The following is a 439,870-nucleotide window of genomic DNA, read 5'->3' as shown; positions in this document are numbered from 1 at the left end:
TTTCTTGTGTAAGTGAAGAGTTTGGCATCATACAGTATATTACTAAGAATATGTTACAACAAGTAGAGTTAACCGACAATTTGCCAAGTTAACCAACAACAAAGTTGTTACGTTTAAATGTACTGTATCACGAAGCGGTGGAGAATTGACATTTGCATGATCAGTGAACAGGTGAGAAAAAATGTGACACGAACTAAAGCAAAATTTCTTAATAAACCAAAATATGATTTAATAAATAGCGTGCAGTCCAATACAGAGTAAAACCCCCTGATTGCAAAAGAGCATCAAAATGTTGCATGGTATGGATACTGTGCATTCAGTGCGCATAATCAAAAGCATTTCATTATATAAAATATTTAAATTCTTGAGTTCATATTATTTTTTACAAATTATGCACGCAAAATATTATTCTACCACATACTGTAACTAGTATCATACCCTAATGATGACTGTTTAAGCCGCTGTGTAGTAGTTGTAATGTTTAGTGCACGTTAACAGTGTGTAGAATGAAATTAAGAACCCAATGTGTATGTGTCACCAGTTTTCATATTACAACCATAATGTACATTTTTTAGTTATTAAATAATTGAAAAAAAAATGGAAACACATACAGAATCATCGTGAATGCGGCTGAGAGGACAGAAAAATAAAGTTGGAAGACCAAGTCTCCCCCTTAGAGCTCGTTAGCGGAGTTCACAAAAACAGATGTGTACTGCATGTATCGCTCGTTTTAGAGAGAACTCTCAAGTACAGTGCCCGTTTTATGAGGGGCGAGTGTATTTTGTATTTCACTCTCTGCAAAAGTATGTAAAGAAAAAGCAATTGTTACACTTTGTATTTATTATTTTAGGAAGGCAACAGCTTCACAGCATAGAACAATATTAATAAGGGAACGAGTAAAAGTTTATTTCATGCTGAAAAGCAAAGAGACCCAACGTTTCGGCTGACACACCAGAAGAAGGCTCCACGTTACTTTTCAGCATGGAATTAACCTTAACTTGTTCCTTTTCAGGCTACGCATGCTGACAGAGCTCCCTACTTGAACTATATTAATATTATTGCTGTGTGTGAGATACAGGAGTTCAGACTAAGACCGTAACTACACAAAGTATTAATATTAATAAGTTTAATATTAGTAGCACTTTGAAAGCACTTTGAAATGTAAAAGAAATCAAGAGTCAGGAATGTCAGCACTGAGGTTCTTCTCTTTCCATATGGCCTGTTGAAGAAATGCTACAGGTTGACGTCCAATGATTCCAACCACGGGACGTTTCAAGTGTAATGATATGGGCCTGCTGAAAGGTCTTCATAATGGCGGTCAATAATTAAACCATCCTGACATTCTATAATAATAATAATAATTATAATAATTGCTTACACTTATATAGCGCTTTTCTGGACACTCCACTCAAAGCGCTTTACAGGTAATGGGGACTCCCCTCCACCACCACCAATGTGCAGCATCCACCTGGATGATGCGACGGCAGCCATAGTGCGCCAGAACGCTCACCACACACCAGCTATCAGTGGGGAGGAGAGCAGAGTAATGAAGCCAATTCATAGAGGGGGATTATTAGGAGGCCATGATTGGTAAAGGCCAGGGGGGAAATTTGGCCAGGACACCGGGGTTACACCCCTACTCTTTTCGAGAAGCGCCCTGGGATTTTTAATGACCACAGAGAGTCAGGACCTCGGTTTTACGTCTCATCCGAAGGACGGCGCCTGTTTACAGTATAGTGTCCCCGTCACTATACTGGGGCATTAGGACCCACATGGACCGCAGGGTGAGCGCCCCCTGCTGGCCCCACTAACACCTCTTCCAGCAGCAACCTTAGTTTTTCCCAGGAGGTCTCTCATCCAGGTACTGACCAGGCTCACACCTGCTTAGCTTCAGTGGGTTGCCAGTTGTGAGTTGCAGGGTGATATGGCTGCTGGCTATAACACCCCTGCTTTACACCTGTTCTACACCCCGACCTCACATTTCCCCATGGAGCTGGACGACAGTGTGTGCAAACCTGGAAACTCTCCTCTGGGATCAGACTCCAGGTGTTTATTGGGGATCTCGGCTTCCTTCCATGAAAAGAGCTGTCGCCTACTGTCTGGGAGGGTTATGGGACTACAGCCGTGGGGGTGGGGAGGTGGAGAGTTCAAGCTCAGTGGCAGAGGGTTTGGTTTTGTTCAGAACGGTAACTGTACCAGGTGGCACGGTGGTACAGTAGATGGCATTGTGGCGCTGGGACCCCTGGTTCGCTTCATCTGCGTGGAGTTTGGATGTTCTCCCCATTCTTCACATGGGTGGCCTCCCACAGCCCGAAGACATACTGGTTGGTTCTTTGGCTTCTGGGTAAATCAGCCCTGGTGTGAGTACAGTGCGTGCGTGTCTGTGAATCTGCCCTGTGATGGACTGGCGTCCAGTCCCTGGTGTACCCTGCTTTACACCTGTTGCTTTCCCGGATAAGCTCCGACTCCCCCCCGACCCTGAATTGGAAGAAAACGGATGGATGGATGGTAATCGTACCATTTTCAGCACGCTGAAGAGACAGCCTGTTTTGGTGTGCAACGGAACTGGTATTGCTTTAATCAGGCTTGCACAGTGTGAAGGCATTCATTAATGTCTTAGCAATAGTTTTAATTAACAATTGATGTACAGTTTTGTTTGTTGTTGAAAAAAAATAAAAGAGCATCAAATGACATTACTGTTAAATACTGGATGGGAGCCATGGGCTTTCTTGTGACAGTGTGATAGTCTATGCATGGCTTGTATGTTATTTTCTGTTACTTTCAAAGCTACCAAACTGAAAATGTTTGGTTCACATTTACAACTGCTCAACAGGTATCAACATCAATAGAAGTCAGTATAATGGTACAGTTTCTTTTTTTTAACAGCTGTAATTTGTGTTTCCCAATCATCTTACTGATTTCTGCTCATTATACTCCTGTTTCACACCAGTAAGTAAGCAAAGTTTGGATTGATTGACTCTAATTAACTAAAAATGGTTCCAAACCATGCATATATTATCATGCTAGCTAGCCACAGAAGTGAGAGACTATCACAAATAAAATCAAGTTAAAAAATGGCTTTGAAACTATAGAAGTGTGGAAAAGGCAAGTGATATATATTTACATAAGTATTTAATAATATAATACTTGCTGGATGAATTTGTTTCTTGTGACCTTTCAAAAAGTATCCCCTTACACTGCATTTTGGAAATATTCATGACTTATATCCATTGATTTATATTTATATTCATTATGACTTTTTATTTTATTTGTAAATAATACCAAAATGCTTATAGATCATCCAATGATTATTGAAATGTATTTATCACCAGAAATATGGTGGTGTAGCATTATTGCTAATACAGTATTTCTGTATAAAACTATCTAGGGCAGAAAAAAGTATTCATAATATTTTTCATTTTAATTATGAACTAAATTTTACCTGTTCATTAACGATTTCTTCAATTTCATTCTATTTTTAATCAAAGGAATTTTATTCTTACCAGTGAATAAACTATAGTAAAGGTTATCAGGTTATTTATTTTATTGTTGTATATTTTTAAGCTCCTTTATAATCTATATCTAAAACTGTATTAATCTAAAAATAGAGATAACCATTGCTGTTGTTGAGTACATTATTACAATATGTTACATAAAATCACCATTAAGTTCTTTGTTTTCTTCAGTCTTAAAAAATGCTCTGATAGCTGGTTTTAAGGATCCTCGTTGTAAACATCAGTCTTTTAAAAAAAATGCGACATTTTCCTTATTTCTAGCAACAACATGTTAATATCAAAATCTCATTTATTTATCAGAAATCAAAGAATAACATGAGAAATTTTCTAGATTGCTTTCTGATCTTGGTTGTGGAATAAACCTTTGGATCAGATTGCATGAGTAAACTCCGTAATTAATCATGAAAAGGCAAAATATGCTAAATATGTTGCATTTATTACTTCATTAACACAAACAAACAGATATTAGCATGATATACTAATCTACTGCTCTCTTCAACATTCCAGATTTTATAATAATAAAGATACTTCACAGTAACAGCACTCATTAAATCAATTTCAATAAACTCTGTTACAGTGAATTTACCTTCGCAGTTTAGAATTAAGGAAATTAAGGAGTGTCACAGATTTTCTTTTGCATTTAAAATTTTGTACCAGTGTGGTTTTAATTACTGTGAATATCCCACTCATGAGCGAGCACTCACCCACTCTCTGGACACGAGGCTTGTCAGCCTTGTCTTTCCCCAACCTGCCCAGTGAAGTCCAGCAATAATTCATTAAGCATGGGAGTGTGATCCTTACAGCGTTGCAGAAGCCTTTCTCGAGCATTCTGTAGTGTATTTGCTGTCCATTTCTACATATTGTTTCCTTTGTCGTATGTATTGACTGGAGTATTTTGGGGCATGGTGGTGCAGTGGTTAGTGTTAGTGCATCACAGTGTGGTGTACTGGGGCCCAGGTTCACCTCCTGGGGTGCTGTCTGTGTGGAGTTTATGTGTTCCCACCCTCTGGGTGCTCCAGTTTCCTCCCACGGTCTGAAGACTTAATTGGCTTCTGGGAAAGTTTGTTTGGTGTGTGCGTGTTAGTGTCTGTGTGTGTGTCCTGTGATTGATTGGTGTCCCATTCAGGGTGTGTCCTGCCTTGTGCCTGTTGTTCCTGGGATGGGCTCTGTTCCCCTGTGCCCTTATTTTGGATAAAACGGTTAATAAATGGATGGATGGAAGATGTCAATTTCATTTAAGAGATTAAATAACAAAAAAGGCAAAAAACTCTTAAATGAAATGTAAGTATACAGTATATTGTACAAATGGTCCATGTAACTTGCACTTTGCTGTTCCAGAAAGTGATATTACTCACAAACAACATGCAATGTGTCTCGGATCTAAATGGCCCTTGATGGTTATTATTTTGGATTCAGGACTGCTCTTTGATGGATCTCAGGCCTTTCCAAGCTTCGTGTTATTTCAGTTCATCAGTGTAAACTGTTACACTTGTGGGACTTCTCCATTGTGCGACGCTGTGCTGGACCATCGGTCCTTCCCAGTTGTGGCTGTCTTTGCCACAATATCCTGCATATACAGTAATCCAAACTCTGTAGTACTGTAGGTAATCATAAACTGCCTCCTTCATATTTCATTCTGCATTCACCCTAATTCATCGCTAATGCCAAAGAAACTGACCGCTGTGCTCATATTGTTTGGAGTGTCTGCTTTCCAATGACCTGCCTGCTGTGGTAACAGTACAGTATGTCCTGTTTCCTGTAGTGGATTGAGTTATGGCAGTAGTTACGTGTACAATTGCTGGCCTAGCTAAATCAACATAACACCAACAATCAGTGTGACTCTCTTAAATTACCCTGCTGTTGCTTTATTATTAAATATTGAGATCTCGTTTCTTCTTAGAATCGAGTTTAGAGAACAGAGAATAGAGCAACATAGCAAGGGAGACATATATAGTAATAAGAGAGTTAATGATAAGAGAAAATCCGGATTCCTAACAAACTGCATTATGAGCCACAAACACAGAAATATATATTTTGCTCTTGATTAACAGAGTTAAAACAAAATGTTGTCGATGATTTTGAAAATCCAGCTGGTTACTTTTCTTACTTGCACTAAAACATGCATTTGGAGCTTTAGTTGAGTATAAAGCTTAATGTTTTAGCTGCTGCAATCCCTTTCACTTCAGCTTTTATCTAAGGTTTTCATGCAATAGTAAATGAAATTAGGCTTTTGTAAATTCTTGCAGAATATAACAGATCATTGGTTTTATAACACAGTTGGTGCGTTTGCATTCTGATGAGATCATTAGGAGAAGCAAAGAATAAGGCATCACTGCATACTTTTGGTGACAAAAATACAAGAGGCAGTTTTTTTTAAAAAAGGCTACTGGTTACTTAGAGCACAAATAAATGGGTACTGCTCTTTGAAGAGGTGTCTGAGCATATGTTTAGCTCTTGTTGATTTCCTTTTACATGAAAGGTATTGCAAAGGAGACTGATTAATCTGGATCATTATTTTCACCTGGTAAAAAACAGTCGCACAACGAAACCTTGCTGGGTTCAGGATAAACACAAGTGCTTGGAGGGGCCTGCTTTTCTCCACTTTTAAGGGAATCCGAAGACACTACTTTAAATTATTTTACATTGAAAACTTTTATTTCAGTATTATATTTACAGAGTTGTTAGTGTGCAGTCAAGCGTCTTCATCCAGAGAGGAGAGAAAAGCACATCTGTGAGAGCTGTGAGGTAAATAGGGCGACTGTTACCACATAAACTCGGCTCAAAGTAATCCTGTCTCAAGAGTTCTTGTAATGCAAGAGCTTACGTTGTTGCTGAGGTGCATAACAGTGGCTTGGTATTGTATTAATAATTGTCAGAGTTGCAGAGGAAAATGTACTAGTCGGGCCCTGTTTTTTCCCTTGTCACTGATGTGAATCATTGGGAGTGGTCACCATGTTAGAAACAGATATTTTTAGCAAGTGTAAACGTGACTGTCAAAAGCTCAACTTTAGTGGAACACGTGAAGAAGTTGAAAGTTAGAAAAATCAAAATCCTAAATACAGTATGTTGATTGCCTGCAGTACGGTATGGCTTCACCTCTCTGAACTAAGTACAGTAGCTTTAGCAGCAGTTACAGGCGCAAGGCTTTTTGGATATGTCTCTCCCAATTTTGCGTACTAGAATGGTTCAATTTTCCCCCATTTTCAAACTTGCTTAAGCACTGTCATGCTGATAGAGGTTTGTTGATGGACAGACGTTTTCTGATCTTGCCACAGATTTTGGTTTCAAGTTGACTTTGACTGTGGCACTCAGGGACATTTGCTTTCTTCTTGTTAGGTCACTCTAGTGTAGCTTTGGCCTTCTGTGCTTCGGGTCATTGTCCTGAGGAAAGGTGACTTTCCGTGGCAGTTTTAAGACACACTGAAGCAGGTTTATCCTCTAGGATTTGCCTGTACTTTACTACATTTATGTTCCCCTCAGTCTTGACAAGCTTTTCAGACCCTGCTGATGAGGGGGAGCCCAATAACATAACACTGCCACCAACAGTTGACACATATTTGCAGTATCACTTACTTGCTAACCCCATACAGGGCTCAGTTCCATACAAGACCCCATGATGCAGTGACCAGGACATTGGTGACACTTGGACAATGTCTCCCATCTCAGCCAATTAATTCTTAATAAAACTTAATAAGTTGCCATTGGCTTTGAAAGTGCCAATCATAACTAGTCTCTTGATTTTATCATGCTGAGCGGGAAACAAAACACTGACACATTAGATTAGATGGAAGCACTGAATTTATTGTCCTTTAAACTGATATCTCTGCAGTGCAGCATTGTGTCTTCCTAGTTAAGCTGGTTAAATCTATTTATAAACTTATTGTGCTTTGGTTGGTGTAACTAAGTTACCTTATACCCAGCAGAGTAACAAGTCAAGGGCACTAAGCAAATTGCTGTCAAAACATTTTTTATATAAACCTGCATTATTGTGATTGTTTTAATTGCAGTAGCATTAGCATGAATAGAACCTCAATACTTGCTTACTGCTGCTAACAGCTAGTAAATTACTGCCTGCTAACTGTCAAGCCATTAGTACATTTTCTGTAAATATTCAGGACCTCCCACATGAAGTTCAAGATACCCAAGCCTAAACAAAAAGCATTATCCAGGTCAATGAGCACTATCAAGCATGGGCAGACAAATCTAATTCATTTTATGTCTTACAGGGCAACTAAAAACTGCTATTTCACTTGCCATGATATGCAGTTGGAAGATTTAAAAATTGATTTTCAGAAAGAGTCGGGATGATTGTTGAATTAATGTTCTTTTTTCTGCACTGTTATACAGCATACAGAAGGTATGTTAGTGCCACTTCGGAATACATTGACAGTAATTCTTTCGACAGGAGCTGCTTTCCAAAGGAGAATTACCTTTGGTTAAGTGAACAGTGCTTTCTGAGTTATTTAGCTGTCTGTATATTGAGCAACTGTACAATGCAATAAACAACTTGTACGGCAGATTCAATATTTATCTTTGATTGCAGGCATGACTTCAACATCCTTTTGATTATGAATATCCTCATGCATTAACCACCAAAGTTGTACCCCCTTATAGGTGATAGTTTCTGCCTTGGAAAAACAGTGATCATAAGAGTGATCTGACATTTTGATTTTTTCCTGCACACTAAGTATATGAGAGCTTATTTTTGCTGTCGGCTTTCTGCTTATTTAAATCCTGCCAAGTCCTTGTATTGGTAAATCTCCAAGAGGAAATGACAGGCTTTCTTACCCTCTGAATACAAATAAATATGCAGATCTTTTTCTCCTGGATTACAGTATACAGTACAAGTGGATTTGAATATCAAGGCAATTTGAGCCATATTATTTAATGCACCAGTATTGTTGCTGGTCAAACATTGATCAGGATTCCAGTCAATCACCACCACCAGTATTATCCTGTCGCTTTGCAGACTGTGAGCAGTGTTAGTCGAGCACTTGTAATACCACAGGTAAATCATTTCATTTACAAGGTGGTACAGTAATCCAGCACACCAGGAGCTGCTCCATCATGCTGTATTTTCTCCTTTTCTTGAATAGGGTAGCCAGGTGAATGGATCACAGAAGTTCAGAATTCTTGTTCTGTTGTTCGTTTTCACCAAATCCATCAAGCCAACGGATTTGTCATCCAGTTTCTCACAAGATGTGCAGTAACTCTCCAGGTCCTACTGTAGTATCTCCCGTTATAAGTGAATACCTCAGGGGTGGCCAACACGAGGGGAACTGGGCACACAGTGGACAGTTTGTCACTGCTGGATAACAAAGACATTCTTCTTTGTGTGATATGAAAACATTGAGATGCTCCTCAAGCTGATTTTCACAAGAAAACACTACAATAGACTATCTTTTCTCTACCTTGCCCTGCGTTTGACAAATGCATTTTTATCTCACTTGTTTCATTCTGTTTATTGAATTATTTAGACTTTTGATCACTAGGCAGTTGTACAACGTGAATGTAGCACAAAAGAAAGATGTTAGGGATCTGACAATGAGCAAAATGTTATTACTCAAATATTTTGGTAATACATTAAAATGAGATTTGTCGTACAACAAGATTCATAAGTCACCAAAAAAAACTTTTAAAAAGTCCCTTATTTTGCAATTTACTTCTAACAAAATATGTTATAGATGTGCAATTCTTAGATTGGGCTTTGTCCACTCTTGATATTTGCTCTATATTCTTGCCACTACTTTCAAAACTTTCTAATGATCACCTTACAGTCTATTGCAAAAAAAAAATAATAATTGTCTCTTTGTTTTGCAACACGGCAGCATTACCAAAAATGTTCTGGTTCCTAATGTTAGTATTCTATTCAAATAGATCCCAAAAGTGTGAATTCATACACATCTCATATTGACCTTTGGCAGTGTTTTTTTTCTCTGCCATGATTTGATGTTAATGCAGTATTGAACTGGAGGTGCTCTGTTTTTGAAACGACCCTGGATAAATTCCTCATCCTTGAACACCGTCACAGTTTCTGCAAGAGTGAGCCAATATAAAAAAATGAAGGTAAAATGAAATCAAGGAACATGACAGACTTATAGTAAGTTTTTTTCTTGAATAGCTTGGCTCAGAAATACCAAGGACATCATTTTAGAAATGAAGAGCTCTGTATTCACAGCAATGGTATTTCAATCCCATTGCTTCCTAGAGGGATTTAAACACTCAGGTGTTTGGAATATAGGCTAATATAACTTATACAACTTTTAGCATCAAAGAATGAACTTGAACTTGAACTTTGTTGCCATATGTAACCGGTACTGGTACAATGGAATTCTTACTTACAGAAAGTCTCTCGATTGTAAAACAAGTGTAAAAAACAAAACAAAGTGCAAACAGTGCATTAAGACAATGTACAAACAAACAATAGACAATGTGCAAGTAAACATGTAGACAGTTTGAATGTAAACAATACAGACGTGTAAACAATGACTGGAGATGTGCAATAGATAAGAAATCATAAAGAGGTAGATGGTGATGGTATAGGTGTGGTCCGAGGGGGATGGCTAAATGTGTTCGCCAGTCTCACTGCTTGTGGATAGAAGCTATTGAAGAATCTAGTGGTAAGTGTCCGTATGCTCTTATATCTCTTGCCTGAGGGCAGTGGGGTGAAGAGCTCATGCCCGGGGTGGTGACTGTCCTCTGTGATGGCCAGAATTCTACCACGGCAGCGGTCCTCATAGAGCTGTTTAATCTCGGTGAGACCACAGCCGATGATCTTCTGGGCCATATTGACCATTCTCTGCAGTGCCTTTCTTTCTTGCGAAGAGGTGTTGCCATACCACACAGTGATCCCGTTGGTGAGGACGCTCTCAATGGTGCAGCGGTAGAAGTTCACCAACACATGTATTAGCATCCCCCATCGCTTGAGGCACCTCAAGAAATAAAGGCGCTCCTGAGCCTTCTTCATGATAAGAGTCAGTGTTCACAGTCCAGGTTAGATCTTTAGAGATGTGAATTCCCAAAAACCTAAAGCTGGTGACTGTTTCCACTTCCGTTCCATCAATACTGAGTGGGCTGTGAGCGTATGGCCTGTGTCTCCGAAAGTCCACTATTAGCTCTTTCGTTTTCTTTATGTTCAAGTCCAGGTTATTGCTATGACACCACCTAAGCAGCTGTACAACTTCATCCCTGTAAGTGGACTCGTCATCATCACTGATCAGTCCTATTATAGTGGTGTCATCTGCAAACTTAATGATGCGGTTGTTGCCGTGTCTTGCTGTGCAGTCGTGAGTAAATAGGGAGTACAACCTTGGACTCAGACAGCAGCCTTGCAGGGTTCCAGTGCTCAGGGTGAGTGGTGTTGATGCAATGTTTGTCCCACGGTGTCCAGTATATGAGGTCATTTTTTATTGATCTGTCTTGCAATACTGTAGATCAGAAACACCTGATGGGCAAAACAAAATGAGAAATGACAGCAGGGCAGGAGCAAGATGACCTTTGCTTTTAATCCATTACAAGAAGAGAGTTTACAAACTTGTGAACTGGATAGCAGTAGATGAACATGGACTTGGTATCTCTTACTCCTGGGATACAACACAGCCCTCATGAAAATAACCTGTAGATGACCAAGAGGTTTCTATAGAGATGTATCAGTGGAGATCTTGGTCTGTTCCATAGGAGCTGCTGGGTTATTTCACAAGGGAAGACCTTAATACTCAAGGGAAGGCACTTGCAAAGTGCAATCAATAAGAAACTCTTCAGGAAACTGTCTTTAAGCACAATGAGAGATGGATCCTGTCATACAGAATCCTTCGCTGTCACCTGACTCTACCAATACAGCTTTCTGTTCGCATCCTCTTAGTCACAAACAAGCAAGCATTATTACGAGATGTTATATTATACATATATACAATCCCCCTTATTCCCTTTGTATTGGAAGCTTGTACAGTAGATCCTTGGATTTCTGTGTTTTTTCATTTGCCTGTAGAAAGTGATGCATTAGGTGTTCTAATCACAAATGAAGTGTCAATGAGGAGTCTTCAAACTTACTCTTAATGTAATCATCTGGAATGACTTGATGTCTTACAGAAACAGATCGAATGCTGTTGAATAGTCAGTACAACATGATTTACATTGTCAATAAATTTACACAGATTTACGCTGTCACTGAATTTCAGCGTGTACATTTAGTGCTGTGTCACCTAGTAAAATGACAAAACGATGTTAAAACCAAAAAAAGCTTTTTAAAGGGATTAGTATAATTAGCCTAAAGATCGTAATGACAAAATGCATTCTTCTTTTCTTTTTGGAAATTGGAACAGTGTCTCTGGTAGTCATCTTACTCTCATAACTCTTCAAAAGAGTTTCTTAGTTATTCCAAAAAGTCCATTTTTGCTCTGCAGCTATTAAAATTGTTACTTACAGTTTTTCATTTGCAACATCTTTATTTTCCACTGAACTGTTATTTTTTCCCACCAGCTTAAACAATTTGGTTTTAGGTCAGATCTTGAATCAAGGACTTCAGATCTTCAGGTCAGATCTTGAATCATTCAATCAAGAATCTTGAATCATTCAAAAAGATCTTGAATCATTCAAAAAGATGAAAGTTGGTAATCGTGCTACTTTGTAAAGCGGACCCATCAGTAGTCACTTATGTCAATTATGTTCATTAACAAAAAAGCAAAAAGCAAATTAAAAAGAGCCGAGTAATTAAGTTTAGGTTTAATGCTTTGCTTTTACATGTTTGTTTGTTTGTGTTTCAGGATCAATTTAAAAACCTATCCCTAAGTATTAATAGAAGAGTGGGGACAGCTGGTATCCTTTTAATGTTTAGTGTGTCTAATTGAAATGAATTCCTATTGTAAAACAAATACAGATCCTTCGATCGAGCAGCCAAGAATATTTTCAGATTAAAGAAAGGTGCAGATAATGAGCTTCATCATATGAAATAATTTGATAAGCTGTAATGATGTCATCTAAAGCATTTACTTGTGACAGAATCTCACAGGATGTTTGACAGAGGCCTCTACAGAGGTTGGTTGCACTTTGGTTTGTGGGAAATGACTATACAGTCATACTTGATTTTTTTCCAGTTGTCACTGAACAAGGATTATACCCTGAATGACAAATCTTGTGGATTAATGGTTTGTGAATACGCTTTTGTAATGATTTGTCACTACTTGTCCATCAGAAGTACATCTGAGTTCTGGAGTTCACAGTAACATCCTGGAGAGCAGTGCTTGGATCCTGAGATACACGAGCAGATAAATGTGTAATAAGCAGATAAAAATAAATGCAGGCGTATGCCTTTGGAGTCCAGCCACCGCCAATATGTACAATAACACAATGATGAAAAAAGAAAGCCGTGTGCCTTCTGCACCCTGCCAGGTGAAACACAAGCATAACCAAGAGGGGTCTTCGAAAATAAATTGCATTTGCAGCAACATGATCCTATAAAATGTGTTTTGATGAAGTGAAGTGGAGGCTTCATCATTGTCTTACTATCCCTCAAACTCCTATGTATTTGCCTGCGTGTCCCAGGTCTTCTCTGCAGGTGAAGTGTGAATTGTGGAGTAGCAATGAGTTGTTTTTTTAGTGCTGGCATTTTTTCTGTCTGTTGCCTTGATTATACTCAATCATTGGCATGTAAGATACGGTCTCTGTCCTGTACCATTTACCGAGCATAAGACAAACTTTTCGTTCTATTTATGGACACATTTTTGTTTTGTGTGGCTTGCAAGAAGAGAATGGGACTTTCTTCCCAGGGGTGTCCTGCCTGTGAGACTTGAGCCCCGTTGATCATGCGTGGGCTGTGCGTGGCTGGCCAGTGACATCTAGGGCTCAGAGACCAGTGAACAGGAATATGCTTACAAGGCGCTATGAGAGGAATCCTTCAAGACAGCATCTGCAACCTGGGCTTCCAAAGCTGGCCACACACTCTACTAATCTGTGACTTTCACAGGAGGAGCACCGTCAATCAGCCCTGCCGATTGCAAATGTTAACCAGCTAAATGAACTTTCTGATGTCCTGTCTGTTCAATAAAATCTCAGTTTGCCTGCTGTACTTATTTTGTCGCTATCCAGACAAGTTATTGAATTTGTGGGAAGTTGTGTCAGATGGAAATGATACATTTATTTTGGTTTCTTGGTATATATTATTCATTTAAAATGTTGATCAAGTGGCTTCATCAATAATAAAATAAATAATTATCACCCCCAACTTGTAAGGATTTTGTAGAAATATACCCGAGCGGTTGGTATAAAAAGAGGCAGGCGAATTCTTTATTCTCTGGTGAAAAGAGCAATAATTCAGGCACACTTGGTTAAACTAATATTGTTAATCACAATGACACTCAAGACACTACACACAACACAAAACACACAAAGTACAGTATTTACATGTTTACAGACATTTCAGATTTCTACGTCTAGTCCACCTAGAAAGCCCCAGGCTGCTACCAAGTACTTGACTCAAATAAAGCCTACAGAGGCTAAAGAATAGATAAGCTACCTTCTAAACCCCTGTAAACGCAGTCCGTCCTGCAGTTAAATCTCTCTGTCTAACACAGATGCCATGAAACAAAAGGGAGCCTGTCTCCCTATTCTGAAATTTACCCACTAGCGGGAGATGCAGTATCAGGAGCTCCAAGTTCCCTAAAAGCTACAGAATAGCAGGGTCTCTTAGCAAGATTCAAATACTTCGCTCCAATGGGGTTGTTTTTTGTATTTGGATGATCATGAAGTAGGGGCTCTTGTCTGGCTCAAGCTTCAAGTTCCAACTTCTCCTGACTCCTCTCTCTCTCTCGTGGTCTGACCTTCTATCTCTTCCCTTTCCTTCTCCTGATCCGATCTTATGTGGTGTGTTTTTGGACAGTTGGTTGACACTTAATCATTTACTCAAAACTACATTAACTATTGTAAACCAAGGTAAATTTGATGATTTCTTTCACAGACTCAGGACCCCCTACATTTCAGCAAACATCCCCTCTACTGGAAATGCTTCCACTACCAGCTGTTACACACTTTATCTAGAGTCTTGGACACCTTCATTTCCACCTACCTCCGCCTGTAACAATATTTAGTTTTCAAAGAAACCGAGTAAAAACAGGAGAACAGGCATCCCTGATTTGACTAGAGAATATTTACATCTGTGTAATGGATAGATTACTGTAGATCTAAACATGAAAGCTGAATAATCGAACATCTCCATTTTATAATGCCTAAAAGCAGTGCTAAAAATATTACAAACGAGAGGCAGGCAATTGGCTAAACTAACTTGTTTGATTGCCGGTAGCTTATCGATCTAAGGATCTCATTCACCCATTTCTTGAGAGAAGCAATCAGTTTTATTCTTATATACTGTAGCTCCTTTCAATTCAGAGCATTCTCAAGCCACATTACATAAAGTGCGCATATAAGAAATGTACAGTATGTAGAAAAAAGCAAACAAGAATTAACTAGAAGAAACTAGAATTTAATTTAATGATGAAATTAAAAGAGGTTACGAATTAGATTAAGAACTGAAGGCCATGGAAAACAGGTAAGGTCTGACCTGAGATTTAAAAACATCAGCAGAGGGTGCAGTTTTAATCTGGTGCACAGACAGTGGGTTGCCACTGAAAAGTCTTGGTGCCCTAACGCAAGATGCGAGTTCCTCTGAACACTGAGGAGCCTAGGATCAGCAGGATGGAGTGAGTGAGTGAACCGGGACGTGTAGGGATGGTAACTCTTGAAAGCAAGGATTTGGCCTCGACAACATGGGGGGGGTTTGAGCAGAGTCACACCTGCCACATCTGTTGACAAAGACCAGTGTCTGTTAGATGCTGAGCTTGCTGCAGAGGGAAAAAAAGAAAGTTGAGTATGACAGAATATAGTGACACCACTGCCTTGGAATCTCGTAGTGTAGATGGCGTTGAACACTCCCATAGCAGAAGACCCCGTGTTTAAGCATTGTAAAACTCTCCTCTGTCTGTGAATCAGATCAAATGCCAATGCGATTACCACACCTGCTGCCTGCAATTTCGGAATGAATCTTCTTATAGACATCTTTATCTGAAGTCACCTAAAAGTGTGAATATACTATAGCATATCCTTTTCATAGCCATCGCTGCTGTTGCTTGTTCAAAGAACCTTAATACGTTAGCTAAGTACCTAACTAGCTAGTGCTACATACTGTAGCTAACTTGCTAGAATCTGTTTGCCATACAGATGATCTCTAGTGTTTTCCTAAATATACTTTCCATAACCTTATGGAATTGACATAAGCCCTATTGGTCTGTAACTACATGGTTTGGTCACTCTTCATACGGATGGGAATTACATGAGCAATTTCCAAGTTGATAGGTACTAGCCCTGTCTTGAGCAACTGTTGGAAGAGATTTGTTAATGGCCTATGAATATGCCTATGATTTAGGCAGAAATCAAGACTGGGTGAACATCTGGCAGCTGACATTTAATGCAGACAACTGCAAAGTGTTACATGCAAGCAGAAAAGCACAAATTATAGATACAGAATGGAAAACATGGAGCTTAGAGAAGGTAATTACAAGAAAGAACTAGATGCTTTCATAGATTCATAATTTTCCTCTTCAAGAAAGTGGGAAGAGGTATGTAAAAGGCTAGCAATCTTAGGCAATATAGTAAAAATTCTGTTTTTAAATTAGGAGGAGGTGTGTAACAATTACACAAGATACTAAGTGAGACCTTATTTAGAACACTGTGAGCAGATTTGGTCACCACAATGTCTGATCCCACAGCAACATACAGTAGTAAAAAAAAAGTCCACACAGGAGCCACAACAGCTCATCAGTTCTAATCTTATTCTTTTCTCTCTAGCTTTAAGGAGACTAGGAAGCACATGACTCTGCCAATGGACTGGACAGCGCCCCATTTACACAGCTAAGAGCGCCCAGAGTATTACTGCAGTGTTTGCAGGAGGGACTTGAACTCACAACCCGCTAGGCCACCCCCTTCATTAAATAAGACTACATTATTTTAATTAATCTGACATCTGGATTTGATGATCTGTAGTGTACAACTAATACTGTGTGTACTTTGTGTGTTTTTGTGTAAGTCTGGCTCATGTAATTTCTGACACGCCTGATCTCAGCCAGGTTCCTGTGTCGGAATGCTCTTTTTTGATGTTTAGTGCTTCACCTCCCATCTTGTCCGTCTCTTCAAAAAGGTTCTAGCGATTAACATTATATTCTCCACCCTCATTCTCCATTAGACATGTTTCTGCCATGCCAATTACAGCATAGTCACACGCTAATGTAGCCACTTCTGTCTCTGGCTTCTGATACTCCTGACATTTAGGTATTTTTCACAAGAAAGTTTACCTTCCAGTTAAAGGAATATGTCTGTGTTATCGTTTCAATCACAGAAAACATTATAACAATTCTTATGCCTCCCTGCCTCTCAGCATTGTGTGCTGACAAGACAGCCTTCATCTGCACTCTTTCAGTGGGGGAATCCTAGGACCCATAGTGTGGACATGACTCATGAATACATTTCCCACTTTTCTCATATGTGTGTGATAAAATAACGCTTTTATGTTTAAGAAGGATCACCCAAGATGTCAACACTTCCGCAAAGTACCAAAAAAAATCTTCATAGTGTAATTGTATTTTCTTTGAAGACTTGGCAGGTGAAATATTTTATTATGCATACTCTGGCGGCTCCTTCAGAGATTTCCAGAATTTGATTGTACTCTCCAGATGCACACCAATGACTATACATGTATTTGCTAGATTGCAAAGAATAGATTAGCATTGAAAAGGCAGATACTTCTTTTCCATGTTGCTGTATGTAACCTGCATTCACACAGACAGGATATACAAAGTAAAATGACCCCACTTTAACCAAAGACAAGAATGCTTGCTATGCTTTGATGAAACATTAAAGCCCCCCCCCCAAACAAAACACTACTCAGCTCTTTAGGATTCTTAAGCTTTATGGCTTTAGATTTTTAATTAGGCAAACCAAGTCTAATTCGTCTCCTGAGCTACTGTTTTTCACAAGATGATTGTGTCAGCATCCAATTTTAGGAAATTGGATGAAATGGTTAAAATGTTAAAATGCTTTTTATCAGTTTTTGGGAATACAAAGGATGCCCTTGTAGAGATAAAACAGGACTTATTCCAAAAGGGGTGAATTAAAAGTGTTTTGGAAAAAAAAACAGGAACTAGCCAGGAAAATCTCTTTTCAAAATGATCTTTATTGGCATGTCTGCTTTCAACTAATGTCTTAACGTGGAGTGAAATAAACACATACAGGAAAGGATCTGGGAAGCTGTTTGTTTTATTGAAGCTGTGAGGCTGTATATGCGTGATCACTACATAGTATTTTGCTCTCCCAGCTGAAAGATCTTTGGGGTCAGTTCCTAAAAATGAAATACTGTAGTTCTCAAAATCCCCAAATGAATGTTTTAAAGAAGACATTAAAAAATATTTTTAACTTTGTAAAATTTACAAATAAAACCTTGATATTTCACTAGAACGAATTCCTAGCCAGGTTTTGCGAGCCACCATGACACAAATGACCAAACTCAGAAGATGTGCGAAAAGCAGGAATATAAAGACAAGAGTATAGTGAAATTATAATAAATTAACATTGAATTAATTGTTTTTTTCCAGCATGACTATAGAAGGAATGTTATATAGCAAAAAAACAAACAAAAAAATGTAATTCTGCATTCTGTGTAACTGGCATATCTCCTAGGTAATAAAATGGAACTTTCACTTTGATGGTTTGTCATACTCCACATTTTGTAGAGGAAATGTATTTACAAACAAGATGATATCACAGACTCAATGATATTAATATGATAGGATCCCTGATCTGTAAACATCTGGTTATCTTGGTTTTCCATGATAAGAGAAAGTGCTGAGGATTTCCAGTTGGTGAGCACATTTGGGCAGAATCTTTCACACGTCACAAATTGCAGATGGGAAGCAGTGATCTTGAACAGGCAGTCACATTTCCGTGACCATCTGACACCTTCCATTTAGAAAAATAATACTTTCCCTCTTAGCATACGCTCTCTGCTGCAGGCGGCACCAAGAATTATGCCTGGGAGAGTTTGCAGTACTGAGATCCAATGTTTAATATTTTTCTTCTTATTACATGTCTTATTCATTTATTGTAAGTATGAAAGAATAAAAATCTAATTAGTTTAAGGGCTAAACACAATTTTCCCTAAGCTTACTAAATTAAATGCTTTGTTTTTAACCACAGGAATAAAACGGGTATTCAAAGACGGCTGAACTATACAAAGAAATGTTAATGATTTTTGAAACTACAGTTTGGCAACACCTTTCATCTCTTCGCATGGACCAGATGAACAGCTCTGTTTTGTCTTCACTCCTTATATGTGCACTGATATGTCTGCTGTTCATTGTTCTTTGGTGTCATTGAGAGACTGAGGTCACCACACACACAGTACTGTCTGTACATGCAGCTGTCAGCAAGCCATGCTCCTCAGTAAATGACAGCAACATTATAACAATATTTCGTCATTAAAAAGGGTAATTTGGAGGAGCTAAGTCCTTTTTTCCTTTCTACATTGTTTTAAATTTCTCTCAAAAGCGTCTTAAAAATAACACAAACCATCATGATCTTTATTACTTTTAATATCCAGCTAGAACTTAGAAATGCTCATATTTCCATATGTATCCTTGAGGCGATATGCCTAGGCTTATCACAAAACCTCGTTTTAAAAATCCAGAACCCAAAGTTTTTGAAACTGCATTTTTAAGTCAACGATGAAAATATCATTCCTTCTCTAATAAAAACAGTAAACCTATATTCAACCATTACATGCATGTATGTGTGCGTTTCTCACACACATGAAAATAATAAAACCAGTAGTAGACGTGAGTTAATGGTTTTGTATATGAATTGGTCTGACAGCACATAATGCAACAGTTCAGATGTGCACAGCAACGTTTAGAGTATTTTTTGAAGTGTCTTTTAACTGTCGCACTTGGTTGTGATGTTAACTTGTATTGCCTACATAATATGCAGTATAAGCCCTTGCTATTTACTGAAAGATATATAGTTGAATAAAATCTCTCCTTTGCTTTATTGCAATGTGCTCATTGTAAGGCATTCATGGATCTCATGCAGCCATAAAATTATAGTTACTCAGAATTTATGCAGTTTCTGAATTCATAAATATGCACATGGAAATTGTGTTATATTAAAAAAAAGGTTACTGCAGAATTCAGTGCCCTTTCCTTCCTTGTCTAGGAGGATATTAGCACCATCACCTGTGTAAACTCAAAGTTTATTTTATTGTGGACTTTTTCTCTTTTATCTTCCATTTGTGTCCTATGTATTTCTAAGAGATAATAAGGCCACCCTTTATTTCTGTGGTTTTGCCATATTCATTGAAGCTGTTAGACTTTAGCTTTAAACGGTTATTTTGTGGAATGACCACAATAACATCCTCTAATGTCAGAACAAGGCAGTGGGAGAGTAGATGTAATGAATCCTGAATGGTTTTTCGTGTTGGTTTGATTTTTATGGTTTGGTTGCTTTCTTGAAGTGAAAGCCAAGCTAGTGGACTACAATACATCAGCCAGCCCTTTTATCACAATGAGCTTTCATTGTATTTGCTGGGCACTTAAGTCAATGGGTTTTTGTATATATTTATATATTCAACAAATGCTGTAATTATCTTTTTGAGGATATTTACAATATTATGTATACAATATACTGTATATAATAAAGTCATTGCTCTGAGAATTGCTCTCTTGTAGAATCTGTACTTTTAAGTTTGCTCGATTGACTATAGCTTTTTTGAAAAATGAATTATTTCATTCGAGGACAGCTTTATTTTCTGAAAATTATTTTCTCATTTCGATATTTGAATAAAACAACAATCGCCCCTCAGTAACAATCAAATATTGCAATTATGGTCATATGGTTTCCTTTTTCATGTCTATTGTCTCTTGCGCACTCAGAAAAAAAATAATCAGACTGCAAATATTCATACTGAACTCAAGGAAAATCCTTCTAGTAAATATAGGCATCCAATTTGTTTAAGCAGTGGGACACCCTAACAACATAAAGACTCAACCACTGTGACAGAGGGCAAACTTTCCACATCAGGAAGATAAAGATGCTTTGTTATAGATGGAAAATGTAGCCTTTCTCTTTAACATTTTCATTTGCCTTTACTTCACAGTAATTTGTGTAATTAGCTCTAAATATCCAGCCATTCTTTAAAGAAGAAGGTTTTTTCTTACACTCCATGCAGATTTCTCAAAGTTTTTAGGGTGCTGTGCATCATTAACTGCAGGAAGATGTGCAACCAATATTTTTTGTACCAGAAGGCACAGCATGCCTTTTTATAATGCTCTCATATTCCTGGTTGTGCACAATACCCTCTGTTTTTAGAGCATTAATTTACCAGCTGAATTAGCTCCCCGCAACTCATGCCTGATTGTCTAAGAGGACAACAATCTCATCTTCATCATTCACTCTGGCATCAGTCTTCTTCAGACATCTTCCTGATTTCGTTGATAAATCTGCTTTCTGCTTGGGTAGGCCATAACCCATTTCTCTGTCTCTACCCATTTAGGTTTTTTTTTTTTGAGATGGTGTTTTCTTTTTATCACAGTGCTTGAGGAATGGAGGTATCATGTATAGTAAACAACGCATGTCAGTGGGAGAAACAGCAGGACTTTAGGCTTAAGGCTTCCGAAATCAACAGATTTTCGCCCTGCATAAACAATTAAAAACGTCTGGAGAAATGTTGTATCATTGAGTGGCAAGGGTTCAGCATTTTTCTTCTGCTTTTCAAAATCTGGAATTTGTCATTATTTTTGTTCTTTTTTTTTTGTTACCAGGGCTTGTTAATTATTCTGGCTGTTCAGGTGCTAGGACTTCCTGCCATTTTTCACAACGCCCACAGGAGCTTGTGATCCATCACCAGAAACGTGCTGTAGATAAAGACCCAGGAGCACTTCCCAACCGTGTGTCTTCATATGAGGAACCTCCAACTGGGCTCGGCTAATGGCCCAGCCTAGACGCCAACGTGTGGGTGAGGACTGCACTATAGGTTCAACTCCTTCTCCAAACCACAGCCGTTTCCTGTTGAGTCGCATGGGAGCCGCCCTCATTTGCAGGGCAATGTAAGTTTGAGAAAGATTATATTTTGGCAGGACCCACTATGACAAGACAACTGGACACATTAAGGTACGCTGCATACACTTGAATGTGCTATTCGCTGACAGGTATCGACGATATCAGTACACAGCCTACAGCTGCGAGAGAAAATTAGTTTAAGGTGTCACTGAACTGCTTTAGACAGAGTCAACACTTTCTGGGCACTTTTCGTTTGTGCACTCTGCCACAGCACCTCGTGATGAGAGGGTCGTAAGAAAGCATGCACTGTCATACTATCATTTTTATATTACGTTCTGAAGATTTATATTACATTCAATGTTTTGCAAAAAGTCTGATCAATTATGGGAAAACAACAGAAAAATTAAAAACTTATTCTACACAAATTGTTGTGTCGATCACTTCTGCACTATGCAAGACCTAGCATAAAATCTATACTTTCTGTTTAAGCAGAAGATGAAACAGGGGACATCATGTTCTGGTTTTAAAAATAACACTTTGAAGAGCAGACTAGCTTCCACAAATGTCCTTTTTATTTCAAGTAATTGTGGGGCATTAATAGTGTAATAGTATATGTTGCCTTTTCATTTTACTGCTGTGACTGTATACTCGTAGGTTTGGTTAAAATGTGCAAATGTTCAAAAAGTGGCACAATAATAAGATCTAATTCAGTTATCAAGTCGTGAACATATTCTGTGTTATGTGTTCACATTTTGATTATTAAATAAAAAAATGTAATGACCACCACTTGCAGTAAATGTTATTGCTTTTCTGTTTCTGTATATTAAATTCCAAATATAATTTAATTCTTATTTGTGGTTTAAATGGCAAGCATTTGCTTAAAAAGGAGAGTTTAATGTAGGTGAACGTATTTTTTTCTTTTTTCTAAGTCTCTTTATTTCTTCATTACTATTGTTTGATGTTGAGTATAATCTTCTATCTACTGTATATTCTGTAAAAAAACTCTAGGCCACAAAGCCACGTATTTATTTTGTAAGATGTTACTCTACAAGTATGCAATACAATCACTTCCAATCTATTTCCAATTAACAATCACGACCTCATTTTGTCTTGATTCCAATTAAAAAACCTGCAAGTTGAAGCTCAGCAATCACTTTATGGGTTTTACTGTCTTTAACTAGACAGTATTAATTTTTCTAGCCCTTGAATGTCACTTTCTATGCCTTTTAAAATATTTTCCTCTCAGGACTCTCTGCTCCTGTGTCTATCCATCAGCATTTCTGGAATTATGATCATTTTACTAAAGTCTAATTCAGCCTTCCCACTTTAGGAATCCTCATTAAAATAGTTCTCTGGTGAGTCATTAAGGTTATCATTTGGATGGAATTCCTTGATGCTTTTAATGAGCCATTTAGTTCCAGGAGTGAAAAATAATTTAACACTTCAAATATGTAACAGGTTAGGTATCTTGTTGTTGTTTTTTTCTTTTGGCTGATGGAGACAGATCCTGAAACAATAAAAATCTAATCAACTCTTTTAAAACACAATCCACTGATGAGTCTTCCACTGTCTTCTCTTCTCTGCCTTAAAACTGTTATTTAGGAAAAAAAAAGCTGTCCAATATCCAGCAGACCTCTACTAAGGGAACAATGGAAGATAATAAAAATAACTGAAAAGGTAACCGAGATGCACTGAGTAAAAGAATGAATAAATTATCCTTTGCATTCTCCCGATTTCAATCCACATCAAAACTCAAGATTTAGAGCTGTCGATTGGCATGGGGGCGCCGTAGTTACCACTGATGTATTGCAGCGCTGAGGCTCTGGGTTCAATTCCATGGTGTCTTCATCAAGTTTGCATATAATGGATGGATGGATGAACAAAACTGTCAACTCGGCTGCAGATTTTTTTTATAATCTGTTCTGTTATTAATTTATCCTCAGTTATAAGAATTAATACTAAGGGGGTTTATAACAGAGATTCGGGGGGAATGTTAGATCTTAATCTTGCACATCTACAATTTGTATATAAATACAACCAGGACTATCTCCTCTCTCTCATTCTACCACCTCTCCATCTACACCCTTGTAGCAGCTCCCCAGCTCAATCCTCACAATATAATAGGCTCACGAGTAGGCTGCCATTCCCTCAGATAGGCAAGTCTCACCAAATACTTAAGACATTAATCTATACTGCACATTTTGTCTCTCTGTCACCCGCATTAGGATCTCACCAAACTACTAAAACTGCATTTTCAACAGAAGTTCGGGAGCTTTCTTCAGATCCTTAATTTCACCTCTTCCACGCTGCTGCATATCAATATCTCGCTGATGAGCGCCCACGTTGCATTTCATCCTCATACCCCTCCCTCCACCCCATCTGCACCCCTGCAGCATTAAGGTCCCTAGATCTGCAAGCAGTGAATGTGATAGTAAGTTCAGTTTGGAGATCTGTTATCATACATTCGGTTTCATTATTCACTCACGACAAGCACATGCTCAGTGGAAAACAACACAGTTTGAGGAAAATGTTTAAACTAAGAAAGTGTGGAAGAATTGTGAGAGTATACAGACTTAACTCCAACAAAGATATTAAAGACAAAAAAAAACCTTTGGAAAAATAAATGTTTATCCCTCATAATGTTTTGTAAACCGTTGTGTCAAAATCTTTCAGATTAGAAGACAATGAAAATCACAGATGCAAGAAAGGTATAAAACGTTTGGTTTATCTAAACCTCCACTAGCGTTTTTTAACTCCTCGGAGCTGCAATATCCATTTCATAACGTGATGATAAAAACTATACACAATATTATAAAAGATCTCACTAATGCTTTGTACAATTTTAACAAGATATTATGAGACATTCACTCTCTGATTCTCTAAAAGCAGTTGGATTTTGTCAGAAATGAGTCAGAGCATTCAGCAGACTTCTACTTTACATCTGTCATGGATGCACATGTGTTCATTACAGTTCCGTCACATGAGACCAGGAGATGGAAGAACTGGGAGAAAGGAATTCTGAATGGCACTGACCAGGCACTCCAACACAAAACTCTATCAGACGCCACTGGAACATTCTGCAGCATGGTACGTTTACAGTAGAATAGAAAACAAAACAACTTAAACGCATTATTTAAAACACAGCCCCATACACAATTTACCCCATTTACAGTAAACTATGGGTATCGAAACATTTCTGTGATGCCATCCTTTGATGTTTCAGTAGATCATTTTTTTAAATACAGAATTTATTTTTATTACAAATCTGGACATTCAACAGAAAACCCTATTGAATCCCTGATTATATCCCAGCCTTTCAATAGAGCTGAAAAACATTTTTTCATGCATTATTTTAATGTTACATATGGCCCACTTAACAAATCGTATTTCACCTTTTTACGAATATACTGAGTAGGCTTAGAGAGTGGGCTTATAGTACTAGTTACTATTGATTAGATTCTGAAATTTTTGTATAAATCTTCATTTACAATTTATCTTTGCTTTAGAATTTTTTTTTAGGTTCTACAAACCTTATTAAACTTTTTACCACCGATTATCATTCTTAGTGTTGAGTCAGGAGACAATTACTTGTCGTAATTAGAAGTTACTTTTGATAATTGATTCCCCATTAGATTTACAGTAGTAATCAAGATATTTTAAGCACCATAAAGAAATTGGCAGTTTGTAAAATACTGTTTAAAAAAATTCAGTTTCTGTAACTTATTAGCATCCTGAAATGATGGATTCTTTTTCCTCAATTCCATACTTTCTCATTATTTATCCTTTATATAATTACTTTGACAACTTGATTCATCATTTTGCTTGAAGAGCAAAAGAAAGGTTACAAATGAGAGGACATTAGGCCCCTCTTGCTCATTTGGTAAACCAGCAGACCTATTAGTAGGGCTGTTTCAGCAAAAGAGAGCTCTAAAACACCAAGTTGACATGGTGATCACGTGGTTTCTGCAGTAACTTACCTCACCATGACACTGATGAATACAGAAGCCAACTCAAGTGTTACCAGGGCATCTTCGGGCACCACTGAATAGTTTTATCTCTTGCTGAATGTCATTAATATTTTATTTAAAAATCTAGTTAAGTTTTGTGCCTCAAAACGACTCTGGGTACAGTCCCAGGAGTCCTTTCTATTCTCCAGTTCTAATGAATGAGCTCTCTTTCTGCTTTGACCATGATAATGTACAATAATCTTGATGAGTTCCTGTGCCACTGTACCGTTCTCAGGGGATTTTTCCTTCCAGGCCTGTAACCTGACATGTCAGATCTGTGGTTTTCTTGTTAGCTCATCCACACCATTACTGTTCTACTCCGAAGAAGGGATATGAATACCATAGCCATCGCTTCTGGGACTTTCAATTGCTAGTGGGTGTTTCATGGTTGCTTTTTTTTTCAGGTTTATTTATCGCTGGAAGCTGAAAAGCTAGCTTTCATTTTTTCAGCTTTCAGAGTGGACTTACAGTACTACTTACTAGCGATTAGCTTATTTACCTTTTAACACTTTCATATTTATTCTTCCTTAGATTTCAAGAACCCACTTTATATTCTTTTTAATGTTCCAAGCTTGTACAGATTAACTGTGGAGCATATTATGGCACATATTGGATTTTATAACAATACGCATTATGCAAAAGGGAACTGTTATCTAAGAAAGATCTAGGAATGTTTTTCATTCCTAGGTTATTTACTGCAGAGAACAGAATTTAAAGCATCAATTTAGAGACTAACTTTATTTACAAAAATCTGCATAAAACATTTGTCGGAAATTATGATTTAATTTAATATGATTAATACTGTAGATAATGCAGTTCTTTCGGGACTCATGTAAACCTCTTAACTGTTCATCTAGAAGTGCAGAATGCATGCAGTCGATATTCTTTCATGAAACCAAGTGTACGGGGGAAATCTCACTCACTGAAATAAACGGCTCATGAGCCCAGGTGTAGTCTAACCACACAAAACACAAAAAGAACATGAAGGTAAGGAAGAAAACAAAAAGACTACATCGCCTTAAAAAGCCCAAAGAAAGCACCACAGGCAATTCTGTTACAGATTAAATTAAGCTGTAGATGTGATGTCATCACTAGCAGTGTGTACTGTAATGAAAATATTTATTGTATATCAAGGACAAATCTGAATAATTATATGACAGTTTAAGAAACAAGAACCATACTGATGTATGGTTTGTAGTGGATTGCATTGCTGCCTTGCCGTGCTGGGGCACTGGGTTTGTCAGTGTACTCTGGTTTCCTCCCACAGTCCATGGGCACACTGGCATGTTAATTGGCTCCTGGGAAAACTGGCCCTGGTGTGAGTGTGTGCATGTCTGCATCTGTGTGTGCGATAGACTGGCACCACATTCAGGGTGTAACCTGCCATTCTCCCAGTGCATCCCAGGGTGGGCTCTGGGCAGCCGGAACTCCGAAGTAGTTATTGAAAGTGATGTGATGATGTTTGTAGATACAGAAGCAACTTAATGTGGTGCTCCAGGTCACACCCAGACATTACCAAACAGCATGCAAGCAATTAGGCTCACAGCACAATGAATGGTTACAGAATGGTAGAAGTATTCTGTTGCTGCATCATGAATTATGGACATATTTTGCAGTTTGTGTATTTATAGACAAATTGAGCATTTAAATTAAACATTTTTACTGACCTGTAAATTTATGGATGTTGGAAAATCTTCTATGGAGGTTGCAGGTGGTGAATAAGTACTGTGCGTGTAAGGTCACAATAGTAAAGCCTTGACAAAAAAGGAAACCTTATTTTTATTTAATTCTGGCTCTGGAGGAAATGAGATGGAACCGGTTTGGTGTGTCATTGATTGTTTAATGAAGTAAGTTTTAAAATGAAAAAAAACAATCTACATTAGATGGTCTCTCAGTGGAAATTTAGACTTTGTACCACACTTAAAATAGCATGGGACATAAATGGGTTATTTCCACAATTATCAAATTGTAAAACTTCTGCTTTATATAGTAAATGCTTTGATGTGGTGGTTAAGTATTCAGAGATAAAAATAAATGTACTGATCTGAAAGAATGAGACAGAGCTTTAGAGAACTAGAATTAAACAGGATATCAGCAGAAAATAGATGATGGATGAACAGTTTTTAGATGTTGTGCTTAAAGCACAGAAATCAATTAATCCCACTTCAAAGGACATCAAAGGCTAGGAATGGCTTTGATTTGAGGCCATGGTCCAAATATTGTAATAATGGAAAAAAATATGAGGAGAAAGAAGGGACTTCATAAACAGATTAAAAACATGATCCAATTGTAGAAAAGAAGTGCAATGAATTAAAAGCACAGATTAAATAAACCAATCAGAAACACTAATAGAGAGATAACAATTCAGTATAACAACAGCAGCATAAAGAATAAAGTAAAATACCATCCATCCATTCTCTAAACCAATTTATTCAGTACAGGGTTGTGGGGGAGGGAGAACTGGCAGGCAATGGGTGCATGGCAAGATTACCCTAAATGGATGGATGGGTGAAATTATACAGTTTTGAGTCTGTAAGGGAACTTAGAAATGTGTTTCCTCCATGTTGCCACAGGAGTCTGCAGTCCTACTTCTCTTGGCTGGTGGCTGCGCCACTTTCAAAACCTGGGAGGTCTTCTGTATTTTGTCTGGTCAATCATGTCTCTCATCCATGAGCCTTCAGCTCTGACCATATCAAATCAAAATCTGTCACAATTTACCCTTACGGCTGTTAAACACAGTAAAGCTATGCAGCTCCAACAGAGTCGTACAGCACCAAAAATACATGTTACATCTCTAGATTTTACTTTTGTACAATCATGGAATAAAAGAGTTTCAGCAATTTCTATACAAACAGAGAAATTACTGAAGGTCTTGTCGTATACTGTGAGCGTTTCTCATGTAACACCAAAAACAGGATTTTTAAGATCAGTCTCCCGGTAAGCACAGAGTGGTTTTTCACTAATAACATAAACTGACTTTAAGATCTAAAGAGCTCAATCCAGTGAGTTTCATGTGGTTCCAAATTTCATAGCCCTGTGCTCAATGGTTCATTTCTTAGAATGTTCATAATAGGCTTGTTGACTTTACAACCACCTTGTCTGTTCTCTGATGCAAATGGCTGAGAATTGCTCCACAATGCAAATTAGCCAAAGATCCTTTTTCAAAAAGAAAAAACGAGATTTGGAATAAAAACACATGGAAACTAATCCCAAAACCTGTACCGTTTTTGATAAATACTTTCTTCTCTTTGAGGTCAGGCACAAAATGTTTTTTTTCCAGTTTTGCTGTTTCACTAGGCAATTAGCTGTGAAAGGGTTAATTATATCTTTTCCTCAGCTTTGCTGTTTCTCTAAGCAACCAGTTCTGAAAGGGTTAGAACATACATTATACACAAGCAAAAACACTGAAATCTTCTAAACAAAATGAAAATATAAGCAATGCAGAATCGCATTATAAAAACTATCATTCTGTATTGGTGTGCCATTAAGCTACGGTTAAGAAATGGTGAACACATCCAGATAAAATATTTCAGGACTGAAGGCTATTTTGAAATCCACCAAACTAGTTTTATGTTGGTACAGATTATTTCAGCAGCTGTTTGATCGTGGAACCATCTACAGTTCCTATGTGAAGTAAAGTGAAGTCTAAATTGTCCGTTAGTGCTAAAACCATGAACACTGAAAAGGGCTCAAATACATTCTCATTCAAGGTGGCATGTCTCAAAGCACAACACTGATTCTAACCTTTATCAATGAGTGTAATGTATCCAATACATCTTTGGAAAAATTGTAAGACGTTTCATTTCTCTATGAAATACCATTACACCATTTTTGAGAAAAACAAAAACAAAAAATGATCACATTATTTCAATATTGCATGCAAACAAAGCAATTATGTTTTCTGATTTGTTTACAGATAGGAGTTTTGTAATGAAAAAACGTATCCTTTATCAATGTCCAATGTGACACCTCAAAAACATGAACCTCAAATAGCTATAAGATCACTATCTCTGTTTATTGTAGAATTAATGCGATTTATATACAAATATCATTATATCTGTAATATTTATTGTTATTTGTAGTATTGTAATTAAAAGAAATATAGTACACCTCCATTCTTGAAAGTACCTATATTGTATATAAGAACTGGTGAGTGGATCTGTGTAGGACAGAGATACTAGCTTTATTAGATCCTATGTTTCTTTATTTGCTCAAGTAAATTGAAACACTTTAACCACCTGGAGTATCATTTGCAAAATGACAAGCAAAGTTCTGTTATCTCAGCATGTGGCTAACCTTCAGGTTTTGATTGGCTATGTCCCATTTACTACACATGAATTCACCCCTATGTACATGACTTTAGAAAGAAAGGAACATAGAATCAAAATCTCTCAAACATTCCTGGAGGAATCACGTTTTTGGAATGCTATGTGTTTACAAAGAAGAATGCAAAAATAAAAACAACCTATTTCATTTAAACAGGTAATACAGAGAAAGTAGCTATTAATGCCCTTTTGAAAACTATTGAAATTAAAATTGTACAATGTCAAAATAAATATATAGAAATAGAAGCTTGAATATCTGCACTATGTTATACCTCTGCTGCTGGGATCCTCTTAAGAAAAAAAATGATATTCTAGTCCCATCACCAACAGCTGAAGACACATGTCCTAGTATCCCTAGAGCTCTGGGGAGTGTTTAAGAGGATATTTATTTGTTTAAAACACATTGATCTGTTTAGACAAAAATACATATTCATGTATCATGGTTTGGAGTCACTAGGTACACGAGGGGCAAGTACTGTACTGCCAAATAAGATAAAACAAAGTCCTTGATGAATACATACATGAATACGAAAACAGGCACAGAATGTGGCAAGATGATAGTAGAAAACATCTTTATATCATTAGCCTTCCTTTTGCAAACACTTTGGTGAGACATAAACTTCCTAATCTGGATAACTGACTTTCTGTGAACAGGTTAAGAGATGGCTTGAGATTGTCAAATGTATGTTAATCTTTTAGCCAATTATGATTCATATCCTGAGTACTGATTTTGAAAAGACCTTTGGGAAACACTTGAAAGTGTGATGTTTTTTTGATAGCTTGTGGTATCGCGCGATCGTATAAACACATGCAAGAAGTAGGGGTTTGGTAACAGCAGGGTATAGATACTGAGCCCAATTTCATGTGCATTTATTATAGATCCCCAAGTTCACCTTTAATCTGCCTACATAATACATTAATGGCAAAACAGAGAAATCTATTGTTTTCACAATATGACAGTGAATGTGTGTACTGTATGTTATTTAGTCTTTTGTTCATGACCAGTATTTGCTTGTTTCTCTTTATCAGTTATGATTTTCAAGAATCATCATATGCAGCTCCCTGACCACCACTGAAGTGCTTCAATTTTTAACAACGTGGCTCCCACACTGTGATGACATCATAAATACAATCCATTTCACAAAATTAATGTTCTCTATCCCATCTTCAATTCTGCATTTCCTCACCCTTAGCAATCATACAGAGACTCTGTGCAGGGACAGTAAACATGCCAAAAGTTGATTTTTATGTGAGACAGAAATCACAAACACATACACACGCAAAACCTCTCAGACAAAGCCAGTGGCTCAGTAATATTTCATGACATGCAGGTACACCATGAATTATTCAAGAATCGTTTATTGTTAGTTTGTAGGTAGAGCTATTGTTCCACCAGGGCCAATAAATTAATTCACACCCTTTAATATTTCAAAGACACAATAAATGATTAGGAAGATTATGGGAGTATAATAAACTTTTTACTTTATTGTGTTTGTTTGAGTGGTTCTTAAATTATCATTGCCATCGTGGAAAAGAGTAGAGCATTTAGAAAATTAACATTTATGCACCAACTTACTGTTAAAAATAGGACTTATCTAATATGAAGTGGGGAACACTGAAGACCTCCATATTTCACTGGAAAGCTGGTAAAAAAAAATAATTGAAAATTATTTTTTTCATACTGGCCTTACACATGCTGGAACAGCAAGTACTCCAATGTATGCATGCATTCACAGTTTTAAAGTCAAAATAACTTTCTACCAGAATTCACAGTATATGAACAATTTGGAGCTTAAAAATGATAAGAAACAGTCTTGCATTTTGAATTAATACGATCATTCTATTCTGCACAAAGCTATATGAGCTGTATCTATCTCTAGCTCAAGCACAGACTTCCCCTCGCATTGTTTTGCATTCATCCTGTCCCCACCCCCTCTCCACCTTTCCAGCCGCCCCTTGGTCATCTCATCTCTCTGAAAGGGGGGTCGAGCCTCCTCCTCCTGTGGTCAGAAGGCTACCTGTAGCTCTTAACCAAGTGGGTTAAGCCAAAACAGACAGGAGTATACTTAAATACTCAAACCTTTGCAAAGTATCCCATTCTGTTATGCCTTCTGCACTTTAATTTTCAGGTATCATTTAGAGTTTCAACCGTGCTTTATTGATGAACATGTAGTTGTTAAGGTTTTATATGTCCGTTGAATAAACTAAAGAATTCTTTATGCAATGCCCTTTTGTCTGTTCTTGAAAAGTACCATTCCGTTTTTTACAAAACATAATTTTATTACAGTGCCTACTTGATATCTAGCTCATAAGGTTATTAACTTGTTTGGTAAATACCTGAACATTCACCTTTCAGGAAAAAAATGACAAAATGAGTTACAGTACCATCATGAGTCTGCAATTTAATCCATCCTCTTTTGTATCTTAAAAAATACTGTAAAGAATAATTACTTACAATAACTTCAACAATAATGCACTTATTCTACAATAATGCATTTAACTTTTGTAAAAGTAAAAAAGATAAATTCGTTTTGCACAAGTATAAACTATTTAGTACTTCAGTCAAACCTTGATAGATTGGGCTACTGGGTTCCAGTTTAAACATACAGTTATGTTAAGATTGTACAATGTACTAGCAAAACCCCATTCAGAGTATTTACTGGTCACCATATTACGATAAATATTGTTGCTCTTGGATCAGTCCAGAGAACATGAATCAGATGCATTCCCAGGCCTAAAGGACTATATTACACTGACGGGTTAAAACAACTGAATATTGCTAGCTTTGAGCAGAGTGGATCAAGAGGGGGATTCAAGTATTCAAAATCCTGAAAGGCAGTAACAAAGTCAATCAAATTCCACCATGAAGCACAAACCAGAGGGCCCAAAGGAAACTAAGGAGCAGGAGACACTTCATCATCCAAAAGCTCACAGAGGTCTAAAAACAAACTAATCCGTTGTTGTCAATTTTAATTCCTTGGCTTCTTTAAGAAAAGGCTGCACAAGATCCTCAGGTGAATTAATCACTAGAAACCATATTGGCCTTTTTGTGATCTTTTCTCATGTTCTTATTTTGCAATCCTGGCATATTTCACCCTGTAGATTTTCACCCATCTGTACATGTTTTCATTTGGAATCACTGGAGATTTTTTTTTTGTACAGTATATCCACTGATCTGAGCTCAGCTCACCGTTACAGTCAGCCCTCACATGCATATACTGTATAATATCAGGGGGGACGAGTATCATGGCACATTTTCCTCCAAACATTAGAGGCCTACGCCATTCCTCACTCTGTGTGTCTCTGCAGGAATCATCTGACTCTCACTAGCAGCTCTGCAAACTCACAGATCACTGCGTAGCAGGGTGAGGACACACTGACGGACAAGCTCAGCTACGCCAGTCATCACCTAGCCACTCCTGTAGACATCACTGCCTTTTTACATTTACCTAAACTTTCCTTTGCCAAACTCTACTGTATGTGGACTATAATACAATTAGAAAGGTAAATTACTGGTCATCATAGTTGTTTATTCGTTCATTAACATCATTATAAAAGGTATTTGTGTTTGTTGGAGTGTAATATATATAACAGAGATTTTAAGATGGGAAATTAAACACCAATGAGATTTTTTCATTAAATAAAACAGAATGTCCTTTATGTGTTTACTTCAGTAAGGGCAATTTGTACTGAATACAGATTCCAGCAAAATCTAACAATTGTAAACAGAAGGGAGGAAAACAGCCTACTAAGCAGTGCTTTATGATGTGCAGTTTGCTCTTGTGAAATTATTAGCTTTTAGTAAAGGCTGTTAAAATGGTAACCAGTTTGTTCAATCGTTACCTAATCATGCTCCACACCAGTAGTTTTAATGTGTGACCATTACCGCATCACTAGGTTGCATTCTTCACTAAGGCTGAAGGTCATTTATTGAAATCCCCGAATCCAACTCAATCACACCACTTTTAAAGACCATTTTTTAAAAGAACTGGATGAACAACATTTTAAAAAAAAATCAAAATATTCTAAAAATACCTAGAATATTTTTGTCTCTTCTGTCCTACTAGATATCATTTCCTATGTCCTATTTGCAACAAACAAAATATCAACTTATTTTAGAAATGCAAAATTAAAATCTTCTGCCTGGGATTGTATGAAGGGGCTGAGGAACATGACTTCACTACAGAACTGTACAAATGTATTTATTTGTGTCAAGTGTGGTGTGATGAACACCTGAACAGAATGCTCTCTATGGGTAGCGCCTTTTGTATTTTTGGTGAAACAGTGCAGTAGAGGATCAGGTATCAGAGTTTAGCTGTCAGTCTTATCATGGTAGGGAAACCCATAGCTTCTTCATAGCAGGTACCAATAGACAAGCATCGCTATGTTTCTTTGTAATGTTCTTTATGAACCTGTTTGCTTTAACAGAATCAAAACTTGTTTACTTCAAAAGCTAAGCTGCTGCTACATGAACCTATTTTTTTAATACTATTCTGGAAATCTTTTCACTGCTCAGACTTGGAGAAAAACAAATCAGAATGTTTGAGAAAGGCCACAAAATTGTAGCAAATCATAAGGCAATCTTACTTACATTTATTGTTTGTCCTAAGATTTTCAACGAAGTTTTTGTAACGAAGTAACTAAAATACTCTAAATTAATTTTACACTTTCCATTTCATTAATCTCCCCAAATGATGTTACCGGGTGACTTTTCCAATTGTAAACTGATATCTATTGAATTACCGCTAACTTTGCTCTTTTTAGTAACATCCCAAAAAATCTTGGTTAATTGGAAAGATATGGATCCTCCTCTGTATGCCCTTTGGATTAAGACAACGTTAGATCATCTTAGTTTGGAGATACACACGTGCAAAATGGATTTTCAAAAACTATGGACTCACGCTGCAGATGTGGACTGTTCCAAAGAAACAAGGTTTATATTATCATAACAAATACATATGTATATTATTAGATTATTATTAATGACAAAAATCTGCTTCTTATATGAAACAGTTTGTTTTTCTTTAATGTAATTCATTTCAGATTTTATGTATCTTTGTTACATGTAAATTAAAATTAATTTTAAAACAGAAAGAAAGAGATTGAAATGAAGAGGCAGGAAAAAGGTTGCTTTGAGTCCAAGGAAACATTACACAACGATTGGGATTACACAACAAATAATAGCGTTTGAACTGAAGCTGGAAAAGAGTCTTACAGAAGAATTACACAGGGGAAGAAAATACTACAGTGGCTTTTTTTTAAGTGCAAGATCTCAAATTAAATATTTCTGTGCCACTGGAACAATGGATGATCAGGAATCAGGTAGTATACAGTATGGATAAAATAGGGCAACTTGTTCGGTGCAGTGCTGAGAAGTTTTTGTTGTAGTTTCAGACTTCTCTGCTGTCCCAACATTACACAAAAGACTACCTGTTAGTTTTTTTCCTCAGTTAACAAACAGCAACTTCCCATCACATTTACAATCCGAACACTTTGAATAATGTGGCATTTTTGTCATATTTAAATTTATTAAATAAATCATTTAAGTGCATTTTCTTTTTATCATTATTTCAATCTCCCCCAAATCAGGAAACAAGCCCAGTCCTGCTGTACTGTGGTCTTAGAATGTATAGAGAAATGTGAGGCCTGATGAAAATACTGCTTGGGTTACTCTGTATAGACCTCTTCAATCAGGTGTGACGCAAGGCAGAACATACACATCTCCAGTCAATCTGACCTGCCGTGACCCACTGCTGACGTGCTGAAAATACGGGCAGGAATACAAACCTAAAGGGAAAGTTATTTTGTACTGAAAGAAACTAGGAGATCAGCAAGAAAGCTAGTCAGGTAGTTATACTGTAAGATCCCCCCAAAACACTTAAATAAGCGCACGGCACTCATTACAAAGGTGAATTTTCACAGCACACAGAGCTTTAAAAGTTATTAAATGTATAATTCATACAGTATCGTACTGTTCAATTTACAAACGCTCCCTTTAAAAGTTCCTTACAGCTTATAGCTTACAGCTTTTAAGTGTAAGATGCGTGTTGACGTTTACACGATACAGGTGACACCCAAAGATAATAATACATAATAATTGTGCTAAAAATCACGAACCGAGCCCTAAACAGCAAAGGAATTTCACAGACCTTTTTACTTACAAAACAGAGTGTCAAGGTCACTTACCTTTTTCATCCATTTCGGGTAACCGTCATGGTTGTGTATACAAAGACACGACACGTAGAGCTGCTTTCACGAGCTGAGCTGGTTTGTTTTCCTACAGAAACTTTTTCGCGGGCCGGTTACGTCATATCCGGTCTCTTAATACGTGTCCTCAAACTACCTGTACGCTGCGCAGTTGCGGTGCAAATACATTAAAATATAACAGTCATAAATATAAATATGAATATTTCAAGTGAATATGAAGCAAAAGGCAGCCATATTCCCTTAGTTTTAGTGTTAGAAGTCTTTAGTTGTAATGAAGTGCTAATTTTCGGGCATGCAAAATGTTGTTTTTCAGCCGTCGATCACTACAAATGGAGTACTGTACAACTACGCACTCCTGCCCAGATCATCACACTCGGACCTCCCCACCAATCGTAGTTTCATGACTCGAGGTATCTCAGATTGTGGTCTATCAGTGATGGACTCTGTGATTTTAATTTTTAATTTAATTTTAATTAATTCCCAGAAATTTCCTCAAATATGTCCTGAAATCATTAGAAAGTGCCACCTTTCAAATGTGTTTTTATGTACTATAGGAACTACCTCAAGGCTACACACAGCTAACTGACCTATGGGGAAAGAAACAGGATTGCAATTATTAAAACACATTTTAGATTTGTTATGTAGTACGCCTATGTTCCAAATTCCATAACCTGCCATTAATTTATGGGATTCTACAGTTTTTGGTATTTCTGGATGTGAAATGTTGTGGTTGGTAGTAAACTGTATGGTGTCAAGAAGCTCATTAGTACCTAGACCATGGTATACATTTTGTGATTCTCATGATTATCTAATGTTGTTTAACCAATCTTTCATGTCATGTTACATGCATGCACCATCATAATACAACTGTATTTACAGTGGCCTCTAAAAACACTGCAGCAGGTTTAGTGGCTTTGTAAGGTCCTGTACTACACATTAATTAAAGCACAGCTTCTTTAGACTCTCTGCTCGAAACTAGTAACTGCAGTATCTCTCACATGAGATCTAGTCCTTATTTTATTTTGAAATTAATGAAGGACTCTATTCCTCTAACACAAGTCCACAAAGCAAAGAACACATTAGAATAATACAATTCTCAGTCTTCAACAGTATATGTCTGCCTCTTACTGAGAAACATTCACGTTTCTATTTTCTATTGCTAAACGTAATTAAATTAGCACATTGCACACTACAAAATAATTCAACTAGCATTTGTTTGGTGGGTTAAGACCCAAATACCTAAAGTTTCACATTCGGTCCATTTACAGTCCTTGAGATAAGAAGGTGTGATAACTTTTCCACCACTATGTGTTCCCTGCAATTTCCTGGCAGTGGTGCTAAAACACTGTTGTTCTGAGGGACAGGCAAAGCAGGTGTAGATGGTAGTTTCCGGTGTAATGATGGGAGAGGTTTATCTGTGCTCTGCTTTAGCAAGCAGGACAAGGCCAGTGCTGGAAAGAAGAGATGCCGGTGGATGCAATTGTCTTGATTGTACTATCAAAGCATACTGGTGTGACTGGTGTAGGTTCATTTACAGTACAGCATGTTCAACGATATAGACATTTTGTAGCTGTGGTAACCCACTGAACTGAATGCTGTCAATGACAGCAAACACATATTGGTTACCCTGTCATGTGACAGGCAGATAGCACTGAGATCAGCTGTAACTGTCTAAAAAGATTGGGAGGCTTCAATGGTCTAAATGGGAGCACTGTGATGCAAAGTGGGTAATGTCCATGTTTGGCAAGGTTGACAGTTTCCCCCAAAGTCCTCAGTCTCCTTAGACATGGATGGTGGATGATAGAGGCTCTTAGCACTAGCAAGAGCTTTTTGAACCCCAAGATGCCCTGCAGAATCTTGACCCAGCAAGTCAGCAAGTGAGATCAACTGGTACTAAGGCTTGAGGCATCATCACCTTGCCAACTGGATCCTCACCTTTGGCTGCAGGCTTCATGCTATGTAATAGTCCATTTCTTTGGACAAGGCTAGCATATGGCCTCCACAGTTTCCTTAGCGCTGGAGTAACATCCTTAGGTTTCCTGTACAGTGCGTGATGGACACTCCTCTTACATTTCATGATGGCCTGAAAGATGGTGTCACCTCACTGCTGTCGATAAATGTCCCTACAAATTGACTGTAGCTCACCCACAACATGGCAAGTGTTAACAGCGAAAGCAGATAGATTTGGCCATGATATCATCTGGTATTTTACACCAGCGTGTGCATTGCTGACATTGGGAGTGAAAACAAACCTTCAAGAAAAAACTTTCAAACTTTCCTTGAAAGAGCATCAGTATTGGAATGATATGCACTTTTGTGATGCTGCACAATCTGCTGGAAGGCCCATCTTCCTCTGCATCCAGTTGGATTAATGTTTACAGGAATTTTCTGCACGATAATCTGTTTTTGTTTATGGTCTGTTTTAATTGTGAAGGGGTTTTCTTTAGAGATAATACCAAAAAAGTCTGACACACCAGACAGTTACCCAAAGCTCCTTGTCATAAGTGGTCGATTAATGTTCTGACCAATCAAGACATAACTCTCATATGCAATGACTTTCTCTTGATTCTGTCAGAGCTGAGCTAATCCATTACCAAGGTATCTGTGTAGAAAATGAAACGTTGTTTGAATCTGAAAAGGACTTTAAAGGAGGATGGGTTAAAGTATTTCATCAGTGCATAGAAATGGAAAATGCTTGTGTATGGCCTTCATCAAAAAATCTTTAACACATTTTCTCTTATAGGAGGAAAGTCCCAGAAAGGCCATCACCTGGGTAGGCGAGGTAGGGTGAGATCAGGGTTTCACATGCTTTGTGTTTTGGGGGATAACATGTCCCAGGAGGATAACCTTCAACCTAAAACTGCACTAGTCAGGCCTCAGTTTCAGGCCAGCATTTTAAAACCTTGTAAACACTTCCTGTAGGTGTCTCAGATGATGGTTCAATGAAGTTCTGAAAACAATAACGTTTGTGTGGCATATTATACAATGAAGCCTCTGCAAAACCAGTGTCATGAGGCACTGAAATATTGGTGGTGCATTATAGAGGTCTAGTACTTTAAATTGATAAAATCCACCCAGTATTAAAACCTGTCTTCTCGGTGCTAGCTTCTTCCATCACTACGTGCCAATGCATAGGTAGATAGAAGTACCAGCTAATGTGTCAAGGGTGCCATCAACCTGAGGAAGAGTATGTGGGTCATGGGTGGAAGCACAAGTTAGCTGTAGTTTCCTGCTTCCATCTTTTTTCTCTTGTGATTCTGAAGCACATGGTCCACTGGCTTTTGATCCCCTACTAAAAGCTGGGGAGGAATGATAAGATGATTGACTAATGGTATTGGCTTAACTGATGGTGAATCAATTAATATTAGTCCACTGGCTCTTTGCTGAAATTGTACACTGTAAGCAATGGCTCAACTTGTTTTCTGTCTTTGTCATACAGAGCACATTGAAAGAGATTAACAAGTGGCAGTATTGATTCTCCACTATATGGATTTTGATTGAATCTAAGAATCTAATTTGTCAGTATAAAACTGAGCAATGCAGGGGCCAGTGCGAAGACGAACATCTTCATTTGTGTTGTGAAAGATTAAATGCTGTAGCCATTTGCTGCTTCTGTGGAAATACTGTATTTCTGGCAATGAGGCCTTCTTGGTTTTCAAGAAAGCAAGGTTCAAAGGGCTCAGGGGGTTCAGTCATGGGGGATGCCTCTATGCTGAGAAGGAGACTCAAGGCACACAGTGACTGTAAACAGTGTCATTGCAGGAATTGTGATTGATAGCAAAATAGCTGCATTACAGCTAATGGGAGCAACCTGACGCACTCACTGGAGTGGAAAAGTTTGCTACTATAAACTTACGTAACCTTGTGTTGCATCAATTATGGCCCCATATTTCAATAAGACGTCCCATCCCAGGAGAGCAGTTTTTCTGGAACTTCTAACAAGGCGCGTGTCATGCTGCTCTGTTCCTCTCTTGGTGTTCAATGTCACAGTCCCGGCTGTGTCTTAACTGTGATCAGTAAGTGATTCAGCAAGCACAGATGTCTTCTGTTGCGCAGACGGTACGGGTTTCCTGAGGTCAAGCCTCATCCAGATCCAGAATCCAGAAATACGCAGGTTTCCTGAACATGCAAAATGGAAGGTTTTGATGGATCGCTGTCAGACACAGTTATATGTCAAGGTAGATGTCCCGGCCCCACAGATGTTATTATCAGCTGATGATCAGTCCTCGGCAAGGGCCTCTCCTCTGCCATACCACTCACGTGACACCACTTCTCTTCACTTCATCTTCATCTCTGATAAGAGGAGTGGTATCGACCACTGGGGCTAATGTTGCTCAGGATTAGATAAGAAATCACATCCATCCTCTACCTCCTGTTCTACCTGAGTCTTCATTTTGCCTCTAGTTTCATCATTTGTTCACACCAGTCTGTAAAAGCTTTGATTTGATTCACAAGATCATCCATTATTTCATGAAGATCTCTAACCTGTTTTATTGCCTAGAAATGAAACTTGAGCTGTGGTGGGGCTTGGTATGTTTGTTTTGCAAATGCTTTGAAATTATTCAGGTAAAACTCGAATGGAACCTCGTTATTATATGGGGTTTATATTTATATATTTTATATTATATTTTTCATTACACTGGCTGCAGTGTGGTATTGAATGCCACACAATGTTGTATACCAATAAAGAGTTTTGTTTATATAATCATATATCAGCAAGATTTGGATCATTTGAAACAGCAAAATAGAAATAAGGAGTATATAGGACCACTGTTCTTTTTTTAGTCTCTCTCTAATCTCCTCCTGCACAAGATCTAGTCCTAGAGTTGTTTCAGGGCATTTCAGACAAAGATGCTTCAGCTGTTTACAAATAAAACGTAACCACCGAGCAGAAAAACCACAATCAAAACTTTTGTGTACCTTTCATAGTAGAGACACTTTTTGGGAACTGTAGCCAACTGTGTCCCCTATTTAATTGTGCAAATACACAGGTACTAGAACCCTTCTCCCCATAGAGGCCGTTCAATTCCCTCAAACCACCAGTGCAATGACAGACCACCAGAAAACAGCTAGAATCAATAATTCTAATACGATTCTGCTAGCAGTTGCACTAAGATAAGAATCACCATCTCTTTACTTCAGAAAAGGAACACAACAAAAGAAAACTTCCATAAGGGACACAAACAAGTTACACAACAGTCCAAACTTGGCCAAGTAGTCTTTTAGGTGCCCGTCCCTTCTACCTGACATCAGTGGTGGTGTTTTAAATAGCTATTTTTTTAGGATTACGCTCTGCTCCTCAGCTACCAATGTTCTTCTTCTGAAACAGTGGCTGAGGAGCAGAGAACTTCTTTTATCACACAGAAGTTTCTTGTTCTTATCTGTAAAGCCTTTCTTCCTTTGGAAAACCAATTTTTTAAAACAACATTTTCTGTCTTTTGATTGAATTAGTTGCTTATTAATTATTTGATTATTGCTGCAAATGTGACTGAATCTTAAAAGCGGGGTATAAGGAGTGTGCAAGCCATCTAGGGGTGTTTGCTTGTGTTAAGAGCGGAACCTGAAACTGTGACAGAAAAGCCAAAGAATTAAAAACTGTTGCCAGGTTTTAAACAGCTCCATGTGTTTGCCAAAGCTGGATGGAACTTTGCTACTACTTGAAATAAGTGTTACAATGCTTCACGGGAACTTACAGAGATACCAAAGATACCATACTGTAAATGAATGCTGTGGTGCTGTTGTTTTAGTTTTTTTTTCATTTTAACATTTTTCAACAGATTCTGAAAATCAGCATGCGTACAATGGTCCCATTTTAGTCCCCATGTTGAGTAACATTTTCTAGTAAAAGCTATATCACCCTGCAACTCACAGCTGGCTACCCACCAACTAGCTCTGTGGCTAAGGATCTATGCCTGTGACTGGAAGGTTGCCGGTTCAAATCCCACAACCGGCAGAGGAATTCTACTTTGTTGGGCCCCTGAGCAAGGCCCTTAACCCCAACTGCTCCAGGGGTGCTCTACAATGGCTGACCCTGCGCTCTGACCCCAAGCTTCTCTCCCTGTCTGTGTGTCAGTGTCTCATGGAGAGCAAGCTGGGGTATGCGAAAAGACTAATTCCTAATGCAAGAAATTGTATGGGGCTAATAAAGCAACATTAACATTATTAAGCAGGTGTGAGCCTGGTCAGTACCTGGATGGGAGACCTCCTAGGACACATGCGGTCCATGTGGGTCCTAATGCCCCAGTATAGTGATGGGGACACTATACTGTAAACAGGTGCCGTGCTTCAGATGAGATGTAAAACTGAGGTCCTGACTCTCGGTGGGCATTAAAAATCCCAGGGTGTTTCTAAAAAAGAGTAGGGATTTTTAATGCCCGCCAGGACAGAGAGTCAGGACCTCAGTTTTACATCTCATCTGAAGCACGGCACCTGTTTACAGTATAGTGTCCCCATCACTATAATAATAATAATAATAATAATTGCTTACACTTATATGGCGCTTTTTCTGGACACTCCACTCAAAGCACTTTACAGGTAATGGGGACTCCCCTCCACCACCACCAATGTGCAGCATCCACCTGGATGATGCGACGGCAGCCATAGTGCGCCAGAACGCTCACCACACATCAGCTATCAGTGGGGAGGAGAGCAGAGTAATGAAGCCAATTCACTATACTGGGGCATTAGGACCCACATGGACCGCATGTGTCCTAGGAGGTCTCCCATCCAGGTACTGATAGGTTAAAGAACAAAATAGAAAGAAAAAATATTAAAATGAGTAATGTCGCCTGACTATTCATTAACATTGTATTGTGAATACTTGGTGTGTAAGCAACAGCACAGTGCAAAAAAGAACTCCAAAAATAACTTGAGCAAATGCACAAAAAGGAAATACAGTACTATATACAGAAAAAATGCAAGCGCCTTGTTCATCTTATGCTCAATCACAGCTGTCTCAGTCATTTCAACTTAGATTCACTCTGGAGCAGCTACCTTCCCTGTTTGATGAATGAATCGAATGCATGTCATAGATATTGCAGTTAAACAGTCAATTTAGACAAAATAATGCACTTCCCTTGGCCTGTATGACTGAAGGCAGGCTTGTGTTATTCAGAGTCAGTGTTGCTGCTCGGGGAATTACAGTATACAGTATATGTTGCCCTTTATCACATTCATGTGAGAAAAACTAGACTCATAGGGGTACGAAGAGACAGTCATCGTGAGCATGAGTAGAACTGATCATGTTTTGTCTTTTTACTGGAGAGAGACATTCTTGTACTTCTTTCAAAGCAATAGGAAAGCTTCAGACTGACACCAGTGAAACACTCACCCCCACAGTACAGGATGCCATCCCATTAGCCAAAAGCAGGCGTTGGAGGCACTGGTTTGTGCGAGGCAAGTATGATGATAGCAGAGGGCTGGTGAACTGTACTAGATACAGAAATAAAGACAAACTAATTGCAGATAATGTAGACACGCAATTATATATCTTTTTTCTTTTCCATGTTTATTTGAGTTTTTCTAAGCTTTTGCCGGCTGTTAGTACAGTAGGTCAATGAGTTCTGCCTAGTGAAAGAGATATGGCTGTGAGTCCTTGTATTAAAAAGCTCTGGTAATGGCCTCACGACTTCACATCTCATAGTGTCTCACCTGTCTCACCTGACATCCAAGGAGCAACAAGCACCATCGAGCCCGCCTTAGATTAAAGCACTGTGTGACTCACAACTCACAGCGCAACACTGACAAGTGCAGCAGGTCCCGAGAGTCCCAGACCTGAGAAATCTCTTCAGCCCCAGATGCCTCGACACTACTGTTTTCTCATCATGCCTACAGTATAAGACACCGGCAGGCCTGGTGTGACTGGCACGCACAAGATCAATGATGGACCTTGTCCTAGTGTGGGAGAATATCAAAAACGTTCTGCAAAGGTTCATCACCCCCCTCTGTTGGATCTTATGGTTTCATGGCATCTTGGCAGGCGTGTGACAGACCTGCAGATGAAGACATTATTAAGAATCCCATTCGAACTGTGGCTTACAATATTACAATACCAGATTATTCTCATAGAGAGACGCCTAGCCATCCAAGAGCGTTTTAGAAAAATAGAAGCAGGGCAGCAGCCAGCTCTGTCTCTTGAATCTTTGCTTGTCATCATGGTGCTAGAGTCATTATCTTTATTTGGTGCCACTCCTCCAGTGAAGGAATAGTCACGCTTTATTTAACTTGACTAGCGGTAATCCTGGACATGGAGCCTATAGAACATGTTCAGGTCTTTAACAGTGCAGGCCAAATGCCCTGTAACATCCTATAGTGGCTAGACTTGCTGCTTGGGGAAAAAAGCACCAGTTTGCTGACTTGTGGCTGGGTCAGTTCATTATAGACATCAGGTTTCACTGCCACTGCTGCCTTGCTGATACCAATAGATAACACATAACTCATGTCTTGAGCAAAAATCATTTGTCACCCTATGTGAACAATTCCAAACCTGAGAGATCTGCTGATATCTTTAGCAGATATTGCATATATCGATTTCAAAATACCCCAGGTAAATTTATCAAGTAAATGTTAATTATTTAACATACAGTACATTGAGATTTTGTTTATGGGAGGTTGTAATGTTAGCTAAACATCCCTTACATTTTTATGAGCAGATTAGATCTTTACTTCTAATAGACAGATTCATAATCCATCAGAAAACACAGATTTAAAAAAAAAATATATAAGTAAAGGCAATTTGCCCCCAGAGAAGGAGAGATATCTTGAGAAAAGTTAACAGAAAGGGAAACGTCCTATGTAGCATTCACAAAATAACAATAAAATAATAGATAAAATAGGTAACTACGATTTTATTTTTGTTATCCTTCTTAAAAACGGAGTTTCCTTGCAAATGAAAGTTAAGGTAGCTTACAACTCTGGAATGCATTATTGGATGCTGGGCTGTAGAATGTGATTGCACTCCAAAGCATTGATTTTGTAAAGATAAAGTGTTAATAAATGAAGAAGAAACTGTTCAATCTGTTTACTTACTGTGTAATACGTATTATTGATGATACTACAATATTAAAATATACAATAATAGTAAACCCATCTAATGTGTGTAGCCTTCTCTGTTTATATAATATTATATATTTGTACATACATATGCAATTTTATTATTTTTTCTCTGTGATACCAAAGCAGAATAGCTTGATTGACAGTAGTCTCCATGGTCTAGCGTATTCACAGTTTCCCTTTGATTCAAGGATGGTAGCTTATGATAATTGCAAAAACACATCTGGTTGATCAGTTTTCCGCTGAAGATTTATTTGCACAGGCATAAAAGAACTTGCATCGGAAATGCCGTGGTTCAGAATTTGTGTTATCATTATGTCGTGCCTACACACTTTATATACAATTTAATGCTTGTGACCATGCGCTGAAAAGTGGTATAAAAGTTTGGAAATGGCTTTGCACAGTGAAGAACGCAGACCAGTGCAAAGGAGGGACAAGTTCTATTTATTTACTTCATTATTTATTTTTTAATCTTATCTCCTCTCTCCTGCGCCCAGTAAGCCCGCCTGCTGCAGGTGCGCCGCGAAAGTTAGCAGATTGCACAGAGCACTTCCCATCCACAGAGCAGCAGCAGCAGCAGCAGAAAGAGATGAAGGGTAATATTTTGGCGATGGAGATTAAAGCAGAGGTTTTTGTCATCTGTAGCGAGACAAGCTATTCATCCATCCAGATCACAGCCAAAAAAAAGGCTGGTCCCAGAAATTAGCAGTTTCAGCTCAGCAGCAAAGTCGCCAGGCTGTGAAGGCAGAGAGAAATTGACTAATTAGCAATGCGCACTAAAACTTGACGGTTCTCTCCATAAGAGCGAGGGAGAGACTCGCTTTTTCTCTCTCTCTCTCTTTCCTTTCTTCCAAAGATGTTTGAAATCGCAGTCATTTACGCTCGACAGTTTTTACAATAGCCTTGAGCCATAATTTTGCGAGTCTCTCCAGCATCCATCCCCCTGCACGGTCTCTCTCCACCGGCCATGCACGACCGTTTCTCTCCCCAACCGTGGTTTTCCTATTACTCTCGTTACGACTCACTGAGCCCCAGGCCCAAGGATAATGATGTGTTGTTTCTTGGTAGCATAATTTGTCACACGTACATTTTTTTCTTCTTCTTCTTCTCTTGCAGAAAGCTCTGCTCCCTCTCACACACTCGCACACTTCTTGCTAATTCAGGAGAGCAAATGATCAACGACAAAAAATAAAATGTAAAATAGTCCCCGCAGGAGTTGGAATCAAGAATATTTTTTTTGGAGGAATCGAACATAGTCTTCAAAGGGGAGAGGACTGATTAAAATAAGAAAGAAAGAAAGAAAAGTCACAATCTTTGAGGACGTGAAGCTTACTTTTTGCCAAGCTGGTGTTCAGGTAAGTTTGGCCTGTGTTTCTATACTCACATTGTTTAGTTGTGGCAAGCGCCTTTTTTAGATTGTGTGCTAAAAGCGACAGCGAAACCAGATGGTACCTGCTGTCAGATTTAAATTAAAAAGACAGTCTCATATACCCGGATCAATGCTAAGGCTAAACGTGCCGATCTGAAAGCGCTCCCTTAACGTCTGCGAAGTTAATTTCTTCAATGAACAGGGGTCTTTCGAGTGTCTCTGTCTTGACTATAGCAAATTGAGCTAACCCTAAGTCTGTGGGGTTGTTTACAGCAAGTAATCATAAACAAGAGAATAATAAACGTTTAGCAGCAATGACCCTGGTAGGAGCGCGGTGTTTTTGTACCTCTTTATGTGTGTAGAATAGGCTCACGTTTCCTATACGGAAGGAGTGCAGTAAGGCTGGCTTAAAACAGAGTAAGGTGCTTGAATACCAGACGGAACTACTCTGTAGCTTTACGAGAGGATACAGCTTTTTTTTCCTTCCACGACCAACTTCTGTTACGTTGCTCAGGAAGGTGCTGCAATATCCCCTCTCTCTCTTTTTTTGCTTTCCAAGCCGTAGCGTCCGTTAGAATTTCTCGCCTAAAAGACAAATTGAGTGGAATTGTATGTAGATATTTAAAAAGTAGGAAAAAATAACAACAACAACGTTGTCAGGCTCGGAAGATTAACGAGCTGTGTCATATTTTCCGGGACTAATGAAACATTTAAAAAAAAAAAACGGAACAACATTGAATCCTCGAAAGATCAGGCTAACTCTGGGGCAGCTTCAAAATATGATTTTTGTGTTTGCAGCTTGTTTAATTTTTAATTGAGGGCACGCTATTTGAGGTCACTACATGTGTGCGGGTCAGACGTTGGTTGCGAATAACAAAAACACGCTCCTGGATTCGAAAACTTTACTGAGATTTAATGATTGCGTATGTTGAGAGAAGATGCTGCTGTGACTGTGATGTACTGTAACTGTTATACAAAGGCATAAAGGTGATAAAGGGTGAGAAGGACCGATATGAAGGTACAATGTTGTGTCTATTTTGTTGATTAGGTGGGGTTAACAGCCGGGTAGCCATGTCCAGATCTGGTGATAGAACATCCACCTTTGACCCGACTCACAGCGATACCCTCCTGCACGGTCTCAACCTGCTGTGGAGAAAGCAGCTTTTCTGTGATGTGACGCTCACTGCCCAGGGACACCAGTTCCACTGCCACAAAGCGGTGCTGGCATCCTGCTCTCAGTATTTCAGGTCTCTGTTCTCCAGCCACCCCCTCAACAACGAGGGCATTTCTAACAAGGACCAGGGGAGTGGTGGGACACCTTCCTCTTCCCCTGACGAGAAGCTAGTGGCCAGCCCCCGATCCATCAACAACCTGGTGCTGCAAGGCTGCTCCTCCATCGGTCTGAGGCTGGTCCTGGAGTACCTGTACACTGCCAATGTCACCCTGTCCCTGGACACTGTGGAAGAGGTGCTGTCTGTCAGCAAGATCCTCAACATCCCTCAGGTCACCAAGCTGTGCGTGCAGTTCCTCAACGACCAGATCTCCGTGCAAAACTACAAGCAGATCTGCAAGATCGCTGCGCTCCACGGGCTGGACGAGACCAAAAAGCTGGCCAACAAGTACCTGGTGGAGGACGTGCTGCTGCTCAATTTCGAGGAGATGTGCGCCATGTTGGACTCCCTGCCGCCCCCCGTGGAGTCGGAGCTCGCCCTCTTCCAGATGTCCGTGCTGTGGCTGGAGCACGACCGGGAAACCCGCATGCAGTACGCCCCCGACCTGATGAAGAGGCTCCGCTTCGCCCTGATTCCCGCCCCGGAGCTGGTGGAGAGGGTCCAGTCAGTGGACTTCATGAGGAGCGACCCCGTCTGCCAGAAGCTGCTCCTGGATGCCATGAACTACCACCTGATGCCTTTCAGGCAGCACTGCCGACAGAGCGTGGCCAGCAGGTGAGGGTTGTGGTGGGCGTCTGCTCGCAGGTGCTGATCCGCTGCCTTCGGAGGTGAAACCTAGTCGGCAGAGAGCTCTTTAGCCTGAGTGGGGGAAATTATTCAATCTCGATTTGCATGACCACCTAGACTTTGTACAGAGAGCAGATGGAGCCAGATTGGTTGACATGCTGTATATCCGTATACAGGATGGCTCCTGTGCCTTAAGAGGAAAGCTTATTGTTATGTTCACCTGTGGGCAAAGTTCTGTAACATCCGTTCCCTTTCAAAAGATCTTAGTTCAAAAGGGTTCAAGGATCCATTGGTGTTTCTCTTGACAACAGTAACTGTTTTCATGTGCATTATTATTTCACTTTGTCAGCTGCAAGGGGTTACTAAATCTTCTTTCACCCATCTCCTCTGTCTGGGAGCTTTGTGAGCAGGAACCGGCCGTTCTGAGGCTAGTGAGCTGCAAGCAGGTCTCAGAGGAAGCAAGTTTGAGCATCTGAGGATGACAACAGGTCCGTTCATTAAGCTGAACACGTTATAAAGCCAGTGGAATGACACTGCAGACAGAGAGAGAGGAATCTGTGCGGTTTTGAGTTTTGAGTTTGAGACGATTCTTCTTAAAAAAAGATAAGAATGTCTTCATGATCATTTAAAAAAATGATGAAAAACAATAGCCCCAAGGTACTCCTTAGAAAATGGACACAGTAGATATTTTAATCTTTTAGAGGAAAGGAATAGCCTTAAATATTACAGATCTCAAACCAAATAAAATGCACTCAGCACCAAATAAACCTTATCCTGCTTGTAATTCTATTAGCCGTTCAAAACCAAAACTTCCTAAATCTGATCTGTGTAAAACTAGAATGGGTAGCGATATCTAAAAAAAATTAACTATGAAGTTTCCGTGACCAAAGCAGTGATTACATTTTTTTGAAGCGATCGTTTCATGGTTTAGATGATAACTCACATGAACAACAAGCAATCGTTTCTTTCTGAGGTGCTCCTTCAACATTGTATAATATTTTAGAGCTGCAAAACACTAGATTAGTGAGGCGTGAAGGAAATGTCAAAAAAATGAAGATCCTTAGCTGTTAAAGCAATATTGAAAACAGTCACAAATATAGGTCAAAAGACTTGGATATCACTGAACTATAGATGGTTTTCAATGCATGAAGAACATTGTTTCTTCCGGAAAAGACAAAGAAAAAACTGTCTCTCTGTCCCTATATTATATATTTTTTCTACTTAGGGGTAATACAATTATTTTGGTAATTTACTCAAATTCATTACTGGAATGTCTTAATGTTTTTGTCATTTAGCACAAGCAAAATTTGGATTTAGAAAGTACAGAACCTGTGCTGTGTTTGGGCTAATCTGACTATTTTCTTACATTTTAAAAAATCAGAGTTCTCTTAAAAACTCCCCTAAAATACACTCTTTTTAAACATTGAATGTAAGTGCATAGAGTAAAAAATATACATTTATGTAGACTATTAATGGTGTGTGCTGATTGTTGGTTCAATTTTTATTTTATTGTGGCAGATACAAACTGTTTATTTTTGTTGTGAGTGTGAGTGTCTGTCACATTGCATTCTGGGACAAATGTTGACCCATGCCATTTTTCACAGAATTAGCTGGGTTGTGTTCGTCTAACTGATAACACGTCATTTATGGGTATCTGCTGTCAAAACAATTGCAGTTTCTTGTAAAGAAACTAACCTATGTACTTTGTTCATTTGTTGTTACTTCTACAACGTCTGGTTTTGTAGAGTGGTAGGGTACATTTTCATTACTATACAGTCAATCGGCATAGTTGTTAGTCAGGAATATATCTGGTTCCAAATTAAACACAGAAGTCTAGTAAATAAATCTTTTTCTTAAAATTAAAACTTAATTGTTTGACGACGGCAACTCAAACTGCAAACTGATGTTTCATTTTAATTACTTTTATTACAATGGGTCACCATTGTGGAAATGCACAGCACATGACCTTCTTGTAAATTTATTTTTGGATATGTTTCAGCACTGTACTTGAGCATCAAAAAACTCAATAATCCGATTTTTATACATGTTCACGGTTCTCATCCATTTGTTACATTAATCAGTTTAACTGCATCCAGAACCACCTCTAACAAGGAAAAGAAGTTACAGTCCAGGTCCATATTTTTTCAGATGACTGAAATCTTTTGAGTCTTCCTCATGTGACGGCAGACATTAAATGGTAAAAAATTATTACTCTGGTAACAATCGGTTCTACAAACTCAGTGCCAGAGTAATATATTAGTCTGTAGGGACTCCTGCAAAAAAAAATAACATAACTGCTATTGTAACTACTACTATCACTCCAATTCAGCTAATCTGCTACATCTTTTATTCTACCAGGGAATTACTAGAAAGAGCTATTCATGATGGATTTGTTGCGATAAAGGCAGTGTTCTGAATAGATTTTACTCCTGTACTTACATGGCAGCCTTTGTAAAATTGTTCATTTGCACCCGTGCTCAACAAAGTTGATTCTTGGAAATACACAGGTGAAAAACCTCCAGACGTAAAAGCCCGTCTGGGTTTTGGATGTGTTCCCAGACAACAATATACATGCAAGCCGTTGATTGTTTGCAGTTGGGAAATGGCTTCCCAGTAATTAGCAGTGACGGCTTTCAAAAAAAGGATGAGCACAGCGGTGACAATAAATTGTGTTGCAGTTTGCTCTGCTAATCCACATAATGCCCTCCCTGAGGTCTGTTATTTAATGTGTGGCATTGTTAGTGTAATACTATTAGGTGGAGATGTGGGGGGTTCAAACTTGAGGTAATTATGTCGCTCAAAGATTGAGAAAGAGGTAAGGCATTATGAACGAATGTGCCAGTTGAGTTCAAGTCACCTCTGAGATCAGTTTCATTAATTTCCAAGTGTAGATTTTAATTTCAAATTGAAGAAGTGATCAAGCATTGTAAACGCAGCACCTGGATTGCTCTGGTAATCCCCCCGTTGGTAAACAGCGCTTAGCCACCTTCCCCAGCCCCCTGTCTCCTACCAGCAGAGAGGATTTTCTTCTGTCTCAGATGAATACGTTCAAACTTGAAGAGTGCTATCGACGTCTCCGCAGCTTATCAGAATTCGCTTCACAAAAAAAAAGCTGCGTTGCAAAATATTGTAAAGTCCAAAATGGCCCTGATGTAAAGAGAAACTGAATAGACAGGTATATGAAATCATATCCATAACATCTATACATGGTTTTTGCCTGCTTGCAGGTAAATGGCTTAGGAATCCATTAAATGCTTCAGACCACGTATGGGTCCAGGGAAATAATCAGGTTAGGTTTCCGTTGGCCTTGCAGAGAGGACTTGGGCACATGTAGTAATATCCAGCATTACCCTGACTGAAAACAGTTCTGCCTTTGCTTTGTATGATGAGGAACGAATCGTGTTTCTGAATTGCCCAACACATTGAAAAGAGGTTTCGTTGGAAAAGTTTAACTTTAAGAGCTTGATTGGGCACAATATTTAATTTTGACGTGATCACCCCTTTTTGGCAAAAAAAAACTTTCCTCCTCTGCAGATGTACTGTACTTACAGTATCATTACAACAGCATAAACAACGTTCCTGCAGTTTGTTTTCATTGAAGAACAGAGCTAGTCCGAAACAGAATGAGTTGACCTGCAGTTCAGGGCAAACGAGATGCTCGAAATGTCCACAACTACTACTTGTGGAGGTAACAGGTTTATAATTCACAACATGAAAGTCTTTTTCTGAAAGCCCTGAAAAATAAGAATTTTACTGGTAATCCATTCCTTGAATTAAAATGTGAAATAATTGTTTGATTTTAAAATTAAATGGTGTCCTTAAAGATATTTAGAAGATTATTAATCATATGCTTTTTGGCAACAGAAACGTTTCTTTATGTACTGTAAGGTTCTAGTAGGTCACAAAGGTATTGGACCGTGTGGGGATGAAGCCTACCTGCTGTATGCCTGGTAGTGCACTTGTTGAGAACACCTAAATAAAGGAGAATACTTTTTTTCTTTTAGAAATCAGTTGCTAGAAAATGTTCTAATTGTTTTTCCAGTGCCCAGTGTATGGAAGTCTACAGTCTCTTCTGCTGTATTGTTTCTAAGGCCCTTGTTCACTTTCAATAACAACAATGACAGCAAACCACTCTCTCATACCACAGGAAAATAAAACCGCCTGGGTCCACCCTGAACACTGTATCACTGACGCTGAAATTCTTGTTCTTGCTATTGTTTCTTACCGCTTGGACTATCGCAAAGCTCTCTTTGTTGATCTCTCTTCATGCTCTGTTCTGCAGCCATCGCAGAATGCACTGCCTAGATTCTTAACTCATACCAATCATATAGACTCTCTTTCTCCCAAGTCTGACTCAGCTCATTGGCTCCAGTTCTACTGTCAGGTTGGATATTAATTTAATGTTGTTGACATCCACTATAAGGGCCTGGCCCCTTGCTATAGCAGAGCCGATATCTTATTTCTGCTGCAGCAAAGGAACAGATCTGTGATCTCTTGGCTATACCTGTAGCTGGGTCCTGTAATATCAGTGGCAGTTCTTTTAGTCATGCTGCACTGCTTTTCTACAATTCTGCTGGAAGCCTGGGGAAACTGTGGCTGTCACTTTCTACTTTTCAATTAATCTAAAGTTTGTCCCTCACATATAAATGTCTGCTTATGTACTTGGTATTCAGCCGACTGGACACTTGCTATATTTAAATCCTTTGTAATATGGGAAATAAAACATACTCAAGGAATTCTTATTTTTGGTTGTACGTTCCATACTCTTCATTGTTAAGGTTAAGACCAAGGTAGTTAGAGACGGTGTAACTTATTGCTGATTGTAAATGTGCTTGAACCTGCGCAGAGTGGTACAGTGCATAACAAATAGACCGATGATAAAGTTCTCCAAATGTTTGTTTCTGTGATTTTGATATCATGAGCAGAGAAAAGCTTTGCACTACAACATCACACCAATCATAGAGCATGCGTGTTGTAGGGGACTTTGATTAAAAATTAAGTTGCTACAGGAGCGTTTGAAATAATTTGATCGCGTGTAATGTGTGAAGGTGGTCGACTGCAGTTTGTTAAGACATTTCGGCTGACAATACCTTTCAGTCGTTGCTTCTTGTTCTTCTTCGTGTTGATGGTGCTTTGAACTAAAGTAAAGACTGGCGTCACTATTACATGTTCACATTTGTGATAGTGAGTCTCCTTTCAGTCTCATTACAGCAGTGGATGTGCCATCCATAATGATATGGATTCTGTCCGTCACCCCCCTGTATGTATATTCCATCCCATAACGGACTCCCTTCCTCCTCCACCTACGTATGTCACCTGGAACCACAGTTCACCAGTATGCTCACCACACACCCTGTTATCAGAGGGCAGGAGGAAAGATTACTAATGCCTATTATTAGGACGCCATGATTGGTAAAGGCCAGTGGTACAGTATCTGATGAAATGTATGCTTTAGTGTTGTGATCTCTTTTATAGCAGGCATGCAGACATCTCAAAACAGACAGCATTCAATGTTTTATGACGTTGGCCAATTGTGTTGTGTGGGGGTTTGCAGCGCTGTAGTTATTGGAGTTGACAGATTTGATCACTAGTCTGTCATCCATTCATAGGACTGCGTATCAGCATCATAACAAAGAATTAAAAATATCCTCTCTGCAAAAAATGTTGATTGCCAGCCAATGCCGAGCATTGTCTAAACGAATAACGAAGGGTAGGGCAGAAAGATAACTTGACTTGGTGCTGGCTAGGGACATCCTGTTATCTACTGAAGCCATCGTTTCTGTGGCTTGAGAAGACAATATGTCTTGGGACTAAAGAATATGGAGCTTGTGCAAAGCTCTAGGACTGCAGTCACAGCACGTTTAATAACACACTGAAAAGAGACAAGGTATTTCTACCATCATAGCCAGATTGAAATAATGGGAAATGCCTTAATGGATGTCTGCTTCTGAGCAAGTATTGCTCCATCCTTCAGAGTTCCTGAATTGTGAAGGAGCACGATATCTTAGGTAATTATTTCCTCTTTCATTCAGAGTACACCAATTGTCACCCCTGTTGTCCAGGTACCATGATTATCCTGTGTTACTTTGATATAATATTTGCAGTTCTAAATTAGTTAGTACTATTTCACTCCATGAATTGCTGCTTTCTGCTTGTCCCATGCTGGCATTTCAACATAGACAGAGATGCAACTTGGAGAACATCTGTTAAAATCTGGAGCACTCATGCAACAATTTTTTTTTCCCGTAACTCATACTTCATTGCTATATAGTGCGCTGATGAAGTGATTTGAGCTGACTTTCCAGAAGTATATAAATAGGTTCATCAGCTGGCATAGGATGTCTTAATATATTAACCACTGATGTGGGTGATTTTTCTCCGTATTTGCAATTTAAAGTGAAAGTTCAAAGTATTAATTCAGAGACTTCACAAATAGGGATACCAGAGAGAACAGATCGCATTGCTTTATCCTATCTGCCCTGTCTGTTGCAAAATGCAAACTAAGAAAATGGTTAAGATTGTAGGAATCAATTCCAAAAACAGGTCCACGGATCTCATCCAGCCTTTTCTTGAAAGAAGCCATTGTTTGCACAACCACTTCTGTGTAAAGAAATGACTCGCCGGTTTTAAATATAGATTTCAGTAGTTTCCACTTGTGTCGTCTGGTTCGTGTTTCAGGGTTAATCTTGAAGAAGCTCATTGGGTTGAATAGTAAGACATTCCTTTAAGCCTGGGAATTAATCTGGCTACTCTCCCCTAGACTGATGTCAGAGCAGCAATGTGTTTTCTATAAAGTGTTGACCAAAAATGTGCACAAAATTCTAAATAAGGTTTTACTACTTTTAAATTAGCCTTCACAATCTTTTATGTAAGCTTAGGAAATAACTATGCTCAACTATTTAAAAAAATACATTACAGATGGTGTTTCCTAATAAGCTCAGTCTCTTTTAATGTGCATGGGACAGTCAGTGCTTCACAATTGTCCATGCTCATATTTGTTGCAAAACACAGCAAAAAAGAATTCAAGGTAACAAGTTAATCATGGTGCCATTTGGTATTTTTGCTTTTTTTCTGCTCCAGGCTCCAGTTCCGTTTCCTCCGACATTTTTAAAGCTATTTTGGCATTTATGGGTCAGCAATATTCAAAAGAGAGCTGCTTAAAGGATTCGGGTGCCGAATTCATGAGATGTGCCTCTGTTGCAAATGTGTGGCACTGTGTTTCCGGAACCACATCATTCAGGTCTGTTCAGGATCATTAGTGAAGCCATGCATATTAATGGAGGCGCAGTGGAGTGGAGTCATAGCCTGCAAGCACAGTGGGGTACTGGGTTCTAGCTCCAGGGGTTCTTAAAAATTCCTCACACTGCAGTTTGCAGGTGGCAGGGAAGACCCCCGCAGTTCTCAGTGAATCGGGTCCAATGTCATTGCTTTGATATCAGGACCGTTGTACTTAAGGCAGCTCCAGAATCCAGTCTTTACCCTTGAAGCAGCCCTGCAATAAAACCGCTGCTTTGTGGTCTTTAAATGTCTTCTTTTTCCTGTCCCTTACTTGTAAATCCTCTTTCCAGCCTTGCTGCCTTTAAGGAAGGCTTTCTGAGAAGACAGTGAAATTTGGAACTACAAAAGTTTGTGAATGAGTGTCATTTTGAATACAGTATGTGTAATGCTCCCACTACTGTGTACAACCTCTCCTTCTCCTCCCTTTAGCTGAGAAATGAACTTACTTCTTCTTAATTACAGCTGGAAGTGGAATTTGAGTCAAAGGAACACATTTCTTCAGCATGTAATTTTACATACAGGAGTTCAAACATTATTTAATTACTGTATCAATAACATGGGTGAGATTCAGAAGGTATGCAATTATCTTATCGTTATACATAAATGGCATCTGTTGATTAAACAAATAATCCTAAAAAGGAAAGATAACTGGATAACATGCAAGCTGGACTTCTGAAAATGTTCGCTGTAGTTCCTGTTTCACATTAGTGCAGTTAATTTGTCATATGCACAAGTGCAATGAAATGCTTATTTGCATATATGCTCCGATACAAAGACATTAAGAAATCACCAAAAACATAAACACTGAACAGCAGCAGCACCACAACAACAAGTTAAACAACATACAACTTAAAAAAAACATTAAGAAAGCATATGAGAATGATTGCTTAAGGAATTTGACACTTGCTTTGAATATGTTTGTTCTTTTGGGAAAATGTGTTTTGATATGGTCACATAAAGAAAAGTGTCGTGTACAAACACAGTGCAATACTAATGTAAAAACGCACACTATTGGCAATACCTGATGACATCAAAGCCACATCATAATATCCAGTGATCAGTAAAGTTAAAAAATAATAACCAAGAAAATAGTTGAATTGATTAAATGTCGAAGCCAAAAGGAGAATTTTTACATACTATATGCAGGCAGACCTCTAGATGTTTGTTGGTTGTTAACATCGCAAGATCTATAGAGTATCTAGGAACAATCCTATTATTAAGTCTACTTTTAATCAGCACTAGGCAGAACTCCCACTAGGTTTTCTGACCTAAGGGCATTCTAAGCAAGCTTCTTTATTTTCAGAAAAAAAAAATTCTTTGCACTGAAAATGCTTCCTCTGGTTTTACATTTCTGCCACATGCCCTCAACTGTTAACTTTCCCAGTTTTCAAAGTTTTGTATGTGCCAAGACAAAGTCATGGTGTTGTATCTGCCAGTCAAGTGGAACTGTGTGGAGAATCTTTTTTTCACACAAGCGCTGCATGTGTCTGTGTGTGAAAAAAAGAACAGATTGTACAGGAACTTTTGTAAACTGTTTCATGTCACAGGTTTTTGTAACAAAAACTACCCAGACTCTGTAAGGTTAATAGTGTATGTTAAAAAGTATATTGAAGCATAGCGCAGCCTGTCTTGAGTTCATTGAGCTGTACCAAAGAATAAAAAAATATTAGATTAGATCTTATTTTGAGTTTCAACAAATTCAGAGCTATGTGCCTAGAAGATATGTCTGCTTGAGTAGGAAAACAAAAGTTGCCCATAAAACTTTTGTTTTGATGTTAATGACTTTTTTCTCTGCATCGTGAAAGGATAGAGATACTGTTGCTTTTATGTAAGGTTTGATGTACAAAAATGCCAAACCTTATAAATAGCAAACTACAAAACATACAAAACATTTATTTCAAATACAGCTTAGATATTACTGCATTGATCTACATACACCACAGGCTTTCTGTTTTTTTTTCCATCTTTGTAGTGATTTTATAATATACATCTTTAGCTATACCAAAGAATCATAGTTTTTGCATCTTTATGGTTTTGGCAAAGTGAGGTCTTTTAGCCCTTTTTTGTTCAATTTTTTTCTAAAACCATTTTGAAGGTAAACGTGTTGAAACATGTTTGAAGGTAAAGACATTCAAACTCTTTTGGTTTGTATCAAAAAGTCAAGAGATGCTTCTCTTGATAAGATTTAATATCATCAGAATCAGAACATATATCAGGGAGACATTGGAGAAATGGTTTTATACTAGCATTTGCACACCTGCTGTCTTCTAAATGCGAAATGATTTAATGTTTACTGAGATTAATAGAATTTCTCAGGTTTGTGCAGGAAGGGCTAACCTTGGAAATGTCCTGCTGAATACAAACATTAAGCATAAATATGGTTGACAAAGGGTGGCATAGTGGTTTGCATTGCTTACTTGCAGTGCTGAGGCCTTGGGTTCAGTCCCTGAGGTGCAATCTGTGTGGAGTTTGCGTGTTCTTCCTGTGTTCATGTGGGTTTCCTCCAAGTGCTCTGATTTCCTCCCACAGTCCAAAGACATGTGGCAGTTTAACTAGATCTGGGAAGATTGGCCCAGGTGTGAGTGTGCCCTGTGATGGACTGGTGTCCTGTCTATGGTGTACCCTATCTTCATCCCGTTGCATGCTGGGAAAGGCTCCATGCCCCTGAATTGGCTGAAGTGGTTTGAAAATGGATGGATGGCTAATGAGGCCCCCTTTCTTTTTTCAGTGCTTTGCATCCCTCCATCACACTTCTCTCCCATTCCTTCTCTCATTCCACCTTGTTGGGGTTCCAGTTGTCCTGCCCTATCGGTCGGGCTGCTTTTCCCTCCCCCGAAGAATTAAATCCAAATACGTATATATCTCAAACTGCCCACCCCACTGAACCGTTCAGTATCAGTAAACCTGTGTTGGTCAGGAGGAATTGATTTGCTGTCTAAGAACGACTGACAGTTGTGTCCTCCACATAAACCTGAGACAAAGGAATATCCACACAGTGGTAAAACTGTATCTGTTGTGGAATTCTAGTTAACACTGGAACAATATAACTAGGAATAATTCATTATGGTGCAGCCCTGTGGTCTTTAACATTGTGTGGGAGAGATCATCATTCTTCTCTTCTGTGTCTGTGGGATTTCAGTTACTTACAGTATACAGCAGCTATTTGAGGAAATCGCCCGCAGTGAGTTTACCGGGAGCCTTTTAAATGAGTCAGATAAGGATATGTGACGTGAACTCAGTGGGCTTGTGTGTTTAGTGTCTTGACAGGCTACTGCACAGATGTGATGCCCTAACTCTCATGTTTACTTTGCATGTCCAGAGACAAGTTGGGTTACCGTCTTCTATAAAAAAAAACAGTCAATTTATCAAGATGTCCATTGATAAGCAAGAGGCCCCTAAGAGAATAAGAACATATTAGAGTCTAGTTACGGCCCATCCAGCCCGTTTGGTAGTTACTGTAGTAGCTAATTGATCCAAAGATCTCATCCAGCTGTTTCCTGAATATCCAGGAACAGATATTGCTGTTCCTGGATATTGTATATATATATTCAAGAAGGTCAAATCACACTCATGCCTGTAATCATGAATTATGGGCACCCAGGGATTTTGTTTAATTTTGCTGGTAACTATTGTTGTTCGGAAGAGCAAGATTTTCACCTGACAACTCTTCTCTTCTGCTTCATGTTGTGACAGCTCCACTCATTCCCCCCCATTAGCAGCTGAGATGTACAGTATCAGGATTCATCCCACACAGTGGCTGTCTGGTTGACTTTGGGTTTTATACTGTATATAAAATATGTAAAGATTAAATAAAAAAATAAAATTAGAACATTGAGACAATATCAACAACTTTTGAAAGCAAATTGTTCTAAGCTCTATATTGCTCCTGCTTTTTTGCATTAAAATTGATAAAAAAAAATAAAATGCCCGGTAATTAAAGAATTTCTTTTTCTTAACTATTCAGCATTAAACTAGTTCACATTTTTGGGTTGTACATTCAAATTTGTTTTGCATAGCTGTTCTACGTTTTTAAAATGAGAGTTCTGAGAAAAAAGTCGTATATCACATGTACTGTATATAGCCACATTTCTTCTAAGTGGCAATTATATCAGTGTCATTTAAAGTCGTTTCCAATGATGAAAAAAACAGGAGGAAAATCCCACTGCTATTGTTCACTGTATTAGAAGATGGCATTTGAAATCTTACTGTACTTCTATTTTCAAAGCCACGTAGTGAAAAAAAAAATCTATAAGATCATAAAGGTAGATTTGTTTTTGGAAATGATGTCATTTTGTGACAATCGCATCTTAGAAATGGTTGGGATGGCCTACAATAACCCAATTCTGTGGGTTCATACTGTACACTGACACAAGTCTAAAAATTCAACCTGTCTTTTTTCCCTGCTTGGCACCTAGAATCCGTTCTAATAAGAGAATGCTGTTGCTGGTTGGTGGGCTGCCTCCTGGACCAGATCGACTCCCAAGCAATTTAGTTCAGTATTATGATGATGAGAAGAAGACATGGAAGATACTTACAAGTGAGTAATATGTCCTGTTTCCTTGTCTCACCTATTGCTGTGTAAAAAGTGAAGTGTGACAGGTGTACTGTAGATGTACAGCATTTGAAGTGCTTTTTTAAGGTAAAATGCAAAAACAGTTCCTTAAATTCTTAAGGCAATGATGTATTACCATCACTTTTAATATAGGTTTTTAATCAGAGCGTGACTTCACACTGTTGTGAAGCTTTATGCATGGGCTCACTTGTTTTTGCTGAAATCTCTTGACAAGATTAATTTTAGTTTAATGCTTTGGTATAGATGTAACATCAAAGAATGAGATGAGTATTCCTGCTGGAACACTCTTAAAGGCGAACATGTTAAAGCACTTTTAAATAGCGTGACTGAATAATTCACTTAACGTGTTCGTACGGCTTGCATGTCAGCCTGTAACTTTCTACAAAAGGATCCACAATCACCACAGAGTGCAGCACATCTACTGTATAGATTCACATATAGTGTATCTGATTCCGGTTGCTTTATTCCTTAGAATTCCTTAGAAGACCTCTTACTATGATAAAATGTGTTTGGATGTGTCTTATTCCTATCCATCTTTTCTCCTTTGTCCAAGTACGTTTTCTTGAATCATTGTTGACCTATTGAAGAATAATGTCTCCCTTTCACATTACAATGTAGGTTGTAACCCTTATCATAAAGGGAGACCTTTTCTGTGCATTATCAGCATTTTTCTTCATTGGTATTATTGAGTTTATGTCTTATTTTTTTCCATTCCTATCTGCCATAGCTCTCAAAGCTCTGCCATTTCTATCTAAGAATGATCCTGGAACACAAGATTCACAGATTGACTTGATTTAAGCAAAAAGAAACTCAATTTGTTTTCTCCACAATATCTGAAAGCTTGTGTATTGGCCAGACCAGATTGTTTGGTTTATTTCAGTAATGAAGGAGAACCGATTTGTTTGACAGAAGCATTGCTTTTTGGAAAATGTGCTCTATTGCAAGAAATCAGATGAGGCTAAAATACTAATTTTATTGAACAAATACCTGACAGACCTGTTCTGTAATAAGGATAAAGCAGTGCAACAAAGGTCAAAATCATATCCTTATACTAAATCATAAGGTAAATACAGGAATATTACATTAAACCACATGGCCTTTACAGAATTAGTATTTCTGTTTCCAGTTTTGCTGTCACTTTCTTAATTTGTGTTCATTGTGAATTTTATTTTTGATAAAATTCTTTGTGTTCCAATTTTTACAACTTTATGAAGTGGTGTGCGTAATGTTCTCCTTGTAATGTGACTAATATACTGTTAAACAGTGGGATCTGTATAAGTATAATTAAAACTACGTATACATAAAATGTAAAAGATGACTATCCATCAGAACATTTTATTTAATTCTGCCTCCTTTCAGGTAAGAAGTGTAATTTTAACAAACTGCTACAGCTATTAAGAAATCCCCAAAATAAATTCTAATTTAGTAGCAGCAGCATCCTGCAAATTGGGATCTAATCATTGATAAAAACAATTTGTACATCCAGGTATGGTCCAATAAGGTCCTTTATTTGTGCAATTTCCTAGTACTATTATGTTTACTGTTAATTCAATCACTTCATGCCTTAAAGTGCCAACATAAATATGGGCCCTACAGAAGGGGTCCCCAGCTTTGGTCCTGAGGAACCCCATTCCACGTAGTCTTCGCACACACGAACTTAATTTCAGTTGAAGGGATTCTGCTCCAACAAGGCTGAATATTCAGATAGCAAAATGGTCTCTGATTTACTGAAGGAACTGCGATCCTGACTGGTGTTGGCTGGGGCGGCGCTGTGGTGCAGGAGCTTGCGTTGCTGAGGCCTGGTGTGAGTGAGTGTGTGTTTGTGTCTGTCTGCCCAGCGATGGTCTGGTGTCCCGTCCAGTGTGCCCTGCCCCTTTCTTCCACTTGCTAGTGTAAAATCCAGCATTCGGTTTAGGGTTATAGGCATTCATATGAAGGAAAAGAGAGCTTTCACTGGCCGATTATCAAACTTGATTGACAGAAAAAAACTAGCAGACCCAAAAGAAGAAGAAAAAAGAATAATGGACACAGAGCGAGCCTGCGTTCTGCCCTCAGCCGTCCACACCTGGCTTTTCCCTGGGTCAGAGATTAAATAAAACTTCACTCACACTAAACAAATTACCACATACAGAATCCTGAATATGTTAACCCAAAAATGTCTCACACTAGCATAGGCTCCAGCCCCCCCGTGACCCTGTATTGGATAAAGCGGTTAACAATTGGATGGATGGGCAATGGATGATCTCAATTCATCACCGTGAAATGGTTCTTAGTCTTTTGAAATGTATGGATTTCATGGTGATCTAGAAAACCAGACAGATTAGGACTCTATGGCCCAGGGTGGAGGGGGAGATTGCAGGAATCTCTCTGAAAAGAAAACTAACACATTGTGATGTGATTAATTCTGTAAGTGCTATGCAAAAAGCAAAGAGAACAAGAGCCACTGAACATCAATAGCATTGTGTGAAATGTATAACACAATTATTAATTCATTTTACATAAATCTCAGCGTGCAAACAGTAAGGTTTGGTTTCCCATTCCTTTATGCAAAAACTGCATGAAGGCTGTGACCCACTGAGCTTTGATATGATTTGAAATGTCTACTTTAGCCACTCTGAGATCTTGCTTATCCTTGGAATGCATCGGCTTCAATGTATGTTTACTGTAAAATAAGAAAAACATGATATGTTAATAATGGTATACACCCCAGAAATGCATACATAATTCGGTATGATGTTTTAATAAAATAATACAGCCTAGTCTCTATTTTTTATCAGCAGAAATATTTCCCATCAGCCTGTGCGATTGTGCTATTAGAGCCTACGTCTGTTAAAATCTAATCTTGCAAGCCTTGAACACCTAAAGCAGGAGAAAAACATTGTACTTGTAAGCCAATATGGTAGTAATATAGGCTTACATGTCAGTTCTGGCTGCTTTTGGTGAGTACTGTTGCAAAGTAGGTATTTTAGTGCCTTCTGTTATTGTGTGGTCTACTGTACCTGTTGTGCACTATTACCACCTGCCAGCAGAGGTCGCTGTGACCATCCTACCTCCTGAGTGATGGCAGCGGCACAGATGGGTCACAGGCAGGAGGATTAATGATGTCAAATAATTTGGAAAAGATACATTAATGTTAAGTGCTTAATTGTCCTTAGTAACTTGTATTACACTAATGTACTTAAATTAGAAAAGTGAATCCAATGTGTAATCTGATATCTTTTCTTTATAGAAAAGAAATGATCTCCAAATTCTCAACACATTTGTTTGTGATGCCTTTTAGGTCGAAAACATAAGTGGCACAACTTTCAGGGCCCTTGGTTGCAGGGCATTATATATCAACTCAGTAAAAGCATTTTGAGTGCTGACTGGGCACACAGTTGTGCCTGTGATTCCCCACACAGCAGCGCCCGGCTGGCCGGACCCTGGGTTGCAGATAGGATGCTGGGGTATGCAGAATTACTTGTCATACCTCATGAACGATGCCTTAGCCCTGTTGTTTGCACTGCGGGTTAACAGTGGGAGAAACCGCCTGACAGTGCATATTTTGGAGAGCGCATGTGAATGATTTGCACATCTCCTCTGCCAGTATGGCTTTCAGTAGTTGGGTTAGGTCCTAATGACTACGACGGGATGGGTTGAGTGCCGTCAAGTCGGTGTCGACTCATGGCGACCCTGAGGACAGTTCCCCGTCACTATCCATAGACTTTTCATGGCAAGATACGGGAGTAGACTGCCAGGCCTCCACGCAGATGGTGCGAGTGTTGTTGCCGTTGTCACGGAATCGTGATCCTCCCCCACCAACACCGCCCCCATACTGCTGCTGCAGCCCGGGATGGGTTATTAGAGAACCTTGCGGCCGACGTGGGACACAAACCCACTACCCTGAGATTATGAGTCTCATGCTCCACCAACAGAGCTAGTCGGGAGCAGTGACTACGGTGGAGGGACATAATGTGTGGGGGTGTTTGGCGTGACTCTCCTAGCTGAGGCAAGGACAGTCTAACCCTGAGGATAAGCTGCCCAAACTCCCTCACTATTGTGGGGATTGAGCTGTGGAGCTGCTACAGGAGTGCAGATGGGGAGGCAGGGGACATGCGAAGGGAAATCCTGGATGTGAGACATAAATATGTAGATCTACTCTTCCTCCTGAACTTCTGTTATGACTCCATTAGTGTTGATTCAGGGTGACAACAATTGCAAAATGAGGGAACAAGACAATTTATTGGGTATTTTATTATTTTTAAGAGCTTTTCGTGCCATTGCACGGTTTGCTTCAATTTTTCTGTTTTCAGAAAATTTTCAGTTAAAAATCCACAACTTCTTGGAAGTGAAAATGATGTTGTAAATCATTGTTTCTCCCTCTACATTGTCTAATTTACACCTTTACTTCTTTTAAATGCATTCAATCTATAAAATGTTGCTGAGTGAAAAGCACTGATGTCATTGTAATGGGTTCTACTCATGGTTTGTTCTCAAAGTATTTCCACAAACACAGGTTGATAGGAACTTTGGCCACAGTCTTGTTTTTAGATTTGATAATTTTTTGGGGGCATTGTGAGAGAAGATAATTGGCAGTATTTTTAGCAAATGAGCTTGACAGGATTAATGACCATTCCTGGTGTCTAATTTTCTTATGTTCCTACATTTAAGTTACATTGTGCAATATCTGATACAAGCTACCCTGCTCTGGTCTGCCTTTTTTTCAGAATTCATTGCTTTCTTGAAAGCATGGCACGCCTTATTCATTCTTTATAATGTAAGTGGTGACTTCATCTAAGACTTTCCATATTCACCTAAATTGTAAATCATAGGAATGCAAATAATATGGATCCTGTCGTCAATCAAGAGCTACCATATTCTGTTTGCAATATTCAATCAAGTTGATTCTGATGGGAGATATATATCAACGAATGACTAATGGCGTCCAAGAAACTGGGTGTCTAGATGTATAAATTTGAGTGGGTGAGGCCACAGGGCTGGAGGAAGTGAGAAAATTACATTTATTTTCTACACTCAAAATTGTGAAACTTACAAAATCAAATTGACCATGATTATATGCCGTATAACATATAGTTCATGTTTGTTTCTTTAGTGCTCATAACTGTAAGGATATTATGTCGACTGGAAGGATGATGACTATATTTTCATTGTTTGTTTTAGTGCGCCGAAGATCTCCAGGTTTAGTGCAGTCCATGTTAAAAAAAAAGACTTGTTGGCTGTCAGACATCAGTAGTAAAGATACAGATTTCAATGTCATGATCAGTAAAGACATGATGTCAAATTAACAAACAATGCTAAACTGTTATGCAATGTTATGTAATGTACATAATCATTCGATTGGAGTTTTAACTAAACATAAAATGAAACAGTTTGCCATGAAATGTGGCCACCAGGCTTCAATTCAAATGTTCAGCCTTCGTTGATTTTAAAACACGGAGTCCTCTTGTTAAGGCAGTACTTACGCTGGTCTTAGGGCCCACCTTGGCATTGTTAAGTGTTACAATCGATGTGAGGTAGATTCTCCTCTTCTGAACCCACAGTAATTAATTGTGCGCTGCGCTGGCAGAGACCCAGCAGTTGTTTTCCCTGTTTCTCTACACTAACGGTCTTCTCAGTTCTCTCTTCAAGAGAAAAACAAAAACGAACGCTGTTCACTCACGGTCTCCTCCGAAAGGGCTATTAATGTCAAATGCCCTTTACAGATACACAAATTATTTCATTCGTTCAAATCACAAGAAGGGTACAAAATAGTTCGTAAATGTGAGTTTTCTTAACTGTTTGTTGCATTTCCAGCAAACTGTGACAAATACACCCAAGTGCGCGACAAACATAATGTTAAACTTGCAACCCATTGTGTTTTAGGTGAAGCTTATCCACTAATTTATTACTTCACATCTGCTACAGAAGAACAGTTTATTCAGAATTTTAAAACTTATAAAGCAGGAATGTCTGTTACCTTAAGTCAGGTAAACTCTACGGTGTTGGCGTTCAGCATCCTAATTACCAATGTAGCCTGCTATGAAGGAAAAATTGCAAAATCAGTCATCTTAACACATCAACAGCCATCTGATGTAGCTGCTCTCCACTGATAGTTGAATTGCAGATTATTAAAATTCACTCATAACTTGTAAATGAGGCAAAACCTTAGAAGGACAGCACTTGATTAAGACATTTATCAACACATTTTAGGATTCTTCTGCTCTGTCCTAAAATGCTGCTGTTGCAGCTGCTGAATCATTAAGCAGTGATTACTGCCACCTAGTGGATTTGTTGTGTATGTCGACTTGCATACCAAGGCAGCAAGATTTCTGTTTACGTACAGTACGCTACAGATTTATTACTTTGAACTTTGACCACAGTGTAGTTATTTTTATAGCGAAATCGTACCTCTTAAAGTCTGCTAAGGTGTAATTAATAGAGCCTGTAGGTCTGTAGTTTTGATTTTTGTGATAAGAGTGGGGAAGATCTGTATTTTTACAATCACAACCAAGGCATGACAGTTGTCATGAAATAAGACAGCCTGAGGTCAGGACGGACTTTCTAAAGTTTTTAACTTTGTGCAAAAAGGGACTGGGTGGATTGAACTTTTTAGTCTTTCTTCCGGAGTTTCCGTATATGTATAGTATATTTACAGTAGTTGTCCTATACCTGTACATGAACTTTATATAGCATAGTAGTCAGCTACTGCTGCAGCTGTTGCTGTAAATATATTGAATCTAAATTAATCTAAGGATGTAATTGGGATAATTCTGGTTCCAAGCTACGTCTGATACTCATGGATAAACAAGACTGCTGCCTTGGGTGTAAAAACGAGTCTCAGCTCAGGAAGGGGCGAGACGAGAGAGCCAGCGGGAATCTGCCTCTTTTGTCATTTTCTTAACAAAATGTAAGTGTGCTGTGGCAACAGGAGGAGGAGAGCGTCAGCCCGCAGCGATTTTTCTCCACCTGAAGTGCGCGGAGTCCGGGGGGGGGAGAGTTCCTAGCAGGTGTTAGTGTTTGTGGAGCTGCTCCTCTATCTTCCCTTGCTAAAGTGACCCCGTTTAAACGGAGAGAAGTGGTTTTAGATGACAGTCATGATGAACGCGGTCATGTTCACTCAATAAAATAAGGCCCAGTGCGTTTGAGGATAAATCAGTGAAATGTACAACCCCACCTGTCTGTCTCCATCATTCATTTCCACTGTCACTTTCGCCATAGCTGATGGATCGCAGTTGCTGTAAAATTAGACAGCCTTTAATCTCATTTCTTCCTGATTAGCCTCACCCTAGCCTTTCCCTCTAACTCACTGGCTGACATGCTGAAGGCTTCCATTATGGCGTGTCTGAGTAAGGGATAATACAGCTTTATCCTTAAATAACGAAAGGAGATGATGTTCCTGGAATGATACACCGCAGCACTTCAGAAGCAACTAGGGGAGATTGACAGGGGCTTTGAGATCGACTGTAGAATTATAATTCGGGCACAGCAGCACAGAGAATTGAAGGGGAATATTCAGTGCTGCTTTTAATATCCAGTGCTTCTAGATTTTGTACAAAAACTGACAACCTGTTTTATTGTGATAAGCAGGCACATTAGTATACACTAGGTTAAATGGTACCTTTGTGGTGAATGTGGTGTTCCAGTTGTGTTCCAGTTGTATCTCCCAGTTGCATGAGCAGTTCCTATATATGATACGCTAATACAGTACTGGAATTTTAAAACCTGGTCTTATTTTGATAGCTTTGCCTTACTTTTTATAGCATTGATTACATAAATTGGGAAACTTATAATGTATTATACGATTTCCAGTTCTACATTAATTCTTGGATATTTCATTCTCATTTAGTTGTCTATTTTTGGGCCTTTATGAAACATACAGTTGTGAATGAGCTGCAAAAATATGTTATTGCTTTGTAAGGAAATAGTAGTCCTCTAAGACAGTAGTCATCTGATGTTGTTTCACTGTTGTATTCGTGTTTTGTACAGTAAAATCACCCACTATTTGCAGTCCTGATACAAGTACTGATACAGTTTTAATATGGTTTAAGTTTTTTAAGTGTTTTTAATTTAAGTCTTAATAGTTTTAATGTCCAGTGTCACTTGGGCATTTTTCCATGTTCTGTATGGATTAATCTGTGATTGATTGCTTCGTATGCAAATGCTTCTACCGACACAGCACTACTGAGAGGGGAGGGGGATTTCCAGCTCTTAAATATCACTTCTTCCCTGGCCTTCATTACCAACTGTAAATGCCAAGATCTTAAGTGAGGAGCCATCAGAAGAATCTGATGAAGTTCTTCCTGTATAGCATGGAACTCTGTATCATCAAGCGATTGTGCAATGTACATTTCAGGTGCCATTTTTCTGCAATTTACTCCCTTAAAATGACAGTGTAAAACTGTTTTTGCTTTTAAATCACGCTTGAAGACGTACTGTATCGTTTTTGATCTTCTGATTTTATCATGTACTTTGAGGACATTTTTTTTTGTCAGAACTAACAATCAAAATAAACCCTTCCTATTTAACAATTGTTTGCAAGTCTAAGATGTCAGCATTCTGAGGTCCTTTGTACGTGAGAGCACTTACATTCAATTTTGTTTTATTTTCCCTTGTGTAGTTATGCCTTATAACAGCGCTCACCATTGTGTTGTTGAGGTGGAGAACTTCTTGTTTCTGCTCGGAGGAGAAGACCAGTGGAACCCAAATGGTAAATCATTGCCAAATATTTTCTTCACTCCCCCCAGAAAGACATTTGGAAAAAACAACATGTTTACAAATGCGTTGAGAAAGTACATTTGGCCTTTTTCAAAAATCTGTTTTTGTTGTGTTTCTCATGCCCATGACTAGTGAAGAAGGTAAAAGTGAATCAGTTCTCTGCCTGCAGAGGAAGTGTAACAGTGGTGAGAAATTAGTTCAGCCCCACCTTTGAGGGAAGTTCAGTCTTCCTTTTCATCAGCCCAGGGGCTGAGTTTCTCACACACACTGTATAGAATCCTTGGGCTTTCGTCTTGTCATTTCGTGTGATGTTTACAGTGGATTAGACTAAATAATTTATCTGATGACATTTCGTGTTCAGAGTAATGAATTCACGGAGAACAGGGCTCTTCAAACTGCCTGAGAGCCGCAGGACCTTCTGGCTATCATGCCAGCATGTCTCTCAGTTGTGCAATTGTACCAATCATCCTTTTGATGAGTCTTGATCTACTTGATGTGTAGCCACCAATGGTTTCTGTGATTTGGATGATTTCTCCAACTGTATTTCTTCCCAGGAAAGCACAGCACTAATTTTGTGAGCCGTTATGATCCAAGATTTAACAGCTGGATACAGCTGCCCCCAATGCAAGAAAGGTAACATTGCTTCTGTTGTTTTGTTTCAAGTCAGCCTTTTTCCTGACAAAAATAAGGTTAAACAACTCAGACAGAGTACTTGTAGGTCGTGTCATAACCCAAGCACACGGCTATGTAGTGACTCACGTAGGGACATATTCTTCTTGTTGGTTGTAGTTTTTTCATACAAAACTGGTGGGTAACTCTGGTGGCCTATTACAGAGCAGTAATATCGTTGAAACTCTTTAATTTTCTATGAAATAGAAACAATTGCATTTTACATTAAAAACAGTGTTAGGTATTTCCAAGAAAATGCAACACAGACTTGTCACTGGATTTCCCTGTCCGGCTCGGTTTCCATTTGCGTTTTAAATTGACGACCTAGACCGTGCCGTACTTACTTTCGTTAACAGTATTGCCTTGGTTTCAGGAGAGCCAGCTTCTACGCCTGCCGTCTGGACAAGCACCTGTATGTGATCGGCGGGAGGAACGAGACTGGGTATCTGTCCAGCGTGGAGTGCTACAACTTGGACACCAACGAGTGGAACTACGTGTCGTCGCTACCCCAGCCCCTGGCGGCACACGCGGGGGCTGTGCACAACGGCAAAATCTACATCTCAGGTGAGAGACACCCGGCCCGCTGGGTCAATCAGAAATAAAGCTTCAGAATGGGTGGCGAGGTGGTGCAGTGGTTAGCCCTGCTGCCTTGCAGCGCTGGGGCCCTGGGTCCAGTTCCATGGAGTCTGAATGTTCTCCCCATGTGTGGGTTCCTCCTGGATCCCTGGTTTCCTCCCCCAGTCTGAAAGGACACTGGTAGGTGAATTGGTGTGGTGTGGGTGCATGTTTGTGTTTGTGTCTGTGTGTGCGCTGGGATGGACTGGACGCATGGAAGGATGTTCTGTGATCAGGTTGGGTTTTTGTTTTTTATTTCTAAATTGCTGTGACTTTGTGCAATATCACAATAGGTGAACCGCTATGGATAATACAGCACTATATATGTGAACAGGTTTGTGTTTATAGGAATGGTGTTAAACGTTAAGGAATTATTGCCCAAGACCGGTAAAAATCGATTTGTCTTTTTCTCGTGCTTGAAATTGTGCTCATGCTTACAACTATTTGAAAATAAATGCAGTGCCAAACACTTTTACTCACTGAACCTTGAGTTTGACTCATTGATATTTTTAGAAAGTTGTTCATTTAAACTCATCTTATATTTTTAGTCCTGTTTTAGGAAGAAATATTTTAAACCGAATATCTTTGAAATAAGCAATTTCCATCTGTTACAAATAGGCTCATTGTACTTTGAAGAGTATTATATTTCGTCCTTAAAACTGGTGTTCTGCCATTGCCCTCAGTTAAAGGATTAGTGCACTATAACTGCTTTAAGACGAGAAGGAACCTCATTGCGTGGTTCGCAAATATTTAGAAGATAAAAATAAAAAATGTAAGCTGGTCTTAGATGCTCAGGTACACTTATAGTGTAAGTCATATACTTATAGCTACTAAAATACATCAGTCATATTTTATTACATATCAGAGCAAACCTGCTCTGGAGAATACCAATGTATTTTGGTTTCTTTCTGGCCAAAACCCTTATTACTTATTTTAACTGTTAATTGAGCTAAGGATTATATTAAGTAATATTAAGTTCAATTTTATAACTTGGAATCATAGTTTTTTTTAAAGCCGAGAATGACACTTTAATGGTTCACTAACTAGAGTAGAGGTTAAGATGAAATGACCGAGAGCTCATTTAGGTTTGAAACCAGTGGCCAGTTCCATCCAAGAATACAGGTGATTAACAAATGTGTTGTTAATCACCTGTATTCTTGTTGTATTTGTTGATCAAAGCTGTTCAAGTCACTGTCAAATCAATGGGAAACGTTGCCCATATTTAATACTCAAAGCCACCAGGGCCTGAGGATTGAGGTGTCATATGGACAGTTTTGGCAGGTCCAGCAAAACCAACAGTAGCATGTTACCATTTTGTACAGTTCATGATAGTTTTTTTAATGCTTTTAACCTGCTGGTGGCAGTATTGTAACAATTACATTTGTTTTAAATTGGTTAGCCATTAATATTACAATTAAATTACATCATAGCCATTTCAGAAGACTTGCAAATTGTAAGAAGGCGCAGCAAAGTCTGTGCTGAGTAAAGAGAGCTTAAGAAAAAGATCTGTGGGAAAGAATATTCCGTTCTTCTGAGTCATCTTAAAAGTTTCCATAAGCAGTGTTATACAGTAGGTCTGCAGCTCAGCCTTGCTTCAAGGTTCGTCTATTTTACCCCTCAAGCATTGAAATTCTTAAAAGTGTTAAAAGTATACCAAGAAAATGTTAAAAGTATACCATACAAATATGAAATACAGTGTTTGTTTTCTTATGAGGTTACTTTATATTCATTACAGTTATCTTAAGGTATCTTAGGGTTTAGATATAAAACCTAAATCCTGCATTGTCTGGGGTCCTGCAACATAATAGTGACATTGAGTATCCCAATATACCAGAAGACCCCTGGTTAAATATGTAACTATTCACAAGCAGTCCTGCAAATATTTCTATGTGGGGATTTACTTTATTGACTTAGAGGCATATTGCCCATTTTCTAAGAGTCTTGTCACTTGCTTTGTTTGTTTGTGATAGAACTAAGATAAAGACTGCATAACATAGTTGTTTCCCATGTTAAAAGGTGAGTGAGTCTGATTAGTATTATGTCCCAGCAGAAGTGTTTTAAGGTCTTTTTGTATTGTCTTCTTTCAGTCGGGCAAATAAATGATCTCGAGTTTATACAGTATATGTATTTTGATGTCTGATGTCTTCTATGAAGATTCAGTTCAAAGAGGGTATCAGAAATAATGTAGAGATGGAGGGAAACATCAGGAACATGCATCTCATGCAATTAATCTTGACAAAATGAAACAATTCCTAGAAGATTTAAGGGCTCTTTTTAGACGCTCACGAGTTCAGCGTTTTTACAAAGTGTAGCGCCTTTGTAAATCTTCTTCTGGCTTGTGTAGAAAAACCTGCAAATCTTTATCCCCACACAGCCAGAATTCCAGCTTGGATCGCAGTCATTCGGGCCGTTATATTCCTACAAGCCCCCCACAGCTGGGGCGCTGCACGGGGGACTGTCAGACAGATACAGTACATGACTAATGCCTGTGCGCTCAACTTGCAGGGGGGGTGCACAATGGAGAGTACGTGTCCTGGCTGTACTGTTACGACCCAGTGATGGATGTGTGGGCCAGGAAGCAGGACATGAACACAAAGCGGGCCATTCACGTGCTTGCCGGAATGAACGATCGCCTGTACGCCATTGGTGGAAATCACCTGAAAGGTGAGCAGTCTGATCGGGCAGGAATGGAGCTGCAGTCATCGATCCGCCTGGCCTGTAAGGGACTTCGAAAAACAACAAAAGAGTTCCAAACCACCCAAAAAGATCCCTATTGCATGAAGTGGGGAACGCGGTACTAGAAATGAATACGCCTTGGTTAGCCGCCGTCTAAGTATGGGAAACCTTCAAGGCTCCAGATTTGCTCAGATAAAACAGGAGTGTAGGAAACGGACACGGAGACAAAGCACATCTGTCCTCCGTCAAAGGCACACATGAACAGATTGCTTCCCCCGGTCGCCTGCTGCAGTGTCTCACCTGAGCGCGTCTTTGCCTGATGAAGCGAGTGTGAGCAGAATGATGTGGCTGCTGATCTGTGAAGTGGATCTGTGCATGGAGGTTGGCAGATTCCTCCAACATCCATTACCCCACTTAAAACTGCGGCCCGCGAGTGGGGCTTTTTTTTTCCCCCAGTCTTCACTGGAATTCTGTCTTGACCTTGGCGCTCATGCTGTCCTTGATTAGTACTGTCTGCGCGCTATCGCAGGCTGCTTTTATCCAGGGAGACTTACGGGTGTTACAAAGGGCCTTCTTGGAAATACAGATCTGGTTCGTATTTACACAGCTGGGTTTGCAGGGGAAGTGGAGTCCTTACCTAGTCAAGTGTTTGATGAAACTGCACAAATAGCACATTGTTCTGAAATGATATTGTCATCGCCTGGGAGTTTTTCTTTGTGATTATAATTACTTATTCATTTGACTGCGTACAAGTGATAATGTAATATCATTATCTGTAATAGAACATTACAAACATAAGAACAGTTACAAATGAGAGGAGGCCTTTCAACCCATCTAGCCCGTTTGGCAGTTAGTGCCTACTCGAACGTAGCTTGTTCCATACATCCACAGCCCTTTGGGTAAAGAAATACCTTGTATTCTTAGATTTAGATGCAGTTCCATTGAGTTTCCTCTCTGTCCTGTGGGGTAACTTTGTCAGTGAATTTTAGAATCCCAAATCGAGCCCTTTCGTTGTCTTCTTTGTTCTGGATTAAAAAGTTCAGTTCCTTCAGCCTGTCAGTGTAGGACATTCCCTTAAGCCCTGAAATGTATCTGGTTGCTCTTCTCTGGACTGATTCAGGAGCAGCGATAGATGTTTCACAACTTGGTGACAGAAATTGTACACAACATTCTTAACTGGGGTCTTGCTAATTTTTGATACTATTTTAACATAACATCCCTTGACTTCAATTATGCTATTCACTGAACTATGCTTTTAACTATATATCCTAAACCTCTGTGTGCCTTTTTTAATAGCTTACCCTGCCTCTTCTAGAAGATGTAAATGATCTGTAAAGACCTCTGCTTATTTAGAGGTGGCCTCCTCTAGCTCAGTGTTTCCAGTTTTTTTAGGATGTTTTTGCGACCTGCACTTTTTTTCATTAAACTTCAAGTGCCAGGTGTTTGCCCAGTTTTGAATGTTTTCTAAATAGTTTTGAATTTCATTTGCTACATCTATAGTGTAGGTTGCCTAAATTAGTATTATATGCATATCTGCCTAGTGTACACACTATATGAGAATCTAGATCACTGATATAATTGAAATAAGAGAAATGTTCCTTGACAGATCCCTGTGGTACTTCACTCTTTAACCCAAAACCCAATTTGAGCTTTAATCCCTATCTGTGCTGTTTTCTGTCTTTTAACCAATTCTTAATCCAAGCACACACCTACTGCCTCTAATTTGTAAATTAATCTTTTTATGAGAAACTTTATCAAATCCTTCAGAAAATCAAAATACACCATATTATATACTCCGTGTGTATCCATTATAACTTGTTGCTTGTCATATGCCAAGCTGCTTAGTATAACCTGCTTTTCTAAATCCATGTTAACTAATCCCTAGTATCTGATTGCCATATAGGTGACCCACTAATTGTGTTTTAACAATTCCATCCATTACTTTACTTAGATATTGTATATCAGTTTAAAATTACTTGGTTCAAATGTTGTCACCCTTCTTAATGTATGTTCTTGGTTATACAGTGTTGTGCACAAATGTCTCTAGTATCTGAAACAAGGAAGAACTTTGTGTGTTTTTCTGCTACTTCCTTTAGCGGACCTGGCACATGAAAAATGGCAGGGCAGTTTGGATTTGTCATGTGTCACCATCAGCCATAATGCAGTTCTGAGATTTATATGTTCTTTGGCCATCTGCCCTTTACAGTCAGATAACTGGTTGTTTGTTTTCATTAATTGTTTGAGGCATTTCAATTCCAAGTCTAAAGCATGGCTTGTAGCAAATACCATAAACAGTTATGTCAACTGTGGCCTTTAGTCAGCATGATGTTGCATGAGTCACCTTGTTAATGATGCATGCATGAAAGCTAATTTTACCACATGATATTCTCATCTTTATTTTCCATAGACATTGGCCTTCTGAACAGTTACATTTGTTTAAGTGGGCTTTCATGTAGTTCAATTGCACAATTACAGAATATAGTTTAATTACATTATAAATGCCCAGTGTTACCTTGTTAGGTTAGAAAAATGAGCGCCTTGCAATTCAGTTCAGTGATGAATTCATGGTCTGGCAGCTGAATCTGGACATAATACCTCCAAGTATCATGGAGAATTACTGGAAAAAACATGTAGAACAATACTGTACATCCTCTGGATTTCCTGTAAAGAGAAAGAATACCAATATAATACAGCTAGCAAAAGAGACTGGAGACAGACAGCTAATATCCTGTGCATAAAAATACAGCTCTTCCTGCAACAAGCTAACACTTCTTTGCTTCATCGTGACATTGATAAATTCACACAAATGACATCCGAAAAATCCCATCCTCCCCAAAAAGCACACATGCACGATCACAAACATGTATACAGTATATATATATAAAAAAAATATAGACCTCTTTTCTGTTGCTTTGGAAGAAAGGTCTTGTTTCTTTCAGTGCTAAAGACAGGCTGAGCAATCTCTGGAATTCTGACGGTTCGAAGGGCCTTCTTTGTTTTAGATGCGTGTAGGTAGCTGTGGGCTGAACTGCTCAAAGCTGCGGCATGATAGTTCGCAGCATTCTCTGACAGCAGCTGCCGGTTGATTTTTTTGCTCAGGGTTTTCCCACCTTGACGTCATGCTGGTGGAGTGCTACGATCCCAAAGGTGACCACTGGAACATCCTCCAGACCCCGATCCTGGAGGGGCGCAGCGGCCCAGGCTGTGCCGTGCTGGAGGACAGCATCTTCCTTGTGGGAGGGTACAGCTGGAGCATGGTAATGACCGTGCCGGCCCCGCAGCTCCGCGTCTGCCTGCGGGCTCCTCTGTTGTCACGCCAGTGTCGTTTAGGCCCGGCCGCCCTCTTCTGCTGGTGTCATCGAAGTCAAGTCCAGGCGGCGGTCCCAGGATTCCTCTCCCGGCTTGCTCCTAAACCCGTGCCGGAGATTAAACTGCAATCCGACAGGAAACCAGGACAATCCTGGAAAGCCGGCAAACTTATGATCCCCGCTTTGGATCTGTTCTGTTTTAAATAGTGGTGTAGTTTCCACCTGTGTCTTCTGGCTCTGAAGATGAGGGGAACATACATTGAAAAACGTCTGTTGTATCACACCATGCATTTTTTCATCTTTCAATGTGTTTAGCACAAACCTGGACATTCAACATTAGAACAATACAAACAATGAAATGGTAAAACTTACTGCAGGATATGATCCTATAGATAGACAGCAGAAATGTTAACACAATATAGGTATATTTTACATGTTTACAGTGTATGTGTGCGTGAAATTAGCAAATTGCATTAGCAGTCAACTACATATATCAGTTAAAACACAGATGATATTTAATACATGCAAAAATAAAAGATCAAAACATTGGACATTTGCCTACAGTTACGTTTAATGCACTTTACAAGTCATTATTCCATTTTGTGATTGTGGCAAATCATATTTCTGATTCAGACAAAACCATTTGAGCCAACAAAATCAATAACACAATTCTGCATTTCTCAAAGCCAGTGAACATTTTGGCACCAGTATTCTGGGAAAGATGTAGAAAGGTTTGTGTATAACCATCTAAAAAGGAGCCTGACTGTTCTTGGGTAGACCATTTATACAGAGTCTGTATTTATAAAGGACAAGGTGTCCTCTCCAAAACAGAATGACTCATAATTTTAAAAATCTAACATTAAGGTACAGTAATTCTAAATGGTACTATAACAGTGGTTGGTTGATCTCCCTGACTTCTTTATTGAACTATACATAGTTTTCAGTTAGAGGGAGTGTGTATAATAAACACAGAATCTCGAAGTCTCTATGGATGTTTTAATAATACTGTGTGGGCATCGTTTCTGAATTCCATCAGTAGGAGTAAGTCAGGAATATTTCAATTTTGTACGTCCTGCATTGTAGGCTAGGGAGTGAAGCTCAGGGCTCCTTTTTAAGGCCTTATTATTTAGAACACAAAAGCTATTATGCAGCCAGAAGTACTTTGCAGCCTAAGCTACTTTCTGAAGCTCGTTGCACAACCTTCACATTAATTGCATGAGAAAGTTTATGGATGCCTTTGTAGCATTAGACAAAACAGGCTGGTCATCTGACATAGCTTACAGTGAAACAGGGCTGCATTCACCCAGATTCAGCTGATTTATTGTCAATTCTGTTCCTGTGCAGGGCGCGTATAAATCATCCACCATCTGCTACAGCCCGGAGAAGGCTACGTGGACGGAGCTGGAGGGAGATGTGGCCGAGCCCTTAGCAGGCCCAGCCTGTGCGACAGTGATCCTGCCAGCTTGTGTGCCGTTCAACAAATAACTACAGTGTTTCAAAGGGAAGGATGTGTAGTGATGGGTAACAGGACTATCCATGAGCAACACAGCATTACCTTAAATCTTTGTGCTCGTTACCAGTTCCTCAAAACGGGAGAGTTAATGGGAGTTGTATAATTTTTTTTACAGCATTGCAGTGACCAGGTTATTACTTAACCCAGTCATGTTTAATCATTTTCATGTTTTTTAAGACATTATCCTTGTTAAAATTCAGAAGCCGTCCAGCTGTGCTGTCATCGTTTCTTTATAATATTGAAATGAGTTGTGGTGTTTAGTGATAGGTGGAGAATTCCCATAACATGCTTATAATTTAACCTCCAAATGCCTCTTAAATTCAATCATAACAATAGTTCCTGATGGATAAAGCTGATGATATATAATAAAACATGGAGCTTTATTACAGCAGTTAGAATATTGAACCCTTGAATGTAATGACTCACGTCGTAACACCACGTAACTCTGAGTCTTTTGCAGCTACTGTCCTAGATGAAAAACTGAGAAAAGTCATTTTATAAAACAAATTATATCTAAGAAAGGGAATTTTAACACATTAGGGCCCCAACTAAATGTTTTAAACTGTGTTTTATAACGTGAACAGTCTTTTAACTATGGTTTTTGTGTGATATTTTGTTCAAGGTAACCTATTATACAGTAATATGACAGATACATAATTGAGAGTTTGGTTTGCTGGGAAGAGGAAGAGAAAGATGTTTCATAAAGCTATTTTCAGTTATTCCAGAAACCCCTTTCTCTAGACACAGCACAAAGAAACACATTTCTCACATATCACAAAACAACTACAAAAGCAAACTACATTCGGACATAGAGACAAGAGCAGGTCATATCATTCAAGGCTTTCCCACCCTTCAGAAGTATGTTTTAAGAAGTATGGAATTAAAGTTTTAACTTTTTGAAAGTTGATCATAACATATAATTGACAGTCGAGTTTATGGTCAAGTAAACAAGTTTAAATATTATTGATGATAGTGCATTTGGATGAGTGTATAACAATGCTGATAAAGATATGATCTTTTATAGATATTCCTTGCAGCAACAGTTGAACATCACACGATGGCTGGTTCCATCTCACATGAGTTCTGTGCTTTTCTAGACGGCACTGTGTTTGTTTAGATGGGTCCCAGATTTGCATGTAGTAGTGGGAGTGAGCAAAATATGAGCTGAATATTCCTTTTCTAGACCATGTTGAATTGCTACAGATGAGAGGAACACAAGACAAACTGCTCCACCCCACCTCTCTTGTTCCTGTTATAGGTCTAGGGCCCTGTTGCATCAGACAGGGAATGAAACACAATGTGATTTCAATATAGGCTCCATAGTATGTCAAGAGGGTTAGCTAATACAAGCTTTGCTGTTCTGGAGAGACTTGAAGAAAAGTATGATTTAAACTGCGAGTATGATACTGCACGATTTGTGAACTGTGTTATACTGCCCATTCTGCAACACAGTCCAAGAAGATAAAACCACATAATACAGTATGCAGTTTGCTAAATAGATATTTTGTGGGCAGTCACAAATGTCTCCAATAACATTACAAAGTCACTTAATCTGGCTGCCCATGGTGTTGTTTTACAATGCTGTACGACAGCCTTTTTATTAAAATCCGAATTAATCAATACACAAATAATGTTCTGTAAAATTAAAATAATTGGTAAACATGCTATGTAACGCAGTGAACAGAGCTGGTTAAACAGCTGTACTGTAAACAAAAAGACAAAGGATATAGATTATGTCATAGTAAAAACAGGGGTATTTAATAACAAAGTGAAACTTGGTTGTGGTTCAAAATCTCATGTAATTTCACTTAAGTTCAAATGTATGTAATTCATTTTACATGCATGGAAGTGGTCACAAGTGGCATTCAGCATCTATTAAAATAGTAAATTCTATTTTTAGGTATTAGTATCATTTTGTTAACCACATATAAATCATACAAACCTGTCAGGTTTATTTTTTGTTTGCTGTATAAGGAAGATGTCAGTGTTTTGTTTCATAGGGAAAAGTGTTTTCTCTTTCAAGTAAGATCCAGTCATTTCCTCTTGGGACTTGTATCATCACTGCTCCTCATGCCGAACGGCAGACAGAGACGTCGCCCAGAATCCTCTAGTGAATTCAGTGAGGTCAGGAACCTGGAATGGCTCATCGCGATTAACTGTGTTTCACTGACATGCAGTAGTATTGGGTTTTTTTTTTGTTGTTGTTGTTGAATTGAGGGCTTATTTTCTTGAGCCTTATTAGAAAACAGGATTAGAAACATGTTTTTAATGAACATGACCTTCACCCAGTCACTTTTGTCCATTTCTGTTCCCCGGATACCCTGCGTGTTCAATAGCAGGCTTCTGCTGCCTACAGCCCAATCAGATTTCTGATCCTTACCTCTGGCTTCTCGCAGTTCAGCTCATTGCAGCGTGGGTACAGAGCATCGCCAAGAGGCAGTGCCTACACTTCATCTCAAAGGGACCACTTTCACCCTGGTGATATTACCCAGGCTCCCTGACAGGAAGTGTACAGTAGCTACTACCTTTCCAGGTTGCTGGCAGCCAGCCTTGTTAAGGTATTGTTCATAAAAAATGACGACAAGCTGGAATGTCAGCCCAGCCCAGACTTGATTGAATGGCTTTGGCACACATGCTCAGCATGATGGGAACAGTGACAGTGCATTTCCCAAACGGTTTTTGATTTTTTCAGGGGCCCAGGGTTATGACACATAATGTACTGTAGCATTAAAGGCCAAGTGGGAGGGGGGGGGGAGGGTTTAATGTAATAAAACCAGAGCCCTTTCATTTGTGTTTTTGTACATTCTGATTTATTATACCTTGTATTGTGGTTCAGTGTACAGTGTCCTCACTGTTGCCCATCACTATGAAAAAAATGCAATGCCAACTACTACCTTACAAAGGTATGTTACTGTTCTGTGGTTTTTATTAATATGGCTTAAGATGTTCTGTAAATTCTTTCTGTCTTTCAAGACATAAAAAAGGCATGAAATATCGAAACTGATGGAGGAGGGAAGAGTGGATGTAAATTTTGTACAGTATTAGAATGTGTAAATGAAGCTTGCTTGTTGAGAAAGAACTTTAAATAAAACTTTATGTAATAACCCGAATTCTTTCAATTGCTTCTTCACATGAATGACTGCTTGTTAGGATGCAAGCTGTTCACTCTCTTGGGCTAAAAATAGAGTACAGCACTAAGGTTCGCGAGCTTTGGGGATAAGGTGATCTGAAACAGGACACCACAGTAATGGACAGTCCTGCGGATAGTGACACTGCCTGTTCGAGAAAGCCAATACCTTCTTAGTGTCACCTGAACCCTTCTATGGAAGTAACAAAGTACAGTATGCATGTATAACCCTAAATGACGTTTTTTTTATTTACTAACATGCTGTTGTGTATTGGTATGTTTAAGTCCTTCAATTTGCAAAATGACAGTATGATAACCTGTCTTCAAGGCCCTGTTTTGATTCTTTATTCTATTTAGGATTCTCCTTATAATTATAAGGTACACAACTGAATCTAGTCCTAAAACATATTTAAATAAGCAAAGTTTAACCTGCTTGGCAGGTCACGCTGTTTACCAAAGAAAAACAGTTATGTCACGCTCAGAAAAACAGGTCATTTAAGTTTAATTCTTCTTAATGAGATTAGATTTTCTAAAACCAGAAAATGGTTACATTTTGGCTGTGTGGAGGTCGGTTTCACAGCCCTTTGAATCTGATGATGAGATACTGCAGCGAACTGGCACACTGTTGAGTTCAAACAAATAACACAAAAGCAACGACGCCAACAAATAGCTACAACGATAATCATACGATTGACGAGGGTCATATAGTAATAAATCATATGACAAAATAGTTCATTATCCAACCTAAAAGTTTAAGTGCGTGTAGAAACTCCATAGATTTAGGGACACGATTCCCAAATCCATGGTCAAAATATAAGGTAATTGGACATGAGAACAGAAACCAAAACCCTATTTCCGTTTCGTTTTCTTTTCTTTCAAACCGGGGACTCTCAGGTGTCGTCGTCTCAGAAGTTAGGCTTGGCTGAACCGCCCACCCAGAGCCGCAAATCGCTGAAACCCAGGAACTTCCTGAAACAGGAGCGAAAATAGCCTCCGGCAGAAGGATTGACGGATCAGGCGTCAGGTCGTGAATTATTGCACAGGAGTACCTCTCTCCGCGTTTCCCACCTGTAACATTCCGTTGTCACATTTTTTTCTGTTTTTCACGTTATTGCCAGAAACACACACAGTAGCTAACCTCTAACACCGGACCGGCGTATTGTAAAAATAAAGAAGTAAGAATTTATTCTGCATGATTGGAATACAGACCCACTGTAATTTGGCGTTAAATTCGTTTCTTGAACATAAATAAGCCAAGCAGATTATAATGCGCCTTTAGAAATGTCTTAATTCTTGCTTTTAAAATGGCTTGTTCTGTGAAATAGGCGTATGTAACCTTAATTAAGATACCCAGAATGCATACGTAAGTAATGTCCTAATAAGTGCCGGAGAACTGGAAAGTTAGGGATGGAGGAATGGACAGAATGGCTGATTTCTTGTTATTAAAAATCATTTTGGTCGGAGACGCTTTGGTTGGGAAAACCTGCATACTACAGAGATATGTTGATCACAGCTTTGACCATTCGTATGTTTCTACTATTGGTAAGTACTCTAAATGTATGTACAACGAGATGTTCTTTTTGTACACCTTTCGTTTGCGTTGTACATAGCATGTTCAGGGGAAATGATGGGGGTTATTTCGCCACCCGAATTGGATTTTCCATCCCTTTTCCAGTCTCAGACGTGTGTTTCTAAGGGACTGTTCTACTAAGATGAACGCACTGATGAACGTAGAATGAGAACAACTGTGTTTGCTGTGCATATTTCAGTTTTAGTGCAATTTCCATACTTTGATCGTATCAACACCAAGCAAGCTTTCAATTTTTCAGTTTAAACTATGCATTACTTGGACAGTTGGCTTTAATAAGAAAAGTACAAATACAGTAATAACTTTGGATGTATTTGTCTTCACTTTCGGTGGTTATCATTCGCACATGCACACAGACATAACAGGTGTAACGAAACTTTCTTTTGGCGTTATAAAACTTTAGACCTCTAGGACTTTAGGGTTTATTTATCTTCCCACGTACAACAAAATAAAACACATTTTGAATTAGAAGCATTTCCGACGATAGCACCAGCTGCTCGTTTTTCGCACGTTTGCCCACAAGCCTCTCTGCTGCATAGTCGTGTTATGCGATGAGGTGGTTTCGCGAAAAGAGCGAGTCGTGTTAATTGGGACTTTAAGGTCTGAGTCGAAACAAATACATGGTAGGACGCCATAATCTTTGATTTAAAGGAAATTCACCACTTATTGTGCTCCCTTAGAGGATTTATTTTAATAAATTGTGGCTAACAGATAAAACATACATTTTTTGCTTAGGCATTAAGAGACTTGTGGACACGAAGTCTAGACTAAGCAGCGTTGTTTTCTGTGCCTAATGCAATTCCTTGTAGAACTGAAGAACCTGTGAAGTTCTGCTCAAAGTGTGGATGAAGACTGTTTATCATACTCTGTATGAAAGGAATTTCACAAACGTCTTAAAAATAAATAAGGTGATTGGAAAACTTTCGTTACCAAGCTGACCTCATGTGAGCATGACTGAAGAAATCAGTAATGGCCTGCAGGAGAGCTCAGAAACCCTATTCCAAAAATGGGAATTTGGCCTGTTTGTGAAACACAGCAAGAAAACACTAAAAGTCTATTCCATGATGAAAAGAAAAGGGTGTGGAGCCTTCTTCTGGAGAAAGGATGCTTAGAATCTAGATTGAGGGAAACCACTACCACAGTCTTCAGTCCCATGAGTCAGGGGACTCGGAGTCTAAATCTGACAACACACCTGTCTTCAGGTTTACATCTCAGAGCTTAAGCAGAACTTAGGTCACAGCTTTTATCGAGGTGATTATTGATCGAATTGGTGATTATGGAATGAATGATCAGACCTCAAACAGTTGTTAAGCAAACAAACATAAAATTGTATGGTACGTGAAATAAAAAAAAAAGTTTGTCTGCAGCGGACTAAGGGGCCACTCGCTTGTCGAAGGAGGAAAAATATTGTTTCCATATAACGTGAACAGATCATGCACTAATATGTTTGCATTTTATGTAAATGAAGCAGATTCACCGTCGACATAATGTAAGTGGACATAATGTAAGTGAAGCCCACCGAGAGTCAGGATGAAGTAAGACATAGAGGACAGTTCCTGAGCACCTTGGTCCATGTTGGTTAGAGGAAAAGTCTTTGGGTTAGTGGATAGCCGTCTCTTTAAAATCAAATCAAATCTTACCATGTAGTCACAAGAGAGCACAATTAAGCATGATGAATACCTTGAAGAGTACAGTTTCTAAATAAGGGTGTTGAATCGGCCTTTGCATTTCAAAGTATGGTGCAGCATACAGATAGAGGATGTTTTAAGGGAAACTTGTCTTGTGTGCATGCACTTAAAATCTAAAAATCGAATGCTCCGAGGGTCGTGATTAAACACAACACAGCTGAAACTTTGAATATTCATTGTACAGACCCCATTCTCAAATTAATCAAGCCTAGAAAGAAACATTTGATTTTTTCTTCCTTTTCACAATCAATAAAACTCAGTTTCTGTGTTTCTAAAGTGCTTCCGACTCTTAGATAACATGAGCGTCAATGTCATAGTCAGGGTGTTCTCCTTGCAAGAATTAATTATTCCTCCGATTCACAAAAAACATGATCAGCTGTGTGTTTATAGTTACATTACAAATGTAAATTATAAAATAAAATGGAGAATTTAAGCTTTACTCATATTTTTGAATAAAAAATAATTATTTGAATGTTTAAATAATTCGTATAATTAATAAGTGATTTCAGTGTGTAACGAGATGAAAGAAAAATGTGCTTGCCAGGGCTATTTTTGTAACCAACCGATATCTACAGTATATGAAGGATTAAGCTGTCTAACAAGGACATGACTGCAGGGGTCTGGTTGGTCTCAGATAACTCAGCTAACTTATCAAACAAGCCATCATTTTAATTCACAAGCTGAAATTTCTGTGACACTTAAGTAATTAAGAACTTGAGCGTTCTGGCGCACTATGGCTGCCGTCGCATCATCCAGGTGGATGCTGCACATTGGTGGTGGTGGAGGGGAGTCCCCATTATCTGTAAAGTGCTTTGAGTGGAGTGTCCAGAAAAGCGCTTTATAAGTATAATCAATTATTATTATTATTATTATTATTATTATTATTATTATTATTATTATTAATACAGTAACTTGCACTTTCTCAACATTTCTCAAACAGGCATACTGTACTGCACTCTAATTGTCTCTGTGCCATGTTTGGTTTGGGAGTTTTAGGAGTGGGATGAAAGTTTTGCATTTTGACAAGAAGTTCCCAGAAGAACTCTTAAAATCTTCTCTGGGCTCGCAATATTATGTCTTTATGGTGCTCGGCACCAAGATATTTTTGATAGAGTACCCCCTCCCCCTTCATTCTTAGGAACTGAACTGAAAATGAAAGACAAGTGCATTGGCTACCATCTGCCTGTGAGGATGTAGACAGATGGTAGACATTGCACTTGTCCTGGCGGCTGAGTGCCTGCTCACCAGTGGAACATATTCTGCTTCCTACTTAGGTATTGATTTTAAAGTGAAGACGTTACATGTAAATGGCAGATTCATTAAGCTACAGATCTGGTAAGTTCCCTGATGGTAAGTTTGGCATTCTTTTTTCCCTAATGTGGTGTACACTTGTCTAAATGTGTATGTGTTTATTTCTTTAGTGTGGATACAGTATATACTCTATGAGTTCAGTCAGTTTGAGGTTTGGTATTGTTATAAAATAATACAAATACTGGCTTACGAAATATGGGGCCCATCACTGTTTGTCATTTGATGCTTTCTAGTTTTAATAATAGAAAATCAAATGCAGGATTGAGCTGTTCGTCGAAGGAGGAAAAATATTTTTTCCATATAACGTGAACAGATCATGCGCTAATACGTTTGCATTTTATGTAAATGAAGCAGATTCACTGTGGACATAATGTAAGTTTTGGGTATTTTTAAACAATATTGTATAAACTGTATAAAAATATTTTCTATTTATTTATATTTATTGTACCACATGTCATGGGGTTCAGTGGTGCTGAGTGTTGCTGTAGGTAATATCACTCCTTTGTGCTAGATAGCACCCAATTCTTCCTAGGCAGGAGACCTAGTCTTAGGGCATAGCAGAAGTCTTCACTGTCAGCTGAGTGGCTCTGTGAGGCCGGAGCCCAAGAATGGCCGTGATCGAATCTCATCATAGCCACACTTCCAATTTTCTAACTTCAGTAGTACCCATAAGAGATAGACATTAGTACAGCAGCTGTAAAACTTAAATTGTTAAATGATAGCTATGCAACTGACATCAGCAGTATGGCAACTGACATCAGTAGCAGACAATGGCCGTAGATAATTTTATGAAATTAGCAAAGCAAGCAAGAAAAAAACACTAATAAAAAATAAACTACATATAGAAAATGGAGCTCATTGTTTGATTAAGTGGTAGTGAAGAAAGGAGAAAGCATCTGACCATGGTGTCACTGTAAAGGCCAATGTTTATGCTGGAGTAAAGGAGCAGCCTGAATGTCCTGAGATGAATGCATCAGTGGGCGGTGGAAAAGCAGGCCAACAGGCCAAACAGTCCAGGTTTGTAGTCGTAGCAAGCAGGGTTCAAAGCCAGGTGACACTGGGCAAAAGCACCAAAAGCAGAATCCAAAAGTCAGGGATGAGGCAAGCAAGGAAGATTCGTAACTAAGGGAATCTCAGTTCAGTAGTAGAGGTGAATATCTGGGAGTCAAGGTAAAAAAAAAAAAGCTGGGTTAAGAATCCAAGCAAAACTCAAGATGGAGAAGGAAACGTTACCATAGAACCCAGAGTATTGCCAGATCAGACCTTACGTAGACTGCTCCAGCTGAGACAGAGGAAGTTGTAGTTGCTCACAGGTGAAACAGGCTTCCTGTCTGATTGTGTAACCATGGCAACCAGCATGAACTGATAGTTGAAGAGGGCCGGCTGCCACAGTAAACCTAGCTTTCTCCACAGTGTTCCACAGGGAGTGAGTATGACAGTCATGATTTCTCAATAAATTTCTGGTTAGGTTTCACCCTAGCCATACTTTGTTCCTTAAGAAAAATTTTACTTCTGATTGCACCCAATTGTAATCTAACGGTATCCATCTCAGCCTCCACCCAGCCTCGTAAGATAAATGATTTAAGCATTTGGGAGCTCAGGAGCAGAGTCACACCAGATACCTCTGAAAGCACATTAGTCACATCTGCCCAGAAATGCTTGTCCCGGGACATTCCCAAAATATGCAAATATGGAAAAGGTATACCCTGATCAACAGTGACAGAGATGGTTGGGAGCAGTCATTATTTGGAGCTGGTAGAATTATGTTGTATGTATTCTGTGAGCAATTTTTCTAAACCAGTAAATGCATCAAGTCAAGAGGATGAATTTAATTTTTATCAGATGAAGAAAGATCAGAATACTTTAATTTCAGGTGAATTGTGAAAGCTGCTTTTAAGATGTATGGATGATGTATGATGACCATGTGTTTACACACATTTTTCTCGCTAGCGTGATGGTGTCCCATCTGATAGGATGAGAGCTCAATGTTTGCACAGCAGTTGTTACTCTGCCTGTATTGACTTTATGACCTGCACTATTGAAAGGGATACAGCTGGGCAAGAACGGTTCCACACCATTTCCACCCGGTATTTCCGCGGAGCTCACGGTCTGCTTATCATCTACGACATCACCAACGTGCAAAGCTTCGACAACGTTGTGGGATGGACAAAAGATGTTGATACTGTAAGTCTCCTTCTTAGAAGACGGTGCCATCATGGTGCAAATTAAAGTACTTCACTTTTGTGATACACATTAAGATACAGCATCATCATTGCCCACATTGAAGACGGAGTTTTTAATATCCCCAGCGGGCATTTTGTTTTACAGCAGCAGACAATGTAAAGAAAAACCTGCAAATAAACAATACTTTCATACATGCACGGAGAAGCATCTGTTGAACAGGGTTATGGCCACAGTTATAAATGAGAGCTTAAATCTGTTTATTTTTAGATGGGGAAATCTTTATCTGCATTTTGAGGGGCATAACTGGAATTCATTAAACAATGGTGTGAAGGGTCCTCTAGGATGGAATATCCTTTACATTAAACTCGTAACTGATAGATGTGGGATAGGGCCTAAGGAATGACTTTCTGACATAGTTTGACTCTTCAGTTTGTTCTTACTGCTCAGAATCAGACTCTCAAACCAGCAAATCAGGGAAAAGCAGGTTCTAGACTGATAAAACATGATCAACAACGAATTCTCAACCTCAGAATGTATAAGCTTTCTTGATAAAAATAGACACAGTGGCCCTTGTTTGAAAACAGAATTGAAGTTTGCCTCAAAATTTAACTTAGTCTAGAACAGTCCCTAACTACTCATATTTATTGAAATACAGTATCATCCACTATCGCAAACCTGCGTATTTCTGGTACAGGCAACCTGGATCCTTTCCTGGAACATAGAACATAGAGTAGGTTCTAAACCATGGACAAGCCTCCAGTCTTATACGGAGCACACCCCTGGGGACAATGTGGAGATACCAGTTAACCTATCCAATGTACAGTATCTGTCTTTTTATTGCAGGAAGAGGCAGACTGGAATAGTATAAGAATTCTATTCGAGAGGATTTGGGTGTCCTTTGTAGCCTTTCTGATGTTGAAAATCTCTACAGAACAATAGTTGGCTGGCCTTCCTCTTCCTTAGATTTTTCTTATCGTCATGACCAGGTTCCTAACATATTTCCATACAGTAGAGCTCTTTGGAAATTCTTTCAAAAATGTACTAGACAACAATATGTGTTCTTTCACGATGCTTACATGACTTGTAGAGAATGGACTGGACCAAAAAATAGTTCAGATTAATTGAAAGGGAAAGTAAAGTTTAGGAATGAGATGTTCATTTATGTAATACTGCAGTTGTATGACTTTGTTGTATTGGTTTTTTTAGAATGCGGGAGAAAATGTTGACAGAATCATTTTAGGGAACAAATGTGACCTGGAAGATAAGCGAGTGGTGTCGAAGGAGAAAGGACAGCAGGTATGTGTCTGTAGTTTGGTCAGTCTAAGTCATTGTATCCTAGAAATTATTTCAGTGGATTTCCTTGTCTTATCTGTGTTGGCAAATCAAATCAGGAGACACACTCTCTCAGCAGAGTTGAAATTCAACAATTCCTTACGAGTGTAAATTGTCAGCTGCCGTAGAAAGTGAGATTCACTGTAATGGTCTAAGATTTGGTAAATGACTGCAACACAGCATTATAGTTTTTGATATATTTCTATAATATTCATAATGGCTGTGATGGTCTGCACTGCTGCCTCACAGGTCCAGGGTGTGGTCAGTTCTGTCCGTCCTTGAGAGTCAAACAGATTTGTTTTAACTTTTTGGGGGGGCTCTGTTTAGGGAGATGGTGGGTAGGGTGTTTCTAGATTGACTGTGTCTGTGTGCTCTTGAGTGAATACAGTTTGTGCCCAGCAGTGACCTGCTGTCCTATCCAGGGTATAGTTTTTTCTTTTTTGCCTCTAATTTCCAGAATTGACCTTGACCTTTACCAGGAGTAAGCAGGACAGATAGTACCCATGCAAGGAATGCATACAAAGGTCCCATACAAAATATCAATTTGACCTCATTGCTATTGAAAGGAATATGACATTTTTGCAACTTTATGAATTTGTTCATCAAGGTATTTATCTGTTATGCACAATAAAGTCTTAAATTTTCTGTGCAGGTAAAAATCCTTTCTGTATTTGGGGGACTGTATTCCATCAAGCTGTATGCCTGTGTAACTTTAGGCTGTGAATGTTTCATTTTCCTCTACCAGGCAAAGGAAAATAATTTATTTTGAACCTTAAAATGTCTAAATAGTTCACGCATGAAGAAGGCTCCAGAGCCGAAACGTTGTGTTTCAGCATGGAATAAACCTTACTTGTTCCTAATAGTTCAGTGTTTGTCCCGGAGGACTGGTGTGCCTGCAGATTTTCTAGGTATTTTTAAAGCAGCAGCACCAGAAATCCAGGGATAAGTTGGGGAAAAAAAAGTCTAATTTAATCTAACAATGAGCTAAGCTGGGTCTTTAATAGCTGAGCTGGAATAAAAACCTACAGACATGGAAATTTGGGATCTCCAGTGCTTTGGTTTTATGAAGGTATAGTGCTTCAGTGAGGGGATGTTAATAGAACTTGTATTTTAGACTTACAATATATTGAATGAATACTGGTTCTGATAGACATTTCTAAACTGTGAGTGTACAGTAGTTGTGCTTATAATTATGCCATCAAAACAGGATTTTACTGTATTATAAGTGACTAGGTTTTAAGAGTTCTTAATTTGGAGTCTTTTTCAAAATCTAACCCTTTTTAGAAGAGTGATGTGCGATACTTCATTGTTATATTGGCACTATGTTAGTGAGATGTTTATCTTTACTTGAAAATAAAGATTTTATATTAATATGTGAAACTATTTTAAAATCTGTTTTACAGCTGGCCTGGGAGCATGGCATGAAGTTCCTTGAAACAAGTGCAAAGGAAAATATTAATATTGAAAAGGCCTTTTCCATTCTAGTAGAAGATATACTTAAAAAGGTAACTTAAAAATTTTGTGAAGGAACAACTAAAAGGTTTATTTCATGCTGAAAAAAGAAGAAAGGAAACGCAATGTTTGGGCTGTAAGGCTCTACAGGCGAAACGTTGTTTCCTTTCTTCTCTTTTCAGCACGGAATAAACATTTTACGTGTTCTTTTGCAGCCTACGCAGGCTGACACAGCTACAGCTGCAAGAAAACGTTTGTGAACCCTTTAGAATTACCAGGATTTCTGCAATAATTACTCATAACAATGTGGTGTGATCTTTAAATAAATCACAATAATAGACAAACACAATCTGCTTAAACTAATAACACCCAAACAATTGTACTTCTTCTTGTCAGTACTGAACACATCGTTTAAAGATTCACAGTCTAGGTTGGAAACAGTGAACCTCTAGGCTAATGACCTCTCCAAAAGCTAATTGGAGTCAGGAGTTCCAATCAATGAGATGAGACTGGAGGTGTGGGTTGAAGCCGCCCTGCCCTATAAAAAAAGGCACACAAAGGTTGGTTACTGACCGAGTCGGCTCTTCTTAAGAAAGAGCTGTTCATGTGAACCATGCCCTGATCAAAAGATATATCAGAGGACCTTAGAAGAAGAATTGTAGAGATGCATAAAGCTGAAAAAGGCTACAAAAGCATTTCTAAAGGCCTGGGTGTCCATCAATCCACAGTAAGACAAATTGTCTACACATGGAGGAAATTCAGTACTGCTGCTACCCTCTCTAGGAGTGGGCGTCCTGCAAAGATCACGGCAAGAGTGCAGTGTGCAATGCTGAAGGAGGTGGAAAAGAACCCTGGGGTAACAGCAAAGGACCTGCAGAGATCTCCTGAACTTGCCAAAGTCTCTGTTCATGTGTCCACTATTAGAAAAACACTGAACAAGAATGGTGTTAATGGAAGGACACCACGGAGGAAACCACTGCTCTCCAAAACAAAACATTGCTGCATGTCTCAAGTTTGCAAGACCACCTGGATGTTCCACAACGCTTCTGAGACAATGTTTTGTGGATGGATGAGACAAAAGGTGAATTCTGTCGGAAATGTGCAACGCTATGTTTGGAGGAAAAAAAGCACTGCACACCAACACCAAAACCTCATCCCATGGTGGAGGGAGCATCATGGTTTGGGGCTGCTTTGCTGCCTCAGGGCCTGGACAGCTTGCTATCATAGAGGGAACAATGAATTCAAAATTGTGTCACGAAATTTTACAGGAGAATGTCAGGGTAGCGGTCTGTCACCTGAAGCTTAATAGAAGTTGGATGATGCAACAAGACAATAACCTGAAACACAGGAGTATATCAACAACATAATGGCTTAAACAGAGGAAAATTCGTGTTCTGGAATGGCCAAGACAGAGTCCAGACCTCAACCCAATTGAGATGCTGTGGCACGACCTGAAGAGAGCTGTTCTCGCAAGGAATATTTAAGCAGATCGTGCGTGTTTGTCTGTTATTGTGCCTTAGTTTAAGATCAGACCGCATTTTTATGAGTAATTAATGCAGAACTCCAGGTAATTCCAAAGTGTTCACAAACTTTCTTGCAACTGTACCTACTTTTTGTGTTTAATATATATATAAATAAAAACCTAAGACTGATTACAAATAACTGGAGGTCAGACTAGCCCCTTTTTAGCTAGTAGCTAATTCATCTGAGGATCTGATCCATTTTTTTTTGCATGTTGGATATTATTTGATCTTTCAAAAAACTTTAACCGAAAAACATTTTTGCAAAAATTACCTTGTTTTGAATCCATGCTCCAGAAAGCCCCGACACCTGGAGCCAGAACAGATTTTAATTGTTCTGGCATTGAAAGTTATCATGTGCAAAAAGAAGTGCTAGTAGTTTTTTTTCCACCAGATGTTAATAGTTAAATATACAGTACCTCACCATGATATCAGTAATATATAATTCAGAAACGTAACTGCATCTTCAAATTATTTATATACTTTTCTATAGCTAGAACATGCACTGACGCTCCTATTGCTCACAAAGACTTCACAAAGAAGTTATAAATAGAGTAACCTTTGTGTTTTCTCTACAGAATCATTCCAACAGTCAGAGACTTGACGTGGTGAACCTTAAAAAGTCTGAAAAGAAAAGGTGTTGTAACCGCTGAGCCACGACGGTAGCTTATTCAGAAATCTGCAATCCAAAAGATGTGAACTTAAAGCCTGCTGACATAACTTTTATGTAAAGAATTTTGCTCTGCGGGGAAAAAAAAATCAATCTCCTATTCTCTGTAAATAGCAATTGAGCTAATTTTGGTCTCTAGTCATATCTTATACTAATGTAATACAATGCATCATATATACAAAGATATTATATAATCCACTGTGTGTACAGTATGTGTATTTCCTGAGTACAACAGAATATGGAAACAAACCTGTGAAGAAATAGGTGTAGATAGATATGTTTTATTGTTTCTTGGAGATATGATTATAATATCTTTCGTTAGCATTTCTTATGGGAAATTATTCCAAGGAGGCCTACATAGCTGTGAAATGCTCAATACATTGCATTTCATAAGCTTTGAGATTCACGGTAATTGCATTGTGTACTGAAGGTAATTTTCATGTAACTTCAGAAGAATAAAGAGTTTGACTCTTCTGAGTGTTTAATAAAATATCAACTTATAGATCAACTGAACTGCTTTTTAAAAATATGAAGGTTTAAAACTAGGAAAAGGCTTAGTGAGCAGTCTAAATGCATAATAATGTTTTGTTTGAAAGCTACTTTATATTACTGAATACTGTAATACTTTTTACTGTTCTCTACAAAACTGAAGCAGACTTATTCTGCTTATAAACCATTTATTTTACATGTAATGAACATACTGCAAATTAAATTCAGTACTATACTACATTGAAAAATAAATTCAATTCAAGCTGTATTATCCCCTGGGGAAAATTTGTTCTGCTGTACAGCTAACACTGGAAAACATCACCAACAAAGAATACAGTGTAAGAATGTTTCAGGAGATAAAGGAGAGAGGTATTTTACAGTGTCAGGTAATGCTGAGTAAATGGTTATTGAAATTGATTGTAAGACTGCATTGGTCTGTAAAATTCTGAAATTGGTACATGACTGCAATGTCTAATAGAGCTACATGTACTGGAGTAGTGCACTTGCATTCATGTAATACTTGCTATACTGTGTATTAACTGGTGATGTCGCCAGAGTTTCAAGAATGGTAATCTTAATACACCAAAATCACCTGTGTATACTGTATGTATTAGTTTTTACAGTATGTGTCTAACATACACAAGGTAATTCAAGTGGAATAATGAAATATTAAACTAAAACATGTGAGGATTGGGCTAGAGAAATGATTAAATCACAAATGCTTTTATTTTAAAAAATGTTTTTATTTTAAAGTGTAATTCGGCGTCTTTTTTAATGTGTGTCTCCTTGTAAAGGCAAAAATAAATACCATTGTTTTACCAATTCAATATTTTAAATGGAAAATATTGTAATTATAATAAATGACTTTCCTCCCAAAACTCTTGATTTTAGGTCCTTAATGTTTACATCACACCAGATTTATTGTGCGCAAGGCTGTGCTGTCATTTTTTTCTTCTCGATTTGGCTTAAATAATTTCAGGAGTCGAGCTAAAAAGTATGGTGTGAAACTCCAGGGGGGCTGTAGTCTTTACAGGTAACATAGATTTCTACAAACATCATCAAATTGGGATCACCGTGGGCCAGAGCCTGTCATGGGAAGCTTTGGCCACGTGGCAGGATACACCGTGGATGAGACGCTAATCCATCACTGGGCACACACAGACACACAACAGGGCCAGGTTTCCCAGAAGCCAATTCACCTACCAGTATGTCTTTGGACTGTGGGGGAAATTCTGAGCACCCAGAGAAAACCCATACAAATACAGGGAGAACCTACAAACTCCAGACACACAGCACCTCTGGAACTGACCGCGGGGCAATGCAGAAACATTAGCCGCTGCGCCACTGTGCTGCCTGGATCACAGTCGTTATTATATCAATTAAGTGAATAGCTTTGAATAACTCTGAACGTGTTGTTCATTCGTTGCGTGGAATGAATACCAGATGGCCTTGTAGCTGTGAAGCAGGAATGAGTGCCAGGGCTTTTGATTCATATGCTGATACATTGTCCGCAGTGCCTGGAAAAGAGAACAAAATTAAAGCGTTGTAAAGACTGATGCGCCCCCCACCTTTTCTCCTGCCTCGTCAAAGCTTTTGTTGGTGTGCCAGGCTGAACGTTCACTTGGCAGTATTACAGGGGAACCATATATTGTTGGCCAGGAAAGGACAAGTCAAATACTGTTTGCTTAAGTAATTCATTAAACCTGCTTTACTGGTTTTATGACTTTTACCATACTAATCCCCGCCTCAATCATCTCTCGCGTAGATAAAAAAATATTTTTAAATGATTTGGCCCACGTTTGTTTTTTCGTTCGTCAAGTTCCTTGTTAATGATATATGGAACAGTGTGCTATTGCCTGTGAATGATAAAGATGATGGAATAAGACCGGCTGTCTCGGGGAAATGAAATGGGTAACTTCAGAGACGATTAAAGACAAAAATCTGGCATCTCTTCTGGACCGTGACGATGTCCTGTATGGAGTTATACAGCCACCGTGATTGTTGAAACTCCATTTACCCAGTTGCTGTGCTCGGCCCAGTCCTGGCAGCAGCATGTTAAAAGCTGGCTGTAGAATCTCTGTGTGGGCGTAGGGGAGAGGATCATGGGAAAAAGCTCTTATATTGCATGTAGCATTTTTTTTTGGTATGGAGAATGGGAAGAAAATAACAATGGAGTTATTAATATTTGTATTTGTTCATTTCAGACTTTAAGTTATATAAAATTGACTGCATATTGCTAATGTACAATATATACAAACCATTTGAGCTTGCACTTTGAGTCTTCTTTTTTAACTGGACTTTTTTGTACATAGAACATTCAACATGAATAAAAAAAAACAGTATAGGAAACGAGACTGCAAAAGGGGATGCAGTATAATCACTTGACTTTGTCATGTTTCCAGTCGTGAGAGGTTCTGGAGTTTTCTGACTCCAGGGGGAACCTGTGGCCACCAGCGAGCTTACTGTCTTTGGACATCACGATTTTTAAATCCAGAAATGAAATCGCCAAGGAGTTCAATAGCTTCAAGGTGGTTACTGGATAAGGGCTTTGAAGAAACGGAGGATTTCAAAGTGTTGTTCCGCGTGGAGTGCGAAGTGTAAACTTTTCAAGCAGCGACCCCAGAAGCAGCACTGTCAGGCCAGCTAGAGGTCAAGAGTCACTGACAGTCACTGAATTAGAAGGCTTGGAAACTACACAATGTTCTGCAATGAATTTTTTTTTTATACCTATACAACCTTGCTCCACCTCATCTGTACAAATTAACGAAAATCTATTTTGGCACTTCATTAGCTTCATACTGTATGTCTGCATTTCACTAAAAATACAAAAAAGAAGGAAAAGACTTACATTCAATATCATATTTGTCATCCTTCCAGTGCACACAGACCCACACACAAAGCTATTTTTTCTTGTGATTAGTTTGATCTACTTCATGTTTAACCTGTAGCAATAATATCGGTTAATGCGCTAAAGCAAACAAGCCTCTTAATTAATAATGTCCAATTCAAAGAAAGAAAAACGTTTTTTTAAAAAAAACGTTTCGTTACTATTTCTTCACTGCGTTTTGACTTTGTTGACATTATTACGGGGGGGGAGAAGCCATTATCAGTAGCTCTAGAACAGCCTTCGTTAACGGGCATCGACGTCCAGTTAAAACAAAAAAAATCAGTTTCTTTGGTGCGGGTTGTGACGCGTCGGTCCCGAGTGCTGCAATTTCAGGTGTAGCCACATTCATCGGTGACACTGGAGGCGACCGCATCTGCCAGCCACTGGCTTCGAGCGGAAGGACGACCGAAAAAGCGATATAAAAAAACCCCAAAGACCTGTCTCTTAGCCTGTCTGTGGGCAAAGCGCGTTTGCTTCGAGGCTGCAGAGAGGGATGGGAGGCGGTGTCTTCGGTTGTGCGCAGGCGTCCTTTATTTCACTCTCTTGCCCACTGTAATTCCATGGCGTTTCCTGTCAACAGCGACAGCCAGGGCTGGATAACTCCTGAAAGTCTTGGGACCGCAAAGGCAGGAGACAGAGACAGCCGGACCGGCGCGGACGCTATGGCGTGCTTCAAATGAGTGTTTGCGGCGAGTTCAATTCTCGGCAAACATGGACGCGGGATTAACGCTCTATAACAATCTGAAAGATGTGACATGGAGCACGACGTCTCTGCCCCTAGACCGACTGGTCAGTGCTTACCGATTGCCGCAGATCGTGAAGCTGGACAGTGGTAAGGATGGCTATAGACGTCAATAATGAAATTAAAGTTAAACTGAGTAGTACAGAAGTAGAAGAATCGCAAGAATGAACCAAGGACCCAGAGGCTGGGAAACATGAGTCAAATATTTTTGCAACTTTGCCGGAGGATTTGTGTAGTGTAAGAGTTTTGTGGGTACCAGTAGACGAATAGTAATAAAGCAAAGGTCATTTGTTTTGTACGGCGTTATCTAGTGTGATTTTTCTCAGGGTTTTGTGTGTAATTCTTTGCAGTGAGTGGTTGCTCTGTAGTAGCCAGGACGGTATCTTGGTATGAGCTGAGTTGATAGGACATTAGACTAAACGAACGATGTTACTAATGTGAGTTTTGTATATTTCCCTGTTATAAACTCGAGAAAGAGAGGCACAAAAGCAACAATGTGAGGAACGATATTGAATCGCGTCCTCCTTACAGTGTAAATTTACAAACGCTGAAAACAATCTTTCCTCTATTTTGTTTTTGCGTGAAACCAGATGATCCTGTCTGAACCAAGGCTGATGATGACAGAGTAGAAAAATAATACCGTGTTTAGTTCTTTGTATTGTGAGATAGTAGTTTTACAAGAGCAAGTCGTGCATGTAAACGTCGGTTCACAATTTAATATTAAACTCGTATTTGGAGCGACGTTTGCTTGTAGGTTTTAATCGTATTAAAGTATAGAAAAGTATAGACTATCCGACTTTCACCAGATAGGGTAGGAAACTAAAGCCGGAGTGTGATGTTGTAAATCTGTGGATTTTATCTGCATTCCAGATTTAAAAAGAATATTGGTACAAGTAGTGTGTATTGGGCCTTGGAGCAAATATTCTTGTCAATCACTGTTATCGTCTAAGCTTTTGAAGTGAGTTTTATGTGCGTCTTAATATTTATACAAAACCTTCTTCAAACACAGCTCAATGCAATGATTTTATTTCCATCCCTTTTAGCTCGTGATACAGAAAAACGTATTACAGTCATTCGCATCTGCATTGGTGCATTTTCTAAAAAGTTGTGCTGCTTCTCTAGCACAGTGCTTGCGTTTGGTTCTGGTGTAAGTGTGCTCTTAATCAAATGCTTAACTTATGTGTAATCACGTTTTCTATCTGTCGGTGTACAAGATTGTCTTCAGTTGCTCTGAAATACTTTGCGCTGTTCTTACAATGTCAAAAGTGAGCTGCTTTCACTGTGCAGGGTTTTTTTTTCTACAATTCTCTGGATCCTGACTGTAGTTGTGCACGTTGTCCATGGTTAGGCTGCCCTGCCCTGTGCACAGGAAAGTACCTGAGAGAGAGGCACATTTCTAGCTTTCTAGCCTAGTGCTGAGGGAATGAAGTTTGCTTTGCAAAGAGCTGTTCTGCTCTTGTAGCTGCCTATTTGTTTTTGCTCGTTAGGGAGTCACACAATCTTGAAAAACGGCGACTGTGTTGCTGCCTTTCGGCCCCGAAGGCCCACATGCAGTCCCGGAGGACTGACTGACAATGGAGAGGAATGAGGAACAGCGTCAGGAATGCCAAGTGGCAGACTGGGCACGTGTGCTGGGGAGGTCACCCTGCTGCCAGGCGAGGGCAACAGGACTCTCTGGGTGTTGTGTTGTGTGACTGACCAGTGGACAGGAAGCTTATAGTGTCCATCCTTGGCCTTTCCACAGAGTTCACATCCAATTGTAATGCCTCCATTGCCAAGGATAGGTCCCACAGTGTCCAGGCTTCGTCTGCCTCCTCTACATTGTGAGCCGGAGTGCGACACTATTTTTCAGACGGCATCAGGTTCTGCACAGGTGGCTGACAGCCCAGGTGATCTTTTTATCTAAAACCCTCGCAGCTGCCTAGCAAGGAAGGGGCTAAGAAGTATGTGTTTGCATGATCAGACCTCTCCATTGTATGCAGGCTCAGGTTAAAGAAAATAATCTAAATTTTCTATACAGAAATGCTCATTTTGTAGAACACATTTTCAATTCTGGTTGGTGGCAAAGCCCTGTTACTGGGGGGTGGCAAATTGACTCATACCTGTGGTTACTCTAGTAGAGGGATGGCACTCCAGCAGATAAGCGTGTAGTCCACTGCAGGGTACACGCATGGAGGCGAGTTAGGGGTGCCACGTCACCTAGACAGCATGTCCAGGAGGCAGGAAACCAGAGACATCTGGTGAAAACCCATGTGGCCTCATGCAAACTCCACACAGAGCGTCTCTCGGACCAGAATGAAGAACCAGGACCCAAGACGTTTGAGGTAGCAAAGCTGCACGACTGTGCCAGCCAACATCCATATCAAGTCAAATTAATATTTAGCAAATATAAAACACTTCATTTCAAGGGATCCCAGAACGGGCTTGGCTGAACTGTGTTTGGTTTTTGACCCTGTGTGCCTCCTGTGTGGGGTCTTGCCTGTTCTCCAGCTGCTTTGTGTGCCACCCACTTCCCACAGACGCGCTGGCTCAGTTAAGAGGTGTCTTTACGTTGCCACTGTGTGTCTGCATTTGCCCCTATTCACTTTCAAACTGCTTTATCCAGTTCAGGGCTGTGGGGGTCCAGGGTGGGACATCAGTTCAGCGCAGGGGGCACACAGACACGGACATAAACTGGCAGGCGCTAGCACCAGGGCCAGTTTCCCCAGAAGCCAATGAACCTCCCAGCATGTCTTTGGACTGGAAAATGGGTTGATAGAAACGCGACAAGATTTTCCGTCTGTAACAGCCTCCTGCTTTTATGGGGTTCAGCTGAATAAGGAGCCAGTGTATGAAGCGGTTGGCATTTTTCACGTCATGTCGTACTGTATATGTGTGTATTTGTGTGCCGCAGAATGAAGTTCTGGATTCTGACTAAGTCGAAGTGTACATCCCTTGTGCAGGATTGTGTTTTATTGGCTTGATTGTTTTTTTGTTACGTGCTCAGGCCATCTATTTTGGTGACGCAGAAATAAATCGTTTGAGCTTATCTTTATTTAATCCTGGGAGGTAGTTCTGAGCAAATTCACGAGGAGCAGCTGTGTGCATGTAGGCAGCGTTCTTGCAGATGACTTAAAAAGCCAGGACGGGTTGAACTGCATTTTCCTATTAGTCAGGTTTTTGTGCATCGGCATAAACCAGTGTATAGAACAAAAAAAGAAGTTGTTAATTACTTAAAACCTTTATTCGAATACGTAGACTACTGTTGAAGAAGTTCAAGTACAGTGGGGAGCTGCGTCAGCATATGCAGGCTGCAGAGGAACAAGTACAGGTTTATTCCATCCTGCAAAGAGAAGAAAAGAGACGTTTCAGCTGTGGAGCCTTCTTCTCCACACCTGAAGAAGGCTCCACAACCGAAACATTGTGTCTCTTTTCTTCTCTTTGCAGCATGGAATAAACCTGTGCTTGTTCCTTCAGAGACTGCAGTTTTCTTTCAGATGTTCAATTGAAATCAACAGTGCAGCACTGTTTCCATAAAAAGGTTTCCTTGCAGTCTAGCTACTGCATTGCTTTTGATTGTTCTTTTATCTAAAACATTGGATGTTCGAATTCAAGGTCGGCAGGGAAGTAGTGTTGTGGTTAGACAGCTGCTGAGCCGTCGGCTGTTGGATTTACAATGGAACCCCTGGTCATAACGCTTTTTACGATATTATCTCGATCAGAAAAAATGTCATCTTTTTTCCCCCGGACTCTCAACGGCATCAAACAGATACCTGAAAGATAATGTAGAGGTCTCCTAAGCTTTTTTTTAAAAAAAGTTTTAGAAATGAACATTGAATTTTATTTTTGAATTAAGGCATTTTCTCACTAATCTTTTTCAGAATAGTCAAAGGCACGATGAAATAGTCAGTGGCCTGTGGCAGTATTTGTCGTTTTTGTTTATTATAAACCTGGACGTGTGTTAAGAAGATAGGGAAAACGATAGAACACAGTAGAATATTTATTTTCAGTTCAGACTCCCTTGTTTGGGTTACAATGTGTGCAAGTTGTGTATTTAAATTTTACTGTCTTGATATATCTTTTTTTTGTATCAGTCACTTAAAATGCTACAGTCTGGGTTTTACTTCAGTAGATCTTTGATACATCATTATTGATTGGTATAAGATCCCTGCCTGCTTTGAATCCTCTATTGTTCCTATTACAAAGAAGGACAAAATAATCTTAATAACTACAGTTGCTTGTGGTTCCATCATAACGAAGACTTTTCAAACATATAGGATACTTTATCTTAGGACTACTACAGATTCACATCTCGAGCCTCCCCAGTTTGCTTGTGGGGCCAGCAGGTTAGTGATTGACACTGTTAATATGGGCCTTCACTACATTTCACAATGTCTAGGATCCTCAAGTGCGTGTGCACTAGTTCTTTTCAGAGATTTCAGTTCCGCGTTTAATTCTACAATTCCACAGCTCCTTTACAATGAATGGTTACAGTTGAATGTTCCATCTGCCAGTGGATTTCAGCTTTCTCTCCGCTGCGTGGCGAAGCCCTTACTAATCAGACTGTTGGTGAGTACTGGTGTGCCTCAAGGATATGTGCTTTCCCCATTGCTCTATTCCTTGTATACAGTACCAACAGCTACCGTACACCTCTGGCGACTCTTCCACAAAACTAATTAAGCTTGGAGATGACGTCACCCTTGTAGGTCTTGTTCACCCTTGTACAGTAGGTCTCATCACTAATAGTGGTGAGACCTTGTGCAGGAAGGTGGTATCACGGTGTGCTAACAACCACCTGGGGCTCTAATACTCTTAAAACAGTGGAATTGGTGGCTGATGTCTGGAAACATTCTCCAAGACCGCCCTTCATGGTGGCCATCAATGATGTGGCTGTGAATGTGGTGGAGCTCTTTTAAGTTTTGGGAATTATGTATGATCTCTTAATTATGTATGACCCTAAAATGGGAAATGAATATCACCAGTATCAAGAAAGTACAGCAGAGAATGTGCTCTTTGCACCAACTGAAGAACTTTGGTGTTCATTACTGAGTGCATTCTGACAGCCTGTATACAGTAACTGTTTGGTTTGGCATCATGTCTGCCCACTCCAAAAGCAAACTGCGGTGTGTTGTTCGCTCTGCGGAGAGGGTCATTGGCTGTTATCTGCCCTCCATTGACAATTTGAACAATTCCAGAGCAAAGAAGAGGGCAGGAAGGATTGCTAATGACCCCCAGGTTACCACCTGTCTCATAAACTTCCCTCAGGAAGACGCTACCGGTTTACTAAAACCAGAACCGTCCAGTATTTGAACTGCTACCCTCCTAGGGCTGTCTTTTTGCTCTGTCTTAATAATGTCTATTGTCTTGTTTGTGTAGGGTATATGCAGAATGTTTTTGCCGCACCAAGTACACCAGAGTAGGTTCCTTGTACCTGGCGAATTAAAGGCGATTCTGATAATGCAGTTCATTTTTGAATAGTGGAGAGGGTCTTCTTCGTGGTTTAAATTATGTTCTTCCTTGAGAAAACCACATACTCTGCTCACGTCATGTGATTTCTTACATTTCATAAACACTCCAGGTGCTCAGTGCTTTGGTCGCTTAAATTGAGTTGGGATTGCCAAAATTAGTAGATGAAGAGTTGCTAGCAATTGAATCATGAATTATTTAATTATTTAAATTTATACAAGAATATTTATATATCTAATGATGGGCACATTCCCCACTTGCAGATCAGATAGCCGCGATCAGCAGGATCGAAGTTCTTTTGGAGGAATCGCCTGGATTCTAGGATCAGCAGGCTAGTCTAGGGAACTCCCACTGTGAGGGGCAGGCCACCCCCTCGATAGCGTAGGGTCATCACACCAACCCGGGGCTGGTACTGTCTGATCCGCCTGCAGAATCGGTTTGGAATGCCGTGCTCCTGCTCGAAACTGTTCTTCGTGCCCGGAGGCTGGGTGTGAAAGAGCATCAGAGGGGGCCGGAGACCGGAGACTGGAGCGGTGCTGCCTCTGGCGATTTCCGATCTGCCTTGACAGACTGGGCGGGAGGGCACGGCGCGTGTTCCACCCCACCGGTCAGGTGTGAAGATGCTGGGAGGGGCGCGCAGTGACCCCTTTCGAGCATTCGAGCAGACGGACGAGACAGTGATCAAGTCCTGCGGTCAGCGGCTGTTCCCATTCCCACCCGGCAGACTACGGATTTGAAATCTGCAACAGCATGCAGGGCTGGGGCGGTGAGAGGACAATGTTGATTTGTTGCCAGAGGCTTCTCTTGCCAAAGTAAAAGTTTCCCTTTCCTCTGATGTCTGGGGTTAGTATACTTGATGAAACCCATTAGACCTGAGTCTGAGACTCTTGCGCATCAGTGTGGTACCTGGTGGCTCACCTGGTCTGCACTGTTCTCACGTTGAAGTGTTTTCATCCTAAAAACACAAGACAAGTCACAAAGAGGATGAGACCATTCAGCCTACCTTGCACATTTTGTAGTAGATAACTGATCCAAGACTCTCATCCAGCCTTTTCTTGAAAGGAACTAGGATATTGGCTTCTAAAATATGGCCGAGCTGCTTGTTCTCTGTTCCTTTTAAGAACTGTACCTGTAGTGACATACTGTATAGCTATTAAAATTTAAAATTTTAAAGCAAAAAAATCCTCTTCATTGAACTAGTTAATACTCTGCTTCCTTATGTTGTGGATGCTGTGACTGTTGCTATTGTCGCAAAATGTCTTCAGTTTATTAGAGGATTCATACAGGTGATCTTGCAAATGTAGAGACTTCTGATGCCATGAACAGTCGGTTTGACTTTGGAGGATGAAGCAAAAATTCAGCAATTTAAAGAGCAAATATTCTGAGTTTTCTCAAGAAATTTAATTTAGACTTCCTCTGTGGTGTTCTCCAGCATGCTGCTCTAGATAAGAATGTTCACTTATTCCTCTCTAGTTTAAGATGTTCTGTACGATGTGGACTAACACCACTGTAGTGCATGAAGGATTGTTACAAAGAATAAGGGTGAAAGTAATTGCTGTGAACCCATTAGGTACACAGACATTTACCTAAAAAAAGTTTAATGTTCTGTATCTCATGATAATAGGTGTGTTTCTGATTTCATATTTATGATCAGTCTTTTACCCAGTTTGCCTCAGGCACCTCCATTTTCTAAAACCTGACTGATAGACGCTGAACTTTTGTACTGTTGGGTGAAATATTTACTTATTGCTTTACACATGTTACATAAAACACATTGTTTTAGTTGTTTGTTTTATAGTCTTGAGAAGCAAAGTATTACCAGTTCTAGGTGTGGATAGACTTGAAACTTGAACTGTGTTTAATGAACACAGGTTTTAATCATTGTCACATTCACTAACCTATGAAATGTGTATTTGTTAGATTGAGGTGCACAATGCTCCTGAATTTTAATTAAAAAAAAATCAGACAAAGTGTTTTAAAGGGTTCTCTCATGATATACAGTATGTTTCTGATGTGCTGTATGTGATGAGATACGTTCAATGCATTACGCAGAAGACTGCTAAAGAAATGTCATCTCTCACGCAGTGGTACTGGCTGAATGTACTTTACACCAGAATACACACTGACAGAAAAAAGTAACATCTTGCATCAGTGACCTAGTGATCTTGTTTGGGAAATATCCCGTCATGTCTAACAAACAAATGTAAAACAAAGAATTTACCTGATTTTTTTTCTGTAGCGGCTGGGAAGTTTAAATGATTCAGAATAAAGTGTACAGAAAGTAGAAACAAATATTAGCATTTATCTTGCGTGTGCTTGAACAACATATCCAAAGTCCAAAGAAAAGCACATTCAACTTGAATTTCTGTGCTGCTAAAGCTGCTCTCTGAGATTTTCGAACAATTAATCCTCACAACCATTTCTCAAAAAAAGTGAAATATCTGTAATAGTTTACACAGAAATGATAATGTCACATAAAACTATGCTTTTAAAACTGTAAAATAACTGTAGTTATTTTATCTAGGAGAGCAGTTACATCCTGATTTCTTTCACAGGAAGATTATCTTTAATTTACAACATGCTCTAATATGGAAGAAGTGGACTGTGACTTCTTTAATCTTTTTTCTTACACTCTAGATAAAGGATTTGAAGTAAAATCATATTCAGTCATCTCCTGCACAAAAGTAAATGTAGTCTTCTTTAAAACTATATTTTATTCCTACAGAAACTGCATTATCGATTTTGCTTAATGTTCTCATCTGCTCTTGTGGTATCATATCTCGGAATTGCTGGAATTCATGTTACTAGGGCTGTGACACCACATCCTCTCCACCAGCATATTGTTGGAATCTTTTTTTTTTTTCAATTGTGTTAAAACTGTTTAACCAGTTAGACGGCCTTTTATCAGTGATGGCTTCGTCCCAAAGCCTGCTGTCTACCTGTAGAGCACAAATAGTACAGGTGGGAAGGTGATATCGGTGTCACAGCCATCACAGAAGTTCTTGAATTCGTCTTTGAGATAAAATGAGGCAGGTTTAAGTTTATTCTGAGTGCTTCTGAGTCCTTGGTTTCACCCTGGCTGCTTCCACCAGAACACATTTACTAGTTGACAGTGACAGGCCTCAGTTGTATAAAGCTTGTTACTGTCAGGTAATGACAAAGGGATGGAAAGAATGGCTTTCTACCAAAACAAGATCATGTTATGAAATCGGGTAGCCCAGAGGGTAGTATTGCTGCCTCACTGCGCTGGGGCCCTGGGTTCATTTCTGGGGTGCTGTCTGCGTAGAGTTTGTACAGTATGTTCATCCCGTGTTCATGTGTGTTTCCACCAGGTGCTCTGGTTTCCTCCCACAGTCGGAGACGTACTGGTAGGTTAACTGGCTTCTGGGAAAATTGGCCCGGGTGGGATTCTATGCATGTTTGTGGCTGTGTGTACCCTGCGATGGACTGGTGTCCCTTCCAGGGTGTATCCTACCTTAGCCCTGTCGCTTGCCAAGATAGACAAGATAGCTCCCCCGCGGCCCTGTAGATATAGGAGTGAGAAGATTGGTGGATGGACGTTATAAAATCTTTCATAATACACCTAAAATACCCTTTCATTAATTGTTTTAGAATTTTTTAAAACTAAATATTTGATCTTTTTATAGAACAAATGTTTAATATTTAAGAAATCCTGCACGTTTCCTTCTCTTTCACGTACATGTTTCGAGGCATTTTAAAAACCAGCTGTTAACTACTTGCCTAAGCAAAATGTACATTGTACAAATCGACACCTGAATTATCAATGATGTAATACATGTCTGTTGGTTCAGTACATTGTTCTGGTCAAGTTTATAATGCTAAGCAAAACTGATTATTTTGAATATGCTAACTTTGATCGATAGGTGTTTCATTTTTTCTCTCGTTTGCAGTGCAGTGGTAAAAGTGCATAGTTTCTCACTCTCTTATTGTTCCCTATATCATACTGCTGTATGGGTGGAAGTGATTGTCTTTTGTACTGCTTTTCATCCTTCAGTAATGCATTTGTGACCCTGGGATCGCCATGAAGGGTTACCGAGAAATTAATACTACACTACGGTCTTGCTTGAGGTAATTTCTTGATACCTGCTGAAGTATCTCAGGCATATCCGATTACAAAAACAGGAATGAAAGTTTGCTTTTTCACAAACTCTTTGGCCACCTGCTAGAAATTGAAACTCTAGATGCACGCAGAGTCTCAACAACTGCCCTTTGTCTGGATTCTGCTGCATTTGAAGTTTTAACATGTGGCGATACAGATTACAGTATGGTAAGACTGGAAAACGGTGGATGAACAGTTCCCACTAAGGATTTATATAAGCACATACCAGTATTCTGGCTGGCATCTGTGCCAGGATACTTCCAGACAACAAGACTGCTCTTGACAACTGGCTTTTACTTTGGCACAATTGCAGGTCTTATCAGCCAAAGATAAATGTATTGCTGGTGTGTTAAAATAAATCCATTTACTCTATTAAGTCTGATTAAGTTTGGGAAACAGCAGATTCAAGTCTTCGGATAAATCTGAAATGTGCAACATAGAAATCAGTAGTGTATTCAGTATTTTTCTCATTATCCAGCTGTGGGACTGTAACATATCTCAGAACAGCAAAGTAGCTGTTGCTAAACCTTAGTTGCTCCACACAGTCTGCATAGTTTCTCTGCTGTTTGACCTCGAAACTTTAACTTTTGTGTAGAAGTACAGTAGATTACACTAGAGGCTGTGTTGAAATGTTCAGGTTTGCTTGACCTTTAAACCTCTAATGTCACACACCTCATGCTCTTTGCTTTGATTTGTCTAATTCATTTAGCTCAGCTTTTACCTAGATATTGTGCAAGGACCTAAAGAGAGCCATGCTTGTAGGAGATCAGTTTAAATTCAGCTGCACTTTTGTCTTTACAACAGGAGTGCTACAGATGGACAGTTAGAATGTGGCAGAAAGTACTTTTGTCACAGATTACGTTTTCTTGGTTAGTCAGCTCTACTTGGAATGTTTTTCAGTTGTTATTTGTACTGTGGTGATCTGAAATAACAGGCTATCTGGGTCAAGGTCTTGGCTCTGGTATGGTGTTACATTTTTTAGTATGATCTTGTTAGATTTTTGAAAGCTAAGCAAGGCTGAGCCTGATCAGTACTGGGATGGGAGATCTCAAAGGAAAGCCAAGTTCCTTGCGTAAGAGGCGTTTTTTGGACCCCTAGGTGGTGGTGTTCCCTGTGAATCAGAATAAAACCAGTGCCACAGTATGATCACAGGTGATGCTATGATGTAGGAGGTGCCATTCTTTGGATGAGATGGTAAACTGAGGTACTGCCTACCTGTTCATTTAAAGGTCTAAATGTAAGATTAGGGTGCTCATCCTGGTGTCATAGCTAAACTCTGCTGTAGGTTTGCACAATCTGGCCTCGCTAATTTTCCCTTTGATATGAAGAAAGCAGATCATGTTCTGCAGTAGCTCTTGTGATATAATTTAATAAGATAATGGGCTTATGTATGCTACTTTATGATAGGTGCCATGCCTAATGAAAAAGAGTGCAATCTATTGCAAACACAGGTAAAACAAAGTTAACAATGATATTAAAATACCAAGAAAGAAATTGAAAGGAATGGTAAAAGTTACTGAGGCTAAAATAACTATTAAAAAGCTATTTCATTGCTATAAGAGCATCAGAGATGAGCTAAAATATATCAGGTACAAAAATGGGAACTTCTAGACAGTACAATGGCTGATACTAAAGGAGTATTTCACTCAGATGTTCACTGAGGTAGTGGTCAATAACAAGCCTCAGGCAGCTGAAGGGCAAGGTTCTGTATTAAACAATATCAGGAAAGAAAACGCAAACGTGTTTTGGGTACTATATGCATCTCTTTTAATCATCACTAAAGACAGGGGTCATACCTGGGAGAGATGCTTGTGTAGTGTATATCCATAAGAAGGGTTAGAAAACTGACCCAAGTAATTATAGACCAATATGTCTGACCTCTCTTACATGTAATGTTATGGAAACATTTCATAGAACTAAACTACAGGATTGCCTTAACAGAAATAAGATCCTAGGAAATAGTCAGCATAGATGTAGAAAAGGTAGGTTTTGCCTAAGTAATGTGTTAGAGGTCTTTGAACAAGTAATGGATACACATACAGCTTATGATATGGTGTATTTTGATCTTCAGAAGGCTTTTCATAATTCTAATCATAAAAGATTAATTAAAATTGCACACAATAGACATTGAGGGAAGTGTGAGTGGGTTAATTGGAATCGGTTAATAGAAAACAGTGGATATAGATAAGGGGTGAATGCTCACATTGGGATGATGCTATTAGTGGGGAGTGCCACAAGTATCTGTACTAGGGCCATTGCTCTTCTTTATTATATCAGTGAGCTAGATTCTGGTAAGGTTTAGATGAACAAACACTGTAGATAATGCAAATGAAATTCAAAGATCTTGATAAAATTCAGAATGGCAAACACCAGGCAGATGAAGTTTTATGTGGACAAGTGTAGGGTTTTGTATGCAGGTATCAAAAAAATCAACTATAAATAAAACATGGGAAACGCCATGAGAGCAGTGGCTACTTCAGACACCTTGGTCTTTTTTCGATCATTTGTGGGAAGTGTGGGAAGCAACTAAAAAGGCCAACAAAACGTTGGGTTGTATAGTTGAAAGTTAAGAATTGAAATCAAGGGATTTTATGTGAATATTGTAATTGTCCATTAAGATTTTTTTAGAATATTATGTACAATTATAGATAATATATTACTGCTCTGGAATCAGTTTAGAAAAGAATAACTGGATACATTCTAGGAGCTTAAAGGAATGAAACCTACTGTCCACTGCCAGGCAAAGGAACTGAATCTCTTTAGCCTTGAACAGAGAAGACTACGAGGGGACCTGATACAAGTATTCAACATATTCAAAAGCACTGATAAAGTCAACACAGCCGACTTCTTCAGAATGAACAGACAGCCCAATTGGAAACCCACGTGGAGGGGCATTCGGAACTGAGAACTGGAAGAGCACTTCTAAGGGTTGTGAGGGTCTGGAACAACCTTCCAAGCCATGTGTTTAGAGCTGATTCTCTGTAAAACAAAAATGTCTGTCTTAATGTCTGTTAAACTGACATTTTGAAATAAAACTACATTTCCTAATCAGTGTTAAACAAAAAAAACATTTGTAGTTCATTTAGTTTGCTGCTACTGTATGTTTATTTTGAATTGTTTGGCTATGTACTGTATAGTATATAATTTACACACATTTTGATATTTGTGCCAGTATTCCTGAAAAAAGGATAAAGACCATACAATAGGGTATATTAATTATTTCGAAAGTCTTTTGTTAAAGTTCCTCGTGGAAGATTTAATTATCAAATTTCAGACTTTAGGCATTCAAACCAAAGGAAAGTATTCAAATTGGTGTGATGTAGTTAGTGGAGTACCACAGGGATCTGTATTAGAACCACTTCTCTTTTTAATTGTATTAGTGGTGTAATTAGTGGAGTACTGCTGGCATCTAAATTAGCACCACAGCACTTCATAATACTGTCAATGATCTATACTGTGGTATAGTTAGTAAATTAGAGAAATTTGAAAGTGAAGGATTAAAGTGAAGATTAGTTAATCTGTAGAAACTGAAAATGAAATTCAGATTTAGATCGAATTCAAGACTGGTATTTGAGAGTAATATACAGACCGCAAAATGTAGAAATGTGCAAAAGGAAAATGAGATTGTAGCTATATATTTAAAGGCATAACCCGTAAATCAAGGGATGTTATTTTAATATTGTACAAAACACTAATATGGCTTTTTGGAATATTTTGAAAGATGTTCAGGTGGGTAGCTGCATCAGCTTGTGTAAGCTGCAAAGGAACAAGCTCACACCTGAAGAAGGCTCCACGGCCGAAACGTTGTTATCTTTCCTCTCTTTTCAGCATGGAATAAACATATTACTTGTTAATTTGAAAGATGTTCTTCACCATATTACATAAAAGAACTTGGTGTTCTGGAATTTGTTCAGAAAAGAGTAACCATTTAGATTCCTGGTCTTAAAGAAGAGCTGTACTTTGATGGGTAAAAAACTGAAATGTTTTATCTTGGATCAGAGAAGACTACGAGGTGATTTATCCCAGTATTCAAAATCCTCATAGGTGTTGACAAGGTTAACCCAGAACTTCAGAATCAACAGAATTATTTAAAACTGAGATCTGGGGGCATTTTTTACACCAAGACTTTGGAGGGTCTGCAAAAAGCCCCCCAGTCATGTTATAAATTCCTGTCCCAGCAGTACTGAAATATATATTTTGTTTGTAAAATACACTAATTCAATACTACTCTACTACATTTCACTTGAGACTGTTAGAAAGGCAATAAGCTTTCAAGGACAGCCAGTTGCACCACTGTAAGAGGTGCTGTTGGACCTGTAGGTAGTAGTCTTCCCTCTGGTCCAGAATTTTCAGACCATTGCCCTGTACGGACACTGTGCTGTGGACAAAGTCATCCTAGAGCTTCCCCTTAATTCACATGGTGAAGCCTTTTCTTGCGTCTCCTCCTGATCTGTCCTGAAGTGGGGCTTCTACAGCGTAATGCTTGCCACACAACAGGTGCGTACTGCGCCTCACAGGGGAAGTTGGTCCCATCTTCTAGGTAAAGCAGTTTGTGATCCTCCTGGATGATAAGTATTATGTATATGCCAGTAATTTTTTATAATTTCAAAATGGAGAGCTGTTGTATTAACAGTTTTCAGATGCTTCCCCTTGTAGGTTCGGAGCCCTGTGACAAACAGCCTGTCATAGGCAAACTGGGAATAATCTGAGCGGAGATAAACACTGCTGAGATGAGCAGTGCTCGAACACAAGCCTTCTAACGTGCAGACATGAGATTCGAGCGGTACTGTTTTCATGATGTGTGCTCTGCGGGGATTTTATCCAACTTCTGAAGTTCTCTTTGGGCTTGAGAGTGCATTTGGAAGTTGGCCATTTTCCTGTGTTACATGAAAATGCCTGTTGTGTCCTGGTGATATATGACCATCTAGGAAACCTGCTAGAAATGGTCAAAACGTTAGCAGTGCCTGTATTTTGTGGACATCAGTGATCCAGATTCTTTGCTGTAGCAATGTGCTCTTTACCTTGAGACATGGATGCATTACGAGCCTATTGGTGTTACAGGTCCTATCATACATCATAGGATAACTCTGGACTGTAATCACAGGGTAATGCCCATACAGCATGATAGACCTACAGAAGAATGTTTGTGCTTCACATACAGAGAACCACTGGCACGAATAATAGCAATATGTACTGTATCTGCAGTATTTTATCATTTTGTTTTCCATGGGATTCAAGCAAAAAAACCCAACCACAATGTCCTTTTATTGCAGGAGAATCTGCAGAAGGTCTGAGAGACAATGACTACATTTTGGTTCATTCTTGTCGCCAGTGGACTACCATCACCGCCCACAGTCTGGAAGAAGGCCATTATGTCATCGGGCCCAAAATAGAAATCCCAGTCCATTATGGAGGTAAGGCAGAGTGAATGAGTGATGCAGGGGACTGACTCACAGTGCAAGCCACCTGCCTGTGTCTTCAGTGTCCATAATTAATTGCGAATGCTTTTTCGATGCCATGTTTTAGGAAAAAAAGAAAAGAAAATGACAGCAAGTACGTTCTTACTACAGGCATTACGTTTGCTGCTGTGATGTCTTTATATAGCAGTTAGCAAAACATTTGGAATGCTGCATTAAGCTTTAGAAAAGCAGCTAATGGAAGGAGAAATGGCTCTCGAGTGTGAATACAACAATGGAGCAGAAATCCACAAAACTGTACTCTTGAGTCTCCAATTTGCTAGTGTCCATTTAAATACTTCGGTGAACTTATCTCTGGTACAGTATGTTGAATTCCATTTAAAAAGATGTGAAGCTCACCTGTGCTTTGCTTTTCTCATTGATGCAGTTTTCTGTATCGGCTGCTATAAAATGCACATTTGTATATTTGATCAGACATGATAATTTCCTAGTTTATGTATTATGATATAAGCCTAAGCTCTCAAGGGCATGAAACTGTACATTCCAGAAGGGTTGTGGAGTCTGTATTCCTCCCTGTTTATTGCTCTGTAAGTCGTGGAAAATAACATTCAATTCATGCAAGGCTGCTGCTGGATTTTGAATATATCCCATTGTGCAGATGCATAACCTAGCCTCCTGCATTTAAATGGTTGTGTTGGAAAGTGGTCGTGAATATAAAGTAGGGCAAGAATCTGTATGGTCACTGTCTAAATGTGGTAACAAACGATATAGAGTGTGCAGACTGTGCGAGTAAGCATGCTGCACGCCAGCAGTAAATATGAACAGGTTTGCACTGGTGTCCAGTAAGAAATGGCATCCCTGGGCAGACAAGATAAATGAAGTATTAGAGAACAGAAATACTGTACTGTGTATCAGCTTGGATTTGCTCTGGTAAGAAATCTAAACAGGCTAAGTCCTCTGTGTGATATAATATTAACAAACTCGCCAACAGAGACAGCTTTGCGCTGCAGCATTAATAACAAGACTAATGAATAGTGAGAAATAGAATGAAGCATTTAATGTGTGTTCTGTTCTAAGTCCTTAAAGCTGCCTTCCCATTTATAAAGCTGGTTAACTATGCAGTCTTAAGATCTGGCGTTCTAATCGAAATGACATTCGGTGAATCCTGCAGTAATTGAAATCTTTTTGGTTTCTCAGCATGCGCTGGAGAGTACTGCCTGTTAGCGTGGTACAAGGCCTGGAGCAGTTTTATACCACACATGCAGAGAAAATGGTCAGCTCAGTGCAGTTACATAACATCTTCGCCTGCTCTTAAAGTTGAGTTTTGAAAGCGGTGTGGCCAGATTTTAAAGGGCCAAAACATCCGTGTTCTTGTTGTAAGGATTTGCACGTACGTAAAGAAAGCAGAAGTGAGACACAAGAAGTCTTAAATCATTGTTTAAAACGGTTTTAGTATGATTTTGCGTCCCCCAGGAGGTTTCGTAAATCTGAAAATATCTATTCGTAGAGAACTGAAAAATGTGTGTGTCACTACTGAAACAACTGAGTGCCTTATGTCTGCATTGTCTTAGTAACCCCTGTACTCACGCAACTCCCTGACTGCAGGCCAGAGAAGAGTGATGGTACTGTAGGAATCTGACTAACGTTCTCAGTGCCCACACAGTGGTTGTTGTTGACACCATGCACACTTGTGTATTTATAAATCCTTCAAAAAAGGGCGCATTTCTCTTCAAAAGTAACATAGGGTGTAAAAATGTGGGTGGAAACTAATATGCATATATTACCAAATGGTATTATGGTAATTGACTTGATAACAGTGGAAGACAATGGTAACTGGTGTTTCATATGGAAGTATTAGACTGGTAATACACATTCTTTATATTTTCTAAGTTATATTTAAATAATTTAAGCAGTAAAATAAATAACCTGGCCTGTTAAAGGTGGCTTTGCCTTATGGGGATAGTAGAAAGGCATCCTGTTTGAACATGATTTCTGGGTGCTAAGAAAGCTTTCAAGACTTTTAAATGTAATTGTGTTTTCTGCAAGACGTTCTAAGAACTGTATTTCAGTCACTAACAAAAGACAAACTCTTTCTGTGCATCTAAAAGAAATGCAAGAAGCCAAATCTGAAAATGGCAACATTGTTAAGACTTGGAAAAATGTTTTCTATTCAGATAGATACTCAAAATAAAGTGTAAACAGTAAAACATGCAGGTGTTTGAGTTACATCCTGATGCTGCGCATGCTGAATGCCCCCTGTGTAACCTGCTGCTTCTTAAATAGTATTTCATCCTGGAAAAGCTTGACTGCTGTTTCGCTTCCAACTCTGGTGGGAATTTTGAAGTGGCCTTTGTTTTTCTCATGTCCACAGAAGTAAGAAATGATTACATTTTCAGGTTTCTATTAATGCATTACACATGCTACCAAGCACTGTCTTTTCTGAAGCACAGTAACTGACACAATATCAGCGAGGTTGGGGCTTCTGTGAAACTGGGAGAAGTATTCTATTGCTTAAGCCATACTGTTCTTAAATTAAGCGTCTCTGTTTCTAAAGATTGAGCATGTTGAAGATTCTTTCTCTTTCTAGAAATGTTTGTAACCTGAGAAGAATGAGAAGTACCAAACATTAGCTGGAGGAATTACTGTACATGTTCGTTCTCTTTTCAGAAATGAAACCAGGGTATTATTGACCAGTTTAAAGAAAGAACCATATATTACTTGAAAAAGTAAATGTTGGAATCACCACATCAAAGTTTATTCTTACAAAATGCTTCAAATCACAGTACTGGTCTGAGCTATTGGTTTGTAAACTACTGTAGCAATCAGAAAAGGGAGTTTCCCCTTTCTCTCTGATTTTATGCTGCTTTTTTTAAGTTTAGTTTTTTCATCTTCAATTAACAGGCTGTAGTTCCTGTGTTGGAAAAATGTTAGTGTGAAAGTACAGTTCCATCAAGAGTTTTAGATGTTAGAAGGTTCTGAGGTTTTAGTGAATTTAAATGAAGGCAGCTGCAGATGCCTTCAAGCTAGAAAAGTTGAAAAAACTGGTTTGGCAAGTTGTGTACTCCTGTGCTACACTTCTCAGATAACGTGCAAGTCCTTTAGTATGTTTCTCTCGAAACATACAGTAGCTTGTGCTCCTTCTTTTATTTTTTGAACACGTCAATGTTTGTAATTCAGTAATAGAATTAATTTGAGATGGATATTATTAGACACTTCTTCTTAGAAGTTTGTATTTTTAATTGCTATGATGAGAATGTTCTACACAGAACAGTGTATTTATATGTATTCTGATTCATTTTATATGTATTATCCATTTGAAAAGAGCTTCAAACATTTGCTTTGGTTTTGTGATGCGTATTGCTGGGCTACAGAAGCGTTAGTCAGGCTGCATTGGGAAAAGAGTCTAACTGAGAAGGCACATTTTTTGGACGATCTTTTTTTTCGGACACTTTTTAAAGAAAGGTACATAATAGTGGAAAAAGAATATGTGTTATTCATCTGTTTTGCCCAGGAGGAAATTTATTGGATGGAATGTTTTATTTCTTTGGAAATAGATACTGATGGTTAACACACTCGGTTTTTGGTTTTCAGCTATTTTTATGAACAGTGAATGGGAATTTCATTTCTGTATTACAATTTTGTGTGTGCAGACACCAGTGCTTTGCAGATCAACATATTTTTAACCTTTTCTTTTTCTCTATCAATCCAAGTCTGGAAAGCATAGTTTTCACAGTTCTGCAGCATCCAAATTGCAGGACTAACAGAGGAAGTTCTGTTCCTTGTCCTGCCTATGGGATGTGCTGAATGGTTGACTCAAACGTGCTTGTTTCAGCTGATAGAATGATCTGAATAACAATTGCAGTGTCCTCTGTGCTGCAGTACAGATCTACAGATCATCCAGGTGGGGCTGCACATTGGTGGTGGTGGAGGGGAGTCCCCATTACCTGTAAAGCGCCTTGAGTGTCCAGAAAAGCACTATATAAGTATAAGCAATTATTATTATTATTATTATTATTATTATTATTATTATTATTATTATTATTATTATTATTATTATTATTATTATTACTACAGGAAGCCAACAAGCAGAATTGAAATTAATGATGTCTCATCAGATTATTGCTCCAGGCTGAGGCTTTCTGAAACTATATGTTTCGATTCCTGTCTGTACAGAGTACTGCTTTTAGACAATTTCTTTTTCCTTTTCAGCTAAAACTTGATTTTGGCCGCTCACAGATTGCTTCATGAAAATCAAACATATGTTATCAAGCGAAGGCAAGTGTTTACCTTCTGTATTTTTTGTTGTAGAGTTTTGAAATGTATTGTTGTTTTTTTTCTTAAATTGTACTATACAAGTTCTACTTTCAGTTTTTTTCAGGAGGAAATTACACAAATCCAAAAGTAATTTAGGCAGCAAGTTAAGCAATAGTGTGCTGAAAGGGTGTTTAGAAACTTTTGATTATTTTATCAGTGTATCAGTTTTTAAGTTCTTTTGTTTCATATCTTCAGACGCAAGCACAAGAACAGAAGGAGTGAGTAACATACCTGTGACACTTTGCTGTATTTCCATGCTAAAGGGTAAAACAGTTCTGGTCATGCATAGGACATAAATAACCACCAGGAGAGGTGAGTCTTGTTAACATCAGCACATTTTTGTCTGGTGCGAGGAAGACTGTATTCAGGTACGCACAGCCGGCAACCTCACTGACTTACATTGAAAAGACTATTCAGTACAACATGATTGTCCGTAGGTCTTTGTTGGATACTGAAAAATGAAACCAATGGACAACGAGTTCAACTTTTGTCCCTAAAACAAGCCCTGTCCCTGCGCTTCAACCACGCAAAGCATGTGCGGAAATGTTTTTTTCTTGAAATTTAATGAACAGTTTGCTGGTTACAACCTGCTCCTGAGATTTCTTTTTTTCATTAAAGGGAGATTCCCAATGCGCGTACAGTTGCTGAGGATTCTAGAGTTTCCATGAGCTTTCTTCAGAAACAAGAACTGTGAAACAGCAGGGCTGTCCCCGAGGAGATCGTTTATTTAGCAAAATGGAGTTATCAAGGGGCCGGACACAATTGACGCTGGCGGGTTGCAAAAACATGCAAAAGATTGCAAATGCGTATGTAAATCTTTTTTCCTTGAAGTGGATGTCGGTGCACTGTGAAAGACATTTGGAGAAGCACTCGCTCATCGGTGAGATGTGAGTCTCTGAGGGCCACGGTGCTTTCCGTTAAGGAAGTACAGCTCTTTCACAAATGTCTGCTGGAATCTTGCACTCCCGTGGCAGATCTTACTCTTGGCATGTCTGTAGGAGACTTCATGATTTCTGATCTTGCTCTGCGGTTCTTTTAACATGACCCCTGAAATCCTCTGCATCTTAAATGGAGGTTTCCTCTTGCATTTAGACTATCCGGATGTCATCGTTCTTTGTTGCCGTTGCGACTTATCGGTATTACTGGAGAGACTTTGTCGTGATTTAAATCTTATCTGAGAGAAAACCATTTGTTTCAATTGTCCTTCCTCTGCAAGGTTAATCACAGCATGCCCTATATGTTAGTGTATGTGCTCTGTAGGTTCCTGTTAACTTCTTGAGAGTCAATCCAAGGACTCAGGTCTGGAATCTGAAGCATCTGAAGCTCATGCTCACTGTGTTGTGAAGGTGTTTTCTGTTCGCCTTCGCAACATCATTCGTATCTCGTCACACGAACACTCGAGACGCTTTCATTCAAGTCCACAAATGAGGGACCACAGCAGTCTGTTCTTTTTGTCTTGCTGGACTAAGGCTGTGGGAACCTCTGCCCATATTAGATCTTGCAAGTCGGACAGTACTTTCCTGTCTGAATGCTTACTTTCATATACTACAGTAGCAGTGAATTGTTTACTGTATTAGTTTGTATATATATATTTTTTTATTTTTTTTATTTGTGAAGCGCTGTGAGATAGTGTGCCCTGAAAGTTAGCATATATGTCAAAGAACTAAATTAGTTGCTTGACTCATTAACTCAGTTAGTGCCTAGTGTGCCTTAGACGGGCGTCATTGAGGTTGATATCTGATATTTTAATTCTTTGGTTTTCATTTGTTCTAATACCCTAGTGTTAAAAAATACCGTGACAACTTTAACCAGTTCACAATAACCAGGTAAAAGAAGTTGAACTCTCCTCAACAAATCAGCACCATGTGTATAACCATGCACCTGAGGAAGTAGCTGTCTGTCATATATACTGTAGATATAGCACAAACGGTTTGTGAACTGGGGTGAAATATAGAGTATGCAAAGCTTGCTTCAGTTTATCTTGCACTGTAAAGCAGATTGTGGGCAATGGCGGGTTTCTTCAGTTTAGTTGATAGCCTTACCATCTGAAATATTTGTAATTATTATTTTGCCTGTATCTATCTGAGCCGTGCAGCATCCCAAGACACCTGTATATTCGAAGCGTTCTACATCGCTCTTTGAGCCCTGCGCTGTGCCTCTTCGGGTGCACGCCAGAGGCTGACAGCGCAACAGGTCAGGTGAAGGGACCGGGGCTCTGATGAATCACCCCTTGCTGCACATTCTTGTCTTCTCTTCTCCAGCTGTGCAGATTTTTTCCAAAAGAAAAAGTCTCTCCGAGCTCGGTACCGGGGGTGGTTAGGGTCCCGAGGGTAGCGCTTGCAGACAGACTCAAAAAGGGGCTCATGGAGCTTCTGCTTGGCCATGGGCGAACAGTTCTGTTCCTGCCCGTGTGCTGATTCTGTCAAAATTCTGACTCATCTCTCCCCTTTCAGCGTTATTCTCGGTTTACTTCACAACTGCTTTGGATGTTTGTTATTCAAAGTGCTTGGAAGGAAGGAAAATATTAACAATTCTTTGTCACATGCAGTAGCTGATGAATAACATTTTGGTTGCTTTCCCTGGTGATTCAGTTCCACCTCACCACTTTTTTAATATATGCCGTACACCGTAGGTGGGTATTTATTCGTTTTAATTTTCCCCTGTTATTCCAGGGGGATGTTATTGTAGCAATACGAGGTGTGTTTCATTTACAGGAAGTATACAATTTGGGGGTGGCACAGTGGTGTTGTGGTTAGCATTGCATTGTTGCCTTGCAGCTGCTGGGGCTCTGGGTTCAATTCTAGACCCGGGGTGCTGTCTGTGTGGAGTTTGCATGTTCTCCCTGCTGTTTGCCTGGGTTTTCTCTGGGTGCTCCATGTTCCTCCCACAGTCCAAATACAAGCTTCTAGATTAACTGGCTTCCCGAAAAAGTCTCCCTGTTGTGAGTGTGTCTGGGAGTGTTTGAGCCTCCATCTGTCTTGCGATGGACTGGAGTCCTGTCCGGGTCGTGTCCTGCCTTGCGATGGACTCGAGTCCTGTCCGGGTCGTGTCCTGCCTTGCGATGGACTCGAGTCCTGTCCCCGTCGTGTCCTGCCTTGCGATGGACTCGAGTCCTGTCCCCGTCGTGTCCTGCCTTGCGATGGACTCGAGTCCTGTCCCCGTCGTGTCCTGCCTTGCGATGGACTCGAGTCCTGTCCCCGTCGTGTCCTGCCTTGTGCCTGCTTTGTGGGATAGGCTCTGGCTCCCCTATGACTGTGTATTGGATGAAGAGGCTAGAAACTGGATGAATATGTACTGTTTATATAGTATAACTATATTGTAAGAGTGTGACGAATCATTGCTCCTTACTTAGCAAGCACAGTGAAGCTTGCTAAGTGCTGTGTAAGTGTACTGGGGCGCAGGTTAAATGTAAGCACAGCAGCTGCTTGTGTTGCGTGATTTCTCAGTGCCACCCTTGCCCTTTGCTGTCATATCCCAGAAGGAAACAGCTTGCTAGCCCTGGAGAGCATCAGCTATGCCCAGCCTCCTCTTCCACAGATTGTTGCTTGCTTTTTTTTGGGAAGGAAAGCTGTGCTGTTCGTCTCTCGCATGAACTGCAAGCTTCTGCTAGAGTGCTCTCCCAGAATGACATCAGTGTGGTGCGCTGACCGACCCGGGGCATGTGCAGGAGGTATTGTCTGCTCACAATTGATTAGGTCCCACAGTATCTCAGCTGCCACCGGCTCGAAATAGCAAAGTCACTTCTGGGGTCAGATGGATCCACAATCTAGAGCAGTCAAGGTTACCATGCTATAGAAGATCCATTAGCTTTTTGGTGACCTTGTAGAGAACATTCACATACTGACAACACCCCCACACAAATACACCATCCTCTCCACAAACACTGCAGGCTGTATTTTTAGTTGTCATTTCTATCTTTAACAATGGTAGATACACTTTTGCTTTGATGTGTGTGCCCCTGCACTGGTCTTGTTGCCAGTAAGGTGCAGTCAGAGAAATCAGACATCTTGTTTTGTTTAAAAAAAACAACGGAAGTGCCTGAAAAACACTGATTCTAGGATAATTATTCAGCAGAAGTTCCGTGTTAAATAGTTATTATTAAAGATGAACAGTCATTCCAAGAAATACACATAAGGCAAGGGGACTTGAGTGACTGCAGCTCTTTAAGACTGATGGAGATTTGAAGAAAAAGACATCTGTGAAGAAGAAAAAAAAAAGTGGAAATGTCCGTTGTGTTACAGAAAATGCTGTATAAATAAAGCCCTGTGCATTTCTGTTGTTATTTTGCCACAGTAGTTCTCTTTACCAGTGATGAGAAGTGAATCTTTTCCTAAGCGTCTGGGATGTGTGTGAACCATTCACTCAGTCATCTGGATATACCCACAACAGTAGTAGACATGAAATCCATTAATCATATTTTACAGCTCAATGTGGCAGAAGTCTTAAAGAGGACACTCGTGCTCTTTAATGTGACACTGTGGGTATCTCATCAATATCCCCCCTTTCCTTTGTCAGAATGTCCGACAGGTAGCTTTTGACATTTGCTGCTCTTTTGCTTTTTTTTTCTAAACAGTTTTCTTATTTCACGTAACACGTCTATGTAAAAAAAACATTCGCCACTGATTTCACGGACCCTGTAATAAAACTTGTTGTTGTATAAAACCGTACAGAGTGCTGGGACATCTCGGTTTTCCTGAATGCCCTAATTGTGAAATCAGAAGTGGATAGACCGAAGGACAGATTTTGTGTAGTGCTCATGCTGTAAAACGGTGGTGGGAACCAAAACAGAAAGCCACAGAAAAAGACCCATTTTCAGAGCCCTGAAGAAGAATTTGTGACAGTGTGACACGAGTGCAGTGCCGCTGGCTCTAGACATACATGCATGCCCTAGGCGTCCTCTAGGAACGCGGCGCTGTCTTCGGGGAGCATGGCCGAGGAGGCGTGGGGAGGTGAGCCGTGAACTCATGAGTTTAGAAAGACAGCAGACGGGGGTTGATTTTTCGTTATTATTATTTGTGGTTGAAAGTACAAAGTGTGATGTAACGAGAGAGTTGTGTGGGTGCTGGGTTGTTTTGACCGATTTTTATTTAATTTGCATTTCCTTACTGGAAATACAGGGAGTTTTTCAGCATTTTAAGTGCTGAGCTGTTTTATTTAAATTCAGACCACTTGTCTATTTTTTTTTCCTTCATCCAGGTGGCTTTTGGTTTTAAAACATTAAAGCCCATCAACATCCTTAGGAATGATAACTGTTAGGAATATAAACACTGGTCCTGACAGGGACGGACCCTTTGGGTTGAAATCCACTGCACCCTGAGATGTAAGTGCAGTGTCTGCAACTGATACTCAGCACAAAACAACTGTCACCTTCTGTTCAAATATTGAGTGCTTGCTTGCTTTAAATGAGCAATTTGAAGTTGTGTTATGTAGTAAAGTAGACAATCTGTCTGTTTATATGGTCAAACATAGATTTTGTCTATGCATATTTCATAACTATGTGAACCAGTGGGGAAGGGCTGTATTATCTGCAGGTTTTGGTTCCATCTCTGTGTAATCCCGCTGAATATACAGGTTTTACAGGTAAGTGTAACAATCGGTTTTGTCCGAGGGCCTAAGATTTGTATCTTCAACAAAATTAGCTTCTGAATTTATTATGCTCAGTGATGCCAAACATGTTTTCTGCCATGTGTCTGACACAATCGAAGAACAGCTTCAGGTTGTGTGTGGCTTTTTGACCGTGGTCTTTGGACATTATTTGCAACTTCACCCATTTCTTTACCCTGACTTACAGAAATTCAGTTCTATCTAAAACCATTTGTGAGTCCCATCATCAGATTTTCAGTGCACAGGAAGTTTGTGTTCGATATGTGATGATCAAGTTGTACGGCAAGTTCCATTCATGCTTGATGTAGTGTAAGAGTAATGTTTCTGAACCAGCATCTACCTGGTAATTCTCTATAGGTGTTCAAGCAATGGCTAAGATAGAGTCGCTCCCATAAGATTTGGGCTACGTAAAGAATTGTGGAACAGAACCCTTAAGTAACCCAGGGAGTGGCTGTACCAAATAAAAATAAAAATCTTTGTAATAAAATCTTTTTGCACATGTATGTCGATAAATATATATAGGCAATGCAGTGCTCATAATAATCCCGTTGCTTCTAAGCTTGTCATAATAACGGATCCTTACATTGTTGGCCTACAGCTTCATTTTTAAGAATGTGCACACACCTAAATCAATGTAGACAGTAAGATAGCAATTTGATTTGAACTGCTGCAACTTGGACTGCCCCATTCTCCTCAGGGTTCACTCCTTAAGCTTCCTGCTTGTCCCTAAATATTCTTACAGTTGCCTCCACCGTTTATTTTGATTACAAGTGCGTTACATGGCCGACGTGGTTACAACTGCCTAATCTATTAGCTGAATAACATGCTTCACTTCCACACTGAGAAAAACAGCAGTATGAGCGCTTCGAAAATGCTTTTCTGGAGGCATTTTTTCCATCTCAATAGCCAGCTTTGGCCATTCACACAGAGAACTGCTGCTTCAGCCCTGGCAGGAAGCTTCTTTTTCCCCTCCCCTGTTTCGAAAGGTTAACCAGCAACCCACCTGAGTCTCATGATCCACTGTTGGGTCCCAACCCATAAGTCAAAAATCGCTGTGTGAAAATGCATTCCTGTCAAACAGATAGCCTCCTGAGGCTGCCTGACAATGAATTGTTTTTCATTTAATGGAAATGTTTGCACTCAAGTAAGTGTCACCATGGAAACTTAAATGGAACCATCATACACCTAGTTTTATAACATATCCTCTGTTTTTTTTTTGATGGAAGCACGTTAGCAGACATTGTACCTGAAACAGTACATTGATGACAAACTGTTTTCATCACACAATTGACTGTGCAAAGCAGTTCATTCAGTTTGTAGCAAATTTTTATTATTTGCTACTTATGGTTTATTTTTTAAATACGTACATTTACTGCATTTTTAAAACTTTCAACACAGCCTGAACTCTGCCTTGTGTTTTACAGCTTATTTTATATGCTACAGTTCAATCTTCTTTGAAACAAATACACTGATACATGCATAGTATATATTGCTAGAAAGACTGTAGATGTTGTTTTGGAGTTTATTGAAACAGTGCCATTTGTTACCACACTTATTTAGTAAATAGGACCAGTGTCAGACTATATCCAACAATATGGATACTCCTGGGATTTCTATGGTGTGATCTGTGAATTAACAACTGCATAGGAACCGGAAATGTGATCAGTTGAAGAGATTCTTCTGTCATGTTCTTAATTTGTTTAAGATTAGATTTGTTAGATTTTATTAGATTTTGATGCTGGATAAGTTTGAATCCCGTTACATTACCTCTATAGTACATTAGCAAAGTATCTGGGCACAAAGAGATAGTTTTGTCTGCCCTTTTAAGACCATGTGCAGACCATTACAGTCTGTTTTATGAGAGATTTACTGATATGAAGTCTAGTCTTGAGTTCGACCCCCTCAAGGCTACACAATCGTAAGAAAATGTTTGTGAAAAAGCCCGCTAGTTTCATCTGTATTCTCGTATATTTTAGATGTTAGGTGTAATTAGATCTTCATGATAAATATTACCCAGTTTAACATATAGTACAACTATTATGATCAATGTCAACTATTATGGGCAATATGATCAACATCTGCTACTGTATTGCAAATGCTGAAGATACATGGTTTGCTTAGTTTCTTTAGTTACCTCACTAAATCTCCTTTCAGGATTAAGTCAAAGATACCAAGATAAAGATTAAAATCAAGTTAAAGATTTAGACGTCCCTCTGACATTTAAAATAAGCCCCCTTTATGTTAAGTGCAGAACTAGCCCTGAATATTCATGTTTGAAATACGTTTTACTACAGAGCACTTCTAAAGCAGTCTTTCTCCAGAAATCAGTTTCATTTATACCATAATCAAAACTGATTTTGTTCTGTGTGTACATTTTAGCTCTAAGCTCGCAGACTGGCACAAGCTAAAACTGGTTCCCCCATTCATAAGGATTGAGCTGCTCTGTCCTTGTGCATCCCTCTTCTCAAACCTCCAGCTGTCAGAAGTCTTTCTGTGACATGAGCACTGTAGTGTTTTTCTGACTTTAATTTAACACTATTCTTCATGCAGCTGTACTTTCACTAGTGCTTCTGTTGAACGTTCAGCTTTTGAGGACTCTTGTGCAGTGTGGGTTTGAGAGTATAAAACTGTTATTGCCTCACTGACCTAGGTCTTAAATTGAAATGAACATTTCATGAAGGAATCTGTGGTAGGTGTGTTTAGTGACTGACTTTCTGTTCTTTGCCTGGAAGCTGCTGGGCACACTGTATAGCTTAGTAAATGTAACTCTAGATTTCTGAGCTCATTCAGTCAGTCTTTATTTGCCCTTTACTGAACTTAAGAACATTAATTTTCCTGTGCCTAATCTGATATTAAGATAAATATATCTAAAAATGAAAATCTCTGGTGTATAGCGTATAAGGACTGTAAATTTACAGATTTTTTTATACCTTGTATTGTATGATTATCGTACATATTTTCCATTAAATGTGAAGTGCTTTAAGGGAGATATTGTAAATTGCTTATTTCTCTTCTTTAATTTAATCAGCTGCAAGCAGTGAAGATAAAACATTAACTCCCTCTTGTGAAGTCAACGTGTAAGAACTTGTTTTAGTGCACAGTGTGCATGATGCAGAGAACATCAGTGTATTCTCTGTATTGTGACAGGTGTATTCATATATCACCACTGTGGATCTACCCTAAACTTATTAACCCATTCCTGCACAGGCTGAATCTTGCTGTCTGAGTTACAGCTGTCACGTGAGGAGGGCGAAAGGTGTATAAAACTGAATCTGCTCTGGTTCTGATGTATATGTACTAATCTACACTGGTTGCATTTCCGAAGCAAGCTATTAACCATTGCACAAATGACGTCCTCCCCAGCTTTTTAGCGTTTTTGTTGTTAAAACAGTATAGCATGAATGCCAATTAAGCTGCTTGGCCAAATAACATATTCAATAACTACTAAAGGTTTGTTCCATGCTGAAAAGAGAAGAAAAGAAACACGACGGTTTGGCTGCGGAGCCTTCTTCAGGAGTTAAGAAGAACCCAAAGTAGGCTCCACAGCTGAAAAGTTGTATTTCTTTTCTTTTTCTACTCTTTTCAGCATTCTACTCTTTTCAGAAACTTAACTTGTTCCTTCGCAGCCTACGCAGCTATCTACTCGAACCATTCAGTAACTATACAGCGTATTATACCTGTATACACTGGTGGCAGACAAAATGGCGCTGCAAAGACCACCTCTTTTTACAGTGTCATTGTGTGAAGGTCTGCTGGGGGTGTAGAGCCTTTGGTATTTCTCCAGCTAAACGGTAGGTTTTAAGTTGTTCATCTGAGAAATGATTCTTGATAAACATCGCTAAAAGCGAACGGGATCCAAGACTTTGGTTTGATACCTTGTCTTCTATTTCTCGCATGACTTGATCAATTGGGCTCCACCGCCCCCCTGCAAGCATTCGGTTGTTTTCGGGGGTGATGCTGTACGGGGGGTGTCATTGAGACATCGGTGGAAATAAAATGCTTACAGTGCCTTCTCTAGCTGATTGATAGGTTTTACGCGCCGCTTAACATAAGTAGGCGAGTAAAAATAGAAGCGAAAGAGTGTATTGGAATGGGGAAGCCCTCTCTCGACGTGTGTTGACGAGCTGGGCGCGCTGGCAGCGTAGACCGCGGCATTGGATAACGCCGGACTCACGATAGGCGCGACGGACAGACAGCAGGTACTCAAAAAAAAAAAAGGGCCTCGTAAAGGCGGTTGGTAGATTCGCTGCAGTTGTTAATATGTTAGCACATACACTTCCTCCGTTGTGCTGTTAATGCATTCCCCGAAAATCTTCCTGCATTCGTGTGTGTGTGCGTGCGCTGTGAGCTCGAGTACCAGGACAGCTGTCGGCGAGGCTGTCCAGAGCCTCAGACAGGCAGGACGGACGTGAAGATGATCCTCTCACCCTCGCAGGGAGACGCGACCAGTCGCCTGAGGTGGTCTGGTCTGTATCTGTTGCCATGGCAAATGACAAGAGTGTGGCTTTTCTCTGGCCTGGCCACCTAATCCTTCATCCTCCTAAAGAACTGAAACTCATCATGAAGTGACTGAAGTCAAGCCTTCAGGAGTCGCCTCATCATGGTTTTGCTGAAGAAAACTGCCAAAAATCTAATTTCATCTACTTAGTTTATAAAATGATTATGTATTATTTTGGCAGGTACATAATAAATATATATTTTCCTTAAGTGTATTGATCCATATTTCACAAAATAATGATCTGCTGGCTTTTACTTTTATTCTTTCTGCTGTCACAATATATTACGGTACTTTATTTAAGATGCTGTGTTTCATCTTATACTGTATATTGTAATGATTGTATCACTTGTGTCATTTTGTTCACTTCACATGACATTCTGTTGCACTTGTAAAAATATTTAATTGTGCTGCGGAGTTGTAAGTAAGAATTGGAGTTGTACATAATGCCATGGTTGCTCTGTTTAATTTATTCACTGCATTGGACGTTTGAAATCAAATGCTGGCAAAGGATTTGCATTTTTTATCTGTGTAATAGTGCGTAGAAAGATCTTAAAAACAGGGTGAAATAATAAAACATTATTTTCTTGTATTCAGCAGGGGGTGTTGAAAATTCCTTTTTATGTGAAATTTTAATTACACATGGTATGCTTTTATGAGATGCCGAGGTTCGATAAGTTTGGTGGATGAAACGTCTTTGACTCTCAAATCCAGCTGCTTTATCTCAGTATATGTATTCACCAATGCAAAATTTAAAATACACCATGTCTTGCACCATGTGAGAATGGAAAGTTTTGGGGGGCTTCAGGTAGAATTACTTATTCAGTGAAAAAAGAAAGATCAGAATCGCAATAGTTGTGCAGGTGCTTTTCTTCTTTTTTTTGTGTGTGTGTGTTGTTTTTTGTTGCAAGATCTGTGCCGCGATATCTAAAAGAGATTTTGGTCTGAGACGGAGCGTGCTCGCCTGTTGAGCTCGCACAGAAACCCGTCACGGTTTTTAGCATTAAGTCTTCCACTTTTTTTTTTTTTTTTGCTGTTGTGTAGGCAGCTCCCCTTCCTGATTACAAACCCAGTGCTTCCTGCCTCCGTTCTTTCAAAGGCCTCCTCGTGGGTCGAGTCGCGGTGCAGCTGTCAGCTGGAAGGGACCCCTCCTCTCCTCTGTGTGGGTGGTGCAGTTGGAGGCCCAGGCTCTCAGTCTCTGGCACACACCAGTGATCACAGAGGGTCTCTGATATCCCCGATGACAAGCCCCTTTCTGCTGAACTCGCCCGCATTACATGATGCTGACCGCAGGTGTTTGACTTACAGGCACTGTGCAAAACCATGGAAACCTACATTGCACAATACTTCGTTTTTCCCCCCCCTACTTCAGTAAAGCGAGAGCAGCCTTTGAAGAAGCATTAATCCTTTGTAAAGGATCTTTCAAAAGGAAAGGCCGTTCCACACAATGGCATTAGACCCCATGCAAGTGGAACAGTGGCATGCTTTCAATAAGATGAAATTGTCCAGGCAGCAGGACCACCACAGCACTTCGTGGGTGGTTTGATTTCCGTTCCACGAGCAGTAGAATGTGAAGCAGCAGTTTAACGGGTGGCATGGTGGCGCATTGGGCCCTGGGTTCAATTCCTGTGGTGCTTTCTGTGTGGGTTTCCTCTCACTGTCTAATGACATACTGGTAGGTTAGTTGGCTTCTGAGAAAACTGGGCTTGGTGTGTGTGTGTGTGTGTGTTCGAAACTGGCGTCCCATCCAGGGTGTATCCTGCCTTGCGCCCAGTGCTTCCCCGAATAGTCCTGAACAGGATTAGCTGTTATTGAAAGTGGTGGTGAAGTTGTACTTACACCCTCAACCCCTTCATTTAAAAAAACAAAAATGACTTTTTCAGTTAGTTTCTGCATGTATTTTAAGAACAAAAAATCAACCATGTAGATATCAGCATTTGTATTTCAGTTATGGGTACGTACAGTATTTTGACATAATGGTACTACAGCACACAATATACTTTCACCAAGTTCATTTAGTTGTCTTATTCTGGTGAGTATTTTAAATCTTTTTTGGACTCTTTTTTTTTAACTCATCAGTTTCTCTCAAGAGTATATCAAGAGTATATAAGTTTAGATGCGAGTGGAAGACTTTCAGCTCACCTCTGCATACTTTACTGTGCCCACTGGAGCAGATGAACTCATCCAGGCATTTCCCAGAAACTCAACAACCTTGCAGGTAACATGGCTGCTATTAGACACTAAGCGAATTTCACCTTGACCATCATATTACTGTTCACCCATCAGAAAGTAATTATAATAGATATTTTCAAATGAAATGAGTTGGTCTATTTATATGTGCTTTTAGAAAAATAAAGGCTGGAGATTTTGGATATTGTTTAGTTGTTCCTCATGTAATTTTGAAATATTGATAATTCATTACTGACTGTGCAACACCACTCCCTAGACAGTGGGCAAATCTGTCACCTCAAAGACCAGATCTCCTGCTGCAGCAAAGTTCTCCCCTGACTGACTGACTGACTGACTGACTGACTGACTGACTGACTGACTGACTGACTGACTGACTGACTGACTGACTGACTGACTGACTGACTGACTGACTGACTGACTGACTGACTGACTGACTGACTGACTGACTGACTGACTGACTGACTGACTGACTGACTGAGAGTTGATTCGGTTTTCACATGTATTGAGGTTATTTAACCTTTTGACTATAAAACCTGTCAAGCATGAATGAAAATGTGTCTCACTTTCCAAGAGCACACTGTCTTCAGCCATTATTAAGTTGGAGGCTGGTCCCTTCAGGGGGACTCACAAGCAGTCGTGCAGATCACCCTGACGGGTGTCAGCAGGTATGGAACACATGTGCAGAACGATATGCTAATTGTTGTGTACAACAGACCACCCAATGGGGAGGTCCGAGTGTAATGGTCTGGGGAGGGGTATATAGGTGCTACTGAGCCCCACTTGTAGTAACTGATGACAGCCAGGCATTGTGCATTGATCATGTCCTGGGAGCTAACTTGCTGCCCTTCCTGCAGGCTCATCCCGACATGACTGGGTGTTAGTGTAACAGCAAGATGAGCACATGACGGCTATGCTGTTGGTGCCCTACTCCCAGGCTTGAGTCCTGTTCAACATCTGTGGGATGAGCTCAAATGTTCGTGTAGCAGTGAGAGCTCTGAGACCTATGAACACTATGAACAGGGGTGTGCTTGTCCATACACTATGAAAGGAATGGGACAGAATCCCATAAGCCAGTTGTCTGTCATCTGGTGCAAAGCTTGAATTGCAAATATTCAGCTCGTATTGCTTGGAGCGATGGCCATACATGCTCCTGGCCTACAGTATGACTTTTACGGTAGATCCCCTCTTGGGAAACCGTGTTGACAAATGTTAGCTTTACAAATTTAACTGTGTCACATCTGTTCAATAAAATAACGGGGCACTTGTTGCAAAAAAATGCTGTTGGTTTCCTGCTAATAATTTCATTAATATCTTAGTAGTTATAAGCGATACGTTTCTTTTGATGTTCAGCATGTGTACAGCATGTGAAAGCCTTGAATTCTCTTTTCCAGTGCCTTTATCAGTCTTGTCTTCCCATGCCTTAGCCTTTTAAAATATCATGTTCTTCCAGTATTCTCCTGGTGAAGCCCAGACATTGCTGAGATGTTAAAAAAACATAGCATCATGTCGTGTGTCAATATATACAGATCTGACTTCTATCTTTCCTCTAAAACACATTGAACAGAAAGGTGATCGTTCTAAACCCCAAAAAACAAAAGCACTCTCATTCTCCATAGTTAAAAGCACACTGTTTTGCCATATTTTCCTGATTATATTATTTTCAATTAAGCTCATTGTCTAAATTTGTACCACATTAAAGCTTTTCCAAGTCATTGACATCTAAAGCTGACATTTTAGAACATCCTACTTATGCTTGCAGCCCTGAGAAATCAGTTCTATGAATAGATTAGTCCTTTGCATGAGTCCCACCGGTACTGATTTCTCAGAGATGAATTTCACAGGATTCCTAAAAGCTGCCATATAATTTGTAGAAAGTGACTCATTTGATTGCCATTTCATCTGTCTTTTTAACCTTCCATCTGGTTTCTTTAGTTTTTACACCCTCTTGACAGGCTGTGTTTTTCATCATTTTCTGCAGATTCACTCAGGCTCATCTAGATGCAGAGGCCATTTTTCATTTTCCTAGAATACTCAGCATCAAAAGTTAATTATGATTGAATAAATTGTAAACTGCAAGTGTACAGAATTTGGATATTAGCTTAATAATATGCAGAGATATTGCGGAATGCTTGGAGGGACGTCATTCCAGGTGGAAATTAGTATGCAGGCCTGTGGGTACTAGAGTTAAATGTTTTTGGCATCAGTTTGATTATTCGACCATTAATGACTGACAGTCTTACTCTCGAGTGACTTTGACTGGTGCACCTCTCCTCTCCTGCCAGGGTGCAATCCCAGTTGCTTGCAGGATCTGAGCAAGTACAGCACCACTCCCTAGACAGTGGGCAACTCTGTCCCCTGCTGCGACAGAATTCTCCAGTGTCTAGATTACCAGTGTCAATATCAGTGTATGGGCATTACTTCCGTAACTGTATCAGTGCGCTAATCCCTCTGATACGAGCATTAGAACATCCCAGTTTTGCGAGAGTGTTAACTGGGCACAGGGCATGAGCATTCTTGCAAAATGTTATGGATGTTCTGCTTGCCAGACTAGAGCCCTCATTGAAAGTTTGTGGGATGCGCTGGGATAATGTGTGGTATCTATAATTGAAAGACTACTGAACAGGCACGTGCTTATTCAGGCTCTACTACCGGATGGGACAGCATGCCAAAAAACGTCATCTGCGACTTAGTGCAAAGTGTGCGTCATTGACATATAACTGCGTCCGACAGCGGCCATGCAGTCGTCTAGCTCGTGACTTTCCCAGTAGACCCCCCTGTTGATGACAAACGTTAATCATAATGGATTTATCTGTGTCATGTCTCTTCAATAAAACTTTGGTGCCCCTGTTACACACAAGACTTTTCCCGAGGTTAACTGTGAATTTGTTCCAATTATAAGACAATTTTCTTTCGATACACAGTATATTTAATTGACACCAGGATTTCATTGAGGCGCAACATACTGTAGGTAGGCACCTTGTTTTAAGCAGACATGTGTTGTACACAGCTTATATTGCACAGATGTGCCTCGTTTTCAGTCTGAAAGGGAGAATCAACATTTTGTTCTTAAAAAATACTAAAACGATGTTCCATGCTTTGTTATAAAAGCAGTATTAAAGCACTCTTTTCTCTGTAAATTTTCTCAGTAAAGAACCCTGCACTGATGCAGCACCTTTTATGCTGAGATCAGTCAACGTGCCTGCACACAGTCCTTTAAGCTACTGGTTTGTTCTTCACTGGGAATCTGAGTGTGATGTTTGTTCCGTACATATGCCTTTCCCAATCTACATTCTCTGTGATTATTCCAATCTGTCACCTAGGGACTTCTTCCTTTTCAGTTCTTTTGCTGTTGAAGCACTGTTAGTTTTGTACCTGAAAGCAATCTGTTTTTCTCTCATATATATTACTTTATATTTGTGTACAAATTTTTTTTCGTGTTATTTCTCATAATATTTGCATTATGAATCATTTAAAAATATTTTTGAGACTGATGTGCTTGCTTTCAGGATGAGTGTTTTATCTTCTGGTTTATTTCCTGCTACTACCGATTTTCAAAAGCCATTTTAACATTTTGCGGTGTTACTTTCTCTTTGGGGAAAACAAAAAGTTTATAGCAGTAAGTTGAATGGGAAAAAGTCTCTTTTTCTTCCTACCTTTTCCGTAACTTGTAGTGATACATTTTTGAATTCTACTCAATTTGAACTAAACACAGTACATTTTCAGTTTGATATATCCTCTATGCAATGCACTTGCACTTTTCTGCTGAATAAAAGTCTGAAACTCCATTTATAAAGTAGAAAAAATAAAAATAAGATTAGAGGTTTTATTATATTGTAAAATTTACTCCTAGAGGCTTTCGTTGGCTGTACTTAGTAACCGGGACTTGTTGTTATGCTGTAAATGTGCTTTTATTTTTTCTTAGAAAAAGTATGTCCGCCAATGTTTACATATCAGTCTAGATTTAGTTATACTTTTGCACAATTAACTCCCAACAGTCTAAGTTGTTCATAAGTAGCACATTGTTTACAGACATAACGTACTCTGTTTTGTTTCTTTTCTCATCTGAACTGTGACAAGATCACAGTTATATTGATTTGCTCTCCATATGAATTCTGCAACGTATCAACTAATAGCTAGTTTAATTTAGCTATTGATAGTCCTACTTTCAGAACTTAGTAACCCAGTATTCTGTAGCTCATGTCTGCAGTGTTCTGCAACTGTCTTTTTCTAATCTGCATAACGTTGCATGTATGCGTACACATCATTCCCAGTCTGAAGCCAAAATATTAATGCATGCTGTTGTCTTTTCCAGGCTTGAGTATTGTAATTCGGTGCTTTCTTCAATGCTTCAGTGCCTTGAGTGGTGTATCCAGACATGTTCTTAGCAAGTTTCTGCATGTTCAGAACCATTTAGCCAAAACTAAAATGCCTGAGCACGTATTACCTGTTTTAGTGTCCTTGAACTGGCTCCATGTGGGTTTCTGAATAGGATGCAAAATATTGCTGCTTACCTTGAAGCGCTTTCTATGGCTCCTGAATCCATTAGTGAGCTGCTGTTTCTTGTTTTTTGGACCCTGGTGTTCTTTCAGTTCTCAATATGCTCTGTTGCTCTAATATGGTGGAATGAGCTCACCGATGAATGTGATTTTGTGTGTCGAGACCCATGATGAGCTGTACTCCGACTGTTGCGTTTTCAAGTCGGCCACTGGAAGGAATCTCTTTGGGCACAAAAATGCCTTTGGTGTGGAATGAGAGAAACATTACTATTCCACAATACATTGGTCATAGTCCTTGATCCAGTAGGTATTCTGTTCCTTCAGTTAAAGTGGCATGAAGCTGAGATGGCAATATCCAGGTCTTGCTGAAGCCAGTTTTTTCTCCTGACTCGAGCCCAATAGGAAATCTCACCAGGGCAATCGACAGGAGACAACTGCGATCTCCACACTTTGCTAGCTGGCTGCAGTTGCACAGGGAGGGCAGGAGAACATTTCACAGCAGTCTGTCCATAGGCAGATATGGTCTGTGTGTTAATGCTCACATAAAAATCATACGCCAGCAGCCATATCACTCTGCAACTCACAACCGGCAACCCACTGAAGCTAAGCAGGTGTGAGCCTGGTCAGTACCTGGATGTGAGACCTCGTGGGAAAAACGAAGGCTGCTGCTGGAAGAGGTGTTAGTGGTGCCAGCAGGGGGCACTCATCCTGCGGTCCATGTGGGTCCTAATGGATTGGCTGCCGTCGCATCATCCAGGTGGGGCTGCACACTGGTGGTAGTGGAGGGGAGTCCCCATTACCTGTAAAGCACTTTGAGTTTAGTGTCCAGACAAGTGCTATGTAAGTGTAAGCAATAATAATAATAATAATAATTATTATTATTATTATTATTATTATTATTATTATTGCCCAATATTAAATCTAGAATATGTTCATCTTGGTCCTGAAGACATATCTATATGTTCTTACTGTATGTGTTTTAGGATATCAGTTTAAGGTTTTTGATTGAACTCTTCAGACCTGAGTGTTTTCTTTGGTGCTTTAGTATATAATGTCTTTCATGAAAACAATCACACCCAATAAAAATATGCTGTGTACCGTTTTTATGTACCAGCACAGAAGCTTGTCTATAAAAGATTGTTGTTTTAACATTTTCGTCCCTTGTCCAACACCTTGAGTTTGAGTATTTTTTGGAAACTGAAAATAACATACCATAAAATTACAGTTTACACACCTGAAGAAGGCTCCACGGCCGAAACGTTGTGTTCTCTTTCTTCTTTTTTTCAGCATGGAATAAACCTATTACTTGTTCCTTATAAAATTACAGTGTCAGTTTTCTAATTTTAAATTTAATTATATACGTATATATATTTCATGGTTTGTTTTTGGTTTTTCTGGACGTTTTACAAAAGACGGGCTCTGATATGTAGCTGGCTTTACAGGGCATTGTCAGTGCACAGAACTCCAGTCGAGTGGATAACGAGAACTCAGTTCAGTTTAAAACTTTTGTCTAACAGGCCTCTGTGGAGCTGAGCTGTCAGCTGTAGAATGTGGTTCTGAGTTAAACCACTGATGTTGCTGGAATTGCACAGAGACAATGTCTTAACCGTTTGAATTAAATGCCCTGAGATTTATGTGCTGTTTTGCTGGCCTTTCCAACTCTAATTCCTATTTCAAAGGTCATCTTATGATGACTTCTCAGTGTTATTAGTTGCGTATTGGCAGTTTTCATTTTCATACAAATAATATTATTAAATAATTTTCATTTTTCCCCCCACTGAAAACCAAAACTAAGAAGACCAAGGAAGTTCACCTGTATCATTAAGCCCCTCAGTGCCATTTTGCTTTGATACCTCTTTGTAGCTCTGACTTCTGGAAATGGGCGAAACAAAACCTGATTTTTTTTTATATCTATAAACGATCAACTGATGCATCGGCACATTTTCATTTTTTTACCCCAGCGGTGACCACAAGCCCGTAATTATGCAAAACAGTGAGCACGTTGGATGAATGTTAAGCGTTGGTATTATTTGCATGCATTGAAGTTCTAACCGTTTCATCCAATTCAAAGCAGTGAAGCCGGAGCCTATACTGGCAAGCAAAGGGCGCAAGACGGGGTATCGATAGATAAGACTTTATTGATCCCAAAGGGAAATTGATGGTATAGCCTAAATGGAACGCAGACCATTGCCATAGACACACACACATTCACACCAGGGCCAGTTTTCCCAGAAGCCAAGAAACCTACCAGCATGTCTTTGGACTGTGGGAGGAAACCAGAGCGCCTGGAGGAAACCCACACAAAAGTGTTTCATTTTGTTGAATTATAAGTGATATATACTGTATATATATATATTCAGTGTGAGTATTCACATTTTGATGGCTAATTTACAAAAATTAAAAACCACATGTACATTACGTATAATTACTTGTAATTCAATAAAATGAGACATTATTGGAAGAGGGTGAAAACTTTTGCAAGGCACTGTATATGAAGGATAAAATGTGCAGCAAACCTAATGAAGCCAGTTATTCTCTGGTTCTCTAAAACATTTTAGCATGCCATATAATAATAAAAGTAAACCAGCGGAAAAAACAAAACGTGACCCAACAAGACACCTTTCAGAAAAATAATAGGGATGTTCTAACTTTTGATAGTGAAGTTAACTTCCGAACATCTAACTTGACAAAACCAAGAGCCCTGTTGGTCACCTGGATTCCGTGAGAAGCGAAAGAGATGAAGTTCTTCAGTAAGATTGGTGAAGATGTCTGAGACGCGTTACTTTTCCTCAGAGAACAGTGCCTGTGGAAACGGTACTAGAGGACTCGTCCTAAGGCATCAGAATTTCATAAAGCTAATGATCTGTTCTTCCGTAGATTTCACCGAATAACACTGAAAGAATGAATCGTTTTTAAACAGATTTGTAAGAATGAGAGGGTTTTCGAAGAAGCGTGTTTTGGACTTTCATCTTCTCCTGGTATGTTTGGGTCTGTGTGTAAAATTCACTTCATGTCTCTCTTTCCGCAGCTCCACAGTTGCTCTTGTGTTATCTAGGAGCACCTTCGTCAGAGAGGAGAGCCTGACTGTTTAATGTGCTTTTTTGGTCTTAGTTACGTGATGCTGCACTGAAATTAAGATTTTTCCTGATATCTTATGCTTGTTTAATTTAAGAATCCTATTCACATGTATTTTAATATGTATTTGAAAATAGAGCATTCGCTAAAACGGTAGCTCAATTATACCCTTTCAATTCTTGTTTAGATAGTTAAAACGACAGCAGCTGAGAGGAGTGAAAAATAAAGATGGAAGAATGAGCCACACAGCTGGAGCTCGTATTAGAGGTGGAAGGTCACTCGTCTAACAGAAATAGTTATGTGTATATATCGCTCATTTTACAGAGTTCTTGTCAGTAAAGTGCCTGTTTAGTACGTTAAGAGTGTATTTTGTCTTCCCTCCCCCTGAGGAATGTCGTCGACTTCTTCCTTGATAAACAGCTGAGTTAAATATCCAGGTAATATATCAGATATTTCCCTTTCAGCAGCTTTACCTTTACCATTTCTATATCTCACATACTTGATGGGTTTATCTATTTATCTATGGGTTTATCTGATCTATTTGCCGTTGTTATACTGTTAAAACATCTTTCATTGTTAATTGAAGCCTCCATTGCAGTTTTCACATCACTCCCTGGCCTTTCTAAAAACCTTTATTATCCATGGTTGCAATTAATTATACTCAATTTCTTTAACTGGATCTGGTTTTTTATTCGTTTATACAGTGGTTTCTTTCATTTGGTATTTTTGTTCGTTTTGAAATGCATTGAAAATGCAATGAATTATATTAGACCCAGAAGCATTCTCTTGTGTTATTTAATGTGTTTATAGCCTTTGAATTCCTTATTCATGTGATGAATTTAGGCTGTTCTACTCCTGTTAAAGTCTTCGTAGTGTTTTTGTTTTCTCAAAAACGAAAGCTGTACATTTTCAAAATATATTTCAAAGTATTCAGTATTATGACCACAGTTCATAATAGTTCTCTCACTTGCATTCCTTACTCTTGAATTGTTTAAAAGTTTATACCAATACAGGTATTTCCAATAGTACTTGTTCTGACAGTGTATTTTAATTAACATTGATATTTTGTTTTCTTTATATCTTGTTTGCTTTAAAGTAGTTCATTATGTAAGAAGTACAGCATTGTTTTAAATACATGGAACTGTTAATGAGGTAAAAACATTTTTAATAAGCTTTTTTCAATAATGCACTTTCAGTCAATGGTAAATGCTAAAGATGACTAAGGAACACAGTGCTTGTGTATATCAGTAACTATGGAAACAGAGTCATGACTGTAAAGGAGGTGAGAGGATCCTTGATAAATATCACTGGGTTTTTATAAAGTTATGGAGCTTCACACTAGATTTTAAAATAAATCTCTCAGAACCTTTGAAAGCCACAAAATAATAGCCCTGTAATGCATTTTTATGTATAATTATGAGACACGGACCTGACTCACTTACAGTCACTTGAGGTAACATGAAATTGAGTTAAAAGGTAGAGATGGCAAACTTTAACATTAGTAAATGTGTAACATATTTTTGAGGATAACTAATTAAACAGTTGATTGATTTAATGTTAAAATAGATATAGTCCAGGTACTTGGAAATGGAATTAATTGAAATAATTTATGCCAGCACCTCTACAATCAGGGAAGGAACTGAAAGTTCTAGCAGACCTTTTCTCTTAGTCATGGGATCGTGCTGCAAAGAATGTCATTACTTTTTTTAAAAACTGGAGTGGGTTTGTTAATGTCTACATTTTTATTTATGTATGTGTATAACCTGCACATTTGAAACGTTTTTTCATCAATACTATACATCCACTTAATTTGGAATGAAGAAAAGTATAAAGTCCTTCTTTTAAAGATGTACAGTATTTGGAATCTCTTGCAGCAGATTAGCTTATACATGTTTGAAACATATTTGATAGAACCTTGATATATTTGGAAACTAAAATTTAAGTTTCATCTTAGGGCAGTTTGTTAACGTTTTAGTTTCTAAAAAGTCTATTGATGGTAAATAAACTCTCTACTGTTTTCTGCTTTTGCTTTACTTATATTTGGACTTTTTGGCTACAGTCTTTTATTTCCCCACACCCCTATTTTCGAAGCATTTCACCCAGTGCAGTAATACTGGAGCCAGAGCCTATCCCAGCAAGCAACAGGCTCAGGGCATTGCACACCCTGGGCAGGACGCCAGTCCGTCGCAAGGTACACAGACACAAAGACACACAAACTCACGCCAGGGCCCATTTTCAGTTCACCTGCAAGTATGCCCTGGGACTGTGGGAGGAAACTAGAGCACCAACAGGCAACCCACACATACAAACTCCACACAGACAGCACCCCAGGAATTGAACCCAGGGCCCCCAGATCTGAGAGGCGCCAATGCTAACCACTTTCCATTTTGGCACCATTTTAATTGTACGTTTCACAGTTATTTAGTTGGCTTATCACTGGCCATTTCTAAGCAGACATATTGATACCTGTGTCTTCTTCTACTAAGCAAAGCAGTTATCAGCTGTTTTTGTCACGCAATATGTGACACAGCTTCATTGTATACCGAGTTTCAGGTGTTTGGCGAGATGTTTTGCACCTTGAGACAGTCGATAGGACGTGGAGAAAAAGAGAGATGAGAGATGTCCATTTCTCTCTTGTGTTAAGATATACAGTATACAGAATTCCTGTTGTAAATTAATTTACTCTTGAAAGGGGTTTGCATTATCATCTTGTTACCAGAAAATCCAAGAACAGTAAATGCTGATTAAATTAATAGTATTAAGCACATCAAATATTATCACCATCATGTGTTTTCATATGATCACATTTCCAGGGCAGTGTTGAAATGCAGAAATTCAACAGCTGTGTTTGTCCTGTGGAAGTGTGGCTGTATGGTTATTTAGAAAACACATTCCTGAATAGCATAATGTAGGCTTTAACTTATAATACATAAGGTTCTGTACTCAGGAATGGTACTCTTTGCTCCTCAGATTTAGGATATAGAGATAACATGTTTTTGTAAAGCAGTCCCATGACATTGGGTTGTGACCATGTGAAAGAGGCCCAGTTGAAACTGGAAAATGCCTGAGCATTGACGACAGATTAAACTGCTGCAGTGACACATCTGCAGTTCGTTCAATCCAGTGCGAGATAGTAGCAAGAAGGCCAGAGACCAGACTTCAACCTCCACGCACTGGGGTGTTCTGTGCGCTGTCCAGCCACATCTTCCTGAAGACTCTTAACCTTGCCTTTCTCTTGCAATTTTTTTTTTCTGTATTTCTTTATTTTTTAAATTTGCATTGCAATTTTTTTCCAGTATTGTACTAGGGGGATTGTGATAGAATGCATGAAAATGACAAGCTGGTGCCTCCCCCCAAAATAAGAATGTGTGAAAAAGTATGTATATTTTGCCATTCAGTTTACAATTGGAGAATAGAAACAGCCTTGACAACTGTCATTGAGATCTCTGTGTAAAACTAGTTTGACTTCTGCAGCACTTTTCAATTCCAAACATTTGTGTTTCACTGTTTCATTCTGGTGTGTTTACAGATAGAACGGTTCTGATTACACAGTACAGCACTGTTAGTGTTAAATCTACATAATATGACTAGATTAAGCGTTAGTGAAACATGCTGAGGTAAGGAGATGGGATTGCCACCCTTCAGGTTTCTTTCCGTTTAATGCTGGATGGTGTGAAGCTCAACTAGGAGAAGATTTGTTGACAACAAATTGGTGATTATAAGTGTGGAAGCAAAGTGAACATACGTCAGTATAATTGGAATTAGTTTGCGGGACTATACAAGTATGGATCTAAATATATCCATGCGCTTGTTATGTCTGGGCTTGCGTCTTTGAGGTTGGAGGTTGTAAGAAATAATTCAGGGGAAGTACGCCTTTCGTTTTACAATTCCTGGGCATCTTTTTTTTTTTTTTACAAACGTAGTCTTAGATTTCAGTGTTTTACCTCAAAGACACCGAGCTCCATGAGCTCTGGCCTGGGCTGGGTGCCGCACGCATGTTTCAAGATTGGTTGTGAATGGCTGGGAGGATGTTGGTATTCAGCGTGCACGTTCGTGCAGGGGGTAGCGTGGGTGCCTCACAGCGCTGGGGCCCTGCTTTCAATTCCCAGGGTGCTGTCTGGGTGGAGTTTGCGCGCTCTCCCTGGGTTTGCGTGGGTTTCCTGCCGTTCTTCCGGTTTCCTCCTACAGTCCAAGGACATATGGATTGGTTAATTGGCTCCTGTAAAACTGACCCTGGAGCGAGTGTGTGCATGTTTGTGTCTGTGTGTGTGCGTGCTGTGATGGACTGGCGTCCCATCACTTGCCAGGATAGGCTCTGGCTCCAACGTGACCCTGTAAGGGATAAAGCGGTTTAGAAAGTAGATGGATGTTCGTGCTGCGTGATCATTCCATAGATTTTGTTTAATTTCTTTAAAAAAATAAATGAATGCGTGCAAGTAGTAATAATGAGAGCTTTGCTTCTAAGCTCATTCCAAAGTAGTAAGATCATTTCAAAAGTTCTGGGACCCTGGGACAGTTGTTGTTAAATTGATTATGCATAAAAGAAGAGGGTAAAATGTATCATGGGACTCAAGAAATCGCCTTAACCCAAAAATTGGATTTTACAGTTGATTTTGTGTGTATTAGTGTGACAATATGTAGATGTATGTTGTATTATTTTTATATTGGCAAACAGCACAGCCATTTGGAACAGATTTTGTGGCTGTTTTTACAGATGCAGAGTTGGAGAACAATTTAAATTGCTTGTAGGGTAAAGGATAAAGAATGTGAATAATTCCCAGACGTGACAGTACACTTATTCTGCGTTTTCTTAAGTAGCTGTAATAGTACTACTAGTATTACTGTTCAATTAGTAATTAGTATTACCATTGAATAATAGTACTACTGTTTAATAGTACACTATGTAATAGTAATAATAGTAAAATAGCAGTAATTATACTACTAGTGGGCAATGTAAATTGTAATATAATATTTAAATTTTAAATGTAATGCAGCATATTAAAATTACAGTAATATAATAAATTATACTGTAACAAGCACTGCGGCAGTGTACTGCACAAGTACATTCAATAGACAAGAACAGATGTTATAATCTGCCCATGGGCTCTAACTCAGTGGTGGGTTAAGGAACACCTTAGTCGTAAGTTCCCCAAAGCATAAGACCATGATGACATAACTCAGCATCTGCACACATATTAAATCCTGACAGGACTTCATGTACTGTAGGTTTTGTGGTACTATGTACGCTCGAGGCCTGCTGAGGACATTTTTCCTCAAACAATATTCTGACTTTAAACTAGTGTGTAAGGGGGACATTCCTTAGAAACTCAAATCTAGATACTGCATTCTCCCCAGTACCTTGCCCCCACCTCTAAAAAAAATGTTCAGGGTATCAGAAACTAAAAAAAAAAAGGTTTAGTCAAGGGGTGAGAGCCTCATGAAATGTGTCAAATGTTTTTGCCAGATGTAGAATCTTGCTCTGGCCCCTACCCCCACCACATCTCCAGAAATATTTGGAGATTCATAAATTTCAGGATTTTTGTTCTTTCCACGGCACCGTGACCATTGCTGTACACATAAGAGGACCGGGTTCAGCCCCTCTTGCACGTTTGTTTGACGTTGGCTTACTGATTGAGGAGTCGCATCCGGTAATTTCCTCAAGATATTGTGTGGGTTTCAACAATATAGGTCGGTTGTTGTTGTTTCTGCAGACACCCGTGCCGCTTCTCAAAGAAGTGCCAACTGTTTTTAATCTTAAATGCACCTGCGCTTAATTTCCCTGAGTGTCCTCAATTGTTAATTACATAGCTCAGTTTGAAGCACTTGCAGTACAGTAGTTGGCTTTGTTCATTCCTGTTCCAGATTGTGAACACTTGAATCAGATCTCTCGTGTATAAGAGTGAGGAGTTTGTTGTGATGAAAATGTTATTTTTAACTTCTGTACAGCAGTCCTTTAAAGTCACAAATCATTCAGGCTATGGTATAATTCCTTAATCAGCAATATCATGACATACCCTGAGGACATATTTACAGTGTTAATAATAAGTCCTTATCCACTGTTTTGTAATACCCTACAGTATTTTGAAAGGATACAAAGTAGAAGAGTTTTCCAGTGCCCCTAGAAAATCCACATATTAGTAGATAAAATAGAAGGTACACTTTGGCACAGCTTGATCACATTAGGCACACTGTTTTTATAAAACTATTTTTTTCATCATGACACCATGTTTTGTAATCATCACTGTGTCTGCCTTCGGCATTTGTAGGATAACACAAAGAGTCATCTTAAATTCTTTTAATCTTCTGCAATCCTGAGTTTCTTGCATGTTGTGTACTATATGCACCAGCTGTATACTCGGTGTCTGTTCACACGTCGTTTCACATTGAGATCAAATGAATTATACTGGAGTGGCACATCACCTTCAACCAATTTAACATTTTCAAATCAAATAAGCAAAGAATTGGTCTTTTTCTCCCCCTGCGATAATTGTACGGTGATGAAGGAAAACTCCCTTTTATTTACTGAAAAAACAAATGGATGTTTTAAAAGTTAGAGAAAAATAAATGGCTGAAAAACAGATTTCTCAGAAGCTGTCACTCCACATGGTGACACTGAAACTTCCACCTACTTCCCATCTGCCTTACACAGCCCTTGTTGCTGATCCAGCGGGAGGTTTCCTTTTTAAAGCAGCCTTATTTAAATTCACCAAGATGTCCTGACATTTTCAAGATCCTAACAGCTGCAGTTGGTGCAATTTCAAATTCCGTTTAATCTCGGGAGCTCGTCGGGAGACGATTCTGACAGGAAACAAAATAATTCTTCTGAATTTTAATTTAAATTCTACTAAGTACAGCCACTAAATGCACTTTTGTGATCACTAGTCAGAAATTAAATACAGCTCTCGCTGCTTTTATCTTTATGTATTTCCATCCTCTTTTGTCTGGGTTTGAACCCATAATGTCAAAGCACAAAATATGTCTTCATTCACCATTATGCTATTAGATGTACTCAAAGCCAGTGCTCACAAGCAATTACAGGCCAATGCTTTTTTTTTTTTTACAGCCGGGTCCTAAATTATTTAAACTATCACTGATTTGATTAGATAATGATGATCAGACTGCACGCCAGATATTTCCCTGAAGTAACTGGTTATATGGTTATGTCTTTGAAGCAGTCCCTACAAAGGAAACAGTTTTTCTCTGTGTGTGCAACTGAAATAAGAACATAATGATTACAAATGAGATGAAAGGTCATTTAGCCTGTTTAGTTGTCAGTAGTTCATTGATCCATGGATCTCATCCAATTGTTTCTTGAAGGAAGCCAGGGTATCAGCTTCAACAGCAAGGCTGGGTACCTTGTTCAATGCTCTCACAAAATGCACACCTGCATGCCCAGTGGCTAAAACATTTCAACTTCGGTTCTCTTTCTAAAGCAAAATTGCAGCTTTTACTGAAGTCTTAGCTTTTTTCTAGAGCCATCGACTGGAATCAGTTTCTCTTGCCCTTGTCCATATTTAAAAAAAATAAATCTTGGGTACCCTTCAGAATAGCAGTGCCTTTTAACCAAATTGTTTGTATTATGTTTTGTTGTCATTATTGTTATTAATTGTAGTAGCAAATTCCCTGGAGAGTTTTGAAATGGGAATTCTCTGCTGTCCAAGGTCCAGTCACTTCAAACTGTAATGCAAAATCTTAGTAGATATCATGCTGTCAATTAGCTTGAATCTAAAATTCAACCTCTGTGCTAGAATATGAGATAATTACTATCCTCTGTTGATCTCTTACGCATCTATGAGATGATCACCCCCGGCAACAAGAGCTGGATGCATCATCTAAAGGAGATGAATCCATTTGTTACACAAGGATATAGGCATTACGTTAATAAAACGTTCTTCTACTTTAACTAGATTTTCACCAGGCATTTGTGAGTTAACTTAGTTATGCAGACCTGTGATAGAATGCTTATTCCAAAACACCACACAGAAGCATTAGTGGTTAATTATTTGTCACTGCCCACGTTTGTAACTGTGAATTCCCAAAACAGTCCTAAAAACTGCTAGAACTTGGTTGTGCAGAAAATACGTGTGGTGTGCTTTTAACACGTCTGTACAGAGGGAAGGGATTTTTCACACCTCTTTCATCTACCTTAGGTTTCATTAAACTGGCGGCCTCTTGAGGTGCAGAATCTTGTGATGTGGTTTAAGTCAGACCGTATATACCGAAAGACATGAAGAATACAGCACACGACGATTGAAACATACCTGTAGGACTTGTTGCGTTTTAAATGTTTCACAGGTCCTTTCTGACACATCCTGTTTGTACCTTTTTTTATGTTGTGAGGCAGAAGAGGCAGGAGGAGGTGTTGATGTGGCTGTTTTGGGTGTGCGCAACTTCTTTAAGGCTGATTGCAGTAGCTCTTCCCTGACCTCTAATGACAGAACACAGAGCTGTGAGGTCCAGGACCTGTCCTTTCTCCACAGCTGAACCAGGGGTCACGGAGCTCCTAATGGCCCACATTTGTTTGGTTTGTAAATACATGAAGTTCTCTCTTCTGGAGATGAAAAAGATTTTGTCCTGTTTGAATATTAAACCTTAAAGCAACTTCACGTAAACACCTAACAAGGAGAAAACGTCCAGTCTGTTTAGTGAATACAGGATTTAGATAAAACAGTTGTGCACTTGAAAGCTAGGTAGATGTAACTTCATTTTATATTATACCTACATTTTGAAATGAGTTAAATTAAATACAAAGCAATGTATAAATACTATGAATACAGCACATAAGGCAAGAATGTTTACAACCCTAAAAAATGCAGTTACTGAATTGCAGAAAACTTTCATATTCACCTTAACTTACTCTCAAATTAGACTAGTACATTATACTTATACTTTGTTTTATTCCAGGTCATGCTGTAGAAAGTCTCTGCTATGATCGCTAACATAGTGTTGTATATGCAGACGATTAGTAGCTTAAGAACGGTTATAAATGAGAAGATGACATTCGGAGCATTTGCATGTTTGCTTGCTAACAGCTGAGTGGTTCAGGAATGTCATCCAACAAATTCTTCAGTGTTATCTAGGTTATCATCTTCGGCATCTTGGCTGCGTTTGCTTGTTTCAGGCTCACACAACCCTGGATAATTACAGTGTTTGAAAGTGCATCACCTGCAATTGCACTTTTAACACCAACAATAATAATTCCTTGCATTCATAAAGGTGCTCTTCATCTGAGAGAATCCCAGACAGCTTTCCATACAGGAGAAGACTTGTGTCCCTGGTCATCACCCACCTGAAGTGCAGTACAAAGCTGACTACAGAGCAGAGCAGCAGACCTCTGCTGAGAAGTTGCTTCACTAAATGAATCAAGGAGGCTGTATTGTACAGGCCCAGAGTGGAATTTAGCCAGGACAGGAGGGATCTGGGGATCTTGGGATCTGTAAAGACTGAGCAGTCAATAACTTGGTTTAATACTATATAACGTTGGAAGGAGTGCTTCTCTTATAACTCAGCTTCTCTCATACCATACTGTGACACTGGTCTGGAAATTCGGGTCCAGAAGGAAGAGCACCACCTAGTGGTCCACTCAAACTAAAAAGCAGGAGCCTTGTTTTCCATAGATCCCATTTCAATACTGACCAAACCTAGCCTTGCTCAGCTTCTAACCTGCAGTACAAGATCAGGTGACAAGGCAGTTGCGCTGCTGCTGCACTTGAAACAGACATTGAAGGTGCTGTTACCACTTTCTCACACCTCTCATTGCTTACAAGACCTAATACGAGTACCCTGCGCTGTGCTAGACAAATACGAACATACAAACTGTGTCCAGCTCATAACAACAGGGGAATTAAGGGCAGCAACACATAGAATACAGCGGCAATTAGTGAACAAGGACAACTTGGCAATGTGCTGTGCTGTGGCCTAGCTGCCAACAGGTTCTTCTCTATGTCTTGATCAAGGCTGGTAGAACAGCTTTTAATTATGTTTGTTTTATTAGTCATGAAATACTATTGTTTCTATCAATATTTGTTTAATATCGCCTTATGCATAGTTTAAATGACTGTATGTATTTTGTTTGGGAGGAGAATTAGAAATGGATAGGTAATATGCTTCTTTCTTGAAGAAGTCAGTGGAAAACTCTACAATACCTTATGTGGAACACTGCATTTAGAAGATGAAAATATCTTATTATGTCTTACGTCATTGAAAATTTATTTTGAATTGCAACGTGTGCGCATAGGACAGCCATTAGGCAGGTGGTTACCTAACCATCCATCCAGGGATGGAGTGGTGGCTCTGGGGCTAAGGATCTGCGCCTGTGGCTGGAAGGTTGCCGGTTCAAATCCTGTGGCTGGCAGAGGAATCCTACTCTGTTGGGCCCCTGAGCAAGGCCCTTAACCCCAGCTGCTCTAGGGGCACCATATAAATGGCTGACCCTGCGCTCTCTCCCTGTCTGTGTGTCTCATGGAGAGCAAGCTGGGATATGTGAAAAGACAAATTCCTAATGCATGAATTTGTGTATGGCAAATATCAATTTTCTCAATCAGAAAGACCTTGCCGTTTATTCCAGGTAAGGACTGGGGTTGTCCTTGGCTTAGCCTAGGGGCATTGCTCACAAAGTGGCGCTGAACCATCATCGCAGAGCGCGAACACACAGATACATGGAGGATTGCGAGTTGTCAGTTAAGTCTTCTGGAGAACACACAACATCTGGCACAAATCCATGTATACACAGGCAGGCCAGCTGCAAGCCAGCACCTGGAAGAAAACCAGGTGGCCACAGGGAGATTATGTGTCAACTCCACACAGAAGGCACCCTGGTCTGGACTTGAACTCGAGACGCAACAGCATTGCTAACTGGCCTGCTTTAACTAAACACTTACAATAAAATATGCTTAGCTATTATACGGCCCTGGAGTACACCTGTTCCTAGTATCATTTGCTCCAAATTGGGACTCTTAATTAAACCTTTATCTGAATGAGTAATTTGTCTGAATGAGTAATTTACTTAGGTAAGATCTATATAATGCTTTTGAGAGATTTAAACACAAAGCAGTTGGACTTTTCAAGGTAACTCTAAGGTGTTCTAAGTGAATATGAATGTATGAATTCTTGGAGGACCTGAAAACAACTAAAAGGGTATCATTTATAGATCTGATTTTCAGAGAGTCAGAGCTTTGCGATCCGCAGGAAATCGTTTTGTATTTAGACTGCCAGGGTGGGTGTGGGGAGGTTGGTCCCTACTCTGATTGGAAAGCCAAAGCAATATCACTGAGTGGGAAGATTAATATTTAATCTACATCCCAAAATGTTTCAAGTAGTAGTTAACTACAGTAGATTTTACAAGAGATAATAAAATACAGTTACTGTATGCCTTCCATCTAATATAATCATACATTTTGATGAACTCTGGGTTGGACTGCTGTTATAGCCATTGTGGGCCACATAAGCAGTCTTTTATACAGTTTCACACTTTCATTTTTTCTGTCTCGTACTTGTTAATCAAACACTGATTTTCTGATTTTGGGAGTTTTTATCTCGGATGCTCTCCGTAGGACTAAGTGATGGTACCGTGGTGCAGTTATCCTCCACGGACGTAGGTGTTAGGTGTGCCCAGTGAGCTATTTTTTCTGCTGTCTTCAGGGATATCTTTAGGGAGTACAGCACCAGGGCCCTCTGACCTGCCCTGACTGTAAAGCTAGAAATGGTTAAAGTGCAGACACATGGCGCTGGAAGTTCCATGTCACTCTGGGTCACAGTCAGGCTGGGACCACTGCCCCTGATGCCCCCTGGCTTCCTGACTCTTGGATGCCTTCATGGCCTTGTCAATGAAATGACCCATTCTTCTCTCTGGGTGCAGTGACAGCAGGCAGCTCTTGCTGAGCCCGCCTTGCTAGACTTCGCATGCAAGACTGTTAACAGGCTCGCAGCTTCTTATTCCAGTCTTCCTCACACACAACATTCACTTGTGTTATTCATTTTCCGAAACATCATACCGCCCAAATTAACTGGATTCTATCAGCCTTCTCTGTTTTGCCAAATAATTAATTCCCACCTCTTTGCCATCACTTCAAGGTCTTGTCAGCTGAAGCTTTGAATGTCTGAGGCTGCTTGATTTGTGTCACTGTAAAGTTTAAAAGTCCTGAAGCAATGTGTTCCTACGGTCATCAGTGGGTACAGTGCAGACTGTGGAAACTGACGTTTACAGTTTCCACATCGGGCGGGGCTTTTTCAAATTTTCAAACAATATATAGAAAGCACTTTTGTTTTAATGCCATGCTACTCATTCCTTAGAAATCTTTTTGTGATGTGTATTTTTTTAAGACTAATGATTTTACTTTTTCGATGTTTGAGGTTGCTTGTTGTCTTTAGAATCCTAAATGCCAGTAACACTATACACACGGCTGGCTTCTAACTTCGGTAGTTTTTCATCTATAGAATATGTAGATTGCAATAATGGAAAAAACAGATGTTGCAGTGGATGCTTAAACAGTTAAGGACTCACAATGCATCTTGTTCTTCCCTAACAGGAGGGGGTGGGCTCCTGAATGGAGTATTGTATTATCAGGAGGCACAAGTTTCTTTTCCTTTGTAACTAATTCTGAACTGGCTACACAGATGTTATGCAAGTTGGTATAATATTATACAGGATGTTATACAAAACGTGAAGTTGCATTTTTAGCATATGAAATGTGTTTTGACAGAACACAACTATAGATGTTTATATATTCCCTTATAGAATTTTGTAATTGGAATTTAGAAAAGTCCGGCCTCACTGAAAAATGAAGCAGGTCGCGTAAAGCAAAAACATTGTCTAGTTCTAAGGGCACAAGAGAGCTGCCCTCAACAGAATGTTTGGCCAGCTCTGGTCCTACAGAAAGCCCATGCGCCATGCTCCATTGAAGATGCTGACCAGGCTTTGTGGAGCTTTTAATAAAATAAGGATTAATATTCTTTCAGAACTGGGAGCAGCTCTTGAATAATTCAGGCAAGGTGTTGTGTGGATGAGTATGGCAGATGTTGTTTTTTAAAGGAATGAGCATCATGTGACTGTTCGTTCTGGTGCCTTCTGCATTGATCCTGACAAGGGGCAGTTGGTTGCTGTCCATAAAACCTGTCAGTTAATAGCTGCAGCCTGTAATTACATTTCTTTAATGGTAAAGACATGACTTGCATTACCCATAGAGTTTAGCTGTTGCACTTCATGCATTGCATGACGTAAGCATTCATGTGTATTTCAGACTAGACCATTGTGCTGCCATTTGTGCGGCAGGCTAGGTCAAAGGGCAGAGAACGATGACTGAAAGAGACTGTGCATACAGATACATGCCAGCAGGTTTCTTTCTAAACTGGGTGGTGACTTGTCGTCTCTATTAGTTTAGGGGCCTATATGGTGCGATTAACACACAGAATACAGCTGATGTCACCTCCTCCGCTCTCATTGTAAAGGGAAAGAAACTGTACGGCTGGGTAGTTGATTCAGAGACTACACAATATGTGTCTGTACTATATATAGACACGCATGCATAATGTGTCTAATTCAATATATATATGGATTATTTGCAATTTTATAGTTATGCTTTTAGTATGCTCATCTCTCATTAAGCAGCCACTTTACTTACAGGTACTCTGTAAAATGAGCGATTCATACACATGCCTGTTTTTGTTAGATGAGTGAACGTCTCCCGCTAAGACGAGCTAAGTAATATAGTAATATCGATATCACCAGTCTTACTTTTAGAGTAATGGGTTTTATTCAGTCTTTGCACAAGACTTATCTAACGTAATGGACATTTTTTGTTGAGTAGGAAATGTGATTAGTTCATGTCATACTTATTGCTCACGCGTAGTATAGAGATTGTGCACATTTTATTCCTCTACATATCTGCTTCACAATCCGTTTCAACCTAACAGCTTGCATAAAAAAGGAGTATTGTTAAATTCTGCTGGTGGCGACATATTCTTAGGAATTTATCATGCCCACTATTCACATAGCTCAGAAAGTACCTAAACTCAACTGATTTATGTCCATTTCTGAGCACTTGGAAGCAATTGGAGACTTGTATTTTAGTGGGATTTAATGTGGCTTTTATGAGCTTCCACCTCTGAGTAGAAATCTTGGGACCAATCATGCTGGTATCGTAAGAAATGAGTGTGACAGTGTATTTTTTGGAAACATCCACCATTACAAATAAACTCCCCATCCAACCACCCACCCACCCACTTCATTCCTTTTTTTTTCAGGAAAAGGGATCTTATTCCTCAGCGATTGTACAGTATTGTAACGCGTGCTCTTACTGTAAGCACAGCTGCTTGTTACGCATGAATTTACTATACAAGTGCACCCCTGGAAGTAAACAACAGAGCACGGTGTCGTCAGTGAAGCTCTTTCACGTCGGTAAAATGTGACATTTCTTTCCTGTTTCTCCCCTGTAGGTCAGTTCAAGCTGCTGGAACAGGACCGAGATGTAAAGGAACCAGTGCAATACTTCAACAGTGTGGAGGAGGTGGCCAAGGCCTTTCCTGAGCGGGTTTATGTCATGGAGGAAATAACATTCAACGTTAAGGTTAGGATGAAGAACCAATATTTGCGAGCGCCTATGAAAGATGCGTGTTGAAGGCCTCAAATCAGAGTGCATTTTTTTTAAACAAAAGGATTTTTATTTCTTGGTTGATTTATCTTGGGACCAATGGTGCCAAAGTGTCAATGGGACATATACTGCACCGAAACTCAGTGTTTGGCAACAGTTCCACTTACAGAAACAGCACTCAGCTTACGGGTGTGTGGCTGTTTATTCCTCTTCGGTCTGTGCAAGAATTGCTGCAAAAATTACAGTTTGAACTTAAATCAACACATTTCTTGTTCTTAGACCTGAGTTCTTGTCATGCTAAACACAAACAGGACCATTGGCCATGGCCCATATAAGATAAGATTATAAGATCATTTTATTGGCCAGATACAATTTCTTGCATTAGGAATGTGTCTTTTCACAGACCCCAGCTTGCTCTCCATGAGACACACAGACAGGGAGAGAAGCTGGGGGTCAGAGCGCAGGGTCAGCCATTGTACAGCACCCCTGGAGCAGGTGGGGTGAAGGACCTTGCTCAGGGGCCCAATGGAGTAGGATTCCTCTGCCGGCCACAGGATACGAACCGGCAACCTTCCAGCCACAAGGCGCAGATCCTTAGCCACAGAGCCACTGCACCGCACTTTTTAAATTTTTTATTTATTTATAAAATTTATGGTGAATATTCTTAGTGAAATTATGTCCATACTGTATATGTTGTTTTAATTCCCCTTTCTACTCGGTTATTCAACCCAGTGATTTCAGTATGGTAGGTTTCTCATGATTGCAACCGTTTGTGTTGGTGTTCATTTGAAAGAGTTATAAATTTCCTTCATCTTGAATAAGGAAAAAAAAGAAAAACTATTTTCTAGGAATAACAGTCGCCCTCTCTGAGGATGTGGCCGCTCCCAGCCAGACTACTTAACTGTTGTGAAATGAGGGAGACCTGTTTATAAATGTTTTAAACAGCGCTCTTCGAACATTTACCCTTGTCATTGATTTGACTTCCTGTGCTCCTATGCGCTTGTTCTCAGCCTGTTGCAGCCGTTCCTGGTGTCCACAACTAAATGTCCATTTTCTCTGGTTCATCTACTCTATGGCCCTAATTTTAGAAACCTTTCGATTTCAAATATTTAGTAGGTGCTGTATATCCCTGGGGTGGCATGGTGGGGGCAGTGGTCAGCGTTGCTGCCTTGTGTTGCTATGGCCCTAGATTCGATTCATGGGTTTCCTCCCAAAGACCAAAGACATACTGGTACTGTAGGTTAATGGGCTTCTGGGAGTGAGAGTGTGTCTGTGTTTTTATCAGTAAGTGCCCTGTGATGGACTTGTGCCCATCGCTTGCTGGGATAGGCTCCGACTCCCCTGCGACCCTGAATTAGCCGGTCATAAAGCCATTATAAAATAGATGGGAGACTTGATGTGTGATCCTGCTTTGGGGGGAACCTGGAGCACACAGGAAGGCCATCCAAACTCCACACCGACAGCACCCCAGGTCTGAAATTGAACCAAGAGCTCCAGTGCTGCAAGGCAGCGATGCTGACCACTGCGTGACCTCAATGAGTGCAAGGCACTTGTTAACTGTAGGATTTGGAAAGTCATTTGTGATTGGTAATTGGTAAGAATCAACGAATGAAGTGACAACTGTTTGATGTCCAGGCCTATGTAAGAGAGTCTGTTCGTGATTTTCTATGAGATATCTTTTACACAGCTGAAGTCTTGAGAGCTGCATGTGTTCGTCTCACCCTGTTTCTGATGGGAGTTTAAATAAAGCTGAAAATGCTATGAGTGGCGAATTATTTTTTATCTCTCAAAAGAAGGTTGTGCGTTACCAGCAGGGGGCTGTCTTCAGTTTCATTGCCGTGTTTTGTAAGCACTGTAAATGTGCAGTTCTGATTTCTTGCTCATGTCCTTCAGCTACTACTTGTTTTCTGTGGTTTACTCAACCACAAAATCTGAAACGGTTCATTTTTAAAAGACTTCATTTTATCTTGATATTGTATAATAGTATGTCAATGTGTTATTTCTTATTAACGTTCCATACTTTAAGATCTAATTTTCGGTAGAATCCTCAGTAATCTTTCTTCTTTAAATATTTCATATATGCCTCATGTTTAACTGCCTCATGTTAGCTTTTTTGTTAAGGATTGGCTCTGATATGTCTTTGTACCAAACATGCAAGTATTTTGTGCTCTTAAAGTTCCGAAGTGGCTGTACCTAGAAATCAGAGAGGAATATCTGTTTCATTTGCATGTTACGTCACGCACTTTGCACTTTGTGGAAGTCAATTCGATGGGATTATATAATCTTACATAATGTGTGTTAACTTCAGCCTGTGAGCAGCCTCACATTCAAACACACAAGATATAAATACGTTCCAGTCAAAGCTGCATGTTCACCATTCTCCATATCCTAATTCAGATGCATAATATGAAGCAGTCAGAATGATATTTGCATTCGTATCTTTAAATACAAATTTACTCTACAACAATCAGTGTATATACTCTGTAATACTGTACATTTCTTTAAATAAAGCTACATTGCTTTCACTGTTCTTATTTATTTAAGGGAGTAGAGAATTACTTGAAAACAGATTTGGCTTTCTTACAGCGATCAGCTTTTTTAAGCTTTTCTAGAGCTTTTGTTGTCACCACTCTTTGGAAGTTGCTGCGCATGAACATGTAGTGATATGTTTAGTTGTACTAGTGGCTTTATTAAAAAAATTCATTTGCACAAAGTAGATAATTCTAGGTTAGTACACCTTCACCCTTACACCTTAATGATAATAATCCTTACACTGCTTTAAATGTTTAATTTCAAATGTTTTAAGAGCTTGGCATGAGGTGTCAGTATCTGTTCTGTGAAATGAGGAAACATTATTCATTGAAAGCAAAGAGTTTGAGTTACTGGGTTTATTGTAGGCAGCAGCTTTCATTCAGTTCCTTCCCGTTGTCAGAGGCACTTTGGAACTGTTTGTGTAGCAGACGAGGCTGCTTCGTGTTGAAATGTGAAATTGCTGTCCCATGTTTGTAGACATCAGTATATGCAGTAATATGTCTTGTGACTTTGCTTGGTGTCTGCTTTAAAAATTTAACTTGAGACTCCTCAGACCATGGAATATTATCACAGAATGTAACGAGGCATGACTGGTCATGGTCTGACATCATTTTATTACTTCTCTTGAGGAAAGACTTACTGTACATCTTAGTGACTTCGTACCTGGTTTCCACTGGCCCTTCTGTGATTCAGGTGACCTTGTACTGGATAGTTTTCTTGTGAAGGGGTGTTCCTGAATTGTCTGTTTTGTTTTCTGGCTTGTTCTACAGGTCTTCCACAAGTTGTTGAGGCCTTTTTGAGAGCCCATTTCAGAGATGGTTTATGTGGCCGTGATAGATCTGAACAGTCTTTGCTGTATCTGTTCGGTCGTATTATATAAAAATTAACTTTGTGATACTTCTACAAATCTCTTTGATGTCCTTTATGGTCAGTTTAACTGGGTTTGCAAAGTTTTTTATGCCATTTACTCTTGTCCCATGTGAAGGCTTTTTGTTTGTTGTTAGAAACTTTTTGGCACGGAATCAAGTTTTGGCACTGCTTATGTAACAATTGGGAAACTAAAGTATGTGTCTCCAGTTTTTGGTGAGGTGCTGTGTCTGCATGTGTTGGCTCCTGAGGAACAAGTAATAGAAAGGAGAAATACATTTTTTTCCTTTTGTTCTGTAGTGCCTTCTTCAGGTGTGTGTAGGTTGATGATTACAGATTACAGGACCACCATACTGTCCAACTATTACTACACTGTATGTACAGTAAATGTGCTACTCTGATTAGGTGAAAAGATTTATTTGTGATTTTTCCTGTATTAATTATGTATCCCAAAAATAGTTTTGTAAAACAAATACCGTATATATAGCATTACAGAATTTTCTAAGAACATTTAAGGGATCTCATTCATATTGACCTCTCCACACACAGCTTAATCATTTATTTCAAAACAGAACATTTAATTTTTCTAAAATCTTCTTACACATTTAACATCACAAATACAGGTCTGTGGTGTTTGTAGGTGTGATTGGGTTATCTTTTTAAATACAGTATTTAAAATAAAAATTGCCAAATTAGCTTTTGCCCAGGCGAAACAAAATGGTGGATCATTCTAGAACTATTGAAATTACACAGAGCCAAGCCTCCATTTAGGTTGTAAACTGACACCAGACCTTTTTGAAAAGAGTGTTTTATGGACACTTTTATACTGGGCAGTTAGATCTTATTGGTTACCTTGAAACTGGACTGTAAGGGCACATTAAACTGAGACCACCAGAGGGGGTACTTTGCAGTCTCATGTAAAAAATACCGATGCACCCATCTAGAATGTGCATTAAAACTCGCATCAGGAAAAACCGCCTGTGGTATACTGTCTGTTCCACAGTTGAAAGGCAGATTAGCACATCTGTGTGTAACTTCTCTGGTGTAGCTTGGGAGTGTCTTACACCTTGATCATTGCATCGTCTCCTTGCAGTGGACGGTACTGGGCTTATATTTATATTTTTAGTCGGGCTAAAAATTGTTCAGTGAAAGCTTATTTGATTTGAGGGGATTATTATTGAAAAAAGGGCTGAGTTAGGACTAAAACATTTGGTGTTGCAAAGTGGGAGAACAGGGTAGTGATTGACTTGTTTCCTCTTTTACTGTAAATGTGATCAAAGGTTTCATTTTTTACCTAAGGTACAGTAATACTCTATGTATGAGGTGGTTTGGAGGTGAAGCCAGAAACCTTCAGAAATGGCTCAAGGCAGAATTCTGTGTCACATGCCATGTACTATAATACAGTGTAAACTTGTACGTACTTTTTAACTGGGAATAGGCACAGATAATTTATGAAATACTGTATATGCGGCATTGCAGGCCTTAGGGAAATATGTGATTGGAATGACAAATATCAGTTAATTGACTTCTTAAGCTGAAACTCCATTGTTTTTTTTTCCTTTGGAAGGTATCAGAAAAAGAACAGATGACAATTACGTCAATTTAAAAGTAATGGTAGCTATACTTTGCAGTATATTAGAGTGTCTAAAATCTGTTTTACTGAAATGCAAACAGTACGATCCCTCATACTCCTACTGGTATGCATCCCACTAATTGGGAAAGGTGGAATAGGAAATAAATATTCCATTATTACAGGTTTGCAGCAGGTGTGCTAATCAGTTCATCCTCTTAAACACAGGCACAGAACTAGAACCTAAAAAAGCACATTCAGAATCAATTTATGGAAATGGAATCCATCAAAATATTATTTGGTGGTGTTATTATTCCCATATGAAGTCCTTTTCCATTTAAATGGTTATTAAATGATATGCCAGTGACATGGATTTTCCTGTTCTCCTTTTACTTTCTTTAATTTGAACCCCAAGACAGCTCCCACTGATGTTTTAATGGGGCAAAGAGTGAAGCAGTATCAGTGTGTGGTAATGTGTGTTCATCTTCTGTGTAGAATACTGCTGCAGTCTGTGGAATTCAGTGACAAACATCCAATGTCAAAACACTCAACATTCAATGTCATCTGTACTGCTAGTCATCGCCCTGCTGTGCTGGCTTTTCATTTTTTAAATGGCCTTGTCTGGAATGGTGGAAAAGCTGTAGTATCATGCCCAGAGCTGTTGCACATACAGTATGATATGTTTTCTTTTCCAGTGGTTCAAGACTGTCCATTTTGCCCTCAGGTCAGCTGGAAAGCTGTTTTGTCATTAAAAAGTATGTTCACACTGCTGATGGAGTTTTCTGAAATGCCAGTGTTCTCATCTGCCAGCTTATATATTTGAAAGAGACAAGCAAATATTTATTAAAACATATGAAACCATAGAGTGATATTTTATACCAGGTTCAGCAGTTGGGATGTATAGTACGTATACTCCGGGTTTACATTTTTAGGTAAAAAAAACAGTGCCATCATGATTGCGATAATTATCCAAAAGCTTTTCATTTAATAATTAGTTCAGGGAAGGTAGCCCATTTCTTCATGGAATATGGACTCTTATGACTTCAGTAATGTCTCTCAGGATTGAATGACATTAATAATAATGTCCTTTACCAAGTCTGATTTATGGAATTTTATCTTTGATGCTTAGCCTGTTTTCTTGTAGGTGTGCTTTATTATAGCTTTGCGTTCGTGCTTGTATCATGTTAGAATTAGGGCCCGTGCTAAGCTTTTCACATTTCTCTTCCTGGGAAAATATGCCCTTACAATTTTGCTTGCCCCAGCAATCATTAAATAAATAGTTATACATCCATGTCTTTTAATTTAGACTATTATTAATTTAGTATTGATGTACTGTTGATGGAATAAACTCGGTGAAGCACAGAGGAACCGTGTACTGTGGATTTTTACAGTCACTTTAATATTAATAATTTATTTGGCTGATGCATTTATACAAAAGAACTTACATTTGTACAGCTGAGTATCTTATTGAAGCGATCCGAGTGAAGTAATTGCTTAAAGGTATAGTATAACAACAGTGCCACACCCAGGTTTTCAACCCCATGACCTTCCTGGTGTGAGTTGGGAGTCGGACTGCTGCTGTAATATCTAAACTACGTAAAATTAAATTCTGAAGATGAACTGTCAAGCGTTGAATAAAATGTTGGTGGTTTTCCCCTTCTCCCCAAAACTAAAAACAGTTTAAAAAAAGCAGTGCTTTTTCCAACAGCGAGAAATTCCTCGGACGTCCTTTCTCTGACTGCGGGTTAAATAGTGTCTTTTTGTACAGTCCCGTTTTTAGTGATAAGAACAGGTTGGGGCACCGGTGTTTATGGTTCTGTAAGGTGAGCGTAGGTGTGGATTCCTTTGTGTATCATTTAAATACCATTGTGTGTTTTTTCAGAACATTTTGAGAATTTATCTTGCCTTCTGTACGTCATGAACATGTATGTTGTCAAAATGTATTGCTTTTTTAAAAACACGTCTTATGATATCAATACAGCTTATCCATTTGAATACGTGTATGGATGTTTTTGAAAGAGAAACACAGCATTTGGCGCCCTCTGCTGGAATGTCAAGCTGCGTGACTTTGTTTTATTACAACAGAAGCTCGTTCCACGTGTTTCTTTTCTTGCGTGGACTTGCAGAGAAACACTACAGAGGTGTATTGTGGTCTTCACTGGACAGGTTTTATACAGCAGAATTCCATCAGTGAAACCTATTGATAACCTCCCCCTGCATTTTAACCTTAATGTTTCAATTAAAAGACTGTGCTGACTGCTGTTTTTTTAATCAGGTTAGTTCTTTAAGTATTTTGACACTTTCTGCTTAAATTCCATTCTCTTGCTGATGAATAAGATCTATTTAATTTTTTGTGACAAGTAGTGTAATTCAGTACTTCAAAGAAGAGAATAATATTCTTTAAATGTTTTTCTAAATACAGTTTCAACATGTTGTAGCTTTCAACATGTTAAGCCAGTGAAATTGAAGAACAACCTGCTTCTTTTTAAAGTTCAGGGATGTTAATTTTAGTAATTTATGATTTCTGCTCTTTTAATTAAGGCAACAAGGAGTCATAGCTGATATAGTTATACTGTTATACTATACTATAGTTATACCAAGTTATAGTTTAAATATAATTGCCACATTGTGGACAATTTTGAAAGAAAGGTTGTTGAACTAACTTTTAACTTTTAAATGTGAAGATATGTAAACTGAGCTTCCTAAAAGACAATTACCTACATTTAAATATGTATTCTTTAAAATGTGCTGTTACCATTTAGAAGCTGTACTTTCTTGATAGAATATAAAAGAAGTGTATCATGAACTAGGCAGACTTACTTTCTGCCTGCTCTATAAAGATGAGGTATGGGGAAGATTGTTTAAAGACATGGGGAAATGTTCTTAAGGTTGTGTGTTGCTCAGCTCTCAGTGGTTTCCTGAATTGGTATGCAGGAAGTAATAAAAAGTGTGTTGGCTTCCTATCAGGAAACCATACAACAGCAACACTAAATAGACAAAGGAGTCTGAAAAACCTTAGAAAACTGTTAAGTAAATAATATTGGGAAAAATACCTAGTAATAGCTCGTTGCTAGGTGTTTTTCCTAGAATAAAACATTGAGCTAGAGTTTATTTTAAGAATAAACTCAAGCTCAATCTTAAATTTTGACTTGTCTTTCTAAAGCTCAGTGATTGAAGCCATTAAGTTTGATGATGTTGCAAATTTAAGTCTTGCGTTAGAATATGATTGACTTGACTTCTGAAGAAGGTTTCTGCACATTATTATCGTCTTTTAAACATATCTAAAATCGGAGTGTTCTCTCTCACCGGTCCTGTCCTTTCTTCTGTGTCTTTCTCCCTTGCTTAGGTGGCATCGGGGGAATGCAACGAGGACACTGAAGTTTACAACATCACCCTGTGCACTGGGGATGAGTTAACTTTAATGGGCCAGGCAGAGATCCTGTACGCCAAAACGTCCAGGGAGAAGTCCAGGCTCAACACCATCTTCAAGAGGATCGGGAAGCTGAACTCCATCGGCAAGCTGGGCCGCGGCAAGATGCCCTGCCTCATCTGCATGAACCACCGGACCAACGAGAGCATCAGCCTGCCGTTCCAGTGCAAGGGGCGCTTCAGCACGCGCAGCCCCCTGGAGCTCCAGATGCAGGAAGGGGAGCACACCATCCGCAACATCGTGGAGAAAACCCGCTTGCCCGTCAACGTCACCGTGCCGAGCGCCCCTCCCAGGAATCAGCACGACCTCCACCTCATCCGCGAGGGCCACCGCTACAAGTTCGTCAACATCCAGACCAAGACGGTGGTCGTCTGCTGCATCCTGCGCAGCAGCAAAGTCGTCCCCACCCACTTCCCGCTGCACCTGGCCGTGCCCAAGTTCACCGTCCCGGAGGGCCTCCTGAAAAACGAGCCCTGGTTGGAGACCCTGGTGCATCGCTGGTTCGCCTACTGCCAGGAGCAGTTCGACATCGACGATTACTCGCGGGCCGTGCGGGACGTGAGGGCGGACTGGAACGAAGACTGTAAGAGCCCAAAGAAGAGCGGGGGCGGCGGCGGCGGCGGCGGCTGCCAAGGCCACTCTCACGTGCCCAGCTCCCTGAGCTACGCACGAGACGAACTGACTCAGTCTTTCCACCGCCTTTCTGTCTGTGTGTATGGAAACAACCTTCACGGCAACAGCGAGGTCAACCTGCAGGGATGTAAGAATCTGTGCGGCGACTGGGCTCTGTTCTCTCACGACCCTGTGCACTATTCGGACTCGGGCGACAGCGGGAGTGACTATCATTTCCCCGAAATGACCGAGGAACCGGGCCAATCTGTTCCTTCGAAGTCGGAGCTTCCTTACGAGGAGCTGTGGCTGGACCAGGGCAGGTCTGCTGCACAGACTGTGCCTTGTTCTGCTGCCGAAAAGAACAAGTGTGATGGCAACAGGAGCTCCATTAGGTCAAAGAGTTCGACGTCACCTCCCTTTCCTGTCTCGGGCCCCTCGGCCTCGGTCATGGTTTCTGAAATTTGTCTACCTCCACCTCCAGTGCCTCCGAAGTCTGAAGCTGTAAGTAAATTTGAGAGAAGTGCTGCCTTTAAAACTGTCAAGAAATGGCTGCTTGTTTCTATCATTTTATTCCCCGTTGCCTCATTCATTTTCATTTTCAATTAAATTTAAAAGCAGATGCAGAATTACAAACATCCAGGCATTTCCTGCTTTTGTACAGTATTAAATGTACGTTTTCTCATATCCACCCATCAGTTTCCTCACTGCTTTATCCAATACAGGGTACTGGGGAAGCTGGAGCCTATCCTGGCAAGCAACAGGCACAATGTGGGATACACCCTGGACAGGATGTCAGTCCATCACAGGGCACACACAGACACAGACTCGCACACACTCACACCAGAGACAGTTTTCCCAGAAGCCATTGAACCTACCAGCATGTCTTTGGACTGTAGGAGGAAACCCATGTGAACAATATAACAAATTAAAATGTGCCATAGTAGCTTAAGAACATTAGAAAGATTGCAAATTAGTGGAGCTCTGCTCTTATTGTTTTAAATGGCGCACAAGGTGTCAACATACTTGATCAAAATGTGGTAGTTGCACAGCTGCATTCACTTTTAAACTTCCTGCAGTTGGATGCAGCCATGAAGAAATCAGCACTCACCTTGTGGTGACACATTTAATTTTGTACATCTCTGAGTAGGAAACTAAGAGAAAAATCTTCATAACATAGGCAGGTGAGTTTTGGAAAAATAAACATGAACACTTTGAATTCTGTGTGGACATATATTAAATTAAATGGACCATCTTGATAACAAAATACACTCTACTTCACCAAAGGGTGGATTCTTTTTAAGGACTGAAAAAAACAAAGAATGACTTAAAGCAATCAAATTTTCCATAATACCATATGAAGATGCTGATATTAGTTTCATAATTGTTTGAGTATGCCAAAGATATTATATTGTTTCGCAAGTATTCCTCAGAAGGATACAAGGGCTTGGAGTGACTTCTAGTCATCAAATATAAAAGCATAATACCACACAGAAGGTTACTAACACATCAACGCATCAGCTGCTGGGTGGTCTGTATTACTGCACATGGCTTTTGTGCCAGTGCATTGATAATGTCTAGTATGCTTCGGTTGTGACATATAGTAAGTTAGAATTCTGGACTTCTGATTTGAGGATCATGGATTTAGTTTACAGATGGGATGCTGCTTTTGTACCTAAAACACTTAATTCTGCTCAAGCTTGTTATTATGGTCTGTAAATTAGTGTTTGTTCTCAATTGATTTACCTGGTATAATACAGTAAATGAACAGCTCATTGCGATGAAGAAGTTTGTGGTGTAAATACATTATGTCCAGATGAGTTATGTATTCTTGTTTCAGTGTTGCATATTATATTTTTGCAGGTTTCTTGAAATTTAGCACAAACATATTATTACAGAAAGTTGTAACGGACAAATGGCAGTTGTTTTTGTTTTCTTGGGTTTCCTGAATTGCATATTTGGCTATTTTTGTCCTTTGATTTGCATTTGTTCTCAACTTAGCAGTGAAATGAAACCCTTTGTTACCCTTCCACATCTTTAATGTTATATTTCTAGGGCCCAAAACCTCTACCACAGTGTTAGTTTCAAATGCTATTGAAAATGGAAAACAAGTAGCTGACTTCAAATATTAACTTACAGGATGTACGAATAACCGTGTTAAATGCTAAATAGAAGCTTTAATACAGCTATTTTACAATGAGATCAGGTACAATAGCTTAATGTGCTTCAGGGGGAATTGGTCCTGGTGTGAGCATCTGCTTTGTGATGGACTGGTATCCATCGTTGCCTCCCAGGATAGCCTCTGGCTCCCCTGCGACTCTGTATTGCTTTAGAGCAAGCAAGATCTTGCAAATGCAGAGTGGGGTTTGGCTAGGACACCAGAGTTAACACTCCTACTTATAAACAGTACCAAGGAAGTTTAATAACCAAGTAGACAACACCTTGCTTTAAATTCTCATCTGAAGGAGGCACACATCATATCTAATAGATAATTGATCCAAAGTTCTCATCCAGCATTTGCTGGAAGGAGCCAAGGTATCTGTCTCCTAGAACTCCCCTTTTGAGTAAAGAATTGTCTCGTGTTCTTGGTTTTTAATGCGCTTCTATGTCATTTCCACTTGTGTGTTCAGCTCCATGTTTTGCTGCGGATCCTTAAGAAGTCATTTTGTCAAAACCTTTGAGAATTTGGAATACCTGGAGGTCCCTTTCAAAGTCTTCTCTTTTCAAGGCTGAAAAGGTTTATTTCTTTTGTCCTGACAGTGTATTCCTTTACGCCTGGGAATGAAATGGGTCTAGTTGCTCTTGCCTAGACTCAATCCAGAGCAGCCTTATTTTCTGTGACTTTATAGCCAGAATTGGACAAAATTGTATACAACCGAATGCTTTAAATGAGGCCTTACTAATGTGTTATACATTTGAACATTATATCCCTTGTTTTAAAGTCTGTGCTTTTAACTATGTACCCTAGTATTTTGTTTGCTTTTCCCCCCACATTGACTAGAAGGCTTAAAATGATGTAAGTCTAAAATGGTAAGAAGAGTGTGCTGCACCTAAAAACTTTTTTTAAGCTTAATTTTCACTAATGTGAATTTTGTTTCTATTGTTTGCTTTTGCTACCTGCATTACTCTGTGTTTGTGTACAGTACATTAGTGTTAGAGGGAGAGACGTAAAACCGAGGTCCTGACTCTCTGTGGTCATTAAAAATCCCAGGGCGTTTCTCGAAAAGAGTAGGGGTGTAACCCCGGCGTCCTGGCCAAATTTCCCCCTGGTCTTTACCAATCATGGCCTCCTAACATCCCCCCTCTATGAATTGGCTTCATTGCTCTGCTCTCCTCCCCCCTGAGAGCTGGTGTGTGGTGAGTGCACTGGTGCACTATGGCTGCCGTCGCATCATCCAGGTGGGGCTGCACATTGGTGGTGGTGGAGGGGAGACCCCATTACCTGTAAAGCGCTTTGAGTGGAGTGTCCAGAGAAGCGCTATATAAGCTTAAGCAATTATTATTATTATTATTATTATTATTATTATTATTATTATTATTATTATTATTATTATTATTATTATTAGTGGTAGTGTTCAGTCAGGAAGGATAATGGTCATAATACCGATCCTTGTGATATTGTTTAGGTTAGGTTTCTCTCCAGGTCTCTGTACTGGACATAGGAGTGTCTAAAATTGAATATAGTTGTAATAATAAAGGTGATCCCAGACAGGATGTGAACTTGAGTCTTCTAGATAGCAGGATACTGCTACAGCCAGATAGCAGGTCAGGTGACATCATTCACAGCATCACATAACATCAATAACATTCACTGTTAGAGTTTTATTTTTGGATTCTAAGAACGTTTAGTGTATTTGGTATTTTCATGGGCCAACAAAACCCAAAACAAATTCTTGAAAGTTCGTAAGAACCACTTTCACTATGAGTGCAGAATGGCTTCCATTTGTTACTTATTCAACACCTAGTTTTGTGTTGTCTTCTTTGTGTTTCTACTGTGTCCTTCTGCACCTATTTTCTTTTGGTATATGACATGGGTAGTGCAGTGGGTATAAGCAGCAATGCTAGTGCCGGGGCCCTGTGTTCAGTTGCTGGGGTGCTGTCTGCATGGAGTTTGTATGTTCGTCCCTTGTGTGATTTGGGTTTCCCCCGGGTGCTCTGGTTTCCTCCCTCGATCCAAACACACACTGGAAGTTTAGCTGACTTCTGGGAGGATTGGCGTCGCATCCAGGATGTGTCCCACCTTGCGCCCGGTGCTTGCTGGGATAGGCTCCAGCTTCCCCGCGCCCCTGCACTGGACAGAGGGTTTAGAAAATGGATGGATGTTACTACTGTATGGGAATGAAATGAATTAATCATGTCTGTGTGATGGATATGTTCCCAGGTGAAGGAAGAGTGCAGACTTCTTAATGCCCCCCCTGTCCCTCCACGGAGCTCCAAGCCAACCTCCACCAACCCTCCTGCCCCTTCATGTGCAACCAAGCACCGGCAGCAACAGACTCGCTCTCCGAGCCCCACGCTGTCCTACTACTCCTCTGGATTACACAACATGTGAGTGCCCTCTTCTCACCGGGTATATACAGTACAGTACTCAATCAGTGGGGGGTGGCTTTATTTTTCCATGCTTCTGATTGTTTTTGCTTTCATACTTCTTCTTGAGAGTAGTTCATATCACTTCCTAATGTGTCCTAATGTGATTCCAAATGTCAATGTGATTCCTATATGGTTCACCCACGAATTGAAGCTGCCATCCTGCACTTTAACCTCATAGTCATTGTTTCATTTCAAATCCAATGTGCAGGACTACAGAGCCAGAACAACAAAAATTGTGTCACTGTCCAGATACTTACGGACTGCCCTGTACATGCTCAAGAAATGTGAACATGCTGTAGTCAAGGGGAAAAAGTGGACACAATGAGTTAAAGTTAGAGTGTAGGGATACTTTTAGTCTGTGCATGACATGATTTCATTTTTGGCAATATACTGTTATTTTAATAGTTTTACATTTGCCTTGAAACATTACAGGTTATATACGGTTTTTAGGTTATGTTATTTAGTCTTCAAACATAATTAAGGACTAATTTTGAAATTTGATTTTTTTTTCCTTGGGCCAGTGTTCTTTCACATCGATGTACATCGATGTATTTTCCATTCCAACAAATGATTGTTAGCAAACTCGGTTATTAAGGGATGCTGTGTTTTAAGACAAGCAACAGACAGATATGTCATCCTCAGGAATCCTCTTGTAGGCCGCTACTCTTAATAAAACGTTTTTACTGGTGCATCAGCACTATATTGAACAGTGCAGGGTTACGTAAAAAACAATTTACATCAGTTCAGACTTATGGTAAAATCTCATGGGGACCTATAGTAAAATGTTCCCAGGTCGGAAAGTTTACATTATATCTAAAGAGCATGTCGTTTAGTGATTTCCTTGAATAGCCTGGAGCAGGGGAATGCAGTCTCCACCAGGTCTCTGTTTTATACTTTATTCTCTGTTTTGCGCACCTGTAGCACATTCTGCATATTATCTAGAGGTTTTAGCTGAAACTTTCACGTAACCTGCACTGCAATTATTTCGGGATAACACCCAGGAGATTGTATTATTTAACTGTGTATTTTGTGTTGTGTTTAATTACTAAGATGTAAGCTGTATGCTGGTGTTCAGTTATTCTAATTATAGGGATTTAAATGTTTTTCTTGATTATTTCATTTCACTCCTCCTATAGAAATGAGGGACGTTTACTTGCTTTCTCTCTTTACTTTGTGTACTGAGGTAGCTGCTGCTACATTCTCTCTCTTGCTCTCTACTCCCCACTGTGATCAGCACACACACCTGTGAACCTTTAAAGGACAAAAAACCCTGGTGAACCTGTGCTCAGCACACACACACCTGTGAACCTTTAAAGCACCATAAATCCTGGTGAACCTGTAGCTCTGCTCTCCTGTCCCTTCTTCCTCACTTGGTGACACAGCTAGAACAAATAAGTGCGGATCGCTGCAATGTCATGGATGGAAATTCTCTGTATGTACAGTATTCATGTAATGGCTAAGAATGGGTTGCTTCTGATTTAAATAAAACTTGTGTTACTTTAAAACAAAACTAACAAGCGTTATCCAGGGAGTGGGTGTATAAGGATTTTATCTGTGATGTGTTACTACCACTGTAGACTAGTAAAAGGATTTTTAGAAACGTAAAGGAAGAGTCAGTATTGTAATGTCTGCGAAACATCTTTTGGTATAAGGCTGTTTTTTTTATTGTTGTCTCTTTTTGATTTTATCTTTCCTAGTGCTGTCACAGAGAATGATGTAACACACCCAGCTGAACAAAATCCCGTCTGTTACCCCTGTAACTGGATGAAACCTGATGCGACCAACAACGACAGACTCTCCCCCTTTGGAAGTCCAACGTTTGAAGGTGTGCCTTCCCGGTCTTCATGGCCAAACAACTTCTGCGGAGGAGATTCTCATGGGATTAATGATTTTTTACCGGTTCAGTGTCGAAGCTATTACAGCTATCCGCGGCAGAAGACCCCAGGTACCCCAAAGGGCAACCCCGCGGCACCCTTCGACTTCGAAGGGAGTGAGCTTTCTGAAGGATGCACATTGCCTTCTAAAACTGGTGACACACCTCACATGGTTCCAGGCTGCCCCAAATCTGCAAGTTACTCCCTAGATTCATGCACAGACAAAGCTTTGGCAGAATGTAGCGCAAAACAAAGCGTGTCATGTCCCATCTTGCCACCAAGAGCACCTAAAGTGACTGATGAAAACCAAGTGGCAGAGGTTTCATCATTAAAGTCGGCCGTTAACAGTGGAGGGGAAGATGCTCAGATTATCTCCACAGACCACCAGGAGGATCAGTCAGTAAACAGCAAGGGCGTGCCAGACATCTTCTCTATTTCATATCCTTTCTCTTCACCCCTACACCTCCAGTTGGCACCGAGATCATGTGGTGATGGGTCACCATGGCAGCCACCGACTGACCTTACTGGACTCTCCATTGAAGAGGTGTCAAAGTCCCTTCGTTTTATAGGCCTTGCTGAAGACGTTGTGTCACTGTTTGTCACCGAAAAGATTGATGGGAATTTACTCATACAACTGACTGAGGAGATTTTGTCAGAAGACTTCAGGCTGAGCAAGTTGCAAGTCAAGAAACTTATGCAGTTCATCAGTGGGTGGAGGCCCAAAATTTAATCTGGGAATAAACAGGTTGACAGACCAGTGTTTGTCAGAAATATGCTGCAAATGCTGACATAACTTCAGCATTCTGGGTTGCACTAGCCAACTTTGTATTTAAATAAATTTGGTGCAGTTTATTGCTATGCAGATTCTGGTACCAAACATTGTCTGTTGTTTTTGTCCATAGTATGGAACAAGAATGATTAAATCCAGTGCGATGGAACTGTGCCTTGTGCATTAACTGTACATGTCATTATATCTTAGTCTGCATTAAATCATTTTTGATCCTGATTGTTTTTAGAAGCAGGTTAAAAATAAAATGCTAAACTTGCCCAGACAAGACCAAAGCCTTACAGAGATGGAAAGTGTATTTTTCTTCATAACTATCCTTTGTGCATTTTCCTGGTTGAATATGAATAAATATAAAGATATCTGAAAATGCTTGCAATTTTTGCTTAGCTTGCTTTACTGTATTTTTTTTTGTTTGGTACAGAGGACAAAACTCCAATTTTCTTCATGTGCGAAAGTGTATATCTAGTACATTCAATTGGGAATACAGTGATTGCTATAACTGGAGTAGAAGTTTATTAGATAATTCAACAAGCATTTCAAGGTGCTCTTAAGACCATAACCTATAATTAAAAGCCCTTTCTATTCTTTTGAATCTCCAATTACCACCACTTGTACTTCACATCATTTTGAACATTAGAGGTAATTGCTTTTTGATATGGTATGTGGAAAAATATGTGAAGCAGAACTTGCTATTTTCAGAAGATGTTTTACATTGCTCCACTGGTACACGTCATTTCAGGACTTCAAAACATTGAATCCCCCTCCTCGCATTTACATCCAACAAATTCTTTAGGTTGCTTCAAACCAGGACATACAGGATCCTCAAAGGCCACATGTTTGGTCCACTGAAGAGAGCAAGCCGAGGAAACGACAACGAGCCCAGGAATCTCTGTTAGATCCAACATGACACAGTGCTGTGCTTTCCAAAGAACAGGAACTCCACCCTGCCTCGGGCTGTGAACGTCAGAGAGAGGACACGCACGGCTCCCTCGATAGCTCAGTTGGTAGAGCGGAGGACTGTAGTGGAGAAGGCCGGACATCCTTAGGTCGCTGGTTCGAATCCGGCTCGAGGGACGCTACTGTTTTGGCCCTTGACAATGAAAAAAGAAGAAAATGAGCAAACCTCTCTCTCGCTTGGACCGTAAGGCGGTCAGACATTAGAGCGGAGTCGCCGTCTTTAGAATTCTGCATTCTACTGCTCGCGTCTGCTAAGCTTTCCTTTTGCAAAACACTGCGTCAGCGCTGGTGCGCTCAAAACCTAGTCGCAAAGACAAGTGAGACTAAAGGAGGCGCTCGGTGGAGCCCATCGCCGGCACCCTTTCTGTAAGCCTCACCATTGCAGTAGACGTTTGAGTACAAAGCTGTTAAAAAGGAGGCAAGGTATAGCCCCAGAAAGCAAGCAGCACCTTCTGTATTGATGGTCATTCATCCAGTAACCACTTCCTCCTACTCAATATGTTGATGCTTTGATATGCAAACATTTCCCCAGCAGGGGCCACCAATCACCCAGAGCCACACCTCACCCATTAATCAGTGCCAGGCCCACAAGCTAGAGCCAGGGCTGCGCCAGCCGGGAATCGAACCTGGGTCGCAAGAATGGGAATCTTGCATGATACCACTACACCACTGGCGCCCACGGAGAGAGCTTGCTCACACCACAGTTTAAGCCTCTTATCCTCTCACAGGCCAAAGGGAGCAAAGCCCTTCTTTTTGCCCAGCCCACACACCCCACAATTACCTCTGCCCTGCCTAATTTGAAGCTTTGGGAATTTGCAACGAGAAGAGCCGACGGAAGAGGAAAAAAATGCCAAAGACGTACCACCATTGTTTCACTGTCGTCTTCCAGGCCCCTTTGACTCCGTCCAGGACAAACACCACACAAGGACCTCTGCGCTGCTAATGCGGAAGTCTGTGCCCTTGCAATGAGGAGGGCCGCAAACAAAAGCCCGGGGGGTGGGGCTTAGACCTGAGTCACCATAACACCCGAACAGGGACTTGAACCCTGGACCCTCAGATTAAAAGTCTGATGCTCTACCGACTGAGCTATCCGGGCTCTACGACAGAAGCAGGAGCAGCAGCAGGGACATACAGGATCCTCAAAGGCCACATGTTTGGTCCACTGAAGAGAGCAAGCCGAGGAAACGACAACGAGCCCAGGAATCTCTGTTAGATCCAACATGACACAGTGCTGTGCTTTCCAAAGAACAGGAACTCCACCCTGCCTCGGGCTGTGAACGTCAGAGAGAGGACACGCACGGCTCCCTCGATAGCTCAGTTGGTAGAGCGGAGGACTGTAGTGGAGAAGGCCGGACATCCTTAGGTCGCTGGTTCGAATCCGGCTCGAGGGACGCTACTGTTTTGGCCCTTGACAATGAAAAAAGAAGAAAATGAGCAAACCTCTCTCTCGCTTGGACCGTAAGGCGGTCAGACATTAGAGCGGAGTCGCCGTCTTTAGAATTCTGCATTCTACTGCTCGCGTCTGCTAAGCTTTCCTTTTGCAAAACACTGCGTCAGCGCTGGTGCGCTCAAAACCTAGTCGCAAAGACAAGTGAGACTAAAGGAGGCGCTCGGTGGAGCCCATCGCCGGCACCCTTTCTGTAAGCCTCACCATTGCAGTAGACGTTTGAGTACAAAGCTGTTAAAAAGGAGGCAAGGTATAGCCCCAGAAAGCAAGCAGCACCTTCTGTATTGATGGTCATTCATCCAGTAACCACTTCCTCCTACTCAATATGTTGATGCTTTGATATGCAAACATTTCCCCAGCAGGGGCCACCAATCACCCAGAGCCACACCTCACCCATTAATCAGTGCCAGGCCCACAAGCTAGAGCCCAGGCTGCGCCAGCCGGGAATCGAACCCGGGTCGCAAGAATGGGAATCTTGCATGATACCACTACACCACTGGCGCCCACGGAGAGAGCTTGCTCACACCACAGTTTAAGCCTCTTATCCTCTCACAGGCCAAAGGGAGCAAAGCCCTTCTTTTTGCCCAGCCCACACACCCCACAATTACCTCTGCCCTGCCTAATTTGAAGCTTTGGGAATTTGCAACGAGAAGAGCCGACGGAAGAGGAAAAAAATGCCAAAGACGTACCACCATTCTTTCACTGTCGTCTTCCAGGCCCCTTTGACTCCGTCCAGGACAAACACCACACAAGGACCTCTGCGCTGCTAATGCGGAAGTCTGTGCCCTTGCAATGAGGAGGGCCGCAAACAAAAGCCCGGGGGGTGGGGCTTAGACCTGAGTCACCATAACACCCAAACAGGGACTTGAACCCTGGACCCTCAGATTAAAAGTCTGATGCTCTACCGACTGAGCTATCCGGGCTCTACGACAGAAGCAGGAGCAGCAGCAGGGACATACAGGATCCTCAAAGGCCACATGTTTGGTCCACTGAAGAGAGCAAGCCGAGGAAACGACAACGAGCCCAGGAATCTCTGTTAGATCCAACATGACACAGTGCTGTGCTTTCCAAAGAACAGGAACTCCACCCTGCCTCGGGCTGTGAACGTCAGAGAGAGGACACGCACGGCTCCCTCGATAGCTCAGTTGGTAGAGCGGAGGACTGTAGTGGAGAAGGCCGGACATCCTTAGGTCGCTGGTTCGAATCCGGCTCGAGGGACGCTACTGTTTTGGCCCTTGACAATGAAAAAAGAAGAAAATGAGCAAACCTCTCTCTCGCTTGGACCGTAAGGCGGTCAGACATTAGAGCGGAGTCGCCGTCTTTAGAATTCTGCATTCTACTGCTCGCGTCTGCTAAGCTTTCCTTTTGCAAAACACTGCGTCAGCGCTGGTGCGCTCAAAACCTAGTCGCAAAGACAAGTGAGACTAAAGGAGGCGCTCGGTGGAGCCCATCGCCGGCACCCTTTCTGTAAGCCTCACCATTGCAGTAGACGTTTGAGTACAAAGCTGTTAAAAAGGAGGCAAGGTATAGCCCCAGAAAGCAAGCAGCACCTTCTGTATTGATGGTCATTCATCCAGTAACCACTTCCTCCTACTCAATATGTTGATGCTTTGATATGCAAACATTTCCCCAGCAGGGGCCACCAATCACCCAGAGCCACACCTCACCCATTAATCAGTGCCAGGCCCACAAGCTAGAGCCCAGGCTGCGCCAGCCGGGAATCGAACCCGGGTCGCAAGAATGGGAATCTTGCATGATACCACTACACCACTGGCGCCCACGGAGAGAGCTTGCTCACACCACAGTTTAAGCCTCTTATCCTCTCACAGGCCAAAGGGAGCAAAGCCCTTCTTTTTGCCCAGCCCACACACCCCACAATTACCTCTGCCCTGCCTAATTTGAAGCTTTGGGAATTTGCAACGAGAAGAGCCGACGGAAGAGGAAAAAAATGCCAAAGACGTACCACCATTGTTTCACTGTCGTCTTCCAGGCCCCTTTGACTCCGTCCAGGACAAACACCACACAAGGACCTCTGCGCTGCTAATGCGGAAGTCTGTGCCCTTGCAATGAGGAGGGCCGCAAACAAAAGCCCGGGGGGTGGGGCTTAGACCTGAGTCACCATAACACCCGAACAGGGACTTGAACCCTGGACCCTCAGATTAAAAGTCTGATGCTCTACCGACTGAGCTATCCGGGCTCTACGACAGAAGCAGGAGCAGCAGCAGGGACATACAGGATCCTCAAAGGCCACATGTTTGGTCCACTGAAGAGAGCAAGCCGAGGAAACGACAACGAGCCCAGGAATCTCTGTTAGATCCAACATGACACAGTGCTGTGCTTTCCAAAGAACAGGAACTCCACCCTGCCTCGGGCTGTGAACGTCAGAGAGAGGACACGCACGGCTCCCTCTATAGCTCAGTTGGTAGAGCGGAGGACTGTAGTGGAGAAGGCCGGACATCCTTAGGTCGCTGGTTCGAATCCGGCTCGAGGGACGCTACTGTTTTGGCCCTTGACAATGAAAAAAGAAGAAAATGAGCAAACCTCTCTCTCGCTTGGACCGTAAGGCGGTCAGACATTAGAGCGGAGTCGCCGTCTTTAGAATTCTGCATTCTACTGCTCGCGTCTGCTAAGCTTTCCTTTTGCAAAACACTGCGTCAGCGCTGGTGCGCTCAAAACCTAGTCGCAAAGACAAGTGAGACTAAAGGAGGCGCTCGGTGGAGCCCATCGCCGGCACCCTTTCTGTAAGCCTCACCATTGCAGTAGACGTTTGAGTACAAAGCTGTTAAAAAGGAGGCAAGGTATAGCCCCAGAAAGCAAGCAGCACCTTCTGTATTGATGGTCATTCATCCAGTAACCACTTCCTCCTACTCAATATGTTGATGCTTTGATATGCAAACATTTCCCCAGCAGGGGCCACCAATCACCCAGAGCCACACCTCACCCATTAATCAGTGCCAGGCCCACAAGCTAGAGCCCAGGCTGCGCCAGCCGGGAATCGAACCCGGGTCGCAAGAATGGGAATCTTGCATGATACCACTACACCACTGGCGCCCACGGAGAGAGCTTGCTCACACCACAGTTTAAGCCTCTTATCCTCTCACAGGCCAAAGGGAGCAAAGCCCTTCTTTTTGCCCAGCCCACACACCCCACAATTACCTCTGCCCTGCCTAATTTGAAGCTTTGGGAATTTGCAACGAGAAGAGCCGACGGAAGAGGAAAAAAATGCCAAAGACGTACCACCATTGTTTCACTGTCGTCTTCCAGGCCCCTTTGACTCCGTCCAGGACAAACACCACACAAGGACCTCTGCGCTGCTAATGCGGAAGTCTGTGCCCTTGCAATGAGGAGGGCCGCAAACAAAAGCCCGGGGGGTGGGGCTTAGACCTGAGTCACCATAACACCCGAACAGGGACTTGAACCCTGGACCCTCAGATTAAAAGTCTGATGCTCTACCGACTGAGCTATCCGGGCTCTACGACAGAAGCAGGAGCAGCAGCAGGGACATACAGGATCCTCAAAGGCCACATGTTTGGTCCACTGAAGAGAGCAAGCCGAGGAAACGACAACGAGCCCAGGAATCTCTGTTAGATCCAACATGACACAGTGCTGTGCTTTCCAAAGAACAGGAACTCCACCCTGCCTCGGGCTGTGAACGTCAGAGAGAGGACACGCACGGCTCCCTCGATAGCTCAGTTGGTAGAGCGGAGGACTGTAGTGGAGAAGGCCGGACATCCTTAGGTCGCTGGTTCGAATCCGGCTCGAGGGACGCTACTGTTTTGGCCCTTGACAATGAAAAAAGAAGAAAATGAGCAAACCTCTCTCTCGCTTGGACCGTAAGGCGGTCAGACATTAGAGCGGAGTCGCCGTCTTTAGAATTCTGCATTCTACTGCTCGCGTCTGCTAAGCTTTCCTTTTGCAAAACACTGCGTCAGCGCTGGTGCGCTCAAAACCTAGTCGCAAAGACAAGTGAGACTAAAGGAGGCGCTCGGTGGAGCCCATCGCCGGCACCCTTTCTGTAAGCCTCACCATTGCAGTAGACGTTTGAGTACAAAGCTGTTAAAAAGGAGGCAAGGTATAGCCCCAGAAAGCAAGCAGCACCTTCTGTATTGATGGTCATTCATCCAGTAACCACTTCCTCCTACTCAATATGTTGATGCTTTGATATGCAAACATTTCCCCAGCAGGGGCCACCAATCACCCAGAGCCACACCTCACCCATTAATCAGTGCCAGGCCCACAAGCTAGAGCCCAGGCTGCGCCAGCCGGGAATCAAACCCGGGTCGCAAGAATGGGAATCTTGCATGATACCACTACACCACTGGCGCCCACGGAGAGAGCTTGCTCACACCACAGTTTAAGCCTCTTATCCTCTCACAGGCCAAAGGGAGCAAAGCCCTTCTTTTTGCCCAGCCCACACACCCCACAATTACCTCTGCCCTGCCTAATTTGAAGCTTTGGGAATTTGCAACGAGAAGAGCCGACGGAAGAGGAAAAAAATGCCAAAGACGTACCACCATTGTTTCACTGTCGTCTTCCAGGCCCCTTTGACTCCGTCCAGGACAAACACCACACAAGGACCTCTGCGCTGCTAATGCGGAAGTCTGTGCCCTTGCAATGAGGAGGGCCGCAAACAAAAGCCAGGGGGGTGGGGCTTAGACCTGAGTCACCATTACACCCGAACAGGGACTTGAACCCTGGACCCTCAGATTAAAAGTCTGATGCTCTACCGACTGAGCTATCCGGGCTCTACGACAGAAGCAGGAGCAGGAGCAGCAGCAGGGACATACAGGATCCTCAAAGGCCACATGTTTGGTCCACTGAAGAGAGCAAGCCGAGGAAACGACAACGAGCCCAGGAATCTCTGTTAGATCCAACATGACACAGTGCTGTGCTTTCCAAAGAACAGGAACTCCACCCTGCCTCGGGCTGTGAACGTCAGAGAGAGGACACGCACGGCTCCCTCGATAGCTCAGTTGGTAGAGCGGAGGACTGTAGTGGAGAAGGCCGGACATCCTTAGGTCGCTGGTTCGAATCCGGCTCGAGGGACGCTACTGTTTTGGCCCTTGACAATGAAAAAAGAAGAAAATGAGCAAACCTCTCTCTCGCTTGGACCGTAAGGCGGTCAGACATTAGAGCGGAGTCGCCGTCTTTAGAATTCTGCATTCTACTGCTCGCGTCTGCTAAGCTTTCCTTTTGCAAAACACTGCGTCAGCGCTGGTGCGCTCAAAACCTAGTCGCAAAGACAAGTGAGACTAAAGGAGGCGCTCGGTGGAGCCCATCGCCGGCACCCTTTCTGTAAGCCTCACCATTGCAGTAGACGTTTGAGTACAAAGCTGTTAAAAAGGAGGCAAGGTATAGCCCCAGAAAGCAAGCAGCACCTTCTGTATTGATGGTCATTCATCCAGTAACCACTTCCTCCTACTCAATATGTTGATGCTTTGATATGCAAACATTTCCCTAGCAGGGGCCACCAATCACCCAGAGCCACACCTCACCCATTAATCAGTGCCAGGCCCACAAGCTAGAGCCCAGGCTGCGCCAGCCGGGAATCGAACCCGGGTCGCAAGAATGGGAATCTTGCATGATACCACTACACCACTGGCGCCCACGGAGAGAGCTTGCTCACACCACAGTTTAAGCCTCTTATCCTCTCACAGGCCAAAGGGAGCAAAGCCCTTCTTTTTGCCCAGCCCACACACCCCACAATTACCTCTGCCCTGCCTAATTTGAAGCTTTGGGAATTTGCAACGAGAAGAGCCGACGGAAGAGGAAAAAAATGCCAAAGACGTACCACCATTGTTTCACTGTCGTCTTCCAGGCCCCTTTGACTCCGTCCAGGACAAACACCACACAAGGACCTCTGCGCTGCTAATGCAGAAGTCTGTGCCCTTGCAATGAGGAGGGCCGCAAACAAAAGCCAGGGGGGTGGGGCTTAGACCTGAGTCACCATTACACCCGAACAGGGACTTGAACCCTGGACCCTCAGATTAAAAGTCTGATGCTCTACCGACTGAGCTATCCGGGCTCTACGACAGAAGCAGGAGCAGGAGCAGCAGCAGGGACATACAGGATCCTCAAAGGCCACATGTTTGGTCCACTGAAGAGAGCAAGCCGAGGAAACGACAACGAGCCCAGGAATCTCTGTTAGATCCAACATGACACAGTGCTGTGCTTTCCAAAGAACAGGAACTCCACCCTGCCTCGGGCTGTGAACGTCAGAGAGAGGACACGCACGGCTCCCTCAATAGCTCAGTTGGTAGAGCGGAGGACTGTAGTGGAGAAGGCCGGACATCCTTAGGTCGCTGGTTCGAATCCGGCTCGAGGGACGCTACTGTTTTGGCCCTTGACAATCAAAAAAGAAGAAAATGAGCAAACCTCTCTCTCGCTTGGACCGTAAGGCGGTCAGACATTAGAGCGGAGTCGCCGTCTTTAGAATTCTGCATTCTACTGCTCGCGTCTGCTAAGCTTTCCTTTTGCAAAACACTGCGTCAGCGCTGGTGCGCTCAAAACCTAGTCGCAAAGACAAGTGAGACTAAAGGAGGCGCTCGGTGGAGCCCATCGCCGGCACCCTTTCTGTAAGCCTCACCATTGCAGTAGACGTTTGAGTACAAAGCTGTTAAAAAGGAGGCAAGGTATAGCCCCAGAAAGCAAGCAGCACCTTCTGTATTGATGGTCATTCATCCAGTAACCACTTCCTCCTACTCAATATGTTGATGCTTTGATATGCAAACATTTCCCCAGCAGGGGCCACCAATCACCCAGAGCCACACCTCACCCATTAATCAGTGCCAGGCCCACAAGCCAGAGCCCAGGCTGCGCCAGCCGGGAATCGAACCCAGGTCGCAAGAATGGGAATCTTGCATGATACCACTACACCACTGGCGCCCACGGAGAGAGCTTGCTCACACCACAGTTTAAGCCTCTTATCCTCTCACAGGCCAAAGGGAGCAAAGCCCTTCTTTTTGCCCAGCCCACACACCCCACAATTACCTCTGCCCTGCCTAATTTGAAGCTTTGGGAATTTGCAACGAGAAGAGCCGACGGAAGAGGAAAAAAATGCCAAAGACGTACCACCATTGTTTCACTGTCGTCTTCCAGGCCCCTTTGACTCCGTCCAGGACAAACACCACACAAGGACCTCTGCGCTGCTAATGCGGAAGTCTGTGCCCTTGCAATGAGGAGGGCCGCAAACAAAAGCCCGGGGGGTGGGGCTTAGACCTGAGTCACCATAACACCCGAACAGGGACTTGAACCCTGGACCCTCAGATTAAAAGTCTGATGCTCTACCGACTGAGCTATCCGGGCTCTACGACAGAAGCAGGAGCAGCAGCAGGGACATACAGGATCCTCAAAGGCCACATGTTTGGTCCACTGAAGAGAGCAAGCCGAGGAAACGACAACGAGCCCAGGAATCTCTGTTAGATCCAACATGACACAGTGCTGTGCTTTCCAAAGAACAGGAACTCCACCCTGCCTCGGGCTGTGAACGTCAGAGAGAGGACACGCACGGCTCCCTCGATAGCTCAGTTGGTAGAGCGGAGGACTGTAGTGGAGAAGGCCGGACATCCTTAGGTCGCTGGTTCGAATCCGGCTCGAGGGACGCTACTGTTTTGGCCCTTGACAATGAAAAAAGAAGAAAATGAGCAAACCTCTCTCTCGCTTGGACCGTAAGGCGGTCAGACATTAGAGCGGAGTCGCCGTCTTTAGAATTCTGCATTCTACTGCTCGCGTCTGCTAAGCTTTCCTTTTGCAAAACACTGCGTCAGCGCTGGTGCGCTCAAAACCTAGTCCCAAAGACAAGTGAGACTAAAGGAGGCGCTCGGTGGAGCCCATCACCGGCACCCTTTCTGTAAGCCTCACCATTGCAGTAGACGTTTGAGTACAAAGCTGTTAAAAAGGAGGCAAGGTATAGCCCCAGAAAGCAAGCAGCACCTTCTGTATTGATGGTCATTCATCCAGTAACCACTTCCTCCTACTCAATATGTTGATGCTTTGATATGCAAACATTTCCCCAGCAGGGGCCACCAATCACCCAGAGCCACACCTCACCCATTAATCAGTGCCAGGCCCACAAGCTAGAGCCCAGCCTGCGCCAGCCGGGAATCGAACCCGGGTCGCAAGAATGGGAATCTTGCATGATACCACTACACCACTGGCGCCCACGGAGAGAGCTTGCTCACACCACAGTTTAAGCCTCTTATCCTCTCACAGGCCAAAGGGAGCAAAGCCCTTCTTTTTGCCCAGCCCACACACCCCACAATTACCTCTGCCCTGCCTAATTTGAAGCTTTGGGAATTTGCAACGAGAAGAGCCGACGGAAGAGGAAAAAAATGCCAAAGACGTACCACCATTGTTTCACTGTCGTCTTCCAAGCCCCTTTGACTCCGTCCAGGACAAACACCACACAAGGACCTCTGCGCTGCTAATGCGGAAGTCTGTGCCCTTGCAATGAGGAGGGCCGCAAACAAAAGCCAGGGGGGTGGGGCTTAGACCTGAGTCACCATAACACCCGAACAGGGACTTGAACCCTGGACCCTCAGATTAAAAGTCTGATGCTCTACCGACTGAGCTATCCGGGCTCTACGACAGAAGCAGGAGCAGCAGCAGGGACATACAGGATCCTCAAAGGCCACATGTTTGGTCCACTGAAGAGAGCAAGCCGAGGAAACGACAACGAGCCCAGGAATCTCTGTTAGATCCAACATGACACAGTGCTGTGCTTTCCAAAGAACAGGAACTCCACCCTGCCTCGGGCTGTGAACGTCAGAGAGAGGACACGCACGGCTCCCTCGATAGCTCAGTTGGTAGAGCGGAGGACTGTAGTGGAGAAGGCCGGACATCCTTAGGTCGCTGGTTCGAATCCGGCTCGAGGGACGCTACTGTTTTGGCCCTTGACAATGAAAAAAGAAGAAAATGAGCAAACCTCTCTCTCGCTTGGACCGTAAGGCGGTCAGACATTAGAGCGGAGTCGCCGTCTTTAGAATTCTGCATTCTACTGCTCGCGTCTGCTAAGCTTTCCTTTTGCAAAACACTGCGTCAGCGCTGGTGCGCTCAAAACCTAGTCGCAAAGACAAGTGAGACTAAAGGAGGCGCTCGGTGGAGCCCATCGCCGGCACCCTTTCTGTAAGCCTCACCATTGCAGTAGACGTTTGAGTACAAAGCTGTTAAAAAGGAGGCAAGGTATAGCCCCAGAAAGCAAGCAGCACCTTCTGTATTGATGGTCATTCATCCAGTAACCACTTCCTCCTACTCAATATGTTGATGCTTTGATATGCAAACATTTCCCTAGCAGGGGCCACCAATCACCCAGAGCCACACCTCACCCATTAATCAGTGCCAGGCCCACAAGCTAGAGCCCAGGCTGCGCCAGCCGGGAATCGAACCCGGGTCGCAAGAATGGGAATCTTGCATGATACCACTACACCACTGGCGCCCACGGAGAGAGCTTGCTCACACCACAGTTTAAGCCTCTTATCCTCTCACAGGCCAAAGGGAGCAAAGCCCTTCTTTTTGCCCAGCCCACACACCCCACAATTACCTCTGCCCTGCCTAATTTGAAGCTTTGGGAATTTGCAACGAGAAGAGCCGACGGAAGAGGAAAAAAATGCCAAAGACGTACCACCATTGTTTCACTGTCGTCTTCCAGGCCCCTTTGACTCCGTCCAGGACAAACACCACACAAGGACCTCTGCGCTGCTAATGCAGAAGTCTGTGCCCTTGCAATGAGGAGGGCCGCAAACAAAAGCCAGGGGGGTGGGGCTTAGACCTGAGTCACCATTACACCCGAACAGGGACTTGAACCCTGGACCCTCAGATTAAAAGTCTGATGCTCTACCGACTGAGCTATCCGGGCTCTACGACAGAAGCAGGAGCAGGAGCAGCAGCAGGGACATACAGGATCCTCAAAGGCCACATGTTTGGTCCACTGAAGAGAGCAAGCCGAGGAAACGACAACGAGCCCAGGAATCTCTGTTAGATCCAACATGACACAGTGCTGTGCTTTCCAAAGAACAGGAACTCCACCCTGCCTCGGGCTGTGAACGTCAGAGAGAGGACACGCACGGCTCCCTCGATAGCTCAGTTGGTAGAGCGGAGGACTGTAGTGGAGAAGGCCGGACATCCTTAGGTCGCTGGTTCGAATCCGGCTCGAGGGACGCTACTGTTTTGGCCCTTGACAATCAAAAAAGAAGAAAATGAGCAAACCTCTCTCTCGCTTGGACCGTAAGGCGGTCAGACATTAGAGCGGAGTCGCCGTCTTTAGAATTCTGCATTCTACTGCTCGCGTCTGCTAAGCTTTCCTTTTGCAAAACACTGCGTCAGCGCTGGTGCGCTCAAAACCTAGTCGCAAAGACAAGTGAGACTAAAGGAGGCGCTCGGTGGAGCCCATCGCCGGCACCCTTTCTGTAAGCCTCACCATTGCAGTAGACGTTTGAGTACAAAGCTGTTAAAAAGGAGGCAAGGTATAGCCCCAGAAAGCAAGCAGCACCTTCTGTATTGATGGTCATTCATCCAGTAACCACTTCCTCCTACTCAATATGTTGATGCTTTGATATGCAAACATTTCCCCAGCAGGGGCCACCAATCACCCAGAGCCACACCTCACCCATTAATCAGTGCCAGGCCCACAAGCCAGAGCCCAGGCTGCGCCAGCCGGGAATCGAACCCAGGTCGCAAGAATGGGAATCTTGCATGATACCACTACACCACTGGCGCCCACGGAGAGAGCTTGCTCACACCACAGTTTAAGCCTCTTATCCTCTCACAGGCCAAAGGGAGCAAAGCCCTTCTTTTTGCCCAGCCCACACACCCCACAATTACCTCTGCCCTGCCTAATTTGAAGCTTTGGGAATTTGCAACGAGAAGAGCCGACGGAAGAGGAAAAAAATGCCAAAGACGTACCACCATTGTTTCACTGTCGTCTTCCAGGCCCCTTTGACTCCGTCCAGGACAAACACCACACAAGGACCTCTGCGCTGCTAATGCGGAAGTCTGTGCCCTTGCAATGAGGAGGGCCGCAAACAAAAGCCCGGGGGGTGGGGCTTAGACCTGAGTCACCATAACACCCGAACAGGGACTTGAACCCTGGACCCTCAGATTAAAAGTCTGATGCTCTACCGACTGAGCTATCCGGGCTCTACGACAGAAGCAGGAGCAGCAGCAGGGACATACAGGATCCTCAAAGGCCACATGTTTGGTCCACTGAAGAGAGCAAGCCGAGGAAACGACAACGAGCCCAGGAATCTCTGTTAGATCCAACATGACACAGTGCTGTGCTTTCCAAAGAACAGGAACTCCACCCTGCCTCGGGCTGTGAACGTCAGAGAGAGGACACGCACGGCTCCCTCGATAGCTCAGTTGGTAGAGCGGAGGACTGTAGTGGAGAAGGCCGGACATCCTTAGGTCGCTGGTTCGAATCCGGCTCGAGGGACGCTACTGTTTTGGCCCTTGACAATGAAAAAAGAAGAAAATGAGCAAACCTCTCTCTCGCTTGGACCGTAAGGCGGTCAGACATTAGAGCGGAGTCGCCGTCTTTAGAATTCTGCATTCTACTGCTCGCGTCTGCTAAGCTTTCCTTTTGCAAAACACTGCGTCAGCGCTGGTGCGCTCAAAACCTAGTCCCAAAGACAAGTGAGACTAAAGGAGGCGCTCGGTGGAGCCCATCACCGGCACCCTTTCTGTAAGCCTCACCATTGCAGTAGACGTTTGAGTACAAAGCTGTTAAAAAGGAGGCAAGGTATAGCCCCAGAAAGCAAGCAGCACCTTCTGTATTGATGGTCATTCATCCAGTAACCACTTCCTCCTACTCAATATGTTGATGCTTTGATATGCAAACATTTCCCCAGCAGGGGCCACCAATCACCCAGAGCCACACCTCACCCATTAATCAGTGCCAGGCCCACAAGCTAGAGCCCAAGCTGCGCCAGCCGGGAATCGAACCCGGGTCGCAAGAATGGGAATCTTGCATGATACCACTACACCACTGGCGCCCACGGAGAGAGCTTGCTCACACCACAGTTTAAGCCTCTTATCCTCTCACAGGCCAAAGGGAGCAAAGCCCTTCTTTTTGCCCAGCCCACACACCCCACAATTACCTCTGCCCTGCCTAATTTGAAGCTTTGGGAATTTGCAACGAGAAGAGCCGACGGAAGAGGAAAAAAATGCCAAAGACGTACCACCATTGTTTCACTGTCGTCTTCCAGGCCCCTTTGACCCCGTCCAGGACAAACACCACACAAGGACCTCTGCGCTGCTAATGCGGAAGTCTGTGCCCTTGCAATGAGGAGGGCCGCAAACAAAAGCCAGGGGGGTGGGGCTTAGACCTGAGTCACCATAACACCCGAACAGGGACTTGAACCCTGGACCCTCAGATTAAAAGTCTGATGCTCTACCGACTGAGCTATCCGGGCTCTACGACAGAAGCAGGAGCAGGAGCAGCAGCAGGGACATACAGGATCCTCAAAGGCCACATGTTTGGTCCACTGAAGAGAGCAAGCCGAGGAAACGACAACGAGCCCAGGAATCTCTGTTAGATCCAACATGACACAGTGCTGTGCTTTCCAAAGAACAGGAACTCCACCCTGCCTCGGGCTGTGAACGTCAGAGAGAGGACACGCACGGCTCCCTCGATAGCTCAGTTGGTAGAGCGGAGGACTGTAGTGGAGAAGGCCGGACATCCTTAGGTCGCTGGTTCGAATCCGGCTCGAGGGACGCTACTGTTTTGGCCCTTGACAATGAAAAAAGAAGAAAATGAGCAAACCTCTCTCTCGCTTGGACCGTAAGGCGGTCAGACATTAGAGCGGAGTCGCCGTCTTTAGAATTCTGCATTCTACTGCTCGCGTCTGCTAAGCTTTCCTTTTGCAAAACACTGCGTCAGCGCTGGTGCGCTCAAAACCTAGTCGCAAAGACAAGTGAGACTAAAGGAGGCGCTCGGTGGAGCCCATCGCCGGCACCCTTTCTGTAAGCCTCACCATTGCAGTAGACGTTTGAGTACAAAGCTGTTAAAAAGGAGGCAAGGTATAGCCCCAGAAAGCAAGCAGCACCTTCTGTATTGATGGTCATTCATCCAGTAACCACTTCCTCCTACTCAATATGTTGATGCTTTGATATGCAAACATTTCCCTAGCAGGGGCCACCAATCACCCAGAGCCACACCTCACCCATTAATCAGTGCCAGGCCCACAAGCTAGAGCCCAGGCTGCGCCAGCCGGGAATCGAACCCGGGTCGCAAGAATGGGAATCTTGCATGATACCACTACACCACTGGCACCCACGGAGAGAGCTTGCTCACACCACAGTTTAAGCCTCTTATCCTCTCACAGGCCAAAGGGAGCAAAGCCCTTCTTTTTGCCCAGCCCACACACCCCACAATTACCTCTGCCCTGCCTAATTTGAAGCTTTGGGAATTTGCAACGAGAAGAGCCGACGGAAGAGGAAAAAAATGCCAAAGACGTACCACCATTGTTTCACTGTCGTCTTCCAGGCCCCTTTGACTCCGTCCAGGACAAACACCACACAAGGACCTCTGCGCTGCTAATGCAGAAGTCTGTGCCCTTGCAATGAGGAGGGCCGCAAACAAAAGCCAGGGGGGTGGGGCTTAGACCTGAGTCACCATAACACCCGAACAGGGACTTGAACCCTGGACCCTCAGATTAAAAGTCTGATGCTCTACCGACTGAGCTATCCGGGCTCTACGACAGAAGCAGGAGCAGGAGCAGCAGCAGGGACATACAGGATCCTCAAAGGCCACATGTTTGGTCCACTGAAGAGAGCAAGCCGAGGAAACGACAACGAGCCCAGGAATCTCTGTTAGATCCAACATGACACAGTGCTGTGCTTTCCAAAGAACAGGAACTCCACCCTGCCTCGGGCTGTGAACGTCAGAGAGAGGACACGCACGGCTCCCTCAATAGCTCAGTTGGTAGAGCGGAGGACTGTAGTGGAGAAGGCCGGACATCCTTAGGTCGCTGGTTCGAATCCGGCTCGAGGGACGCTACTGTTTTGGCCCTTGACAATCAAAAAAGAAGAAAATGAGCAAACCTCTCTCTCGCTTGGACCGTAAGGCGGTCAGACATTAGAGCGGAGTCGCCGTCTTTAGAATTCTGCATTCTACTGCTCGCGTCTGCTAAGCTTTCCTTTTGCAAAACACTGCGTCAGCGCTGGTGCGCTCAAAACCTAGTCGCAAAGACAAGTGAGACTAAAGGAGGCGCTCGGTGGAGCCCATCGCCGGCACCCTTTCTGTAAGCCTCACCATTGCAGTAGACGTTTGAGTACAAAGCTGTTAAAAAGGAGGCAAGGTATAGCCCCAGAAAGCAAGCAGCACCTTCTGTATTGATGGTCATTCATCCAGTAACCACTTCCTCCTACTCAATATGTTGATGCTTTGATATGCAAACATTTCCCCAGCAGGGGCCACCAATCACCCAGAGCCACACCTCACCCATTAATCAGTGCCAGGCCCACAAGCCAGAGCCCAGGCTGCGCCAGCCGGGAATCGAACCCAGGTCGCAAGAATGGGAATCTTGCATGATACCACTACACCACTGGCGCCCACGGAGAGAGCTTGCTCACACCACAGTTTAAGCCTCTTATCCTCTCACAGGCCAAAGGGAGCAAAGCCCTTCTTTTTGCCCAGCCCACACACCCCACAATTACCTCTGCCCTGCCTAATTTGAAGCTTTGGGAATTTGCAACGAGAAGAGCCGACGGAAGAGGAAAAAAATGCCAAAGACGTACCACCATTGTTTCACTGTCGTCTTCCAGGCCCCTTTGACTCCGTCCAGGACAAACACCACACAAGGACCTCTGCGCTGCTAATGCGGAAGTCTGTGCCCTTGCAATGAGGAGGGCCGCAAACAAAAGCCCGGGGGGTGGGGCTTAGACCTGAGTCACCATAACACCCGAACAGGGACTTGAACCCTGGACCCTCAGATTAAAAGTCTGATGCTCTACCGACTGAGCTATCCGGGCTCTACGACAGAAGCAGGAGCAGCAGCAGGGACATACAGGATCCTCAAAGGCCACATGTTTGGTCCACTGAAGAGAGCAAGCCGAGGAAACGACAACGAGCCCAGGAATCTCTGTTAGATCCAACATGACACAGTGCTGTGCTTTCCAAAGAACAGGAACTCCACCCTGCCTCGGGCTGTGAACGTCAGAGAGAGGACACGCACGGCTCCCTCGATAGCTCAGTTGGTAGAGCGGAGGACTGTAGTGGAGAAGGCCGGACATCCTTAGGTCGCTGGTTCGAATCCGGCTCGAGGGACGCTACTGTTTTGGCCCTTGACAATGAAAAAAGAAGAAAATGAGCAAACCTCTCTCTCGCTTGGACCGTAAGGCGGTCAGACATTAGAGCGGAGTCGCCGTCTTTAGAATTCTGCATTCTACTGCTCGCGTCTGCTAAGCTTTCCTTTTGCAAAACACTGCGTCAGCGCTGGTGCGCTCAAAACCTAGTCCCAAAGACAAGTGAGACTAAAGGAGGCGCTCGGTGGAGCCCATCACCGGCACCCTTTCTGTAAGCCTCACCATTGCAGTAGACGTTTGAGTACAAAGCTGTTAAAAAGGAGGCAAGGTATAGCCCCAGAAAGCAAGCAGCACCTTCTGTATTGATGGTCATTCATCCAGTAACCACTTCCTCCTACTCAATATGTTGATGCTTTGATATGCAAACATTTCCCCAGCAGGGGCCACCAATCACCCAGAGCCACACCTCACCCATTAATCAGTGCCAGGCCCACAAGCTAGAGCCCAGGCTGCGCCAGCCGGGAATCGAACCCGGGTCGCAAGAATGGGAATCTTGCATGATACCACTACACCACTGGCGCCCACGGAGAGAGCTTGCTCACACCACAGTTTAAGCCTCTTATCCTCTCACAGGCCAAAGGGAGCAAAGCCCTTCTTTTTGCCCAGCCCACACACCCCACAATTACCTCTGCCCTGCCTAATTTGAAGCTTTGGGAATTTGCAACGAGAAGAGCCGACGGAAGAGGAAAAAAATGCCAAAGACGTACCACCATTGTTTCACTGTCGTCTTCCAGGCCCCTTTGACCCCGTCCAGGACAAACACCACACAAGGACCTCTGCGCTGCTAATGCGGAAGTCTGTGCCCTTGCAATGAGGAGGGCCGCAAACAAAAGCCAGGGGGGTGGGGCTTAGACCTGAGTCACCATAACACCCGAACAGGGACTTGAACCCTGGACCCTCAGATTAAAAGTCTGATGCTCTACCGACTGAGCTATCCGGGCTCTACGACAGAAGCAGGAGCAGGAGCAGCAGCAGGGACATACAGGATCCTCAAAGGCCACATGTTTGGTCCACTGAAGAGAGCAAGCCGAGGAAACGACAACGAGCCCAGGAATCTCTGTTAGATCCAACATGACACAGTGCTGTGCTTTCCAAAGAACAGGAACTCCACCCTGCCTCGGGCTGTGAACGTCAGAGAGAGGACACGCACGGCTCCCTCGATAGCTCAGTTGGTAGAGCGGAGGACTGTAGTGGAGAAGGCCGGACATCCTTAGGTCGCTGGTTCGAATCCGGCTCGAGGGACGCTACTGTTTTGGCCCTTGACAATGAAAAAAGAAGAAAATGAGCAAACCTCTCTCTCGCTTGGACCGTAAGGCGGTCAGACATTAGAGCGGAGTCGCCGTCTTTAGAATTCTGCATTCTACTGCTCGCGTCTGCTAAGCTTTCCTTTTGCAAAACACTGCGTCAGCGCTGGTGCGCTCAAAACCTAGTCGCAAAGACAAGTGAGACTAAAGGAGGCGCTCGGTGGAGCCCATCGCCGGCACCCTTTCTGTAAGCCTCACCATTGCAGTAGACGTTTGAGTACAAAGCTGTTAAAAAGGAGGCAAGGTATAGCCCCAGAAAGCAAGCAGCACCTTCTGTATTGATGGTCATTCATCCAGTAACCACTTCCTCCTACTCAATATGTTGATGCTTTGATATGCAAACATTTCCCTAGCAGGGGCCACCAATCACCCAGAGCCACACCTCACCCATTAATCAGTGCCAGGCCCACAAGCTAGAGCCCAGGCTGCGCCAGCCGGGAATCGAACCCGGGTCGCAAGAATGGGAATCTTGCATGATACCACTACACCACTGGCACCCACGGAGAGAGCTTGCTCACACCACAGTTTAAGCCTCTTATCCTCTCACAGGCCAAAGGGAGCAAAGCCCTTCTTTTTGCCCAGCCCACACACCCCACAATTACCTCTGCCCTGCCTAATTTGAAGCTTTGGGAATTTGCAACGAGAAGAGCCGACGGAAGAGGAAAAAAATGCCAAAGACGTACCACCATTGTTTCACTGTCGTCTTCCAGGCCCCTTTGACTCCGTCCAGGACAAACACCACACAAGGACCTCTGCGCTGCTAATGCAGAAGTCTGTGCCCTTGCAATGAGGAGGGCCGCAAACAAAAGCCAGGGGGGTGGGGCTTAGACCTGAGTCACCATAACACCCGAACAGGGACTTGAACCCTGGACCCTCAGATTAAAAGTCTGATGCTCTACCGACTGAGCTATCCGGGCTCTACGACAGAAGCAGGAGCAGGAGCAGCAGCAGGGACATACAGGATCCTCAAAGGCCACATGTTTGGTCCACTGAAGAGAGCAAGCCGAGGAAACGACAACGAGCCCAGGAATCTCTGTTAGATCCAACATGACACAGTGCTGTGCTTTCCAAAGAACAGGAACTCCACCCTGCCTCGGGCTGTGAACGTCAGAGAGAGGACACGCACGGCTCCCTCAATAGCTCAGTTGGTAGAGCGGAGGACTGTAGTGGAGAAGGCCGGACATCCTTAGGTCGCTGGTTCGAATCCGGCTCGAGGGACGCTACTGTTTTGGCCCTTGACAATCAAAAAAGAAGAAAATGAGCAAACCTCTCTCTCGCTTGGACCGTAAGGCGGTCAGACATTAGAGCGGAGTCGCCGTCTTTAGAATTCTGCATTCTACTGCTCGCGTCTGCTAAGCTTTCCTTTTGCAAAACACTGCGTCAGCGCTGGTGCGCTCAAAACCTAGTCGCAAAGACAAGTGAGACTAAAGGAGGCGCTCGGTGGAGCCCATCGCCGGCACCCTTTCTGTAAGCCTCACCATTGCAGTAGACGTTTGAGTACAAAGCTGTTAAAAAGGAGGCAAGGTATAGCCCCAGAAAGCAAGCAGCACCTTCTGTATTGATGGTCATTCATCCAGTAACCACTTCCTCCTACTCAATATGTTGATGCTTTGATATGCAAACATTTCCCCAGCAGGGGCCACCAATCACCCAGAGCCACACCTCACCCATTAATCAGTGCCAGGCCCACAAGCCAGAGCCCAGGCTGCGCCAGCCGGGAATCGAACCCAGGTCGCAAGAATGGGAATCTTGCATGATACCACTACACCACTGGCGCCCACGGAGAGAGCTTGCTCACACCACAGTTTAAGCCTCTTATCCTCTCACAGGCCAAAGGGAGCAAAGCCCTTCTTTTTGCCCAGCCCACACACCCCACAATTACCTCTGCCCTGCCTAATTTGAAGCTTTGGGAATTTGCAACGAGAAGAGCCGACGGAAGAGGAAAAAAATGCCAAAGACGTACCACCATTGTTTCACTGTCGTCTTCCAGGCCCCTTTGACTCCGTCCAGGACAAACACCACACAAGGACCTCTGCGCTGCTAATGCGGAAGTCTGTGCCCTTGCAATGAGGAGGGCCGCAAACAAAAGCCCGGGGGGTGGGGCTTAGACCTGAGTCACCATAACACCCGAACAGGGACTTGAACCCTGGACCCTCAGATTAAAAGTCTGATGCTCTACCGACTGAGCTATCCGGGCTCTACGACAGAAGCAGGAGCAGCAGCAGGGACATACAGGATCCTCAAAGGCCACATGTTTGGTCCACTGAAGAGAGCAAGCCGAGGAAACGACAACGAGCCCAGGAATCTCTGTTAGATCCAACATGACACAGTGCTGTGCTTTCCAAAGAACAGGAACTCCACCCTGCCTCGGGCTGTGAACGTCAGAGAGAGGACACGCACGGCTCCCTCGATAGCTCAGTTGGTAGAGCGGAGGACTGTAGTGGAGAAGGCCGGACATCCTTAGGTCGCTGGTTCGAATCCGGCTCGAGGGACGCTACTGTTTTGGCCCTTGACAATGAAAAAAGAAGAAAATGAGCAAACCTCTCTCTCGCTTGGACCGTAAGGCGGTCAGACATTAGAGCGGAGTCGCCGTCTTTAGAATTCTGCATTCTACTGCTCGCGTCTGCTAAGCTTTCCTTTTGCAAAACACTGCGTCAGCGCTGGTGCGCTCAAAACCTAGTCCCAAAGACAAGTGAGACTAAAGGAGGCGCTCGGTGGAGCCCATCACCGGCACCCTTTCTGTAAGCCTCACCATTGCAGTAGACGTTTGAGTACAAAGCTGTTAAAAAGGAGGCAAGGTATAGCCCCAGAAAGCAAGCAGCACCTTCTGTATTGATGGTCATTCATCCAGTAACCACTTCCTCCTACTCAATATGTTGATGCTTTGATATGCAAACATTTCCCCAGCAGGGGCCACCAATCACCCAGAGCCACACCTCACCCATTAATCAGTGCCAGGCCCACAAGCTAGAGCCCAGGCTGCGCCAGCCGGGAATCGAACCTGGGTCGCAAGAATGGGAATCTTGCATGATACCACTACACCACTGGCACCCACGGAGAGAGCTTGCTCACACCACAGTTTAAGCCTCTTATCCTCTCACAGGCCAAAGGGAGCAAAGCCCTTCTTTTTGCCCAGCCCACACACCCCACAATTACCTCTGCCCTGCCTAATTTGAAGCTTTGGGAATTTGCAACGAGAAGAGCCGACGGAAGAGGAAAAAAATGCCAAAGACGTACCACCATTGTTTCACTGTCGTCTTCCAGGCCCCTTTGACCCCGTCCAGGACAAACACCACACAAGGACCTCTGCGCTGCTAATGCGGAAGTCTGTGCCCTTGCAATGAGGAGGGCCGCAAACAAAAGCCAGGGGGGTGGGGCTTAGACCTGAGTCACCATAACACCCGAACAGGGACTTGAACCCTGGACCCTCAGATTAAAAGTCTGATGCTCTACCGACTGAGCTATCCGGGCTCTACGACAGAAGCAGGAGCAGCAGCAGGGACATACAGGATCCTCAAAGGCCACATGTTTGGTCCACTGAAGAGAGCAAGCCGAGGAAACGACAACGAGCCCAGGAATCTCTGTTAGATCCAACATGACACAGTGCTGTGCTTTCCAAAGAACAGGAACTCCACCCTGCCTCGGGCTGTGAACGTCAGAGAGAGGACACGCACGGCTCCCTCGATAGCTCAGTTGGTAGAGCGGAGGACTGTAGTGGAGAAGGCCGGACATCCTTAGGTCGCTGGTTCGAATCCGGCTCGAGGGACGCTACTGTTTTGGCCCTTGACAATGAAAAAAGAAGAAAATGAGCAAACCTCTCTCTCGCTTGGACCGTAAGGCGGTCAGACATTAGAGCGGAGTCGCCGTCTTTAGAATTCTGCATTCTACTGCTCGCGTCTGCTAAGCTTTCCTTTTGCAAAACACTGCGTCAGCGCTGGTGCGCTCAAAACCTAGTCGCAAAGACAAGTGAGACTAAAGGAGGCGCTCGGTGGAGCCCATCGCCGGCACCCTTTCTGTAAGCCTCACCATTGCAGTAGACGTTTGAGTACAAAGCTGTTAAAAAGGAGGCAAGGTATAGCCCCAGAAAGCAAGCAGCACCTTCTGTATTGATGGTCATTCATCCAGTAACCACTTCCTCCTACTCAATATGTTGATGCTTTGATATGCAAACATTTCCCCAGCAGGGGCCACCAATCACCCAGAGCCACACCTCACCCATTAATCAGTGCCAGGCCCACAAGCTAGAGCCCAGGCTGCGCCAGCCGGGAATCGAACCCGGGTCGCAAGAATGGGAATCTTGCATGATACCACTACACCACTGGCGCCCACGGAGAGAGCTTGCTCACACCACAGTTTAAGCCTCTTATCCTCTCACAGGCCAAAGGGAGCAAAGCCCTTCTTTTTGCCCAGCCCACACACCCCACAATTACCTCTGCCCTGCCTAATTTGAAGCTTTGGGAATTTGCAACGAGAAGAGCCGACGGAAGAGGAAAAAAATGCCAAAGACGTACCACCATTGTTTCACTGTCGTCTTCCAGGCCCCTTTGACTCCGTCCAGGACAAACACCACACAAGGACCTCTGCGCTGCTAATGCGGAAGTCTGTGCCCTTGCAATGAGGAGGGCCGCAAACAAAAGCCCGGGGGGTGGGGCTTAGACCTGAGTCACCATAACACCCGAACAGGGACTTGAACCCTGGACCCTCAGATTAAAAGTCTGATGCTCTACCGACTGAGCTATCCGGGCTCTACGACAGAAGCAGGAGCAGCAGCAGGGACATACAGGATCCTCAAAGGCCACATGTTTGGTCCACTGAAGAGAGCAAGCCGAGGAAACGACAACGAGCCCAGGAATCTCTGTTAGATCCAACATGACACAGTGCTGTGCTTTCCAAAGAACAGGAACTCCACCCTGCCTCGGGCTGTGAACGTCAGAGAGAGGACACGCACGGCTCCCTCGATAGCTCAGTTGGTAGAGCGGAGGACTGTAGTGGAGAATGCCGGACATCCTTAGGTCGCTGGTTCGAATCCGGCTCGAGGGACGCTACTGTTTTGGCCCTTGACAATGAAAAAAGAAGAAAATGAGCAAACCTCTCTCTCGCTTGGACCGTAAGGCGGTCAGACATTAGAGCGGAGTCGCCGTCTTTAGAATTCTGCATTCTACTGCTCGCGTCTGCTAAGCTTTCCTTTTGCAAAACACTGCGTCAGCGCTGGTGCGCTCAAAACCTAGTCGCAAAGACAAGTGAGACTAAAGGAGGCGCTCGGTGGAGCCCATCGCCGGCACCCTTTCTGTAAGCCTCACCATTGCAGTAGACGTTTGAGTACAAAGCTGTTAAAAAGGAGGCAAGGTATAGCCCCAGAAAGCAAGCAGCACCTTCTGTATTGATGGTCATTCATCCAGTAACCACTTCCTCCTACTCAATATGTTGATGCTTTGATATGCAAACATTTCCCCAGCAGGGGCCACCAATCACCCAGAGCCACACCTCACCCATTAATCAGTGCCAGGCCCACAAGCTAGAGCCCAGGCTGCGCCAGCCGGGAATCGAACCCGGGTCGCAAGAATGGGAATCTTGCATGATACCACTACACCACTGGCGCCCACGGAGAGAGCTTGCTCACACCACAGTTTAAGCCTCTTATCCTCTCACAGGCCAAAGGGAGCAAAGCCCTTCTTTTTGCCCAGCCCACACACCCCACAATTACCTCTGCCCTGCCTAATTTGAAGCTTTGGGAATTTGCAACGAGAAGAGCCGACGGAAGAGGAAAAAAATGCCAAAGACGTACCACCATTGTTTCACTGTCGTCTTCCAGGCCCCTTTGACTCCGTCCAGGACAAACACCACACAAGGACCTCTGCGCTGCTAATGCGGAAGTCTGTGCCCTTGCAATGAGGAGGGCCGCAAACAAAAGCCCGGGGGGTGGGGCTTAGACCTGAGTCACCATAACACCCGAACAGGGACTTGAACCCTGGACCCTCAGATTAAAAGTCTGATGCTCTACCGACTGAGCTATCCGGGCTCTACGACAGAAGCAGGAGCAGCAGCAGGGACATACAGGATCCTCAAAGGCCACATGTTTGGTCCAATGAAGAGAGCAAGCCGAGGAAACGACAACGAGCCCAGGAATCTCTGTTAGATCCAACATGACACAGTGCTGTGCTTTCCAAAGAACAGGAACTCCACCCTGCCTCGGGCTGTGAACGTCAGAGAGAGGACACGCACGGCTCCCTCGATAGCTCAGTTGGTAGAGCGGAGGACTGTAGTGGAGAAGGCCGGACATCCTTAGGTCGCTGGTTCGAATCCGGCTCGAGGGACGCTACTGTTTTGGCCCTTGACAATGAAAAAAGAAGAAAATGAGCAAACCTCTCTCTCGCTTGGACCGTAAGGCGGTCAGACATTAGAGCGGAGTCGCCGTCTTTAGAATTCTGCATTCTACTGCTCGCGTCTGCTAAGCTTTCCTTTTGCAAAACACTGCGTCAGCGCTGGTGCGCTCAAAACCTAGTCGCAAAGACAAGTGAGACTAAAGGAGGCGCTCGGTGGAGCCCATCGCCGGCACCCTTTCTGTAAGCCTCACCATTGCAGTAGACGTTTGAGTACAAAGCTGTTAAAAAGGAGGCAAGGTATAGCCCCAGAAAGCAAGCAGCACCTTCTGTATTGATGGTCATTCATCCAGTAACCACTTCCTCCTACTCAATATGTTGATGCTTTGATATGCAAACATTTCCCCAGCAGGGGCCACCAATCACCCAGAGCCACACCTCACCCATTAATCAGTGCCAGGCCCACAAGCTAGAGCCCAGGCTGCGCCAGCCGGGAATCGAACCCGGGTCGCAAGAATGGGAATCTTGCATGATACCACTACACCACTGGCGCCCACGGAGAGAGCTTGCTCACACCACAGTTTAAGCCTCTTATCCTCTCACAGGCCAAAGGGAGCAAAGCCCTTCTTTTTGCCCAGCCCACACACCCCACAATTACCTCTGCCCTGCCTAATTTGAAGCTTTGGGAATTTGCAACGAGAAGAGCCGACGGAAGAGGAAAAAAATGCCAAAGACGTACCACCATTGTTTCACTGTCGTCTTCCAGGCCCCTTTGACTCCGTCCAGGACAAACACCACACAAGGACCTCTGCGCTGCTAATGCGGAAGTCTGTGCCCTTGCAATGAGGAGGGCCGCAAACAAAAGCCCGGGGGGTGGGGCTTAGACCTGAGTCACCATAACACCCGAACAGGGACTTGAACCCTGGACCCTCAGATTAAAAGTCTGATGCGCTACCGACTGAGCTATCCGGGCTCTACGACAGAAGCAGGAGCAGCAGCAGGGACATACAGGATCCTCAAAGGCCACATGTTTGGTCCAATGAAGAGAGCAAGCCGAGGAAACGACAACGAGCCCAGGAATCTCTGTTAGATCCAACATGACACAGTGCTGTGCTTTCCAAAGAACAGGAACTCCACCCTGCCTCGGGCTGTGAACGTCAGAGAGAGGACACGCACGGCTCCCTCGATAGCTCAGTTGGTAGAGCGGAGGACTGTAGTGGAGAAGGCCGGACATCCTTAGGTCACTGGTTCGAATCCGGCTCGAGGGACGCTACTGTTTTGGCCCTTGACAATGAAAAAAGAAGAAAATGAGCAAACCTCTCTCTCGCTTGGACCGTAAGGCGGTCAGACATTAGAGCGGAGTCGCCGTCTTTAGAATTCTGCATTCTACTGCTCGCGTCTGCTAAGCTTTCCTTTTGCAAAACACTGCGTCAGCGCTGGTGCGCTCAAAACCTAGTCGCAAAGACAAGTGAGACTAAAGGAGGCGCTCGGTGGAGCCCATCGCCGGCACCCTTTCTGTAAGCCTCACCATTGCAGTAGACGTTTGAGTACAAAGCTGTTAAAAAGGAGGCAAGGTATAGCCCCAGAAAGCAAGCAGCACCTTCTGTATTGATGGTCATTCATCCAGTAACCACTTCCTCCTACTCAATATGTTGATGCTTTGATATGCAAACATTTCCCCAGCAGGGGCCACCAATCACCCAGAGCCACACCTCACCCATTAATCAGTGCCAGGCCCACAAGCTAGAGCCCAGGCTGCGCCAGCCGGGAATCGAACCCGGGTCGCAAGAATGGGAATCTTGCATGATACCACTACACCACTGGCGCCCACGGAGAGAGCTTGCTCACACCACAGTTTAAGCCTCTTATCCTCTCACAGGCCAAAGGGAGCAAAGCCCTTCTTTTTGCCCAGCCCACACACCCCACAATTACCTCTGCCCTGCCTAATTTGAAGCTTTGGGAATTTGCAACGAGAAGAGCCGACGGAAGAGGAAAAAAATGCCAAAGACGTACCACCATTGTTTCACTGTCGTCTTCCAGGCCCCTTTGACTCCGTCCAGGACAAACACCACACAAGGACCTCTGCGCTGCTAATGCGGAAGTCTGTGCCCTTGCAATGAGGAGGGCCGCAAACAAAAGCCCGGGGGGTGGGGCTTAGACCTGAGTCACCATAACACCCGAACAGGGACTTGAACCCTGGACCCTCAGATTAAAAGTCTGATGCTCTACCGACTGAGCTATCCGGGCTCTACGACAGAAGCAGGAGCAGCAGCAGGGACATACAGGATCCTCAAAGGCCACATGTTTGGTCCACTGAAGAGAGCAAGCCGAGGAAACGACAACGAGCCCAGGAATCTCTGTTAGATCCAACATGACACAGTGCTGTGCTTTCCAAAGAACAGGAACTCCACCCTGCCTCGGGCTGTGAACGTCAGAGAGAGGACACGCACGGCTCCCTCGATAGCTCAGTTGGTAGAGCGGAGGACTGTAGTGGAGAAGGCCGGACATCCTTAGGTCGCTGGTTCGAATCCGGCTCGAGGGACGCTACTGTTTTGGCCCTTGACAATGAAAAAAGAAGAAAATGAGCAAACCTCTCTCTCGCTTGGACCGTAAGGCGGTCAGACATTAGAGCGGAGTCGCCGTCTTTAGAATTCTGCATTCTACTGCTCGCGTCTGCTAAGCTTTCCTTTTGCAAAACACTGCGTCAGCGCTGGTGCGCTCAAAACCTAGTCGCAAAGACAAGTGAGACTAAAGGAGGCGCTCGGTGGAGCCCATCGCCGGCACCCTTTCTGTAAGCCTCACCATTGCAGTAGACGTTTGAGTACAAAGCTGTTAAAAAGGAGGCAAGGTATAGACCCAGAAAGCAAGCAGCACCTTCTGTATTGATGGTCATTCATCCAGTAACCACTTCCTCCTACTCAATATGTTGATGCTTTGATATGCAAACATCTCCCCAGCAGGGGCCACCAATCACCCAGAGCCACACCTCACCCATTAATCAGTGCCAGGCCCACAAGCTAGAGCCCAGGCTGCGCCAGCCGGGAATCGAACCCGGGTCGCAAGAATGGGAATCTTGCATGATACCACTACACCACTGGCGCCCATGGAGAGAGCTTGCTCACACCACAGTTTAAGCCTCTTATCCTCTCACAGGCCAAAGGGAGCAAAGCCCTTCTTTTTGCCCAGCCCACACACCCCACAATTACCTCTGCCCTGCCTAATTTGAAGCTTTGGGAATTTGCAACGAGAAGAGCCGACGGAAGAGGAAAAAAATGCCAAAGACGTACCACCATTGTTTCACTGTCGTCTTCCAGGCCCCTTTGACTCCGTCCAGGACAAACACCACACAAGGACCTCTGCGCTGCTAATGCGGAAGTCTGTGCCCTTGCAATGAGGAGGGCCGCAAACAAAAGCCCGGGGGGTGGGGCTTAGACCTGAGTCACCATAACACCCAAACAGGGACTTGAACCCTGGACCCTCAGATTAAAAGTCTGATGCTCTACCGACTGAGCTATCCGGGCTCTACGACAGAAGCAGGAGCAGCAGCAGGGACATACAGGATCCTCAAAGGCCACATGTTTGGTCCACTGAAGAGAGCAAGCCGAGGAAACGACAACGAGCCCAGGAATCTCTGTTAGATCCAACATGACACAGTGCTGTGCTTTCCAAAGAACAGGAACTCCACCCTGCCTCGGGCTGTGAACGTCAGAGAGAGGACACGCACGGCTCCCTCGATAGCTCAGTTGGTAGAGCGGAGGACTGTAGTGGAGAAGGCCGGACATCCTTAGGTCGCTGGTTCGAATCCGGCTCGAGGGACGCTACTGTTTTGGCCCTTGACAATGAAAAAAGAAGAAAATGAGCAAACCTCTCTCTCGCTTGGACCGTAAGGCGGTCAGACATTAGAGCGGAGTCGCCGTCTTTAGAATTCTGCATTCTACTGCTCGCGTCTGCTAAGCTTTCCTTTTGCAAAACACTGCGTCAGCGCTGGTGCGCTCAAAACCTAGTCGCAAAGACAAGTGAGACTAAAGGAGGCGCTCGGTGGAGCCCATCGCCGGCACCCTTTCTGTAAGCCTCACCATTGCAGTAGACGTTTGAGTACAAAGCTGTTAAAAAGGAGGCAAGGTATAGACCCAGAAAGCAAGCAGCACCTTCTGTATTGATGGTCATTCATCCAGTAACCACTTCCTCCTACTCAATATGTTGATGCTTTGATATGCAAACATTTCCCCAGCAGGGGCCACCAATCACCCAGAGCCACACCTCACCCATTAATCAGTGCCAGGCCCACAAGCTAGAGCCCAGGCTGCGCCAGCCAGGAATCGAACCCGGGTCGCAAGAATGGGAATCTTGCATGATACCACTACACCACTGGCGCCCACGGAGAGAGCTTGCTCACACCACAGTTTAAGCCTCTTATCCTCTCACAGGCCAAAGGGAGCAAAGCCCTTCTTTTTGCCCAGCCCACACACCCCACAATTACCTCTGCCCTGCCTAATTTGAAGCTTTGGGAATTTGCAACGAGAAGAGCCGACGGAAGAGGAAAAAAATGCCAAAGACGTACCACCATTGTTTCACTGTCGTCTTCCAGGCCCCTTTGACTCCGTCCAGGACAAACACCACACAAGGACCTCTGCGCTGCTAATGCGGAATTCTGTGCCCTTGCAATGAGGAGGGCCGCAAACAAAAGCCCGGGGGGTGGGGCTTAGACCTGAGTCACCATAACACCCGAACAGGGACTTGAACCCTGGACCCTCAGATTAAAAGTCTGATGCTCTACCGACTGAGCTATCCGGGCTCTACGACAGAAGCAGGAGAAGCAGCAGGGACATACAGGATCCTCAAAGGCCACATGTTTGGTCCACTGAAGAGAGCAAGCCGAGGAAACGACAACGAGCCCAGGAATCTCTGTTAGATCCAACATGACACAGTGCTGTGCTTTCCAAAGAACAGGAACTCCACCCTGCCTCGGGCTGTGAACGTCAGAGAGAGGACACGCACGGCTCCCTCGATAGCTCAGTTGGTAGAGCGGAGGACTGTAGTGGAGAAGGCCGGACATCCTTAGGTCGCTGGTTCGAATCCGGCTCGAGGGACGCTACTGTTTTGGCCCTTGACAATGAAAAAAGAAGAAAATGAGCAAACCTCTCTCTCGCTTGGACCGTAAGGCGGTCAGACATTAGAGCGGAGTCGCCGTCTTTAGAATTCTGCATTCTACTGCTCGCGTCTGCTAAGCTTTCCTTTTGCAAAACACTGCGTCAGCGCTGGTGCGCTCAAAACCTAGTCGCAAAGACAAGTGAGACTAAAGGAGGCGCTCGGTGGAGCCCATCGCCGGCACCCTTTCTGTAAGCCTCACCATTGCAGTAGACGTTTGAGTACAAAGCTGTTAAAAAGGAGGCAAGGTATAGCCCCAGAAAGCAAGCAGCACCTTCTGTATTGATGGTCATTCATCCAGTAACCACTTCCTCCTACTCAATATGTTGATGCTTTGATATGCAAACATTTCCCCAGCAGGGGCCACCAATCACCCAGAGCCACACCTCACCCATTAATCAGTGCCAGGCCCACAAGCTAGAGCCCAGGCTGCGCCAGCCGGGAATCGAACCCGGGTCGCAAGAATGGGAATCTTGCATGATACCACTACACCACTGGCGCCCACGGAGAGAGCTTGCTCACACCACAGTTTAAGCCTCTTATCCTCTCACAGGCCAAAGGGAGCAAAGCCCTTCTTTTTGCCCAGCCCACACACCCCACAATTACCTCTGCCCTGCCTAATTTGAAGCTTTGGGAATTTGCAACGAGAAGAGCCGACGGAAGAGGAAAAAAATGCCAAAGACGTACCACCATTGTTTCACTGTCGTCTTCCAGGCCCCTTTGACTCCGTCCAGGACAAACACCACACAAGGACCTCTGCGCTGCTAATGCGGAAGTCTGTGCCCTTGCAATGAGGAGGGCCGCAAACAAAAGCCCGGGGGGTGGGGCTTAGACCTGAGTCACCATAACACCCGAACAGGGACTTGAACCCTGGACCCTCAGATTAAAAGTCTGATGCTCTACCGACTGAGCTATCCGAGCTCTACGACAGAAGCAGGAGCAGCAGCAGGGACATACAGGATCCTCAAAGGCCACATGTTTGGTCCACTGAAGAGAGCAAGCCGAGGAAACGACAACGAGCCCAGGAATCTCTGTTAGATCCAACATGACACAGTGCTGTGCTTTCCAAAGAACAGGAACTCCACCCTGCCTCGGGCTGTGAACGTCAGAGAGCGGACACGCACGGCTCCCTCGATAGCTCAGTTGGTAGAGCGGAGGACTGTAGTGGAGAAGGCCGGACATCCTTAGGTCGCTGGTTCGAATCCGGCTCGAGGGACGCTACTGTTTTTGCCCTTGACAATGAAAAAAGAAGAAAATGAGCAAACCTCTCTCTCGCTTGGACCGTAAGGCGGTCAGACATTAGAGCGGAGTCGCCGTCCTTAGAATTCTGCATTCTACTGCTCGCGTCTGCTAAGCTTTCCTTTTGCAAAACACTGCGTCAGCGCTGGTGCGCTCAAAACCTAGTCGCAAAGACAAGTGAGACTAAAGGAGGCGCTCGGTGGAGCCCATCGCCGGCACCCTTTCTGTAAGCCTCACCATTGCAGTAGACGTTTGAGTACAAAGCTGTTAAAGAGGAGGCAAGGTATAGCCCCAGAAAGCAAGCAGCACCTTCTGTATTGATGGTCATTCATCCAGTAACCACTTCCTCCTACTCAATATGTTGATGCTTTGATATGCAAACATTTCCCCAGCAGGGGCCACCAATCACCCAGAGCCACACCTCACCCATTAATCAGTGCCAGGCCCACAAGCTAGAGCCCAGGCTGCGCCAGCCAGGAATCGAACCCGGGTCGCAAGACTGGGAATCTTGCATGATACCACTACACCACTGGCGCCCACGGAGAGAGCTTGTTCACACCACAGTTTAAGCCTCTTATCCTCTCACAGGCCAAAGGGAGCAAAGCCCTTCTTTTTGCCCAGCCCACACACCCCACAATTACCTCTGCCCTGCCTAATTTGAAGCTTTGGGAATTTGCAACGAGAAGAGCCGACGGAAGAGGAAAAAAATGCCAAAGACGTACCACCATTGTTTCACTGTCGTCTTCCAGGCCCCTTTGACTCCGTCCAGGACAAACACCACACAAGGACCTCTGCGCTGCTAATGCGGAAGTCTGTGCCCTTGCAATGAGGAGGGCCGCAAACAAAAGCCCGGGGGGTGGGGCTTAGACCTGAGTCACCATAACACCCGAAAAGGGACTTGAACCCTGGACCCTTAGATTAAAATCTGATGCTCTACCGACTGAGCTATCCGGGCTCTACGACAGAAGCAGGAGTAGCAGCAGGGACATACAGGATCCTCAAAGGCCACATGTTTGGTCCACTGAAGAGAGCAAGCCGAGGAAACGACAACGAGCCCAGGAATCTCTGTTAGATCCAACATGACACAGTGCTGTGCTTTCCAAAGAACAGGAACTCCACCCTGCCTCGGGCTGTGAACGTCAGAGAGAGGACACGCACGGCTCCCTCGATAGCTCAGTTGGTAGAGCGGAGGACTGTAGTGGAGAAGGCCGGACATCCTTAGGTCGCTGGTTTGAATCCGGCTCGAGGGACGCTACTGTTTTGGCCCTTGACAATCAAAAAAGAAGAAAATGAGCAAACCTCTCTCTCGCTTGGACCGTAAGGCGGTCAGACATTAGAGCGGAGTCGCCGTCTTTAGAATTCTGCATTCTACTGCTCGCGTCTGCTAAGCTTTCCTTTTGCAAAACACTGCGTCAGCGCTGGTGCGCTCAAAACCTAGTCGCAAAGACAAGTGAGACTAAAGGAGGCGCTCGGTGGAGCCCATCGCCGGCACCCTTTCTGTAAGCCTCACCATTGCAGTAGACGTTTGAGTACAAAGCTGTTAAAAAGGAGGCAAGGTATAGCCCCAGAAAGCAAGCAGCACCTTCTGTATTGATGGTCATTCATCCAGTAACCACTTCCTCCTACTCAATATGTTGATGCTTTGATATGCAAACATTTCCCCAGCAGGGGCCACCAATCACCCAGAGCCACACCTCACCCATTAATCAGTGCCAGGCCCACAAGCTAGAGCCCAGGCTGCGCCAGCCGGGAATCGAACCCGGGTCGCAAGAATGGGAATCTTGCATGATACCACTACACCACTGGCACCCACGGAGAGAGCTTGCTCACACCACAGTTTAAGCCTCTTATCCTCTCACAGGCCAAAGGGAGCAAAGCCCTTCTTTTTGCCCAGCCCACACACCCCACAATTACCTCTGCCCTGCCTAATTTGAAGCTTTGGGAATTTGCAACGAGAAGAGCCGACGGAAGAGGAAAAAAATGCCAAAGACGTACCACCATTGTTTCACTGTCGTCTTCCAGGCCCCTTTGACTCCGTCCAGGACAAACACCACACAAGGACCTCTGCGCTGCTAATGCGGAAGTCTGTGCCCTTGCAATGAGGAGGGCCGCAAACAAAAGCCCGGGGGGTGGGGCTTAGACCTGAGTCACCATAACACCCGAACAGGGACTTGAACCCTGGACCCTCAGATTAAAAGTCTGATGCTCTACCGACTGAGCTATCCGGGCTCTACGACAGAAGCAGGAGCAGCAGCAGGGACATACAGGATCCTCAAAGGCCACATGTTTGGTCCACTGAAGAGAGCAAGCCGAGGAAACGACAACGAGCCCAGGAATCTCTGTTAGATCCAACATGACACAGTGCTGTGCTTTCCAAAGAACAGGAACTCCACCCTGCCTCGGGCTGTGAACGTCAGAGAGAGGACACGCACGGCTCCCTCGATAGCTCAGTTGGTAGAGCGGAGGACTGTAGTGGAGAAGGCCGGACATCCTTAGGTCACTGGTTCGAATCCGGCTCGAGGGACGCTACTGTTTTGGCCCTTGACAATGAAAAAAGAAGAAAATGAGCAAACCTCTCTCTCGCTTGGACCGTAAGGCGGTCAGACATTAGAGCGGAGTCGCCGTCTTTAGAATTCTGCATTCTACTGCTCGCGTCTGCTAAGCTTTCCTTTTGCAAAACACTGCGTCAGCGCTGGTGCGCTCAAAACCTAGTCGCAAAGACAAGTGAGACTAAAGGAGGCGCTCGGTGGAGCCCATCGCCGGCACCCTTTCTGTAAGCCTCACCATTGCAGTAGACGTTTGAGTACAAAGCTGTTAAAAAGGAGGCAAGGTATAGACCCAGAAAGCAAGCAGCACCTTCTGTATTGATGGTCATTCATCCAGTAACCACTTCCTCCTACTCAATATGTTGATGCTTTGATATGCAAACATTTCCCCAGCAGGGGCCACCAATCACCCAGAGCCACACCTCACCCATTAATCAGTGCCAGGCCCACAAGCTAGAGCCCAGGCTGCGCCAGCCAGGAATCGAACCCGGGTCGCAAGAATGGGAATCTTGCATGATACCACTACACCACTGGCGCCCACGGAGAGAGCTTGCTCACACCACAGTTTAAGCCTCTTATCCTCTCACAGGCCAAAGGGAGCAAAGCCCTTCTTTTTGCCCAGCCCACACACCCCACAATTACCTCTGCCCTGCCTAATTTGAAGCTTTGGGAATTTGCAACGAGAAGAGCCGACGGAAGAGGAAAAAAATGCCAAAGACGTACCACCATTGTTTCACTGTCGTCTTCCAGGCCCCTTTGACTCCGTCCAGGACAAACACCACACAAGGACCTCTGCGCTGCTAATGCGGAAGTCTGTGCCCTTGCAATGAGGAGGGCCGCAAACAAAAGCCCGGGGGGTGGGGCTTAGACCTGAGTCACCATAACACCCGAACAGGGACTTGAACCCTGGACCCTCAGATTAAAATCTGATGCTCTACCGACTGAGCTATCCGGGCTCTACGACAGAAGCAGGAGCAGCAGCAGGGACATACAGGATCCTCAAAGGCCACATGTTTGGTCCACAGAAGAGAGCAAGCCGAGGAAACGACAACGAGCCCAGGAATCTCTGTTAGATCCAACATGACACAGTGCTGTGCTTTCCAAAGAACAGGAACTCCACCCTGCCTCGGGCTGTGAACGTCAGAGAGAGGACACGCACGGCTCCCTCGATAGCTCAGTTGGTAGAGCGGAGGACTGTAGTGGAGAAGGCCGGACATCCTTAGGTCGCTGGTTCGAATCCGGCTCGAGGGACGCTACTGTTTTGGCCCTTGACAATGAAAAAAGAAGAAAATGAGCAAACCTCTCTGTCGCTTGGACCGTAAGGCGGTCAGACATTAGAGCGGAGTCGCCGTCTTTAGAATTCTGCATTCTACTGCTCGCGTCTGCTAAGCTTTCCTTTTGCAAAACACTGCGTCAGCGCTGGTGCGCTCAAAACCTAGTCGCAAAGACAAGTGAGACTAAAGGAGGCGCTCGGTGGAGCCCATCGCCGGCACCCTTTCTGTAAGCCTCACCATTGCAGTAGACGTTTGAGTACAAAGCTGTTAAAAAGGAGGCCAGGTATAGCCCCAGAAAGCAAGCAGCACCTTCTGTATTGATGGTCATTCATCCAATAACCACTTCCTCTTACTCAATATGTTGATGCTTTGATATGCAAACATTTCCCCAGCAGGGGCCACCAATCACCCACAGCCACACCTCACCCATTAATCAGTTCCAGGCCCACAAGCCAGAGCCCAGGCTGCGCCAGCCGGGAATCGAACCCGGGTCGCAAGAATGGGAATCTTGCATGATACCACTACACCACTGGCGCCCACGGGGAGAGCTTGCTCACACCACAGTTTAAGCCTCTTATCCTCTCACAGGCCAAAGGGAGCAAAGCCCTTCTTTTTGCCCAGCCCACACACCCCACAATTACCTCTGCCCTGCCTAATTTGAAGCTTTGGGAATTTGCAACGAGAAGAGCCGACGGAAGAGGAAAAAAATGCCAAAGACGTACCACCATTGTTTCACTGTCGTCTTCCAGGCCCCTTTGACTCCGTCCAGGACAAACACCACACAAGGACCTCTGCGCTGCTAATGCGGAATTCTGTGCCCTTGCAATGAGGAGGGCCGCAAACAAAAGCCCGGGGGGTGGGGCTTAGACCTGAGTCACCATAACACCCGAACAGGGACTTGAACCCTGGACCCTCAGATTAAAAGTCTGATGTTCTACCGACTGAGCTATCCGGTCTCTACGACAGAAGCAGGAGCAGGAGCAGCAGCAGGGACATACAGGATCCTCAAAGGCCACATGTTTGGTCCACTGAAGAGAGCAAGCCGAGGAAACGACAACGAGCCCAGGAATCTCTGTTAGATCCAACATGACACAGTGCTGTGCTTTCCAAAGAACAGGAACTCCACCCTGCCTCGGGCTGTGAACGTCAGAGAAAGGACACGCACGGCTTCCTCGATAGCTCAGTTGGTAGAGCGGAGGACTGTAGTGGAGAAGGCCGGACATCCTTAGGTCGCTGGTTCGAATCCGGCTCGAGGGACGCTACTGTTTTGGCCCTTGACAATGAAAAAAGAAGAAAATGAGCAAACCTCTCTCTCGCTTGGACCGTAAGGCTGTCAGACATTAGAGCGGAGTCGCTGTCTTTAGAATTCTGCATTCTACTGCTCGCGTCTGCTAAGCTTTCCTTTTGCAAAACACTGCGTCAGCGCTGGTGCGCTCAAAACCTAGTCGCAAAGACAAGTGAGACTAAAGGAGGCGCTCGGTGGAGCCCATCGCCGGCACCCTTTCTGTAAGCCTCACCATTGCAGTAGACGTTTGAGTACAAAGCTGTTAAAAAGGAGGCAAGGTATAGCCCCAGAAAGCAAGCAGCACCTTCTGTATTGATGGTCATTCATCCAGTAACCACTTCCTCCTACTCAATATGTTGATGCTTTGATATGCAAACATTTCCCCAGCAGGGGCCACCAATCACCCAGAGCCACACCTCACCCATTAATCAGTGCCAGGCCCACAAGCTAGAGCCCAGGCTGCGCCAGCCGGGAATCGAACCCGGGTCGCAAGAATGGGAATCTTGCATGATACCACTACACCACTGGCGCCCACAGAGAGAGCTTGGTCACACCACAGTTTAAGCCTCTTATCCTCTCACAGGCCAAAGGGAGCAAAGCCCTTCTTTTTGCCCAGCCCACACACCCCACAATTACCTCTGCCCTGCCTAATTTGAAGCTTTGGGAATTTGCAACGAGAAGAGCCGACGGAAGAGGAAAAAAATGCCAAAGACGTACCACCATTGTTTCACTGTCGTCTTCCAGGCCCCTTTGACTCCGTCCAGGACAAACACCACACAAGGACCTCTGCGCTGCTAATGCGGAAGTCTGTGCCCTTGCAATGAGGAGGGCCGCAAACAAAAGCCCGGGGGGTGGGGCTTAGACCTGAGTCACCATAACACCCGAACAGGGACTTGAACCCTGGACCCTCAGATTAAAAGTCTGATGCTCTACCGACTGAGCTATCCGGGCTCTACGACAGAAGCAGGAGCAGCAGCAGGGACATACAGGATCCTCAAAGGCCACATGTTTGGTCCACTGAAGAGAGCAAGCCGAGGAAACGACAACGAGCCCAGAAATCTCTGTTAGATCCAACATGACACAGTGCTGTGCTTTCCAAAGAACAGGAACTCCACCCTGCCTCGGGCTGTGAACGTCAGAGAGAGGACACGCACGGCTCCCTCGATAGCTCAGTTGGTAGAGCGGAGGACTGTAGTGGAGAAGGCCGGACATCCTTAGGTCGCTGGTTCGAATCCGGCTCGAGGGACGCTACTGTTTTGGCGCTTGACAATCAAAAAAGAAGAAAATGAGCAAACCTCTCTCTCGCTTGGACCGTAAGGCGGTCAGACATTAGAGCGGAGTCGCCGTCTTTAGAATTCTGCATTCTACTGCTCGCGTCTGCTAAGCTTTCCTTTTGCAAAACACTGCGTCAGTGCTGGTGCGCTCAAAACCTAGTCGCAAAGACAAGTGAGACTAAAGGAGGCGCTCGGTGGAGCCCATCGCCGGCACCCTTTCTGTAAGCCTCACCATTGCAGTAGACGTTTGAGTACAAAGCTGTTAAAAAGGAGGCCAGGTATAGCCCCAGAAAGCAAGCAGCACCTTCTGTATTGATGGTCATTCATCCAGTAACCACTTCCTCCTACTCAATATGTTGATGCTTTGATATGCAAACATTTCCCCAGCAGGGGCCACCAATCACCCAGAGCCACACCTCACCCATTAATCAGTGCCAGGCCCACAAGCTAGAGCCCAGGCTGCGCCAGCCAGGAATCGAACCCGGGTCGCAAGAATGGGAATCTTGCATGATACCACTACACCACTGGCGCCCACGGAGAGAGCTTGCTCACACCACAGTTTAAGCCTCTTATCCTCTCACAGGCCAAAGGGAGCAAAGCCCTTCTTTTTGCCCAGCCCACACACCCCACAATTACCTCTGCCCTGCCTAATTTGAAGCTTTGGGAATTTGCAACGAGAAGAGCCGACGGAAGAGGAAAAAAATGCCAAAGACGTACCACCATTGTTTCACTGTCGTCTTCCAGGCCCCTTTGACTCCGTCCAGGACAAACACCACACAAGGACCTCTGCGCTGCTAATGCGGAAGTCTGTGCCCTTGCAATGAGGAGGGCCGCAAACAAGAGCCCGGGGGGTGGGGCTTAGACCTGAGTCACCATAACACCCGAACAGGGAGTTGAACCCTGGACCCTCAGATTAAAATCTGATGCTCTACCGACTGAGCTATCCGGGCTCTACGACAGAAGCAGGAGCAGCAGCAGGGACATACAGGATCCTCAAAGGCCACATGTTTGGTCCACTGAAGAGAGCAAGCCGAGGAAACGACAACGAGCCCAGGAATCTCTGTTAGATCCAACATGACACAGTGCTGTGCTTTCCAAAGAACAGGAACTCCACCCTGCCTCGGGCTGTGAACGTCAGAGAAAGGACACGCACGGCTTCCTCGATAGCTCAGTTGGTAGAGCGGAGGACTGTAGTGGAGAAGGCCGGACATCCTTAGGTCGCTGGTTCGAATCCGGCTCGAGGGACGCTACTGTTTTGGCCCTTGACAATGAAAAAAGAAGAAAATGAGCAAACCTCTCTCTCGCTTGGACCGTAAGGCTGTCAGACATTAGAGCGGAGTCGCTGTCTTTAGAATTCTGCATTCTACTGCTCGCGTCTGCTAAGCTTTCCTTTTGCAAAACACTGCGTCAGCGCTGGTGCGCTCAAAACCTAGTCGCAAAGACAAGTGAGACTAAAGGAGGCGCTCGGTGGAGCCCATCGCCGGCACCCTTTCTGTAAGCCTCACCATTGCAGTAGACGTTTGAGTACAAAGCTGTTAAAAAGGAGGCAAGGTATAGCCCCAGAAAGCAAGCAGCACCTTCTGTATTGATGGTCATTCATCCAGTAACCACTTCCTCCTACTCAATATGTTGATGCTTTGATATGCAAACATTTCCCCAGCAGGGGCCACCAATCACCCAGAGCCACACCTCACCCATTAATCAGTGCCAGGCCCACAAGCTAGAGCCCAGGCTGCGCCAGCCGGGAATCGAACCCGGGTCGCAAGAATGGGAATCTTGCATGATACCACTACACCACTGGCGCCCACAGAGAGAGCTTGGTCACACCACAGTTTAAGCCTCTTATCCTCTCACAGGCCAAAGGGAGCAAAGCCCTTCTTTTTGCCCAGCCCACACACCCCACAATTACCTCTGCCCTGCCTAATTTGAAGCTTTGGGAATTTGCAACGAGAAGAGCCGACGGAAGAGGAAAAAAATGCCAAAGACGTACCACCATTGTTTCACTGTCGTCTTCCAGGCCCCTTTGACTCCGTCCAGGACAAACACCACACAAGGACCTCTGCGCTGCTAATGCGGAAGTCTGTGCCCTTGCAATGAGGAGGGCCGCAAACAAAAGCCCGGGGGGTGGGGCTTAGACCTGAGTCACCATAACACCCGAACAGGGACTTGAACCCTGGACCCTCAGATTAAAAGTCTGATGCTCTACCGACTGAGCTATCCGGGCTCTACGACAGAAGCAGGAGCAGCAGCAGGGACATACAGGATCCTCAAAGGCCACATGTTTGGTCCACTGAAGAGAGCAAGCCGAGGAAACGACAACGAGCCCAGAAATCTCTGTTAGATCCAACATGACACAGTGCTGTGCTTTCCAAAGAACAGGAACTCCACCCTGCCTCGGGCTGTGAACGTCAGAGAGAGGACACGCACGGCTCCCTCGATAGCTCAGTTGGTAGAGCGGAGGACTGTAGTGGAGAAGGCCGGACATCCTTAGGTCGCTGGTTCGAATCCGGCTCGAGGGACGCTCGAGGGACTGTTTTGGCCCTTGACAATCAAAAAAGAAGAAAATGAGCAAACCTCTCTCTCGCTTGGACCGTAAGGCGGTCAGACATTAGAGCGGAGTCGCCGTCTTTAGAATTCTGCATTCTACTGCTCGCGTCTGCTAAGCTTTCCTTTTGCAAAACACTGCGTCAGTGCTGGTGCGCTCAAAACCTAGTCGCAAAGACAAGTGAGACTAAAGGAGGCGCTCGGTGGAGCCCATCGCCGGCACCCTTTCTGTAAGCCTCACCATTGCAGTAGACGTTTGAGTACAAAGCTGTTAAAAAGGAGGCCAGGTATAGCCCCAGAAAGCAAGCAGCACCTTCTGTATTGATGGTCATTCATCCAGTAACCACTTCCTCCTACTCAATATGTTGATGCTTTGATATGCAAACATTTCCCCAGCAGGGGCCACCAATCACCCAGAGCCACACCTCACCCATTAATCAGTGCCAGGCCCACAAGCTAGAGCCCAGGCTGCGCCAGCCGGGAATCGAACCCGGGTCGCAAAATGGGAATCTTGCATGATACCACTACACCACTGGCGCCCACGGAGAGAGCGTGCTCACACCACAGTTTAAGCCTCTTATCCTCTCACAGGCCAAAGGGAGCAAAGCCCTTCTTTTTGCCCAGCCCACACACCCCACAATTACCTCTGCCCTGCCTAATTTGAAGCTTTGGGAATTTGCAACGAGAAGAGCCGACGGAATAGGAAAAAAATGCCAAAGACGTACCACCATTGTTTCACTGTCGTCTTCCAGGCCCCTTTGACTCCGTCCAGGACAAACACCACACAAGGACCTCTGCGCTGCTAATGCGGAATTCTGTGCCCTTGCAATGAGGAGGGCCGCAAACAAAAGCCCGGGGGGTGGGGCTTAGACCTGAGTCACCGTAACACCCGAACAGGGACTTGAACCCTGGACCCTCAGATTAAAAGTCTGATGCTCTACCGACTGAGCTATCCGGGCTCTACGACAGAAGCAGGAGCAGCAGCAGGGACATACAGGATCCTCAAAGGCCACGTTTGGTCCACTGAAGAGAGCAAGCCGAGGAAACGACAACGAGCCCAGGAATCTGTTAGATCCAACATGACACAGTGCCGTGCTTTCCAAAGAACAGGAACTCCACCCTGCCTCGGGCTGTGAACGTCAGAGAGAGGACACGCACGGCTCCCTCGATAGCTCAGTTGGTAGAGCGGAGGACTGTAGTGGAGAAGGCCGGACATCCTTAGGTCGCTGGTTCGAATCCGGCTCGAGGGACGCTATTGTTTTGGCCCTTGACAATGAAAAAAGAAGAAAATGAGCAAACCTCTCTCTCGCTTGGACCGTAAGGCGGTCAGACATTAGAGCGGAGTCGCCGTCTTTAGAATTCTGCATTCTACTGCTCGCGTCTGCTAAGCTTTCCTTTTGCAAAACACTGCGTCAGTGCTGGTGCGCTCAAAACCTAGTCGCAAAGACAAGTGACACTAAAGGAGGCGCTCGGTGGAGCCCATCGCCGGCACCCTTTCTGTAAGCCTCACCATTGCAGTAGACGTTTGAGTACAAAGCTGTTACAAAGGAGGCCAGGTATAGCCCCAGAAAGCAAGCAGCACCTTCTGTATTGATGGTCATTCAACCAGTAACCACTTCCTCCTACTCAATATGTTGATGCTTTGATATGCAAACATTTCCCCAGCAGGGGCCACCAATCACCCAGAGCCACACCTCACCCATTAATCAGTGCTTGCTCCCAAGCCCACAAGCTAGAGCCCAGGCTGCGCCAGCCGGGAATCGAACCCGGGTCGCAAGAATGGGAATCTTGCATGACACCACTACACCACTGGCGCCCACGGAGAGCGCTTGCTCACACCACAGTTTAAGCCTCTTATCCTCTCACAGGCCAAAGGGAGCAAAGCCCTTCTTTTTGCCCAGCCCACACACCCCACAATTACCTCTGCCCTGCCTAATTTGAAGCTTTGGGAATTTGCAACGAGAAGAGCCGACGGAAGAGGAAAAAAATGCCAAAGACGTACCACCATTGTTTCACTGTCGTCTTCCAGGCCCCTTTGACTCCGTCCAGGACAAACACCACACAAGGACCTCTGCGCTGCTAATGCGGAATTCTGTGCCCTTGCAATGAGGAGGGCCGCAAACAAAAGCCCGGGGGGTGGGGCTTAGACCTGAGTCACCATAACACCCAAACAGGGACTTGAACCCTGGACCCTCAGATTAAAAGTCTGATGCTCTACCGACTGAGCTATCCGGGCTCTACGACAGAAGCAGGAGCAGCAGCAGGGACATACAGGATCCTCAAAGGCCACGTTTGGTCCACTGAAGAGAGCAAGCCGAGGAAACGACAACGAGCCCAGGAATCTGTTAGATCCAACATGACACAGTGCCGTGCTTTCCAAAGAACAGGAACTCCACCCTGCCTCGGGCTGTGAACGTCAGAGAGAGGACACGCACGGCTCCCTCGATAGCTCAGTTGGTAGAGCGGAGGACTGTAGTGGAGAAGGCCGGACATCCTTAGGTCGCTGGTTCGAATCCGGCTCGAGGGACGCTACTGTTTTGGCCCTTGACAATCAAAAAAGAAGAAAAAGAGCAAACCTCTCTCTCGCTTGGACCGTAAGGCGGTCAGACATTAGAGTGGAGTCGCCGTCTTTAGAATTCTGCATTCTACTGCTCGCGTCTGCTAAGCTTTCCTTTTGCAAAACACTGCGTCAGTGCTGGTGCGCTCAAAACCTAGTCGCAAAGACAAGTGAGACTAAAGGAGGCGCTCGGTGGAGCCCATCGCCGGCACCCTTTCTGTAAGCCTCACCATTGCAGTAGACGTTTGAGTACAAAGCTGTTAAAAAGGAGGCAAGGTATAGCCCCAGAAAGCAAGCAGCACCTTCTGTATTGATGGTCATTCATCCAGTAACCACTTCCTCCTACTCAATATGTTGATGCTTTGATATGCAAACATTTCCCCAGCAGGGGCCACCAATCACCCAGAGCCACACCTCACCCATTAATCAGTGCTTGCTCCCAAGCCCGCAAGCTAGAGCCCAGGCTGCGCCAGCCAGGAATCGAACCCAGGTCGCAAGAATGGGAATCTTGCATGATACCACTACACCACTGGCGCCCACGGAGAGAGCTTGCTCACACCACAGTTTAAGCCTCTTATCCTCTCACAGGCCGGAGCAAAGCCCTTCTTTTTGCCCAGCCCACACACCCCACAATTACCTCTGCCCTGCCTAATTTGAAGCTTTGGGAATTTGCAACGAGAAGAGCCGACGGAAGAGGAAAAAAATGCCAAAGACGTACCACCATTGTTTCACTGTCGTCTTCCAGGCCCCTTTGACTCCGTCCAGGACAAACACCACACAAGGACCTCTGCGCTGCTAATGCGGAAGTCTGTGCCCTTGCAATGAGGAGGGCCGCAAACAAAAGCCCGGGGGGTGGGGCTTAGACCTGAGTCACCATAACACCCGAACAGGGACTTGAACCCTGGACCCTCAGATTAAAAGTCTGATGCTCTACCGACTGAGCTATCCGGGCTCTACGACAGAAGCAGGAGCAGCAGCAGGGACATACAGGATCCTCAAAGGCCACATGTTTGGTCCACTGAAGAGAGCAAGCCGAGGAAACGACGAGCCCAGGAATCTCTGTTAGATCCAACATGACACAGTGCTGTGCTTTCCAAAGAACAGGAACTCCACCCTGCCTCGGGCTGTGAACGTCAGAGAGAGGACACGCACGGCTCCCTCGATAGCTCAGTTGGTAGAGCGGAGGACTGTAGTGGAGAAGGCCGGACATCCTTAGGTCGCTGGTTCGAATCCGGCTCGAGGGACGCTACTGTTTTGGCCCTTGACAATGAAAAAAGAAGAAAATGAGCAAACCTCTCTGTCGCTTGGACCGTAAGGCGGTCAGACATTAGAGCGGAGTCGCCGTCTTTAGAATTCTGCATTCTACTGCTCGCGTCTGCTAAGCTTTCCTTTTGCAAAACACTGCGTCAGCGCTGGTGCGCTCAAAACCTAGTCGCAAAGACAAGTGAGACTAAAGGAGGCGCTCGGTGGAGCCCATCGCCGGCACCCTTTCTGTAAGCCTCACCATTGCAGTAGACGTTTGAGTACAAAGCTGTTAAAAAGGAGGCAAGGTATAGCCCCAGAAAGCAAGCAAGCAGCAACTTCTGTATTGATGGTCATTCATCCAATAACCACTTCCTCTTACTCAATATGTTGATGCTTTGATATGCAAACATTTCCCCAGCAGGGGCCACCAATCACCCAGAGCCACACCTCACCCATTAATCAGTGCCAGGCCCACAAGCTAGAGCCCAGGCTGCGCCAGCCGGGAATCGAACCCGGGTCGCAAGAATGGGAATCTTGCATGATACCACTACACCACTGGCGCCCACGGAGAGAGCTTGCTCACACCACAGTTTAAGCCTCTTATCCTCTCACAGGCCAAAGGGAGCAAAGCCCTTCTTTTTGCCCAGCCCACACACCCCACAATTACCTCTGCCCTGCCTAATTTGAAGCTTTGGGAATTTGCAACGAGAAGAGCCGACGGAAGAGGAAAAAAATGCCAAAGACGTACCACCATTGTTTCACTGTCGTCTTCCAGGCCCCTTTGACTCCGTCCAGGACAAACACCACACAAGGACCTCTGCGCTGCTAATGCGGAATTCTGTGCCCTTGCAATGAGGAGGGCCGCAAACAAAAGCCCGGGGGGTGGGGCTTAGACCTGAGTCACCATAACACCCGAACAGGGACTTGAACCCTGGACCCTCAGATTAAAAGTCTGATGCTCTACCGACTGAGCTATCCGGGCTCTACGACAGAAGCAGGAGCAGCAGCAGGGACATACAGGATCCTCAAAGGCCACATGTTTGGTCCACTGAAGAGAGCAAGCCGAGGAAACGACAACGAGCCCAGGAATCTCTGTTAGATCCAACATGACACAGTGCTGTGCTTTCCAAAGAACAGGAACTCCACCCTGCCTCGGGCTGTGAACGTCAGAGAGAGGACACGCACGGCTCCCTCGATAGCTCAGTTGGTAGAGCGGAGGACTGTAGTGGAGAAGGCCGGACATCCTTAGGTCGCTGGTTGGAATCCGGCTCGAGGGACGCTACTGTTTTGGCCCTTGACAATGAAAAAAGAAGAAAATGAGCAAACCTCTCTCTCGCTTGGACCGTAAGGCGGTCAGACATTAGAGCGGAGTCGCCGTCTTTAGAATTCTGCATTCTACTGCTCGCGTCTGCTAAGCTTTCCTTTTGCAAAACACTGCGTCAGCGCTGGTGCGCTCAAAACCTAGTCGCAAAGACAAGTGAGACTAAAGGAGGCGCTCGGTGGAGCCCATCGCCAGCACCCTTTCTGTAAGCCTCACCATTGCAGTAGACGTTTGAGTACAAAGCTGTTAAAAAGGAGGCAAGGTATAGCCCCAGAAAGCAAGCAGCACCTTCTGTATTGATGGTCATTCATCCAGTAACCACTTCCTCCTACTCAATATGTTGATGCTTTGATATGCAAACATTTCCCCAGCAGGGGCCACCAATCAGCCAGAGCCACACCTCACCCATTAATCAATGCCAGGCCCACAAGCTAGAGCCCAGGCTGCGCCAGCCGGGAATCAAACCCGGGTCGCAAGAATGGGAATCTTGCATGATACCACTACACCACTGGCGACCACGGAGAGAGCGTGCTCACACCACAGTTTAAGCCTCTTATCCTCTCACAGGCCAAAGGGAGCAAAGCCCTTCTTTTTGCCCAGCCCACACACCCCACAATTACCTCTGCCCTGCCTAATTTGAAGCTTTGGGAATTTGCAACGAGAAGAGCCGACGGAAGAGGAAAAAAATGCCAAAGACGTACCACCATTGTTTCACTGTCGTCTTCCAGGCCCCTTTGACTCCGTCCAGGACAAACACCACACAAGGACCTCTGCGCTGCTAATGCGGAATTCTGTGCCCTTGCAATGAGGAGGGCCGCAAACAAAAGCCCGGGGGGTGGGGCTTAGACCTGAGTCACCATAACACCTGAACAGGGACTTGAACCCTGGACCCTCAGATTAAAAGTCTGATGCTCTACCGACTGAGCTATCCGGGCTCTACGACAGAAGCAGGAGCAGCAGCAGGGACATACAGGATCCTCAAAGGCCACATGTTTGGTCCACTGAAGAGAGCAAGCCGAGGAAACGACAACGAGCCCAGGAATCTCTGTTAGATCCAACATGACACAGTGCTGTGCTTTCCAAAGAACAGGAACTCCACCCTGCCTCGGGCTGTGAACGTCAGAGAGAGGACACGCACAGCTCCCTCAATAGCTCAGTTGGTAGAGCGGAGGACTGTAGTGGAGAAGGCCGGAAATCCTTAGGTCGCTGGTTCGAATCCGGCTCGAGGGACGCTGCTGTTTTGGCCCTTGACAATCAAAAAAGAAGAAAATGAGCAAACCTCTCTCTCGCTTGGACCGTAAGGCGGTCAGACATTAGAGCGGAGTCGCCGTCTTTAGAATTCTGCATTCTACTGCTCGCGTCTGCTAAGCTTTCCTTTTGCAAAACACTGCGTCAGCGCTGGTGCGCTCAAAACCTAGTCGCAAAGACAAGTGAGACTAAAGGAGGCGCTCGGTGGAGCCCATCGCCGGCACCCTTTCTGTAAGCCTCACCATTGCAGTAGACGTTTGAGTACAAAGCTGTTAAAAAGGAGGCAAGGTATAGCCCCAGAAAGCAAGCAGCACCTTCTGTATTGATGGTCATTCATCCAGTAACCACTTCCTCCTACTCAATATGTTGATGCTTTGATATGCAAACATTTCCCCAGCAAGGGCCACCAATCAGCCAGAGCCACACCTCACCCATTAATCAGTGCCAGGCCCACAAGCTAGAGCCCAGGCTGCGCCAGCCGGGAATCGAACCCGGGTCGCAAGAATGGGAATCTTGCATGATACCACTACACCACTGGCGCCCACGGAGAGAGCGTGCTCACACCACAGTTTAAGCCTCTTATCCTCTCACAGGCCAAAGGGAGCAAAGCCCTTCTTTTTGCCCAGCCCACACACCCCACAATTACCTCTGCCCTGCCTAATTTGAAGCTTTGGGAATTTGCAACGAGAAGAGCCGACGGAAGAGGAAAAAAATGCCAAAGACGTACCACCATTGTTTCACTGTCGTCTTCCAGGCCCCTTTGACTCCGTCCAGGACAAACACCACACAAGGACCTCTGCGCTGCTAATGCGGAATTCTGTGCCCTTGCAATGAGGAGGGCCGCAAACAAAAGCCCAGGGGGTGGGGCTTAGACCTGAGTCACCATAACACCCGAACAGGGACTTGAACCCTGGACCCTCAGATTAAAAGTCTGATGTTCTACCGACTGAGCTATCCGGGCTCTACGACAGAAGCAGGAGCAGCAGCAGGGACATACAGGATCCTCAAAGGCCACATGTTTGGTCCACTGAAGAGAGCAAGCCGAGGAAACGACAACGAGCCCAGGAATCTCTGTTAGATCCAACATGACACAGTGCTGTGCTTTCCAAAGAACAGGAACTCCACCCTGCCTCGGGCTGTGAACGTCAGAGAGAGGACACGCACGGCTCCCTCGATAGCTCAGTTGGTAGAGCGGAGGACTGTAGTGGAGAAGGCCGGACATCCTTAGGTCGCTGGTTGGAATCCGGCTCGAGGGACGCTACTGTTTTGGCCCTTGACAATCAAAAAAGAAGAAAATGAGCAAACCTCTCTCTCGCTTGGACCGTAAGGCGGTCAGACATTAGAGCGGAGTCGCCGTCTTTAGAATTCTGCATTCTACTGCTCGCGTCTGCTAAGCTTTCCTTTTGCAAAACACTGCGTCAGCGCTGGTGCGCTCAAAACCTAGTCGCAAAGACAAGTGAGACTAAAGGAGGCGCTCGGTGGAGCCCATCGCCGGCACCCTTTCTGTAAGCCTCACCATTGCAGTAGACGTTTGAGTACAAAGCTGTTAAAAAGGAGGCAAGGTATAGCCCCAGAAAGCAAGCAAGCAGCAACTTCTGTATTGATGGTCATTCATCCAATAACCACTTCCTCTTACTCAATATGTTGATGCTTTGATATGCAAACATTTCCCCAGCAGGGGCCACCAATCACCCAGAGCCACACCTCACCCATTAATCAGTGCCAGGCCCACAAGCTAGAGCCCAGGCTGCGCCAGCCGGGAATCGAACCCGGGTCGCAAGAATGGGAATCTTGCATGATACCACTACACCACTGGCGCCCACGGAGAGAGCTTGCTCACACCACAGTTTAAGCCTCTTATCCTCTCACAGGCCAAAGGGAGCAAAGCCCTTCTTTTTGCCCAGCCCACACACCCCACAATTACCTCTGCCCTGCCTAATTTGAAGCTTTGGGAATTTGCAACGAGAAGAGCCGACGGAAGAGGAAAAAAATGCCAAAGACGTACCACCATTGTTTCACTGTCGTCTTCCAGGCCCCTTTGACTCCGTCCAGGACAAACACCACACAAGGACCTCTGCGCTGCTAATGCGGAATTCTGTGCCCTTGCAATGAGGAGGGCCGCAAACAAAAGCCCGGGGGGTGGGGCTTAGACCTGAGTCACCATAACACCTGAACAGGGACTTGAACCCTGGACCCTCAGATTAAAAGTCTGATGCTCTACCGACTGAGCTATCCGGGCTCTACGACAGAAGCAGGAGCAGCAGCAGGGACATACAGGATCCTCAAAGGCCACATGTTTGGTCCACTGAAGAGAGCAAGCCGAGGAAACGACAACGAGCCCAGGAATCTCTGTTAGATCCAACATGACACAGTGCTGTGCTTTCCAAAGAACAGGAACTCCACCCTGCCTCGGGCTGTGAACGTCAGAGAGAGGACACGCACGGCTCCCTCGATAGCTCAGTTGGTAGAGCGGAGGACTGTAGTGGAGAAGGCCGGACATCCTTAGGTCGCTGGTTGGAATCCGGCTCGAGGGACGCTACTGTTTTGGCCCTTGACAATCAAAAAAGAAGAAAATCAGCAAACCTCTCTCTCGCTTGGACCGTAAGGCGGTCAGACATTAGAGCGGAGTCGCCGTCTTTAGAATTCTGCATTCTACTGCTCGCGTCTGCTAAGCTTTCCTTTTGCAAAACACTGCGTCAGCGCTGGTGCGCTCAAAACCTAGTCGCAAAGACAAGTGAGACTAAAGGAGGCGCTCGGTGGAGCCCATCGCCGGCACCCTTTCTGTAAGCCTCACCATTGCAGTAGACGTTTGAGTACAAAGCTGTTAAAAAGGAGGCAAGGTATAGCCCCAGAAAGCAAGCAGCACCTTCTGTATTGATGGTCATTCATCCAGTAACCACTTCCTCCTACTCAATATGTTGATGCTTTGATATGCAAACATTTCCCCAGCAGGGGCCACCAATCACCCAGAGCCACACCTCACCCATTAATCAGTGCCAGGCCCACAAGCTAGAGCCCAGGCTGCGCCAGCCAGGAATCGAACCCGGGTCGCAAGAATGGGAATCTTGCATGATACCACTACACCACTGGCACCCACGGAGAGAGCTTGCTCACACCACAGTTTAAGCCTCTTATCCTCTCACAGGCCAAAGGGAGCAAAGCCCTTCTTTTTGCCCAGCCCACACACCCCACAATTACCTCTGCCCTGCCTAATTTGAAGCTTTGGGAATTTGCAACGAGAAGAGCCGACGGAAGAGGAAAAAAATGCCAAAGACGTACCACCATTGTTTCACTGTCGTCTTCCAGGCCCCTTTGACTCCGTCCAGGACAAACACCACACAAGGACCTCTGCGCTGCTAATGCGGAAGTCTGTGCCCTTGCAATGAGGAGGGCCGCAAACAAAAGCCCAGGGGGTGGGGCTTAGACCTGAGTCACCATAACACCCGAACAGGGACTTGAACCCTGGAACCTCAGATTAAAATCTGATGCTCTACCGACTGAGCTATCCGGGCTCTACGACAGAAGCAGGAGCAGCAGCAGGGACATACAGGATCCTCAAAGGCCACATGTTTGGTCCACTGAAGAGAGCAAGCCGAGGAAACGACAACGAGCCCAGGAATCTCTGTTAGATCCAACATGACACAGTGCTGTGCTTTCCAAAGAACAGGAACTCCACCCTGCCTCGGGCTGTGAACGTCAGAGAGAGGACACGCACGGCTCCCTCGATAGCTCAGTTGGTAGAGCGGAGGACTGTAGTGGAGAAGGCCGGACATCCTTAGGTCGCTGGTTCGAATCCGGCTCGAGGGACGCTACTGTTTTGGCCCTTGACAATGAAAAAAGAAGAAAATGAGCAAACCTCTCTCTCGCTTGGACCGTAAGGCGGTCAGACATTAGAGCGGAGTCGCCGTCTTTAGAATTCTGCATTCTACTGCTCGCGTCTGCTAAGCTTTCCTTTTGCAAAACACTGCGTCAGCGCTGGTGCGCTCAAAACCTAGTCGCAAAGACAAGTGAGACTAAAGGAGGCGCTCGGTGGAGCCCATCGCCGGCACCCTTTCTGTAAGCCTCACCATTGCAGTAGACGTTTGAGTACAAAGCTGTTAAAAAGGAGGCAAGGTATAGCCCCAGAAAGCAAGCAGCACCTTCTGTATTGATGGTCATTCATCCAGTAACCACTTCCTCCTACTCAATATGTTGATGCTTTGATATGCAAACATTTCCCCAGCAGGGGCCACCAATCACCCAGAGCCACACCTCACCCATTAATCAGTGCCAGGCCCACAAGCTAGAGCCCAGGCTGCGCCAGCCGGGAATCGAACCCGGGTCGCAAGAATGGGAATCTTGCATGATACCACTACACCACTGGCGCCCACGGAGAGAGCTTGCTCACACCACAGTTCAAGCCTCTTATCCTCTCACAGGCCGGAGCAAAGCCCTTCTTTTTGCCCAGCCCACACACCCCACAATTACCTCTGCCCTGCCTAATTTGAAGCTTTGGGAATTTGCAACGAGAAGAGCCGACGGAAGAGGAAAAAAATGCCAAAGACGTACCACCATTGTTTCACTGTCGTCTTCCAGGCCCCTTTGACTCCGTCCAGGACAAACACCACACAAGGACCTCTGCGCTGCTAATGCGGAATTCTGTGCCCTTGCAATGAGGAGGGCCGCAAACAAAAGCCCGGGGGGTGGGGCTTAGACCTGAGTCACCATAACACCCGAACAGGGACTTGAACCCTGGACCCTCAGATTAAAAGTCTGATGCTCTACCGACTGAGCTATCCGGGCTCTACGACAGAAGCAGGAGCAGCAGCAGGGACATACAGGATCCTCAAAGGCCACATGTTTGGTCCACTGAAGAGAGCAAGCCAAGGAAACGACGAGCCCAGGAATCTCTGTTAGATCCAACATGACACAGTGCTGTGCTTTCCAAAGAACAGGAACTCCACCCTGCCTCGGGCTGTGAACGTCAGAGAGAGGACACGCACGGCTCCCTCGATAGCTCAGTTGGTAGAGCGGAGGACTGTAGTGGAGAAGGCCGGACATCCTTAGGTTGCTGGTTCGAATCCGGCTCGAGGGCCGCTACTGTTTTGGCCCTTGACAATGAAAAAAGAAGAAAATGAGCAAACCTCTCTGTCGCTTGGACCGTAAGGCGGTCAGACATTAGAGCGGAGTCGCCGTCTTTAGAATTCTGCATTCTACTGCTCGCGTCTGCTAAGCTTTCCTTTTGCAAAACACTGCGTCAGCGCTGGTGCGCTCAAAACCTAGTCGCAAAGACAAGTGAGACTAAAGGAGGCGCTCGGTGGAGCCCATCGCCGGCACCCTTTCTGTAAGCCTCACCATTGCAGTAGACGTTTGAGTACAAAGCTGTTAAAAAGGAGGCAAGGTATAGCCCCAGAAAGCAAGCAAGCAGCAACTTCTGTATTGATGGTCATTCATCCAATAACCACTTCCTCTTACTCAATATGTTGATGCTTTGATATGCAAACATTTCCCCAGCAGGGGCCACCAATCACCCAGAGCCACACCTCACCCATTAATCAGTGCCAGGCCCACAAGCTAGAGCCCAGGCTGCGCCAGCCGGGAATCGAACCCGGGTCGCAAGAATGGGAATCTTGCATGATACCACTACACCACTGGCGCCCACGGAGAGAGCTTGCTCACACCACAGTTTAAGCCTCTTATCCTCTCACAGGCCAAAGGGAGCAAAGCCCTTCTTTTTGCCCAGCCCACACACCCCACAATTACCTCTGCCCTGCCTAATTTGAAGCTTTGGGAATTTGCAACGAGAAGAGCCGACGGAAGAGGAAAAAAATGCCAAAGACGTACCACCATTGTTTCACTGTCGTCTTCCAGGCCCCTTTGACTCCGTCCAGGACAAACACCACACAAGGACCTCTGCGCTGCTAATGCGGAATTCTGTGCCCTTGCAATGAGGAGGGCCGCAAACAAAAGCCCGGGGGGTGGGGCTTAGACCTGAGTCACCATAACACCTGAACAGGGACTTGAACCCTGGACCCTCAGATTAAAAGTCTGATGCTCTACCGACTGAGCTATCCGGGCTCTATGACAGAAGCAGGAGCAGCAGCAGGGACATACAGGATCCTCAAAGGCCACATGTTTGGTCCACTGAAGAGAGCAAGCCGAGGAAACGACAACGAGCCCAGGAATCTCTGTTAGATCCAACATGACACAGTGCTGTGCTTTCCAAAGAACAGGAACTCCACCCTGCCTCGGGCTGTGAACGTCAGAGAGAGGACACGCACGGCTCCCTCGATAGCTCAGTTGGTAGAGCGGAGGACTGTAGTGGAGAAGGCTGGACATCCTTAGGTCGCTGGTTGGAATCCGGCTCGAGGGACGCTACTGTTTTGGCCCTTGACAATGAAAAAAGAAGAAAATGAGCAAACCTCTCTCTCGCTTGGACCGTAAGGCGGTCAGACATTAGAGCGGAGTCGCCGTCTTTAGAATTCTGCATTCTACTGCTCGCGTCTGCTAAGCTTTCCTTTTGCAAAACACTGCGTCAGCGCTGGTGCGCTCAAAACCTAGTCGCAAAGACAAGTGAGACTAAAGGAGGCGCTCGGTGGAGCCCATCGCCAGCACCCTTTCTGTAAGCCTCACCATTGCAGTAGACGTTTGAGTACAAAGCTGTTAAAAAGGAGGCAAGGTATAGCCCCAAAAAGCAAGCAGCACCTTCTGTATTGATGGTCATTCATCCAGTAACCACTTCCTCCTACTCAATATGTTGATGCTTTGATATGCAAACATTTCCCCAGCAGGGGCCACCAATCAGCCAGAGCCACACCTCACCCATTAATCAATGCCAGGCCCACAAGCTAGAGCCCAGGCTGCGCCAGCCGGGAATCAAACCCGGGTCGCAAGAATGGGAATCTTGCATGATACCACTACACCACTGGCGCCCACGGAGAGAGCGTGCTCACACCACAGTTTAAGCCTCTTATCCTCTCACAGGCCAAAGGGAGCAAAGCCCTTCTTTTTGCCCAGCCCACACACCCCACAATTACCTCTGCCCTGCCTAATTTGAAGCTTTGGGAATTTGCAACGAGAAGAGCCGACGGAAGAGGAAAAAAATGCCAAAGACGTACCACCATTGTTTCACTGTCGTCTTCCAGGCCCCTTTGACTCCGTCCAGGACAAACACCACACAAGGACCTCTGCGCTGCTAATGCGGAATTCTGTGCCCTTGCAATGAGGAGGGCCGCAAACAAAAGCCCGGGGGGTGGGGCTTAGACCTGAGTCACCATAACACCTGAACAGGGACTTGAACCCTGGACCCTCAGATTAAAAGTCTGATGCTCTACCGACTGAGCTATCCGGGCTCTAAAACAGAAGCAGGAGCAGCAGCAGGGACATACAGGATCCTCAAAGGCCACATGTTTGGTCCACTGAAGAGAGCAAGCCGAGGAAACGACAACGAGCCCAGGAATCTCTGTTAGATCCAACATGACACAGTGCTGTGCTTTCCAAAGAACAGGAACTCCACCCTGCCTCGGGCTGTGAACGTCAGAGAGAGGACACGCACGGCTCCCTCGATAGCTCAGTTGGTAGAGCGGAGGACTGTAGTGGAGAAGGCCGGACATCCTTAGGTCGCTGGTTCGAATCCGGCTCGAGGGACGCTGCTGTTTTGGCCCTTGACAATCAAAAAAGAAGAAAATGAGCAAACCTCTCTCTCGCTTGGACCGTAAGGCGGTCAGACATTAGAGCGGAGTCGCCGTCTTTAGAATTCTGCATTCTACTGCTCGCGTCTGCTAAGCTTTCCTTTTGCAAAACACTGCGTCAGCGCTGGTGCGCTCAAAACCTAGTCGCAAAGACAAGTGAGACTAAAGGAGGCGCTCGGTGGAGCCCATCGCCGGCACCCTTTCTGTAAGCCTCACCATTGCAGTAGACGTTTGAGTACAAAGCTGTTAAAAAGGAGGCAAGGTATAGCCCCAGAAAGCAAGCAGCACCTTCTGTATTGATGGTCATTCATCCAGTAACCACTTCCTCCTACTCAATATGTTGATGCTTTGATATGCAAACATTTCCCCAGCAAGGGCCACCAATCAGCCAGAGCCACACCTCACCCATTAATCAGTGCCAGGCCCACAAGCTAGAGCCCAGGCTGCGCCAGCCGGGAATCGAACCCGGGTCGCAAGAATGGGAATCTTGCATGATACCACTACACCACTGGCGCCCACGGAGAGAGCGTGCTCACACCACAGTTTAAGCCTCTTATCCTCTCACAGGCCAAAGGGAGCAAAGCCCTTCTTTTTGCCCAGCCCACACACCCCACAATTACCTCTGCCCTGCCTAATTTGAAGCTTTGGGAATTTGCAACGAGAAGAGCCGACGGAAGAGGAAAAAAATGCCAAAGACGTACCACCATTGTTTCACTGTCGTCTTCCAGGCCCCTTTGACTCCGTCCAGGACAAACACCACACAAGGACCTCTGCGCTGCTAATGCGGAATTCTGTGCCCTTGCAATGAGGAGGGCCGCAAACAAAAGCCCAGGGGGTGGGGCTTAGACCTGAGTCACCATAACACCCGAACAGGGACTTGAACCCTGGACCCTCAGATTAAAAGTCTGATGTTCTACCGACTGAGCTATCCGGGCTCTACGACAGAAGCAGGAGCAGCAGCAGGGACATACAGGATCCTCAAAGGCCACATGTTTGGTCCACTGAAGAGAGCAAGCCGAGGAAACGACAACGAGCCCAGGAATCTCTGTTAGATCCAACATGACACAGTGCTGTGCTTTCCAAAGAACAGGAACTCCACCCTGCCTCGGGCTGTGAACGTCAGAGAGAGGACACGCACAGCTCCCTCGATAGCTCAGTTGGTAGAGCGGAGGATTGTAGTGGAGAAGGCCGGACATCCTTAGGTCGCTGGTTCGAATCCGGCTCGAGGGACGCTACTGTTTTGGCCCTTGACAATCAAAAAAGAAGAAAATGAGCAAACCTCTCTCTCGCTTGGACCGTAAGGCGGTCAGACATTAGAGCGGAGTCGCCGTCTTTAGAATTCTGCATTCTACTGCTCGCGTCTGCTAAGCTTTCCTTTTGCAAAACACTGCGTCAGCGCTGGTGCGCTCAAAACCTAGTCGCAAAGACAAGTGAGACTAAAGGAGGCGCTCGGTGGAGCCCATCGCCGGCACCCTTTCTGTAAGCCTCACCATTGCAGTAGACGTTTGAGTACAAAGCTGTTAAAAAGGAGGCAAGGTATAGCCCCAGAAAGCAAGCAGCACCTTCTGTATTGATGGTCATTCATCCAGTAACCACTTCCTCCTACTCAATATGTTGATGCTTTGATATGCAAACATTTCCCCAGCAGGGGCCACCAATCACCCAGAGCCACACCTCACCCATTAATCAGTGCCAGGCCCACAAGCTAGAGCCCAGGCTGCGCCAGCCGGGAATCGAACCCGGGTCGCAAGAATGGGAATCTTGCATGATACCACTACACCACTGGCGCCCACGGAGAGAGCTTGCTCACACCACAGTTTAAGCCTCTTATCCTCTCACAGGCCAAAGGGAGCAAAGCCCTTCTTTTTGCCCAGCCCACACACCCCACAATTACCTCTGCCCTGCCTAATTTGAAGCTTTGGGAATTTGCAACGAGAAGAGCCGACGGAAGAGGAAAAAAATGCCAAAGACGTACCACCATTGTTTCACTGTCGTCTTCCAGGCCCCTTTGACTCCGTCCAGGACAAACACCACACAAGGACCTCTGCGCTGCTAATGCGGAATTCTGTGCCCTTGCAATGAGGAGGGCCGCAAACAAAAGCCCGGGGGGTGGGGCTTAGACCTGAGTCACCATAACACCCGAACAGGGACTTGAACCCTGGACCCTCAGATTAAAAGTCTGATGCTCTACCGACTGAGCTATCCGGGCTCTACGACAGAAGCAGGAGCAGCAGCAGGGACATACAGGATCCTCAAAGGCCACATGTTTGGTCCACTGAAGAGAGCAAGCCGAGGAAACGACAACGAGCCCAGGAATCTCTGTTAGATCCAACATGACACAGTGCTGTGCTTTCCAAAGAACAGGAACTCCACCCTGCCTCGGGCTGTGAACGTCAGAGAGAGGACACGCACGGCTCCCTCGATAGCTCAGTTGGTAGAGCGGAGGACTGTAGTGGAGAAGGCCGGACATCCTTAGGTCGCTGGTTCGAATCCGGCTCGAGGGACGCTACTGTTTTGGCCCTTGACAATCAAAAAAGAAGAAAATGAGCAAACCTCTCTCTCGCTTGGACCGTAAGGCGGTCAGACATTAGAGCGGAGTCGCCGTCTTTAGAATTCTGCATTCTACTGCTCGCGTCTGCTAAGCTTTCCTTTTGCAAAACACTGCGTCAGCGCTGGTGCGCTCAAAACCTAGTCGCAAAGACAAGTGAGACTAAAGGAGGCGCTCGGTGGAGCCCATCGCCGGCACCCTTTCTGTAAGCCTCACCATTGCAGTAGACGTTTGAGTACAAAGCTGTTAAAAAGGAGGCAAGGTATAGCCCCAGAAAGCAAGCAGCACCTTCTGTATTGATGGTCATTCATCCAGTAACCACTTCCTCCTACTCAATATGTTGATGCTTTGATATGCAAACATTTCCCCAGCAGGGGCCACCAATCACCCAGAGCCACACCTCACCCATTAATCAGTGCCAGGCCCACAAGCTAGAGCCCAGGCTGCGCCAGCCGGGAATCGAACCCGGGTCGCAAGAATGGGAATCTTGCATGATACCACTACACCACTGGCGCCCACGGAGAGAGCTTGCTCACACCACAGTTTAAGCCTCTTATCCTCTCACAGGCCAAAGGGAGCAAAGCCCTTCTTTTTGCCCAGCCCACACACCCCACAATTACCTCTGCCCTGCCTAATTTGAAGCTTTGGGAATTTGCAACGAGAAGAGCCGACGGAAGAGGAAAAAAATGCCAAAGACGTACCACCATTGTTTCACTGTCGTCTTCCAGGCCCCTTTGACTCCGTCCAGGACAAACACCACACAAGGACCTCTGCGCTGCTAATGCGGAAGTCTGTGCCCTTGCAATGAGGAGGGCCGCAAACAAAAGCCCGGGGGGTGGGGCTTAGACCTGAGTCACCATAACACCCGAACAGGGACTTGAACCCTGGACCCTCAGATTAAAAGTCTGATGCTCTACCGACTGAGCTATCCGGGCTCTATGACAGAAGCAGGAGCAGCAGCAGGGACATACAGGATCCTCAAAGGCCACATGTTTGGTCCACTGAAGAGAGCAAGCCGAGGAAACGACAACGAGCCCAGAAATCTCTGTTAGATCCAACATGACACAGTGCTGTGCTTTCCAAAGAACAGGAACTCCACCCTGCCTCGGGCTGTGAACGTCAGAGAGAGGACACGCACGGCTCCCTCGATAGCTCAGTTGGTAGAGCGGAGGACTGTAGTGGAGAAGGCCGGACATCCTTAGGTCGCTGGTTCGAATCCGGCTCGAGGGACGCTACTGTTTTGGCCCTTGACAATCAAAAAAGAAGAAAATGAGCAAACCTCTCTCTCGCTTGGACCGTAAGGCGGTCAGACATTAGAGCGGAGTCGCCGTCTTTAGAATTCTGCATTCTACTGCTCGCGTCTGCTAAGCTTTCCTTTTGCAAAACACTGCGTCAGCGCTGGTGCGCTCAAAACCTAGTCGCAAAGACAAGTGAGACTAAAGGAGGCGCTCGGTGGAGCCCATCGCCGGCACCCTTTCTGTAAGCCTCACCATTGCAGTAGACGTTTGAGTACAAAGCTGTTAAAAAGGAGGCAAGGTATAGCCCCAGAAAGCAAGCAGCACCTTCTGTATTGATGGTCATTCATCCAGTAACCACTTCCTCCTACTCAATATGTTGATGCTTTGATATGCAAACATTTCCCCAGCAGGGGCCACCAATCACCCAGAGCCACACCTCACCCATTAATCAGTGCCAGGCCCACAAGCTAGAGCCCAGGCTGCGCCAGCCGGGAATCGAACCCGGGTCGCAAGAATGGGAATCTTGCATGATACCACTACACCACTGGCGCCCACGGAGAGAGCTTGCTCACACCACAGTTTAAGCCTCTTATCCTCTCACAGGCCAAAGGGAGCAAAGCCCTTCTTTTTGCCCAGCCCACACACCCCACAATTACCTCTGCCCTGCCTAATTTGAAGCTTTGGGAATTTGCAACGAGAAGAGCCGACGGAAGAGGAAAAAAATGCCAAAGACGTACCACCATTGTTTCACTGTCGTCTTCCAGGCCCCTTTGACTCCGTCCAGGACAAACACCACACAAGGACCTCTGCGCTGCTAATGCGGAATTCTGTGCCCTTGCAATGAGGAGGGCCGCAAACAAAAGCCCGGGGGGTGGGGCTTAGACCTGAGTCACCATAACACCCGAACAGGGACTTGAACCCTGGACCCTCAGATTAAAAGTCTGATGCTCTACCGACTGAGCTATCCGGGCTCTACGACAGAAGCAGGAGCAGCAGCAGGGACATACAGGATCCTCAAAGGCCACATGTTTGGTCCACTGAAGAGAGCAAGCCGAGGAAACGACAACGAGCCCAGGAATCTCTGTTAGATCCAACATGACACAGTGCTGTGCTTTCCAAAGAACAGGAACTCCACCCTGCCTCGGGCTGTGAACGTCAGAGAGAGGACACGCACGGCTCCCTCGATAGCTCAGTTGGTAGAGCGGAGGACTGTAGTGGAGAAGGCCGGACATCCTTAGGTCGCTGGTTGGAATCCGGCTCGAGGGACGCTACTGTTTTGGCCCTTGACAATCAAAAAAGAAGAAAATGAGCAAACCTCTCTCTCGCTTGGACCGTAAGGCGGTCAGACATTAGAGCGGAGTCGCCGTCTTTAGAATTCTGCATTCTACTGCTCGCGTCTGCTAAGCTTTCCTTTTGCAAAACACTGCGTCAGCGCTGGTGCGCTCAAAACCTAGTCGCAAAGACAAGTGAGACTAAAGGAGGCGCTCGGTGGAGCCCATCGCCGGCACCCTTTCTGTAAGCCTCACCATTGCAGTAGACGTTTGAGTACAAAGCTGTTAAAAAGGAGGCAAGGTATAGCCCCAGAAAGCAAGCAGCACCTTCTGTATTGATGGTCATTCATCCAGTAACCACTTCCTCCTACTCAATATGTTGATGCTTTGATATGCAAACATTTCCCCAGCAGGGGCCACCAATCACCCAGAGCCACACCTCACCCATTAATCAGTGCCAGGCCCACAAGCTAGAGCCCAGGCTGCGCCAGCCGGGAATCGAACCCGGGTCGCAAGAATGGGAATCTTGCATGATACCACTACACCACTGGCGCCCACGGAGAGAGCTTGCTCACACCACAGTTTAAGCCTCTTATCCTCTCACAGGCCAAAGGGAGCAAAGCCCTTCTTTTTGCCCAGCCCACACACCCCACAATTACCTCTGCCCTGCCTAATTTGAAGCTTTGGGAATTTGCAACGAGAAGAGCCGACGGAAGAGGAAAAAAATGCCAAAGACGTACCACCATTGTTTCACTGTCGTCTTCCAGGCCCCTTTGACTCCGTCCAGGACAAACACCACACAAGGACCTCTGCGCTGCTAATGCGGAATTCTGTGCCCTTGCAATGAGGAGGGCCGCAAACAAAAGCCCGGGGGGTGGGGCTTAGACCTGAGTCACCGTAACACCCGAACAGGGACTTGAACCCTGGACCCTCAGATTAAAAGTCTGATGCTCTACCGACTGAGCTATCCGGGCTCTACGACAGAAGCAGGAGCAGCAGCAGGGACATACAGGATCCTCAAAGGCCACGTTTGGTCCACTGAAGAGAGCAAGCCGAGGAAACGACAACGAGCCCAGGAATCTGTTAGATCCAACATGACACAGTGCCGTGCTTTCCAAAGAACAGGAACTCCACCCTGCCTCGGGCTGTGAACGTCAGAGAGAGGACACGCACGGCTCCCTCGATAGCTCAGTTGGTAGAGCGGAGGACTGTAGTGGAGAAGGCCGGACATCCTTAGGTCGCTGGTTCGAATCCGGCTCGAGGGACGCTATTGTTTTGGCCCTTGACAATGAAAAAAGAAGAAAATGAGCAAACCTCTCTCTCGCTTGGACCGTAAGGCGGTCAGACATTAGAGCGGAGTCGCCGTCTTTAGAATTCTGCATTCTACTGCTCGCGTCTGCTAAGCTTTCCTTTTGCAAAACACTGCGTCAGCGCTGGTGCGCTCAAAACCTAGTCGCAAAGACAAGTGAGACTAAAGGAGGCGCTCGGTGGAGCCCATCGCCGGCACCCTTTCTGTAAGCCTCACCATTGCAGTAGACGTTTGAGTACAAAGCTGTTAAAAAGGAGGCAAGGTATAGCCCCAGAAAGCAAGCAGCACCTTCTGTATTGATGGTCATTCATCCAGTAACCACTTCCTCCTACTCAATATGTTGATGCTTTGATATGCAAACATTTCCCCAGCAGGGGCCACCAATCACCCAGAGCCACACCTCACCCATTAATCAGTGCCAGGCCCACAAGCTAGAGCCCAGGCTGCGCCAGCCGGGAATCGAACCCGGGTCGCAAGAATGGGAATCTTGCATGATACCACTACACCACTGGCGCCCACGGAGAGAGCTTGCTCACACCACAGTTTAAGCCTCTTATCCTCTCACAGGCCAAAGGGAGCAAAGCCCTTCTTTTTGCCCAGCCCACACACCCCACAATTACCTCTGCCCTGCCTAATTTGAAGCTTTGGGAATTTGCAACGAGAAGAGCCGACGGAAGAGGAAAAAAATGCCAAAGACGTACCACCATTGTTTCACTGTCGTCTTCCAGGCCCCTTTGACTCCGTCCAGGACAAACACCACACAAGGACCTCTGCGCTGCTAATGCGGAATTCTGTGCCCTTGCAATGAGGAGGGCCGCAAACAAAAGCCCGGGGGGTGGGGCTTAGACCTGAGTCACCATAACAACCGAACAGGGACTTGAACCCTGGACCCTCAGATTAAAAGTCTGATGCTCTACCGACTGAGCTATCCGGGCTCTACGACAGAAGCAGGAGCAGCAGCAGGGACATACAGGATCCTCAAAGGCCACATGTTTGGTCCACTGAAGAGAGCAAGCCGAGGAAACGACAACGAGCCCAGGAATCTCTGTTAGATCCAACATGACACAGTGCCGTGCTTTCCAAAGAACAGGAACTCCACCCTGCCTCGGGCTGTGAACGTCAGAGAGAGGACACACACGGCTCCCTCGATAGCTCAGTTGGTAGAGCGGAGGACTGTAGTGGAGAAGGCCGGACATCCTTAGGTCGCTGGTTCGAATCCGGCTCGAGGGACGCTACTGTTTTGGCCCTTGACAATCAAAAAAGAAGAAAATGAGCAAACCTCTCTCTCGCTTGGACCGTAAGGCGGTCAGACATTAGAGCGGAGTCGCCGTCTTTAGAATTCTGCATTCTACTGCTCGCGTCTGCTAAGCTTTCCTTTTGCAAAACACTGCGTCAGTGCTGGTGCGCTCAAAACCTAGTCGCAAAGACAAGTGAGACTAAAGGAGGCGCTCGGTGGAGCCCATCGCCGGCACCCTTTCTGTAAGCCTCACCATTGCAGTAGACGTTTGAGTACAAAGCTGTTAAAAAGGAGGCAAGGTATAGCCCCAGAAAGCAAGCAGCACCTTCTGTATTGATGGTCATTCATCCAGTAACCACTTCCTCCTACTCAATATGTTGATGCTTTGATATGCAAACATTTCCCCAGCAGGGGCCACCAATCACCCAGAGCCACACCTCACCCATTAATCAGTGCTTGCTCCCAAGCCCGCAAGCTAGAGCCCAGGCTGCGCCAGCCAGGAATCGAACCCAGGTCGCAAGAATGGGAATCTTGCATGATACCACTACACCACTGGCGCCCACGGAGAGCGCTTGCTCACACCACAGTTTAAGCCTCTTATCCTCTCACAGGCCAAAGGGAGCAAAGCCCTTCTTTTTGCCCAGCCCACACACCCCACAATTACCTCTGCCCTGCCTAATTTGAAGCTTTGGGAATTTGCAACGAGAAGAGCCGACGGAAGAGGAAAAAAATGCCAAAGACGTACCACCATTGTTTCACTGTCGTCTTCCAGGCCCCTTTGACTCCGTCCAGGACAAACACCACACAAGGACCTCTGCGCTGCTAATGCGGAAGTCTGTGCCCTTGCAATGAGGAGGGCCGCAAACAAAAGCCCGGGGGGTGGGGCTTAGACCTGAGTCACCATAACACCCGAACAGGGACTTGAACCCTGGAACCTCAGATTAAAATCTGATGCTCTACCGACTGAGCTATCCGGGCTCTACGACAGAAGCAGGAGCAGCAGCAGGGACATACAGGATCCTCAAAGGCCACATGTTTGGTCCACTGAAGAGAGCAAGCCGAGGAAACGACAACGAGCCCAGGAATCTCTGTTAGATCCAACATGACACAGTGCTGTGCTTTCCAAAGAACAGGAACTCCACCCTGCCTCGGGCTGTGAACGTCAGAGAGAGGACACGCACGGCTCCCTCGATAGCTCAGTTGGTAGAGCGGAGGACTGTAGTGGAGAAGGCCGGACATCCTTAGGTCGCTGGTTCGAATCCGGCTCGAGGGACGCTACTGTTTTGGCCCTTGACAATGAAAAAAGAAGAAAATGAGCAAACCTCTCTCTCGCTTGGACCGTAAGGCGGTCAGACATTAGAGCGCAGTCGCCGTCTTTAGAATTCTGCATTCTACTGCTCGCGTCTGCTAAGCTTTCCTTTTGCAAAACACTGCGTCAGCGCTGGTGCGCTCAAAACCTAGTCGCAAAGACAAGTGAGACTAAAGGAGGCGCTCGGTGGAGCCCATCGCCGGCACCCTTTCTGTAAGCCTCACCATTGCAGTAGACGTTTGAGTACAAAGCTGTTAAAAAGGAGGCAAGGTATAGCCCCAGAAAGCAAGCAAGCAGCAACTTCTGTATTGATGGTCATTCATCCAATAACCACTTCCTCTTACTCAATATGTTGATGCTTTGATATGCAAACATTTCCCCAGCAGGGGCCACCAATCACCCAGAGCCACACCTCACCCATTAATCAGTGCCAGGCCCACAAGCTAGAGCCCAGGCTGCGCCAGCCGGGAATCGAACCCGGGTCGCAAGAATGGGAATCTTGCATGATACCACTACACCACTGGCGCCCACGGAGAGAGCTTGCTCACACCACAGTTTAAGCCTCTTATCCTCTCACAGGCCAAAGGGAGCAAAGCCCTTCTTTTTGCCCAGCCCACACACCCCACAATTACCTCTGCCCTGCCTAATTTGAAGCTTTGGGAATTTGCAACGAGAAGAGCCGACGGAAGAGGAAAAAAATGCCAAAGACGTACCACCATTGTTTCACTGTCGTCTTCCAGGCCCCTTTGACTCCGTCCAGGACAAACACCACACAAGGACCTCTGCGCTGCTAATGCGGAATTCTGTGCCCTTGCAATGAGGAGGGCCGCAAACAAAAGCCCGGGGGGTGGGGCTTAGACCTGAGTCACCATAACACCCGAACAGGGACTTGAACCCTGGACCCTCAGATTAAAAGTCTGATGCTCTACCGACTGAGCTATCCGGGCTCTACGACAGAAGCAGGAGCAGCAGCAGGGACATACAGGATCCTCAAAGGCCACATGTTTGGTCCACTGAAGAGAGCAAGCCGAGGAAACGACAACGAGCCCAGGAATCTCTGTTAGATCCAACATGACACAGTGCTGTGCTTTCCAAAGAACAGGAACTCCACCCTGCCTCGGGCTGTGAACGTCAGAGAGAGGACACGCACGGCTCCCTCGATAGCTCAGTTGGTAGAGCGGAGGACTGTAGTGGAGAAGGCCGGACATCCTTAGGTCGCTGGTTCGAATCCGGCTCGAGGGACGCTACTGTTTTGGCCCTTGACAATCAAAAAAGAAGAAAATGAGCAAACCTCTCTCTCGCTTGGACCGTAAGGCGGTCAGACATTAGAGCGGAGTCGCCGTCTTTAGAATTCTGCATTCTACTGCTCGCGTCTGCTAAGCTTTCCTTTTGCAAAACACTGCGTCAGCGCTGGTGCGCTCAAAACCTAGTCGCAAAGACAAGTGAGACTAAAGGAGGCGCTCGGTGGAGCCCATCGCCGGCACCCTTTCTGTAAGCCTCACCATTGCAGTAGACGTTTGAGTACAAAGCTGTTAAAAAGGAGGCAAGGTATAGCCCCAGAAAGCAAGCAGCACCTTCTGTATTGATGGTCATTCATCCAGTAACCACTTCCTCCTACTCAATATGTTGATGCTTTGATATGCAAACATTTCCCCAGCAGGGGCCACCAATCACCCAGAGCCACACCTCACCCATTAATCAGTGCCAGGCCCACAAGCTAGAGCCCAGGCTGCACCAGCCGGGAATCGAACCCGGGTCGCAAGAATGGGAATCTTGCATGATACCACTACACCACTGGCGCCCACGGAGAGAACTTGCTCACACCACAGTTTAAGCCTCTTATCCTCTCACAGGCCAAAGGGAGCAAAGCCCTTCTTTTTGCCCAGCCCACACACCCCACAATTACCTCTGCCCTGCCTAATTTGAAGCTTTGGGAATTTGCAACGAGAAGAGCCGACGGAAGAGGAAAAAAATGCCAAAGACGTACCACCATTGTTTCACTGTCGTCTTCCAGGCCCCTTTGACTCCGTCCAGGACAAACACCACACAAGGACCTCTGCGCTGCTAATGCGGAATTCTGTGCCCTTGCAATGAGGAGGGCCGCAAACAAAAGCCCGGGGGGTGGGGCTTAGACCTGAGTCACCATAACACCCGAACAGGGACTTGAACCCTGGACCCTCAGATTAAAAGTCTGATGCTCTACCGACTGAGCTATCCGGGCTCTACGACAGAAGCAGGAGCAGCAGCAGGGACATACAGGATCCTCAAAGGCCACATGCTTGGTCCACTGAAGAGAGCAAGCCGAGGAAACGACAACGAGCCCAGGAATCTCTGTTAGATCCAACATGACACAGTGCTGTGCTTTCCAAAGAACAGGAACTCCACCCTGCCTCGGGCTGTGAACGTCAGAGAGAGGACACGCACGGCTCCCTCGATAGCTCAGTTGGTAGAGCGGAGGACTGTAGTGGAGAAGGCCGGACATCCTTAGGTCGCTGGTTCGAATCCGGCTCGAGGGACGCTACTGTTTTGGCCCTTGACAATCAAAAAAGAAGAAAATGAGCAAACCTCTCTCTCGCTTGGACCGTAAGGCGGTCAGACATTAGAGAGGAGTCGCCGTCTTTAGAATTCTGCATTCTACTGCTCGCGTCTGCTAAGCTTTCCTTTTGCAAAACACTGCGTCAGCGCTGGTGCGCTCAAAACCTAGTCGCAAAGACAAGTGAGACTAAAGGAGGCGCTCGGTGGAGCCCATCGCCGGCACCCATTCTGTAAGCCTCACCATTGCAGTAGACGTTTGAGTACAAAGCTGTTAAAAAGGAGGCAAGGTATAGCCCCAGAAAGCAAGCAGCACCTTCTGTATTGATGGTCATTCATCCAGTAACCACTTCCTCCTACTCAATATGTTGATGCTTTGATATGCAAACATTTCCCAAGCAGGGGCCACCAATCACCCAGAGCCACACCTCACCCATTAATCAGTGCCAGGCCCACAAGCTAGAGCCCAGGCTGCGCCAGCCGGGAATCGAACCCGGGTCGCAAGAATGGGAATCTTGCATGATACCACTACACCACTGGCGCCCACGGAGAGAGCTTGCTCACACCACAGTTTAAGCCTCTTATCCTCTCACAGGCCAAAGGGAGCAAAGCCCTTCTTTTTGCCCAGCCCACACACCCCACAATTACCTCTGCCCTGCCTAATTTGAAGCTTTGGGAATTTGCAACGAGAAGAGCCGACGGAAGAGGAAAAAAATGCCAAAGACGTACCACCATTGTTTCACTGTCGTCTTCCAGGCCCCTTTGACTCCGTCCAGGACAAACACCACACAAGGACCTCTGCGCTGCTAATGCGGAATTCTGTGCCCTTGCAATGAGGAGGGCCGCAAACAAAAGCCCGGGGGGTGGGGCTTAGACCTGAGTCACCATAACACCTAAACAGGGACTTGAACCCTGGACCCTCAGATTAAAAGTCTGATGCTCTACCGACTGAGCTATCCGGGCTCTACGATAGAAGCAGGAGCAGCAGCAGGGACATACAGGATCCTCAAAGGCCACATGTTTGGTCCACTGAAGAGAGCAAGCCGAGGAAACGACAACGAGCCCAGGAATCTCTGTTAGATCCAACATGACACAGTGCTGTGCTTTCCAAAGAACAGGAACTCCACCCTGCCTCGGGCTGTGAACGTCAGAGAGAGGACACGCACGGCTCCCTCGATAGCTCAGTTGGTAGAGCGGAGGACTGTAGTGGAGAAAGCCGGAAATCCTTAGGTCGCTGGTTCGAATCCGGCTCGAGGGACGCTGCTGTTTTGGCCCTTGACAATCAAAAAAGAAGAAAATGAGCAAACCTCTCTCTCGCTTGGACCGTAAGGCGGTCAGACATTAGAGCGGAGTCGCCGTCTTTAGAATTCTGCATTCTACTGCTCGCGTCTGCTAAGCTTTCCTTTTGCAAAACACTGCGTCAGCGCTGGTGCGCTCAAAACCTAGTCGCAAAGACAAGTGAGACTAAAGGAGGCGCTCGGTGGAGCCCATCGCCGGCACCCTTTCTGTAAGCCTCACCATTGCAGTAGACGTTTGAGTACAAAGCTGTTAAAAAGGAGGCAAGGTATAGCCCCAGAAAGCAAGCAGCACCTTCTGTATTGATGGTCATTCATCCAGTAACCACTTCCTCCTACTCAATATGTTGATGCTTTGATATGCAAACATTTCCCCAGCAGGGGCCACCAATCAGCCAGAGCCACACCTCACCCATTAATCAGTGCCAGGCCCACAAGCTAGAGCCCGGGCTGCGCCAGCCGGGAATCGAACCCGGGTCGCAAGAATGGGAATCTTGCATGATACCACTACACCACTGGCGCCCACGGAGAGAGCTTGCTCACACCACAGTTTAAGCCTCTTATCCTCTCACAGGCCAAAGGGAGCAAAGCCCTTCTTTTTGCCCAGCCCACACACCCCACAATTACCTCTGCCCTGCCTAATTTGAAGCTTTGGGAATTTGCAACGAGAAGAGCCGACGGAAGAGGAAAAAAATGCCAAAGACGTACCACCATTGTTTCACTGTCGTCTTCCAGGCCCCTTTGACTCCGTCCAGGACAAACACCACACAAGGACCTCTGCGCTGCTAATGCGGAAGTCTGTGCCCTTGCAATGAGGAGGGCCGCAAACAAAAGCCCGGGGGGTGGGGCTTAGACCTGAGTCACCATAACACCCGAACAGGGACTTGAACCCTGGACCCTCAGATTAAAAGTCTGATGTTCTACCGACTGAGCTATCCGGGCTCTACGACAGAAGCAGGAGCAGCAGCAGGGACATACAGGATCCTCAAAGGCCACATGTTTGGTCCACTGAAGAGAGCAAGCCGAGGAAACGACAACGAGCCCAGGAATCTCTGTTAGATCCAACATGACACAGTGCTGTGCTTTCCAAAGAACAGGAACTCCACCCTGCCTCGGGCTGTGAACGTCAGAGAGAGGACACGCACGGCTCCCTCGATAGCTCAGTTGGTAGAGCGGAGGACTGTAGTGGAGAAGGCCGGACATCCTTAGGTCGCTGGTTCGAATCCGGCTCGAGGGACGCTGCTGTTTTGGCCCTTGACAATCAAAAAAGAAGAAAATGAGCAAACCTCTCTCTCGCTTGGACCGTAAGGCGGTCAGACATTAGAGCGGAGTCGCCGTCTTTAGAATTCTGCATTCTACTGCTCGCGTCTGCTAAGCTTTCCTTTTGCAAAACACTGCGTCAGCGCTGGTGCGCTCAAAACCTAGTCGCAAAGACAAGTGAGACTAAAGGAGGCGCTCGGTGGAGCCCATCGCCGGCACCCTTTCTGTAAGCCTCACCATTGCAGTAGACGTTTGAGTACAAAGCTGTTAAAAAGGAGGCAAGGTATAGCCCCAGAAAGCAAGCAGCACCTTCTGTATTGATGGTCATTCATCCAGTAACCACTTCCTCCTACTCAATATGTTGATGCTTTGATATGCAAACATTTCCCCAGCAGGGGCCACCAATCACCCAGAGCCACACCTCACCCATTAATCAGTGCCAGGCCCACAAGCTAGAGCCCAGGCTGCGCCAGCCGGGAATCGAACCCGGGTTGCAAGAATGGGAATCTTGCATGATACCACTACACCACTGGCGCCCACGGAGAGAGCTTGCTCACACCACAGTTTAAGCCTCTTATCCTCTCACAGGCCAAAGGGAGCAAAGCCCTTCTTTTTGCCCAGCCCACACACCCCACAATTACCTCTGCCCTGCCTAATTTGAAGCTTTGGGAATTTGCAACGAGAAGAGCCGACGGAAGAGGAAAAAAATGCCAAAGACGTACCACCATTGTTTCACTGTCGTCTTCCAGGCCCCTTTGACTCCGTCCAGGACAAACACCACACAAGGACCTCTGCGCTGCTAATGCGGAATTCTGTGCCCTTGCAATGAGGAGGGCCGCAAACAAAAGCCCGGGGGGTGGGGCTTAGACCTGAGTCACCATAACACCCGAACAGGGACTTGAACCCTGGACCCTCAGATTAAAAGTCTGATGCTCTACCGACTGAGCTATCCGGGCTCTACGACAGAAGCAGGAGCAGCAGCAGGGACATACAGGATCCTCAAAGGCCACATGTTTGGTCCACTGAAGAGAGCAAGCCGAGGAAACGACAACGAGCCCAGGAATCTCTGTTAGATCCAACATGACACAGTGCTGTGCTTTCCAAAGAACAGGAACTCCACCCTGTCTCGGGCTGTGAACGTCAGAGAGAGGACCCGCACGGCTCCCTCGATAGCTCAGTTGGTAGAGCGGAGGACTGTAGTGGAGAAGGCCGGACATCCTTAGGTCGCTGGTTCGAATCCGGCTCGAGGGACGCTACTGTTTTGGCCCTTGACAATCAAAAAAGAAGAAAATGAGCAAACCTCTCTGTCGCTTGGACCGTAAGGCGGTCAGACATTAGAGCGGAGTCGCCGTCTTTAGAATTCTGCATTCTACTGCTCGCGTCTGCTAAGCTTTCCTTTTGCAAAACACTGCGTCAGCGCTGGTGCGCTCAAAACCTAGTCGCAAAGACAAGTGAGACTAAAGGAGGCGCTCGGTGGAGCCCATCGCCGGCACCCTTTCTGTAAGCCTCACCATTGCAGTAGACGTTTGAGTACAAAGCTGTTAAAAAGGAGGCAAGGTATAGCCCCAGAAAGCAAGCAGCACCTTCTGTATTGATGGTCATTCATCCAGTAACCACTTCCTCCTACTCAATATGTTGATGCTTTGATATGCAAACATTTCCCCAGCAGGGGCCACCAATCACCCAGAGCCACACCTCACCCATTAATCAGTGCCAGGCCCACAAGCTAGAGCCCAGGCTGCGCCAGCCGGGAATCGAACCCGGGTCGCAAGAATGGGAATCTTGCATGATACCACTACACCACTGGCGCCCACGGAGAGAGCTTGCTCACACCACAGTTTAAGCCTCTTATCCTCTCACAGGCCAAAGGGAGCAAAGCCCTTCTTTTTGCCCAGCCCACACACCCCACAATTACCTCTGCCCTGCCTAATTTGAAGCTTTGGGAATTTGCAACGAGAAGAGCCGACGGAAGAGGAAAAAAATGCCAAAGACGTACCACCATTGTTTCACTGTCGTCTTCCAGGCCCCTTTGACTCCGTCCAGGACAAACACCACACAAGGACCTCTGCGCTGCTAATGCGGAAGTCTGTGCCCTTGCAATGAGGAGGGCCGCAAACAAAAGCCCGGGGGGTGGGGCTTAGACCTGAGTCACCATAACACCCGAACAGGGACTTGAACCCTGGACCCTCAGATTAAAAGTCTGATGCTCTACCGACTGAGCTATCCGGGCTCTACGACAGAAGCAGGAGCAGCAGCAGGGACATACAGGATCCTCAAAGGCCACATGTTTGGTCCACTGAAGAGAGCAAGCCGAGGAAACGACAACGAGCCCAGGAATCTCTGTTAGATCCAACATGACACAGTGCTGTGCTTTCCAAAGAACAGGAACTCCACCCTGCCTCGGGCTGTGAACGTCAGAGAGAGGACACGCACGGCTCCCTCGATAGCTCAGTTGGTAGAGCGGAGGACTGTAGTGGAGAAGGCCGGACATCCTTAGGTCGCTGGTTCGAATCCGGCTCGAGGGACGCTACTGTTTTGGCCCTTGACAATGAAAAAAGAAGAAAATGAGCAAACCTCTCTCTCGCTTGGACCGTAAGGCGGTCAGACATTAGAGCGGAGTCGCCGTCTTTAGAATTCTGCATTCTACTGCTCGCGTCTGCTAAGCTTTCCTTTTGCAAAACACTGCGTCAGCGCTGGTGCGCTCAAAACCTAGTCGCAAAGACAAGTGAGACTAAAGGAGGCGCTCGGTGGAGCCCATCGCCGGCACCCTTTCTGTAAGCCTCACCATTGCAGTAGACGTTTGAGTACAAAGCTGTTAAAAAGGAGGCAAGGTATAGCCCCAGAAAGCAAGCAAGCAGCACCTTCTGTATTGATGGTCATTCATCCAGTAACCACTTCCTCCTACTCAATATGTTGATGCTTTGATATGCAAACATTTCCCCAGCAGGGGCCACCAATCACCCAGAGCCACACCTCACCCATTAATCAGTGCCAGGCCCACAAGCTAGAGCCCAGGCTGCACCAGCCGGGAATCGAACCCGGGTCGCAAGAATGGGAATCTTGCATGATACCACTACACCACTGGCGCCCACGGAGAGAGCTTGCTCACACCACAGTTTAAGCCTCTTATCCTCTCACAGGCCAAAGGGAGCAAAGCCCTTCTTTTTGCCCAGCCCACACACCCCACAATTACCTCTGCCCTGCCTAATTTGAAGCTTTGGGAATTTGCAACGAGAAGAGCCGACGGAAGAGGAAAAAAATGCCAAAGACGTACCACCATTGTTTCACTGTCGTCTTCCAGGCCCCTTTGACTCCGTCCAGGACAAACACCACACAAGGACCTCTGCGCTGCTAATGCGGAAGTCTGTGCCCTTGCAATGAGGAGGGCCGCAAACAAAAGCCCGGGGGGTGGGGCTTAGACCTGAGTCACCATAACACCCGAACAGGGACTTGAACCCTGGACCCTCAGATTAAAAGTCTGATGCTCTACCGACTGAGCTATCCGGGCTCTACGACAGAAGCAGGAGCAGCAGCAGGGACATACAGGATCCTCAAAGGCCACATGTTTGGTCCACTGAAGAGAGCAAGCCGAGGAAACGACAACGAGCCCAGGAATCTCTGTTAGATCCAACATGACACAGTGCTGTGCTTTCCAAAGAACAGGAACTCCACCCTGCCTCGGGCTGTGAACGTCAGAGAGAGGACACGCACGGCTCCCTCGATAGCTCAGTTGGTAGAGCGGAGGACTGTAGTGGAGAAGGCTGGACATCCTTAGGTCGCTGGTTCGAATCCGGCTCGAGGGACGCTACTGTTTTGGCCCTTGACAATGAAAAAAGAAGAAAATGAGCAAACCTCTCTCTCGCTTGGACCGTAAGGCGGTCAGACATTAGAGCGGAGTCGCCGTCTTTAGAATTCTGCATTCTACTGCTCGCGTCTGCTAAGCTTTCCTTTTGCAAAACACTGCGTCAGCGCTGGTGCGCTCAAAACCTAGTCCCAAAGACAAGTGAGACTAAAGGAGGCGCTCGGTGGAGCCCATCACCGGCACCCTTTCTGTAAGCCTCACCATTGCAGTAGACGTTTGAGTACAAAGCTGTTAAAAAGGAGGCAAGGTATAGCCCCAGAAAGCAAGCAGCACCTTCTGTATTGATGGTCATTCATCCAGTAACCACTTCCTCCTACTCAATATGTTGATGCTTTGATATGCAAACATTTCCCCAGCAGGGGCCACCAATCACCCAGAGCCACACCTCACCCATTAATCAGTGCCAGGCCCACAAGCTAGAGCCCAGGCTGCGCCAGCCGGGAATCGAACCCGGGTCGCAAGAATGGGAATCTTGCATGATACCACTACACCACTGGCGCCCACGGAGAGAGCTTGCTCACACCACAGTTTAAGCCTCTTATCCTCTCACAGGCCAAAGGGAGCAAAGCCCTTCTTTTTGCCCAGCCCACACACCCCACAATTACCTCTGCCCTGCCTAATTTGAAGCTTTGGGAATTTGCAACGAGAAGAGCCGACGGAAGAGGAAAAAAATGCCAAAGACGTACCACCATTGTTTCACTGTCGTCTTCCAGGCCCCTTTGACTCCGTCCAGGACAAACACCACACAAGGACCTCTGCGCTGCTAATGCGGAAGTCTGTGCCCTTGCAATGAGGAGGGCCGCAAACAAAAGCCCGGGGGGTGGGGCTTAGACCTGAGTCACCATAACACCCGAACAGGGACTTGAACCCTGGACCCTCAGATTAAAAGTCTGATGCTCTACCGACTGAGCTATCCGGGCTCTACGACAGAAGCAGGAGCAGCAGCAGGGACATACAGGATCCTCAAAGGCCACATGTTTGGTCCACTGAAGAGAGCAAGCCGAGGAAACGACAACGAGCCCAGGAATCTCTGTTAGATCCAACATGACACAGTGCTGTGCTTTCCAAAGAACAGGAACTCCACCCTGCCTCGGGCTGTGAACGTCAGAGAGAGGACACGCACGGCTCCCTCGATAGCTCAGTTGGTAGAGCGGAGGACTGTAGTGGAGAAGGCCGGACATCCTTAGGTCGCTGGTTCGAATCCGGCTCGAGGGACGCTACTGTTTTGGCCCTTGACAATGAAAAAAGAAGAAAATGAGCAAACCTCTCTCTCGCTTGGACCGTAAGGCGGTCAGACATTAGAGCGGAGTCGCCGTCTTTAGAATTCTGCATTCTACTGCTCGCGTCTGCTAAGCTTTCCTTTTGCAAAACACTGCGTCAGCGCTGGTGCGCTCAAAACCTAGTCGCAAAGACAAGTGAGACTAAAGGAGGCGCTCGGTGGAGCCCATCGCCGGCACCCTTTCTGTAAGCCTCACCATTGCAGTAGACGTTTGAGTACAAAGCTGTTAAAAAGGAGGCAAGGTATAGCCCCAGAAAGCAAGCAGCACCTTCTGTATTGATGGTCATTCATCCAGTAACCACTTCCTCCTACTCAATATGTTGATGCTTTGATATGCAAACATTTCCCCAGCAGGGGCCACCAATCACCCAGAGCCACACCTCACCCATTAATCAGTGCCAGGCCCACAAGCTAGAGCCCAGGCTGCGCCAGCCGGGAATCGAACCCGGGTCGCAAGAATGGGAATCTTGCATGATACCACTACACCACTGGCGCCCACGGAGAGAGCTTGCTCACACCACAGTTTAAGCCTCTTATCCTCTCACAGGCCAAAGGGAGCAAAGCCCTTCTTTTTGCCCAGCCCACACACCCCACAATTACCTCTGCCCTGCCTAATTTGAAGCTTTGGGAATTTGCAACGAGAAGAGCCGACGGAAGAGGAAAAAAATGCCAAAGACGTACCACCATTGTTTCACTGTCGTCTTCCAGGCCCCTTTGACTCCGTCCAGGACAAACACCACACAAGGACCTCTGCGCTGCTAATGCGGAAGTCTGTGCCCTTGCAATGAGGAGGGCCGCAAGCAAAAGCCCGGGGGGTGGGGCTTAGACCTGAGTCACCATAACACCCGAACAGGGACTTGAACCCTGGACCCTCAGATTAAAAGTCTGATGCTCTACCGACTGAGCTATCCGGGCTCTACGACAGAAGCAGGAGCAGGAGCAGCAGCAGGGACATACAGGATCCTCAAAGGCCACATGTTTGGTCCACTGAAGAGAGCAAGCCGAGGAAACGACAACGAGCCCAGGAATCTCTGTTAGATCCAACATGACACAGTGCTGTGCTTTCCAAAGAACAGGAACTCCACCCTGCCTCGGGCTGTGAACGTCAGAGAGAGGACACGCACGGCTCCCTCGATAGCTCAGTTGGTAGAGCGGAGGACTGTAGTGGAGAAGGCCGGACATCCTTAGGTCGCTGGTTCGAATCCGGCTCGAGGGACGCTACTGTTTTGGCCCTTGACAATGAAAAAAGAAGAAAATGAGCAAACCTCTCTCTCGCTTGGACCGTAAGGCGGTCAGACATTAGAGCGGAGTCGCCGTCTTTAGAATTCTGCATTCTACTGCTCGCGTCTGCTAAGCTTTCCTTTTGCAAAACACTGCGTCAGCGCTGGTGCGCTCAAAACCTAGTCGCAAAGACAAGTGAGACTAAAGGAGGCGCTCGGTGGAGCCCATCGCCGGCACCCTTTCTGTAAGCCTCACCATTGCAGTAGACGTTTGAGTACAAAGCTGTTAAAAAGGAGGCAAGGTATAGCCCCAGAAAGCAAGCAGCACCTTCTGTATTGATGGTCATTCATCCAGTAACCACTTCCTCCTACTCAATATGTTGATGCTTTGATATGCAAACATTTCCCCAGCAGGGGCCACCAATCACCCAGAGCCACACCTCACCCATTAATCAGTGCCAGGCCCACAAGCTAGAGCCCAGGCTGCGCCAGCTGGGAATCGAACCCGGGTCGCAAGAATGGGAATCTTGCATGATACCACTACACCACTGGCACCCACAGAGAGAGCTTGCTCACACCACAGTTTAAGCCTCTTATCCTCTCACAGGCCAAAGGGAGCAAAGCCCTTCTTTTTGCCCAGCCCACACACCCCACAATTACCTCTGCCCTGCCTAATTTGAAGCTTTGGGAATTTGCAACGAGAAGAGCCGACGGAAGAGGAAAAAAATGCCAAAGACGTACCACCATTGTTTCACTGTCGTCTTCCAGGCCCCTTTGACTCCGTCCAGGACAAACACCACACAAGGACCTCTGCGCTGCTAATGCGGAAGTCTGTGCCCTTGCAATGAGGAGGGCCGCAAACAAAAGCCCGGGGGGTGGGGCTTAGACCTGAGTCACCATAACACCCGAACAGGGACTTGAACCCTGGACCCTCAGATTAAAAGTCTGATGCTCTACCGACTGAGCTATCCGGGCTCTACGACAGAAGCAGGAGCAGCAGCAGGGACATACAGGATCCTCAAAGGCCACATGTTTGGTCCACTGAAGAGAGCAAGCCGAGGAAACGACAACGAGCCCAGGAATCTCTGTTAGATCCAACATGACACAGTGCTGTGCTTTCCAAAGAACAGGAACTCCACCCTGCCTCGGGCTGTGAACGTCAGAGAGAGGACACGCACGGCTCCCTCGATAGCTCAGTTGGTAGAGCGGAGGACTGTAGTGGAGAAGGCCGGACATCCTTAGGTCGCTGGTTCGAATCAGGCTCGAGGGACGCTACTGTTTTGGCCCTTGACAATGAAAAAAGAAGAAAATGAGCAAACCTCTCTCTCGCTTGGACCGTAAGGCGGTCAGACATTAGAGCGGAGTCGCCGTCTTTAGAATTCTGCATTCTACTGCTCGCGTCTGCTAAGCTTTCCTTTTGCAAAACACTGCGTCAGCGCTGGTGCGCTCAAAACCTAGTCGCAAAGACAAGTGAGACTAAAGGAGGCGCTCGGTGGAGCCCATCGCCGGCACCCTTTCTGTAAGCCTCACCATTGCAGTAGACGTTTGAGTACAAAGCTGTTAAAAAGGAGGCAAGGTATAGCCCCAGAAAGCAAGCAGCACCTTCTGTATTGATGGTCATTCATCCAGTAACCACTTCCTCCTACTCAATATGTTGATGCTTTGATATGCAAACATTTCCCCAGCAGGGGCCACCAATCACCCAGAGCCACACCTCACCCATTAATCAGTGCCAGGCCCACAAGCTAGAGCCCAGGCTGCGCCAGCCGGGAATCGAACCCGGGTCGCAAGAATGGGAATCTTGCATGATACCACTACACCACTGGCGCCCACGGAGAGAGCTTGCTCACACCACAGTTTAAGCCTCTTATCCTCTCACAGGCCAAAGGGAGCAAAGCCCTTCTTTTTGCCCAGCCCACACACCCCACAATTACCTCTGCCCTGCCTAATTTGAAGCTTTGGGAATTTGCAACGAGAAGAGCCGACGGAAGAGGAAAAAAATGCCAAAGACGTACCACCATTGTTTCACTGTCGTCTTCCAGGCCCCTTTGACTCCGTCCAGGACAAACACCACACAAGGACCTCTGCGCTGCTAATGCGGAAGTCTGTGCCCTTGCAATGAGGAGGGCCGCAAACAAAAGCCCGGGGGGTGGGGCTTAGACCTGAGTCACCATAACACCCGAACAGGGACTTGAACCCTGGACCCTCAGATTAAAAGTCTGATGCTCTACCGACTGAGCTATCCGGGCTCTACGACAGAAGCAGGAGCAGGAGCAGCAGCAGGGACATACAGGATCCTCAAAGGCCACATGTTTGGTCCACTGAAGAGAGCAAGCCGAGGAAACGACAACGAGCCCAGGAATCTCTGTTAGATCCAACATGACACAGTGCTGTGCTTTCCAAAGAACAGGAACTCCACCCTGCCTCGGGCTGTGAACGTCAGAGAGAGGACACGCACGGCTCCCTCGATAGCTCAGTTGGTAGAGCGGAGGACTGTAGTGGAGAAGGCCGGACATCCTTAGGTCGCTGGTTCGAATCCGGCTCGAGGGACGCTACTGTTTTGGCCCTTGACAATGAAAAAAGAAGAAAATGAGCAAACCTCTCTCTCGCTTGGACCGTAAGGCGGTCAGACATTAGAGCGGAGTCGCCGTCTTTAGAATTCTGCATTCTACTGCTCGCGTCTGCTAAGCTTTCCTTTTGCAAAACACTGCGTCAGCGCTGGTGCGCTCAAAACCTAGTCGCAAAGACAAGTGAGACTAAAGGAGGCGCTCGGTGGAGCCCATCGCCGGCACCCTTTCTGTAAGCCTCACCATTGCAGTAGACGTTTGAGTACAAAGCTGTTAAAAAGGAGGCAAGGTATAGCCCCAGAAAGCAAGCAGCACCTTCTGTATTGATGGTCATTCATCCAGTAACCACTTCCTCCTACTCAATATGTTGATGCTTTGATATGCAAACATTTCCCCAGCAGGGGCCACCAATCACCCAGAGCCACACCTCACCCATTAATCAGTGCCAGGCCCACAAGCTAGAGCCCAGGCTGCGCCAGCTGGGAATCGAACCCGGGTCGCAAGAATGGGAATCTTGCATGATACCACTACACCACTGGCACCCACAGAGAGAGCTTGCTCACACCACAGTTTAAGCCTCTTATCCTCTCACAGGCCAAAGGGAGCAAAGCCCTTCTTTTTGCCCAGCCCACACACCCCACAATTACCTCTGCCCTGCCTAATTTGAAGCTTTGGGAATTTGCAACGAGAAGAGCCGACGGAAGAGGAAAAAAATGCCAAAGACGTACCACCATTGTTTCACTGTCGTCTTCCAGGCCCCTTTGACTCCGTCCAGGACAAACACCACACAAGGACCTCTGCGCTGCTAATGCGGAAGTCTGTGCCCTTGCAATGAGGAGGGCCGCAAACAAAAGCCCGGGGGGTGGGGCTTAGACCTGAGTCACCATAACACCCGAACAGGGACTTGAACCCTGGACCCTCAGATTAAAAGTCTGATGCTCTACCGACTGAGCTATCCGGGCTCTACGACAGAAGCAGGAGCAGCAGCAGGGACATACAGGATCCTCAAAGGCCACATGTTTGGTCCACTGAAGAGAGCAAGCCGAGGAAACGACAACGAGCCCAGGAATCTCTGTTAGATCCAACATGACACAGTGCTGTGCTTTCCAAAGAACAGGAACTCCACCCTGCCTCGGGCTGTGAACGTCAGAGAGAGGACACGCACGGCTCCCTCGATAGCTCAGTTGGTAGAGCGGAGGACTGTAGTGGAGAAGGCCGGACATCCTTAGGTCGCTGGTTCGAATCAGGCTCGAGGGACGCTACTGTTTTGGCCCTTGACAATGAAAAAAGAAGAAAATGAGCAAACCTCTCTCTCGCTTGGACCGTAAGGCGGTCAGACATTAGAGCGGAGTCGCCGTCTTTAGAATTCTGCATTCTACTGCTCGCGTCTGCTAAGCTTTCCTTTTGCAAAACACTGCGTCAGCGCTGGTGCGCTCAAAACCTAGTCGCAAAGACAAGTGAGACTAAAGGAGGCGCTCGGTGGAGCCCATCGCCGGCACCCTTTCTGTAAGCCTCACCATTGCAGTAGACGTTTGAGTACAAAGCTGTTAAAAAGGAGGCAAGGTATAGCCCCAGAAAGCAAGCAGCACCTTCTGTATTGATGGTCATTCATCCAGTAACCACTTCCTCCTACTCAATATGTTGATGCTTTGATATGCAAACATTTCCCCAGCAGGGGCCACCAATCACCCAGAGCCACACCTCACCCATTAATCAGTGCCAGGCCCACAAGCTAGAGCCCAGGCTGCGCCAGCCGGGAATCGAACCCGGGTCGCAAGAATGGGAATCTTGCATGATACCACTACACCACTGGCGCCCACGGAGAGAGCTTGCTCACACCACAGTTTAAGCCTCTTATCCTCTCACAGGCCAAAGGGAGCAAAGCCCTTCTTTTTGCCCAGCCCACACACCCCACAATTACCTCTGCCCTGCCTAATTTGAAGCTTTGGGAATTTGCAACGAGAAGAGCCGACGGAAGAGGAAAAAAATGCCAAAGACGTACCACCATTGTTTCACTGTCGTCTTCCAGGCCCCTTTGACCCCGTCCAGGACAAACACCACACAAGGACCTCTGCGCTGCTAATGCGGAAGTCTGTGCCCTTGCAATGAGGAGGGCCGCAAACAAAAGCCCGGGGGGTGGGGCTTAGACCTGAGTCACCATAACACCCGAACAGGGACTTGAACCCTGGACCCTCAGATTAAAATCTGATGCTCTACCGACTGAGCTATCCGGGCTCTACGACAGAAGCAGGAGCAGCAGCAGGGACATACAGGATCCTCAAAGGCCACATGTTTGGTCCACTGAAGAGAGCAAGCCGAGGAAACGACAACGAGCCCAGGAATCTCTGTTAGATCCAACATGACACAGTGCTGTGCTTTCCAAAGAACAGGAACTCCACCCTGCCTCGGGCTGTGAACGTCAGAGAGAGGGCACGCACGGCTCCCTCGATAGCTCAGTTGGTAGAGCGGAGGACTGTAGTGGAGAAGGCCGGACATCCTTAGGTCGCTGGTTCGAATCCGGCTCGAGGGACGCTACTGTTTTGGCCCTTGACAATCAAAAAAGAAGAAAATGAGCAAACCTCTCTGTCGCTTGGACCGTAAGGCGGTCAGACATTAGAGCGGAGTCGCCGTCTTTAGAATTCTGCATTCTACTGCTCGCGTCTGCTAAGCTTTCCTTTTGCAAAACACTGCGTCAGCGCTGGTGCGCTCAAAACCTAGTCGCAAAGACAAGTGAGACTAAAGGAGGCGCTCGGTGGAGCCCATCGCCGGCACCCTTTCTGTAAGCCTCACCATTGCAGTAGACGTTTGAGTACAAAGCTGTTAAAAAGGAGGCCAGCTATAGCCCCAGAAAGCAAGCAAGCAGCAACTTCTGTATTGATGGTCATTCATCCAATAACCACTTCCTCTTACTCAATATGTTGATGCTTTGATATGCAAACATTTCCCCAGCAGGGGCCACCAATCACCCAGAGCCACACCTCACCCATTAATCAGTTCCAGGCCCACAAGCCAGAGCCCAGGCTGCGCCAGCCGGGAATCGAACCCGGGTCATAAGAATGGGAAACTTGCATGATACCACTACACCACTGGCGCCCACGGAGAGAGCTTGCTCACACCACAGTTTAAGCCTCTTATCCTCTCACAGGCCAAAGGGAGCAAAGCCCTTCTTTTTGCCCAGCCCACACACCCCACAATTACCTCTGCCCTGCCTAATTTGAAGCTTTGGGAATTTGCAACGAGAAGAGCCGACGGAAGAGGAAAAAAATGCCAAAGACGTACCACCATTGTTTCACTGTCGTCTTCCAGGCCCCTTTGACTCCGTCCAGGACAAACACCACACAAGGACCTCTGCGCTGCTAATGCGGAAGTCTGTGCCCTTGCAATGAGGAGGGCCGCAAACAAAAGCCCGGGGGGTGGGGCTTAGACCTGAGTCACCATAACACCCGAACAGGGACTTGAACCCTGGACCCTCAGATTAAAAGTCTGATGCTCTACCGACTGAGCTATCCGGGCTCTACGACAGAAGCAGGAGCAGCAGCAGGGACATACAGGATCCTCAAAGGCCACATGTTTGGTCCACTGAAGAGAGCAAGCCGAGGAAACGACAACGAGCCCAGGAATCTCTGTTAGATCCAACATGACACAGTGCCGTGCTTTCCAAAGAACAGGAACTCCACCCTGCCTCGGGCTGTGAACGTCAGAGAGAGGACACGCACGGCTCCCTCGATAGCTCAGTTGGTAGAGCGGAGGACTGTAGTGGAGAAGGCCGGACATCCTTAGGTCGCTGGTTCGAATCCGGCTCGAGGGACGCTACTGTTTTGGCCCTTGACAATCAAAAAAGAAGAAAATGAGCAAACCTCTCTCTCGCTTGGACCGTAAGGCGGTCAGACATTAGAGCGGAGTCGCCGTCTTTAGAATTCTGCATTCTACTGCTCGCGTCTGCTAAGCTTTCCTTTTGCAAAACACTGCGTCAGTGCTGGTGCGCTCAAAACCTAGTCGCAAAGACAAGTGAGACTAAAGGAGGCGCTCGGTGGAGCCCATCGCCGGCACCCTTTCTGTAAGCCTCACCATTGCAGTAGACGTTTGAGTACAAAGCTGTTAAAAAGGAGGCCAGCTATAGCCCCAGAAAGCAAGCAGCACCTTCTGTATTGATGGTCATTCATCCAGTAACCACTTCCTCCTACTCAATATGTTGATGCTTTGATATGCAAACATTTCCCCAGCAGGGGCCACCAATCACCCAGAGCCACACCTCACCCATTAATCAGTGCTTGCTCCCAAGCCCACAAGCTAGAGCCCAGGCTGCGCCAGCCGGGAATCGAACCCGGGTCGCAAGAATGGGAATCTTGCATGATACCACTACACCACTGGCGCCCACGGAGAGCGCTTGCTCACACCACAGTTTAAGCCTCTTATCCTCTCACAAGCCAAAGGGAGCAAAGCCCTTCTTTTTGCCCAGCCCACACACCCCACAATTACCTCTGCCCTGCCTAATTTGAAGCTTTGGGAATTTGCAACGAGAAGAGCCGACGGAAGAGGAAAAAAATGCCAAAGACGTACCACCATTGTTTCACTGTCGTCTTCCAGGCCCCTTTGACTCCGTCCAGGACAAACACCACACAAGGACCTCTGCGCTGCTAATGCGGAAGTCTGTGCCCTTGCAATGAGGAGGGCCGCAAACAAAAGCCCGGGGGGTGGGGCTTAGACCTGAGTCACCATAACACCCGAACAGGGACTTGAACCCTGGACCCTCAGATTAAAAGTCTGATGCTCTACCGACTGAGCTATCCGGGCTCTACGACAGAAGCAGGAGCAGCAGCAGGGACATACAGGATCCTCAAAGGCCACATGTTTGGTCCACTGAAGAGAGCAAGCCGAGGAAACGACAACGAGCCCAGGAATCTCTGTTAGATCCAAGATGACACAGTGCTGTGCTTTCCAAAGAACAGGAACTCCACCCTGCCTCGGGCTGTGAACGTCAGAGAGAGGACACGCACGGCTCCCTCGATAGCTCAGTTGGTAGAGCGGAGGACTGTAGTGGAGAAGGCCGGACATCCTTAGGTCGCTGGTTCGAATCCGGCTCGAGGGACGCTACTGTTTTGGCCCTTGACAATGAAAAAAGAAGAAAATGAGCAAACCTCTCTCTCGCTTGGACCGTAAGGCGGTCAGACATTAGAGCGGAGTCGCCGTCTTTAGAATTCTGCATTCTACTGCTCGCGTCTGCTAAGCTTTCCTTTTGCAAAACACTGCGTCAGCGCTGGTGCGCTCAAAACCTAGTCGCAAAGACAAGTGAGACTAAAGGAGGCGCTCGGTGGAGCCCATCGCCGGCACCCTTTCTGTAAGCCTCACCATTGCAGTAGACGTTTGAGTACAAAGCTGTTAAAAAGGAGGCAAGGTATAGCCCCAGAAAGCAAGCAGCACCTTCTGTATTGATGGTCATTCATCCAGTAACCACTTCCTCCTACTCAATATGTTGATGCTTTGATATGCAAACATTTCCCCAGCAGGGGCCACCAATCACCCAGAGCCACACCTCACCCATTAATCAGTGCCAGGCCCACAAGCTAGAGCCCAGGCTGCGCCAGCCGGGAATCGAACCCGGGTCGCAAGAATGGGAATCTTGCATGATACCACTACACCACTGGCGCCCACGGAGAGAGCTTGCTCACACCACAGTTTAAGCCTCTTATCCTCTCACAGGCCAAAGGGAGCAAAGCCCTTCTTTTTGCCCAGCCCACACACCCCACAATTACCTCTGCCCTGCCTAATTTGAAGCTTTGGGAATTTGCAACGAGAAGAGCCGACGGAAGAGGAAAAAAATGCCAAAGGCGTACCACCATTGTTTCACTGTCGTCTTCCAGGCCCCTTTGACTCCGTCCAGGACAAACACCACACAAGGACCTCTGCGCTGCTAATGCGGAAGTCTGTGCCCTTGCAATGAGGAGGGCCGCAAACAAAAGCCCGGGGGGTGGGGCTTAGACCTGAGTCACCATAACACCCGAACAGGGACTTGAACCCTGGACCCTCAGATTAATAGTCTGATGCGCTACCGACTGAGCTATCCGGGCTCTACGACAGAAGCAGGAGCAGCAGCAGGGACATACAGGATCCTCAAAGGCCACATGTTTGGTCCACTGAAGAGAGCAAGCCGAGGAAACGACAACGAGCCCAGGAATCTCTGTTAGATCCAACATGACACAGTGCTGTGCTTTCCAAAGAACAGGAACTCCACCCTGCCTCGGGCTGTGAACGTCAGAGAGAGGACACGCACGGCTCCCTCGATAGCTCAGTTGGTAGAGCGGAGGACTGTAGTGGAGAAGGCCGGACATCCTTAGGTCGCTGGTTCGAATCCGGCTCGAGGGACGCTACTGTTTTGGCCCTTGACAATGAAAAAAGAAGAAAATGAGCAAACCTCTCTCTCGCTTGGACCGTAAGGCGGTCAGACATTAGAGCGGAGTCGCCGTCTTTAGAATTCTGCATTCTACTGCTCGCGTCTGCTAAGCTTTCCTTTTGCAAAACACTGCGTCAGCGCTGGTGCGCTCAAAACCTAGTCGCAAAGACAAGTGAGACTAAAGGAGGCGCTCGGTGGAGCCCATCGCCGGCACCCTTTCTGTAAGCCTCACCATTGCAGTAGACGTTTGAGTACAAAGCTGTTAAAAAGGAGGCAAGGTATAGCCCCAGAAAGCAAGCAGCACCTTCTGTATTGATGGTCATTCATCCAGTAACCACTTCCTCCTACTCAATATGTTGATGCTTTGATATGCAAACATTTCCCCAGCAGGGGCCACCAATCACCCAGAGCCACACCTCACCCATTAATCAGTGCCAGGCCCACAAGCTAGAGCCCAGGCTGCGCCAGCCGGGAATCGAACCCGGGTCGCAAGAATGGGAATCTTGCATGATACCACTACACCACTGGCGCCCACGGAGAGAGCTTGCTCACACCACAGTTTAAGCCTCTTATCCTCTCACAGGCCAAAGGGAGCAAAGCCCTTCTTTTTGCCCAGCCCACACACCCCACAATTACCTCTGCCCTGCCTAATTTGAAGCTTTGGGAATTTGCAACGAGAAGAGCCGACGGAAGAGGAAAAAAATGCCAAAGACGTACCACCATTGTTTCACTGTCGTCTTCCAGGCCCCTTTGACTCCGTCCAGGACAAACACCACACAAGGACCTCTGCGCTGCTAATGCGGAAGTCTGTGCCCTTGCAATGAGGAGGGCCGCAAACAAAAGCCCGGGGGGTGGGGCTTAGACCTGAGTCACCATAACACCCGAACAGGGACTTGAACCCTGGACCCTCAGATTAAAATCTGATGCTCTACCGACTGAGCTATCCGGGCTCTACGACAGAAGCAGGAGCAGCAGCAGGGACATACAGGATCCTCAAAGGCCACATGTTTGGTCCACTGAAGAGAGCAAGCCGAGGAAACGACAACGAGCCCAGGAATCTCTGTTAGATCCAACATGACACAGTGCTGTGCTTTCCAAAGAACAGGAACTCCACCCTGCCTCGGGCTGTGAACGTCAGAGAGAGGACACGCACGGCTCCCTCGATAGCTCAGTTGGTAGAGCGGAGGACTGTAGTGGAGAAGGCCGGACATCCTTAGGTCGCTGGTTCGAATCCGGCTCGAGGGACGCTACTGTTTTGGCCCTTGACAATGAAAAAAGAAGAAAATGAGCAAACCTCTCTGTCGCTTGGACCGTAAGGCGGTCAGACATTAGAGCGGAGTCGCCGTCTTTAGAATTCTGCATTCTACTGCTCGCGTCTGCTAAGCTTTCCTTTTGCAAAACACTGCGTCAGCGCTGGTGCGCTCAAAACCTAGTCGCAAAGACAAGTGAGACTAAAGGAGGCGCTCGGTGGAGCCCATCGCCGGCACCCTTTCTGTAAGCCTCACCATTGCAGTAGACGTTTGAGTACAAAGCTGTTAAAAAGGAGGCAAGGTATAGCCCCAGAAAGCAAGCAGCACCTTCTGTATTGATGGTCATTCATCCAGTAACCACTTCCTCCTACTCAATATGTTGATGCTTTGATATGCAAACATTTCCCCAGCAGGGGCCACCAATCACCCAGAGCCACACCTCACCCATTAATCAGTGCCAGGCCCACAAGCTAGAGCCCAGGCTGCGCCAGCCGGGAATCGAACCCGGGTCGCAAGAATGGGAATCTTGCATGATACCACTACACCACTGGCGCCCACGGAGAGAGCTTGCTCACACCACAGTTTAAGCCTCTTATCCTCTCACAGGCCAAAGGGAGCAAAGCCCTTCTTTTTGCCCAGCCCACACACCCCACAATTACCTCTGCCCTGCCTAATTTGAAGCTTTGGGAATTTGCAACGAGAAGAGCCGACGGAAGAGGAAAAAAATGCCAAAGGCGTACCACCATTGTTTCACTGTCGTCTTCCAGGCCCCTTTGACTCCGTCCAGGACAAACACCACACAAGGACCTCTGCGCTGCTAATGCGGAAGTCTGTGCCCTTGCAATGAGGAGGGCCGCAAACAAAAGCCCGGGGGGTGGGGCTTAGACCTGAGTCACCATAACACCCGAACAGGGACTTGAACCCTGGACCCTCAGATTAATAGTCTGATGCGCTACCGACTGAGCTATCCGGGCTCTACGACAGAAGCAGGAGCAGCAGCAGGGACATACAGGATCCTCAAAGGCCACATGTTTGGTCCACTGAAGAGAGCAAGCCGAGGAAACGACAACGAGCCCAGGAATCTCTGTTAGATCCAACATGACACAGTGCTGTGCTTTCCAAAGAACAGGAACTCCACCCTGCCTCGGGCTGTGAACGTCAGAGAGAGGACACGCACGGCTCCCTCGATAGCTCAGTTGGTAGAGCGGAGGACTGTAGTGGAGAAGGCCGGACATCCTTAGGTCGCTGGTTCGAATCCGGCTCGAGGGACGCTACTGTTTTGGCCCTTGACAATGAAAAAAGAAGAAAATGAGCAAACCTCTCTCTCGCTTGGACCGTAAGGCGGTCAGACATTAGAGCGGAGTCGCCGTCTTTAGAATTCTGCATTCTACTGCTCGCGTCTGCTAAGCTTTCCTTTTGCAAAACACTGCGTCAGCGCTGGTGCGCTCAAAACCTAGTCGCAAAGACAAGTGAGACTAAAGGAGGCGCTCGGTGGAGCCCATCGCCGGCACCCTTTCTGTAAGCCTCACCATTGCAGTAGACGTTTGAGTACAAAGCTGTTAAAAAGGAGGCAAGGTATAGCCCCAGAAAGCAAGCAGCACCTTCTGTATTGATGGTCATTCATCCAGTAACCACTTCCTCCTACTCAATATGTTGATGCTTTGATATGCAAACATTTCCCCAGCAGGGGCCACCAATCACCCAGAGCCACACCTCACCCATTAATCAGTGCCAGGCCCACAAGCTAGAGCCCAGGCTGCGCCAGCCGGGAATCGAACCCGGGTCGCAAGAATGGGAATCTTGCATGATACCACTACACCACTGGCGCCCACGGAGAGAGCTTGCTCACACCACAGTTTAAGCCTCTTATCCTCTCACAGGCCAAAGGGAGCAAAGCCCTTCTTTTTGCCCAGCCCACACACCCCACAATTACCTCTGCCCTGCCTAATTTGAAGCTTTGGGAATTTGCAACGAGAAGAGCCGACGGAAGAGGAAAAAAATGCCAAAGACGTACCACCATTGTTTCACTGTCGTCTTCCAGGCCCCTTTGACTCCGTCCAGGACAAACACCACACAAGGACCTCTGCGCTGCTAATGCGGAAGTCTGTGCCCTTGCAATGAGGAGGGCCGCAAACAAAAGCCCGGGGGGTGGGGCTTAGACCTGAGTCACCATAACACCCGAACAGGGACTTGAACCCTGGACCCTCAGATTAAAATCTGATGCTCTACCGACTGAGCTATCCGGGCTCTACGACAGAAGCAGGAGCAGCAGCAGGGACATACAGGATCCTCAAAGGCCACATGTTTGGTCCACTGAAGAGAGCAAGCCGAGGAAACGACAACGAGCCCAGGAATCTCTGTTAGATCCAACATGACACAGTGCTGTGCTTTCCAAAGAACAGGAACTCCACCCTGCCTCGGGCTGTGAACGTCAGAGAGAGGACACGCACGGCTCCCTCGATAGCTCAGTTGGTAGAGCGGAGGACTGTAGTGGAGAAGGCCGGACATCCTTAGGTCGCTGGTTCGAATCCGGCTCGAGGGACGCTACTGTTTTGGCCCTTGACAATGAAAAAAGAAGAAAATGAGCAAACCTCTCTGTCGCTTGGACCGTAAGGCGGTCAGACATTAGAGCGGAGTCGCCGTCTTTAGAATTCTGCATTCTACTGCTCGCGTCTGCTAAGCTTTCCTTTTGCAAAACACTGCGTCAGCGCTGGTGCGCTCAAAACCTAGTCGCAAAGACAAGTGAGACTAAAGGAGGCGCTCGGTGGAGCCCATCGCCGGCACCCTTTCTGTAAGCCTCACCATTGCAGTAGACGTTTGAGTACAAAGCTGTTAAAAAGGAGGCAAGGTATAGCCCCAGAAAGCAAGCAGCACCTTCTGTATTGATGGTCATTCATCCAGTAACCACTTCCTCCTACTCAATATGTTGATGCTTTGATATGCAAACATTTCCCCAGCAGGGGCCACCAATCACCCAGAGCCACACCTCACCCATTAATCAGTGCCAGGCCCACAAGCTAGAGCCCAGGCTGCGCCAGCCGGGAATCGAACCCGGGTCGCAAGAATGGGAATCTTGCATGATACCACTACACCACTGGCGCCCACGGAGAGAGCTTGCTCACACCACAGTTTAAGCCTCTTATCCTCTCACAGGCCAAAGGGAGCAAAGCCCTTCTTTTTGCCCAGCCCACACACCCCACAATTACCTCTGCCCTGCCTAATTTGAAGCTTTGGGAATTTGCAACGAGAAGAGCCGACGGAAGAGGAAAAAAATGCCAAAGACGTACCACCATTGTTTCACTGTCGTCTTCCAGGCCCCTTTGACTCCGTCCAGGACAAACACCACACAAGGACCTCTGCGCTGCTAATGCGGAAGTCTGTGCCCTTGCAATGAGGAGGGCCGCAAACAAAAGCCCAGGGGGTGGGGCTTAGACCTGAGTCACCATAACACCCGAACAGGGACTTGAACCCTGGACCCTCAGATTAAAAGTCTGATGCTCTACCGACTGAGCTATCCGGGCTCTACGACAGAAGCAGGAGCAGCAGCAGGGACATACAGGATCCTCAAAGGCCACATGTTTGGTCCACTGAAGAGAGCAAGCCGAGGAAACGACAACGAGCCCAGGAATCTCTGTTAGATCCAACATGACACAGTGCTGTGCTTTCCAAAGAACAGGAACTCCACCCTGCCTCGGGCTGTGAACGTCAGAGAGAGGACACGCACGGCTCCCTCGATAGCTCAGTTGGTAGAGCGGAGGACTGTAGTGGAGAAGGCCGGACATCCTTAGGTCGCTGGTTCGAATCCGGCTCGAGGGACGCTACTGTTTTGGCCCTTGACAATGAAAAAAGAAGAAAATGAGCAAACCTCTCTGTCGCTTGGACCGTAAGGCGGTCAGACATTAGAGCGGAGTCGCCGTCTTTAGAATTCTGCATTCTACTGCTCGCGTCTGCTAAGCTTTCCTTTTGCAAAACACTGCGTCAGCGCTGGTGCGCTCAAAACCTAGTCGCAAAGACAAGTGAGACTAAAGGAGGCGCTCGGTGGAGCCCATCGCCGGCACCCTTTCTGTAAGCCTCACCATTGCAGTAGACGTTTGAGTACAAAGCTGTTAAAAAGGAGGCAAGGTATAGCCCCAGAAAGCAAGCAGCACCTTCTGTATTGATGGTCATTCATCCAGTAACCACTTCCTCCTACTCAATATGTTGATGCTTTGATATGCAAACATTTCCCCAGCAGGGGCCACCAATCACCCAGAGCCACACCTCACCCATTAATCAGTGCCAGGCCCACAAGCTAGAGCCCAGGCTGCGCCAGCCGGGAATCGAACCCGGGTCGCAAGAATGGGAATCTTGCATGATACCACTACACCACTGGCGCCCACGGAGAGAGCTTGCTCACACCACAGTTTAAGCCTCTTATCCTCTCACAGGCCAAAGGGAGCAAAGCCCTTCTTTTTGCCCAGCCCACACACCCCACAATTACCTCTGCCCTGCCTAATTTGAAGCTTTGGGAATTTGCAACGAGAAGAGCCGACGGAAGAGGAAAAAAATGCCAAAGACGTACCACCATTGTTTCACTGTCGTCTTCCAGGCCCCTTTGACTCCGTCCAGGACAAACACCACACAAGGACCTCTGCGCTGCTAATGCGGAAGTCTGTGCCCTTGCAATGAGGAGGGCCGCAAACAAAAGCCCGGGGGGTGGGGCTTAGACCTGAGTCACCATAACACCCGAACAGGGACTTGAACCCTGGACCCTCAGATTAAAAGTCTGATGCTCTACCGACTGAGCTATCCGGGCTCTACGACAGAAGCAGGAGCAGCAGCAGGGACATACAGGATCCTCAAAGGCCACATGTTTGGTCCACTGAAGAGAGCAAGCCGAGGAAACGACAACGAGCCCAGGAATCTCTGTTAGATCCAACATGACACAGTGCTGTGCTTTCCAAAGAACAGGAACTCCACCCTGCCTCGGGCTGTGAACGTCAGAGAGAGGACACGCACGGCTCCCTCGATAGCTCAGTTGGTAGAGCGGAGGACTGTAGTGGAGAAGGCCGGACATCCTTAGGTCGCTGGTTCGAATCCGGCTCGAGGGACGCTACTGTTTTGGCCCTTGACAATGAAAAAAGAAGAAAATGAGCAAACCTCTCTCTCGCTTGGACCGTAAGGCGGTCAGACATTAGAGCGGAGTCGCCGTCTTTAGAATTCTGCATTCTACTGCTCGCGTCTGCTAAGCTTTCCTTTTGCAAAACACTGCGTCAGCGCTGGTGCGCTCAAAACCTAGTCGCAAAGACAAGTGAGACTAAAGGAGGCGCTCGGTGGAGCCCATCGCCGGCACCCTTTCTGTAAGCCTCACCATTGCAGTAGACGTTTGAGTACAAAGCTGTTAAAAAGGAGGCAAGGTATAGCCCCAGAAAGCAAGCAGCACCTTCTGTATTGATGGTCATTCATCCAGTAACCACTTCCTCCTACTCAATATGTTGATGCTTTGATATGCAAACATTTCCCCAGCAGGGGCCACCAATCACCCAGAGCCACACCTCACCCATTAATCAGTGCCAGGCCCACAAGCTAGAGCCCAGGCTGCGCCAGCCGGGAATCGAACCCGGGTCGCAAGAATGGGAATCTTGCATGATACCACTACACCACTGGCGCCCACGGAGAGAGCTTGCTCACACCACAGTTTAAGCCTCTTATCCTCTCACAGGCCAAAGGGAGCAAAGCCCTTCTTTTTGCCCAGCCCACACACCCCACAATTACCTCTGCCCTGCCTAATTTGAAGCTTTGGGAATTTGCAACGAGAAGAGCCGACGGAAGAGGAAAAAAATGCCAAAGACGTACCACCATTGTTTCACTGTCGTCTTCCAGGCCCCTTTGACTCCGTCCAGGACAAACACCACACAAGGACCTCTGCGCTGCTAATGCGGAAGTCTGTGCCCTTGCAATGAGGAGGGCCGCAAACAAAAGCCCAGGGGGTGGGGCTTAGACCTGAGTCACCATAACACCCGAACAGGGACTTGAACCCTGGACCCTAAGATTAAAAGTCTGATGCTCTACCGACTGAGCTATCCGGGCTCTACGACAGAAGCAGGAGCAGCAGCAGGGACATACAGGATCCTCAAAGGCCACATGTTTGGTCCACTGAAGAGAGCAAGCCGAGGAAACGACAACGAGCCCAGGAATCTCTGTTAGATCCAACATGACACAGTGCTGTGCTTTCCAAAGAACAGGAACTCCACCCTGCCTCGGGCTGTGAACGTCAGAGAGAGGACACGCACGGCTCCCTCGATAGCTCAGTTGGTAGAGCGGAGGACTGTAGTGGAGAAGGCCGGACATCCTTAGGTCGCTGGTTCGAATCCGGCTCGAGGGACGCTACTGTTTTGGCCCTTGACAATGAAAAAAGAAGAAAATGAGCAAACCTCTCTGTCGCTTGGACCGTAAGGCGGTCAGACATTAGAGCGGAGTCGCCGTCTTTAGAATTCTGCATTCTACTGCTCGCGTCTGCTAAGCTTTCCTTTTGCAAAACACTGCGTCAGCGCTGGTGCGCTCAAAACCTAGTCGCAAAGACAAGTGAGACTAAAGGAGGCGCTCGGTGGAGCCCATCGCCGGCACCCTTTCTGTAAGCCTCACCATTGCAGTAGACGTTTGAGTACAAAGCTGTTAAAAAGGAGGCAAGGTATAGCCCCAGAAAGCAAGCAGCACCTTCTGTATTGATGGTCATTCATCCAGTAACCACTTCCTCCTACTCAATATGTTGATGCTTTGATATGCAAACATTTCCCCAGCAGGGGCCACCAATCACCCAGAGCCACACCTCACCCATTAATCAGTGCCAGGCCCACAAGCTAGAGCCCAGGCTGCGCCAGCCGGGAATCGAACCCGGGTCGCAAGAATGGGAATCTTGCATGATACCACTACACCACTGGCGCCCACGGAGAGAGCTTGCTCACACCACAGTTTAAGCCTCTTATCCTCTCACAGGCCAAAGGGAGCAAAGCCCTTCTTTTTGCCCAGCCCACACACCCCACAATTACCTCTGCCCTGCCTAATTTGAAGCTTTGGGAATTTGCAACGAGAAGAGCCGACGGAAGAGGAAAAAAATGCCAAAGACGTACCACCATTGTTTCACTGTCGTCTTCCAGGCCCCTTTGACTCCGTCCAGGACAAACACCACACAAGGACCTCTGCGCTGCTAATGCGGAAGTCTGTGCCCTTGCAATGAGGAGGGCCGCAAACAAAAGCCCGGGGGGTGGGGCTTAGACCTGAGTCACCATAACACCCGAACAGGGACTTGAACCCTGGACCCTCAGATTAAAAGTCTGATGCTCTACCGACTGAGCTATCCGGGCTCTACGACAGAAGCAGGAGCAGCAGCAGGGACATACAGGATCCTCAAAGGCCACATGTTTGGTCCACTGAAGAGAGCAAGCCGAGGAAACGACAACGAGCCCAGGAATCTCTGTTAGATCCAACATGACACAGTGCTGTGCTTTCCAAAGAACAGGAACTCCACCCTGCCTCGGGCTGTGAACGTCAGAGAGAGGACACGCACGGCTCCCTCGATAGCTCAGTTGGTAGAGCGGAGGACTGTAGTGGAGAAGGCCGGACATCCTTAGGTCGCTGGTTCGAATCCGGCTCGAGGGACGCTACTGTTTTGGCCCTTGACAATGAAAAAAGAAGAAAATGAGCAAACCTCTCTCTCGCTTGGACCGTAAGGCGGTCAGACATTAGAGCGGAGTCGCCGTCTTTAGAATTCTGCATTCTACTGCTCGCGTCTGCTAAGCTTTCCTTTTGCAAAACACTGCGTCAGCGCTGGTGCGCTCAAAACCTAGTCGCAAAGACAAGTGAGACTAAAGGAGGCGCTCGGTGGAGCCCATCGCCGGCACCCTTTCTGTAAGCCTCACCATTGCAGTAGACGTTTGAGTACAAAGCTGTTAAAAAGGAGGCAAGGTATAGCCCCAGAAAGCAAGCAGCACCTTCTGTATTGATGGTCATTCATCCAGTAACCACTTCCTCCTACTCAATATGTTGATGCTTTGATATGCAAACATTTCCCCAGCAGGGGCCACCAATCACCCAGAGCCACACCTCACCCATTAATCAGTGCCAGGCCCACAAGCTAGAGCCCAGGCTGCGCCAGCCGGGAATCGAACCAGGGTCGCAAGAATGGGAATCTTGCATGATACCACTACACCACTGGCGCCCACGGAGAGAGCTTGCTCACACCACAGTTTAAGCCTCTTATCCTCTCACAGGCCAAAGGGAGCAAAGCCCTTCTTTTTGCCCAGCCCACACACCCCACAATTACCTCTGCCCTGCCTAATTTGAAGCTTTGGGAATTTGCAACGAGAAGAGCCGACGGAAGAGGAAAAAAATGCCAAAGACGTACCACCATTGTTTCACTGTCGTCTTCCAGGCCCCTTTGACTCCGTCCAGGACAAACACCACACAAGGACCTCTGCGCTGCTAATGCGGAAGTCTGTGCCCTTGCAATGAGGAGGGCCGCAAACAAAAGCCCAGGGGGTGGGGCTTAGACCTGAGTCACCATAACACCCGAACAGGGACTTGAACCCTGGACCCTCAGATTAAAAGTCTGATGCTCTACCGACTGAGCTATCCGGGCTCTACGACAGAAGCAGGAGCAGCAGCAGGGACATACAGGATCCTCAAAGGCCACATGTTTGGTCCACTGAAGAGAGCAAGCCGAGGAAACGACAACGAGCCCAGGAATCTCTGTTAGATCCAACATGACACAGTGCTGTGCTTTCCAAAGAACAGGAACTCCACCCTGCCTCGGGCTGTGAACGTCAGAGAGAGGACACGCACGGCTCCCTCGATAGCTCAGTTGGTAGAGCGGAGGACTGTAGTGGAGAAGGCCGGACATCCTTAGGTCGCTGGTTCGAATCCGGCTCGAGGGACGCTACTGTTTTGGCCCTTGACAATGAAAAAAGAAGAAAATGAGCAAACCTCTCTGTCGCTTGGACCGTAAGGCGGTCAGACATTAGAGCGGAGTCGCCGTCTTTAGAATTCTGCATTCTACTGCTCGCGTCTGCTAAGCTTTCCTTTTGCAAAACACTGCGTCAGCGCTGGTGCGCTCAAAACCTAGTCGCAAAGACAAGTGAGACTAAAGGAGGCGCTCGGTGGAGCCCATCGCCGGCACCCTTTCTGTAAGCCTCACCATTGCAGTAGACGTTTGAGTACAAAGCTGTTAAAAAGGAGGCAAGGTATAGCCCCAGAAAGCAAGCAGCACCTTCTGTATTGATGGTCATTCATCCAGTAACCACTTCCTCCTACTCAATATGTTGATGCTTTGATATGCAAACATTTCCCCAGCAGGGGCCACCAATCACCCAGAGCCACACCTCACCCATTAATCAGTGCCAGGCCCACAAGCTAGAGCCCAGGCTGCGCCAGCCGGGAATCGAACCCGGGTCACAAGAATGGGAATCTTGCATGATACCACTACACCACTGGCGCCCACGGAGAGAGCTTGCTCACACCACAGTTTAAGCCTCTTATCCTCTCACAGGCCAAAGGGAGCAAAGCCCTTCTTTTTTTTTCCCAGCCCACACACCCCACAATTACCTCTGCCCTGCCTAATTTGAAGCTTTGGGAATTTGCAACGAGAAGAGCCGACGGAAGAGGAAAAAAATGCCAAAGACGTACCACCATTGTTTCACTGTCGTCTTCCAGGCCCCTTTGACTCCGTCCAGGACAAACACCACACAAGGACCTCTGCGCTGCTAATGCGGAAGTCTGTGCCCTTGCAATGAGGAGGGCCGCAAACAAAAGCCCGGGGGGTGGGGCTTAGACCTGAGTCACCATAACACCCGAACAGGGACTTGAACCCTGGACCCTCAGATTAAAAGTCTGATGCTCTACCGACTGAGCTATCCGGGCTCTACGACAGAAGCAGGAGCAGGAGCAGCAGCAGGGACATACAGGATCCTCAAAGGCCACATGTTTGGTCCACTGAAGAGAGCAAGCCGAGGAAACGACAACGAGCCCAGGAATCTCTGTTAGATCCAACATGACACAGTGCTGTGCTTTCCAAAGAACAGGAACTCCACCCTGCCTCGGGCTGTGAACGTCAGAGAGAGGACACGCACGGCTCCCTCGATAGCTCAGTTGGTAGAGCGGAGGACTGTAGTGGAGAAGGCCGGACATCCTTAGGTCGCTGGTTCGAATCCGGCTCGAGGGACGCTACTGTTTTGGCCCTTGACAATGAAAAAAGAAGAAAATGAGCAAACCTCTCTCTCGCTTGGACCGTAAGGCGGTCAGACATTAGAGCGGAGTCGCCGTCTTTAGAATTCTGCATTCTACTGCTCGCGTCTGCTAAGCTTTCCTTTTGCAAAACACTGCGTCAGCGCTGGTGCGCTCAAAACCTAGTCGCAAAGACAAGTGAGACTAAAGGAGGCGCTCGGTGGAGCCCATCGCCGGCACCCTTTCTGTAAGCCTCACCATTGCAGTAGACGTTTGAGTACAAAGCTGTTAAAAAGGAGGCAAGGTATAGCCCCAGAAAGCAAGCAGCACCTTCTGTATTGATGGTCATTCATCCAGTAACCACTTCCTCCTACTCAATATGTTGATGCTTTGATATGCAAACATTTCCCCAGCAGGGGCCACCAATCACCCAGAGCCACACCTCACCCATTAATCAGTGCCAGGCCCACAAGCTAGAGCCCAGGCTGCGCCAGCCGGGAATCGAACCCGGGTCGCAGGAATGGGAATCTTGCATGATACCACTACACCACTGGCGCCCACGGAGAGAGCTTGCTCACACCACAGTTTAAGCCTCTTATCCTCTCACAGGCCAAAGGGAGCAAAGCCCTTCTTTTTGCCCAGCCCACACACCCCACAATTACCTCTGCCCTGCCTAATTTGAAGCTTTGGGAATTTGCAACGAGAAGAGCCGACGGAAGAGGAAAAAAATGCCAAAGACGTACCACCATTGTTTCACTGTCGTCTTCCAGGCCCCTTTGACTCCGTCCAGGACAAACACCACACAAGGACCTCTGCGCTGCTAATGCGGAAGTCTGTGCCCTTGCAATGAGGAGGGCCGCAAACAAAAGCCCGGGGGGTGGGGCTTAGACCTGAGTCACCATAACACCCGAACAGGGACTTGAACCCTGGACCCTCAGATTAAAAGTCTGATGCTCTACCGACTGAGCTATCCGGGCTCTACGACAGAAGCAGGAGCAGCAGCAGGGACATACAGGATCCTCAAAGGCCACATGTTTGGTCCACTGAAGAGAGCAAGCCGAGGAAACGACAACGAGCCCAGGAATCTCTGTTAGATCCAACATGACACAGTGCTGTGCTTTCCAAAGAACAGGAACTCCACCCTGCCTCGGGCTGTGAACGTCAGAGAGAGGACACGCACGGCTCCCTCGATAGCTCAGTTGGTAGAGCGGAGGACTGTAGTGGAGAAGGCCGGACATCCTTAGGTCGCTGGTTCGAATCCGGCTCGAGGGACGCTACTGTTTTGGCCCTTGACAATGAAAAAAGAAGAAAATGAGCAAACCTCTCTGTCGCTTGGACCGTAAGGTGGTCAGACATTAGAGCGGAGTCGCCGTCTTTAGAATTCTGCATTCTACTGCTCGCGTCTGCTAAGCTTTCCTTTTGCAAAACACTGCGTCAGCGCTGGTGCGCTCAAAACCTAGTCGCAAAGACAAGTGAGACTAAAGGAGGCGCTCGGTGGAGCCCATCGCCGGCACCCTTTCTGTAAGCCTCACCATTGCAGTAGACGTTTGAGTACAAAGCTGTTAAAAAGGAGGCAAGGTATAGCCCCAGAAAGCAAGCAGCACCTTCTGTATTGATGGTCATTCATCCAGTAACCACTTCCTCCTACTCAATATGTTGATGCTTTGATATGCAAACATTTCCCCAGCAGGGGCCACCAATCACCCAGAGCCACACCTCACCCATTAATCAGTGCCAGGCCCACAAGCTAGAGCCCAGGCTGCGCCAGCCGGGAATCGAACCCGGGTCGCAAGAATGGGAATCTTGCATGATACCACTACACCACTGGCGCCCACGGAGAGAGCTTGCTCACACCACAGTTTAAGCCTCTTATCCTCTCACAGGCCAAAGGGAGCAAAGCCCTTCTTTTTGCCCAGCCCACACACCCCACAATTACCTCTGCCCTGCCTAATTTGAAGCTTTGGGAATTTGCAACGAGAAGAGCCGACGGAAGAGGAAAAAAATGCCAAAGACGTACCACCATTGTTTCACTGTCGTCTTCCAGGCCCCTTTGACTCCGTCCAGGACAAACACCACACAAGGACCTCTGCGCTGCTAATGCGGAAGTCTGTGCCCTTGCAATGAGGAGGGCCGCAAACAAAAGCCCGGGGGGTGGGGCTTAGACCTGAGTCACCATAACACCCGAACAGGGACTTGAACCCTGGACCCTCAGATTAAAAGTCTGATGCTCTACCGACTGAGCTATCCGGGCTCTACGACAGAAGCAGGAGCAGCAGCAGGGACATACAGGATCCTCAAAGGCCACATGTTTGGTCCACTGAAGAGAGCAAGCCGAGGAAACGACAACGAGCCCAGGAATCTCTGTTAGATCCAACATGACACAGTGCTGTGCTTTCCAAAGAACAGGAACTCCACCCTGCCTCGGGCTGTGAACGTCAGAGAGAGGACACGCACGGCTCCCTCGATAGCTCAGTTGGTAGAGCGGAGGACTGTAGTGGAGAAGGCCGGACATCCTTAGGTCGCTGGTTCGAATCCGGCTCGAGGGACGCTACTGTTTTGGCCCTTGACAATGAAAAAAGAAGAAAATGAGCAAACCTCTCTGTCGCTTGGACCGTAAGGTGGTCAGACATTAGAGCGGAGTCGCCGTCTTTAGAATTCTGCATTCTACTGCTCGCGTCTGCTAAGCTTTCCTTTTGCAAAACACTGCGTCAGCGCTGGTGCGCTCAAAACCTAGTCGCAAAGACAAGTGAGACTAAAGGAGGCGCTCGGTGGAGCCCATCGCCGGCACCCTTTCTGTAAGCCTCACCATTGCAGTAGACGTTTGAGTACAAAGCTGTTAAAAAGGAGGCAAGGTATAGCCCCAGAAAGCAAGCAGCACCTTCTGTATTGATGGTCATTCATCCAGTAACCACTTCCTCCTACTCAATATGTTGATGCTTTGATATGCAAACATTTCCCCAGCAGGGGCCACCAATCACCCAGAGCCACACCTCACCCATTAATCAGTGCCAGGCCCACAAGCTAGAGCCCAGGCTGCGCCAGCCGGGAATCGAACCCGGGTCGCAAGAATGGGAATCTTGCATGATACCACTACACCACTGGCGCCCACGGAGAGAGCTTGCTCACACCACAGTTTAAGCCTCTTATCCTCTCACAGGCCAAAGGGAGCAAAGCCCTTCTTTTTGCCCAGCCCACACACCCCACAATTACCTCTGCCCTGCCTAATTTGAAGCTTTGGGAATTTGCAACGAGAAGAGCCGACGGAAGAGGAAAAAAATGCCAAAGACGTACCACCATTGTTTCACTGTCGTCTTCCAGGCCCCTTTGACTCCGTCCAGGACAAACACCACACAAGGACCTCTGCGCTGCTAATGCGGAAGTCTGTGCCCTTGCAATGAGGAGGGCCGCAAACAAAAGCCCGGGGGGTGGGGCTTAGACCTGAGTCACCATAACACCTGAACAGGGACTTGAACCCTGGACCCTCAGATTAAAAGTCTGATGCTCTACCGACTGAGCTATCCGGGCTCTACGACAGAAGCAGGAGCAGCAGCAGGGACATACAGGATCCTCAAAGGCCACATGTTTGGTCCACTGAAGAGAGCAAGCCGAGGAAACGACAACGAGCCCAGGAATCTCTGTTAGATCCAACATGACACAGTGCTGTGCTTTCCAAAGAACAGGAACTCCACCCTGCCTCGGGCTGTGAACGTCAGAGAGAGGACACGCACGGCTCCCTCGATAGCTCAGTTGGTAGAGCGGAGGACTGTAGTGGAGAAGGCCGGACATCCTTAGGTCGCTGGTTCGAATCCGGCTCGAGGGACGCTACTGTTTTGGCCCTTGACAATGAAAAAAGAAGAAAATGAGCAAACCTCTCTGTCGCTTGGACCGTAAGGCGGTCAGACATTAGAGCGGAGTCGCCGTCTTTAGAATTCTGCATTCTACTGCTCGCGTCTGCTAAGCTTTCCTTTTGCAAAACACTGCGTCAGCGCTGGTGCGCTCAAAACCTAGTCGCAAAGACAAGTGAGACTAAAGGAGGCGCTCGGTGGAGCCCATCGCCGGCACCCTTTCTGTAAGCCTCACCATTGCAGTAGACGTTTGAGTACAAAGCTGTTAAAAAGGAGGCAAGGTATAGCCCCAGAAAGCAAGCAGCACCTTCTGTATTGATGGTCATTCATCCAGTAACCACTTCCTCCTACTCAATATGTTGATGCTTTGATATGCAAACATTTCCCCAGCAGGGGCCACCAATCACCCAGAGCCACACCTCACCCATTAATCAGTGCCAGGCCCACAAGCTAGAGCCCAGGCTGCGCCAGCCGGGAATCGAACCCGGGTCGCAGGAATGGGAATCTTGCATGATACCACTACACCACTGGCGCCCACGGAGAGAGCTTGCTCACACCACAGTTTAAGCCTCTTATCCTCTCACAGGCCAAAGGGAGCAAAGCCCTTCTTTTTGCCCAGCCCACACACCCCACAATTACCTCTGCCCTGCCTAATTTGAAGCTTTGGGAATTTGCAACGAGAAGAGCCGACGGAAGAGGAAAAAAATGCCAAAGACGTACCACCATTGTTTCACTGTCGTCTTCCAGGCCCCTTTGACTCCGTCCAGGACAAACACCACACAAGGACCTCTGCGCTGCTAATGCGGAAGTCTGTGCCCTTGCAATGAGGAGGGCCGCAAACAAAAGCCCGGGGGGTGGGGCTTAGACCTGAGTCACCATAACACCCGAACAGGGACTTGAACCCTGGACCCTCAGATTAAAAGTCTGATGCTCTACCGACTGAGCTATCCGGGCTCTACGACAGAAGCAGGAGCAGCAGCAGGGACATACAGGATCCTCAAAGGCCACATGTTTGGTCCACTGAAGAGAGCAAGCCGAGGAAACGACAACGAGCCCAGGAATCTCTGTTAGATCCAACATGACACAGTGCTGTGCTTTCCAAAGAACAGGAACTCCACCCTGCCTCGGGCTGTGAACGTCAGAGAGAGGACACGCACGGCTCCCTCGATAGCTCAGTTGGTAGAGCGGAGGACTGTAGTGGAGAAGGCCGGACATCCTTAGGTCGCTGGTTCGAATCCGGCTCGAGGGACGCTACTGTTTTGGCCCTTGACAATGAAAAAAGAAGAAAATGAGCAAACCTCTCTGTCGCTTGGACCGTAAGGTGGTCAGACATTAGAGCGGAGTCGCCGTCTTTAGAATTCTGCATTCTACTGCTCGCGTCTGCTAAGCTTTCCTTTTGCAAAACACTGCGTCAGCGCTGGTGCGCTCAAAACCTAGTCGCAAAGACAAGTGAGACTAAAGGAGGCGCTCGGTGGAGCCCATCGCCGGCACCCTTTCTGTAAGCCTCACCATTGCAGTAGACGTTTGAGTACAAAGCTGTTAAAAAGGAGGCAAGGTATAGCCCCAGAAAGCAAGCAGCACCTTCTGTATTGATGGTCATTCATCCAGTAACCACTTCCTCCTACTCAATATGTTGATGCTTTGATATGCAAACATTTCCCCAGCAGGGGCCACCAATCACCCAGAGCCACACCTCACCCATTAATCAGTGCCAGGCCCACAAGCTAGAGCCCAGGCTGCGCCAGCCGGGAATCGAACCCGGGTCGCAAGAATGGGAATCTTGCATGATACCACTACACCACTGGCGCCCACGGAGAGAGCTTGCTCACACCACAGTTTAAGCCTCTTATCCTCTCACAGGCCAAAGGGAGCAAAGCCCTTCTTTTTGCCCAGCCCACACACCCCACAATTACCTCTGCCCTGCCTAATTTGAAGCTTTGGGAATTTGCAACGAGAAGAGCCGACGGAAGAGGAAAAAAATGCCAAAGACGTACCACCATTGTTTCACTGTCGTCTTCCAGGCCCCTTTGACTCCGTCCAGGACAAACACCACACAAGGACCTCTGCGCTGCTAATGCGGAAGTCTGTGCCCTTGCAATGAGGAGGGCCGCAAACAAAAGCCCGGGGGGTGGGGCTTAGACCTGAGTCACCATAACACCCGAACAGGGACTTGAACCCTGGACCCTCAGATTAAAAGTCTGATGCTCTACCGACTGAGCTATCCGGGCTCTACGACAGAAGCAGGAGCAGCAGCAGGGACATACAGGATCCTCAAAGGCCACATGTTTGGTCCACTGAAGAGAGCAAGCCGAGGAAACGACAACGAGCCCAGGAATCTCTGTTAGATCCAACATGACACAGTGCTGTGCTTTCCAAAGAACAGGAACTCCACCCTGCCTCGGGCTGTGAACGTCAGAGAGAGGACACGCACGGCTCCCTCGATAGCTCAGTTGGTAGAGCGGAGGACTGTAGTGGAGAAGGCCGGACATCCTTAGGTCGCTGGTTCGAATCCGGCTCGAGGGACGCTACTGTTTTGGCCCTTGACAATGAAAAAAGAAGAAAATGAGCAAACCTCTCTGTCGCTTGGACCGTAAGGTGGTCAGACATTAGAGCGGAGTCGCCGTCTTTAGAATTCTGCATTCTACTGCTCGCGTCTGCTAAGCTTTCCTTTTGCAAAACACTGCGTCAGCGCTGGTGCGCTCAAAACCTAGTCGCAAAGACAAGTGAGACTAAAGGAGGCGCTCGGTGGAGCCCATCGCCGGCACCCTTTCTGTAAGCCTCACCATTGCAGTAGACGTTTGAGTACAAAGCTGTTAAAAAGGAGGCAAGGTATAGCCCCAGAAAGCAAGCAGCACCTTCTGTATTGATGGTCATTCATCCAGTAACCACTTCCTCCTACTCAATATGTTGATGCTTTGATATGCAAACATTTCCCCAGCAGGGGCCACCAATCACCCAGAGCCACACCTCACCCATTAATCAGTGCCAGGCCCACAAGCTAGAGCCCAGGCTGCGCCAGCCGGGAATCGAACCCGGGTCGCAAGAATGGGAATCTTGCATGATACCACTACACCACTGGCGCCCACGGAGAGAGCTTGCTCACACCACAGTTTAAGCCTCTTATCCTCTCACAGGCCAAAGGGAGCAAAGCCCTTCTTTTTGCCCAGCCCACACACCCCACAATTACCTCTGCCCTGCCTAATTTGAAGCTTTGGGAATTTGCAACGAGAAGAGCCGACGGAAGAGGAAAAAAATGCCAAAGACGTACCACCATTGTTTCACTGTCGTCTTCCAGGCCCCTTTGACTCCGTCCAGGACAAACACCACACAAGGACCTCTGCGCTGCTAATGCGGAAGTCTGTGCCCTTGCAATGAGGAGGGCCGCAAACAAAAGCCCGGGGGGTGGGGCTTAGACCTGAGTCACCATAACACCTGAACAGGGACTTGAACCCTGGACCCTCAGATTAAAAGTCTGATGCTCTACCGACTGAGCTATCCGGGCTCTACGACAGAAGCAGGAGCAGCAGCAGGGACATACAGGATCCTCAAAGGCCACATGTTTGGTCCACTGAAGAGAGCAAGCCGAGGAAACGACAACGAGCCCAGGAATCTCTGTTAGATCCAACATGACACAGTGCTGTGCTTTCCAAAGAACAGGAACTCCACCCTGCCTCGGGCTGTGAACGTCAGAGAGAGGACACGCACGGCTCCCTCGATAGCTCAGTTGGTAGAGCGGAGGACTGTAGTGGAGAAGGCCGGACATCCTTAGGTCGCTGGTTCGAATCCGGCTCGAGGGACGCTACTGTTTTGGCCCTTGACAATGAAAAAAGAAGAAAATGAGCAAACCTCTCTGTCGCTTGGACCGTAAGGCGGTCAGACATTAGAGCGGAGTCGCCGTCTTTAGAATTCTGCATTCTACTGCTCGCGTCTGCTAAGCTTTCCTTTTGCAAAACACTGCGTCAGCGCTGGTGCGCTCAAAACCTAGTCGCAAAGACAAGTGAGACTAAAGGAGGCGCTCGGTGGAGCCCATCGCCGGCACCCTTTCTGTAAGCCTCACCATTGCAGTAGACGTTTGAGTACAAAGCTGTTAAAAAGGAGGCAAGGTATAGCCCCAGAAAGCAAGCAGCACCTTCTGTATTGATGGTCATTCATCCAGTAACCACTTCCTCCTACTCAATATGTTGATGCTTTGATATGTAAACATTTCCCCAGCAGGGGCCACCAATCACCCAGAGCCACACCTCACCCATTAATCAGTGCCAGGCCCACAAGCTAGAGCCCAGGCTGCGCCAGCCGGGAATCGAACCCGGGTCGCAAGAATGGGAATCTTGCATGATACCACTACACCACTGGCGCCCACGGAGAGAGCTTGCTCACACCACAGTTTAAGCCTCTTATCCTCTCACAGGCCAAAGGGAGCAAAGCCCTTCTTTTTGCCCAGCCCACACACCCCACAATTACCTCTGCCCTGCCTAATTTGAAGCTTTGGGAATTTGCAACGAGAAGAGCCGACGGAAGAGGAAAAAAATGCCAAAGACGTACCACCATTGTTTCACTGTCGTCTTCCAGGCCCCTTTGACTCCGTCCAGGACAAACACCACACAAGGACCTCTGCGCTGCTAATGCGGAAGTCTGTGCCCTTGCAATGAGGAGGGCCGCAAACAAAAGCCCGGGGGGTGGGGCTTAGACCTGAGTCACCATAACACCCGAACAGGGACTTGAACCCTGGACCCTCAGATTAAAAGTCTGATGCTCTACCGACTGAGCTATCCGGGCTCTACGACAGAAGCAGGAGCAGCAGCAGGGACATACAGGATCCTCAAAGGCCACATGTTTGGTCCACTGAAGAGAGCAAGCCGAGGAAACGACAACGAGCCCAGGAATCTCTGTTAGATCCAACATGACACAGTGCTGTGCTTTCCAAAGAACAGGAACTCCACCCTGCCTCGGGCTGTGAACGTCAGAGAGAGGACACGCACGGCTCCCTCGATAGCTCAGTTGGTAGAGCGGAGGACTGTAGTGGAGAAGGCCGGACATCCTTAGGTCGCTGGTTCGAATCCGGCTCGAGGGACGCTACTGTTTTGGCCCTTGACAATGAAAAAAGAAGAAAATGAGCAAACCTCTCTGTCGCTTGGACCGTAAGGCGGTCAGACATTAGAGCGGAGTCGCCGTCTTTAGAATTCTGCATTCTACTGCTCGCGTCTGCTAAGCTTTCCTTTTGCAAAACACTGCGTCAGCGCTGGTGCGCTCAAAACCTAGTCGCAAAGACAAGTGAGACTAAAGGAGGCGCTCGGTGGAGCCCATCGCCGGCACCCTTTCTGTAAGCCTCACCATTGCAGTAGACGTTTGAGTACAAAGCTGTTAAAAAGGAGGCAAGGTATAGCCCCAGAAAGCAAGCAGCACCTTCTGTATTGATGGTCATTCATCCAGTAACCACTTCCTCCTACTCAATATGTTGATGCTTTGATATGCAAACATTTCCCCAGCAGGGGCCACCAATCACCCAGAGCCACACCTCACCCATTAATCAGTGCCAGGCCCACAAGCTAGAGCCCAGGCTGCGCCAGCCGGGAATCGAACCCGGGTCGCAAGAATGGGAATCTTGCATGATACCACTACACCACTGGCGCCCACGGAGAGAGCTTGCTCACACCACAGTTTAAGCCTCTTATCCTCTCACAGGCCAAAGGGAGCAAAGCCCTTCTTTTTGCCCAGCCCACACACCCCACAATTACCTCTGCCCTGCCTAATTTGAAGCTTTGGGAATTTGCAACGAGAAGAGCCGACGGAAGAGGAAAAAAATGCCAAAGACGTACCACCATTGTTTCACTGTCGTCTTCCAGGCCCCTTTGACTCCGTCCAGGACAAACACCACACAAGGACCTCTGCGCTGCTAATGCGGAAGTCTGTGCCCTTGCAATGAGGAGGGCCGCAAACAAAAGCCCGGGGGGTGGGGCTTAGACCTGAGTCACCATAACACCTGAACAGGGACTTGAACCCTGGACCCTCAGATTAAAAGTCTGATGCTCTACCGACTGAGCTATCCGGGCTCTACGACAGAAGCAGGAGCAGCAGCAGGGACATACAGGATCCTCAAAGGCCACATGTTTGGTCCACTGAAGAGAGCAAGCCGAGGAAACGACAACGAGCCCAGGAATCTCTGTTAGATCCAACATGACACAGTGCTGTGCTTTCCAAAGAACAGGAACTCCACCCTGCCTCGGGCTGTGAACGTCAGAGAGAGGACACGCACGGCTCCCTCGATAGCTCAGTTGGTAGAGCGGAGGACTGTAGTGGAGAAGGCCGGACATCCTTAGGTCGCTGGTTCGAATCCGGCTCGAGGGACGCTACTGTTTTGGCCCTTGACAATGAAAAAAGAAGAAAATGAGCAAACCTCTCTGTCGCTTGGACCGTAAGGCGGTCAGACATTAGAGCGGAGTCGCCGTCTTTAGAATTCTGCATTCTACTGCTCGCGTCTGCTAAGCTTTCCTTTTGCAAAACACTGCGTCAGCGCTGGTGCGCTCAAAACCTAGTCGCAAAGACAAGTGAGACTAAAGGAGGCGCTCGGTGGAGCCCATCGCCGGCACCCTTTCTGTAAGCCTCACCATTGCAGTAGACGTTTGAGTACAAAGCTGTTAAAAAGGAGGCAAGGTATAGCCCCAGAAAGCAAGCAGCACCTTCTGTATTGATGGTCATTCATCCAGTAACCACTTCCTCCTACTCAATATGTTGATGCTTTGATATGCAAACATTTCCCCAGCAGGGGCCACCAATCACCCAGAGCCACACCTCACCCATTAATCAGTGCCAGGCCCACAAGCTAGAGCCCAGGCTGCGCCAGCCGGGAATCGAACCCGGGTCGCAAGAATGGGAATCTTGCATGATACCACTACACCACTGGCGCCCACGGAGAGAGCTTGCTCACACCACAGTTTAAGCCTCTTATCCTCTCACAGGCCAAAGGGAGCAAAGCCCTTCTTTTTGCCCAGCCCACACACCCCACAATTACCTCTGCCCTGCCTAATTTGAAGCTTTGGGAATTTGCAACGAGAAGAGCCGACGGAAGAGGAAAAAAATGCCAAAGACGTACCACCATTGTTTCACTGTCGTCTTCCAGGCCCCTTTGACTCCGTCCAGGACAAACACCACACAAGGACCTCTGCGCTGCTAATGCGGAAGTCTGTGCCCTTGCAATGAGGAGGGCCGCAAACAAAAGCCCGGGGGGTGGGGCTTAGACCTGAGTCACCATAACACCCGAACAGGGACTTGAACCCTGGACCCTCAGATTAAAAGTCTGATGCTCTACCGACTGAGCTATCCGGGCTCTACGACAGAAGCAGGAGCAGCAGCAGGGACATACAGGATCCTCAAAGGCCACATGTTTGGTCCACTGAAGAGAGCAAGCCGAGGAAACGACAACGAGCCCAGGAATCTCTGTTAGATCCAACATGACACAGTGCTGTGCTTTCCAAAGAACAGGAACTCCACCCTGCCTCGGGCTGTGAACGTCAGAGAGAGGACACGCACGGCTCCCTCGATAGCTCAGTTGGTAGAGCGGAGGACTGTAGTGGAGAAGGCCGGACATCCTTAGGTCGCTGGTTCGAATCCGGCTCGAGGGACGCTACTGTTTTGGCCCTTGACAATGAAAAAAGAAGAAAATGAGCAAACCTCTCTCTCGCTTGGACCGTAAGGCGGTCAGACATTAGAGCGGAGTCGCCGTCTTTAGAATTCTGCATTCTACTGCTCGCGTCTGCTAAGCTTTCCTTTTGCAAAACACTGCGTCAGCGCTGGTGCGCTCAAAACCTAGTCGCAAAGACAAGTGAGACTAAAGGAGGCGCTCGGTGGAGCCCATCGCCGGCACCCTTTCTGTAAGCCTCACCATTGCAGTAGACGTTTGAGTACAAAGCTGTTAAAAAGGAGGCAAGGTATAGCCCCAGAAAGCAAGCAGCACCTTCTGTATTGATGGTCATTCATCCAGTAACCACTTCCTCCTACTCAATATGTTGATGCTTTGATATGCAAACATTTCCCCAGCAGGGGCCACCAATCACCCAGAGCCACACCTCACCCATTAATCAGTGCCAGGCCCACAAGCTAGAGCCCAGGCTGCGCCAGCCAGGAATCGAACCCGGGTCGCAAGAATGGGAATCTTGCATGATACCACTACACCACTGGCGCCCACGGAGAGAGCTTGCTCACACCACAGTTTAAGCCTCTTATCCTCTCACAGGCCAAAGGGAGCAAAGCCCTTCTTTTTGCCCAGCCCACACACCCCACAATTACCTCTGCCCTGCCTAATTTGAAGCTTTGGGAATTTGCAACGAGAAGAGCCGACGGAAGAGGAAAAAAATGCCAAAGACGTACCACCATTGTTTCACTGTCGTCTTCCAGGCCCCTTTGACTCCGTCCAGGACAAACACCACACAAGGACCTCTGCGCTGCTAATGCGGAAGTCTGTGCCCTTGTAATGAGGAGGGCCGCAAACAAAAGCCCAGGGGGTGGGGCTTAGACCTGAGTCACCATAACACCCGAACAGGGACTTGAACCCTGGACCCTCAGATTAAAAGTCTGATGCTCTACCAACTGAGCTATCCGGGCTCTACGACAGAAGCAGGAGCAGCAGCAGGGACATACAGGATCCTCAAAGGCCACATGTTTGGTCCACTGAAGAGAGCAAGCCGAGGAAACGACAACGAGCCCAGGAATCTCTGTTAGATCCAACATGACACAGTGCTGTGCTTTCCAAAGAACAGGAACTCCACCCTGCCTCGGGCTGTGAACGTCAGAGAGAGGACACGCACGGCTCCCTCGATAGCTCAGTTGGTAGAGCGGAGGACTGTAGTGGAGAAGGCTGGACATCCTTAGGTCGCTGGTTCGAATCCGGCTCGAGGGACGCTACTGTTTTGGCCCTTGACAATGAAAAAAGAAGAAAATGAGCAAACCTCTCTGTCGCTTGGACCGTAAGGCGGTCAGACATTAGAGCGGAGTCGCCGTCTTTAGAATTCTGCATTCTACTGCTCGCGTCTGCTAAGCTTTCCTTTTGCAAAACACTGCGTCAGCGCTGGTGCGCTCAAAACCTAGTCGCAAAGACAAGTGAGACTAAAGGAGGCGCTCGGTGGAGCCCATCGCCGGCACCCTTTCTGTAAGCCTCACCATTGCAGTAGACGTTTGAGTACAAAGCTGTTAAAAAGGAGGCAAGGTATAGCCCCAGAAAGCAAGCAGCACCTTCTGTATTGATGGTCATTCATCCAGTAACCACTTCCTCCTACTCAATATGTTGATGCTTTGATATGCAAACATTTCCCCAGCAGGGGCCACCAATCACCCAGAGCCACACCTCACCCATTAATCAGTGCCAGGCCCACAAGCTAGAGCCCAGGCTGCGCCAGCCGGGAATCGAACCCGGGTCGCAAGAATGGGAATCTTGCATGATACCACTACACCACTGGCGCCCACGGAGAGAGCTTGGTCACACCACAGTTTAAGCCTCTTATCCTCTCACAGGCCAAAGGGAGCAAAGCCCTTCTTTTTGCCCAGCCCACACACCCCACAATTACCTCTGCCCTGCCTAATTTGAAGCTTTGGTAATTTGCAACGAGAAGAGCCGACGGAAGAGGAAAAAAATGCCAAAGACGTACCACCATTGTTTCACTGTCGTCTTCCAGGCCCCTTTGACTCCGTCCAGGACAAACACCACACAAGGACCTCTGCGCTGCTAATGCGGAAGTCTGTGCCCTTGCAATGAGGAGGGCCGCAAACAAAAGCCCGGGGGGTGGGGCTTAGACCTGAGTCACCATAACACCCGAACAGGGACTTGAACCCTGGACCCTCAGATTAAAAGTCTGATGCTCTACCGACTGAGCTATCCGGGCTCTACGACAGAAGCAGGAGCAGCAGCAGGGACATACAGGATCCTCAAAGGCCACATGTTTGGTCCACTGAAGAGAGCAAGCCGAGGAAACGACAACGAGCCCAGGAATCTCTGTTAGATCCAACATGACACAGTGCTGTGCTTTCCAAAGAACAGGAACTCCACCCTGCCTCGGGCTGTGAACGTCAGAGAGAGGACACGCACGGCTCCCTCGATAGCTCAGTTGGTAGAGCGGAGGACTGTAGTGGAGAAGGCCGGACATCCTTAGGTCGCTGGTTCGAATCCGGCTCGAGGGACGCTACTGTTTTGGCCCTTGACAATGAAAAAAGAAGAAAATGAGCAAACCTCTCTGTCGCTTGGACCGTAAGGCGGTCAGACATTAGAGCGGAGTCGCCGTCTTTAGAATTCTGCATTCTACTGCTCGCGTCTGCTAAGCTTTCCTTTTGCAAAACACTGCGTCAGCGCTGGTGCGCTCAAAACCTAGTCGCAAACACAAGTGAGACTAAAGGAGGCGCTCGGTGGAGCCCATCGCCGGCACCCTTTCTGTAAGCCTCACCATTGCAGTAGACGTTTGAGTACAAAGCTGTTAAAAAGGAGGCAAGGTATAGCCCCAGAAAGCAAGCAGCACCTTCTGTATTGATGGTCATTCATCCAGTAACCACTTCCTCCTACTCAATATGTTGATGCTTTGATATGCAAACATTTCCCCAGCAGGGGCCACCAATCACCCAGAGCCACACCTCACCCATTAATCAGTGCCAGGCCCACAAGCTAGAGCCCAGGCTGCGCCAGCCGGGAATCGAACCCGGGTCGCAAGAATGGGAATCTTGCATGATACCACTACACCACTGGCGCCCACGGAGAGAGCTTGCTCACACCACAGTTTAAGCCTCTTATCCTCTCACAGGCCAAAGGGAGCAAAGCCCTTCTTTTTGCCCAGCCCACACACCCCACAATTACCTCTGCCCTGCCTAATTTGAAGCTTTGGGAATTTGCAACGAGAAGAGCCGACGGAAGAGGAAAAAAATGCCAAAGACGTACCACCATTGTTTCACTGTCGTCTTCCAGGCCCCTTTGACTCCGTCCAGGACAAACACCACACAAGGACCTCTGCGCTGCTAATGCGGAAGTCTGTGCCCTTGCAATGAGGAGGGCCGCAAACAAAAGCCCGGGGGGTGGGGCTTAGACCTGAGTCACCATAACACCCGAACAGGGACTTGAACCCTGGACCCTCAGATTAAAATCTGATGCTCTACCGACTGAGCTATCCGGGCTCTACGACAGAAGCAGGAGCAGCAGCAGGGACATACAGGATCCTCAAAGGCCACATGTTTGGTCCACTGAAGAGAGCAAGCCGAGGAAACGACAACGAGCCCAGGAATCTCTGTTAGATCCAACATGACACAGTGCTGTGCTTTCCAAAGAACAGGAACTCCACCCTGCCTCGGGCTGTGAACGTCAGAGAGAGGACACGCACGGCTCCCTCGATAGCTCAGTTGGTAGAGCGGAGGACTGTAGTGGAGAAGGCCGGACATCCTTAGGTCGCTGGTTCGAATCCGGCTCGAGGGACGCTACTGTTTTGGCCCTTGACAATCAAAAAAGAAGAAAATGAGCAAACCTCTCTCTCGCTTGGACCGTAAGGCGGTCAGACATTAGAGCGGAGTCGCCGTCTTTAGAATTCTGCATTCTACTGCTCGCGTCTGCTAAGCTTTCCTTTTGCAAAACACTGCGTCAGCGCTGGTGCGCTCAAAACCTAGTCGCAAAGACAAGTGAGACTAAAGGAGGCGCTCGGTGGAGCCCATCGCCGGCACCCTTTCTGTAAGCCTCACCATTGCAGTAGACGTTTGAGTACAAAGCTGTTAAAAAGGAGGCAAGGTATAGCCCCAGAAAGCAAGCAGCACCTTCTGTATTGATGGTCATTCATCCAGTAACCACTTCCTCCTACTCAATATGTTGATGCTTTGATATGCAAACATTTCCCCAGCAGGGGCCACCAATCACCCAGAGCCACACCTCACCCATTAATCAGTGCCAGGCCCACAAGCTAGAGCCCAGGCTGCGCCAGCCGGGAATCGAACCCGGGTCGCAAGAATGGGAATCTTGCATGATACCACTACACCACTGGCGCCCACGGAGAGAGCTTGCTCACACCACAGTTTAAGCCTCTTATCCTCTCACAGGCCAAAGGGAGCAAAGCCCTTCTTTTTGCCCAGCCCACACACCCCACAATTACCTCTGCCCTGCCTAATTTGAAGCTTTGGGAATTTGCAACGAGAAGAGCCGACGGAAGAGGAAAAAAATGCCAAAGACGTACCACCATTGTTTCACTGTCGTCTTCCAGGCCCCTTTGACTCCGTCCAGGACAAACACCACACAAGGACCTCTGCGCTGCTAATGCGGAAGTCTGTGCCCTTGCAATGAGGAGGGCCGCAAACAAAAGCCCGGGGGGTGGGGCTTAGACCTGAGTCACCATAACACCCGAACAGGGACTTGAACCCTGGACCCTCAGATTAAAATCTGATGCTCTACGACAGAAGCAGGAGCAGCAGCAGGGACATACAGGATCCTCAAAGGCCACATGTTTGGTCCACTGAAGAGAGCAAGCCGAGGAAACGACAACGAGCCCAGGAATCTCTGTTAGATCCAACATGACACAGTGCTGTGCTTTCCAAAGAACAGGAACTCCACCCTGCCTCGGGCTGTGAACGTCAGAGAGAGGACACGCACGGCTCCCTCGATAGCTCAGTTGGTAGAGCGGAGGACTGTAGTGGAGAAGGCTGGACATCCTTAGGTCGCTGGTTCGAATCCGGCTCGAGGGGAGCTACTGTTTTGGCCCTTGACAATGAAAAAAGAAGAAAATGAGCAAACCTCTCTCTCGCTTGGACCGTAAGGCGGTCAGACATTAGAGCGGAGTCGCCGTCTTTAGAATTCTGCATTCTACTGCTCGCGTCTGCTAAGCTTTCCTTTTGCAAAACACTGCGTCAGCGCTGGTGCGCTCAAAACCTAGTCGCAAAGACAAGTGAGACTAAAGGAGGCGCTCGGTGGAGCCCATCGCCGGCACCCTTTCTGTAAGCCTCACCATTGCAGTAGACGTTTGAGTACAAAGCTGTTAAAAAGGAGGCAAGGTATAGCCCCAGAAAGCAAGCAGCACCTTCTGTATTGATGGTCATTCATCCAGTAACCACTTCCTCCTACTCAATATGTTGATGCTTTGATATGCAAACATTTCCCCAGCAGGGGCCACCAATCACCCAGAGCCACACCTCACCCATTAATCAGTGCCAGGCCCACAAGCTAGAGCCCAGGCTGCACCAGCCGGGAATCGAACCCGGGTCGCAAGAATGGGAATCTTGCATGATACCACTACACCACTGGCGCCCACGGAGAGAGCTTGCTCACACCACAGTTTAAGCCTCTTATCCTCTCACAGGCCAAAGGGAGCAAAGCCCTTCTTTTTGCCCAGCCCACACACCCCACAATTACCTCTGCCCTGCCTAATTTGAAGCTTTGGGAATTTGCAACGAGAAGAGCCGACGGAAGAGGAAAAAAATGCCAAAGACGTACCACCATTGTTTCACTGTCGTCTTCCAGGCCCCTTTGACTCCGTCCAGGACAAACACCACACAAGGACCTCTGCGCTGCTAATGTGGAATTCTTTGCCCTTTCAATGAGGAGGGCCGCAAACAAAAGCCCGGGGGGTGGGGCTTAGACCTGAGTCACCATAACACCCGAACAGGGACTTGAACCCTGGACCCTCAGATTAAAAGTCTGATGCTCTACCGACTGAGCTATCCGGGCTCTACGACAGAAGCAGGAGCAGCAGCAGGGACATACAGGATCCTCAAAGGCCACATGTTTGGTCCACTGAAGAGAGCAAGCCGAGGAAACGACAACGAGCCCAGGAATCTCTGTTAGATCCAACATGACACAGTGCTGTGCTTTCCAAAGAACAGGAACTCCACCCTGCCTCGGGCTGTGAACGTCAGAGAGAGGACACGCACGGCTCCCTCGATAGCTCAGTTGGTAGAGCGGAGGACTGTAGTGGAGAAGGCCGGACATCCTTAGGTCGCTGGTTCGAATCCGGCTCGAGGGGCGCTACTGTTTTGGCCCTTGACAATGAAAAAAGAAGAAAATGAGCAAACCTCTCTCTCGCTTGGACCGTAAGGCGGTCAGACATTAGAGCGGAGTCGCCGTCTTTAGAATTCTGCATTCTACTGCTCGCGTCTGCTAAGCTTTCCTTTTGCAAAACACTGCGTCAGCGCTGGTGCGCTCAAAACCTAGTCGCAAAGACAAGTGAGACTAAAGGAGGCGCTCGGTGGAGCCCATCGCCGGCACCCTTTCTGTAAGCCTCACCATTGCAGTAGACGTTTGAGTACAAAGCTGTTAAAAAGGAGGCAAGGTATAGCCCCAGAAAGCAAGCAGCACCTTCTGTATTGATGGTCATTCATCCAGTAACCACTTCCTCCTACTCAATATGTTGATGCTTTGATATGCAAACATTTCCCCAGCAGGGGCCACCAATCACCCAGAGCCACACCTCACCCATTAATCAGTGCCAGGCCCACAAGCTAGAGCCCAGGCTGCGCCAGCCGGGAATCGAACCCGGGTCGCAAGAATGGGAATCTTGCATGATACCACTACACCACTGGCGCCCACGGAGAGAGCTTGCTCACACCACAGTTTAAGCCTCTTATCCTCTCACAGGCCAAAGGGAGCAAAGCCCTTCTTTTTGCCCAGCCCACACACCCCACAATTACCTCTGCCCTGCCTAATTTGAAGCTTTGGGAATTTGCAACGAGAAGAGCCGACGGAAGAGGAAAAAAATGCCAAAGACGTACCACCATTGTTTCACTGTCGTCTTCCAGGCCCCTTTGACTCCGTCCAGGACAAACACCACACAAGGACCTCTGCGCTGCTAATGCGGAAGTCTGTGCCCTTGCAATGAGGAGGGCCGCAAACAAAAGCCCGGGGGGTGGGGCTTAGACCTGAGTCACCATAACACCCGAACAGGGACTTGAACCCTGGACCCTCAGATTAAAAGTCTGATGCTCTACCGACTGAGCTATCCGGGCTCTACGACAGAAGCAGGAGCAGCAGCAGGGACATACAGGATCCTCAAAGGCCACATGTTTGGTCCACTGAAGAGAGCAAGCCGAGGAAACGACAACGAGCCCAGGAATCTCTGTTAGATCCAACATGACACAGTGCTGTGCTTTCCAAAGAACAGGAACTCCACCCTGCCTCGGGCTGTGAACGTCAGAGAGAGGACACGCACGGCTCCCTCGATAGCTCAGTTGGTAGAGCGGAGGACTGTAGTGGAGAAGGCCGGACATCCTTAGGTCGCTGGTTCGAATCCGGCTCGAGGGGCGCTACTGTTTTGGCCCTTGACAATCAAAAAAGAAGAAAATGAGCAAACCTCTCTCTCGCTTGGACCGTAAGGCGGTCAGACATTAGAGCGGAGTCGCCGTCTTTAGAATTCTGCATTCTACTGCTCGCGTCTGCTAAGCTTTCCTTTTGCAAAACACTGCGTCAGCGCTGGTGCGCTCAAAACCTAGTCGCAAAGACAAGTGAGACTAAAGGAGGCGCTCGGTGGAGCCCATCGCCGGCACCCTTTCTGTAAGCCTCACCATTGCAGTAGACGTTTGAGTACAAAGCTGTTAAAAAGGAGGCAAGGTATAGCCCCAGAAAGCAAGCAGCACCTTCTGTATTGATGGTCATTCATCCAGTAACCACTTCCTCCTACTCAATATGTTGATGCTTTGATATGCAAACATTTCCCCAGCAGGGGCCACCAATCACCCAGAGCCACACCTCACCCATTAATCAGTGCCAGGCCCACAAGCTAGAGCCCAGGCTGCGCCAGCCGGGAATCGAACCCGGGTCGCAAGAATGGGAATCTTGCATGATACCACTACACCACTGGCGCCCACGGAGAGAGCTTGCTCACACCACAGTTTAAGCCTCTTATCCTCTCACAGGCCAAAGGGAGCAAAGCCCTTCTTTTTGCCCAGCCCACACACCCCACAATTACCTCTGCCCTGCCTAATTTGAAGCTTTGGGAATTTGCAACGAGAAGAGCCGACGGAAGAGGAAAAAAATGCCAAAGACGTACCACCATTGTTTCACTGTCGTCTTCCAGGCCCCTTTGACTCCGTCCAGGACAAACACCACACAAGGACCTCTGCGCTGCTAATGCGGAAGTCTGTGCCCTTGCAATGAGGAGGGCCGCAAACAAAAGCCCGGGGGGTGGGGCTTAGACCTGAGTCACCATAACACCCGAACAGGGACTTGAACCCTGGACCCTCAGATTAAAAGTCTGATGCTCTACCGACTGAGCTATCCGGGCTCTACGACAGAAGCAGGAGCAGCAGCAGGGACATACAGGATCCTCAAAGGCCACATGTTTGGTCCACTGAAGAGAGCAAGCCGAGGAAACGACAACGAGCCCAGGAATCTCTGTTAGATCCAACATGACACAGTGCTGTGCTTTCCAAAGAACAGGAACTCCACCCTGCCTCGGGCTGTGAACGTCAGCGAGAGGACACGCACGGCTCCCTCGATAGCTCAGTTGGTAGAGCGGAGGACTGTAGTGGAGAAGGCCGGACATCCTTAGGTCGCTGGTTCGAATCCGGCTCGAGGGGCGCTACTGTTTTGGCCCTTGACAATCAAAAAAGAAGAAAATGAGCAAACCTCTCTCTCGCTTGGACCGTAAGGCGGTCAGACATTAGAGCGGAGTCGCCGTCTTTAGAATTCTGCATTCTACTGCTCGCGTCTGCTAAGCTTTCCTTTTGCAAAACACTGCGTCAGCGCTGGTGCGCTCAAAACCTAGTCGCAAAGACAAGTGAGACTAAAGGAGGCGCTCGGTGGAGCCCATCGCCGGCACCCTTTCTGTAAGCCTCACCATTGCAGTAGACGTTTGAGTACAAAGCTGTTAAAAAGGAGGCAAGGTATAGCCCCAGAAAGCAAGCAGCACCTTCTGTATTGATGGTCATTCATCCAGTAACCACTTCCTCCTACTCAATATGTTGATGCTTTGATATGCAAACATTTCCCCAGCAGGGGCCACCAATCACCCAGAGCCACACCTCACCCATTAATCAGTGCCAGGCCCACAAGCTAGAGCCCAGGCTGCGCCAGCCGGGAATCGAACCCGGGTCGCAAGAATGGGAATCTTGCATGATACCACTACACCACTGGCGCCCACGGAGAGAGCTTGCTCACACCACAGTTTAAGCCTCTTATCCTCTCACAGGCCAAAGGGAGCAAAGCCCTTCTTTTTGCCCAGCCCACACACCCCACAATTACCTCTGCCCTGCCTAATTTGAAGCTTTGGGAATTTGCAACGAGAAGAGCCGACGGAAGAAGAAAAAAATGCCAAAGACGTACCACCATTGTTTCACTGTCGTCTTCCAGGCCCCTTTGACTCCGTCCAGGACAAACACCACACAAGGACCTCTGCGCTGCTAATGCGGAAGTCTGTGCCCTTGCAATGAGGAGGGCCGCAAACAAAAGCCCGGGGGGTGGGGCTTAGACCTGAGTCACCATAACACCCGAACAGGGACTTGAACCCTGGACCCTCAGATTAAAAGTCTGATGCTCTACCGACTGAGCTATCCGGGCTCTACGACAGAAGCAGGAGCAGCAGCAGGGACATACAGGATCCTCAAAGGCCACATGTTTGGTCCACTGAAGAGAGCAAGCCGAGGAAACGACAACGAGCCCAGGAATCTCTGTTAGATCCAACATGACACAGTGCTGTGCTTTCCAAAGAACAGGAACTCCACCCTGCCTCGGGCTGTGAACGTCAGAGAGAGGACACGCACGGCTCCCTCGATAGCTCAGTTGGTAGAGCGGAGGACTGTAGTGGAGAAGGCCGGACATCCTTAGGTCGCTGGTTCGAATCCGGCTCGAGGGACGCTACTGTTTTGGCCCTTGACAATCAAAAAAGAAGAAAATGAGCAAACCTCTCTCTCGCTTGGACCGTAAGGCGGTCAGACATTAGAGCGGAGTCGCCGTCTTTAGAATTCTGCATTCTACTGCTCGCGTCTGCTAAGCTTTCCTTTTGCAAAACACTGCGTCAGCGCTGGTGCGCTCAAAACCTAGTCGCAAAGACAAGTGAGACTAAAGGAGGCGCTCGGTGGAGCCCATCGCCGGCACCCTTTCTGTAAGCCTCACCATTGCAGTAGACGTTTGAGTACAAAGCTGTTAAAAAGGAGGCAAGGTATAGCCCCAGAAAGCAAGCAGCACCTTCTGTATTGATGGTCATTCATCCAGTAACCACTTCCTCCTACTCAATATGTTGATGCTTTGATATGCAAACATTTCCCCAGCAGGGGCCACCAATCACCCAGAGCCACACCTCACCCATTAATCAGTGCCAGGCCCACAAGCTAGAGCCCAGGCTGCGCCAGCCGGGAATCGAACCCGGGTCGCAAGAATGGGAATCTTGCATGATACCACTACACCACTGGCGCCCACGGAGAGAGCTTGCTCACACCACAGTTTAAGCCTCTTATCCTCTCACAGGCCAAAGGGAGCAAAGCCCTTCTTTTTGCCCAGCCCACACACCCCACAATTACCTCTGCCCTGCCTAATTTGAAGCTTTGGGAATTTGCAACGAGAAGAGCCGACGGAAGAGGAAAAAAATGCCAAAGACGTACCACCATTGTTTCACTGTCGTCTTCCAGGCCCCTTTGACTCCGTCCAGGACAAACACCACACAAGGACCTCTGCGCTGCTAATGCGGAAGTCTGTGCCCTTGCAATGAGGAGGGCCGCAAACAAAAGCCCGGGGGGTGGGGCTTAGACCTGAGTCACCATAACACCCGAACAGGGACTTGAACCCTGGACCCTCAGATTAAAAGTCTGATGCTCTACCGACTGAGCTATCCGGGCTCTACGACAGAAGCAGGAGCAGCAGCAGGGACATACAGGATCCTCAAAGGCCACATGTTTGGTCCACTGAAGAGAGCAAGCCGAGGAAACGACAACGAGCCCAGGAATCTCTGTTAGATCCAACATGACACAGTGCTGTGCTTTCCAAAGAACAGGAACTCCACCCTGCCTCGGGCTGTGAACGTCAGAGAGAGGACACGCACGGCTCCCTCGATAGCTCAGTTGGTAGAGAGGAGGACTGTAGTGGAGAAGGCCGGACATCCTTAGGTCGCTGGTTCGAATCCGGCTCGAGGGGCGCTACTGTTTTGGCCCTTGACAATGAAAAAAGAAGAAAATGAGCAAACCTCTCTCTCGCTTGGACCGTAAGGCGGTCAGACATTAGAGCGGAGTCGCCGTCTTTAGAATTCTGCATTCTACTGCTCGCGTCTGCTAAGCTTTCCTTTTGCAAAACACTGCGTCAGCGCTGGTGCGCTCAAAACCTAGTCGCAAAGACAAGTGAGACTAAAGGAGGCGCTCGGTGGAGCCCATCGCCGGCACCCTTTCTGTAAGCCTCACCATTGCAGTAGACGTTTGAGTACAAAGCTGTTAAAAAGGAGGCAAGGTATAGCCCCAGAAAGCAAGCAGCACCTTCTGTATTGATGGTCATTCATCCAGTAACCACTTCCTCCTACTCAATATGTTGATGCTTTGATATGCAAACATTTCCCCAGCAGGGGCCACCAATCACCCAGAGCCACACCTCACCCATTAATCAGTGCCAGGCCCACAAGCTAGAGCCCAGGCTGCGCCAGCCGGGAATCGAACCCGGGTCGCAAGAATGGGAATCTTGCATGATACCACTACACCACTGGCGCCCACGGAGAGAGCTTGCTCACACCACAGTTTAAGCCTCTTATCCTCTCACAGGCCAAAGGGAGCAAAGCCCTTCTTTTTGCCCAGCCCACACACCCCACAATTACCTCTGCCCTGCCTAATTTGAAGCTTTGGGAATTTGCAACGAGAAGAGCCGACGGAAGAGGAAAAAAATGCCAAAGACGTACCACCATTGTTTCACTGTCGTCTTCCAGGCCCCTTTGACTCCGTCCAGGACAAACACCACACAAGGACCTCTGCGCTGCTAATGCGGAAGTCTGTGCCCTTGCAATGAGGAGGGCCGCAAACAAAAGCCCGGGGGGTGGGGCTTAGACCTGAGTCACCATAACACCCGAACAGGGACTTGAACCCTGGACCCTCAGATTAAAAGTCTGATGCTCTACCGACTGAGCTATCCGGGCTCTACGACAGAAGCAGGAGCAGCAGCAGGGACATACAGGATCCTCAAAGGCCACATGTTTGGTCCACTGAAGAGAGCAAGCCGAGGAAACGACAACGAGCCCAGGAATCTCTGTTAGATCCAACATGACACAGTGCTGTGCTTTCCAAAGAACAGGAACTCCACCCTGCCTCGGGCTGTGAACGTCAGAGAGAGGACACGCACGGCTCCCTCGATAGCTCAGTTGGTAGAGCGGAGGACTGTAGTGGAGAAGGCCGGACATCCTTAGGTCGCTGGTTCGAATCCGGCTCGAGGGACGCTACTGTTTTGGCCCTTGACAATGAAAAAAGAAGAAAATGAGCAAACCTCTCTCTCGCTTGGACCGTAAGGCGGTCAGACATTAGAGCGGAGTCGCCGTCTTTAGAATTCTGCATTCTACTGCTCGCGTCTGCTAAGCTTTCCTTTTGCAAAACACTGCGTCAGCGCTGGTGCGCTCAAAACCTAGTCGCAAAGACAAGTGAGACTAAAGGAGGCGCTCGGTGGAGCCCATCGCCGGCACCCTTTCTGTAAGCCTCACCATTGCAGTAGACGTTTGAGTACAAAGCTGTTAAAAAGGAGGCAAGGTATAGCCCCAGAAAGCAAGCAGCACCTTCTGTATTGATGGTCATTCATCCAGTAACCACTTCCTCCTACTCAATATGTTGATGCTTTGATATGCAAACATTTCCCCAGCAGGGGCCACCAATCACCCAGAGCCACACCTCACCCATTAATCAGTGCCAGGCCCACAAGCTAGAGCCCAGGCTGCGCCAGCCGGGAATCGAACCCGGGTCGCAAGAATGGGAATCTTGCATGATACCACTACACCACTGGCGCCCACGGAGAGAGCTTGCTCACACCACAGTTTAAGCCTCTTATCCTCTCACAGGCCAAAGGGAGCAAAGCCCTTCTTTTTGCCCAGCCCACACACCCCACAATTACCTCTGCCCTGCCTAATTTGAAGCTTTGGGAATTTGCAACGAGAAGAGCCGACGGAAGAGGAAAAAAATGCCAAAGACGTACCACCATTGTTTCACTGTCGTCTTCCAGGCCCCTTTGACTCCGTCCAGGACAAACACCACACAAGGACCTCTGCGCTGCTAATGCGGAAGTCTGTGCCCTTGCAATGAGGAGGGCCGCAAACAAAAGCCCGGGGGGTGGGGCTTAGACCTGAGTCACCATAACACCCGAACAGGGACTTGAACCCTGGACCCTCAGATTAAAAGTCTGATGCTCTACCGACTGAGCTATCCGGGCTCTACGACAGAAGCAGGAGCAGCAGCAGGGACATACAGGATCCTCAAAGGCCACATGTTTGGTCCACTGAAGAGAGCAAGCCGAGGAAACGACAACGAGCCCAGGAATCTCTGTTAGATCCAACATGACACAGTGCTGTGCTTTCCAAAGAACAGGAACTCCACCCTGCCTCGGGCTGTGAACGTCAGAGAGAGGACACGCACGGCTCCCTCGATAGCTCAGTTGGTAGAGCGGAGGACTGTAGTGGAGAAGGCCGGACATCCTTAGGTCGCTGGTTCGAATCCGGCTCGAGGGACGCTACTGTTTTGGCCCTTGACAATGAAAAAAGAAGAAAATGAGCAAACCTCTCTCTCGCTTGGACCGTAAGGCGGTCAGACATTAGAGCGGAGTCGCCGTCTTTAGAATTCTGCATTCTACTGCTCGCGTCTGCTAAGCTTTCCTTTTGCAAAACACTGCGTCAGCGCTGGTGCGCTCAAAACCTAGTCGCAAAGACAAGTGAGACTAAAGGAGGCGCTCGGTGGAGCCCATCGCCGGCACCCTTTCTGTAAGCCTCACCATTGCAGTAGACGTTTGAGTACAAAGCTGTTAAAAAGGAGGCAAGGTATAGCCCCAGAAAGCAAGCAGCACCTTCTGTATTGATGGTCATTCATCCAGTAACCACTTCCTCCTACTCAATATGTTGATGCTTTGATATGCAAACATTTCCCCAGCAGGGGCCACCAATCACCCAGAGCCACACCTCACCCATTAATCAGTGCCAGGCCCACAAGCTAGAGCCCAGGCTGCGCCAGCCGGGAATCGAACCCGGGTCGCAAGAATGGGAATCTTGCATGATACCACTACACCACTGGCGCCCACGGAGAGAGCTTGCTCACACCACAGTTTAAGCCTCTTATCCTCTCACAGGCCAAAGGGAGCAAAGCCCTTCTTTTTGCCCAGCCCACACACCCCACAATTACCTCTGCCCTGCCTAATTTGAAGCTTTGGGAATTTGCAACGAGAAGAGCCGACGGAAGAGGAAAAAAATGCCAAAGACGTACCACCATTGTTTCACTGTCGTCTTCCAGGCCCCTTTGACTCCGTCCAGGACAAACACCACACAAGGACCTCTGCGCTGCTAATGCGGAAGTCTGTGCCCTTGCAATGAGGAGGGCCGCAAACAAAAGCCCGGGGGGTGGGGCTTAGACCTGAGTCACCATAACACCCGAACAGGGACTTGAACCCTGGACCCTCAGATTAAAAGTCTGATGCTCTACCGACTGAGCTATCCGGGCTCTACGACAGAAGCAGGAGCAGCAGCAGGGACATACAGGATCCTCAAAGGCCACATGTTTGGTCCACTGAAGAGAGCAAGCCGAGGAAACGACAACGAGCCCAGGAATCTCTGTTAGATCCAACATGACACAGTGCTGTGCTTTCCAAAGAACAGGAACTCCACCCTGCCTCGGGCTGTGAACGTCAGAGAGAGGACACGCACGGCTCCCTCGATAGCTCAGTTGGTAGAGCGGAGGACTGTAGTGGAGAAGGCCGGACATCCTTAGGTCGCTGGTTCGAATCCGGCTCGAGGGACGCTACTGTTTCGGCCCTTGACAATGAAAAAAGAAGAAAATGAGCAAACCTCTCTCTCGCTTGGACCGTAAGGCGGTCAGACATTAGAGCGGAGTCGCCGTCTTTAGAATTCTGCATTCTACTGCTCGCGTCTGCTAAGCTTTCCTTTTGCAAAACACTGCGTCAGCGCTGGTGCGCTCAAAACCTAGTCGCAAAGACAAGTGAGACTAAAGGAGGCGCTCGGTGGAGCCCATCGCCGGCACCCTTTCTGTAAGCCTCACCATTGCAGTAGACGTTTGAGTACAAAGCTGTTAAAAAGGAGGCAAGGTATAGCCCCAGAAAGCAAGCAGCACCTTCTGTATTGATGGTCATTCATCCAGTAACCACTTCCTCCTACTCAATATGTTGATGCTTTGATATGCAAACATTTCCCCAGCAGGGGCCACCAATCACCCAGAGCCACACCTCACCCATTAATCAGTGCCAGGCCCACAAGCTAGAGCCCAGGCTGCGCCAGCCGGGAATCGAACCCGGGTCGCAAGAATGGGAATCTTGCATGATACCACTACACCACTGGCGCCCACGGAGAGAGCTTGCTCACACCACAGTTTAAGCCTCTTATCCTCTCACAGGCCAAAGGGAGCAAAGCCCTTCTTTTTGCCCAGCCCACACACCCCACAATTACCTCTGCCCTGCCTAATTTGAAGCTTTGGGAATTTGCAACGAGAAGAGCCGACGGAAGAGGAAAAAAATGCCAAAGACGTACCACCATTGTTTCACTGTCGTCTTCCAGGCCCCTTTGACTCCGTCCAGGACAAACACCACACAAGGACCTCTGCGCTGCTAATGCGGAAGTCTGTGCCCTTGCAATGAGGAGGGCCGCAAACAAAAGCCCGGGGGGTGGGGCTTAGACCTGAGTCACCATAACACCCGAACAGGGACTTGAACCCTGGACCCTCAGATTAAAAGTCTGACGCTCTACCGACTGAGCTATCCGGGCTCTACGACAGAAGCAGGAGCAGCAGCAGGGACATACAGGATCCTCAAAGGCCACATGTTTGGTCCACTGAAGAGAGCAAGCCGAGGAAACGACAACGAGCCCAGGAATCTCTGTTAGATCCAACATGACACAGTGCTGTGCTTTCCAAAGAACAGGAACTCCACCCTGCCTCGGGCTGTGAACGTCAGAGAGAGGACACGCACGGCTCCCTCGATAGCTCAGTTGGTAGAGCGGAGGACTGTAGTGGAGAAGGCCGGACATCCTTAGGTCGCTGGTTCGAATCCGGCTCGAGGGACGCTACTGTTTTGGCCCTTGACAATGAAAAAAGAAGAAAATGAGCAAACCTCTCTGTCGCTTGGACCGTAAGGCGGTCAGACATTAGAGCGGAGTCGCCGTCTTTAGAATTCTGCATTCTACTGCTCGCGTCTGCTAAGCTTTCCTTTTGCAAAACACTGCGTCAGCGCTGGTGCGCTCAAAACCTAGTCGCAAAGACAAGTGAGACTAAAGGAGGCGCTCGGTGGAGCCCATCGCCGGCACCCTTTCTGTAAGCCTCACCATTGCAGTAGACGTTTGAGTACAAAGCTGTTAAAAAGGAGGCAAGGTATAGCCCCAGAAAGCAAGCAGCACCTTCTGTATTGATGGTCATTCATCCAGTAACCACTTCCTCCTACTCAATATGTTGATGCTTTGATATGCAAACATTTCCCCAGCAGGGGCCACCAATCACCCAGAGCCACACCTCACCCATTAATCAGTGCCAGGCCCACAAGCTAGAGCCCAGGCTGCGCCAGCCGGGAATCGAACCCGGGTCGCAAGAATGGGAATCTTGCATGATACCACTACACCACTGGCGCCCACGGAGAGAGCTTGCTCACACCACAGTTTAAGCCTCTTATCCTCTCACAGGCCAAAGGGAGCAAAGCCCTTCTTTTTGCCCAGCCCACACACCCCACAATTACCTCTGCCCTGCCTAATTTGAAGCTTTGGGAATTTGCAACGAGAAGAGCCGACGGAAGAGGAAAAAAATGCCAAAGACGTACCACCATTGTTTCACTGTCGTCTTCCAGGCCCCTTTGACTCCGTCCAGGACAAACACCACACAAGGACCTCTGCGCTGCTAATGCGGAAGTCTGTGCCCTTGCAATGAGGAGGGCCGCAAACAAAAGCCCGGGGGGTGGGGCTTAGACCTGAGTCACCATAACACCCGAACAGGGACTTGAACCCTGGACCCTCAGATTAAAATCTGATGCTCTACCGACTGAGCTATCCGGGCTCTACGACAGAAGCAGGAGCAGCAGCAGGGACATACAGGATCCTCAAAGGCCACATGTTTGGTCCACTGAAGAGAGCAAGCCGAGGAAACGACAACGAGCCCAGGAATCTCTGTTAGATCCAACATGACACAGTGCTGTGCTTTCCAAAGAACAGGAACTCCACCCTGCCTCGGGCTGTGAACGTCAGAGAGAGGACACGCACGGCTCCCTCGATAGCTCAGTTGGTAGAGCGGAGGACTGTAGTGGAGAAGGCCGGACATCCTTAGGTCGCTGGTTCGAATCCGGCTCGAGGGACGCTACTGTTTTGGCCCTTGACAATCAAAAAAGAAGAAAATGAGCAAACCTCTCTCTCGCTTGGACCGTAAGGCGGTCAGACATTAGAGCGGAGTCGCCGTCTTTAGAATTCTGCATTCTACTGCTCGCGTCTGCTAAGCTTTCCTTTTGCAAAACACTGCGTCAGCGCTGGTGCGCTCAAAACCTAGTCGCAAAGACAAGTGAGACTAAAGGAGGCGCTCGGTGGAGCCCATCGCCGGCACCCTTTCTGTAAGCCTCACCATTGCAGTAGACGTTTGAGTACAAAGCTGTTAAAAAGGAGGCAAGGTATAGCCCCAGAAAGCAAGCAGCACCTTCTGTATTGATGGTCATTCATCCAGTAACCACTTCCTCCTACTCAATATGTTGATGCTTTGATATGCAAACATTTCCCCAGCAGGGGCCACCAATCACCCAGAGCCACACCTCACCCATTAATCAGTGCCAGGCCCACAAGCTAGAGCCCAGGCTGCGCCAGCCAGGAATCGAACCCGGGTCGCAAGAATGGGAATCTTGCATGATACCACTACACCACTGGCGCCCACGGAGAGAGCTTGCTCACACCACAGTTTAAGCCTCTTATCCTCTCACAGGCCAAAGGGAGCAAAGCCCTTCTTTTTGCCCAGCCCACACACCCCACAATTACCTCTGCCCTGCCTAATTTGAAGCTTTGGGAATTTGCAACGAGAAGAGCCGACGGAAGAGGAAAAAAATGCCAAAGACGTACCACCATTGTTTCACTGTCGTCTTCCAGGCCCCTTTGACTCCGTCCAGGACAAACACCACACAAGGACCTCTGCGCTGCTAATGCGGAAGTCTGTGCCCTTGCAATGAGGAGGGCCGCAAACAAAAGCCCGGGGGGTGGGGCTTAGACCTGAGTCACCATAACACCCGAACAGGGACTTGAACCCTGGACCCTCAGATTAAAAGTCTGATGCTCTACCGACTGAGCTATCCGGGCTCTACGACAGAAGCAGGAGCAGCAGCAGGGACATACAGGATCCTCAAAGGCCACATGTTTGGTCCACTGAAGAGAGCAAGCCGAGGAAACGACAACGAGCCCAGGAATCTCTGTTAGATCCAACATGACACAGTGCTGTGCTTTCCAAAGAACAGGAACTCCACCCTGCCTCGGGCTGTGAACGTCAGAGAGAGGACACGCACGGCTCCCTCGATAGCTCAGTTGGTAGAGCGGAGGACTGTAGTGGAGAAGGCCGGACATCCTTAGGTCGCTGGTTCGAATCCGGCTCGAGGGACGCTACTGTTTTGGCCCTTGACAATGAAAAAAGAAGAAAATGAGCAAACCTCTCTCTCGCTTGGACCGTAAGGCGGTCAGACATTAGAGCGGAGTCGCCGTCTTTAGAATTCTGCATTCTACTGCTCGCGTCTGCTAAGCTTTCCTTTTGCAAAACACTGCGTCAGCGCTGGTGCGCTCAAAACCTAGTCGCAAAGACAAGTGAGACTAAAGGAGGCGCTCGGTGGAGCCCATCGCCGGCACCCTTTCTGTAAGCCTCACCATTGCAGTAGACGTTTGAGTACAAAGCTGTTAAAAAGGAGGCAAGGTATAGCCCCAGAAAGCAAGCAGCACCTTCTGTATTGATGGTCATTCATCCAGTAACCACTTCCTCCTACTCAATATGTTGATGCTTTGATATGCAAACATTTCCCCAGCAGGGGCCACCAATCACCCAGAGCCACACCTCACCCATTAATCAGTGCCAGGCCCACAAGCTAGAGCCCAGGCTGCGCCAGCCGGGAATCGAACCCGGGTCGCAAGAATGGGAATCTTGCATGATACCACTACACCACTGGCGCCCACAGAGAGAGCTTGCTCACACCACAGTTTAAGCCTCTTATCCTCTCACAGGCCAAAGGGAGCAAAGCCCTTCTTTTTGCCCAGCCCACACACCCCACAATTACCTCTGCCCTGCCTAATTTGAAGCTTTGGGAATTTGCAACGAGAAGAGCCGACGGAAGAGGAAAAAAATGCCAAAGACGTACCACCATTGTTTCACTGTCGTCTTCCAGGCCCCTTTGACTCCGTCCAGGACAAACACCACACAAGGACCTCTGCGCTGCTAATGCGGAAGTCTGTGCCCTTGCAATGAGGAGGGCCGCAAACAAAAGCCCGGGGGGTGGGGCTTAGACCTGAGTCACCATAACACCCGAACAGGGACTTGAACCCTGGACCCTCAGATTAAAAGTCTGATGCTCTACCGACTGAGCTATCCGGGCTCTACGACAGAAGCAGGAGCAGCAGCAGGGACATACAGGATCCTCAAAGGCCACATGTTTGGTCCACAGAAGAGAGCAAGCCGAGGAAACGACAACGAGCCCAGGAATCTCTGTTAGATCCAACATGACACAGTGCTGTGCTTTCCAAAGAACAGGAACTCCACCCTGCCTCGGGCTGTGAACGTCAGAGAGAGGACACGCACGGCTCCCTCGATAGCTCAGTTGGTAGAGCGGAGGACTGTAGTGGAGAAGGCCGGACATCCTTAGGTCGCTGGTTCGAATCCGGCTCGAGGGACGCTACTGTTTTGGCCCTTGACAATGAAAAAAGAAGAAAATGAGCAAACCTCTCTCTCGCTTGGACCGTAAGGCGGTCAGACATTAGAGCGGAGTCGCCGTCTTTAGAATTCTGCATTCTACTGCTCGCGTCTGCTAAGCTTTCCTTTTGCAAAACACTGCGTCAGCGCTGGTGCGCTCAAAACCTAGTCGCAAAGACAAGTGAGACTAAAGGAGGCGCTCGGTGGAGCCCATCGCCGGCACCCTTTCTGTAAGCCTCACCATTGCAGTAGACGTTTGAGTACAAAGCTGTTAAAAAGGAGGCAAGGTATAGCCCCAGAAAGCAAGCAGCACCTTCTGTATTGATGGTCATTCATCCAGTAACCACTTCCTCCTACTCAATATGTTGATGCTTTGATATGCAAACATTTCCCCAGCAGGGGCCACCAATCACCCAGAGCCACACCTCACCCATTAATCAGTGCCAGGCCCACAAGCTAGAGCCCAGGCTGCGCCAGCTGGGAATCGAACCCGGGTCGCAAGAATGGGAATCTTGCATGATACCACTACACCACTGGCGCCCACGGAGAGAGCTTGCTCACACCACAGTTTAAGCCTCTTATCCTCTCACAGGCCAAAGGGAGCAAAGCCCTTCTTTTTGCCCAGCCCACACACCCCACAATTACCTCTGCCCTGCCTAATTTGAAGCTTTGGGAATTTGCAACGAGAAGAGCCGACGGAAGAGGAAAAAAATGCCAAAGACGTACCACCATTGTTTCACTGTCGTCTTCCAGGCCCCTTTGACTCCGTCCAGGACAAACACCACACAAGGACCTCTGCGCTGCTAATGCGGAAGTCTGTGCCCTTGCAATGAGGAGGGCCGCAAACAAAAGCCCGGGGGGTGGGGCTTAGACCTGAGTCACCATAACACCCGAACAGGGACTTGAACCCTGGACCCTCAGATTAAAATCTGATGCTCTACCGACTGAGCTATCCGGGCTCTACGACAGAAGCAGGAGCAGCAGCAGGGACATACAGGATCCTCAAAGGCCACATGTTTGGTCCACTGAAGAGAGCAAGCCGAGGAAACGACAACGAGCCCAGGAATCTCTGTTAGATCCAACATGACACAGTGCTGTGCTTTCCAAAGAACAGGAACTCCACCCTGCCTCGGGCTGTGAACGTCAGAGAGAGGACACGCACGGCTCCCTCGATAGCTCAGTTGGTAGAGCGGAGGACTGTAGTGGAGAAGGCCGGACATCCTTAGGTCGCTGGTTCGAATCCGGCTCGAGGGACGCTACTGTTTTGGCCCTTGACAATGAAAAAAGAAGAAAATGAGCAAACCTCTCTCTCGCTTGGACCGTAAGGCGGTCAGACATTAGAGCGGAGTCGCCGTCTTTAGAATTCTGCATTCTACTGCTCGCGTCTGCTAAGCTTTCCTTTTGCAAAACACTGCGTCAGCGCTGGTGCGCTCAAAACCTAGTCGCAAAGACAAGTGAGACTAAAGGAGGCGCTCGGTGGAGCCCATCGCCGGCACCCTTTCTGTAAGCCTCACCATTGCAGTAGACGTTTGAGTACAAAGCTGTTAAAAAGGAGGCAAGGTATAGCCCCAGAAAGCAAGCAGCACCTTCTGTATTGATGGTCATTCATCCAGTAACCACTTCCTCCTACTCAATATGTTGATGCTTTGATATGCAAACATTTCCCCAGCAGGGGCCACCAATCACCCAGAGCCACACCTCACCCATTAATCAGTGCCAGGCCCACAAGCTAGAGCCCAGGCTGCGCCAGCCGGGAATCGAACCCGGGTCGCAAGAATGGGAATCTTGCATGATACCACTACACCACTGGCGCCCACGGAGAGAGCTTGCTCACACCACAGTTTAAGCCTCTTATCCTCTCACAGGCCAAAGGGAGCAAAGCCCTTCTTTTTGCCCAGCCCACACACCCCACAATTACCTCTGCCCTGCCTAATTTGAAGCTTTGGGAATTTGCAACGAGAAGAGCCGACGGAAGAGGAAAAAAATGCCAAAGACGTACCACCATTGTTTCACTGTCGTCTTCCAGGCCCCTTTGACTCCGTCCAGGACAAACACCACACAAGGACCTCTGCGCTGCTAATGCGGAAGTCTGTGCCCTTGCAATGAGGAGGGCCGCAAACAAAAGCCCGGGGGGTGGGGCTTAGACCTGAGTCACCATAACACCCGAACAGGGACTTGAACCCTGGACCCTCAGATTAAAAGTCTGATGCTCTACCGACTGAGCTATCCGGGCTCTACGACAGAAGCAGGAGCAGCAGCAGGGACATACAGGATCCTCAAAGGCCACATGTTTGGTCCACAGAAGAGAGCAAGCCGAGGAAACGACAACGAGCCCAGGAATCTCTGTTAGATCCAACATGACACAGTGCTGTGCTTTCCAAAGAACAGGAACTCCACCCTGCCTCGGGCTGTGAACGTCAGAGAGAGGACACACACGGCTCCCTCGATAGCTCAGTTGGTAGAGCGGCGGACTGTAGTGGAGAAGGCCGGACATCCTTAGGTCGCTGGTTCGAATCCGGCTCGAGGGACGCTACTGTTTTGGCCCTTGACAATCAAAAAAGAAAAAAATGAGCAAACCTCTCTCTCGCTTGGACCGTAAGGCGGTCAGACATTAGAGCGGAGTCGCCGTCTTTAGAATTCTGCATTCTACTGCTCGCGTCTGCTAAGCTTTCCTTTTGCAAAACACTGCGTCAGCGCTGGTGCGCTCAAAACCTAGTCGCAAAGACAAGTGAGACTAAAGGAGGCGCTCGGTGGAGCCCATCGCCAGCACCCTTTCTGTAAGCCTCACCATTGCAGTAGACGTTTGAGTACAAAGCTGTTAAAAAGGAGGCAAGGTATAGCCCCAGAAAGCAAGCAGCACCTTCTGTATTGATGGTCATTCATCCAGTAACCACTTCCTCCTACTCAATATGTTGATGCTTTGATATGCAAACATTTCCCCAGCAGGGGCCACCAATCACCCAGAGCCACACCTCACCCATTAATCAGTGCCAGGCCCACAAGCTAGAGCCCAGGCTGCGCCAGCCGGGAATCGAACCCGGGTCGCAAGAATGGGAATCTTGCATGATACCACTACACCACTGGCGCCCACGGAGAGAGCTTGCTCACACCACAGTTTAAGCCTCTTATCCTCTCACAGGCCAAAGGGAGCAAAGCCCTTCTTTTTGCCCAGCCCACACACCCCACAATTACCTCTGCCCTGCCTAATTTGAAGCTTTGGGAATTTGCAACGAGAAGAGCCGACGGAAGAGGAAAAAAATGCCAAAGACGTACCACCATTGTTTCACTGTCGTCTTCCAGGCCCCTTTGACTCCGTCCAGGACAAACACCACACAAGGACCTCTGCGCTGCTAATGCGGAAGTCTGTGCCCTTGCAATGAGGAGGGCCGCAAACAAAAGCCCGGGGGGTGGGGCTTAGACCTGAGTCACCATAACACCCGAACAGGGACTTGAACCCTGGACCCTCAGATTAAAATCTGATGCTCTACCGACTGAGCTATCCGGGCTCTACGACAGAAGCAGGAGCAGCAGCAGGGACATACAGGATCCTCAAAGGCCACATGTTTGGTCCACTGAAGAGAGCAAGCCGAGGAAACGACAACGAGCCCAGGAATCTCTGTTAGATCCAACATGACACAGTGCTGTGCTTTCCAAAGAACAGGAACTCCACCCTGCCTCGGGCTGTGAACGTCAGAGAGAGGACACGCACGGCTCCCTCGATAGCTCAGTTGGTAGAGCGGAGGACTGTAGTGGAGAAGGCCGGACATCCTTAGGTCGCTGGTTCGAATCCGGCTCGAGGGACGCTACTGTTTTGGCCCTTGACAATGAAAAAAGAAGAAAATGAGCAAACCTCTCTCTCGTTTGGACCGTAAGGCGGTCAGACATTAGAGCGGAGTCGCCGTCTTTAGAATTCTGCATTCTACTGCTCGCGTCTGCTAAGCTTTCCTTTTGCAAAACACTGCGTCAGCGCTGGTGCGCTCAAAACCTAGTCGCAAAGACAAGTGAGACTAAAGGAGGCGCTCGGTGGAGCCCATCGCCGGCACCCTTTCTGTAAGCCTCACCATTGCAGTAGACGTTTGAGTACAAAGCTGTTAAAAAGGAGGCAAGGTATAGCCCCAGAAAGCAAGCAGCACCTTCTGTATTGATGGTCATTCATCCAGTAACCACTTCCTCCTACTCAATGTTGATGCTTTGATATGCAAACATTTCCCCAGCAGGGGCCACCAATCACCCAGAGCCACACCTCACCCATTAATCAGTGCCAGGCCCACAAGCTAGAGCCCAGGCTGCGCCAGCCGGGAATCGAACCCGGGTCGCAAGAATGGGAATCTTGCATGATACCACTACACCACTGGCACCCACGGAGAGAGCTTGCTCACACCACAGTTTAAGCCTCTTATCCTCTCACAGGCCAAAGGGAGCAAAGCCCTTCTTTTTGCCCAGCCCACACACCCCACAATTACCTCTGCCCTGCCTAATTTGAAGCTTTGGGAATTTGCAACGAGAAGAGCCGACGGAAGAGGAAAAAAATGCCAAAGACGTACCACCATTGTTTCACTGTCGTCTTCCAGGCCCCTTTGACTCCGTCCAGGACAAACACCACACAAGGACCTCTGCGCTGCTAATGCGGAAGTCTGTGCCCTTGCAATGAGGAGGGCCGCAAACAAAAGCCCGGGGGGTGGGGCTTAGACCTGAGTCACCATAACACCCGAACAGGGACTTGAACCCTGGACCCTCAGATTAAAATCTGATGCTCTACCGACTGAGCTTCTGGCTCTACGACAGAAGCAGGAGCAGCAGCAGGGACATACAGGATCCTCAAAGGCCACATGTTTGGTCCACAGAAGAGAGCAAGCCGAGGAAACGACAACGAGCCCAGGAATCTCTGTTAGATCCAACATGACACAGTGCTGTGCTTTCCAAAGAACAGGAACTCCACCCTGCCTCGGGCTGTGAACGTCAGAGAGAGGACACGCACGGCTCCCTCGATAGCTCAGTTGGTAGAGCGGAGGACTGTAGTGGAGAAGGCCGGACATCCTTAGGTCGCTGGTTCGAATCCGGCTCGAGGGACGCTACTGTTTTGGCCCTTGACAATGAAAAAAGAAGAAAATGAGCAAACCTCTCTCTCGCTTGGACCGTAAGGCGGTCAGACATTAGAGCGGAGTCGCCGTCTTTAGAATTCTGCATTCTACTGCTCGCGTCTGCTAAGCTTTCCTTTTGCAAAACACTGCGTCAGCGCTGGTGCGCTCAAAACCTAGTCGCAAAGACAAGTGAGACTAAAGGAGGCGCTCGGTGGAGCCCATCGCCGGCACCCTTTCTGTAAGCCTCACCATTGCAGTAGACGTTTGAGTACAAAGCTGTTAAAAAGGAGGCAAGGTATAGCCCCAGAAAGCAAGCAGCACCTTCTGTATTGATGGTCATTCATCCAGTAACCACTTCCTCCTACTCAATATTTTGATGCTTTGATATGCAAACATTTCCCCAGCAGGGGCCACCAATCACCCAGAGCCACACCTCACCCATTAATCAGTGCCAGGCCCACAAGCTAGAGCCCAGGCTGCGCCAGCCGGGAATCGAACCCAGGTCGCAAGAATGGGAATCTTGCATGATACCACTACACCACTGGCGCCCACGGAGAGAGCTTGCTCACACCACAGTTTAAGCCTCTTATCCTCTCACAGGCCAAAGGGAGCAAAGCCCTTCTTTTTGCCCAGCCCACACACCCCACAATTACCTCTGCCCTGCCTAATTTGAAGCTTTGGGAATTTGCAACGAGAAGAGCCGACGGAAGAGGAAAAAAATGCCAAAGACGTACCACCATTGTTTCACTGTCGTCTTCCAGGCCCCTTTGACTCCGTCCAGGACAAACACCACACAAGGACCTCTGCGCTGCTAATGCGGAAGTCTGTGCCCTTGTAATGAGGAGGGCCGCAAACAAAAGCCCAGGGGGTGGGGCTTAGACCTGAGTCACCATAACACCCGAACAGGGACTTGAACCCTGGACCCTCAGATTAAAAGTCTGATGCTCTACCGACTGAGCTATCCGGGCTCTACGACAGAAGCAGGAGCAGCAGCAGGGACATACAGGATCCTCAAAGGCCACATGTTTGGTCCACTGAAGAGAGCAAGCCGAGGAAACGACAACGAGCCCAGGAATCTCTGTTAGATCCAACATGACACAGTGCTGTGCTTTCCAAAGAACAGGAACTCCACCCTGCCTCGGGCTGTGAACGTCAGAGAGAGGACACGCACGGCTCCCTCGATAGCTCAGTTGGTAGAGCGGAGGACTGTAGTGGAGAAGGCCGGACATCCTTAGGTCGCTGGTTCGAATCCGGCTCGAGGGACGCTACTGTTTTGGCCCTTGACAATCAAAAAAGAAGAAAATGAGCAAACCTCTCTCTCGCTTGGACCGTAAGGCGGTCAGACATTAGAGCGGAGTCGCCGTCTTTAGAATTCTGCATTCTACTGCTCGCGTCTGCTAAGCTTTCCTTTTGCAAAACACTGCGTCAGCGCTGGTGCGCTCAAAACCTAGTCGCAAAGACAAGTGAGACTAAAGGAGGCGCTCGGTGGAGCCCATCGCCGGCACCCTTTCTGTAAGCCTCACCATTGCAGTAGACGTTTGAGTACAAAGCTGTTAAAAAGGAGGCAAGGTATAGCCCCAGAAAGCAAGCAGCACCTTCTGTATTGATGGTCATTCATCCAGTAACCACTTCCTCCTACTCAATATGTTGATGCTTTGATATGCAAACATTTCCCCAGCAGGGGCCACCAATCACCCAGAGCCACACCTCACCCATTAATCAGTGCCAGGCCCACAAGCTAGAGCCCAGGCTGCGCCAGCCGGGAATCGAACCCGGGTCGCAAGAATGGGAATCTTGCATGATACCACTACACCACTGGCGCCCACGGAGAGAGCTTGCTCACACCACAGTTTAAGCCTCTTATCCTCTCACAGGCCAAAGGGAGCAAAGCCCTTCTTTTTGCCCAGCCCACACACCCCACAATTACCTCTGCCCTGCCTAATTTGAAGCTTTGGGAATTTGCAACGAGAAGAGCCGACGGAAGAGGAAAAAAATGCCAAAGACGTACCACCATTGTTTCACTGTCGTCTTCCAGGCCCCTTTGACTCCGTCCAGGACAAACACCACACAAGGACCTCTGCGCTGCTAATGCGGAAGTCTGTGCCCTTGCAATGAGGAGGGCCGCAAACAAAAGCCCGGGGGGTGGGGCTTAGACCTGAGTCACCATAACACCCGAACAGGGACTTGAACCCTGGACCCTCAGATTAAAATCTGATGCTCTACCGACTGAGCTATCCGGGCTCTACGACAGAAGCAGGAGCAGCAGCAGGGACATACAGGATCCTCAAAGGCCACATGTTTGGTCCACTGAAGAGAGCAAGCCGAGGAAACGACAACGAGCCCAGGAATCTCTGTTAGATCCAACATGACACAGTGCTGTGCTTTCCAAAGAACAGGAACTCCACCCTGCCTCGGGCTGTGAACGTCAGAGAGAGGACACGCACGGCTCCCTCGATAGCTCAGTTGGTAGAGCGGAGGACTGTAGTGGAGAAGGCCGGACATCCTTAGGTCGCTGGTTCGAATCCGGCTCGAGGGACGCTACTGTTTTGGCCCTTGACAATGAAAAAAGAAGAAAATGAGCAAACCTCTCTCTCGCTTGGACCGTAAGGCGGTCAGACATTAGAGCGGAGTCGCCGTCTTTAGAATTCTGCATTCTACTGCTCGCGTCTGCTAAGCTTTCCTTTTGCAAAACACTGCGTCAGCGCTGGTGCGCTCAAAACCTAGTCGCAAAGACAAGTGAGACTAAAGGAGGCGCTCGGTGGAGCCCATCGCCGGCACCCTTTCTGTAAGCCTCACCATTGCAGTAGACGTTTGAGTACAAAGCTGTTAAAAAGGAGGCAAGGTATAGCCCCAGAAAGCAAGCAGCACCTTCTGTATTGATGGTCATTCATCCAGTAACCACTTCCTCCTACTCAATATGTTGATGCTTTGATATGCAAACATTTCCCCAGCAGGGGCCACCAATCACCCAGAGCCACACCTCACCCATTAATCAGTGCCAGGCCCACAAGCTAGAGCCCAGGCTGCGCCAGCCGGGAATCGAACCCGGGTCGCAAGAATGGGAATCTTGCATGATACCACTACACCACTGGCGCCCACGGAGAGAGCTTGCTCACACCACAGTTTAAGCCTCTTATCCTCTCACAGGCCAAAGGGAGCAAAGCCCTTCTTTTTGCCCAGCCCACACACCCCACAATTACCTCTGCCCTGCCTAATTTGAAGCTTTGGGAATTTGCAACGAGAAGAGCCGACGGAAGAGGAAAAAAATGCCAAAGACGTACCACCATTGTTTCACTGTCGTCTTCCAGGCCCCTTTGACTCCGTCCAGGACAAACACCACACAAGGACCTCTGCGCTGCTAATGCGGAAGTCTGTGCCCTTGCAATGAGGAGGGCCGCAAACAAAAGCCCGGGGGGTGGGGCTTAGACCTGAGTCACCATAACACCCGAACAGGGACTTGAACCCTGGACCCTCAGATTAAAAGTCTGATGCTCTACCGACTGAGCTATCCGGGCTCTACGACAGAAGCAGGAGCAGCAGCAGGGACATACAGGATCCTCAAAGGCCACATGTTTGGTCCACAGAAGAGAGCAAGCCGAGGAAACGACAACGAGCCCAGGAATCTCTGTTAGATCCAACATGACACAGTGCTGTGCTTTCCAAAGAACAGGAACTCCACCCTGCCTCGGGCTGTGAACGTCAGAGAGAGGACACGCACGGCTCCCTCGATAGCTCAGTTGGTAGAGCGGAGGACTGTAGTGGAGAAGGCCGGACATCCTTAGGTCGCTGGTTCGAATCCGGCTCGAGGGACGCTACTGTTTTGGCCCTTGACAATCAAAAAAGAAAAAAATGAGCAAACCTCTCTCTCGCTTGGACCGTAAGGCGGTCAGACATTAGAGCGGAGTCGCCGTCTTTAGAATTCTGCATTCTACTGCTCGCGTCTGCTAAGCTTTCCTTTTGCAAAACACTGCGTCAGCGCTGGTGCGCTCAAAACCTAGTCGCAAAGACAAGTGAGACTAAAGGAGGCGCTCGGTGGAGCCCATCGCCAGCACCCTTTCTGTAAGCCTCACCATTGCAGTAGACGTTTGAGTACAAAGCTGTTAAAAAGGAGGCAAGGTATAGCCCCAGAAAGCAAGCAGCACCTTCTGTATTGATGGTCATTCATCCAGTAACCACTTCCTCCTACTCAATATGTTGATGCTTTGATATGCAAACATTTCCCCAGCAGGGGCCACCAATCACCCAGAGCCACACCTCACCCATTAATCAGTGCCAGGCCCACAAGCTAGAGCCCAGGCTGCGCCAGCCGGGAATCGAACCCGGGTCGCAAGAATGGGAATCTTGCATGATACCACTACACCACTGGCGCCCACAGAGAGAGCTTGCTCACACCACAGTTTAAGCCTCTTATCCTCTCACAGGCCAAAGGGAGCAAAGCCCTTCTTTTTGCCCAGCCCACACACCCCACAATTACCTCTGCCCTGCCTAATTTGAAGCTTTGGGAATTTGCAACGAGAAGAGCCGACGGAAGAGGAAAAAAATGCCAAAGACGTACCACCATTGTTTCACTGTCGTCTTCCAGGCCCCTTTGACTCCGTCCAGGACAAACACCACACAAGGACCTCTGCGCTGCTAATGCGGAATTCTGTGCCCTTGCAATGAGGAGGGCCGCAAACAAAAGCCCGGGGGGTGGGGCTTAGACCTGAGTCACCATAACACCCGAACAGGGACTTGAACCCTGGACCCTCAGATTAAAATCTGATGCTCTACCGACTGAGCTATCCGGGCTCTACAACAGAAGCAGGAGCAGCAGCAGGGACATACAGGATCCTCAAAGGCCACATGTTTGGTCCACTGAAGAGAGCAAGCCGAGGAAACGACAACGAGCCCAGGAATCTCTGTTAGATCCAACATGACACAGTGCTGTGCTTTCCAAAGAACAGGAACTCCACCCTGCCTCGGGCTGTGAACGTCAGAGAGAGGACACGCACGGCTCCCTCGATAGCTCAGTTGGTAGAGCGGAGGACTGTAGTGGAGAAGGCCGGACATCCTTAGGTCGCTGGTTCGAATCCGGCTCGAGGGACGCTACTGTTTTGGCCCTTGACAATGAAAAAAGAAGAAAATGAGCAAACCTCTCTCTCGCTTGGACCGTAAGGCGGTCAGACATTAGAGCGGAGTCGCCGTCTTTAGAATTCTGCATTCTACTGCTCGCGTCTGCTAAGCTTTCCTTTTGCAAAACACTGCGTCAGCGCTGGTGCGCTCAAAACCTAGTCGCAAAGACAAGTGAGACTAAAGGAGGCGCTCGGTGGAGCCCATCGCCGGCACCCTTTCTGTAAGCCTCACCATTGCAGTAGACGTTTGAGTACAAAGCTGTTAAAAAGGAGGCAAGGTATAGCCCCAGAAAGCAAGCAGCACCTTCTGTATTGATGGTCATTCATCCAGTAACCACTTCCTCCTACTCAATATGTTGATGCTTTGATATGCAAACATTTCCCCAGCAGGGGCCACCAATCACCCAGAGCCACACCTCACCCATTAATCAGTGCCAGGCCCACAAGCTAGAGCCCAGGCTGCGCCAGCCGGGAATCGAACCCGGGTCGCAAGAATGGGAATCTTGCATGATACCACTACACCACTGGCGCCCACGGAGAGAGCTTGCTCACACCACAGTTTAAGCCTCTTATCCTCTCACAGGCCAAAGGGAGCAAAGCCCTTCTTTTTGCCCAGCCCACACACCCCACAATTACCTCTGCCCTGCCTAATTTGAAGCTTTGGGAATTTGCAACGAGAAGAGCCGACGGAAGAGGAAAAAAATGCCAAAGACGTACCACCATTGTTTCACTGTCGTCTTCCAGGCCCCTTTGACTCCGTCCAGGACAAACACCACACAAGGACCTCTGCGCTGCTAATGCGGAAGTCTGTGCCCTTGCAATGAGGAGGGCCGCAAACAAAAGCCCGGGGGGTGGGGCTTAGACCTGAGTCACCATAACACCCGAACAGGGACTTGAACCCTGGACCCTCAGATTAAAAGTCTGATGCTCTACCGACTGAGCTATCCGGGCTCTACGACAGAAGCAGGAGCAGCAGCAGGGACATACAGGATCCTCAAAGGCCACATGTTTGGTCCACTGAAGAGAGCAAGCCGAGGAAACGACAACGAGCCCAGGAATCTCTGTTAGATCCAACATGACACAGTGCTGTGCTTTCCAAAGAACAGGAACTCCACCCTGCCTCGGGCTGTGAACGTCAGAGAGAGGACACGCACGGCTCCCTCGATAGCTCAGTTGGTAGAGCGGAGGACTGTAGTGGAGAAGGCCGGACATCCTTAGGTCGCTGGTTCGAATCCGGCTCGAGGGACGCTACTGTTTTGGCCCTTGACAATGAAAAAAGAAGAAAATGAGCAAACCTCTCTCTCGCTTGGACCGTAAGGCGGTCAGACATTAGAGCGGAGTCGCCGTCTTTAGAATTCTGCATTCTACTGCTCGCGTCTGCTAAGCTTTCCTTTTGCAAAACACTGCGTCAGCGCTGGTGCGCTCAAAACCTAGTCGCAAAGACAAGTGAGACTAAAGGAGGCGCTCGGTGGAGCCCATCGCCGGCACCCTTTCTGTAAGCCTCACCATTGCAGTAGACGTTTGAGTACAAAGCTGTTAAAAAGGAGGCAAGGTATAGCCCCAGAAAGCAAGCAGCACCTTCTGTATTGATGGTCATTCATCCAGTAACCACTTCCTCCTACTCAATATGTTGATGCTTTGATATGCAAACATTTCCCCAGCAGGGGCCACCAATCACCCAGAGCCACACCTCACCCATTAATCAGTGCCAGGCCCACAAGCTAGAGCCCAGGCTGCGCCAGCTGGGAATCGAACCCGGGTCGCAAGAATGGGAATCTTGCATGATACCACTACACCACTGGCGCCCACGGAGAGAGCTTGCTCACACCACAGTTTAAGCCTCTTATCCTCTCACAGGCCAAAGGGAGCAAAGCCCTTCTTTTTGCCCAGCCCACACACCCCACAATTACCTCTGCCCTGCCTAATTTGAAGCTTTGGGAATTTGCAACGAGAAGAGCCGACGGAAGAGGAAAAAAATGCCAAAGACGTACCACCATTGTTTCACTGTCGTCTTCCAGGCCCCTTTGACTCCGTCCAGGACAAACACCACACAAGGACCTCTGCGCTGCTAATGCGGAAGTCTGTGCCCTTGCAATGAGGAGGGCCGCAAACAAAAGCCCGGGGGGTGGGGCTTAGACCTGAGTCACCATAACACCCGAACAGGGACTTGAACCCTGGACCCTCAGATTAAAATCTGATGCTCTACCGACTGAGCTATCCGGGCTCTACGACAGAAGCAGGAGCAGCAGCAGGGACATACAGGATCCTCAAAGGCCACATGTTTGGTCCACTGAAGAGAGCAAGCCGAGGAAACGACAACGAGCCCAGGAATCTCTGTTAGATCCAACATGACACAGTGCTGTGCTTTCCAAAGAACAGGAACTCCACCCTGCCTCGGGCTGTGAACGTCAGAGAGAGGACACGCACGGCTCCCTCGATAGCTCAGTTGGTAGAGCGGAGGACTGTAGTGGAGAAGGCCGGACATCCTTAGGTCGCTGGTTCGAATCCGGCTCGAGGGACGCTACTGTTTTGGCCCTTGACAATGAAAAAAGAAGAAAATGAGCAAACCTCTCTCTCGCTTGGACCGTAAGGCGGTCAGACATTAGAGCGGAGTCGCCGTCTTTAGAATTCTGCATTCTACTGCTCGCGTCTGCTAAGCTTTCCTTTTGCAAAACACTGCGTCAGCGCTGGTGCGCTCAAAACCTAGTCGCAAAGACAAGTGAGACTAAAGGAGGCGCTCGGTGGAGCCCATCGCCGGCACCCTTTCTGTAAGCCTCACCATTGCAGTAGACGTTTGAGTACAAAGCTGTTAAAAAGGAGGCAAGGTATAGCCCCAGAAAGCAAGCAGCACCTTCTGTATTGATGGTCATTCATCCAGTAACCACTTCCTCCTACTCAATATGTTGATGCTTTGATATGCAAACATTTCCCCAGCAGGGGCCACCAATCACCCAGAGCCACACCTCACCCATTAATCAGTGCCAGGCCCACAAGCTAGAGCCCAGGCTGCGCCAGCCGGGAATCGAACCCGGGTCGCAAGAATGGGAATCTTGCATGATACCACTACACCACTGGCGCCCACGGAGAGAGCTTGCTCACACCACAGTTTAAGCCTCTTATCCTCTCACAGGCCAAAGGGAGCAAAGCCCTTCTTTTTGCCCAGCCCACACACCCCACAATTACCTCTGCCCTGCCTAATTTGAAGCTTTGGGAATTTGCAACGAGAAGAGCCGACGGAAGAGGAAAAAAATGCCAAAGACGTACCACCATTGTTTCACTGTCGTCTTCCAGGCCCCTTTGACTCCGTCCAGGACAAACACCACACAAGGACCTCTGCGCTGCTAATGCGGAAGTCTGTGCCCTTGCAATGAGGAGGGCCGCAAACAAAAGCCCGGGGGGTGGGGCTTAGACCTGAGTCACCATAACACCCGAACAGGGACTTGAACCCTGGACCCTCAGATTAAAAGTCTGATGCTCTACCGACTGAGCTATCCGGGCTCTACGACAGAAGCAGGAGCAGCAGCAGGGACATACAGGATCCTCAAAGGCCACATGTTTGGTCCACAGAAGAGAGCAAGCCGAGGAAACGACAACGAGCCCAGGAATCTCTGTTAGATCCAACATGACACAGTGCTGTGCTTTCCAAAGAACAGGAACTCCACCCTGCCTCGGGCTGTGAACGTCAGAGAGAGGACACACACGGCTCCCTCGATAGCTCAGTTGGTAGAGCGGAGGACTGTAGTGGAGAAGGCCGGACATCCTTAGGTCGCTGGTTCGAATCCGGCTCGAGGGACGCTACTGTTTTGGCCCTTGACAATCAAAAAAGAAAAAAATGAGCAAACCTCTCTCTCGCTTGGACCGTAAGGCGGTCAGACATTAGAGCGGAGTCGCCGTCTTTAGAATTCTGCATTCTACTGCTCGCGTCTGCTAAGCTTTCCTTTTGCAAAACACTGCGTCAGCGCTGGTGCGCTCAAAACCTAGTCGCAAAGACAAGTGAGACTAAAGGAGGCGCTCGGTGGAGCCCATCGCCAGCACCCTTTCTGTAAGCCTCACCATTGCAGTAGACGTTTGAGTACAAAGCTGTTAAAAAGGAGGCAAGGTATAGCCCCAGAAAGCAAGCAGCACCTTCTGTATTGATGGTCATTCATCCAGTAACCACTTCCTCCTACTCAATATGTTGATGCTTTGATATGCAAACATTTCCCCAGCAGGGGCCACCAATCACCCAGAGCCACACCTCACCCATTAACCAGTGCCAGGCCCACAAGCTAGAGCCCAGGCTGCGCCAGCCGGGAATCGAACCCGGGTCGCAAGAATGGGAATCTTGCATGATACCACTACACCACTGGCGCCCACGGAGAGAGCTTGCTCACACCACAGTTTAAGCCTCTTATCCTCTCACAGGCCAAAGGGAGCAAAGCCCTTCTTTTTGCCCAGCCCACACACCCCACAATTACCTCTGCCCTGCCTAATTTGAAGCTTTGGGAATTTGCAACGAGAAGAGCCGACGGAAGAGGAAAAAAATGCCAAAGACGTACCACCATTGTTTCACTGTCGTCTTCCAGGCCCCTTTGACTCCGTCCAGGACAAACACCACACAAGGACCTCTGCGCTGCTAATGCGGAAGTCTGTGCCCTTGCAATGAGGAGGGCCGCAAACAAAAGCCCGGGGGGTGGGGCTTAGACCTGAGTCACCATAACACCCGAACAGGGACTTGAACCCTGGACCCTCAGATTAAAATCTGATGCTCTACCGACTGAGCTATCCGGGCTCTACGACAGAAGCAGGAGCAGCAGCAGGGACATACAGGATCCTCAAAGGCCACATGTTTGGTCCACTGAAGAGAGCAAGCCGAGGAAACGACAACGAGCCCAGGAATCTCTGTTAGATCCAACATGACACAGTGCTGTGCTTTCCAAAGAACAGGAACTCCACCCTGCCTCGGGCTGTGAACGTCAGAGAGAGGACACGCACGGCTCCCTCGATAGCTCAGTTGGTAGAGCGGAGGACTGTAGTGGAGAAGGCCGGACATCCTTAGGTCGCTGGTTCGAATCCGGCTCGAGGGACGCTACTGTTTTGGCCCTTGACAATGAAAAAAGAAGAAAATGAGCAAACCTCTCTCTCGTTTGGACCGTAAGGCGGTCAGACATTAGAGCGGAGTCGCCGTCTTTAGAATTCTGCATTCTACTGCTCGCGTCTGCTAAGCTTTCCTTTTGCAAAACACTGCGTCAGCGCTGGTGCGCTCAAAACCTAGTCGCAAAGACAAGTGAGACTAAAGGAGGCGCTCGGTGGAGCCCATCGCCGGCACCCTTTCTGTAAGCCTCACCATTGCAGTAGACGTTTGAGTACAAAGCTGTTAAAAAGGAGGCAAGGTATAGCCCCAGAAAGCAAGCAGCACCTTCTGTATTGATGGTCATTCATCCAGTAACCACTTCCTCCTACTCAATATGTTGATGCTTTGATATGCAAACATTTCCCCAGCAGGGGCCACCAATCACCCAGAGCCACACCTCACCCATTAATCAGTGCCAGGCCCACAAGCTAGAGCCCAGGCTGCGCCAGCCGGGAATCGAACCCGGGTCGCAAGAATGGGAATCTTGCATGATACCACTACACCACTGGCACCCACGGAGAGAGCTTGCTCACACCACAGTTTAAGCCTCTTATCCTCTCACAGGCCAAAGGGAGCAAAGCCCTTCTTTTTGCCCAGCCCACACACCCCACAATTACCTCTGCCCTGCCTAATTTGAAGCTTTGGGAATTTGCAACGAGAAGAGCCGACGGAAGAGGAAAAAAATGCCAAAGACGTACCACCATTGTTTCACTGTCGTCTTCCAGGCCCCTTTGACTCCGTCCAGGACAAACACCACACAAGGACCTCTGCGCTGCTAATGCGGAAGTCTGTGCCCTTGCAATGAGGAGGGCCGCAAACAAAAGCCCGGGGGGTGGGGCTTAGACCTGAGTCACCATAACACCCGAACAGGGACTTGAACCCTGGACCCTCAGATTAAAATCTGATGCTCTACCGACTGAGCTATCCGGGCTCTACGACAGAAGCAGGAGCAGCAGCAGGGACATACAGGATCCTCAAAGGCCACATGTTTGGTCCACAGAAGAGAGCAAGCCGAGGAAACGACAACGAGCCCAGGAATCTCTGTTAGATCCAACATGACACAGTGCTGTGCTTTCCAAAGAACAGGAACTCCACCCTGCCTCGGGCTGTGAACGTCAGAGAGAGGACACGCACGGCTCCCTCGATAGCTCAGTTGGTAGAGCGGAGGACTGTAGTGGAGAAGGCCGGACATCCTTAGGTCGCTGGTTCGAATCCGGCTCGAGGGACGCTACTGTTTTGGCCCTTGACAATGAAAAAAGAAGAAAATGAGCAAACCTCTCTCTCGCTTGGACCGTAAGGCGGTCAGACATTAGAGCGGAGTCGCCGTCTTTAGAATTCTGCATTCTACTGCTCGCGTCTGCTAAGCTTTCCTTTTGCAAAACACTGTGTCAGCGCTGGTGCGCTCAAAACCTAGTCGCAAAGACAAGTGAGACTAAAGGAGGCGCTCGGTGGAGCCCATCGCCGGCACCCTTTCTGTAAGCCTCACCATTGCAGTAGACGTTTGAGTACAAAGCTGTTAAAAAGGAGGCAAGGTATAGCCCCAGAAAGCAAGCAGCACCTTCTGTATTGATGGTCATTCATCCAGTAACCACTTCCTCCTACTCAATATTTTGATGCTTTGATATGCAAACATTTCCCCAGCAGGGGCCACCAATCACCCAGAGCCACACCTCACCCATTAATCAGTGCCAGGCCCACAAGCTAGAGCCCAGGCTGCGCCAGCCGGGAATCGAACCCAGGTCGCAAGAATGGGAATCTTGCATGATACCACTACACCACTGGCGCCCACGGAGAGAGCTTGCTCACACCACAGTTTAAGCCTCTTATCCTCTCACAGGCCAAAGGGAGCAAAGCCCTTCTTTTTGCCCAGCCCACACACCCCACAATTACCTCTGCCCTGCCTAATTTGAAGCTTTGGGAATTTGCAACGAGAAGAGCCGACGGAAGAGGAAAAAAATGCCAAAGACGTACCACCATTGTTTCACTGTCGTCTTCCAGGCCCCTTTGACTCCGTCCAGGACAAACACCACACAAGGACCTCTGCGCTGCTAATGCGGAAGTCTGTGCCCTTGTAATGAGGAGGGCCGCAAACAAAAGCCCAGGGGGTGGGGCTTAGACCTGAGTCACCATAACACCCGAACAGGGACTTGAACCCTGGACCCTCAGATTAAAAGTCTGATGCTCTACCGACTGAGCTATCCGGGCTCTACGACAGAAGCAGGAGCAGCAGCAGGGACATACAGGATCCTCAAAGGCCACATGTTTGGTCCACTGAAGAGAGCAAGCCGAGGAAACGACAACGAGCCCAGGAATCTCTGTTAGATCCAACATGACACAGTGCTGTGCTTTCCAAAGAACAGGAACTCCACCCTGCCTCGGGCTGTGAACGTCAGAGAGAGGACACGCACGGCTCCCTCGATAGCTCAGTTGGTAGAGCGGAGGACTGTAGTGGAGAAGGCCGGACATCCTTAGGTCGCTGGTTCGAATCCGGCTCGAGGGACGCTACTGTTTTGGCCCTTGACAATCAAAAAAGAAGAAAATGAGCAAACCTCTCTCTCGCTTGGACCGTAAGGCGGTCAGACATTAGAGCGGAGTCGCCGTCTTTAGAATTCTGCATTCTACTGCTCGCGTCTGCTAAGCTTTCCTTTTGCAAAACACTGCGTCAGCGCTGGTGCGCTCAAAACCTAGTCGCAAAGACAAGTGAGACTAAAGGAGGCGCTCGGTGGAGCCCATCGCCGGCACCCTTTCTGTAAGCCTCACCATTGCAGTAGACGTTTGAGTACAAAGCTGTTAAAAAGGAGGCAAGGTATAGCCCCAGAAAGCAAGCAGCACCTTCTGTATTGATGGTCATTCATCCAGTAACCACTTCCTCCTACTCAATATGTTGATGCTTTGATATGCAAACATTTCCCCAGCAGGGGCCACCAATCACCCAGAGCCACACCTCACCCATTAATCAGTGCCAGGCCCACAAGCTAGAGCCCAGGCTGCGCCAGCCGGGAATCGAACCCGGGTCGCAAGAATGGGAATCTTGCATGATACCACTACACCACTGGCGCCCACGGAGAGAGCTTGCTCACACCACAGTTTAAGCCTCTTATCCTCTCACAGGCCAAAGGGAGCAAAGCCCTTCTTTTTGCCCAGCCCACACACCCCACAATTACCTCTGCCCTGCCTAATTTGAAGCTTTGGGAATTTGCAACGAGAAGAGCCGACGGAAGAGGAAAAAAATGCCAAAGACGTACCACCATTGTTTCACTGTCGTCTTCCAGGCCCCTTTGACTCCGTCCAGGACAAACACCACACAAGGACCTCTGCGCTGCTAATGCGGAAGTCTGTGCCCTTGCAATGAGGAGGGCCGCAAACAAAAGCCCGGGGGGTGGGGCTTAGACCTGAGTCACCATAACACCCGAACAGGGACTTGAACCCTGGACCCTCAGATTAAAATCTGATGCTCTACCGACTGAGCTATCCGGGCTCTACGACAGAAGCAGGAGCAGCAGCAGGGACATACAGGATCCTCAAAGGCCACATGTTTGGTCCACTGAAGAGAGCAAGCCGAGGAAACGACAACGAGCCCAGGAATCTCTGTTAGATCCAACATGACACAGTGCTGTGCTTTCCAAAGAACAGGAACTCCACCCTGCCTCGGGCTGTGAACGTCAGAGAGAGGACACGCACGGCTCCCTCGATAGCTCAGTTGGTAGAGCGGAGGACTGTAGTGGAGAAGGCCGGACATCCTTAGGTCGCTGGTTCGAATCCGGCTCGAGGGACGCTACTGTTTTGGCCCTTGACAATGAAAAAAGAAGAAAATGAGCAAACCTCTCTCTCGTTTGGACCGTAAGGCGGTCAGACATTAGAGCGGAGTCGCCGTCTTTAGAATTCTGCATTCTACTGCTCGCGTCTGCTAAGCTTTCCTTTTGCAAAACACTGCGTCAGCGCTGGTGCGCTCAAAACCTAGTCGCAAAGACAAGTGAGACTAAAGGAGGCGCTCGGTGGAGCCCATCGCCGGCACCCTTTCTGTAAGCCTCACCATTGCAGTAGACGTTTGAGTACAAAGCTGTTAAAAAGGAGGCAAGGTATAGCCCCAGAAAGCAAGCAGCACCTTCTGTATTGATGGTCATTCATCCAGTAACCACTTCCTCCTACTCAATATGTTGATGCTTTGATATGCAAACATTTCCCCAGCAGGGGCCACCAATCACCCAGAGCCACACCTCACCCATTAATCAGTGCCAGGCCCACAAGCTAGAGCCCAGGCTGCGCCAGCCGGGAATCGAACCCGGGTCGCAAGAATGGGAATCTTGCATGATACCACTACACCACTGGCGCCCACGGAGAGAGCTTGCTCACACCACAGTTTAAGCCTCTTATCCTCTCACAGGCCAAAGGGAGCAAAGCCCTTCTTTTTGCCCAGCCCACACACCCCACAATTACCTCTGCCCTGCCTAATTTGAAGCTTTGGGAATTTGCAACGAGAAGAGCCGACGGAAGAGGAAAAAAATGCCAAAGACGTACCACCATTGTTTCACTGTCGTCTTCCAGGCCCCTTTGACTCCGTCCAGGACAAACACCACACAAGGACCTCTGCGCTGCTAATGCGGAAGTCTGTGCCCTTGCAATGAGGAGGGCCGCAAACAAAAGCCCGGGGGGTGGGGCTTAGACCTGAGTCACCATAACACCCGAACAGGGACTTGAACCCTGGACCCTCAGATTAAAAGTCTGATGCTCTACCGACTGAGCTATCCGGGCTCTACGACAGAAGCAGGAGCAGCAGCAGGGACATACAGGATCCTCAAAGGCCACATGTTTGGTCCACAGAAGAGAGCAAGCCGAGGAAACGACAACGAGCCCAGGAATCTCTGTTAGATCCAACATGACACAGTGCTGTGCTTTCCAAAGAACAGGAACTCCACCCTGCCTCGGGCTGTGAACGTCAGAGAGAGGACACGCACGGCTCCCTCGATAGCTCAGTTGGTAGAGCGGAGGACTGTAGTGGAGAAGGCCGGACATCCTTAGGTCGCTGGTTCGAATCCGGCTCGAGGGACGCTACTGTTTTGGCCCTTGACAATCAAAAAAGAAAAAAATGAGCAAACCTCTCTCTCGCTTGGACCGTAAGGCGGTCAGACATTAGAGCGGAGTCGCCGTCTTTAGAATTCTGCATTCTACTGCTCGCGTCTGCTAAGCTTTCCTTTTGCAAAACACTGCGTCAGCGCTGGTGCGCTCAAAACCTAGTCGCAAAGACAAGTGAGACTAAAGGAGGCGCTCGGTGGAGCCCATCGCCAGCACCCTTTCTGTAAGCCTCACCATTGCAGTAGACGTTTGAGTACAAAGCTGTTAAAAAGGAGGCAAGGTATAGCCCCAGAAAGCAAGCAGCACCTTCTGTATTGATGGTCATTCATCCAGTAACCACTTCCTCCTACTCAATATGTTGATGCTTTGATATGCAAACATTTCCCCAGCAGGGGCCACCAATCACCCAGAGCCACACCTCACCCATTAATCAGTGCCAGGCCCACAAGCTAGAGCCCAGGCTGCGCCAGCCGGGAATCGAACCCGGGTCGCAAGAATGGGAATCTTGCATGATACCACTACACCACTGGCGCCCACAGAGAGAGCTTGCTCACACCACAGTTTAAGCCTCTTATCCTCTCACAGGCCAAAGGGAGCAAAGCCCTTCTTTTTGCCCAGCCCACACACCCCACAATTACCTCTGCCCTGCCTAATTTGAAGCTTTGGGAATTTGCAACGAGAAGAGCCGACGGAAGAGGAAAAAAATGCCAAAGACGTACCACCATTGTTTCACTGTCGTCTTCCAGGCCCCTTTGACTCCGTCCAGGACAAACACCACACAAGGACCTCTGCGCTGCTAATGCGGAATTCTGTGCCCTTGCAATGAGGAGGGCCGCAAACAAAAGCCCGGGGGGTGGGGCTTAGACCTGAGTCACCATAACACCCGAACAGGGACTTGAACCCTGGACCCTCAGATTAAAATCTGATGCTCTACCGACTGAGCTATCCGGGCTCTACGACAGAAGCAGGAGCAGCAGCAGGGACATACAGGATCCTCAAAGGCCACATGTTTGGTCCACTGAAGAGAGCAAGCCGAGGAAACGACAACGAGCCCAGGAATCTCTGTTAGATCCAACATGACACAGTGCTGTGCTTTCCAAAGAACAGGAACTCCACCCTGCCTCGGGCTGTGAACGTCAGAGAGAGGACACGCACGGCTCCCTCGATAGCTCAGTTGGTAGAGCGGAGGACTGTAGTGGAGAAGGCCGGACATCCTTAGGTCGCTGGTTCGAATCCGGCTCGAGGGACGCTACTGTTTTGGCCCTTGACAATGAAAAAAGAAGAAAATGAGCAAACCTCTCTCTCGTTTGGACCGTAAGGCGGTCAGACATTAGAGCGGAGTCGCCGTCTTTAGAATTCTGCATTCTACTGCTCGCGTCTGCTAAGCTTTCCTTTTGCAAAACACTGCGTCAGCGCTGGTGCGCTCAAAACCTAGTCGCAAAGACAAGTGAGACTAAAGGAGGCGCTCGGTGGAGCCCATCGCCGGCACCCTTTCTGTAAGCCTCACCATTGCAGTAGACGTTTGAGTACAAAGCTGTTAAAAAGGAGGCAAGGTATAGCCCCAGAAAGCAAGCAGCACCTTCTGTATTGATGGTCATTCATCCAGTAACCACTTCCTCCTACTCAATGTTGATGCTTTGATATGCAAACATTTCCCCAGCAGGGGCCACCAATCACCCAGAGCCACACCTCACCCATTAATCAGTGCCAGGCCCACAAGCTAGAGCCCAGGCTGCGCCAGCCGGGAATCGAACCCGGGTCGCAAGAATGGGAATTTTGCATGATACCACTACACCACTGGCACCCACGGAGAGAGCTTGCTCACACCACAGTTTAAGCCTCTTATCCTCTCACAGGCCAAAGGGAGCAAAGCCCTTCTTTTTGCCCAGCCCACACACCCCACAATTACCTCTGCCGTGCCTAATTTGAAGCTTTGGGAATTTGCAACGAGAAGAGCCGACGGAAGAGGAAAAAAATGCCAAAGACGTACCACCATTGTTTCACTGTCGTCTTCCAGGCCCCTTTGACTCCGTCCAGGACAAACACCACACAAGGACCTCTGCGCTGCTAATGCGGAAGTCTGTGCCCTTGCAATGAGGAGGGCCGCAAACAAAAGCCCGGGGGGTGGGGCTTAGACCTGAGTCACCATAACACCCGAACAGGGACTTGAACCCTGGACCCTCAGATTAAAATCTGATGCTCTACCGACTGAGCTATCCGGGCTCTACGACAGAAGCAGGAGCAGCAGCAGGGACATACAGGATCCTCAAAGGCCACATGTTTGGTCCACAGAAGAGAGCAAGCCGAGGAAACGACAACGAGCCCAGGAATCTCTGTTAGATCCAACATGACACAGTGCTGTGCTTTCCAAAGAACAGGAACTCCACCCTGCCTCGGGCTGTGAACGTCAGAGAGAGGACACGCACGGCTCCCTCGATAGCTCAGTTGGTAGAGCGGAGGACTGTAGTGGAGAAGGCCGGACATCCTTAGGTCGCTGGTTCGAATCCGGCTCGAGGGACGCTACTGTTTTGGCCCTTGACAATGAAAAAAGAAGAAAATGAGCAAACCTCTCTCTCGCTTGGACCGTAAGGCGGTCAGACATTAGAGCGGAGTCGCCGTCTTTAGAATTCTGCATTCTACTGCTCGCGTCTGCTAAGCTTTCCTTTTGCAAAACACTGCGTCAGCGCTGGTGCGCTCAAAACCTAGTCGCAAAGACAAGTGAGACTAAAGGAGGCGCTCGGTGGAGCCCATCGCCGGCACCCTTTCTGTAAGCCTCACCATTGCAGTAGACGTTTGAGTACAAAGCTGTTAAAAAGGAGGCAAGGTATAGCCCCAGAAAGCAAGCAGCACCTTCTGTATTGATGGTCATTCATCCAGTAACCACTTCCTCCTACTCAATATGTTGATGCTTTGATATGCAAACATTTCCCCAGCAGGGGCCACCAATCACCCAGAGCCACACCTCACCCATTAATCAGTGCCAGGCCCACAAGCTAGAGGCCAGGCTGCGCCAGCCGGGAATCGAACCCGGGTCGCAAGAATGGGAATCTTGCATGATACCACTACACCACTGGCGCCCACGGAGAGAGCTTGCTCACACCACAGTTTAAGCCTCTTATCCTCTCACAGGCCAAAGGGAGCAAAGCCCTTCTTTTTGCCCAGCCCACACACCCCACAATTACCTCTGCCCTGCCTAATTTGAAGCTTTGGGAATTTGCAACGAGAAGAGCCGACGGAAGAGGAAAAAAATGCCAAAGACGTACCACCATTGTTTCACTGTCGTCTTCCAGGCCCCTTTGACTCCGTCCAGGACAAACACCACACAAGGACCTCTGCGCTGCTAATGCGGAAGTCTGTGCCCTTGCAATGAGGAGGGCCGCAAACAAAAGCCCGGGGGGTGGGGCTTAGACCTGAGTCACCATAACACCCGAACAGGGACTTGAACCCTGGACCCTCAGATTAAAATCTGATGCTCTACCGACTGAGCTATCCGGGCTCTACGACAGAAGCAGGAGCAGCAGCAGGGACATACAGGATCCTCAAAGGCCACATGTTTGGTCCACAGAAGAGAGCAAGCCGAGGAAACGACAACGAGCCCAGGAATCTCTGTTAGATCCAACATGACACAGTGCTGTGCTTTCCAAAGAACAGGAACTCCACCCTGCCTCGGGCTGTGAACGTCAGAGAGAGGACACGCACGGCTCCCTCGATAGCTCAGTTGGTAGAGCGGAGGACTGTAGTGGAGAAGGCCGGACATCCTTAGGTCGCTGGTTCGAATCCGGCTCGAGGGACGCTACTGTTTTGGCCCTTGACAATGAAAAAAGAAGAAAATGAGCAAACCTCTCTCTCGCTTGGACCGTAAGGCGGTCAGACATTAGAGCGGAGTCGCCGTCTTTAGAATTCTGCATTCTACTGCTCGCGTCTGCTAAGCTTTCCTTTTGCAAAACACTGCGTCAGCGCTGGTGCACTCAAAACCTAGTCGCAAAGACAAGTGAGACTAAAGGAGGCGCTCGGTGGAGCCCATCGCCGGCACCCTTTCTGTAAGCCTCACCATTGCAGTACACGTTTGAGTTCAAAGCTGTTAAAAAGGAGGCAAGGTATAGCCCCAGAAAGCAAGCAGCACCTTCTGTATTGATGGTCATTCATCCAGTAACCACTTCCTCCTACTCAATATGTTGATGCTTTGATATGCAAACATTTCCCCAGCAGGGGCCACCAATCACCCAGAGCCACACCTCACCCATTAATCAGTGCCAGGCCCACAAGCTAGAGCCCAGGCTGCGCCAGCCGGGAATCGAACCCGGGTCGCAAGAATGGGAATTTTGCATGATACCACTACACCACTGGCACCCACGGAGAGAGCTTGCTCACACCACAGTTTAAGCCTCTTATCCTCTCACAGGCCAAAGGGAGCAAAGCCCTTCTTTTTGCCCAGCCCACACACCCCACAATTACCTCTGCCCTGCCTAATTTGAAGCTTTGGGAATTTGCAACGAGAAGAGCCGACGGAAGAGGAAAAAAATGCCAAAGACGTACCACCATTGTTTCACTGTCGTCTTCCAGGCCCCTTTGACTCCGTCCAGGACAAACACCACACAAGGACCTCTGCGCTGCTAATGCGGAAGTCTGTGCCCTTGCAATGAGGAGGGCCGCAAACAAAAGCCCGGGGGGTGGGGCTTAGACCTGAGTCACCATAACACCCGAACAGGGACTTGAACCCTGGACCCTCAGATTAAAATCTGATGCTCTACCGACTGAGCTATCCGGGCTCTACGACAGAAGCAGGAGCAGCAGCAGGGACATACAGGATCCTCAAAGGCCACATGTTTGGTCCACAGAAGAGAGCAAGCCGAGGAAACGACAACGAGCCCAGGAATCTCTGTTAGATCCAACATGACACAGTGCTGTGCTTTCCAAAGAACAGGAACTCCACCCTGCCTCGGGCTGTGAACGTCAGAGAGAGGACACGCACGGCTCCCTCGATAGCTCAGTTGGTAGAGCGGAGGACTGTAGTGGAGAAGGCCGGACATCCTTAGGTCGCTGGTTCGAATCCGGCTCGAGGGACGCTACTGTTTTGGCCCTTGACAATGAAAAAAGAAGAAAATGAGCAAACCTCTCTCTCGCTTGGACCGTAAGGCGGTCAGACATTAGAGCGGAGTCGCCGTCTTTAGAATTCTGCATTCTACTGCTCGCGTCTGCTAAGCTTTCCTTTTGCAAAACACTGCGTCAGCGCTGGTGCGCTCAAAACCTAGTCGCAAAGACAAGTGAGACTAAAGGAGGCGCTCGGTGGAGCCCATCGCCGGCACCCTTTCTGTAAGCCTCACCATTGCAGTAGACGTTTGAGTACAAAGCTGTTAAAAAGGAGGCAAGGTATAGCCCCAGAAAGCAAGCAGCACCTTCTGTATTGATGGTCATTCATCCAGTAACCACTTCCTCCTACTCAATATGTTGATGCTTTGATATGCAAACATTTCCCCAGCAGGGGCCACCAATCACCCAGAGCCACACCTCACCCATTAATCAGTGCCAGGCCCACAAGCTAGAGGCCAGGCTGCGCCAGCCGGGAATCGAACCCGGGTCGCAAGAATGGGAATCTTGCATGATACCACTACACCACTGGCGCCCACGGAGAGAGCTTGCTCACACCACAGTTTAAGCCTCTTATCCTCTCACAGGCCAAAGGGAGCAAAGCCCTTCTTTTTGCCCAGCCCACACACCCCACAATTACCTCTGCCCTGCCTAATTTGAAGCTTTGGGAATTTGCAACGAGAAGAGCCGACGGAAGAGGAAAAAAATGCCAAAGACGTACCACCATTGTTTCACTGTCGTCTTCCAGGCCCCTTTGACTCCGTCCAGGACAAACACCACACAAGGACCTCTGCGCTGCTAATGCGGAAGTCTGTGCCCTTGCAATGAGGAGGGCCGCAAACAAAAGCCCGGGGGGTGGGGCTTAGACCTGAGTCACCATAACACCCGAACAGGGACTTGAACCCTGGACCCTCAGATTAAAATCTGATGCTCTACCGACTGAGCTATCCGGGCTCTACGACAGAAGCAGGAGCAGCAGCAGGGACATACAGGATCCTCAAAGGCCACATGTTTGGTCCACAGAAGAGAGCAAGCCGAGGAAACGACAACGAGCCCAGGAATCTCTGTTAGATCCAACATGACACAGTGCTGTGCTTTCCAAAGAACAGGAACTCCACCCTGCCTCGGGCTGTGAACGTCAGAGAGAGGACACGCACGGCTCCCTCGATAGCTCAGTTGGTAGAGCGGAGGACTGTAGTGGAGAAGGCCGGACATCCTTAGGTCGCTGGTTCGAATCCGGCTCGAGGGACGCTACTGTTTTGGCCCTTGACAATGAAAAAAGAAGAAAATGAGCAAACCTCTCTCTCGCTTGGACCGTAAGGCGGTCAGACATTAGAGCGGAGTCGCCGTCTTTAGAATTCTGCATTCTACTGCTCGCGTCTGCTAAGCTTTCCTTTTGCAAAACACTGCGTCAGCGCTGGTGCACTCAAAACCTAGTCGCAAAGACAAGTGAGACTAAAGGAGGCGCTCGGTGGAGCCCATCGCCGGCACCCTTTCTGTAAGCCTCACCATTGCAGTACACGTTTGAGTTCAAAGCTGTTAAAAAGGAGGCAAGGTATAGCCCCAGAAAGCAAGCAGCACCTTCTGTATTGATGGTCATTCATCCAGTAACCACTTCCTCCTACTCAATATGTTGATGCTTTGATATGCAAACATTTCCCCAGCAGGGGCCACCAATCACCCAGAGCCACACCTCACCCATTAATCAGTGCCAGGCCCACAAGCTAGAGCCCAGGCTGCGCCAGCCGGGAATCGAACCGGGGTCGCAAGAATGGGAATCTTGCATGATACCACTACACCACTGGCGCCCACGGAGAGAGCTTGCTCACACCACAGTTTAAGCCTCTTATCCTCTCACAGGCCAAAGGGAGCAAAGCCCTTCTTTTTGCCCAGCCCACACAACCCACAATTACCTCTGCCCTGCCTAATTTGAAGCTTTGGGAATTTGCAACGAGAAGAGCCGACGGAAGAGGAAAAAAATGCCAAAGACGTACCACCATTGTTTCACTGTCGTCTTCCAGGCCCCTTTGACTCCGTCCAGGACAAACACCACACAAGGACCTCTGCGCTGCTAATGCGGAAGTCTGTGCCCTTGCAATGAGGAGGGCCGCAAACAAAAGCCCGGGGGGTGGGGCTTAGACCTGAGTCACCATAACACCCGAACAGGGACTTGAACCCTGGACCCTCAGATTAAAATCTGATGCTCTACCGACTGAGCTATCCGGGCTCTACGACAGAAGCAGGAGCAGCAGCAGGGACATACAGGATCCTCAAAGGCCACATGTTTGGTCCACTGAAGAGAGCAAGCCGAGGAAACGACAACGAGCCCAGGAATCTCTGTTAGATCCAACATGACACAGTGCTGTGCTTTCCAAAGAACAGGAACTCCACCCTGCCTCGGGCTGTGAACGTCAGAGAGAGGACACGCACGGCTCCCTCGATAGCTCAGTTGGTAGAGCGGAGGACTGTAGTGGAGAAGGCCGGACATCCTTAGGTCGCTGGTTCGAATCCGGCTCGAGGGACGCTACTGTTTTGGCCCTTGACAATGAAAAAAGAAGAAAATGAGCAAACCTCTCTCTCGCTTGGACCGTAAGGCGGTCAGACATTAGAGCGGAGTCGCCGTCTTTAGAATTCTGCATTCTACTGCTCGCGTCTGCTAAGCTTTCCTTTTGCAAAACACTGCGTCAGCGCTGGTGCGCTCAAAACCTAGTCGCAAAGACAAGTGAGACTAAAGGAGGCGCTCGGTGGAGCCCATCGCCGGCACCCTTTCTGTAAGCCTCACCATTGCAGTAGACGTTTGAGTACAAAGCTGTTAAAAAGGAGGCAAGGTATAGCCCCAGAAAGCAAGCAGCACCTTCTGTATTGATGGTCATTCATCCAGTAACCACTTCCTCCTACTCAATATGTTGATGCTTTGATATGCAAACATTTCCCCAGCAGGGGCCACCAATCACCCAGAGCCACACCTCACCCATTAATCAGTGCCAGGCCCACAAGCTAGAGCCCAGGCTGCGCCAGCCGGGAATCGAACCCGGGTCGCAAGAATGGGAATCTTGCATGATACCACTACACCACTGGCGCCCACGGAGAGAGCTTGCTCACACCACAGTTTAAGCCTCTTATCCTCTCACAGGCCAAAGGGAGCAAAGCCCTTCTTTTTGCCCAGCCCACACACCCCACAATTACCTCTGCCCTGCCTAATTTGAAGCTTTGGGAATTTGCAACGAGAAGAGCCGACGGAAGAGGAAAAAAATGCCAAAGACGTACCACCATTGTTTCACTGTCGTCTTCCAGGCCCCTTTGACTCCGTCCAGGACAAACACCACACAAGGACCTCTGCGCTGCTAATGCGGAATTCTGTGCCCTTGCAATGAGGAGGGCCGCAAACAAAAGCCCGGGGGGTGGGGCTTAGACCTGAGTCACCATAACACCCGAACAGGGACTTGAACCCTGGACCCTCAGATTAAAAGTCTGATGCTCTACCGACTGAGCTATCCGGGCTCTACGACAGAAGCAGGAGCAGCAGCAGGGACATACAGGATCCTCAAAGGCCACATGTTTGGTCCACTGAAGAGAGCAAGCCGAGGAAACGACAACGAGCCCAGGAATCTCTGTTAGATCCAACATGACACAGTGCTGTGCTTTCCAAAGAACAGGAACTCCACCCTGCCTCGGGCTGTGAACGTCAGAGAGAGGACACGCACGGCTCCCTCGATAGCTCAGTTGGTAGAGCGGAGGACTGTAGTGGAGAAGGCCGGACATCCTTAGGTCACTGGTTCGAATCCGGCTCGAGGGACGCTACTGTTTTGGCCCTTGACAATCAAAAAAGAAGAAAATGAGCAAACCTCTCTCTCGCTTGGACCGTAAGGCGGTCAGACATTAGAGCGGAGTCGCCGTCTTTAGAATTCTGCATTCTACTGCTCGCGTCTGCTAAGCTTTCCTTTTGCAAAACACTGCGTCAGCGCTGGTGCGCTCAAAACCTAGTCGCAAAGACAAGTGAGACTAAAGGAGGCGCTCGGTGGAGCCCATCGCCGGCACCCTTTCTGTAAGCCTCACCATTGCAGTAGACGTTTGAGTACAAAGCTGTTAAAAAGGAGGCAAGGTATAGCCCCAGAAAGCAAGCAGCACCTTCTGTATTGATGGTCATTCATCCAGTAACCACTTCCTCCTACTCAATATGTTGATGCTTTGATATGCAAACATTTCCCCAGCAGGGGCCACCAATCACCCAGAGCCACACCTCACCCATTAATCAGTGCCAGGCCCACAAGCTAGAGCCCAGGCTGCGCCAGCCGGGAATCGAACCCGGGTCGCAAGAATGGGAATCTTGCATGATACCACTACACCACTGGCGCCCACGGAGAGAGCTTGCTCACACCACAGTTTAAGCCTCTTATCCTCTCACAGGCCAAAGGGAGCAAAGCCCTTCTTTTTGCCCAGCCCACACACCCCACAATTACCTCTGCCCTGCCTAATTTGAAGCTTTGGGAATTTGCAACGAGAAGAGCCGACGGAAGAGGAAAAAAATGCCAAAGACGTACCACCATTGTTTCACTGTCGTCTTCCAGGCCCCTTTGACTCCGTCCAGGACAAACACCACACAAGGACCTCTGCGCTGCTAATGCGGAATTCTGTGCCCTTGCAATGAGGAGGGCCGCAAACAAAAGCCCGGGGGGTGGGGCTTAGACCTGAGTCACCATAACACCCGAACAGGGACTTGAACCCTGGACCCTCAGATTAAAAGTCTGATGCTCTACCGACTGAGCTATCCGGGCTCTACGACAGAAGCAGGAGCAGCAGCAGGGACATACAGGATCCTCAAAGGCCACATGTTTGGTCCACTGAAGAGAGCAAGCCGAGGAAACGACAACGAGCCCAGGAATCTCTGTTAGATCCAACATGACACAGTGCTGTGCTTTCCAAAGAACAGGAACTCCACCCTGCCTCGGGCTGTGAACGTCAGAGAGAGGACACGCACGGCTCCCTCGATAGCTCAGTTGGTAGAGCGGAGGACTGTAGTGGAGAAGGCCGGACATCCTTAGGTCGCTGGTTCGAATCCGGCTCGAGGGGCGCTACTGTTTTGGCCCTTGACAATCAAAAAAGAAGAAAATGAGCAAACCTCTCTCTCGCTTGGACCGTAAGGCGGTCAGACATTAGAGCGGAGTCGCCGTCTTTAGAATTCTGCATTCTACTGCTCGCGTCTGCTAAGCTTTCCTTTTGCAAAACACTGCGTCAGCGCTGGTGCGCTCAAAACCTAGTCGCAAAGACAAGTGAGACTAAAGGAGGCGCTCGGTGGAGCCCATCGCCGGCACCCTTTCTGTAAGCCTCACCATTGCAGTAGACGTTTGAGTACAAAGCTGTTAAAAAGGAGGCAAGGTATAGCCCCAGAAAGCAAGCAGCACCTTCTGTATTGATGGTCATTCATCCAGTAACCACTTCCTCCTACTCAATATGTTGATGCTTTGATATGCAAACATTTCCCCAGCAGGGGCCACCAATCACCCAGAGCCACACCTCACCCATTAATCAGTGCCAGGCCCACAAGCTAGAGCCCAGGCTGCGCCAGCCGGGAATCGAACCCGGGTCGCAAGAATGGGAATCTTGCATGATACCACTACACCACTGGCGCCCACGGAGAGAGCTTGCTCACACCACAGTTTAAGCCTCTTATCCTCTCACAGGCCAAAGGGAGCAAAGCCCTTCTTTTTGCCCAGCCCACACACCCCACAATTACCTCTGCCCTGCCTAATTTGAAGCTTTGGGAATTTGCAACGAGAAGAGCCGACGGAAGAGGAAAAAAATGCCAAAGACGTACCACCATTGTTTCACTGTCGTCTTCCAGGCCCCTTTGACTCCGTCCAGGACAAACACCACACAAGGACCTCTGCGCTGCTAATGCGGAATTCTGTGCCCTTGCAATGAGGAGGGCCGCAAACAAAAGCCCGGGGGGTGGGGCTTAGACCTGAGTCACCATAACACCCGAACAGGGACTTGAACCCTGGACCCTCAGATTAAAAGTCTGATGCTCTACCGACTGAGCTATCCGGGCTCTACGACAGAAGCAGGAGCAGCAGCAGGGACATACAGGATCCTCAAAGGCCACATGTTTGGTCCACTGAAGAGAGCAAGCCGAGGAAACGACAACGAGCCCAGGAATCTCTGTTAGATCCAACATGACACAGTGCTGTGCTTTCCAAAGAACAGGACCTCCACCCTGCCTCGGGCTGTGAACGTCAGAGAGAGGACACGCACGGCTCCCTCGATAGCTCAGTTGGTAGAGCGGAGGACTGTAGTGGAGAAGGCCGGACATCCTTAGGTCGCTGGTTCGAATCCGGCTCGAGGGGCGCTACTGTTTTGGCCCTTGACAATCAAAAAAGAAGAAAATGAGCAAACCTCTCTCTCGCTTGGACCGTAAGGCGGTCAGACATTAGAGCGGAGTCGCCGTCTTTAGAATTCTGCATTCTACTGCTCGCGTCTGCTAAGCTTTCCTTTTGCAAAACACTGCGTCAGCGCTGGTGCGCTCAAAACCTAGTCGCAAAGACAAGTGAGACTAAAGGAGGCGCTCGGTGGAGCCCATCGCCGGCACCCTTTCTGTAAGCCTCACCATTGCAGTAGACGTTTGAGTACAAAGCTGTTAAAAAGGAGGCAAGGTATAGCCCCAGAAAGCAAGCAGCACCTTCTGTATTGATGGTCATTCATCCAGTAACCACTTCCTCCTACTCAATATGTTGATGCTTTGATATGCAAACATTTCCCCAGCAGGGGCCACCAATCACCCAGAGCCACACCTCACCCATTAATCAGTGCCAGGCCCACAAGCTAGAGCCCAGGCTGCGCCAGCCGGGAATCGAACCCGGGTCGCAAGAATGGGAATCTTGCATGATACCACTACACCACTGGCGCCCACGGAGAGAGCTTGCTCACACCACAGTTTAAGCCTCTTATCCTCTCACAGGCCAAAGGGAGCAAAGCCCTTCTTTTTGCCCAGCCCACACACCCCACAATTACCTCTGCCCTGCCTAATTTGAAGCTTTGGGAATTTGCAACGAGAAGAGCCGACGGAAGAGGAAAAAAATGCCAAAGACGTACCACCATTGTTTCACTGTCGTCTTCCAGGCCCCTTTGACTCCGTCCAGGACAAACACCACACAAGGACCTCTGCGCTGCTAATGCGGAATTCTGTGCCCTTGCAATGAGGAGGGCCGCAAACAAAAGCCCGGGGGGTGGGGCTTAGACCTGAGTCACCATAACACCCGAACAGGGACTTGAACCCTGGACCCTCAGATTAAAAGTCTGATGCTCTACCGACTGAGCTATCCGGGCTCTACGACAGAAGCAGGAGCAGCAGCAGGGACATACAGGATCCTCAAAGGCCACATGTTTGGTCCACTGAAGAGAGCAAGCCGAGGAAACGACAACGAGCCCAGGAATCTCTGTTAGATCCAACATGACACAGTGCTGTGCTTTCCAAAGAACAGGAACTCCACCCTGCCTCGGGCTGTGAACGTCAGAGAGAGGACACGCACGGCTCCCTCGATAGCTCAGTTGGTAGAGCGGAGGACTGTAGTGGAGAAGGCCGGACATCCTTAGGTCGCTGGTTCGAATCCGGCTCGAGGGACGCTACTGTTTTGGCCCTTGACAATGAAAAAAGAAGAAAATGAGCAAACCTCTCTCTCGCTTGGACCGTAAGGCGGTCAGACATTAGAGCGGAGTCGCCGTCTTTAGAATTCTGCATTCTACTGCTCGCGTCTGCTAAGCTTTCCTTTTGCAAAACACTGCGTCAGCGCTGGTGCGCTCAAAACCTAGTCGCAAAGACAAGTGAGACTAAAGGAGGCGCTCGGTGGAGCCCATCGCCGGCACCCTTTCTGTAAGCCTCACCATTGCAGTAGACGTTTGAGTACAAAGCTGTTAAAAAGGAGGCAAGGTATAGCCCCAGAAAGCAAGCAGCACCTTCTGTATTGATGGTCATTCATCCAGTAACCACTTTCTCCTACTCAATATGTTGATGCTTTGATATGCAAACATTTCCCCAGCAGGGGCCACCAATCACCCAGAGCCACACCTCACCCATTAATCAGTGCCAGGCCCACAAGCTAGAGCCCAGGCTGCGCCAGCCGGGAATCGAACCCGGGTCGCAAGAATGGGAATCTTGCATGATACCACTACACCACTGGCGCCCACGGAGAGAGCTTGCTCACACCACAGTTTAAGCCTCTTATCCTCTCACAGGCCAAAGGGAGCAAAGCCCTTCTTTTTGCCCAGCCCACACACCCCACAATTACCTCTGCCCTGCCTAATTTGAAGCTTTGGGAATTTGCAACGAGAAGAGCCGACGGAAGAGGAAAAAAATGCCAAAGACGTACCACCATTGTTTCACTGTCGTCTTCCAGGCCCCTTTGACTCCGTCCAGGACAAACACCACACAAGGACCTCTGCGCTGCTAATGCGGAAGTCTGTGCCCTTGTAATGAGGAGGGCCGCAAACAAAAGCCCGGGGGGTGGGGCTTAGACCTGAGTCACCATAACACCCGAACAGGGACTTGAACCCTGGACCCTCAGATTAAAAGTCTGATGCTCTACCGACTGAGCTATCCGGGCTCTACGACAGAAGCAGGAGCAGCAGCAGGGACATACAGGATCCTCAAAGGCCACATGTTTGGTCCACTGAAGAGAGCAAGCCGAGGAAACGACAACGAGCCCAGGAATCTCTGTTAGATCCAACATGACACAGTGCTGTGCTTTCCAAAGAACAGGAACTCCACCCTGCCTCGGGCTGTGAACGTCAGAGAGAGGACACGCACGGCGCCCTCGATAGCTCAGTTGGTAGAGTGGAGGACTGTAGTGGAGAAGGCCGGACATCCTTAGGTCGCTGGTTCGAATCCGGCTCGAGGGACGCTACTGTTTTGGCCCTTGACAATCAAAAAAGAAGAAAATGAGCAAACCTCTCTCTCGCTTGGACCGTAAGGCGGTCAGACATTAGAGCGGAGTCGCCGTCTTTAGAATTCTGCATTCTACTGCTCGCGTCTGCTAAGCTTTCCTTTTGCAAAACACTGCGTCAGCGCTGGTGCGCTCAAAACCTAGTCGCAAAGACAAGTGAGACTAAAGGAGGCGCTCGGTGGAGCCCATCGCCGGCACCCTTTCTGTAAGCCTCACCATTGCAGTAGACGTTTGAGTACAAAGCTGTTAAAAAGGAGGCAAGGTATAGCCCCAGAAAGCAAGCAGCACCTTCTGTATTGATGGTCATTCATCCAGTAACCACTTCCTCCTACTCAATATGTTGATGCTTTGATATGCAAACATTTCCCCAGCAAGGGCCACCAATCAGCCAGAGCCACACCTCACCCATTAATCAGTGCCAGGCCCACAAGCTAGAGCCCAGGCTGCGCCAGCCGGGAATCGAACCCGGGTCGCAAGAATGGGAATCTTGCATGATACCACTACACCACTGGCGCCCACGGAGAGAGCTTGCTCACACCACAGTTTAAGCCTCTTATCCTCTCACAGGCCAAAGGGAGCAAAGCCCTTCTTTTTGCCCAGCCCACACACCCCACAATTACCTCTGCCCTGCCTAATTTGAAGCTTTGGGAATTTGCAACGAGAAGAGCCGACGGAAGAGGAAAAAAATGCCAAAGACGTACCACCATTGTTTCACTGTCGTCTTCCAGGCCCCTTTGACTCCGTCCAGGACAAACACCACACAAGGACCTCTGCGCTGCTAATGCGGAAGTCTGTGCCCTTGCAATGAGGAGGGCCGCAAACAAAAGCCCAGGGGGTGGGGCTTAGACCTGAGTCACCATAACACCCGAACAGGGACTTGAACCCTGGACCCTCAGATTAAAAGTCTGATGCTCTACCGACTGAGCTATCCGGGCTCTACGACAGAAGCAGGAGCAGCAGCAGGGACATACAGGATCCTCAAAGGCCACATGTTTGGTCCACTGAAGAGAGCAAGCCGAGGAAACGACAACGAGCCCAGGAATCTCTGTTAGATCCAACATGACACAGTGCTGTGCTTTCCAAAGAACAGGAACTCCACCCTGCCTCGGGCTGTGAACGTCAGAGAGAGGACATGCACGGCGCCCTCGATAGCTCAGTTGGTAGAGCGGAGGACTGTAGTGGAGAAGGCCGGACATCCTTAGGTCGCTGGTTCGAATCCGGCTCGAGGGACGCTACTGTTTTGGCCCTTGACAATCAAAAAAGAAGAAAATTAGCAAACCTCTCTCTCGCTTGGACCGTAAGGCGGTCAGACATTAGAGCGGAGTCGCCGTCTTTAGAATTCTGCATTCTACTGCTCGCGTCTGCTAAGCTTTCCTTTTGCAAAACACTGCGTCAGCGCTGGTGCGCTCAAAACCTAGTCGCAAAGACAAGTGAGACTAAAGGAGGCGCTCGGTGGAGCCCATCGCCGGCACCCTTTCTGTAAGCCTCACCATTGCAGTAGACGTTTGAGTACAAAGCTGTTAAAAAGGAGGCAAGGTATAGCCCCAGAAAGCAAGCAGCACCTTCTGTATTGATGGTCATTCATCCAGTAACCACTTCCTCCTACTCAATATGTTGATGCTTTGATATGCAAACATTTCCCCAGCAGGGGCCACCAATCACCCAGAGCCACACCTCACCCATTAATCAGTGCCAGGCCCACAAGCTAGAGCCCAGGCTGCGCCAGCCGGGAATCGAACCCGGGTCGCAAGAATGGGAATCTTGCATGATACCACTACACCACTGGCGCCCACGGAGAGAGCTTGCTCACACCACAGTTTAAGCCTCTTATCCTCTCACAGGCCAAAGGGAGCAAAGCCCTTCTTTTTGCCCAGCCCACACACCCCACAATTACCTCTGCCCTGCCTAATTTGAAGCTTTGGGAATTTGCAACGAGAAGAGCCGACGGAAGAGGAAAAAAATGCCAAAGACGTACCACCATTGTTTCACTGTCGTCTTCCAGGCCCCTTTGACTCCGTCCAGGACAAACACCACACAAGGACCTCTGCGCTGCTAATGCGGAAGTCTGTGCCCTTGCAATGAGGAGGGCCGCAAACAAAAGCCCGGGGGGTGGGGCTTAGACCTGAGTCACCATAACACCCGAACAGGGACTTGAACCCTGGACCCTCAGATTAAAAGTCTGATGCTCTACCGACTGAGCTATCCGGGCTCTACGACAGAAGCAGGAGCAGCAGCAGGGACATACAGGATCCTCAAAGGCCACATGTTTGGTCCACTGAAGAGAGCAAGCCGAGGAAACGACAACGAGCCCAGGAATCTCTGTTAGATCCAACATGACACAGTGCTGTGCTTTCCAAAGAACAGGAACTCCACCCTGCCTCGGGCTGTGAACGTCAGAGAGAGGACACGCACGGCTCCCTCGATAGCTCAGTTGGTAGAGCGGAGGACTGTAGTGGAGAAGGCCGGACATCCTTAGGTCGCTGGTTCGAATCCGGCTCGAGGGGCGCTACTGTTTTGGCCCTTGACAATCAAAAAAGAAGAAAATGAGCAAACCTCTCTCTCGCTTGGACCGTAAGGCGGTCAGACATTAGAGCGGAGTCGCCGTCTTTAGAATTCTGCATTCTACTGCTCGCGTCTGCTAAGCTTTCCTTTTGCAAAACACTGCGTCAGCGCTGGTGCGCTCAAAACCTAGTCGCAAAGACAAGTGAGACTAAAGGAGGCGCTCGGTGGAGCCCATCGCCGGCACCCTTTCTGTAAGCCTCACCATTGCAGTAGACGTTTGAGTACAAAGCTGTTAAAAAGGAGGCAAGGTATAGCCCCAGAAAGCAAGCAGCACCTTCTGTATTGATGGTCATTCATCCAGTAACCACTTCCTCCTACTCAATATGTTGATGCTTTGATATGCAAACATTTCCCCAGCAGGGGCCACCAATCACCCAGAGCCACACCTCACCCATTAATCAGTGCCAGGCCCACAAGCTAGAGCCCAGGCTGCGCCAGCCGGGAATCGAACCCGGGTCGCAAGAATGGGAATCTTGCATGATACCACTACACCACTGGCGCCCACGGAGAGAGCTTGCTCACACCACAGTTTAAGCCTCTTATCCTCTCACAGGCCAAAGGGAGCAAAGCCCTTCTTTTTGCCCAGCCCACACACCCCACAATTACCTCTGCCCTGCCTAATTTGAAGCTTTGGGAATTTGCAACGAGAAGAGCCGACGGAAGAGGAAAAAAATGCCAAAGACGTACCACCATTGTTTCACTGTCGTCTTCCAGGCCCCTTTGACTCCGTCCAGGACAAACACCACACAAGGACCTCTGCGCTGCTAATGCGGAATTCTGTGCCCTTGCAATGAGGAGGGCCGCAAACAAAAGCCCGGGGGGTGGGGCTTAGACCTGAGTCACCATAACACCCGAACAGGGACTTGAACCCTGGACCCTCAGATTAAAAGTCTGATGCTCTACCGACTGAGCTATCCGGGCTCTACGACAGAAGCAGGAGCAGCAGCAGGGACATACAGGATCCTCAAAGGCCACATGTTTGGTCCACTGAAGAGAGCAAGCCGAGGAAACGACAACGAGCCCAGGAATCTCTGTTAGATCCAACATGACACAGTGCTGTGCTTTCCAAAGAACAGGAACTCCACCCTGCCTCGGGCTGTGAACGTCAGAGAGAGGACACGCACGGCTCCCTCGATAGCTCAGTTGGTAGAGCGGAGGACTGTAGTGGAGAAGGCCGGACATCCTTAGGTCGCTGGTTCGAATCCGGCTCGAGGGACGCTACTGTTTTGGCCCTTGACAATGAAAAAAGAAGAAAATGAGCAAACCTCTCTCTCGCTTGGACCGTAAGGCGGTCAGACATTAGAGCGGAGTCGCCGTCTTTAGAATTCTGCATTCTACTGCTCGCGTCTGCTAAGCTTTCCTTTTGCAAAACACTGCGTCAGCGCTGGTGCGCTCAAAACCTAGTCGCAAAGACAAGTGAGACTAAAGGAGGCGCTCGGTGGAGCCCATCGCCGGCACCCTTTCTGTAAGCCTCACCATTGCAGTAGACGTTTGAGTACAAAGCTGTTAAAAAGGAGGCAAGGTATAGCCCCAGAAAGCAAGCAGCACCTTCTGTATTGATGGTCATTCATCCAGTAACCACTTTCTCCTACTCAATATGTTGATGCTTTGATATGCAAACATTTCCCCAGCAGGGGCCACCAATCACCCAGAGCCACACCTCACCCATTAATCAGTGCCAGGCCCACAAGCTAGAGCCCAGGCTGCGCCAGCCAGGAATCGAACCCGGGTCGCAAGAATGGGAATCTTGCATGATACCACTACACCACTGGCGCCCACGGAGAGAGCTTGCTCACACCACAGTTTAAGCCTCTTATCCTCTCACAGGCCAAAGGGAGCAAAGCCCTTCTTTTTGCCCAGCCCACACACCCCACAATTACCTCTGCCCTGCCTAATTTGAAGCTTTGGGAATTTGCAACGAGAAGAGCCGACGGAAGAGGAAAAAAATGCCAAAGACGTACCACCATTGTTTCACTGTCGTCTTCCAGGCCCCTTTGACTCCGTCCAGGACAAACCACACAAGGACCTCTGCGCTGCTAATGCGGAATTCTGTGCCCTTGCAATGAGGAGGGCCGCAAACAAAAGCCCGGGGGGTGGGGCTTAGACCTGAGTCACCATAACACCCGAACAGGGACTTGAACCCTGGACCCTCAGATTAAAAGTCTGATGCTCTACCGACTGAGCTATCCGGGCTCTACGACAGAAGCAGGAGCAGCAGCAGGGACATACAGGATCCTCAAAGGCCACATGTTTGGTCCACTGAAGAGAGCAAGCCGAGGAAACGACAACGAGCCCAGGAATCTCTGTTAGATCCAACATGACACAGTGCTGTGCTTTCCAAAGAACAGGAACTCCACCCTGCCTCGGGCTGTGAACGTCAGAGAGAGGACACGCACGGCTCCCTCGATAGCTCAGTTGGTAGAGCGGAGGACTGTAGTGGAGAAGGCCGGACATCCTTAGGTCGCTGGTTCGAATCCGGCTCGAGGGACGCTACTGTTTTGGCCCTTGACAATGAAAAAAGAAGAAAATGAGCAAACCTCTCTCTCGCTTGGACCGTAAGGCGGTCAGACATTAGAGCGGAGTCGCCGTCTTTAGAATTCTGCATTCTACTGCTCGCGTCTGCTAAGCTTTCCTTTTGCAAAACACTGCGTCAGCGCTGGTGCGCTCAAAACCTAGTCGCAAAGACAAGTGAGACTAAAGGAGGCGCTCGGTGGAGCCCATCGCCGGCACCCTTTCTGTAAGCCTCACCATTGCAGTAGACGTTTGAGTACAAAGCTGTTAAAAAGGAGGCAAGGTATAGCCCCAGAAAGCAAGCAGCACCTTCTGTATTGATGGTCATTCATCCAGTAACCACTTCCTCCTACTCAATATGTTGATGCTTTGATATGCAAACATTTCCCCAGCAGGGGCCACCAATCACCCAGAGCCACACCTCACCCATTAATCAGTGCCAGGCCCACAAGCTAGAGCCCAGGCTGCGCCAGCCGGGAATCGAACCCGGGTCGCAAGAATGGGAATCTTGCATGATACCACTACACCACTGGCGCCCACGGAGAGAGCTTGCTCACACCACAGTTTAAGCCTCTTATCCTCTCACAGGCCAAAGGGAGCAAAGCCCTTCTTTTTGCCCAGCCCACACACCCCACAATTACCTCTGCCCTGCCTAATTTGAAGCTTTGGGAATTTGCAACGAGAAGAGCCGACGGAAGAGGAAAAAAATGCCAAAGATGTACCACCATTGTTTCACTGTCGTCTTCCAGGCCCCTTTGACTCCGTCCAGGACAAACACCACACAAGGACCTCTGCGCTGCTAATGCGGAAGTCTGTGCCCTTGCAATGAGGAGGGCCGCAAACAAAAGCCCGGGGGGTGGGGCTTAGACCTGAGTCACCATAACACCCGAACAGGGACTTGAACCCTGGACCCTCAGATTAAAAGTCTGATGCTCTACCGACTGAGCTATCCGGGCTCTACGACAGAAGCAGGAGCAGCAGCAGGGACATACAGGATCCTCAAAGGCCACATGTTTGGTCCACTGAAGAGAGCAAGCCGAGGAAACGACAACGAGCCCAGGAATCTCTGTTAGATCCAACATGACACAGTGCTGTGCTTTCCAAAGAACAGGAACTCCACCCTGCCTCGGGCTGTGAACGTCAGAGAGAGGACACGCACGGCGCCCTCGATAGCTCAGTTGGTAGAGTGGAGGACTGTAGTGGAGAAGGCCGGACATCCTTAGGTCGCTGGTTCGAATCCGGCTCGAGGGACGCTACTGTTTTGGCCCTTGACAATCAAAAAAGAAGAAAATGAGCAAACCTCTCTCTCGCTTGGACCGTAAGGCGGTCAGACATTAGAGCGGAGTCGCCGTCTTTAGAATTCTGCATTCTACTGCTCGCGTCTGCTAAGCTTTCCTTTTGCAAAACACTGCGTCAGCGCTGGTGCGCTCAAAACCTAGTCGCAAAGACAAGTGAGACTAAAGGAGGCGCTCGGTGGAGCCCATCGCCGGCACCCTTTCTGTAAGCCTCACCATTGCAGTAGACGTTTGAGTACAAAGCTGTTAAAAAGGAGGCAAGGTATAGCCCCAGAAAGCAAGCAGCACCTTCTGTATTGATGGTCATTCATCCAGTAACCACTTCCTCCTACTCAATATGTTGATGCTTTGATATGCAAACATTTCCCCAGCAGGGGCCACCAATCACCCAGAGCCACACCTCACCCATTAATCAGTGCCAGGCCCACAAGCTAGAGCCCAGGCTGCGCCAGCCGGGAATCGAACCCGGGTCGCAAGAATGGGAATCTTGCATGATACCACTACACCACTGGCGCCCACGGAGAGAGCTTGCTCACACCACAGTTTAAGCCTCTTATCCTCTCACAGGCCAAAGGGAGCAAAGCCCTTCTTTTTGCCCAGCCCACACACCCCACAATTACCTCTGCCCTGCCTAATTTGAAGCTTTGGGAATTTGCAACGAGAAGAGCCGACGGAAGAGGAAAAAAATGCCAAAGACGTACCACCATTGTTTCACTGTCGTCTTCCAGGCCCCTTTGACTCCGTCCAGGACAAACACCACACAAGGACCTCTGCGCTGCTAATGCGGAAGTCTGTGCCCTTGCAATGAGGAGGGCCGCAAACAAAAGCCCAGGGGGTGGGGCTTAGACCTGAGTCACCATAACACCCGAACAGGGACTTGAACCCTGGACCCTCAGATTAAAAGTCTGATGCTCTACCGACTGAGCTATCCGGGCTCTACGACAGAAGCAGGAGCAGCAGCAGGGACATACAGGATCCTCAAAGGCCACATGTTTGGTCCACTGAAGAGAGCAAGCCGAGGAAACGACAACGAGCCCAGGAATCTCTGTTAGATCCAACATGACACAGTGCTGTGCTTTCCAAAGAACAGGAACTCCACCCTGCCTCGGGCTGTGAACGTCAGAGAGAGGACATGCACGGCGCCCTCGATAGCTCAGTTGGTAGAGCGGAGGACTGTAGTGGAGAAGGCCGGACATCCTTAGGTCGCTGGTTCGAATCCGGCTCGAGGGACGCTACTGTTTTGGCCCTTGACAATCAAAAAAGAAGAAAATTAGCAAACCTCTCTCTCGCTTGGACCGTAAGGCGGTCAGACATTAGAGCGGAGTCGCCGTCTTTAGAATTCTGCATTCTACTGCTCGCGTCTGCTAAGCTTTCCTTTTGCAAAACACTGCGTCAGCGCTGGTGCGCTCAAAACCTAGTCGCAAAGACAAGTGAGACTAAAGGAGGCGCTCGGTGGAGCCCATCGCCGGCACCCTTTCTGTAAGCCTCACCATTGCAGTAGACGTTTGAGTACAAAGCTGTTAAAAAGGAGGCAAGGTATAGCTCCAGAAAGCAAGCAGCACCTTCTGTATTGATGGTCATTCATCCAGTAACCACTTCCTCCTACTCAATATGTTGATGCTTTGATATGCAAACATTTCCCCAGCAGGGGCCACCAATCACCCAGAGCCACACCTCACCCATTAATCAGTGCCAGGCCCACAAGCTAGAGCCCAGGCTGCGCCAGCCGGGAATCGAACCCGGGTCGCAAGAATGGGAATCTTGCATGATACCACTACACCACTGGCGCCCACGGAGAGAGCTTGCTCACACCACAGTTTAAGCCTCTTATCCTCTCACAGGCCAAAGGGAGCAAAGCCCTTCTTTTTGCCCAGCCCACACACCCCACAATTACCTCTGCCCTGCCTAATTTGAAGCTTTGGGAATTTGCAACGAGAAGAGCCGACGGAAGAGGAAAAAAATGCCAAAGACGTACCACCATTGTTTCACTGTCGTCTTCCAGGCCCCTTTGACTCCGTCCAGGACAAACACCACACAAGGACCTCTGCGCTGCTAATGCGGAAGTCTGTGCCCTTGCAATGAGGAGGGCCGCAAACAAAAGCCCGGGGGGTGGGGCTTAGACCTGAGTCACCATAACACCCGAACAGGGACTTGAACCCTGGACCCTCAGATTAAAAGTCTGATGCTCTACCGACTGAGCTATCCGGGCTCTACGACAGAAGCAGGAGCAGCAGCAGGGACATACAGGATCCTCAAAGGCCACATGTTTGGTCCACTGAAGAGAGCAAGCCGAGGAAACGACAACGAGCCCAGGAATCTCTGTTAGATCCAACATGACACAGTGCTGTGCTTTCCAAAGAACAGGAACTCCACCCTGCCTCGGGCTGTGAACGTCAGAGAGAGGACACGCACGGCTCCCTCGATAGCTCAGTTGGTAGAGCGGAGGACTGTAGTGGAGAAGGCCGGACATCCTTAGGTCGCTGGTTCGAATCCGGCTCGAGGGACGCTACTGTTTTGGCCCTTGACAATCAAAAAAGAAGAAAATGAGCAAACCTCTCTCTCGCTTGGACCGTAAGGCGGTCAGACATTAGAGCGGAGTCGCCGTCTTTAGAATTCTGCATTCTACTGCTCGCGTCTGCTAAGCTTTCCTTTTGCAAAACACTGCGTCAGCGCTGGTGCGCTCAAAACCTAGTCGCAAAGACAAGTGAGACTAAAGGAGGCGCTCGGTGGAGCCCATCGCCGGCACCCTTTCTGTAAGCCTCACCATTGCAGTAGACGTTTGAGTACAAAGCTGTTAAAAAGGAGGCAAGGTATAGCCCCAGAAAGCAAGCAGCACCTTCTGTATTGATGGTCATTCATCCAGTAACCACTTCCTCCTACTCAATATGTTGATGCTTTGATATGCAAACATTTCCCCAGCAGGGGCCACCAATCACCCAGAGCCACACCTCACCCATTAATCAGTGCCAGGCCCACAAGCTAGAGCCCAGGCTGCGCCAGCCGGGAATCGAACCCGGGTCGCAAGAATGGGAATCTTGCATGATACCACTACACCACTGGCGCCCACGGAGAGAGCTTGCTCACACCACAGTTTAAGCCTCTTATCCTCTCACAGGCCAAAGGGAGCAAAGCCCTTCTTTTTGCCCAGCCCACACACCCCACAATTACCTCTGCCCTGCCTAATTTGAAGCTTTGGGAATTTGCAACGAGAAGAGCCGACGGAAGAGGAAAAAAATGCCAAAGACGTACCACCATTGTTTCACTGTCGTCTTCCAGGCCCCTTTGACTCCGTCCAGGACAAACACCACACAAGGACCTCTGCGCTGCTAATGCGGAAGTCTGTGCCCTTGCAATGAGGAGGGCCGCAAACAAAAGCCCGGGGGGTGGGGCTTAGACCTGAGTCACCATAACACCCGAACAGGGACTTGAACCCTGGACCCTCAGATTAAAAGTCTGATGCTCTACCGACTGAGCTATCCGGGCTCTACGACAGAAGCAGGAGCAGCAGCAGGGACATACAGGATCCTCAAAGGCCACATGTTTGGTCCACTGAAGAGAGCAAGCCGAGGAAACGACAACGAGCCCAGGAATCTCTGTTAGATCCAACATGACACAGTGCTGTGCTTTCCAAAGAACAGGAACTCCACCCTGCCTCGGGCTGTGAACGTCAGAGAGAGGACACGCACGGCTCCCTCGATAGCTCAGTTGGTAGAGCGGAGGACTGTAGTGGAGAAGGCCGGACATCCTTAGGTTGCTGGTTCGAATCCGGCTCGAGGGACGCTACTGTTTTGGCCCTTGACAATGAAAAAAGAAGAAAATGAGCAAACCTCTCTCTCGCTTGGACCGTAAGGCGGTCAGACATTAGAGCGGAGTCGCCGTCTTTAGAATTCTGCATTCTACTGCTCGCGTCTGCTAAGCTTTCCTTTTGCAAAACACTGCGTCAGCGCTGGTGCGCTCAAAACCTAGTCGCAAAGACAAGTGAGACTAAAGGAGGCGCTCGGTGGAGCCCATCGCCGGCACCCTTTCTGTAAGCCTCACCATTGCAGTAGACGTTTGAGTACAAAGCTGTTAAAAAGGAGGCAAGGTATAGCCCCAGAAAGCAAGCAGCACCTTCTGTATTGATGGTCATTCATCCAGTAACCACTTCCTCCTACTCAATATGTTGATGCTTTGATATGCAAACATTTCCCCAGCAGGGGCCACCAATCACCCAGAGCCACACCTCACCCATTAATCAGTGCCAGGCCCACAAGCTAGAGCCCAGGCTGCGCCAGCCGGGAATCGAACCCGGGTCGCAAGAATGGGAATCTTGCATGATACCACTACACCACTGGCGCCCACGGAGAGAGCTTGCTCACACCACAGTTTAAGCCTCTTATCCTCTCACAGGCCAAAGGGAGCAAAGCCCTTCTTTTTGCCCAGCCCACACACCCCACAATTACCTCTGCCCTGCCTAATTTGAAGCTTTGGGAATTTGCAACGAGAAGAGCCGACGGAAGAGGAAAAAAATGCCAAAGACGTACTACCATTGTTTCACTGTCGTCTTCCAGGCCCCTTTGACTCCGTCCAGGACAAACACCACACAAGGACCTCTGCGCTGCTAATGCGGAATTCTGTGCCCTTGCAATGAGGAGGGCCGCAAACAAAAGCCCAGGGGGTGGGGCTTAGACCTGAGTCACCATAACACCCGAACAGGGACTTGAACCCTGGACCCTCAGATTAAAAGTCTGATGCTCTACCGACTGAGCTATCCGGGCTCTACGACAGAAGCAGGAGCAGCAGCAGGGACATACAGGATCCTCAAAGGCCACATGTTTGTTCCACTGAAGAGAGCAAGCCGAGGAAACGACAACGAGCCCAGGAATCTCTGTTAGATCCAACATGACACAGTGCTGTGCTTTCCAAAGAACAGGAACTCCACCCTGCCTCGGGCTGTGAACGTCAGAGAGAGGACACGCACGGCTCCCTCGATAGCTCAGTTGGTAGAGCGGAGGACTGTAGTGGAGAAGGCCGGACATCCTTAGGTCGCTGGTTCGAATCCGGCTCGAGGGACGCTACTGTTTTGGCCCTTGACAATCAAAAAAGAAGAAAATGAGCAAACCTCTCTCTCGCTTGGACCGTAAGGCGGTCAGACATTAGAGCGGAGTCGCCGTCTTTAGAATTCTGCATTCTACTGCTCGCGTCTGCTAAGCTTTCTTTTTGCAAAACACTGCGTCAGCGCTGGTGCGCTCAAAACCTAGTCGCAAAGACAAGTGAGACTAAAGGAGGCGCTCGGTGGAGCCCATCGCCGGCACCCTTTCTGTAAGCCTCACCATTGCAGTAGACGTTTGAGTACAAAGCTGTTAAAAAGGAGGCAAGGTATAGCCCCAGAAAGCAAGCAGCACCTTCTGTATTGATGGTCATTCATCCAGTAACCACTTCCTCCTACTCAATATGTTGATGCTTTGATATGCAAACATTTCCCCAGCAGGGGCCACCAATCACCCAGAGCCACACCTCACCCATTAATCAGTGCCAGGCCCACAAGCTAGAGCCCAGGCTGCGCCAGCTGGGAATCGAACCCGGGTCGCAAGAATGGGAATCTTGCATGATACCACTACACCACTGGCGCCCACGGAGAGAGCTTGCTCACACCACAGTTTAAGCCTCTTATCCTCTCACAGGCCAAAGGGAGCAAAGCCCTTCTTTTTGCCCAGCCCACACACCCCACAATTACCTCTGCCCTGCCTAATTTGAAGCTTTGGGAATTTGCAACGAGAAGAGCCGACGGAAGAGGAAAAAAATGCCAAAGACGTACCACCATTGTTTCACTGTCGTCTTCCAGGCCCCTTTGACTCCGTCCAGGACAAACACCACACAAGGACCTCTGCGCTGCTAATGCGGAAGTCTGTGCCCTTGCAATGAGGAGGGCCGCAAACAAAAGCCCGGGGGGTGGGGCTTAGACCTGAGTCACCATAACACCCGAACAGGGACTTGAACCCTGGACCCTCAGATTAAAAGTCTGATGCTCTACCGACTGAGCTATCCGGGCTCTACGACAGAAGCAGGAGCAGCAGCAGGGACATACAGGATCCTCAAAGGCCACATGTTTGGTCCACTGAAGAGAGCAAGCCGAGGAAACGACAACGAGCCCAGGAATCTCTGTTAGATCCAACATGACACAGTGCTGTGCTTTCCAAAGAACAGGAACTCCACCCTGCCTCGGGCTGTGAACGTCAGAGAGAGGACACGCACGGCTCCCTCGATAGCTCAGTTGGTAGAGCGGAGGACTGTAGTGGAGAAGGCCGGACATCCTTAGGTCGCTGGTTCGAATCCGGCTCGAGGGACGCTACTGTTTTGGCCCTTGACAATGAAAAAAGAAGAAAATGAGCAAACCTCTCTCTCGCTTGGACCGTAAGGCGGTCAGACATTAGAGCGGAGTCGCCGTCTTTAGAATTCTGCATTCTACTGCTCGCGTCTGCTAAGCTTTCCTTTTGCAAAACACTGCGTCAGCGCTGGTGCGCTCAAAACCTAGTCGCAAAGACAAGTGAGACTAAAGGAGGCGCTCGGTGGAGCCCATCGCCGGCACCCTTTCTGTAAGCCTCACCATTGCAGTAGACGTTTGAGTACAAAGCTGTTAAAAAGGAGGCAAGGTATAGCCCCAGAAAGCAAGCAGCACCTTCTGTATTGATGGTCATTCATCCAGTAACCACTTCCTCCTACTCAATATGTTGATGCTTTGATATGCAAACATTTCCCCAGCAGGGGCCACCAATCACCCAGAGCCACACCTCACCCATTAATCAGTGCCAGGCCCACAAGCTAGAGCCCAGGCTGCGCCAGCCGGGAATCGAACCCGGGTCGCAAGAATGGGAATCTTGCATGATACCACTACACCACTGGCGCCCACGGAGAGAGCTTGCTCACACCACAGTTTAAGCCTCTTATCCTCTCACAGGCCAAAGGGAGCAAAGCCCTTCTTTTTGCCCAGCCCACACACCCCACAATTACCTCTGCCCTGCCTAATTTGAAGCTTTGGGAATTTGCAACGAGAAGAGCCGACGGAAGAGGAAAAAAATGCCAAAGACGTACCACCATTGTTTCACTGTCGTCTTCCAGGCCCCTTTGACTCCGTCCAGGACAAACACCACACAAGGACCTCTGCGCTGCTAATGCGGAAGTCTGTGCCCTTGCAATGAGGAGGGCCGCAAACAAAAGCCCGGGGGGTGGGGCTTAGACCTGAGTCACCATAACACCCGAACAGGGACTTGAACCCTGGACCCTCAGATTAAAAGTCTGATGCTCTACCGACTGAGCTATCCGGGCTCTACGACAGAAGCAGGAGCAGCAGCAGGGACATACAGGATCCTCAAAGGCCACATGTTTGGTCCACTGAAGAGAGCAAGCCGAGGAAACGACAACGAGCCCAGGAATCTCTGTTAGATCCAACATGACACAGTGCTGTGCTTTCCAAAGAACAGGAACTCCACCCTGCCTCGGGCTGTGAACGTCAGAGAGAGGACACGCACGGCTCCCTCGATAGCTCAGTTGGTAGAGCGGAGGACTGTAGTGGAGAAGGCCGGACATCCTTAGGTCGCTGGTTCGAATCCGGCTCGAGGGACGCTACTGTTTTGGCCCTTGACAATCAAAAAAGAAGAAAATGAGCAAACCTCTCTCTCGCTTGGACCGTAAGGCGGTCAGACATTAGAGCGGAGTCGCCGTCTTTAGAATTCTGCATTCTACTGCTCGCGTCTGCTAAGCTTTCCTTTTGCAAAACACTGCGTCAGCGCTGGTGCGCTCAAAACCTAGTCGCAAAGACAAGTGAGACTAAAGGAGGCGCTTGGTGGAGCCCATCGCCGGCACCCTTTCTGTAAGCCTCACCATTGCAGTAGACGTTTGAGTACAAAGCTGTTAAAAAGGAGGCAAGGTATAGCCCCAGAAAGCAAGCAGCACCTTCTGTATTGATGGTCATTCATCCAGTAACCACTTCCTCCTACTCAATATGTTGATGCTTTGATATGCAAACATTTCCCCAGCAGGGGCCACCAATCACCCAGAGCCACACCTCACCCATTAATCAGTGCCAGGCCCACAAGCTAGAGCCCAGGCTGCGCCAGCCGGGAATCGAACCCGGGTCGCAAGAATGGGAATCTTGCATGATACCACTACACCACTGGCGCCCACGGAGAGAGCTTGCTCACACCACAGTTTAAGCCTCTTATCCTCTCACAGGCCAAAGGGAGCAAAGCCCTTCTTTTTGCCCAGCCCACACACCCCACAAATACCTCTGCCCTGCCTAATTTGAAGCTTTGGGAATTTGCAACGAGAAGAGCCGACGGAAGAGGAAAAAAATGCCAAAGACGTACCACCATTGTTTCACTGTCGTCTTCCAGGCCCCTTTGACTCCGTCCAGGACAAACACCACACAAGGACCTCTGCGCTGCTAATGCGGAATTCTGTGCCCTTGCAATGAGGAGGGCCGCAAACAAAAGCCCAGGGGGTGGGGCTTAGACCTGAGTCACCATAACACCCGAACAGGGACTTGAACCCTGGACCCTCAGATTAAAAGTCTGATGCTCTACCGACTGAGCTATCCGGACTCTACGACAGAAGCAGGAGCAGCAGCAGGGACATACAGGATCCTCAAAGGCCACATGTTTGGTCCACTGAAGAGAGCAAGCCGAGGAAACGACAACGAGCCCAGGAATCTCTGTTAGATCCAACATGACACAGTGCTGTGCTTTCCAAAGAACAGGAACTCCACCCTGCCTCGGGCTGTGAACGTCAGAGAGAGGACACGCACGGCTCCCTCGATAGCTCAGTTGGTAGAGCGGAGGACTGTAGTGGAGAAGGCCGGACATCCTTAGGTCGCTGGTTCGAATCCGGCTCGAGGGACGCTACTGTTTTGGCCCTTGACAATCAAAAAAGAAGAAAATGAGCAAACCTCTCTCTCGCTTGGACCGTAAGGCGGTCAGACATTAGAGCGGAGTCGCCGTCTTTAGAATTCTGCATTCTACTGCTCGCGTCTGCTAAGCTTTCTTTTTGCAAAACACTGCGTCAGCGCTGGTGCGCTCAAAACCTAGTCGCAAAGACAAGTGAGACTAAAGGAGGCGCTCGGTGGAGCCCATCGCCGGCACCCTTTCTGTAAGCCTCACCATTGCAGTAGACGTTTGAGTACAAAGCTGTTAAAAAGGAGGCAAGGTATAGCCCCAGAAAGCAAGCAGCACCTTCTGTATTGATGGTCATTCATCCAGTAACCACTTCCTCCTACTCAATATGTTGATGCTTTGATATGCAAACATTTCCCCAGCAGGGGCCACCAATCACCCAGAGCCACACCTCACCCATTAATCAGTGCCAGGCCCACAAGCTAGAGCCCAGGCTGCGCCAGCCGGGAATCGAACCCGGGTCGCAAGAATGGGAATCTTGCATGATACCACTACACCACTGGCGCCCACGGAGAGAGCTTGCTCACACCACAGTTTAAGCCTCTTATCCTCTCACAGGCCAAAGGGAGCAAAGCCCTTCTTTTTGCCCAGCCCACACACCCCACAATTACCTCTGCCCTGCCTAATTTGAAGCTTTGGGAATTTGCAACGAGAAGAGCCGACGGAAGAGGAAAAAAATGCCAAAGACGTACCACCATTGTTTCACTGTCGTCTTCCAGGCCCCTTTGACTCCGTCCAGGACAAACACCACACAAGGACCTCTGCGCTGCTAATGCGGAAGTCTGTGCCCTTGCAATGAGGAGGGCCGCAAACAAAAGCCCGGGGGGTGGGGCTTAGACCTGAGTCACCATAACACCCGAACAGGGACTTGAACCCTGGACCCTCAGATTAAAAGTCTGATGCTCTACCGACTGAGCTATCCGGGCTCTACGACAGAAGCAGGAGCAGCAGCAGGGACATACAGGATCCTCAAAGGCCACATGTTTGGTCCACTGAAGAGAGCAAGCCGAGGAAACGACAACGAGCCCAGGAATCTCTGTTAGATCCAACATGACACAGTGCTGTGCTTTCCAAAGAACAGGAACTCCACCCTGCCTCGGGCTGTGAACGTCAGAGAGAGGACACGCACGGCTCCCTCGATAGCTCAGTTGGTAGAGCGGAGGACTGTAGTGGAGAAGGCCGGACATCCTTAGGTTGCTGGTTCGAATCCGGCTCGAGGGACACTACTGTTTTGGCCCTTGACAATGAAAAAAGAAGAAAATGAGCAAACCTCTCTCTCGCTTGGACCGTAAGGCGGTCAGACATTAGAGCGGAGTCGCCGTCTTTAGAATTCTGCATTCTACTGCTCGCGTCTGCTAAGCTTTCTTTTTGCAAAACACTGCGTCAGCGCTGGTGCGCTCAAAACCTAGTCGCAAAGACAAGTGAGACTAAAGGAGGCGCTCGGTGGAGCCCATCGCCGGCACCCTTTCTGTAAGCCTCACCATTGCAGTAGACGTTTGAGTACAAAGCTGTTAAAAAGGAGGCAAGGTATAGCCCCAGAAAGCAAGCAGCACCTTCTGTATTGATGGTCATTCATCCAGTAACCACTTCCTCCTACTCAATATGTTGATGCTTTGATATGCAAACATTTCCCCAGCAGGGGCCACCAATCACCCAGAGCCACACCTCACCCATTAATCAGTGCCAGGCCCACAAGCTAGAGCCCAGGCTGTGCCAGCCGGGAATCGAACCCGGGTCGCAAGAATGGGAATCTTGCATGATACCACTACACCACTGGCGCCCACGGAGAGAGCTTGCTCACACCACAGTTTAAGCCTCTTATCCTCTCACAGGCCAAAGGGAGCAAAGCCCTTCTTTTTGCCCAGCCCACACACCCCACAATTACCTCTGCCCTGCCTAATTTGAAGCTTTGGGAATTTGCAACGAGAAGAGCCGACGGAAGAGGAAAAAAATGCCAAAGACGTACCACCATTGTTTCACTGTCGTCTTCCAGGCCCCTTTGACTCCGTCCAGGACAAACACCACACAAGGACCTCTGCGCTGCTAATGCGGAAGTCTGTGCCCTTGCAATGAGGAGGGCCGCAAACAAAAGCCCGGGGGGTGGGGCTTAGACCTGAGTCACCATAACACCCGAACAGGGACTTGAACCCTGGACCCTCAGATTAAAAGTCTGATGCTCTACCGACTGAGCTATCCGGGCTCTACGACAGAAGCAGGAGCAGCAGCAGGGACATACAGGATCCTCAAAGGCCACATGTTTGGTCCACTGAAGAGAGCAAGCCGAGGAAACGACAACGAGCCCAGGAATCTCTGTTAGATCCAACATGACACAGTGCTGTGCTTTCCAAAGAACAGGAACTCCACCCTGCCTCGGGCTGTGAACGTCAGAGAGAGGACACGCACGGCTCCCTCGATAGCTCAGTTGGTAGAGCGGAGGACTGTAGTGGAGAAGGCCGGACATCCTTAGGTCGCTGGTTCGAATCCGGCTCGAGGGACGCTACTGTTTTGGCCCTTGACAATCAAAAAAGAAGAAAATGAGCAAACCTCTCTCTCGCTTGGACCGTAAGGCGGTCAGACATTAGAGCGGAGTCGCCGTCTTTAGAATTCTGCATTCTACTGCTCGCGTCTGCTAAGCTTTCTTTTTGCAAAACACTGCGTCAGCGCTGGTGCGCTCAAAACCTAGTCGCAAAGACAAGTGAGACTAAAGGAGGCGCTCGGTGGAGCCCATCGCCGGCACCCTTTCTGTAAGCCTCACCATTGCAGTAGACGTTTGAGTACAAAGCTGTTAAAAAGGAGGCAAGGTATAGCCCCAGAAAGCAAGCAGCACCTTCTGTATTGATGGTCATTCATCCAGTAACCACTTCCTCCTACTCAATATGTTGATGCTTTGATATGCAAACATTTCCCCAGCAGGGGCCACCAATCACCCAGAGCCACACCTCACCCATTAATCAGTGCCAGGCCCACAAGCTAGAGCCCAGGCTGCGCCAGCCGGGAATCGAACCCGGGTCGCAAGAATGGGAATCTTGCATGATACCACTACACCACTGGCGCCCACGGAGAGAGCTTGCTCACACCACAGTTTAAGCCTCTTATCCTCTCACAGGCCAAAGGGAGCAAAGCCCTTCTTTTTGCCCAGCCCACACACCCCACAATTACCTCTGCCCTGCCTAATTTGAAGCTTTGGGAATTTGCAACGAGAAGAGCCGACGGAAGAGGAAAAAAATGCCAAAGACGTACCACCATTGTTTCACTGTCGTCTTCCAGGCCCCTTTGACTCCGTCCAGGACAAACACCACACAAGGACCTCTGCGCTGCTAATGCGGAAGTCTGTGCCCTTGCAATGAGGAGGGCCGCAAACAAAAGCCCGGGGGGTGGGGCTTAGACCTGAGTCACCATAACACCCGAACAGGGACTTGAACCCTGGACCCTCAGATTAAAAGTCTGATGCTCTACCGACTGAGCTATCCGGGCTCTACGACAGAAGCAGGAGCAGCAGCAGGGACATACAGGATCCTCAAAGGCCACATGTTTGGTCCACTGAAGAGACGACAACGAGCCCAGGAATCTCTGTTAGATCCAACATGACACAGTGCCGTGCTTTCCAAAGAACAGGAACTCCACCCTGCCTCGGGCTGTGAACGTCAGAGAGAGGACACGCACGGCTCCCTCGATAGCTCAGTTGGTAGAGCGGAGGACTGTAGTGGAGAAGGCTGGACATCCTTAGGTCGCTGGTTTGAATCCGGCTCGAGGGACGCTACTGTTTTGGCCCTTGACAATCAAAAAAGAAGAAAATGAGCAAACCTCTCTCTCGCTTGGACCGTAAGGCGGTCAGACATTAGAGCGGAGTCGCCGTCTTTAGAATTCTGCATTCTACTGCTCGCGTCTGCTAAGCTTTCCTTTTGCAAAACACTGCGTCAGCGCTGGTGCGCTCAAAACCTAGTCGCAAAGACAAGTGAGACTAAAGGAGGCGCTCGGTGGAGCCCATCGCCGGCACCCTTTCTGTAAGCCTCACCATTGCAGTAGACGTTTGAGTACAAAGCTGTTAAAAAGGAGGCAAGGTATAGCCCCAGAAAGCAAGCAGCACCTTCTGTATTGATGGTCATTCATCCAGTAACCACTTCCTCCTACTCAATATGTTGATGCTTTGATATGCAAACATTTCCCCAGCAGGGGCCACCAATCACCCAGAGCCACACCTCACCCATTAATCAGTGCCAGGCCCACAAGCTAGAGCCCAGGCTGCGCCAGCCGGGAATCGAACCCGGGTCGCAAGAATGGGAATCTTGCATGATACCACTACACCACTGGCGCCCACGGAGAGAGCTTGCTCACACCACAGTTTAAGCCTCTTATCCTCTCACAGGCCAAAGGGAGCAAAGCCCTTCTTTTTGCCCAGCCCACACACCCCACAAATACCTCTGCCCTGCCTAATTTGAAGCTTTGGGAATTTGCAACGAGAAGAGCCGACGGAAGAGGAAAAAAATGCCAAAGACGTACCACCATTGTTTCACTGTCGTCTTCCAGGCCCCTTTGACTCCGTCCAGGACAAACACCACACAAGGACCTCTGCGCTGCTAATGCGGAAGTCTGTGCCCTTGCAATGAGGAGGGCCGCAAACAAAAGCCCGGGGGGTGGGGCTTAGACCTGAGTCACCATAACACCCGAACAGGGACTTGAACCCTGGACCCTCAGATTAAAAGTCTGATGCTCTACCGACTGAGCTATCCGGGCTCTACGACAGAAGCAGGAGCAGCAGCAGGGACATACAGGATCCTCAAAGGCCACATGTTTGGTCCACTGAAGAGAGCAAGCCGAGGAAACGACAACGAGCCCAGGAATCTCTGTTAGATCCAACATGACACAGTGCTGTGCTTTCCAAAGAACAGGAACTCCACCCTGCCTCGGGCTGTGAACGTCAGAGAGAGGACACGCACGGCTCCCTCGATAGCTCAGTTGGTAGAGCGGAGGACTGTAGTGGAGAAGGCCGGACATCCTTAGGTCGCTGGTTCGAATCCGGCTCGAGGGACGCTACTGTTTTGGCCCTTGACAATCAAAAAAGAAGAAAATGAGCAAACCTCTCTCTCGCTTGGACCGTAAGGCGGTCAGACATTAGAGCGGAGTCGCCGTCTTTAGAATTCTGCATTCTACTGCTCGCGTCTGCTAAGCTTTCCTTTTGCAAAACACTGCGTCAGCGCTGGTGCGCTCAAAACCTAGTCGCAAAGACAAGTGAGACTAAAGGAGGCGCTCGGTGGAGCCCATCGCCGGCACCCTTTCTGTAAGCCTCACCATTGCAGTAGACGTTTGAGTACAAAGCTGTTAAAAAGGAGGCAAGGTATAGCCCCAGAAAGCAAGCAGCACCTTCTGTATTGATGGTCATTCATCCAGTAACCACTTCCTCCTACTCAATATGTTGATGCTTTGATATGCAAACATTTCCCCAGCAGGGGCCACCAATCACCCAGAGCCACACCTCACCCATTAATCAGTGCCAGGCCCACAAGCTAGAGCCCAGGCTGCGCCAGCCGGGAATCGAACCCGGGTCGCAAGAATGGGAATCTTGCATGATACCACTACACCACTGGCGCCCACGGAGAGAGCTTGCTCACACCACAGTTTAAGCCTCTTATCCTCTCACAGGCCAAAGGGAGCAAAGCCCTTCTTTTTGCCCAGCCCACACACCCCACAAATACCTCTGCCCTGCCTAATTTGAAGCTTTGGGAATTTGCAACGAGAAGAGCCGACGGAAGAGGAAAAAAATGCCAAAGACGTACCACCATTGTTTCACTGTCGTCTTCCAGGCCCCTTTGACTCCGTCCAGGACAAACACCACACAAGGACCTCTGCGCTGCTAATGCGGAATTCTGTGCCCTTGCAATGAGGAGGGCCGCAAACAAAAGCCCAGGGGGTGGGGCTTAGACCTGAGTCACCATAACACCCGAACAGGGACTTGAACCCTGGACCCTCAGATTAAAAGTCTGATGCTCTACCGACTGAGCTATCCGGGCTCTACGACAGAAGCAGGAGCAGCAGCAGGGACATACAGGATCCTCAAAGGCCACATGTTTGGTCCACTGAAGAGAGCAAGCCGAGGAAACGACAACGAGCCCAGGAATCTCTGTTAGATCCAACATGACACAGTGCTGTGCTTTCCAAAGAACAGGAACTCCACCCTGCCTCGGGCTGTGAACGTCAGAGAGAGGACACGCACGGCTCCCTCGATAGCTCAGTTGGTAGAGCGGAGGACTGTAGTGGAGAAGGCCGGACATCCTTAGGTCGCTGGTTCGAATCCGGCTCGAGGGACGCTACTGTTTTGGCCCTTGACAATCAAAAAAGAAGAAAATGAGCAAACCTCTCTCTCGCTTGGACCGTAAGGCGGTCAGACATTAGAGCGGAGTCGCCGTCTTTAGAATTCTGCATTCTACTGCTCGCGTCTGCTAAGCTTTCTTTTTGCAAAACACTGCGTCAGCGCTGGTGCGCTCAAAACCTAGTCGCAAAGACAAGTGAGACTAAAGGAGGCGCTCGGTGGAGCCCATCGCCGGCACCCTTTCTGTAAGCCTCACCATTGCAGTAGACGTTTGAGTACAAAGCTGTTAAAAAGGAGGCAAGGTATAGCCCCAGAAAGCAAGCAGCACCTTCTGTATTGATGGTCATTCATCCAGTAACCACTTCCTCCTACTCAATATGTTGATGCTTTGATATGCAAACATTTCCCCAGCAGGGGCCACCAATCACCCAGAGCCACACCTCACCCATTAATCAGTGCCAGGCCCACAAGCTAGAGCCCAGGCTGCGCCAGCCGGGAATCGAACCCGGGTCGCAAGAATGGGAATCTTGCATGATACCACTACACCACTGGCGCCCACGGAGAGAGCTTGCTCACACCACAGTTTAAGCCTCTTATCCTCTCACAGGCCAAAGGGAGCAAAGCCCTTCTTTTTGCCCAGCCCACACACCCCACAATTACCTCTGCCCTGCCTAATTTGAAGCTTTGGGAATTTGCAACGAGAAGAGCCGACGGAAGAGGAAAAAAATGCCAAAGACGTACCACCATTGTTTCACTGTCGTCTTCCAGGCCCCTTTGACTCCGTCCAGGACAAACACCACACAAGGACCTCTGCGCTGCTAATGCGGAAGTCTGTGCCCTTGCAATGAGGAGGGCCGCAAACAAAAGCCCGGGGGGTGGGGCTTAGACCTGAGTCACCATAACACCCGAACAGGGACTTGAACCCTGGACCCTCAGATTAAAAGTCTGATGCTCTACCGACTGAGCTATCCGGGCTCTACGACAGAAGCAGGAGCAGCAGCAGGGACATACAGGATCCTCAAAGGCCACATGTTTGGTCCACTGAAGAGAGCAAGCCGAGGAAACGACAACGAGCCCAGGAATCTCTGTTAGATCCAACATGACACAGTGCTGTGCTTTCCAAAGAACAGGAACTCCACCCTGCCTCGGGCTGTGAACGTCAGAGAGAGGACACGCACGGCTCCCTCGATAGCTCAGTTGGTAGAGCGGAGGACTGTAGTGGAGAAGGCCGGACATCCTTAGGTCGCTGGTTCGAATCCGGCTCGAGGGACACTACTGTTTTGGCCCTTGACAATGAAAAAAGAAGAAAATGAGCAAACCTCTCTCTCGCTTGGACCGTAAGGCGGTCAGACATTAGAGCGGAGTCGCCGTCTTTAGAATTCTGCATTCTACTGCTCGCGTCTGCTAAGCTTTCTTTTTGCAAAACACTGCGTCAGCGCTGGTGCGCTCAAAACCTAGTCGCAAAGACAAGTGAGACTAAAGGAGGCGCTCGGTGGAGCCCATCGCCGGCACCCTTTCTGTAAGCCTCACCATTGCAGTAGACGTTTGAGTACAAAGCTGTTAAAAAGGAGGCAAGGTATAGCCCCAGAAAGCAAGCAGCACCTTCTGTATTGATGGTCATTCATCCAGTAACCACTTCCTCCTACTCAATATGTTGATGCTTTGATATGCAAACATTTCCCCAGCAGGGGCCACCAATCACCCAGAGCCACACCTCACCCATTAATCAGTGCCAGGCCCACAAGCTAGAGCCCAGGCTGCGCCAGCCGGGAATCGAACCCGGGTCGCAAGAATGGGAATCTTGCATGATACCACTACACCACTGGCGCCCACGGAGAGAGCTTGCTCACACCACAGTTTAAGCCTCTTATCCTCTCACAGGCCAAAGGGAGCAAAGCCCTTCTTTTTGCCCAGCCCACACACCCCACAATTACCTCTGCCCTGCCTAATTTGAAGCTTTGGGAATTTGCAACGAGAAGAGCCGACGGAAGAGGAAAAAAATGCCAAAGACGTACCACCATTGTTTCACTGTCGTCTTCCAGGCCCCTTTGACTCCGTCCAGGACAAACACCACACAAGGACCTCTGCGCTGCTAATGCGGAAGTCTGTGCCCTTGCAATGAGGAGGGCCGCAAACAAAAGCCCGGGGGGTGGGGCTTAGACCTGAGTCACCATAACACCCGAACAGGGACTTGAACCCTGGACCCTCAGATTAAAAGTCTGATGCTCTACCGACTGAGCTATCCGGGCTCTACGACAGAAGCAGGAGCAGCAGCAGGGACATACAGGATCCTCAAAGGCCACATGTTTGGTCCACTGAAGAGAGCAAGCCGAGGAAACGACAACGAGCCCAGGAATCTCTGTTAGATCCAACATGACACAGTGCTGTGCTTTCCAAAGAACAGGAACTCCACCCTGCCTCGGGCTGTGAACGTCAGAGAGAGGACACGCACGGCTCCCTCGATAGCTCAGTTGGTAGAGCGGAGGACTGTAGTGGAGAAGGCCGGACATCCTTAGGTCGCTGGTTCGAATCCGGCTCGAGGGACGCTACTGTTTTGGCCCTTGACAATCAAAAAAGAAGAAAATGAGCAAACCTCTCTCTCGCTTGGACCGTAAGGCGGTCAGACATTAGAGCGGAGTCGCCGTCTTTAGAATTCTGCATTCTACTGCTCGCGTCTGCTAAGCTTTCTTTTTGCAAAACACTGCGTCAGCGCTGGTGCGCTCAAAACCTAGTCGCAAAGACAAGTGAGACTAAAGGAGGCGCTCGGTGGAGCCCATCGCCGGCACCCTTTCTGTAAGCCTCACCATTGCAGTAGACGTTTGAGTACAAAGCTGTTAAAAAGGAGGCAAGGTATAGCCCCAGAAAGCAAGCAGCACCTTCTGTATTGATGGTCATTCATCCAGTAACCACTTCCTCCTACTCAATATGTTGATGCTTTGATATGCAAACATTTCCCCAGCAGGGGCCACCAATCACCCAGAGCCACACCTCACCCATTAATCAGTGCCAGGCCCACAAGCTAGAGCCCAGGCTGCGCCAGCCGGGAATCGAACCCGGGTCGCAAGAATGGGAATCTTGCATGATACCACTACACCACTGGCGCCCACGGAGAGAGCTTGCTCACACCACAGTTTAAGCCTCTTATCCTCTCACAGGCCAAAGGGAGCAAAGCCCTTCTTTTTGCCCAGCCCACACACCCCACAATTACCTCTGCCCTGCCTAATTTGAAGCTTTGGGAATTTGCAACGAGAAGAGCCGACGGAAGAGGAAAAAAATGCCAAAGACGTACCACCATTGTTTCACTGTCGTCTTCCAGGCCCCTTTGACTCCGTCCAGGACAAACACCACACAAGGACCTCTGCGCTGCTAATGCGGAAGTCTGTGCCCTTGCAATGAGGAGGGCCGCAAACAAAAGCCCGGGGGGTGGGGCTTAGACCTGAGTCACCATAACACCCGAACAGGGACTTGAACCCTGGACCCTCAGATTAAAAGTCTGATGCTCTACCGACTGAGCTATCCGGGCTCTACGACAGAAGCAGGAGCAGCAGCAGGGACATACAGGATCCTCAAAGGCCACATGTTTGGTCCACTGAAGAGACGACAACGAGCCCAGGAATCTCTGTTAGATCCAACATGACACAGTGCCGTGCTTTCCAAAGAACAGGAACTCCACCCTGCCTCGGGCTGTGAACGTCAGAGAGAGGACACGCACGGCTCCCTCGATAGCTCAGTTGGTAGAGCGGAGGACTGTAGTGGAGAAGGCTGGACATCCTTAGGTCGCTGGTTTGAATCCGGCTCGAGGGACGCTACTGTTTTGGCCCTTGACAATCAAAAAAGAAGAAAATGAGCAAACCTCTCTCTCGCTTGGACCGTAAGGCGGTCAGACATTAGAGGGGAGTCGCCGTCTTTAGAATTCTGCATTCTACTGCTCGCGTCTGCTAAGCTTTCCTTTTGCAAAACACTGCGTCAGTGCTGGTGCGCTCAAAACCTAGTCGCAAAGACAAGTGAGACTAAAGGAGGCGCTCGGTGGAGCCCATCGCCGGCACCCTTTCTGTAAGCCTCACCATTGCAGTAGACGTTTGAGTACAAAGCTGTTAAAAAGGAGGCCAGCTATAGCCCCAGAAAGCAAGCAGCACCTTCTGTATTGATGGTCATTCATCCAGTAACCACTTCCTCCTACTCAATATGTTGATGCTTTGATATGCAAACATTTCCCCAGCAGGGGCCACCAATCACCCAGAGCCACACCTCACCCATTAATCAGTGCTTGCTCCCAAGCCCACAAGCTAGAGCCCAGGCTGCGCCAGCCGGGAATCGAACCCGGGTCACAAGAATGGGAATCTTGCATGATACCACTACACCACTGGCGCCCACGGAGAGTGCTTGCTCACACCACAGTTTAAGCCTCTTATCCTCTCACAGGCCAAAGGGAGCAAAGCCCTTCTTTTTGCCCAGCCCACACACCCCACAATTACCTCTGCCCTGCCTAATTTGAAGCTTTGGGAATTTGCAACGAGAAGAGCCGACGGAAGAGGAAAAAAATGCCAAAGACGTACCACCATTGTTTCACTGTCGTCTTCCAGGCCCCTTTGACTCCGTCCAGGACAAACACCACACAAGGACCTCTGCGCTGCTAATGCGGAATTCTGTGCCCTTGCAATGAGGAGGGCCGCAAACAAAAGCCCGGGGGGTGGGGCTTAGACCTGAGTCACCATAACACCCGAACAGGGACTTGAACCCTGGACCCTCAGATTAAAAGTCTGATGCTCTACCGACTGAGCTATCCGGGCTCTACGACAGAAGCAGGAGCAGCAGCAGGGACATACAGGATCCTCAAAGGCCACATGTTTGGTCCACTGAGAGCAAGCCGAGGAAATGACAACAAGCCCAGGAATCTCTGTTAGATCCAACATGACACAGTGCCGTGCTTTCCAAAGAACAGGAACTCCACCCTGCCTCGGGCTGTGAACGTCAGAGAGAGGACACGCACGGCTCCCTCGATAGCTCAGTTGGTAGAGCGGAGGACTGTAGTGGAGAAGGCTGGACATCCTTAGGTCGCTGGTTCGAATCCGGCTCGAGGGACGCTACTGTTTTGGCCCTTGACAATCAAAAAAGAAGAAAATGAGCAAACCTCTCTCTCGCTTGGACCGTAAGGCGGTCAGACATTAGAGCGGAGTCGCCGTCTTTAGAATTCTGCATTCTACTGCTCGCGTCTGCTAAGCTTTCCTTTTGCAAAACACTGCGTCAGTGCTGGTGCGCTCAAAACCTAGTCGCAAAGACAAGTGAGACTAAAGGAGGCGCTCGGTGGAGCCCATCGCCGGCACCCTTTCTGTAAGCCTCACCATTGCAGTAGACGTTTGAGTACAAAGCTGTTAAAAAGGAGGCCAGCTATAGCCCCAGAAAGCAAGCAGCACCTTCTGTATTGATGGTCATTCATCCAGTAACCACTTCCTCCTACTCAATATGTTGATGCTTTGATATGCAAACATTTCCCCAGCAGGGGCCACCAATCACCCAGAGCCACACCTCACCCATTAATCAGTGCTTGCTCCCAAGCCCACAAGCTAGAGCCCAGGCTGCGCCAGCCGGGAATCGAACCCGGGTCACAAGAATGGGAATCTTGCATGATACCACTACACCACTGGCGCCCACGGAGAGTGCTTGCTCACACCACAGTTTAAGCCTCTTATCCTCTCACAGGCCAAAGGGAGCAAAGCCCTTCTTTTTGCCCAGCCCACACACCCCACAATTACCTCTGCCCTGCCTAATTTGAAGCTTTGGGAATTTGCAACGAGAAGAGCCGACGGAAGAGGAAAAAAATGCCAAAGACGTACCACCATTGTTTCACTGTCGTCTTCCAGGCCCCTTTGACTCCGTCCAGGACAAACACCACACAAGGACCTCTGCGCTGCTAATGCGGAATTCTGTGCCCTTGCAATGAGGAGGGCCGCAAACAAAAGCCCAGGGGGTGGGGCTTAGACCTGAGTCACCATAACACCCGAACAGGGACTTGAACCCTGGACCCTCAGATTAAAAGTCTGATGCTCTACCGACTGAGCTATCCGGGCTCTACGACAGAAGCAGGAGCAGCAGCAGGGACATACAGGATCCTCAAAGGCCACATGTTTGGTCCACTGAGAGCAAGCCGAGGAAATGACAACAAGCCCAGGAATCTCTGTTAGATCCAACATGACACAGTGCCGTGCTTTCCAAAGAACAGGAACTCCACCCTGCCTCGGGCTGTGAACGTCAGAGAGAGGACACGCACGGCTCCCTCGATAGCTCAGTTGGTAGAGCGGAGGACTGTAGTGGAGAAGGCCGGACATCCTTAGGTCGCTGGTTCGAATCCGGCTCGAGGGACGCTACTGTTTTGGCCCTTGACAATCAAAAAAGAAGAGAATGAGCAAACCTCTCTCTCGCTTGGACCGTAAGGCGGTCAGACATTAGAGCGGAGTCGCCGTCTTTAGAATTCTGCATTCTACTGCTCGCGTCTGCTAAGCTTTCCTTTTGCAAAACACTGCGTCAGCGCTGGTGCGCTCAAAACCTAGTCGCAAAGACAAGTGAGACTAAAGGAGGCGCTCGGTGGAGCCCATCGCCGGCACCCTTTCTGTAAGCCTCACCATTGCAGTAGACGTTTGAGTACAAAGCTGTTAAAAAGGAGGCCAGCTATAGCCCCAGAAAGCAAGCAGCACCTTCTGTATTGATTGACAGACTGCGGGTTTTTGCAAAACCCAGGTCGCAAGAATGGGAATCTTGCATGATACCACTACACCACTGGCGCCAACGGAAAGTGGTTGTTCACACCCTATTATTACTTGTACTATGAATACTTTATGTTCTGTCACATCTTCCGACACTGATGTGGCTGTCTCTATTCTATCTAATTGCATCTCTGACATAAAAATTTGGATGACTCAAAACTTCCTTCATCTTAACTGTGACAAGACTGAAGTCATGCTTATTGGTACCCCCCATCAACTTCGTAAAGCCAGTCCTGTAACCCTGTCTGTAGATGGCTCTGTACTTGAGCTCCAATCAAAATTGAAAAACCTTGGGGTTATATTCGATTCTGGCTTAACATTCGACCCACATGTACAGCATAGTGTCAAAACATCTTTTTTTCACCTTAGAAATATCGCAAGACTACGCCCTATGCTATCATTAACTGTGGCTGAAAAGCTGATCAACATATTTGTATTCTCTCGAATTGACTACTGCAATGCTCTGCTCCCTGGGGTATCTAAATCTACTGCAGTATGTCCAAAATTCAGCAGCCAGAATCCTGACCAGGTCTAGTGCAAGTGTTCACATTACTCCTATCCTGGAGTCCTTGCACTGGCTTCCGGTCAAATTCCGCGTAGACTTTAAAATCCTCATGCTCACCTACAAGGCTTTACATGGCTTGGCACCTCAATACCTGTCTGAACTTTTATCACCCTACTCCCCACCTCGCAACCTCCGCTCTTCAAATTCTGCCCTCCTTACTGTCCCCCAAGCCCGTCTACATTGTATGGGCGACAGGGCCTTCTCCTGCTATGCCCCCAAGCTCTGGAACTCTTTGCCCAAGGATATTAGAGAGTCACCTTCTCTAAACTCCTTCAAATCCAGACTCAAAACCCTCCTTTTCAGAAAAGCCTTTACTTAACTGGTTCCATTCTTCACCCCTCTGCTCTTCTTAATACCATATTCCACGGTCTCCTCTATTGTTATTGTTGTATTGTTGTAATTATAATTGTGTCCTGTCTTGTGAAATTTTCTTATTTATTGTTGTAGTCTTCTTATTTATTGTTATTGTCATCCTGTAAAGCGCTTTGAGAAGCCACCTTTAAAGGCGCTATATAAAATAAAGTTTATTATTATTATTATTATTATTATCTTCCAAATCTTCCAAGTTGCTGCTATTAGGAAAATAATGAAAAGCTGAACAAGGCCCCAGCGAGATTTGAACTCGTGACCCCTGGTTTACAAGACCAGTGCTCTAACCCCTGAGCTATGGAGCCTCCTGTATGGGTCCTCTCAGCTGGTCTTTTTTAAAAAGTTAGTATATGTTTATTGTGCCTAGTATCGTGCAGTGAAGAAAAATCTGAGTTGGCAGGAACTACTGCCTAAAATTCAACGGTTTTTGTTTAACAGACAATTTTTAGAATAATTTTTATTAACAAGCTAAAAACAACATCCGCCCGAACAGGGACTTGAACCCTGGACCCTCAGATTAAAAGTCTGATGCTCTACCGACTGAGCTATCCGGGCTTCGACAATTCTTACCATATCTGCTGCTCATGGCAATTAGAACGCATGTGTCTGTAATTTCTGATATGCTGGATATCTTTATATTACATGCTTGAAATCTTTATATTCCATGGCTGTGGAAATTCGTAGATATTATACAACGTCGAGGGTTCGTTAGGCTGTTATCCGGCTTGGTGTGTGTTTTTAAATGGTTAAATCAGGCGGAGCGGTACCATGCTGTGTAGCCGATCCCCTTTAATCCTGTTTTATCAGTACAATGGAGGTTAACAAAAATGCTTTACGGATACACTCCCTAGAAGTTAACTGAATCATTTATCTGCACCTCTGACATAACACTTCACTGCACACTTCATGTACAAAAGGCATACACTGTGCTCAAATAATGAACAAGTCAAAACAATGCATACGAGATGCGAAGAAAACGAGTCGTTTAAAGTACGATCAGGAAAACAAAGGTTGCGAGCTTCCTGCCAAAAATAAAAAGAGAAGTGAAGCACAGCTTATTTTCTTCGGAAATAATTGAAAGACCCGGCAGAAATGCAATTGGATGTACTTTATTCACAAATCCCCCGAACATTCGTTCATTCGATTCATTACGTCTTTCTACCCGGTAAAATGAATCGAGCACCAAGCGATCGACTGGGCACATTCCAGATCCCAGAGGTGTGCAGACTGGTTATATATTCAGCTCTGAATGCATATATAAGGATATACCCTGGAGTAGGGAAGGAACAAACCTTGCCAATTTAGTAGTTTTCTATTCTCACACACCTGAAGAAGGCTCCCCAGCTGAAACGGTGCGTCGCTTCTTTTCAGCATAAAATAAACCTTCACCTGTTACAAAGTAATATGTTGTTCTCTAACCACAAACAATATTAAATATAAATGTGTGCATCATTATCAGCTAACTGCGTAATGCCTCGGAATTCAACGCTTCTCTTCACTTTTTTTTACTTGGCTACTGTGTACTACCCGTTTTAGATAGTTGTGCATGATGGTCAGCTGTGACTGTTATTATTTATTATTTCAAGTGAAAGTAAATAAAGATAAAATAAAGTTAAAGTAAACATTATAAATACAATTGTATTGCATGAGAAATATACTTAGAATTTTTAAATTCATATATTTTTACAAAACATTGCAAGTAATATAATGTTACAGTACACATTCTGTCCTGTTTTGTAATGTCCTGTGCACATTGTGCGGTGTTGTCTCTTGTACTGCGCATGTCCTGAGAGAATGACGCAAATAAGTATCCGTGTACGCGTGGCAAATCTAAGGCACAGGCATTACTGCATTAACTTGTCTTACATGTAAATAGAACAATTTAATAGCTCCTAGCAATATTATATGATATGGAATAGTAAGTGTTGTTAACCACTGCAAATATACGAGTAAATCAGACTTTTCCATAATATTTTAGGTAAACTTAACCACCCCCAAACAAAGTAATACATTTACTTTTGTAGATGTTGTAAAAGTGCCGGGTGTAAGCTGGTTGTTTGCAAATTGAGGGATGTTTGTATACTTTGATTATTATTATTATTATTATTTCTTTTGGCATCTGGAAATGCCAAAATAATCAATCCATGCATATAGATTAATACTAAGGGTTGCTATTTCTGCGAAGAACTGCATGTTTTTAAAACTCAGACCCTTCAGCTGTGCTATTAATGTCACATATATATCTGTGATATACAAAAAAACAACAAATATATACCTTGAGCTTTTAAGTTAAAAGGAATGGCAAGTAGGCCCCAGCGAGATTTGAACTCGCGACCCCTGGTTTACAAGACCAGTGCTCTAACCCCTGAGCTATGGAGCCGCTGTCGAAAACATTACCGGTCAGTTCATATAGAAAACATGCGAAACCCCAGCTGATAAATTAAGGACGTAGTTAGTGGGCACGCAATGTAGAAAATGGACTGGAAACTAGCTTGGGATGTTCGCAATAAATACGAAAAAAAGCATCGCCCGAACAGGGACTTGAACCCTGGACCCTCAGATTAAAAGTCTGATGCTCTACCGACTGAGCTATCCGGGCTCTACTGGAGTTCTTTTCTTTTAAGCATAGGAAAGTCTACATGTATTCCTGATTCTGCTTTCCATAGATTCCATAGTGAAAGAGATTATTATTTTTCTTATTAGTGGTAGTAGCAGTAGCTGTTGATGTGTAGTAGTAGCAGTAGTAGAGAATTCAGGCTTTACTGAACTGTCCTCGGAGACCCTAGCGCTAGGTGAAAGTTGCTTCAGCATTGCACTTCAATTACAGCGCAAGAGGACTGCAGGTATATACTTACTACACTGTTCCGGTATATTCCAGTTTTTTATATATTTCTCTCCATATGCAATATATAACATTGATCCTGAGATTTTTTTACGTCTCTTTTTTCTTCTTGTGTGCGAAAGTGATCGCTTTGGCGACACTGAAAACAGTCACGCCCATTAAAGCTATGGGAATTGAAATGAACTGTGAGTCGTGTAAAATGTGGTAAAAGCGATAGCTCTGAACACTATGTTTAAAATATCGATTGAAATCTGTAATTGAATATTACGTGGTCAAAATATTTTCTGCACAAAACACAATGATTCCCTGACCGGGAATCGAACCCGGGCCGCGGCGGTGAGAGCGCCGAATCCTAACCACTAGACCACCAGGGACAACTGACTCAGCTTGCAGCACCATCCAACTATTGCCTGTATAGCTACCATGAAATAGCCATGAACCAACCAATTATCTCTCTTGCAGCGGAGAGCAGCTGTTCATTTGTCGTAGCCTTAGCCAATCAAGAAGTGTCCAATCACGGCGTCCGTTCAAATTCTTTGTTATTGTCGTCCAATCACAGCCCTCCCTGTTGCCAAGATTCAGGCCAGGACTTTGGCCAATCGTGTGCCGGTTAGTTGATCACGTGTCGAAGACCTCTTCCCTTCTTGCTTTTTTTCCGAGGAAAGTATCAGTCTTTTGTCTTTACTTCAAAACAGTTTTCTTCTGTAAAATAACTCTTAATTAAAAGCGTTGTTCATTCAACTCCTTTGTCGTTGTTCGAACTAAATATAAAGCTGTACGCGGTGATGTTGTGGCTGAGGGTACTTCATGTTAAACTACGACAGCAGTGAATTCCACATCCAATAGCTGGAATGCAGATACTTCACATCTTATTTGAGTTTGTTTTCTGATTTAAAAAAAATAAAAACAAGGACAATACGTTTTATGTACATTTGTTTTGTTGATTTGCATGTAATCGCCAAATAAAAGCCACTATAGCAAATTAGGCGGCAAGATGCTCTGTCTGTCCGACAGCCAAGACTTGGAAACAACTGTTTACCAAAAAGTTGCCTGTACCTTTAATTACTGTCATCCCTCTATGTAACGTCGACTTTCCTAAACTGTTTATGGTTTTAAATGTTAATAATTAACAGAACATTTCGTTACACGCTGTTTGTTGTTATACTATTTCTTGTCGAAATGTTTTATTCCACGATTTCGACTCGGGGTGTATTTTTACATGAAAACACAAAAAATGCATCGTCTGTAATCACTCACTGGGTGGCGTAAGGCCCCTTTAAGAGTGTATTCACATGAAGTTTTAAGTACCCGTGAAGGCAAATGACATTTTACCTCTATGAATAACGTATGGATATTCATTTTAAATATGAATAACGAAACGAGCGCAATGTCATGTATATCTGGAGTTTTATTTTTAATAAAATTCGTTTGTCAGTTTCTGACATGAGTTGAAAGGAACTCCTCGCCACCCCTGTTCTCAGTTGGGTATTCAGGAATCGACCCGCAGCTACTCAAAGCCCCCATCACAACTAGCTTTACTAAGAATTGTCCAATCACGGCATCCGTTCTAATTCTTTGTTATTGGCGTCCAATCACAGCCCTCCCTGCCACCAAGCTTCTGGCCAGGAGTTTAGCCAATCACGTGTCGGAGAGCTGATCCCTCCCCCTGCTCAAATCGGCAGCAATAGGAGCTTCAATACACGTTTCTCAGTTTACAATGCAATATATATAACAATGGATGGGCTTAAAAAATAATAATAATGGGTGGGCTTGTTCTTTTATTTTAACAGCGTTATTGATTCTACAGTTTCCCCGTGCTCCTTGAAATAAAAACAAATACATTTTACTTGCAAAAAATCTGTCTCGGCTCTTTTTATTTTTTCAGTTTTGATTATCAGCCGTTTTCTTCAGTACATAAATACGAGGTACTTGAACAATTCCGGTCGTGGAATTATGTTAGAAAAATCACCGTCTGGTTTGTTTTTCAAAATAGAGTAAAAAAGGAAATTACTGTAGTTTTTGAATATCAAACTACATGTCTATGCTGTTGTATTATTAAATTTGTGCCTCCAAGTTTATTTCTTATTGTTAAATTACCTTCATTTGTGTGGGAACTGGTGTTGTCAGCTGCTTTTCTTCCATCGCGGTTTTAATTCTAGATCATTTTCAAGGCAGTTTACAAACATTGTACATAAAAGAGAAAATACATTACAACCAGCATAAACGTGAAGTTAAAGTTACAGATAATGAATGACAGACCATAAACACATAAAGCAAGTGATTGTGTACGGCTAATTCTTAGTTGTTTTGTGACAAATGTCAGGTACTTGAACTGGTGCAGAGACTCAAGCTGACATTGAAATGAAAATTTCACATTTGAGACTTTGCTCTTTAAAATAAGCTGTGTGAACTCTTTGGGTGGAAAATCCAGGATAAGGACAGCACACAGCAGCAACAGAAAGTGACGCTATCGGGAATTTTCCGCTCATATTTGAACGTGCTGATTAAAAATTTGTTGTGTTGTACATTGAAGTCGCCCCCTAGCGGCCTCCTGGCTCTAGGTAGTCACCCCGTTATCTCACTATCACTCACACAATAGAAAAAAAAAACTTTAAAAACTCCCCTATCTTGAACAGTGTTGAAGAAGCTGTGAAAAAACAATTAGCAGCTGAATGTACAGCGTGCTCCATAGGGTACCAGGCCATGATGTTGAAGCTGACATCCTGTAGTCTTTTGACAAAAAGTAGGAGATTATAATATAAACTATCAAACAACGTAAGTGGGACACATTTCATTAAACATGCTCTCACACTTTTCACACACAACATGAGATGGAATCACATATATTCTACCAGTGATCTGCGCACAGCTCACTGCAGGTCTGTCTCTCAGAGTGAAGAACAATGTCTGTCTGTCTCACTGCAGGTCTTTCTCTCAGAGTGAAGAACAGTGTCTGTCTGTCTCACTGCAGGTCTGTCTATCAGAGTGAAGAACAGTGTCTGTCTGTCTCACTGCAGGTCTGTCTCTCAGAGTGAAGAACAGTGTCTCTGTGTCTCACTGCAGGTCTGTCGCTCAGAGTGAAGAACAGTGTCTGTCTGTCTCACTGCAGGTCTTTCTCTCAGAGTGAAGAACAGTGTCTGTCTGTCTCACTGCAGGTCTGTCGCTCAGAGTGAAGAACAGTGTCTCTGTGTCTCACTGCAGGTCTGTCGCTCAGAGTGAAGAACAGTGTCTCTGTGTCTCACTGCAGGTCTGTCTCTCAGAGTGAAGAACAGTGTCTCTGTGTCTCACTGCAGGTCTGTCTCTCAGAGTGAAGAACAGTGTCTCTGTGTCTCACTGCAGGTCTGTCTCTCAGAGTGAAGAACAGTGTCTCTGTGTCTCACTGCAGGTCTGTCACTCAGAGTGAAGAACAATGTCTGTCTGTTTCACTGCAGGTCTTTCTCTCAGAGTGAAGAACAGTGTCTGTCTGTCTCACTGCAGGTCTGTCTCTCAGAGTGAAAAACAGTGTCTCTGTGTCTCACTGCAGGTCTGTCTCTCAGAGTGAAGAACAGTGTCTCTGTGTCTCACTGCAGGTCTGTCTCTCAGAGTGAAGAACAGTGTCTCTGTGTCTCACTGCAGGTCTGTCTCTCAGAGTGAAGAACAGTGTCTGTGTGTCTCACTGCAGGTCTGTCTCTCAGAGTGAAGAACAGTGTCTGTCTGTCTCACTGCAGGTCTGTCTTTCAGAGTGAAGAACAGTGTCTCTGTGTCTCACTGCAGGTCTGTCTCTCAGAGTGAAGAACAGTGTCTCTGTGTCTCACTGCAGGTCTGTCGCTCAGAGTGAAGAACAGTGTCTGTCTGTCTCACTGCAGGTCTTTCTCTCAGAGTGAAGAACAGTGTCTGTCTGTCTCACTGCAGGTCTGTCTATCAGAGTGAAGAACAGTGTCTGTCTGTCTCACTGCAGGTCTGTCGCTCAGAGTGAAGAACAGTGTCTCTGTGTCTCACTGCAGGTCTGTCTCTCAGAGTGAAGAACAGTGTCTCTGTGTCTCACTGCAGGTCTGTCTCTCAGAGTGAAGAACAGTGTCTCTGTGTCTCACTGCAGGTCTGTCTCTCAGAGTGAAGAACAGTGTCTCTGTGTCTCACTGCAGGTCTGTCACTCAGAGTGAAGAACAATGTCTGTCTGTCTCACTGCAGGTCTTTCTCTCAGAGTGAAGAACAGTGTCTGTCTGTCTCACTGCAGGTCTGTCTATCAGAGTGAAGAACAGTGTCTGTCTGTCTCACTGCAGGTCTGTCGCTCAAAGTGAAGAACAGTGTCTCTGTGTCTCACTGCAGGTCTGTCTCTCAGAGTGAAGAACAGTGTCTCTGTGTCTCACTGCAGGTCTGTCTCTCAGAGTGAAGAACAATGTCTCTGTGTCTCACTGCAGGTCTGTCTCTCAGAGTGAAGAACAGTGTCTCTGTGTCTCACTGCAGGTCTGTCTCTCAGAGTGAAGAACAGTGTCTCTGTGTCTCACTGCAGGTCTGTCTCTCAGAGTGAAGAACAGTGTCTCTGTGTCTCACTGCAGGTCTTTCACTCAGAGTGAAGAACAATGTCTGTCTGTCTCACTGCAGGTCTTTCTTTCAGAGTGAAGAACAGTGTCTGTCTGTCTCACTGCAGGTCTGTCTCTCAAAGTGAAGAACTCTGTCTGGGCACTGGGTGAGTTCAAACTCTAACTGAAAGAGTTACTGACAGCTTGACTGTACCGAGTTTGTACAGGGGAGAGGGGCAGGTGGGAATCTGTGTAGGGGAGTGAGAGGAGAGAGATAGGAGGTAAAGTATCTCTAAAGTGCCATACTCTACTCCAAAGTGGCATAGGGGGCAAAGTGTACGACATAATTAAATCAATGTATTCTACCCTGTAGGGAAGCAAGGAGTCACAGCACAGTCCAGTGAAGATTTGAGATGAGTTTAATTGTGACGAGAATGGCCATTTCCTGAGAACACTGAAGGAGACCCACACGAGGTGTATTTCACACAGTGCCCAGAATTGCAACAGTGTTACAGACGTTTCTATAGTCCCTGTCCAGACAAATTATTACCATGAATGGATGTTAAAGAGTCCACATTCTACTTATGGTCCAGTGGCCATTCTTGATTATGTTTTCCCGACTTTCAGCTATTTCTGTAGTGTCACAACAGCAGATGCCTGTTCTACAATTCAGGAGACCAGGTCAATGACTCAAAGTCAAAGCCAGATATCTACAGCCCTCTACCTGTTACTTTGTACACCTTGTGTACTTATCTATGGTATAGATTGTATATATTGTATATTGTATACATGATGTACAGTATACATTATGTGTGCAATGTATTGAATGCAATGTGCTTTTATATTGTGTAATATTAAATCCCTGTGTATCTCTGTGTGTACATCAGATGTATTCTGTGCCAGTATCACTCATCCCTGCCCTTACTCTGAGTACCAGGACTGGTACAAACTGGGCTCTCTGTGTGTCAAATACTACAGCACTCCTCTCAAGTTCACTGATGCCGAGGTACTGTACCTGTCTGTCAGCATATATTTGTCTTTCTCTGGGTATCTGTGTCCATCTTCATATCTGTCTCTCTCAGTGCAGTGTTAATGTCCTGTAGTGTCCAGTCAGTGTGTCTGTACTGTATTAACCCCTCTCTCTCAGTGCAATGTTAATGTACTGGAGTGTCCAGTCAGTGTGTCTGTACTGTATTAACCCCTCTCTCTCAGTGCAATGTTAATGTACTGGAGTGTCCAGTCAGTGTGTCTGGACTGTATTAACCCCTCTCTCTCAGTTCAGTGTTAATGTAGTGTAGTGTCCAGTCAGTGTGTCTGTACTCTATTAACCCCTCTCTCTCAGTGCAGTGTTAATGTACTGGAGTGTCCAGTCAGTGTGTCTGTACTGTATTAACCCCTCTCTCTCAGTGCAGTGTTAATGTAGTGTAGTGTCCAGTCAGTGTGTCTGGACTGTATTAACCCCTCTCTCTCAGTACAGTGTTAATGTCCTGGAGTGTCCAGTCAGTGTGTCTGTACTGTATTAACCCCTTTCTCTCAGTGCAGTGTTAATGTACTGGAGTGTCCAGTCAGTGTGTCTGTACTGTATTAAACCCTCTCTCTCAGTGCAGTGTTAATGTACTGGAGTGTCCAGTCAGTGTGTCTGTACTGTATTAACCCCTCTCTCTCTTCCTTCTTAGACTAAACAGTTTGTCTGGACAGATGGTTCACCCTGGGATTACGAAAACTGGGTCCCTGATCAGCCTGACAACACACCAAATAATGAGGACTGTGTGGAGATGAACTGGAACGGTGTGTAATAGACAAACAAACTAGTGTATTCAGTCACACAAACAGTGTGTGGATCTTTTTTTACAGTATGTGGTATCCAATCAGTGTGTTTGTTCTTAATAATAATAATAATAATAATAATAATAATAATAATAATAATTCCTTACGCTTATAAAGCACTTTTGTTGCACACTCCAAATTCTTACAGGTAATGGGGTTACCTGGGGTTACAGGTAATGGGGATGATAAATTTGTCCATCACTGTGAAGAGGTCTGATCATGGTCTCCCTCTGTCTCTTCTTTTTCCCTCTCTCTTCTCAGACCCAGGGAAGTGGAATGATTGTCAATGTCATTTTACATATAATTACACCTGTGCCTTCAAGAAGTGAGACTGGGAGGAAAACATTACTTCGTGCAAAAAAAGAAGCCACTAGAACTGCTTTGCTGCTCTGCTTTCCACAAGAGACACAGGGTCTGGATACAGAAGGAGAGAGAGAGAGAAAACGAGTGAGAGGGACTGGGAGAGGAAGAGAGGGAGAGGCTGTGGACAGTGTTTCTTGTTCTGCTTTGCTTGTTCTCAATAGAGGCTCCACTGTCATCTCCTCTGGGAGAAACCCATCAGGTGCTCAGTGAGAGCAGCTTCCACTGCTACTGATTGTGAAGAAACTGCACAAAAAAATAAAAAAAAATCAAACCTCAAAACTTTATAACATTATTGCATTTATATTTTCATCCATTTAACTTCTTGTACAGTGCCATAAATCTCACAGTGAACATTCTTTGTTAAATATAATCAGCCCAACATTAAACTCACAGATACCAACTGTCAGTTTAAACTAACAGAGAGGCAACCACACACAATTTGCAGTCATAATACACCAGGGTGGGTGCGTCTTAGCTAACACATGAGAGCAGAAGTGTTCAGGAAGCAGACAAGTGCAGCTCTAGGGCACAAAGACCCTTTGAAGTGTCAAGCTGAGACAGGTCCAAAACTCACTGATCTTACAGTTTCTTGGTCAGTAGCTTCTTTCTGTCTCCAGTGAGTTTGCACACAGAGGATGTGCTCTCTTTCTTCAGACAGCAAATTAAACGCTATCTCTGGAAGCTTTGGTTTCCTGCTCGCTATGTCTCAAAAGTGGTCAAGGAAAAACTTCCTGGAGTTCTGGCCTGCCCTCGGTCCTATATTCTAATTAAGCAGTGAGATTTAATTCTAGACTCGGGCCATAGGTGTGATTTAGTTAAATCACTACTGGTCAAGTGTAATGGCTTTTCTGGCTTAGGCACCCCCTTTAAAATGTGACCCAGGGGGCCATTTACTGTACAGCCAGGCAGCCAAGGAAGACACCTTACCAAGCAATCCTGGTACCACGCCTTGCTGAGGAAGTGGGACATACAACTAGTGCACCAGGTCTTCAGTACTGCAACCTAACAACACTGTGGGAGGTATTAGAGTAGTATCTAAAGCAACTGACGTCCTTCCCAGGAATAACACTCACAAACACGTACCATGAAACAGAGCAAACAACTCAGCTTGTGTTGCATATCAAAGGACAGGGCAGACACTCAGCAAAATGTCATAAAACAGGGACAAGCCCTCATAGAGCTGCAGGCGACAAGACAAACATTGTTACAGTACATGTCAAAGGAAAGGGAAAGAGGTACTTGCATATCAAAGAACAGGACAAGCGCCCCGATTGTGACACAAACTTCTTTCTGACCCTAAATAAGACTTAGGAACCCCTTGCAGTGTGTCTGTTCTGCAGGGCAGACCCAGCACGCTGCCATCTTTATTGAGCTCAATAAAAACTGAATCTGCACACGGTTGTGTTCTGGCTGCTTTGATGACGAATTTCTCACAACACCCATTGTCCCAGTATTATAGTAATCATTATGGCTCAGGGTGCGAGGAGGCTGGATCTAGTGTTGCTGAAAAGCGGCACAAAGGAAGAAGAGGAGAAGGTGTGGAGCCGAATTGTGGAGCTGCTAGGTAACAGCAGGCAAGACTCACAGGGAACCGAGTCTCTGTCGCGGAGAGCAGGTGGGATTTAAGGAATAAAGTGAGCACTTAGAGGTCACTGTCATGTTTCATGATGTCTTTGTACTCCACTGGGTTTTTGGACAGACTAGACTGAGAGGTTATAGAGACATAAGTCTGAGAGAGATTTCATGTTCTGTGGGTGCTGTTCAGGGTAGTGTTTTTAGAAGAAAATCTTTGTCCTGAGGGTGTTTTGCCCTGTAGGAATTCTTGTTTATGGATGCCAGTGGAAATCTGATATCCAGGTGGATCTGCTAAAAGTACCAGACAAAATCCTGTCATGAGTGTATTTCACATGTCTCTCTCTCTCTCTGCAGTCTCTGCTCTTCAGCTCAGGACTCTGGAGTCTCCTGCCCCTCAGAGTGAGTCACACTGTCCTCTTTGATTACATAATGCTGCTTCCTCAGTCTTAGTGTGGCCCCAATGAAAGTGTTTGTGCTTTTATTTTAGGAATGTCGCTCATCAGTACAGAAGAGTGGGCAGAAGCCTTGAATAAAGTGATCGAGGAACTGGAAACAGACGAGTACAAGAAGCTGAAGAACATTCTGCACCAGAAGGGGATCCCTCGGGGTACTCTGGGAGATACAGAGAAGCAGGATATGGCCCACAGGATCATCTCCCACTTTGGAAAAGAGATGTCTGTTCACGTCATCAAGGAAGCCATGGCCAGAATTCCTCGGAATGACTCCACAATGCAAGAATTACTGAAGCCCTTTGCGGAACAGACAGAAACGGAAGAGGAACAAGATATCATAACAGACTCTTCCTGACTGACCATGTGAAATCTGACAGTTCTCCGTGTTTCGGCTCACAATGACACCCCTGTGCCACACAGAGAGTGTATGATGAAGATCACACATACGCCTCGGAGTCTCCACTGATCCACTGGAGAAGGTGTTGTTGTGCCAAATAAATGTTGATCTGAGGTTGTGACTGTTTGGTCAATACAAATCCCAGGACACAGTTTGTAAGAGCTGGGCTGTGAAAGCTGATTATCTGGTTAAATGTGACTCTGGGTTGTGCTGCACATGGTGGCTGATCTTCGGAGGTTGACAGAATGAGTCTACCTCTACATTTAAAGAACTGTAGGATCTTTTGTGATGAAACATATGGCTTTAATTCAGTTAATTGTTATTATTCAGTGTTGAGTTGATGGATTACCCCACTGGAGCTGAGGCTGGGGCTGTAATGATTATGGTCCCTCAGTAGAGGGAGACAAAGCCTTGTGTGTATTTTTCACCTGCTGTAAACCTGCTCACTGCATGTGAATTAATCAGCTGGGTCCCAGTCTGTACATGGGTACATGAGTACATTGTAGTAATGTTTAATTTCTATGTGAAATATTGCTTTTCAAATTGCAACTATTCTCAAGTCTCTGTTGCTCCTGTATTGAGTCTCTGCAGAGATACTGTCCCTCTGAAAAGACAGAGACAGTGTCACCAGGCTGAATCAATACAAACTGATAGCCTGGAGACAAATTCCTGCATTTTACCTGCTTTATTGATGTCATCATAACTACAGAATTTCCTTAAGATAACTGCTCTTGGGTGTACTTAGCAAGTGCCTGAACAATATAAATGCATAGCAGTAGGAGTGTCATAGGTCTACTAAGGGATTTTATCTTGATCTTTATATTGAAAATGTGGTGATACTGGCCTTCTACCCCACAATGAAAGTATGGAAAAAAGCCACCTTTATTGTGAGGAGCCAGGGGTCACTTCTTCTTGCTGTTAACACAATTTATATATACGGGTATCAACAGAAATATAAGAGAACAGAAAGTTTGAAAGAAAATAGTTTGGAAGGCTTAACCTTTCTTAGAAACAATAGGAAAATAATCCAAGTAACAATAATATGGAGACAATTTACTTTACCCTTTTTGCAGGCTACCCATTTGATTTGTCAAAAAGATCCAAATCCTTTGATCCCCTCAGGTGGTCAAGGTATGCCAGGGGTGAGACAGGTCTGAGGTCTTCAGAGCTCTTCACACAGATATGAGGGGTGAGACAGGTCTGAGGTCTTCAGAACTCTTCACACAGACATGAGGGGTGAGACAGGTCTGAGGTCTACAGAGCTCTTCACACATACATGAGGGGTGAGACAGGTCTGAAGTCTACAGAGCTCTTCACTCAGGGACAAGGGGTGAGACAGGTCTGAGGTCTACAGAGCTCTTCACTTAGGCAGCAGTCCAACACATTTTTAAATATCTTTGTCAATGGGTTACCATATGTGTGGAACAGTCTACAGCTTCTGGACTCAAATCCCTGCTTGACATTGATGACCTGGTGAAGCAGCATAGCCTGCAACTATTAGAGCAGTACTATTGACCTCCTCGATCAGAGTCTATGAAATCCTAAGCAAACTCAGAGACTCCTACCTGGACATCTGGAACAAACAAACTGAAAGACAGACTGGAGTGCTGATACAGGCCTATCATAGAAACTGCACACTGGCACAGCACTTCCCCTGTGAGTAACAGACCTGATAACAGGCCAGTGAGGACCAGTTGCTTCTCATTGTCAGACCACAGAGGTACATTGCACTACCTCCTCCCTCAGAGACCTGATCTCAGTTAGTTCTGAGCCTCAAGAATAGCTCTCCCACACCTGTCAGAGGCACAGAGGCCGTCCCACAGTATGTAGTGACCAGACATGGCCTCAGGGACAGTGTGTAGACAGTCTGCAGGCCTGTACACTGAAGATATCACACAGGACACTGGGCAGCCCTGAAACAGACTCCAGCATGGTGGACTTGAAGTGCTCAGACTCTCAGATACTTGTCTCACTGGCTTATTATGACCCTTCAGGACTCACTGACTCTGCTGCACCTTCACTCACCAGGCCTGTCTCTGCCTCTGTCTCTGACAACTGGGCAGACCTCAGGCAGGACAAGCCGTGGGATCTGTAGAGCTGGATCCCAACTTAACAGACAAAACCCTCTGAACCCTCTGGGACTCCATTCATACATCCACCACCTCAATTCTGCAAAATATGTTCTGTTTGACCTGAATAAAGAAAGTGCAATCTCAACTGCACTCATGTTCTGTTAGGTCTGAATGCAGAAATTGCATGCTCTACTACTCTCAGGAAATTGGTTTCGGCAGGTCAATAATCTACACACTATTTTGTTTACCATCACTTATGCCAAACACTTTCAACACTACTATATCTTCATCAGTGTTGAACAAACTGTGAAAACAGATTCTGTCGGAGCCACTGTGCTGTGAGCTCCTTCAGACACCCCGCCATGATGTTGAAGCCTATACCCTGGAGATATTTTGTACAACAGTATTTTCAGAAAGAAATTGTGAACTGTGAATTAATGTTCTGTTTTCTTTTAGTCAGAATACAATCTGTACTTAGCTCTTACTTTATCTTACTTTAAGTTTTATTCAGAATCACAATAAACAGAAGCACTATAATAATGGTTTGATAATAACATGTGCAGTTATTAATCTGAGTGTACCCAGTTAACACCATGGTGTCAGAATAATATGTAAAAATCATTTATATAATACAAGTTATTAAACTAAGGGTTTTATATTTAATAATGGTGACAGCAACAGAACTGCAATGCAACATTGTCTGTTGATACAGTACATACAGTATGAACAGTGCTCAATCATAGTGACTAAGGGACACCAGACTGTCACAGGCCCCGAGGGAATATAGACTGTCCACAGCTTCCAGAGAGGCAGGTCATCCCAGACAGGAGAGAGACAGAGAGTACAAACAGGAGACAGACAGGAGAAGCAGAGGTCAGTGCAGACAGGAGAGAGACAGGCCAGCAGAGACAGGGGAGATACAGGGTAACACACAGCTCAGTAGCAACAACAGTTTCCTGTCCCCCTGAGTCCAAGTGAGACAGGTGACCTGTGGGTAGTAAGTAGATAACTGATCCAAGAGTCTCATCCTGCCTTCTTGAAAGGAACCAGGGTATCGTCCAAATGCCTGGGAGGCTTGTTCCACACTCCCACAGTTTTTTTTGTATAAAAATGTGGCTCATGCTGGATTTAAATACACTTTCTTGTAGTTTTCACTCTTTGTGCTCCTCTCTTCTCTGTTTATTTATGTTTCCAAGTGAGACAGGTGACCTGTGTCCTGTGTCCGTGATAAAGATAGGTCACAAACAAGACTAGACTGAATCATCTTGCCATCTTGTTGAGCTTAAATACACTTTCATGAAGTTTCCACTCATTGGGATTCTAAAGTTGATTCTGAAGAATTCCAGTGAGGGGGACTTTGTTAACGCCTTTGAGGATTGTGAAGGCTTAGATGAGGTCCACTCATATTCAGGTCCACTCATATTCTTCTCTGTTTAAGACTAAAGGGATGGAGTTCTTTCGGCCTGTCAGTGTAGGACAATCCATTAAGTCCTGGAATGTGTTGTTTTTCTTCCCTGGACAGATTGCAGTTGTAATATCTTTAACATGGTGACCGAAATTGAATACAATATTCTAAAAGTGGCTTTATTAGCACATAATACAATTTGAATATGACATTGCTCACTTCTGACTGTATAGCCTAACAGTTTGCAGACTCATGGAGTTGAAAGGTATAGGTAGAGGAATGGCTGTAGCAAAGGCGTAACCTTAGTGAATAAAATGGAAAGGGGGTAGGGAGAGTGCCTGAGACACTGCAAGGGATGGTACAATAGGGACTTCCACCGAGCTGTGTTGGGTGCCAGGGGACAGGAGAGAGAGAAGACTTGGTAGGACACCAGCTGACTGGGGTGGAGGTAGGACGCCTTGAGGTGGCATCAGAAAGGTAGACACAGGATGCTGCAGGACAGCTGTTGCCTGAGTCAGAAGCAGGACAGCAGACAAACTCAGGGCTGAGGAGGTGGCATCAGGACCAGCAGGAGCTAAGTGGGAGGAATTGAGGGCTGAAGTGACCAATGGTGTATGTTTTGGTCCTTGGGGATTAACCAGAAAGGCAACTGAAAGATAGAGTAGAAATAAGGTTACTGAACAGAGAAAGAGAGGGCTGAAAGATCAATGGAATGAGATCTGTTCAGTGTTTTGGTCTTTTTGAGCAGAGAAGTTAATGTGTGAACAAGATGGTTGGCAGCAATCAGTGGCTTCTATTGTCTGTTGAGAGATGGGGAAATTTTGATGGTAGGTTGTTCTCTGATTGAGCTGGGGGTGCCATGGATCTGGCATCAGGAGCAACACGGACTGAGACGAGGAAACCCAAGGCATTCAGTAGGCTGGATATACATACAGACAACTGGACAAAGGGACATAGAGAGAGAGAGGAAGACAGAGAACCAGAATGATGGGGGAGAAGAGTGGGAGTAGATGGCAGGCTTGTCAGCAAATGATCATAGAGAAAAAGGTGGAGGTGAGAAACCAGAGAGTTATAAGAAGCACAGTCAGAAAGACAGAGACAGTCGCCATCTCAGATTGAAAGGTAAAACGTTTGGGATTGTAGATACTGGTGTCTGGTTTCAGAGAAAGATGGTTTTGTTAACGTGTGCAAGAGGGAGAGACAGTGGCAGGAGGGAGACAGGAGAAGACAGACTGGAGTGGTGCTCCTTCACATCATGACAGGGAGGAGAAGAGAACCTCAAACACCACACGTCAAACTTCCAAAAATGTTTGTAAGAGAGTGAAACTCAGTAAAGTAATATATTTATTTTCTTTTAGTAGGCAGACTAGAAAGGAAGAGAACTGAAGCCTGTTCTTGTGCTGCTGGTCTCTGTCTGCACACTGGGTGAGTACTGGTGGCATGTCTGCATTGTGTACAGAGAGAGACAGGAGGGAAAGAGGAAAAGGATAGAAGGGAGAGAGAAAGAGAAGAAGGAGGGGAAGGGAGAAGATGGAGAGAGTGAGAGGAGAGAAAGGGTTTATAAAGCAGAGTAATTGGAGGTTCGGCTGTGGAGCATCTTCAGGAGCGAGGGAGAGAGAAGCAAAATATTGAGACAGAAAGCACTGGAGAACAGAGGACAGAAGGGCAAAGCTGATGACAAAAGTTCACTTCACCCTTTCACCTGCAGATTGTCCACTACTGAAAGTTGTATCTCCTTCTGTCTCCTTATTTCTTTATACAATAGGTGTACTTGTGTACAGTATATGGGACACAGCTTGTGTATACAGTATACAGTGAGCGTGTATGGTATTGAATGCCTTGTATTTCTATTTTGCGTTTTATTAACTTTGTGTATCTGTTTATATCAGTTGTGTTCGCTGCCAGTATCCCACAACCCTGCCCGAACACCTATTACCAGGACTGGTACAGCATGGGCTCACTGTGTGTGAAATACTACAACGATTCTCGCACATTCACTGATGCTGAGGTACATGCCCATCGGCCTCAATTTGTGTTTCTTTGGGTGAGAGTCTCTGTATATATGACTTTCTGCTCCCATTTCCCTCTGTATCTATGACTGTCTCAAAATCTATTTCCTTTTCTGTCTCTCAGAGCTTTCTATTTTTCTCTCTGCTCATGTTTTTCCATAAACATTTTTCCAGTGATAGTGTATAGTGTTCTATCGGTGTGTCTATACTGTGTTAAGCTCTCTCCTAGTGTAGTGTTAATGTACTGTAGTGTCCAGTCAGTGTGTCTGTACCGTATTAACCCCTCTCTTTCAGTGCAGTGTTAATGTACTGGAGTGTCCAGTCAGTGTGTCTGTACTGTATTAACCCCTCTCTCTCAGTGCAGTGTTAATGTACTGTTGAGTCTAGTCTGTGTGTCTGGAATTAATTGACTTCCCTCTCTCTCAGATCTTCTGCAGACATACAGTTCCTGGAGGTCACCTGGTGTCAATCCTTAATAAAAAGACCAACAAAGACATTTTAGCAATTGTCAAGAAGCACAAAAAGAGCAGCAGTTCTCGGATTTGGCTGGGAGCCTATGAGCTGTTCAAAGTAAGTTCTTGGGTATAGTTGTATCAATCTGAGTGCAGTGTTAAAATACTGCAGTGATCAATTACTGTGTTTGTACTGTAGTGTCCAGTCAGTGTGTCTGTACTGTATTAACCCCTCTCTCTCAGTGCAGTGTTAATGTACTGTAGTGTCCAGTCAGTGTGTCTGTACTGTATTACTCTTCCTCCTTAGACTAATGAGTTTCTTTGGACAGATGGTTCTACCTGGGATTTCAAAAACTGGGTTCCTGGTCAGCCCGACAACACACGCGATACTGAGGATACTGAGGACTGTGTGGAGATGAACTGGAAAAGTGCGTGATCGATGGAGAAGCAGACTTGTGTGTTCAGTCATTGTCCTAGTCTGTCAGTACATCATACTCAGTCAGTGTTTGCGTCAATTAGTCCATCACTGTCAAGAGGTCTAGTCATGGTCTCTCTGTCTTTCTCTCCTCTCAGAGGAAGGGGGGTGGAATGATCATCACTGCTCTGAGAAGAAGAGCTACATGTGCGTCTTCAAGCAGTCAGCCTGAGAGAAGAAAGGAGACACTTGAACTGCTTTGCTGATCTGCTGTCCTGAAGAGACACAGGGTCTGGGAATAGAGGGAGAGAGAGAATGAGTGAGAGGGACTGAGAGAGGAAGAGAGGGAGAGGCTGTGGACAGTGTTTCTCGTTCTGCTTTGCTTGTGCTCAATGGAGGCTCCACTGTCATCTCCTCATCAGGCACTCAGGGAGAGCAGCTTCCACTGCTGCTGTTTGTGAAAACACTGCACCAAAATCCATAAAAACACAACAAAACTCTGAACTGAATGTTGTTACTTTCTTGTATGTGGCCTTTCACTTGTGTCTCTATGGCCAGTAGTGTAATTACTTTCCTCTACTGTCCTGTAAATCCCTCTTTGATCAGTCTGTTTTCAAATATGGGTGAGAAACTAAACTGACAGAGAAATCACACAGTCCACAGTAATAACACACCAGGATGGGGGCTGTGTACCTACTGTAGCGAACTTTAACACAGGTCTGCCCAGGAGACAGAAAAATGTAGCCATAAGGGCTAAAGCTACTGCCTAACTCTTTCTTTACAGTACAGGAAGTAAAACTACCACAGACCACAACACGAGCAGAAGCCTGGCTCCTCTCTGAGCTACTCAGCAGCTTCTTCAGTCTCTCACTGTACAAACCAAGTATATGTACTGTAGCTGAGCTGCTTACTGGCTGCTCAAACTTCAGTCTCTTGCTGAGAAGCTTCTCAAACACAGTGTTGGGTTTGGGCTGATCCAAATTTAAACTGTCTTTTGCAAAGAAATAAATTATGAAAATTAAATGTCGTCTCTGATGTCTTCTTTACTCTGATCTATTACATTCTAGCCCCACCCTTCTCTAACTGGAAACTACATAAACAAAGCAATCTAGAGCAGTGTATCTCCTTCCCCTTGCTTGATACTCAACAGCTTCAAGGCACGTGGAGAATGTTTTTATAGAACTCTGTGTACAGGGCTTCTATGAATTGTCTGTCCCATTTACAGTAGTCCTGGTTTGTGATTGGACACCACACTTCACTACCATATACGGTACTGGGTTGTATTACACTTTCAAATACGCAGTATTTTATACGGGTAATGTACAGCTTTAAAGCCAGAATCACTATGTTTGGAGTGTGCCACATTTAAACTATCTTCTGCATGGAGATGAATGTTGGAAACAAAATGTCTTTTCAATCTTGTTTGGCTTGTTCAGTTCTGTTTACCCTGAAGTATCTGATGGCACTTGATCTTTTGAATTTTAAAATTAAACTTGAAAAGACATCAATAGAAGAATCAAGACTAATGTACCTCCTCTCCCTTGCTTGATACTCTACAGCTTCAAGGCTGCCACAAGGCTCCCCGATCGCAGAACAGGAGCTGCTAGAAAAACTCTACAGCCTCAGACCTAGAAAGCACCTCAGCTAGTTGGTTCACTCACTGCTCTGAGCAACACTGACACCAGCGCAGTACTGCCACAACAACACAAACAGGAGTCAACACAAAAAAAATGCTACCAGTCCCTAAAAAGACTATACACACTGGCCAGGTGTCTGACCAGAGTAAGAGGCAGCAAAGAGAAACAGACCCTGATGAAGTACAGGATCAGTGACCACAACCCGGCCATAGACAATAGGTGAAAAGGTAGACTTGGCTCTCCAGAGAGGACAGACAATGAATCCCAGAATTAGAACTGAGGAAACTCAGTAGAGCTGCAGCAGTGTATGTGATCTCGTCTCACAGCCTGAGGAGCTGAGAGTGAGCTTTTCAATTCATATTAACAATGATAGGGTTATTGTTGTAAACTGTTTGCAATTGATTAGTAATTGTATTTGCTTTGACCATACTTCGTTGACAATGACAAGAAATCTCTTTGAATTTGACAGTGACACTCACAAAGAGAGATAGGCGGTCAGTCTTCAATTCAAGTTTCAATTATATCACAATAAAACATGAAATGCCCATGAAAGTTGCTCTCAGAAGGTCCGAAATTAATCTGATCACAAGTTGTGTTTTTTCACCATCACGACAGAAGACAGAAAAGGACGTCTCAGCACTCCTCTATCTTCATCAGTGTTAAAGAACCTGTGAAAACACATTCTGAGCAGCTGCGTGTGCTGTGGGCTCCTTGAGATTCCAGGCCAAGCTTGTGAAGCCGATAATCTGGGGTCTTTTGTCGAAGATGGGGGTTTTAATTTGCTGTAGTAAATTATTACTGTGAGAAACGGTAACAGCAAATTGCGAGAGTATTTGACCACTTTTAGGAACTAGTCAAACATCATACAGTAATTTATTGCCTCACACATGGATTCTAACTATACAATATACAATTCATTGATATAGCTAAAACATGCATTGCAAACAGCAAATGCAATAGAATATAACTGTGAAATGATCTGTGGTGAACACAGAACGCTTATCATTCTGCTGCAAAATGTATTGTAATATACATATTACATATTGTAATATTCAACTAAAATTGTATTCCAACCACAATATAATCTCATGTTCTAAACATAAAGAAAGGTCTCATCTGTAATATACAGTACCTACTCATAAACTTAGAGCCTGTAGTGTGTGACACAGAGTTCTGAGATGTACTGTATATTGAGATAAATATTCTGGGGAAGGAAGTGAATTGAAGTCTAGGAAAGTACATGCAAGCGAAGAGGATGTGACTCTTAAAAGGAAACTGTAACGCTATTTTTATCATTCGGGATAAGAAAGAATCAGCCTTGATGAGCGTATTTCAAACCACAAGTAAAATGTACACAATAACGTATAAAACCTCCAATTTACATCACAAAATAGACCAAATTTCCAGGTATGCGCAGCACCGTGTTCTGCAATTCAGAACGAGGCGACAAACCTCCTGGTGACGTGTTGCTGTCTTATTATTACAGAATAAACAAGCAGGCTTGTGAATATATCTCTTGTAATCTCATAAAGATATTGCTTTCGATTTCTAGACGGTTTTAATACCCCTCTCGAGGGAGACAGAAGAGCACATTATGAGAAAGAAATCAGGGAAGTAAATATTTAATTTGGGGCAGAGTTTATAAGGCTCGAGGGACGGATATCATCGAATTTCGTCCAGCGAGACAGAATGCAAGACTGGAAGCAGAACCAAGATGATTAAGAAGTGGAACGTGTATAGCAGCACTGAACCCCTGCCTGGATCAGCCTGTCCGTCCAAACTGGATGACCAATATTACGTGCTGTTTCTTTTAACTCTCCTCCTGTGCGGGGGTCCGTTTTTGGAGGTGGGTGTGTCCCTAAATTGCATCTCTCTGTGGATTGGTTGAAGAGAGTGGTCCGGTTTTAAAATGCCGGTATGGGACGTCCCGAGAGAGGTGTGGAATAAACTATGGCGAATTTTTTCGAGAGACTGGTGTTGGTTTGTAGTTCTTGGTAAACTCGAGATCTGTCGGGTTTGTTTATTTGACTGTGGTGGGGATTGGGATTGTTGTGGCTCTTGTGTTGTTGTTTTTTTTCCCCCGTTACAGCTTAGTTTAGTGCAGTAAGTTAGCTTGCGGAAAACTTAGCGGAAAACTGCCAAGAGGCCAAGGGGATCTTTGACAGAGCTACTGGCTTTTATGGCCGAGACTGGTCAAAGTGTAACAACAATATCCCAAGCACAGATCAGGCTTGTGTCATGGGAGTGCCAGAAGGAAGCCATTACTGAAAAACACCAACAAAGCACTGACGTGATGCTGCAAATGTGGGGCGAAAAGTGTTGTGGCCTGACAACTAAAAGGGAACTTTTGGACCTCAATGCTCCTGGGAGATGTAGAAAGTATTGTAGGGGTAAAGGGGTCCTGGCACCCTATAGCTCAAAATGTCATCAGTATATTGGCTCTGGGACAGCTTTTTTCAAAGTCAGACTGCCTCCTCATTTAGCTATATACTATAAAATACAGTTCCCTCAGGACATAGTGCCAGTGAGAAAGCTTCTTGTCACAGTGCAGGTCACTGTAAGCAGTCTGGGTGGCAATCATTTGGAGGAGATGTCTTAAGGCATACTTCTTAAACATTCTATACTGCAGGTGACAGGGCCTTCTCCTGCTGTGGCCCAAATCTCCAGAGTTCTACCCCGAGGATATCGGGGGGTTATCTTCTCTAAGCTCTTTCAAATCCGGGCTCCAAACCTTCTTCGTCAGAAAGGCCTGTATTTAACTGGTGTCTGTGGCTCTTTCCTGCATCTCCTTCTGCATTCTAAACCGTTGTCTTTAATTGTGCTAATTTTATCTCCTATTTTAAACTTTTAAAGCTGTTAACCCTTTGATAATGAAATGCTTTGAGAAGCTACATTTACAGGCACGATAGAAAATAATGTTAATATTATTGTATTATCATGGGGCTCAGAAGGGTGGCTTTATTGCCCTCTTATTTTACAGTGGGCCGTGCTAATCACTGGAATCTTAGACCGGGGAGACGAGTAGAGAGACCCGAGAAGCACATGGCGAAAGCAGAGATAAAGGGGACTCTGGCATGTTATTATAGGGGGAAAGTTAGTCCCTTCACTCCAGGAGAACACTACAGTATTGTAACGCATACGGCCTAAAGGTTGTGCAGGATGTGCGAGCCGGCATACCAGCGCGGTGATGCCACCGCCCTTCCCCGGGAATAGCAGGGACCGAAGCCGCCGGGCTGCCCGGGTTCGAGTCCCCAGCGGTGGGGGGCTGACCCGAGGCGGCAGCGGCGGGGGCTCATACTCGCGTGAACCCGCGAGCGCTACAGTATATACGATTGCCTAGTACTTTGCCATGTTTATGTATTGCCACTCCATAAACACTAGTCAATTAAATGTGCATACATACATTTTAAATAAGGTAAGAATGAGAAACTCCTTACAGTTAAGAAGAATTGTGACATGCTTTAAGACAATGCATTTCCTAAAGCGCGCGTTTGAAAGGACAATTCTCTTCTTGCGGTTAGATTAAGAAATTGGAGACAGTTTTAGTTGCACTTTTATAATAGTTTCACTTTTCACACAAACGCACAAAAATACACAGCTATTCAAACCGTGGAGGATTTTATTGTGCTGTTGTGCAGTGGGCTAACGTCCCGTGTTTCTCGGTACTGCACGGATTAACAGGAAAAGCTTTTGAGTTAATGTACATAAGACATTTCTAGACATTCCTGGCTCGATGCCAGTGTTTATTCCTTTATGGGAAGCTTGTTATATTTTCTGCTGGCCTTCCGCCTAGAGTTCATGCGGTTTTCTCTATCCTGTGCTCGTCATTACGAAACTCGAAAGCGAAAATAAATATTTTCCAGTTTCCTGAGTCATCCGGCGGGCAGACGGCTCGGTCACAGTACCGAATCGGCGCCAAAGCAGAGAACCGGGTCACGAACGTCTTCGCCTTCAGACCCACCAGACCGGGCACATCCTCGGGTACGCAGGTGTGCCGGGTGACGGGAGGCAGAAACTTCTCTTAAAAGGCAGGTTTGGATGTCTCTATCGCAAAATCGTATCCTGCTTGTAAGTTAAAGGTTTGAAATTAATCTTAACGGAGAAAGCATTGCTGCAATGTTAATTGCAAAGATTGCCGTCTCGGTTTTTATCATTCGCATGCAGTCCAGGTTTCTTGTAGTGACGGGAAGAACCATACTGTATATATATAATATTATTCTCTGACTTCTGAAGTGAATTGTTCGCCAACAGGTCTAATGCAAATAATGAAATAAGGAGAAAAATGCGATTTCAATTAAATCTATACGTTTAAATACATTCGCTTGGCCTGTTTTTTTTAGATATGAGTGGGTACAAGTGGCTGTATACGTTTAATGGTTTTAAATATGCATGTTTAAAATAACGAGTTTATCGAATGTGTAAAGACAAGCCACTTCCTTTGAATAACTTTTGTAGCGTGTGTGGGATCTACGTTACCGCAGAGGGGGGACGCCCAGCTAGCGCGTATTGATATTGTAACGCAACGGGGGTTCAGGCGGGCCCCCTTGCCGCATCTGGTCGGCCCCATCCCGACTGGAGGCTCGAACCCGGGACTTCCGCGTCTCTCTGCAGCGACCCAGCCCCGTGAGCTAAAGAGAGATCTCTCCACAGCCCAGTAGCTGTGGTCCTGCTATCACAGGGAAGGGCGGTGACGTCACCCGCTCTGGTACGCCGGCTCTTACACACGGTGCTTGTCGGCCGTAAGCGTTACAATATGTTGTTCTTGTAAAAAAAATTATATACGGTTTTGGCTTGTTCTGTGCGGTTGTGTTACAGTGGTAAAAACACAATAATGATGGTGATTTTTTACTTAATGGAACAAGTAGGGCGCTGGGGGTTTAAGATTCCTTTCCCATATAAAGAAAACGAAACACTTCTCATTCTAATCAAGGACGCCCGTGCTTACTGTATGTTTTAAAGGTCTTGAAACAATACAGATACACGAAACTAAATAATTTGTTGCTTTAGACGTCACTGTAGATAATATCATGGTAACCTAACTTCGTTTGAGCGTGGAAAAAATAATAAAGTAATCGTTTTTACAGTTGTGGGGAAAAGGGATATGAAAGTTGATTAAGTGGAGTTCGCGAGCCAGCGTTGCAGTACTTGAAAATTTCTCAGCTCATGTCCTGTGAAAAAAATTATTCTTCTAAGTTTTAAATCTGACTTCGATAGTTTTTTTTTTTGTTGCTTTTTTTCTCTTATCTGAAATGCCTGAGAAAATACAGTCTCTAATCTAATTTTGGGTTAAATATAAATTTAAGGTGTTTGAAAATTGTTGCACAGGGCACCAACAGCCATCGTGTTACAGAAAAACTGAGCTGCGGTCACGGAACCGAGCACGGGCCCGCAGGCAGGAGCTGAATCTTACTGAACGACCTTTGGGCAGAGGTGAGCGAGGAAAAACGCGTAAGTACCCGTGGAAGCGAGGTTATGGATGTAATAACATGGTCAGATGCTAAAACCTTGTTTGAACAAATGTTTTGGGTTCAGGTCTTCCCCTACCCATCCCCAAATTCAGGTCTGCATACAGTACATATTGGGATTTAATTGATAAAAAACAGAATCCTCAAGATGTCAGGCGCCACCTCGTTCTTATTGTTTTTCAGATCGTCTGATGCACGACTGCACTACTCCGTACAACTGTCAGGTGGCGCAGTGAATCCTTAAAATACCGCAACACTGGCTGTCACGGAAATCAATACAGTCTTAAATGTTTATCAACCTATGAGTGTTTTTCCGTGCTAATTATACTGTACTAGAGACAATTTCGGTCACCACATTGCTACCACAACTCTGAAAGAGATACTGTACAGTAGATCACAATATAACAGTAATAAAGTCATACTTCCCTGTTTGATATAATTATCATTTTGTTTATTGCACACAGTATACAGAACTATTAGTCATTTTGTGTAAATCGTAGCAAGGAATTAGAAACCATAATTTTAGATTTTGATTATTAAAATAAATTACACACATAATGCACTGGCTCTAAACCATACATTATCATACTGTATTTAAAACAAACATGTACAGTAAGTAGCAAAAAAGAAACCCGATTAAAATACGTTTTTATGTAACTTACTTTGTCGATCATGTACTGTATGGTAGTAGATTTAAATTGCTAATATTGCAATTTGCTGTTGAGGCACTGTACAGTATTCTCTGCTCAAAAACATTTATGCAATATCATTTTACTGGTCACTTGCAGAACAGTGAAGCTAGTGGCGTGTAGATGAAGGCAGTCTGCAAGAATGATCCTAATCAGAAGTACGCTGTAGTTAATGTCTACAATGTACAGTACTGTTTGGACATCGGTGGACATGACTTCACATGATGCTTTAACATGTCTGGCATATTTTAAAAGTACAGGACAGAACATTCTTTGAAGGAAATACTTCCTGTCCTGTTGTAAATAGATCATTTCAAAATACAGAAAGGAGTTGGTTGAATCTGTAATCGCACAAACGATGTGCTTCATTTGTGTTGGTTTGCGCCATTGAAAGTCGCGTTTGTGCTGCATTCATTCCTGACATATAGCACCTTTTTTTGGGGGTGGTGGTGGTGGGGGGGGCTCCTGACCTCAGTCATTCCCCCAAAAGTGGCACAGGAAAACCAAACTGGTCTCATTCATTGGTGCTCTATAAATCACACATGACCGTCTACAAGGACCTTTGCTGTTTGTAGCACACTCTGGGTAGTTGATATACTTGTTGGTGGAGGAGAGGATACTAATGCCTGCATCCAATTAGTGGTGTAGGGTGGATATTTTGCATTGGAAAGTATTTTCTGTGCGTTTGTGTGAATGCTAAAATTAAATCTGTATGTAACCACAAGAGTTAATAATAATACACTTACACAGCACTTTTCTGGACACTCCACTCAAAGTGCTTTACAGGTAATGGGGACTCCCCTCTACCACCACCAATATGCAGCCCCACCTGGATGATGCGACTGCAGCCATAGTGCACCAGAACGCTCACCACACACCAGCTATCAGTGGGGAGGAGAGCAGAGTGATGAAGCCAATTCATAGATGGGGATTATTAGGAGGCCATGATTGGTAAGGGCCTATGGGAAACTTGGCCAGGATGCCGGGGTTATACCCCTACTCTTTTCGAGAAACACCCCAGGATTTTTAATGACCAGGAGCTCGGTTTTACATCTCATCCGACGGATGGCACCTGTTTACAGTATAGTGTCCCTATCACTATACTGGGGCATTAGGACCCACATGGACTGCAGGATGAGCACCCCCTGCTGGCCCCACTAACACCTCTACCAGCAGCAACCTTAGTTTTTCCCAGGAGATCTCCCATCCAGGTACTGACCAGGCTCACACCTGCTTAGCTTCAGGGGGCTGCCAGTTGTGAGTTGCAGGGTGATATGGCTGCTGGTAAAGAGTTGCCGTTTCAACCTTGAAAGGGGAACATGAACAGAATTATCATTTCTTAAGAACCGGCCGTGTTTACTCCAGCTCTGGATGGAAACGTGAAACGTGATTTCCCCATGTGCGTTGTATTCCTGAAATATTTGATCTGGGTATGACACAGCCTGCACACTGCATGGCTCTTATCCAGTTCATTTTTACCTTTTAAAAATGTGCCCATACAGTGGCTCTCCAAGCGGAGGGTGCAGGCCGGAGCTTGTCCATCTTCACAAAGCGGGTAGCTTAGCTTAGTTCAGATGTAAGCATGGCTCACTTGTCCAGCTATACGCCTTTACGTTTCACCACGCAATCAGTTTCGTCTTAAGCCCAGAAAACCAAACCATTATTAGTTGCTCTTTTTGTCCTTTACTTTCCGTTGTATTGTTTTTATCTGAAATGTTTAGTACTGTGCATATTAAAAAAAATTAAAAGATCGATTAGGGAGTTTTGTGCATCGATGCAGAATCGTACCAGGGAGAATCATGATGCATCTAAGAATCTAAGAAAATGAAAATGTATGGTCAGTTGCGTTGTTATGTGCCTTGGGGCAACCTTGCTGTGAAAGGCGCTATATAAAAATTAATTGAATCAATTTGTTTTCCCCACCCCTATTTGTCAAGTTAAAGTTAAATAGAGTAGTTGGTGTTGCTTCCAACAGACTCCTGTCAGCTGTGCTTCTTGAGGGTCTGAGCCCGTAATGGGATTCTGGAAGTAGCTCCAGCAAGAGGAATGAGAAATTCATGTACACTTCTGCACAGATGACCATAGTCCACAGCTGGATTTTCAAGTACTTTGAAGGTTATCACCTTGAAGTCAGGGGGGAGATCCTCTTCATTCCTGGTTTTTATGACAAGGGAGAGGAGGTGTAGTTTTAGGTCCTGTCCAGTGTGTTTACTATTTGCAGCAGGAATCCCATCATTTTTAATGAATCCCCCCCAATCACAAATATCATTTATATCCCGAAGAGTGACCCCTGGACATGGTGGTGACAGCTTTTGTTGTGGAGAAACTGAGCACACCAAATTCCATATACATCTTGACGGAATGAGACCTTGATTCAGTAAAATAGATTCTTCTTCATTCACCTCAACATTTGTTGACATCTTCAACCTGTTCTCCCAAAGTCCTAATTGGTGAGAATGAGGATGTTGCTTTTTCTTCTTCATGAATGTGGTGGTTTTCATCACCTAATGTAAGTGCTGGTAGAATTGCGGGCTTATGTCTAATTTGGTGTTTTGGGATAAATATACTATAGCTGTACAGATGTAGCCATTCAAAATGCACGGTACAAACCCGTACCGCGGGCAACTACGCGTACGCCACCGCACCGTACTGCAGTATGTGATTGGCTGGCCAAAATGACCGACAGGGGCACTCGTGCTGCATTGGTCAGTAGTGAAAATTTTTAATCATTTAATCTCTTTACTGTGCGATCTTGCTTTCATAAAATATACCAACTTTTTAATGTTTAATGATTAAAATGCTGTAATACACAGTTTAAATTTAAAAGCCTAAAGAGTATACAACTTAAATTCTTCATTGAATAAAGATTGTCCCTCAGCAGTGATCAGGATTCGAAACTGATTGTTTTCTGGTGACAGCTCAAATGCTGTACATGAGAGGTTAAACTTTATTAGCTCCACCTGGCGGTTTTACAAGGTGATTCTAGATAATATTAACATAATCTTATTTGCATACGGTAGGGCGCGTTAAGACGCGTTTAGATGCGACACTCCCACCACATTGTACCGCAGCATACCCCACTCGTTTTGAATGGCTTCATCTGTATAGTATTATACTGTATGGTTATTTTATATTTGACTGGATATTTTGATTTATCTTCAAAATGTTTCTTCCTTTGTTTGATTAAGTCTCCCACTTAGGTTTCAAGTTGTCATTGCGTATTCAGCCCATAAACACTTGAACATTGTTAAAAATACAAGTAGTATTTACTGTATGTCCTGAAGAGCGAACTTTGTAACCCATAATCAGACCTAAGTAAATAGTAATTACCTTCACAGCAGAGGCCATAACCTAATATCCCATCCGTTCCTTGAGGAGGAAAAGAAAAACATGATAACTGATCCACTCAAAATGTGCCCTACTCTCAGATCTTGGTTGGAGGATGTTTCCTCAAGCCAAGGAGAAAAAAAAACAAACAGTTCTAATGTTATTTAGCCTCAGGAAAGAGATACCCCTCAAAGAGGGATGGAAGCAATTGCCAACCAGTGATTCCCAAGTAAACCCAAAACACTAATAACATTATTATCATTTTAATAAGAGAGCATGACAGACCTATGCACTAGTGCTATCATAGTGATTTGCAAATAAATTTTAAAAAGAAGAAAGAAATACAGAACACAAGTCCCCTGGCCAGGCTACTAAAACTAAGCAGAAATGTGCTTGTAACATCACTGGGTGGCAGGTGTCACACCAGTACTGACTGGGCATAGCTGTGCTTGGCTGCTGAGATCCTATCTTCAGACTTTTTAAGACATTTATAAACAAGTGACTATGTAACAGTATTTTCCACAATGTATTTTAAAGAACATTAGATGAGCAGATCACTCTGTTAATAACCTGCTTTTCTATTTTCTTCTGTTTTCTATGTTACAGGAAACCACGTCTACACTGGTGATGCTTATGTGGTTGATCTTCTTTTAATTCGACAGTAGGAACAGAAGGAAATGGCCAGGACAGCTGAAAACAACCCTGGCACCGATCTTGCGGCAGAGCTTGAGAAAGCTGGCCTGGACGGAGTTTATTGGTCACAGGTTTTTAACGATGTCCTGAGTGTCCGAAACACAAGAGCACTGCAGTATCTGGGAGACAAAGATTATGAAAAACTGAAAGAGCACAGCAGACACGAATGGGAAAGAGCGGCCCTGCGGGAGATGCTGGGTTTAAAGAAAAAACAACTGGAGAAGCAGGAGCCTTTGATGAAGAGAGTAGAGCAGGTGAAACGGGATCTGGCTGAGCTCCAGAAACTGCACAGGGAAGGCATAGACCGAAACAGTGCTCTGGTGAAAGAACGGGAAGAGAAGATCCGCTCAGCTCTTGACATCCCCCAGGAGTGCTGGGTACCTGCTGGACAACCTCTGAAAAACCTGGTGGAAAATTTGCACAAACAGCTTGGTCTTCTGGAAGGCTCCTCCCTGTCTTCCCCCGGAAACGTTGCTGATGAGGAGGTGTTAAGAAGCGCGTCTGGAGGCTTGGCTCTGGAGGGAGTGTACTGCACCAGGAATCTGGAGGACATGGTGGAGAAGAGAGAGCAGCTCATTGAGGTCCCTGAGGGCTTCACTCTCAGTGGACCCCAGCACAGCTCCCTTTATGAGCAGGAAGAGTTTTCGTCTTATCAAACGCAGACGCTTTTCCAGAAGGTCGTGGAGAAGCTTGGCTACACATTCAGGTGCTCAGTGAAAGCTGGATTCAAAGCCTTTTCTATTGAAAACACAGCTGAAAAATCACACTCTACAGAGAAGGAGAAATCAAGCAAATCCTCTTCTGAACACTCCTACATATGGAAAACAATGTTCAATTATGTACCACTGGCATCCAGCTTTCTTGAGAAGGATAAACTGAAGCTGTCAAGTGCTGCCATGAGAGACCTCAGAGACATAGAAACAGTGCTGTTAAACACTGACGAGGATGACGTGACCCCTTTGTTAATAGAAAGAGTTGTTCGTTTTTTCCAGAGATTTGGTTCCCATGCTAACCAGGGTCCTCTTCACTTTGGTGGCGTCTTCTGGTGGAAGGCCTCTGCTGAGGGTTTCAGCAGCAGTGATCTTACAAAGATGAACAGCCTGACATCCGAAGCCTTAAATATCTATGTTGGCGCAGGATACAGTGGACTAATGTCATCCATTTCAATTGGAGTGAGCACCTCTGCAACAGAGCTGAAAGGATCCTTTACTGGGAATTACACAGAAACTCAGATGAGTAAAGTGAAGCTTTCTGTCACTAAAACTGGGGGTCCTGCTCAAACCGACAATCACCTGCAGTGGAAATGTGCTCTGGTCAGCAGTAACAGAACATGGCATGTGATAGACAGAGGAACCAGGCTGATTCCTGTGTGGGACATCATCCTATCTGCTCACACACAAGACTTCAAAGACCCTTTCAAACTGAGCAGCTGGCTTGTGGAGGCTTACAGAAGGATCACAGGGCAGGATGCAGACCTGATGTCAGGAGAGAACGTGCTGTCAGCAGAGAGAGAGGCTCAGGCACTGATTCAGAAGGTGAACTGGGCTGTGTCCAACAGTAAACAGATTCTGACTGATTTACTGCAGTTCAAGATAAAACTGAGAGAAAAAACGGGATCCCACAAAATCTGGTTTCAGACCTGTCTCTCAAACGAGGACATGCAAGAGTTTTTGTTGGAAGCTGTTAAAAAGCACAATCCTGAGGAAGCAATAAACCTGAGAATGGTGGTGCGCTCTCTCATGGAGCCTCACCTGTACACAGTGAAAAACTTCCCTAACAGAGCTGAAATCATTAAATGGGTATACCACAACAAGGAGGAAATACACAGAGATATTTCTGTTTCTGAGTTCTCTGAACTGGCAGAAATCCTGAAGCAAACAAAGGAGGAATTGCAAGATTCCAAATTTGCACTCAGTGACTCTGTAAACATGCGTGAGGCCAAAATCAAAGCCACCTGTACCATCACATTCTCCCTGACCTCCTTGCGGCAGACTTTAGTACAGAACAATGAGGAGGAAACAGAGCTGCTGGTACTTTCTATCGTCACTTCCTTAGGATACAGCTTGAAGAATAAAACTTTCAGTTATCTTCTGGACTGGAAAGACGTTGATGTTTTAGAAAATGAGCTCCAGAAGGCTTATGACAAGTACTGTTCTCTGAAAGAACAAGCTCCTGCAAGAGCTCAGGCCTACTTAGTGCTGACAGCTCTGACAGTATCCAGAGATGAACAGTCAGTCTCCTCACAGGACAAAGAAAAGCGACTACAGTTCCTAAAATCACAGCTGAAAGACCAAATGTATCCTGATGTGTTCTCGGCAGTGGCTTATGTAAATGAACAGCAGGACTGGGAAAGACTTCAGCAAGAACTAATGTTCATTATTGAGAAGAAGGGGACAAATGTTGGAACGGAAGAAATTGTGAAAGACCTGAAGAATTTAACATGCTCTCAGGAGGTCTCTTTCTCGGAGAGCAGCCACTCATGTTACGATGTGTCCCAGTCCTCAGTCCAGCAGGACTGTCATCCAGACACAGTGAAAGAACACTCTGGTAAGGCTGTGAATAACAAAACAGATGCTTTTATGAACCTGCTACAAAAACTTGGGCTCAGGGATTCATATCCATGTAGGATGAAGAAAACTGATGTGCTTGTTATCAACAGTTTGTCATGCTGTGCCAGCCAGCCACAAACTGAGAAGGACTTGTGCTTTCATTATCTCTACAAGCTCATGATGTTGGACTATAGTTACAGGAGTATGTTTCTTAAAGTTCGTGTGGCTGAATATGTCAAAAGGTCTACACCAAGCCAAAACGCAATCGATGCCATCATATGCAGTGATGACTTTTTCAATCCTGGCGTCCAGAATTTCACTACCTGTGATGACCAAGACTCTGATAAAGTGACACACATTCACCCCATGGACGTCCACATGGCTGTGTTCCACTGCTCTGGCAACTTTCTGAGGCCGTACCTCTTCTCAAAGCTCTCCACCTGTCAGTTCGCCTTACCCCTCCTGGTGCCTAGCCCCTGTACTGGGGCAGTGGAGTTCCCTCTGTGGGCCCTGAGACAGATCAAGAGATCATGGTGCAGTAAGGAGTCATCTGAGAGAGGCAGCACTGTGAAACACAACAGCAAGGACATGTTTGAAACTGAAGTGCCAACTGTATCCTTCATCCGGCTGGGATCATCCTCTGTCTCCAAATCCCAGATCCTGAACAACATCATCAGCCCGAAGAAACACAATGTGTTTTTCCATCGGCACTGCAGAGGTGGCTCCCCAGACTGCCTACTCATGGATGGGGTGGTGGAGATCGCTTGGTACTGTCCAGGAGGCAGGAAGGACGATGTGTTTGAAAACTGTGTGGCTTTTCTGAACCTCCACGGTGATGCCAGCAAACACCCAGAACAGCTGCAGTTTCTCCAGGAGGTCAGCACTATCATTGTAGTTCTGATCTCAGAGACTTCACTGGATGAAGACATGAAGAAGATAGCTCAAACTCTTTTAAACTCTTCTGTCCCCTTGATTTGTCTATTAGCTGGAATGGAGAACGTTCCCCATTCAAACAATCCGACCAGAGTACGACTGGCAGCTAAGAGCAGGAATGAATCTGATCTGACTGATGAGATCATTTCACACGTTAAACACATTCTCTCCACTCACAGCACAACTGCCAGCTTGCAAACAGTCTTACAGGCGGCAAGACGGCAGTTCAGGGTGGATGAAGACTATAAATCCTGCAGAGAAGGGAAGGAAAAGGCACAGATTTTATTGGGGCTGTTGAACGAAAATGAGTTGTTGTGCATCAAGGAGAATCTGTTACCACTGCAGGGTGAGCTGTGGCATAAGTGGTGCATGAAGGACAAAGAACAGCATCGTTTGCACAGCAAAGCAAATAAAAGCATCGAACAGCAGGTGAGTGAGATCAGAGCTGAGAAAATAGCCCTCCGCCGTGAACAGCTGAAGAAAGCCTTCCCTCTCAATGATTTCATGAGATCCTTCCTGGAGTGTTTAACCTCTGGAGATTCACAAGATAATAAACTGTTCATGCTGCAGTGGCTGAGAATGTATCTAGACGAACTGACCACAGACACCCTGACTGAGCTTCAAGAGAAATACCACTCCACATGGACAACACTGAGACAGAAAGAAAAGACTAAGGACAAGGAGCAGGAGACGAAACTGCAGAAAGACTTGAGCTCAATATCTGAACAGATTAGTGCAGCTACACTTGGACTTCAACACCTCATGAGAGAAATTGCTCAGTTGTACGAGGCAGTTCAATTAGAAGGACAGGGTCTAGAAGATTACAGATGGCATGCTAATGTCCTTCCTGCTATTGGAGTGGAGATCTTGATTTCAGGATATCCTCTGGAGCTGATGGACGGAGATGCTGCTCATGTGCCTCTGGTATGGATTGAGGCCGTGCTGGACAAACTCACTGAGAGACTTGAAAACGGAAAGGTGTTTGTCCTCTCTGTCATTGGTGTCCAGAGCTCAGGGAAGTCCACAATGCTGAATACAATGTTTGGCCTGCAGTTCACAGTTAGTGCTGGAAGGTGTACCAGGGGAGCATTCATGCAATTATTGAGAGTGAGTGAGGATGTCCGAGCCCAGCTGCAGTATGACTTTGTCCTTGTGGTGGACACAGAAGGACTTCGATCACCAGAGCTCAGTAATAAAGCCACACTGAGCCACGACAATGAATTAGCAACTTTTATTATTGGGATTGGTGACATAACTCTCATCAACATCATGGGAGAGAATCCATCTGAAATGCAAGACATTCTCCAGATCTGTGTCCAGGCTTTCCTTAGAATGAAATCTGTCCAGATAAAACCTAATTGCATTTTTGTGCACCAGAATGTGGCAGAAGCTTCAGCAAATAGCATGAATATGGAGGGAAGGAGGCGTCTACAGGAGAGCCTAGATGAAATGGCTCGCATTGCAGCCAGAGAAGAAGGCTTTGAAATTACTGGCTTTGGTGATATAATCCAGTTTGATGTGGAGTCACAGGTTTACTACTTCAAAAACCTTCTGGAAGGAGATCCTCCAATGGCTCCTCCCAACCCCTCCTACAGCCAGAATGTCCAGGACCTGAAGATGAAGCTGCTTACTGTCGCTCAGTGGAAGCCAGGAGTGACGTTTCCCTTATTGTCAGACTTTAAATTACGGATCCGAGATCTCTGGAATGCCCTGCTGGGGGAGAACTTTGTTTTCAGCTTCAGAAACACTTTGGAAATGATGGTTTACAGTAAACTGGAGGACAAGTATGGAGAGTGGTCATGGAAGATGAGAAAACGAGCCTTGGAGGTACAGAACAGACTGCGCAACCAAATTACGAATAAAATTATTCAGGGTGTGACATCAGCAGATCTGATGAGAGAATTTGATGAGGTCTACAGAACCCTGACAGATGAAATAGAGAAGTACTTTAAAGAGGAAAAGTACCAGGAGATCTTAATTAAGTGGAAGGTGAACGTTGACAAGAGATTTGAGAGCTTGAGGAATGAGCTCATTGAAGAAAATCAGAAGCAGTGCAGTGAGCTGATCAGACTCAAGAAATGCAGAACAGAGCTGGACAGGAAGAAATCAGAATATGAGGCAGAATTGATTACAATGAGCAAAGATCTGGCATCTAGACTGAAGGAGCAGAAGCTTAGCGATAAGAAAATAGAGGAGCAGTTTGACAGACTCTGGGTGAACTGGGTGACCAGAGTGTCGTCAGAACAGCCCCCTGAGCAACAGCTGAATGTCAAAGCCAGAGTGGAGAACATCCTCCTAGACAAATTCAAGAACCAGGGAGATGTTATCAATACGATTGTGAAGAGAGAGAAAATTTTCCAGTTCAATAAGAAAAAACACATGAAACAGACCTGGTATCAAAAAGCATGGCACACAGTTACGTCTCATGACCCACAGTGGGAGATTCATGGGAAAGAACTCACTCAACAAATAAAAACCAATGTCAATAAATACATGGAGAAGAAAGAAAATGAAAAGGTGGATTTCAATGACAACTTCATCCATGAAATACTTGGGCTTATAAAAGGAGACATAAATGAATATGAAAAATTCTTAGAACAAAACATATTCACAAACGAGTACGAGTTTGAATTGTCTGTCCATCTGTGCACCACGGTCGTGGGACGGTTTGAGAAAATGCACACAGCCTTCAAGAGAGCCAATGATCCTCTGATTTACCTTGAGAGTAAGAGGGATGAGTACCTTGACTGTTTTAAGAGCTTTTGTAAAGGAGCCACATCTGTCACGTTCTTTGTAGATTTTTTGTGCAAACGCCTCAAGCCAGCGATTCAGCAGGCAGTGTGTGATAAAACCTGCATCCAGATTACCGATAAAATGAAATCGAACTATCCAGCTTTTAATGGTAACAGATCCAATCTGGAAAACCACATTCTGAAACACCTCGCTGAGCAGGAGGACTTTGACTCCTATATGGAATATATTAACCACCCAAAGCATTATTTTGAAAGGTTCATCAGGGAGCGTGTTGAGAGATACTGTAAAGACAACAAAGATCAGCTGAAAAAGATGTTTCTTACCAATCTGGATGATCTAGTGCAGCAGATCTTAAGAGAGAGCACTATGGTCACTGCAGCCGTGAAGGAGAAGCAGAGCGGCGCCTCCGCGTGGCTGGATGAATTCTGTGCAGCAGTGGGAGACCATGTGTCGCTCCCCCGAGAGGAATTCACAAACATTGAAAATGAAGTTGTTAAAGACCTGCAGTTTCTCGGAGAAATGATGGCCTGTTCTCTTGGTGAGATACTGGAAAACCTTAAGAAAGAAAACAGCAGAATTGACTTAACAATGTTCAGACAGAGACCTGATGAGATTCTGTGTGAGGCCCTCAGTGGGTGTTGGGAGCAGTGTCCCTTCTGTAAAGCCATCTGTACTAACACCATCCTTAGCCATAGTACTGACCACAGTGTCCAATTTCACCGTCCTTCAGCTCTGGCCGGCTGGTCTTTCTATAAAACAGATAATTTTTCACTTTATTTTTGCACCACAGCAGTTACCGCCGATATCTCATTCAAGTCTTGTAAAGGATGGATTCCTTTCAAGCAATACAGAACTGCTGGAGCCCCTTATGACAAATGGAGCATCACTTCAGATGGCAGCGAACAGTCCTACTGGAAATGGTTTATCTGCACTTTCAGATCACAGCTGGAGAAGAAATTTGGGTACAAATTCGCAGGCCTGGGTGAAATCCCTGCCGATTGGGAAAGAAAAAAAGACGCGGCACTAAAAGATGTGCAGTAGACATACATCAGTGTAAGTATTAAGGGATTGTAGAACATCGTTGGTCATGATCTAAATCATAGATTCCTTAGAGTGAAATTAAATATTGAGGCTCTGAAAGCCTAATGGTTTCAAGCATATTACTTAGGTTAGTTCACATTAAAAAGTCACAGAAAGCTTTCACATTGTTGAATAGTATAGATTTCTGCAAACCATGGTGATTTGTTGTAGATTTTACCTTCAAACTGTATCTGGACATTTGTTATTTGTTCACATTACTAGTAATTATTTGAATGATCACTGTCAGACACCTCGCACCGCAGAATTACCAGGGTGTGGTGTGTCAAACAGACTTGCTGTGTAGGAAATTGTAGCGGGCAGGCAAAATATTATACTAAGAATGAACTGTTACTAAAGATTTAATTTTTCTATTGCTTTGAGAAAGCACTTTGGACCTCTTTCTATAACAGCTAAAAGGGGCCTTTGTGATAAGAAGCATACAGTATCTCAGGTTTGTAACACAGACAAGGACATGATCAAACTGGTGCATTCTGCAAAGCCCCATCAATATATGCCAGGACAAGAGAGCGAGTCAGTAAACACCAGTTCTGCATCATGGCTCTTCTCAGTCTGGGACCCATTACTGTGCATAAGAGGTCCATCACCCATAAGATGACCAAACAATGAGGAACCTGCAGAGTGGATAGAAAAACTACACCTAATAATTGTCCTAATAACCTAATAACCATGCAAACTGACAGTCCAAGTCAAGGAGTCCAAGTCAAGACTTTCTTCAAGGTGCCAAGCCTAGAGAGCGTGTCAGTAAAGAGCAGAGTTCTACCCACAATTCTCTCTGCAACAGAAGAAATCTGTTTTGCAAACCAATTGTTGTTTTTGTCTGATCAAAGAAATGAAGACAGTTGGTCTTATTTGTTGACATTCTGAATAACAGAGCTTTTTCAGTAAAGGTATAACCAGGATCATTGGAGCTTCTCCCACCCTTGTGACTGGATCCGAGCAGACCACTGTGCATAGACCTAAAAAAAAAACGTAACTTCTGCAAAATGCTACAGTACCTGCATTGTAGAGCTGTCCTCAGCAAATGCTAAAATGCTAAAGAGCTCCCTCTCTCTCTTTCTAGCACTGGGACACTCTCAGAATCACCTGCTTGCTCTGTGCTCGATCACAGACAACACAGCCCAGCTCCGTCTTCAGCAGGAAGTTCAAAACTCACCAAAACCCAAAACCTCAGGACTCACATTACAACTCTCAAGTGTGAAACTATTATTCCAAACGTGCTTGATTTAGCTAATTAATATATACTAGTCTATGAGAATATGAATGTGATTATCTATATAGAAGACTGATATAACCTATTGGGTAAATAATAAGTATTACGTATAATCATATCAATAAGTGTTATAGTCATACATATTAACTCTGACATTACTAAATTAACTGTGACATTACTAATTCTTGTCTTTGAAATCCGAGAGAGAATGATTTCTCTTGTGTGTGTTTTGTTGCTATATCAATAAAATGTATGTTGTGTATTTAGAATCCATGTGTGAGACAATTATTGTGGTTGATTGATTTCTGACAGTCTTCGAACCACTGTTGCAATTTACAGTTACAATTCCTATTTGGTTCTGTAAATTAAATCCCTCACATCACAACATCATAATTCATTACTTCAATTAGATCCTATTGAATGTCATAGAGAGATGAAGTGTGTAGAGAGTATTTGGTGTGACTTGCCTAGCTGAGGGAATTGTAGCCTAGCCTTGTGGATTGGCTGTCCAAACTCCTCAAAAGACCAGTGCAGAATCTTTAACGATTAAGTTAATTATGTACAAGCTTTAGGGGGTTGGATCTGTTTGGATATATTTAGAATTCACTTTGTGAGAGCCTCAGTCTAGTGTCTTGATGATTGAGATTAATATTTTGCAGAATACCGGAATACCAGTTGCTGAGCCAAGCTGCAGTGTAAGAGTAGACAAGAAAGTGAACAGTGCAGGGGCCGTCTAAGTAACATGCTGTGGAGGTTATGTCAACAGCAGTTTGAACTAGTAACACACTGGTTTATGTTGAAAAACAGAGAGGCAGAGGAGATGACTAATTGAAAAGAGCAAGAAAAATATAGATAAAGAATATTGAGAGCAGGACACACATTTTTTTCCCTCTTTATTCCATGACAATAAATGTAACATTCCAAAATGCAAAGGTAAAGCTATTAAACTGACTGTACCAATATTAACTCTTTGCGTCTATTATTAGTGACAGAAACATAAGGGTTTAAGGGCACAAGCAGTGATTATTAAAAGGTTACCCTCTGGCATTAACAGAACTTAGCAAATCCCCAAACCCCCACCTCTGCAGTTTTCTCCAAACGGAACTGCAACATCCCAAAGCAGGATGGACTTGCTAGCACACTATATAATCCCTAAAGAGCTGCCTGCTATGATTCCACTAAAATAACCACAGATTTCTTCTTTTTTTTAACCTAACTCGGATCACCATTTGATCGGATCCCAGTTCAGTCCACAAGTAAGTCACTTAGACGTTTTTCTGGGTCCTTGATACTGTGAAACCTTTACCACAGCAACTCGTGTTTGTTCTATTGAGTCATGGTAGATCCATAGTTTTACCACCTTCGTGAGCATTTCCATACCATCATATCGCCTGTCTAGTTGGGGTAGAACAATACCCTCGAGCCACAGCACAGCAGCAGCACAACCCTGTCCATGATTACCGCTGTCTCAAATTTCTCCCACCCAAGAAGTTTGGGAATTAAGCCTTTTACAAACTCTGTGGGTCACCCCTTTTCCTCTCCTACGGGGATGCCCACTATACATTTTGCTAGTGAGCTTGTCCCTCCGGATCATTCACCATCAATAAACGTCTTCCTGGCTTCAACCGTCCTTTTGAAGTTCATGACCTTGAGATTTTATTGCAGCAAGAATAGTTGAAGTTGAGACACTCTCCAGCCTGACAGACTTTCCTCCATACGTTTCTGAAGCTGGGCTGACAACCAACTCCGCAGAACTGACATAGGGCAAGCTATGGGATCTGTAGAGCAGTTGGACCCTAACAGACAAAATCCCTGAATGACTGCTGACACCTGGGGCTGCATTCATACATCAACCACCCCGATTTTGCAAAACATGTTTGTTCTGTTGGCCCTGAATAAAGTGCACCTAGCTGCACTCAAGAAATTTGCTTTCAGCAGTTTAATCTACTGGGCAATATAGAAAAACACTTTCAACACTACTGTATCTTCATCAGTGTTGAAGAACCTGTGAAAACAGATTCTGAGCAGCCGAGTATGCTGTGAACTCCTTCAGATGCCCAGCCATGCTTGTGAAGAAGATTTCCTATCTTCTTTCAAGAAATAGCTGGATAAGATCCTTCACAACCTTTCCTGGGCTCTTGAGTTCATCCCTCACCCTCACACATTTAATGGAACCAAACGTATTCTAGCAGGACTCTGCACACAGCACACACACACCTCTGGCTGAGAGATAGGAAGGGTGTTGGTGGGTCTTTCTAAACCTACAATTGCACCCATAATTTACTAATTAAAATGTTAGTGCTGTGTTCCGTTAAAATACGGTCTGCTTTCAGCTATCTCACCGAGACATGTATATCTCACTGCAGGTCTTGCACTCAAGGTTTTTGGGTTGCATTGGATTTAAAGACACTGGTCAGTTCCCCATCCATAAAATCAGACAGTCCGGGTTTTAAGAAGTCAACACAGGAGAGATGGGTTCATGACTACTCTGCTTTAGTGTCCTGAGTGAAAGTCAGATTGGCCATCAAATTAATGCTCATCCAATCCCTCTTACACCCTACAAGTACACTCACCGATGTTTATTAGTGCTTCTAACCACTTCATCCAACTCAGGCTCTGGAGCCCCCATGACTCCATTCCAGCAAGCAATGGGCACAAGGCAAGATACACCCTCGCTGGGACAACAGTACATCGCAGGGGACACACAGACAAAAACATATAGACATACCAGCACCAGTTTCCCCAGAATTAACCTATGCAAATACACGGAGAACAAGTTCCTCACAAATAGCACCCTTACTCCATAAATGAAGTCCGGGCCCCAGCTAGGCAACAATGCCAACTGCTGCACCACTGTGATGCCCATAAACACAACAGGGAAAAAAATGAAGACATTCTTTATTTGCTTTGTTGATTTTTGTGACAGGCCTACCTCTCCTTCCACATTGGGGGGGACCAAAACAACATGAGAGCAGACTTCATTTTACCAAACTATACACAACATGTACATCTTGCTTAAAACCAGCCACCCCCAGGAGTCTCTTTATGTACTGAAATTCTAAATTAACCCCATGTGAGAATGTGGTTCACAGCTATTCAGCAATTACATAATTAATCAATAAATGCACCACATATGAACAATAGAGGCCTTGATGACAGTCATAGTGGCAGCACAGCTGAAACCACTATCCTCTCTACTGCTGGCCCGCCGCAATTGTAAAGAAAGGTTTTGCCTCAGTTTGGCACGGTGGACTGTTTTACAAACCTTTTCTCAGTGGTGCAGAGGGTGAAAGAACATCATGAATGTAATGCATGTGGAGAACAGTGATACATTCTTGACTTGGGCATGTGGGCTGGGAATTCAGCACTTTCAAATATCTACATGTGCTGCAGCTCCTGGCCCAACATTACTCAGTATCTATATCAATGAGCTAACAGAGGTGTGAGAACAGTCTGAGCTCCTGACACAGCACTGTTCCATTTCTATATCAATGAGTTAACAATCAATGAGTGTAGGAACACTAGGATCTGGCCCAACACTGTTCAATAGCCATGCAGCATGAGGCCAAGAGCTGCAGACAGTCTAAACATCTACAAGCATCTGGATGGGAAGACAAAATGTGAGAGGAAGAAAGAGCGATTGACAGAATGATGGGGGAAGAGGGGAGGAGGATAGAGAAAAACTAGAACTCTTCTTGTTATTACAGGCAGACAACTAATGAAGAGAAATGAAACCTGTTCTTCTACTTCTGTCCTCTGTCAGTGTACTGGGTGAGTTACTGACAACAGGACTGTACTGAGTCTGTATAAGGAAAGAGACAGCTAAGACTAGTGTAGGAAAGGAGAACAGGATTAGTAACCCTAGTCTGGACATAGACATTGGACACAGGCAAACCTGGCTGGACAGAGAGGACAGACTCTGCTCCTACAGCCAGCAGGGAGACATAAAGACAGAGACACTTTTTGATGCACTGTGAGAAATACTGTACTCTGGGATTAAACATTCTTCCTTAGAATGTAATCTCAGATTTCCCATATGTGCTAGAATCAAAACAGTTTCCAATTATACTGGGGAAGGAAACACAATTGAGCTGCAGTCCAGTGTGTGATCTCCTGTCCCAGCCTGAGGAACAGAAAGTGAGCCTGTCTCTCAATAATAATAATACAGTTTGTGATCTCCTGTTCCAGCCTGAGGAACAGACAGTGAGCCTGTCTCTCAGTAATAATAATAATACAGTGTGTGATCTCCTGTCCCAGCCTGAGTAACTGACAGTGAGCCTGTCTCTCAATAATAATAATAATACAGTGTGTGATCTCCTGTCCCAGCCTGAGGTACAGGCAGTGAGCCTGTCTCTCAGTAATAATAATACTTTGTATGGCAGCAGTGCTCTGCCAGTATCCTTCAACCATGCCCTGTGCAAAAATACCAGGACTGGTATAGAGTGGGCTCACTATGTGTGAAATACTACAGCAATCCTCTCACGTTCTCTGATGCCAAGGTACTGATCTCTGTATGTGTCTCTCTGTGCATGTCAGCTCAGTCTGCCCAATATGTGATCTCCTGTCACAATCTGAGAAACAGACAGTTGTATGTCCAAAAATATATTTTAACTGTACATTTTTATGTAGTTTTTTGTTTGGGAACACTTTTATTCTTTTATAACAATAAAGCCCTTTTAATATGAACAATAACCTCCTCTCAGTGCAGTGTTAATGTACTGGAGTGTCCAGTCAGTGTGTCTGTACTGTATTAACCTCTCTCTCTCAGTGCAGTGTTAATGTACTGGAGTGTCCAGTCAGTGTGTCTGGACTGTATTAACCCCTCTCTCTCAGTGCAGTGTTAATGTACTGGAGTGTCCAGTCAGTGTGTTTGTACTGTATTAACCCCTCTCTCTTCCCCTCAGAGCAGAAGGTTCATCTGGACAGATGGTTCAACCTTGAATTACACAAACTGGATTATGGTCAGCCTCTCAATACAGGCAAAACTGAAGACTGTGTGGAGATGAACTGGAATAGTGAGTGATAGAGTAAAAGATTAGTGCATTCAGTCAGTGTGTCAGTGAATAATGTCTGTTATCCAGTCAGTGTTCTCTCTCTCTCCTTCTGCCCCACCTTTCTCTCTTCTCAGAAATAGGACCGTGGAATGATTCAAAGCCATTCAAAGAAGAGCTACATCTGCGCCTTCAAAATTACTGCCCGAAAGTGAAAGAAGCCACTTGAACTGCTTTGCTAATCTCCTTTTCACAAGAGACACAGGATCTGGAAATGGAGGGAGAGAGAGAAAACGAGTGAGAGGGACTGAGAGAGGAAGAGAGGGAGAGGCTGTGGATGGTGTTTCTTGTTCTGCTTTGCTTGTTCTCAATAGAGGCTCCACTGTCATCTCCTCTGGGAGAAACCCATCAGGTGCTCAGTGAGAGCAGCTTCCACTGCTGCTCATTGTGAAGAAACTGCACAAAAATAATAAAAAATACAGCAAACCTCAGAAATATTGTAATTTTATGCTATTTGCACTGGGACCTACCTTAATAGCTTTGCTCACAAAACAGGGGCTGAAGAAGAGACTGTCACTGCTGGAGCAGTGCCATCAGACCAGGGCACTGACAGCCCATCATGTTTTTCAATAAGAAAGCCAGCTGTTAGGGAAACAGGTACTGTACCACTTCACACGAACAACTACACATCTCCTCTGACAGCTTTAAGAACTGAAAGTGAGCTTCACGTACAATATTAACAATGATAATATTATGGTAGTAAATGTTTATAAATGTTAACTAATTGTTATTGTTTGGCAACATTGTATTTTATTGCTCCTGCCAATAAATCTCTTTGAATTTGAATAACAGACTCACAGAGGGAAACAGTCACCTTCTGGCAACACCTCAGTTATACAGTATATTTATAAAAAGAAACGCTCATGAAAGTGACATTTAGCAGTTCACTAATCTGCTCACCAGTTATTTCACTATCACTTACATCAAAGACAGAAAGAACACTTTCAGCACTCGTGCATCTTCATCAGTGTTGAAGAACCTGTGAAAACAGATTCTGAGTAGCTGAGAGTGCTACGAGCTCTTTCAAACACCCAGCCATGTGGTTGATACCCTGGACTCACTGCTCCTCCACACACATCCCAAAGAGCATTAATCCATCCATTTTCTGAGGGCACACAAGAAAATCACAGACTCACACCAGGACCGCTTGTCCGAGAAGCCAATTAACCCATCAGTGTATCTTTGGACTGTGGAAGGAAACCAGAGCACCCAGAGGAAACCCACACACAGAGAGAACATACAAACTCCACGCAGATAGCTCTGTGTGTGCACTGGTGAGAGTGCTGCCGTTGAAGTGTTTGTAGGTTCTCTATACTTGCGTGGGTTTCCTCTGGGTGTTGGCCTTCTTAAGGTCCAGAAGGCTTCCTAGTTTTAAAGTTCAAGCCCAATCCTAGAAAGCTAAAAATAGTGTTAAAGATTTAAGCCTACTCCTTAATAAATAGCTCATATTACAACACCAGACAAAAACTAATACTAACCCCAAAACACCTAAATCATTTTACAAACAGCACCCCTGCTCACACCTTCAACACTTTTCAGCCATCAGTAGTACTATGAAACATCAGGGGAGAGTGTTTTACCAGACAAAAGTATTTTACATGCATCTTTGAGGATCCGCATTTGCCGACAGCTAGTTGGCAGCATCTGGTCACGTCAGATAACGGTCAATTCCACTGGGTTATTCAAAGCGCAACATCCAGGGAAAAGCTATCGGTCATCTGACAGAAATACGTACAAACAATTACATATACACTTCTACAGTTTCAGTAGAATGACAGAGTGAAAAAAACAAGACACGTACTGCAGATATTTATCTCTGATACAGTAGATTTGTCTGCTTTCCATCTTCACAGTCTCAAATGTAACTGCAGCAGAGTGTTAAATCTGACTGGACACCAGGGGCGTAGCCACCCTGATTGATCCTAGGCCTACCCAATCAGTCCAAATTAATTTTAGATTTTTTTTCCCCCTTGTTTGCGTTTCATGATTTCCTTTTTAATGTTACGTATTTGTTTTTTCATCGTATGCGATTTGCTATTGGCTCTCTGTGTCTTTTGTGGCCAATAAGACAATTATCTAAATATAATGGGGCGGTGCATGCGTGGCCGTAGCCTAATTGGCTATTGTTGTCGTCAGACCCTCTTAGAGCTATCTAGCGCTAGGTTTTTGGTTTATTAGCCAACAGGGCAAGACAAAAGCATATATCTACGTTTTTCAAAAAGCCGCCTGTAGATAACCAGACCAGCCCCGAAACAAATAGGACACATGAGATGCTACAGGTATCTTGGGTTTTAAGGAGTCCAGTCTGGCTTCCTGAATGTGTTTCTGGAACGCAAGCGGCAGTGCACGCGTTTGCTTGTAGCAGCACAATACCTGCTCGACCTGTAGGAGTTCAGCACGAAGAGGTTCTAAAATTTCTCCTGTAAACAACTTACAAGTTTTGGAATGCATGAATTACTAAGATCATATTGACGGATAGATGCGAGTGTGCATTTTACAGATAACTATTCAGATGTGTTTAATATTTAAATATTAAATATCCGCTGAATATTTAGAGGCATGGTAAAAGCTCCGTGAAGATGTCCCCTCTACAGACAGCACAAACGATGAAACCCACCTCATTCGTTAGCGCTATGTTTGTGCCGGTTTGTGCCATTGAAAGTAGCGTTTGTGCTGCTTTCGTTTCCGGGATATAGAGCCTTGGTTTTTCGGGGGTCGTGACGTCACGGAAGAGAGAGCGGTCTTATTCGTTTGTGCTGCGTTTGTGCCGGTTTTGGGCCGTTGAAAGTAACGTTTGTACTGCTTTCGGGTTCCCGAGATGTAGCACCTTGTTTTTCCAGTGATCACGTGATTATGCACGGTGACTTTGACCTCCAGTGACCTTGTCTGTCGAGTTCAGGTGCCCTGTTGCAGTTTAGCCTGTACCCTTTACATTTTAAAGACAATCAATATCCATAAACATATGAGCCTACTTAGATGTGAATACTAAGACATGAAGCATGCCATAAGCATCTGAAGCATGAAGCATCTATGACATAAACCTGTGGTTGTAATGTATGTAAAATCTCCATGATTGTAAGATCTATGTTGTGTATAACACATGTATATCTCGGCAGTATATATCGGGACTGGCGCCTTGCTTCCATGCCGTCATGGCACCGCTGTCGCAAAAAAGGTCTCATATCAGAACATGATATACCTAGATTGGACGTTTCCCAACATATGGACTCCATGTTGCGACATTGGGGCAAGGCATTTTGTCGGGGGTATTTCATACCGCGATATACCGGTTTCATGTCGCGACATGGGGGCGGGGCATTTTGTGGAGTATTTCATATCGCGATATAGGGGTTTTATATCACGACATGGGGGCAGGGCATTTTTGTCGAGGTAATTCATATCGCGATATAGGGGTTTCATGTCGCGACATGGGGGCTGGGCATTTTTGTCGAGGTATTTCATATCGCGATATACGGTCTTCATGTCGCGACATGGGCGCGGGGGGGGGGGGGGGGGGGCTCTGTCATATCGCGATATGTGGGCTCCGTCTCACGACATGGGGGTGTAGGCGTTTTGTCGGGGTATGTCATATTGCGATATATGGACAGTGATGTGCCAGTCGCAATGGGTATCGCGATGTGATCGTGATATGCGCACTCCTATCGTGACATGCTATCTGAGTCGTGAACGCTCTGTGGATGCCATGACATTCTTTGTCTGCTATTCAGTTTTGACCTCAGTACGACTTCTCTTGACCAGTAATAGAAAAACCAATGGATGTGTTACTGTATATCCAGCGTGCTCATACAGCACACACGGTACACACAGAACTTACGCTGTGGCGCTTTACCCAATCAGAGTGTCGATTCTCACTCTTCACCCAATCACAGCCCGAACTGCTCGGGGGTTTAGCCAATCGCGGGTCTGAGAGCTGAGAGCTAGCAGCGCCAGGTGGATCGGCTTGTTTACTGTCAATGAGAATCTATTTTTAAAATGCTTTACTTATTTGCAAAATAACTACATCGGCTTGTTTTTTTAACGTCTTTATTGATTCACAATGTCCCGTACTCTTCGAAATAAATACATTTTTATTTGCAATATAACTGTCTCCGCTGCTTTCTGTAATGAATACATGGTATTTGAACAATTTTAATTGTGTATTAAAGGAAACACCTTCTGCTTTGTACTTCAAAAATGAATAGAAATGTAAAGTGTATGATCTATTATGATGCTCGTGCTTTCAATTTTGTTTTTTTATTGTTAAATTATATCGATCTGGAAACTAATATCTAGAAATGTGTATATGGGCTCTCGTGTTGTACCAGCGGTAATTTGGAAACTGGTGTCTCTTCACCAATGAAAGGAGTACACAAGCAATACATTTTCGAGAACATGGTTAAAAATTAAAAGAAAACAGCTAACCCAATAAACTAACATAGTAACTCCCTCCTAAATGTAAGACTGTTTATTCGCGTAAAGGAAAAGTCTGGGGTCAACTGATCAAAAGATCACAACTGAAAGATCTGGTGGTCGTGACTTTCCTGTTTTGTACGTCACAGAGTGACGTCAGAGCCAGGAAAAGAACGCGCTATAATGAAATATATTGAAACATCCATCCCACCCGACCAGACAGACTCAGAAAACACATTGCCCCTATTGTTTTCATCACAGTCAGGAGTTCACGTACCGAGTTTGTTGGTACCTGTAAACATCCTTGTAAACAGTCACGTGATTACCCGAAGGGCGCTATATCTCGGAATCGAAAGCAGCACCAACGCTACTTACAGCGACACAAACCGGCACAAACGCAGCACTAACGATTGCGGTGAGTTTCGTCGTTTGTGCTGTTCGACGGGCGGTTGGCCAACTTCATGGAGCAGGACAAGCAAACATGTCTGGGCCATAACATTGCAGACTGCAGAAGACTCGACTTCACCTGAGGATCTAACACAGGCGCCCATACCTGTGTCTTCAGAGGACAGGTGTGCCTTCACGCTGTATTCTACACCAAGGACTGGCTTGAAACACGAAGATAAAAGCACTGTGAGCTCATCGCTTCACGTTTGCGCATAAAACCCCTGTAAATACAAACACACGGATAATGACAGTTTATTAAATAATTCAGATATATGTTCACTTCTGTTATGTGAAAATTAAAAAATATATGTTTCCAATATTGCCGCGGTCCGCAGGTGTGAGACGGTGGACTTTCCAGTGTTGCTTTTCGGGTGTGTTATTTACTACTATTGATTTGTGGTTGGAATATAATTTTAGTTGCATATTACAATATGTTTCCCAGCAGTGAATAAATAGCTCAGTTCAGTGTATTTGTCATATGCACACGTGCAATGAAATGCTCGTTCGCATGCATGCTCCACTACAAAGACATTAAGGAAATACCAACAGTAATAGCGATGGGTCTTAACTAAGGTTGCAAATGAGAGAACGATACTACTGTATATAAATACTAAATAGAACACTAACATACCATTTAAATACAAGTCAGCACAAGCAGGGTGGAAAAACAATAAACCATAATAAGTAATAAGCTTTGACTACATTTGAACTTGCGGTCCAGTTTTTCATTCAGCACACAACTGAAGTGCTCAATCTATGGGAAGTGGTGTACGTCGTCCTGTACGTTTGTGTCCTCTAGAGGGCAGCAGCTGTATATGGGTTCACGGCTGGGTTCACGATGAAACGAGAAGAAAATGGTGTCTACTGCAGATAGTGCCGGCTGGGAAGGATTCAGGTTGCGAGTAGTGTGAAGCGATAACATTTATAAAGAGCAGTTAGAGGTTTAGGGTTGTTTTTGGCTAATTGTTATTATTTTGTGTTGGGATTATTAAAATTAGTTATTTATCAACTGATAAATTCAGATTGTTTAACGATTGTCTTTTCGAAGATTGTGCCAAAACTCAGAACACAGCCAGGAAACCCCCTCGAGCTTAGAAACTGCTGCCGATTCTTATTTATGTGCAAAAGTGGCCTGTCCCACAATACCGAAAGAGGTCACGTTATTTTATTTGATGTCTTGCAAAGACTTGCTGAGAGTTTTTATTGTGTCTTTTCTATATATAAGAGAACAGGTAGAAATGAATTCCATAGGGAACCTCAGGAAGAACGTTCTTGCTTCTTGTCGTATTTTGTCGTTCTTACTTCAAATGCGTTAACATATCCAACTCGAAAGCAGGAAAGAATCAGCATTTGGATACTTTCTTGTAGAAGGGTTTGCTGTAGTTCCAACCCGTCTTGGGTCTCATATAGATTAATACAGACTATAGGTATTCAGCTCAAAATCACAAGATTAGACTCATAGCCATCCACTTTTCTAACCAGTCTATGGGGGAGCCGGGGCCTATCCAACCCACACACACAAGGCAGGATACAGTCTGGGGTGGCAGTCAACCGCAGGGCAGGAACACAGACACACGCACTTTCACACAGGCCGACTCACCAGCATGTCTCTGGACTGGGGGAGAAATCCAGAGCACTCAGTGGAAGCTCACATGAGCATGGGGGAGAAATAGACTCCACACAGATAGCAACCCAGGCCAGAATTGAACTCAGGGCCGTGCTTGAGACTGCAATGGTAACCACTGTGCCACCATCTCACCCTTCTTCCACATACATCGAGGTCTAGTATCGATTGTGTTCGATATTGATCGACCAGGGCTTTTTTTGTTTTTACAGTATGTTGCAGATGTTCATCAGGGCGTGTGAGGTGTGAATGTGGTCAGAGTGCCGTGGTTTAGCAGGAAGCTAAGCAGACACATTAACGTGAATCTAAATAGAAACGGACGCAAATAAAGTAACAAACAGTTTGTGCCGTGACCAATAGAGTACAACAAAGACAGTTGTGTTTTAATCTGTGAATTGTAGTGTGAAGGCATTGCTTTAGAAATTATTTGACCCCACCAACGCCCTCGATGTGTAATTCCATGACGTGTGTGTGAGGAGTATGAGACGGCGATGGACGAAATTAAGAACAAGGAGAGATTGTGAAGGATTGGAGAGCGTGTCCCACTTAGTTCATTTGATAGTAGTTAATTGATCTGAGTATCCCATCCAGAAAGACTCCAGGGTATCGGCTTCAACATCATACTGTAGGTATATAAAGGATCTGACAATTCCTTTTCACAGGTTCCTCAACACTGATGAAGATACAAGAGTGTTGAAACAGTGTTTTTCCATCTGTAGTGAAAGTGATGGTGAGATAAGTGATGGGTAGATGAACTATCAAGACACTGAATGTGAATTTTCTCAGAGCAGTTTGCAATTTCCTCATTCAACCTTATCTGCAGCCAGCAGCCATGTCACCCTGCAACTCCATTCCATTGCAGGGCCGACTGATGCACACACTCACACCAGGGCCAATTTAATACCAGTATGTTTCAGACTGTGAGAGGAAAACAGAGCACTGGGAGGAAACCCACATGGACATGGAAAAGAACATACAAACTCCACACAGACAGAACCCCCGATCCATGATTGAATCCAGAGCCCCAGCACTGCAGAGCAACAGTGCTAACCACAGCACCACCATTGCCTCCCAATGACTTGCTTTCGTTGGAAGTAATAAATGTTTAAGAATAGACTGCTGTGCATGTATAGCGTATGCCATACCTTGGTATTGCGCAGTTTGAGAGTCCAAGGGATCTTAACCATCTTGACAAGGCAAATAATAATAATAATAATAATAATAATAATAATAATAAAAATAATAATATTTTTTTGACACCTGAAGAAGGCTCCACGGCCGAAATGTTGTGTTCTCTTTCTTCTTTTTTTCAGCATGGAATAAACTTATTACTTATAATATTTTTTATATACTGTATATAGCACCTTTAAAAGTGGCTTCTCAAAGCACCTTACAGAATGACAACAACAACAATTAAAAATAAATGTAAAAAACGTACTTAGAGGAGACAGTAGATGGTGGTAGTAAATACAGTAGGAGCAGAGGGGTAAAGAATGGAACCAGTTAAGTAAAGGCTCTTCTAAAGAAGAAGGTTTTGAGTCTGGATTTGAAGGAGTTTAGAGAAGGTGACTCTCTGATATCCTTATGGATAACAGGAGAAGACCCTATCACACATGTGAGGGAAGTAGGTGGATCTAGCAGACTCTATTGCATCCTTATATTCCGACAAGTAATCTTTCCAAGCCTGATAATGTTCGTTTAGGCCAGAAAGACGCCAGAGGATAGAACAGAATTTGCAAACCTAGGCTGATCAACTGATCGCCAGTTGCGGATAAAAATTAGTCATTTGAAACCAGGGCAGCAGAGCAAGAAAAAAGAAATAAAAAGTAGATCAAATTATTTTTTTAATGTCAAACTGGAGAGAGGAGCGACAGCCGAGCGTTCCCTCTCAGCCAGAACCGGAACTGGAATAGGGGGATCGCAAACAGGATACTGTGTGATGATCGTTTCCGTATTCCTCGAGGTTGTTTTTCCAAAATGGTCGTCTCTTTCGTTTCTGATAAGTAGTTACTTGCCTTATTTCCCTATGGTTTTCTGAGGATAAGCCTTGTAAACTATGTTTCTTTCAGATCTAATCTTTTCAGCTTTGTGTTGTTTTATATTGTTGTTATTGTGTGTTAACAGGAGAAAGAAGGCACCTCCTGTCTGTGCCCCAGTAAAGGCTTCTGTTTTCCATGTTTTTACTGTGGGGTATTGGGGTCTCTCTCAGGGACAGCGCCAGCACTGTTCAGGTGTTTGGAGTGGGATACCCCCTTCAGCCCCAGTGATACCCTGCTGTTTTGTTGTTTTGAATATTAAGAGCATTTGTGCACCTTTTGCTTTAACACGCTGTGGATCAGATGGTTTCGGAGGGCTGTCTGAGCGCCCAGTCAGTTGTGTACATATTCTAGGAGAGTAGCACACGTGACTGAACCTCAGACCCTGTTGTAAACACTTTTGAACACAAGACTCACTGCAGGAGCAATTGAGAAACTAAGAAACTAAGCTTGTTACAACTAACTAAAACAGCAAAGTGGTGATTTAATTAGTAAATTAGTAAATTACTAATTAGTAAATTAGTAAATTAGTAAATTAGTAAATATGACTTTATAAATTACTTTCCACCAATAACATTCATTACACACAATGTAATGGAATCACACATATTCTAACAGGACTCTGCACACAGCACACACACCTCTGGCTGGAGATAGGGAGGGCGTTAGTGGTGTAAAATGTTTTGGAAAACAGTATTTTCACACAAATGTTTACATTAAAACATTACTGGGCTGTATTCTGTCAGAACAAACCTATTTTCAGCTCCTAATCTCTCCTCAACAACTTGCCCCTACTCGGGAAACATAAAGACTCTCTCTTTCTAATCTTTATTCAGATTCACATTAAACAGACAGATGATAATGGGTTAATATTAACTGAGTGGATCTATTAAACACTATAATTTCAGAATAATATGTAAAAGTCACTTATATCATACAAGTTATTAAACTAAGGGTTTTATATTTAAGAATAACCTCAGCATCAGAACTGCACTACAACATTGTCTGTTGATACAGTACATATGAACAGTGCTCAATCATAGTGACTAAGGGACACCAGACTGTCACAGGCCCCGAGAGAATATAGACTGTCCACAGCTTCCAGAGAGACAGGTCATCCCAGACAGGAGAGAGAGAGGAGAAGCAGAGGTCAGTGCAGACAGGAGAGAGACAGGCCAGCAGAGACAGGGGAGAGACAGGGTAACACTCACAGCTCTGTAGCAACAACAGTTTCCTGTCCCCTTGTGTCCAAGTGAGTCATCTTGCCTATGGGTAGTAAGTAGATAACTGATGCAAGAGTCTCATTCTGACTTTTCTTGAAAGGAACCAGGGTATAGTCCAAATGCCTGGGTGACTTGTTCCACACTCCCACAGGTTTTTGTTGTATAAAAATGTGGCTCATGCTGGATTTAAATGCATTTTTTTGTAGTTTCCACTCTTTGTGCTTCACTGTTTATTCTGTAGATTGACTCATCGTGATTCTAAAGTTGATTCTGAAGAATTCCAGTGAGTGGATGTTGTCAAAGACTTTGAGGATCTGGAAGAGTTGTATCAGGTCCCCTCATAGTCTTCCCTGCTTAAAACTTCAGAGATTCAGTTCCTTCAGCCTGTCAATGAGGGACACTCCCTTCAGACTAAAGAGACTCAGTTCCTTCAGTTGCAAATGACCCAGGGAGATTTTTGGACTTCATAATAAATAAAAGCAGTTATTTATTAAATATAATAATTAAAGGCAGTAGATTCATAGATGAAATGTTTGATATATTGTATTTATGATCTATAAACATATTTAATAATTTAATAATATTATATATATGCAGTATATAAATAATAAATGAGTTTTGAGTTTGAATTTGAAGAAAGTTAAAGAAGTTGTCTCTCGTAGAGTCTGAGGAAGGTCATTCTAGAATGCTGGAGCAGCAACAGAAAAGGCACTGTCACCTAAAATCCTTGATTTAGTCCTGGGGACAGTGAGCACAGGACCAGCCTGAACTGACCAGAGCCTGTGGTGGGAGTGTAAACATGGAGGTGTTCAGAGATGTATGATGGAGCCAGATTGTTTAGAGCCTCAAATGTCAGTAACATGATCTTGTATTGAATGTGTGACTTTATAGGCAGCCAATGTAGAGACTTAAGTGTAAAAGTGATATGCTGCCAGGGTCTGGTGTGAGTCAGGAGTCTAGCTGCAGAGTTTTGAACGTATTGCACCTTACCAAGAAGACTGTTTGAGAGCCCATAGGGCAAAGAGTTCCACAAATCAAGCCTTGATATTATAAATAAATGAATTAGTACTCAGTATCAGACATTGATAGTAATTTCGTAATGCTGGCAATATTTCTAAGGTAAAAGAAACATGTCGTAATCAAATTTTTCACATGAATCTCAAACGACAGGAGCTGATCAAGTGTGACTTCCAGATTCCTGACTATGGTTGATGGATAAATGGGGAAGCTATCCACCATTACTGTGAAACCTTTTCCAGCTCACGTTTGCTGCCCACCGGTAAAATTTCTGTTTTCTCACTATTTAACATCAGGAAATTTGTTGTCAACCAAAGTTTGATGTCACGCAATCAAGAGATAGGTGATGGGGAAAGATGTTTTACTGTAAATCTTTTTTATCATCTGCATAACAGTGAAACTGAAGACCATGTTTGAGTATAATCTGACTGAAAGCATATAAATAATAAAAAGCAATGGGCCCAAGACTGAACCCTGTGGCACACCATGATTGACTGGGGCCATGGGGGATAGGTATTGCCCATAATAAAGAAATGAGAGACCCTGCAACAACATCGTTGTAACTCAGACTTTCTGTCAGAATATGAATGTTTCTCTCTGTAATTTTGTGTGAGTGTCTGACTGTGCTCCTCTTTGTCAGTCTATGCCTGTGTGTAGGTCTCTGTGTCTGTGAGGTCACCATGCATGTGGTAACACTGAGACTGATCACAAAGGGATTTATGGGACTATATAATAATGGAATTGCTGGCTACAAAGAGAAGAAAAACTAGAATGTTACAATGTTTTGAGGTTTGCTGTATTTTTTATTATTTTTGTGCAGTTTCTTCACAATCAGTAGCAGTGGAAGCTGCTCTCACTGAGCACCTGATGGGTTTCTCCCAGAGGAGATGACAGTGGAGCCTCTATTGAGCACAAGCAAAGCAGAAGAAGAAACACCGTCCACAGCCTCTCCCTCTCTTCCTCTCTCAGTCCCTCTCATCATTCTCTCTCTCTCCCTCTGTATCCAGACTCTGTGTCTCTTGTGGAAAGCAGAGCAGCAAAGCAGTTCAGGTGGCTCCTTTCAATTTCTCATGCTCTGTTCTTGAAGGCACAGATGTAGTTCTTCTTGTAAAAGCAGCGATCATCGTTCCACTTCCCTGTGTCTGAGTGGAGAAAGTGGAGAAACACACCATGATTAGACCTCATGACAGTATTGGATTGACGGACACACTGACTGACTAACAAGCTGATTTACACTAACACACTGACTGACTTACTCTTCCAGTTCATCTCCACACAGTCCTCAGCATTGGCTGTATTGTCAGGCTGACCAGGCACCCAGTTCCAGTAATTCCAGTCAGTACCATCGGTCCAGACAAACAGTCCAGTCTGAAAGAGGAAGGGAGAGGTTAATACAGTACAGACACACTGACTGGACACTACAGGACATTAACACTGCACTGAGAGAGAGGGGTTAATACAGTACAGACACACTGACTGGACACTACAGTACATAACATGGCACACCAGAAATTTAAGAGTTTGCCTCATCTAAGAAAGAGCAGAAATCAATCTGATGTGATGTGTTCTCTGAAAACAAGGAGAAAAGATCTTTCCAATACAGTAATGCTCCATTTCACCTCTCCTATCCATGATCCCATTGACCTTTATTTCTAAATCCTTCAGCAGGAACTTTTATTCCAGACAGACATCAGAAGCCAGAATTATCCTTAAACTCAGATCACACCTTCTACCATCTCTCAATGATCATCTTATTTCTTTTCACCTCTCCATTCATTTTCCGAGTTCAACCTTTCACAATTCTACTGTGTCGAATTTGTTTCCCAGACTCCCATTCATTTGGATCGCCCTTCGATTTTTTCATGCCCAATCTCACAGGATCATTCTTTTGTTCTCCTTTGATTCTTTCCCTCTCTCTCCCTGCCATCTGAAGACGGCTCAGCAGAAGAAATGTGTTTAGCACCATTGGTCGCCTGCTCCACTGTAGGATTCTAAAACATGGACCACATGCAGTGGTATCACCAACCAGAATACGAAAGGCATTCTGTGTGGAAGATTTCACATGGCAAAGACGGGACACACACCAAATCAGTGCTCTCTCCCAAGACTCTGCAAGAATTGAACCCATATTTATCTGCCATCAGCTCCATTGGCTTGGTCGAGTCATCTGGACATCAGACTCCAGATTCCCTAAGAAGTCTCTCTTTGCCCAGCTTAGCCAAGGCATTCACACCAGCGGAGGCCAGAAGAAATGTTGCAAATTCGATAATAAAACTACATTGATTTCAGCTCCTGGAAGACTGTGGCCCTTCACTGACCCAGAATGAAGAAGAGTATCTCAAGACAAAACAGCACTTTGAGACCCAAAGACACGCAGAACAAGGAAGCGAAGCATGAACATCCAATCCAGCTTGTCCTGATCGGGTTGGATGGTACACAGTCTCATATCTCCTGAGACAGCACCTGCTTGACCCGACAGGGAGTCTGGATAAGATGCTGGTCTTATCAGGCAGCTCTGGGTTTGTGGAACACAGTCACTCTTGGCCTTGAGGGTTTGCCCCTGAGTGAGAGTATATCTTCACAGAGGGATCACTAGAGAAAAGGTAGAGTGATCTAATACAAAGAGACAGAGATAAAGACATGTTACACAGAAAAACAGAGAGATAGAGTCCCACAAAGTCCCACACAGACAGATGGACAGAACCATAGAGTCACACAGGTGGTCGGCCACAGTTGTCCCCAGGAACTCACTCTGAAGAGTTCAAAGGCTCCCAGCCAGATACGAGGGTTGGTGTTGTTGTACTTCATGACGACACACAGAAGGTCAGTGTTGGACTGGTTACTGTGGACTGACACTAGGTGACCTCCTGGGACTTCCTTTCTGCAGGCGAACTGAGAGAGGAATTATTAAATTACAGGCACACTGACTGGACACTCCAGTACATTAACACTGCACTGAGAGAGAGGGGTTAATACAGTACAGACACACTGACTGGACACTACAGTACATTAACACTGCACTGAGAGAGAGGGGTTAATACAGTACAGACACACTGACTGGACACTCCAGTACATTAACACTGCACTGAGAGAGAGGGGTTCATACAGTACAGACACACTGACTGGACACTCCAGTACATTAACACTGCACTGAGAGAGAGGGGTCAATACAGTACAGACACACTGACTGGACACTCCAGTACATTAACACTGCACTGAGAGAGAGGGGTTCATACAGTACAGACACACTGACTGGACACTCCAGTACATTAACACTGCACTGAGAGAGAGGGGTTAATACAGTCCAGACACACTGACTGGACACTCCAGTACATTAACACTGCACTGAGAGAGAGGGGTTAATACAGTACAGACACACTGACTGGACACTACAGGACATTAACACTGCACTGAGAGAGAGGGGTTAATACAGTACAGACACACTGACTGGACACTCCAGTACATTAACACTGCACTGAGAGAGAGGGGTTAATACACTGACTGAACACTATATGACTCTATGAGAGTACTGACAGACACACAGGGAATGACTCATGGAGGCAGACAGACAGCTAGATTGCCTGCTTGTGGGGGTGGTGTAATTTGTGACACACGGACATTGTGACAGTGCTCCTTCACAGGAATAGGGCACTGTTGACTTACAGTACAGACAGAAAGACGCACAATGAAACACTCATCCTGACTGATCACCTCTGCAGGGACAGTGGCACAGGAACAGAGAGAGATGTACACAGACAGACATGATACCCAGAGAGAGACGGATACACAGAGAAACACAACAGATGGTACAACAGTACCTCGGCATCAGAGTAGTTGAGAGCAGTGTTGTAGTATTTCACACACAGTGAGCCCACGCTGTACCAGTCCTTATATTTCTGAATAGGGCAGGCTTGGGGGAAGCGGGCTGAACAGTGTTGCCACACATCTGGTAGGAAAACACACACTCTAAATTCACTGTTTGTAATGCACATACTTCATAAGCACAGTACATACACTTTACACAAGGAGCCACATTGTTATGTGTCAGGTTTACACTAGTTGTATAATCCTAATAAACATTACACTTATATAACACTTTTCTGGACACTCCACTCAAAGTGCTTTACAGGTAATGGGGACTCCTCTCCACCACCACCAGTGTGCAGCCCCACCTGGATGATGTGACAGCAACCATAATGACCAGAACGCTCACCACACACCAGCTATCAGTGGGGAGGAAGGCAGAGTGATGAAGATGGTTCATAGATAGGGATTATTAGGAGGCCGTGATTGGTAAAGGACACTGGGAAATTTGGCCAGGACACCGGGGTAACACGCTTCTTCTTTTCGAGAAACGCCCCGGGATTTTTAATGACCAGAGAGAGTCAGGACCTCGGTTTTACGTCTCATCCGAAAGATAGCACCTTTTTTACAGTATAGGGTCGCCTGTACTTTTAGGCATTAGGACCCACACAGAACACAGTGTGAGTTCTCCCTGCTGGCCCCACTAACACCTCTTCCAGCAGCAACCTTAGCTTTCCCAGGAGGTCTCCCATTCAGGCACTGGCCAGACTCACACCTCCTGAGCTCCAGTGAGCTGCAGGGTAATATAGCTATGGATTATAGAGTATGTGGATTATAATGTTGTCATTGGACATTTAGCCAGTACAGGACCATTCAGAAAGAGAGGGACTCCAGTAATTCTGGAGAGCCTGCAGGCTGGGCAGCCCACAGTGGCCAGGACTTGTTGGAGTCACCTGGGAAACCTGGGAATTCTGATCCTACTGTGGGATCGGAAGGTGGGACGGCCCCAGAGACCAGGTTTCTAGGGGGCTTTGTCTTTAGAAGTGGAGGCACAGGAGGGCTGTGAGTGAGCTCTGCCTTCCTACAGGCCTGGACTCCAGCAATGTGGGCCTGTTCTTGTAGAACCAAGACCTTGCATTTGTCTCTCTCTTGTGTGTTAGGCTGTGATTTAACTGTGGCAGCACCAAAGAAAATATGACCTCACTGTGCGCCATTCCTGACTGTAGGGAGCACTTTATGAACTTTGTTTGTTGAATGAATGAGGATTGTTGGTTAGACCCACAAATATAAAACATTTTGTGTCAGTTTCTCAGACTCACCACCTCCATATACGTACTGTATAGCCTACTGCACACACATAGTGTGTATCCTACATTATACAGTTTATACACACACTGTACAGTACACAAAGTGTGTAACGTACAACACAGTTTAAACACACTGTACAATACACGGTGTGTACCCTTCAACACATAGCTTATACACACTGTACAATCCACACTGTGCTTACCCTACAACACACAGTTTATACACGCACTGTACAATACACACAGTGTGTATCCTACAACACAGTTTATATACACTGCAATGCACTCTGTGTGTATCCTACAACACAGTTTATATACAAATTGTACAATAAACACAGTGTATATCCTACAACACATACTTTATACACACACTGTACAATACACACAGTGTGTATCCTACAACACATACTTTATACACACACTGTACAATACACACAGTGTGTATCCTACAACACACATTTTATATACTCGGTATACAATACACACACTTCCTGTCAACACACATTTTAAATACCAAATTTTGCAATACACAGTGTACAACACATACGCACACCATATAGCCTACAGCACAAAGTTTATACACAACGTATAGAATACACACTCTCTATTCTGCCACTAATTTGCGAGAGAAATGTCTTCTCTGGTTATTTCATGTTCTGTAGTTACTAGTCAGGGTGATGTCCTAGACCACCTTTCATTGAAAACGCAGTGGGGGATTTCTGTGAGCGTACATGTGTATAGTCATGTGTACTGTCTCTCTCCTGTCTCTCTCTTCCCAAATTATTCCTCCCCATCTCACCTTTCTGTTCTTCTCCCCTATACAGACTCAGCACAATCATGTGGTCAGTAACTCACCCAGTGCACAGACAGTGGCCACACAGACCAGCAGCACAAGAACAGCCTTCATTTCTCTTCCTTTGTAGTCTGCCTAGAAAAGCAAAACACACACACAGACACACATGTATTACTTTTCTGACCTTCAATAATATACAGATCTTTTTGGAAGTTTGACCTTTTGTGTTTGAGGGTGCTGTGAAGGAGCTCTGCTGCAGTCTCTCCCCTCTCCCTCCTCCCTGTTTGCACAAGTTAACAAAACCATCTTTCTCCGAAACCAGAGATCTGAAACCAGTTTCTACAATCCCAAACTGCAATGGCCTTCTTACCTTTCAATCTGAGAGGACGACTGTCTCTCTGTCCTTCTGACTCTGCTTCTTATAACTCTCTGGTTTCTCACCTCCTCCCTCTGCCTCTTTCCCTTTCATTGTTTTCTAAAAAACTTTTGCTCTCTGCCTCCCCTCTTCCTCTTCAGCTACCTGGCTGTCTGTTTCTCAGTCTACCCCTCTCACTGTCGCTCATTCCACTGTCCCTGTCTGTCAGTCGAAATTCAGATTCAACAACTTTAGATTTGCACGCTCAACAGATTACAGTGCAGACATTTACAACAATGCAAATGTACTGTCTCCACCACCGACTGCTTGTGGCAGGCAATCACATACTGAGCTGCGGTACTGTTGAGTTTCCTCTCCCACTCAGATTGGAAGCTGTTTGGATTTCAGCAGGTGATGGAACTCTGGGATTAGAGTCGTTATTTTAGGGAAGAATGTTTGTCTTTTACTCTCAGAATTAAGGGAGCCCATTGTCCTGGATGCATTGACTGACTGAAAACTATGATACCTGATACATTTCAGTGTGTTGTGTTTCTTCTGTGTGCGTTGTGTGCAAAGACACGCGATATGGCAGTTTTTGCCCTAAAGCTCAACAACAAATTCAGATTTATAGTTAGTTGTCTCAGAGACCTCTGGTTGTCATTCACACTTTTTAAAAAAATCATTTTTGTTTTCATTAGTTGCTAAAAGCTTAAATATTATCTCATCAAGATTCAAGTACTATAATGCCTTACTTATTGTATGATGAAGACCAGATTCCACACAGTGGAGTAATACAGTCCCCTCAATCTGATGGAGACCAGATTCCACACAGTGGGGTGATACAGTCTCCTCACTCTGATGGAGACCAGATTCCACACAGTGGGGTGATACAGTCTCCTCACTCTGATGGAGACCAGATTCCACACAGTGGGGTGATACAGTCTCCTCACTCTGACGGAGACCAGATTCCACACAGTGGGGTGATACAGTCTCCTCACTCTGATGGAGACCAGATTCCACACAGTGGGGTGATACAGTCTCCTCACTGATGAAAACCAGACTCCACACTGATGAACACCAGGCATCTTGTGTGCAGCACTGTCTCTAGAGCTAAGCGATTGAGTCTATGAGAGCCTCCTCCATTGTCGACCTGTCTTTTTGCTTTTGCTGTAAACTATCGTGGGCTATTTTGATTAAACTGATTATGTGAGTGGGGTGTCCATGCTCTCTCAGTATTCTCTGCATGTGCCCCAGTTTCCAGTTTCCCACCCTTCACAGACACACAGGCTGGTGTCTGTGATCTACTGGAATCACACACAGCTGGGTTAACTGGTATCTCTAAATGGTCCCACAGCTCCTGTGCCTTTGTGTGCCTGTGATCTACTGGATTCTGATTACCAGGAGCAGGCTGACAGCTCAGGGAAGATGCTGTTAGGCTGTCCACTCAGTCCTGTCTTTGGCGAGTGTTTTTAATTTGTCTTGGACAGATGTTTGCTCCGGGCACAGGTTTCCCTCAGAGGTCTCTCCTCTCCAGGCAGCACCCGGGCCGAGCTGTTTCATCGGTGCAGAATGAAGGTCTCCCCACCCCCGCCCCCAGCCCGCCCCCCTGACCCCCTCTCCCTCTCTCGCCCTCGGAGCCGAGCGCGCCGTGCAGCCCGAGGTGTGAACTCTCGCCCCCGTACGCGCTCTCGGCTTCCTGTGTGGTTACTGTACCAGCTGCGCCGTTTGTCACCCCTGACACGGGGCTCGGAAGGAACGGCCGCAGAGATGGACTGCGCTTTCCTGCCTACAGCAGGTGTCTTATTTTTAACCCCAGCTCGTTTCTCTGCTCTCTCCTGCAGGCTGCAAGTCAGTTTCACTCTCGCCAGCACATTTGCACTTCAATCAGACAGTTCTTCTCTGAGGAGGCTGCAGCGCTGGCAAATTGCAGTTTTGCATCCTTGCAGGCAGAGATGGTCTTTTTTTTTTTGCTCAGGCTAGAAATGCTGCTGCCCTGGTCTGTGTGCAGGAAGAGATGTTGGGCTGCGACAGCGTTAGGATTGGACCAGTAAGTGGGAGAGACTGGTAGATTCCTCTCCTGGCCAGTCTGGTTCACTGCCAACAGCTTGGGCTCATGAAGGGCTCTGCGGCCCTGCTCCCAGACAGCCACAGACTTGCAGTCTTTGCACAGGAGGCCTGCAAAGCTCCAGGGAGCACCGATCTGGACAGTACGTTAACCCCTTCTGACTAAGCCACCGATCAATAGAATTAAGTTATGGGCAAGTCAGCATGACTGAAAATCGGGAGACCCTGGGTCTGTTTGACTCTGCAGCTGTAGACCTTGGAAGTGCATTTAAAACTGAGAACAGGAGGGGCTTCTTTAAACAAAGGGTGGTGGGAGTCTGGAACAAGCTGCCCAGTCATGTGGCATAAGCCGATATGTTGGCTTTTCTCACTAAAGTTAGCGTCAAACTATCAAACAGACTGGCCGCCTCTTGTCTGTGGCTCTGGTGGGATGGGACTCCCATCAGTGCGTAGAAATCCAGTGCCCTATCCATTTTGGCACAGGGCAAAAAAACAGTGTCTCACCGGGGATTTGAACCTACCGCCAGTGACAGGGGTGATGTCACAGTCCCCACGTCTTCGCCTCCTTTCGCCCCTGGACAACAGGCTGGATGAAGCCCTCCCACCATGTAACGGCGAGGTGACAGAACACTGTCTGCGCGGGGGACAGTTGGGGATACCCACCTGATGGGGGCCTGTAACTTTCCAGGATGGTAATTATGCAGCCCCTCTGCCCCGGAGGCTGCTGGGATAGGACTTTCCCGCTATCACGTATGATTCACAGTGTCGTCACGGGTTTGTTTCTGTCGGTGTCCCCTGCGAGCTGCTGTGCTCTGGGTCTCAGACACGACAAGCCCTGGGGGTACTTTGAGAGTGTGTGTGTGAGAGGGCGAGGTGTGCTGTCTGCTTCCTGCAGAGCTGTGCTCTGCAACCTCTGCAACAAGCAGGGTGCCCTCCTGTGGTCTTAGAGACTCCCGGCTTCTCCCTGTACAGAAATCAATTTAAAAACGTAATGTGTCCCATGAAACTGTTCATAAAGGAAAAAATCATTAATTGAAACTTTATTTTTTAAAAGATTATATATAATTCCCCCGATTTGTTCCTGAATCCCCCCAAAATAAATCACACAATAATTTCCACACTTTATTTTGTGTAACACAAAAGCATTACAGTGACAACAGTATTACGTTTTTGTCTTAATTACTGGTCATTACAGTTTATTTAACTAAACACTTTCTGTATGTTAAATGATGTTCACATTGTACAGTATTTAGGGTATTTAAAGAGGCAAACAAAACTAAACAAGTAATGTGTGTAACAGTGTTCTTTAATAAAACCTTAATCATTCAAGCCAAAAATTAAAAAAATAAATATCAGTAAGTAGATTAAGGAATAAAGGGCATACAGCTTTATTCCTACACACTGAAGTGTATTCCTCCACCTACAGTAGGATGCTGTCACGAGCAAAGGAATTTGTCACCAACAAAGGAATTTTGTTCACTATAGCAAAAACAATTCTGTGGTCCCTTTTTAATGCTGGGTTGTTCAAAAAGCAATACCAGCAGGAACAGTCTTTAAAAATAATAATGAATTGTTGTTTGTCCTCACAAAGTCATGAACAGAGTGTGAGGGGACCATATTGTAGTATTCAAAATCCTCAAACCCACTACCAAAATCAACCCAGCAGTGAAACATGAACCAGAGGACACCAGTGGAAATTACATGTAAGTGCATTTTAAATGAAAACAGAAGACACTTCTTTACACAAAGGGTTGTGGGAGTCTCCCCACACCAGCTATCAGTGGGGAGGAGAACAGTGTGATGAAGCCAAATAATAGATGGGGATTATTAGGAGGCCATGACTGGTAAACACCAGGGCACCAGGGTAACACCCCTACTCTTTTCAAGAAACACCCTGGGAGTTTTAATGACCAGAGAGAGTCAGGACCTCAGTTTTACATCTCATTCAAAGGATGGCGCCTTTTTACAGTATAGTGTCCCCGTCACTATACTGGGGCATTGGGACCCATTGACTGCAGGATGAGCGCCCCCTGCTGGCCCCACTAACACCTCTTCCAGCAGCAGCCTTAGTTTTTGCCAGGAGTCTCCCATCCAGGTACTGACCAGACTCACACCTGCTGAGCTTCAGTGGGCTGCCAGTTGTGAGTTGCAGGGTGATATGGCTGCTGGTCAATTAATACCATGGATAATCTCCAAAAATAGCTGGATGAGATAAATTAGCTACCAAATATGAAAAAAAGGCTAGACAGGCCGCAGAGCCTCCTCTGGTTTGTAGCTAGTCTTATGTTCTTTAAGCATTTCAAAGGAATTTACCACTGTTTGAGTAGCACAGCAGCCACTGAATAACAGCACCGCTTCCTAGCTGCACAGGACATCAGACAGGAAAGAGACAGATTGCTTCATGATTCGGATTAAGGAGGGTTTTTAGTGCGAACAGGCTGTCCAAGCTCAGAGTGATATTGAGCTAGGACACCAAGGTTAACACCCATATCCTCAGGAACAGCCTTTAACAGATCTTTAATTAACAAGTAAGTCGGACTTCAGTTTAATGTCTCATCTGAAGGACTGTACCTCCTACAACACAGTGCCCATAGTCACCATACTGAGGCATTGATGTGGAAATTCTGTTCTTGAGGTAGGAGCGCCACCCAGTGGTCCATCAGCACTACCTGCTGCAGCAAACTGGAGGTTTATTTGATTGGAGGTCTGTAATTCCAGGTCTGACCAGGCCTGTTATATCTTACCTTCTGATGCTGCCAGAAGCTAGTAATACTGTATACTGTAATACTGGAGAAGCTGGTAAATTGGCCCCAGTTAGGCCAGTAATTGTGTTCAGAGCTGAGCTGGAATAGGGCGCTGCAGATACTGTATGCCAGCCCTCTGGAGCACGTCTGGTCACCCTCATAAAGACATTATTACAGAGCCCGAGTGGCTTAAGCAGGACAGCATCAGGCACTTCATATGAGGGTCTAGGGCTGAGGTACCCGTCCAGGCAGCAGTTCTGTTAGGGTGGAGTAGTGATTAGGGATCTGAGCACATGATTGGATTGGTCATGGGTTCCAAACTGGACTGGGATGTTGACCCTTTGAATAAGGATACTTCACTCAGATTGCTCCAGGAAATACACGGTACATTAAATGGAGACTTCTCAGGTCATCAGTACAACGAGAGGATTTATTCTCGACTCAACTATTGGGTTAACTGAAGACTGAAGGAAAATAATCTTGGACGACTATATACCACGTTATACGGTAATTCGCTTCCACGCCTGACAGGACACGGAAGTCCGGGCAGAGGGAGTGGCCATCGGAAGTGGCTCCGACAGCCCCTCCCCCCGCCTGCTAGTCGTTCTGCATCCTTGTTGTTGGCATTTCCCGCACTCAGCATCTGGTTTTTTAATTCACTACTTGCTTTCCCAAGGGCTCGGCTTCGCGTATCACCCTGCAAAGGTATTTATCTTGTCGTTGTTCTTACTTTTCACGTCTCTAAAGGGGAGCTATGTCTGTCTCGTTCCTCTAGCGAACTTGAGGATCGCGTTAGGGGAACCGAAGTTGCCAGTTCGGAGAAATTCGCAGACCGGGACCCCCGAACCTGCTGTTCAGATCCTGGCTGGTTCTGGCAAGTCCGGGCTGGGAGAGAAGGAGTTGTGGCCGTCTGCTGGGGACAGTATCTCTGCTTGTCCAAGCAGACGGCTCTGTGTGCTACCCAGTAGTGCACTCTACCTGTTGCGCGCAGTATCTGTTGATACGTGGTATTTTATTTTTTTAATCCTGTAATCGCCTGTCGGCCTCACCCTTGTCTGTCTCCACCCGCTAATGCCCTTAGCATGTCCCCCCTTGTAGTTGTGTCTCTTCCTCTCTCTCGGACTCTTTCATTCAAATCTTAGCTTCCAATTCAAATCCCCATTCAAATCATGATTTGCTTATTTTCGACCCGGTCAGTTCTCAAAGGCACTTCCGCCTTCTTTAACCTGTCTCCTCCTCTTCATCTGCACTGATTGAAGTGGATTTAACAGGTGAAATCAATTCGGATCATAGCTTTCACTTGGATTCACCTCGACAGTCTATTTTCAAGGAAAGAGCAGGTGTCCCTAACGTTTTGTACACTCAGTGTATGTCCCTTTCAGTGCAGTGTTAATGTACTGGAGTGTCCAGTCAGTGTGTCTGTACTGTATTAACCCCTCTCTCTCAGTGCAGTGTTAATGTACTGTAGTGTCCAGTCAGTGTGTCTGTACTGTATTAACCCCTCTCTCTCAGTGCAGTGTTAATGTACTGGAGTGTCCAGTCAGTGTGTCTGTACTGTATTAACCCCTCTCTCTCAGTACAGTGTTAATGTACTGGAGTGTCCAGTCAGTGTGTCTGTACTGTATTAACCCCTCTCTCTCAGTGCAGTGTTAATGGACTGGAGTGTCCAGTCAGCGTGTCCGTACTGTATTAACCCCTCTCTCTCAGTGCAGTGTTAATGTACTGGAGTGTCCAGTCAGTGTGTCTGTACTGTATTAACCCCTCTCTCTCAGTACAGTGTTAATGTACTGGAGTGTCCAGTCAGTGTGTCTGTACTGTATTAACCCCTCTCTCTCAGTGCAGTGTTAATGGACTGGAGTGTCCAGTCAGCGTGTCCGTACTGTATTAACCCCTCTCTCTCAGTGCAGTGTTAATGTACTGGAGTGTCCAGTCAGTGTGTCTGTACTGTATTAACCCCTCTCTCTCAGTGCAGTGTTAATGTACTGGAGTGTCCAGTCAGTGTGTCTGGACTGTATTAACCCCTCTCTCTCAGTGCAGTGTTAATGGACTGGAGTGTTCAGTCAGTGTGTCTGGACTGTATTAACCCCTCTCTCTCAGTGCAGTGTTAATGTACTGGAGTGTCCAGTCAGTGTGTCTGTACTGTATTAACCCCTCTCTCTCAGTGCAGTGTTAATGTACTGTATTAATCTCTCTTTCTGGCAGCCATGTCGTTCAGGCGGGTGGTGAGGCAGAGTAAGTTCCGCCATGTGTTTGGGCAGGCCTGGCGAGTGGAGCAGTGTTTTGATGATGTCCGCGTGTCACGGGTCACCTGGGACACTCCGCTCTGTGCAGTCAACCCCAAATTCCTCGCCATCATCATCGAGGCCAGTGGGGGCGGCGCCTTCCTCGTCCTGCCACTTCACAAGGTCTGTCTGAGAGCTGGGCAGGCCGGCTTTATCTCTTCCTGTCTCTCAGATTCACATTCCAGAGCTTTATTGACATGACCAGCGAGTGACAGTGTTGCCAAAGCAAATTCAACATTTATTGACATTGACAGAGAAGAATTTTATTGGGCGTACATATACACCACATAAAACATTATTGAGAGACTGCCTCACTGTCTGTTCCTCAGGCTGTGACAGGAGATCACACACTGCATTATTATTATTGAGAGACAGGCTCACTGTCTGTTCCTCAGGCCGGGACAGGAGATCACACTGTATTATTATTATTATTATTATTATTATTGAGAGACAGGCTCACTGTCAGTTCCTCAGGCTGGGACAGGAGATTACACACTGTATTATTATTATTATTATTATTATTATTATTGATAGACAGGCTCACTGTCAGTTCCTCAGGCTGTGACAGGAGATCACACACTGTATTATTATTAATGAGAGACACACTCACTGTCTGTTCCTCATGGTGGGACAGGAGATCACACACTGTATTATTTTTATTGAAAGACAGGCTCACTGTTCACCCGGTGGGACAGGAGATCATACACTATATTATTTTTATTGAAAGACAGGCTCACTGTTCCTCAGGCTGGGACAGGAGATCACACACTGTATTATTATTATTATTATTATTATTATTATTATTATTGAGAGAAAGGGTCACTGTCAGTTCCTCAGGCTGTGACAGGAGATCACACACTGTATTATTATTAATGAGAGACACACTCACTGTCTGTTCCTCATGGTGGGACAGGAGATCACACACTGTATTATTTTTATTGAAAGACAGGCTCACTGTTCACACGGTGGGACAGGAGATCACACGCTGGGCTACAGCTCTATTGAGATTCTTCTTCCCTCCACCAGTAGGATTGGATTCTGTTCAGATTGTGGGAGGTGTAGAAAATCTGGGAATAGGCTAATTTGTCGCTGCTTCTGCCTGCGGGCAGTGGGAGCACAACCAGGTCTGTCTGTGTGTGGTGTCTATGTCCAGGATGAGCCCCCTAGGTTTGTCTGTGCTCACTTTCTGTGGCCAGACTCTTTGTATATCTTCCTCTATAGATGCTTGTCTCCGTTCTCTGTGAGAGTCAGGCTCTTCCTAGAAGGGCCTCCTCCCATTTGTGACCTGTGTTGTGTTCCTGGGGTGTAAACCTGCTGGACTCTCCTCCTCTCCCTCAGTGTGGGCGTGTGGACATGTCCTGCCCCTCGGTGTGTGGTCACTCCGCCCCGGTCCTCGATATCCAGTGGTGTCCCCATGACGACAACATCATCGCCAGCTCTGGGGAGGACTGCACTGTGAAGGTGAGAGCGAGGAAGAGGAGGAGAGGGGGGGAAGGGAGGCGAGAGGGACGGGAGGTGGGAGGGCCAGGGAGGAGAGAAGGATGAGGTCTTGGTACTGCGTGTGACTGTATTAAGTGTGCGGTGCTGTGTGGAATGGTGTTGAGTGTGCAGCACTGTGTTCATTGTAGAACGGTGTGGAGTGTGCAGTATTGTGTTCAGTGTGTGACAATGTTGAGTGTGCAGTACTGTGTTCGGTGTGTAACTGATCTGTGTGGGCGCAGGTGTGGCAGATTCCAGATGAGGGTCTGGTGACCCCAATGACTGAGCCCCTCGTGTCTTTGGAGGGTCACTCCAAGAGAGTGGGTATCCTGGCCTGGCACCCCACTGCCCTGAACGTGCTGCTGAGTGCAGGTAAGTCTGTCTCATTCACTGACAGATCAGGTGACTTTCTGATCTGATCCCTGTATTAACCCCTCTCTCTGCCCCCAGGCTGTGACAGTGCGCCATGTGTCAGTATTAACCCCTCTCTCTGCCCCCAGGCTGTGACAGTGCGCCATGTGTCAGTATTAACCCCTCTCTCTGCCCCCAGGCTGTGACAGTTCAGTCTGTGACACACAGCGCACCATGTGTCAGTATTAACCCCTCTCTCTGCCCCCAGGCTGTGACAGTGTGCCGCGTGTCTGTATTAACCCCTCTCTCTGCCCCAGGCTGTGACAGTGTGCCGCGTGTCTGTATTAACCCCTCTCTCTGCCCCAGGCTGTGACAGTGTGCCGCGTGTCTGTATTAACCCCTCTCTCTGCCCCAGGCTGTGACAGTGTGCCGCATGTCTGTATTAACCCCTCTCTCTGCCCCAGGCTGTGACAGTGTGCCATGTGTGTGTATTAACCCCTCTCTCTGCCCCCAGGCTGTGACAGTGTGCCGCGTGTCTGTATTAACCCCTCTCTCTGCTCCAGGCTGTGACAGTGTGCCGCGTGTCTGTATTAACCCCTCTCTCTGCCCCAGGCTGTGACAGGGTGCCGTGTGTCTGTATTAACCCCTCTCTCTGTCCCGAGGCTGTGACAGTGCGCCATGTGTCTGTATTAACCCCTCTCTCTGCCCCAGGCTGTGACAGTGTGCCGCGTGTCTGTATTAACCCCTCTCTCTGTCCCAGGCTGTGACAGTGTGCCGCGTGTCTGTATTAACCCCTCTCTCTGTCCCGAGGCTGTGACAGCGCGCCATGTGTCTGTATTAACCCCTCTCTCTGCCCCAGGCTGTGACAGTGTGCCGCGTGTCTGTATTAACCCCTCTCTCTGTCCCCAGGCTGTAACAGTGTGCCATGTGTGTGTATTAACCCCTCTCTCTGCCCCCAGGCTGTGACAGTGCGCCATGTGTCTGTATTAACCCCTCTCTCTGCCCCAGGCTGTGACAGTGTGCCGCGTGTCTGTATTAACCCCTCTCTCTGTCCCAGGCTGTGACAGTGTGCCGCGTGTCTGTATTAACCCCTCTCTCTGTCCCGAGGCTGTGACAGCGCGCCATGTGTCTGTATTAACCCCTCTCTCTGCCCCAGGCTGTGACAGTGTGCCGCGTGTCTGTATTAACCCCTCTCTCTGTCCCCAGGCTGTAACAGTGTGCCGCGTGTCTGTATTAACCCTGTATTAACTCTCTCTGCCCCAGGCTGTGACAGGGTGCCGTGTGTCAGTATTAACCCCTCTCTCTGCCCCAGGCTGTGACAGGGTGCCGTGTGTCAGTATTAACCCCTCTCTCTGCCCCAGGCTGTGACAGGGTGCCGTGTGTCAGTATTAACCCCTCTCTCTGCCCCAGGCTGTGACAGGGTGCCGTGTGTCAGTATTAACCCCTCTCTCTGCCCCAGGCTGTGACAGGGTGCCGTGTGTCAGTATTAACCCCTCTCTCTGCCCCAGGCTGTGACAGGGTGCCGTGTGTCAGTATTAACCCCTCTCTCTGCCCCAGGCTGTGACAGTGTGCCATGTGTCTGTATTAACCCCCCTCTCTGTCCCCAGGCTGTGACAATGTGCTGTGTGTCTGGGATGTGGGCAGTGGGGAGTTGCTATACAGGCTGGAGGACTCTCACCCTGACATGATCTACAGCGTGACCTGGAATAGAGATGGCAGTCTGCTCTGCACTGCCTGCAAGGACAAGGCTCTGCGTGTCATCGACCCCCGCAGAGGAACTGTGGTCAAGGCAGGGAGAACTGCTTACCTTAATATCACTACAGAGTGTTTAGATTTGTCTGTGTCTCTGTCTTTTGATCTCTATTGAAATGTCTGCTCTATGTAGTTCACTTATAGTCAGCAGTGTTGTAGTCCTGAGGTATCCAGTAGGTCAGTATGTCTTCTCTAGGTCCTAAGTAGCCCTGATTCAGCTAGCCAGTCCTGTTCCTCAGCAGCATACTGTACTCCATTGAAACTGGCTATTAAGCTACTACACAGCCCTTCTTGCAACTGTGATACCCCTCAGTACAGTCTTTGTTATACAGTCCTCTGGCCTGTAAGATACCCAATCCATTGCAAATGAGCTCTCATCCTCCGGATCCCTCACCCTCCGTTATCCACTCTGGAGCCCAGACATAGACTGAAACCTTTTCTTCCCAGCTGGTCTTCTAAGCATTGTAATAAGCACAGAGGTGTGGCTTATTCCATGGAGAGCTTATCCTGACAGTCCTGACAGCTCCTTTTCCTTCCATCTCTGTGAAGACAGAGACCAGCTGTCTTATTCTGCATTCTCTCAATAAATGGGTGGCCATCTTGGCTCAAAGCCCTACTGCAGAGCCTGAGTGTTAAGCCAAGATGGGAGCATCTTTGCAGAGCTATCTCTTACTGAATCAGATCCCTCTCTCAATCTCTCAGTGCAGTGTTAATGTACTGGAGTGTCCAGTAAGTGTGTCTGTACTGTATTAACCCCTCTCTCAGTGCAGTGTTAATGTACTGGAGTGTCCAGTCATTGGTCTGTACTGTATTAACCCCTCTCTCAGTGCAGTGTTAATGTACTGGAGTGTCCAGTCAGTGTGTCTGTACTGTATGAACCCCTCTCTCTCAGTGCAGTGTTAATGTACTGGAGTGTCCAGTCAGTGTGTCTGTACTATATTAACCCCTCTCTCAGTGCAGTGTTAATGTACTGGAGTGTCCAGTCATTGGTCTGTACTGTATTAACCCCTCTCTCTCAGTGCAGTGTTAATGTACTGGAGTGTCCAGTCAGTGTGTCTGTACTGTATGAACCCCTCTCTCTCAGTGCAGTGTTAATGTACTGGAGCGTCCAGACAGTGTGTCTGTACTATATTAACCCCTCTCTCAGTGCAGTGTTAATGTACTGGAGTGTCCAGTCAGTGTGTCTGGACTGTATTAACCCCTCTCTCTCAGTGCAGTGTTAATGTACTGGAGTGTCCAGTCAGTGTGTCTGGACTGTATTAACCCCTCTCTCTCAGTGCAGTGTTAATGTACTGGAGTGTCCAGTCAGTGTGTCTGGACTGTATTAACCCCTCTCTCTCAGTGCAGTGTTAATGTACTGGAGTGTCCAGTCAGTGTGTCTGGACTGTATTAACCCCTCTCTCTCAGTACAGTGTTAATGTACTGGAGTGTCCAGTCTGTGTGTCTGTACTGTATTAACCCCTCTCTCTCAGTGCAGTGTTAATATACTGTAGTGTCCAGTCAGTGTGTCTGGACTGTATTAACCCCTCTCTCTTTCTCAGGTCAAGGAAAGGGCTCACGATGGCTCCAGACCCATGAGAGCTGTGTTTCTGTCTGATGGAAAGATCTTCACCACTGGCTTCAGCCGGATGAGCGAGAGACAGCTGGCACTGTGGGATGTGGTGAGATGGGTGGGGAACAGGGTGGAGTGAGGGAGTGGGACTGTGAAGAGAGAAGGGTGACAGCGGTGACAGATCTTCTTTATTAGATTAATGCTGTAATTAGTGGTGTACCACTGGGGTCTGTACTGGGACCACTGCTATTCTGAATTAGATCAGTTATGTAATTAGTGGAGTACCTTTGGCAGAGTTAATTGTTATCCTATGCAGGGTGAGTCTCCTTGCGCCTTGTATTTCTGAGATGGGTTCTTTGGATTTATTTCACTTAGCCACAAAACGTGGTCCTGCAGTGGGAATTTAGTGTATTTCAGAGTTTTTAAGCAGTACACATTCTTTGAATCTCAGAAACAGCTTGTGTTGTTTTCATTTACTTAATTTACTTAGCATCTGAAATAATAATCACTCTTTAAGATAAAGAATTTGAAAACTGAAAACACCTGAATCTTTCCCACTAATGGCTATGAAATGTTTTCAACAGAGTGAAAATGGACATTTTAAATTAGGCAAAAAAACTAACGATCCTTCAAAACGTTTATGGAAAAAATATCCCAGAACCCCTAAGGTCAAAATATACTGCTGCACCCTTAACATACACACTGTGTGTACACAAATTACACTACATATACAAGACTACAACCACAATAGCCACACATTGCTTACGTTGTGCAGTATTGTACAACTCTTTATGGTTTGGTGAGTGCATGAAGATTAGTATGTGGTGATTCAAGTCTGTGATGCCTTTTCACTCTGTGTAGTTGTGAATGAGTGATGATGTCACAACTTTATGATGATGTCATGTCTCTGTATGCCCCGACAGAATGATCTGGAGGAGCCCATGGTGATGCAGGAGATGGACAGCAGCAATGGAGTCCTGTTGCCTTTCTATGACCCCGACACCAACATTGTCTACCTCTGCGGGAAGGTGAGACTTCTCAAACTCATGTGCTTTGCAGGGCTGCTACACTTGCAGAGCTCTTTCATTTAAAAGAAAATGTATGCCATTTAAAAAAAAAACCACAGAAAAATAGTGTTGACAAGGCAATATCTATTAACATGTACACATCACAGACATTCCTGGTCTTTTCCTATTAACATAGTAAGAAAATGAAAATTAATGTAGTACTGCAAGGAACTGTACCAGGACCACTGCTCTTCTTAATTATATCAATTATTTAATTAGTGGAGTACCACAGGGGTCTGTACTAGGACCAGTACTCTTACTCTTCTTTAGCAGTGATGTAATTAGTGTTGTAGCGCAGCACTGTATTGTATGTACAGAATGTTTTGTACTTGTTAACTGATTTATGTGTTAAATATATTATGCATTTAGTTATCTCATTTTACCTGGATGCAAAGAAAATTTCCCATATGGGACAAAAAAATGAAGTAAGTAATTGTGTTGCTGTTTAGCTTGTCTCCATCTCTGCAGTCTGCAGCCCCAACAACATCTCCCCATGTGGGAATGTGAGATACAGGACTGTTTCTCTCTGTGTCTGGACTGTGACTGATGGTGCTGAGTTAACCCCTCTCTGCCTCTCCTCTCCTCATCCCGCAGGGAGACTGCAGCATCCGCTACTTCGAGGTGACAGCGGAGCCGCCCTTTGTTCACTTCCTGAACAGCTTCACCAGCAAGGAGCCCCAGAGGGGGATGGGCTTCCTGTGCAAGAGAGGGGTTGATGTCAACAAGTGTGAGATAGCCAGGTACCTGAGGGACAGCCTCTTTCTTTTCCCACTAGAGCACCCCACAGGGTGCAGCCCCAGCTGGGTGGCCATAAACTGCCCTGCTGCGACAGACTGGGGCTGGAGAGAGAACCCGTTGTGGAAAGGATGTGCCTCCCGTTCTCTGTTGTAAATTGACTTCTTCCAGGTTGTTGAGGCCAATTCTCTGGTTTCTTTCAAGAAACAGCTGGATGAGATCTGGGGGTCAATTAACTACTGACTACCGAACAGGCTAGATGGGCACAAGGGTCTCTCCTCTTGTTTGCGACCTCTCTCGTTTTCTGATGTTCTTCTTATCTCATTACTGTTCTCTTCTTGGGGTCCCTGCTTGTCAGGAGGGGGAGGAATCTGCTGTCGGTGTTGGTTAATCTTCAGATCTCGGAATCTGGATCTGCATGGGGAGGGGCAGGAGAGTTCCTTACTTTGATCTCACGGTACCCCTCCCCCACCCAGAGTGCGGGGTGCACGCTCTGAGCTGGACTGACTTCACTCCCTCTGTCCGCTCAGGTTCTACAAGCTGCACGAGAGGAAGTGTGAGCCCATTTCCATGACCGTTCCTCGAAAGGTAGGAGCAGATCTTGTCCCGGGGAAGGGAGCCGTTTCCTGGTATGGGGCTGCCAACCCCTGAGCCAGCATATCACCAGATTAAACGTGGATGCTTGGGCTGCAGTTTGTGGCTCAGGGTCGGCAGTCTCACATTTGGTGGTAGTAGTCGGATCGGTATGTACCCGAGTGGTCTGTCAAGCCTGCGTGCCCAGTTTTCCACAGGGAGAATAGGGTTCAGCTGATTGGCCCTGTGCAGAATTGGACATCCCTCAGGAGCTGCAGTAGTCAGTGTATCAGTAGACGGGTGCAGAGGATGGGGGGGGTGTGAATGAGTGATGATCTCACAGCTTTTGTGAGGATGTCACAACTTTGTGATGACGTCATGTCTCTGTATACCCTGAAAGAATGATCTGAAGGTCTAAGATCCTGCAGTTCAGGGAGGGCTGTGTTACCGGCATCCTGAACGTTAGGGTGTTTAGATAACACAGATATGTTTACTTAACTCCTGGGCTTTAACACTGGCAGTCAACCGGCAGTCCTAATGCCAGTTTAGGCTTGAAAACTTAGGAGTTAACTGGAACTTGTAAGGGTTTTGTTATGGATTGGATTTATTAACGAAAGATGAATCTACACAGAATTTGGGTTTTGTTTCTCTAGTGTGTACTGCATTCCCCCATTCATTTGAATACTCCAGAGTCTCGCCCGAGTAGAGAAGGGAGGGGTGGCTGGGGGAAGGAAGAGGAGCTGTCCAGGCAGTCAGTGCTTCAGGATTGACCCTCCTGCCCTGTCTCTCTCTCTCTCAATTCAATTCAATTCAAGGTGCTTTATTAGCATGACCGATGGGTACAATCAGTGTTGCCAAAGCAAATGAAAGTAATGATATATACATGAAACAAAACAAAAAATAAAAGTAAAATAGAAATCTACAGACATGTTACAGACATTTACAACAAAGACATATTATATAATATTGACATATACTGTAGGCGGCTGGAGCATTATTGGGAGACAGGCTCACTGTTCCTCAGGCTGTGACAGGAGATCACATACTGGGCTGCCAGATCAACTGAGTTCCCTCCTCCCTCTCCCAGTAGGATTGGGACCCGTTGTGATTCCGGCAGGTGTGGGAACTCTGGGATTAGAGTTCTGAATTTCGGGAAGAATGTTTCTCTAATCCCAGAGTATCTGTCACAGTGCAGTAGGAAGTGAACCTCTTGTCTCTATTTCTCCCCAATTTCTATTTCTTCTCTCTCTCTGTCTCAGTCTGACCTCTTTCAGCAAGACCTCTATCCGGACACAGCAGGACTGGAGCCCCCCCTGCTGGCTGAGGAGTGGGTTGCGGGCCGAGACGCTCCCCCTGTCCTGGTCTCTCTGAGTGGAGGCTACACTCCCTCCAAGCAGCGTGACGTCAAGTTCACCCCCAAGAGGCCCCCCCTGACAGCTGGCGCCGCAGCTAGCACGGTGCCTTCCCCTTCCACCCCCCCCGACTCACCCCCTGTTACCCCCAAGGGAATGGAGGGGGGTGACACCCAGAGGGCAGAAGCTGCTGCTACCACGGTAACCAGAACTCTTTCTCGGGGACAGAATGATGAAGATAATGATGGGGATGATGAAGCTGATACTGGCCATGTTGCTGCTCCCAACACTGCAGAAAAAGAGGTGAGGGAAACATTCATCAGTCCAGTCAGTGTGTCTGTCCTGTATGAACCCCTCTCTCTCAGTGCAGTGTTAATGTACTGTAGTGTCCAGTCAGTGTGTCTGTACTATATTAACCCCTCTCTCTCAGTGCAGTGTTCATGTACTGTAGTGTCCAGTCAGTGTGCCTGTACTGTATTAACCCCTCTCTCTCAGTGCAGTGTTAATGTACTGGAGTGTCCAGTCAGTGTGTCTGTACTGTATTAACCCCTCTCTCTCAGTGCAGTGTTAATGTACTGGAGTGTCCAGTCAGTGTGTCTGTACTGTATTAACCCCTCTCTCTCAGTGCAGTGTTAATGTCCTGGAGTGTCCAGTCAGTGTGTCTGTGCTGTATTAACCCCTCTCTCTCAGTGCAGTGTTAATGTACTGGAGTGTCCAGTCAGTGTGTCTGGACTGTATTAACTGGGGTGGTGCAGTGGCTCTGTGGCTAAGGATCTGTGCCTGTGGCTGGAAGGCTGGCAGAGGAATCCTACTCCATTGGGCCCCTGAGAAAGGCCCTTATCCCCAACTACTCCAGGGGTGTCGTTTAAATGGCTGACCCTGCGCTCTGACCCCAAGCTTTTCTCCCTGTCTGTGTCCTAATGGAGAGAAAGTTGGAGTATGGGAAAATAAATTGTATTTGGCCAGTAAAGTGATCTGATCTGATCTTATCTTAACCTCACTCAGTACAGTGTTAAGTCACTCAATATGTTTGTCCTGCATTAACCTCTCTCTCTTTCAGGCTGAGGAGGAGCGGCTTAATGAAATCCTGGCAGAGGTCCGTGCCCTTCGATCTCTTGTTCTCTCTCAGGGACAACGGATAGCACAACTGGAGGAACAGCTGGCCGGTATTGAGGATGGGCACGTCTGACTGGACACTCCAGTACATTAACACTGCACTGAGAGAGAGGGGTTAATACAGTACAGACACACTGACTGGACACTACAGTACATTAACACTGCACTGAGAGAGAGGGGTTAATACAGTACAGACACACTGACTGGACACTCCAGTACATTAACACTGCACTGAGAGAGAGGGGTTAATACAGTACAGACACACTGACTGGACACTACAGTACTTTAACACTGCACTGAGAGAGAGGGGTTAATACAGTACAGACACACTGACTGGACACTCCAGTACATTAACACTGCACTGAGAGAGAGGGGTTAATACAGTACAGACACACTGACTGGACACTACAGTACTTTAACACTGCACAGAGAGACATATAGATGGGTACAATCACAGACTGTGTGAGTGAAAAGAGGGCTTCAATTTAATCCTGTATCTCATACTCTAGTCTTGATCTTTTAGAAGGGGATTTGAGTGCAGCTATATATTGGTGTAGCAACTTGTCTAAAGGCTTTTATAGAATATTCTATATACATACATATATGCAATTATCTTTTTAAAATAATTAGGTTATGAATGGATATTTTAGGATAATTGTAGTTAGTATAGTGTTTTTAAAATGCATTTTGTTCTTGACAAATACGTCTGAGCCACTTAAATCTTCATTGTGCAGGACTGACTGTACTGTGATCTTGATTAGTTATGAATTCAGATTATAATAACATTCCCACTGACAACAGTATGAGCCACACCATCCTGGAGGGGAGTGGACTGAATTTACTGTGATCTGGAATAGGTCATAACTGGAATTATAATTGGTCTCCTACTGACACTGACGCACAAAGCAGTGTGAGACACTCCAGACTGGACTAGCTACACTGTGATTTTGATTAGTTATTAAGTGAGATTTTAATCAGACTCCATTGACAGTAACAACAGAGAGATACTGAGCTACTCAAGGCTGTACAAGACTGACTGTAACTGAGGTTACAATTAGACTCCCACTGATAGAACAGTGAGGCACTCCAGGCTCTACTGGACTGGGCTGACTACACTGTGAACTTGATTTATTTGTCAACATCAATTATATTCTGACTCCCATTAACACTGGCAGAGATGTCTGAGACACTGCAGGTCAGACTGGGCTGACTTTACTGTGAACCTGATTTAGTTTTTAACTGGGACTAAATCAGACTCCCACTGACAATGACGGAGCAGTTTGAGACACTCCAAGATGTACAGGATAGGACTGCCTGTATCGTGTGTGAGCTGGATTAGTGATTAACTGAAACTTTATAAACAGGCTTCCACTGACATTGACAGAACAATATGGGCCACTACAGGCTGTTCTGTATGGACTTTACTGTGAGATGGATAAGTTATTAGTTTTATAATAACACTGGCAGAACAGTCTTGCACACACCAGGTTTTAGTGAACTGGCTTTACTGTGAGTTTGCTTAGTTACTAACTTCAATTAGGTCAAAATCTAATGACATTTGGCTTCTTCCGTGATATGGCAGGAGAATTAAATTTGCAAATAATAAGATAAAAGAACCATTCCATTTTTAATTCTTCTTCCTAATAAAACGGGTTACATATTAATTAGAAGGCTTTTACTTCCTTAGCCGAGGTGTTAATTATTGTAATTATTTTGCTGCAATGTCCTCTTCTCTGTGAAGCAGGATGGACATAATTTTTAGCTGGAAAACCAAGCAGATTGGCAACAGCCTCAGACTCTCTGGGTAGCTGATGAAATAACGATGTCCCACTGTGTCCCATACATACTGCTTAACATAGGCAGAAGCTGCTGATATTGATGATGTCACACTGTCTCCAGTACAGTATAAACTGTAAAAATATTCTTCCCCTTCCAAAGATGTCCCATGATCATATACATATTGCTTTAAAGAGAATACATTTAATGTGCATAAACTGCAAAGGAAAATATAAATATAGAATACAATTGCCTATTTTATTCAAGCGAAAATTCAACGCATAAACATGTTGAGTTTGAAAATTTGAGTTCTGACAAATAAAATCACTTTTGTAATGTACCAGAAAGTGGCAGAAGCTATAGATAAGGCTGTCACGTTGTTATTGATGTCACAGTAAATACTGATGATGTCATACTATCTCCATTACACACTGCCCAGAGAGTGGGGGGTGGAGCTTACTAATGATGTCACACTGTCTCCGTAAGACACTGCTCAGAGAGTGGGAGGAGGCGGAGCATATTGGTGATGTCAAACTATCTCCATTAGACACTGCCCAGAGAGTGGAAGGGGTAGAGCCTACTGATGATGTCACACTGCCCTGAAGTCTATGAGCTAAGGCTTGTGATTGGTGGTTGGGATGGAATTTAGGGTGCCAAGGCGTGTGGGCTGGACCCTGCGGCTTGAGTATTGTTCTTGAAGAGGCTCCACAGTAGCAGAGCACAAGGACTGAGACTGATGATACCTCTTCCGTCAGCCCTGACTGTGACTCAGTGACTGTTACAGGACTAACACAGGCTAACATAGGTTAGGTTACCTCTATGAAAAAGCACTACACAGACCATAAACACAGGCATTTCTGGATTTTACTGTATATATAAAAATGTGATTATAATGAATGGTACAAACTAATAAAGTTGATTTTCTAAATCAGCCCGACCTTGGCCTCTTTCTCCATTGTGGGTTCTATTCAGATAAAAAGCACGACATAATTGCAAGGAATTCTTAATCCCACAGTATGTCTTCCTTCTGAAGGAACAGGCTAGCGCTACAGCATGGACTGTCAAACAAGCCACATGATTGGAGCTGTGAACCAGGCGAGAGCCATGTGATTGGTGGAGCCAGGCGAGAGCCATGTGATTGGTGGAGCCAGGCGAGAGCCATGTGATTGGTGGAGCCAGGCTCCTACTATCCGAAGTAACAAACCAGCTGTATCAATGGAGCATCTGTAGTATGAACGTCAGGGGTGATGTCACTTTCATTATGTGGTTATAACAGAAATTGTGAACATGGACTGACAAAAGGATTTCACCTTCAAATAATGTCATTTAACTCGGACTTTATCCTCTTCCTTTAAGGGAAATTTGTTTTGGGTATGAGTTGAACACAGCATACCACCACCCAACAAAGAGGTCAGGATAAACAATAATTCAGTTACAGAGAAAATAAATGTCTTGCATTGCAGACTTCTATTCCTCAAAGGTGAAATTGCAGAGAGCACGAAAACTTTCCTAGATCTGCTGTTATGGCGATAACCACGGTGCAGGTCTTGTAGCCGCCTACGCCAACTAGTTTCAAGTGGTCAGACCCTCTCCTGGCGCTGGCTGTCAGGACGCCACAGAGCCACCAGCGCTATTCCAGGCAGCAGATACAAAGTTATCCTTTTTATTCCTACAGCCACAGATTAAGAAAAAATGTCACAGAAATATCCCGATCGCCCCCAGCCACCAGAGGAGCAGAAGGAAAGAGGAAACTCGAGGAGTGCCTCACAGGCCTGCCATCCCTTCTCTTTCTGTGACTCCGCATAAACCTCAACAGCCCCGCTCTCTGATCGTCACCATATCCCGATGCTTCTCCTCCTTCCATACTGTCAAAAAAAGAAGAAAAAAAAACTCTGCAGCCCTCCTGTCGACTCGAGCTTCTCTGCCTGACCTGACAGTCCCAATCAACACTCCCCATCACACACTCCCACCCCGCTCTCCGCAGCAGGTACAGGGCAGGGGGAGGAGACAGCGCCCCCGGCCAGGGCAGTGAGCGTGGGGGCGAGGTCTAACGAGTGGGGGCTCATTAATGAAGTGATTGCGTGCAGTTAATCGGGTATGCTGGTGCATTGTCCCTCCTCTGGGTCTCTCTGTTCCAGGTCAGGTCTGGCAGCCCCACGCCACCGGATGTGTCACTTCTGACCAGGGAAAATGACGGGTGTCTGCGCAAACATCGTGGATCGGCAGCTGCTGATGCCTCAAGAGGGGTGGAGTATAAGCGGTTGAGCAGGGGTCTCTGAGCCCTGCCCCCTTCTCCTTCCTGCCTTGTTGACCGACATCTGCTGTACTGTTTGAACTACAGGACGGGACAGCTGCAGAAGGAGAGGGAACCAGACGCAAAATAGAGGAAAAATACACCATAATAGAGGAAAAACACTCCGGCCATTATTATCAAAAACAAAACCGCCCCCAAGCCACTGCCCTGCGCCA

General features: G+C 46.1%; 6 protein-coding genes, 1 long non-coding RNA gene and 423 other non-coding genes across 432 annotated transcripts; 155 read left to right on the top strand and 275 right to left on the bottom strand.

The window, feature by feature from the left end:
• The first annotated feature begins 47,228 nt into the window (after nucleotides 1-47,228).
• On the top strand, nucleotides 47,229-80,952 carry klhl14 (kelch-like family member 14). Its single transcript, XM_006643215.3, has 8 exons — nucleotides 47,229-48,510; nucleotides 60,216-60,337; nucleotides 68,970-69,059; nucleotides 69,622-69,700; nucleotides 70,110-70,300; nucleotides 72,857-73,015; nucleotides 76,127-76,284; nucleotides 77,680-80,952. The coding sequence occupies exons 1-8, from the start codon at nucleotides 47,636-47,638 to the stop codon at nucleotides 77,818-77,820; spliced, it is 1,815 nt and encodes a 604-aa protein (XP_006643278.1). The 5' UTR covers nucleotides 47,229-47,635; the 3' UTR covers nucleotides 77,821-80,952.
• A 797-nt stretch (nucleotides 80,953-81,749) lies between these two features.
• Nucleotides 81,750-94,073, top strand: LOC102682683 (ras-related protein Rab-10-like). The gene is made up of 6 exons (XM_006643217.3): nucleotides 81,750-82,517; nucleotides 85,526-85,586; nucleotides 87,608-87,746; nucleotides 88,953-89,042; nucleotides 90,482-90,583; nucleotides 92,629-94,073. Exons 1-6 carry the CDS (start codon nucleotides 82,391-82,393, stop codon nucleotides 92,701-92,703), a joined length of 594 nt encoding a protein of 197 aa, XP_006643280.1. The 5' UTR covers nucleotides 81,750-82,390; the 3' UTR covers nucleotides 92,704-94,073.
• A 2,517-nt stretch (nucleotides 94,074-96,590) lies between these two features.
• garem (GRB2 associated, regulator of MAPK1) lies at nucleotides 96,591-167,128 on the top strand. Its single transcript, XM_006643216.3, has 6 exons — nucleotides 96,591-96,928; nucleotides 111,677-111,817; nucleotides 150,428-150,558; nucleotides 158,898-160,094; nucleotides 163,972-164,138; nucleotides 165,878-167,128. Exons 1-6 carry the CDS (start codon nucleotides 96,808-96,810, stop codon nucleotides 166,782-166,784), a joined length of 2,664 nt encoding a protein of 887 aa, XP_006643279.1. The 5' UTR covers nucleotides 96,591-96,807; the 3' UTR covers nucleotides 166,785-167,128.
• Nucleotides 167,129-167,827: 699 nt separating this feature from the next.
• Nucleotides 167,828-167,915, top strand: trnay-gua (transfer RNA tyrosine (anticodon GUA)). The gene is given in 2 exon segments: nucleotides 167,828-167,864; nucleotides 167,880-167,915. It is a non-coding gene; the product is annotated as a tRNA-Tyr (tRNA).
• Nucleotides 167,916-168,403: 488 nt separating this feature from the next.
• trnag-ccc (transfer RNA glycine (anticodon CCC)) lies at nucleotides 168,404-168,474 on the bottom strand. The gene has a single exon. It is a non-coding gene; the product is annotated as a tRNA-Gly (tRNA).
• A 347-nt stretch (nucleotides 168,475-168,821) lies between these two features.
• On the bottom strand, nucleotides 168,822-168,894 carry trnak-uuu (transfer RNA lysine (anticodon UUU)). The gene has a single exon. It is a non-coding gene; the product is annotated as a tRNA-Lys (tRNA).
• A 207-nt stretch (nucleotides 168,895-169,101) lies between these two features.
• On the top strand, nucleotides 169,102-169,189 carry trnay-gua (transfer RNA tyrosine (anticodon GUA)). Its single transcript is given in 2 exon segments — nucleotides 169,102-169,138; nucleotides 169,154-169,189. It is a non-coding gene; the product is annotated as a tRNA-Tyr (tRNA).
• A 488-nt stretch (nucleotides 169,190-169,677) lies between these two features.
• Nucleotides 169,678-169,748, bottom strand: trnag-ccc (transfer RNA glycine (anticodon CCC)). Its single transcript has one exon. It is a non-coding gene; the product is annotated as a tRNA-Gly (tRNA).
• Nucleotides 169,749-170,095: 347 nt separating this feature from the next.
• Nucleotides 170,096-170,168, bottom strand: trnak-uuu (transfer RNA lysine (anticodon UUU)). Its single transcript has one exon. It is a non-coding gene; the product is annotated as a tRNA-Lys (tRNA).
• Nucleotides 170,169-170,375: 207 nt separating this feature from the next.
• On the top strand, nucleotides 170,376-170,463 carry trnay-gua (transfer RNA tyrosine (anticodon GUA)). The gene is given in 2 exon segments: nucleotides 170,376-170,412; nucleotides 170,428-170,463. It is a non-coding gene; the product is annotated as a tRNA-Tyr (tRNA).
• A 488-nt stretch (nucleotides 170,464-170,951) lies between these two features.
• trnag-ccc (transfer RNA glycine (anticodon CCC)) lies at nucleotides 170,952-171,022 on the bottom strand. The gene has a single exon. It is a non-coding gene; the product is annotated as a tRNA-Gly (tRNA).
• A 347-nt stretch (nucleotides 171,023-171,369) lies between these two features.
• Nucleotides 171,370-171,442, bottom strand: trnak-uuu (transfer RNA lysine (anticodon UUU)). The gene has a single exon. It is a non-coding gene; the product is annotated as a tRNA-Lys (tRNA).
• Nucleotides 171,443-171,649: 207 nt separating this feature from the next.
• trnay-gua (transfer RNA tyrosine (anticodon GUA)) lies at nucleotides 171,650-171,737 on the top strand. Its single transcript is given in 2 exon segments — nucleotides 171,650-171,686; nucleotides 171,702-171,737. It is a non-coding gene; the product is annotated as a tRNA-Tyr (tRNA).
• Nucleotides 171,738-172,225: 488 nt separating this feature from the next.
• On the bottom strand, nucleotides 172,226-172,296 carry trnag-ccc (transfer RNA glycine (anticodon CCC)). The gene has a single exon. It is a non-coding gene; the product is annotated as a tRNA-Gly (tRNA).
• Nucleotides 172,297-172,643: 347 nt separating this feature from the next.
• Nucleotides 172,644-172,716, bottom strand: trnak-uuu (transfer RNA lysine (anticodon UUU)). The gene has a single exon. It is a non-coding gene; the product is annotated as a tRNA-Lys (tRNA).
• Nucleotides 172,717-172,923: 207 nt separating this feature from the next.
• Nucleotides 172,924-173,011, top strand: trnay-gua (transfer RNA tyrosine (anticodon GUA)). Its single transcript is given in 2 exon segments — nucleotides 172,924-172,960; nucleotides 172,976-173,011. It is a non-coding gene; the product is annotated as a tRNA-Tyr (tRNA).
• A 488-nt stretch (nucleotides 173,012-173,499) lies between these two features.
• Nucleotides 173,500-173,570, bottom strand: trnag-ccc (transfer RNA glycine (anticodon CCC)). Its single transcript has one exon. It is a non-coding gene; the product is annotated as a tRNA-Gly (tRNA).
• Nucleotides 173,571-173,917: 347 nt separating this feature from the next.
• On the bottom strand, nucleotides 173,918-173,990 carry trnak-uuu (transfer RNA lysine (anticodon UUU)). The gene has a single exon. It is a non-coding gene; the product is annotated as a tRNA-Lys (tRNA).
• Nucleotides 173,991-174,203: 213 nt separating this feature from the next.
• trnay-gua (transfer RNA tyrosine (anticodon GUA)) lies at nucleotides 174,204-174,291 on the top strand. The gene is given in 2 exon segments: nucleotides 174,204-174,240; nucleotides 174,256-174,291. It is a non-coding gene; the product is annotated as a tRNA-Tyr (tRNA).
• Nucleotides 174,292-174,779: 488 nt separating this feature from the next.
• trnag-ccc (transfer RNA glycine (anticodon CCC)) lies at nucleotides 174,780-174,850 on the bottom strand. Its single transcript has one exon. It is a non-coding gene; the product is annotated as a tRNA-Gly (tRNA).
• Nucleotides 174,851-175,197: 347 nt separating this feature from the next.
• trnak-uuu (transfer RNA lysine (anticodon UUU)) lies at nucleotides 175,198-175,270 on the bottom strand. The gene has a single exon. It is a non-coding gene; the product is annotated as a tRNA-Lys (tRNA).
• A 213-nt stretch (nucleotides 175,271-175,483) lies between these two features.
• On the top strand, nucleotides 175,484-175,571 carry trnay-gua (transfer RNA tyrosine (anticodon GUA)). Its single transcript is given in 2 exon segments — nucleotides 175,484-175,520; nucleotides 175,536-175,571. It is a non-coding gene; the product is annotated as a tRNA-Tyr (tRNA).
• A 488-nt stretch (nucleotides 175,572-176,059) lies between these two features.
• trnag-ccc (transfer RNA glycine (anticodon CCC)) lies at nucleotides 176,060-176,130 on the bottom strand. The gene has a single exon. It is a non-coding gene; the product is annotated as a tRNA-Gly (tRNA).
• A 347-nt stretch (nucleotides 176,131-176,477) lies between these two features.
• On the bottom strand, nucleotides 176,478-176,550 carry trnak-uuu (transfer RNA lysine (anticodon UUU)). The gene has a single exon. It is a non-coding gene; the product is annotated as a tRNA-Lys (tRNA).
• Nucleotides 176,551-176,757: 207 nt separating this feature from the next.
• trnay-gua (transfer RNA tyrosine (anticodon GUA)) lies at nucleotides 176,758-176,845 on the top strand. Its single transcript is given in 2 exon segments — nucleotides 176,758-176,794; nucleotides 176,810-176,845. It is a non-coding gene; the product is annotated as a tRNA-Tyr (tRNA).
• A 488-nt stretch (nucleotides 176,846-177,333) lies between these two features.
• Nucleotides 177,334-177,404, bottom strand: trnag-ccc (transfer RNA glycine (anticodon CCC)). The gene has a single exon. It is a non-coding gene; the product is annotated as a tRNA-Gly (tRNA).
• Nucleotides 177,405-177,751: 347 nt separating this feature from the next.
• Nucleotides 177,752-177,824, bottom strand: trnak-uuu (transfer RNA lysine (anticodon UUU)). Its single transcript has one exon. It is a non-coding gene; the product is annotated as a tRNA-Lys (tRNA).
• A 207-nt stretch (nucleotides 177,825-178,031) lies between these two features.
• trnay-gua (transfer RNA tyrosine (anticodon GUA)) lies at nucleotides 178,032-178,119 on the top strand. The gene is given in 2 exon segments: nucleotides 178,032-178,068; nucleotides 178,084-178,119. It is a non-coding gene; the product is annotated as a tRNA-Tyr (tRNA).
• A 488-nt stretch (nucleotides 178,120-178,607) lies between these two features.
• trnag-ccc (transfer RNA glycine (anticodon CCC)) lies at nucleotides 178,608-178,678 on the bottom strand. The gene has a single exon. It is a non-coding gene; the product is annotated as a tRNA-Gly (tRNA).
• A 347-nt stretch (nucleotides 178,679-179,025) lies between these two features.
• trnak-uuu (transfer RNA lysine (anticodon UUU)) lies at nucleotides 179,026-179,098 on the bottom strand. The gene has a single exon. It is a non-coding gene; the product is annotated as a tRNA-Lys (tRNA).
• A 213-nt stretch (nucleotides 179,099-179,311) lies between these two features.
• Nucleotides 179,312-179,399, top strand: trnay-gua (transfer RNA tyrosine (anticodon GUA)). The gene is given in 2 exon segments: nucleotides 179,312-179,348; nucleotides 179,364-179,399. It is a non-coding gene; the product is annotated as a tRNA-Tyr (tRNA).
• A 488-nt stretch (nucleotides 179,400-179,887) lies between these two features.
• On the bottom strand, nucleotides 179,888-179,958 carry trnag-ccc (transfer RNA glycine (anticodon CCC)). Its single transcript has one exon. It is a non-coding gene; the product is annotated as a tRNA-Gly (tRNA).
• A 347-nt stretch (nucleotides 179,959-180,305) lies between these two features.
• Nucleotides 180,306-180,378, bottom strand: trnak-uuu (transfer RNA lysine (anticodon UUU)). Its single transcript has one exon. It is a non-coding gene; the product is annotated as a tRNA-Lys (tRNA).
• Nucleotides 180,379-180,585: 207 nt separating this feature from the next.
• trnay-gua (transfer RNA tyrosine (anticodon GUA)) lies at nucleotides 180,586-180,673 on the top strand. The gene is given in 2 exon segments: nucleotides 180,586-180,622; nucleotides 180,638-180,673. It is a non-coding gene; the product is annotated as a tRNA-Tyr (tRNA).
• A 488-nt stretch (nucleotides 180,674-181,161) lies between these two features.
• trnag-ccc (transfer RNA glycine (anticodon CCC)) lies at nucleotides 181,162-181,232 on the bottom strand. Its single transcript has one exon. It is a non-coding gene; the product is annotated as a tRNA-Gly (tRNA).
• Nucleotides 181,233-181,579: 347 nt separating this feature from the next.
• trnak-uuu (transfer RNA lysine (anticodon UUU)) lies at nucleotides 181,580-181,652 on the bottom strand. The gene has a single exon. It is a non-coding gene; the product is annotated as a tRNA-Lys (tRNA).
• A 213-nt stretch (nucleotides 181,653-181,865) lies between these two features.
• On the top strand, nucleotides 181,866-181,953 carry trnay-gua (transfer RNA tyrosine (anticodon GUA)). Its single transcript is given in 2 exon segments — nucleotides 181,866-181,902; nucleotides 181,918-181,953. It is a non-coding gene; the product is annotated as a tRNA-Tyr (tRNA).
• A 488-nt stretch (nucleotides 181,954-182,441) lies between these two features.
• trnag-ccc (transfer RNA glycine (anticodon CCC)) lies at nucleotides 182,442-182,512 on the bottom strand. The gene has a single exon. It is a non-coding gene; the product is annotated as a tRNA-Gly (tRNA).
• Nucleotides 182,513-182,859: 347 nt separating this feature from the next.
• On the bottom strand, nucleotides 182,860-182,932 carry trnak-uuu (transfer RNA lysine (anticodon UUU)). The gene has a single exon. It is a non-coding gene; the product is annotated as a tRNA-Lys (tRNA).
• A 213-nt stretch (nucleotides 182,933-183,145) lies between these two features.
• Nucleotides 183,146-183,233, top strand: trnay-gua (transfer RNA tyrosine (anticodon GUA)). The gene is given in 2 exon segments: nucleotides 183,146-183,182; nucleotides 183,198-183,233. It is a non-coding gene; the product is annotated as a tRNA-Tyr (tRNA).
• A 488-nt stretch (nucleotides 183,234-183,721) lies between these two features.
• On the bottom strand, nucleotides 183,722-183,792 carry trnag-ccc (transfer RNA glycine (anticodon CCC)). The gene has a single exon. It is a non-coding gene; the product is annotated as a tRNA-Gly (tRNA).
• Nucleotides 183,793-184,139: 347 nt separating this feature from the next.
• Nucleotides 184,140-184,212, bottom strand: trnak-uuu (transfer RNA lysine (anticodon UUU)). Its single transcript has one exon. It is a non-coding gene; the product is annotated as a tRNA-Lys (tRNA).
• Nucleotides 184,213-184,419: 207 nt separating this feature from the next.
• Nucleotides 184,420-184,507, top strand: trnay-gua (transfer RNA tyrosine (anticodon GUA)). Its single transcript is given in 2 exon segments — nucleotides 184,420-184,456; nucleotides 184,472-184,507. It is a non-coding gene; the product is annotated as a tRNA-Tyr (tRNA).
• A 488-nt stretch (nucleotides 184,508-184,995) lies between these two features.
• trnag-ccc (transfer RNA glycine (anticodon CCC)) lies at nucleotides 184,996-185,066 on the bottom strand. The gene has a single exon. It is a non-coding gene; the product is annotated as a tRNA-Gly (tRNA).
• Nucleotides 185,067-185,413: 347 nt separating this feature from the next.
• trnak-uuu (transfer RNA lysine (anticodon UUU)) lies at nucleotides 185,414-185,486 on the bottom strand. Its single transcript has one exon. It is a non-coding gene; the product is annotated as a tRNA-Lys (tRNA).
• Nucleotides 185,487-185,699: 213 nt separating this feature from the next.
• On the top strand, nucleotides 185,700-185,787 carry trnay-gua (transfer RNA tyrosine (anticodon GUA)). Its single transcript is given in 2 exon segments — nucleotides 185,700-185,736; nucleotides 185,752-185,787. It is a non-coding gene; the product is annotated as a tRNA-Tyr (tRNA).
• A 488-nt stretch (nucleotides 185,788-186,275) lies between these two features.
• On the bottom strand, nucleotides 186,276-186,346 carry trnag-ccc (transfer RNA glycine (anticodon CCC)). Its single transcript has one exon. It is a non-coding gene; the product is annotated as a tRNA-Gly (tRNA).
• Nucleotides 186,347-186,693: 347 nt separating this feature from the next.
• On the bottom strand, nucleotides 186,694-186,766 carry trnak-uuu (transfer RNA lysine (anticodon UUU)). The gene has a single exon. It is a non-coding gene; the product is annotated as a tRNA-Lys (tRNA).
• Nucleotides 186,767-186,979: 213 nt separating this feature from the next.
• trnay-gua (transfer RNA tyrosine (anticodon GUA)) lies at nucleotides 186,980-187,067 on the top strand. The gene is given in 2 exon segments: nucleotides 186,980-187,016; nucleotides 187,032-187,067. It is a non-coding gene; the product is annotated as a tRNA-Tyr (tRNA).
• Nucleotides 187,068-187,555: 488 nt separating this feature from the next.
• Nucleotides 187,556-187,626, bottom strand: trnag-ccc (transfer RNA glycine (anticodon CCC)). Its single transcript has one exon. It is a non-coding gene; the product is annotated as a tRNA-Gly (tRNA).
• Nucleotides 187,627-187,973: 347 nt separating this feature from the next.
• Nucleotides 187,974-188,046, bottom strand: trnak-uuu (transfer RNA lysine (anticodon UUU)). Its single transcript has one exon. It is a non-coding gene; the product is annotated as a tRNA-Lys (tRNA).
• A 207-nt stretch (nucleotides 188,047-188,253) lies between these two features.
• On the top strand, nucleotides 188,254-188,341 carry trnay-gua (transfer RNA tyrosine (anticodon GUA)). The gene is given in 2 exon segments: nucleotides 188,254-188,290; nucleotides 188,306-188,341. It is a non-coding gene; the product is annotated as a tRNA-Tyr (tRNA).
• A 488-nt stretch (nucleotides 188,342-188,829) lies between these two features.
• Nucleotides 188,830-188,900, bottom strand: trnag-ccc (transfer RNA glycine (anticodon CCC)). Its single transcript has one exon. It is a non-coding gene; the product is annotated as a tRNA-Gly (tRNA).
• A 347-nt stretch (nucleotides 188,901-189,247) lies between these two features.
• On the bottom strand, nucleotides 189,248-189,320 carry trnak-uuu (transfer RNA lysine (anticodon UUU)). Its single transcript has one exon. It is a non-coding gene; the product is annotated as a tRNA-Lys (tRNA).
• A 207-nt stretch (nucleotides 189,321-189,527) lies between these two features.
• Nucleotides 189,528-189,615, top strand: trnay-gua (transfer RNA tyrosine (anticodon GUA)). The gene is given in 2 exon segments: nucleotides 189,528-189,564; nucleotides 189,580-189,615. It is a non-coding gene; the product is annotated as a tRNA-Tyr (tRNA).
• Nucleotides 189,616-190,103: 488 nt separating this feature from the next.
• trnag-ccc (transfer RNA glycine (anticodon CCC)) lies at nucleotides 190,104-190,174 on the bottom strand. The gene has a single exon. It is a non-coding gene; the product is annotated as a tRNA-Gly (tRNA).
• A 347-nt stretch (nucleotides 190,175-190,521) lies between these two features.
• trnak-uuu (transfer RNA lysine (anticodon UUU)) lies at nucleotides 190,522-190,594 on the bottom strand. The gene has a single exon. It is a non-coding gene; the product is annotated as a tRNA-Lys (tRNA).
• A 207-nt stretch (nucleotides 190,595-190,801) lies between these two features.
• On the top strand, nucleotides 190,802-190,889 carry trnay-gua (transfer RNA tyrosine (anticodon GUA)). Its single transcript is given in 2 exon segments — nucleotides 190,802-190,838; nucleotides 190,854-190,889. It is a non-coding gene; the product is annotated as a tRNA-Tyr (tRNA).
• A 488-nt stretch (nucleotides 190,890-191,377) lies between these two features.
• Nucleotides 191,378-191,448, bottom strand: trnag-ccc (transfer RNA glycine (anticodon CCC)). Its single transcript has one exon. It is a non-coding gene; the product is annotated as a tRNA-Gly (tRNA).
• Nucleotides 191,449-191,795: 347 nt separating this feature from the next.
• trnak-uuu (transfer RNA lysine (anticodon UUU)) lies at nucleotides 191,796-191,868 on the bottom strand. Its single transcript has one exon. It is a non-coding gene; the product is annotated as a tRNA-Lys (tRNA).
• Nucleotides 191,869-192,075: 207 nt separating this feature from the next.
• On the top strand, nucleotides 192,076-192,163 carry trnay-gua (transfer RNA tyrosine (anticodon GUA)). Its single transcript is given in 2 exon segments — nucleotides 192,076-192,112; nucleotides 192,128-192,163. It is a non-coding gene; the product is annotated as a tRNA-Tyr (tRNA).
• Nucleotides 192,164-192,651: 488 nt separating this feature from the next.
• Nucleotides 192,652-192,722, bottom strand: trnag-ccc (transfer RNA glycine (anticodon CCC)). Its single transcript has one exon. It is a non-coding gene; the product is annotated as a tRNA-Gly (tRNA).
• A 347-nt stretch (nucleotides 192,723-193,069) lies between these two features.
• trnak-uuu (transfer RNA lysine (anticodon UUU)) lies at nucleotides 193,070-193,142 on the bottom strand. Its single transcript has one exon. It is a non-coding gene; the product is annotated as a tRNA-Lys (tRNA).
• A 207-nt stretch (nucleotides 193,143-193,349) lies between these two features.
• On the top strand, nucleotides 193,350-193,437 carry trnay-gua (transfer RNA tyrosine (anticodon GUA)). The gene is given in 2 exon segments: nucleotides 193,350-193,386; nucleotides 193,402-193,437. It is a non-coding gene; the product is annotated as a tRNA-Tyr (tRNA).
• Nucleotides 193,438-193,925: 488 nt separating this feature from the next.
• trnag-ccc (transfer RNA glycine (anticodon CCC)) lies at nucleotides 193,926-193,996 on the bottom strand. The gene has a single exon. It is a non-coding gene; the product is annotated as a tRNA-Gly (tRNA).
• Nucleotides 193,997-194,343: 347 nt separating this feature from the next.
• trnak-uuu (transfer RNA lysine (anticodon UUU)) lies at nucleotides 194,344-194,416 on the bottom strand. The gene has a single exon. It is a non-coding gene; the product is annotated as a tRNA-Lys (tRNA).
• Nucleotides 194,417-194,623: 207 nt separating this feature from the next.
• trnay-gua (transfer RNA tyrosine (anticodon GUA)) lies at nucleotides 194,624-194,711 on the top strand. Its single transcript is given in 2 exon segments — nucleotides 194,624-194,660; nucleotides 194,676-194,711. It is a non-coding gene; the product is annotated as a tRNA-Tyr (tRNA).
• A 488-nt stretch (nucleotides 194,712-195,199) lies between these two features.
• trnag-ccc (transfer RNA glycine (anticodon CCC)) lies at nucleotides 195,200-195,270 on the bottom strand. The gene has a single exon. It is a non-coding gene; the product is annotated as a tRNA-Gly (tRNA).
• A 347-nt stretch (nucleotides 195,271-195,617) lies between these two features.
• Nucleotides 195,618-195,690, bottom strand: trnak-uuu (transfer RNA lysine (anticodon UUU)). Its single transcript has one exon. It is a non-coding gene; the product is annotated as a tRNA-Lys (tRNA).
• Nucleotides 195,691-195,897: 207 nt separating this feature from the next.
• trnay-gua (transfer RNA tyrosine (anticodon GUA)) lies at nucleotides 195,898-195,985 on the top strand. The gene is given in 2 exon segments: nucleotides 195,898-195,934; nucleotides 195,950-195,985. It is a non-coding gene; the product is annotated as a tRNA-Tyr (tRNA).
• A 488-nt stretch (nucleotides 195,986-196,473) lies between these two features.
• On the bottom strand, nucleotides 196,474-196,544 carry trnag-ccc (transfer RNA glycine (anticodon CCC)). The gene has a single exon. It is a non-coding gene; the product is annotated as a tRNA-Gly (tRNA).
• Nucleotides 196,545-196,891: 347 nt separating this feature from the next.
• Nucleotides 196,892-196,964, bottom strand: trnak-uuu (transfer RNA lysine (anticodon UUU)). Its single transcript has one exon. It is a non-coding gene; the product is annotated as a tRNA-Lys (tRNA).
• A 207-nt stretch (nucleotides 196,965-197,171) lies between these two features.
• trnay-gua (transfer RNA tyrosine (anticodon GUA)) lies at nucleotides 197,172-197,259 on the top strand. The gene is given in 2 exon segments: nucleotides 197,172-197,208; nucleotides 197,224-197,259. It is a non-coding gene; the product is annotated as a tRNA-Tyr (tRNA).
• A 488-nt stretch (nucleotides 197,260-197,747) lies between these two features.
• On the bottom strand, nucleotides 197,748-197,818 carry trnag-ccc (transfer RNA glycine (anticodon CCC)). The gene has a single exon. It is a non-coding gene; the product is annotated as a tRNA-Gly (tRNA).
• A 347-nt stretch (nucleotides 197,819-198,165) lies between these two features.
• Nucleotides 198,166-198,238, bottom strand: trnak-uuu (transfer RNA lysine (anticodon UUU)). Its single transcript has one exon. It is a non-coding gene; the product is annotated as a tRNA-Lys (tRNA).
• A 207-nt stretch (nucleotides 198,239-198,445) lies between these two features.
• Nucleotides 198,446-198,533, top strand: trnay-gua (transfer RNA tyrosine (anticodon GUA)). Its single transcript is given in 2 exon segments — nucleotides 198,446-198,482; nucleotides 198,498-198,533. It is a non-coding gene; the product is annotated as a tRNA-Tyr (tRNA).
• A 488-nt stretch (nucleotides 198,534-199,021) lies between these two features.
• Nucleotides 199,022-199,092, bottom strand: trnag-ccc (transfer RNA glycine (anticodon CCC)). The gene has a single exon. It is a non-coding gene; the product is annotated as a tRNA-Gly (tRNA).
• A 626-nt stretch (nucleotides 199,093-199,718) lies between these two features.
• Nucleotides 199,719-199,806, top strand: trnay-gua (transfer RNA tyrosine (anticodon GUA)). The gene is given in 2 exon segments: nucleotides 199,719-199,755; nucleotides 199,771-199,806. It is a non-coding gene; the product is annotated as a tRNA-Tyr (tRNA).
• A 488-nt stretch (nucleotides 199,807-200,294) lies between these two features.
• Nucleotides 200,295-200,365, bottom strand: trnag-ccc (transfer RNA glycine (anticodon CCC)). Its single transcript has one exon. It is a non-coding gene; the product is annotated as a tRNA-Gly (tRNA).
• Nucleotides 200,366-200,712: 347 nt separating this feature from the next.
• Nucleotides 200,713-200,785, bottom strand: trnak-uuu (transfer RNA lysine (anticodon UUU)). Its single transcript has one exon. It is a non-coding gene; the product is annotated as a tRNA-Lys (tRNA).
• Nucleotides 200,786-200,992: 207 nt separating this feature from the next.
• Nucleotides 200,993-201,080, top strand: trnay-gua (transfer RNA tyrosine (anticodon GUA)). The gene is given in 2 exon segments: nucleotides 200,993-201,029; nucleotides 201,045-201,080. It is a non-coding gene; the product is annotated as a tRNA-Tyr (tRNA).
• Nucleotides 201,081-201,568: 488 nt separating this feature from the next.
• trnag-ccc (transfer RNA glycine (anticodon CCC)) lies at nucleotides 201,569-201,639 on the bottom strand. The gene has a single exon. It is a non-coding gene; the product is annotated as a tRNA-Gly (tRNA).
• A 626-nt stretch (nucleotides 201,640-202,265) lies between these two features.
• trnay-gua (transfer RNA tyrosine (anticodon GUA)) lies at nucleotides 202,266-202,353 on the top strand. Its single transcript is given in 2 exon segments — nucleotides 202,266-202,302; nucleotides 202,318-202,353. It is a non-coding gene; the product is annotated as a tRNA-Tyr (tRNA).
• A 488-nt stretch (nucleotides 202,354-202,841) lies between these two features.
• Nucleotides 202,842-202,912, bottom strand: trnag-ccc (transfer RNA glycine (anticodon CCC)). Its single transcript has one exon. It is a non-coding gene; the product is annotated as a tRNA-Gly (tRNA).
• Nucleotides 202,913-203,259: 347 nt separating this feature from the next.
• On the bottom strand, nucleotides 203,260-203,332 carry trnak-uuu (transfer RNA lysine (anticodon UUU)). Its single transcript has one exon. It is a non-coding gene; the product is annotated as a tRNA-Lys (tRNA).
• Nucleotides 203,333-203,545: 213 nt separating this feature from the next.
• Nucleotides 203,546-203,633, top strand: trnay-gua (transfer RNA tyrosine (anticodon GUA)). The gene is given in 2 exon segments: nucleotides 203,546-203,582; nucleotides 203,598-203,633. It is a non-coding gene; the product is annotated as a tRNA-Tyr (tRNA).
• Nucleotides 203,634-204,121: 488 nt separating this feature from the next.
• On the bottom strand, nucleotides 204,122-204,192 carry trnag-ccc (transfer RNA glycine (anticodon CCC)). Its single transcript has one exon. It is a non-coding gene; the product is annotated as a tRNA-Gly (tRNA).
• Nucleotides 204,193-204,539: 347 nt separating this feature from the next.
• On the bottom strand, nucleotides 204,540-204,612 carry trnak-uuu (transfer RNA lysine (anticodon UUU)). Its single transcript has one exon. It is a non-coding gene; the product is annotated as a tRNA-Lys (tRNA).
• A 207-nt stretch (nucleotides 204,613-204,819) lies between these two features.
• trnay-gua (transfer RNA tyrosine (anticodon GUA)) lies at nucleotides 204,820-204,907 on the top strand. The gene is given in 2 exon segments: nucleotides 204,820-204,856; nucleotides 204,872-204,907. It is a non-coding gene; the product is annotated as a tRNA-Tyr (tRNA).
• A 488-nt stretch (nucleotides 204,908-205,395) lies between these two features.
• On the bottom strand, nucleotides 205,396-205,466 carry trnag-ccc (transfer RNA glycine (anticodon CCC)). Its single transcript has one exon. It is a non-coding gene; the product is annotated as a tRNA-Gly (tRNA).
• A 626-nt stretch (nucleotides 205,467-206,092) lies between these two features.
• trnay-gua (transfer RNA tyrosine (anticodon GUA)) lies at nucleotides 206,093-206,180 on the top strand. The gene is given in 2 exon segments: nucleotides 206,093-206,129; nucleotides 206,145-206,180. It is a non-coding gene; the product is annotated as a tRNA-Tyr (tRNA).
• Nucleotides 206,181-206,668: 488 nt separating this feature from the next.
• On the bottom strand, nucleotides 206,669-206,739 carry trnag-ccc (transfer RNA glycine (anticodon CCC)). Its single transcript has one exon. It is a non-coding gene; the product is annotated as a tRNA-Gly (tRNA).
• Nucleotides 206,740-207,086: 347 nt separating this feature from the next.
• Nucleotides 207,087-207,159, bottom strand: trnak-uuu (transfer RNA lysine (anticodon UUU)). The gene has a single exon. It is a non-coding gene; the product is annotated as a tRNA-Lys (tRNA).
• Nucleotides 207,160-207,366: 207 nt separating this feature from the next.
• trnay-gua (transfer RNA tyrosine (anticodon GUA)) lies at nucleotides 207,367-207,454 on the top strand. The gene is given in 2 exon segments: nucleotides 207,367-207,403; nucleotides 207,419-207,454. It is a non-coding gene; the product is annotated as a tRNA-Tyr (tRNA).
• Nucleotides 207,455-208,365: 911 nt separating this feature from the next.
• trnak-uuu (transfer RNA lysine (anticodon UUU)) lies at nucleotides 208,366-208,438 on the bottom strand. The gene has a single exon. It is a non-coding gene; the product is annotated as a tRNA-Lys (tRNA).
• Nucleotides 208,439-208,641: 203 nt separating this feature from the next.
• On the top strand, nucleotides 208,642-208,729 carry trnay-gua (transfer RNA tyrosine (anticodon GUA)). The gene is given in 2 exon segments: nucleotides 208,642-208,678; nucleotides 208,694-208,729. It is a non-coding gene; the product is annotated as a tRNA-Tyr (tRNA).
• A 495-nt stretch (nucleotides 208,730-209,224) lies between these two features.
• On the bottom strand, nucleotides 209,225-209,295 carry trnag-ccc (transfer RNA glycine (anticodon CCC)). Its single transcript has one exon. It is a non-coding gene; the product is annotated as a tRNA-Gly (tRNA).
• A 347-nt stretch (nucleotides 209,296-209,642) lies between these two features.
• trnak-uuu (transfer RNA lysine (anticodon UUU)) lies at nucleotides 209,643-209,715 on the bottom strand. Its single transcript has one exon. It is a non-coding gene; the product is annotated as a tRNA-Lys (tRNA).
• A 203-nt stretch (nucleotides 209,716-209,918) lies between these two features.
• Nucleotides 209,919-210,006, top strand: trnay-gua (transfer RNA tyrosine (anticodon GUA)). The gene is given in 2 exon segments: nucleotides 209,919-209,955; nucleotides 209,971-210,006. It is a non-coding gene; the product is annotated as a tRNA-Tyr (tRNA).
• A 495-nt stretch (nucleotides 210,007-210,501) lies between these two features.
• trnag-ccc (transfer RNA glycine (anticodon CCC)) lies at nucleotides 210,502-210,572 on the bottom strand. Its single transcript has one exon. It is a non-coding gene; the product is annotated as a tRNA-Gly (tRNA).
• Nucleotides 210,573-210,915: 343 nt separating this feature from the next.
• On the bottom strand, nucleotides 210,916-210,988 carry trnak-uuu (transfer RNA lysine (anticodon UUU)). The gene has a single exon. It is a non-coding gene; the product is annotated as a tRNA-Lys (tRNA).
• A 204-nt stretch (nucleotides 210,989-211,192) lies between these two features.
• trnay-gua (transfer RNA tyrosine (anticodon GUA)) lies at nucleotides 211,193-211,280 on the top strand. The gene is given in 2 exon segments: nucleotides 211,193-211,229; nucleotides 211,245-211,280. It is a non-coding gene; the product is annotated as a tRNA-Tyr (tRNA).
• A 492-nt stretch (nucleotides 211,281-211,772) lies between these two features.
• trnag-ccc (transfer RNA glycine (anticodon CCC)) lies at nucleotides 211,773-211,843 on the bottom strand. The gene has a single exon. It is a non-coding gene; the product is annotated as a tRNA-Gly (tRNA).
• A 347-nt stretch (nucleotides 211,844-212,190) lies between these two features.
• On the bottom strand, nucleotides 212,191-212,263 carry trnak-uuu (transfer RNA lysine (anticodon UUU)). The gene has a single exon. It is a non-coding gene; the product is annotated as a tRNA-Lys (tRNA).
• Nucleotides 212,264-212,470: 207 nt separating this feature from the next.
• Nucleotides 212,471-212,558, top strand: trnay-gua (transfer RNA tyrosine (anticodon GUA)). Its single transcript is given in 2 exon segments — nucleotides 212,471-212,507; nucleotides 212,523-212,558. It is a non-coding gene; the product is annotated as a tRNA-Tyr (tRNA).
• Nucleotides 212,559-213,046: 488 nt separating this feature from the next.
• trnag-ccc (transfer RNA glycine (anticodon CCC)) lies at nucleotides 213,047-213,117 on the bottom strand. The gene has a single exon. It is a non-coding gene; the product is annotated as a tRNA-Gly (tRNA).
• Nucleotides 213,118-213,464: 347 nt separating this feature from the next.
• On the bottom strand, nucleotides 213,465-213,537 carry trnak-uuu (transfer RNA lysine (anticodon UUU)). The gene has a single exon. It is a non-coding gene; the product is annotated as a tRNA-Lys (tRNA).
• A 207-nt stretch (nucleotides 213,538-213,744) lies between these two features.
• Nucleotides 213,745-213,832, top strand: trnay-gua (transfer RNA tyrosine (anticodon GUA)). The gene is given in 2 exon segments: nucleotides 213,745-213,781; nucleotides 213,797-213,832. It is a non-coding gene; the product is annotated as a tRNA-Tyr (tRNA).
• Nucleotides 213,833-214,320: 488 nt separating this feature from the next.
• trnag-ccc (transfer RNA glycine (anticodon CCC)) lies at nucleotides 214,321-214,391 on the bottom strand. Its single transcript has one exon. It is a non-coding gene; the product is annotated as a tRNA-Gly (tRNA).
• A 347-nt stretch (nucleotides 214,392-214,738) lies between these two features.
• On the bottom strand, nucleotides 214,739-214,811 carry trnak-uuu (transfer RNA lysine (anticodon UUU)). Its single transcript has one exon. It is a non-coding gene; the product is annotated as a tRNA-Lys (tRNA).
• Nucleotides 214,812-215,018: 207 nt separating this feature from the next.
• On the top strand, nucleotides 215,019-215,106 carry trnay-gua (transfer RNA tyrosine (anticodon GUA)). The gene is given in 2 exon segments: nucleotides 215,019-215,055; nucleotides 215,071-215,106. It is a non-coding gene; the product is annotated as a tRNA-Tyr (tRNA).
• A 492-nt stretch (nucleotides 215,107-215,598) lies between these two features.
• trnag-ccc (transfer RNA glycine (anticodon CCC)) lies at nucleotides 215,599-215,669 on the bottom strand. The gene has a single exon. It is a non-coding gene; the product is annotated as a tRNA-Gly (tRNA).
• Nucleotides 215,670-216,016: 347 nt separating this feature from the next.
• trnak-uuu (transfer RNA lysine (anticodon UUU)) lies at nucleotides 216,017-216,089 on the bottom strand. The gene has a single exon. It is a non-coding gene; the product is annotated as a tRNA-Lys (tRNA).
• A 207-nt stretch (nucleotides 216,090-216,296) lies between these two features.
• trnay-gua (transfer RNA tyrosine (anticodon GUA)) lies at nucleotides 216,297-216,384 on the top strand. The gene is given in 2 exon segments: nucleotides 216,297-216,333; nucleotides 216,349-216,384. It is a non-coding gene; the product is annotated as a tRNA-Tyr (tRNA).
• A 488-nt stretch (nucleotides 216,385-216,872) lies between these two features.
• On the bottom strand, nucleotides 216,873-216,943 carry trnag-ccc (transfer RNA glycine (anticodon CCC)). Its single transcript has one exon. It is a non-coding gene; the product is annotated as a tRNA-Gly (tRNA).
• Nucleotides 216,944-217,569: 626 nt separating this feature from the next.
• trnay-gua (transfer RNA tyrosine (anticodon GUA)) lies at nucleotides 217,570-217,657 on the top strand. Its single transcript is given in 2 exon segments — nucleotides 217,570-217,606; nucleotides 217,622-217,657. It is a non-coding gene; the product is annotated as a tRNA-Tyr (tRNA).
• Nucleotides 217,658-218,145: 488 nt separating this feature from the next.
• Nucleotides 218,146-218,216, bottom strand: trnag-ccc (transfer RNA glycine (anticodon CCC)). The gene has a single exon. It is a non-coding gene; the product is annotated as a tRNA-Gly (tRNA).
• Nucleotides 218,217-218,559: 343 nt separating this feature from the next.
• trnak-uuu (transfer RNA lysine (anticodon UUU)) lies at nucleotides 218,560-218,632 on the bottom strand. Its single transcript has one exon. It is a non-coding gene; the product is annotated as a tRNA-Lys (tRNA).
• A 204-nt stretch (nucleotides 218,633-218,836) lies between these two features.
• trnay-gua (transfer RNA tyrosine (anticodon GUA)) lies at nucleotides 218,837-218,924 on the top strand. Its single transcript is given in 2 exon segments — nucleotides 218,837-218,873; nucleotides 218,889-218,924. It is a non-coding gene; the product is annotated as a tRNA-Tyr (tRNA).
• Nucleotides 218,925-219,416: 492 nt separating this feature from the next.
• On the bottom strand, nucleotides 219,417-219,487 carry trnag-ccc (transfer RNA glycine (anticodon CCC)). Its single transcript has one exon. It is a non-coding gene; the product is annotated as a tRNA-Gly (tRNA).
• Nucleotides 219,488-219,834: 347 nt separating this feature from the next.
• On the bottom strand, nucleotides 219,835-219,907 carry trnak-uuu (transfer RNA lysine (anticodon UUU)). The gene has a single exon. It is a non-coding gene; the product is annotated as a tRNA-Lys (tRNA).
• Nucleotides 219,908-220,114: 207 nt separating this feature from the next.
• trnay-gua (transfer RNA tyrosine (anticodon GUA)) lies at nucleotides 220,115-220,202 on the top strand. The gene is given in 2 exon segments: nucleotides 220,115-220,151; nucleotides 220,167-220,202. It is a non-coding gene; the product is annotated as a tRNA-Tyr (tRNA).
• A 488-nt stretch (nucleotides 220,203-220,690) lies between these two features.
• trnag-ccc (transfer RNA glycine (anticodon CCC)) lies at nucleotides 220,691-220,761 on the bottom strand. The gene has a single exon. It is a non-coding gene; the product is annotated as a tRNA-Gly (tRNA).
• A 347-nt stretch (nucleotides 220,762-221,108) lies between these two features.
• Nucleotides 221,109-221,181, bottom strand: trnak-uuu (transfer RNA lysine (anticodon UUU)). Its single transcript has one exon. It is a non-coding gene; the product is annotated as a tRNA-Lys (tRNA).
• Nucleotides 221,182-221,388: 207 nt separating this feature from the next.
• trnay-gua (transfer RNA tyrosine (anticodon GUA)) lies at nucleotides 221,389-221,476 on the top strand. Its single transcript is given in 2 exon segments — nucleotides 221,389-221,425; nucleotides 221,441-221,476. It is a non-coding gene; the product is annotated as a tRNA-Tyr (tRNA).
• Nucleotides 221,477-221,964: 488 nt separating this feature from the next.
• trnag-ccc (transfer RNA glycine (anticodon CCC)) lies at nucleotides 221,965-222,035 on the bottom strand. The gene has a single exon. It is a non-coding gene; the product is annotated as a tRNA-Gly (tRNA).
• A 347-nt stretch (nucleotides 222,036-222,382) lies between these two features.
• trnak-uuu (transfer RNA lysine (anticodon UUU)) lies at nucleotides 222,383-222,455 on the bottom strand. Its single transcript has one exon. It is a non-coding gene; the product is annotated as a tRNA-Lys (tRNA).
• A 207-nt stretch (nucleotides 222,456-222,662) lies between these two features.
• On the top strand, nucleotides 222,663-222,750 carry trnay-gua (transfer RNA tyrosine (anticodon GUA)). The gene is given in 2 exon segments: nucleotides 222,663-222,699; nucleotides 222,715-222,750. It is a non-coding gene; the product is annotated as a tRNA-Tyr (tRNA).
• A 488-nt stretch (nucleotides 222,751-223,238) lies between these two features.
• Nucleotides 223,239-223,309, bottom strand: trnag-ccc (transfer RNA glycine (anticodon CCC)). Its single transcript has one exon. It is a non-coding gene; the product is annotated as a tRNA-Gly (tRNA).
• A 347-nt stretch (nucleotides 223,310-223,656) lies between these two features.
• Nucleotides 223,657-223,729, bottom strand: trnak-uuu (transfer RNA lysine (anticodon UUU)). Its single transcript has one exon. It is a non-coding gene; the product is annotated as a tRNA-Lys (tRNA).
• A 207-nt stretch (nucleotides 223,730-223,936) lies between these two features.
• trnay-gua (transfer RNA tyrosine (anticodon GUA)) lies at nucleotides 223,937-224,024 on the top strand. The gene is given in 2 exon segments: nucleotides 223,937-223,973; nucleotides 223,989-224,024. It is a non-coding gene; the product is annotated as a tRNA-Tyr (tRNA).
• Nucleotides 224,025-224,512: 488 nt separating this feature from the next.
• trnag-ccc (transfer RNA glycine (anticodon CCC)) lies at nucleotides 224,513-224,583 on the bottom strand. The gene has a single exon. It is a non-coding gene; the product is annotated as a tRNA-Gly (tRNA).
• A 347-nt stretch (nucleotides 224,584-224,930) lies between these two features.
• trnak-uuu (transfer RNA lysine (anticodon UUU)) lies at nucleotides 224,931-225,003 on the bottom strand. Its single transcript has one exon. It is a non-coding gene; the product is annotated as a tRNA-Lys (tRNA).
• A 207-nt stretch (nucleotides 225,004-225,210) lies between these two features.
• On the top strand, nucleotides 225,211-225,298 carry trnay-gua (transfer RNA tyrosine (anticodon GUA)). The gene is given in 2 exon segments: nucleotides 225,211-225,247; nucleotides 225,263-225,298. It is a non-coding gene; the product is annotated as a tRNA-Tyr (tRNA).
• A 488-nt stretch (nucleotides 225,299-225,786) lies between these two features.
• On the bottom strand, nucleotides 225,787-225,857 carry trnag-ccc (transfer RNA glycine (anticodon CCC)). The gene has a single exon. It is a non-coding gene; the product is annotated as a tRNA-Gly (tRNA).
• A 347-nt stretch (nucleotides 225,858-226,204) lies between these two features.
• On the bottom strand, nucleotides 226,205-226,277 carry trnak-uuu (transfer RNA lysine (anticodon UUU)). Its single transcript has one exon. It is a non-coding gene; the product is annotated as a tRNA-Lys (tRNA).
• Nucleotides 226,278-226,484: 207 nt separating this feature from the next.
• On the top strand, nucleotides 226,485-226,572 carry trnay-gua (transfer RNA tyrosine (anticodon GUA)). Its single transcript is given in 2 exon segments — nucleotides 226,485-226,521; nucleotides 226,537-226,572. It is a non-coding gene; the product is annotated as a tRNA-Tyr (tRNA).
• Nucleotides 226,573-227,060: 488 nt separating this feature from the next.
• trnag-ccc (transfer RNA glycine (anticodon CCC)) lies at nucleotides 227,061-227,131 on the bottom strand. Its single transcript has one exon. It is a non-coding gene; the product is annotated as a tRNA-Gly (tRNA).
• Nucleotides 227,132-227,478: 347 nt separating this feature from the next.
• Nucleotides 227,479-227,551, bottom strand: trnak-uuu (transfer RNA lysine (anticodon UUU)). The gene has a single exon. It is a non-coding gene; the product is annotated as a tRNA-Lys (tRNA).
• A 203-nt stretch (nucleotides 227,552-227,754) lies between these two features.
• On the top strand, nucleotides 227,755-227,842 carry trnay-gua (transfer RNA tyrosine (anticodon GUA)). Its single transcript is given in 2 exon segments — nucleotides 227,755-227,791; nucleotides 227,807-227,842. It is a non-coding gene; the product is annotated as a tRNA-Tyr (tRNA).
• A 488-nt stretch (nucleotides 227,843-228,330) lies between these two features.
• On the bottom strand, nucleotides 228,331-228,401 carry trnag-ccc (transfer RNA glycine (anticodon CCC)). Its single transcript has one exon. It is a non-coding gene; the product is annotated as a tRNA-Gly (tRNA).
• A 345-nt stretch (nucleotides 228,402-228,746) lies between these two features.
• Nucleotides 228,747-228,821, bottom strand: trnak-uuu (transfer RNA lysine (anticodon UUU)). The gene has a single exon. It is a non-coding gene; the product is annotated as a tRNA-Lys (tRNA).
• A 207-nt stretch (nucleotides 228,822-229,028) lies between these two features.
• trnay-gua (transfer RNA tyrosine (anticodon GUA)) lies at nucleotides 229,029-229,116 on the top strand. The gene is given in 2 exon segments: nucleotides 229,029-229,065; nucleotides 229,081-229,116. It is a non-coding gene; the product is annotated as a tRNA-Tyr (tRNA).
• A 495-nt stretch (nucleotides 229,117-229,611) lies between these two features.
• On the bottom strand, nucleotides 229,612-229,682 carry trnag-ccc (transfer RNA glycine (anticodon CCC)). Its single transcript has one exon. It is a non-coding gene; the product is annotated as a tRNA-Gly (tRNA).
• A 626-nt stretch (nucleotides 229,683-230,308) lies between these two features.
• trnay-gua (transfer RNA tyrosine (anticodon GUA)) lies at nucleotides 230,309-230,396 on the top strand. Its single transcript is given in 2 exon segments — nucleotides 230,309-230,345; nucleotides 230,361-230,396. It is a non-coding gene; the product is annotated as a tRNA-Tyr (tRNA).
• A 492-nt stretch (nucleotides 230,397-230,888) lies between these two features.
• On the bottom strand, nucleotides 230,889-230,959 carry trnag-ccc (transfer RNA glycine (anticodon CCC)). The gene has a single exon. It is a non-coding gene; the product is annotated as a tRNA-Gly (tRNA).
• Nucleotides 230,960-231,306: 347 nt separating this feature from the next.
• Nucleotides 231,307-231,379, bottom strand: trnak-uuu (transfer RNA lysine (anticodon UUU)). The gene has a single exon. It is a non-coding gene; the product is annotated as a tRNA-Lys (tRNA).
• Nucleotides 231,380-231,586: 207 nt separating this feature from the next.
• trnay-gua (transfer RNA tyrosine (anticodon GUA)) lies at nucleotides 231,587-231,674 on the top strand. Its single transcript is given in 2 exon segments — nucleotides 231,587-231,623; nucleotides 231,639-231,674. It is a non-coding gene; the product is annotated as a tRNA-Tyr (tRNA).
• A 488-nt stretch (nucleotides 231,675-232,162) lies between these two features.
• Nucleotides 232,163-232,233, bottom strand: trnag-ccc (transfer RNA glycine (anticodon CCC)). Its single transcript has one exon. It is a non-coding gene; the product is annotated as a tRNA-Gly (tRNA).
• A 347-nt stretch (nucleotides 232,234-232,580) lies between these two features.
• trnak-uuu (transfer RNA lysine (anticodon UUU)) lies at nucleotides 232,581-232,653 on the bottom strand. Its single transcript has one exon. It is a non-coding gene; the product is annotated as a tRNA-Lys (tRNA).
• A 207-nt stretch (nucleotides 232,654-232,860) lies between these two features.
• On the top strand, nucleotides 232,861-232,948 carry trnay-gua (transfer RNA tyrosine (anticodon GUA)). The gene is given in 2 exon segments: nucleotides 232,861-232,897; nucleotides 232,913-232,948. It is a non-coding gene; the product is annotated as a tRNA-Tyr (tRNA).
• A 488-nt stretch (nucleotides 232,949-233,436) lies between these two features.
• Nucleotides 233,437-233,507, bottom strand: trnag-ccc (transfer RNA glycine (anticodon CCC)). The gene has a single exon. It is a non-coding gene; the product is annotated as a tRNA-Gly (tRNA).
• A 347-nt stretch (nucleotides 233,508-233,854) lies between these two features.
• On the bottom strand, nucleotides 233,855-233,927 carry trnak-uuu (transfer RNA lysine (anticodon UUU)). The gene has a single exon. It is a non-coding gene; the product is annotated as a tRNA-Lys (tRNA).
• A 207-nt stretch (nucleotides 233,928-234,134) lies between these two features.
• Nucleotides 234,135-234,222, top strand: trnay-gua (transfer RNA tyrosine (anticodon GUA)). Its single transcript is given in 2 exon segments — nucleotides 234,135-234,171; nucleotides 234,187-234,222. It is a non-coding gene; the product is annotated as a tRNA-Tyr (tRNA).
• Nucleotides 234,223-234,710: 488 nt separating this feature from the next.
• trnag-ccc (transfer RNA glycine (anticodon CCC)) lies at nucleotides 234,711-234,781 on the bottom strand. Its single transcript has one exon. It is a non-coding gene; the product is annotated as a tRNA-Gly (tRNA).
• Nucleotides 234,782-235,128: 347 nt separating this feature from the next.
• On the bottom strand, nucleotides 235,129-235,201 carry trnak-uuu (transfer RNA lysine (anticodon UUU)). Its single transcript has one exon. It is a non-coding gene; the product is annotated as a tRNA-Lys (tRNA).
• Nucleotides 235,202-235,408: 207 nt separating this feature from the next.
• Nucleotides 235,409-235,496, top strand: trnay-gua (transfer RNA tyrosine (anticodon GUA)). The gene is given in 2 exon segments: nucleotides 235,409-235,445; nucleotides 235,461-235,496. It is a non-coding gene; the product is annotated as a tRNA-Tyr (tRNA).
• Nucleotides 235,497-235,984: 488 nt separating this feature from the next.
• On the bottom strand, nucleotides 235,985-236,055 carry trnag-ccc (transfer RNA glycine (anticodon CCC)). Its single transcript has one exon. It is a non-coding gene; the product is annotated as a tRNA-Gly (tRNA).
• A 347-nt stretch (nucleotides 236,056-236,402) lies between these two features.
• trnak-uuu (transfer RNA lysine (anticodon UUU)) lies at nucleotides 236,403-236,475 on the bottom strand. Its single transcript has one exon. It is a non-coding gene; the product is annotated as a tRNA-Lys (tRNA).
• A 207-nt stretch (nucleotides 236,476-236,682) lies between these two features.
• trnay-gua (transfer RNA tyrosine (anticodon GUA)) lies at nucleotides 236,683-236,770 on the top strand. Its single transcript is given in 2 exon segments — nucleotides 236,683-236,719; nucleotides 236,735-236,770. It is a non-coding gene; the product is annotated as a tRNA-Tyr (tRNA).
• A 488-nt stretch (nucleotides 236,771-237,258) lies between these two features.
• On the bottom strand, nucleotides 237,259-237,329 carry trnag-ccc (transfer RNA glycine (anticodon CCC)). Its single transcript has one exon. It is a non-coding gene; the product is annotated as a tRNA-Gly (tRNA).
• A 347-nt stretch (nucleotides 237,330-237,676) lies between these two features.
• Nucleotides 237,677-237,749, bottom strand: trnak-uuu (transfer RNA lysine (anticodon UUU)). The gene has a single exon. It is a non-coding gene; the product is annotated as a tRNA-Lys (tRNA).
• A 207-nt stretch (nucleotides 237,750-237,956) lies between these two features.
• Nucleotides 237,957-238,044, top strand: trnay-gua (transfer RNA tyrosine (anticodon GUA)). Its single transcript is given in 2 exon segments — nucleotides 237,957-237,993; nucleotides 238,009-238,044. It is a non-coding gene; the product is annotated as a tRNA-Tyr (tRNA).
• A 492-nt stretch (nucleotides 238,045-238,536) lies between these two features.
• On the bottom strand, nucleotides 238,537-238,607 carry trnag-ccc (transfer RNA glycine (anticodon CCC)). Its single transcript has one exon. It is a non-coding gene; the product is annotated as a tRNA-Gly (tRNA).
• Nucleotides 238,608-238,954: 347 nt separating this feature from the next.
• trnak-uuu (transfer RNA lysine (anticodon UUU)) lies at nucleotides 238,955-239,027 on the bottom strand. Its single transcript has one exon. It is a non-coding gene; the product is annotated as a tRNA-Lys (tRNA).
• A 207-nt stretch (nucleotides 239,028-239,234) lies between these two features.
• Nucleotides 239,235-239,322, top strand: trnay-gua (transfer RNA tyrosine (anticodon GUA)). The gene is given in 2 exon segments: nucleotides 239,235-239,271; nucleotides 239,287-239,322. It is a non-coding gene; the product is annotated as a tRNA-Tyr (tRNA).
• Nucleotides 239,323-239,810: 488 nt separating this feature from the next.
• On the bottom strand, nucleotides 239,811-239,881 carry trnag-ccc (transfer RNA glycine (anticodon CCC)). The gene has a single exon. It is a non-coding gene; the product is annotated as a tRNA-Gly (tRNA).
• Nucleotides 239,882-240,228: 347 nt separating this feature from the next.
• On the bottom strand, nucleotides 240,229-240,301 carry trnak-uuu (transfer RNA lysine (anticodon UUU)). The gene has a single exon. It is a non-coding gene; the product is annotated as a tRNA-Lys (tRNA).
• Nucleotides 240,302-240,508: 207 nt separating this feature from the next.
• trnay-gua (transfer RNA tyrosine (anticodon GUA)) lies at nucleotides 240,509-240,596 on the top strand. The gene is given in 2 exon segments: nucleotides 240,509-240,545; nucleotides 240,561-240,596. It is a non-coding gene; the product is annotated as a tRNA-Tyr (tRNA).
• Nucleotides 240,597-241,084: 488 nt separating this feature from the next.
• Nucleotides 241,085-241,155, bottom strand: trnag-ccc (transfer RNA glycine (anticodon CCC)). The gene has a single exon. It is a non-coding gene; the product is annotated as a tRNA-Gly (tRNA).
• Nucleotides 241,156-241,502: 347 nt separating this feature from the next.
• Nucleotides 241,503-241,575, bottom strand: trnak-uuu (transfer RNA lysine (anticodon UUU)). Its single transcript has one exon. It is a non-coding gene; the product is annotated as a tRNA-Lys (tRNA).
• A 213-nt stretch (nucleotides 241,576-241,788) lies between these two features.
• trnay-gua (transfer RNA tyrosine (anticodon GUA)) lies at nucleotides 241,789-241,876 on the top strand. The gene is given in 2 exon segments: nucleotides 241,789-241,825; nucleotides 241,841-241,876. It is a non-coding gene; the product is annotated as a tRNA-Tyr (tRNA).
• Nucleotides 241,877-242,364: 488 nt separating this feature from the next.
• trnag-ccc (transfer RNA glycine (anticodon CCC)) lies at nucleotides 242,365-242,435 on the bottom strand. The gene has a single exon. It is a non-coding gene; the product is annotated as a tRNA-Gly (tRNA).
• Nucleotides 242,436-242,782: 347 nt separating this feature from the next.
• trnak-uuu (transfer RNA lysine (anticodon UUU)) lies at nucleotides 242,783-242,855 on the bottom strand. The gene has a single exon. It is a non-coding gene; the product is annotated as a tRNA-Lys (tRNA).
• A 207-nt stretch (nucleotides 242,856-243,062) lies between these two features.
• Nucleotides 243,063-243,150, top strand: trnay-gua (transfer RNA tyrosine (anticodon GUA)). The gene is given in 2 exon segments: nucleotides 243,063-243,099; nucleotides 243,115-243,150. It is a non-coding gene; the product is annotated as a tRNA-Tyr (tRNA).
• Nucleotides 243,151-243,638: 488 nt separating this feature from the next.
• trnag-ccc (transfer RNA glycine (anticodon CCC)) lies at nucleotides 243,639-243,709 on the bottom strand. The gene has a single exon. It is a non-coding gene; the product is annotated as a tRNA-Gly (tRNA).
• Nucleotides 243,710-244,056: 347 nt separating this feature from the next.
• On the bottom strand, nucleotides 244,057-244,129 carry trnak-uuu (transfer RNA lysine (anticodon UUU)). Its single transcript has one exon. It is a non-coding gene; the product is annotated as a tRNA-Lys (tRNA).
• Nucleotides 244,130-244,342: 213 nt separating this feature from the next.
• trnay-gua (transfer RNA tyrosine (anticodon GUA)) lies at nucleotides 244,343-244,430 on the top strand. Its single transcript is given in 2 exon segments — nucleotides 244,343-244,379; nucleotides 244,395-244,430. It is a non-coding gene; the product is annotated as a tRNA-Tyr (tRNA).
• A 488-nt stretch (nucleotides 244,431-244,918) lies between these two features.
• Nucleotides 244,919-244,989, bottom strand: trnag-ccc (transfer RNA glycine (anticodon CCC)). Its single transcript has one exon. It is a non-coding gene; the product is annotated as a tRNA-Gly (tRNA).
• A 347-nt stretch (nucleotides 244,990-245,336) lies between these two features.
• On the bottom strand, nucleotides 245,337-245,409 carry trnak-uuu (transfer RNA lysine (anticodon UUU)). The gene has a single exon. It is a non-coding gene; the product is annotated as a tRNA-Lys (tRNA).
• Nucleotides 245,410-245,616: 207 nt separating this feature from the next.
• Nucleotides 245,617-245,704, top strand: trnay-gua (transfer RNA tyrosine (anticodon GUA)). The gene is given in 2 exon segments: nucleotides 245,617-245,653; nucleotides 245,669-245,704. It is a non-coding gene; the product is annotated as a tRNA-Tyr (tRNA).
• Nucleotides 245,705-246,192: 488 nt separating this feature from the next.
• trnag-ccc (transfer RNA glycine (anticodon CCC)) lies at nucleotides 246,193-246,263 on the bottom strand. Its single transcript has one exon. It is a non-coding gene; the product is annotated as a tRNA-Gly (tRNA).
• A 626-nt stretch (nucleotides 246,264-246,889) lies between these two features.
• On the top strand, nucleotides 246,890-246,977 carry trnay-gua (transfer RNA tyrosine (anticodon GUA)). The gene is given in 2 exon segments: nucleotides 246,890-246,926; nucleotides 246,942-246,977. It is a non-coding gene; the product is annotated as a tRNA-Tyr (tRNA).
• A 492-nt stretch (nucleotides 246,978-247,469) lies between these two features.
• Nucleotides 247,470-247,540, bottom strand: trnag-ccc (transfer RNA glycine (anticodon CCC)). Its single transcript has one exon. It is a non-coding gene; the product is annotated as a tRNA-Gly (tRNA).
• Nucleotides 247,541-247,887: 347 nt separating this feature from the next.
• trnak-uuu (transfer RNA lysine (anticodon UUU)) lies at nucleotides 247,888-247,960 on the bottom strand. The gene has a single exon. It is a non-coding gene; the product is annotated as a tRNA-Lys (tRNA).
• A 207-nt stretch (nucleotides 247,961-248,167) lies between these two features.
• trnay-gua (transfer RNA tyrosine (anticodon GUA)) lies at nucleotides 248,168-248,255 on the top strand. Its single transcript is given in 2 exon segments — nucleotides 248,168-248,204; nucleotides 248,220-248,255. It is a non-coding gene; the product is annotated as a tRNA-Tyr (tRNA).
• A 495-nt stretch (nucleotides 248,256-248,750) lies between these two features.
• On the bottom strand, nucleotides 248,751-248,821 carry trnag-ccc (transfer RNA glycine (anticodon CCC)). The gene has a single exon. It is a non-coding gene; the product is annotated as a tRNA-Gly (tRNA).
• Nucleotides 248,822-249,168: 347 nt separating this feature from the next.
• On the bottom strand, nucleotides 249,169-249,241 carry trnak-uuu (transfer RNA lysine (anticodon UUU)). Its single transcript has one exon. It is a non-coding gene; the product is annotated as a tRNA-Lys (tRNA).
• Nucleotides 249,242-249,448: 207 nt separating this feature from the next.
• trnay-gua (transfer RNA tyrosine (anticodon GUA)) lies at nucleotides 249,449-249,536 on the top strand. The gene is given in 2 exon segments: nucleotides 249,449-249,485; nucleotides 249,501-249,536. It is a non-coding gene; the product is annotated as a tRNA-Tyr (tRNA).
• Nucleotides 249,537-250,024: 488 nt separating this feature from the next.
• On the bottom strand, nucleotides 250,025-250,095 carry trnag-ccc (transfer RNA glycine (anticodon CCC)). Its single transcript has one exon. It is a non-coding gene; the product is annotated as a tRNA-Gly (tRNA).
• Nucleotides 250,096-250,442: 347 nt separating this feature from the next.
• Nucleotides 250,443-250,515, bottom strand: trnan-auu (transfer RNA asparagine (anticodon AUU)). The gene has a single exon. It is a non-coding gene; the product is annotated as a tRNA-Asn (tRNA).
• A 207-nt stretch (nucleotides 250,516-250,722) lies between these two features.
• On the top strand, nucleotides 250,723-250,810 carry trnay-gua (transfer RNA tyrosine (anticodon GUA)). The gene is given in 2 exon segments: nucleotides 250,723-250,759; nucleotides 250,775-250,810. It is a non-coding gene; the product is annotated as a tRNA-Tyr (tRNA).
• A 488-nt stretch (nucleotides 250,811-251,298) lies between these two features.
• Nucleotides 251,299-251,369, bottom strand: trnag-ccc (transfer RNA glycine (anticodon CCC)). The gene has a single exon. It is a non-coding gene; the product is annotated as a tRNA-Gly (tRNA).
• Nucleotides 251,370-251,995: 626 nt separating this feature from the next.
• trnay-gua (transfer RNA tyrosine (anticodon GUA)) lies at nucleotides 251,996-252,083 on the top strand. Its single transcript is given in 2 exon segments — nucleotides 251,996-252,032; nucleotides 252,048-252,083. It is a non-coding gene; the product is annotated as a tRNA-Tyr (tRNA).
• A 488-nt stretch (nucleotides 252,084-252,571) lies between these two features.
• trnag-ccc (transfer RNA glycine (anticodon CCC)) lies at nucleotides 252,572-252,642 on the bottom strand. The gene has a single exon. It is a non-coding gene; the product is annotated as a tRNA-Gly (tRNA).
• A 347-nt stretch (nucleotides 252,643-252,989) lies between these two features.
• On the bottom strand, nucleotides 252,990-253,062 carry trnan-auu (transfer RNA asparagine (anticodon AUU)). The gene has a single exon. It is a non-coding gene; the product is annotated as a tRNA-Asn (tRNA).
• A 207-nt stretch (nucleotides 253,063-253,269) lies between these two features.
• On the top strand, nucleotides 253,270-253,357 carry trnay-gua (transfer RNA tyrosine (anticodon GUA)). Its single transcript is given in 2 exon segments — nucleotides 253,270-253,306; nucleotides 253,322-253,357. It is a non-coding gene; the product is annotated as a tRNA-Tyr (tRNA).
• A 488-nt stretch (nucleotides 253,358-253,845) lies between these two features.
• On the bottom strand, nucleotides 253,846-253,916 carry trnag-ccc (transfer RNA glycine (anticodon CCC)). The gene has a single exon. It is a non-coding gene; the product is annotated as a tRNA-Gly (tRNA).
• Nucleotides 253,917-254,542: 626 nt separating this feature from the next.
• trnay-gua (transfer RNA tyrosine (anticodon GUA)) lies at nucleotides 254,543-254,630 on the top strand. The gene is given in 2 exon segments: nucleotides 254,543-254,579; nucleotides 254,595-254,630. It is a non-coding gene; the product is annotated as a tRNA-Tyr (tRNA).
• A 488-nt stretch (nucleotides 254,631-255,118) lies between these two features.
• trnag-ccc (transfer RNA glycine (anticodon CCC)) lies at nucleotides 255,119-255,189 on the bottom strand. The gene has a single exon. It is a non-coding gene; the product is annotated as a tRNA-Gly (tRNA).
• Nucleotides 255,190-255,536: 347 nt separating this feature from the next.
• Nucleotides 255,537-255,609, bottom strand: trnak-uuu (transfer RNA lysine (anticodon UUU)). The gene has a single exon. It is a non-coding gene; the product is annotated as a tRNA-Lys (tRNA).
• Nucleotides 255,610-255,816: 207 nt separating this feature from the next.
• On the top strand, nucleotides 255,817-255,904 carry trnay-gua (transfer RNA tyrosine (anticodon GUA)). Its single transcript is given in 2 exon segments — nucleotides 255,817-255,853; nucleotides 255,869-255,904. It is a non-coding gene; the product is annotated as a tRNA-Tyr (tRNA).
• A 488-nt stretch (nucleotides 255,905-256,392) lies between these two features.
• On the bottom strand, nucleotides 256,393-256,463 carry trnag-ccc (transfer RNA glycine (anticodon CCC)). The gene has a single exon. It is a non-coding gene; the product is annotated as a tRNA-Gly (tRNA).
• Nucleotides 256,464-256,810: 347 nt separating this feature from the next.
• On the bottom strand, nucleotides 256,811-256,883 carry trnak-uuu (transfer RNA lysine (anticodon UUU)). Its single transcript has one exon. It is a non-coding gene; the product is annotated as a tRNA-Lys (tRNA).
• A 207-nt stretch (nucleotides 256,884-257,090) lies between these two features.
• Nucleotides 257,091-257,178, top strand: trnay-gua (transfer RNA tyrosine (anticodon GUA)). Its single transcript is given in 2 exon segments — nucleotides 257,091-257,127; nucleotides 257,143-257,178. It is a non-coding gene; the product is annotated as a tRNA-Tyr (tRNA).
• Nucleotides 257,179-257,666: 488 nt separating this feature from the next.
• trnag-ccc (transfer RNA glycine (anticodon CCC)) lies at nucleotides 257,667-257,737 on the bottom strand. Its single transcript has one exon. It is a non-coding gene; the product is annotated as a tRNA-Gly (tRNA).
• A 347-nt stretch (nucleotides 257,738-258,084) lies between these two features.
• Nucleotides 258,085-258,157, bottom strand: trnak-uuu (transfer RNA lysine (anticodon UUU)). The gene has a single exon. It is a non-coding gene; the product is annotated as a tRNA-Lys (tRNA).
• A 207-nt stretch (nucleotides 258,158-258,364) lies between these two features.
• trnay-gua (transfer RNA tyrosine (anticodon GUA)) lies at nucleotides 258,365-258,452 on the top strand. Its single transcript is given in 2 exon segments — nucleotides 258,365-258,401; nucleotides 258,417-258,452. It is a non-coding gene; the product is annotated as a tRNA-Tyr (tRNA).
• A 488-nt stretch (nucleotides 258,453-258,940) lies between these two features.
• Nucleotides 258,941-259,011, bottom strand: trnag-ccc (transfer RNA glycine (anticodon CCC)). The gene has a single exon. It is a non-coding gene; the product is annotated as a tRNA-Gly (tRNA).
• A 347-nt stretch (nucleotides 259,012-259,358) lies between these two features.
• On the bottom strand, nucleotides 259,359-259,431 carry trnak-uuu (transfer RNA lysine (anticodon UUU)). The gene has a single exon. It is a non-coding gene; the product is annotated as a tRNA-Lys (tRNA).
• A 207-nt stretch (nucleotides 259,432-259,638) lies between these two features.
• On the top strand, nucleotides 259,639-259,726 carry trnay-gua (transfer RNA tyrosine (anticodon GUA)). Its single transcript is given in 2 exon segments — nucleotides 259,639-259,675; nucleotides 259,691-259,726. It is a non-coding gene; the product is annotated as a tRNA-Tyr (tRNA).
• A 488-nt stretch (nucleotides 259,727-260,214) lies between these two features.
• trnag-ccc (transfer RNA glycine (anticodon CCC)) lies at nucleotides 260,215-260,285 on the bottom strand. The gene has a single exon. It is a non-coding gene; the product is annotated as a tRNA-Gly (tRNA).
• A 347-nt stretch (nucleotides 260,286-260,632) lies between these two features.
• Nucleotides 260,633-260,705, bottom strand: trnak-uuu (transfer RNA lysine (anticodon UUU)). Its single transcript has one exon. It is a non-coding gene; the product is annotated as a tRNA-Lys (tRNA).
• Nucleotides 260,706-260,912: 207 nt separating this feature from the next.
• On the top strand, nucleotides 260,913-261,000 carry trnay-gua (transfer RNA tyrosine (anticodon GUA)). The gene is given in 2 exon segments: nucleotides 260,913-260,949; nucleotides 260,965-261,000. It is a non-coding gene; the product is annotated as a tRNA-Tyr (tRNA).
• Nucleotides 261,001-261,488: 488 nt separating this feature from the next.
• Nucleotides 261,489-261,559, bottom strand: trnag-ccc (transfer RNA glycine (anticodon CCC)). Its single transcript has one exon. It is a non-coding gene; the product is annotated as a tRNA-Gly (tRNA).
• A 350-nt stretch (nucleotides 261,560-261,909) lies between these two features.
• On the bottom strand, nucleotides 261,910-261,982 carry trnak-uuu (transfer RNA lysine (anticodon UUU)). The gene has a single exon. It is a non-coding gene; the product is annotated as a tRNA-Lys (tRNA).
• Nucleotides 261,983-262,195: 213 nt separating this feature from the next.
• Nucleotides 262,196-262,283, top strand: trnay-gua (transfer RNA tyrosine (anticodon GUA)). The gene is given in 2 exon segments: nucleotides 262,196-262,232; nucleotides 262,248-262,283. It is a non-coding gene; the product is annotated as a tRNA-Tyr (tRNA).
• Nucleotides 262,284-262,771: 488 nt separating this feature from the next.
• Nucleotides 262,772-262,842, bottom strand: trnag-ccc (transfer RNA glycine (anticodon CCC)). Its single transcript has one exon. It is a non-coding gene; the product is annotated as a tRNA-Gly (tRNA).
• A 347-nt stretch (nucleotides 262,843-263,189) lies between these two features.
• trnak-uuu (transfer RNA lysine (anticodon UUU)) lies at nucleotides 263,190-263,262 on the bottom strand. Its single transcript has one exon. It is a non-coding gene; the product is annotated as a tRNA-Lys (tRNA).
• A 207-nt stretch (nucleotides 263,263-263,469) lies between these two features.
• Nucleotides 263,470-263,557, top strand: trnay-gua (transfer RNA tyrosine (anticodon GUA)). The gene is given in 2 exon segments: nucleotides 263,470-263,506; nucleotides 263,522-263,557. It is a non-coding gene; the product is annotated as a tRNA-Tyr (tRNA).
• A 488-nt stretch (nucleotides 263,558-264,045) lies between these two features.
• trnag-ccc (transfer RNA glycine (anticodon CCC)) lies at nucleotides 264,046-264,116 on the bottom strand. The gene has a single exon. It is a non-coding gene; the product is annotated as a tRNA-Gly (tRNA).
• Nucleotides 264,117-264,463: 347 nt separating this feature from the next.
• Nucleotides 264,464-264,536, bottom strand: trnak-uuu (transfer RNA lysine (anticodon UUU)). Its single transcript has one exon. It is a non-coding gene; the product is annotated as a tRNA-Lys (tRNA).
• A 207-nt stretch (nucleotides 264,537-264,743) lies between these two features.
• trnay-gua (transfer RNA tyrosine (anticodon GUA)) lies at nucleotides 264,744-264,831 on the top strand. Its single transcript is given in 2 exon segments — nucleotides 264,744-264,780; nucleotides 264,796-264,831. It is a non-coding gene; the product is annotated as a tRNA-Tyr (tRNA).
• Nucleotides 264,832-265,319: 488 nt separating this feature from the next.
• trnag-ccc (transfer RNA glycine (anticodon CCC)) lies at nucleotides 265,320-265,390 on the bottom strand. The gene has a single exon. It is a non-coding gene; the product is annotated as a tRNA-Gly (tRNA).
• A 347-nt stretch (nucleotides 265,391-265,737) lies between these two features.
• trnak-uuu (transfer RNA lysine (anticodon UUU)) lies at nucleotides 265,738-265,810 on the bottom strand. Its single transcript has one exon. It is a non-coding gene; the product is annotated as a tRNA-Lys (tRNA).
• A 207-nt stretch (nucleotides 265,811-266,017) lies between these two features.
• trnay-gua (transfer RNA tyrosine (anticodon GUA)) lies at nucleotides 266,018-266,105 on the top strand. Its single transcript is given in 2 exon segments — nucleotides 266,018-266,054; nucleotides 266,070-266,105. It is a non-coding gene; the product is annotated as a tRNA-Tyr (tRNA).
• A 488-nt stretch (nucleotides 266,106-266,593) lies between these two features.
• trnag-ccc (transfer RNA glycine (anticodon CCC)) lies at nucleotides 266,594-266,664 on the bottom strand. The gene has a single exon. It is a non-coding gene; the product is annotated as a tRNA-Gly (tRNA).
• A 347-nt stretch (nucleotides 266,665-267,011) lies between these two features.
• trnak-uuu (transfer RNA lysine (anticodon UUU)) lies at nucleotides 267,012-267,084 on the bottom strand. The gene has a single exon. It is a non-coding gene; the product is annotated as a tRNA-Lys (tRNA).
• Nucleotides 267,085-267,291: 207 nt separating this feature from the next.
• Nucleotides 267,292-267,379, top strand: trnay-gua (transfer RNA tyrosine (anticodon GUA)). Its single transcript is given in 2 exon segments — nucleotides 267,292-267,328; nucleotides 267,344-267,379. It is a non-coding gene; the product is annotated as a tRNA-Tyr (tRNA).
• Nucleotides 267,380-267,867: 488 nt separating this feature from the next.
• Nucleotides 267,868-267,938, bottom strand: trnag-ccc (transfer RNA glycine (anticodon CCC)). The gene has a single exon. It is a non-coding gene; the product is annotated as a tRNA-Gly (tRNA).
• Nucleotides 267,939-268,285: 347 nt separating this feature from the next.
• On the bottom strand, nucleotides 268,286-268,358 carry trnak-uuu (transfer RNA lysine (anticodon UUU)). The gene has a single exon. It is a non-coding gene; the product is annotated as a tRNA-Lys (tRNA).
• Nucleotides 268,359-268,565: 207 nt separating this feature from the next.
• Nucleotides 268,566-268,653, top strand: trnay-gua (transfer RNA tyrosine (anticodon GUA)). The gene is given in 2 exon segments: nucleotides 268,566-268,602; nucleotides 268,618-268,653. It is a non-coding gene; the product is annotated as a tRNA-Tyr (tRNA).
• Nucleotides 268,654-269,141: 488 nt separating this feature from the next.
• On the bottom strand, nucleotides 269,142-269,212 carry trnag-ccc (transfer RNA glycine (anticodon CCC)). Its single transcript has one exon. It is a non-coding gene; the product is annotated as a tRNA-Gly (tRNA).
• Nucleotides 269,213-269,559: 347 nt separating this feature from the next.
• trnak-uuu (transfer RNA lysine (anticodon UUU)) lies at nucleotides 269,560-269,632 on the bottom strand. Its single transcript has one exon. It is a non-coding gene; the product is annotated as a tRNA-Lys (tRNA).
• Nucleotides 269,633-269,839: 207 nt separating this feature from the next.
• Nucleotides 269,840-269,927, top strand: trnay-gua (transfer RNA tyrosine (anticodon GUA)). Its single transcript is given in 2 exon segments — nucleotides 269,840-269,876; nucleotides 269,892-269,927. It is a non-coding gene; the product is annotated as a tRNA-Tyr (tRNA).
• A 488-nt stretch (nucleotides 269,928-270,415) lies between these two features.
• On the bottom strand, nucleotides 270,416-270,486 carry trnag-ccc (transfer RNA glycine (anticodon CCC)). The gene has a single exon. It is a non-coding gene; the product is annotated as a tRNA-Gly (tRNA).
• A 347-nt stretch (nucleotides 270,487-270,833) lies between these two features.
• trnak-uuu (transfer RNA lysine (anticodon UUU)) lies at nucleotides 270,834-270,906 on the bottom strand. Its single transcript has one exon. It is a non-coding gene; the product is annotated as a tRNA-Lys (tRNA).
• A 207-nt stretch (nucleotides 270,907-271,113) lies between these two features.
• On the top strand, nucleotides 271,114-271,201 carry trnay-gua (transfer RNA tyrosine (anticodon GUA)). The gene is given in 2 exon segments: nucleotides 271,114-271,150; nucleotides 271,166-271,201. It is a non-coding gene; the product is annotated as a tRNA-Tyr (tRNA).
• A 488-nt stretch (nucleotides 271,202-271,689) lies between these two features.
• Nucleotides 271,690-271,760, bottom strand: trnag-ccc (transfer RNA glycine (anticodon CCC)). The gene has a single exon. It is a non-coding gene; the product is annotated as a tRNA-Gly (tRNA).
• A 347-nt stretch (nucleotides 271,761-272,107) lies between these two features.
• On the bottom strand, nucleotides 272,108-272,180 carry trnak-uuu (transfer RNA lysine (anticodon UUU)). Its single transcript has one exon. It is a non-coding gene; the product is annotated as a tRNA-Lys (tRNA).
• A 207-nt stretch (nucleotides 272,181-272,387) lies between these two features.
• Nucleotides 272,388-272,475, top strand: trnay-gua (transfer RNA tyrosine (anticodon GUA)). Its single transcript is given in 2 exon segments — nucleotides 272,388-272,424; nucleotides 272,440-272,475. It is a non-coding gene; the product is annotated as a tRNA-Tyr (tRNA).
• Nucleotides 272,476-272,963: 488 nt separating this feature from the next.
• trnag-ccc (transfer RNA glycine (anticodon CCC)) lies at nucleotides 272,964-273,034 on the bottom strand. Its single transcript has one exon. It is a non-coding gene; the product is annotated as a tRNA-Gly (tRNA).
• A 347-nt stretch (nucleotides 273,035-273,381) lies between these two features.
• On the bottom strand, nucleotides 273,382-273,454 carry trnak-uuu (transfer RNA lysine (anticodon UUU)). Its single transcript has one exon. It is a non-coding gene; the product is annotated as a tRNA-Lys (tRNA).
• A 207-nt stretch (nucleotides 273,455-273,661) lies between these two features.
• trnay-gua (transfer RNA tyrosine (anticodon GUA)) lies at nucleotides 273,662-273,749 on the top strand. Its single transcript is given in 2 exon segments — nucleotides 273,662-273,698; nucleotides 273,714-273,749. It is a non-coding gene; the product is annotated as a tRNA-Tyr (tRNA).
• A 488-nt stretch (nucleotides 273,750-274,237) lies between these two features.
• trnag-ccc (transfer RNA glycine (anticodon CCC)) lies at nucleotides 274,238-274,308 on the bottom strand. Its single transcript has one exon. It is a non-coding gene; the product is annotated as a tRNA-Gly (tRNA).
• A 347-nt stretch (nucleotides 274,309-274,655) lies between these two features.
• trnak-uuu (transfer RNA lysine (anticodon UUU)) lies at nucleotides 274,656-274,728 on the bottom strand. The gene has a single exon. It is a non-coding gene; the product is annotated as a tRNA-Lys (tRNA).
• Nucleotides 274,729-274,935: 207 nt separating this feature from the next.
• Nucleotides 274,936-275,023, top strand: trnay-gua (transfer RNA tyrosine (anticodon GUA)). The gene is given in 2 exon segments: nucleotides 274,936-274,972; nucleotides 274,988-275,023. It is a non-coding gene; the product is annotated as a tRNA-Tyr (tRNA).
• Nucleotides 275,024-275,511: 488 nt separating this feature from the next.
• On the bottom strand, nucleotides 275,512-275,582 carry trnag-ccc (transfer RNA glycine (anticodon CCC)). The gene has a single exon. It is a non-coding gene; the product is annotated as a tRNA-Gly (tRNA).
• A 347-nt stretch (nucleotides 275,583-275,929) lies between these two features.
• trnak-uuu (transfer RNA lysine (anticodon UUU)) lies at nucleotides 275,930-276,002 on the bottom strand. The gene has a single exon. It is a non-coding gene; the product is annotated as a tRNA-Lys (tRNA).
• A 207-nt stretch (nucleotides 276,003-276,209) lies between these two features.
• trnay-gua (transfer RNA tyrosine (anticodon GUA)) lies at nucleotides 276,210-276,297 on the top strand. The gene is given in 2 exon segments: nucleotides 276,210-276,246; nucleotides 276,262-276,297. It is a non-coding gene; the product is annotated as a tRNA-Tyr (tRNA).
• A 488-nt stretch (nucleotides 276,298-276,785) lies between these two features.
• On the bottom strand, nucleotides 276,786-276,856 carry trnag-ccc (transfer RNA glycine (anticodon CCC)). Its single transcript has one exon. It is a non-coding gene; the product is annotated as a tRNA-Gly (tRNA).
• A 626-nt stretch (nucleotides 276,857-277,482) lies between these two features.
• trnay-gua (transfer RNA tyrosine (anticodon GUA)) lies at nucleotides 277,483-277,570 on the top strand. Its single transcript is given in 2 exon segments — nucleotides 277,483-277,519; nucleotides 277,535-277,570. It is a non-coding gene; the product is annotated as a tRNA-Tyr (tRNA).
• A 488-nt stretch (nucleotides 277,571-278,058) lies between these two features.
• Nucleotides 278,059-278,129, bottom strand: trnag-ccc (transfer RNA glycine (anticodon CCC)). Its single transcript has one exon. It is a non-coding gene; the product is annotated as a tRNA-Gly (tRNA).
• A 603-nt stretch (nucleotides 278,130-278,732) lies between these two features.
• On the top strand, nucleotides 278,733-278,820 carry trnay-gua (transfer RNA tyrosine (anticodon GUA)). Its single transcript is given in 2 exon segments — nucleotides 278,733-278,769; nucleotides 278,785-278,820. It is a non-coding gene; the product is annotated as a tRNA-Tyr (tRNA).
• Nucleotides 278,821-279,308: 488 nt separating this feature from the next.
• On the bottom strand, nucleotides 279,309-279,379 carry trnag-ccc (transfer RNA glycine (anticodon CCC)). The gene has a single exon. It is a non-coding gene; the product is annotated as a tRNA-Gly (tRNA).
• A 347-nt stretch (nucleotides 279,380-279,726) lies between these two features.
• trnak-uuu (transfer RNA lysine (anticodon UUU)) lies at nucleotides 279,727-279,799 on the bottom strand. Its single transcript has one exon. It is a non-coding gene; the product is annotated as a tRNA-Lys (tRNA).
• Nucleotides 279,800-280,006: 207 nt separating this feature from the next.
• trnay-gua (transfer RNA tyrosine (anticodon GUA)) lies at nucleotides 280,007-280,094 on the top strand. Its single transcript is given in 2 exon segments — nucleotides 280,007-280,043; nucleotides 280,059-280,094. It is a non-coding gene; the product is annotated as a tRNA-Tyr (tRNA).
• A 488-nt stretch (nucleotides 280,095-280,582) lies between these two features.
• Nucleotides 280,583-280,653, bottom strand: trnag-ccc (transfer RNA glycine (anticodon CCC)). Its single transcript has one exon. It is a non-coding gene; the product is annotated as a tRNA-Gly (tRNA).
• A 347-nt stretch (nucleotides 280,654-281,000) lies between these two features.
• trnak-uuu (transfer RNA lysine (anticodon UUU)) lies at nucleotides 281,001-281,073 on the bottom strand. Its single transcript has one exon. It is a non-coding gene; the product is annotated as a tRNA-Lys (tRNA).
• Nucleotides 281,074-281,280: 207 nt separating this feature from the next.
• Nucleotides 281,281-281,368, top strand: trnay-gua (transfer RNA tyrosine (anticodon GUA)). Its single transcript is given in 2 exon segments — nucleotides 281,281-281,317; nucleotides 281,333-281,368. It is a non-coding gene; the product is annotated as a tRNA-Tyr (tRNA).
• Nucleotides 281,369-281,856: 488 nt separating this feature from the next.
• On the bottom strand, nucleotides 281,857-281,927 carry trnag-ccc (transfer RNA glycine (anticodon CCC)). The gene has a single exon. It is a non-coding gene; the product is annotated as a tRNA-Gly (tRNA).
• A 347-nt stretch (nucleotides 281,928-282,274) lies between these two features.
• On the bottom strand, nucleotides 282,275-282,347 carry trnak-uuu (transfer RNA lysine (anticodon UUU)). Its single transcript has one exon. It is a non-coding gene; the product is annotated as a tRNA-Lys (tRNA).
• Nucleotides 282,348-282,554: 207 nt separating this feature from the next.
• trnay-gua (transfer RNA tyrosine (anticodon GUA)) lies at nucleotides 282,555-282,642 on the top strand. Its single transcript is given in 2 exon segments — nucleotides 282,555-282,591; nucleotides 282,607-282,642. It is a non-coding gene; the product is annotated as a tRNA-Tyr (tRNA).
• A 488-nt stretch (nucleotides 282,643-283,130) lies between these two features.
• On the bottom strand, nucleotides 283,131-283,201 carry trnag-ccc (transfer RNA glycine (anticodon CCC)). Its single transcript has one exon. It is a non-coding gene; the product is annotated as a tRNA-Gly (tRNA).
• A 347-nt stretch (nucleotides 283,202-283,548) lies between these two features.
• On the bottom strand, nucleotides 283,549-283,621 carry trnak-uuu (transfer RNA lysine (anticodon UUU)). The gene has a single exon. It is a non-coding gene; the product is annotated as a tRNA-Lys (tRNA).
• Nucleotides 283,622-283,828: 207 nt separating this feature from the next.
• On the top strand, nucleotides 283,829-283,916 carry trnay-gua (transfer RNA tyrosine (anticodon GUA)). Its single transcript is given in 2 exon segments — nucleotides 283,829-283,865; nucleotides 283,881-283,916. It is a non-coding gene; the product is annotated as a tRNA-Tyr (tRNA).
• A 488-nt stretch (nucleotides 283,917-284,404) lies between these two features.
• trnag-ccc (transfer RNA glycine (anticodon CCC)) lies at nucleotides 284,405-284,475 on the bottom strand. The gene has a single exon. It is a non-coding gene; the product is annotated as a tRNA-Gly (tRNA).
• A 347-nt stretch (nucleotides 284,476-284,822) lies between these two features.
• trnak-uuu (transfer RNA lysine (anticodon UUU)) lies at nucleotides 284,823-284,895 on the bottom strand. The gene has a single exon. It is a non-coding gene; the product is annotated as a tRNA-Lys (tRNA).
• Nucleotides 284,896-285,102: 207 nt separating this feature from the next.
• On the top strand, nucleotides 285,103-285,190 carry trnay-gua (transfer RNA tyrosine (anticodon GUA)). The gene is given in 2 exon segments: nucleotides 285,103-285,139; nucleotides 285,155-285,190. It is a non-coding gene; the product is annotated as a tRNA-Tyr (tRNA).
• A 488-nt stretch (nucleotides 285,191-285,678) lies between these two features.
• trnag-ccc (transfer RNA glycine (anticodon CCC)) lies at nucleotides 285,679-285,749 on the bottom strand. The gene has a single exon. It is a non-coding gene; the product is annotated as a tRNA-Gly (tRNA).
• A 347-nt stretch (nucleotides 285,750-286,096) lies between these two features.
• Nucleotides 286,097-286,169, bottom strand: trnak-uuu (transfer RNA lysine (anticodon UUU)). The gene has a single exon. It is a non-coding gene; the product is annotated as a tRNA-Lys (tRNA).
• A 207-nt stretch (nucleotides 286,170-286,376) lies between these two features.
• On the top strand, nucleotides 286,377-286,464 carry trnay-gua (transfer RNA tyrosine (anticodon GUA)). Its single transcript is given in 2 exon segments — nucleotides 286,377-286,413; nucleotides 286,429-286,464. It is a non-coding gene; the product is annotated as a tRNA-Tyr (tRNA).
• A 488-nt stretch (nucleotides 286,465-286,952) lies between these two features.
• On the bottom strand, nucleotides 286,953-287,023 carry trnag-ccc (transfer RNA glycine (anticodon CCC)). The gene has a single exon. It is a non-coding gene; the product is annotated as a tRNA-Gly (tRNA).
• Nucleotides 287,024-287,370: 347 nt separating this feature from the next.
• trnak-uuu (transfer RNA lysine (anticodon UUU)) lies at nucleotides 287,371-287,443 on the bottom strand. Its single transcript has one exon. It is a non-coding gene; the product is annotated as a tRNA-Lys (tRNA).
• A 207-nt stretch (nucleotides 287,444-287,650) lies between these two features.
• trnay-gua (transfer RNA tyrosine (anticodon GUA)) lies at nucleotides 287,651-287,738 on the top strand. Its single transcript is given in 2 exon segments — nucleotides 287,651-287,687; nucleotides 287,703-287,738. It is a non-coding gene; the product is annotated as a tRNA-Tyr (tRNA).
• A 488-nt stretch (nucleotides 287,739-288,226) lies between these two features.
• On the bottom strand, nucleotides 288,227-288,297 carry trnag-ccc (transfer RNA glycine (anticodon CCC)). The gene has a single exon. It is a non-coding gene; the product is annotated as a tRNA-Gly (tRNA).
• A 347-nt stretch (nucleotides 288,298-288,644) lies between these two features.
• Nucleotides 288,645-288,717, bottom strand: trnak-uuu (transfer RNA lysine (anticodon UUU)). The gene has a single exon. It is a non-coding gene; the product is annotated as a tRNA-Lys (tRNA).
• A 207-nt stretch (nucleotides 288,718-288,924) lies between these two features.
• On the top strand, nucleotides 288,925-289,012 carry trnay-gua (transfer RNA tyrosine (anticodon GUA)). Its single transcript is given in 2 exon segments — nucleotides 288,925-288,961; nucleotides 288,977-289,012. It is a non-coding gene; the product is annotated as a tRNA-Tyr (tRNA).
• Nucleotides 289,013-289,500: 488 nt separating this feature from the next.
• On the bottom strand, nucleotides 289,501-289,571 carry trnag-ccc (transfer RNA glycine (anticodon CCC)). The gene has a single exon. It is a non-coding gene; the product is annotated as a tRNA-Gly (tRNA).
• Nucleotides 289,572-289,918: 347 nt separating this feature from the next.
• Nucleotides 289,919-289,991, bottom strand: trnak-uuu (transfer RNA lysine (anticodon UUU)). The gene has a single exon. It is a non-coding gene; the product is annotated as a tRNA-Lys (tRNA).
• A 207-nt stretch (nucleotides 289,992-290,198) lies between these two features.
• Nucleotides 290,199-290,286, top strand: trnay-gua (transfer RNA tyrosine (anticodon GUA)). The gene is given in 2 exon segments: nucleotides 290,199-290,235; nucleotides 290,251-290,286. It is a non-coding gene; the product is annotated as a tRNA-Tyr (tRNA).
• A 488-nt stretch (nucleotides 290,287-290,774) lies between these two features.
• On the bottom strand, nucleotides 290,775-290,845 carry trnag-ccc (transfer RNA glycine (anticodon CCC)). Its single transcript has one exon. It is a non-coding gene; the product is annotated as a tRNA-Gly (tRNA).
• A 626-nt stretch (nucleotides 290,846-291,471) lies between these two features.
• trnay-gua (transfer RNA tyrosine (anticodon GUA)) lies at nucleotides 291,472-291,559 on the top strand. The gene is given in 2 exon segments: nucleotides 291,472-291,508; nucleotides 291,524-291,559. It is a non-coding gene; the product is annotated as a tRNA-Tyr (tRNA).
• Nucleotides 291,560-292,047: 488 nt separating this feature from the next.
• trnag-ccc (transfer RNA glycine (anticodon CCC)) lies at nucleotides 292,048-292,118 on the bottom strand. The gene has a single exon. It is a non-coding gene; the product is annotated as a tRNA-Gly (tRNA).
• Nucleotides 292,119-292,465: 347 nt separating this feature from the next.
• On the bottom strand, nucleotides 292,466-292,538 carry trnak-uuu (transfer RNA lysine (anticodon UUU)). The gene has a single exon. It is a non-coding gene; the product is annotated as a tRNA-Lys (tRNA).
• Nucleotides 292,539-292,745: 207 nt separating this feature from the next.
• Nucleotides 292,746-292,833, top strand: trnay-gua (transfer RNA tyrosine (anticodon GUA)). Its single transcript is given in 2 exon segments — nucleotides 292,746-292,782; nucleotides 292,798-292,833. It is a non-coding gene; the product is annotated as a tRNA-Tyr (tRNA).
• A 488-nt stretch (nucleotides 292,834-293,321) lies between these two features.
• Nucleotides 293,322-293,392, bottom strand: trnag-ccc (transfer RNA glycine (anticodon CCC)). The gene has a single exon. It is a non-coding gene; the product is annotated as a tRNA-Gly (tRNA).
• A 347-nt stretch (nucleotides 293,393-293,739) lies between these two features.
• On the bottom strand, nucleotides 293,740-293,812 carry trnak-uuu (transfer RNA lysine (anticodon UUU)). Its single transcript has one exon. It is a non-coding gene; the product is annotated as a tRNA-Lys (tRNA).
• A 207-nt stretch (nucleotides 293,813-294,019) lies between these two features.
• On the top strand, nucleotides 294,020-294,107 carry trnay-gua (transfer RNA tyrosine (anticodon GUA)). The gene is given in 2 exon segments: nucleotides 294,020-294,056; nucleotides 294,072-294,107. It is a non-coding gene; the product is annotated as a tRNA-Tyr (tRNA).
• A 488-nt stretch (nucleotides 294,108-294,595) lies between these two features.
• trnag-ccc (transfer RNA glycine (anticodon CCC)) lies at nucleotides 294,596-294,666 on the bottom strand. The gene has a single exon. It is a non-coding gene; the product is annotated as a tRNA-Gly (tRNA).
• Nucleotides 294,667-295,292: 626 nt separating this feature from the next.
• Nucleotides 295,293-295,380, top strand: trnay-gua (transfer RNA tyrosine (anticodon GUA)). Its single transcript is given in 2 exon segments — nucleotides 295,293-295,329; nucleotides 295,345-295,380. It is a non-coding gene; the product is annotated as a tRNA-Tyr (tRNA).
• Nucleotides 295,381-295,868: 488 nt separating this feature from the next.
• trnag-ccc (transfer RNA glycine (anticodon CCC)) lies at nucleotides 295,869-295,939 on the bottom strand. Its single transcript has one exon. It is a non-coding gene; the product is annotated as a tRNA-Gly (tRNA).
• A 347-nt stretch (nucleotides 295,940-296,286) lies between these two features.
• trnak-uuu (transfer RNA lysine (anticodon UUU)) lies at nucleotides 296,287-296,359 on the bottom strand. Its single transcript has one exon. It is a non-coding gene; the product is annotated as a tRNA-Lys (tRNA).
• A 207-nt stretch (nucleotides 296,360-296,566) lies between these two features.
• On the top strand, nucleotides 296,567-296,654 carry trnay-gua (transfer RNA tyrosine (anticodon GUA)). The gene is given in 2 exon segments: nucleotides 296,567-296,603; nucleotides 296,619-296,654. It is a non-coding gene; the product is annotated as a tRNA-Tyr (tRNA).
• A 488-nt stretch (nucleotides 296,655-297,142) lies between these two features.
• Nucleotides 297,143-297,213, bottom strand: trnag-ccc (transfer RNA glycine (anticodon CCC)). Its single transcript has one exon. It is a non-coding gene; the product is annotated as a tRNA-Gly (tRNA).
• Nucleotides 297,214-297,839: 626 nt separating this feature from the next.
• On the top strand, nucleotides 297,840-297,927 carry trnay-gua (transfer RNA tyrosine (anticodon GUA)). The gene is given in 2 exon segments: nucleotides 297,840-297,876; nucleotides 297,892-297,927. It is a non-coding gene; the product is annotated as a tRNA-Tyr (tRNA).
• A 486-nt stretch (nucleotides 297,928-298,413) lies between these two features.
• trnag-ccc (transfer RNA glycine (anticodon CCC)) lies at nucleotides 298,414-298,484 on the bottom strand. Its single transcript has one exon. It is a non-coding gene; the product is annotated as a tRNA-Gly (tRNA).
• Nucleotides 298,485-299,108: 624 nt separating this feature from the next.
• Nucleotides 299,109-299,196, top strand: trnay-gua (transfer RNA tyrosine (anticodon GUA)). Its single transcript is given in 2 exon segments — nucleotides 299,109-299,145; nucleotides 299,161-299,196. It is a non-coding gene; the product is annotated as a tRNA-Tyr (tRNA).
• Nucleotides 299,197-299,684: 488 nt separating this feature from the next.
• On the bottom strand, nucleotides 299,685-299,755 carry trnag-ccc (transfer RNA glycine (anticodon CCC)). The gene has a single exon. It is a non-coding gene; the product is annotated as a tRNA-Gly (tRNA).
• A 347-nt stretch (nucleotides 299,756-300,102) lies between these two features.
• trnak-uuu (transfer RNA lysine (anticodon UUU)) lies at nucleotides 300,103-300,175 on the bottom strand. The gene has a single exon. It is a non-coding gene; the product is annotated as a tRNA-Lys (tRNA).
• Nucleotides 300,176-300,382: 207 nt separating this feature from the next.
• trnay-gua (transfer RNA tyrosine (anticodon GUA)) lies at nucleotides 300,383-300,470 on the top strand. The gene is given in 2 exon segments: nucleotides 300,383-300,419; nucleotides 300,435-300,470. It is a non-coding gene; the product is annotated as a tRNA-Tyr (tRNA).
• A 488-nt stretch (nucleotides 300,471-300,958) lies between these two features.
• trnag-ccc (transfer RNA glycine (anticodon CCC)) lies at nucleotides 300,959-301,029 on the bottom strand. The gene has a single exon. It is a non-coding gene; the product is annotated as a tRNA-Gly (tRNA).
• Nucleotides 301,030-301,655: 626 nt separating this feature from the next.
• trnay-gua (transfer RNA tyrosine (anticodon GUA)) lies at nucleotides 301,656-301,743 on the top strand. Its single transcript is given in 2 exon segments — nucleotides 301,656-301,692; nucleotides 301,708-301,743. It is a non-coding gene; the product is annotated as a tRNA-Tyr (tRNA).
• Nucleotides 301,744-302,231: 488 nt separating this feature from the next.
• trnag-ccc (transfer RNA glycine (anticodon CCC)) lies at nucleotides 302,232-302,302 on the bottom strand. Its single transcript has one exon. It is a non-coding gene; the product is annotated as a tRNA-Gly (tRNA).
• Nucleotides 302,303-302,649: 347 nt separating this feature from the next.
• On the bottom strand, nucleotides 302,650-302,722 carry trnak-uuu (transfer RNA lysine (anticodon UUU)). The gene has a single exon. It is a non-coding gene; the product is annotated as a tRNA-Lys (tRNA).
• A 207-nt stretch (nucleotides 302,723-302,929) lies between these two features.
• trnay-gua (transfer RNA tyrosine (anticodon GUA)) lies at nucleotides 302,930-303,017 on the top strand. Its single transcript is given in 2 exon segments — nucleotides 302,930-302,966; nucleotides 302,982-303,017. It is a non-coding gene; the product is annotated as a tRNA-Tyr (tRNA).
• A 488-nt stretch (nucleotides 303,018-303,505) lies between these two features.
• On the bottom strand, nucleotides 303,506-303,576 carry trnag-ccc (transfer RNA glycine (anticodon CCC)). Its single transcript has one exon. It is a non-coding gene; the product is annotated as a tRNA-Gly (tRNA).
• A 626-nt stretch (nucleotides 303,577-304,202) lies between these two features.
• On the top strand, nucleotides 304,203-304,290 carry trnay-gua (transfer RNA tyrosine (anticodon GUA)). Its single transcript is given in 2 exon segments — nucleotides 304,203-304,239; nucleotides 304,255-304,290. It is a non-coding gene; the product is annotated as a tRNA-Tyr (tRNA).
• Nucleotides 304,291-304,778: 488 nt separating this feature from the next.
• trnag-ccc (transfer RNA glycine (anticodon CCC)) lies at nucleotides 304,779-304,849 on the bottom strand. The gene has a single exon. It is a non-coding gene; the product is annotated as a tRNA-Gly (tRNA).
• Nucleotides 304,850-305,196: 347 nt separating this feature from the next.
• Nucleotides 305,197-305,269, bottom strand: trnak-uuu (transfer RNA lysine (anticodon UUU)). Its single transcript has one exon. It is a non-coding gene; the product is annotated as a tRNA-Lys (tRNA).
• A 207-nt stretch (nucleotides 305,270-305,476) lies between these two features.
• trnay-gua (transfer RNA tyrosine (anticodon GUA)) lies at nucleotides 305,477-305,564 on the top strand. Its single transcript is given in 2 exon segments — nucleotides 305,477-305,513; nucleotides 305,529-305,564. It is a non-coding gene; the product is annotated as a tRNA-Tyr (tRNA).
• A 488-nt stretch (nucleotides 305,565-306,052) lies between these two features.
• Nucleotides 306,053-306,123, bottom strand: trnag-ccc (transfer RNA glycine (anticodon CCC)). The gene has a single exon. It is a non-coding gene; the product is annotated as a tRNA-Gly (tRNA).
• Nucleotides 306,124-306,749: 626 nt separating this feature from the next.
• Nucleotides 306,750-306,837, top strand: trnay-gua (transfer RNA tyrosine (anticodon GUA)). The gene is given in 2 exon segments: nucleotides 306,750-306,786; nucleotides 306,802-306,837. It is a non-coding gene; the product is annotated as a tRNA-Tyr (tRNA).
• Nucleotides 306,838-307,325: 488 nt separating this feature from the next.
• Nucleotides 307,326-307,396, bottom strand: trnag-ccc (transfer RNA glycine (anticodon CCC)). The gene has a single exon. It is a non-coding gene; the product is annotated as a tRNA-Gly (tRNA).
• Nucleotides 307,397-307,743: 347 nt separating this feature from the next.
• trnak-uuu (transfer RNA lysine (anticodon UUU)) lies at nucleotides 307,744-307,816 on the bottom strand. Its single transcript has one exon. It is a non-coding gene; the product is annotated as a tRNA-Lys (tRNA).
• Nucleotides 307,817-308,023: 207 nt separating this feature from the next.
• On the top strand, nucleotides 308,024-308,111 carry trnay-gua (transfer RNA tyrosine (anticodon GUA)). The gene is given in 2 exon segments: nucleotides 308,024-308,060; nucleotides 308,076-308,111. It is a non-coding gene; the product is annotated as a tRNA-Tyr (tRNA).
• A 488-nt stretch (nucleotides 308,112-308,599) lies between these two features.
• On the bottom strand, nucleotides 308,600-308,670 carry trnag-ccc (transfer RNA glycine (anticodon CCC)). Its single transcript has one exon. It is a non-coding gene; the product is annotated as a tRNA-Gly (tRNA).
• Nucleotides 308,671-309,296: 626 nt separating this feature from the next.
• Nucleotides 309,297-309,384, top strand: trnay-gua (transfer RNA tyrosine (anticodon GUA)). Its single transcript is given in 2 exon segments — nucleotides 309,297-309,333; nucleotides 309,349-309,384. It is a non-coding gene; the product is annotated as a tRNA-Tyr (tRNA).
• Nucleotides 309,385-309,872: 488 nt separating this feature from the next.
• On the bottom strand, nucleotides 309,873-309,943 carry trnag-ccc (transfer RNA glycine (anticodon CCC)). The gene has a single exon. It is a non-coding gene; the product is annotated as a tRNA-Gly (tRNA).
• A 626-nt stretch (nucleotides 309,944-310,569) lies between these two features.
• trnay-gua (transfer RNA tyrosine (anticodon GUA)) lies at nucleotides 310,570-310,657 on the top strand. The gene is given in 2 exon segments: nucleotides 310,570-310,606; nucleotides 310,622-310,657. It is a non-coding gene; the product is annotated as a tRNA-Tyr (tRNA).
• A 488-nt stretch (nucleotides 310,658-311,145) lies between these two features.
• On the bottom strand, nucleotides 311,146-311,216 carry trnag-ccc (transfer RNA glycine (anticodon CCC)). The gene has a single exon. It is a non-coding gene; the product is annotated as a tRNA-Gly (tRNA).
• A 347-nt stretch (nucleotides 311,217-311,563) lies between these two features.
• On the bottom strand, nucleotides 311,564-311,636 carry trnak-uuu (transfer RNA lysine (anticodon UUU)). The gene has a single exon. It is a non-coding gene; the product is annotated as a tRNA-Lys (tRNA).
• A 207-nt stretch (nucleotides 311,637-311,843) lies between these two features.
• On the top strand, nucleotides 311,844-311,931 carry trnay-gua (transfer RNA tyrosine (anticodon GUA)). The gene is given in 2 exon segments: nucleotides 311,844-311,880; nucleotides 311,896-311,931. It is a non-coding gene; the product is annotated as a tRNA-Tyr (tRNA).
• A 488-nt stretch (nucleotides 311,932-312,419) lies between these two features.
• trnag-ccc (transfer RNA glycine (anticodon CCC)) lies at nucleotides 312,420-312,490 on the bottom strand. The gene has a single exon. It is a non-coding gene; the product is annotated as a tRNA-Gly (tRNA).
• Nucleotides 312,491-313,116: 626 nt separating this feature from the next.
• On the top strand, nucleotides 313,117-313,204 carry trnay-gua (transfer RNA tyrosine (anticodon GUA)). The gene is given in 2 exon segments: nucleotides 313,117-313,153; nucleotides 313,169-313,204. It is a non-coding gene; the product is annotated as a tRNA-Tyr (tRNA).
• A 488-nt stretch (nucleotides 313,205-313,692) lies between these two features.
• Nucleotides 313,693-313,763, bottom strand: trnag-ccc (transfer RNA glycine (anticodon CCC)). Its single transcript has one exon. It is a non-coding gene; the product is annotated as a tRNA-Gly (tRNA).
• A 347-nt stretch (nucleotides 313,764-314,110) lies between these two features.
• On the bottom strand, nucleotides 314,111-314,183 carry trnak-uuu (transfer RNA lysine (anticodon UUU)). Its single transcript has one exon. It is a non-coding gene; the product is annotated as a tRNA-Lys (tRNA).
• A 207-nt stretch (nucleotides 314,184-314,390) lies between these two features.
• Nucleotides 314,391-314,478, top strand: trnay-gua (transfer RNA tyrosine (anticodon GUA)). The gene is given in 2 exon segments: nucleotides 314,391-314,427; nucleotides 314,443-314,478. It is a non-coding gene; the product is annotated as a tRNA-Tyr (tRNA).
• A 488-nt stretch (nucleotides 314,479-314,966) lies between these two features.
• Nucleotides 314,967-315,037, bottom strand: trnag-ccc (transfer RNA glycine (anticodon CCC)). The gene has a single exon. It is a non-coding gene; the product is annotated as a tRNA-Gly (tRNA).
• A 626-nt stretch (nucleotides 315,038-315,663) lies between these two features.
• trnay-gua (transfer RNA tyrosine (anticodon GUA)) lies at nucleotides 315,664-315,751 on the top strand. The gene is given in 2 exon segments: nucleotides 315,664-315,700; nucleotides 315,716-315,751. It is a non-coding gene; the product is annotated as a tRNA-Tyr (tRNA).
• Nucleotides 315,752-316,237: 486 nt separating this feature from the next.
• Nucleotides 316,238-316,308, bottom strand: trnag-ccc (transfer RNA glycine (anticodon CCC)). The gene has a single exon. It is a non-coding gene; the product is annotated as a tRNA-Gly (tRNA).
• Nucleotides 316,309-316,934: 626 nt separating this feature from the next.
• trnay-gua (transfer RNA tyrosine (anticodon GUA)) lies at nucleotides 316,935-317,022 on the top strand. Its single transcript is given in 2 exon segments — nucleotides 316,935-316,971; nucleotides 316,987-317,022. It is a non-coding gene; the product is annotated as a tRNA-Tyr (tRNA).
• Nucleotides 317,023-317,510: 488 nt separating this feature from the next.
• On the bottom strand, nucleotides 317,511-317,581 carry trnag-ccc (transfer RNA glycine (anticodon CCC)). The gene has a single exon. It is a non-coding gene; the product is annotated as a tRNA-Gly (tRNA).
• A 626-nt stretch (nucleotides 317,582-318,207) lies between these two features.
• On the top strand, nucleotides 318,208-318,295 carry trnay-gua (transfer RNA tyrosine (anticodon GUA)). The gene is given in 2 exon segments: nucleotides 318,208-318,244; nucleotides 318,260-318,295. It is a non-coding gene; the product is annotated as a tRNA-Tyr (tRNA).
• A 488-nt stretch (nucleotides 318,296-318,783) lies between these two features.
• On the bottom strand, nucleotides 318,784-318,854 carry trnag-ccc (transfer RNA glycine (anticodon CCC)). The gene has a single exon. It is a non-coding gene; the product is annotated as a tRNA-Gly (tRNA).
• A 626-nt stretch (nucleotides 318,855-319,480) lies between these two features.
• Nucleotides 319,481-319,568, top strand: trnay-gua (transfer RNA tyrosine (anticodon GUA)). The gene is given in 2 exon segments: nucleotides 319,481-319,517; nucleotides 319,533-319,568. It is a non-coding gene; the product is annotated as a tRNA-Tyr (tRNA).
• A 488-nt stretch (nucleotides 319,569-320,056) lies between these two features.
• Nucleotides 320,057-320,127, bottom strand: trnag-ccc (transfer RNA glycine (anticodon CCC)). Its single transcript has one exon. It is a non-coding gene; the product is annotated as a tRNA-Gly (tRNA).
• A 626-nt stretch (nucleotides 320,128-320,753) lies between these two features.
• Nucleotides 320,754-320,841, top strand: trnay-gua (transfer RNA tyrosine (anticodon GUA)). Its single transcript is given in 2 exon segments — nucleotides 320,754-320,790; nucleotides 320,806-320,841. It is a non-coding gene; the product is annotated as a tRNA-Tyr (tRNA).
• A 488-nt stretch (nucleotides 320,842-321,329) lies between these two features.
• trnag-ccc (transfer RNA glycine (anticodon CCC)) lies at nucleotides 321,330-321,400 on the bottom strand. Its single transcript has one exon. It is a non-coding gene; the product is annotated as a tRNA-Gly (tRNA).
• A 626-nt stretch (nucleotides 321,401-322,026) lies between these two features.
• Nucleotides 322,027-322,114, top strand: trnay-gua (transfer RNA tyrosine (anticodon GUA)). Its single transcript is given in 2 exon segments — nucleotides 322,027-322,063; nucleotides 322,079-322,114. It is a non-coding gene; the product is annotated as a tRNA-Tyr (tRNA).
• Nucleotides 322,115-322,602: 488 nt separating this feature from the next.
• trnag-ccc (transfer RNA glycine (anticodon CCC)) lies at nucleotides 322,603-322,673 on the bottom strand. Its single transcript has one exon. It is a non-coding gene; the product is annotated as a tRNA-Gly (tRNA).
• A 347-nt stretch (nucleotides 322,674-323,020) lies between these two features.
• trnak-uuu (transfer RNA lysine (anticodon UUU)) lies at nucleotides 323,021-323,093 on the bottom strand. The gene has a single exon. It is a non-coding gene; the product is annotated as a tRNA-Lys (tRNA).
• A 207-nt stretch (nucleotides 323,094-323,300) lies between these two features.
• trnay-gua (transfer RNA tyrosine (anticodon GUA)) lies at nucleotides 323,301-323,388 on the top strand. Its single transcript is given in 2 exon segments — nucleotides 323,301-323,337; nucleotides 323,353-323,388. It is a non-coding gene; the product is annotated as a tRNA-Tyr (tRNA).
• A 488-nt stretch (nucleotides 323,389-323,876) lies between these two features.
• On the bottom strand, nucleotides 323,877-323,947 carry trnag-ccc (transfer RNA glycine (anticodon CCC)). The gene has a single exon. It is a non-coding gene; the product is annotated as a tRNA-Gly (tRNA).
• Nucleotides 323,948-324,294: 347 nt separating this feature from the next.
• Nucleotides 324,295-324,367, bottom strand: trnak-uuu (transfer RNA lysine (anticodon UUU)). The gene has a single exon. It is a non-coding gene; the product is annotated as a tRNA-Lys (tRNA).
• A 207-nt stretch (nucleotides 324,368-324,574) lies between these two features.
• On the top strand, nucleotides 324,575-324,662 carry trnay-gua (transfer RNA tyrosine (anticodon GUA)). Its single transcript is given in 2 exon segments — nucleotides 324,575-324,611; nucleotides 324,627-324,662. It is a non-coding gene; the product is annotated as a tRNA-Tyr (tRNA).
• Nucleotides 324,663-325,150: 488 nt separating this feature from the next.
• On the bottom strand, nucleotides 325,151-325,221 carry trnag-ccc (transfer RNA glycine (anticodon CCC)). Its single transcript has one exon. It is a non-coding gene; the product is annotated as a tRNA-Gly (tRNA).
• A 347-nt stretch (nucleotides 325,222-325,568) lies between these two features.
• On the bottom strand, nucleotides 325,569-325,641 carry trnak-uuu (transfer RNA lysine (anticodon UUU)). Its single transcript has one exon. It is a non-coding gene; the product is annotated as a tRNA-Lys (tRNA).
• A 207-nt stretch (nucleotides 325,642-325,848) lies between these two features.
• Nucleotides 325,849-325,936, top strand: trnay-gua (transfer RNA tyrosine (anticodon GUA)). The gene is given in 2 exon segments: nucleotides 325,849-325,885; nucleotides 325,901-325,936. It is a non-coding gene; the product is annotated as a tRNA-Tyr (tRNA).
• Nucleotides 325,937-326,424: 488 nt separating this feature from the next.
• Nucleotides 326,425-326,495, bottom strand: trnag-ccc (transfer RNA glycine (anticodon CCC)). Its single transcript has one exon. It is a non-coding gene; the product is annotated as a tRNA-Gly (tRNA).
• A 347-nt stretch (nucleotides 326,496-326,842) lies between these two features.
• trnak-uuu (transfer RNA lysine (anticodon UUU)) lies at nucleotides 326,843-326,915 on the bottom strand. The gene has a single exon. It is a non-coding gene; the product is annotated as a tRNA-Lys (tRNA).
• Nucleotides 326,916-327,122: 207 nt separating this feature from the next.
• trnay-gua (transfer RNA tyrosine (anticodon GUA)) lies at nucleotides 327,123-327,210 on the top strand. Its single transcript is given in 2 exon segments — nucleotides 327,123-327,159; nucleotides 327,175-327,210. It is a non-coding gene; the product is annotated as a tRNA-Tyr (tRNA).
• Nucleotides 327,211-327,698: 488 nt separating this feature from the next.
• Nucleotides 327,699-327,769, bottom strand: trnag-ccc (transfer RNA glycine (anticodon CCC)). Its single transcript has one exon. It is a non-coding gene; the product is annotated as a tRNA-Gly (tRNA).
• Nucleotides 327,770-328,116: 347 nt separating this feature from the next.
• Nucleotides 328,117-328,189, bottom strand: trnak-uuu (transfer RNA lysine (anticodon UUU)). The gene has a single exon. It is a non-coding gene; the product is annotated as a tRNA-Lys (tRNA).
• Nucleotides 328,190-328,396: 207 nt separating this feature from the next.
• trnay-gua (transfer RNA tyrosine (anticodon GUA)) lies at nucleotides 328,397-328,484 on the top strand. Its single transcript is given in 2 exon segments — nucleotides 328,397-328,433; nucleotides 328,449-328,484. It is a non-coding gene; the product is annotated as a tRNA-Tyr (tRNA).
• A 488-nt stretch (nucleotides 328,485-328,972) lies between these two features.
• On the bottom strand, nucleotides 328,973-329,043 carry trnag-ccc (transfer RNA glycine (anticodon CCC)). Its single transcript has one exon. It is a non-coding gene; the product is annotated as a tRNA-Gly (tRNA).
• Nucleotides 329,044-329,390: 347 nt separating this feature from the next.
• Nucleotides 329,391-329,463, bottom strand: trnak-uuu (transfer RNA lysine (anticodon UUU)). Its single transcript has one exon. It is a non-coding gene; the product is annotated as a tRNA-Lys (tRNA).
• Nucleotides 329,464-329,670: 207 nt separating this feature from the next.
• Nucleotides 329,671-329,758, top strand: trnay-gua (transfer RNA tyrosine (anticodon GUA)). Its single transcript is given in 2 exon segments — nucleotides 329,671-329,707; nucleotides 329,723-329,758. It is a non-coding gene; the product is annotated as a tRNA-Tyr (tRNA).
• Nucleotides 329,759-330,246: 488 nt separating this feature from the next.
• On the bottom strand, nucleotides 330,247-330,317 carry trnag-ccc (transfer RNA glycine (anticodon CCC)). The gene has a single exon. It is a non-coding gene; the product is annotated as a tRNA-Gly (tRNA).
• Nucleotides 330,318-330,664: 347 nt separating this feature from the next.
• Nucleotides 330,665-330,737, bottom strand: trnak-uuu (transfer RNA lysine (anticodon UUU)). The gene has a single exon. It is a non-coding gene; the product is annotated as a tRNA-Lys (tRNA).
• A 207-nt stretch (nucleotides 330,738-330,944) lies between these two features.
• Nucleotides 330,945-331,032, top strand: trnay-gua (transfer RNA tyrosine (anticodon GUA)). The gene is given in 2 exon segments: nucleotides 330,945-330,981; nucleotides 330,997-331,032. It is a non-coding gene; the product is annotated as a tRNA-Tyr (tRNA).
• A 488-nt stretch (nucleotides 331,033-331,520) lies between these two features.
• trnag-ccc (transfer RNA glycine (anticodon CCC)) lies at nucleotides 331,521-331,591 on the bottom strand. Its single transcript has one exon. It is a non-coding gene; the product is annotated as a tRNA-Gly (tRNA).
• Nucleotides 331,592-331,938: 347 nt separating this feature from the next.
• On the bottom strand, nucleotides 331,939-332,011 carry trnak-uuu (transfer RNA lysine (anticodon UUU)). The gene has a single exon. It is a non-coding gene; the product is annotated as a tRNA-Lys (tRNA).
• A 207-nt stretch (nucleotides 332,012-332,218) lies between these two features.
• On the top strand, nucleotides 332,219-332,306 carry trnay-gua (transfer RNA tyrosine (anticodon GUA)). The gene is given in 2 exon segments: nucleotides 332,219-332,255; nucleotides 332,271-332,306. It is a non-coding gene; the product is annotated as a tRNA-Tyr (tRNA).
• Nucleotides 332,307-332,794: 488 nt separating this feature from the next.
• Nucleotides 332,795-332,865, bottom strand: trnag-ccc (transfer RNA glycine (anticodon CCC)). The gene has a single exon. It is a non-coding gene; the product is annotated as a tRNA-Gly (tRNA).
• A 345-nt stretch (nucleotides 332,866-333,210) lies between these two features.
• Nucleotides 333,211-333,283, bottom strand: trnak-uuu (transfer RNA lysine (anticodon UUU)). Its single transcript has one exon. It is a non-coding gene; the product is annotated as a tRNA-Lys (tRNA).
• Nucleotides 333,284-333,490: 207 nt separating this feature from the next.
• trnay-gua (transfer RNA tyrosine (anticodon GUA)) lies at nucleotides 333,491-333,578 on the top strand. The gene is given in 2 exon segments: nucleotides 333,491-333,527; nucleotides 333,543-333,578. It is a non-coding gene; the product is annotated as a tRNA-Tyr (tRNA).
• Nucleotides 333,579-334,066: 488 nt separating this feature from the next.
• On the bottom strand, nucleotides 334,067-334,137 carry trnag-ccc (transfer RNA glycine (anticodon CCC)). The gene has a single exon. It is a non-coding gene; the product is annotated as a tRNA-Gly (tRNA).
• Nucleotides 334,138-334,484: 347 nt separating this feature from the next.
• Nucleotides 334,485-334,557, bottom strand: trnak-uuu (transfer RNA lysine (anticodon UUU)). The gene has a single exon. It is a non-coding gene; the product is annotated as a tRNA-Lys (tRNA).
• Nucleotides 334,558-334,764: 207 nt separating this feature from the next.
• trnay-gua (transfer RNA tyrosine (anticodon GUA)) lies at nucleotides 334,765-334,852 on the top strand. The gene is given in 2 exon segments: nucleotides 334,765-334,801; nucleotides 334,817-334,852. It is a non-coding gene; the product is annotated as a tRNA-Tyr (tRNA).
• A 488-nt stretch (nucleotides 334,853-335,340) lies between these two features.
• trnag-ccc (transfer RNA glycine (anticodon CCC)) lies at nucleotides 335,341-335,411 on the bottom strand. The gene has a single exon. It is a non-coding gene; the product is annotated as a tRNA-Gly (tRNA).
• A 347-nt stretch (nucleotides 335,412-335,758) lies between these two features.
• On the bottom strand, nucleotides 335,759-335,831 carry trnak-uuu (transfer RNA lysine (anticodon UUU)). The gene has a single exon. It is a non-coding gene; the product is annotated as a tRNA-Lys (tRNA).
• A 207-nt stretch (nucleotides 335,832-336,038) lies between these two features.
• Nucleotides 336,039-336,126, top strand: trnay-gua (transfer RNA tyrosine (anticodon GUA)). Its single transcript is given in 2 exon segments — nucleotides 336,039-336,075; nucleotides 336,091-336,126. It is a non-coding gene; the product is annotated as a tRNA-Tyr (tRNA).
• A 488-nt stretch (nucleotides 336,127-336,614) lies between these two features.
• trnag-ccc (transfer RNA glycine (anticodon CCC)) lies at nucleotides 336,615-336,685 on the bottom strand. Its single transcript has one exon. It is a non-coding gene; the product is annotated as a tRNA-Gly (tRNA).
• A 347-nt stretch (nucleotides 336,686-337,032) lies between these two features.
• Nucleotides 337,033-337,105, bottom strand: trnak-uuu (transfer RNA lysine (anticodon UUU)). Its single transcript has one exon. It is a non-coding gene; the product is annotated as a tRNA-Lys (tRNA).
• Nucleotides 337,106-337,312: 207 nt separating this feature from the next.
• On the top strand, nucleotides 337,313-337,400 carry trnay-gua (transfer RNA tyrosine (anticodon GUA)). Its single transcript is given in 2 exon segments — nucleotides 337,313-337,349; nucleotides 337,365-337,400. It is a non-coding gene; the product is annotated as a tRNA-Tyr (tRNA).
• Nucleotides 337,401-337,888: 488 nt separating this feature from the next.
• trnag-ccc (transfer RNA glycine (anticodon CCC)) lies at nucleotides 337,889-337,959 on the bottom strand. Its single transcript has one exon. It is a non-coding gene; the product is annotated as a tRNA-Gly (tRNA).
• A 347-nt stretch (nucleotides 337,960-338,306) lies between these two features.
• On the bottom strand, nucleotides 338,307-338,379 carry trnak-uuu (transfer RNA lysine (anticodon UUU)). Its single transcript has one exon. It is a non-coding gene; the product is annotated as a tRNA-Lys (tRNA).
• A 207-nt stretch (nucleotides 338,380-338,586) lies between these two features.
• Nucleotides 338,587-338,674, top strand: trnay-gua (transfer RNA tyrosine (anticodon GUA)). Its single transcript is given in 2 exon segments — nucleotides 338,587-338,623; nucleotides 338,639-338,674. It is a non-coding gene; the product is annotated as a tRNA-Tyr (tRNA).
• A 488-nt stretch (nucleotides 338,675-339,162) lies between these two features.
• Nucleotides 339,163-339,233, bottom strand: trnag-ccc (transfer RNA glycine (anticodon CCC)). Its single transcript has one exon. It is a non-coding gene; the product is annotated as a tRNA-Gly (tRNA).
• A 347-nt stretch (nucleotides 339,234-339,580) lies between these two features.
• Nucleotides 339,581-339,653, bottom strand: trnak-uuu (transfer RNA lysine (anticodon UUU)). Its single transcript has one exon. It is a non-coding gene; the product is annotated as a tRNA-Lys (tRNA).
• Nucleotides 339,654-339,860: 207 nt separating this feature from the next.
• trnay-gua (transfer RNA tyrosine (anticodon GUA)) lies at nucleotides 339,861-339,948 on the top strand. The gene is given in 2 exon segments: nucleotides 339,861-339,897; nucleotides 339,913-339,948. It is a non-coding gene; the product is annotated as a tRNA-Tyr (tRNA).
• Nucleotides 339,949-340,436: 488 nt separating this feature from the next.
• Nucleotides 340,437-340,507, bottom strand: trnag-ccc (transfer RNA glycine (anticodon CCC)). The gene has a single exon. It is a non-coding gene; the product is annotated as a tRNA-Gly (tRNA).
• Nucleotides 340,508-340,854: 347 nt separating this feature from the next.
• On the bottom strand, nucleotides 340,855-340,927 carry trnak-uuu (transfer RNA lysine (anticodon UUU)). The gene has a single exon. It is a non-coding gene; the product is annotated as a tRNA-Lys (tRNA).
• Nucleotides 340,928-341,134: 207 nt separating this feature from the next.
• Nucleotides 341,135-341,222, top strand: trnay-gua (transfer RNA tyrosine (anticodon GUA)). Its single transcript is given in 2 exon segments — nucleotides 341,135-341,171; nucleotides 341,187-341,222. It is a non-coding gene; the product is annotated as a tRNA-Tyr (tRNA).
• A 488-nt stretch (nucleotides 341,223-341,710) lies between these two features.
• On the bottom strand, nucleotides 341,711-341,781 carry trnag-ccc (transfer RNA glycine (anticodon CCC)). The gene has a single exon. It is a non-coding gene; the product is annotated as a tRNA-Gly (tRNA).
• A 347-nt stretch (nucleotides 341,782-342,128) lies between these two features.
• trnak-uuu (transfer RNA lysine (anticodon UUU)) lies at nucleotides 342,129-342,201 on the bottom strand. Its single transcript has one exon. It is a non-coding gene; the product is annotated as a tRNA-Lys (tRNA).
• A 207-nt stretch (nucleotides 342,202-342,408) lies between these two features.
• Nucleotides 342,409-342,496, top strand: trnay-gua (transfer RNA tyrosine (anticodon GUA)). The gene is given in 2 exon segments: nucleotides 342,409-342,445; nucleotides 342,461-342,496. It is a non-coding gene; the product is annotated as a tRNA-Tyr (tRNA).
• Nucleotides 342,497-342,984: 488 nt separating this feature from the next.
• On the bottom strand, nucleotides 342,985-343,055 carry trnag-ccc (transfer RNA glycine (anticodon CCC)). Its single transcript has one exon. It is a non-coding gene; the product is annotated as a tRNA-Gly (tRNA).
• Nucleotides 343,056-343,402: 347 nt separating this feature from the next.
• Nucleotides 343,403-343,475, bottom strand: trnak-uuu (transfer RNA lysine (anticodon UUU)). The gene has a single exon. It is a non-coding gene; the product is annotated as a tRNA-Lys (tRNA).
• Nucleotides 343,476-343,682: 207 nt separating this feature from the next.
• Nucleotides 343,683-343,770, top strand: trnay-gua (transfer RNA tyrosine (anticodon GUA)). Its single transcript is given in 2 exon segments — nucleotides 343,683-343,719; nucleotides 343,735-343,770. It is a non-coding gene; the product is annotated as a tRNA-Tyr (tRNA).
• Nucleotides 343,771-344,258: 488 nt separating this feature from the next.
• trnag-ccc (transfer RNA glycine (anticodon CCC)) lies at nucleotides 344,259-344,329 on the bottom strand. Its single transcript has one exon. It is a non-coding gene; the product is annotated as a tRNA-Gly (tRNA).
• Nucleotides 344,330-344,676: 347 nt separating this feature from the next.
• trnak-uuu (transfer RNA lysine (anticodon UUU)) lies at nucleotides 344,677-344,749 on the bottom strand. The gene has a single exon. It is a non-coding gene; the product is annotated as a tRNA-Lys (tRNA).
• Nucleotides 344,750-344,956: 207 nt separating this feature from the next.
• trnay-gua (transfer RNA tyrosine (anticodon GUA)) lies at nucleotides 344,957-345,044 on the top strand. Its single transcript is given in 2 exon segments — nucleotides 344,957-344,993; nucleotides 345,009-345,044. It is a non-coding gene; the product is annotated as a tRNA-Tyr (tRNA).
• A 488-nt stretch (nucleotides 345,045-345,532) lies between these two features.
• On the bottom strand, nucleotides 345,533-345,603 carry trnag-ccc (transfer RNA glycine (anticodon CCC)). Its single transcript has one exon. It is a non-coding gene; the product is annotated as a tRNA-Gly (tRNA).
• Nucleotides 345,604-345,950: 347 nt separating this feature from the next.
• trnak-uuu (transfer RNA lysine (anticodon UUU)) lies at nucleotides 345,951-346,023 on the bottom strand. The gene has a single exon. It is a non-coding gene; the product is annotated as a tRNA-Lys (tRNA).
• A 207-nt stretch (nucleotides 346,024-346,230) lies between these two features.
• On the top strand, nucleotides 346,231-346,318 carry trnay-gua (transfer RNA tyrosine (anticodon GUA)). The gene is given in 2 exon segments: nucleotides 346,231-346,267; nucleotides 346,283-346,318. It is a non-coding gene; the product is annotated as a tRNA-Tyr (tRNA).
• Nucleotides 346,319-346,806: 488 nt separating this feature from the next.
• Nucleotides 346,807-346,877, bottom strand: trnag-ccc (transfer RNA glycine (anticodon CCC)). Its single transcript has one exon. It is a non-coding gene; the product is annotated as a tRNA-Gly (tRNA).
• A 347-nt stretch (nucleotides 346,878-347,224) lies between these two features.
• Nucleotides 347,225-347,297, bottom strand: trnak-uuu (transfer RNA lysine (anticodon UUU)). The gene has a single exon. It is a non-coding gene; the product is annotated as a tRNA-Lys (tRNA).
• Nucleotides 347,298-347,490: 193 nt separating this feature from the next.
• Nucleotides 347,491-347,578, top strand: trnay-gua (transfer RNA tyrosine (anticodon GUA)). The gene is given in 2 exon segments: nucleotides 347,491-347,527; nucleotides 347,543-347,578. It is a non-coding gene; the product is annotated as a tRNA-Tyr (tRNA).
• Nucleotides 347,579-348,066: 488 nt separating this feature from the next.
• Nucleotides 348,067-348,137, bottom strand: trnag-ccc (transfer RNA glycine (anticodon CCC)). Its single transcript has one exon. It is a non-coding gene; the product is annotated as a tRNA-Gly (tRNA).
• Nucleotides 348,138-348,484: 347 nt separating this feature from the next.
• Nucleotides 348,485-348,557, bottom strand: trnak-uuu (transfer RNA lysine (anticodon UUU)). The gene has a single exon. It is a non-coding gene; the product is annotated as a tRNA-Lys (tRNA).
• Nucleotides 348,558-348,764: 207 nt separating this feature from the next.
• trnay-gua (transfer RNA tyrosine (anticodon GUA)) lies at nucleotides 348,765-348,852 on the top strand. The gene is given in 2 exon segments: nucleotides 348,765-348,801; nucleotides 348,817-348,852. It is a non-coding gene; the product is annotated as a tRNA-Tyr (tRNA).
• Nucleotides 348,853-349,340: 488 nt separating this feature from the next.
• On the bottom strand, nucleotides 349,341-349,411 carry trnag-ccc (transfer RNA glycine (anticodon CCC)). Its single transcript has one exon. It is a non-coding gene; the product is annotated as a tRNA-Gly (tRNA).
• Nucleotides 349,412-349,758: 347 nt separating this feature from the next.
• trnak-uuu (transfer RNA lysine (anticodon UUU)) lies at nucleotides 349,759-349,831 on the bottom strand. Its single transcript has one exon. It is a non-coding gene; the product is annotated as a tRNA-Lys (tRNA).
• Nucleotides 349,832-350,038: 207 nt separating this feature from the next.
• trnay-gua (transfer RNA tyrosine (anticodon GUA)) lies at nucleotides 350,039-350,126 on the top strand. The gene is given in 2 exon segments: nucleotides 350,039-350,075; nucleotides 350,091-350,126. It is a non-coding gene; the product is annotated as a tRNA-Tyr (tRNA).
• Nucleotides 350,127-350,614: 488 nt separating this feature from the next.
• trnag-ccc (transfer RNA glycine (anticodon CCC)) lies at nucleotides 350,615-350,685 on the bottom strand. The gene has a single exon. It is a non-coding gene; the product is annotated as a tRNA-Gly (tRNA).
• A 347-nt stretch (nucleotides 350,686-351,032) lies between these two features.
• trnak-uuu (transfer RNA lysine (anticodon UUU)) lies at nucleotides 351,033-351,105 on the bottom strand. The gene has a single exon. It is a non-coding gene; the product is annotated as a tRNA-Lys (tRNA).
• A 207-nt stretch (nucleotides 351,106-351,312) lies between these two features.
• trnay-gua (transfer RNA tyrosine (anticodon GUA)) lies at nucleotides 351,313-351,400 on the top strand. Its single transcript is given in 2 exon segments — nucleotides 351,313-351,349; nucleotides 351,365-351,400. It is a non-coding gene; the product is annotated as a tRNA-Tyr (tRNA).
• Nucleotides 351,401-351,888: 488 nt separating this feature from the next.
• On the bottom strand, nucleotides 351,889-351,959 carry trnag-ccc (transfer RNA glycine (anticodon CCC)). Its single transcript has one exon. It is a non-coding gene; the product is annotated as a tRNA-Gly (tRNA).
• Nucleotides 351,960-352,306: 347 nt separating this feature from the next.
• trnak-uuu (transfer RNA lysine (anticodon UUU)) lies at nucleotides 352,307-352,379 on the bottom strand. Its single transcript has one exon. It is a non-coding gene; the product is annotated as a tRNA-Lys (tRNA).
• Nucleotides 352,380-352,586: 207 nt separating this feature from the next.
• trnay-gua (transfer RNA tyrosine (anticodon GUA)) lies at nucleotides 352,587-352,674 on the top strand. The gene is given in 2 exon segments: nucleotides 352,587-352,623; nucleotides 352,639-352,674. It is a non-coding gene; the product is annotated as a tRNA-Tyr (tRNA).
• A 488-nt stretch (nucleotides 352,675-353,162) lies between these two features.
• Nucleotides 353,163-353,233, bottom strand: trnag-ccc (transfer RNA glycine (anticodon CCC)). The gene has a single exon. It is a non-coding gene; the product is annotated as a tRNA-Gly (tRNA).
• Nucleotides 353,234-353,580: 347 nt separating this feature from the next.
• trnak-uuu (transfer RNA lysine (anticodon UUU)) lies at nucleotides 353,581-353,653 on the bottom strand. Its single transcript has one exon. It is a non-coding gene; the product is annotated as a tRNA-Lys (tRNA).
• A 193-nt stretch (nucleotides 353,654-353,846) lies between these two features.
• On the top strand, nucleotides 353,847-353,934 carry trnay-gua (transfer RNA tyrosine (anticodon GUA)). Its single transcript is given in 2 exon segments — nucleotides 353,847-353,883; nucleotides 353,899-353,934. It is a non-coding gene; the product is annotated as a tRNA-Tyr (tRNA).
• A 495-nt stretch (nucleotides 353,935-354,429) lies between these two features.
• trnag-ccc (transfer RNA glycine (anticodon CCC)) lies at nucleotides 354,430-354,500 on the bottom strand. The gene has a single exon. It is a non-coding gene; the product is annotated as a tRNA-Gly (tRNA).
• Nucleotides 354,501-354,847: 347 nt separating this feature from the next.
• On the bottom strand, nucleotides 354,848-354,920 carry trnak-uuu (transfer RNA lysine (anticodon UUU)). Its single transcript has one exon. It is a non-coding gene; the product is annotated as a tRNA-Lys (tRNA).
• A 204-nt stretch (nucleotides 354,921-355,124) lies between these two features.
• trnay-gua (transfer RNA tyrosine (anticodon GUA)) lies at nucleotides 355,125-355,212 on the top strand. Its single transcript is given in 2 exon segments — nucleotides 355,125-355,161; nucleotides 355,177-355,212. It is a non-coding gene; the product is annotated as a tRNA-Tyr (tRNA).
• Nucleotides 355,213-355,707: 495 nt separating this feature from the next.
• On the bottom strand, nucleotides 355,708-355,778 carry trnag-ccc (transfer RNA glycine (anticodon CCC)). Its single transcript has one exon. It is a non-coding gene; the product is annotated as a tRNA-Gly (tRNA).
• Nucleotides 355,779-356,125: 347 nt separating this feature from the next.
• On the bottom strand, nucleotides 356,126-356,198 carry trnak-uuu (transfer RNA lysine (anticodon UUU)). The gene has a single exon. It is a non-coding gene; the product is annotated as a tRNA-Lys (tRNA).
• A 204-nt stretch (nucleotides 356,199-356,402) lies between these two features.
• trnay-gua (transfer RNA tyrosine (anticodon GUA)) lies at nucleotides 356,403-356,490 on the top strand. Its single transcript is given in 2 exon segments — nucleotides 356,403-356,439; nucleotides 356,455-356,490. It is a non-coding gene; the product is annotated as a tRNA-Tyr (tRNA).
• A 1,567-nt stretch (nucleotides 356,491-358,057) lies between these two features.
• trnat-ugu (transfer RNA threonine (anticodon UGU)) lies at nucleotides 358,058-358,130 on the bottom strand. The gene has a single exon. It is a non-coding gene; the product is annotated as a tRNA-Thr (tRNA).
• Nucleotides 358,131-358,307: 177 nt separating this feature from the next.
• trnak-uuu (transfer RNA lysine (anticodon UUU)) lies at nucleotides 358,308-358,380 on the bottom strand. The gene has a single exon. It is a non-coding gene; the product is annotated as a tRNA-Lys (tRNA).
• Nucleotides 358,381-360,132: 1,752 nt separating this feature from the next.
• trnat-ugu (transfer RNA threonine (anticodon UGU)) lies at nucleotides 360,133-360,205 on the bottom strand. The gene has a single exon. It is a non-coding gene; the product is annotated as a tRNA-Thr (tRNA).
• Nucleotides 360,206-360,351: 146 nt separating this feature from the next.
• trnak-uuu (transfer RNA lysine (anticodon UUU)) lies at nucleotides 360,352-360,424 on the bottom strand. The gene has a single exon. It is a non-coding gene; the product is annotated as a tRNA-Lys (tRNA).
• A 545-nt stretch (nucleotides 360,425-360,969) lies between these two features.
• trnae-cuc (transfer RNA glutamic acid (anticodon CUC)) lies at nucleotides 360,970-361,041 on the bottom strand. The gene has a single exon. It is a non-coding gene; the product is annotated as a tRNA-Glu (tRNA).
• A 5,039-nt stretch (nucleotides 361,042-366,080) lies between these two features.
• Nucleotides 366,081-367,614, top strand: LOC138239366 (uncharacterized). Its single transcript, XR_011189822.1, has 3 exons — nucleotides 366,081-366,172; nucleotides 366,843-366,954; nucleotides 367,255-367,614. It is a non-coding gene; the product is annotated as an uncharacterized lncRNA (long non-coding RNA).
• Nucleotides 367,615-381,422: 13,808 nt separating this feature from the next.
• LOC102691216 (interferon-induced very large GTPase 1-like) lies at nucleotides 381,423-396,760 on the top strand. Of its 3 annotated transcripts, XM_069191489.1 has the most exons (4): nucleotides 381,423-381,798; nucleotides 383,096-383,218; nucleotides 387,858-395,233; nucleotides 396,342-396,760. In XM_069191489.1, the coding sequence occupies exon 3, from the start codon at nucleotides 387,929-387,931 to the stop codon at nucleotides 395,219-395,221; it is 7,293 nt and encodes a 2,430-aa protein (XP_069047590.1). In that variant the 5' UTR covers nucleotides 381,423-381,798; nucleotides 383,096-383,218; nucleotides 387,858-387,928; the 3' UTR covers nucleotides 395,222-395,233; nucleotides 396,342-396,760. The 3 variants fall into 3 exon arrangements, with proteins under 3 accessions (XP_069047590.1, XP_015209393.2, XP_069047589.1); XM_015353907.2 differs by having other exon boundaries at nucleotides 381,424-381,751; nucleotides 387,858-396,760; XM_069191488.1 differs by having other exon boundaries at nucleotides 381,424-381,798; nucleotides 383,096-383,200; nucleotides 387,858-396,760.
• A 16,321-nt stretch (nucleotides 396,761-413,081) lies between these two features.
• Nucleotides 413,082-418,678, bottom strand: LOC102691416 (lectin-like). Its single transcript, XM_015353894.2, has 6 exons — nucleotides 418,574-418,678; nucleotides 418,266-418,338; nucleotides 416,118-416,245; nucleotides 415,051-415,191; nucleotides 413,556-413,667; nucleotides 413,082-413,441 (listed from the first exon to the last, which is right to left on the bottom strand). Exons 2-6 carry the CDS (start codon nucleotides 418,315-418,317, stop codon nucleotides 413,368-413,370), a joined length of 507 nt encoding a protein of 168 aa, XP_015209380.1. The 5' UTR covers nucleotides 418,318-418,338; nucleotides 418,574-418,678; the 3' UTR covers nucleotides 413,082-413,367.
• A 5,242-nt stretch (nucleotides 418,679-423,920) lies between these two features.
• On the top strand, nucleotides 423,921-438,332 carry LOC102691616 (coronin-1B-like). Its single transcript, XM_069191484.1, has 11 exons — nucleotides 423,921-424,071; nucleotides 425,569-425,771; nucleotides 426,987-427,109; nucleotides 427,370-427,499; nucleotides 429,086-429,267; nucleotides 430,772-430,891; nucleotides 431,706-431,810; nucleotides 432,444-432,589; nucleotides 433,115-433,172; nucleotides 434,417-434,812; nucleotides 435,570-438,332. Exons 2-11 carry the CDS (start codon nucleotides 425,571-425,573, stop codon nucleotides 435,696-435,698), a joined length of 1,590 nt encoding a protein of 529 aa, XP_069047585.1. The 5' UTR covers nucleotides 423,921-424,071; nucleotides 425,569-425,570; the 3' UTR covers nucleotides 435,699-438,332.
• The last annotated feature ends 1,538 nt before the right edge of the window (nucleotides 438,333-439,870 follow it).

The sequence above is a fragment of the Lepisosteus oculatus genome, chromosome 6 (genome assembly GCF_040954835.1).
Source record: "Lepisosteus oculatus isolate fLepOcu1 chromosome 6, fLepOcu1.hap2, whole genome shotgun sequence".
Taxonomy (NCBI): domain Eukaryota; kingdom Metazoa; phylum Chordata; class Actinopteri; order Semionotiformes; family Lepisosteidae; genus Lepisosteus; species Lepisosteus oculatus.
This window is presented reverse-complemented; position numbering and strand designations above follow the sequence as displayed.

Bases quoted from the DNA above. Each gene is read 5' to 3' on its own strand.
- klhl14 (XM_006643215.3), top strand. From the start codon at position 47,636: ATGTCCAGATCTGGTGATAGAACATCCACCTTTGACCCGACTCACAGC. The intron at 69,060-69,621 runs GTAAATCATTGC...ATTTCTTCCCAG, and splicing joins AGACCAGTGGAACCCAAATG to GAAAGCACAGCACTAATTTT. The intron at 76,285-77,679 runs GTAATGACCGTG...GTTCCTGTGCAG, and splicing joins GAGGGTACAGCTGGAGCATG to GGCGCGTATAAATCATCCAC.
- LOC102682683 (XM_006643217.3), top strand. From the start codon at position 82,391: ATGGACAGAATGGCTGATTTCTTGTTATTAAAAATCATTTTGGTCGGA. The intron at 85,587-87,607 runs GTAAGTTCCCTG...CACTATTGAAAG, and splicing joins TTCATTAAGCTACAGATCTG to GGATACAGCTGGGCAAGAAC. The intron at 89,043-90,481 runs GTATGTGTCTGT...TCTGTTTTACAG, and splicing joins CGAAGGAGAAAGGACAGCAG to CTGGCCTGGGAGCATGGCAT.
- garem (XM_006643216.3), top strand. From the start codon at position 96,808: ATGGACGCGGGATTAACGCTCTATAACAATCTGAAAGATGTGACATGG. The intron at 96,929-111,676 runs GTAAGGATGGCT...CTTTTATTGCAG, and splicing joins GATCGTGAAGCTGGACAGTG to GAGAATCTGCAGAAGGTCTG. The intron at 164,139-165,877 runs GTGAGTGCCCTC...TATCTTTCCTAG, and splicing joins TCCTCTGGATTACACAACAT to TGCTGTCACAGAGAATGATG.
- LOC102691216 (XM_069191489.1), top strand. From the start codon at position 387,929: ATGGCCAGGACAGCTGAAAACAACCCTGGCACCGATCTTGCGGCAGAG.
- LOC102691416 (XM_015353894.2), bottom strand. From the start codon at position 418,317: ATGAAGGCTGTTCTTGTGCTGCTGGTCTGTGTGGCCACTGTCTGTGCA. The intron at 416,246-418,265 runs GTGAGTTACTGA...TTTTCCTACCAG, and splicing joins GGCCACTGTCTGTGCACTGG to ATGTGTGGCAACACTGTTCA. The intron at 413,668-415,050 runs GTGAGTTCCTGG...TTCCTCTTTCAG, and splicing joins GAGCCTTTGAACTCTTCAGA to ACTGGACTGTTTGTCTGGAC.
- LOC102691616 (XM_069191484.1), top strand. From the start codon at position 425,571: ATGTCGTTCAGGCGGGTGGTGAGGCAGAGTAAGTTCCGCCATGTGTTT. The intron at 427,110-427,369 runs GTGAGAGCGAGG...GTGTGGGCGCAG, and splicing joins GGGAGGACTGCACTGTGAAG to GTGTGGCAGATTCCAGATGA. The intron at 434,813-435,569 runs GTGAGGGAAACA...TCTCTCTTTCAG, and splicing joins CCAACACTGCAGAAAAAGAG to GCTGAGGAGGAGCGGCTTAA.